The sequence below is a fragment of the Geotrypetes seraphini genome, chromosome 2, assembly GCF_902459505.1.
Source record: "Geotrypetes seraphini chromosome 2, aGeoSer1.1, whole genome shotgun sequence".
NCBI classification, from domain to species: Eukaryota; Metazoa; Chordata; class Amphibia; order Gymnophiona; family Dermophiidae; genus Geotrypetes; species Geotrypetes seraphini.
Genome location: NC_047085.1, coordinates 255537171 through 256113886, shown reverse-complemented (window position 1 = coordinate 256113886; position 576716 = coordinate 255537171). Strand labels below are relative to the sequence as shown.

The 576716-nt window shown below is 43.7% G+C and overlaps 3 protein-coding genes and 2 pseudogenes across 6 annotated transcripts; 3 read left to right on the top strand and 2 right to left on the bottom strand.

The window, feature by feature from the left end:
- Window positions 1-4136: 4136 nt before the first annotated feature.
- LOC117353472 (probable endonuclease 4) lies at window positions 4137-92455 on the top strand. Of its 4 annotated transcripts, none has more exons than XM_033929435.1 (9): window positions 4137-4262; window positions 18374-18528; window positions 26590-26739; window positions 37944-38153; window positions 39404-39586; window positions 47662-47793; window positions 63964-64068; window positions 82905-83034; window positions 92145-92455. In XM_033929435.1, the coding sequence occupies exons 2-9, from the start codon at window positions 18393-18395 to the stop codon at window positions 92215-92217; spliced, it is 1119 nt and encodes a 372-aa protein (XP_033785326.1). In that variant the 5' UTR covers window positions 4137-4262; window positions 18374-18392; the 3' UTR covers window positions 92218-92455. The 4 variants fall into 4 exon arrangements, with proteins under 4 accessions (XP_033785326.1, XP_033785323.1, XP_033785324.1 ...); XM_033929432.1 differs by having other exon boundaries at window positions 37941-38153; XM_033929433.1 differs by lacking the exon at window positions 4137-4262 and adding an exon at window positions 4315-4497 and having other exon boundaries at window positions 37941-38153.
- Window positions 92456-109158: 16703 nt separating this feature from the next.
- KDELR3 (KDEL endoplasmic reticulum protein retention receptor 3) lies at window positions 109159-200344 on the bottom strand. The gene is made up of 5 exons (XM_033929431.1): window positions 199784-200344; window positions 143384-143484; window positions 129351-129509; window positions 122329-122581; window positions 109159-110846 (listed from the first exon to the last, which is right to left on the bottom strand). The coding sequence occupies exons 1-5, from the start codon at window positions 199872-199874 to the stop codon at window positions 110806-110808; spliced, it is 645 nt and encodes a 214-aa protein (XP_033785322.1). The 5' UTR covers window positions 199875-200344; the 3' UTR covers window positions 109159-110805.
- LOC117353471 lies at window positions 163162-163785 on the bottom strand (annotated as a pseudogene).
- A 56521-nt stretch (window positions 200345-256865) lies between the features above and the next one.
- LOC117353559 lies at window positions 256866-257576 on the top strand (annotated as a pseudogene).
- Window positions 257577-297797: 40221 nt separating this feature from the next.
- On the top strand, window positions 297798-528263 carry KCNJ4 (potassium inwardly rectifying channel subfamily J member 4). Its single transcript, XM_033933606.1, has 4 exons — window positions 297798-297834; window positions 483991-484113; window positions 518259-518414; window positions 526711-528263. Exons 3-4 carry the CDS (start codon window positions 518377-518379, stop codon window positions 527972-527974), a joined length of 1302 nt encoding a protein of 433 aa, XP_033789497.1. The 5' UTR covers window positions 297798-297834; window positions 483991-484113; window positions 518259-518376; the 3' UTR covers window positions 527975-528263.
- The last annotated feature ends 48453 nt before the right edge of the window (window positions 528264-576716 follow it).

Genomic DNA, 576716 nt, shown 5'->3' with positions numbered 1-576716 from the left:
GGGTTTCCCCACCCCTGGGAGAGCTGGTAACCTGAGGTTGTGGGGACGGCAACCTTGCGTCGGGGCTCAGCGTGACATCATGCCCTAGAGCAGTAATGTCCAAAGTCCGGCCCGCGGGCCAGTTGCGGCCCGTACTTTACTTCCATACGGCCCCCAGAGACACAGCTGATCAATGTCTTTCTCTGTGTCTGAGCCATCGCACATCCCCGCCCCCGCTCTTTTCTATGTGCCTGGCGCCGCCTACGACGCGGGAATGCAGAAGGATTTGAAATCTGCATTCCTTCTCTCACCACGCAGCCACCTGTAGCCCCATGTAAAGTTGACCGAGGAGGTCTACTTCCTGTTTTAGTAAGTGCAATTTTATCCATAAAGCCCTGTTGCTTCATATAATTCCATATATATGTATATAATGTAATAAAAAAAGTCCAGAAAGCAGCGCCGAGAGGTAGAAGGGGAGGGGCGGCGCCGGGACCTCCGATAACAGTGCGTCCAACCTTATCCTGTTTCTAGGGACTTTTGGGCCTTACTGCTATATTCATTTGATGTGTGATAGACATGTTTTTTTGCGCTGCACTTTATTTTTTAATTTTTGTATCTTTTCTAGTAATGTTCCTAGCTTAGTGTTCAGCTTGCAATTCTTATTTATTTGATCACTTTGTATGCGCTGATTGTTTTTTTTTCCTTTATTACAGCCACCTGTATGGTGTTGAATCCACTGTGAGGAAGCAATTCTGTATGCACAGCGAGACATGACCTTGATTTCCCTTTTTATTTGTCTTTGTTGCAACATAGAAGCGTCACTTCTCCCTGTGCTGCGTCCTCATTGCGCACATCTATTAAGTGCTCGGGCAAACACACTTAGGGCTTGGGTGAACACACTTGAACCAAAACCTCTGGCACTGCGCTCATAATTTCTCCCCCTTCTGGCCAATTTCTAAAATGGCGACTGTAAATAAGAGAAGAAAAGTTGACAGTGAGGGCCGACGTTTCCAAGATAGATGGAAAGTAGAATATTTCTTCACTGAAATACGGAATTACTGCGTTTGTCTGATATGCCAAGAGACTGTGGCTGTTTATAAGGAATTTAATGTCAAGAGACACTACCAGTCGAGACATAGCACATATGACAAGCTAACAGGGCGTGACCGCGCTGAAAAGTGTAAGCAACTTGAAGCTGTTTTAATATCGCAACAGCGATTTTTTACAAGAGCCCGTGAGTCAAATGAAAATGCCACAAGGGTGAGCTATGAGGTTGCAATGTTAATTGCTAAAAAAGGCAAATCTTTTCTTGAGGGTGCATTTATCAAAGAATGCATTATGAAAATGATTGAGAATATCTGTCCTGAGAAGAAGCAAGAGTTTGCCAACATTTGCCTGGCTCGTAACACTGTAGCACGGAGAATTGAAGATATTTCATCAGATATTAAGAGACAGTTGACGTCCAAAGGAGTGGATTTTGACTTCTTTTCAATAGCCTGTGATGAAAGCACGGATCTATTTGACACAGCCCAGTTGCTGATTTTCATGAGAGGGGTTGACGATGAAATGAATGTGACTGAAGAGCTACTTGACCTTCAGAGCCTTACGGGCCAAACAAGAGGAACAGATTTATTTGTTTCTGTTAGTTCTGCCATAGATGACATGAAACTGCCTTGGAACAAAGTTACTGGGATTACTACTGATGGGGCACCTGCCATGGCTGGTGAACGAAGTGGATTATCAACCCTAATCTGTAACAAAGTGATGGAAGAAGGAGGCAAAGCTATTAAACTCCATTGTATCATTCATCAACAAGTTCTCTGTGCTAAACATCTCAAATATGATCATGTTATGAAACCGGTGCTAAAGACTATTAATTTTATTCGCTCTAAATCCCTGTGCCACCGCCAGTTTAAACAGTTTCTTCTGGACATCCAGGCTGAATATGAAGATGTTTTATATCACAACGATGTAAGATGGCTCAGTCGGGGGTCCGCACTTCAGTGTTTCTACTCTCTCAGGAAGGAAATTAAAGAATTCTTAGACACAAAGGGACAACCGATGCAAGAACTATCTGATCCTATTTGGCTGGCTGATTTGGGGTTTCTAGTTGACACAACAAAGCATCTGAATGTACTGAACACAAGTCTTCAGGGGAAAGATGCAGCGGTGAACCAGCTCTATTCACACCTCAAAGCCTTTGGAACAAAGCTGCAACTTTTCATAAGGCAGTTGTCACAAACACAGCCCATTACCATACATTTTTCAGCGTTGCAGGAAATAATGAACAGTTTTCCACAGGATAATATCAGTGCACAAATGAGCAGATATGCAGCAGACATCACATCTCTGGCTGGGGAGTTTAATAGGCGCTTTCAGGATTTTGAAGCTATTGAAAAGGAACTCAGCCTTTTCTCCTCTCCATTCTCTGTTGACCCCAATGATGCTCCAGATCAGCTGCAGCTCGAACTCATTGAGCTGCATTGCAACAGCGAGTTACGCAGTCGTCACCAACAGCTCTCTCTTGTGAACTTTTACCACCAACTAGATAAGAGCCGGTTTCCAGAGATTCGAACATTTGCTAAGAAAATGCTGAGCTTGTTTGGTTTAACATATTTGTGTGAGAAGACATTCTCTGCTATGAACTTTAACAAGAACCATGTGAGGACAAGACTAAGTGACTCTCACCTGCGTGACATTTTGCGTATCAAAACCACTGCCTTTGAAACAGACCTAGCCTATGTGCTGAAGTCCAGATCTCAGTTTCACCCTTCACATTAGTGGAGGCCATTTTTTTCAATAGAGATGAATACATGATAAAAAAAATCTCAGTTAATATTAGTTGTGTTCCTGGCATATATTTCAGCATCCAGTGTTGTTTTTTTCATCTGGCCTTTAAATATGAAAGGCAGAGTGATTTTACTACTGTTTAGAATTGTAATTCAAATCGTTTGCAATAAAGTTTACATAAAATAGTTCATTTGTACTTAATTTTAAATGTCAGGCAAAATGGTCGGCCCTCGCGCATGTTCACTTCATCAAGTCTGGCCCTCTTTGAAAAAAGTTTGGACACCACTGCCCTAGAGCAACGGGTTCGCTTCCCTGTGTCAACAGGCCTCCATCCGATGCCCGAGAGACCTCCTGTATTCGCCTCAGGAGTTGTTCTATGTTGCCAAGAGGAGGAACTTCGGGGCGCCGCAAGGCAGCAGCAGCAGCGTTCCAGCCTCTTCTCTTACGCATGTTGTAAGTATCCACAAAGCCCATTCAGGGCTCGATACAAAGAAAATTCTTAAGGACAAACCCGACGAGAACAGCTCAGCGCGTCTAGCTTAAAGCAGCCATCTTGGATCCATCTTGAGGGTAGACAGTGGATGAAAGGAAGATAGTGACAAAAAGATGAGGAAAGCAGGTAGAAAAAAATTCTACTTATTTATTTTTTGCTTTAGGTGAGATGATTCGCTGTTTCTGTGATGTTGCATTGTATGCAGAGTCCAGCTTCTTGCTGCTTCAGTTTAACCTTTGTCTACGTATTTTTATTCTATCTCCCCATTTACAAAACTGTAGAGCGTTTTTTAGGGTTGGTATCTGAGCTGTTGCCACCGTGGCTAAAAACCACACTACAGTTTTGTAAAAGGGGGAGGAGTTAGTTTGTGATTACATACTAGGCGAAGGTGTTTTCTGTGTTCTGTGTGCTTGAAAAGACATGCTTTTTTGTTAGGATTGATTGTGTAGGATTGATCTGTACTAGTCTGGCTTGTTTAGTTTTACAATGGGTGTATTGATGTTGTACTGCTCACTTCAGTATGTAAGATGCTGCCTTTTCCTAGATATTCATGTGTGACGTGTGGATTGTTACTAAAAATCATGTTTTTCATACAGATGGGGGGGGGGAGGGGTGTAAAAAAATGATGGGCCCGGGTGTCACATATGCTAGGTACGCCACTGCCGTGAGCCATCTGTAGAAGAAATCTGGCAACCCTAAGGATGACCAAAACCCTATTCCAAGTTTCTGTGAAAACTACTTAACTGAAAATATCGACTCGGTCACCTGGCTCTATCTAGAACAATCGCTGTACCAGAATAGTACAATGGCTGTGCGATTAAGGAAACTGAAAGCTCATCGGCTACCTCAACACGGGCCGTCTTTCCATCAGACCCCACCTCCCAGCTCGTGTCCCGCCCCTTTCTTCGAGGCTCTCGCTGTTATACATGAGGGGGCGTGGTTGAGCAGCTTTTCCTGGCTTGCGCGCAGCATCGTTCTCTTATGCGTGCTGCTGGCTGAGGTGAGTTGCGTTTTAAGCGGGGTTCGCGAAAATTGGTGGCGTTTTGTTTGTGGCAGGGGAGGTGGGGTTGTTTTCCTTTGCATTGGGTTGTACCGCTCAGCTTCTTCTGCTAGTTTTCCCTAATGCAAGGGTGTTCAGCTAGATCAATTTTTACGACTTCCAGCGTGCTGCGTTTTGTATTATTGTTGCTTTTCCTGCGTTCACGTGACTGCTGGCTCAGGATCCAATAAAGGAGGTAAAAGACAAAAAGAGGGGTTGAATTAGGGCAGGTTTGAAGTTTGTGTGTGAGCAGTAGTGTGGGTCATCAAGGCTTCAATCAGAGCCTAAATAAGGGTTCCCCAGAATCGTCCTGATGCTAGCTGGATCCCTATTTAAGAGCATTATGTGGGACTCGCAAACAAGATTACGGGTTCCAGTGGCATTGCTAGGCTGAACGGGGCATCAGGTGAAACAAAAAGATGGGTAGCATGATGTATTAGAGCAGTGTTTCTCAACTTCAAGCTAGCTCCACCCCAGACCCCCTCAGGCTCCGCCCCGACCACATCCCCATAATTGGAAAGGGGTAAATATACGTTTTAGCACTCGCGGTTTCGCTTATTCGTGATTTTTTGCATGCTGATTCTGCCCCCCCCCCCCCCAATTACATCATGAGTAAAGTTCCTTTTCTTTTACTGTACCGATAAAAAAGTTTAGCGCTTACCAACATTCACTCTGAAAATCGCTGCTTCCATGCTCTGCCATCTTTCTCGTGCTGAGAATTTTGTGTTTTTTTGTCTTTGTTATTTTTTGGGGAAGAGAGAGAGTGTGTGTGTGTGGGGGGGGGGGGGGGAAAGCGAGAAGGGTAGAGTGAAACAATTACCCCTCAATGACACCCCCCTCTGTATACTGCGAGATGATTGGCTGGATTTTGGCAGGCGCGGGCCACCCATTGCTGCGGTGTCTTGTCAGTCGCAGGGCTTTGGTGCTCCAGGTCACTGCCAGTGCCTCCCGTGTGCCTGTGTCCCCCACCTCTTCTTTCTCATGTGTGTAAAATCGGAGCGGACAGTGAATGAAACCGGCTGCGGATGAGTTTTAAATAGTGCAGAGCATGGATTGGGGGGCTCCCACCCCCAACCTGGAGGAGAGAATGGAGAGCAGAGCCCTCCCTTTCCAGTGCATTCATGTGCAGCTGCAAGGGGGAACGCCAAGGGGCTTCACGCTGAAAGGGGGCCTGCAGCACGGGAACCGTTAATCGTGTCCAAGGTAAGCAAGGGTCGTGAGGCGATCGTTGGTGCCGGCCGCCATGCATTCAACAGTGTGTACTTTCCCCCTGCTCAGGAGCTCTTTTAAATCCCTGTAGTAGTAGTAGTAGTAGTAAAGAACAGGAGCACGGGAATTAAGAGCCCCCTCACCCTCTACCTTCTTGCAAACACCTCATAACTTTTTTTACCTTGAGATTTACTGCACACTACTGAATTTGCAGTTTCAATAGTAAAAACGCTGACTTGTACAAAAAAACTCGAATAACTGTTGAAAAGTTATTCGCGGTTTTTCCATATTTGCGGCTATATTCTGCCTGCATCCACCATGGAGGTAGAAGTGTAGTACTAATTATGGTATAATTTCAATTTCTTCCATATATTTTTCATATATACAAAGCACATGGTACCCAGAGAAAATCTTAATTATCATTTATATTTGTGTTGGGGTTAACTTTAAAATATGCAATGTTACCTCAGTAACAACTCTAGAAAAATAGACAAATATAGTGCAAAATATAAACAGCAGATATAAATTCTTAAAACGGACACATTTTGATCACTAAATTAAAAATAAAATAATTTTTTCCTATCTTTGTTGTCTGGTGATTTCATGAGTCTCTGGTTGCACTTCCCTCTGACTATGCATCCAATATTTCTTTCGTTCGTTCTGCCTCCTGCATGCTTCCTCTCCTCCAGACCTCATTCCATTCTGCAACCAACATATCTCTCTGTCCCTCCAGGAGTCCAACTTTTCTTCCTCTCTCATCCCCCAGATCATGTGCAACATTTTTCACCACTGCCCACCAGCCTCATGCCCATGTCTCCTTCTATCACCCCTCTCCCTTTATCACTATGTCCAACATTCCTCCCCCTTGCATCCCCTTCAATCTATCCCCCTGTTCCCTCTCCACCACTATATCCAACATTTCTCCCTCTCATCCTTCTATTCCCTATGCATCTCTGCCTCACTCCGCTGCCCAATTTTCCTCTTCCTTTCCCTAAGTGCACCATCTCTTTCCCTCTCACTCACACACTCAGGCCCAACAATTGTCCCTTTCTGTTACCTCCCTCCCTTCTTCCTATGTCCCATGTTAGTGCCCCTCCCTCCCTCCCTTGTGTAAAATGGCCACATTTACTGTTTTTCCTATTAATTTCCCCTCCCTTCCTTCTGTGTCCTGAGTTTGTGCCCCTATTAATGCCCTTTCCCTTCCTTTTGTGTCCCGAGTTCATGCTCCCTCCATTTCACTGCTTTCCAGCATTTGTCCCACCCCCTCTCTCCCTCCCCCGAAGCTGAACCACGCCGAAGCCTGCCTGCCCCAAGCCGACCCACTGCCAATTCCTCCTCCCCCCAGTCCACCGCTGCTGTAACCCGCCACCCTCCAGCTCCATTCAATTATCCCCTGCCGCAACTCCGGGCAAGGAAGGGCCAGGTGCATGCAGTGATTGCATGCTGCTAGCCCACAGTCCTTCCCCCGATGTCAGTATTGATGTTGGAGAGAAGGTCCGGGCCAGCCAGTCGCTGCTGTGGTAACTTCCTGGGCAAATCCCAGGCAATTATGCCTGAAGAGATTTGTAGGATGGTGATTGTGGTCCTCCATACACACTTTTATGAAGTTTTACAGGGTGGATGTAGTGGCTTGCCAGGACACAGTTTTTGAGTCTTATGAGCTAGCAGCAGGTTCATCTGTCCTACTTTGCACTATAGGGACTGCTTATGTACTTCCCAGCTGTTGCACTGGAAAGAAAGATTAAGTTCGTACCTTGATCATCTTCTTTTCTGTAGACAGGTGTAAAGGTCCTGAAACCCATCCGTCAATTGTTATTCGCCTTTTTGGGGTTCAAAGAAATATACACTCTCCCTCTGTATCCGCTGTTTCTGTATCTGCGGATTCGGGATTTTTTGGCTGCTGATTCTGCCCCCCAAAAATTATGTTATGATTAAAGTTCCTACCCAGAAACAGTGCATCATCTTCTCCGCCAACCTAGCGACATGTCAAATGAGGTTTAACATGGGTAAGTGTAAGGCAGTGGTCTCAAACTCGCGGCCCGCCAGGCACTATTTTGCGGCCCGCGGTCTGTACTAGTGCTGTCTATACTAGTGCTGCCCGCTCTTTGCAGCATTCTCCGGCTTTCCCCCTGGTCTCCCGCTCTTACCTTCAGATAATTACCGCAGCCTGCAGAAAGGATTGCCGGTGCTGTAGCGTTCCTTGCAGGCTGCCTTCATTCTCAGCAGCACGTTCCCTCTGCTGCGATCCTGCCCCTGACGTCAGAGGAGGGGCAGGACCACAGCAGAGGGAATGTGCTGTGGAGGCTGATGGCTACAGCACCAGCGATCCTCTCTGCAGGCTGCGGTAATTAGCTGAAACTAAGACCGAGAGGCCAGGGGGTAAGTTGTAGGATGCTGCAAAGAAGGGGGGAACATGCAGGCCTTTGGGGGGGAGGGAGGAAGATTTATAAACTATAAAGAGTTTTACCTCGTGTAAAATTGTCATTTCTTTTTCTGCGGCCCTCCAAGCACCTACAAATCCAAAATGTGGCCGTGCAAAGGGTTTGAGTTTGAGACCACTGGTGTAAGGTGATGCATGTTGGTAACAAAAATCTTATACACGAATACAGGATGTCCGGTGCAGTACTTGGAGAAACCCCCCAGAAAGAGACTTGGGAGTACTGGTCAACAAGTCAATGAAGCTGTCTGTGCAATGTGTTGCGGTAGCGGCGAAAAGGGCGAGCAGAATGCTGGGAATGATTAAGAAGGGGATCACAAATAGATTGGAGAAGGTTATCATGCCGCTGAACCGGGCCATAGTACGCCCTCACCTGGAATACTGTGTCCAGCACTGGTCGCCGTACATGAAGGACACAGTACTACTCGAAAGGGTCCAGAGAAGAGCAATTAAAATGGTTAAGGGGCTGGAGGAGTTGCCATACAGTAAGAGATTAGCGAAACCGGGCCTCTTCTCCCTTGAAAAGAGGAGACTGAGAGGGGACATGATCAAAACGTTCAAGATACTGAAGGGAATAGACTTAGTAGATAAAGACAGGTTGTTCACCCTCTCCAAGGTAGAGAGAACGAGTTAAAAGGGGATAGATTCCGTACAAACGTAAGGAAGTTCTTCACCCAGAGAGTGATAAAAAATGGGAACGCTCTTCCAGAGACTGTTATAGGGGAAAACACCCTCCAGGGATTCAAGATAAAGTTAGACAAGTTCCTGCTGAACCAGAACGTACTCGGGTAAGACTAGTCTGAGGGCATTGATCTTTGACCTAAGGACCGCCACGGGCTGCTGGGCACGATGGACCACTGGTCTGACCCAGCAGCGGCAATTCTTATGTTCCTCTGCCAGTCGCTCTCGCCTCTCACAAGCACAGAACTGAAAAAGACAGCGCAGGAAACGCAAGTGCCGAGCGCTTTGAAAATGGACGCGTCCTTCATGCAGGCCCCCGTCCCGCCCCCCTCTCATTGTGACATGGAGCGGAAGCACAGCCTGCATGTAGCCCAGTCAGCCCAACCAGCGAGATCGCGCGAGAGAGAGAGAGCTGCTCACATACTCGGTATCCGACACACTCCCAGGTACTTTCAGCTCTAGTTATTCACGGTTTCAATTGCAAAAATGCTGTCTGTTACAAAAAACAGCAAATAACATATAAAAAGTGAATACAGAGGGAGAAGTGTACCGCAGTATTATAGACATACCTGACTGAGGCAGACAGTCTTAACTCATGTTTGCATCCCCCTTTTCAAGCAGGGTCATAAAGTGAAGAGGCTTCTTCAATTCAAGAGCCTAGCAAGGATTAGTAAGAACTCTTTAACTGTTAGTGCAGGTTGCACTCAGGTAGGTGTCTGTTTTATTCTGTCTTGGGGTTTTTTAAAATTTTATTTTGTTTAAATGTTTAATTCATGTTTTTACATGGTATTTCAGAGTAGAACAGAACAGTTGTTCACCAGGGGTTTCCCCTGAGCGCTCTCCTTCTGTGTATTTTGATTATATAGTGATATTCAATTGCTTTGATACAAACAGAGGAGCACAGCCCTCTGGGGAAGGAGGCAGAACCAAGAAAATGATTGATGCCTTCTGGAAGGAACTCGCGATTCAAGAGTGACTACCCAGCTGTTCAGGACTTCTACACCCATCTACAGACAAGATTATTATTGTGGTAAGAACCTAATCTTTCTTTGGCTTTTCTTATATCTGCTGTCTAGTTTCTTTCCCTCACTACACCTGTCTCTCATATACTGATAGTTCCCTTTTTTTTTTCTTTTCTACCTCTGTCCACTGAAATTTCACCACCATTCTCACCTTTGTTCTCCACAGGGCTGTGGAGTCGGTAGATAAATGTTCCGACTCTGACTCCTCAGTTTTTTGTACTTCTGACTCAGACTCTGACTCCAGATACCCGAAGGCTCCTCGACTCCGACTCCACAGCCCTGGTTTTTACTTTTCAACTTTCCATCTCCTTCTCTAATGCTCCTATATCCCATCTCGCTCCTATTCCTGCTACCTTTCATGTACTCTTTATGACCACATTTCTATCTTTGTTTTCACTATCCTCCTCAGTCTCATCTCCTGCTGTCCCTCCCTTTGACCTCTCCCACACGATTCCACTATTTTCAGTACCTCCCATCCCTCCACGCATTATCTCCCTCTCAACTGATATAAAAGTGAAAAATAAAAAAACAGGAGAACTAGATAGAAGTACTTATTGAATTGGTGTAAAACAATTTGATTCAGATTTGAGCCTAGCTAATTTTAATTAAAATTTATTTAATTAAATTGTAAAAGAATAACCAGTTGACATATCAGTTTGGTTTTAACCCCTCCCGAACCCACCAAATCCAGAATATTGTGATATAAACCAATGTTTACCCTTTGGGGAGCCACTTGTTGGGGGTACACGGCACTGGCCGCCAGCAAGAATATTGCCTGCCAAAGCCAATGTCGGGGATCCCTCCTTCCTGTTCTCCATCAAAGCCACTGGCAGGGATCCCTGCCCTCCACCCTTCGTCAAAGCCATTGCTAGAGATCCCTCCTTCCTTCCCACCCCCTGCAACTCGAGCAAGTAAGGGAGAGAGAGGACATGATCTGGGACAAAGGGAGAAAGGAGGTGGGGGGAAGGAGCACATTGAGACATGGGAGAAGCATGATTTGGGGTCAAAAGCAGGGAGGGAGGGTACAAACTCGGGACACAGAAGGAAGGGAGGGGGCATGAACATGGGACACGGGAGGGAGTAAGGGGTACTAACTTGGGACATAAGAGGATGGGAATAGAAAAGGACAATTGTTGGGCCTGAGTGTGTGAGTGAGAGGCAAAGAGATGGTGCACATGGGGAAAGGGAGAAAGAGGAAAATTGGGTATAGAGATATGAATGAGGTAGAGATGCATGGGGAATAGAAGGATGAGAGGGAGAAATGTTGGATAAAGTGGTGGAGAGGGATAGATTGAATGGGAGGAATGTTGGGCATAGTGATGGAGGGAGAGATGTGGCATGGTGTTGGAGAGGGGTGAGAGAAGGAGAAATGGGCATGGGGCTGGTGGGCAGTGGTGAAAAATGCTGCACATATATGGGGGATGGGAGAAATGTTGGATGTGGCAGTAGAGGGGTGGGAGGGATGCCTAGATCTCTCAAGACAGATGGACAGTGAGACAGCGAGGGAGACGTTGCCAATAGGGGTGGAGTAGAGAGGAAGAGAAGTTGGTCTCATGGAGGGACAGAGAGATGTTGGTTGGGGAAGGGAATGAGGTCCGGAGGAGAGGAAGCATGCAGGAGGCAGAAAGAAAGAAATATTGGATGCACAGTCAGAAGGAAGTGGAACCAGAGACTCATGAAATCAGACAACAAAGGTAGGAAAAATTATTTATTTTAATTTAGTGATTGAAATGTGTTAGTTTTGAGAATTTATATCCACTGTCTATATTTTGCACTAAATTTGTCTATTTTTCTATAGTTGTTACTGATGGGACATTGCATATTTTAAAGTCATCTGCTTTAACCTCTGAAAACCCCCAAATATAAATGATAATTAACATTTTCTGTGCGTACAGTGTGCTTTGTGTTGTTTGTTTTTTTTTATTTTGTGGTTGCCATTATGTATTAAGATTATATTGTATGTATATGAAAAATGGATAGAGGAAATGACATTGCAATTAGTACTAATATTATGGGGGTGGGGTCTTATGGCGGAGCTTGGACAGGGGTACTCAGTTGATATTTGTTAGACGGGGTACTTGGCTTGAAGAAGTTGAGAAACATTGATATAAACCACAGAGAGGACATGTGTTCTTACAGCCCCCTCTGATAAAACTAACATACCCACTCCCTTCTTCCCTCTCAAATCCCAAACTCTTATCCTAACCCTTAAACTCATACCTTCTACCTTCCCCACAACCCCCATTCTAGAACCCGTCTGTCTTATCATTTATCATATCAGTCTTCAAACAATAAATGCCTAGGTAATCCTCCCACAAAGACATCAAGATTTGACTTCGTGCCCTAGGGGGATAATATTTGTATCTAGGCTTCCAAAATCTTAAAAAACCCACCCCAAACTATTTAGACGCTTAGGGTGGCCATTCACCTCTTGAAGTGCCATCAAACACAGATTATGGAACATATTTCTCCATTTCCAGAAGGAAGGTGGAGTGGACTGTGCCCAAATCTTGAGAATGCAGTTTAGTGCAACCACTCTCTAGACCACACTCAAACCCTTTGTGGGTCCACATTTTGGATTTGTAGGTACTTGGAGGGCCGCAGAAAAAAATAGTTAATGTCTTATTAAAGAAATGACAATTTTGCATGAGGTTAAACTCTTTATAGTTTATAAAACTCCTTTAACAGTTTTACCTTATTCAAAATTGTCATTTCTTTAATAAGACATTAACTATTTTTTCTGCGGCCCTCCAAGTACCCTATTTTTTCTGCAGCACTCGCATTTAAAGTTTAATATCTTTTCTTTCTCAAAACTGGCACATTTCTATTACTAAATTGAAAATAAAATAATTTTTCTACCTTTGTTTGGTAATTTCATCAGTCTCTGGTTGCACTTTATTCTTCTGACTGTGCATCCAATATTTCTTCTCTTCTTTCAGCCTCCTGTATGCTTCCTCTCCTCCAGACTTCATTCCCTCTCCCAACTTTTTCTTTCTTTTTCTATGTCTGTCTTTCTCTGATTCCTTGTCCCATTTTTTGCTTTGTTTCTGGCTCCTTGTCCCCCCCCCTTCTTTCTTTTTTCCTTCCTGCCCTCCCCCATGCCATCCCCGCCGGGGAATAGGCTGCTGCTGCTGCCGCCATCGGGAACAGGAAGAGATCTCCATGGGGCCGACCAACTCTCGCCGCCCGACGTCAATTCTAACGTCGGAAAGGTCGTTCCGGGCAGCCAGGCAGCGATTGGCTAGCCAGAACGTCCTCTCGACGTCAGAATTGAGGTCGGGCGGCGAGAGAAGCAGGGAGATGAAAGAGCATGGTGCCGGCGGTGAGAAGGGAAGGGAAGCAGTTGGGCACCCCTGCTCTAGAGGAGCCGCGAGCCGCATTAGGAAGAACAGTGGAGGGTGACCAGTGGCGGACCGCCCCCCCCTTGGTACGCCACTGGAGCAGCAGCGTGTCTGGCCGGCTCATTCCATTCAAAGCCGCGGGTGGTGGCTCCTTGCGAGATCCGCGCCTGCGTCTGAAGCCTCTCTGATGTTGTGATGTCAGAGAGGCTTCCGATGCAGAAGCGAATAGCGCAAGGAGCCGCCAACCCGCGGCTTTGAACGGAACGAACCGGCCAGACCCGCTGCTGCTCCAACAGGAAGGAATTATCCAGTCCAGACCGCGGGCCGCAAAAAAAACTTGGAGAGCCACATGTGGCCCGCGGGCCGCGTGTTTGAGACCGCTGCTCTAGACCTTTGAATCAAAATCTAGAGCTCTTACCTATCACTCCCAAATTTTGTTCCTCAACCCAGTATTAAACCACAAGGCTGACTTTTGGTACTTTTTTCTAGTATCCATTAAGGAATCGAATGATAGCACCCCCAAAAATTTGAATTTGAGGACATTTCTAAAATACATGTCCCAAGTCTCCTTTAGAGGATGTGCATTTCTGGCACTGAGGAGATGTTACATAACCCATCCTACACAATCTGGTTGGGGATATGCATTCTTTGTGTGGAACCAAATGCAGTCAAACCTTGGATTGCGAGTAACATTACGAGTATATTGCAAGATGAGCAAAACATTTTCTTAAATTTTAACTCGATAAACGAGCATTGTCTTGTAGTACGAGCACATTTCCTTGTCATCAGCAGCAGATGAATCCAAAGACTAGTGGGATAACAGCCATCAACCAGCAGGTGGAGATAGAGCGCACTGAGTTGTTCTCAGGGTATATCTTGGATGCACAGCTTCCTGGCCAACCAGTATACTCTATCTACAGCAGGCTGACGGATGTGTTTCTCACAGCTCCTGGATTCTATGGGTCCTGGGGCTACAGAGCGTTCGAGCCAGGTCGGGCTTGTGGAATGGAAGGGTGTTCTAGCACATTGTGCCCACTTTGGAGGTACACCTGGGTCCCCCTAGCATCCCTACCTCACCCTCTACAGGGTAACACCTGGGTCCCCCCCAGCGTCCCTTACCTGAACCGACAGAATGCCTTCGATGAATTTCTTCTTACCCACGAGGGATGCCTGAAGAGGAAGAGGTAAGGTAATAGAGTACTGGTCACCGGCTGGAATTTTTTGTCAGGGGCTCCTGGTGTGTCGCAGTTCAGGGTTGCAAGGGCTCGATTCATGGCCTTTCCCGGGGACATGAGAGCCTAATTCAGGGTGCCTGGCAGTGTTCTTCCCTCTTGGGGGGTGGGGGACCAGCAGCAAGGATTTCTGATGCCTTCCCGCAGATGGGCTGAAACCGTTTTTTCCTTCACTGCCTCACAGCACTTTGTTTTTTCCTTTTCCAGTAGCAGCCAGGGATACACTGCTTGCGGCAGTGGCAGGCGAGTGGTAGTGAGTTTGCATTTGGATGAACGGGTCACTACTTTGGCGCGGTCTGGTGAGACAGGCTTGGGTCCACAAGGCTGTGGGATGCGTTAGGGCCCGTATGTCATGGGGTCCCAGGCGCCTTTCAGTGCGGTGCGAGTGAGTGTTTTTTACTTGCTTCTGGTTGCGCTCAGAGTCAGTCTCCGGTGGCCTACACTCCTTCTGCTGGTCAGTCACTAGCAGCTTGTGGGCGGTAGTTCCATTTGCTTATCGGGTCCTCCGAGGGAGGGCGGCTGGTCCACTGGGAATGGCTTTGGTCAGGTGCAATTGGTGGCTGCTGACAGGACCGTGGTTGTATTTTCTTTCTGGCCGGAGATGCCTTCCGAAAGGGAGAGGTAGGCAATTCTTTGTTGGTATGGGACTGCCCATGAGGTAGGCTTGGCGGTAGCTACTGGCATCATTTTTCCGAAACAGTGGGGAGACTTGGGCCTCAAAGCAGAAGTATTCCTGTGGCTTTTGCCTCAGATGAAGGGTGTTCCTGGGGCTTGGGCCTCAGGCGAGGTGTGTTCCTGGGGCTTGGGCCTAGGCCTAGAAGGAGAAATGTTCCTGGAGGCTTAGGCTTCAATTGTCACTGTTCCTGGGGCTCAGGCCTCAGTTGAGTGTTCTTTCTTGTGGCTCGGGCCTCTGTGGAGTGTGCTTTTCCTGTGGCTCGGGCCTCTGTGGAGTGTGCTTTTCCTGTGGCTCGGGCCTCTGTGGAGTGTGCTTTTCCTGTAGCTCGGGCCTCAGATATTTCCCTGTGGCTCGGGCCTCAGTTGTGAACTCATTCCTGCCACTCCTTCTTGGATTCCTTCCTATGGAGAAGTGGACGGGGTGTTTGGATCAACTATATACACGGACGGGGAGAGGGACCTTGGGGTGATAGTATCTGAAGATCTAAAGGCGAAAAAACAGTGTGACAAGGCAGTGGCTGCTGCCAGAAGGATGCTGGGCTGTATAAAGAGAGGCGTGGTCAGTAGAAGGAAGAAGGTGTTGATGCCCCTGTACAGGTCATTGGTGAGGCCCCACTTGGAGTATTGTGTTCAGTTTTGGAGACCGTATCTGGCGAAAGACATAAGAAGACTTGAGGCGGTCCAGAAGAGGGCGATGAAAATGATAGGAGGCTTGCGCCAGAAGACGTATGAGGAGAGACTGGAAGCCCTGAATATGTATACCCTAGAGGAAAGGAGAGACAGGGGAGATATGATTCAGACGTTCAAATACTTGAAGGGTATTAACATAGAACAAAATCTTTTCCAGAGAAAGGAAAATGGTAAAACCAGAGGACATAATTTGAGGTTGAGGGGTGGTAGATTCAGGGGCAATGTTAGGAAATTCTACTTTACGGAGAGGGTGGTGGATGCCTGGAATGCGCTCCCGAGAGAGGTGGTGGAGAGTAAAACTGTGACTGAGTTCAAAGAAGCGTGGGATGAACATAGAAGATTTAGAATCAGAAAATAATATTAAATATTGAACTAGGCCAGTTACTGGGCAGACTTGCACGGTCTGTGTCTGTGTATGGCCGTTTGGTGGAGGATGGGCAGGGGAGGGCTTCAATGGCTGGGAGGGTGGGAGATTTTGGCAGTTGGAACCCAAGCACAGTACTGGGTAAAGCTTTGGATTCCTGCCCAGAAATAGCTAAGAAGAAAAATTAAAAAAAAAAAAAAAAATTTAAATTGAATCAGGTTGGGCAGACTGGATGGACCATTCGGGTCTTTATCTGCCGTCATCTACTATGTTACTATGTTACCTCAGCTTCTGCGGTTGTCAGTGTATCTCCTGGGGATTTGGGGGAGACCCTTGTCTTCTCCTGGCATTCTTCCCAACTTTGGTCAGCAGTTTGCCTCCTATGGAAGCCCTGTGGACTTTGGGCTTGGGAAGGCTTCAATTGGATGGGGAGTCTTCACTTGTTGTATTCCTGGATTGCTGCCCTAACACCTTGCGGGGGTTTGGCTGTCAGCTAAAGACCATTACCAAGCACGGTGGTTTCATTCCACAGGGGGTTGTCTGAGGCAGTGTGGTCACGGTAGGAGTCTGCCTTGCCCTCTTATGTTCCATGGAAGGGCATGGGAACGGTGATGTCCGCAGCGTGGTGCTCTCTGGTGATGATTGCAGCTGCTCACAGGGGCTATGGGGGGGTTAGCCTCTGAATGAGAGTGATACATACTCTCTGGAGTTTCGTATCTCCTTGGCCGTGTGCTGCAGGGCAGGATTGGGGGGACATGGAATTGCGCGTTCCCTGGGTTCTTTCCCTCCCTATGTTTAGATTGCTTTGGTACATCCCACTAGTCTCTGGATTCAACTGCTGCTGATGACAAGGAAGGGAAAATGTCCTACCTGTTAATTTTCTTTCCTTTAGTCACAGCAGATGAATCCAGAGCCCCACCCTGTTGCAGAGTTTGGCACTCGCAGGCGCAGTTTGGGACATGCCTTGTGGACTGGAATTGCATTCTCATTTTGAGAGCATCAGTGATTCGGGTAGCGCATGTGCGGACAGAAGTTACATATGTTCCTTATGTCTCATAGGTTTCATTCCTTTTCTGTGTGTTGTTTCAGCTGCTTTGAGAAAACTTATACTGGTTGGCCAGGAGGCTGTGCATCCAAGATATACCCTGAGAACAACTCAGTGCGCTCTATCTCAACCTGCTGGTTGATTGCTGTTATCCCACTAGTCTCTGGATTCATCTGCTGTGACTAAAGGAAAGAAAATTAACAGGTAGGACATAATTTTCCCATACTTGCATTATGTCAAATATGCACAATATATACGCGTCGCATCACTGATCGCGGCTGAACGTAATACTTGCACCCGCAGTTCAAGCGCACACAACATACGCACATCTCACGCTGAGCGCGGCTGAACGTAATAAAAGCATCATGCCCAATTCACCCATAGTGTAGTGACTGTTCGAAAAGAGTGAGATTTTGCAATACAAGTACGTACAGTACTGTATTTTCTATTAAAGTTTTTGGGATGTGGAACAAATCATCCGAGTTTCCATTATTTCCTATTGGAAAATTTGTTTGATATACGAGTGCTTTGGATTACAAGCATGCTTCTGGAACAAATTATGCTCGCAAACCAAGGTACCACTGTACCAACTTTCTTGATTATTTTGCACTATGCAAAGCTTGAGAGATTTATTTTAACTGGTTTAAAAAAAAATCTAATTCTCTTCTTTTGGAAACTAATTCCCCTTCCCATCTACTTTTGAAACTCAGATGAGCTGGATTGTCTAAAGTCTAACAGGGTTTTTATGGAGCAAGGACATTGAGGGTGTGTTCAGGCTTTGAGGATTAAATAGCTTCTGTAAACGTGATTAAATCCAACTTGAACCTAGTTAATTTTAGGGGGAAAAAAGATCTACACCATCTGCATAGCTTCCAGCTTGCCCAGTTCTATTAAGGACATTTGGGGTTATCTGTGGACTTCTTATAATCCTATCCTGATGCATTATGGGATCAGCAGCGCTGATTTGAATGCCAGAAATACTCCTACTGTGGATTAAAATCTCCTTCCTGGAAGTTAAATTGACATCTGTGCTGAATTGTTACCAAAGATGTTGAGACATCCACTGGAAGAGGTAGTGGGTCTGCAGAAGTAGTTGATTTTAAAAGGGTTTCCATGGATCTCCTGAGAATCTATCTAGTGGCTATCTCAGTTGCTCAGAAATAGGTAACAGATCAAGTTTATGAACCCAAAGGTTTTATAAATGATTTTGCAAAGAAGTCCTTATGTTTTTAGCTATAAGGGTGTATCGGTGCATTCTTGATGGTGCTGAGCTCTTTACGCTGGGATTTTGCATTCCTGTTTTGAGATCAGTAATGCTCCATGATCAAGACAGAAGTCTCCTCCTCCACTGATTAGATACATTGACCTGTTTACAGATCAGGGTGCTTGTGAAGAATGAAGGGAGCTGGAGAGAGAACCCGTAGCCTGAAGAGTAGGAAGAAATCAAACCAACAGCCTGCCTCTCAGATACAGGAATCAACCTTGAAAAGCAAAAGTAGACAAAGAAAACATCAAGGCCAGTCACTAACAGGTTAGTGTGGCATATTTGGGGTTCAGGAGCAACTTGAGATTTAGGGAGAATATTTTCTATGGATGTGATACCACCTTGGTTTTGGATCCTGTAGAAACTCAGAACTAAGCTGAGTCAGACCAGGATTCTTGGATGGGTCCTTTCAAGGAAGACTTGGTTGGTTGTAGGTAAATAAAAAGCACTCTTTGGGTCACATGGCATTGCAATATGGTGTTCAGTAAACACACATCCATCTGAAACAGGTTTCCTAACCATGCACTCAGCTGATATAAGCAAGGGGTGGTAGTGATAGTTTGAAGTGAGAGAGATTAAGAGAGAAACCAGGATTCAAAACTCATTTTTGTTCATTTTTAGTTAAACTGAAGAGACAGGGATTTTTTCCCCCTACGTATAACAATGGACATAGCTATTCCTTCCCTATACCTTAGACTTGTCTTCATGCTTGCAGCAGATGGGGAAAGAGACTGATGCATGCCAGGAAAGCAAGGGACCTTGGGGTGATGGTGTTGAAATAGTGTGAGAAACTGTCAGCTAGAGCCAGAGGGCTGCTGGGGTACATAGAAAGAACCATAACAAGTACAAAAATAAAAGGAGATAGTCCTTGAGGGCCACAACCCAGCTGAGTTTTCATGATTTCCACAATGAATATGCATGAAAACCATTTGCATACATTGGAAGCAATACATGCAGATCAATCTCCTACATGTTCAAGTTCGATCACGTTTCCCCACTCCTCTCCAAGCTTCACTGGCTCCCAGTATACTCCAGAGTCCTCCATAAATGCGCCTGCTTAGCCTTCAAGATTCTACATGGCGTCCTTCCTCCCGTTATCCCACTCTTCTGGAATTCCTCAAACCCGCTCTCTTCTAGACCCTCCCAAAAACTGAAACTATCCTTCCCATCTATAAAAGGTATATCCCGCGCAGGAAAACTTGGAACATCCCTCCCCTTTAGAACCACGGAACTCTGGAACAGCCTCTCATCCCCGCTCAGAAATTCTAGCTCCTTCCAATCCTTCCGTAAACGCTTGAAAACTTGGCTCTTCTCAAAAATCTAATCTCCTCCCGTTCTCTGGTTCCCTGCCCCTCTATCTTCTCAGTCCCTCTCCTATATCCCTTCTTTGTAATTTCCTTTCCTCCTAACCTCTGTAAACCGCGCCGAGCTCTGCGCATGCGGAGATGGTGCGGTATACAAACCTAATGTTTAGTTTAGTTTAGTTTATTGTGGAAATCATGAAAAACCAACAAGATTATGGCCTTTGAGGACCATTGTTGCCTGCCTCTGCCCTAGAGCATTTTGTTAATTTAGAGACCATTCAGAGGTAGACCACCAAAGTGGTGCAGGCCTTTCACTAAAAGCCCTGCGAGATGATACCTCGGGACCTAAGTATGTACACTCGAGAGGAGAGGAGATAACGGGGGCTACAGGATAGATATTCAGATACCTCAAAGGTAAAACGGTGCTGCAGAAGCTAACCTTTTCCAGTGGCGAGGATGTTGTAAACCTGGAGGTCAAATAATGAGATTCTAAAGGAGTGGATGCAATAAATGTCTGAGGTGATTGGGCAAAATAATAACTGTCTATTCTTTAGCACTCTCCAGACCAGTAGAGGTTAATCTTTACGAATGGGTATATATCCAATCATGACCAGCAGGTGGAGACTGAAAACAAAACTGTGGGACAGTATATAATATACTCCCTTCTCTATTTACATCAGTCTTCTTTCAATCTCCAGCAGGTGTTGAGTGATCTGTACCCATCTCCCTTGGTAGGGCTGTTGGAATTTGTTTAGGGGGTTTCTAGTCCCTGTTTTTGGCCGGACAGAGCTTGGGTGGGCCCTGTTTGGGGGTCCGTCCGACCTCGGGGGTGTCAAACCCGGCGGGTCTCGAGCGGGGTCCCTCCCCCCACTTCCTCCACCTCCCCACATTTTTTTAGAGGAGCCTCAGCAGTAAGCCTTGCCCCCTAAATCAAGCAAGGCATATTGCTTCAAGAGCCTGTGGAGTCTGTTCTGTAAAAAAAAAAAAAAAAAATCCTGAGGTAGTGCCGGTCTGCAGGGTTGCTTCCCTGTCAGTTTACTGTTTTTTACAGTATTTTTTCATCTAACTGGCACTTTGTTTCTAGCTAGGTCGCGTATGGAGCAATTGTGCCCTTCTCCGGGGGAGTGGGACACAATTAGGTCCAGCCGCGAGGCACTCGCAGCCGGACTGAATTCGGTAGTTTGGGCCGGTGAAGTGGTGGAGCTCCGTCGGCAGCAGCTGCAGGCGCCCAGAGCTCCCCGCCGATGGTGCCTCGCGAGTTGGCTGGGAGCAGTGGGGAAGCCCGGTCTTCCCCAACTGCCCACGGAGGGATTCCCCGAAGGATTCCCTCAGCTGATTTTTTGACAGCTGATGGCCGACTTGCCTGTTTTAGCGGCTGGGACTGTTCAGCCTTCTCAGCCGCTACAGGCCATGGAGGGAGCATTTTTGGCGGGAACTTCGCCATTTTCTCTGTCTGGCCCCTCCATTTTGTCTGCAACCTCAGGTGACCTTCCCCCTGTATTGCAAACACAGGGGCAGGTTTCAGCAAGGACCCCTGCTGGGGCAGGGAGTCCCTTGGGACCCCCAGGGGTTTTTTGTCCCCAATTTAATTTCTTTCTTTGTGCAGATAATTGGGGGTCCCATGTGCACCTGGGGGGTTTCGGGGGTGGTTTCCCTCCGTGCCCCCTATGGCTTTGCCTCCCTCTTTTCGTTTGGCGTCCCCTCTTCCTCCTCCCTCATCTAAGCGCCCGCGGGGGGGGGCTTGGATTGCAAATTGGTGGTCGGAGGAGCGTGTTGGCATGATTGAGGACCTGGCCACTTTGGCGGGCTTCCAGGATCCTCTGGAGGGGACGCCCGCTGGCAGCGGGGCGGCGGGTTTCCCGTCTTCCAGAGCAGATGCGTCCGTGGTGCGCTTTTTATTCAGAGGGATGAGTTTTTAGACCTGATGTAGCAGGTCTCCTTGGTGCTGCATTTTTGAAGTTGCGCCACCGGAGATCCCGCGTATGGGGGCCCCTCTGCTTCAGGGGGTCTGTCCTGTTTCCCGCTCTTTTCCTGTGCGTCAGGATTTTCGGGATTTTGTGCTGGCGCAGTGGCCTACGGGCGCCGTTTTGTTTGGTGTGCGCCTTGGCTCATGGGTATCCCATCCCGGAGGGGGATAGGGCTACCTTAATTTCGCCAATGGGGGACGCAGTGGTCTCGGCACTTACTAAGCGGCATATCGTGCCTGTTATGGACGGTTCTGCTCTTAGGGTCTCTGAGGAGCATACGTTAGAGACACTTCTAAGTATAATTTTGATGTCTCTGCCTTGGGGGTATTTGTGTGGGGCTGGTGGCTCGCACCGTGTTTCGGTGGTCTGAGCGTGTCCTGGATCGTGAGTCTGATGACTGGTCCTTAGTGGATCAGGAGGTGGTGAAGATTGAGATGACTGCCTCGTTCCTCTCGGTTGTTCTTTGTGACTTGGTGCAGCTAAGTCTGGGACTTTTGGTGGCCGCACGCTGTACCTTGTGGCTTCGCGCTTGGTCGGCGGTTGCCGCGTCCAGAACTGAACTTCCCAAAATTTCCCTTTCGGGGGTTGTTTTTGTTTGGAGAGGACTTAGATCCGGTGGTTCAGACTCTGACAGACTCTGAGGTGCCCCGTCTGCCTGAGGACCGTGCCCGCCCGGCGTCTCGGGTTGGCATTGCCCAGGGACGTCTGCGGGAATTTTGCAAGTTTCGCCTGGGGCATGGGACTGCTTCTTTCCAGGCTTCCGGTTTTTCCCCGGGGTCGGTTGGCTTAGCGCATGCAGTCCTTTCAGGGGGCCCGTCGGGGGGCTGGGAGTTCCCCCCAGGTTCCCCTGCTGCCCGTCCTGCGCGATGGCTCTTTGCCGGCGCCCCCTTTGGTTCCCGTGGGTGCCCGGCTTCGCAACTTGTTTCCCAAGTGGGCCGAGATCACATACGATCAGTGGGTCCTGGTGGTGGTGCGGGACGGTTATGTACTTGAATTTTGCCCGCTCTCTGCTGGATCATATCTAGCCTCTCCATGTCAGGTGGCATGAGAGACGCTAGCCTTTCGCCAGACCCTTCAGCGCTTGCTAGATCTCAAAGCAGTTGTCCAGTGTCCCCTCAGGAGTGCGGTATCAGCTGGTACGCCTTTTCCTTTGTGGGGCCCTAAAGGGAGGGGACCTTTCGGCCCATCCTTGGTTTAAACCGAGGTCAACAGGACTCTCAGAATTCCCTTTTATTCGCATGGACACACAGCAGTCTGTCCTTCTGGCAGTTCAGCCGGGGGAGTTCCTGACTTCTCTCGCTCTGGTGGAGGCCTACTTGCCTTTTTTTCCATTCGGACCTCTCCTCAGCTCTTTCTTTGCTTTGCGATGTTGGGTCTGCACTATCAGTTCTGTGTGCTTCCCTTGGGCCTGGCCATGACTCCCCGGACGTTCACCAAGTTAATGGTGGTCGTCACGGCGGCATTGCAGTCGGAGGGCATTCTGGTGCACCCCTACTGGGATGACTGGTTGATTCGGGCGAAGTCGTTGCAGGAGAGCGCCCGAGTTACGGCTTGGTGGTTGAGTTTCTCCGGTCACTGGGCTGGGTGGTCAACCTTTCCAAGCATCTGGAGTACCTTGGGGTTCTGTTTGACACCTCCTTGGGGAAGGTCTTCCTTCCAGAGGCCTGGGTAAGCAAATTGCAATCTCAGATTCGCCTTCTTTTGGCGTCCCGGTGTCCTCGGGCGCAGGATTTCCTCCAAGTCTTGGGGTCGATGGCAGCGTTCCTGGATGTTGTGAGGTGGGCGCGGGCCCACATGTGTCTCTTCAGTATGCTCTGCTCCGTAGATGGTCACCCCAGAGCACAGTTTGGAAGTCCCTGTCCCTCTGTGAGGCTTGGCGCGCTGCAGTCTTCTTTGGTGGCTCCAGACCTCTCATCTGGTCCAGAGGATGAGTCTGGATCTATCGCAGTGGATGGAGCTTCTCAAAGATGCCTGTCTCCTCGGTTGGGGGGGGGGGCTCAGTGTCTAGGTCACTCAGTTCAGGGCACCTGGTCCATGGAGGAGGCGTCCTGGTCGATCAACGTTTTGGAGACCAGAGCCGTCCCTCTGGCGCTGTTAGCCTTCCGCTCCCTCTTGATGGGCAAGTCGGTCAGAGTCCTGTCTGACAATGCCACAGCGGTGGTTTATGTCAATCGTTGGGGCACCAAGAGCGCTCAGGTGGCGGGGGAGGTGGCTCGGCTCATGCTTTGGGGCGGAGTCACGCCTTCTGGACCTCTCGGCCTCTCACATGGCCGGGGTGGAGAATGTTCAGGCGAACTTCCTCAGTCACATCTTAGATCCCAGGGAGTGGTGTCTCAGCCCCGTGGCTTTTCAGTTGATAATGCAGGCTTGGGGTCAGTCCCTGATGGACCTGATGGCCACGAGTGGCAATGCCGAGGTGTTCCGCTTCTTCAGTCGTCGCAGGGACCCTCAGACTGGCTGAGGGTCTGGATGCTCTGGTTCAACCATGGCCAGCAGAGGGGCTATTGTGCATGTTCCCTCCGTGGCCATTAGTGGGCAGAGTTCTTCTCCGCATTGTTCGCCATCCGGGTCTGGTGGTTCTGGTGGCTCCAGATTGGCCTCGACATCCGTGATACGCAGATCTGGTGACACTCTGGTGGCGGATCCTCTTCCTCTGCCTTCCTTGGACGACCTTCTGACGCAGGGTCCCAGTCCCATGTTCGACCCGTCTCCCTTGAAAGGGGTCGTCTTGGTAAGAAGGGGTATTCAGATAGGGTGATTTCTACACTCTTGGGGTCCTGGAGGCTTTCTACCTCTCAGGCTTCTGTGTGGATTTGGCACTTCTTTGAGGGGTGGTGCCAGGTGCGGGGAGTGGTCTCTCTTCGCGTTTCTGTGCCTAACATCCTAGAGTTCTTGCATGTTGGTCTGGATAGAGGCCTGGCTTCGGCTTCTCTCCGGGTTCAGCTTGTGGCCTTGTCAGCCTTTCGGGGGTTTGTGACAGGTCAGCGTTTGACAGCCTTTCCTGATGTGATTCGCTTTTTGCGGGCGGCCAAGGTGCTCAGGCCTCCCGTGTGGTCCTCTGTTCCCTCTTGGAATCTCAGTCTGGTTCTCTCTATTCTGATGCACCCGCCCTTTGAACCGTTGGGCGGCTGCTCTTTGCAGTACCTTACTCTGAAGACGGTCTTTTTGGTGGACACTTCTTCCGCTAGGCGTGTATCTGAGCTACAGGTTTTCTCTTGTAGGGCTCCCTTCTTGGAGTTTTCTAGGGAACAGGTTGTCTTGAGGCCTGTTCCTTCCTTTTCTGACGAAAGTAGTTTTTCCTTTTCATGTCAATCAATCTGTGGTCCTCCCAGTCTTGGGTAGTTGGGAGGGCTCTTCTGAGCAAAGACAGCTGAGCAAGTTGGATGTTGGTCGGGTCCTTCGCTCTTATGTGCAGCGGACCCAGGAGATCAGGAAATAAAATCATCTCTTTGTCCTTCTGACTGGTCCTCTTAGGGGGGCTGGCGCTTCTAGGGCTACTATTGCATGCTAGATCAAGGAGACTATTGCTTCCGCTTCTCTTCTGGGGCAGCAGCCCGTACCGGAGTTTCTCAAAGCTCATTCTACTCGGGGTCAGGCGGCTTCTTGGGCTGAGTTGTCGCTCGTGCCTCCAGTGGACATTTGTAAGGCTGCGGTTTGGTCTTCCTTGTATTACTTTGTCAGCCTCTTTCGGGTAGATGTTCTGGCGCGTCAGGACGCGGTGTTCGGTGTGTGTGTTCTGGTGTCAGCCCTTCGGGGGTCCCGCCCGTGTGAGGGACTGCTTTGGTACGTCCCATTCGTAAAGATTAACCTCTACTGGTCTGGAGAGTGCTAAAGAAGGAGAAATTAGGTTCTTACCTGCTAATTTACTTTCTTTTAGCTTCTCCAGACCAGTAGAGGTCCCCACCCTGTCTGTTGTTGTTGTTGTTGGGGCTGTTTCGCGGGCAGTTTTTGTTTTTTGCTGCGGGTTCTAGTATTTTTCTAGGGCCGGGGAGAATTAAAGAACAGCGGCTGTGGCTCGGCTGGCTTAGCTGGTGAGCTGTGGGGACATTTTCCTTCTGGTATTTCTCCTCTGCATTTTCCAACAGCATTTGGGTATGTTATTTGTTACTCCTGTTTGGAGTATTGTTTTCTTTCTGTTTTCCAGTTCTTAGTTCTGCTTGGCTATTCGGCAGACTGATGTAAATAGAGAAGGGAGTATATTATATACTGTCCCACAGTTTTGTTTTCAGTCTCCACCTGCTGGTCATGATTGGATATATACCCATTCGTAAAGATTAACCTCTACTGGTCTGGAGAAGCTAAAAGAAAGTAAATTAGCAGGTAAGAACCTAATTTCTCCTTCCATGTCTTGAATTGCATCTTGAGTTGTGTAGAAGTGAAGGGGGAAGCTGTTAGTGAACTGGGATCTATGGCATTATAACCAGCAGTAAATTGGCCAGATTAGATGGGCCTCGGTCTTTATCTCTGTTTCTGTGATCACTGGCTGCTTAGCAGATGCAGCACTGACTTTCTCATTCCCTTTTTTTTTTATTTTAATAAATCACCTCTTGCATGTTTTACTTTCCTTTATCTTCCATTATACTAATGTTCTGACCCTTGATCCTGTCCTCTTCCTTCAGGATATTCCAGCAGGCTTTACAGTAATCTTCCATAATGCACAGTAGAAGCAAGAACCATCAAGGCAGTGCATGAGAGAAGGGGAGTCTGTACCAAAAGGGGTGCTTATCTCATGCAGCAGATAGTCTGATGCACATGAGAGAGATTCTCTCTCAATTGTGTGCTTGTAGTGGAGAGGTTCCCTACTGTCATTATAGTCCAACGAGATGGTATGTTTCCTTCTCTGGAATATAGTAGAGCATATCATCGGCTTCCCTCAGCAATGTTGACATAATGTATTGTTCTCTGCACCCAAAATGAGCTTAATTGGAGCAGTTAGAGGGAAGGTGAATGTGGGTGGTATTACGGTGACTACTATAGTGGAATATGGCTAGTTCCTGTGCTGTTTTGATCAACCTTTCTCCCTGATGAAGGTGTTTTTCTATTTCTGGTGTGTGCAGCTTGTTCTGTGAAGTGCAGCATGGTCGAGGGCGGGACAGAGACTGAAACTGAGCCAAGCCAGGCACTGAATGAGAGAGAAGCAGTATCCTCTGTGAGAAAGTCTGGCACAAAGTCTGAGAAGTATGTAGGAGCACATCTCTCCATACAAGGTACACGTGATTCTCGTGCGGCACTTAGCACATAGTGGAAAACCCATATCTGAGGTGGAGATTTTATAGCACATACCTTTTTTTTTTTTGTTATAAAATCTTTATTCATTTCAAATCTTAAAACAAGTACAATAACTGCATTTATCAATTTAACTTTCAAATATACTTGAAATCATATAATTGCTCCTCATATTATAAAACAATATCCCCTCCCTTATTCAATTATGAAAATGATTTGTTAATAATCAAAACAAAATTCCCTCCCCCCCATCCCCCCTTAATGTCTTAAAATTTTTATTCAGGGAAGAATAATTTTTAATCTTTACAATATTCTTATTAATGGCCTCCACACATCTTGAAATTTGTTATAATTTCCTTTTTGGACAGCTAGTTTCCTTTCCATTTTATAAATATGGCATACAGAGTTCCACCAAAAACAATAATTCAATCTATTCCAATTCTTCCAATTATAAGTGATCTGTTGAATGGCAACCCCTGTTAAAATTAGCAATAACTTATTATTATTAGATGAGATTTGTTTCTTTGCCCTCATTTCTATACCAAATAAAACTGTGTCATATGATAATGCCACATGATTTTATAATGGGGAATTAATTTGATTCCAGATTGATTTCCAAAATTCAAATATATATGGACAATAGAATAACAAATGATCTAAAGTCCCTGCTTCAAGATGACAATGCCAGCATTTATCAGATTTAGAACTATCTAATTTTTTTAAACGAACAGGGGTCCAGAAAGCTCTAAGAAGCAAGAAAAACCACGTTTGTCTCATTAGATGCAGACATTGTACATCTCATCCTCCAAGTCCAAATACGTGGCCATTGAGATGGCGTAATTTCGTGCTTAATCCAATTGCTCCAAATGTCTCTAAGACCATTCCTTGGGTTTTTTTTTTTCAATAATCCAGATATTAATTTGTACCACTGTGCGGCCTGGCGACCCAGAAAGTCTGCCTGAAAGCTTAGGAATTCTAAACTATAATGATTAGTAAGATTTTTCCATTCAGTGAACCCCACCTGAATGACCTGCTTCAGTTGCAGTCATTTATAACATTGTGATTTATTCAAGCCAAATTTTTGTTGCAACTCTGAAAAATCAAGCAATTTACCATTAGACATTATGTCATCAAGAGTACGTATTCCTCCTATTATCCATTGCTTCCAGATAAGCTTAAATCCGCCAATTTGAATCTTGGAGTTAAGCCATATTGTTTGATTTGTCGATTTATGAATTGGATTAGAAGTTAAATTATCTATCAATTTTAAAGTTTTCCAGGTGACAATTAATATTTTATTATCGTTGTACAACCTAGGCATTTTAGTACTAATAATATGACATAGCCTTATAGGAGACATGAGTTGCCATTCCAATATTAACCAATCTGGTAATTTTTCCATGAATTCTGGAAGGACCCAATACATACCTTGGCGCATAATATAGCATTGATGATACCTATAGAAATTTGGAAAATTTACCTCTCCCTCTACAATTGATTTTTGTAAAGTCACTAAGGCAACTCTAGCTATTTTACCTTGCCAAATAAATTTTGTAAGAATACTATTTATGTTTTTGCAAAAAGACCTCTGAAAAAACACTGGTATCATTCCCAATTGGTAACAAACCACAGGTGAAATCATCATTTTAACTGTTTGAACTCTTCCCCACAAGGAAATATGTAAAGGATTCCATTGCTCACATAATTCTGTAACCTTCTGTAATGTATGTTTTTCATTCATTTTTATTGTCTCTTCTAATGTGTTTTTAATCCAAATACCTAAATATTTTATTCCTTCATCTTTCCAGACAAATGAAAATGTATCGAATAATCCTTTTGTACAATAAACATTGAGTGGAAGGACTTCTGATTTACTCCAATTTATTTTATAACCTGAAAATTTCCCAAATTTGTTAATCAAGTTAATTAAATTTGGAATCGTCGTTTCAGGATTCCTCAAATAAAGCAAAATATCATCCACATAAGCAGAGACCTTATATTCCTGATCTCTACGAGGAATACCCTGAATCTCCTTTGATTGCTGAATTGCTAATAACAAGGGTTCTAATACAATATCAAAAAGCAAAGGAGATAGTGGACAACCTTGTCTAACCCCCTTCTGCAAATTGAAACTTTCTGAAAAATTATTATTAATATATAATCTTGCAATAGGGGAGCTATACAATATTTGAATCATTTGTATGAATCCTGATCCAATTCCAAACCATTCCATTGCTTGATACATAAAGTACCATTCCACTCGATCAAAAGCTTTTTCTGCATCTAACGAAACACAGAAGGCTGGATCATTAATATCTTTGGATAAATTTAACATATGTAAGGCCAATCTAGTGTTATTAGAAGAATGTCTATGAGCAACAAATCCAGTCTGATGCATTCCAATGAAGTGAGGGAGAGCCTTAGCCAAACGTAAAGCTAATGTTTTAGCCAGAATTTTCCCATCTACATTTATTAAAGAAATAGGTCTGTAGTTTGAAACCAATGTGGGATCTTTATTTGGATTTGGTAAAACTATAGTAACTGATTCTGCCATAGTTCCTTTTATACTGCCATTCTTTAATTGTGTTTGGTATAAATTTAATAGATAAGGTAATATAGTATTTTGAAAAGATTTGTAGAATTCTACTGGGAAACCATCACCTGGAGCGGATCCAACTCTAAGGGACCCCAATGCTGTCTATAATTCTTTTAGTGAAATTGGCTCTTCCAAGCTTTCTTTTATATGCTCAGGAATTTTTGGTCCTTTAATTAAATTTTAAAATTATAATCCTTCTTTTTCCTTGTCTGAATAAGGCTCAGAAGAATATAGGGATTTATAAAATATCAAAAATTGTTTTATAATTAAATCAGTTTGAGAAAGCACAGTTACTTACCGTAACAGGTGTTATCCAGGGACAGCAGGCAGATATTCTTAACGCATGGGTGACGTCACCGACGGAGCCCCGGTACGGACACTTTTAACTAGAAAGTTCTAGATGGCCGCACCGCGCATGCGCGAGTGCCTTCCCGCCCGACGGAGGAGAGCGTGGTCCCCAGTTAAGATAAGCCAGCTAAGAAGCCAACCCGGGGAGGTGGGTGGGTCGTAAGAATATCTGCCTGCTGTCCCTGGATAACACCTGTTACGGTAAGTAACTATGCTTTATCCCAGGACAAGCAGGCAGCATATTCTTAACGCATGGGTGACCTCCAAGCTAACAGAGAGGGAGGAGGGATGGTTGGCCATTAGGAAAATAAATTTTGTAACACAGATTGGCCGAAGTGTCCATCCCGTCTGGAGAAGGCATCCAGACAATAGTGAGTAGTGAACGGGTGAACTGAGGACCAAGTGGCAGCCTTGCAGATTTCCTCGATGGGCGTGGAACGGAGGAAAGCCACAGAAGCAGCCATAGCTCTGACCCTGTGGGCCGTGACAGCACCTTCCAGTGAGAGACCGGCCCGAGCATAACAGAACGCAATGCAGGCAGCAAGCCAGTTAGAAAGCGTCCGTTTAGAAACAGGGTGCCCCAGACGGTTGGGGTCAAAGGACAAAAAGAGTTGAGGTGAAGAGCGGTGAGCCCTGGTACGGTCCAGGTAGTATGCAAGGGCCCGCTTACAGTCTAGCGTGTGTAACGCCTGTTCCCCAGGATGAGCATGGGGTTTAGGGAAAAAGACAGGCAATACAATGGACTGGTTGAGGTGGAAGTCCGAGACCACCTTGGGAAGGAATTTAGGGTGGGTACGCAGAACCACCTTGTCATGGTGAAAAATAGTAAAAGGTGGGTCGGCAACCAGTGCATGCAGCTCACTAACCCTCCTGGCAGAGGTGATGGCAATGAGGAAAAGCACCTTCCACGTCAGAAATTTGAGTGAAGTAGTGGCTCAAACGGAGGTTTCATGAGGGCTGATAAAACCACATTCAGGTCCCAGACGACAGGAGGAGGCTTCAGAGGTGGTTTGACATTAAAGAGGCCTCTCATGAACCGGGAAACCAGTGGATGAGCCGTGAGAGGTTTTCCGAGGATAGGCTCATGAAACGCAGTGATGGCACTGAGGTGGACTCTGATTGAGGTAGACTTGAGGCCAGCGTCGGACAGAGAGAGCAAATAGTCCAGTACAGTTTCCACCGCCAACGAGGTGGGGTCGTGGTGATGCAGGAGACACCAAGAGGAGAACCTGGTCCACTTCTGATGGTAACATTGGAGGGTGGCCGGTTTCCTGGAGGCATCCAAAATGCGACGGACAGGCTGAGACAGATTCTCTGGAGAGGTCAGCCCGAGAGAAACCAAGCTGTCAGGTGGAGCGATGACAGATTGGGATGTAGTAGAGACTGATGCTGCTGCGTAAGTAGAGTAGGAAACACAGGAAGAGGAATGGGCTCCCTGGAGCTGAGCTGAAGCAGGAGGGAGAACCAGTGTTGGCGAGGCCACCGAGGAGCGATGAGAATCATGGTGGCTCTGTCCCTGCGGAGTTTGAATAGCGCCCGCAACATTAGAGGCAGTGGAGGAAAGGCATAGAGGAACCGATCCGTCCAGTCGAGCAGGAATGCATCCGGGGTCAGACGATGAGGAGAGTAGAGTCTGGAGCAGAACTGGGGCAGCTGATGGTTGTGAGGAGCTGCAAAGAGGTCCACCTGAGGAGTGCCCCAGCGAGCAAAGATGGAGTGGAGTGTGGGAGGATCCAAGGTCCACTCGTGAGGTTGAAGGATGCGGCTGAGGTCGGCCAGGGTGTTCTGTTCGCCCTGGATATAGACGGCCTTGAGGAAGAGACTGCGGGCCGTGGCCCAGGTCCAGATGCGGATGGCCTCCTGACAGAGGAGGGGAGATCCGGTGCCGCCTTGCTTGTTTATGTAGTACATGGCGACTTGGTTGTCTGTGCACAGGAGAAGAACCTGAGGATAGAGAAGGTGCTGGAAGGCCTTGAGAGCATAGAACATGGCCCTGAGTTCCAGGAAATTGATGTGATGTTGACGCTCCTGAGGGGTCCAGAGTCCCTGAGTGCGAAGATCTCCCATGTGAGCTCCCCATGCATAGGGGGAAGCATCTGTGGTTATGATCATGGTTATGAAGAGATTGCTGAAGAGACAATGTCACAGAGATGGGATGAGAAAGAGGATCCGTGGTCTGTGACCATTGGTTGGCTAGAGTCCATTGAGGTGTCCTGAGGTGGAGTCGTGCCAGAGGAAGCACATGGACTGTCGAGGCCATGTGGCCCAGGAGGACCATCATTTGCCGAGCCGGAATAGAGCGACAAAGGAGCACCTGACGGCAGAGATGGAGCAGGGTTCGTTGGCGGTCTGAGGGGAGAAACGCCCTCATCAGAGTGGTGTCGAGAACGGCACCAATGAACTGAAGTCGCTGTGTGGGGAGGAGATGTGACTTGGGGTAGTTGATCTCGAACCCCAGGAGATGGAGGAAAGAGATGGTGTGTTGAGTGGCTTGTAGCACAAGCGGAGACGTAGGAGCTTTCACCAACCAATCGTCCAAGTATGGGAACACCTGGAGGTTGTGAGACCTGAGGAAGGCCGCCACCACAATAAGGCACTTGGTGAACACCCTGGGCGATGATGCGAGGCCAAAGGGTAGCACTTTGTACTGATAGTGGTGGTGCTGTACCTGAAATCGGAGGTAGTGACGTGAAGTCAGATGGATTGGAATGTGAGTGTAGGCCTCTTTGAGGTCTAGGGAACATAGCCAGTCGTGATGAGAGAGAAGAGGGTAAAGCGTGGCAAGGGAGAGCATCCTGAATTTTTCCTTGACCAGACACTTGTTGAGGTTCCGAAGATTGAGGATGGGACGAAGGTCTCCTGTCTTCTTGGGTACCAGGAAGTAGCGGGAGTAGAATCCCTGACCCCTTTGTTCTGGGGGTACCTCTTCGATGGCATTGAGAAGAAGAAGGGATTGGACCTCCCTCAGGAGGAGGGGGATTGTGAGGAGTGAGAAACAGACTCTATGGGAGGATTGTCTGGTGGAAGAGTCTGGAAGTTGAGAGAGTAGCCGTGGCGAATGATGTTGAGGACCCACAGGTCTGATGTAATGACCTCCCAACGGTTGAGGAAGAGTTGAAGGCGGCCTCCTATCGGCTGAGGAAGAGGCAATGATGGCGGGAGACTGGCTATGCCCTGGAGAAAAGAGTCAAAAGGGCTGAGATGGTTTTGACTGTGGGAGAAGCTTGGCAGGTTGGTGAGACTGTAAACGTGCCTGAGTTTGGTGCTGCTGACGAGGCCGGCGAGGCTGTTGTTGCTGAGGCGGGTTGAGAGGTCTGGCCGAGAACCTGCGTTGGTAGGAAGACTGCTGTTTGTAGGGGCGAGCAGGTGGAGTCTTCTTTTTAGGTTTGATTAGGGTATCCCACCTGGTCTCGTGTGCTGATAGTTTCTGGGTAGTTGAGTCCAGGGACTCCCCGAATAGTTCATCACCAAGACAAGGTGCATTAGCCAGGCGGTCTTGGTGATTAATGTCGAGGTCAGAAACTCTCAGCCAGGCCAAGCGCCTCATGGCAACAGCCATGGCAGATGCTCGAGAGGTCAGCTCAAAAGAGTCATAAATGGATCGCACCATAAATTTCCGGAGTTGGAGCAAACTGGAGATTTGTTGTTGGAAAACCGGGATCTTACGCTCAGGGATTTACTTTTGTAAGGAGGAGAGTTGTTGCACCAAATGCTTCATATAGAAGGAGAAGTGGAAGGTGTAATTATTAGCCCTGTTGGCAAGCATGGAATTCTGATAAAGGCACTTGCCAAATTTATCCATTATTCTGCCTTCTCTGCCAGGAGGGGTGGAGGCATAAACACTGGAGCCCTGGGTTTTCTTCAAGGTGGACTCCACTAGAAGGGATTCATGGGGTAGTTGAGGTTTGTCGAACCCCGGGATAGGAATGACCCTGTATAAACTATCCAGTTTTCGAGGGGCACCCGGTACCGTGAGAGGATTTTCCCAGTTTTTGTAAAAAATTTCCCATAAGATGTCATGGACGGGTAACTTTAAAAATTCTTTGGGAGGTTGTTCGAAGTCTAGGGCTTCCAGGAAAGCCTGGGACTTCTTAAAGTCAGATTCCAAAGGGATCGACAGAGCCGCCGACATGTCCCTGAGAAATTTTGTGAATGAGGACTGTTCAGGTTTGGAACTGATATCGACCATCGATAGTTCCTCGTCCGTTGAGGAAGCCTCATCATCGGTACCGGGTGGGGATTCTTCCCATAAGTCCGGGTCCCTGACGTCGGTGTGCGCAGGACGGGACGGTGGTGCGGACGGCTCAGTGTAGCGAGTCTTAGAGAGAGATTTGCCAGAGCGCATCGAGACGGTACCGGAGGAGGAAGATCGATGCCGGTCCTGGTCTCGGGGGGACTGGTGTCGGTCTCGATGTCGGGGAGGGTCGGCATCAGAGCGTGTTTGTACTGGAGGATTAAGTGGTTCAGCCGCGAGTACCGGCATGGAGGTGTTCAACGGTACCGATGGTGTCGACACCGGCGGTATGGTGCGAGGCTCGGGCCGGTCTGGTACCGGAAGGAGTGGGGCCAAAATTGCGGGCAACAAGTGCTGGAGTTGCTGTTGCAGTTGCTCTTGCAATTGGCTTTGGAGTATAGCCGCAATGCGGTCGTCCAGAGGGGGCACCGGTACCGCTTTTTTCTTTGTCAGTACCATAGGTGCCGCTCCATGCCCCGGCGATGAGGATGCTGATGACGAGGCACTCACCGAAATCGGGGCGGAGCATTTGCGGGGTCGGCGTGATGCCGAGAGGACCGGCGTCGCCGGTGTGGCAGGAGGGCGCTCAAGGGAAGTGGAAGGCTTCTTAGCCAGCTTACCTGGTGCCAGCGACCCCGAGGAAGGATCAGGCGTCGTCGAAGTAGTCGGTGCCGACTTTTGCGGCGCCGTTGATGGCGCGGCCGATTCCATGGCAGATCCGGTACCGAAAAGGATATTCTGTTGGATCTGTCTATTTTTCAAAGTACGTTTTTTAAGAGTAGCACAGCGGGTGCAGGTGTCAGCCCGATGCTCTGGACCCAGGCACTGTAGGCACCAATTGTGCGGGTCAGTGAGAGATATCGGGCGTGCACACCGCTGGCACTTCTTAAAGCCCGGCTGAGGGGGCATGAAGGGGAACACGGCCTCCGCAAAATCAAAACCGGAGGCCTGTATGGTGGCAACAGGCCCCGCTGGGGCCGGCCCGAAAAATAAAGAAAAAACAAAGTTTTTTTTTGTTTGTTTTTTTTTTTTTGCAAGTTAGAACGAAAAAGGAAATCCAAAGGAAAAAGAACAAAAAAAAGGAGAAAAAAGCGCGAGCGGGAAGGCAAAAACAGAGATTTCAACAGCCGTTCAAAGCACATGCGTCGTCTTCGCTCCGCGGAAACGAAGAAACTGGGGACCAAGCTCTCCTCCGTCGGGTGGGAAGGCACTCGCGCATGCGCTGTGCGGCCATCTAGAACTTTCTAGTTAAAAGTGTCCGTACCGGGGCTCCGTCGGTGACGTCACCCATGCGTTAAGAATATGCTGCCTGCTTGTCCTGGGATAAGATGCATTCCCTTTTTCATCTTTCACCATCAATATTTTTGTTTTCCGTTTTTTTGCTTTTAAATAATTTGCCAATAATCTTCCCGCCTTATTCGAATTTCCATAATACATTGTTTGTTGAGAGAATAAATCTTTTCTTACCATTTTAGAAGAAAATTATATTTCCATTTAATTGTTAATAATTCCTATAAAGTAGAATTGTCCCAATTATTAATTAAGTTTAATTCTGATCTCTTTATCTCTTGTTCCAAATTGGAAAATTGTTTTTTAATTTGTTTTTTAGCAAATGTTGAAAAGGAAATAATTTGTCCTCTTATGGTAGCTTTGAATGCATCCCAAATTGTTTCTATAGAGATATCTTCAGTATTATTAAATTGAAAGTATTCATTAATTTTTGACTGAATTCTCTCAACAAAATTTGGATCTGCAAGCAATGTATTATCAAATCTCCATATTGATTTATTATTCATTTGATCAATTAAATTAATTTTGATCCATACCCCTCCATGATCAGATAGAATGATTGGATCAATAGATGCTTGTGTTACTTGTTGAACTAAGGGATCTGAAACAATGTGTACATGTAATTGAGATTTATATTAGAGAATGACACGGTGACAAAATTCATCACCGTTCCCGTCCCCGCGGATAACCGCGGGAAATAATCCAATGTCATTTTCTAGTGTCTATTTCAACCTCAGTCCTTCTACACCAGCATTCTTCAAAGCAAAGCTTGAGGTTCAGTGGTTGTGGCCATTCATACTCTGATTCTTCCCTCTCTTCTTAAAGAATGACATGAAGATGGTTTCCCACGGTTATCTGCAGGGACGGGAACGGTGAGGAATTTTGTCACCGTGTCATTCTCTAATTTATATTTTAAGGCACTGGTGCAGAGTCAACTGCAGGTGCTGACCTCATGAATGCTTTTAACAGTCAATATTTTGGCCTTTCCCATAGAATGGTTAACCTTAGGCAATATAAATCATTGTGCAGTTAAAGTTTGCCACTTTAAAATTTGAGAGGGATTTAGGGTGGTCTGGGGTGAGCTGAAGCGTTATATGGATATCGGTGATATTCAGCTGTTATACCTGTTTATGCAGGGGCATTTAATTATACAGCTAACTCTTAACAGAGAAGATATTGGTATTGAGTGATGCTTGTGCATTCAGCATGGGGCACTCTCTGAATATATGGACAAGTTTATACATATATCTGATCAATTAGAAATTATACAGCTTCTATTCTGATAAATGTTGTGCTCCATGTGTACATTTATATATAATCATGGATCTTTGTGCATATGTATCTGTCTTTGGTGGAATTTGACCTTGAGTGAAAGCAGAGAAAAGAGAAAAACTGGAGTTTATTTCCAAATTTCCAAGTTTATTTACAATTTGATATACCGACCATCAAACAAATATCTGGATTGTTTACAATTCCTAAAATTAGAGTTTAAAAAAATGCAATAATTAAAAATAATAATAATCTAAAAAAATAAAGAAACATAAAAACCAGACAAAGATAAGGATAAAGTAGGTACAAAAGGCACTGAGGGAGGGGAAGATTTAAAATACATCGAAGTCAAGATAAAAGTAACAGGGAGGTAGGAAGGGAGAGAACAAAAAGGAGAGGGGAGGGAGGCTGCTTCATAAAAACGGTTGTTTTGAGCAATTAAAAGTTGAAAGAAAAAAGAATATTGTTGCTTACTTCCCATTTTTATGGACACTTCAGAAAACAACTGAAGACCTTTCTTTTTTCTAAATATTTGACTGCTTAATGAATTATCTTATTCTATGTAACATGTTTACTTTTATAACTTTTTGTAAACCACATTGAACTTCTGGTTACGCGGTTAATAAGCACAATATTATGTTATGTTACCTGTTAGCCAGTCTGCAGAAGCATTTTTGGAGCTCGGGTCCGTCCCCGGTTAGTGTTGTTCACTTACTGCTTGGCAAGAGTTTGATCACAGGCTGTTGAGGTCAGGCTCAGCGGTGTCTTGGAGGATGCCAGCTGTATTTTCATCCCCCCTTCTAGCTTTGTACATACTGTTGGTCTGCAGAGGTTGGGGGTTCAGTCAGACATTGAGTCTAACTGGCAGCCCGAAGATTCAACGTTGGAGATTCATTATGGATGAGGCAGTGATTTCTTCTCCTTTTCCAGCTACCTTAGCTGCCATACTGTGTCCCCTTTACTATCTGGTCCTCTACATAGCTGTTATCTGCCACCTTTTACTCCCCCCATCAAATCCAGGCATTGGCCTCTTCTCCAAACTGCTGAAACCCATGTCTTCTCTCATCTCCCCCCTCCCCTATCCAGCAGTTGGCTATCTCACCAACCTCCTCCCCCCTCCCCTATCAGACACGATATACTTTTTCATCCACCACATAATCGTGGTGCTGCTGTCTGCTTTACACCTCTGTTGAGATTGGTGGCACTGGTGCTGCTACTCAAAAGCTCTGGCACTGTAAGGCTCACAGAATTAAAGGTAGAAAGAGCTTCCAAGAAGTGAAAAAAAAAGTTATGTGGGAAGGATGGGAAAGGCCTTTTTGTTGCAATTTCTAAGTAGGAAATCTGTGCAGCAATCATAAGGAAGAGGAGATCATAGTAGTGATTAATTGGTATGTTAAAATATGAGAATTCTTTGATAAGGTCATCATTTTTGTTTTATTTGTAAGCAGGTGGTATCTGGAAAGCAGTTTCACATTCGGTGGAGATCGGGGGCAGGGCCTTGGGCCTCTTTCTAAGGTCCCCGCGCAGTTGGCGAGCCAGGCCTCTGGAGGAGAAGGCGGCTGAGAGGTTCCGACTGTGCTGCAAGGAATATGACTTCCCAGCGAGGTTTATCCTTCCACATAGCCCTTATGTCATGAACCTTGGGTCACCTAAACCAGGTACAGGGAGGGTGGGGAGGCTTCTACTGGTGATCATGCCAGTGACATGGCTGTAGAACACTGTGCAGCTCAGTGTAATACAGCAGCAGCAGCAAACTTAGAAGAAGAAACAGCGGCAACAACAATTTGGATTCACCCAATACCTTTTCATTGAGGTTAAAAAGGATGAAGTCGGTCTAGAGGAAGGCTACTAAAATGGTATGTGGTCTTTATCATAAGGTGTATGGGGACAGACTTAAAGATCTCAATCTGTGTACTTTGAAGGAAAGGTGGGAGAAGGGAGATATAAACCTACGTAATGTAAATACGCATTTGAAAGGAAGCTCTGCAATGAAAGGGCATAGGATGAAGTTAAGAAGTGATAGGCTCCAAAGTAATCTGAGGAAATACTTTTTTACAGAAAGGGTGGTAGATGCGCATTTACGCCACTTAGGTATTTAAACATCTCTATCATATCTCCCGCCTTTGAGATCTTTAAGTCTGTCCTCATATGCCTTATGACGAAGACCACGCACCATTTTAGTAGCCTTCCTCTGGACCGACTCCATCCTTTTTATATCTTTTTGAAGGTGTGGCCTCCAGAATTGTACACAACATCATCTTCTCAGTAAAGAAGTATATTGGGTTTAAGTGGTCATTTTTGTGTCCATTTTAATGTATTTATTTATTGGGATTTAATCATCTGTTTGAAGAAATGTACAGCAGGTATAGCTGTACTGACAATTTTGTTAGCAGCCTAATGATGGTAAAATGACCAAATATAAGTATGAATACAATCAGTGAGGCAAGCTTGGAGACAGGCACAGTGAATTGTAATTTGCTAGGATCAAAAAGCTTTAATGATCCTGTTGTAGACACTAGTAGAACAGTGTCATGATATAATTTAGGAAATAACTTCATGGAAGATTACAAGAGTGCTGCCTTTTATGATTGTGTTTACTCTTTCTATCAAAAAAGGTGCACATACGAAATATCACTGTAAAATGAGCTTAAAACTCGTATGTCTTTAAAATCTTGAATGGATGTTTATATTAGTATCAGCCATCTTGGCTTGTTACAGCACCTTAGGTCCAATTTGTTCATTTTTCTATAGGAGAAATGCAGTGCTTGTTTTCAGGTGTAAAATATTCTCTGTTCTGCTATACTGAAATGTAAATTTGTTTGGGATAATGGGCTACTCTTCCTGTAAAGCAGAGACTCACATTATACTCTTGTGGGCTCGACCCCTCCCAATCTTCATACCCATTTAGATGTTTATGAAAAAAGCCGAACCATGCTGGTCGAAGAGCTCCAGTGCTGCCGTCAGCTGGGTCTCACCCTCTACAACATGCACCCAGGTGCTGGGATAGATGCGACATCTGTGGACGAGTGCCTGAATCGCATTGCTGATGGTATCAACTATGCCCATGGACTTGTGGAAGGAGTCACTGTTGGTAATGATCCCCTCCAATGCCGAGTCAATATCAAAATCCAGAGAGCAACGCTGTGCATTCAGCTTGTCCTTATTTAAATGGATGTCTAGCAGCAGGCCTCGGTACTTAGGAATAGTTCTCTGAGCAGTTTCATATTCCCTCTCTTTAAAATTTCTTTATTAGGCTTTCTTATTGTGTGTCATCCAATAAATAACATACATTAAACTGCAGTGATATGACTTTTAATGCTAAATAAATCAAGCTGAAAGCATCCCAAAATGATGAGCTATATCACAGATAAGTAGTGTGTGCAGAGTAGTTCATTGCTATGTAACTGGGTTACAGTGCTGCTCATGTTAACCCTTTCACTGTGCACTGGTATTGAAAAGTTACACTTTTACTGTTGTAGTTAACTTTTTTTCCTGAGATCCAGTGCTCTTGGGGACCTTCCTAAAGGAGTTAGCATGACCAAAAATCTCCCTTCCCAGTGGTGCTCCCAGTAGCTACTAATATGTCAGTCCCAGGTAGGCCAAGGTCCCCTTTCACCCAGTGTCATTGGCCTAGGCTGCAACACTGCTAGACCCTAGAGCAGGGCAAAAGGTAAGGAAATGGCCTCCACTGGCAAACCCTATACCCATGTGCTAAATGAACTCCCTCCCCCTCCACTCATATACACACCCATAAATTTACCCCAGTACTAATTAAAGGGGGGGGAAAGGGGCAGGAGTGGTCCCTCCTTGTTGCTACTTCAGGTGCTGCTGTATTTCAACCTACCGCTAGGGTTCTGCCATCTGAAGGTACCATTCATTATTAGGTGCCTTCATAAGAACATAAGAACTGCCATCTCCGGATCAGACCTTCGGTCCATCAAGTCCAGTGATCCGCACATGCGGAGGCCCAGCCAGGTGTACACCTGGTGTAATTTTAGTCACCCATATCCCTCTATGCCTCTCGTAGATGTGCATCTAGTTTGCTTTTAAATCCTAGAACGGTGGATTCCACAATAACCTCTGGGAGAGCATTCCAGATGTCCACCACTTGTTGCGTGAAGCAGAACTTCCTGATATTTGTCCTGGACTTGTCCCCCCTTAGCTTCAGTCCATGTCCTCTTGTCCGTGTCACATTTGACATTGTAAATAATTTTTTTTCCTACTCTATTTGTCGATTCCTTTCAGTATTTTGAAAGTCTCGATCATATCCCCTTGCAGTCTCCTTTTCTCAAGGGAGAACAATCCCAGTCTCTTAAATTGTTCCTCATATTCCAAGTTCTCCATACATTTTATTAGCTTCGTTGTTCATCTCTGCATCCTCTCCAGCAGTTTTATATCCTTCTATAGGTTGGGAGACCAATGTTGGACACAGTATTCCAAGTGTGGTCTGACCATTGCCCTATAAAGCATCATTATAACTTTCTCCGATCTACTCGTGATTCCTTTCTTTATCATGCCTAACATTCTATTTGCTTTCTTTGCCGCTGCCGCACATTGTGCAGACGGTTTCAGGGTCCTATCTATCAGTACACCCATGTCCTTTTCTTGTTCGCTCTTACCCAGAGTTGCACCTGACATTCTATACTCACGTTCCTTGTTCTTTCTGCCTAAATGCATTACTTTGCACTTTTCCACATTAAACTTCATCTGCCATTTCTCTGCCCATTTCTCTAACTGACACAAGTCACTCTGGAGTTCCTCGCTATCCTTTTGTGATCTGATTGCCCGGCATAGCTTTGTTCATTGTAAACTTGATGATCTCACTGGATGTTCCTTCTTCTAGGTCATTGATGAAAATATTAAATAAGATGGGCCCAAGTACCGAGTTTATTAATTATTTAAATACCGCCTATCAAGATTATCTAAGAAGTTTTTACAATCAAATACTCAAGCATTTTCCCTATTTGTCCCGGTGGGCTCACAATCTATCTAACGCACCAGGGGCTATGGAGGATTTAGTGACTTACCCAGGGTCACAGGGAGCAGTGCGGGGTTTGCTGAGGCTGTAGCTCTAACCACTGTGCCACACACTCCTCCATAGGGTAGGAACAACCAGACACACATATTAAAAGATATATAAAATTGACAAATTGGTAAGAGTGGGTCATTCAAGAAGGCAGCAGATGTGTATGAGTACAATTTAAAGCCTAAGTCAGTAAAGCCTAAGACAGCTTAAAAAAAAAAAAGTTTTTAGAGAGGCCTTAAATTTGGAGAAAGACCGCTGAACATAAAGTAAGGTGAAGTCAGTTCGTTCCAAGCTGTGGAGCTAGGAAGAAAAATGCTGAGTATCTGTACCTGGTGAACTCCAGGTAGAGGTTGGCCAAAACTGTCTGAAACCGAAAACTAAAGTTTGGTTGTGTGAATGTGAACCAAAGAGGCCCACTGGGGATTGTCAGAGCTTGAAGTCGGCAGCCCTTTGCTAAACCAACAGAAGATTATTACCCTTCAGTCCCAGGCACAGTAAATATTGGCTGACAACTGGGAGAGCCATTTTAACAAGGATTTCTCAACAAGTCTGGCATACTTAGGTTCCCAAGTCAATGCAGATGTAGTTAAATAGCCTCTGAGTCAGGAACTTTGTGAGAATGTGTTAAAAAAATAAAAAATCAGCATTACCAGTTTATTATGCTTACCCAAACTATGCACAAAGTAGCATTGAGATGTTTTCTGATTTTGTATTTAGATATAAAACTGATTAAGGACAAGCATGATATAGATTCTTACTAAGATAGGGTAAAGGAGTCCAGACACTGGTCTACATTGTGGACATTATACAAACCTGATGCTGAATCCAGAATAAAAATAGCTCATTGAGGACAATATGCTCTGAGAAATGACAGTTAAGAGCAGTACAATATTTCTCAAAATATTTTCTAATATATAAACTTTCACTTCATTATAATTTCATTTCCCTACTAATACTATAAGCTGACCGAAACAATTGTTGCAGGTTCCTTTCTCGTAGAATCTAGCTTCTGTACACCACATGCTTGATTAAAACACTGCATATCCAACAGAACCTGAAAATTCTTTAGAATCACCCAATTGTATCCAAGCCAGAATATATATTGAAAGACCATATTTTACCTCCAAGCAAAATATCCACACACATGAACCTCAGCTAATGAAAACTAACACTAAAAGCCACAGTGCTTTTACAGTGGCTAACTTTGCACCACATTTGGAGTGACATCTGATGCTGTATCTCCACAGAGAGGCTAATTCCTAAGGAGCTTATCATCCCAAATTTACAGACTTAAATTCCTCCTAAACTTTTGTATCAAAAGCATTTATTTGGAGCACTTAGTTTTCTAGACCGAGTCATCAACCAAGAGGAGCTCAACTCGGTTTACAATAATGTAAAACATAATACATAAATTTGACAAGGAAAAGTAGACTGAAATAATTAATTTCCAAAATGTTTAGCAAACAAAAGTTTTCAGAACTTTCCAGAACAAAGCAAAAGAACCTAAACTTCTTAATGTAAGCGGTAAAGCATTCCCGAATTCGGTTAATTTAAATACAAAAGAAATAACTAAATCTCTTAAAGGTTCTGTTTTAACCACTGAGAGAGGGAAATGTAAGTTTTAATTTTTGAGAACTTCTGGCAAGATGAGATCTATGAACATTCCAGTCTAAAGGAATCAAAGTGGTAAAAATGCCAAATAGGATCTTAAATGCAATACAAATGCACTTAAATTGAATTCTGAGATACACTTGCAAGATCTTAACTACGAGGGTAAATCAAAAGTAAAGGCAAAATACATTTAACAGCTTTAATAGAAGTAAGTAACTTTGAACAATTGAACATATCACTTTTCCATATAGTCTCCATGCAAGATGATGTATCATTCAATTAGTTTCTGCATTCACGCAGAGAAGTTGTTTTTCAGCTGCTCCCGAAACCAAGTGAGCTCCGCTTCTTTTACTTCATCATGCTTTGTCTTTTGCTCTCTGGTTTGCAGTGATACACCCATGTCTTGTCGCTGGTGACAATTCTCTCCAAAATACAGTACTCTGATCTCCTTCATACCATCCCAGGAACTGGGTTGCTGCCTCCACATGCTGTTGCTTGTGCAGATCATTGAGCTGTTTGGGAACCTATCGTGCGCATACTTTCTTGTATCCCAAGTCATCATGCATTACGGCAAATGCAGATCCATAGCCGATATTCAAATCTGCAGCCAATTGAGATGCCATTATCCGTTAGTCTTCTTGTGTGTTCAATGTTGATGGATGACCAGAACAACCTTCATTAGTTACACCTGTTCTTCCTGCTGTAACCTTTTTAAGCACTCATAAACCTTTTGTTGATTCATGGTGTTATGTCCATACGGAGTCAATATCTGATGGCGAATTTCCCAGGTTTCACTCCCTCTGCCCAAAGAAAGTACATTACTGTACATTGTTCTTCGATGGTGCAATCTTGCAGTGGAGCGTCCATGTTTCTGGCCTTGTGGCTACCACATGACTAAAGGCTGAATGCTGCATTGTACATGGATGAATTATCCAACAGGCAATGTATAAGTATATATGTTGCATTTCACTAGCTATGTTCTGGTTATTGCATCATTTTAACTATTGCCCTTATGGTCTAGTGGTATAGTCAGGGTAGGTGCAATATTCACTGTTGCCCATGTCAGCTTTACTCTCAAAATGCCTGCTGAGATCTCTTGTAGCAGTCTTGTGACATTGACACCAGAGGTCTATTTTGAGAATAGAACCAGCATGGCCAGGAACTACTAGGGATCACTCCTGCCTTGACGGTACTCTTAGACTGCCAGAGATTGTAAGATAGTCCTTAGAGGGGAACCCACAGATGGGCAGAGTGGAAAAGCAACTCCTGTTCAGAGGGTGAGGGAGACAAACGGGACAAAACACAAATTTTCAACTTATGGTAAAAATACATGGCCAGTTTCAGCTGAAACCGAAACCATGGCTAATAGCCTTCCAGCAAAAACGGAAACCAGGCAGAAAAAGGACTTTGTGCTAGTTTTGGCACTGTATCTGAAACTGAAATTTGGTTATCCTCTAACTCAAAGTGGGCACAGTGGGACCAAAGTGACCCTATGGAAGTATAAGGAATAGTTCAAGAGGAAAGATAAGATGGGGTTCATGAATAGTAAGCCTAGTTGTCAGGGGAAAAATTTGGAATGGAGACCTAATATATACCAGAAGCAATGCAGATGAAAAAATAGGGGAGAAACATTGTGAAAACTTCTCACACCACATAATGGACGTGTTGCACTATTTTGCAGTCTGTAGGCGTTTAAATTGGAACTGGGTGTTATCCCACCCTAGATAGTGTTGCAATAATCAAGTTGTGACATGACAAAAGTGGATCAAAGCTGAAGAGCAGACATGTTCAGAATATCACAAAGGGAACGGATAAAGCGGAAAAAAAAATTTTCAGGTTTTATAATTATTTTTCTTTTGAAACAAAAGTTCAAAATCAATATGGTAATTTTGTCTATTTCTATTTGTTAAAACCAAGCAATTCTGAAATTTTCTGACCTTTTAGCATAGGCAGAGAGTAGGCATGGAATCGTTGGCCATCTAGTGTGTTACACTTACTATATGCTAATTAGCTAATACAATTGCCACTTTAATGCAGGATGAGCATTAGAAAATGCTGGTTTCAATTTTGCTGGATGCTGCATAAAATTTGCAGCTACCTTGAAATGTATATCTATGTTGTGCCAAGGTAACTACAAATTTTACCATTGTTTAGTACAGTGTTTTTCAACCTTTTTTGGGCAAAGGCACACTTGTTTCATGAAAAAAATCACGAGGCACACCACCATTAGAAAATGTTAAAAAATTTAACTCTTTGCCTATATTGACTATATATAAAGTAATTCTCTTGAATAGGAATCAAATAAACACAAAGAAAGTATTTTATAATTACTTTATTATGAAATATTAAGTAAACAGAATAGTGAAAAATTATAAAATACTTTATTCAGTGCGAAACCTGGGCCAGTTTGGCTGAACACAAAGCTGATATTCTGGCTGGAATCGAAGAAAGACACACACGTAGCTCTTCGTCAACAGCCGTTCCCTTCACCGCCCCATCACCGTCACCGCCATCCCTTTCACCGCCCCGTCACCGCCACTGCCATCCCATTCACCGCCCCGTCACCGTCCCCGCTGCATCCATATAAGCCTTATTACTGTAATATTTAGCTTATTCCTTTCTTATAAATCAAAGTTCCTGCTGCTGAACTAGAGAAAGAGATGTTCAGCTGGCAGGGCTTTGTTTATAAATTTTTATCAACACAACTAATATACTATTTTATCCTAAAGCAAAAAATAAATAAATAAATATAATTTTTTTTTCTACCTTTGTTGTCTGGTTTCTGCTTTCCACATCTTCTCATTCAATTCCTTCCATCCACAGTGTGTCTTCTCTCTACGTCTTCCATTTGCTGTTACTGTGCCTCTCCCTTCACCCCCCCCCCCCAATTGGTCTAGCACCCATCTTCTTCCCTCCGCTCCCCCATAGTCTGGCATCTGTCTTCTTCCCACTCTGTCTTCTACATTTCCCTTCGGGGTCTGTTCCTCTCCATCCTCCTTCAATGTCTGTCCTATTCCTTTCCACCACCACCCTTCCTCCCTCCTTTACCATCTGTTCCTTTCTACTACCCTTCATCTCCTCTCACGTGGCTTATCTATCTACCTTCCTCCCTCTTATTTTCATGGCACGTTACAATGTAATTTGTGCAAGCCACTGGAGCCTGCGAGCTCGGTCCCTGTCCCATCCCCACAAACCATCTCGCTTCTGTGCTCCTATTTTCTCCATTTCTAATATCTCCCCTATGTATCTGTCATTGCCCCCCCCCCCTGTGTCCATATACCATCCCCATGGCATGTCCCCTTTATGTCTCTGTCCCTATGCCCCATGCACATAATTTCCCCTCTTTCTGTTACCTTCCTGTGTCCAGATTTCCCCTATCTTCCTCTTCCATACCAGTGTGTCTCTTCTTTTCAACCCCATCTAGCTTTTTTCCCTCTTTCTTCCCCCCCCCCCTGCTTCTAGCATCTGGCTCACCTGCCTGTCCTTCCCTTTCTTTCCTGCTGTGGGTTTTTTTTTTCCGTCTTCATCCCCTTGGCCCAGAATCCTTTTCCCTTTCACTCCCTCCTTCCAATTTGAGCCGGGAACACGAGCGATCGCACGGTCCCCGCAGCCACCACTCGCCTGCCCAATCGATCCTACTGTTTAGCCAGCTCTCTCCCTTCGCCTCACCTTAGTTTGTAGGTTTTGTTTTTCGGCGACATGCACGCTTTCCCAAAGAGCCGCGCATGCGCGGCTTCTCAGTGTTCAATCTTTTGCTCTGCTGCAACTTCCTGTTTCCGGTTGCGTCAGAGCAGAAGATCGAAACTGAACAGCAGCGGGGACCGGAGGAGCCTCATGGGAGCGCGTGCGGGACCCGGCCTGAGGCCTAATCAGTGTCTGCACCGTACGGCACACCAGGCAACATCTCGCGGCACACTAGTGTGCCGCGGAACAGCGGTTGAAAAACACTGGTTTAGTAAATGGGCTCCTTTATGCTTTTTGGCCTGCTATTGTGCATTAATGCAGCATACATGGCTGCATTAACATATGCAAAAGCCCTGTAGGTTTTACCAATCTATGATTTTCAGGAGCCACAGTTTAGTAGATCCCTCAGGAATTTGCTATAATCTTTGTTGTTTTTAAAATGAACATTTAGTAAATAGACCTATTTAGGATACTGCTCACTAGATGATATTGCAGATCTGGTATCATAAAGGGAAATACAATTTTACTCCAATGGGAACACTGCAAGTTACCCAGGTTCCTAAGACCTGTTTCAGAAGGGATGAATCTGGATGTTCAGTCTCTTCCTGTGTTGCACTTGGTCTATGCAGACACTGCCACCTACAGTTACGACTTTCACCTCAAGCAGCTCTGTGTACTGTAGGTCATTCTTCTGAAGCGTGCTGAAGACTTTAGATCCTGTTCAATGAGAACTAAAATACAGATAAAAATGAAGCACTGTTACTTGTTTTTTTTGCCTTGTTTTCTTACTCCCTTGTTTATCTCTGTCTTTTTTGGTCTCCTCTTCACTCCTTACCTCATGAAAGTCCTGGAGAACATGAGCTGTCAGGGAACCACCATTGGGGGCAAGTTTGAAGAGCTGCGAGGGATCATTGACAGAGTGCAAGATAAGTCACGGATTGGCGTGTGCCTTGATACCTGCCATGCCTTTGCTGCAGGTGAGCCATTCCCTGGTCATTCCAATTGACAGCCACCAGTTTGTTTTCTACCTCTTCCCACTACTATCCACACTAGAAATACTAAGTGGGGAAATTCATCAAGCAGCATTAGGGCTTAATGCGCCTTTAACATACATTAAAGGAATTGGCACACACTAAATTTTAATACCCATTTTATACCTGTGGGCTTTTAGCATTTAACGTATGCTAATTCCCTTAACACGCGTTAAGATGTGTTAATCCCTAATACTGCTTGATGAAGTCCCTCCTAAGTGACCTAAGATGGGACACAGAAGTGCGAAAGTATTTCTGGCAGAGTCAAACTCTCAAAGAGTTTTGCTTTTCATATTTCCTCTTCTATAGTAACATAGTGAATGACAGTAAAATGGTCTGTCTGGTTTGCCTAGTTGAGATTCCTTTAGTTTAGGTAGATGCAGTTAAAATTCCCTTATGCAACCTGAACAATAACTCCCCTCAACATCCATTCCTCTTACGTGCCTTCTCAACCTTTTAAAATCTTTTTCTATCACTGGCTGCCCCTCCTGTCCCAAGCATAACTCAAGTCTACCAAAGTGAAAGCCCCTGTTTTCTCCCCTAGGCTACCATGTCAGACCTCATCTTGTTTCCTACAAAATCAATACTTAAAACAACATTCAGGCCCCCTTCCCTGTTGCCTTTTTTAGAGTTCCCCCCCCCAGTAAACTTCATAGGTGTTGGTGATATGGTAAAAAGGATTGTGCACATTAAAGCTTGGGATTTTAATGCATTCCTACATTCCAGGCCACTAAATCCTTTTGGAATTCTGATGCTGTTGGGCCACTGTAGTTCAGGGTCTTAACTAGTGCTGCCCAATTCAGGGAAAATTATTTGATTTGGCCTATTGAATTGATTTTTCGATTTGATTCACTTTTCCTGCCCAATAGAGCATTTTTTTTTTTTTTCTCAAATCTCCTGGCTTTGATTTATTTTGTAGCCTTCCACCCATTTATTTTGTAGCCTTTTTCCTCTCCAACACCATGCCGGCACTGTAGTGTAAACAAAATAAACAAAAATGACTTTTCCTCTCTGTTAGGTCCTAGCTCACACTTTCCGTCTAACACCAGCTCGGGTAGGATACACATTTCAAATCTGACATATTGTAATCACAAAATAGAAAATAAAATTATTTTTTCTACCTTTTGTCGTCTGGTCATTTTATTATTCAAATCATGTTGGTCCCAGGCTCTGGTTTCTGTTTGTCTTCTGTTAACTTGCTCACCAGGGTGTCCTGCCCATTTAACATTTTCTTCTTTGTGCTCACCATCCATCTTCCATCTCTGTACCTTCCCTTTCACTGCCATTTCCAACATTTCTTTCCCACTGTCTACCATCTTTCTCTCTCTCTCTCTCTCTCTCCCTGCCCTGGGTCAAACCTCTCTATTTCTCTCCCTTCCTTCCCTCCATTATCATGTGCACCATTTCTTTCTTCCCATCCGCCATCTCTCCCTGTCCAGCATTTCTCTCTCTCTTCCCCATGCATGTCTCCTTCCCCTCCACCATTTTCAGGATATCTCCCTCTCACCCCTTTCTACCTCTGTTGCATCTCTCCCTTCCTCTCCTCTATCCCATCTCTACCAATTCTTCCTCTCTCCTTTCCTCTCTTTCCCCATGTGCAGCAGCTTTCCATCCCTCCCATCCCACTGTACAGTAGCTTCCCATCCCACCTACTCCACTGTGTGGCACCTCCCAACTGACCCCCTGCTCCCATTTGTGCCTCTTAAAGTAGCAGCAGCAGTAGCAGTGACTGGGCTTGGCAGAGGCAGCGAGGTGTGAACAGGCTTCTCGCGGCCTGCGCACCAGGGCTTCCCTCTGCTGCGTCAGTGACGCATCAGGGGGCAGGCCAGGAGAAACCTGTTCACTGCACTGCCTTTGCTAAACCCATTCACTGCCACCGCTGCTCTACTTTAGAATGCCCGGATTTATGTCAAGAGTAAGGACTCACTGAATCAGTGAGTCCAAATTTTTTTTAGAAAGTGAATCGATTTGAATTGATTCACCGAGGTGAATCGATTCAAAACGGTGAATTGGGCAGCACTAGTCTTAACTGCTGCTCCATACAAAACTTATTCTAGTGCTGTTTTTGGAGCCCCAGGAAAATCATAATGTTGCTGTTTAGGATAACTTGAACTCCATGCTGGTGATCTCAGTAACTTCTTGGAAGCATGAAACAGTTATAATGTTTCTGTTATGGGCTGAACTGCTACTCCATAAGGGTCACCCAGTATTTCATTATCATTTTATTTCTGTTGATAACAGCATTCACAATCAAGTGACATAAAATACTAGACACACAACTAATTTTTAACATACAGTACATTTAAGATTTGCCAACCATGTACCAGTTAATGTATCCTTGTCATATAAATTCCATCTTCTTTAGCACTCTCCAGACCGTTGGAGGTTAAATCTTACAAGTGGGTATATATCTCATAATGACCAGCAGGTGGAGACAGAAACAAAACTGTGGAATAGTACATAAGAGATATCTTCCTCCTATTCCTATCAGTCTTCTTTCAGTCTCCAGCAGATGTTGAGTGAACTGTACCCATCTCCCTTGGTAGGGCTGTTGGAATTTGTTTAGGGGTTTCTAGTCCCTGTTTTTGGCCGGATTGAGCTTGGGTGTTTGGGGATCCGTCCGACCTCAGGGGTGTCAAACCCGGCGGGTCTCATGCTGGGTCCCTCCCCCATTTCCTCCACCTCCCCACATTTTTTTAGAGGAGCCTCAGCAGTAAGCCTTGCCCCCTAAATCAAGCAAGGCATATTGCTTTGAAAGCCTGTGGAGTCTGTTCTGAAAAAAAAAAATCCTGAGGAAGTGCCGGTCTGAAGGTTTGCTTTCCCTTTTAACTATGCTGTAAATTACTGTATTTTTTGACTAACCTAGCTAGGTTCTAGCTAGGTCGCGTATGGAGCAATTGAGCACTTCTCAGGGGGAGAGGTGCACAATTTGGTCCAGACGCGAGGCACTCGCGGCCGGCCTGAAATCAGCTGTTTGAGCCAGTACGGTTGTGGAGCTCCGTTGGCAGTGGCTGCAGGTATCCAGAGCTCCCCAGCCTTAGTGCCTCGCGAGTCGGCAGGGAGCAGTGGGGAAGCCTGGTCTTCCCCCACCGCCCCAGGAGGGATTCTCTCTCAGTTGATGCTGGCTTGCCTACTTTAGTGGCTGGGTTAGTTCAGGCTTCCCAGCCGCTAAAGGCCCTGGAGGGGTTATTTTTGATGGGAACTTCACAATTTTAACAGGGCACCTGGTCCACAGAAGAGGCATTCTGGTCGATCAATGTGTTGGAGACCTGAGCCGTCCGTCTGGCATTGTTAACCTTCCGTTCCTTCGTCAGTTCTGTCGGACAATGCCTAGGCGGTAGCTTACGTCAGTCGTCAGGGAAGCATCAAGAGCACTCGGGTAACGCAGGAGGCGGCTCTGCTCATAGTCTGGGCAGAGTCCTACCTTTAGGACATCTCGGCCTCTCACATAGCCGGAGTGGAGAATGTTCAGGTGGACTTCCTCAGTTGTCACGTGCTAGATCCCGGAGAGTGGTGTCTAAGCCCGGTGGCCTTTCTGTTGATAATGCAGTTTTGGAGTCAGCCCCTGATGGAGCTGATGGCCCCAAGTGTCAACGCCAAACTGCCCCACTTCTTCAGTCATCGGAGGGACTGGCTGGCCGTGGGCCTGGATGCACTGGTTCCACCATGGCCAACGGAAGGGGGCTGTATGTGTTCCCTCCATGGTCATTAGTGGGCAGAGTTCTTCTCCGCATCATTCGCCATCCGGGTGTCGTGGTTCTGGTGGCTCCGGATTGGTCTCGACGTCCTTGGTACACGGATCTGGTGAGGCATCTGGTGGCAGATCCTCTTCCTCTGCCTCCCTTGGACGACCTGATGCAGGGTCCCATTCCCATGTTCGTTCCGGGTCCCTTCTGTTGTATGACTTGGTTCTTGAAAGGGGTCGTCTAGGTAAGAAGGGATATTCTGATAAAGTGATCTCAACTCTTTTGGGGTCCCGGAGATTTTCTACCTCTCAGGCTTATGTGAGGGTTTGGTGTCTATTTGAGGAGTGGTGTACTGCATGTGGAGTGGTCTTTTTTCATGCTTCCTTGCCTGCCATCTTAGAGTTCTTGCAGGATGGCCTTCTCTCCGGGTTCAGCTTGCAGCCTTGTCAGCCTCTTGTGGTTGTTGAAAGGTCAGTGTTTGACTGCCATTCCTGATGTGATTCGCTTCTTGCGGGCGGCCAAATTGCTCATGCCTCTCGTGTGGCCCTCTGTTCCATCTTGGGATCTGAATCTGGTTCTGTCTGTTCTAGTGTGCCCACCTTTTGAACTGTTGGGTGCCTGCTCTTTGAAGGACTTTACTCTTAAAGAAGTCTTCTTTGTGGCCATTACTTCAGCTAAATGTGTTTCTGAGCTGCAGGCTTTCTCTTGTAGAGCTCCCTTCTTGGAGTTTTCTAGGGAGTGGGTTGTCTTGAGGCCTGTCCCTCTTTTCTGCCAAAGGTAGTTTCTCCTTTTCATGTCAATCAGTCTGTGGCTCTCCTGGCGTTGTGTAGCCGGGAGGGCTCTTCCAAGCAGAGACAGTTGCACAAGTTAGATGTCAGTTGGGTCCTTCGCTTTTATGTGCAGAAGACCCAGGAGATTGGGAAATCAGATCTATTTGTCTTTCTAGCGGGTCCTCATAAGGAGGATGTTGCTTCTAAGGCTACTATTGCGCGCTTGATCAAGGAGACTATTGCATCCGCGTATCTACTTCAGAAAAAGCCTGTTCCAGAATTTCTCAAGGCTCATTCCACTCAGGGTCAGGCAGCTTCTTGGGCTGAGTCTTCGCTCGTGCCTCCAGTGGACATTGTCAGGCTGCAGTTTGGTCTTCCTTGCATTAATTTGTCAGACGCTACAGGGTAGACGTTCAGGTGCATCGGGATGCGGTGTTTGGTGAGCGTGTTCTGGTGTTGGCCTTTCGGGTGTCTAATCCATGATGGGGACTGCTTTGGTACGTCCCACTTGTAAGATTTAATCTCTACCAGTCTGGAGATTACCTGCTAATTTACTTTCTTTTAGCTTCTCCAGACCGGTAGAGGTCCCCACCCTGTCTATTATTGTGTTGTGGTTGTGCGGGCAGTTTTTGTTTTTTTGCTGTGGATTCTAGTATTTTTATAGGGCCGCGGAGAATTGAAGAACAGTGGCTGTGGCTTAGCTGGCAAACTGTGGGGACCTTTTCTTTCTGGTATCTCTCCTCTGCATTTTCCAACAACATTTGGGTATGTTGGTTATTACTCCTGTTCGGAGTATTGTTTATTTCTGTTTCCTGTTCACAGTTCTGCTTGGCCATTCGGCAGACTGATATAGGAATAGGGGAAGGTATCTTTTATGTACTATTCCACCATTTTGTTTCAGTCTCCACCTGCTGGTCATGATGAGATATATACCCACTTGTAAGATTTAACCTCTACCGGTCTGTAGAAGCTAAAAGAAAAAGACTAAATATTGAATGCAATATTGATAATTCACTACTTAATCCTTTTTCATAATTAATAAATTTAAATACATAAATAGTATATATATGAATGTAAATATATGAATCTGAACATATAACAAATCAAGAAAAGCACTTTGAACTTACAAATATTCAAAAGTAATCTTTTCCCCCCACTCCCTTTATTTAATCAAAAAATTATTTCTCAAAAAATGTAAGTCTCCCTCCAACTTAGGAATCAAGGAAACTCTTATATCTTGGCATCCCAAGTCCTCTAAATTTTCTTCACACTTCTACCTCTAACCCTCTGTTGTAGTTCCTTCCTATTTCTCCTACTGTAAACCGCGTCGAGCTCTACGAACGTGGAGATGATGCGGTATACAAACCTAAGGATTAGATTAGATTAGATTAGATTTCAAATAAGCTAATGTATTAAGGTACACTTTATCAGTAGTATTATTTATACAAGTGTAACCAGAGACAAGAGCTGATTTCAAATCTGTCCTCGTTAGAGTTTCATATTCTGGCCCCTAGTTCTTTAACTTCCTTTTCATCCAAAAGCATCACATCCTTATTAATACTGCTGAGGTAATAGAGTGTCTCTATCATATTCTCCTTGCCTCTCCAGTTCCAGAATATATGAGGGCTGATTAAAAAGTAATGAGAACGCCTCTTGTTTTTCTTTCCAAGAAGTATGTGTGGCAATGCTATGTTGGTTCTTGGGAAGCTCATACATTGACATTTCTGAACCTGCAGTTGGACTGCTGAAGTCTTCATTGTTGAGCCACAGCGAAGAACTTCATACATTTTGTCATGGCAGATGAGGAGGACGTGTGTGTGAGAGTACTCAAGAAGTGTGTGATTTCAATTTTGTGTTAAACTTGGAAAGACTGGTAATGAAACTTTTGAAATGTTACACCAAGCAAATTGTGGTAAAACAATTAGCTATGCTGCCTTATTTTGGTGGTGAAAAACACTGCCACAGCGCTAAAAGTGATGTTGCAACACATTCTACTGCACATTTTTGGATTGTTTTTGAAACACTGTAAAAAATGTATTAAATGTGAAGGGTACTACTTTGAAAAAGAAAAATGTTCAGAAACTATGGAGTCATCTGATTCTGAATAATACAAAAAAAAAAAAAGTCTTTGTTACTTTTAATTCAGCCCTTGAACATATTCTGGTCCTTCGGTCTCGTATCTTACAGCTTTTGGTGGAGATCCTGAACCCTTTTTGTTGCTTTTCTCTGGACTGCCTCTTGCCCATCTGAAGCAATTTTCAAAGACATTTCTGCTCATAAAACATGGATTTAAGCATAGACATAGCTTGGAAAAGAGACTACTGAGGGGAGATATGATCGAAATCTACAAAATCCTGAGTGGTGTAGAACAGTGGATCAATTTTTTACTGCATCAATATTTTCAAAGACTAGGGGACACCTGATGAAGTTGTAGAGTAATATTTTTAAAACTAATAGGAGGAAATATTTTTTCACTCGGAGAATAGTTAAGCTCTGGAACATGTTGCCATAAGTTGTGGTAAGAGTGGTTAATGTAGCTGGTTTAAATAAAGGTTTGAACAAGTTCCTGGAGGAAAAGTCTATAAACTGCTGTTGAGACAGACATGGGAGAAGCCACTGCTTGCCCTGGATTGGTATGTATCAAAGGAACTGGATTAGAATGTAATAGGGTATGGATTTTACCCCGTTCGTATAGCTTCAAAAGGACACCTCAGCCCCACCACTCCCGCTAGATATCTCAAGAATGCGGGAAGAATTACATGGTGCTTCATCATTGGCTGTCCATCTTGAATGCAATATTGATAATTCACTACTTAATCCTTTTTCATAATTTATAAATTTAAATACATAAATAGTATATATATGAATGTAAATATTAAAGTGCTTTAGTACTTAACTTGATCATAGCCAAACCTGGGAGTCTGACCCGACATGTTTCGCACAACTAGTGCTGTCTCAAGGGTCTCCCTGTGTAAATAACAAAGGAAAGGAAGCTGTAGTCATACCTCCTTCAACTGCTGCCTCCCCCAACAACCTCAAACCTAATGTTCCCTTCCTCATTCAACCCACTCTCACCAAGGTCGCTGCCGTCATTCGACTCACAAGTAAGGTGTATGTGAAAGATGGCGGCGGCGTCCTCCCCTAGCATTTAAATGTGAACCTTGTGATTAATAGTACCTCCCCCCTGCATAGCCCATTGGTTCGATCAACCACCAATCAAAGTAGCCCATTCGATCTCCCCATTCAGTCCCCGAAGTTCCACCGTATCTAATAAAAATATGAGCCTCTTCTCCCTCTCATTCAATCTTCTTAGATCGGTGACATGGAATGCTGCTATTATTTGGGTTTTTGCCAGGTACTTGTGACTTGGATTGGCCTCCGTGAAGACGAGATACTGAGCTAAATGGACCATTGGTCTGATCCAGTAAGACTATCTTATATTTTTAGAAAGCACATAAGTATGTAAGCGTAGAAAGAGGCGGTGCTCTGTAAAAGGAATTGACATGATTGACACTTAGGGGGCGATTTTTATAACTTGTTGCTTCTAGTTAGGTGTCCCATTTCATGCACTTAGCACCAGTTCTAGAATAGTATCTGTGCTCCAAGGGAGATAGAAACCAGAGAATACGAATTTCACGGAGAGGATAGTTGATACCTGGAATGCCATCCAAGGGAGGTAGTGGAGACGAAAACGGTGATAGAATTCAAAAAGGCATGGGATGAACGCAGAGGATCTCTATTTAGAAAATGAATGGTATAAAAAAACTTAAATGGTTGCATGTGTGTTTGTGTTGAGTGGTGCTTAGATAGTGCCTCCGGTTGTGAAGAACTAAGGCCGGTACTGGACAGACTTGCATGCTCTGTGTCCCATATATTGTAATTTGGTTTAGAATGGACTGGAGAAGGGTTTTGAGACAAACTCCAGTAATTTGGAACATGGAGATTAGTACCAGGTAGACTTTTGTGGTCTGTGTCCCACAAATGACAGGATGGTTGGGATAGAGTTGGCTTTGAAGGCAACTCCATTAGTTAGAACCGAAGGCAACTCCATTAGTTAGAACCTAAGGCCAGTGCCAGGCAGAGTTCTACAGTCTATGTCCTAGAAATGCCAATGAAAAACAATTTAATCATGAATATTCATGAGTGTGATTGTCATTTGCTATATTAGTACAAATCCATATTGGTGTAGCTGAGTGCACCATGCAAAGCTTGTAACTTATAATATTTTATAAGTGATGCCCATAGCCGGTCCATGCTTCGCCTATGTATATGCCCCCTTGCAATTAGGCTCCATTGTACTTATGCTCAACCTTTTAGAGTTATACTGCCAATTTTGGTGCCTCTGTTGCACATAAGTGTGGACTCCAGAACAGAGGGAATCAATAACATAGTAAGCAAAGCACATCAAAAGCAGCACAGTTGGCCACAGGAAGGGGTGTTGGAAGGAAACTTTATTGGTGACCCTATTGTAACTCCTTATAACATAGTAACGTGGTAAATGACGGCACAAAGACCCAAGTAGTCCACCCAGTCTGCCCAACCATACTTGCCCCATAAATTAATTTAGTTTAAATGGTCCTTTTTCTTAGATATTTCTGGGCCAGAGCCCTGCCTGGAGTCTCCATCAAAGTTCACTCTAGCCCATCCCAGCCATCAAAACTCTCCCCAACCTGTCCTCGGCTGAATGTCCATATACGAGACACAGGTCGTGCAAGTACTGGCCTTTTGTTCCTTCAGTGTATTTTCTGATTAGAGATCCTCTGTATTCATCCCACGCTTGTTTGAACTCTGTCACTATTTTCCACCACCTCCCTTGGGAGTGCATTTCACGCATCAACCACTCTCTCCGTAAAGAAGAATTTCCTATACTATATCACGGAGAAGGAATTTAAGAGATTATAACTTCTTCAGAATACAGCAGCTAGATTGATTTTCCAAGTAAGTCAGTTTGAGAGGGCTAGTCCACTATTGAATGCATTGCATTGGCTGCCAATAAAAAAAGGATTCAGTTTAAGATTGCTTGTATAGTATATAAGGCTATATATGCAGAAAACTCTAATGGACTGGTATTCGATATCAAGGTTACGAGCTCCTTCAAGAACAACACAACACTTCAAACTAACCTTTTCTTCGCCCCAGCATGTACTGTACATCGGAAAAAAGTTATTCGAGCCTACCTTTGAATTTCAAGGTCCCAAAGTTTGAAACACCCTACCATTACATGTACATATAGCTCTTCCCTTTGTAATTCTCATGACTTTCAATCAATTAGTATTTTAACAAATCTTATTGTATATTTAATGCAAAGAAGTTGGACCATGTCACTCCCCTCCTTTATAAAGCTCATTGGTTGCCAGTAGAATACAGAATCACATACAAAATTATTTTACTAACCTTTAAAACTAGACGAAATAGTCAACCTGAATTAATTAATAATCTTCTTATTCCCTATAGTTCTTCTAAGACTTTAAGACCATCTTCTAAAAATCTTTTATCTATCCCATCTTTGAAGTGTATCAACACAACGAGGTCTACCATTTTCTCTGTCAACGCTCCATCTCTTTGGAATAATATTCCGGCCCACTTACGGGAAGAATAAATTCTTCACCATTTTAAGGCGAAATTAAAAACATTTATTTTTCTTGATGCTTTCGAGACCTAAATGTCCTTTTCAGGGCTACATAGTTTTATTTTACCTTTAACACCCCTTCTTTTATCTTTTCCCTATATGTTCTTTCTTTTTATTTGATCATTGTAGTTCTACCCTATTTCCTTTTTTGTTTTTGTTTGTTTTTAAATTGTTTTTAATAACTATTATTGTTTTAAATGATGTATTGTTATTTCATATATGTTTTTATGACAGTGTACACCGCCTAGAAGGCTGATTGGGTGGTATATTAAATTTTAAATAAACTTGAAACTTGTAATGATGTTAGCGATCTTATTGTAAACCGCAATGAATCCTTGCTGAAAATTGTGGGTAATAAGAAATTGTACGGTATGGTAACACAGCTTTATGCTTGTATCAAGGCATCTGTATAAAACAATGAACAAAGGAAAAAACTGCAGGGAGATGTACAAGATGCCAAATCTTTAATCAACAAACATGGAATCGAGGGTGAAATACTCACGTGGATTAAAAACTGGCTGGAGCATAGGAAACGGAGAGTGGAGGTAAATGGACAATACTCAGACTGGAAGAGCGTCACCAGTGGGGTGCCACAGGGCTCGGTGCTTGGACCTGTGCTCTTTAACATATTTATAAACGATCTGGACATAGGTATGACGAGCGAGGTGATTAAATTTGCGGACGATATGAAGTTATTCAGAGTAGTAAAGACGCAGGGGGATTGCGAAGATCTGCAAGGTGACATAATCAGGCTCGAGGAATGGGCATCAACATGGCAGATGAGGTTCAACGTGGATAAGTGTAAAGTGATGCATGTCGGTAACAAAAATCTCATGCACGAATACAGGATGTCCGGGGCGGTACTTGGAGAGACCTCCCAGGAAAGGGACTTGGGAGTTCTGATCAACAAGTCGATGAAGCCGTCCACACAATGTGCGGCGGTGGCAAAAAGGGCAAACAGAATACTAGGAATGATAAAGAAGGTGATCACGAACAGATCAGAGAAGGTTATCATGCTGCTGTACCGGGCCATGGTACACCCTCACCTGGATTACTGCGTCCAGCACTGGTCGCCGTACATGAAGAAGGACACGGTACTACTCAGAAGGGTCCAGAGAAGAGCGACTAAGATGGTTAAGGGGCTGGAAGAGCTGTGGTCGCCGTACATGAAGAAGGACACGGTACTACTCAGAAGGGTCCAGAGAAGAGCGACTAAGATGGTTAAGGGGCTGGAGGAGCTGCCGTACAGCGAAAGATTAGAGAAAATGAGCCTCTTCTCCCTCAAACAGAGGAGATTGAGATGGGACATGATCGAAACATTCAAGGTACTGAAGGGGATAGACTTAGTAGATAAGGACAGGTTGTTCACCCTCTCCAAGGTAGGGAGAACGAGAGGGCACTCTCTAAAGTTGAAAGGGGATAGATTCCGTTCAAACGTAAGGAAGTTCTTCTTCACCCAGAGAGTGGTAGAAAGCTGGAACGCTCTTTCAGAGGCTGTTATAGGGGAAAAAACCCTCCAAGGATTCAAAACAAAGTTAGACAAGTTCCTGCTGAACAAGAATGTGCGCTGGTAGGGCTAGTCTCAGTTAGGGTGCTGGCCTCCTCTGCCTGTTGAATAGCTAATAACAAGGGTTCCAAAACAATATTAAACAGCAAAGGAGATAATGGACATCCTTGTCTAACCCCCTTCTCCAAACGTAGACACTCTGAAAAAGTATTATTAACATGTAATCGGGCATACGGGGAGCTATACAAGGTGTGAATCATTTGTATAAATCCGGAACCAATACCAAACCAATCCATTGCTTGATACATGAAGGTCCATTCCACACGATCCAGCCTAGTATTATTTGAAGAATGTCTGTGAGAAATGAATCCCGTTTGGTGCATACCTATAATGTAAGGGAGAGCCTTGGCTAAGTGCAAAGCCAATAACTTAGCCAATAATTTACCATCTACATTAATCAAAGAAATAGGACTGTAATTTGAAACCAACATAGGATCTTTATTTGGCTTCGGCAAAACAATAGTTAAAGATTCCGCCATAGTACCTGATATGCAACATTTATTTAGTTGAGCCTGATATAATTTTAAAAGATGATCTACAGTGAAACCATCACCACCTGGAGTGGATCCAACTCTAAGGGACTTCAATGTTGTTTGTAATTCTTTCATTGATATAGGCGCATCAAGAGTTCCTTTTATATGCTCAGGAATTTTAGGCCTCTTAACTCCAAAAACTTTAAACCCTCAAGTTCTTTATTTGAATAAAGCTCGGAAGAATACAAAGCTTTATAATATTTCAAAAATTGTTTTAAGATATTTCCCATTTGAGAATGAGTTTCCCCATTTTCATCTGTGATAGCCACAATTTTTACTTTCCTTGTTTTAGCTTTAAGATAATTAGCTAATACTCTTCCCGCTTTATTCGAGTTTCTATAATACAGAGCCTATTGAGAAAACAACTCTTTCCTAGCCATTTGAGAGGAGATCTCATTATATCTGTATTTAGCTTTTAAGAGGGCCTGCAAAGTATTTTGTTCCCATTTCAAGACCAATTGTGACTCTAAAGTATCCCATAGTGTTTCTAAAGAGATTTCCTCTGAGGCATTGATTTGAAAATATTAGAGTAAGATTTTGTTGATGCTGTCTCCAGTAACCCCTTTTTAACTTAGGTTTGCATTGGCATACCTTAAACCTCAGTGTCTTTATTGTCACCTCATTAAGATCTTCACGTTCCCCTGGCGTTCCTCTGTTGTTTCTCCATATGCTTTTCAGTCACTTGTAATATGTTCTCTAATTTATAATTGTTTACATTATAATCATTATATAAATGCTTTTTATTTTATTTCATTCCATTTTTTTAGATTCATACAATCCTTTTAGCCTTTTAGCCAGTTGTAATCCATATGGTACCCCAGCATGTGATTTTAATACTTTTTAGGACCCCTGAGGAAGGAGTGTTTCTTCGAAACATGGACTGTCAGGTCCCAGTTCATCAACCTTCTTGGACCATAGTTTGGGATACAAACTGTTTTATGTTCATATCTATGTTTGTTGATTAAAGACTTGGCATCTTGTACATCATCCCTGCAGTTTTTTCCTTTGTTCATTGTTCAATACATTACTGTGGTTCCGTTGGATTTTTTGCTTGTTTGCCATCTGTATACAACATACATACAGACATAAACATATAATTAAAGATGAAAACTTATTATATGAGATTATTGATAATAATCAAATAGATGTTAACAAGTCAACTTAGGAACTACGTCAGATCACCAATAAAGTTTGCATCCTATACCCTTTCTTGTGGCCAGCTGTGCTGCTTTAATTTAATTTAATGTGCCATCTTATATACTGCTAAATCTCCCAAATGATTCAAATTGGTTTACAAAACAATTAAATTGACTAAAGTACTGGCCAAAAATCGAATCAGGTACTTTGAATTTCCCTCTGTGTCCCAAAAGGTGCATGTAGGTACCCAATTATAGAATTGCCGTTTTATTCGCTTATTTTTGGAATTTGAAGAGTATGCACTTAAATTTAGATGCAAAACATATCTGTACAAATTAGCTGTTGTAAATTTGGGTGCATACTTTTCTCAAGTTAATTGATATAAAGTTTGAGTTAAAATTACCCATAGAGTTTACACTTGGGCAACTTTCAAAAAATATATTCACTTTATCCTTTCTGAGACATGGCTTCCAGATTGGGTAAAGTCTTGCCTGTGACATGGGCATTTTCTCCTTTTTTTCTACTGGATGGTGGTCTGATTATTAAGAATGTATGCATTTTTGCCTTCCTGCTCTAAAGGTGAAGGATAAGGTTTTTGATAGTGTTGGGAGGGGCCTGTTATGGTACATGTAGGTACCACTGACATAGGAAAAAGTGGGAGAGAGATGTGCTCCACTCTGCTATAGGATTTTAGGTAAAATTTTGTGAAATCCAGAATCTCACTGGATGTCATCTTTGGAAACGTTCTCCATCCCATATGCAAGATCCCAGAGGCAGGCATAGCTACAGAATCTCAATTGTAAGAGTGCAAATATTGGTGCAGGGAAGAGGACTTTCAGTTTGTTAGGAATTGGGCAACATTGTGGGACTGGGGTTGAAAATAATTTCTTGCAAGTGTTCTGTTGATACAGCCTTATAGGCAGTGATGGCGTCATTTCAAAGCTCTGTTCTGTCTTCACCATCTGCTGACAGGAGGGCCTGTGTCCATTTGGACTGGTATAACAGGATTCAATGAAAGGAAATTAACAGGTAAGGCTAAAGGTCACCTTTTTAGGTGTTTAAATTGCTATTAAGACAGTTCTACAAAATGGGCGTTTGTGGCCTGCTGACCTGGAAACCTTCCAGGTTTGCAGGAGCCAGCTGGCTAAGTCATAGTGGCCAAAGGTAGACCTGCTTTTTAAGCAGATCTATCTGGCTGCTAGATTTAGTTGATCAGCCAATGAATATTGGTGCTGACTAGCTAATCACTGACCAAGTTAATCAGCGGGAGACAATTGGCCGTCTCCCACTGAATATCGGCAGTTAGCCAACTTAGTGCTGTTTAGCTGGCCATGAGCTGTTCCTGGCTGGCTAAATAGCACTGAATATCGAGTAGATTGTGACCAAGAATCTTTACCAACCAATGCTGCCTTTTGACTGAACGACACTGGGAAAGAGAAAGCCATGCTTGTTTGAGTGACGACGCTGTGATGTCAGCAGAGGCCAGTTGGATAAGCGAGACGCTACTGTTCTCACATAATTTGGCAGTGGCATGCCAAAAATGTAGGCTCCCGCAGTTACACCAATCATGGACTGGTCATAAATACAGGTGCCTAAATGCTGCAAGGGTACTCATAACTTAACACCAAACTTATTATAAGGGTACACCATCAATAGCACACAGGACAATTCCGCTCTATCAAATGCGTGCACCAACAAGTGTGTGCATGAAGCAAGCGAGCGAGATTTTCGGGATGCAATTGTAAGTGTAGTTGGGGGGGGGGGTTGCGGCAATCATGCAATTGACAGCGTGTCGGCATTGAACACCCCCCTCAGCGCCAGAGCGCCACCCCCTCAGAGTTCATTACCCCCCTCATAGCGTGTCAGAAAAGCATTGCACCCCCCCCGAATGAGAGCTTGAGTGTAGTGAGGGTTCACCCCCCACACATCCCCTCAGAGCACAAATGGGAAGGCATAGGGTGGCAGAGCGAGTTGTAAGGTCTCAGAACGCAAGGAGAACGCGAGTTGTAAGTATAGTATCCCCCCACACCCCCTCAACGAGAGCGCGAGTGTAGTGGGGGGTTCACCCCCTAAACCCCCCTTGGAGCGCAAACGGGAAGGCATAGGGCAGCGTGCAATTGTCTGAGCAGAATTGTCGGCACGCCAATGTCCTGGACGCATTTGATGGGTCACCATAATAAATGGTATTCCTGCTCATGCTCCTCCCCCTCTCTATGCTCCATCCATGTGACAGCCTCCTAGCATGTACATGTTATATGTTTATGCATGCTCCTTATAGAATAGCACTTAGTGGCATGTCAGTGTCTTTGCTTTCAAAATGTGAATAAATTCAGGTTCCAAGTTCTAGAATTGCTCTCCACATGCATACAAGCTGTGTATATTTTGAGGAGGGGAAACTGGAGGCCCAACCTTTATGGGTAGAATGGTGAAATTCCTTTGTTCTGCATAGTAAAGTGTGTGAGACCCTGAAGTAGCAGACCTAATTTGTACATGCCAGTGAATGCTGGTCCTATGTGTACCATAGATTGAGCAGTGCCATTTAAATTGATCATGCCACTGAATTTAAAGGTTTCATTTTTTCCCAGGTAACTCACTATTTATTCAGAGAAAGAACTTGAAAATTACCTTAATAATTTGTTCAAGAGGGTATAACAAGTGCCTCTAAATAAATGAATAAATATGAGACTTGAACTCACATTAGAATATTAATTTTAGTAGCTAATTTTCTTCTCCAGTACTCCCCAAAATGTTTTGAAATCACCTCTGTATAATTCTGGGTATTGTTCTTTTATAGGCTATGACCTCTCAAAGAAAGAAGGGCTGCAGAAGATGCTGAATGAGTTTAGCTCCGTGGTGGGGCTTCATTACCTGAAGGCTGTCCACGTGAATGATTCCAAAGGTGAGCTCCAGTTGTCAAGAGGGCTGAAAAAGCAGAACAGGGCTCTGCTTCCCTGTGCTTACATCCTTGGCTTCTCCTCTTATGATCTTTGTGCAAGAAATCTTGGGGGTAAAGAGAGTACTTTTATTCAGTTCAGTTTATTCATGTCTAGTTCACCATTTTTAGGGAACGTTCATAGCACCTTACACCCAAATACAGAATTATACAGTCACACATGATAAAGTGGTACAGTAGTAAACCATTAAAAGATATTGCAGAGTAGATAGTACTTAAGATAATATAAACCTATGAGTTCTAATGCACTATTAAATAAGTAGTTCCACTTAAAAACCGATTGAGAAGACAAGAAGGCATCTATTTCTTACCTCTTTAGAAAGATACATAGGTGCCTATATGCCTTTTAAAACCAGCAGAAGTTGCAACTGTATTGGTGTGGCAGATATTTTTGCTGCTTGGGGTGTGTAAAATGCTTGTGAGCATTGTATAAGCTACGCATATGAATTGTGACTGCGCACATTTTGCCCAGACTCCACTGCAGAACACACTTGCACACAAGTTGTGTAAAAGTACTTCTAGTTCAATAGGAACGTCAGTCTTGAACCACTGAGTTTATGCACTATGACCCGCGGTGTGTGTGTAGAGAGCCTCATTTGCATTTTTCTGCTCCTCCTCCCTTCTCCCTGGACTGTCCTGTACTCCTCAGTTATTCTGTTTACACGCAAAGTGGTAGGAGCTTGTCTGTTCTGCTTGTGTTTTATTTCTTTGTTTTTTTGAGGATTTTTTTTTCATCATCTGGTCGAGAGGCTTTTCAGTGTTGCAGAGGCTCCCGATCTTGGGACATCTCTAGCTACAGGAGAACACAAACTTTCAGGTCAGAAGTCTGTAGTCAAGGGGCTTCCTGCATTGCAGGGCACCTGCTTGGCCAGCCTGCACTGATAGTTTGGAAGCTCAGGGACCAATCCCTTGGGAGCATGGCTCGTCCCAGGTCCTATCTGCAATGGATTTGAGCGCAGGCTGATCAGCTCCATGACAGTTTTCCAGGATTGGGGCTGACTGCGTTCCTCCTCCTGGTGCACACACGTGTTTTGATAGGGGGTTGAGGTCTTGGTCCCACCAGAGAGACTGAGAGGCAATCGGAAGAAGCAAGCAGTCTGGTTTTCCAGCTTGCCCGAGGCAGAGGTTCTCCCCTTCAGCTGATGCAGTGTCAGCCTATACATCTCTCAGCACAAAGCATGGCACAGTAAGTACAGGGTTGACAGTCCATAAAAGAAAATCAGGGGGAGAGGATCTCTAAAAGTGAATTTCTGTAGCGCCTGGTAGACTGGTATAGTCCTTGCGAATGGGTTATATACCTCACTGCTACCAGCAGGTGGATACTGTGAACAAACTTGTATATCAGGATAGCTTAACGTGACCATTTATTTTTTTTCATCAAAACGGGACATCTATTAATATTCAGTCCCGCTCCCAATCCCGCCCTAACCCCACCTCCAATCCTGTCCTAGCCCCACCTCCAATCCTGCCCTAGCCCCACCCCCAATTTCTTCCATTCATTTTTCATGTACACACAATATCTTATTTCATAATGGTAACCATAAAATTTAAAAAACACAAAGCACCCTATACGCAGAGAAAATGTTAATTATCATTTATATTTGGGGGGTTTTCAAAGATGTCACCTCAGTAACTCTAGAAAAATAGACAAATATAGTGCAAAATATAGACAGCAGATCTAAATTCTCAAAACTGACACATTTTGATCACTAAATTGAAAATAAAATCATTTTTTACTACTTTTGCTGTCTGGTGATTTCATGAGTCTGGTTGCGTTTCCTTCTGACTGCATCCTTTCATTTCTTTCTGCACTTAGGCCCAACAATTGTCCCTTTCTATTCCCTCCCTCCTTCCTTCCTATGTCCTTAGTGCACCCAGTGCCTCCTTCCTATGTCCTTAGTGCACCCAGTGCCTCCTTCCTATGTCCTTAGTGCACCCAGTGCCTCCTTCCTATGTCCTTAGTGTCCCCAGCGCCTCCTTCCTATGTCCTTAGTGTCCCCAGCGCCTCCTTCCTATGTTCTTAGTGTCCCCAGCGCCTCCTTCCTATGTCCTTAGTGTCCCCAGCGCCTCCTTCCTATGTCCTTAGTGTCCCCAGCGCCTCCTTCCTATGTCCTTAGTGTCCCCAGCGCCTCCTTCCTATGTCCTTAGTGCCCCCAGCGCCTCCTTCCTATGTCCTTAGTGCCCCCAGCGCCTCCTTCCTATGTCCTTAGTGCCCCCAGCGCCTCCTTCCTATGTCCTTAGTGTCCCCAGCGTCTCTTTCCTATGTCCTTAGTGCCCCAGTGCCTCCTTCCTATGTCCTTAGTGCCCCCAGATCCAGTGTCAGTTCTCCTTTGTTCCAGATCTCCCTCTCTCTCCCTCCTCTGTTATGATCGTGCCTCTTTCTGCTCTTCCTCAGGGGCTTTCCCCCTCTGTACCTCCCAAAGTCCTGCTTCTGCCTCCTGTCTTTCTCCTTTGGTCCAGGCCTTTATCTCTCTAGTCTTTCTTCTACTTACAATCCCCCTACCTTCTCTGCCTCTTTCTCTCCTTCCTTCATCCCTCCTTCCTATGTCCCCCTCACTGCCTTCCAGCCTTTGTCCTACCCCCTCCAAAAAAGCCTGCCGGCCTACCTCCCCCAGAGCCAGCCTGCCTGCCTACCTCCTCCAGAGCCTGCCTGCCTGCCTACCTCCCCCAGAGCCTGCCTGCCTGCCTACCTCCCCCAGAGCCTGCCTTCCTGCCTACCTCCCCCAGAGCCTGCCTGCCTGCCTACCTCCCCCAGAGCCTGCCTGCCTGCCTACCTCCCCCAGAGCCTGCCTGCCTGCCTACCTCCCCCAGAGCCTGCCTGCCTGCCTACCTCCCCCAGAGCCTGCCTGCCTGCCTACCTCCCCCAGAGCCTGCCTGCCTGCCTACCTCCCCCAGAGCCAGCCTGCCTGCCTGCCTCCCCCAGAGCCAGCCTGCCTGCCTGCCTCCCTCCCCCAGAGCCAGCCTGCCTGCCTGCCTGCCTACCTCCCCCAGAGCCAGCCTGCCTGCCTACCTCCCCCAGAGCCAGCCTGCCTGCCTACCTCCACCAGAGCCAGCCTGCCTGCCTGCCTACCTCCCCCAAAGCCTGCCTGCCTACCTCCCCCAAAGCCTGCCTGCCTGCCTGCCTCCCCCAAAGCCTGCCTGCCTCCCCCAAAGCCTGCCTGCCTCCCCCAAAGCCTGCCTGCCTGCCTGCCTCCCCCAAAGCCTGCCTGCCAGCTTGCCTCCCCCAAAGCCTGCCTGCCTGCCTGCCTCCCCCAAAGCCTGCCTGCCTGCCTGCCTCCCCCAAAGCCTGCCTGCCTGCCTGCCCCAAAGCCTGCTTGCCTGCTTCCCCCAAAGCCTGCCTGCCTGCCTGCCTACCTATCTTCCCCAAAGCCAGCCAGCCTGCCTACCTATCTTCCCCAAAGCCAGCCAGCCTGCCTACCTACCTACCTCTCTGCCGTGCAAAAGCCAGCTTGCCGGCCTACCTCCTTCCCCCCTACTGCGGGGGAAAAAAAAAAGCCTCCCTCCAGGCCCATTTAAACTTCCCTCCGGTCCACCGCCGCTGCTCCTCTGCTTACCTTCCTGCCGCTAATCGCGCCCAGAAGCCTTCTTCACGACGTCAATTCTAACGTCGGAGAGGACGTTCCGGGCCAGCCAGACAGCGATTGGCTGGCCTGGAACGTCCTCTCCGACGTCAGAATTGACGTCGGGAAGAAGGCTTCTGGGTGCGATTAGCTGCAGGAAGGTAAGCAGAGGAGCAGCAGCGGTGGACCGGGGGGGGGGGGGGTTAAATTGGGCCTGAAGGGACGCTTTTTTTTTTTTTTGGTGCGGCAGGGGGGGACAGGAAGCAATCGTCGGTCCCGTTGTCCCCACGCACAGCTTTGGGATGCTGTTCCTGAAAACGGGACATTTTGGCGTCCCGAAGCTGTGTGTGGGGATAACGGGACAGGGGATCCGAAAAGCGGGACTGTCCCGTTCAAAACGGGATGTATGGTCACCTTGGGATAGCTTCCCCTCTTGCAATCCAGTCTTCCTCAGTCTCCATTAAACAGGTGGTAAGACTAATTCAGCTCCCCTGTTAGTACTGTTGAAATTTTGTTTTGGATTCCTGGGCTCCCCTTTTATGACGAATAGAGCTTGGACAGATCCGTCCAACCTTGGGGGTATTAAACTAGGCGGGTCTCATGCTGGGTCCCTTCCGCCACCTCTCCACATTTTTGTAGAGGTGCGTCAGCCGGCAAACTGATCCCCTGGTTGGTCAGCCCTCCAGCTTTGAGAGCAGTGGAGTCTGTTCTGACTAAGTGGAAAAAAAAAAATCCTGAGGTGTACCGGTCTAAAGAGCTCAATTACCTTTGAAACTGCCATTTGTATTGTTTTTTTCTCATCTAACCGGCACTTTTATTACAGCTAGCGTGTTTTTCAGCACAATGAGCACTTTTAAGGGGAAAAAATGCTCATTGTGCTCCAGGTGCGAGGTACTCGCGGCTGGCCTATGCAAGTGTTGTGCAGGCACAACGGTGGGGGAGTGTCATTGCCGGCAGTCAGTGCATCCTGCCACATGTACCTTGTGAAGGATTCCCTTGCCGGAGCGGCTGGGGATTCTCTTTTAGTGTCGGTTGGTTTCTCGGCCTCAGCGTCAGGAAAGTCCCAGGCTTTTGAGACATGACAGGCCGCAGTAGCTCCGATTTTTGGCGGTAACCTTCATTTCTGTTAACCTTCATTTCTGTTACCTCAAGTGACTTTTCCCCTGTTGTGGAAATACAGGGCCAAGGAATTTCAGGCTCCCCTGCTGGGGCCCCCGGGGGGTTTCCCCCCCTGAATTTATGTTGGCACTATGTAAAGCTTATGTGCTGGCGACTGGAGGTTCCGTGTCCACTCTGGGGGTCTCGAGGGGGGGGGGTATTTGCCCTTGACATCTTCCTCAGTGTGGCACCATATAGTGTGGTTTTCCCCCTCTCATCCAAGCGCCCTAGGGTCTCTTGGTATGAGGATCTTTGCCCAGAGGAGCAAGATGGTATTGATGTGGACCTGGTCTTTTGGAGAGATTTCCAGGATCCTCTTTGGGGGCTGGATTCCACCAGCAAGGGGTTCGAGTACCCGCCTACTGGCGAGGATATGTCTGTGGTGCACAGTTTTCAGTGGGAAGAGCTTCTTGAGTTAATTCTTCAGGTCTCCTCGGTTTTGCACTTTGAAGACACTATGGTGAACCCCTTGCTTAAGGGGATCCACTCTGCTTCCCCCTCTTTTCCTATGCATCAGGATATTCGGGACATTTTACTCGCACAGTGGCAGGTGCCGGAAACTCCTTTTCGTTTTGCACGCTCTATGGTCCACCTGTATCCCATTCCTGAAGGGGATAGGGACACTCTGAAGTCACCTGTGGTGGACGCAGTGGTCTCGGCCATCTCTAAGGGGCATACTGTGCCTGTTGAGGGTGGTGCAGCCTTGAAGGACTCTGAGGAGCATAAGTTGGAGTCCCTCCTTAAATAGAATTTTGATGTGACAGCTCTTGCGGTCCAGGTGGTGATGTGTGGCAGGCTGGTGGTTCGGGCGTGTTTTTGTTGGGCTGAGCATATGCTTGACATTAAATCTGAGGATTGGGAAATGCTAAAGCGTGAAGTGGCAAAGATTGAATTGGGTGCTTCTTATCTTTCAGATGCTATGTATGACCTCTTGCGAGCTTCTGCCAAGTCGTTGATTTTTGAAGTAGCACTTTAGAATCAGTTAGGGTCTGAACCAACTTGCCCAAGTCCTCACCAAACAAAAAGGACCCTTTAAAGGGAAACTTTGTCAACTTAGTTTTAAACGCCGTATCCGCTGACCAAGCACGAAGCCACGAGGTTCGATATCTCGGCCTTGTGGATCTGGTGGCTCCGGATTGACCCAGGCGACTGTGGTACGCGGATCTGGTGCGGCATCTGGTGGTGGATTCTCTGCCTCTATTGGATGACCTTCTGACTCAGGGTCCCATTCCAATGTTCAATCCAGGTACCTTCTGTCTTATGGCTTGGCTCTTGAAAGGGATCGCCTAGGTAAGAAGGGGGATTCAGATAAAGTGATCTCAGCTCTCTCGGTGAATCAGTTCAAATTGGTGAACCAGGCAGTACTACTCCAGACCCTAGGCTGGGTTACAAATTTCCAGAAGAGCTACTTGGAGCCGTCATAGTCCCTGGAGTACCTGGGCATATGTTTCAATACAAGGTTTTGTCCTGTAGGCCCACAGACTGAAGCTCATGCAGCAGATCAGGGAGCTATGGGACAAGCCTGCGTCGACAACTTGGCAGTACTTGCAGGTACTGGGCTCAGTGATGGCGACAATAGATGTGGTCTCTTGGGCCAGGGCATTTGTGTCTTTTACAGGAGGCACTTTTATCCCACTGGTCACCACAAATGGATGCGTTGCAGGTGCTGCTTCCTTGGAGAGCCCTGATGCATCACAGTCTGAACTGGTGGCTACAGCCATAGTCTTTGACCTGAGGAATGCTATTTTGAATTTCCTTCTGGGTGAGGCTTACAGCAGATGCCAGCCTCTTTGGCTGGGGAGCGCATTGTGAGAGATGACCAGTGCAGGGGTGTTGGTCCCCCACAGAGAGGAAGGGGTTAATCAACAGGTTGGAAATAAGAGCTATCTGCCTGGTGCTGCAAGTACTAGGGAGCTTCCTACAGGTCAAAGCAGTATGAGTATGTCAGTCAGCAGGGAGGCACCAAGAGTGCTCCTCTGCACTTGGAGGCCCAAATGCTGCTTCATTGGGCGGAGACCCATCTGTTGGTGATCTCAGTGGCACATATAGCGGGAGTGAACAATATCCATGTGTATTTCCTCAGCCACCAGACTAGATCCTGGAGAATGGGCTTTATCTCAGGAGACATTCAACGCCATTGTAAGTCACTAGGGGCATCTGATAATCGACCTCATGGCATTGGCGTCCAATAGGAAAGCAGCTCGGTTCTTCAGCTGAAGATATGAGCTCGGAAGCGATGGCTTAGAAGCTCTGGTTTAGCTGTGGACCCAGGAGGGACTGCTATATATCTTCCCTCCATGGCCCATGATAGGCAGAGTCTTGCGAAGCATAGTGGAGCATTAGGGACTGATAGTCCTGGTGACGCCGGATGGGCCAAGATGGCTGTGATATGTGGATCTAGTCCGTATAAGTGGGACCAGGTTCTCAGACTACCTTGTCACAAGGCTTGCTAACGCAGGGCCCTATTGCCCTGGAAAATCCGGACCACTTTGGCATGGCTCATGAGCGTGCAGCATTAGCACCCCAAGGCTATTCAGAAGTGGTCATTGCCACTCTCCTGAAGTCCAAGAAGTAAACAATGCTGTCGGCCTATGCAAAAGCCTATATGGGTTTCCTGAGCTGGTGTGCGCAAAAGAACGAGGACCCAATTACAGCCCTGATTGCAGTGGTGCTGCATTTCTTCATGAAAGACTTGAAAAAGGTCTAGCAATGGGCTCCCTTAAAGTAGACATCATGGGTCCCTCGTGCTTCAGACTTTGGATCAACAAAGGAATATTAGCTTCTCATCCAGATGAATCAAGTTTCAAGTTTATTCAAAATTTGTTAGTCCACTTAACAGATTTTCTAAGTGGAGTACAGAAATTTAAAATCTGGGTTATACATTTTAGATGACAAAGCCAGATATTTGACACATAAAGGGATAGAGGGGAGAACTACATCAATAGATAGGACAGAAAGACATATAGGGTTAGTATACTGGGGGGGGGGGTCCCCCGTCTGTGAGAAGATCTGAATTAAGAGGATTATAAGTCAAAAGCGTCTTTGAATAGGAAAGTTTTTAAATTTGATTTAAAGCCATCCAATGATGATTCTTCTTGTGAGTAAATTGGCATAGAGTTCCATAGTTGAGCAGTTACTGAAAAAAATCAATGAGCAAGTGGTGTCGTATGTTATGTATTGCAGTGAAGGAATTGATAGCAGATTTTTGAAAGGAGCAGTACATCTGAATCCACCAATATGGCACCATTTCCCGGAGTGGAATCTGAATCTCGTCTTGCAAGTTCTAACTAGAGCTCCATATGAGCTGTTGGAGAAGGTGTTGATAATGGATGTTGATGTGAAAGCAGTATTGGAACTGCAAGCTCTTTCCTGCAGGGAACCCTTCCTCAGAATATCAGAGACGAGAATAGGTACTACGTACAAGTTCCGTCTTTCTTGTCAAAGGTAGTGTCCAGCCGTCGTGTGAACTAGGATGTCCGGTTGCCAATGTGTATTGTGGGACTGGGATCCTGGCGAGGCCTAGTAGCTCCACAGAATCCTAGTCTTGGCGCGAGCATAAAGGTGGTGGAACACAGCTTGCCTGGTGTCTCCCATAAATTGCACACCGAAATGGCCTGGTTTGTATAAATATCACACTTTTATTGAACATCAATGAAAGTTCCAAACAAAAAGGTCAAAATTTGGCATCAATAAAAACCAAACATTCCAGTTTTCTCTGCTGCTTCTTTTCTCATACACGCAAGTTCTAATCCCAGCACCGGCTATGCTTTCAGAGATAAGTTCAAAACAATAATAACACAAACCCCAATTCATCCTATATGCCACCTTCAAGGTAAGCCAGAACAGTTCATGCCTCTGGTAATGGTTTAGGATATAAGGCTTTTAACAGTATTGGCACTAATTATGCTTGTGGTAACCTTGAACAGCAGCTCCCCCTAATAGCAGGAGCAGAGAGGCCGGTTCTCCTACAGGTGTTGCCACTCTTTCCAATCATCTAAGCTCAAGGTAAATTCTGCAGCTTCCAGCCCAGGTTCAAAACAGTGTATAAAAATACTTTCAAAACACAAAACTCCAAAAAGGAAAAACCCTTCACAAAGGAAAAGAAAATTCAGGCTTCCCAAACCTACTCCCATTCCATGGGGTGCTCTTCCCCCTGAGGCATAACATTGTTCTCCAGCCAGTCCATATCGCAAACCTCAGACTGTACTTCAGGATTTTCCATTTCCCAATCCTTGTGAGAACCTTCCTGTGCTGGCCATAAGTTAGCTGCTCCAGCTGACTTCCTTCTCAGCTTTTCCTAAGCTTCCAGTCCCAGCTGCCTCTCCTCCCCTTCTGACAAGGGAAGCTCAGAAAAAGGGAGACTCGGCCAGCAACCACGCCCCCTAACAGCAGAGTCAGCTAAACTCTTAAAGAGCCCTGTCCTTCTAGTTCCTGCCTGAGCTCTGTGAACTTTTAAAGGGGCAGGCTCACTCTTGACATTGTGCACAGGATTTCCACTATACCCAGGATGTTTCTTCCACTTAGTCACTGGAACTTTAGTGATACTTACAGGAGCTTTTCCCTTGGCTTTATTAGGCCTAGCCGGATCCCTGTCACAGTATGCCTTTGGGATCCAAGAAGACTGACAGAATCATGAAGTCGCTAGATGTGCACAGAGTGTTGCTGCACTACCTAGATGTGACTAATGAGTTTTGACTGACAGATCATCTCTTTGTGTTAGCAGTCACTAACTGTCAGTCAGCCAGTTTCAAAAGGGACCATTTCCAGATGGATTTGAAAGGCCATTTTGTCGGCTTATATCAGAAGTGGTAAGATACCTCCAACTTCTGTGAAGACCCACTCTACTAGGCGTGTCGCTTCCGAAAGGGCAGAGTCCAAGGCATTATCCATGAAAGAGATTTGTAGAGTGGCCACATGGTCCTCTCTTCATACTGTTACAAAATTTTACAGGGTGGGTAATGGCAAGATTGGATGCAGCTTTCAGAGTTTCAGTGCTGTCAGCAGGCTCATATGTCCCACCGTGGATTCCAGGGACTGCCTTATTACATCCCAGTGGTTCAAGACTAATATTCCTATTGAACTAGAAGGGAAAATTATGTACCTACATAGTAACATAGTAGATGACGGCAGATAAAGACCCGAATGGTCCATCCAGTCTGCCCAACCTGATTCAATTTAAATTTTTTTATTTTTTCTTCTTAGCTTTACCCAGTACTGTGCTTGGGTTCCAACTGCCGAAATCTCTGTTAAGACTTACTCCAGCCCATCTACACCCTCCCAGCCATTGAAGCCCTCCCCAGCCCATCCTCCACCAAACGGCCATATACAGACACAGACCGTGCAAGTCTGCCCAGTACTGGCCTTAGTTCAATATTTAATCTTATTTTCTGATTCTAGATCCTTTATGTTCATCCCATGCTTCTTTGAACTCAGTCACAGTTTTACTCTCCACCACCTTTCTCGGAACGCATTCCAGGCATCCACCACCCTCTCCATAAAGTAGAATTTCCTAACATTGCCTTTGAATCTACCACCCCTCAACCTCAAATTATGTCCTCTGGTTTTACCATTTTCCTTTCTCTGAAAAATATTTTGTTCTACGTTAATACCCTTCAAGTATTTGAACGTCTGAATCATATCTCCCCTGTCTCTCCTTTCCTCTAGGGTATTCATATTTAGGGCTTCCAGTCTCTCCTCATACGTCTTCTGGCGCAAGCCTCCTATCATTTTCGTCGCCCTCCTCTGGACCGCCTCAAGTTTCTTACGTCCTTCGTCAGATACGGTCTCCAAAATTGAACACAATACTCCAAGTGGGGCCTTACCAATGACCTGTACAGGGGCATCAACACCTTCTTCCTTCTGCTGACTACGCCTCTCTCTATACAGCCCAGCATCCTTCTGGCAGCAGCCACTGCCTTGTCACACTGTTTTTTCACCTTTAGATCTTCGGACACTATCACCCCAAGGTCCCTCTCCCCGTCCGTGCATATCAGCTTCTCTCCTCCCAGCATATACGGTTCCTTCCTATTATTAATCCCCAAATACATTACTCTGCATTTCTTTGTATTGAATTTTAGTTGCCAGGCATTAGACCATTCCTCTAACTTTTGCAGATCCTTTTTCATATTTTCCACTCCCTCTTCGGTGTCTACTCTGTTACAAATCTTGGTATCATCAGCAAAAAGGCACACTTTTCCTTCTAACCCTTCAGCGATGTCACTCACAAACATATTGAACAGGATTGGCCCCAGCACTGATCCCTGACGGACTCCACTACTCACTTTTCCTTCCTTCGAGCGACTTCCATTAACCACCTCCCTCTGGCGTCTGTCCGACAGCCAGTTTCTGACCCAGTTCACCACTTTGGGTCCTAACTTCAGCCCTTCAAGTTTGTTCAACAGCCTCCTATGAGGAACTGTATCAAATGCTTTGCTGAAATCCAAGTAAATTACATCTAGCATATGTCCTCGATCTAGCTCTCTGGTCACCCAATCAAAAAATTCAATCAGGTTCGTTTGGCACGATTTACCTTTTGTAAAGCCATGTTGCCCTGGATCCTGTAAACCATTAGATTCAAGGAAGTACACTATCCTTTCTTTCAGCAAAACTTCCATTATTTTTCCAACAACTGAAGTGAGGCTCACCGGCCTGTAGTTTCCTGCTTCATCCCTGTGACCACTTTTATGAATAGGGACCACATCCACTCTCCTCTAATCCCCAGGAATCACTCCCGTCTCCAGAGATTTGTTGAACAAGTCTTTAATAGGACTTGCCAGAACCTCTCTGAGCTCCCTTAGTATCCTGGGATGGATCCCATCTGGTCCCATCGCTTTGTCCACCTTCAGTTTTTCAAGTTGCTCATAAACACCCTCCTCCGTGAACGGCGCAGAATCTACTCCATTTTCTCATGTAACTTTGCTAGACAATCTCGGTCCTTCTCCAGGATTTTCTTCTGTGAACACAGAACAGAAGTATTTGTTTAGCACATTCGCTTTCTCCTCATCACTTTCCACATATTGGTTCCCAGCATCTTTTAGCCTAGCAATTCCATTTTTCATCTTCCTCCTTTCACTAATATATCTGAAAAAAATTTTGTCTCCCTTTTTTACATTTTTAGCCATTTGTTCTTCCGCCTGTGCTTTCGCCAGACGTATCTCTCTCTTGGCTTCTTTCAGTTTCACCCTGTAGTCCTTTCTGCTCTCCTCTTCTTGGTTTTTTTTATATTTCACGAACGCCAACTCTTTCGCCTTTATTTTCTCAGCCACTAGGTTGGAGAACCATATCGGCTTCCTTTTTCTCTTGTTTTATTTATTTTCTTCACATAAAGGTCCGTAGCCATTTTTATCGCTCCTTTCAGCTTAGACCACTGTCTTTCCACTTAAGAACATAAGAACATAAGCAGTGCCTCTGCCGGGTCAGAGCATAGGTCCATCCTGCCCGGCAGTCCGCTCCCGCGGCGGCCCAAACAGGTCACGACCTGTCTGAATCACCAGAAGGGGCTCCCTTGCCACCTTGGTTTCTCATTGAAGTCCTATCTTCCCATCGAAGTCCTAACCCTCCGGTCTTGCACATGCACGACCTGGTTGGGTTTCTATACTTATTACCTGGTTAGCTTTCTATACTTGTGTTACATCCCAGCTCCTCCCTCAGTATCCCACGATCCTTTTATCCCTCAGGAATCCGTCCAATCCCTGTTTGAATCCCTGTACCGTACTCTGCCTGATCACTTCCTCCGGTAGCGCATTCCAAGTGTCCACGACCCTTTGGGTGAAAAAAAACTTCCTTGCATTTGTTTTGAACCTATCTCCCTTCAGTTTCTCCGAATGCCCCCTCGTACTTGTTGTCCCCTTCAGTCTGAAGAATCTGTCCCTATCCACCCTCTCTATGCCCCTCATGATCTTGAAGGTCTCTATCATATCTCCCCTGAGCCTCCTTTTTTCCAGAGAGAAGAGCCCCAGCCTATCCAACCTCTCGGCGTATGGGCAGTGTTCCAGCCCTTTTACCAGTTTCGTTGCTCTCCTTTGGACTCTCTCAAGTACCGCCATGTCCTCTTGAGGTGCGGCGACCAATACTGAACGCAGTATTCCAGATGTGGACGCACCATCACTCGATACAATGGCTGATGACTTCCCGCGTCCTGGTTGTTATACCCCTCTTTATGATGCCCAGCATCCTGTTGGCTTTTTTTGAGGCTGCTGCGCACTGTGCAGATGGCTTCAGTGATGCATCCACCAGCACACCCAAGTCTCTCTCAAGTCTGCTGTCTCCCAACAATGCCCCCCCCCCCAATTTGTAGTTGAACAACGAGTTCTTTTTCCCTATATGCATGACCTTGCATTTTTCCACGTTAAAGCGCATTTGCCATTTGTTTGCCCAGTCTTCCAGCTTGTCCAGGTCCCTTTGCAGATCCTCACACTCCTCCCTGGACCTAACTCTGCCGCACAGTTTGGTATCGTCTACAAATTTTATAACCTCGCACTTTGCCTCCTTTTCCAGGTCATTGATAAATATGTTGAAGAGTAACGGCCCCAGCACCGATCCCTGTGGCACACCGCTTGTGACTCCCCGCCAGTCAGAATATTGGCCCTTCACTCCGACCCTCTGCAGTCTACCCGACAACCAGTGCTTGATCCATCTGTGCACATCCCATCCCACCCCGTGGTTCCACAGCTTTCTAAGCAGCCTTTCATGTGGCACCTTGTCAAAAGCCTTTTGAAAATCGAGGTAAATGATGTCTATGGGTATGGGTTCCCCATTGTCCCTGACTACTTATTCCCTCAAAGAAGTACAGAAGGTTCGTTAGGCACGACCTTCCCTTACAAAATCCGTGCTGGCTTGTTCTCAGTAGGCCATTCCTCTCGATGTGCTTGCAAATGCCGTCCTTGATCATAGCTTCCAACATCTTCCCTATAATTGAAGTCAGGCTCACCGGCCTGTAGTTCCCGGGGTCACTCCTCGATCCCTTCTTGAAGATAGGTGTGACATTTGCCAATTTCCAGTCCTCTGGTACCTCAGCAGTTTTCAAGGATAGGTTGCAAACATGCTGGATTGTGCCCGCTATTTCTTGTCTTAGTTCCTTCAGAACCCTTGGGTGGATCCCGTCCGGGCCCAGTGATTTACCGCATTTTAACCTGTCTATCTGTTTGAGGACATCCTCCTTACTTACCTCTATGTGCTCCAATTTTTCGGCCTGTTCCCCACTCATGAGCTCCTCTGAGTCCGGTATATTAGATGTGTCTTCGCTCGTGAAAACCGACGAGAAGAACGTGTTCAACCTCTCAGCTACCTCTTTATCCTCCTTAATCACTCCCTTCCTATCCACTTCTCTTATGTCCTCCCATCCTAACAGCTCTTTCTTCAGGTACTCTCGCATAGCATTAAAGTCCGTACATTTGAAATCTAGGACTTTAAGTATCGTGCGGCCGCTCTCCACTTTAGCCAATATATCAAACCAAACCGTTTGATGATCGCTACTTCCCAGGTGAGCACCCACTCGAACATTAGAGATACTCTCTCCATTTGTGAGGACCAGATCCAATATCGCTTTTTCCCTTGTGTGTTCCGTCACCATTTGTCTGAGCAGAGCCTCTTGAAAGGCATCTACAATCTCCCTACTTCTTTCCGATTCTGCAGACGGAACATTCCAGTCCGCATCCAGCAGGTTGAAATCTCCCAACAGCAGAACCTCCTCTTTCCTTCCAAACTTTTGGATATCCACAATCAGATCCTTATCAATTTGCTGCGATTGAGTCGGAGGTCTGTAGACTACACCCACATAGATAGAAGTTCCATCTTCTCTTTTCAGAGCAATCCATATCGCTTCTTCCTCTCCCCAGGTCCCTTGCATTTCGGTCGCTTGGATATTGATCTTTACATAGAGAGCTACTCCTCCACCTTTTTGACCATCTCTGTCCTTCCTAAAAAGATTATATCCCGGTATGTTTGCATCCCATCCATGTGATTCACTGAACCATGTCTCTGTGAAAGCGACAATATCTAGATCTGCCTCTAACATCAGGGCTTGCCGATCATGAACTTTGTTGCTTAGACTGCGAGCATTTGTGGTCATCGCTTTCCAGCTATTTTTCAGCGATAATCTCCTTTTTCGTATGGATTTTTGTTTCGTTTCACTTTCCGTTGCAATACTAAGAAATGAGTTGCTGATATTGCTTATGTTGCAGTCTTTACTACTATCACATCTTTTCTTTTGCCGGGGGTGGTCTCTATAATTGTCCTTCGTACATACACCACCCAGTTTAAATGCCTAGAAAAATATTGTCTAAATTTCTCTGCAAGGTTTCTTTTTCCTGCTGTAGTAATATGTAGCCCATCAGTGCAATATAGCTTCTTGTCCTTCCATGTATTTTCCCATCCTCCTATGAACCTGAAGTCTTCTTGATGACACCAGGCTTTGAGCCATCTATTAAAGTCCTCTGTGTTTTTCACTCTTTCCTCTCCCTTTCCATATGCAGGCAGTATTTCAGAAAAAGCTAAAGTGTTTACAAAAGGTTTCACGTCCTCTACAAGCTCCTGAAAATCTTGTTAATCTCCTTTCTAGGAGATAGGAACGTCGGTCTTGAAGCCCGCCCTAACAGATGATTTCTAGCCTGCCATTCTGTCTCGGACTTGTGTAGCACCGGACAGTTTGCTTCTTTCCGTGGCCTCTAGCAGGAGCTCAGATAAGAGAGGCTCACCTATCTCAAGAATACAGGGGGCTATCCACAAGAATCCCACGACTATTAGTGCAGACTGCACTCAGGTAGGTGAACTGTGTTCTGTTTTGTTATGGTTATAAAGTGTTCATCATTGTTAATGTTATTGCTCTTTGTAGTGTTATGAGCAAAACAGACTTGTTTCTCGGGGAGATTCCTCATTCCCCTCTCTTTTATATGTTTATTTTCGAGGGCTGACCACCTGCTTTGATACAAACTGAGTACAGGACGGTCCAGGGAGAAGGGAGGTGGAATGGAAAAATGCAATGTAGCTGTCTACACATACCCTGCGGGTGAAGGTACATAAACCCAGTAGTTCAAGACTGACATTCGTGTTTCCCAGAAAGAAGATTAACAAAGTAGGTACTTAATCTTCCCACATCCTCTTGGCGTACTTTTACACATGTAAATTTTGGGATTATTATAGAAGAGCTTTTCAAAAAGTAACAGCAAATTGGCAGTATTTCATGAAATGAACACTCGTAGCATTTCAAACTCCCGCTCAGGAAAGATACATCCTTAGAGGAAGTGATGACACTGTCCAATAGATAACATGGCGTGCTTAATTAGTAGAGCACTATTTGCAAAATGGCACACTTAGCTGTTTGCACAGTAGAGGAGCAGCAAGTAGTCATCAGATTTTTGTGGTTGGAGCATGTGAAACCTCATGAAATTAATAGAATGGCGCAACAGTATGGAGATACCTGCGTTGGTGAGAGAAGAATGTACGAGTGGGTAGATGCGTTTAAAAATGAGTGAGCATCAATCCCTGATGAGGAACACTCCAGTCATCCCCGCATAGCCATTACTGATGAAAAAGTGGGTCATGCTGAAACCATTATTCGTGAAAATAGGTGCATTTCTTTAGAAGTTCTGGCCAGGGAATTGGATGTCCGTATTGGATCTGTACATACACTGTCACAGATCTCAAGCATTGCAAGCAAGTTGTATGCACGGTGGGTGCTTAGGATGCTGACTGATGAGCACAAGATGATTTGTGTGCAGACTTCACAGCCTTTTTGGTGTGGTATAACAATGAAGGAGAAGGCTTCTTGGCACATACTATTACAGGGAATGAAACCTGGGTGCATCACTAGAGCCTGAAAGAAAGAGAGGCAGTCTTCACAATGGCATCACACATCATCTTCAGTCAAGAAGAAGTTCAACAGAACAAAGTGCAGATCAGACAAACATAAAATGTGAAGAAATTTAATCAAATCAAACCATATGCCCGATGTGGCCTTGTTTTGCTCAAAGGCTGTATCAGAGGCAAAGATTGTAAGGCAGAACAAAATCCAAATACATAAATATATAAACATCACTTTAATAATCTATAATAATAAACCCTAGAGCGTGCATGCGCTCTTGAAAATTCGTGATTCCTGGTGCCCTGAGGTGTGCTTCTGTGGCAGTATTCTATTTGACACCTCACGGCGCTTGCAGGAGCTGGAGGCGCGCGACTGTGCTCTCTCCAAACCTCCCGGCTCCAGCGGCGTAGGCAGCACCAGTGGCAGCAACTGAGTGGTGGACAGCAGCCCCGCTCCAGCCTTTGACCCTCCACAAACCTCCTGGCTCCAGCTGCATAGGCAGCACTATAAACACGCTGCTTCGCACCCTTCTACTGCTGATTTCCTCTGCTGCGTCTCTGATGACATCATCGGAGACGGACGCGGCAGAGGAAATCGGCAGTAGAAGGTTGCGAAGCAGTGTGTTTAAAGTGCTGCCTACGCGGCTGGAGCCCGAGGTTTGTCGGCGGTGGGAGGATCAGGAGCAGGACAACGGCAGTAAAAGAAGGGGGAGGGGCCGAACGGAGCAGGGAAGGATAAGAGAAGGGAAACAGGGGTGGGAAAAATGCTGCTACTGCTACACAGGGACTTGGAGAGGAAGGGAAATACTGCTACTGCTTCTGCACAGGAAAGGGGGGGATAGGAGGGAAATGCTGTTGCTGCTGCATAGGGAAGTGGGATGGAAATGCTGCTGCACAGGGAAATGGGGAAAAATGACAGACAGACAGTGGGAGGGAGGGAGATAGAAAGAAAGAAAGACACAGGGGCAGGGAGAGGGACAGAAAGACAGGCAGAGAAAGAGGGCCAGGGAGAGAGAGAGAGTCAGCGGGAGAGGGAAAGGGGGCTGCTTTGGGGGGGAGGTGTGCTGGGGACAGACAGCTTTGCTCTGGGGGGGGAAGACAGAAGGGGCCATGGAGAGACAGGGAGAGGGAAAGGGGGCTGCTTTGGGGGGAGGGGTGTGCTTGGGGCAAACAGCTTTGCTCTGGGGGGGGAAGACAGAAGGGGCCATGGAGAGACAGGGAGAGGTAAAGGGGGCTGCTTTGGGGGAGGTGTGCTGGGGACAGACAGCTTTGCTCTGGGGGAAGACAGAAGAGGGCCATGGAGAGACATTTGGGGAGGAGGTGTGTGCTGGGGGCAGACAGCTTTGCTCGGGGGGGGGGGATGGGGAGACAGAAGGATACAGACAGCGGCCAAGGAGAGAGAGAGAAAGAAACACAGACAGACAGACACATCTATTCTAGCACTCGTTAATGTAACGGGCTTAAAGACTAGTCTTTAAATAATATACAATCATATTAAAAACATATGAAATCTTAGTTAATTTCATATTCAAAAACATGCATATATAACTCTATAGAAAGACCATGCACATAATAAAAGATAAGAAACAACAGGCAAAGATAACAAGCAAAATAATACAGTAGTTGTATCTACTTATATTCAAAAAGTAAATGGTGAGCAGAATGTGAACAAAAGCATAATGAATGTGTTTAGGTGTCTTCAAACAATCATCTTATATAAATACTTATATAGAGAGGTGAAACCTTAAGCTATGATACCTCTCTCTAAATTTACAAAGCAGTGGCAGTCAAAAAGTGTCAGTAGTTCCTTTTAAAGACTGATAATAAAAGCCATTACTCACCGAATGGGGAGTGTGTGGCATAGTGGTTAGAGCTACAGCCTCAGCACCCTGAGGTTGTGGGTTCAAATCCCATATGACCCTGGGCAAGTTACTTAATCTGCCCCCCATTGCCCCAGGAACATTAGATAGATGGATCATCTGCCTCTTATGTCCCACAGTTAGTAGTAATATTTAGCAGTATTGACTCTTTAAGTGCGCTGAATATTGGGTACCAGTTTGCTTAGTGGAGTTTAGCTGAGCAGGAGCCTCTCTTGCCTACCTTTTTGAAAACCAACCCCCATGTTTTCAACTTTCTTAAAGGTCCCCTAACAGCTCAACTGTCAAAATTCTAAAGGTGTTCATCAGATTTTTCCCCTGTGTTACTGCCATTTCATTCTCTGCAGTGTTTCTGTGCAATTTAATGTTTGTCATTCATCAAATGAAGGAGCCTTGGGATGCCACCTGGATCGACATGAAAACATTGGCCGAGGACACATTGGCTTGGAGGGGTTCCGACACATCATGAATGAGCCACGTTTTAATGATCTTCCCATGATTCTTGAGACCCCATACAGGTGAGTTGTTTCAAAACAATCCTTGATTGAGGTTTACAAAATCCCAAGTGTAGAACAGGTAAGAGTGACTCAATTTTTCATCCTCTGAAAAAGTACAAAAACCAGGAGACACTTAATGAAATTATATGGAAATACTTTCTGTGTCCTATACAGGTATGACTGCCTGCTTTTGTACCAACTGGAAGGTGAACAGTCTCTAAGCAACAAGAAAGTAAAATAGAAAAATAAACCAATTCTTAGTATGATAGCATTTTAAGAACACCTCATACCCCCCCCCCCCCAGACAGAATGTATTTCCTTATGAACAGGCAGCCTCCAGATTGACAACAGTAATCATTTATAGCAAAATATATTTCTGAAGGCCTTCCCATCCTATCGTTTGGTTTCTCCACATTATGTAATGGTCCCAGATCTTGTGACATGAGGACACTACTTCATTGTATTGAAGTAAAGGCTGCTTTGTTTACCTCATTGGAATAACTACGAGACGGCATTGTATCTTCCAAAACAGACAATATTTGTTTATTGTTAATATAATGGCTTACAAAATTATAACAGCAAACATAACAGAAATAAATAAATATATTGTCAGTTCAGAATATGCAATGGAGAGAAGAACTTCACCCATATGCTTAGCAGGGGGCTAGCAGTTCCCCGTAGCATAAGTAAGCGAATCTCTCTGGCCCTATCTGTGATGCACATGTTTTTTATACAGAGAAATTCTTCCTTTGTTCCAAAAAGTACATCCCCGAATTCTGGTCATGACCCCCTATTGATACAAAAAATGTATATCTAACTATTCCTCCTCTCAGTCCACGCCTCTCTCACTCCCTCCTACGAGAGGGGCCCGGGCAGTCCAGAAACAGAGGGCACTTCATGAACTTCTTCCTTATCACCTTGCTGAGGCTGATTTGTGGTTCAGGATGCTGAAAGTAGAAACAAAGATGCAAGGGTGACCTTCCAGCAGCCCAGCTGCACCTGGTTCCCATAGGCAAATGTCCAGCATGTTCTTTTAAAAGTTCTGTCTTAGTATCAGTCGCCTACGTCTTCTGCAGAGGATGTTGCTCATTATAAATGGTTTATGGCTTTCCAGGGTGCCTTGCATCTGTGAAGTCATTCAGCACTGATAACAGCTCAGCAGAGCCTTAGAGAAGTATCCTCCCAGCAGGGAATGGAGACAAAAACTTTGTAGCAGAGGTCAGCTGGGTTAGCATTTCAAAGGATACATATGTTCACAGATAGCAGAGTACAGGCTGTTCCATCTGATTAATTTGTAAAGAAAGGCTGTTTTAGACTGTGAGAAAATATGTGTTAAAATGTCTGTAGTGTCCAGGTTACACAAGGTAGTCGTCCACAAGGTACCGTATTTTCACGCATATAACGCGTGCGTTATACGCGTTTTTACCTACTGCGCATACCCCTCGCGTGTTATACGCGTGAGCGCGGTATACAAAAGTTTTTCTACATAGTTCCCACCCCGCCCGACGCCTGATTCACCCCCCCCAGCAGGACCGCTCGCACCCCCACCCCGAACGACCGCTCGCACGCGCTCCCACCCGCACCCGCATCCACGATCGGAGCAACCCTCTTGCCCGGCCGACTCCCCAACACCCCGACAATATCGGGCCAGGAGGGAGCCCAAACCCTCCTGGCCACGGCAACCCCCTACCCCCACCCCGCACTACATTACGGGCAGGAGGGATCCCAGGCCCTCCTGCCCTCGACGCAAACCCCCCTCCCTCCAACGACCGCCCCCCCCAAGAACCTCCGACCGCCCCCCCAGCCGACCCGCGACCCCCCTGGCCGACCCCCACGACACCCCCACCCCCCTTCCCCGTACCTTTGGTAGTTGGCCGGACAGACAGGAGCCAAACCCGCCTGTCCGGCAGGCAGCCAACAACGGAATGAGGCCGGATTGCCCCATCCGTCCCAAAGCTCCGCCTACTGGTGGGGCCTAAGGCGCCTGGGCCAATCAGAATAGGCCCGGGAGCCTTAGGTCCCTCCTGGGGGCGGGGCCTGAGGCACATGGGCCCAACCCGACCATGTGCCTCAGGCCCTGCCCCCAGGAGGGACCTAAGGCTCCCGGGCCTATTCTGATAGGCCCAGGCGCCTTAGGCCCCACCAGTAGGCGGAGCTTTGGGACGGATGGGCCAATCCGGCCTCATTCCGTCGTTGGCTGCCTGCCGGACAGGCGGGTTTGGCTCCTGTCTGTCCGGCCAACTACAGAAAGGTACGGGGAAGGGGGGTGGGGGTGTCGTGGGGGTCGGCCAGGGGGGTCGGGTCGGCTGGGGGGGCGGTCGGAGGTTCTTGGGGGGGGCGGTCGTTGGGGGGAGGGGGGTTTGCGTCGAGGGCAGGAGGGCCTGGGATCCCTCCTGCCCGTAATGTAGTGCGGGGTGGGGTTAGGGGGTCACCGTGGCCAGGAGGATTTGGGCTCCCTCCTGGCCCGAACAACTAGTGGGGGGGGGGTCGCCAGGGCCAGGAGGACTTGGGCTCCCTCCTGGCCCGATATTGTCGGGGAGTTGGGGAGTCGGCGGGGCAAGAGGGCTTGAGCTCCCTCTTGCCCCGATCGTGTCGGGGGTGCCAAGGTTGGCTGGGGCAAGAGGGCTTGAGCTCCCTCTTGCCCCGATCGTGTCGGGGAGTCGGCGGGGCAAGAGGGGAAGCAGCAGGACACCAGTAGGAGCTTCTACATGATGGGGGGGTCGGGAGGCTGTAGGGGTGCGAGCGGTCCTTCAGGGTGGGGGTGCGTGCGAGCGGTCCTTCGGGGTGGGGGTACGAGTGGTCCTGCGGGGGGGGGATGAATCGGACGTCGGGGGGGGGGGGGGCATCAGGCTTTCAGGGTGGGGACAGGACTTCAAGGGGGAGAGGAGAGTCGGGGCGGGCGAAAGAAGTCGGGGTGGCCAGAGGAGAGTCGGGGCGGGCGACTGGAGAGTCGGGCAGCATGCGCGGTATACGGGTGTGTGCGGTATACAAAAATTTCTGTACATAAATTTGTGTTTTCCGCGCGCTATTCCCGTGTGCGCGTTTTACACGGGTGCGCGTTATCTACGTGAAAATACGGTAAATGGCTGTAGTGTCCAGGTTATCCATCTCAGTATGATAGGTTGGACATCAAATAAATGTCAACTTTTGTTATGACCTTATTCATCGGGGGGGAGGGGGAGGGGGTTCTTTGTTTCCATGCTGTAAAAGAGTTAGTAGTTATATTTTGAATTTCAGGCCTCACCCTGAAGCTTAGTGTTTCCTTTCAACCACTTTCTTCTGGTTCCTTCATACCTTCTTGAGCAGCTATGTGTATAACAAGTGTCATACAATACCTCACAAAGAATGAATGGGATTCAGTTGGTTTATGCAATGTACAGTATATGTTAGGTGTCATTATATTATAGCCAGTAGGGACTTATAATAATAGCCTTGCTTGACCCATGTAAGCACAGAATTAAAGGAGGTCAGCATACATTTAAAGTGAAGAAGGTCAGCATGTGTGTGAGCCAAAGGTACTTGGTACAGCGGGTACAGGAAAATAAGTAACGGATGCTGGGAGTGAGCCAAGGTTGAGGTTTGGTACGCCTGACAGAACGGAGAACAGGGGAGCAAGAATTTCCAGAGCAGAGGAGAGAATAAGAGTTGTACGATGAGACAGCCTTGTGGACAGACTTGGATAACATAGTGGAGGCAAGGAAGGGTGAAACAATGGTTGAGAGCGTGGAAGGGTCAAGGGCTTGAAGATTTTAAAACCTGTTGGAGGTGACTGGGTGTGGCTGAGGGGGAGTAATTGTGAAGGTTATTAGATGATGATCAGAGATGGGAAGCGATGAGGTAGAGAAGTTAAGAGAGGGAGCAGTTGGAGAAAAAGACAAGATCAAGGCAGTGGCTATCTCGGCAGGTGGGGGTAGTGGAGCACAGCTGGAGGTCAAATGAGGAGGTTAAGGCAAGAAACTTAGAAGCATACGTGTCGGTAGGATTATCAGGATGAAAGTTAAAATCCCAAGAATGAGGGCGGGAGAAAGCCAGAAGTCAAATTCAGTGAGAAAGGAGGAAGGGGATGATAAATGACTGCTATCTGAAGAGATAGAGAAGTGAATAGATGGATGGAGTGGACTTCAGATTAGGAAAGGCTGTAGGATTGAGGAGGGAGAAGAGGTTGGAATCTGCAAGAAAGAGAGAGAATAAGCTCAGCACATCTGCCTTGACCAGTAGGTTGAGGTGTATGGGAGGAGTGGTAGCAACCATGGGAGAGGGCAGCAACTGCAGTGGAATCCTCAGGGCAAATCCATGTTTCAGTTGTTAGAGCGAGCAGATGGAGGGACTGGGAGATAGAGGTCATGAATGTAGAGCAGTTTGTTGGAGGCAGATTGCAAATTCTACAGGGCACACGAGAAAGGGAGAGGAGGACTGAAGGAGAGGAATAGGTATAAGGTTAGGGCAGTTACACATGTGAGGAAGCGGATGGCAGAGAGGCCAGGATTGGGATTGACATCCCTGACAGTGAGCAGGAGGAGTAAGAGATTATGCCAAAGCAAAGTGGGATAATGACAGCAATGACGAAGATGGGAGGGGCTCAAAGAGAAAGGAGATGGATGAATGGAAGCGAATGCTTCAGTGCAGTGGATAAGGTAGATGACAAGATAGCAGATGAGGGGATAGGAAAAGGAAAAGGGTAGTGAGGACTTGTGGTATGGGGAGGAGAAGGAAAGAAAGCAATATTGGGGAGAGTGAGTATGAGAAGCAGAAAGTGAATTGAAGCCATAAGGGGAGGAACAGAGAGAGAAAATAGAAATATACAAGAAGTGAGGTAGTGAGAAAAGAGAGGTGCCCTCAGGAGGCGCACTGAGGAACACATGCTTCTTGTTTGCACTCCTTTGTCTCGTGATGCATGCCCACCTGAGAGAAATGGTGGATGGAGAGATGAATCTGCTATCCTTCCTGAAAGAAAGCAGAGGAAAGAATTTATTTTAGAGGGCAGGCTGGGCCAAAGGGAAAACAGGGCTAAGAGACAGAATAGGCGGGATTGAAGAGCTTAGAATGTATGATTAACCGGTTGCTGGAGGAAAGATGAGGCCATTCAAGGCAGAGGCCCAGTTAGAAAGGGTGCTGCCCCGAGAGGGTTCAGATTAAATAGATAACAAGGCTAGTGAGGTCACCTGAGTGCTTGCTTGGGCGGGGCTACAGTCAGTCAGTCAGTCAGCCAGAAGCAGCGGGGGAGGGCCTAGAGGTAGATTGCAAGAGAGATGAGGGATGGAGAGATGAATCTGCTGTACTTCCTGAAAGAAAGCAGCACGAGTAGCTTCTCTGGCCCGCTGCTCGTGCCAGCATTGGCTTTCCCTCTGACGTCACTTGGTGACCCTTCAACCAGCAAGTGATTTCAGATGGGAGCCAGACTGACGCAAGCAGCAGGTCAAAGAAGCTCCTCGTGCTAGTGAAGATTTAAAGAGGTATGGGAGAGGAAGGGAGGGGGGTGGGGTGGAGAGGTGCCGGTGCCCCCACCAAGATGGCACCAGGGGCAGCCTGTCCCCACTGGCCGGTGCTATCCCTGAAGGCAGTAAAATGGCTGGTTTTCCATTATTCCCATTAATGGTCATGTCCTAATTTTCCCATTAGCAAGTTTCCAAGATTATTAAGTACAGTCAAACCTCAGCTTATGAGTAACACGGTTTGCAAGTGTTTTGCAAGACGATTTGCATTCTCGCAAATCGTGCCTCGGAAACCGAGCATTGATTCGATTTGCGAACCTCCCGTGATTTGCACCCCCCCTGCTCGTGAACACCACCACCCCCCGGCAATCCGGCAACTCCTGCCCGCGCACCCAAACACAATCCCTTACACCGATCTGGCACCAGCACCGACCCACAGGACGTGCCGGTGCCCGAAGATCCTACCTTTTGCCTGGGCTGGGCCTTGAGCACTTACCAGCACCTATTTTCTAGGGGATAAGAGCTCATGCGCTACTTGGTTAGTGCACTGCGATGTAGCTATGCTAATCAATTAACCCAGTACATGCCTCCGTACTCAGACACACCCCAGCACCAAAAAATAAAATTATTTTTTAGCGTGTGGGAAACACGCGCTGATTCCAAAACTACCGCAGTATTGATTTCTTTTTTTTTTTAAACCTGCAGTATGCACGCATTAGCAAAAGGGCCCCTTAATTCTAAATTTGTGGAACCAGCCCCTTCAGTATAGCATTTCTTGTAAAAATTAATCTGCATTCCTTGTTGGCTAGAATTTTAAGCAAAATCCTCATTTCCTGATCATGCAGGTCTTACCGCGTTATGTACCTCTATAAATTTGCATTGATATTCTGGCCCCAAATGGCTGTATGAATCGGTATTAACAATACTTGTTTTTTTTCACCTACACAGACAATAGGAGAGCTGTCATTTGCAGATGCACATGCATATATTCTCACTCAAACAGCTTCCTCGTGCGCACTGGCACATTTTGAAAATCTTTCTCTTGGTGGGAACTGCTTTTGGAAGTTTTGTATGTTCTTTGGAGTATATCTTTCCAGTTCCATTTATTCTCTTCTGAATTTGGTTCTTGAGAGAGGTGCAGGATTAGAATCTAGTGTTCTCTGTCCTTAGCAGAGTAAATGTCCCTGCATGACCCTGACAGTTGTGCCTCCCCTCTCTAGATGGACCCTTGCACGGTGTAAGAGGGCCTGTGCAGCCTTTGGTCTGCTGAGACTACCACAAAAGGTACCGACTGGAGCCAAATGTGGGCTGGTTTTCATTTTGTGGGCAACTGAATTGAAACTACAACCCTTATCATGTAGTAATCTGCTGTTGGATAGTAGTAACTTTAATTGTTTTTCTCTTGCTCTTTTGCATTTCAAGTTAGGTCAGAAGTGACTTCTGTTGGGCTATGGTTTTTTAAAAAAACAAACAAACCACCTTTTCATTTGCAACTGCCCCTGATTTTCTAGTATCCTACCACTTATGTCTTTGCTTTCATGTTTCTGAGTTAGCCATGACCCCCTTAGGATGCATGCCACAGTTTTTTTCAATGTCCCAGATATTCTTTATACTTATTTTATAGATCCTATTTAGGGCCTTAGATTTGCCATTAGGTGCCACCCATTTCTGGGGTCACCAATCAACTTTTGGCTATGGCTTCCTCACTAGCCCCATTATACTTTTTTTTTAAATGTTTTTATATATAAAATGCTCAGTGCTATATTAATAACTTAATCCGTTTTTTCTTAGCATAAAAACTTGTAAGAACTTTATAACTTATCTCAAATCTTTTCTGTTAGTAACATCGGGAAAGGACCTGTCATTTGACATGTTTCGCCCTCAGGCTGTTTCAAGAAAAGTCCCCCCTTTTGAAATTTACTTGTACCAACCCGATCTGGATAGCATTTCTGAAGAAAAGATCCCCTTAGGATGCAGGCATACTGGGCTTACAAGTCTAGCCAGTAGGTGTCATTATTGAGCAATGGCTCAAATAGCCTTTGCAGCATCCCTGCAAGCAGAAGCATAGAGGTTGATAGAGGCTGTGGCATGGCAAATACTACCACAAAAAATTGATTCCCCCCCCCCCCCCCCGGCCACCCCAGGCAGAACAAGACATTACGTACATGTAAGCTGGTCTGGCTGGAGGTGTGGCTCTGATGCCAGCAGCAGAAGTGGGTCACAAGGCAGCTCTTTTAATGCTCCTCACAGGGGCTGGGCCATGCGATTCCAGCCTCCTCAATTTGAACCACAGGGCTTTGTGTCGGTGGAGCTTTGCCCTTTCAGATATACGCCTTTTTATTCTTTACAGGTAAAACATTTGTTGCAGTTTGGTTTCTAGATTTCTTTGACTTTCCTTTGCTGCATACAGCATGTCATGCATACCTAATCTCACGGCTGGATTACTGTAATTCTGTTTATGCCGGTTTACCTGGCTCTCAGATTAAACATCTTCAAATGATTCAAAACACAGCAGTAGGGCTAAAAAATCAGATCATGTTACCTTCCCTTCTTTCTCATCTTCACTGGCTGCTGGTAAAGTATCAAATTATGTTCAAAATACTTAGTTCACACAAAGCCTATTATATCAGTTTTCATATTTGTCATCTTTCGCTATCCCATATACACCATCACTTTGCATTGTTTGGACTCAAATTGAGTAGTGTGATCTGGTCCTGAGAGAGCCCATGTAGTCTACTCGTCAATCAGCACTTTTTTCCCTTTCATCCCCCCCCCCCACACACACACATACACATATACAAACTGAAAAACATTTCCTAAATTTAAAACACATCTTAAGACACATTTCTTTACCTCAGTTTATGCAAATAATTTTAAGGGAGGAATGAATTAATGTGTGCTACAGTCGAGGCGGGTTATTTTACCATAAGTTGGGATATTTTAATGCAGGGTCCCAATTTATCCAACGAGACCTTGTGCTGAATAACCCATCTTAACAGTAGCACACATTCCCCCCTTACTAGCTTATATGGTAATTTTGTTTTTGTTACAGAAGTCCAACATGGGAGTGAGCAGAATTTGTTCTCATCCCAGAGAAGTTGCTTTAAAAAAAAAAAAAAGTCTGTATATTATGAGACTGTAGTTCTCTTTTCTGTTATTTATTTTAAAAATTTATATTCCGCTCTATCAACATTCTAGGCAGATTCCAATATTGGAGTTCCTTTTCTTTATATGTATTTTTACTATGTATACTGCTTAGACCTAGCTTAGCAGTATAGTATATGTAGTATAACAAGTTTTATTAATAATATAATAACTAAAGATACAAGTATTGCTATCCCGAAAGTTTGGGTGCCATAACATAAATTGTAAAGGGGATCCTGTATACACAGACAGAAAAAGTAAATTCATATTCAACATTTGTGAAGAACCCCCCCCCCCCCACTAAACTAAAGAACAAAATCTTCAGAAAATGTTTGTTTTGTTGCTTTATCTGTTCAAATTTTTATGAGTAGAATGGGTGAGATCGTGATAGGTATAAGAGTTTCACATGCTCAAAATGATGGAAGCAGTTATTCTCTGATACAGAAGCAGATTGTCGCAAATTTGTAACAAGCTTTGCTGATTTGAATTTGTGAAGCATGATTGCTTGGTTCAGAGTACTGTCAAGAGCTAAAGCTGCTGTTTGAATTTATCCAGCCCAGTTCACGGTGATCCTAGGGAAGAAATAGAGTTACTTTACTCTTTCTATAAAGGCAAAGGTAACACATAAGAAATGACAACATAAATGGAAGTGACCTCTTCATCTTAGAAATCCGCTTCTTCATCTGTTCTCACGTCAAGAGGAGAAGAATCTTCAGTACCTCCATGGAAACTTTGCATCTGGCTGGAATTGCAGCATTTGCTTATTTTATTTCTATTACTTGATAACTTTTTCTCATCAACCATTTTGCTCACAGCTGTATGTGCTAATTTTTGTCTTTTTAATAAAGATTGTTAAAAAAAAACAACCCCAGAGCAGTACTTCTTGAAAATGTAAAACTGATTGCAGACATACAGATAGCCTGAGTGGGTCAGGCCTTAAATAAAGTTTAATCAAGGCAGTAGTATACAGTGATTGGGCACATGGCCGGGTGGTGAGTCAACAGATGAGAGCAAGGATTGATTTACAACTTTGAAGACAGAAACTGTTCAATCCATGACTAAGAAGAACCTGGCAATAACACCTGTGGTGATGATAATACCCTCTAGCTGCCAGATTTGTATCTAAAAGTAACCTAGACAAGGTATGCAACTGCTAAAGAGGGAGGTAATATCCATTTTTAGACCTCTCATAGGAGAGTGCTAATTGCAAATTGATTTATAAATGATGCCATAGTTTGCAGCAGAATCTGTTGTGGATTAGCAGAAAAATTTAAATACAAGCTCCACAAGTTTAATGAGGCCAAGCTTTAAGAACTTTTTTTGTTTTTTGTTTTTTTGAGGGATGGGGTGGAGGGAGTAAAAGTTGTCATCAAAACTTTTAGCTGTCCTGAGTTGCAATCTTAAATATTTGGCATGTTCGCCTTTCTGTAAATATATACTATATGTTGTATAGGGAAAGTTTACTGTCACTGTTTGACTAAAAGTAGAAACATGATAAGTAAGCAGACAGTTTACGTGGGGTGCCAGGAATGGAAGTGCATGGTTAGCACATTTAGCTAATTGGGTTGTCAAAGTATCCATAATAAATATATGAATAACAAATAGCTAGTGCATTTTATGTGATAGACCATTAACTCCTGTTACTGATCTTAAACTTTCTACTAGGGATAAGTGGTAAAGTGCACACTTGGCTAGAAGGATTTCTAACAAATCAGTATAAGCATGCAAATGAATGGAGAAAGATTGGAAGAATGGTCTGCATCAGAGTATCTCAAGGTTCACCATTATCCCCAATAGTTTTCAATATACTAATGTCAACACTAGGACACTTCTTAGACAAGAACGATCTCCCTTACTTCTCCTTTTTACAAGAAAGAAAATAAGCTTAACTAATTAGAGGAAGTCACTTGTTTAGTTGCTGACTGGGTTGACATGAAATTGAAACTAAATAAAGAAAACAACAAATTTTTACTAATAAGCCCACCCAAAATCACCAATGACACTCAAATAACACGGCATAACACCCCACTGAAACGAATCAGAACTGGAACTCCAAGCCATTTGCCTAGCACTGAGTGCATTAGAACAGTACCTGGAAGGAAAGACTGGCAGAGTGTTCTTAGATAATGCCACCACAGTAGCTTATGTGAACAGATAGTGGGGCACCAGAAGTGCTTCATTACATCTGGAGGCTCAGATGTTGTTCCAATGAAAGGAAGCCCATCTTCAGGCACTCTCAGCAGCCCTTGTAGCGGGAGTGGACAACAGGCAGGCTCTAGACCCAGGGGAGTGATCCATCTCCCAAAGAGCATTCGGCCTCATTAGACTGAGAACACCAAAGACAAAATGTTTTTACAGCCGAAGAGATGAACCAGGAAGTTCAGGCTTAGACACATGGTTCAACCCTGGCCGGAAGAGAGGCTTCTATATGTGTTTTCCCTGAGGGCCGAGCCATCTGCAGAATCATGTCTTACCCGAGACTTGTGATCTTGGTAACTCCAGACTGGCCTCGGCAGCCTTGGTATATAGATCTGGTGCATCTCCAATGAAGACAAATGCTTCAAGTTATTGGTTCATGTGGGGCTTCTCAATCAGGGTCCAGTCCTCATGGAGAACTCGGATCATTTTGGTCTTACGGCATGGCTATTAAGCGCACAACCTTGACCTGCAAGGGTTATTTGGAAGTAGTCATTGCTACTCTTCCTTGAGCTAAGAAACCATCAACGTTTGTGGCCTATGCTAAGGCTTGGAAGGCTTTCCAACTCTGGTACATCAACAATCAGGTTGAGTCTCTCAGGGCGCCATTCCTGTGATCCTGGCATTCCTTCAAGCCAGATTAGAAAAGGGCCTAGTGGTGGCATCTCTCAAGGTCCAGGTGGCAGGCTTCTCATGCTTCCAAGCTTGAAGAAGAAACGATCTCTGACATCTCACCTTGATGCGACTCGGTTCTTAAAGGGAGTGCTCAGGATGCGGCCTCCCATATGCCGGCATTTTCCATCCTGGAATCTTAAAATCATTCTGAAGAACCTGTCTAAGCCTCTGTATTGGCCTCTGAGGAATCTCTTCTGGACCTCACAACGAAGACGGTATTCCTGGTAGCAGTAGTCTCTGCGAGACGGTCTCGGAACTGCAGACTCTTTTCTGCAGAGAGCCCTTCCTAAGGATCTCGGAGGCTGGGATTTCTGTGCATGCTACCTTCTTTCCTACCGAAGATTGTGTCTGTCTTTCATGTTAATCTAGAGGTTTGTTTACCCAATTTTTATCCTACAGGTTCAACCAAGCAAGATGTGATATTGCAGAAGCTGGATATGTGAACATAAGAACATAAGCAATGCCTCTACTGGGTCAGACCTGAGGTCCATCGTGCCCAGCAGTCTGCTCACTGGCGGCCCAACAGGTCCAGGACCTGTGCAGTAATCCTCTATCTATACTCCTGTATCCCTTTTTCCAGCAGGAAATTGTCCAATCCTTTCTTGAACCCCAGTACCGTACTCTACACAACGTGGAATGCGCTTCCAGAGGGCATAATAGGGCAAAGAAGAACTTCCTAGCATTCGTTTTGAATCTGTCCCCTTTCAACTTTTCCGAATGCCCTCTTGTTCTCTTATTTTTCAAAAGTTTGAAGAATCTGTCCCTCTCTACGCCCTTCATGATCTTGTAAGTCTCTATCATATCCCCTCTTAGTCTCCTCTTCTCCAGGGGAGTGAAGAATTTTTCTCCACTACTTGGAAAGGACAAATGAGTTTCACCTATCCGACCATCTTTTTGTTCTAACCAGTCAGTCTAGACAAGGCAGACCAGCTTCTAAGGCTTCTATTACCAGATGGATTCACATTTTGTTGGCATACTTTGGCAGTGGCAAACAGCTGCCCCTTTCCATCAAAGCTCATTTGACCAGAAGTGTGGCATCTTCATGGGTGGAGTCCTGGGCAGTTGTGGCCGAAGAGATCTGTAGAGCAGCTACTTAGTCCATTCTCCATACCTTATCACGGTTCAACAGAGTAGATGTGGCAGATTGAGAGGATGCTGGTTTTGGGTCCTCAGTCTTGCGGGCAGGCTTATCTGTGTTCTCTAGACATCTGACACTGCTTTGGTAGTCATCTAAAGTACGGACTCGTGTATATATAAGAGAATGAAAGATTAGGTTCTTACCTGGATAATCTTTTTTCTGTTAATATACACAGAAGTCCATACAGCCTGCTCTGTTTATTCTGCAATTTACCTGCTTTCAGCCTCAGACAACTCTATGGTCCAGAACTGGAGTTCTCCTGTCAGTAGCAATAAAGTACTGAGTTATTGAGCTTTGGCATTCCTTATGTGTTAGTGCTAATTGCACACAGCAGGTTCGTTCATTGATACACCTATGTTGCAAATTCATGTTAATAATTGTTCTTTTTCATGAGTTGCAGAACAGAAATGTTATTTCTGGAGAAGTTCCCATGCCTTTCCTTCTCTTTTTCATGTTACAATGGAAATTGATTACTTTGGTATGAACTGAAGAGGGAGCTATACTCTGGTGAAGGAGTTGTTGCTGAAAGATGTGATTGACACCCTTCTGCAAGTTGTTTGTGAGCATAGATTGATCACCTAAAGTTTTTGTTAATATGCACTTCTATGTATATTAACAGAAACAAAATGATCCAGATAAGAACCTAATCTTTCATGTATTTCTAAGAAAAAAGGGTCAACTGTGCAGGCTTGAAAAATGCATATTATACCAGATTGTCTCTTAGGCCTGAATATGAATGTCTCCTCTGTAGCTCTACAGTGAAAAGTTATTTTTGCCAACTGTTTCACCTCTAAGCCTTATGAAGAGCTAAATGACTGTATATGTCGATTTGCCAAGCCAGCCCAAAGCTGATTCCTGAGTGTTGGTAAATGAAATGAACTTTTTCTTTTGGTTTTTGTATTATGTTCATGCTACCAAGGAAACCTGGAGTGGCACAGTGAATCTACGGCCGGTGGCCAAATAAAAGCTTATGTTTTTGCACCAAGGCCATTCTGACAAATGTGTTTTCTTCAAAGCCCTTGGAAGTAAGCTTAGTTAGGCATTTGCCTAGTGGCGGCCAATTTGAAAGGACACCCTAATTCTAAAGGGACCACGCCAGTAGCAAATATCATGTCACTACCAGACGGCTCAGGGTGTCCACAGAGAGCACGGGTGTGACACCAGGCAAAAAGGGCGACCTGCAATCAGATGGGGATGACACTGGAGGACCTTACCAGACTAGCACAAAACCAATTTCTATTTAGATCTGTAATTCATCAAGTCGCTAGGACTCAAGCATGAGTCGATGTCACCTAAGAAGATAACATGGCATCTAGTCTCTGGGAACGTACCTGCCCCTTCCATGGCTATGTTCCTTTTGAGTTGCGTGTTATGAAATTAAGGTGCCCATGTTATAGAATGGGGGATAGGGTAGATGAACTGAAGTCATTTCAATTCCTATGGACCTTGGTGCATTTGCTGCAGGAGAATCACTACCGTGGCTTTGTAAAAGGACCCCTAAGTTACCAGAAGAATCTTTGCTACCTTGGATACTTCAATTGAACTGGATGCTTCTAAGCATAATTTAAATTTTGTTAGAGATCAACTTAATCATTAGATTAACCCCCTTAGTTAAAATTTGTTTGGGAAAAGACATGAATAATGTTTTGAGATTATACTTTATAAATAATGGAGAAACCTTTTAGAGATCACATTTATGGGTGTTTTTATTACTTAGGCTTGGGGCATTCCAAATAGATGCCCATTGTTCTTGAAACTGCATTTTCTGTGCTTTTCCTATAGTGCACTCACTCTCTCCAGCTGGGCTAGACTTTCCATACAGAAACGGAGCAGGCTTTACGCTGAGAGGATTAATCTCCTTTTCCTAAGAGGCATGCAGGCTAAGTTAATTACCTAGTTGCTATGACAATCAATTCACAGCTGTGCTCTTGCACGCAGTTCTGACACCAGGGAACCTCAGGGTTTAACCTGGCTAGAATTACAGCCTAGCATTTGGTTCAACTATGTACATTTCCTGAAGAGATTTCTGTGCCTTTCACAAAGTCCAGCAGACTAGCATGTGAAAACTGCAGTACAGGATTACGTTCCTTGATAACTCCCAAAGTCATTAGCTCAATGAGAAAACAAAAAAACACAGCCAGAAAAAAAACCTTTTCACAGACCTTTTCCCAATGTGTTCAGCTCTCCATTTCCTCTGGCCAGCTCTCCTCCACAGCACTACTGTCATCCACCACCATTGGCTCTGGGGGAAGGAATTCTGTAGCCAAATTACCAGTCTGCTCCTCAGTCATCTCCCAGTCCGTGCTGATGAACTGCTCTGCAGGGTCTGAGCCAAGCTCAGCCCCGTCCTGCACTTCCTGCCTCTGTTCTCATCCTGCTGTTTCTGCCAAGCCTCGTTCTCCTCCCCCTTGCTCTCTGACGAGCCTGGCTTTAAGCTGAGGGAAAGAACCACTCCCCCTTGGTTTTGGATGAGGGAATGGAATTCCTTCCTCAGCCTATGCCATTACTCTGAGGGGAAACTGCTTGTGAGCTTTCTGCCTTAACAGGCACTGGATAATAGCAAGGCAGCTTCTTCCTGCCTGGCTTTGTGTCTGCTTCAAGTCTAAGCTTTCCTGTTCTATTTCCATTTCTTCATCCTTACTCAACCGACTCCGACAACAAATTCAGTGTTCCCTCTAAGCTGAGCAGGTGTCCTCCAGCTGCATTGCTACCACTAGGGGGTGGAATATTTTCAGTCGCTAAGGACAGGTATGTTCCCTGGAGTCCTGCAGAACTTGCCTGTCCCTCACAATTGAAAAATGTGACAGTAAAACAGCACCCTCTATTGGTGAGACTGTGGGTGGAGGACTTCTGCTCAGCTTAGAGGGAACAACAGGTAGTCAGCCATTCTGCACCGGAGTTTGTATACTTTCCTACATTTCCCTGTGGCAAACCTTGGGAATGCAGTAGGTTTGTCACACTAGTTCTTTCTATCTTTCCAAACATGATGTCCTTCTCCAATGATCTTTCTCTTCTGACAGTATGACCAAAATAAGACAGTTGTAACTTCATCATCTGGGCTTCTAGTGACAGTGACGGTTTGATCTCTTCCAGAATGGATTTGTTAGTTCTTCTGGTGGTCTATGGCACACACAAAATCTTTCTCTAACACCAAAGCTCAAATGAGTCAATCTTCATGTTAAAGAATACTTGAATTTCCATGCCCAACTGCCATCAGTTGGGTGCATGGATTTACATCAGGTTTTAGCAGACATAAGTCCTCACACCCAAAGTTGGGTGCACTATTCTATAATGGTTGTTTAGTGCTAATTGACCTTTATGAAATTGGCACTTAGCATGAATCTTAATAGCTTTTAACTTTGGATGCCATTTACTAAATTGGGCCAATGTGTGAAAATGTTACTTTGGTTTGTCCCATGTAGTTCTTACCTTGCTTTCATTTTACCCTCATCCCCAAATACCTCTCCTCTAGAGACACCATTTCCTGAAAGCTGCATGGCTCTCACAAGGCAGCCACTGGCCTAGCAGCAAGAAAAATCATAGGTACTGCCATTCAGCAATTGGATATGTGCAGTTGTAAGTGATAGCTTACTCCTAGAGTAAACCTGTTTCTGATAGTACTGAGGGATGGATTAAGAGAATGTATGGGGGACACAGCCTCATATGGAAATTGGCAGGATGGAGAGTTTATGTATGTTGTATTTGCATGCTTGTGTGAAGCAGAAGTCTCTGTATTCCAGCTGGAGTCCTAGTTAAAACAGTCCCAGCACCAGTAGTAACTGTGAGCACTGGCTATTGTAGCCTATGGGAGACAATGGGGGTGGTTTTAAATTGCATTTTTGAAGGTTGCTGGGGCCTCCTTTAAGGTCCTCCATCTCTTAAACCTATTAAAAAATTTTTTAGAAGTTTGGTTTTTCTCTCCCTGGCCGTTTTCTGGCATCAAAACAACCCCAGACTACAAAACTTTCAGAAAAGAAATAAAAACCCTGCTATTCAAGAAATACTTGAGAACAAACTAATCACCAAAGGAATCATCTCAATACCCAGAAGCAACCTGTTCTATTCTACACTTCCTCTGGAAATGTCCAGATAACTTCCTATGTAATCCACCTTGAACCGCAAGGTAATGGCGGTATAGAAATCACTAATGTAATGTAATGGCATTTTAATTATCACACACATTTCTATAGTAGTAGAAAGACAATGTGAACTGATTATTCTTACTTATAAAGGGATCATGAGCCACTGAGCAGCTGTCATGGATGTGGGAAAAACAGTAAACCAAACTGCCTAGGATCAGAAAGAGAATTATTTGTGGTGGGAAATAGAGGCAGAACCAGCATGACTTTTTGGGAAAACCCAGAAAAATAATTTATCTTCCTATCTCTACATCATCTGAAGCCAAAATCAGATTCTTAAGTTTTAAAAATTATTTCAACATATGTTCCCAGTAAGTCATTATTTACATTATTTACTATGTTACAGAGTATTTTCTAAACTACTTGCAGGATGGCATATACACTGGAAGCAGCCATTTTAGAAATATATAAATGGGTAAAAAGAATGGCACAAATTTTGTATGAATGTGTCTTTTCAAATATCCCAGACTCCAATATATACAGCATATAAACCATATATATCCAAACCTCATTTGTATCTGTTTTAAAGAACAAATTCGACTTGATCCTCAGCAAGGCCACCTCCCCCACTCAGTGTTCACTCATTGTGGGCGGCTTTATGCCTCCATTCGTCACTGGATCGTTTGCTCTTTATTTTACTTATTTCAATTATATACTTTTACTTTCCGTTTTCATTTTATCCTTAACTTCAATAATTTAACTTGTCATAATTTTACTTAGCTTAAATTCTGGTCTCAGTTCACAAAAAGAGGGGAGAAAACCGACATGTTTCACCCATGTATTACCAGCGGTTTTTTTCAAAGCTATCACTCCCTGCAATAATAAAACAGAATATATTACTCCTACTTAGTCCATTTAGAACCAGCCAATGACTTATTTAAGTTTTATTTAAAACTTTCTTATTTCCTTACCTTACAACTCACACTCCATTCTGTACAGACCAGTTCGCTCACCAGAAATGGAGGAAGCATTTACAACTTCCTGTTTTTAAAGACCAACCCCATCCTAAGCGTCAACGTGATCCAAACCTGGGTCACGTGAACGTCTGACATCAGGTGGTTGCCCAATACTTTACATACGGCTTCATTCATTTTTATGTAAATACTATTTAATCAATCTTTTATGGATTACATAATACGGATGCGTCCCTGAAGCACCCAACCTAGACAAGAGTGGCCCATTCTAACTCGTTGTTTAAACCATGGGGCGCCACTGTGTTCAAATGGTAGGTCCACTTTTGTGTAGAAAAGAAAACTAAATTTTTTTATTTTCTCGTCGGCTTCAGCCTTTGGGGTTCTTCCTTGGGCCAAAAATGAGTTTAATTTTTCTGAAGCCATTTTTCTATCCATGTCAAAACTGTTAATGGGCTTTAAAAAGTGCTGTAGGTGTCAACAGCTTATTTCTGTTACCTACCCTCATAGTTTGTGTTTGTAGTGTTAGGCCCTGAGCACTGGGTGGAGACTTGTGGCCAGTGTTTCACCTTACAGAAGCGCTCTATCAAAGCCCATCTAAAGCAGGAGAAGTTGTTCGGCATGGCCATGGACATCGACAAGACCTCACAGCCATCAACATTGAAGACTCCTGCATCAACATTGGTATTGGGAGATCTTGCACCATTGGGGAAGCCAGGTAAGAAGCCATCTGCTTCCCAACCAGCATCACAGGTCACAACAGCATTGCATTCCTTGATGCAGACCAAACAACAGCACCAACATTTAAGACTATTGGGCTTGTCTCTCCTTTGAGGTGTGCATCCTCATCAAGGCCACCCTCTCTGAGGCAAGCTGCTGCACCGATGGTACCGGCAGATAAGTCCAACAGTACTGGTGCTTTCATTTAGGGAGAAGCTCGATGAGTTCTTCCAGAGGGAGCTCGGTGATCTTTTCAACTTTCACTGAGTACCAATGCTTACATTGACTCCCTTGGTACCTGCCCAGTCTGAGCATAGTGCCACAAGGCCCCATGGTACCACAGTCAGCTCTCCCTAGAGATGTGGACACGGATCTTCACTGAAACATTGTCGATCCTCGGCTTGAGGTTCTACTCCCCGACATCGATCATCACATCGAAGGTTCAGCTCGCCATTGATCTACTCAATGCTTGAGGTCAAGGAATCATTGATCTTTATCACGTACTTCAAAGTGCAAAACAGCTGTTCACCAATCCTCATCTTCCTTGGATTGGTACTGAAGATGTCTTAAGCATCAATCTCCTTGACACACAGCTCTATATGATTCTGATTTACATTCTTAATCAGGTGACCTCACTGGTTCTGCAACTGAGGCTTATGACACCCCTTCAGAACCATCTCTGCAGAAAACTCTGAAAACAAGATCTACAGAAAAACTGTCTTTTACTAAATATATTAGTTAGGCAAAGACTTGCCTGTCAATCTGGAAGCTGACTGGCTTCAGTGCTGAATACTTGGAAGCTTTGGACTATGATGTGCATCCCAAAGAGCTCCTCAAATTGCCGTTGCATGACATTCTCAAGGAGACTTTTCTCAAGAATTGGGAAACGCCTCTGACTTTTACAGTAGCTCCAAGAAAACTTGATTCCATTTACAGAATCATTTCTTGTGGGCTTGATAAACCACAGCTTCAGCATCAGTCATTACTTGTGGAATCAACCTTGAAAAAGTCTTGTTTCAAGGGACTATGCCTCAGCGCCACCAGGGCGAGAAGGCCGGACTATGGACAAATTTGGACGTCACCTTTACCAAAATTCTATGTTGGCGAACAAGGTCCTTAATTATAATTTCTATATGTCCTGTTATCTTAAGCATCTGGTACGTAAATTACCACCTACAAATATATTTATGCACAACATCTTTAAGAATTTCATAACATCTTTCGCACTCTTTCCCAAACTAGAAAGTACTAAGTGAGGTCAGCTTATGATGCCTTTGAGTTGGTATCTGCTATGTCTGTGGCTATGAGACGCCTAGCATGGTTGAGAGTCAGACATGGACATCAACCTCCATGACAGATTAGCAAACATTCTATGTTTAGGAGAAGAACTTTTTGGTGATTCTATTGAGGTAGCCTCGCAAAAGTTGACTCAACATGAAAAGAACTGAAATTCTTTGTTTAGAACGAAGGCTAAGCCTCCCTCGGCTTCACAGTCATCTACACCTGCCTCCTCATATCAGAGGCGATATTCTGCTAAACCTTCTGCCCCTTGTCCACCTCGGCAGAAGAAGCAAAATCAACAGTGGCCTCAAAAATCTCAGGCAATAGCTCCTCAAAAACCTACTCAGTCTTTCTGATGTGCTCATGGAGAGCATATCCACTGTCTTTCTCTCTCAGCCAATCGGAAGTCGGCTCCCATTATATCATCAACATTGGATGCTGATAACTGATTTGTGGATTCTCAAAGTCATTCAAGAGGGTTACTCTCTTTATTTCATCACTACACCTCCAAATCATCCTCCAAGAGAGTCCTCTTTTTAATCCTCAGCGGATGTCCTTTCTTCTTTGGGAAATAGAATCTCTACTCCATTTGAATGCCATAGAGATAGTACTCCCTGCTCAAAAGAATCAGAGCTCCCGGTATTTTCTCATTCCAAAGAAGACAGGAGGTCTCTGTTCAATTCTAGACCTCAGAGACTTGAAAAATATTCATAGTAATGGCTGGGAGGGTGTAGATGGGCTGGAGTAAGTCTTAACAGAGATTTCGGCAGTTGGAACCCAAGCACAGTACCGGGTAAAGCTTTGGATTCTCGCCCAGAAATAGCTAAAAAGAAAAAAAAAAAAATTTAAATTGAATCAGGTTGGGCAGACTGGATGGACCATTCGGGTCTTTATCTGCCGTCATCTACTATGTTACTATGTTAAAAGTTTTGCATGTTGTCCTTAGCGAGACTATATCGCCTCTTAGATCAAAATGATTGGCTATGCTCTCTGGATCTAAAATAAGCTTATACCCACGTACCAATGCATCCTGCCCACTGAAAATTTCTAAGGTTTCAGGTAGCCCATCAACACTTTCAGTACAAAGTTCTGCCCTTCAGCTTGGCATCCTCGCCCAGAGTATTCACCAAGTGCCTAGTAGTAGTGGCAGCAGCTTTAAGGGCTCAAGGATTCCAAGTTTTTCCTTAATTCGATGATTGGCTCATAAAAGATGCCTCTCCTCAAGGGTATTCTCAGCAACACTGTCAATGATTCTGTTTCTTCCTCAGTTTGGGTTCGAAATCAACTTTTCCAAATCTCAACTTCAACTCTCTCAGACGTTTCAATTCATAGGAGCCTTGCTAGACATGATTCAACTCAGGGCATTTCTACCTCAGCAAAGACAAGACAATTTGATTCAACTTTCCAATCAAGTTTATCATCTGTCCATCTCAGCCAGACAAATGATGATCCTATTAGGTCACATGGCGTCCATGTTACCCCCTTTGCGAGGCTCCATCTTGGGACACCTCAGTGGTCCTTGGCATCTCAATGGTCTCAAGCTCTCAACCCACTCTCACAAGAGATTAAAGTCACATCATCACTTTGTCAATCTCTGCAGTGGTGGATGAATTCATCCAATCTTTCCAAAGGACTCTTGTTTCAAATCCCACATTAAAAGGTTCTGACCACAGACTTGTCCAAATATGCTTGGGGAGGTCATATGGACGGTCTTCGTGCACAGGGTCACTGGTCCACCCAAGAGCAGCAATACCACATCAATCTCTTGGAACTCAGGGCCATTTACAGTGCTCTCAAGACTTTTCAACTCAGTATATATCCAATCAAGGCCTACTAATATGCACAGACAATCAAGTCGCAATGTATTACATCAACAAACAAGGAGGAACAGGTTCTCCCATTCTTTGTCAAGAGCCAAAAATATTTGGAACTGGGCTATTGCTCACAACATATTCTTCAAAGCGGCCTATCTCCAAGGAGAGAATAATATTCTGGCCGACAAATTCAGCAGGTTTCTTCAACCACACAAGTGGTTGCTTTTCTCCTCAATACTGCATCAAAAATTCTCTCTTTGGGGGACTCCTCAGACCTGTTTGCGTCCCCTCTCAATCACAAGCTGCCTCAATTCTGATCCAGACAATACTCCCCTCATCGCTTAGAGGCAGATGCCTTTTTTCTAGATTTGACGCACAAATTCCTGTATGCATTTCCACTAATTCCTCTTATACTCAAGACATTAGTCAAGCTCAAGCAGCAATCAGCTTCCATGATCCTCATAGCTCCTCGTGGCCCAGACAACTGTAGTTTTTCCTTCTGCTTCAGCTCAATGTCAAAGATCCATTTCCTCTGCAAATTTTTCCATCTCTGGAGTACTGTGTGCAATTCTGGAGGCCACATTACCGTAAAGATGTACTTCGAGCTGAGTCGGTCCAGCGAATGGCCACTAGGATGGTCTCCGGACTCAAGGGTCTCTCATACGAGGAAAGACTGGGCAAGTTACAGCTCTACTCTCTAGAGGAGCGCAGGGAGAGGGGTGACATGATTGAGACATTTAAGTACGTCACAGGTCGTGTCGAGGTGTAAAACGACATATTCTTTCCTAAGGGACCTTCAGTCACAAGGGGGCACCCGCTCAAACTCAGAGGAGAGAGATTTGGTGGTGACACCAGGAAGTATTTCTTTACAAAAAGGGTGGTGGATCACTGGAACAAACTACCGATGCAGGTGATCAAGGCCACTAGCGTGCTCGACTTTAAGAATAAATGGGACATCCACGTGGGATCTCTACGTGGGTCGAGCAGCACTCTGACTTAATGGGGTGGGACAGTAGAGTGGGCAGACTTGATGGGCTATAGCTCTTTTCTGCCGTCATCTTTCTATGTTTCTAATCAAGGGTCTCTCTTATATTCCCAACCTTCGCACCTGACAGCTTGGTACCTCTCGGGTGACTTCAGCTGACACTGATCTTTATGATCCTGTCAAACTCATCTTACATGCATCTAGAAAACCGTCTAGACAGCAGTGTTCCCTAAAAAGTGGACATGGTTTTTAATGTGGTGTAATTTTCATCATCCTCTTCTATATCTTCAGTATTTGGATTACCTTCTCCAGTTATCCAACTCGGGTCTTAAAACCACTTCAGTCAGAGTTCATCTTAGTACTATCAGTGCTTTTCATGGGCCAGTCAATGATAAATCTCTGACTGTTCGTCCCTTTGTTTCCAGATTAATGAAAGGACTATTCAGTATCAAGCCACCTCCATTAGTTTGGGATTTCCATGTTGTTCTCACTAGACTAATGAAGCCTCCCTTTGAACCAATGGTATTTCTAATCTCCATCACTTCTGCTCGTCGATTGAGCGAACTTCAAGCGTTGGTAGCGGACCCACCTTTTACAGCTTTTTCAACCATGATAAAGTAGTTCTCTGTACCCATCCTAAATTCCTACAGAAAGTAGAGAACTTAATTTGAATTAATCAGTTGTGCTTCTAGTGTTCTTTTGCAAGCCTCATTCTCGCCCTGGAGAAACAGCTGGACTTTGAGTGAGCTTTGGCTTATTACTTACAGCAGACTAAGCTACATAGAACATCTCAACTGTTCATCTCCTTTGATCCTAACAGTTTGGCTGGCCTGTAACCAAGAGAACTAGTTCCACATGGGTGGTGGCCTGAATGCCTTCTGCTATGCTCAGGCTAGGCTTCAACTCGGAGGTCGTGTAACAGCCATAAGATCCAAGCTATGGCAGCTTCAGTTTCTTTCTTACATTCCACTCCCATTAATGAGAGCTGTAAAGCTGCTATTTGGTCCTCAGTTCACACATTCACATCTCACTACTGTCTGGAATCTTATTCCAGATGGGATAGTGATTTCAGCCAAGCAGTATTACAAAATTTATTCTCTTAATGGCCAACACTCCCTCCATCCCTTTCTAGTAAGCTAGGGAGTCCCACATGTGAGAATATGGTGCCTGCTTGTCCTGGGATAAAGCACAATTACTTACTATAACAGGTGTTATCCAGGGACAGTAGGCAGATATTCTCTCTACCCACTCACCTTTGGTTGGCTTCTTAGCTTGCTTATGGAACTGAGGAACTGCGAGCCTATGGGCAGGAAGGCACTTGCGCAGTCGCAAAGTTTCTAAAACCTTAGTGGCAATATACTTTTAATACTGTTTGTACTAGGGCTCCATGGACGTCACCCATATGTGAGAATATCTGCCTGCTGTCCCTGGCTAACATCTGTTACTGTAAGTAACTTTGCTATCTATGCTCATCACACACAATAAAATGAGTCTTATCAGTCGCAGAGGTCTCCAGCCACTAGAGGGAGCTCATAACTCCCTTTTTTTCTAGCATTTCCACCATACAATATTATATGAGCTTCAATGGACTTCCATAATAGGCTGTAGAATTGAAGATGGGGTAGAGAGGTCATATCCATCAAAACAGGAAATAATTGTTGTGTTTAAGAATTTCTTTTTATCTATATGTGTCCCCACACAGAAAATATCTTATAATTTCAAAAGGGAGCTTTCTTTTGGTATGATGCAAATATTATGCTGTTAGTAATTCTGAGAGACTGAAATCATATTCTACATACTGCTCGTTGGTGGGCTTTAGGACTCTCTCTCAAATTTCTGCCCTGAGCCCACAGTTGTATACCATTTATCACTCTCCACCCCTAGTGTTCACCTCCACTTCTCTCTTTTCCCTACCTCAGCTCCTCCTCAGTAGAAATTATGAAAACTGAGAGCCAGATTATGAAAATTTGATGGTAAAATCTGGCGAGTCGATGTAGTGGCCATAGTTGAAGCGATATTTATTTTATGGGCAAATCTCAGCATAATAGCATGCAAATTACTATATATGCACGCTATTTGTGTGGAGAATTGCCAGTAAAGAGCGGGAGAAACTGGATGACGCTTGCGCAGAAGAGCAATCACTGAGCACAGCTCCCTTCTGTCAAAGCTGCTCTCCTTATCCCAATCAACTGAACCACAGGTCTCCAAGTCTTGCCAGCTCAGCTGATTAACCGGCAGGAGAGCAGCGAAAAAAAGTCCTCACTCCTGCTGACGCCCCCCCCCTCACCTGCTGCTGCCCAGATCCCCCCCACAACACCCTATACAAGATTGGCAGGAGTGATGCCCATTCCCTCCTGCCACTGCTGGGGTCTCCCCTCCCCCCCAACAATCTGCTGCTCCACATATACATTTAAATTGAAAGATGGCAGGAAGGATGCCCACTCCTTCCTACTGCCCGGTCCCCCTTACCACCTGCCCCCCCCATACCTTTAAACTGAAAGACGACAAGAGGGATGCCCTCATGCTGCTGGTATCTTCTGTCCCCCACAACCAACCATTTTCCCCTGTACCTTTAAATTGAAAGATGGCAGGAGGGATGCCAACTCTTCCTGCCACCGGTGTCCTCAGACTCCTGGACCTTGAAATTGAAGGACAGCTGGATGGATGCCCACTCCCTCCGGCTGGCAGACCTGCCTGAGCTGTCAAGCCTTACTTTCCTATCAGTGCCTGAGCGCTTATTGGCTCAGGCACTGACTGGACAGTAAGGCTATGACAGCTCAGAAACTGGTGGAAAATTCAACGAGATTTGAAAATCACCCGACGATAATGGAGAATTGTCCAGAGTGGTTGTTTAAATATTAATGAGTCAATTTTACTACCATTTTAATAGTAATAACCTTGTTTTACTACATTTGCATGGCAGAGGCAGAGTTTGCTAGGAAGCTCGGAAAAGACCTTGGTGAGCTGTTCTGATCAATGGCATAACAAGGGCAGGGGGTGACGACTGCCCCAGGTCCCAGCCCTGGGGGGGTACACAGCCGGCCAGATCCGGAACCTCCTGCACTGCTCTAAATGGCACCTGCACCTCAGTGCGGCTGCCGTACTTATTCCAAAGCAGAGTCAGCAGCTGTGCTGAAGTGCAGGAATGACTGCCGTCTGTTGCCTCTACTTCAGAAAACATAAGTGATGTCGGAGGGGGCTGATGCAGGGAGTTGCGGCAAGATCCCGCGATGACTGCTAATATCAGAAACAATGCTCCATTCCAAACGTCCTCTTTCTCCCATTAAAAAACACAGAAACAACACAGATATACACATACACACCCAAGACTCGTACATACATGAGTTGGAAAGAAATCCATAAGCTATGTTCTGAATACTTTCCTCACTACTTTGAATTGCTTACAGAAATCTCTCAAATGTGTAGGAGTTCAAGGAGGGATTTATGTAGGCTCACCAGTTGATGTACAAGATAAGGCTATTTTTTTTTGTTTGTCCAAAACAACAGAAGAAAAGTGTGTTGCAATCAATAAAAGAATCCAGTTTCTCTGTGGACAATACAGCTGTATGAATCTTGTCTCTATTTTGTGTAAATGGTGTTTCTGTATGTCAATTCCTACAGGACAATCTTCTGTGCTGTTGCAGGTTCTTGCATTAGAGCCTTTTTTGGAACACACACCTGTTTTCCAGCATGTCCTTGGGGAAGTGAAGTGTATTTAGGTTCCAAGTTTATTTAATCTTTGATATACTGTTTATAAAAAACATACAAAAAACAGTTTACAATTATCAGAATATTGTTAAAATAAAATAAAAACTTCAAAGTAAAAAAGTGTATGGAGGGGAACTCTTAAAATTATAGCACTACTACTATTATTCATCATTTCGATAGCGCTGAAAGGCATACACAATGCTGTAAAATGTATGGATGTTCCCATACCGGGAGTCGAACCCGGGCCACCTGGGTGAAAACTAGGAATCCTAACTGAGTGGGCTTTGACAGCAACTCCAGTAGTTAGAATATAAGGCCAGTGCCAGGCAGAGTTCTACAGTCTATGTCCTAGAAATGCCAATGAAAAACAATTTAATCTTGAATATTCATAATGAATGTGACTGTTAGGCAGACTAGATGGACCGTTCAAGTCTTTATCTGCTGTCATATACTATGCTATGTTACTAACTGCTAGACAAAATGTTCACAGTGCAGCAAAGCATGTGGCATGAGGGGCTGTTACACACAGAGAGGGATGCAAGAGGAAGTGTTTTGTGGCCTGTTGCTATCACTAGTGGGGATCCCCAAGCCTCTCCAGCAGAAGAGGTCCTCTTCTGCCAGCCAGAAATGTCACAACACTCATGGTCAGCTTTACTTTCCATTGGCTACTATTCTGGTTTTTGCACAGGTGCAAAAACTGATCTTGGTTGAGGGGGGGGGGGGGAGGAGGAGTGTGCAGTTGACAACCCATGGAACGTGCTGCCGACTACCAGCATTGGGGAGTTTCTGGCTACCAGGAGGATTTATTTAGATAGATGGCGGGGCTTCAGGATAGTCTCTCTGGTTTAGGTATTTAGAGTAAGAATTGGGTTAACATGGGACAAGGAGATCAGGGTAGAAAAATGAGTGGGAGAGTAGAATGCAAGGAGCAGGGTTAAATTTTATGCCCACCCATGCATTTTGGGCTCAACCTCTCTCCCATACAAAAAAAAGAAAGGTCTGGCTATACCATGGGTTCTGTCTATAAGTTAATTGTGAGTGATTTAGTGCCACTCAGGAGAGCCTCTGTGAATACCAGGTAAAGAAAAGTAAAGATAATAAATGTTATTTTAAAGAGCATCAGCCCCTGAGGAAACTTGCCAGTGAAACGGCTGGATAGCCGTCGGGCCACAAGCTAAGTGCTCTCCTTAATATTAATTATAGCACCACATGGGTGAATTTGGGTTTTGCTTGCACTAAATAAATACATTTTGAAACAAGATCAATGATGAATCCCAGTAAGGACACAAAATATGTTCTAGTAGTGTCTTGGGTGTTTGAGGTCTTGGATACTACAATAATCTGCAGTGGTTTGTTTACAGCCAGTTATCTGTTTATGTACAAGTTGAACAAACTGTTTTTCCATTGATAATCTCCACTTTTATTTCTACTCCATCCCCTTTGCTCAGCATGATTGGATATGTTTTATTGTTAACTGTAGGTATATTTTACTGTTAACTGCTGAGACCGTGTCCCATTCAGTGTGATATCAAATTTAAACAAATTTGAACGCAGTCACATCAGGAGAAACAAGTCCAAGTAGGTCTGAGCTGAAAACGGTACAGTGTCTCGTTATCTTGCAGCCCCAGTTGTGAGCAGTAGCACGATTTTTAGATGGGCATCGGCAGGCTGAGTTTCTTCCCTTTGAGAACTGCAGGGGAAACAATAAAGAAAACAGTGTACAATGAGATTTAAAGATGCTGCACATGCTTGAAGTTCTCTTATGCACGAGATGGACTGCATAGAGCAGTGGTTCCCAACCCTGGCCTGGAGGATCACTAGCCTGTCAGGTTTTCAGGATAGCCCTAATGAATATGCATGGAGCAGATTTGCATGCCTGTCACCTCCATTATGATCAAACAATTTTTTTTTTTATTGATACAAAAAAATAAATATAATCACCAATGACAAATTTAGGAATATAGCTAATACAAAGAACATCTAAAGTCCTGCATCAATTTCAAATTGAAATATCAGAATAATGCAGAAATATTGACACTGCAAGAATGAAAATACAATTGTAAAAAGTACATAATATAACAACAATCCAATCTCCCCCCACAACCTCAAGAGATGTGAACAATAAAGAGATTAGGCCATGACTATACAAAAAGAATAAATAACTCTTGGACAAGCCCAACAGAGGAATAACCCAACAAAACATTATAACACACCAGGACCCTGGGTTATTATGAACCCCTTCTTAGACCATTAATTCTCGGCCCTCCCAAACCCTCGCCCACCTACCCAAACCCCCCTCCCCCCCAGTGATGCAATGAAAAAGAAAGAAGCATGAAAGTGTGTGCGTGCACCAGTCAGAACCACCATATCAAATCCCCCCAATAGGAGGAACGGCCGTATCCCCCAAATGATTGAGAGAGCTGCACACACGATGAGGCAATGATTGTATATAGGGGTCCTATACAGAATAAAAAAGTTTTGATTTCCTAAAAGTCAAATGAAGATCCCAGAATCCCCATAACAATAACTCATGAAGATGATTGCGCCAATGCCAGAAGGAAGGCGATGTCTCCTATGTCCAATGCTGTAAGATGCACTTTTCCCCTACAATACAAGATTTGAGAACCCATAGATGAGGACCCTTACCCCAGACCCCTAACAGGGAAACCTGCCCCAGAAGAACACCTAAGGGATGTAGCCGAAGTGGTTGCTGGAGGATATCCACAAGATACCGAAAAAGAGCCCGCCAATATTGAACAAGCTGGGGACAGGTCCAAAAAGAATATATGAAAGTATTTGAGGCTTGATGACACCGACAACAAAGATCTGAGGAAATACCTCCCACCAAAAAGAGACCATGTTGGGAAATAAGCACAACATAAGACACGATATTGGCACTCATAGAAACATAGAAAATGATGGCAGAAAAGGGCTATAGCCCACCAAGTCTGCCCATTCCAAGTATCCGCCCCCCTGAATTCACTCCCTTAAAGATCCCATGTGAGCATCCCATTTGCTCTTAAAATCCGTCATGCTGTTGGCCTCAATCACCTGCAGTGGGAGCCTGTTCCACTGATCCACCACTCTTTCGGTGAAGAAGTACTTTCTGGAGTCTCCATGAAACTTCCCTCCCCTGATTTTCAGCGGATGTCCTCTGGTGGTCGAGGGTCCCCTGAGACAGAAGATATCATTTTCTGACTCGATGCGACCCGTGATGTACTTAAACGTTTCAATCATGTCTCCCCTCTCTCTTCGTTCCTCAAGTGAGTACAGCCGCAACTTCTTTAGTCTTTCTTCATATGTGAGATCCTTTAGCCCCCAAGACCATCCTGGTGGCCATTCGCTGAACCGACTCGATCCTCAGCACGTTCTTACGGTAGTGTGGTCTCCAGAATTAAACACAGTACTCCATGTGAGGCCTCACCATGGATCTGTACAGCGGCATTATGACTTCAGGTCTCCTGCTGACAAAACCTCTACGGATACAACCCATCATTTGTCTTATCTTGCCGCAATTCCGCAGAACCAACCAAGGAGGGAATAAGCTGCAAGAGTCCATTATATGCAAATCTCTCTCATGCATATTCATTAGGGTTATCCCAAAAACCCAACTTGCTGGTGGTCCTCCAGGACAGGGTTGGGAACCACTGGCATAGAAGCTTTCAGGTGGGGTGTGTTGTCCATGCTGTCTCAGTATTAAGACATTGGCTGAACTAGAATTGAGGGGCTGGTTTAATAAAGGGTGTTAAAGCCCTTAGGCTTGAGTTCTCTAAAGGGCATCGATATCAGCGGCTGCTTAAAAAGTGACCACTGATTGAATGTCAATTGCGTGATGGTACCCTATAGAGAATTGCACCTCAGCGAAAGGTAGGCACCAGAAATTTAGGTCAGGGTTTTCCAGGCCTACATTTCTGACATCTTTATTGGTCGTGAATTACACCTACATAGGTGCTTTAGGCCACGTAATACTATTTCTGGTATTAGACATGCCCATAATGGCATTAGGTGGCCTAAAGAATCTACGTAAGTGTGATTCCAGCTAGAGAATGACACGGGGACTAGTGCTGCCCGATTCAGGAAACAAAGTTTTGATTTGATTCAGCCTATTGAATTGATTTTTTGATTCGATTTTCCTGCCAAATTGGGTGCTTTTTTCAAACATCTTGGTGGGTTTCTTTTATAGACTCTTCACCCACTCCACCCCCTTTGCCCTCTCCTACCCACACTGGTGCTGTGTAAACAAAAAAGACTTTTCCTCTCTCTTAAATCCTAGCTCATGTTTGTGGTCTAATACCAGCTCTGGCAGAATACATATTTCAAATCTGACACATTGTAATCACAAAACAGAAAATAAAATTATTTTTTCTATCTTTTGTTGTCTGGTCATTATTCAAATTATTTTGGTCCCAGGCTTTGCGACAAACGTCTTCTGATAACTCGCTTCACAGGGTCTCTTGCCCATTTGTCATTTTCTTCTTTCTCCTTGCTAACCATCCATCTTCCATTTCTGTCCTCCCCTTCCGTTTCCCTTCCCTCCCCTGGAGGTCTGGCATCTTTCCTTTTTTTCATCTCTATTCCCATAGCTGCAGCGATGGACCCCACCATCCCCAGATCTACCATCTCTCCTTTTCTCAACTACCCTTTCATCCAGCATCTCTCCCTCCTTCCCCACCAGCTCTTCCTTTCTCTTTCTAACTACCCTCCTATCCAGTATCTCTATCCCCCCTCTACACCATCCCTTGTGTCCAACTTCTGTCCCTTTCTGTTCCTTCCCTCCCTAAATCCCATTGTCCACCATCTCTCTCCTCCTGTTTTTAGATCCATTATTCTATCCTCATTCTCCCCTCTCCATGATCTCCCCCAAGTCCATTTCCCCCCTCCACCATCCATCTTCCCCTCTCCACCAAGTTCATCTCTCCCATCCATCTTCTCCTCATCTCTCCTTCTCCAGTCCACCAACTCCCCCAAGTCCATCTCCCCTCTCCCCCATCTACCTTTATTCTGACGTTACAACATATTGCCGGTGGCGGTTGTGATTTAGCGATCCACTCCTGCTGCCACTCCTTGCGTCTTCTCTCCTCTGTGGCCCGCCCTCAGTGAAAACTTCCTGTTTCCGCTTGGGCGGCCAAGAAAAGAAACCTGGAGTAGCGGCAGGGTAGTGAATTGCATTTGCTACCGCCGCTTTTGCCTGGCCGGGGAGGAGAGGAGAAATACTTCCAGCTGGGGAGGAGAGAGCCTTGCTGCCGCTGATCTGCATGCAGAGACCCGTTTGGTCTACCACCGTTCGGTCTACCACCGGTTCTACCACCAGAGTCCTTGCTTCTGATGTAACTTCTGGTTTTGCAAAACCGGAAGTTACATTAGATGGAAGGATGCCGGTGGCAGAGGGAAAGCCCGAACGGGTTCCTAGCAAGGGGGCCGATGAATTGGTAAACATAGAAACATAGAAATAGACGGCAGATAAGGGCCACGGCCCATCTAGTCTGCCCACCCCAATGACCCTCCCCTACCTTTCTCTGTGAATAGATCCCACGTGTCTATTCCATTTGGCCTTAAAATCAGGCATGCAGCTGGCCTCAATAACCTGAAGTGGAAGACTATTCCAGCGATCAACCACCCTTTCAGTGAAAAAGAATTTCCTGGTGTCCCCGTGCAGTTTTCCGCCCCTGATTTTCCATGGATGCCCCCTTGTTGCCGCGGGACCCTTGAAAAAGAAGATATCTTCTTCCACCTCGATGAGGCCCGTGAGATACTTGAATGTCTCGATCATGTCACCCCTCTCTCTGCGTTCCTCGAGTGAGTTCAGCTGCAACTTATCCAGCCGTTCCTCGTACGGGAGATCCTTGAGTCCCGAGACCATCCTGGTGGCCATTCTCTGGACCGACTCCAGTCTCAGCACATCCTTACGGTAATGCGGCCTCCAGAATTGCACACAGTATTCCAGGTGGGGCCTCACCATGGATCTATACAATGGCATAATGACTTCAGGCTTACGGCTAACGAAACTCCTGCGTATGCAACCTATGATTTGCCTTGCCTTGGATGAAGCTTGCTCCACTTGATTGCAGTCTTCATGTTCTCACTGACGATCACCCCTAAGTCTCGTTCTGCTTCAGTTCTTGTTAGGATCTCGCCATTAAGGGTGTAAGTCTTGCATGGATTTTGTCTGCCCAGGTGCATGACTGCATTTTTTGGCATTGAAGCTGAGTTGCCAGGACCTAGACCAGTGCTCCAGTAGGAGTAAGTCGTGCATCATGTTGTCGGACATTGAATTTATATCTGTTGTGCTTTTGCCCATTACATTGCTTAGTTTGGCGTCATCGGCGAATAATGTTATTTTACCTCGCAGCACTTCTGCCAAGTCTCTTATAAAGATGTTGAATAGGATCGGGCCCAGGACCGAGCCCTGCGGTACTCCACTGATTACCTCCGTCATTTCGGAGGGGGTGCCGTTCACCACTACCCTCTGAAGCCTACCTCTAAGCCAGTTCCCAACCCATTTCGTCAATGTGTCACCCAATCCTATAGAACTCATCTTGATCAGCAACCTGCGGTGTGGTACGCTATCGAATGCTTTACTGAAGTTCAGGTATACGATGTCCAGGGACTCCCCAACATCCAGCTTCCTTGTCACCCAGTCAAAGAAGCTGATCAGGTTGGATTGGCAGGATCTCCCCTTAGTAAATCCATGTTGACGGGGATCCTGTAGATTCTCCTCGTTCAGGATCGTATCCAATTGGCGTTTGATTAGAGTTTCCATTAGTTTGCACACTATTGATGTGAGACTCACCGGTCTGTAGTTTGCTGTCTCCATCTTGGAGCCTTTCTTGTGGAGTGGAATGACGTTAGCCGTCTTCCAGTCCAACGGGACATTACCCGTACTAAGGGAGAGATTGAAGAGCGCGGATAGCGGTTCCGCCAAGACATCACACAACTCCCTGAGCACCCTGGGGTGTAGGTTGTCAGGCCCCATTGCCTTGTTAACCTTAAGCTTTGACAGCTCGCATAGACACCACTGGGTGTAAACTCGAAATTACTAAATGGATCATCTGCGTCAACCCTTGTCTGTAGCTGAGGGCCGAGTCCTGGCGCCTCGTGGGTGAAGACTGAGCAGAAATATTCATTTAACAGTTGGGCTTTTTCCGAGTCCGCTTCTACATAGTCTCCGTCTGGTTTCCTAAGACGTACTATCCCGCCTGAGTTCTTATTTCTGTCACTGATATACCTGAAGAAGGATTTATCTCCTTTCTGGATGTTCTTCGCTAGAGACTCCTCCATGCGGAATTTGGCCTCCCTAACTGCTGTTTTGACGGCTTTTGACTTGGCCAGATAGACTTCCCTAGAGTCCTGTTTCCCTGATTGTTTGTAAGAGATGAATGCTTTTTTCTTCTCCTTTATGAGTTCCGAAATCTCTGCAGTGAACCACTGTGGTTTATTGTTTCTACGGCGTTTACTTACCAGCTTAACATAACGGTTCGTTGCTTCCTTTAAGGTGGCTTTCAAAGTCGACCACATTTCTTCCACACTATCGGTTTCTGCTTAGCTTTGAAGCATCTGGTGAACAAAGTCACCCATCTCTTGGAAGTTTGTGTCCTTGAATTTGAGGACCTTGGTTAGTGTTGCAGATTTATTGAAGCCTTTCCCAAGATTGAACCATATCATGTTGTGGTCGCTGGAGGCCAATGTGTCTCCCACCGAGACTTCTGTGACACTTTCACCATTGGTAAGTAACAGGTCCAGTATTGCCTGATCCCTTGTTGGTTCCAACACCAATTGCCTGAGATGTGCTCCCTTCAAGGAGTTTAATAACCTCCTGCTGCTGCCGGAAGCAGCGGTAAGTGTGCCCCAATCAACATCAGGCATGTTGAAGTCACCTAACAATACTGTGTCCCCACGCAAGGTGATATTCTCTATATCTCCAATCAATTCCATATCCAGGTCATCCTGTTGTTTTGGGGGTCTGTAAATAATGCCAAGATACAGGCATTTGTCCTTCCCTCTGTCCAAATTTACCCAAAGGGATTCCCCAGTGTAGTGGACATCTGTGATTCTGGTGACCGTAATGTCATCTTTAGTATATAATGCTACACCTCCTCCCATTTTGCCCTCCCTGTCCCGGCGAAGCAAGTTGTAACCCGGTATGACCATGTCCCACCCATGGGAGTCCATGAGCCAGGTCTCAGATATCGCCACCACATCCAGGTCGGCATTCCTCATTTCTGTTTCTAATTCCAGGATCTTGTTTCCCAGACTGTGGGCGTTTACGTAAATAGCCCTCCATGTTGTATGTTTGTTAGGTCTCAGTGGGGATGTTCCCGCTTGAGCTACTTGGACACCTTTAGCATTATTCACATGTTTTGTACTTTCCCTAGACCCAGAGTTACAACGTGCACCTATCCCGTACTCCCCAGACCCAGAACTACAGTGTGTTCCTATCCCAGACTCAGAAATGTGTGTACCCTGTGGGGGTATTCCCGCTTGGGCTACTTGAACTCCTTTAGTACAATGTGCAATATGTGTTCTCTTGCTGGATCCAGAATAACAATGTGTACTCCCCTTAGACCCAGAAGTACAATGTGACCCAGAATTATAATGTGAGCCAAAACAAATCGATTCGAATCAATTCACCCAAAAGTGAATCGTGAATCAATTCGCATTGCGAATCGGGCAGCACTAACGGGGACAAATTTTGCTAGTCCCCGCAGGAATTCAAATGCCCTGTCCCTGTGAGTTTTGTCATTAGTGTTCCTGTCCCATTCCTGTAAGCTCTGCCTTAACCACACAAGCCTCAAACACTTATGATTTTAAAGTGTTTGAGGCTTGTGCAGATGAGGACAGTGCTTGCAGGAATGAGGCAGGGACAGGAATAGAACTCGGCGGGACAGGAAAATGAGTTCCTGCGGGGACGGGGAAAAATTTGTCCCCATGTCATTCTCTAATTTCAACATGTATTTAGGCATCGGTAGGTGCTTTAATGGTGGTGTGTGTGTGTGGGGGGGGGGTTTGCCACTTTAAACAGCATTTGTTAATTAACGAACACCAGTAGGACATCTACTGGTGTTTAAATTTAAGTGCTGTTTCTAGAATTTACCCCTTAGGGCCTCATTATTTTTATATATATATATATATATATATATATATATATATATATATATATATATATATATAGTGCCCAATTAGGAACACTTACGCTCTGCCCATGCTCCTCATGGCCATCCCCTTTTCAGATTCATGCACTAGAACTGTAATGCACCCACATTATAGAATACACCTACCAAGTTGTGCACATAGCTTCTAATTAGTATCAATTAGCATCAGTTATGATGTGTTAATTGCCAATTATTGTTCCCAATTGGTCTTGTTAAACAAGTTATGTGCTTAAATTGGCTGTGCGTATCAATTTATGTGCACAACTTATGGGGGTCATATACAGAATTTGGGGGTTAATGTGCAATTAGCATCTGCAAATAGACTATTACAGAATGCATTATGAGTTCTGCAGTATTTTGCCTGTTTTTAGAAATATTGCCCCTGATATTCAAGCCGGACTTAGCCGGCAGCGAATGGCTCCTGGCCTGCTAACTGCCAATATTCATCAGGAGATAGTCAGCTAGAAAGGAGACTGGCTATCTGTGGCCGTTAGCTTTAGCCGGCCAGCTGATGAAAATCGGCTGGCTAAGTGCGAGACACTGAACCTTGACCCGGATATTCAGTGCCAGTGGCCAGATACAGCCCTGACCAGTGGTGTAGTAAGGGAGGGGGAGGGGCAGACTGCCTCAATCACCATCTTCGCGGGGGATGCTGCCTCTCAACCCCTATGTTCCTTTGTAAACGTTCGCAGGCTCGAGCAGCATCTTCTATTTGCTGCTCATGCTGGTGTCGGCTTCCTTCTGACATCACTTCCTGGACCTGGAACCAGGATATGACATCATAAGGGAGCCCTTGCCAGAGCAAGCAGCGGGTGAAAGATGCTTCTCGTGCTGACGAACCTTTCAAGAGGTATGTAGGAGTGCCTGAGCAGCAGGAAAGAGTGATGGAGTGCACAGTGTGGCAATGCCGGGTGTCAAACTCCCTTGCTATGGCCTTGGCATTGATTATCCGGGTTTGCTGCTGACCACGGGAGGTAGCTGGGCTGCCTCCCGCAATTTCAATATCAGGCCTGTTGTTTTGGAAAGGGTGTGTCAGGGCAGGATTAACATGGGAGCATTTTAGTGCCTTCTAACTGTGCCTGTATTAATTCTTTATGTGTACAACGTACTATAGGTAACTTTAGTGTACCACCTGCAGTTAATACGGCAGAAAAAAGCCCTACAAAATGCCTTGTTCAGTCAGTTTAAAAATGTAGGAAAGGCCCACATTATGCCTAGATTTTTCCGCAACTTAGTAAAATGGCCCCTGAATTTACTCTTGTTGAGGCAAAAGTGCTAATGCTTCTAGGTTCAAACGCGACCCCTATGTTTACTGCGGTCATATACGCTCACTGTAACAGTGGTTGTAATAGTGCGCGACTGCTCCTGAATGGAAAGGTTTTTAATACCTGGGTGCCAGGGGCCCTCAGATCCAGTCCTTGAGGTCCACAACCCAGTCTGGTTTTTAGAATTTCCACAATGAATAGGCATGAGATCTTTTTTATGGAAGCAGCGAATGCAAATAGATCTTCTACATAGTCATTGTGGACATTCTGAAAACCAGGGCTGTGGACTTCAAGGACTGAATTTGAGGATCTCTGATAGAGGGGTAATTCTATAGGTGGCAAAAATACATGTAAATGCCAGTGTTCCGGTCATTTACACAAGCATGTGAACACCTTGGGTGAATCTCTTCATAAAGGCAGTTAACTGTGTTCAGCTCTATAATGGTTTGTACTTTGCAGGCAGTGAGAGGAAGAGGGAAAATACGGTAAGCTCTGGAATGAAGGAAAATACATTCACAAAGTCCTGGTATGATACAGGTGAACAGTAAGTCCTTTGGATAACACTAAAGGTGAAGAAACCAGATCTCAAATGAGGAAAAAATCCCCTTTCTCCTCTCCTGCTCTAACAACTCAAAATATATTAATAAACTAAAAAGACATTTCTGACTCCACTTGCCAGCTATCACGTACTAATTGGGAAATAACCTACTGGCCTAAGTGAAACTTATGAAGAGGAAACAAACCAGCAATACTTGACTCTTTTTGCATGGCAACAGAGCCTCACACCTGTTATGATGAACACATCTCATGGTCAAGAAGAGAATTCTCGAGAATTGCATTTTGTAAAATGTGTCTTGTGATAACAGGGCGGAGGGATCAGGCTCAGAAGTTGCTGATATGGTAGATTAAAGGGACACTTGCGGGAAAAGGATAGGCCTTACGGTAAACTGAACAGACGTACAGCGTGACACAAATGTATAAACCAATAAATGAATTACAGATTTAATGACGTATAGGAAAAGAACCAATAAAGATGTATCATGTGATTTAGACCAACGTGGTGCTAGCCACCAAGAAATGTATAAAAATAGGCCTTTAAGCAGAAGTAAGTAGAACAGACATCAGAGGATCCTCAGGCCTGAAGATCACATTCTGTTACTCTATATGCTGAATGATTTATTCTTGTAAGCTGTTACTGATTTGTTAATAAATATACCTATTGCTTAATACCAGTATATAGAGTGTGAGGTCTCTATCTCGGTGTAGGCTCCGACAGCAGCCTACTTCAGCAGGCATTCATATGGGTGGACTCTGGGCAGGCCAAACATTTACCTGTGTAAACTACTATAGAATAACTTATACACATATGTCCCCAATGTAGGCATGTGCATTTGCACCATAAGTGCTCACACTTGAAATAAAAGACCTGGTTACCCTAATATTCTCTATTGAAATTAGGTGCCTCCTTTCTTTATAGAATAGGCTGTTGGCAAGCATGCTGTAAATCAGGGCTACTCAATTCCAGTCCTTGAGGTCCCCAGGCAGGACAGGTTTTCAGGATATCCACAATGACTTCATGAGAGAGATTTCCATCACTGCTTTCTTGATATACAAATCTCTCATGCTTATGTACTGTGGATATCCTGAAAACCTGGCCTGCCTGTGGACCTCAAGGACTGGAATTGAGTAGCTCTGCTTTAGGTGCTTGAAAATAGGTGCCCTTTATACCAGTGGTTCTTAAAGCTGTCCTGGGAGGTCCCCCGGCCAGTCGGCTTTTCAAGATATCTCTGTGTATTAGGGATATCTTACTCACAGATTGGCTTAAATATGGTAAATGTCTCTCTTTCATATCGGGCAAATTGCCTCTGTTCCAGACATTCAAAGGTTACCGTATGCAGCCCTTCCTTGGCTATACAACTTATCTGCTCCAAAGTTACTTCATCAATGCCTCCAAATTGGCTGATACAAAAGCGAGACATTTATCGTATTTAAGCCAATCTGTGTGCAATATATTAGACTTTTAATCTACTTTTGAGATAGTGGACACATGCAATTTGATTATAATATTTGTATTTGGTTTTATAATACAGTATTTGTTTATAGTATTTAATATGTTATTTTTGTTCCCCCGCTTAGATTTGTGGATAGGCAGGTTATAAACAATTTAAAATAAATAAGTAATATGAGGGATCTTCAAAATGTTTCTGCACTTTTATTTTTTAAACACTATTTATTAAATATCTCAACAGCAAATTACCCTTACTTACTAGTCACATGACACACCCTCTTACTACTTCTCCTGCCTCAACCATTTCCCATGAAAATATGAAAGTATGGAAACTTTTTGAAGAACCCTTGTATATTTAAATGAAAAAAAGTTATCTATCAGTAAAGCAATTTGACATAAATGTAAGGCTATTCATATATGTAGGTTTAAAAATTTTTTTTTTTTAAAGTGGGTGGTTAATGAATATGCATGAGGTAGATTTGCATGCCTGTCACCTCTATTATATGCTATGTCTCATGCATATTCATTAGGGATATCTTGAAAACCTGACTAGTTGTAGGTCCCCCAGGACAGGTTTAAGAACCATTGCTTTATAGAATTACACCCATGGTGCCGTCACTGTTAGTGACTAATTACTTTCTGCAATCCAAGCCTTGGAGAGGTCAACAGTTTCCAGCTCATGCAGGATTATAATGTAAAACCTCTGACCCTTGGTTGTATATTGTCACCACTCCATAACTTAACTCTCACCTTTTGTAATGTAGAGATAGAAGAAATCACAGTAGAAGATTGTCTGCACTACTCCAGATATGATGGCAATCTGATCGTAGAATTTCTCTGTGTGGTAGCGCCAGATCCAGTTAGCCAGGTAGAGGGCTCGATACAAGCCCAGGAAGAACAGGTAGTGGGTAGTGATGGTTTCAGCTTCCCCCGTATTGCTGATCATGAATAGCTGAGGCAAAATGGCCACTGCTTCCAAGTAAATTGAGAACGTCCACAGGAGCTGGGGCAGAGGGAGTAAGAGAGTTCAGAACTTGGTTCTGAGCTTATAACTGTTATCTTATCATTGTTATGTACTCCAGCTTATCTGTTAATGCATGGAAATGCCAGTGCACTGATTTGTGCAGCAAAGCTCTCTCTCCACCCCCACACATGCCCTCTTGGCCCAAAAAACCCCCAGTTTTTAGCACCTATCTTGCACACTTTTGAAACTTACCATGGAATACCTCGGTGTGCCCCATGTTAAGTACTGTTCCCTCTAAGGCTGAGTGGGAGTCCTCCACCAACAGGGGTTTCTTCACTACCACATTTTTAATAGTGAGGAACAGGCAACCTCTCCAGAGAGCCTGCCTAACCTTAGTGATTGAAAACATAATAATAAAGCACTAACCCCTGGTGGCAGTACAGTTGAGAGGACTCCTATCCAGTTTAGATAGAACAATGACTGTAAGCCCTTTTAAGCTACAGTAAATTAATGTATTGGTATATACCAGGGGTAGGCAATTCCGATCCTCGAGAGCCAGGCCAGGTTTTCAGGATATCCAGAATAAATATGCATGAGATAGATTTGCATCTCAAGGAGGCAGTGCATGCAAATCCATCTCATACATATTCATTGTGGATATCCTGAAAACCTGACTTAGCTCCGGCTCTCAAGGACCGGAATTGCCTACCCCTGGTATATACTATTCCCAGCATGCAACAATATAAAGTCTACCAGGCAAATTATCTTATCCATCCAATATTGCACCAACTACCACTTACACTATGATCTTATGACCACTATCTCAGGTTCAGAAACTTTTAAAAGCATTTCTGTGCCAAGACGGAGTCAGCCTTGAAGTAACTGAAATGGTAATTGTAAAGCTCATTTCTAAACTGTCTAATGCAACTCTTGGGACAAAATGATGGCCAACAATGACCTGTTTTAACTTGTAACTACCATGTTTCCCCAAAAATACAGTGTTTTATATTAATTTTGGGACCAAAAAACACATTAGGGCTTATTTTGGGGGGATGTCTTATTTTTTTTCATGTACAACAATCATCTCTCCCTTCCTCTCCTCTACCCCAATTCTTCCTCTTTCCTTTCTCCCTACCCCCCAATGTGCAGCATCTTTCAATCCCTCCCTCCCATCTTCTTGTGCAGCAGAACCCCATTGACCCTCCCACCGTGAGACTGACATACCTCTGCTCCAAGGCTTCCAAAAATAGCATTGACAGCAGCTGTTTTTGGAGAACTCAGAGTGGAGGTATGTCAGGTCTCACCGGAGTGGGGATCGCTGAATTAATGAATCTGAATTTTTTGGCGAATCAGGCAGCACTAGTGTCAGGGATGGAGTCGGGGAGTATCGGGGACATTCGGAGGAGGGCTTCAGGGGTCGATATTAACTAGGGCTTATTTTGGGGGTAGGGCTTATATTAGGAGTATCTTTAAAAATCATGCTAGGGTTTATTTTCGGGGAAACAGGGTTTGTACAGTAAACTCAGTTATCCAGCACACATGGTGATTGATGGATGCTGGATAACTGTAGTTTCTTGTACAATAAACTGGAAGCTTCACCATAGGGTCTTGTAATCTTTCCAGCCTTGGCTGCAGGGCTCAATTAATTCTTTATCTCCTCCCTCTAAGGGCACCTTCCCTGGACAATTCCCATGATGTTCAGTTTGTTCCTGCAGCCTTGCTGCATGGGTTACGGTGTCTTCTGCTTGTGATTTATTTTTAAATTTCTAGTCTTTTATTTGTTCTGTATTGCGGATTTTGCCCAAGTGCTGCAGATTCACTCTGTGAGAGTGATCCTTCGGTGGGAGTTTGCAGACTTTTATTTAAATATTGTCTGCTTCTGGGGTGTGCCCTGTTAGCAGAACCTGGAGTAAGCCCCCCGGCCTGCCTGCAGATTGGATCGGATCTCCAGATATGAAGCCATCTTGCCTCAGGTTTATCCATTAAGGGGTAGAGCGCAGGCAGCTGCGGTTCCGTGGAGGTATGCCAGGATCGGAACCGGATTGCGTATCTTTCCTAATTTCCCCGAGAGGTCCTGGTGGTCATTATTTGTGGTGCCAGGAAAGGTGAGGTGGTCAGAAGACCTGAAAACCCAGTTTATCAGTTCCTGAGTTACTGATCTCCCTTTGCTTGCACGATGTATTGCTGGCTGCCATGTCTGTATTGCTTTGCTTGCCACGGTATATTGCTGGCTGCTATGCATTGCAGCACATGTCTTTGAGGAGTCTGTGTGCCTCTGAGTTTGGCAATTTTGGGGGTGCTGAAATCGGGGTTTTGGGTGGTCTCCTTGCATACCCTGGTCCCCCACCTGTAAAATCATAAAATCGCCATTTTTCCAGGTTCCCTGTGTTTTTCCCAGGCCGTTTTAGGGCAAAATCGGCACCCGCAGCGGCTATTTTGGATTTTCATTAAACTTTTTTAAAGTGTATTTTTTGGACTTAGAAGCTTCGTTTTTGTTCCAAACTTCACATATGGCCTCCTCAGGACAGGATGGCATGGATTCATGTTGCAAATGCGGCAGATGGCTGATGGATTTGCAATTGTGTTTCATGTGCGCTGCAGCCCACGAGGGGTGTGAGCCGTGCGTGGATCCTGCATTAACCTCCTCCGGAGAGGCCCTACCTTCCTCCAATTCTGCCAGAGATGCAATTGCAGCATCCGGGACTCCTAAATTGGGCATGGAGAGTGCTTAAACAAAACGCAAGCGCAGTTCCAGGGAAAAATCTCATGAATCTTCTCAGCATTCCAAATCTGAGTCCCACAGAGCAGCTGTTGCCGCTGGTGACTATTTTCTGCCAGAATTTGTGGATATGTTGTATCACGCTTCTCTGAAAAAAAAAAAAAAAGACTATGCCTGTCTCTCCCACTCAGACCGGTGCAGCAGTCTGTTCCACCTTTGGAGTCCAGAATGTCGATTTGTTCCTTTGGTGGGGCACCAGAAAGCAGGTATCTGGTACTCGCCATTGCTTCTGCTTTTGCTTCAGTTTCTGTGCCTTTGCTGTTGCATGTTTTCTCGGCAGACTCCGCAGAAGTGGCAAACTTAGCGTATCACTGGGATACCCAGAACAGTGGGTTCCATGACCTAGGGGATGACCAGGTAGTGCGCAGGCTCTTTAGCTGCCTGCCCGACCGTATTTCGGAGTTGCTGCGGACACTGAAACTTGAGTCAGACCAAGCGGGTCAGGCAGAATGTTCAGTCATGAGCTCTATGTCCCCGCTATCCACTGCATTTCCAGACAATGTGGATTTGGCAAAAATGCTCTTGCAGATCTGGGAGTCCCCGGAGGGTCCTCTGAAGTGTGCTAGGGCCATGGCACAGTTGTATCCCATGGCATCGGAGTTCACCAAGCCCTTAGTTCTGTCAAAGGTGGATTTGGCTGTGGCTCAGGTCACTAAGTGTATCTCTTACCCTCGGATGGAGGGGTTGTCCTGAAGGATGTTCAGGACAGACGAGTGGATTTTGTTTTCATGCATCTTTTTTATTCTGCTGCGGCGGGAGTGTGAGCTGCAGCACCCACTTCCTTTGTGGCCCCGGCCTCAGCTCTGCAAGGATCCCGAGGAGGTTGTCCTTTGTGACCTCAACTTCCTGGTATCTGGGATGAATTATTTGTCAGACGCACTCTATGACATCTTAAAAGTTTTTGCTAAGCTGGGAGCTTATTCTCTATCCGTCCGGTGAATGCTGTGGATTCACCAGTGGTCGGGTGATTCCTCATCTAAGGCAATGCTGAGCAGATTACCCTTTAAAGGTTTGCTCTTGTTTGGCCAGTGTCTAGTTGACCTTATAGCCAGTGTTCAGCACCGTAATCCTAAGGTGCTCCCTGACTGAGCTTTGCCCGGCCAGGGGTATAGGATGGCCGAGTTTTCATCCCTGCCGGCACACTTCTCAGTTTGCCAGGCCCCCGGTGACAGGACAGTGTTATGGAGCTCTCTCCAGACCTCGCTATGGAGGTGTGGCATGCCAACTGTCTTCCAACTCCCACCCTTCTGCCCTTCCCAAGAGATAATTATGATGCCAGGTCTCTTGCGGTTCCCCCCGGATCAGGGGGCGGCTTTCTGCCTTCCTTCTAGAGTGGCAGCAGATAACTTCAGCCCAGTGGGACCTTGAGGTGCTCATGGAGGGCCTTCGACTGTAGTTTTTCAGTCCTCCGTTGGACTTCTTTCTATCTTCTCCTGTGGGAATCCCGGACAGAGTCAGCTAGGTGCTAGCAATGGTATGTAAGTTGCTGTCGATCATAGAGCCCGTTCCAAGCAGAGACTTGGGCTCTAGGAGATCCTTGATATACTTCATCTTGCCAAAGAAAGACTCCAAAGTTTGTATGCCTATTCTGGATATAAAGGCGGAGAACGCCTTCCTGTGAGTTCCATGTTTCTGGATGGAAATGGGGCATTTCGTTGTGGCAGCAGTGGCAGTGGGGGAGTTTTTGGTTTCCTTGGTGCTCACGGAAGCATGCCTCCACATCTTGATTTTTCCGGATCATCGGAGGTTCCTAAGATTTCACGTACTCGGGAGACACTTCCAGTTTGTGGTGCTACCCTTTGGGCTGGCGTCGGCGCCCAGATTATTCACCCAAGTCATGGTGGTGATGACTGCCCATCTGCGATCGCTGGGTGTGCTCGTACATTCGTTCCTCGATGACTGGCTGATCAGAGCTCCCTCGCTGGAGGAAGGCCGCCTGGCGGTTCACCAGGTGGTGCATCTACTGGAAAGTCTTGGCCATCTCAAGAAAACCCATCTTGAGCCAACGCAGGACTTGGAGTATCTGGGAGTCCAGTTCCACACAGGCAGGAACCAGGTGTTCTGCCGGAACCCAGGAAGCTCAAGCTTCAGAGTGCCATTCGGAACATTTTAGCAGTTGCAGCCCCGATGGCCTGGTAGTATCTGTAGGTCTTGGGTCTCATGGTGGTGTCCATCGATGTGATTCCGTGGGCAAGAACTCATCTCCGTCCTCTCCTTTGTCCCTTCTGACTCGGTGGAATCCTAAGCTGGATGCACTGGGTTGGCGACGGCACGCAGCAGTATGCTGTGGTGGTTGAACCCGGTTACTCTGAACAGAGGACTCCCTCTGTGAGTTTTGGACTGGGTGACCCTGTCATCGGACGTGAGTCTCTCTGGTTGGGGAGCAGTTTGCAGGTCTGTGCCGGTCCAGAGCTTGTGGTCTGCATTGGAGAGCAGATGGTCGATCAATCGGCAGGAATTGTGAGCGATCCGTCTGGCTCTGCTGAGATTTTGAGAATGTGTCCACTGAAAGACCATCCGTGTGTTTTCGGACAATGTGACGACTGTGGCCTATGTCAACCGGCAGGGAGGCACAAGAAGTCCCCTGCTGAGCCTGGCGGCTCAGATGCTCTTTGCATGAGCAGAGAGGCATCTGACAGCCTTGTCCACAGCTCATGTGGATGGAGTAGACAACGTGCAGGCAGACTTCCTAAGTCATCAGATTCTGGACCCAGGAGACTGGTCCCTGTCCAGGCTGGTGTTCGCAGCCATAGTGAGCCAGTGGGGCTATCCCACCTTCGATCTGATGGCATCCTCAGGGAAACCGGAAGGCGGACAGGGTCTTCAGCCGCCAACGGGAGGTCGGCAGTTAAGGGCTCGACGCTCTAGTTCAACCGTGGCCTGAAGAGGAACTTCTGTAGGTCTTTCCCCTGTGGCCTATGATATGACGTGTTCTGTGCCAGGTGGCCTCTTCCGAGGTCCGGTGATCCTTGTGGCCCCGGACTGGCCCAGACCATGGTGTGCAGACCTGGTGTGGTTGAGCTTGGCGAGGGGTCTGCGTCTTCCTTGTATCAGCGGCTGCTCGCGCAGGGCCCAATTGCTCTTCAAGATCTGGACCGCTTTGGTCTTACGGCCTGGCGCTTGAACGTGCGTCCTTGAAGGCTAGGGGCTACTCTTCTGAAGTCATCACTATGCTCCTTCAAAGCAAGAGGAAATCCTCTGTGTCAGCATGAGCAAAAGCTTGGTGTGTGGGAGTTCAAGTGGAACCTTTGGCCCCGTCAGTGATACATTTTGGGCCCTAGGCACGTGCCTACTTGGCCTATTGGTTAATCCTGCCCTGGACCTTCCTGAGGCCAGCCTGCAGGAAGTCCAGAACATGTATCACTGTTGACCGCATTCTACGTCAACCAGGAAGTTTGGCTGCTCACCTTTGTTCAGTCAGGCTCCAAGTCTAAGGACCGTGTTTTGTGTAAGATTTTGGTACTTCTGTGGATGTCTAAGGGAGGGGTATGTGTGAGAGAGCAGAGAATATGCATATTATGTAGTTTCCTGTGGAGGGGTGTGTGTATGTGAAGAGAGGATATGTCCTATTGTTTTGGGTGAGTCTAGTATTTATATTTTTTTCTCTCTTTTCCAGTATTTTCTGTATCAATATCAGAGACAGATATAAGGAAGGAAGAAGAAGGCAAGACAGAGATGGAAAGGAAAATGAGTCAGGAAAACCCCAACAAAAATGAATAAAATTATTGAACACTTAAATAGACATGATTTAATGTGATGCAACCAACATGGATTTAGCCAAAAAATGTCTTGCCTTACCCATTTAACTAGGATGCCTAAACTTGTGCACAGAACTGCAAGAACTTCCTACGCATATGAAGCTAAATTTTAAGCTACAGTAACTGGAATATTTGGATTGCACTACTGAAGGATGATAGGTTGGTGTCAATGAATATGGAACCCTCACAAATGGTAATTCTGTTAACACTGATAAATGTGGACCCAACACAATCACCCAACAGGCGCTTTTAGCTCCATGCCAATTCTTACCTCTGTAGGGATAAAATCATAATTCTCTAAGAATGAAAGCCCTATAACAGGGATCAGCAGAAACTCTAAGCGGAAGGTATCATTTTCTCTGTCATATGTCTTTCGTAGCTTTCCATAGATCATGTAGATGGTGATATAACTGCACAGCAAATAAATGACCTGCAGGGGGAAAAGTGAGAAAGAATTTTATGGATACACATTTCACTAAATTGCTCTGAGCACTCATTTCAGTAGTAATCTTAGGAAGCAGAACAGAAGAACACCTCGCCTTCAAGAACGGGCAGTTAAACCAAAAAGGCAAGGGTGGTATTTTTTCAACCAGTGGTAAAGTCTTTATTTCAAGTTTCAAGTTTATTAAAAGATTTTTTATACCGCTTCTAAGCGGTGTACAATAGTAATAAAAAAGAAATATCTTAAAAGGAACAAAACAGTTGGAGTTAAAATATTAAACAAAACCATGTTAGGTTAGTAGACACATACAAAAACATATATACTAATTGCACACAATTAGGAAAGAAGGATGGAACTACAATATTTGAAAAAGGCACACTTAAGGATAAAACAGTAGGTAAGGGTAAAAGCTATGGTTGTTTTAATCCTGAAATGGACAGTTTTATCCAAAAGCATCTTCAAATAAGAATGTTTTTAGTTTTGCTTTAAATTGCTTTATCGTGGATTCGATTCGTAAGTGATTAGGCAGTGAATTCCAAAGAGAGGGTGCAGTGACAGTGAAGTTATTAGATCTCAATGTGTTACAAGTAATAGTCCCAATCTTAGCCATCAGGAACCCCAAGTCAATAGGAGGCTTCCTGTAGGCCAGACAAGTCAAACTCTGGCCCGTGGGGTACTGAAATTTGGCCCGCCAGCCAATTTCAAATTTTCCCCAAAGCTGGCCTGCTGGTACAAGCGCCACATCATTTGTAGGTTCACATGGCCTGCAGAGGATCGCTGGTCGGCAGTAGCGATCCTCTGCAGGCCGCCGTAGCCTATGTTGCACGTTCCCTCTAGTGCAGTCCCGCCCCTCCTCTGATGTACGGGACCGCGCCAGAGGGAACATGCAGCTGAGGCTACGGCGGCCTGCTAGGATCGCTACTGCTGACCAGCGATCCTCTGCAGGCCGCCTGAACCTACAGATGATGCCGCGTGAACCTGCAGAGTCGGGTCCCAAGCAGACCTGCAGATGACAAAAGGTATTTTGGGGGTTTCCTAAAGGGAAGGAGAGAGATCAAGGTGGCCCACAAAGAGAGGCACACGTTCCATTTTCTATTCATTTATTACAATGGGGGTGTCCAGGAGGCCTCATGCATTCCAGGGAACAGTTTTTTATTATTTCAACACCCACCTGCCTGCAGGCCCCTGCAGTTATATTATTAAATAATAATGCACAACACCCTCTCATTCACCCCCACCTCAACCAGAGCACACACATACACACAAAATCAGAACAGACTGCCAAATCCAAAATTTGACCCCCATGCCTGTGTAAGACCTAAAAGAGAGAGGAAAAGTCTTTTTTATTTATTTTGTTTACATCACAGAGCCTGCGTGGGGTTGGAGAGGTTGTAACCCTATACTTCTGCTATGACTAAGGGGTCTTTTTATTAAGGTGCGCATTTAGTGCGTGCTAAATCAAAGGACCCCTAAGTATCTAAAAAAAAAAAAAATTTTGGCCTGCAACTATGCCTTTTTTTTTCAGATTTCGGCCCCTTATGTGATTGAGTTTGACACCCCTGCTGTAGGCTAATCAAGACTAGTGGAACTACTACCATGAGTAAGGGCAGGGCTAGTAGTGGTCAGGGCTAGTTCAAATGTACTTGATACCTTAGGCAACACTTAAGCCTAAGGTATGGTTTGCAGTCATCCCTCCCCACTTGAGATTTTGATTGTTAAACTCAACAATTATAATCATTCCTATACTACCCCTCCAGAACAATATTATTCAAAGTATGTGTATGTGTGTGAAGATTTTATATACCGTATATACAGGTCGCAATCTAAGAAAAAGGACCAAGTCTTAGTGCACTCTTACTTGAAGAACAAGGCAACAATGTCAGTTGAGTTCTATTTATCAGATACAATAATTTGTTAATTGAAATGGTATATCTCTGGCAAATGAAATGATAGAAAGATGTCGTTTGTTGTATTTGAATCAGCATCGTCTTGATTAAATAGCCAGCTGAATAACTCAGTTTCTAAGACTTGGTCCCTTTTCTGACGTCAGAGGAGGGGCCGGACCGCAGCAGAGGAAACAGCTCCGAAGCAGTGCAAACATTGCTGGCATTGCAATCTTGCTGCAGGCTGCTTCTATAAGTTAAACGGTGCGGGGAGGCCGGGGGGGGGGGGAAGTGAGATGCCAAGAGGGGGAAGCTGGACGCCAGGCGGGAGAACTGGATGCCTGGGGGGGGGAACTGAATGCCAGGGTAGGAACCGGACAGCAGCACTAACCAGCTGATGCTCCCCCCCTCGCCCTCTAAAGCAGGTGCGGCAGCGGCTGGTCAGCAAGAGAAGCGCTGGCGCTCCTGCTTTAGGGAGCAAGGGGGGAGGGTCAGCCGAATCGGACATACATACTGAGAGGAAGAGGGAAAATATGGTAAGCTCTGGTATAAAGGAAAATACATTCCTAAAGTCCTGGTATGATACAGGTGAAGCACAGTAAGTTCTTTGGATAACACTAAAGGTGAAGAAACCAGATCTCAAATGGGAAAAAATCCCCTTTCTCCTCTCCTGCTCTAACAACTCAATATATATTTTTTTTGTTTTTATTTTTTAAATAACAGCTTTTATTGAAATACACCTCAAGCATTACATTAACCAATAACATACAGCAACAAGAAAATAAAGTGCAATCAACTACACTCCAAATAACACCCGAAGTGTAATCAAGAACAATACAAATAACAGCTCCCCAATCCAAGAATAACCAACCACAAAACCCGCCAAATCACTGTCAAATCCTCCCTCCCACCCACCCCCCAGGGACAAGACACAGTTCCCACAACACCCAATAAGGTCGAGAAGCAGCCAATACCAGAAAAATGAAAACAGAAAAACAAAAAAATTGGAACAGGGATATAAATAAAGGTGTCCCCCAATCTCCACCACCCTAGTCCAGGCTCATAGTCAACTCAATGTCCCAGTCCCCCCCTGCCACTAATCCCCACAGAGGCCCGAAATCTACGCCAGATATGAGCATAGCCATGGAGTTTGCCATGGCATAAGGCTGTGAGATGATAAAGAAGTTGCCAAGTAAGCAAACGACGCTCCACCATGGCCCACGTGGGAGGGAGCACTTGGTTCCATAGGAAGGCAATAGCTAATCTGGCAGCAGTGAAGGCCAACTTACAGAACATAGAATCCCCCCAAGCTAGATCTAATTGATGCCAAAACAACAAGGCATGTCGCCAATCCACTGGAATTTGGACATCCAGGATCCGAGACACCCGAGAGAAAATCCCAGTCCAGAACCCAGACACCCGCCCACACTGCCACCACATATGGAAATAGGTACCCACCTCCCCACAACCCCTCCAACAAAGAGCACTAGCACCTCCCTGCCAACGAGCCACCGCATGAGGGGTATAATACCAGCGAAAAAGAACCTTATATCCATTCTCGATCAACAAGGCAGCTATGCCCGCCGAAGAGATCTCTGACCAGACCTCCCCCCAGGTGTCCCAGGAAATATCAGAACCCCAATCACCCTCCCAGGCCCTCATATAAGAATGTGGGGTCCCCCGACAATTGAGGCACCTGTATATCGCAGAGAGAGCTCCCTTCCTGAGCACCGGTCCTAACAACAGCTCAAATGGAGTCTTACCCCCCCTCAGATCCCTCAGAATACCCGAGGTCCCGATATAGTGAACCACTTGCCGGTAAGGAAACAGATCTCTGACCCCAAAGCCAAACCTGTCCCGGAGCTCTGGAAAGGGTCGAATACGACCCAAAACCGGGTCCCACAACTGACCCACACACACTAAGCCCCTAGTCTCCCAATCAGCAAATACTCCCCCACCCCTTCCCGGTAGAAAATCTGGATTATGTCTGAACGGTGTATACCAAGAGTGCCGCCTACCCAGCAGTAAACTACCCCGGGTCTGATTCCAAACCCTCAAAGAAGTACCCACCGAGGACAAGCCACCCTCCGGCCGCACCCTGCCAGGTAACCAAGGCCGAAGTAACAAACTACCCGATACAAAACCCGACTGATCCGGATGGATCAGCCGAGGGATCCAACTCATTAATCTGTCAGCCAAGATCCGCGTAAAAATCTTGGTGTCAACCCCCAACAACGAGATCGGCCTATAAGAAGCACATTGCAGGGGGTCCTTCCCTTCCTTGGCCAACACCGTCACACCCGCTAATCTCATAAAGTAGGGAAGGGCACTATTCTCTTGCAAGGAGTTAAGAAAGCGCAAGAGAGGAGGCAGCAGAAGATCCTGAAAGCGTTTATAATAACGAACAGTAAAACCATCCAGCCCTGGCGACTTACCAAGGGGCATGGAACGCAACGCTCCACGAGCCTCAACCAATGTGAGAGGACGGTCCAACCGTGCCACATCATCAGGCGCAATCCGGGGCAACTCCGCCGCAGCCAAATAAGCGTCCAGGTCCGGTAAGGACCCAGGAGTGTCCGGTGCGTATAGGTGGGAATAATACTCCACAAAACGGGTCCTAATAGCATCCTCTTTCTGCAACAACTCACCAGAGGCCGCCCGCAGCGAGAGGATCTGATTGCGTGTCTGCCTCACTTTCAGACGATGGGCAACCAGACGACTAGCCTTATTAGAAAATTCAAAATAACGCTGTTTGAGAAGCTGCAAATTATGGTGCAAATGCTCCATGTCTAAAGCCTGAAGATCTCGGCGTGCTTGAAACAAGCGTTCACGTAATGCAACATCCCAAGGGCTACGCTTGTGCAATCCCTCCAACTGACCAATCAAAGCCAACAAAGCCGCCGCCTCTGCCCGTCGTTTACGTTGCTGGGCCGAGGCCAGGGCTATCACTCTGCCCCTAAGGGTAGCCTTTAATCCCTCCCAAACCGCTTCCAATGAAGCATCACACTCTACATTCACATCCAAATAATCCTGTATCCACCCTTCAATCTGCACCCCCACCTCCGGATCATCCAGGAGGCTATCATTAAAACGCCAGAATTTGCGTACCGAGCCACCACCCTCTCCCCGAAGCCGCAACCACACCGGGGCATGATCCGACCAGGTTAGGGACTCAATCCCCGCTGATTCTACCCTCTGAAGCAGTCCCCGCTCCACAAAAACATAATCGATTCTAGAATAAGATGAATGGATACCCAAAAAATAAGTATAATCTCTAGCCGATGGATAGAGCCACCGCCAACAATCCACCACATTCAGATTAGCCAAGGCCTCCCTCAACAATTTACGGTCTCGCCTCCCATATTGATCTGCCCTCCCCGAATTATCCAAATGAGGAGTCACTGTAAGATTAAAATCCCCCCCCAAGACCAGGGCACCCCCCCTTAAACTGGAGAATTCTAGGCACCAGCTCTCGAAGGAAGACCCCCTGACCCTCATTGGGAGCATAAACATTGACCAGGGAGTACAAGACCCCCTCAATCAAAGCCTCCAACATAATATACCTACCCTGAGGATCCCTCATCACCCTCTGCATCTCACAGCGAATCCCCTTACGGACAAGAATGCCCACCCCACCCCTCTTAGAAGTGCCCACCCTGGAAGCCCAGAAGGCCTGAGGAAATCGAGAATCCCTAACCAGTGATTCATGGGACTGGAGGAGATGTGTCTCCTGGACAAAACAAACATCAGCCCGCAAGCGCTGCAGTTCCCTATAAAAAGCTCGTCTCTTATTGGGGGAATTGAGACCCCTGATATTATAAGAGACTAACCGGAATCCCTCCATAATCCAATAGGAAGAATGGCAATGCAAACCCAACCCCCACCAACTTGTCCCCACATTCTCCCACTACCCTCCCCTAACCCTCCCCCAAAGTGAGAGTCCACAGATCTCCCACCAACATTCAAGGAAGTGATCCATCTCCTTGGCCCCTTACACAAACCCCACAACAACACACTAACTGTCAAATACAAGTCCCACAACAATCCCCAGGATTCAATCCGCCCACCCCCAAACCCTCCCGCACCACACTGCTCACTCCCCCCTCCCCACACAGTTCAACATACTATCACAGAATACCAATACATCACTCCATCTTCCCCCTTCCCACCCCCCCCTAGAGCCAGTCCACGGACTACCCCTGCTCACAACCAGTCCACTACTCATGTCCAGACACCCAGCTCCAAGGAGGGGTTCACACACACAAACACCATCTGGTATCCCTCATGGGGGGCACTGGATGTAGAGGCAGAAACTGAAAGGGGGGGCGGTGGGGGTCCACCTTCTCGGCCGCCCCTCCCGCCCCGAGATCCCCTCTCCACTTGTTGCCATCGGGAGGGGGTGGGAGGCGCCGCCCTGGGAGATACCGCTCCCCCAGCAGGAGCAACCTCCTCCGGAAGTTCAATACCTGCTTGTTGCAGCAGACCACGAGCCTCCCGTACTGTAGTAACTTTTGTATGGACTCCATTTAGGGTGATCACCACCCCAAAAGGGTAAGTCCAGCGGTAGCGCAAATTACTACGTTGCAATGCTTTAGTCACTTCTCTGAACGCCCTACGTTTCTGGAGCGTGCCCGCTGCCAAGTCCTGATAAAACTCCAACCTATGGCCTTCCCAGGTAACTGTGCCCATCTCCCGGGCTCTGCGGAAGATCTGCTCTTTAAGGGTGAAGCTCAGGAGGCAAAGGACGATATCCTTAGGTTGATCAGAGGTCCTAGGACCCAGGGCTCAATGTGCCCACTCCAGTCCCAGCTCCAGGGTATCATCTTGTAAAAGCCACCTGAGCAGCTTAATGGTGGTAGCATGCACGTCTTTAAATTCTGGCAAGTCCGGTAGGCCCCGCACCCTCAAATTATTACGCCGGGTGCGGTTCTCCAGATCCTCAACTTTGTCCAGGAGGATTTGATAGTCAGCAGAGGCAGTTTCCAAGGATCTTTGCACCCCAGTCACTTTCTCCTCGCAGCCGTCCAGCCGCACCTCCACCACCTCGACCCTGGTGCCCACCTCTACCAAATCAGTGCGCAGCTCTTGCACCGTTTCCCAGACCTGCACCGCCACAGCCGAAATTTCAGATTTTACCTCCGTTATCCAGCGCTGCATATCCGCTTTAGTAAGCGGTTCCGGCGGGACCTCCACCTGCACGGGCTCAACCAGCATGTCGGCGACCGCCGCGATAGCACCACTCAAGCGCGCCGCTTCCCCACTGCTAGTTTCCGGGCCCGCTCCGCCACGTGCCACCCGACCCAGCGCCTGTTCCAGCGTGCGCTGGCCGGGTTTGTCGCCGGGAATTTTCTTGCGCGTTGCCATGGGGTTCCCTGAGTCTTCCCCCACCTCACCACCACCCGGGATGCCAGAAAATGTGCTGTTTGCACTGCTTTTAAAAGTTAGATCGCCGGGCCCGAACGGAGCTTACTGATTAAGCTTCCATCCGCGGCGATGACGTCACTTCCTCCCCAACTCTATATATATTAATAAACTAAAAAGACACTTCTGACTGCACTTGCCAGCTGTCACGTACTGGTTGGGAAATACCCTGCTGGCCTAAGCGAAACTTATGAAGAGGAACAAACCAGCAATACTTGACTCTTTTTGCATGGCAATAGAGCCTCACACCTGTTATGATGAACACATCTCATGGTCAAGAATAGAATTCTCGAGAATTACATTTAGTAAGATGTGTCTTGTGATAACAGGGCAGAGGGATCAGGTTCAGAAATTGCTGATATGATAGATTAAAGGGGCACTTGCGGGAAAAGGATAGGCCTTACGGTAAACTGAACAGACGTACAGCGTGACACAAATGTATAAACCAATAAATGAATTACAGATGTAATGACGTATAGGAAAAGAACCAATAAAGATGTATCATGTGATTTAGACCAACGTGGTGCTAGCCACCAAGAAATGTATAAAAATAGGCCTTTAAGCAGAAGTAAGCAGAACAGACATCAGAGGATCCTCAGGCCTGAAGATCACATTCTGTTACTCTATATGCTGAATGATTTATTCTTGTAAGCTGTTACTGATTTGTTAATAAATATACCTATTGCTTAATACCAGTATATAGAGTGTGAGGTCTCTATCTCGGTGTAGGCTCCGACAGTGGCCTACTTCAATACATACATGTGTGTGTATATATATATGCAATTCTATATTTGGGTGTCTAATAGGAGCCTATTTTCCTTTATAAAATACTAGTGTAATAGATATAATGAGATCCATGCAGTTAGGCACGAGCAGTTAACACCAGCCATAGAACTAGTTAAGGAGCTAGAGAGATACATTGAGGAAGCTCACCAACAGCATGTGGAAGACTGTACCTGAACAACCCAGAAGAAGGCCTGGATGAGAGAAGAGAAGACACCCCTGCAAATTCTGGAGAGACGGAAGCAGAGATAAGGGGTGATCGCACACCAGGAGTAAAAGAGAGACTGCATGGGGACGTCCCCCCACCCGAAGAGCAGAAAACAACCTCAGGAGTACTGCAGGAGGGAGAAGATTGGTCCTATACCATGGATGTCGACCTACAACCCCAAAGGAACCCCTGAATAAAGAAGATGGGGTCATCGTGGGAGACTCCATCGTAAGACATGTGGACAGCCACACCGCAGGAGGGAGAGAGGATAGAATCGTCACCTGCCTGCCTGGAGCAAGAGTGAAGGATGTGGCCAACAGGATCTCCAGAATCATAGACAGCGCTGGGGGAGAGGACACTGCTGTGATTATCTACGTGGGAACCAACGATGTGAGTGGAAGGAAGTATGACAGGGAAGAGATGAAGGGACAGCTCCGCTCACTCGGAAGAAAATTGAAGATCAGGGAGGTGAAGGTGGCCTTCTCCGAGATCCTCCCGGTACCAAGAGGGGATGCAAAGAGACAAGGGGAACTGCAAGCAATCAATGCCTGGATGAGACGATGGTGCAAAGAGGAAGGCTTTGACTTCGTGCGCAACTGGACGGCGTTCTGGGGAAAAGCAAGTACTACAGAAAGGACGGACTGCACCTCAACAAGGAATGAGCAAGAGTACTGGCAGGCAACATGAAGAGGGCCATCGAGAAGGCTTTAAACTAAAGGACAGGGGAAAGCCGACAGTCGACCACCAGTCCGGGCGACAGGATGCCCCGAAGAAGGAACTACGAACAACTACTCAGACACAGGAGGGGTTAAACACAAAGCAAATGAGGGAGACAACACAGCAGCAGAAAAGGATATTGTGGAAGAAACAGTAGATACTGCTAAGCTTAGAAAGTCCAAGAAGGTAACACAAAGGGAACTCAAAGGTATGTATACAAATGCTAGAAGTTTGGGAAACAAAATGGGAGAGTTAGAAGCAATAGCAAAAAACGATGAACTGGAAATCATTGTCATAACACAAACAAGGTGGAATGATGAAAACAAATGGGACACAGTACTATAGGGATACAAACTGTAAAGAAGAGATAGAGTGGGGCAGAAAGGTGGTGGTATTGCCCTATATGTTCGGGAAGAAAAAGAATCCGTGAGAGAGACTATGGCGGAAGAGAAAGAGAAGCTGGAATCCCTCTGGATCAGGATTCCCAGACACAATGATGCTGACATGATACCGACCGCCAGGACAGAGGGAGGAGACAGACTCGGAAATGATAGAGGAAATTAAACAAGAATTTAAGACATGTAATGTCATAATCTTGGGGGATTTCAATTTCTCGGGGATAGACTGGGATCTGGGAACCTCTAACTGTGGCAAGGAGGCAAACTTCCTGGAAGTGCTAGGGGACTGCTTCCTGGAACAGATGGTAGGAGAGCCAATGAGAGGAAACGTCACCTTGGACTTGGTTCTAAATGGCATTAAGGGACCGGCAAAGGAAGTAGAAGTCACGGTCCTCCTGGGGACGAGCGATCACAACATGATCAACTTCAAACTTGATGTCGGGAAAGGGAAAGGTACCAAAACCTCAACCATGACTTTAAACTTTAAAAAGGGAAGATACAACAGCATGAGAGCCATGGTGAAAAAACAGATTAAGAAAAAGATGGGTAAAGTCATAACGGTGGAACAGGCATGGTCCCTACTGAAAAATATTATCACGGAAGCACAAAGCCTCTACATTCCGCGAATGTCCTAAGTAAAGAAAACCAAAGGCAAAAGAGAGCCGGCATGGCTTACCAAAAAGGTGAAGGAAGCCATAAATGAAAAGAAGGACTCCTTTAAACGTGGAAACGCACGAAAACATCCGAAGCTTGGAACAAGCATAGAGATGCTCAGAAAAAATGTCACAAGGCAGTGAGGATTGCCAAAAGGTCTACAAGGAGAAAATAGCCCAAGAGGCCAAAAATTTCAAGCCCTTCTTTAGATACGTTTAGGGGAAAAAACCCGCAAGGGAGACGGTGGGACCACTGGACGACCTGGGAGGAAAAAGGTGCATCAAGGATGACAAACAAATTGCAGACAAACTGAATTCCTTCTTTGAGTCTGTCTTTACAAAGGAAGACACTGCAACAATACCTGACACAGTGAAAGTGTTCAAGGGAGTCGTACAGGACAGCCTCACCACAGTGGAAGTGGACTTGGACCAGATTTAACACCAGATCGACAAACTTAAAAGTGATAAATCACCTGGTCCGGACGGAATTCATCCAAGAGTCCTAAAAGAACTGAAATTTGAAATCGGAGAACTATTGCAAAAACTTGCCAACCTGTCAATCAAAACAGGACAGATACCGGACAACTGGAAGATAGCGAACGTCACGCCGATATTTAAAAAAGGATCGAGAGGAGTGCCAGGCAACTACAGACCTGTCCCTGGAAAGATGGTTGAGGCGCTGATCAAAGATAGCATAGTCCGGCACCTAGGCACACACGACCTTATGAGAGCCAGTCAACATGGGTTCAGGAAAGGGAAATCATGTTTGACGAACCTACTTCAATTTTTTGAGACGTGAACAGACAAATTGATAGTGGAGAAGGTGGAAATTGTATACTTGGACTTTCAGAAAGTGTTTGACAAGGTTCCATATGTAAGACTTCTCAGGAAACTACAAGGCCATGGAATAGAGTGAGATATACTACGATGGATAGGCAAATGGCTAGAGAACAGAAAACAGAGAGTGGGCATAAATGCGAAGTTCTCAGAATGGGAAAAAGTGACTAGCGGTGTACCCCAGGGCTCGGTACTTGGACCCATCTTATTTAATATTTTCATAAATGACCTAGAAGAAGGAATATCCAGTGAAATCATCAAGTTTGCAGACGACACAAAGCGATGTTGGGCAATCAGATCGCAGAGGTCAGCGAGGAACTCCAGAGCGACTTGAATCAATTGGAGAAGTGGGCAGATAAATGGCAGATGAAGTTTAATGTGGAAAAATGCAAAGTGATGCATTTAGACAGAAAAAACAAAGAACACAAGTATAGTATGTCAGGTGTAACTCTGGGAAAGACCGAACAGGAAAAGGACCTGGGTGTACTGATAGATAAGACCCTGAAACCGTCGGTGCAATATGCGGCGGCGGAGAAGAAAGCAAATAGAATGCTAGGCATGATAAAGAAGGGAATTACGAGTAGATCAGAGAAAGTTATAATACCGCTCTACAGAGCCATGGTCAGACCGCACCTGGAATACTGTGTCCAGCATTGGTCTCCATACCTAAAGAAGGATACAAAACTGCTAGAGAGGGTGCAAAGACGAGCAACGAAGCTAGTGAGAACCTGGACTACGAGGAACGACTTAGGAGACTGGGGTTGTTCTCCCTTGAGAAGAGGATACTGCGAGGAGATCTGATCGAGACTTTCAAAATACTGAAAGGATTTGACAAAATAGAGCAGGAGAAGCAGTTATTTACAATGCCCGATGTGACACGGACAAGAGGACATAAACTGAAGCTGAGGGGGGACAGGTCCAGGACGAATATCAGGAAGTTCTGTTTCACGCAGCGAGTGGTGGACACCTGGAATGCTCTCCCAGAGGAAGTAATTGCAGAATCCACCGTTCTATGATTTAAGGGTAAACTAGATGCACATCTCCTTAAAAGAGTGGCATAGAGTGATACGGGTAAGGGTAAATTAGATGCACATCTCCCTTGAGAAGCATACGGTGATATGGGGACTAAAACTAGGCCAGGGTACAACTGGTGGGGCCTCCGCGTGTGCGGATCACCGGACTTGATGGACCCAGGGTCTGATCTGGAGATGGCAATTCTTATGTTCTTATGTGTGTACCTAATCTAATCTAATCTAATCCTTAGGTTTGTATACCGCATCATCTCCACGTTCGTAGAGCTCGGCGCGGTTTACAGTAGATGAAATAGGAAGGAACTACAACAAAGGGAAGAATATTTAGAGGACTTGGGATGCCAGATATGAAGAGTTTTTGAGGACTTGGGATACCAAAGTTGGAGAGAGGCTTACATTTTTGAGAAAAGCCAGGTTTTCAGATGTTTGCGGAAAACTTGGAGAGAGCTCAAGTTCCGAAGAGGGGAGGTAAGGTTGTTCCAGAGCTCAGTGATTTTGAAGGGGAGGGAGGTCCCTAGCATTCCTGTATGGAAAATGCCTTTTAGCGAGGGGAAGGATAGTTTTAATTTGTGGGAGGGTCTGGTGGTATTAGGGTTTGAGGAATTCCAAGAAAGAGGGATAAAGGGAGGGAGGATAACGTGTAGAATTTTGAAAGCTAAACAGGCGCATTTAAAGTGGACCCTGGCGATTATCGGAAGCCAGTGAAGCGTGGACAGGAACGGGGAGACATGGTCAAATTTACTTTTAGCGAAGATGAGCTTGGCCGCGGCATTCTGAATCCGCTGAAGTCTGTGGAAGCTTTTCTTAGTTAGGCTTAAGTAGATAGAGTTGCAATAGTCCAATCTGGAAAGGATGATGGATTGGACAAGGAGGGTAAAATGTTTTTGATGGAAGCAGGATCTAACTTTTCTCAGCATGTGAAGGCTGAAAAAGCATTTTTTTACCAAGAATTGGAGGTGGTCATTGAAGGACAATGTGGAATCAATGATGACGCCCAAGACATTGCTCGAGAACTCAAGCTGCAGAGTGGAGCCAGAGGGTAGTGGGATGGAGGTGGGTAGTTGGTCTAGTTTTGGGTCGAGCCAAAGAAGTCTTGTTTTGGACTCGTTCAGTTTCATTTGCACAGTGTGGGCCCAGGATTGTAGGTTCATTATACAAGAGGATATGTTCTTAGACAGGTTGGTGAGGTTCAAATAGGTCTCGAGGATTTCAAACATAGGTAATAAGAACAGTTATTGCAATTGTAAAAGGGATCTACATAGGTTAGATTTATAGACATTCTCTGAGCTATTGGAAAAAAAATAATTTATTTACAACTAGTCTTTAAGCCTGTTACATTAACGGGTGCTAGAATAGATGTGTGTGTCTGTCTTCTTTCTTTGTCTCTCTCTCTCCTTGGCCACTTTCTGTCTGTCTGTCTGTTTACATACTTGATGTAATAAAAAAATGTTATAAATAAAGAGTTATAAATATCTAAGTGGTGTAAATGCGTATGAGGTGAGTCTTTCATTTGAAAGGAAGCTCTGGAATGAGAGGGCACAGGATGAAGTTAAGGGGTGATAGGCTCAGAAGTAATCTAAGGAAATACTTTTTTACAGAAAGGGTGGTAGATGCATGGAATAGTCACATAATTTATAGTGTACTATAAGCTGCATTTGTAAGTCCTGCCCATGTGCACATCCATGCACTATGTAAGATATGCATGAATTTACAGAATAGCATTAAAGCAGATGTTTGACATTTACATTTTATATAATCTTATGCACATGTATATGCTGATATTTGAATTTTTTAATATTGGTAATTAATTAGAATACCTGCTCTTTACTAACCTGTGCCAAAATTCCCAATGAAAGTCATCATCATATGCTTTCTATTCTTTGAAAACCCTTCACTCTCTCCTGCCACTTTTTATCCTGCATAACTCTTACCTTCATGACCAAGTTGTAGAGTGATATAAAGACAAAGAACAAATCAAGGTATCGGGTGCTGAACACGAGTGCAAAGAGGACTTGACTCTTCCCTGATATCCCTGTGTGAAAGAAAGAGAAAAGACAAGGCCTGATGAAGGAAGACCAATGACAGGAAATGAACTCTTCAACTTGATGTGATAAGAAATAGGAATTTAGGTGTAATGAACAAAAACTCATATATAGGAAGAGCTGATAAATCAAGATGGGACATGCAAAAAGGCAGGTTATGGAGAACATTAAGTGTTGCTATAGTGCAGGGGTAGGGAACTCCAGTCCTCGAGAGCCGTATTCCAGTCGGGTTTTTAGGATTTCCCCAATGAATATGCATTGAAAGCAGTGCAAGTAAATAGATCTCATGCATATTCATTGAGGAAATCCTGAAAACCCGACTGGAATACGGCTCTCGAGCACCGGAGTTCCCTACCCCTACTATAGTGGGACAGACCAAAGGTCCATTAATCCCAGTATCCTGTTTCCAACAACGACCAAACCAGGTAAGATCTTAAAAGCGTACAACAGATTTTCTGCTGCTTATCCTAAAAATAAGCAATGGATTTTCCCAAGCCCATCTTAATAATGGCTTATGGACTTTTCTTTTAGGAAATTATGCAAACTTTTTTCCTAAAAGAAAAGTCCATAAGTCATTTTAAAAGACTTGCATGGCATTTTCATATATAAATAGTGGGTTTATACATATAAATATTTCCTTGTGTGTAAAGTAGTATTTTAGAAAAGCTGTTAGTTATCATACATAACAATGTCTACCAAAGGGATGGGTAACGAGGGCCGCAATCCAGTCGGGTTTTCATGATTTCCCCAATGAATATGCATGAGATCTATTTGCATGCACTGCCTCCCATTGTATGCAAATGGATCTCATGCATATTCATTGGGGAACTCCTAAAAACCTGACTGGATTGCGGCCCGCGTTGCCCACCCCTATACCATACCATCTTTAAAGGAATGTGGTTTAAATAGGCCTATGAAATATGCATTTATTTCTTACCTAAACATTTTAAAAAAATGCGTATTTACCTGCTCTGAGGTGTATGTAAGTGCCAGTTAGATACTCATTTAGACTTGGGGTTTAGAGAAGAGGTGGAGGGACAATTGTGCTGACCTCTCTCTGACTTTAGAAACTAACTAAAAAATGCATTTCTTTTTGTGTGTTTTGTATCATTGCTCCTTAACTGTCTCTCTTTGGTCATCCAGTTTTGTAAAATCTGGCATTTACTTGTGTGTTGAAGAATACTCCAAACTGAAAAAGGAAAATCAGTTTGTTCAACTAATGTATGTCGTACTGTCTATGAACAACCTGGTATACAATTCAAATTTGACCCAAGACCTCAAATACCCGTAATACTACTAATGTAATTTTCCGTGCCCTTGCTGGGGTGAGATGTTCATCATCGGTTTTATCTTGAATATATTATTCAAGACAGGCAAAATTTCTTTTTTTAAATTATTATTTCTTTATTAAATTTCATAATATTCACAAGCATAAATCTTGTTCCATATAATACAGAGAATGAAACAGTTCCAAATAAAATATTTCCACACAAATGGTATAAATTTTTTCCTCTTCCTTAGACCACAATATAGAAGAGTGGTAATCAGAATCTAGTGGAGATAAACCAAGGTATAACACATTCGAAGAAAAAGGCTTAATGTGTATCGGTTGCAATTCTAACTTAAAATCCATTCCTTAATTAATCCTTAACGATCTTCTTAACTTTTAGAAACTCCCTCAAATGGTCTGGAGAATAAAAAGTATATTTTATTCCCAAATACCTAACCAGGCATTTACAGGGATATGCTAAAAGAAGCGTAGCCCCAAGTTTAAGAGTCTCTTGTAAAAAAAAGGAAATTCTTTCTTCTCTCTTGCGTAACTTTTGAGACATCCGGATATATCCAAAGTCTTTGATCTCCAAATAATTTTTGAGAATTTTTAAAGTATAATTTTAAGATCATATTTAAATCTTGCTCAAAAACGAAAGATACTAAAAGAGTAGCTCTTTCAGTATCTATAGACAAAGTTTGTTCCAAAAGAGCTGAAATATTCCCAAAGTCAATCTGTTTATCTTCTCCGTCCTCTTTTCCCCCTTCTCTTTGAGGAATCTTTTTATTTGATAGGTAATAAATTTTATTCAATGGAGGAATATTGTTAGGGGAAATTTTTTAATTCTCAGTTAAATATCTTTTAAAAAGAGCTATAGGCGGAGTTCCAGATAGTAGTGGAAAATTCAGGATACAGAGATTCAATCTTCGATTATAATTTTCAAATTGTTCTAATTTACGATGTATTGAGGAATTGTCTTTTAATCATAGCCACTTTAAACTGTTGCAACTACTGTATATCATCCTGTGTTTGTCTAGCTTGGTCTGTAAGATCTTTTTTCATTTAGTCAACAGTTAAAGTTAGATTATCAAGTTTAGCAGTAATAGTTGTTACCTGCTCAGTAGTTTGAGTCAGTTTAGTCTCCAGACGTTGAAGGAGTGTCCAAATGTCTCCTAAGGAGGCTTCCATGGGAGCGGGAGAAAATCCTTTCTCTTGAGTTGATCCTTCAGCTGCGCTACCTGTGCTGGCTCTGTGCCCTTGCCGGGAGACCCCCATAGTTCCACTTCCGGGGTTGGGAGTCTCCTGCAACAAAGCCCCGGTCGTACCTGGACACGAAGGGTTAGAAGGAGCCGGAGGGGACAACGATGTCTCCAATCCCGAAAGGTAGAGAGGCTCTCCAATATCTCTCTCCAGTGCCGGGTCACTTGCAAAATTTCTTTTTAATCAATCTTATGTGTGAACTACTTAATTTAAAAAGAGCACTTATCTTTCAACCCATGATTTTCGGGGTAGGTCTTAATATAAGCCCTACCCCAAAAATAAGCCCTAGTCGCCGGCAGCAGCGCTTCTCCCCCACCCCCACTGCCACCCCCACCCCTGCCCTCGCCACGCAGCTGAACCCCCACTGATACTTCCCTCTCTCCCTCCCATTAGAACGGCCCTGACTGCGAGACTGATATACCTTACAAACGGCAGCATCGGCAGCAATCTAATCAGGCTGCTTCATGGCCTTCTCTCTCTGGGGTGTTCCATGTGCCGTGTTGCTAATGACATCATCAGTGATGTGGCAGAGGAACACCTGGGTGGGAGAAGGCCACAAAGCAGCCTGATATATTGCTGCTGACGCTGCCGTTTGCAAAGTATATCGGTCTACCGATCGGAGGGTTTAGATGGGAGGGTCAGCGGGGGTTTGGCTGTGCAAGGGGGGAATAGAAAGATGCTGCATGGGGGGGGAAGGGAGGAATTGAAGCTGTGCAAGGGTTCTGCTACACAAAGGATGGAAGAGAGGGAGGATAGAAAGACGCTGCATGGGGAGATGGGAGGAAGGGAGGGATTGAAGCTGTGCATGGGTTCTGCTGCACAAGGGATGGTTGGGAGGGAGGGAGGGAAGGATAGAAAGATGCTGCAGAGGGAAGGCACAAGGGGATGGGTAAGAGTGGAGGAAAGATGCTGCACATGTGGGGGAGAGAAAGGAAAGAGGAAGAATTGGGGTGGAGGAGAGAGAGGGAGAGATGGTAATTGTACATGAAAAAAATAAGACCTACCCTGAAAATAAGACCTAGTGCGTTTTTTGGGCCCAAAATTAATGACAGTGTCTTATTTTCAGGGAAACATGGTAGTGAAAGCCCCATAGCTGCTCCATATAAGAGGCTAAGCCTTCCCAGCCCCAAGGCCATTCCCCTCAGATTAAAAATTGGCAGCACACAGGCCAGTCCAGGTGCCGGCATTTCTCCTGTTGCCCTTCAAACCCCCTTCCTGTGGTCCGTTCTAACATACCTCGATCGCTGCAGTATTGCTATTGGCAGCGATCGAGGCATGTTAGAAGAAGTCTGTGGGAGGTGGGGGGGATGAAGAGGATAGACAGTCACTGGATCCGGGGGTGGGGGACTGAGATGTGATGCTTGACCTGGGTGTTCCACGCTTTAAAAGTGCTACATTAAAAATTGCCTTATTCAACAGAAAAAGGTATGAAGGTATTTGGGTGGGCTTTGGGGACTTTGGGTTTTGAGGGGGGGTGCAGGCAGGAGGGAGGGGACATCCCTCCTGCCGGGGATTGTTTCAGGGTTTTGTTGCAGGAGGGATTGGGCATCCCTCCTGCCATGGACAGTGTGGGGGTTTGGGGGTGGCGGCAGGATGAGTGGGCATTCCTCCTGCTGGTCGACTTGCAGTGGTGTTCAGGGATTCGCTGCCGCTCAGCTGATTATGGCAGGGAGATTTCCTTTCCACAATCAACTCAGTGGCAACGTGTTTCTCTAAACGGTGCCTGTGACATGGGCATCGGTTAAATAGGGGTGGTTAGGCGGAGTTAAGCATCAGACACGATTCTGCATAGGACACCCATGTGCGATTCTTAATAGTTGCTTAGGCGGCTGCTGAGACCGGGCATACTAAACCGAATCAGGCCCTAAGAGGCAAATTCTATAAATGGCATCCCAGTTGTAGGCAGTGCTAAATGTCCTACCATTGCCTAACCAGCCAATCGGGACACAGGCTGCCTACATTGTAGGTGTCTTCGCGAACCTAGTGAGGCTCGTAGGGCCTTTTCGCCCAAGGCTAGGCATTGGGCATGGTTTCGTCCAGAAGTGGCCTTAGGCGGCCCTAGGTGTCTCCCTAGGGCTGCAGTAGGCACCTGAAATCTAGCATTTTGCTGGACCAACATTTCAAATAGACATGGCTGCTGAACTGATTGTGGCAAGGGAATCTCCCTGCTGTGATCAGTTTAGCAGCCGCAGCAGGGAATCCATCCCCCCCCCATGAAGACCAGCAGGAGGGTTGCCCACTCCCTCCTGCTAGCACCCCCGAACCCCTCCCATACCCGAATGTCTGCGGCAGGAAGAGTGCCAAATTCATCCTGCTGCCACCACCACGAAACATCCCCCAGCAGGAGGGATGCCCAGTCCCTCCTGCCAGAACCTTCCTCCCCCGAGATATCCCCCGGTACCCTGCTCCCCCCCAGCCCACCCGGATACCACCAATATCTTTTTTAGTTGGCCGGTCAGAGGGATGCTTACTCCCTCCAGCTTGCAGGCTCGCCTCCACTGAATGGTGGGCCTTCCCCTTCCTGGTGCATTATGGGATGCACCGGAGAGGAGCCTAAGACCCTGATTGGTCCAGGTAATTAAGGCCCCTCAGCCAACCAGAATCTTAGATATCTCTCCCAGTGCATTCTGGGATGCACTGGGAGTGGCCTAAGATTCCGATTGGTCAGATCCCTTAGGCTAACCCCTCATGGGGGACCGGCTGCTGCTGCTGGTTCAGGGGTCTGCATAAACTTTAAAAAAAAATTTTTTTTTAAAGCTCCCAAGTCTCCTACTGCCCTCAACAAAGCCCCCTCTGTCTCTTCCCTCCCCTCCCCCAGCCAGTGGCAAAACCCCCCTCATAACATCACCCATCTGCTCCTCGCAATGTCTTGGTAGGCTACCCAGGCCTACCTGTATACCTAGTAGTCCAGTGGGTGTGGGGAGGGGGGAAGGGGTTGGTGGGGGTAAGGAGATCAGCCCCTTGCTTCTACCCCTTGCTAGTGCCTCTCTAAAATGGCTGCTACAATGTCTCATGGCAGTTTGCGGTGTAGTACTGTGAGCTGCTCCAAGCGGCCATGAAAGTCATTTTAGAGAGGCACCAGCAAGGGGCAGAAATGGAGCTGTGCTCCTGCCCCCTACAGTATTTGGCAAGTAATATATTACTAAGTGACATTTTATGATTTATTTATTATAATTTAGTAGAAACATAGAAACATAGAAAATGATGGCAGAAAAGGGCCACGGCCCATCTAGTTTGCCCACACTAATGGCCCACCCCCTAACTACCTCCATGAAGAGATCCCACATGCCAATCCCATCTTTTCTTAAAATCTGGCACGCTGCTGGCCTCAATTACCTGTTGTGGAAGATTATTCCAGCGGTCAACTGGGAATGCATAACTTTTATGTGGCCCTGGCTGAATATTAACTGGGCCTGCGTCTGGGTGGCCAGGCTGCCCAACCAGAATTATGCCCCAGTATTCAGTACCAGTGGCAGACATGGCCCAGCACTGAATATCGGGAGATAATTTAGCTTGCAATGATCAGCATTTACAAAAACACTGACTGCCACAGGCTGAATATCCAAGGGGGGAGGGGGTGGTATTCAGAGACTGCATGTGAAACTTGTTCATGGTGTCATTTGAGTTGTCCAACTCAAAGATTAACATTGATATTATTAATTTTATTTCAGATTAACATTATACTATTAGATCATTCTTATAATTTTTGTAGATTACTTCTCATATTGTCTACTTATTCCATCTACTCTATTTTGTTGCAAATCTGTATGTCATCTGCAAAAAGGCAATATTTTCCTTCTAATCATTTGGAAATGTTGCTTACAAAGATATTGAATAGAACTTTTCCCAAGATAGTCACTGAGACACTTCACTGCTCACCTTCCCTTATTCCATTAACCACCACCCTCTCTCTTCTGTGAGTCAACTGGTTTCCAATCTAGCTCACCACCTTAGGTCTACACCCAAGTGTGCTTAATTTATTCATGAGCCTTCTTTGAGAAATTTCATCAAACACTTTGCAGAAATCCAAGCAGACCACATCCAATGTGTGTCCTTCATCCAAGTTCAGTTTATAGGGTTATTCGCTTAATATGCCGCTATTATACTATACATTACAGTCAAATTCAGCACTTTACAACAATAAAAAAGACAGTTACAAGAAAAGAACTCCAAAAGCCCCACCAGTAAACTATCCCAAAGGGTACCCATATAAAAACCCAATTGTCTGGTCACTCAGAGGGGGAAAAAAAATCAATCATTTGACACGATCATCCCTTGGTAAACCATGTTGCTTTGGATCTTGCAACCTGCTGGATTCTAGAAAGTTCACTATTCACTTTGTCAGCACTGAAGTAAGGTTTATCTGCCTGCAATTTCCCATTTTTTTCTCTGTCACCATTTCTCTGAAGTGGGATCACATTAATTTTCTCCAATCCCAAGGAACCGCTCCCATCTCTAAGGGTAAGAACATAAGCAATGCCTCTGCTGAGTCAGACCTGAGGTCCATCGTGCCCAGCAGTCCGCTCACGCGGCGGCCCAACAGGTCCAGGACCTGTGCAGTAATCCTCTATCTATACCCCTCTAACCCTTTTTCCAGAAGGAAATTGTCCAATCCTTTCTTGAACCCCAGTACCGTACTCTGCCCTATTACGCTCTCTAGAAGTGCATTCCAGGTGTCCACCACACGTTGGGTAAAGAAGAACTTCCTAGCATTCGTTTTGAATATGTCCCCTTTCAACTTTTCTGAATGCCCTCTTGTTCTTTTATTATTCAAATGTTTGAAGAATCTGTCCCTCTCTACTCTCTCTATGCCCTTCATGATCTTATAAGTCTCTATCATATCCCCTCTAAGTCTCTATCATATCCCCTCTAAGTCTCCTCTTCTCCAGGGAAAAGAGACTCAGTTTCTCCAATCTCTCAGCGTATGAAAGGTTTTCCATCCCCTTTATCAGACGTGTCTATTAAACAAATCTTTAGGAGGATTGCTAGAGCCTCTCTCAGGTCTTTGAATATTCTTGGATATAACTCATTCAGCCCCAAGGCTTTGTCCACTTTCAGCTTTCCAAGTTGCTCATAAATATTTTCTTTAATGACATCTAAGAACATAAAAATAGCCTTACTGGGTCAGACCAATGGTCCATCAAGCCCAGTAGCCCGTTCTCACGGTGGCCAATCCAGGTCACTAGTACCTGGACAAAACCCAAGGAGTAGCAATATTCTATGCTACCGATCCAGGGCAAGCAGTGGCTTTCTCAATAACAGACTATGGACTTTTCCTTCAGGAACTTATCCAAACCTTTCTTAAAACCAGCTATGCTATCTGCTCTTACTACATCCTTTGGCAACGCGTTCCAGAGCTTTGCCTATACACTAATGCTAGGAGCCTAAGGGCTAAAATGGGAGAGCTGGAAATCCTAGCCAGCAAAAAGGGCCTAGACATAATTGGAGTCACAGAAACGTGGTGGACTGATGACAATGAATGGGATGTGCCTTTACCAGGATTCAAACTCTACAGGAGAGATAGGTCACACAAAAAGGGTGGAGGAATAGCGCTATATATAAAGGATTCCATATCTTCAACCAGGATGGAAACAACAGTAAGGGCAGACGACTTGGAATCACTATGGGTTAAGCTACCAGGAGGAACTGGAGCAGACATAAAATTGGATCTGTACTATCGCCCACCTGGACAAACGGAAGAAATCGACCAGGATCTGGAGGCTGAACTGAGGCAGGTATGCAAAAGCGGAAGTGTGGTGGTGATGGGAGACTTCAACTACCAGGGAATAAACTGGAGTATTGGGCACTCAAACTGCATGAGGGAGACCAAATTCCTGGAGGTCACGAGGGATTGTTTCATGGAACAGCTGGTCACGGAACCAACACGGGGTGATGCCACTCTTGACCTAATCCTCAACAGACTAGGGGGACCCGCTAAGGAGGTGGCGGTACTAGCCCCACTAGGAAACAGTGATCACAACACGATCCAGTACAGGCTAGAAATTGGATCATCAAAGGTGAAAAGAACTACAACGACTGCACTTAACTTCAAAAAAGGGAATTATGATGCCATGAGGAAAATGGTGGGAAAGAAACTCAACGACAGCGCAAGGAAGATGGAGTCCGTAGAAAATGCCTGGACCATACTCAAGGGCACAGTGCACGAAGCACAGAACCTGTGCATCCCCAAGTACAGGAAAAGGTGCAAAAAAAATAGAACAAAAAACCCAGTGTGGATAACAAATGCAGTGAAAAAGGCGATAAGTGACAAGAAAGCATCATTCAAAAAATGGAAAAAGGACAAAACAGAGGAGAACCAAAAGGAACACAAAAAACACCAAAAGGAGTGTCACCGAGTGGTTAGGAAAGCAAAAAGAGAATATGAAGAGAGATTGGCGGGGTACGTCAAGGGGAAGCAACCAGCAAGGGAGGAAGTGGGATCCTTGGATGATGGAGACAGAAAGGGAGTGGTAAAAGAGGAAAAGGAGATAGCTGACAGGTTAAACGAGTTCTTCACTTCAGTTTTCACGAGGGAGGACACAACCAACATTCCGGAACCGGAAGAGATCGTAAAAGGAGATCAGGATGAAAATCTGGTCCAACTAGAGGTGAGCAAGGTGGATGTCCTCAGGCAGATAGACAGGCTAAAGAGTGACAAATCGCCGGGTCCGGACGGCATTCACCCAAGGGTACTCAAGGAACTAAGGAACGAAATAGCTGAGCCACTTCGACAAATATGCAACCTATCCTTAAAAACTGGAGAGATTCCGGAAGACTGGAAAATAGCAAATGTCACGCCCATCTTCAAAAAAGGCTCAAGGGGAGACCCAGGAAACTACAGGCCGGTGAGCTTGACCTCGATCCCGGGAAAGATGATGGAAGCACTGATTAAAGATAGCATCTGGGAACACATCGACAACTATGGGCAGCTAAAGTCGAGCCAGCATGGCTTCTGCAAGGGCAGGTCATGCCTCACAAACTTATTATGCTTCTTTGAGGGGGTAACCAACCAGGTGGATAAAGGGGAATCCATAGATATCATTTACCTTGACTTCCAAAAAGCCTTCGACAAGGTGCCACACGAAAGACTACTAAGGAAGCTATGGAACCATGGGGTGCAAGGGGAGGTCCACCGATGGATCAAAAACTGGCTGGCGGTCAGGAAACAGAGGGTTGGAGTGAAGGGACATTACTCAGACTGGCAATGGGTCACGAGCGGAGTTCCACAGGGGTCGGTGCTGGGACCGCTCCTATTCAATATATTCATTAACGACCTGGAGGCAGGAACAAAATGTGAGGTTATTAAATTTGCGGATGACACCAAACTATATCGCAAGGTCAATAACATGGAGGACTGCGAAGATCTCCAAAAAGATCTGATAACACTGGAAAATTGGGCCAAAAAGTGGCAAATGAGTTTCAACATAGGGAAATGCAAGGAAAAAAACCCGATGTTCACTTACAAAATGGGGGGATCAGCGCTAGGGGTGAGCGACCTTGAAAGAGACCTGGGAGTGATGGTAGACACAACATTGAAGGCGTCGGCGCAGTGTGCCACGACCTCAAGGAAAGCAAACAGAATGTTGGGTAACATTAAGAAGGGTATCACGACCAGGACAAAGGAAGTCATCCTGCCACTGTATCGTGCTATGGTGCGCCCGCATCTGGAGTACTGTGTTCAGTTCTGGTCGCCGTACCTCAAGAAGGACATGGAGGTCAGGGCTGCCATCAGAAATTTCTGGGCCCCTTACTGAGCAATCCTATTGGGCCCCCCACGCACCCCTTTCCCCCCCCGACCCCCCCTTCTTCCATGGGCCGAATACACACATACTTTTCTCTGTCGCCGCACTCTTTGACCAAAAGATTTGTAAGCCTGCAACCACGTCAAGGTAGACTCTTTCAGCAGGGCCCTAACCTAACCTAAACTAAACTAATCTATACCTATTTATTCTAAACTAACATATGTCTAATACTTAACTAATAACAAACTAACAAACATCTGCATAATAAATAACTAATGAATAATAGTGCTAGTAGCTATAATTCACTTTTGAATGTAAAATCTCAGTTAAGGATTTCTTTTGACCTTTGTAGGCCAGAAGTAGATCACAATTGCACAATATTTTTCGTAACAAGTATTAAATGTGTTTTTATAAATACTGTAAGCTTAATAAATATATCAGAAAAAACTACACATCTGAGCGCATATCTGAACATACCCATCTGTATGATCCCATCCTCCTCTGCTTGCCTATAGCTGCATCATGCATGTTAAAAATGTACGATATGTTGATATGTGCACCTTCCTTCCTTCCCATCCATCCTCCTCAGCCTGTCCTTACACATCCACAGCTGCATGTTAATGATGATGTATATGTTATGATGATAAATAAGTGCATATGAGCACATCATTAACATGCAGCTATGGATGAATATAAAAAAGAAACAATATTCTGTACAATTGTCAATTTATAAATCAGCGTCTTCTCCCCATTCTCTCTTCCCCATTTCCCTTCAGCGTCCTCAGCCCACTCTCTCTCCACTTTCCTTCAGCACACGCACATAAAAACAAGCAAGTAATTTATATCATTTTCATTCTATTCATTCATAGAAATTAAAGTCTAAATAATGCCAGTCACATAACAAAACATGATTTTACAAAAATAATTCCCTGCACAGTCAAGCCTTCAAGGATTACTAGATGTCTTTCAGCAGTTCCCCTCCCTCCCTCCCCCTTACCTTTGTGGCCAAGTCAAAATGATCTACCAACAATAAAATTTTAAAAACACAAAGCACGCTGTACGCAGAGAAAATGTTAATTATCATTTATATTCCGCGGGTTTTCAAAGAGGTCAAGGCAGATGACTTTATGCAATGTCACCTCAGTAACAACTATACAAAAATAGACAAATATTCCCCCTCCCTTTTTACTGAAACGTGATAGCGGTTTTTAGTGTAGGGAGCTGCGCTGAATGCCCCACGCTGCTCTCAACGCTCATAGGCTCCCTGCGCTAAAAAAACGCTATTGCGGTTTAGTAAAAGGGGGCCATAGTGCAAAATATATACAGCATATATAAATTCTCAAAGCAGACACATTTTGATCACTAAATTGAAAATAAAACAATTTTTCCTACCTTTGGTAATTTCATCAGTCTCTGGTTGCACTTTATTCTTCTGACTGTGCATCCAATATTTCTTATATTTCTTCCCTTCTTTCAGCCTCCTGTATGCTTCCTCTCCTCCAGACCTCATTCCCTCCCCAAACTTTTTCTTTGTTTCACCCTGCCCATTCTTTCTTTTTCTCTCTCCATATCCCCTTTCTTTCTGTATGTCTGTTTTTCTCTCTCTCACCCTGCCCCCTTCTTTCTCTCTCCACACCCCCTTTCATTCTGTATGTCTGTCTTTCTCTCTCTCTCTTTCCGTGCCCCATTTTTCTTTGTTTCACCCTGCCCCCTTTCTTTCTTTCTGGCTTCCTGTCCCCCCTTTCTTTCTTTCTCCCTGCCCTCCCCTATGCCACCACCATTGGGAAAATGCTGCCACCGCCACTGGGGAATAGGCTGCCACTGCCATCGGGAACAGGCTGGCGCCGAGTTCGCCCTGCTTCTCTTCCCAGCGGGGCTGACCAACTCTCGCCACCCGACGTCAATTCTAACGTCGGAGAGGACGTTCTAGGCCAGCCAGGCAGCGATTGGCTGGCCCAGAACGTCCTCTCCAATATCAGAATTGACGCGAGTGGCGAGAGTTGGCCGGCCCCACAGGGAAAAGCAGGGAGAACTTGGCGCCAGCCTGTTCTCGATGGCGGCAGTGGCACTCAAGTGGCTAAAGAGCCGCAGTTTGCCGGCTTAGGGAGAACACTGGAGGGTGGCCAGCTGTGCACCCCCTTGGGACGTAAACCCAGGGCGGGGCGGACCTCCCCCCCCACCCTGGTATGCCCTATCTGTACCTCACTCCCTCCCTATGACCAAAAATTCTCCTTTCTTCTATTCCCCGTGTACACAACCATCTCTTTCCCTCCCTTCCTCTCTTCCAAGTCCATGCCTTCTGTGTCCAAAAACTCATTCCCTCCCCCGCCTCAGCATCTCTTTCCCTCCCTTCCTCTCTCCCAAGTCCATGCCTTCTGTGTCCAAAAACCCATTCCCTCCCCCACCTCAGCATCTCTTTCCCTCCCTTCCTCTCTCCCAAGTCCATGCCTTCGGTGTCCAAAAACCCATTCTCTCCCCCACCTCAGCATCTCTTTCCCTCCCTTCCTCTCTCCCAAGTTCATGCCTTGTGTCCAAAAGGCACTCCCTCCCCCCCTTTTGTGTTCCACGTTTGCCTCCCAGCCCATCTTTGCAACTTTCTCAGCAAAACGAAGCTCAAGCCGCGAGGCTTGTCTTCTGTTTCCTGCCTGCCCTGCTGCGCACAAATAGCCGACCGGAAGTATTCTCCGACTTCAGCGCTGACGTCGGAGGGCAGGCTTTGCTTAAGCCCTCCCTCCGACATCAGCGCTGACATCGGGGAACACTTGCGATCGGCTATATGTGAGCGGCAGGGCAGACAGGAACAGAAGACGAGCCTCGCGGCTCGAGATGTATTGAACTCCGCGGGTTCCCCGTCCAGCTCTCTCCTGTCCACGTGGGGCGAACCACCCCTCCCCCTAGGCTGTGGCCTAGGACCCTGGGGGAGCCCGGGCCCCCTGTCAACTCCAGGCCCCTGAATGCAGGACTGGTGGTACTGCCCTGATGGCGGCCCTGATGGAGATACTTGAGAGGGTCCAGAGAAGAGCAACTAAGCTAATAAAGGGCATGGAGGACCTCTCATATACTGACAGACTGAAAAAGCTAGGGCTTTTCTCCCTGGAAAAGCGGAGACAGAGGAGACATGATACAAACCTTCAAGATCATGAAGGACATAGAAAAAATAGACAGGGACAGATTTTTCAAATTAAGGGGATCAATAAGTACAAGGGGGCACTCAGAGAAATTGAAAGGGGAGAGGTTTAGAACAAACGCCAGGAAGTTCTTTTTCACACAGAGGGTGGTGGATACATGGAACGCGCTACCAGAGGATGTGATAAACAGGAGCACGCTACAGGGGTTCAAAGAAGCTTTGGATAGGTACTTGGAAGACAAAGGGATTGAGGGGTACAGATAAGAGTAGAGGTAGATTATAGGGATGGGATTAGAGGTAAGTTACAAAATTAATCAGGGACCACTGTTCAGGCACTAGGCCTGATGGGCCGCTGCGGGAGCGGACCGCTGAGCAAGATGGACCTCTGGTCTGACTCAGCGGGGGCAACTTCTTATGTTCTTATGTTCATAACTATTCTCTGAGTCTTTGTAATTTTTGATGGAGTGAAAAATCGATCCACTTGTACCGGTTCTACTCCACTCAGGATTTTGTAGACTTCAATCATATAAGAACATAAGAACATAAGAAGTTGCCTCCACTGGGTCAGACCAGAGGTCCATCCTGCCCAGCGGTCCGCTCCCGCGGCGGCCCATCAGATCTATGACCTGTGAAGTGGTTCCTGACATTTCTATAACCTACCTCTGCTTCTATCTGTACCCCTCAATCCCTTTATCCTTTAGGAACCTATCCAAACTTTCCTTGAACCCCTGTACTGTGCTCTGGCCTATCACAACCTCTGGAAGTGCGTTCCATGTGTCTACCACCCTCTGGGTAAAAAAGAACTTCCTAGCATTTGTTCTAAACCTGTCCCCTTCCAATTTCTCCAAGTGACCCTTAGTGCTTGTGGTTCCCCACAGTTTGAAGAATCTGTCCTTATCCACTTTCTCTATGCCCTTCAGCCGTCTCTTTTCTAAGCTGAAGAGCCCTAACTGTTTTAGTCTTTCCTCATATGAGAGGAGTTCCATTCCCTTTATCATCTTGGTCACTCTTCTTTGAACCTTTTCTAGCACCACTATATCTTTCTTGAGATAAGGAGACCAGAATTGAACGCAATACTCCAGATGAGGTCGCACCATGGAGCGATACAGGGGCATTATAACATTCTTAGTCTTGTTAATCATCCCTTTTTTAATAATTCCTAGTATCCTATTTGCTTTTTTGGCCGCTGCCGCACAGTGGGCAGAAGGTTTCATTGTATACTCCATTCCTGTACATTGCTTTGTCAGCCAACTTTAATCCTTCTCCAGATTTTCTTCCATGAATACAGAACGAAAAGTATTTTAGCATGTTTGCTTCTTCCTTGTCACTCTCCATATAGCAGTTCTCATTCTTATAAATCATAAACTTATCAGATTTCTGGAGTTTTCCTTCTCTGGTTTGAGTAAAGCCAGAAACAGACCCTATATGTCATGTCTGTCTGTCCAAGTTAGACTGTAAGCTCTTCTGAGAAGGGACTGTCTATGAATGTCAAATTGTACAGCGCTGCGTATGCCTTTCAGCGCTATATAAATAGCAGTAGACAGAGTCATTGCTTGTTTTGGGACTGAAGCACAACCTATAGGCAGCTAAGGACAATAGCTGCAGTGAATCCCTTTGAACACCAGATCAATGAAAACCACAGGAAATGGCTGCATTCACTAAATCCCTCCCAGCAGTGACAGAGTTAACTTCTACTGTATACAGTATGTAGGCTATTTTTGAACTCTTGGGATTTCTGAGGCCAATTGGAGAAAAATGATTCATTTAGGACCGTAGAAGAAATCATTGAGAAAAGCACACTTGGGCTACATAAACCTGTAGGATCGTAATGCCTGAGCTCTAGGGGTTCCAGCAATCAGAACTGAACTGCTACAGAGCTTCAACCCTAAAAGAAAGGCTTGTGCCTGTTTTGTACCAAGAAAGCTCCTCTAGCACATAGTCAAGCCCCTCTCTTGGCCTGTAATCAGAGCAATCGCTGAAGAAACTCCTCACTAATAACAAAAAGTGATACAAATCTCACCAAGAACTGGGAGAAGGAAGGATTGCATTTAGTGTCAGTCTGCCCCGAAGGGATTGTTGTCCAATGCAGTGCTCTCACAACTTGTGTCCAGGTAGTCACTATCTTCGTTAATCTTTACTTTTTTTTATTTTTCTTTCTTTTGCATCTTGCCCTCTTGTTTCTATTTCCCTTGTTTTTACCTTAAGATATTGTAAACCTTTCCTGTCCTTTTCGTCCTCTTGTGTTTGGTTTGGTTAATTTGTCTGTGTACAATTCTCTTGTTATGTTTTTATTTTAAATATGGCCCTCTGTTTTTATTTATTATACACCGCTTTGATTTGATTTTTTTGTTAAAAATAGCGGTATCTATATATATAAAATCGGATGGATGTATGTATGTGCCGCGATCACGCAAAAACGGCTTGACCGATTTGAACGAAACTTAGTATGCAGATCCCTCATTACCCGGAATGATATGTTCTGGGGGTCTCACGGCCCACCTGCACATGTGGGCGGAGCTACAAACAGAACTTCAGATTTCACCCATTCATGTCAATGGAAAAAATGTAAAACAGCTGCCAACGCAAAAACGGCTTGCCCGATTTGAACGAAACTTGGTATGCAGATCCCTCACTACCTGGGGTGATATGTTCTGGGGGTATCGCGGCCAACCTGCACACCTGGGCGGAGCTACAAACAGAAAATCAGATTTCACCCATTCATGTCAATGGAAAAAATGTAAAAACTGCCTCCGCATAACCGGCTTGCCCGATTTGAACGAAACTTGGTATGCGGATCCCTCACTACCTGGGGTGATATGTTCCGGGGGTCTCACGGCCCACCTGCACATGTGGGCAGAGCTACAAACATAAAATCAGATTTCACCCATTCATGTCAATGGAAAAAATGTAAAACAGCTGCCAACGCAAAAACGGCTTGCCCGATTTGAACGAAACTTGGTATGCAGATCCCTCACTACCTGGGGTGATATGTTCTGGGGGTATCGTGGCCAACCTGCACACGTGGGTGGAGCTACAAACAGAAAATCAGATTTCACCCATTCATGTCAATGGAAAAAATGTAAAAAGCTGCCATTCTCACAGTAATTCAAAAACAGCTTGACCGATTTGAACGAAACTTGGTATGCAGATCCCTCACTACCTGGGGTGATATGTTCTGGGGGTATCGTGGCCAACCTGCACACGTGGGTGGAGCTACAAACAGAAAATCAGATTTCACCCATTCATGTCAATGGAAAAAATGTAAAAACTGCCTCCGCAAAACCGGCTTGCCCGATTTGAACGAAACTTGGTATGCGGATCCCTCACTACCCAGGATGATATGTTCTGGGGGTCTCGCGGCCCAACTGCACACGTGGGCGGAGCTACAAACAGAACTTCAGATTTCACCCATTCAAGTCAATGGGAAAAATGTAAAAAGCTGTGGGACCGATTTGAACTAAACTTGGTATGCTGATCCCTCACTACCTGGGGTGATATGTTCTGGGGGTCTCGCGGCCCACCTGCACACATGGGCGGAGCTACAAACAGAAAATCAGATTTCACCCATTCATGTCAATGGAAAAAATGTAAAAAACTGCCATTCTCACAGTAATTCCAACTACCTGGGGTGATATGTTCTGGGGGTCTCGCGGCCCACCTGCACACGTGGGCGGAGCTACAAACAGAACATCAGATTTCACCCATTCATGTCAATGGAAAAAATGTAAAAAGCTGCCATTCTCACAGTAATTCAAAAACGGCTTGACCGATTTGAACGAAACTTGATATGCTGATCCCTCACTACCTGGGGTGATATGTTCTGGGGGTCTCGCGGCCCACCTGCACACGTGGGCGGAGCTACAAACAGAAAATCGGATTTCACCTATTCATGTTAATGGAAAAAATGTAAAAAGCTGCCATTCTCACAGTAATTCACAAACGGCTTGACCGATTTGAACGAAACTTGGTATACAGATCCCTCACTACCTGGGGTGATATGTTCTGGGGGTCTCGTGGCCCTCCTGCACACGTGGGCGGAGCTACAAACAGAAAATAACATTTCACCCATTCATGTCAATGGAAAAAATGTAAAAAGCTGCCATTCTCACAGTAAATCAAAAACGTCTTGACCAATTTGAACGAAACTTGGTATGCAGATCCCTCACTACCTGGGGTGATATGTTCTTGGGGTCTCGCGACCCCCCTGCACACGTGGGCGGAGCTACAAACAGAAAATCAGATTTCACCCATTCATGTCAATGGAAAAAATGTAAAAAGCTACCATTCTCACAGTAATTCACAAACGGCTTGACCGATTTGAACGAAACTTGGTATGCAGATCCCTCACTACCTGGGGTGATATGTTCTGGGGGTCTCGCGGCCCACAACTCTATGTTGCTTGCTCAAGGGTGGGTTCACCCAAGAATTTATTTGTTCTTGCTCCTGGAGGTGAAACTAAAATTGTTGTTTATAATCAAGTTTTGCGTTAGTTGTATTGTATTCATTTTGTCAAATATTTCACATTATAATTTGAATATATGTGTGTGTGTGTATGTATGTATGTTCCAGCATAACTCTTCAATGCATGGACAGATTTCAACCAAACTTGACATACACATTACTTACTATCTGAGGACAAACACTGTGGGGGTGGGAAGGGGGGGATATGTAAAAATGATTGAAAATGACAGATTTTAGTATCTACCCCATAGTGTTTTCGGGCTCACACATGAATACTCAGCATAACTCTGAAACGCATGGAGAGATTTCAACCAAACTTGGTACACATATGACTTACTATCTGGGGAAAAATATTGTGCAGGTGGGACGGGGTAAAATACTGTGGGGGTGGGAAGGGGGTGATATGTTAAAATTATCAAAAGCGACAGATATTAATGTCCAACCCATAGTTTTCGGGCTCGCAGAGATGAATACCGACACTCCCGATGCCGTTTAAGTCTAAGTTCAGCCCCATAGAGAGGGACATTCCTTTGGGACATGTGGAGGGTAGGGGGTTGGGACATGGGGTGGGGCATATGGGACATGTGGGGGGGGGGGGTAACGTGGGGGGTGGGACATGTGGGACATAGGGGGGTGGGACATGTAGGGGGTTGGACATTTTGGGATAAATAAATATCCGGGCAACGCCGGGTTATCAGCTAGTAGCAAATAAAATAACTGTATAACGATACATGTTAAGCAGTAAGTACATGATTGAGAAGCTCTCACCTCAAATATATTATTACTAGTTTTTTAACCCGATACATTAACGGGTGCTAGAATAGATGTGTAGACTTAGGCATTTCTTTCTTTCTTCCTTTCTGTGTCTATATTTCTCTCTCCTTGCCCCCTTTCTTTCTGTCTCTCTGTCTTTCTTTCTCTATCCCTGCCCCCTTTCTTTTTGTCTGTCTGTCTTTCTTTCTGTCTCTCTCCCTGCCCCCTGTCTGTCTTTCTTTCTGTCTCTCTCCCTGGCCCCCTGTCTGGTTTTCTTTCTGTCTCTCTCCCTGCTCACTGTCTGTCTGTCTTTCTTTCTGTCTCCCCCCTGTCCAGTCGCACCCCTTCCCTGCTCCCAGCAGTAGCCCTTCTCCCTTCCTTTTACCTCCCCCCTGTCCAGCAGTAGCTCTTCTTCCTTCCATTTACCTCCCCCCTGTCCAGGAGTACCCCTTCTCCTTTCCCTGCTCCCTGTCCAGCATCCGCTAGGCTGGGCAGCCTCGGGGCTTTTGCTAGGCCAGCCCGCCTCGCATTATCGAAGTGGGCCGGCCTAGCAAATGTCCCGCGGCTGCTTGATGACACCGCAGCTGCTGCCCCTGCTGGTCCAGGGGTGAGAAGAAGAGGTGTCCCGGCAGCGGCAGCGTAGTCAGAAGGCATGAAGTCAGCTGATGTCGGAGATCGAGGCAGGAAATCAGCTGAGGCAGGCACTGCACATGCGCATCACAGATCACAGCGCATGGAGATTGAAGTGCGCATGCGCGCTAAGGGTTTTATTATAGTGGATTTTATATTAGAACTCTCAATGAACTGCCTAGAAAAAAACCTAACATCACCACCATATCACATGTGTGCATACTTAAAAGTGTTATACCTATTTTTTAATGGGGGGGGGGAGGCGGGGGGGTCAGCCTATTTTTGGTTGCCAGCTCTTGCATATGGGTAGTTGGTCTTCACCTTTACTATAAGTCCTATGTACCTTTATACTGAAATTAATCTTTTTTTTTTTAAAATTCAACCTTTTATTCTCTCCAGTCATTTCTGAATCCACTCAGGAGGCTCAGGCTGAATGCAGGGCAAGCCATTTGTTAAGAGGACCCCGATTGGGGATATACTACACACCACAGCCATCAGGGAGCAGGCGCTTCTCAGAGATCATGTTTTCAAAGTCATTGGCATTGAACTTTGTGAAGCCCCATTTCTTGGAACTGTGGATCTTCTGACGCCCAGGAAACTTAAACTTTGCACAGCGCAATGCCTCAATCACGTGCTCTTTGTTCTGTGTTTTGGTGCAGATAGACATGATCACTTGTCCGATGTGCACTGGGCTACTATGCCCTGGGGCTTACCAAAGACACCACGCATTCCGATCTGAAGCCTGTCAGCACCGGCACAGGACAACATCTTGTTGATGTGGATAACATGAAAGGGGTGCAGACGCACCCGGATGTGAAACCCATCCTTGCCACAGCTCTTCACCATGGCACAGATATTAGCAGCTTCCAGAGCTTCAGATGACAGCTGCTCATATGTGTCCGCATAGTGGGAACTCATCCACCTTAGCCTTTTTCCTATCCAGGTCAAAAATCCTAATCTTGGAATCAGGGACACCTCTACAGAAATGGGACTTTGGGTAAAGTTTGCTCTTACAGTATCTGTAACAGCGGGCGGGGTGGCAGCCCATTGCTGCGGGGGATGGCACCTCACAGCGAGAAAAATGGAAAGAAGGCATACTGAGATTAATCTTAATGCTTTATTTTAATGTCTGTTTAATTACCCAACTTGGGGTTACCAGATGTCTAGGAAACCCTGACATGTTCTCTTTTTAGAGGACTGTCTGAGTGCCTGGCCGGATTTCCAAAACCTGACAATTATTGGGTTGCCTGGACTCAGGGAAGAAGAGATGAGGATTGTGTGGGAGCATGACTGGGGGCAGAATGGGGCTGGGCTGGGAGAGGAACAGGGCAGGCCTATGTGTGCTCTTTTTTTTAAGGAAGAAATCTGGTAACTCTAATCTAGTGTTTCTCAACACGTAGTACGTGTACCTTAGGGGTATGCGGGCCGCTTGTTAGGGGTACACAGTCTGGCTGCTAATTGCTGCCCATCAGGAATCTCATGTTCCTGCCCCCCGCTTCCAACATCTGTGCCCCCCCCCCCCCCCCGCTGAAGCTGCTTCCGACGAGCTCCACCTCGCCCCCGCCCCCAAAGCCGACACAGAAACCTTCTTCGAGCCGCACTCGCTTCTTCTGTCTTCAGCGGCATTCCTTGCATGGATGATGCATGCTGACCCAGAACCTTCTCTCCGACGTCAGAGTTGATGTCGGGGGAAAGGCTTGTGAATTGGCCATGTGCAGTGTGCGAGTCACTGCCTGCGCCATCCATGCAGGGAGTGCTGCTAAGGGTGAAGATGGAAGGAGCAAGTGCAACTCGAAGAAGGTTTCTGTGTCGGCTTCGAGGGGCGGAGATAATTGGAAGCGGCTTCAGCGCGGGGGGGGGGGGGCATGATCTTTTTTGACAAAGCTGTAAGGCAGGGAGGGGGAGAAGGATGAGAGGGAGAAATGTTGGATATGGTGGTGGAGAGGGAACAGAGGGACAGATTGAAGAGGATGCAAGGTGGGAGAATATTGGACATAGTGATGGAGGGAGAGATGTGGCATGGTGCTAGAGAGGGTTGATAGGAATGGGTATGGGATTGGTGGGCAGTGGTGAAAAATACTGCACATGATCCGGGGGATGAGAGACGGAGAAATGTTGGATGTGGCAGTAGAGGGGGTGGGAGAGATGCCTGGATCTCTCAATACAGATGGACAGTGAGAGAAAGAGAGGGAGACATGTTGCCAATAGGGGTGGAGGAGAGAAGAAGAAAAGTTGGACTCGTGGAGGGACAGAGAGAGAGATATTGGTTGGGGAATGGAATGAGGTCTGGAGGAGAGGAAGCATGCAGGAGGCAGAAAGAAAGAAATATTGAATGCACAGTCAGAAGGAAGTGCAACCAGAGACTCATGAAATCACCAGACAACAAAGGTAGGAAAAATGATTTTATTTTCAATTTAGTGATCAAAATGTGTCAGTTTTGTGAATTTATATCTGCCGTCTATATTTTGCTCTATATATGTCTATTTTTCTATAGTTGTTATTGAGGTGACATTGCATATTTTAAAGTTATTTGCCTTGACCTCTTTGAAAAACCCCCAAATATAAATGATAATTAACATTTTCTCTGTGTACAGTGTGCTTTGTGTTTTTTTAATTTTGTGGTTACCATTATGTATTAATAAGATTATATTGTGTATATTACATTACAAATTTTTATTCCGCCTGGATGGAAGAAACTGCGTTACAATTAGTACTATTATTATAGGGGTGGGGTCAGGGCGGAGCTTGGGTGGGGGTGGGGGTACTCGGTTGGTATTTGTTAGGTTTAGAGGGTACTTGGCTTGAAGAAGTTGAGAAACACTACCCTAATCCAACTGATTGCTTATGTTCTTGTAGATCCTTTTCTATACTGCTGAGTACAATGAAGTTACTAAGTATATGCCAGTAACGTTGGTTGTTGTTAAATTCTGTCTGTTCTTAAAAAGTTACTATACAATCTCTTTTGATATCACCAGCCACACTTTAGCAGGTAAGTCCCAGAGCTGAGATTCCAGGTACTGGAAAGCTTAGCCTTACGAAATTAGATTCTAGAAATCTGTAGCAATATTGGGGCCTGCATCCTGCAAGGCATACACAGCTGCTGGGTGAAAGGGGGCACCTGAGGGTTACACACTGATGAGTTCATCAACTTCCATCCTGCACAACAAAGTGCTTTGAAGGCAGTGGTTTTCCATGCCAAGAGTTTGTGAGCATTTAAGAGACATTTGCCAACAGACAGTATTTTAAGAACAAAGGGCCTCATTCAGACCGTTGCTGAATATCTTGATGTTCTGCATATTTTCTACACTGGAAAAGAAGAAAATTGTCCTATGACCACTTTGAACTTTTGCAATGTGTTTTCCCCAGAAACTACACTCTGAGCTTTATTCTTTATACCAAACCTTAGACATTTCCTAATGGTGAGAGTTAGCAACACCTCTTCTCTGACCTGGTTGTGAAATGCCTCTATGGAGGCATCAATATCAATAAGACACGTGGAGGGGCATAATTAAAAGGGATGTCTAAGTCCGTTTACGTCCATCTCGCAAGTTGTCCAACATAAAAAACAGCTTAAGACACATTTTCAAAAGATACGTCCAACTTTTTTTTAGTTTCGAAAATTGTCTAATTATACGTCCTGCCGATCTGATCGTCCAAGCCACTAAATCGTCCATCCTTATACCACATTTTTGTCCAACTGTCCGTCCAAGTCCAAAACACCTAGAACAAGCCCTGTTGGACGTGGGAGGGGTCTGCAAAATGATGGACTGCACACCCAGACATGCCATCTAAATAGTGGGGTATGGGGTATCTTACAGGGCACCGCTATGAACTTCACAAAAAGGGTGCCATGGCTTCTCTTCACTACAGCTCCCTTATAGGTGACGGTGAGCTCCCCAAACCACCTCCAGAATCCCCTAGACCCACTTATCTACCACCCCAATAGCCCGTATGGCTGCAGGAGCCACTTATATGCCAGTAAAAAAGTGATTTGGGGGTGTATAGGGCAGTGCACATGTTTCAGTATCAATGCAGTGATTATAGGGGCTTATGGGCATGGGTCCTCCTCTCTATGGGTCCCTAACCCACCCCCAAGATGATTTAAGCTGCCTCTGTGCTGGACGACTAGGCTTTCCTATGCCAGGCGGCCAGGTGATGATGGTCTGGAGGCTGACTTTTAAAGTTGTGAATAAAATTTTTATGGGGGTAGGGGGAGGGGGGTCGGTGATCACTGGGGTAGTGTGTGGCAATCTGTTTTATGTGTTTTCAGTGTTTATCTAGTGACTTTAGGTGGATTTTTGTGACTTAGACCATGTTTTACACTTAAAGTAAGTACGTTATTTGCAAACTAGTATATGGCATGTGTATATATATTTCTAATACTAATATCTGTTTTTTATGCTTTTTCCCAGCCCGTATATTGATTTAAACCCTGATGAAGCCGTATGTTACGGCGAAACGGGCTCCCGTTGGATACTAACTTTGGGAATTAAGCTCTCTATCTTGTAATACTACTACACAAGATAAGTGCCATTTGGCTATTTTTGATATATCTTTGCTTTAATTTGCGTGTTTGCACCATTTTGCTGCTATTTTCTGTGCTCTCTATACTTGCACAATCTCATTGTTGCTTATTTGCACAATAGATTTCTTGCTGGTTTACAGATTTCAAGTTATTGTAAATCAGCTGTTATTTAATTTTTTGCAAGTTTGCACAGTTATACAAATTGCCTATTTGCACAAACAGAATTTATGCTTGTTTGCACTTTCCTTAACATTTTTGCAAAATTTGCACAAAGAAAAAGAAATTTCATAAAAAATATAAAATACTATTTAAAATATAAAATTATTGTATAAGATAGATATTTATATAATAAGAGTAGTGGTTAGACACTTACAATTCTGACAAAACTAGTCATATGTTCACCATGAAGGTTTTATAGATCAATGAAAGACAACCACGCCACTATTCCATATGTGGGCTATAACAATATAATCCGCAGGAGTGGCATATCTGAGATCATTTTCCTTCATGTAGATTAAACTATATTGGTCAATTAATATTATGACCCTTTAGTTTTTGGCTTTTTGATTAACCTTTTTCGTGGATCTATTTAGTTTTGGTTAATCTAGTTCTCTATCTTTTCACTTGGACGGTGCGAGGACCCATCTGGCCAACTTGCTGGTAAGCCCAAGAGGGGTTTTGGGGTGGGGGGTTTCGTGGGGGGGGTCCGGGGAAGGGGGGCTGGGCATTTTGTTGGGGGTAATTGGGGTTTTTGTTGGTGGGGGGCGTTAGGGGGTTAGGGAGGGGAGACTGGCGGCCGTAGCCACGACCGCTATACTAATCGCAGCAGGGAGATCCCTTGCAACATGGACGTCGGTTACAGAATCAGGTTTAGTTTGGGTGGTTGTAGGCCCGGTTCTGTATAGGGTGCCCATCCCGGGCGTCCTATATAGAATCTGGGCCTAAATGTTTTAAAGCAGGGGTGCCCAAAAGGTCAATTGTGATCGACTAATAGATCACAAGGGCAACGCGAGTTGATCACGGAGCCCATCCCGGGCTCCGTGATAGACTCACATTGCCTTTGCGTTTTCCCTGCTTCCCAGACGCTGTAAAAGCCAGGTGAGTGCATCCACTGCACAAGCGCCAGGCCCATAAGCCTTCCCCACCCCGACATCAATTCTGACATCGGAGAGGAAGTTCCAGGCCAGCCAATCGTCTGGAACTTTCTCTCCGACATCAGAATTGACATTGGGGGAGGGGTAGGCTTGTGGGCCCGGCGCACGGTTGAGAGTGAAGCGCAGGTTGGGAGTGAAGTCATGGGAAGAAATAGAGGGGACTATGAAGGGATGAAGTGAATTGAAAGGGTTAATAGCTGGAACAGAGAATGTTGCTATGAAGAACCAGAAATGTCTGAAAGTTCTAAAGGGAAGAGTGACAGACTGATGGAGACAGAAACTTGGAGTGGAGCTGTGGTAGTGGAGAAAAATAGGCTGTGAGGGTGACAGGAACTCTGAGAGGGAGCATGCGCTGTAATGGGGGAAGGGAACTGAGAGAAAAATACATAATATGGGAAATAAGAGTAAGAGCAGACAGGAGGAAATATTTGCTGGGGGCATTTGGCAATAGTAGAAGTGGCTTGGGGGAGGCAGTGAGAAAGAAAGAAAGCAAGGGGGGGGGGCAGGAAGAGAGACAGACTGTGAATATAAACAGAAGTAAAATCTATGTTTGTTTACAATTTAAAAAATAGGGGTGGGAACAAAATCTTTAACAATGAGGACAAAACAGGAGTCAAAACTAGACCTAGAGGTACAAAAGGGAGATGGTGCAGGAAAAGAGTTACAAAATATGTCAGGGCTGGGAAAGGATAACAACAAGTGGAATAGGGAAGAGTAATTTACAAATCCAACTAAAAAGAAAAAAATCTAACTGAAGATCTACAACTTCAAGTTACAGCAGATAACAAATTGAACACCAGTGCTAAGCAGTAAGCTCTTAGTTGAACCTTAAAGGTTTTAGAGATTGTTCTGACCTGAGATAAAAATGAAGAGAATGACAGAAAAGGTTTGAATTTCTGTGAATGTCTATAAACACTTGTCTGAATGAGGGAACACTCAAAAGATTCCACTGAGAGAATGAAATGTCCTCTGTGAGGCGCAAGGAAATAATAGAGTAGCCAGAAAAGAAGAAAGTCCTGAACTTTGAATCTGGAAAGAAAGGATGTTAAGTTTGAAAGGAATCTTATAAGTAATTGGGAGAATGTGTCCTGACTTTAGGAGAGAGGTGATGTGATCAAACTAAACAGTTATAAAAAAGATGAATTGCTCTGTTTTGGGCAAGCTGAAGCCTGTGAAACTGATAGTGTGGAAGACCTATGAGGACAAAATTGCAGTAATCAAATTTTAAGAAAATGAGAAAGTGCAAAAGAATATGAAGACAATTATGATTAAGATAAAGAGTTGATGGAACAAAGCTGATGAAGAATAAAGAAAAAAAAAGAGGAAACTATCCTTGAGATATGAAATTAGAATGATAATGTATTGTCATAGTAACCCCATTATAGTAACCCTATAATGGTAGAAACTATTATAAAGAACAAAATGACAGAACATATACAGTATGTAAGCATGGATTAATTAGATAATTTTTATTGATGTGCAGTACGAAAGAGCACTTCCTTTCATGGTAAAACATGAAGGATTAGAAGGATGAACCCTTGAAGAAAAAAAATCATCACTGCTGTTTTCTGAGAATTTATATTTAACTTGTTTATTGATAACCAGTTAGCCATTTGATTGAGTTTTTCTGAAATTGAAGAATAACTTGGGAATTGGAAGGGAGAAGTTGAATATTATTGGCATAGACGAAAAAGGTAAAACCAAGTGACTGAAGTAAAAGAGTGATGGGAGCAAGAAAGATATTGAAAAAGATCGGACCCAATACCAACCTCTGAGGAACACCTGAAAGGAGCAGTTTTGGAGATGAGAATGAACCAGAACTGAATATGGAGTAAGGTTGGCATGTCAAGTATGAATGAAACCATTGAAGAGCTTGCTTAGTAATATATATGCCCTTTTTAGATGGTCAAGGAGAATGCTGTGATCTACCAAGTCAAAAGCTGCGGCCATGTCAAGATAAAAGAGAATGACATTGATCTAAAAACTGATCTTATTTAATTTATGGGTACTAAAAGAGTGTGCTTTGTTGCATAGTGAGGACAAAAGTCAGTTTTGCGAGTGTGGAGCGCATTAGTATTTTGAAGGAAATCAGAAAGCTTAATTGCCACCACCTTATCAGTGATCTTAGAGAGAAAAGGGAGATTAGAGATAGCTGTATAGTTAAGTCACTTAAGGTTGGGTCAAATTTGGAATCTTTAAGAAGAGAAGTTTCTATTGTGTGTTTCTATGTAGGAGAAAAAATAGCAGAAGTGAGGCTAGTGGAAACTATCGTCATCAAAGGAAGGATATGAGAATCCAGAAAACACATCAGAATATGCAATTTTCCTCAGAGAGGTTGGGGTAGGAAGATTACTAGATGAGAGGATGGTCACAGGGACCAAAGTGAAGGTGTAAGATGAATCAGTGAGTGGGAGGATAAGATCAGACACAGGAGACGAAGTAGATAAGGGTCCAGGTTGTCTCTGGCCATCTTGCTAGATGAGCAATTTGTTAAAGGTTCACCAAAAAGTAGCCTGGATCCTCTCTAGAATTTAGCATAGGCATAACTGGAGCCGGAGGGACTGGCTGGGCTATAGTTGTTTCATTGTGGCACCTCTCTGTATGTTGCAGTTCCAGTTGCCTCTGGAAAACTTGCTGCTGCTCCCATTGATTTTGCACTACTCTGTAGCTATGCTTTAGTGAGGCTTAGAGTACTTTAAGACAGTTGTGGATCCATAATTTACAGGCAGGAAGACCTAATTCCAGTGCTAACATCACATATAGTATAATAGAGTGGGTAAGTGATCAGGGAGTGGACCTTTATACAATAAGGCCCTGATTCTATAAAAGGAGCCTATAGATTTGTAGGCACCTCGATCTAGGCGCCTAACTTCATTTATTTTAATTGGCTTAATTGGTGCTGATAATTGAAAGTGCCATTAAAACCAATTAAAAAACAATTAAGAAATTAATTAGCTGTTAGGTGCCTACACTTTTGATGTAGGTGTTTACACAGAGGCACCTACCAGCAAGTTGGCATAGTTAGGGGCAGATTTGTGGCAGAGTTTGGGTATGGATTGAGGTAGGCGCCTACCTTAGGTGCTGGTATATTAGACCAAGAAAACTCTGGTTAACTCTTTATTTGGCATTGTTGCTCTTCAAATGTCTGTTACTTGGCACTGTTGCTCTTGTTCAACATCAAGTTACATAAAGCAGCTGTCAATTAAAGGGTTACCCAGCACCTAAGTTGTTCATGCATACCAGTGCCTAGGCACAGTTCTATAAATGGTGCCTTTATAAATGGTGCCTAACTTTGATTTGACATGTGGTAGGTGCTGTTTTCATAGGCGCCTACCAATTTAGGCTCCTGAATTTGACTGAAAATAGGTTACAAATGTGGGAGCCGAGCACAGAAGTCTAAATTTAGGAGCTCAGCTTTTTTTTTTTTTTTTAAATTTCAAGCCCTTAATTAATTTATTTTCTTGCCTGTCTAACATTTCCAAGTTATGGGGTGTTTCATAAGGAGGGGCTTCTCTGCATTTGCGGCTGTATGTGTATGTAGGACGACTTCCCTATGAGAAAATGTTAAAGTGGCTAGGGATCTTCAGCCTGGAGGAAAGACAGCTCAGGGAAGATATGATAGAGGTCTATAAAATACCATATGGAGTGGAAAGGGTAGATGCTAATTGCTTGTTTGCTCATTCCAAAAATACTAGGACTAGGAGGCATGTAGTAGATTTAAAGCAAGCAGGAGAAAATATTTCTTTACAACATGTAATTCAATTCTGGCATTCATTGCCAGGGAATGTGGTGAAAGCAGTTAGCCTAGCAGGTTTAAAAAAGGTTTGGATGACTTCCTAAAAGAGAAGTTCTAAGCCATTATTAAGATGAATGTGAACAGATTCACTGCTTATTCTTAGGATAAGCAGCATAAAATGTGTTTTACTCTTTGGGATCTTGCCAGGTACTCGTGACCTGTGCTGGCCACTGTTGGAAACAGGATACTGGGCTTGATGGACCTGCGGTCTGTTCCAGTATGGTAGCTCTTAAGTTTTCTTTCATTGATAGTGTTGGGATGGTTTATTGTTAACACTGACACAACAGCAGCTTGGGGGTTGCTGCTCGTGCCGCGAATGTTACAGAGGTATGGGGAAGGGAAGCGGTACAGTGCGCATGCAGCATGATGAGACGGGGAAGGAGCAGGTGGAGGCGGAGAAGAGAGTGGGGGAGGGGCACCACTGCCCCAGGTGCCTCTCACTCTCGCTACGCCACTGCTGCAACCAGCTTATCTCTAGATGGAAGGGGAGTTAAGGTAGAGAAACCAGAAGAGCAGTGTAGGGATTGAGGATATCATGGTGTATACAAGGCCAAGATATCTGTTGAGAGCCAGTGCATTCTGTCCCTTCATGGACGTGACAACTGCCAGGGAAAGTTGAACAGGCAGGAATGCATGGATTTTCACAAGTGTATTTGGACATTTTTGACACGTGTGGTTTGCATGCCAGCAGCTCCTTATGCATTGCAGTTTGATAAGCTATTTGCGGAGGAGGTAGCGGGGTGAGGACGGAGGGCATTCTCAATGGAATAAGCAATTTGCTGTGCGTGTGCTGGGATTCATCCCATTGATTCCTGTGTAGAGAGTTGGAAGGAACACACAAACAAGGCAGACTTGGGATTAAAGGGTAGTGCAGCTGGTTTTGGCTTCATGTTTTTCCATGGCTTGTGCATGCTCATTGCAGTCTCTCTGTCTTTTTCTGCTGGAAAAAAGTATAATAAGGATCATGTATGTTGTACAGAGTCTGATGTATTCCATGTCTCTGACCCCACCCATTCCCAGACTCCAAAACTGCCACTGTTTGCCTTGATGCCTGCCCTCTGCCTACGCTTTTGAATTTCATTGTTTTTTATTTGCCTTCCCAAACAGTTAGGTGCCAAACCTCTCTTCTGCCCTCAGAACAGGTCACTTAACCCATACAAGAATGAAAATAGAACTACAAAGCCGAACAAAGGAAATGAACTTCTAGAATTCTCCACTGATTTGTGCTAATAATGGAAAAATACACAGAGAAGTGTTGGACACATGGTAGCAGAAATTAAAAGCAGATCTCTGGAACCTGTGAGCAGTAGCTGTATTCATTAAGATTTGAAACCTGACTAATACCCACTTGTAGATCTTTTATAAGACTTGAAGTGGTCCAGAGGAAGGCGACGAAAATGGTAAGAGGTTTGAACAAAAAGAAGTATGAGAAGAGACTGGAAGACCTAAATATGTATACTCTGGAGAAGAGGGACAGGGGAGATATGATACAGACGTTGAAATACTTGAAAGCATTAATATAGAACCAAATCTTTTCCAGAGAAGAAAAAATGGTAAAACTAGAGGGCATAATTTGAGGTTACAGGAAGGAAGACTTAGGAGCAATGTTAGGAAATTCTTCTTCACGGAGAGGGTGATAGATGCCTGGAATGCCCTCCCGAGGGCAGTGGTGGAGAGGAAAATGATGATGGAATTCAAAAATGCGTCGGATAAAAATAGAGGATCTCTAATTAGAAAACAAAAGATGTAAATTAAAGAACTAAGGTCAGAATTGGACAGATTTGCATGGTCTGTGCCCCATATGTGGTGATTTGGTGTAGGATGGGCTGGGGTGGGTATCAATGGGAACTCCACTAATTTGGAACATGAAGATGCTAATTGGCCATACTTTATGGTAGATATCCTGCAAACACTAGGATGGTTGGATAGGCTGGAGTGAGCTTGGATGGCAACTTCAGCATTTGGAACATAGGACAATACCAGACTTTACAGTCTACGGCCCAGAAATATCAAAGAGAAGACAAGTTAATCTAATCAGGTACTTTTTAATGGGTATAACTTATGGGCCGACTGTTCAGGTCTTTATCTGCCGTCATTTACTATGTTACTACTAATTACATCATCAGTAAAAATTATAAGAGATTGACAGTAGCTGGAGTGTCCCCATCCCTGCGGTATCTATCTCCATCCCTGTCCTGTCCCCATGAGTTCTGTCCCTGTCCAAACCCTGGAAGCTCTGTCCTCATCTGCACAAGCATCGAACACTTTAAAATCATAAGTGGTCAAAGCAGTTTTTCAAACCTGGTCCTGGAAGCACGCAAAATATCTGCCCCATAAAAAAAAATGAAGACAGGCAGGCTTATCAAAAAACGGCCGAGGGCCCCCCCAACAAACGTGATCCTCCCCTGTGAATGTGATTTCCCCCCCCCCCCTGCGACCCCCTGGCACGGCACGGCCCATATTTAAAAGTTGGGAGCAGGAGGGTTGCTCAGTCCCTCCTGCTCTGTAGGCCTCCTCCCACCCGACTGGACCGGACGGCCCACCCCCGTGCGGGCCTGGCAACCCCTGGCTGGGAACCCCCCCAGCCCAGCATCCCCCATACCTCCAAGTTGGGAGCAGGAGGGGTGCTCAGTCCCTCCTGCTCCTCCGGATTCCAGTGACGAGTCTGCCTGGGCCTTAGGCCCCACCCCGGTGCATAATGTGATGCACAGGGAGGAGCCTAAGGCCCTGATTGGCTCAGGCGCCTCGGGCTCCTCCCCCCTCCAATTCAATTTTTTCTCTTGCCTCACCACAGTGCATTATAGTAACTACCCATGTACCGGCTATATGTGGTGACAGGGCTCTACTGGGGCTCTACTGAAGTGAAAGAATTGCTTCATAAAGGGCTGGTTGAGTTACCAGAATTCATTCAGTTGGTCACTGGTCTTCACTCTCAAGGCTCTTACTAAACACGCTGAGGACCAGTATCGTAAGATGACAGATGTCCTTCAGTATAAGCTGTCACTTGTGACTGAAGTCTGCATAACAGTTGACATATGGACCTCCCAAAACAGAAGCTTTTTTGGATTTACTGTACACTGGATCGAGATCAGCACATTTGAATGGAAGTCTGCATCATTGGCATTTTCACATTTGCAAGGTGACATACTTTCGACCTGAGTGCATCCACACTCATGAAGATCCACTCCAAATTTTATATCACTGACAAAGTTCTCTGCACAATTACTGACAACGGATCAAATTTTGCGCTGCACTGGATCCAGTCAGATGCTGGCAGAGCTAGTACCAAATACTTGCTAATGCAAGCAATGCAGGTTTAGGCTGATGCTGCAAACACAACTCCTAATGCAGCTCCAACTTCCAGTGAAGACACCAGCTTCTTCTGCTTCTATGAATCAAACAAAGGGGACAACGCTGTACAGTCAGAACTAGACCTCTTCTTGAATGATGCTGCACGTGATATATCCAGCCTCCAGCACTATCCAACTGTGAAAGAAGTGTTCTGAAGAATATGGTCCTTCCATGGTCCTTCCATCAAGCGCACCAGTGGAGAGACTCTTCAGTATCAATGGACAGATTCTTACACCACGCAGGAACAGTTTAATCGATGAGCATTTTGAAATGCTTTTAATGCTCAGAGCCAATAAGAAACTCATTTGAAAATAAAGTACTCGTATGGCCCCGATATTCAGCCCATGTGAGGTAACCCAGCTACCTCCCATGGGCCACAGCCATTCTGGTTATTCAATGCCAGGGTTATACTTGGCCTTCAGCATTGAATATAGGTAAAGACTCGCCACCTCGGACTTATCCAGCCAAGCTGATATTCAGCGGCTGGCCAGATAAAGTAAAGTGGTAGAAGACAGACCTGCTTACTAGGTGGGTCTATCTAGCCACTAGTCTTAGCCAGTCAGCCACTGAATTTTGGCTAATCCAATGAACTGAATATTCAGTGGAAGATAGCTGCTTGGGCACCTGAATAAATTAATGTAAACTGTTCTGAGCTCCCCTGGGAGAACGGTACAGAAAATTGAATGAATAAATAAAATATCTCTAGATAGCTGGCTAAGTACTATTGAATATCAGAGGGATATGTCTCTATCACAATAGATTGCTGGTTGCTGGTTATTGGGGTGACTATCCACTGGATTGAAGGTCTTTAGAGAGGAAGTCTGCTTTTCTGGCCTTAAGACTGAAAGGTATCCCACACATTTGAGGTTCTTGCCTCAGTTCTCAAAGATATCCAAATAGAGTTTGCCATCAGATGAAAATTGATCGAAGGACAACAGACAGTGATTCCAACTTTGTGAAAGCCTTTTCTGTAATTGGATGGCATGATGATGATAAAGATTAGATGAAGATGCAAGTGATGAATTAGATAACACTGCTACTAATATACATGGTAATGACAGCGATGATCAAATATTCTTTGAGTTCAATCATCTTTATTAACATTTTCTTTTTTATAACATACAGTGAGTCTTTGACCACAGGAGGGGCCTAAGGCTCCCAGGCCTATTCTGATTGGCCCAGGCACCTCAGGCCCCACCTGTGGGCGGGGTTTCTTCTGCCTGGGCCAATCCGGCCCCATTCTGGACCTGGCTGGCCTGCCGGACGGGCGGGCTTGGCACCCGTCTGTCTGGCCAACGTACAGGTACGGGGAAGGGGTGGGGGTGGGGGATTGTGGAGTCGGCCGGGGGGGTCACGGGTTGGCGGGGGGGGTCCGATCGGGGGTTCTGGGAGGGTGGTCATTGGGGGGAGGGGGGTTGTGTCGAGGGTGAAGTAGGCCGATGTCGGAGCCTACACCGAGATAGAGACCTCACACTGTACATACTGGTATCAAGCAATAAGTATATTTATTAATAAATCATTAACAGCTTACAAGAATAAATCATTCAGCCTATAGAGTAACAGAATGTGATCTTCAGGCCTGAGGATCCTCTGATGTCTGTTCTGCTTACTTCCGCTTAAAGGCCTGGTTTTATACATTTCTTGGTGGTCAACACCACGTTGGTCTAAGTTACATGATAAATCTTTATTGGTTCTTTCCCTACACGTCATTACATCTGTAAATTCATTTATTGGTTTATACATTTGTGTCACGCTATACGTCTGTTCAGTTTGCCGTAAGGCCTATCCTTTTCCCGCAAGTGTCCTTTTAATCTACCATATCAGCAACTTCTGAACCTCATCCCTCCTCCCTGTTATCACAAGACACATCTTACTAAATGTAATTCTCGAGAATTCTATTCTTGACCATGAGATGTGTTCATCATAACTGGTGTGAGGCTCTGTTGCCATGCAAAAAGAGTCAAATATTGCTGGTTTTGTTCCTCTTCATAAGTTTCGCTTAGGCTAGCAGGGTATTTCCCAACCAGTACGTGACAGCTGGCAAGTGTAGTCAGAAATGTCTTTTTAGTTTATTAATATATTGAGTTGTTAGAGCAGGAGAGGAGAAAAGGGGATTTTTCCTCATTTGAGGTCTGGTTTCTTCACCTTTTTTCCAAAGGACTTACTACGCTTCACCTGTATCATACAAGGACTTAATGAGTGTATTTTTCCCTTCATACCAGAGCTCACCGTAGTTTCTCTCTTCCTCTCAAGGGCAGGAGGGCCTGGGATCCCTCATGCCCGTATTGTAGTGGGGGGTGGGGGGTAGGGGGGTCGCCGGGGCCAGGGGGGCTTGGGCTCTCTCCTGCCCGTTGAATCGGAGGGGGGTTGCCGGGGCCAGGAGAGCTTGGGTTCTCTCCTGGCCCATTGAATCGGAGGGGGGGGTTGCCAGGGCCAGAAGGGCTTGGGCTCTCTCCTGGCCAGATCGAGTCGGGGGGGGGGGGCACGATCGCCGGGCCAAGAGGGCTTGGGCTCCCTCTTGCGCCAATATCGTCGGGGGTGTCGTGGCTGCCGCGGGGCAAGAGGGCTTGGGCTCCCTCTTGCCCCGATGTTGTATGTGTGTGGGGGGGGTGATGCATCGTTGTAGGAAAGATGCCTCATCTCCCCTACCACGATGCCATCACTCCTCTACCCGAGCTGCCGCGACCCGTGGCAGGAGAGATAGGGCATCTCTCCTGCTGCGGGTCGCGGCAGTTCGGGTAGAGGAGTGATGGCATCGCGGTAGGGGAGATGAGGCATCTCTCATGTTGCGATGCTTGCGGTGGGTAGGTTGCCGGGCCGCTGAACTGATGGTGCCAGCGGCCATCAGCTCAGCGGCCCCTTTTTTGGCACTTAGACCTAGTTTGACTTCGTCTAAGTCAAAAAGGTCTAAGTGCCGACTAGGCAACCTGTAAATGTTTTGGTTATACCTGTTGTATGCCTAGGTGTAGGTCGGCCCACCTCCCGCCTACTGCCCGCCCTTTCCCCTCCTCTAAACATACCTCTTTTCTCTCTGTGTGTCTAGAGGCAGGGGAAAGGCCTAAGCTGTTTTTAGATATGTCTAAAAACCAGCTTTGGTTATGGGTACTTGGACGATCAGGCTTTTTGATTGTCCAAGTAGCCATTTAGGACACTTTTTAGATGTTTTTTTTTTTTATTATGAATCCCATAGCATATAGAAAAGGCATATAGCAATTATTTCATAGACTCTATCAGTAAACTCTGGAAGTGCACTACTACTCACAGGGACTGCCAATCATATATTACTGATTTCGATTACTGCCTTTCTAGAGCATATAAAACAATTACGGTATATTGTATTACAGGTCTATATGTCTGAAGCATTAGAAACATAGAAACATAGAGTATGACGGCAGAAAAGGGCCGTCGGCCCAACAAGTCTGCCCACTCGAAAAACCCACCCCCCTAAGCACTTCCTTGAAGTGAACTCACATGTTTATCCTATTTATTTTTAAAATCGAGCACGTTGTTGGCCTCTACTACCTGAAGTGGAAGATCATTCCAACGATCAATCACCCTTTCGGTGAAGAAATACTTCCTAATGTCACCATGAAATCGCCCACCCCTGATTTTTAGCGGATGCCCTCTTGTCGCCGTAGGTTCTGTAAGAAAAAAGATGTCTTCTTCCACTTCCATATGGCCAGTAACATATTTGAACGTCTCTATCATGTCTCCCCTCTCTCTGCGTTCCTCGAGAGAGTATAGGTGCAACTTACCTAGACGTTCTTCATATGGGAGATCCTTGAGTCCTGAGACCATCCTAGTGGCCAATCTCTGAACTGACTCTATTCTCAGCACATCCTTTTGATAATGTGGCCTTGTATATCTCAATCACTAACGATTCTCCTAAGTCCAACACTGCTCACATATAGAACAGAGATTAAATGATGTAGCCTACCATTAACAGGATGCATAAACTTAAGACATCATCCTGCCATTCTCTACATCCTCCCATATAAAGAAATAACATACAATGTAAAAAGAACAGAATGATTTAACTCTTGAAACGATACCATACAGTTTGAAAAAGAAATGATGCAAGACACTGCAGATAGATTGAATAAACTTAAACATCAATCTAACATACTCTGCCTCTATAACTTTCCTAGACAAAAAAAAGAAAGAATTAAACACCCCTCAAAAGGGGGCATGGCTTAAAGCGCGACAAAGATGGACGGGTGATTAGGTGGCTCTCAAACCCAGGCATACATATTCGCTCATACTGATTTCCCGAAGGTGGTCTTTTACATTTTCGTTGGTGATCTTACAATTAGGAGATGGCGTCAACAAAACAAACTAAAATTGACGCTGCTTTTACAGCGGGAGCGAAATCAAAATGCCAGAAGACGGATCCTATATCACTCTCTAATGTTCCTTTACCGGCTGAGGCTGGAGAGTCCGTGGATATTGTAACAGAACTTCGGGCCATCAAAAAACTGCTAAAAGAGACTGCGGACAATATAGTGTGATCGTAAAAGAGGAAGTTACACAACTGAAAGTACAAATGGAGATAGCTAACCAATGAATGGAGCAGCTAGAGTGTCGAGTCACAAAAAATGAGTCGGAGCAGGCGCAGTGCAGAAAAGACAGTTGGCCTTAAAAGAAATGGAGAGACAAATGGAAATGTATGAAAACTACTCGCGTCAAAATAATTTGAGGGTCATGGGCCTAGCGGAAGGGATTGAAGGAAAAGATGGTGTTTCTGTTTTGGAGAATTGGATTCCTAAATTACTTCCCTTGTCTGGTGGGCACACATTAGAAATAGAATGAGCCCACAGGATCTCTGTGGTTAATGTTAACGGCCAAACGAGGCCTAGACCGTTAATTTTCTGAGTGTTGAGATTTCAACAAGCGCTAGAGATTCTGTGGCTGGCCAAAGCAAATAGACAATTAAAATACCAGAGCTCAAATATAACTTTTGTTCCGGACTTCGCAAAAAAAACTGCCAACACGCGAAAGGAATTCTTATCTCTATGGCCTTAACTACAGCGATTGGGAGCTAAGTATGGCCTTTTGTAGCCGGCAGTCATGAGGGTAACTCAGAAAACCATACAGTGCAATATAATGCCCCAGTCAAATTAAAGATCTATATTTCCCAACATAGTGAACCAATATCTTAAAATATAATATTGGTATGCTTTATGAAAACAATTTAAATTTGGGTAAATTTAAAGGCCCTAGGATCCTGTAGGTTGGGCAGGGGAGGGGCAGGGGAGGGGCGGGCCCGCCTCATTTGGAAGGAGGCGGGCCTGATGGCCAGACATGTGAGGAGCCATCCGGTCCAACTTGAGAAAGTAAGTCTAAGGGGGGGGGTTTCTAGTGTGTGTGGGGATTCATTGGGGGGGTCCGGCAGGAGGAGTTGGGCACCCTCCTGCCGGCGATCTTAGGGGGAGCCATTGGGGGGCTGGTAGGAGGGGCTGGTCACCCTCCTGCCACGATTGTCGGGAGGGCTGTTAGGGGGGTCGGCAGGAGGGGTTGGGTACCCTCTTGCCTTGATCATAGGGGGGCGGGTTTTGTCGGCAGGAAGGGCTGAGCACCTTCCTACTGGTGATCGTCGAGGGCATTGGGGGGTTCGGCAGGAGGAGTTGTGCACCCTCCTGCTGGTGATCTTCAGGGGGCCGTGGTAGGGTGGCGAGGGGGGTTGGGTATGTTAAACCCGATTCTGTAACCGGCGTCTCCAACATGGACGTCGGTTACAGAATCAGGTTAACTTTGGGTGGGTGTAGGCCTGATTCTGTATAGGACTCCCGGACCGGCAACCTATACAGAATCCAGGCCAAGATGTCTTGGAATTAATATACCGTAATAAAGATTGATTTAAATGAGGAAGGTTATAATAAATTTTGAATTAATAAGACAGCTCAAAGAATCTAAAGATGTTAGTTGATTAATCTCATAATTATATAAGAGAATGATTAACACTTAGAAATTAGGAAATAATAGTTATAGTATCTTGATTACTGAATTACATGTGAAGGATTGATGGTTTCATAATAGATATATAATTTATTTTTATAAGTTATTTAGGACAATCAATTCAAGTAGATAAATAAAATAGTTTTTTGATGTTGATTGGTTATTGTTTAATATAATTGATTAGATTGAATGATGAACTTAAATAGAAAGAAATATTTTACAAATTAAGGTATTAGAGACATAATTGAAGTGGGTACTATAATAATCTTTGAGTTTAAACCTTTCATATGTTATTATTGTTCGTATAGATTATATAATAAATTAAACATTTTGGGTTAAAGTTACAATGAAATTAGATTATATTAAGAGTAAGACATAAATTATAGAATTATGCTAGTCTGTTTGTGTTCTTGTATTGATTCTAATTGAATATAGAATTAATATGATGATGTTATACAAAAATAACATATATATTTGATACAATTAATTTGAATTAATTAATCGATATAAGTTATTGTAATCTTACTATAATATGGAATTTTCATTGGTTCAAAATGAAGGTATTTAATGTTTAAATATTAATGTATCAAGTGATTTTCTAGGCGTAATAGTAGATGCTTATATGATACAAGGTCTATTTTTTGGGTATTATATAAAATTAATTAAATTGAGGGGTTACATTAAATAGAAATAAATTTTTATTGAAGTAAGCTTTTTGAAATGTATTTGAAGTGTGCATTATAATCTTTTTAGTTTAAATGTTTTGTATATTATTTTGTCCTTATAAGATTACATAATATAATTAAACATTTTGGGTTACGATCATAATGAAATTAGATGGTAGTAAGAGTAAGATATAATTTATGAAATTATACTTTTTTTTAAATTCTTTATTCATTTTTTAATCTTACAACAAGTGTACAAATAATAAAACATTTCAAATTAAATACATCACTTGAATTTCTTTCTAGTATAACATCAAATAAATAAATTTATTCCCTGCCCACCCACCCTATTACCCTATTTATTAAATTTATATCAGTATCAACTAACTAAAGGTTGCATCACAGGTACTATGGCAGAATCATTAACAATCATTTTACCAAAGCTAAATAAAGATTCAACTTTGGTTTCAAACTACAGGCCTATTTCACTAATTAATGTAGATGGAAAACTTTTAGCTAAAACATTGGCTTTACGGTTGGCTAAGGCTGTCCCTTTTTTATTATTTATGAACTTATACTAATCTGGTTGTGCTATTATATTTGATTCTAATTGAACACAGAATTATATTATGATATTATATATTACTATATATATATATATATATATAGATAGATAGATAGATATAGATAGATACAATCTATTTGAATTATTAATTAATATAAGTTATAATATTATTATAATATAGAATCTTTTATTTATTTAATTTAAAGAATGTATTTAATGTTCATATATAAATATATTAATTGATTTATTAGGTGTAATAATAGAATATAGATCAATGTAGATATGATTACTATTATTAAGGGGAATCGGATCAAGATTAATATAATAAATAACGTTACAGAGAAATACTTTTAAAACCAATAGGAGGAAATATTTTTTCACTCAGAGAATAGTTAAGCTCTGGAACGCAGATAGCGTAGATAGTTTTAAGAAAGGCTTGGACAAATTCCTGGAGGAAAAGTCCATAGTCTGTTATTGAAAAAGACATGGGGGAAGCCTCTGCTTGCCCTGGATCGGTAGCTTGGAATGTTGATACTTTTTGGGCTTTGGCCAGGTATTAGTGACCTGGATTGACCACCATGAGAACGGGCTACTGGGCTTGATGGACAATTGGTCTGACCCAGTAAAGCTATTCTTATGTTCTTATGTTATGTTCTTATGAGCAAATGATTCAGTCTGTCCATGGAGGTGCAATTTATAATGGGTTTAGCACCCCAGTTATTCTGAAAAGTTGGATCAATGACTCATAAGTATACTTGAAGGAGTCATTTTCAAAATTTAGTTTTACTAAAAGCAACCCCCCAAATTCTATGCATTAATCTGAGTTTTCTGCGGTAATTTCTTGCCCAATTTGTAACACGGCTGACCTGAGAGAGAAGTCCCAACTGAGTAAGGGAGCTTGCTCCACCCTGTTTTCTCAGCAATTTAAACAGGTCACCTAACAGCGCGCTGCCATTCGGCGTGCCATCTATGGTGCAAGTCAAAGGCGCGTGCCTTAGCGAGTGTGTAGCGTTTTTGTGCAGCATCCTTGGTCAGCAACTGGCACTGGCATTAGTAATTCCACTTGTAGTTAACTTATTTTTAAGATCAGAAGGTACATAATGGATCTTTGTAAACTAGGTGTTTTTTTTTTTCTGAGTGGGTTCATTTTATTAGTGGGAGTGAGAATCTCATTGGCAGAACTGATCTCAGTGCATTACTATCTTACTAGATTAACTCAGGGTATGAGGTTTCCACCTCAACATCGGATACTTATTGATTGTTTAAATGTAGGCCTCCAAGCCACTCCTGTTGTGTTGGGGAGGAGGCTATCTTTTCGAAATGTATGTAAAGGGAAGGAGTGGATTATTAGAACAGATCCGAGGTTGCATTGACATTTGCATGGACAGGATGATGTTGTACCTATCCCGTGTGCTGGAATGCGGTTTTAAAAGTATACTTAAGGATGAACTAAGGAATCATGACGAGCATACCCTAAGTTACATTTTTTTCCTCTACAACTAGAGATTGGTCTCTGTGCTTGAAGTCATTTTTTCAACATAAGCGGTAATGTGTTGGGAATTTTAAGAAATAATATAGACATATGGGTCATAGGAAAGGTAGTTTTAAAGTAATGAAAAGAGTTCAGCAATAATAGAAAAAAGAATACAAAAAGAAAAGAAAAAAATACACAACAAAGGGTTTTTGCCTATGACTACATCTTGAGCTGAGTCATTTATCACATTTGTGACCTGAATGGGTTAATTGGCTCTGACTCTGAGGCTTTTCCCTATTGAATAAGAATAAAAATGAAAATAATAACTTGAATAATCCCTGTTGAATGATGACAGTTTTTTAGTGGGTTTATTTATGTGGTTATTGTACCTAAAAAAAGCCTAAGCCCCAAACGTCCAAAACAAGGGCTTTTAGGCGAAGGAGTAGCCCCCGAACCCCCAATGAAGATCTGGGCAAGAGGGCTTAACCCCCCCCCCCCCCGCCGAGTCCGATGGGGCCAGGAGGGAGCCCAAGCCCTCCTGGCCCGGCGACACCCTCTAACCCCCACCCCCCACTAAAATACAGGCAGGAGGGATCCCATGCCCTCCTGCCCTCGACGCAACCCCCCCACGACTGGCCCCCCCAAAACCCCGATTGTCCCCCCGCCGACCCGCGACCCCTCCTGTGGGCAGGGCCTTAAGCACATGGGCCGGGTTGGGTCCATGTGCCTAAGGTCCCACCCACAGGAGGGGCCTAAGGCTCCTGGGCCTATTCTGGTTGGCCCAGGCGCCTCAGGCCCCACCTGTGGGCGGGGTTTGAGCCGCCTGGGCCAATCCGGCCCCATTCCTGAGCTGGCTAGCCTGCCGGACGGGCGGGCTTGGCACCCGTCCATCTGGCCAATGATTTCAAGGTATGGGGGGGTGGGATTGGGGGTCGGGGGGGGGGTGTCGTGTGGTCGGTGGGGGGTTGTGGGTCGGCGGGGGAGCGATCGGGGGTTCGGGGGGGCCAGTCATGGGGGGGTTGCATCTAGGGCAGTAGGGCCTGGGATCCCTCCTGCCTGTATTATAGTGGGGGGTGGGGGTTAGGGGGTGTCGCCAGGCCAGGAGGGCTTGGGCTCCTTCCTGGCTGGATCGTGGGGGGGGGAGGGGGGTTGGAAATTGCAGGGCCAGGAGGGCTTGGGCTCCCTCCTGCCCTGATTGTTGTCAGGGGGAAGGGTGGATTGCGGCAGGGGAGATGAGCCATCTCTCCTGCTGCGATCATTGCTGTAGGGGGTAGGCAGGTTGTTGGGGCCGCTGAGCTGATCGCAGAAGCCACGATTAGCTCAGCGGCCCTTTTTTGGCACTTATACCTCTTTTGACTTGGTCTAAGTCTAACCTATAAGTGCCGACTAGGCAACCTGCCTAAAGTTTTGGTTATACCTGCTGCATGCCTAGGTCTAGGTCGGCCCACCTCCCACCCACCGCCCACCCTTTCCCCTCCTCTAAAAACGCCTCTTTTCTCTCTGTGCGTTTAGAGGCAGGGGAAAGCCCTAAGCTGGTTTTAGATACGTCTAAAACCAGCTTTGATTATGGGTACTTGGACGATCAGGCTTTTTGATCATCCAAGTAGCCATTTAGGCCACTTTTTAGATGTGTTTTAAAAAAGCTTATTATTCCGCACTGGTGGAAACTTTGGCAGTTGATACCAAAAAGTTGTTCATCATGGTACATAATTTAATGAATGTTGTAGTTTAAAGCAATCTTCTTCTGCTTGTCATTCTACATCGAGTGAGTTAGCTCATTATTTCCATTCTTTTTTTTTTTTTTTTAAATCGTCTTTTTATTGACAGGGAAAATACACCGCCCAACAGGGCATAACAACAAACATCTGGAAATCACAAGTGGTCCAATACAGGTACAATGCAGTAACAGAAACAAAGCCTCCCCAGAGTGTCCCCCCCCACACGTACAGTATACATATAAGCAAAAGAGACATTGATGGTAGCGGGGGCAGAAGCGATTATGGACAACAAAGAGGAGTGTGCCGCCCGTCAGGGACAGTGATCTCCCACCATTTTATATATGCCCTATGAATAACCCTCAAAACCACGCGAGTCTCAAAATACCATTCGCACACAACAACATCCACACCATACAGACCTACCACTCATATCCCCAGGCAGCTCCCTTCCCCCCCCCACCCCACCCCCATACTCCCCCAGGGCACCGAAGATAGCAAAGATAGTGTATTTGTGGAGCACATCAAGGGCCTGGCCTATGTAGCGTAGAAGAGAACCAAGCTAGGCTAAGCGATCTCCAGGTCCCCGTCCTGTTCTTGTGATGGCAACAGGTCCCGCAGCCGTTCCCAGAGGCCAACGTAGTGCTGCCCAGGCACGCTCATAGATCTAGCATAAGATCGAATTTCAAACCGAGCCATTTCTCGAAGTCTACTCCTCCAATGAGGTATCGGGGGGGCTCCTCGGCTGTCCAATAAGTTAAGATCAGCTTCTTCACTACGAGAATAACATTATAAAAAAATCTGCATTGAGGTGTGGTGAAACCTTGATCCTGGAGAGAGGTCTGCAGACCCAGGAGAAGAAACCCATAGTCCCACTCAACAGTGCGCTGTACAGCTCTATCCAGTAGGGAGAGAGCTTCCCTCCAAACACCCAGGCGGGGGCACTCCAGAAAGGAATGGAGATATGTGCCTGCTCGATTCTTGCACTTAACACAGAAACCACTAGCCCACAATCCCATGCGCGCCCCCCTCTGGGCCGTGAAATAGGCATGATGGAGGATCTTGTACTGTAGTTCTTGAAAATCTGCGGATTTAGTGTATGAGTATAAAGTAGTAAAGCAGGCCATAAATTGGGGTTCAGAAATATCCTGTCCCAAATCCCTAGCCCAGGAAGCTCGCACAGGAGAAAGTACCGACAAAGAAAGAGACGATTTAAGGATTCGATACCAGTGCGCAAGGGAGTTGGTCACGGGCGGCGTGGCCGAAAAAAGGATGTCCAAAGGGCCCTTGTCCCAAACCCCAGCACCTCCGCTACGTTCAGCGTCCCAGTAGTGGCGGACTTGAAAATAAGAAAACAGATAACGTGAGGGGAGGCCCCACGCGTCCCGTATTTGCTGAAAGGAGGGGAACCCGGCAGGGGACAGTTCAAGTATATCCTCCATCATCAGACAGCCCCGATCTGCCCACTGCTGAAATACAGATCTACCCCAGCCCGGCTGGAACCTGGAGTTGCCCCCCAAATGGATAAAGGGAGACGTGTCCGGGGGCAGTTGCTGTCTACGCCGCCACCAGCGCCACGCCATCCGAAACGGGCGTAAAAAACAAAAACAAACTAAATATCGTCTCCCGGGATCGTCCTGTCGGTGTAATGTATTCATAAAGTGGAAAGGAGAACTCCAGCTCGCCAGCCACCCCCGGGGGGAATAGCGAAAGCACCCCGTGTACCCCTCATGGATCCAGCGGAGAAGGGACGCTACATTATAAAGCCGGATGTCCGGGACATTTAGTCCCCCCAAAGATTTATCCAGTGTAAGTTTGGCCATCGCGATCCGAGGAGCCCGGGACCTCCAAATGAAACGGGAGATAGTGGATTTAAAAACAAGTTCGTCCCGCCTGGTAAGCCATAGCGGCATAGTCTGTAGGGGATACAAGAGTTTCGGTACCAAAACCATTTTCACTAGAGCCACCCGTCCCAAGAGTCCCAACGGCAGGTCCTGCCATGTCTGACACAGCTTTCCAATTGCCTCGAGCGGGCGACGAATATTTGCATTGTAAAGTGTAGGCAGGTCAGTGCTGAGGAATATTCCAAGATATCGCATTGGCTTGGTCGTAGGTGCTATAGGCAACACCGCATGCCACGGCTCCGCCTGGCCACCTGTCAGCAACAAGAGTTCCGACTTGCTACAATTAACCTGTAAACCCGATAACTCACCAAAGGCTCGGATCACCGCCAACGCTCTGGGCAGATGCAAGGGGACCTGATCCATATAAAGTAAGATGTCGTCAGCAAACAAACTGATTTTACATTCCTGTCCCCGCACCACAATGCCCTTAATAGTCTCATCCTGCCGGATTTTAGCTGCGAGTGGCTCAATGGCCAGAAGAAAGAGGAGTGGGGAAAGAGGGCAGCCCTGCCTCGTACCTCTCTGCAAACCAAAATCCGCAGTTAGACCCCCATTTATCAGTAAGCGCGCCCTGGGGTTGTGGTATAAAGCCGTCGCCCAGGCCAAAAACTCACCCTGAAAACCTCCCCTACGCAGGACCCAGAAGAGATAATCCCAGGAGATGCTATCGAATGCTTTCTCCATGTCCAGTCCTGCCACCGCCTCCTGGCCACCACGTCCTACCCTGTCGTGAATTGCCCCTAGTACCTTCATCAGGTTCATGGAGGCGTATCGGCCTGGTACGAACCCCACCTGGTCGGGGTGAATAAGGTCGGGGAGAAAACTGTTCAGGCGCCTCGCCAAAGTCGCGGCTAGGAGTTTAATATCCTGATCTAGAAGGGAAATTGGACGGAACGACCCCACCAAATCCGGGTCTTTACCCGGTTTAGGAAGCAGAACTATGTGGGCCATATTATCCGGAAAGGAACCTCCCGTCCGCGCCACCTCATTATACATGGCGCTCAGGGGCTGCGCCACTAGATCCTCAAGAATGCGATAGTATTCAGGACCAAACCCATCCGGCCCGGGTGCCTTCGCCAGTTTAAGAGACCGAATGGTGGCACGGAGTTCTGCCTCAGAAATAGGCTGGCTCAAAGAAGCAGCCTGGTCCTCCTCCAGGCGCGGCAACGAGAGGCCCCTGAAGAAATCCCCGAGGGCATTCTCGTCCAGTGGGCGTTTACCATATAGGGTTTCATAGTACCTGACAAACTGTTCCGCTATTTGGCTCTCCCCGTCATGCCGAGTTTCCCTAGTGTCGCGGATGGAAGTGATGATTTGGCGTTTCTTGTACGGTCTCACTAGGTTTGCCAGGAGTTTCCCCGTCTTACCCCCCCACCTATACATGTTATACCGTTGGAACGCAAGGGTCTGCTCCACTCGTTGATGAAGTAAAATCTCAATGCGTTCTCGGATTGTCTTGTATTCCTGCCTCTCAGAGTCCGAGAAAGAGGAAATATGGGCCCTGCGGAATTAATGCAAGCGCCGCGTGAGCGACAAGAGCTCTGCTCCCCTGGCCCTACGTTTAACAGCGGTATAAGCTATCACATGTCCCCTCAGAACTGCCTTGGAGGCATACCAGTAAGATACCGGTCCAATGTCGGGAGTGTCGTTAGTGGCCTGGTAGTCTGCCCATCGTGCCCTCAAAAATGTCCTGAATTCCTGGTCATGGTACAGATGCAACGCCATTTTCCAAGAGGAAGCCTTGCTGCCTGCTGCGAGAGTCAGGGTAAGGTCCACGGTGGCGTGGTCCGAGACCGTAGATTCTACAATGTCTGACCTAGTGGCCCGGGAGAACAGTCGTTGGTCAAGCAGAATGTAATCCAGTCGGGCGTACGCTCTGTGGTCATGGGAATAAAAAGTAAAATCCGAGTCAAACGGGTGTAGTGCCCGCCAGGCGTCCACCAGGCCTAAGTGCTGTGTCAGGAAGCCCATCCCCTTGTTATCATGATCCCTCAGGCTACTCCTAGGGGGTTTGCAATCCACCCCTGGGTCTGCAGTGATGTTCATATCCCCCCCCAGGATCACCTGGTAATCCGGGTAGGCTGATACCTGAGAGAGGAGTGTGGAGAAAAATTTATGACAGTAAGTATTTGGGGCATATAAGTTACAGAGCAACAGTTTTAGTCCCCATAGCTCCCCCAGTGCAATAACATATCTCCCCTCCCGATCAGTCATTAATTTATGGAGGACAAATGGCAACCGCTTGTGGATCAAAATTGCCACCCCCCGCCTACGGCCCCCTGAAGTAGAGGAGTAGACATCCCCGACCCAGTTTTTCCGCAATTTAGAGTGTTCAATCTGTGTGAGATGGGTTTCCTGCAGGAATGCCACATCCGCTTTCAAAGTTCGCAAGCTGGTAAGTATACGAGATCGCTTTACTGGGGACCTGATGCCATCGACATTAAAGGTAATAACCCTTAGATCAGCCATATCAATATGAGTATAGCATTACGCTGCGCAGAAACCCAGAGGAAGACATCCCCCCAAGAATATGAGAGTTCAGCCATTCTCCACCAGCCAAACACGGGTTGAGCCTGCGCAGAAGGAACAAATAGGCACAGACGAAGCCTCCCAGCAGAGCCTCGCCGTCCTCGATATCCAGGTGCCCCAAACCCCAGCACACCAGACCCCCATACATCCCCCCCTCTCATGCAACCCTGACTCAGACATGCATCCCCACTCACACCCCCCCCCACATCCCCCCACCCCCCCTCCACACCCCACCCTATCCCCCCATGCTGATCCCTCCCCACCAGCATACGAACCCATGTGTATCCCCCAGCCTGTCCGGAGACCTCCCCCCCACCCACAGAAAACTCCCCTTCTGCATTCCAAATAATCATACAGTCCAGGAATGGAATATAAACATAAGCATAAGACAAACATGTTGGTACCAACAAGTCCAGAGTAGACTCTCCATAATGTCTGCGTTCTATCAAAAAGAGCTCCGAGCTGTCCAGGGGAACCAACGTAGAGGATTACCAGTAAGGCCCCACAGGATGGAATGTAGCCGAAACACAAGCAGGAATCCGTGTAATCCCCTCCATTCCAAGGCCCAGCGCAGCTATACTTAGGTCACCCGTGCCACGTCGCCGAAGCTGTCTCTGAGGCCATCTCGAAACTGGAATGTAGAGCCCCACCTCCATGGTAGCAGGGATCTCGCATCCACACGTGGCACTCGAGTGTTGTGCCAGGCAAACGACAGCTCGAGAAGTCAAACTCAGCGGGATCCCATCACAGTACGGTGTAAAGCAGGAATAAGATGATGTAAGGGTCTCAGTCAGGAACATCGTGGGCGTAGTGATCGTCAGGCGGGTAGAGTCGCCAGGAATGCCTTAGCTTCATCGCCACTGTTGAAAGTAAGGGTCTTACCTTCATGCCAGACCCTGAGCTTCGCTGGATACACCAGGGCGAACTTGATACCTCTATTGTGAAGGTCCGTGCAGGATGGCGCCATGATCTTGCGTTGGGCCGCCACCCGCACAGAGTAGTCGTTAAACAGAAGTACTCTCGAGCCTTTGTAGTCCAAGGCCCCCACCTTTCGATAGGCCCGGAGAAGGAGTTCCTTTTCCCTCCAGTTGGTATAACGGGCTATAGCTGTCCTCGCCCTTCCCCCCTCCATGGGCCTGGTGCCGATACGATGCGCTCGTTCGCAGGCAAAGGCCTCCGCGCCACCGGTTAGGTGCAAAGTTTCAGGGAGCCACGTGTTAAAGACAGTGTACAGGTCTTGCTCACCCACTGTCTCCGGGAGTCCAACCAGCCGCAAGTTGTTTCGGCGGCTCCTATTCTCCTGCTCCTCCAGGGCGGCCAGTAACTCCCGGGACGTTTTCTTAAGTTCTTCCACCTGGGTAGTCAGGCTCGTGCACGTGTCCTCCTGATCGGACACCCTCTGCTCGACATCCGTCAAGCGTCGGCTGTGGGAATCAAACTTCTCGTTCATCTCATCCACAGCCAACTGAATCTTATTAAGTCTGTCCGCCAGCGCCGTCGTAACCGATCGTGTAATATCGGTAATCCAGTCACCAGCGGGGATGGTGAAAGTGGCCGGCTCCGTCGCCATTTTGGAGGGGGTAAGAGAGGGTTTGTCCCGAGTGCTTTTTGCAGATTTTACGGGCATACCCTGTGCCGTTGTAAACGCTCTGCGGTGCTATTTATCAAGCGGATGATAAGTCCTCGTCCTGCGTGCTCGCAGCTCCAGAAAGGGTGCAGAAAAGCCGATTTTATCGCTGGTTTAACGTCCGTGGGGCAGGAGCTCTCCGTCTGCGCGTCTGCTTAGACAGGCTGCATCACGTGACCATCCATTATTTCCATTCTAAAGTAGAGGGTTTAAGGGCTCTCTTAGTGGGAGCATATCCCAGGTTACTGAAAATTTAATCCAACCATTAAATAACTCTTGTTATATGGATTTAAACTGGAATACATTTAAAAATTGTGACTGGTTTCTGTTTAAGAAGTTGTAAACAAAATGTCCCGTCCTATTGTTATTTGTATAATTGTTCACCTATGTTATTTAAAACTAATTCTTTCCAGTTTCATTGTGAAGTTTTTTAATGGATGCAATTTGTTATTAGTTGGTGCCTATCCAGTTGAACAGGTCTACATTATTATAACACCAATTTTAAAAGATCGTAAACATAGAAACATAGAAATATGATGGCAGATTAAGATCAAATGACCCATCCAGTCTGCCCATCCACAACATCCACTATCTCCTCCTTTACCCAAGAGATTTCACATGCTTGTTTCACGTATTCTTGAATTATCTCCACCACCTCTACTGGGAGCCTATTCCATGCATCTACCACTCTTTCTATAGAAACATAAATATATAATGTCAGATAAAGGGCTTATTGATACGGTCATTAATTAACAACCAATAGCATAATTAAAATAAAAAAATAAAAAAATTAATGACCAACATCATCCATCCCTCTTTTTGTTAAATTAATGAAGGGTATAGTTCAAACTCAACTATTGGAATATTTAGAGCAATTCGATCTTTTACATTACTCTCAATCTGGATTCAGGCCTTTGGATAGTACAGAAACCAAAGGCCCCTGAGCCAATCAAGACCTTAGGCTCCAGGCAATGCATCCAAGGCAGTGTTCCCTCTAAGCGGGCGGGTGTTGTGAGCAAACTTTTTTCACTGTGAGCTAAAAATATCGGGCGCCAGCAAGTTATGAGCCAAATAAATATGTTGTCAAAGTTGCTGATACATGAGGACGAGGTATTCAAAGGAATTTTAGGCCTACACGCTAAATTAAATAACGTTAAATAATATTTTTAAGAACACAGAAATTGTAGGGATGAAATGATATCTTAATAAATGTTTTACAACAAATGTAGTTATGTCTGTTACATCCATATGTGTAAACTGTAAATTAAAAACAGTCCAGAAGACAATACGTTTGATGCTTTCAATTTCTAGACCAGTGTTTTTCAACCTTTTTTGGGCAAAGGCACACTTGTTTCATGAAAAAAATCACGAGGCACACCACCATTAGAAAATGTTAAAAAATTTAACTCTCTGCCTATATTGACTATATATAAAGTAATTCTCTTGAATAGGAATCAAATAAACACAAAGAAAGTATTTTATAATTACTTTATTATGAAATAAAAATTATAAAAATTATAAAATACTTTATTCAGTGCGAAACCTGGGCCTGTTTGGCTGAACACAAAGCTGATATTCTGGCTGGAATGGAAGAAAGACACACACGTAGCTCTTCGTCAACAGCTCTCAGTCTCTCTCTGTATTTGGTTTTTATAGCATACAAAAATAGACAAATATACCCTCCATCCTTTTTATTAAACCACAATAGCAGTTTTTAGCGCAGGGAGCTGCGCTGAAGGCCAAGCACTGCTCTTGACGCTCATAGGCTCCCTGCGCTAAAAACCACTATTGCGGTTTAGTAAAAGGGGACCATATTGTAAAATATAGACAGCAGATATAAATTCAGAACTGTGCATAGTAAGTGAAGGGAAGTTTTCATCTCTGGGAATTTACCCAGTTAACTATTAAGTTATTTGGGCAAATTCCTTTGAAAACTGTGGTAATACTGCCTCCACTTTGCTAAATTTAAAATAAAATCATTTTTCCTACCTTGTCTGGTGATTTCTGGTTGCACTTTCTTCTTCTGACTGTGCATCCAATCTTTCTTCCCTTCTATCAGCCTGTATGCTTTCTCTCCTCCACACCTCATTCCCTCCCCCAACTTTTTCTTCCTCTCTCCCTGACCTTTCTTTCTTTTTTTCTGTTTCTCTTCTTTCCTTCTGTTTCCCTGCCTGCCCCCTTTCTTTCTTTCTCCCAGCCTCCTGTCCAGCAGTAACTCTCTTCCCTTCCTCCCCTCCCAGCAGCATCTCTCCGTCTCCCTCTCCAGTAGCAGCTGTCCCTTTTTTTTCCTAGCCCAGCAGCTTCCCAGATTCCTTTCCCTCCTCCCCTCCCAGAAGCATCTCTCCTTCTTCTCCTTATCCAGTAGCAGCTGTCCCTTTTTTTCCTGGCCCAGCAGCTTCCCAGATTCCTTTCCCTCCTCCCCTCCCAGAAGCATCTCTCCTTCTTCTCCCTCTCCAGTAGCAGCTGTCCTTTTTTTTCCTGGCCCAGCAGCTTCCCAGATTCCTTTCCCTCCTCCCCTCCCAGATGCATCTCTCCTTCTCCTTCTCCCTCTCCAGTAGCAGCTGTCCCTTTTTTTTCCTGGCCCAGCAGCTTCCCAGATTCCTTTCCCTCCTCCCCTCCCAGAAGCATCTCTCCTTCTCCCTTTCCAGTAGCAGCTGTCCCTTTTTTCCCCTGCCCAGCAGCTTCCCAGACTGATAGTGGTTTTCTCCCCTCCCAGCAGCTCTTCTTACTTCCCAGCGCAGCGATTCACGAAGGCAGCCTCGGGTCCTTTGTTGTGTCGCGCCGCCTCTGAGGAAAGAGGAAGTTGCATCATCAGAGGCAGCCGCGACTCAGCAAAAGCCCCGAGGCTGCCTTCGTGAATCGCTGCGCTGGGAAGTAAAGGAGAGCTGCAGAGAGGGGAGAAAGCCACTGTCGGAGGCTCCCCAAGATCTCTCCGGCCCAGCGCACGCTTCCGATGCTGATCTTGCAGAAGTTCAAATGAGTCAATCTTGCCGGTCCTGCGCTGTGACGAGAAACTTGTGCGCTGCGACCTAATATTTTGTGCGCCAGCGCACGCCAGCGCAGCTGTACCAGGAAAGGGAAGGCCTGCCATTTGGAAAAGGCAGGCCTGCCAGCAGGAGGGAGTGGGTATCCCTCTTGCTGTTTTTCTACTGAAAGGTATGGAGGGGGGTGTAGGGGGGTCCCAAGGGGAGTGCCCTAAGCTAGGAAGCTGTTGCCCCAGCCCACCAGAGTTTCTTTTGGGTGGGTAGGGGGTGTTGGGTTCATGGAGGATAATCAAGGTCCAGGGGGAGGGCCTTTTTGTGTGGGGAGCCATGGATTGGGGGGGTGGGGTATTGGTGGGAGAGAGTTTTTGTTTGTTTTATTTTATTTATAACCCATCATTTCCCAAAGAGGCTCACAAGTATAAACATACATAATAAAAAAGTACATAAAATATAAAACAATCACAGAAATAAGCGACCAGCGCTTACATCTATACAGCTATCTTAATGCCCATACTTCATATTACAAAATAAAAGCCTCTTCAATAACTTCTTAAACCCAATGAGACTATATTGCTTTCTAATGTAGAATGTAGATTCCATTCCTGGAGTCCCCTACAATAGTCACACCTGAGGAGTTCAATCTCAAGTCCCTTATAGAAGGCACAGACAAATCGCCATGATGAACAGAAGGCATGAATAGTACCTACCAAACTTGCAGGAACCAAACCATTTAAGCATAAAAATACCATCACAAGCAAACTGGAAATATCTACGATCTTCTAATTTTAGCCAGTAAAGCTTCACATAATATTCAGTGACATGCTCAGTCAGAGTAAGAGGGAGGGGGGGATGGATGGAGGGGGGTGTGTCTCCTTTTTTCAATGGAGCATCAGGGTCTTTAATGGCAGGGTCTGTTGTCATAGCCCCACTTTTCTGTCAGTGCCTGCCAATCAGCATTCAGGCATTGACAAGAAAGTAAGACTATGACATCTCAGACCCTGCCAGCATAGTTTGCATGGGAAACAATGCATTTCCCTCCAGTGCATTACACGGAGTACTCATTAGAATACTAATAAGCTTTTCGTAATGCATTAGGATTCTCACACGCTGCTACCAACGATCAGTAGCAACCATGGAGAATCTTTTTGTGCATTGGCGGGAGAGTTTCCTTGCATGTAAGATTGGTTAAAACCAGTCTTACTTGCAAGGAAATCTTTTTTGTACATCAGGGCGTGAGTGGGAAGAACTTGATCAAGGCGACAGAGGGTAGTGATTAATGGAGATCGCTCTGAGGAATGGGATGTTACCAGTGGTGTGCCTCAAGGTTCTGTTCTTGGGCCTGTTTTTTTAACATTTTTATAAATGATATTGCTGAAGGGTTGTCGGGTAAGATTTAACTCTTTGCGGATGATACCAAAATCTGCAATAGAGTAGACACACTGGATGGTGTGAATAACATGAAGAAAGACCTGGCGAAGCTTGAAGAATGGCCTGAAATTTGGCAGCTAAAATTGAATGCTAAGAAATGTAAGGTCATGCATTTGGGCTGCAAAAACCTGAGGGAACGGTACAGTTTAGGGGGTGAAGAACTTATGTGCACGACGGAAGAGTGGGACTTGGGTGTGATTGTATGTGATGATCTTAAGGTGGCCAAACAGGTTGAAAAGGTGACGGTGAAAGCTAGAAGGATGCTAGATTGCATATTGAGAGGTATGGCCAGTAGGAAAAAGAAGGTATTGATGCCTCTGTATAAGACTCTGCTGAGACCTCATTTAGAACATTGTGTACGATTCTGGAGGCCGCACCTTCAAAAAGATATAAAAAGGATGGAGTCAGTTCAAAGGAAGGCTACTAAAATGGTATGTGGTCTTTAACATAAGGCGTATGGGGACAGACTTAAAAATTTCAATCTGTATACTTTGGAGGAAAGGCAGTAGAGAGAGATATGAGTCGTAATATAAATGTCCCTGAGTCGAGTCTCTTTCATTTGAAAGGAAACTCTGCAATGAGAGGGCATAGGATGAAGTTAAGAGGTGATAGGCTCCGGAGTAATCTGAGGAAATACTTTTTTACAGAAAGGGTGGTAGATGCGTGGAACAGTCTTCTGGAAGAGGTGGTAGAAACAGAGACTGTGTCTGAATTTAAGAGGGCCTGGGATAGGCATGTGGGATCTCTCAAAGAGAGAAAGAGATAATGGTTACTGCGGATGGGTAGACTAGATAGGCCATTTGGCCTTTATCTGCTGTCATGTGTCTATGTTTCTATGTATGATTGATGCTTCAATAAGACAGTGGTATGCACATCTTTAGCTGGTGTGTCTGCTCGGGGAGAACATTTTGAACAAACTCTGACTGACATTAACCTTATCATTAACTTTGCAGGAGTAGTTCTGTGTTTGTTACTAACCTGAATAGGTCACATAAAACTTTGCTCCGTATATGCTGAATAGCTGTTTTGTTGCAGTTTTCGAATTTTATATTTTAGAAGATATGTGAGAACAGCAAAATAGTGTGGTAACTTGTATTGTTGCTGCCTTGTTTTCAATACATTTCTGCATGCTTACTGAAAATTTGACTTAAACGGGTGAACAGTAATTCATTTATGTTAGGAAGTAAAATACACAGGTTTCCTTTCTCTTTTCTGTCGTCTGTGTGTAGTCAGAGACATACAGACACACATAATTAGAGCAATTTCCAAAAGCCATATCCCTCAGTGAAAGGACTATTTCGAAATTGCTCCCTCTTCTTGTAGATAAAGAAGTATATGCTGACATCGTTTAATTCTGTGACTGTCAGAATCTATTGACTTAATTTGAATTAGCTGCTGCCCTTGAAACTTCCACCCCAGGCCTAGTTTGTCTAAACCTCATGCCAGTCCTGATCTCTGTACTTATTTTCCCTTTAAACTCGGTGTTGTCCTACTTAAACCTCTTCAGTTCTGACTTTTCTTGACTGTGGTAAGTTTCTCCCTGTGCCACGTCACGTTACTCCTCCTGACCCTCCCCAAGATGATACTGGAAAGCAGCAGCGAGACTGACTGAGGAAAAAGGGAAAGCAGAGGAATTAGGTAACATGAAGGAAGACCAGAGGAATTTGGGATAGGAAGGTAAAATAAAACACTAAGAAAAATAAATAGTTAGATGAGAAAGACAGAGGGGACAGAATGGAACAGGAGAAAGAAATGATATGAGAAACAACACAAGTCAAAGATTGGGTAAGTGAGAGCAAGAAAGAGTGATGAGAAGACACGGTACTACTCGAAAGGGTCCAGAGAAGAGTGACTGAAATGGTTAAGGGGCTGGAGGAGTTGCCGTACAGCAAGAGATTAGAGAAACTGGGCCTCTTCTCCCTTGAAAAGAGGAGACTGAGAGGGAACATGATCGAAACGTTCAAGATACTTAGTAGATAAAGACAGGTTGTTCACCCTCTCCAAGGTAGAGAAAATGAGAGGGCACTCTCTAAAGTTAAAAGGCGATAGATTCCGTACAAACGTAAGGAAGTTCTTCACCCAGAGAGTGGTGGAAAACTGGAATGCTCTTCCGGAGGCTGTAATAGGGAAAAACACCCTCCAGGGATTCAAGACAAAGTTAGACAAGTTCCTGCTGAACTGGAATGTACGCAGGGAGGGCTGGTCTCAGTTAGGGCATTGGTCTTTGACCTAGGGGCCGCCGCGGGAGTGGACTGCTGGGCACGATGGACCACTGGTCTGACCCAGCAGCGGCAATTATTATCTTCATATGTTCTTAAGAAAGATAAAAGATGTAAAGGAGATTGAGACTGTGTGAGAGAGAATGGAAAGGACAGTCTGCAGTGTTTCTCAACTTGGTCCTGGAGCTCCCCCTTGCCAGTCAGGCATAAACTTGATTTGCATACTCTGCCTCCACTATATGCATATCTCTTTCTTGCATATTCATTGTGGATATCCTGAAAACCTGACTGGCAAGTGAGTCCTCCAGGGCCGGAGTTGAGAAACACTGGTCTAGATCCCAGAGATGCCAAGTTACCCAGCTCCAAGCTAGAGATTTAGGGACAGTCCTGGATTTCTGACCATCCCATCCTGGTGCAGCACTGATTACAATGGGCAGGATAAGGCACTAGAAATCTCACACGACTTTGGGAGTTCAAATCCAGGACTGGCTAAAAAGTCTCCAGTCTGGAACTGGATAACTTGGTGTCTCCGAGATGTGTTTTTCAAGCTCGTGTTGGAATACCCTCTCTACACTCTGGTTTTCAGGATATCCACAATGATTACATGACAGGCTTCTCTATTCCCGATCTTCCCCAACCTCCCCTCCTCCTCTATCAAGTTCGGTTAAAATTTGTTATATATCTGATAATTTGTTGTAAATCTGCTTGTCAACGCGGGTCCTAATCTAACTGATGTAAACCGCCTAGAACTCGCTGGGTATGGCGGTATATAAGAATAAAATTATTATTATTATTATTACATGACAGCTGCTTAAAGTGGAGGCAGTGCTAATCTATCTCTTGCATATTCAGTGCAGATATCCTGAAAGCATTTCAGGAGCAGCTTAAGAAACGCTGGTCTAGACTGGACAAAAGAGAACAGTTTAGAGAAGAGTCAGAGAAAAGGTTCATATCTCCATCTTTTCTGCTTACTACATTTCACTTCCCTCCTCTCCCATCTCATTTCTGATGTTCCATATGCTTTAGAAAGAATGGCATGACACACTCTGCTTGGGATCCGCCACATCAGAGGATCCTACGGCTTGCACAATCTACCTGTCGCCCCCCTTCTACTGTGCCACAAATATTTTAGTGCTTCAGGAAGAAGTAACTCACCAGCACAAGACTTGGACCTCCACATTTTGGCTAGTAAGATGAGTATGGCTAGCAAGTGGGACAGGTCGCCCAGAATCCGGAACACATTCATTGTGGCCTCCTGGGGGGGTTCTGTGTTACACGTATCCAAAGGTTTCCTCTGAGGCAGGAGACAAAGCTCTCCACTTTTTCTTCCTCTTCTGAACTCAGTTATTCAACTTGCTCTCTTATGATTTTTCAGATGGAAATTTCTTCTTTTGTGATTTAATTTATCCTGCAGCCCTCTGTTTATTCCCCTGTTCCAGTACATAAACTCCAGGTTCTGGGCTAATAGCTCTTCCAATTTTTTTTTTTCTTTTATCTCCTGGAAGTCTGTCCCAGTGTGAGATGCCTTTCCTAGTTTCTGAATACACTTTCTGTTCTGTGGGAATCACCCACCCTGCTGTAGCTCAATGTAAAACTTCCTTCGAAATGAATTTCTGCTTTATCTCAGCTTAAAAAGTTTGCACCAGTTTTCTTCGCTGCTGTTTCTCAGTTTGTGTCCCAGTTCAGGATTCAGGCTGTATCGCATGGTGACGTGGCTTCTGGAGGCATGAAGTAAAGAAAAAGAAAAAAAAAAGTGGGTGGAGGAAAGGTTTCCTGACTCGCCCCTTGCACTACAGTGTAGGCTAAATCTCTGAGACATAAATCATTCACTCTCTGCCTGCCAGCACTAGTCATGAAATGTCCCTGACCCAGCTCTGTTTTACAGACCCAGATAAGACAGAAATTAACTGCAGCTTTACCTGCATTGTGGAAATAGTCCCCAAAGTTGTGAATTTAAGATATTTCAGCAGGATCAGATTAAGGCATAGCTGTGCTAAGAGCCCAGAATGTCAGTGGTGCTCTGTCAATTGTGCTAATTCAGTGGTTTCCAACCAGCAACCTAGGGTGTGCTGACAGATGTTAGCTCAACCGATCAGCTGCTAACTGGCAGAGAGAAAAGGCTAGCCAGGCTAGATAGGGTTACCAGGTTTCCTCTTTTAAAAAAAGAGGACACGTTGTCTTGTCCCCTTCTGCCCCTAGCTCCGCCCCCACATGAGCCTCGTGTCTCCTTCCCCAAGCTAGAGGGCCTCTGTGCATGCGTGGACATTGAAATTATGACATCATGTGTGCATGTGTGTGATGTCTTCACATTGACGTCCACACATGTCATTTTTGTCAGTAGAGGAGCCTAAACAGTGAAGTACCACAGGGATCTGTTCTGGGACCGATGCCATTTAACGAGTGAGGTGATTAAATTTGCAGATGACACTAAACTGTTCAAAGCTGTTAAAACGCATGCGGATTGTGAAAAATTACAGGCAGACCTTAGGAAATTGGAAGACTGGGCATCCAAGTGGCAGATGAAATTTAATGTGGACAAATGCAAAGTGATGCACATTGGGAAGAATAACCCAAATCACAGTTACTGGATGCTAGGGTCCACCTTGGTGGCTAGCGCCCAAGAAAAGGATCTGGGTGTCATTGTAGACAATACGATGAAACCTTCTGCCCAATGTGTGGTGGCTGCCAATAAAGCAAACAAGATGCTAGGAATTATTAAAAAAGGGATGGTTAACAAGACTTTGTTATAATGCCTCTGTATTGCTCCATAGTGCGACCTCACCTGGAGTACACTTCTCCCTCCGTATTCGCGGTTTCTGCACTCACGGTTTCACATAATCGCGATTTTTCGTCAGGTGACTCCGCCCGCCCAAAATTACATCATGATTAATGTTCCTTTCCTTTTGCTGTAATGTAAAAAAAGTTAAACTTTTAACAATATTCACTCAGCTTCCATGATTTCTCCTACAAAATCGAAGTTCAAAAACTTTAACTCTGACTGCACAACAATTTTTTGGTTAAGTCTTGATTCCTGAAAAGTTTTTGGTGATTATATGACAGGTACCAACTTGGTATGCTCAAATATGGTTTTGGTTTTACTGCATCACGTAAGAACTATGAGAAATAGACATTTTTATGTTTACTGACAATAAAATATATAGTCAAGTTTACGTTTCGCACAAGCGACTAAATGAAACAGAATTAAAAGTGTTTTGCTCCCGAGTTTCTTTTATATTCAGTGTCTGGTGCATCACGTTGTAGCATCCAACAATAGTCGGCAAGCATTGACGGATTCCAATTGCCCTGGTATCGTTTCTCCATCGTAGCTATGTCTTGATGAAACCTTTCACCGTGCTCGTCACTCACAGCACCGAGATTTGCGGGGAAGAAGTCCAAGTGTGAATGGAGGAAATGAATCTTGAGTGACATATTGCACTTCATTCTCTTGTATGCTTTGAGAAGTTTGTCTACCAGCTGAATGTAGTTTGGGGCTCTGTAATTGCCCAGAAAATTGTCAACAACGTCTTTCAAGGCTTTCCAGCCAATTTTTTCCGGCCCAACTAACAGATCTTCAAATCGCTTGTCACTCATAACATGTCTGATCTGGGGGCCAACAAAAATACCCTCTTTGATCTTGGCATCAGTTATTCTTGGGAACATCTGTCTTAAATAACGAAAACCTTCCCCTTCCTTGTTCATTGCTTTCACAAAATTCTTCATGAGTCCCAGTTTAATGTGAAGAGGAGGCAAAAATATCTTTGTCGGGTCAACAAGCGATTCATGTGCTACATTTTTCTGTCCTGGAACTAACTTTTTACGGAGTGGCCAGTTCTTTCTAGAATAGTGCGACTCTCTGTCTCGGCTGTCCCATTCGCAGATGAAACAGCAGTACTTTGTATAGCCAAGCTGCAGTCCTAGTAACAGAGCAACGACTTTGAGGTCTCCACAGATATTCCAGTTATACCTGGTATACTGGACATACTTTAGTAACATTTCCATATTCTCATATGTTTCTTTCATATGTGCTGCATAGCCAACAGGTACTGAAGGATAAACGTTGCCATTGTGCAACAGAACAGCTTTCAGGCTTAACATTGACGAATCAATGAAAAGACGCCACTCTTCCGGGTTGTGATCACAACCAAAGACCGAGAACAATCCTTCAATGTCACAACAGAAACAGAGACTGTCGACTTGTGCAAAAAATTTGGTTATATCATGATGCCGGTCTCGAAACACAGAAATTTTCGTACCTGGTGATAGCAAACACCATTCCTGCAGTCTCGAACCTAGCAGCTCAGCTTTTGCTTTTGACAGACCCAAATCTCTGACCAAATCGTTCAATTCGGACTGTGTTATCAGATGTGGATCGCCTGATGAGGATGGTTCAAAATCCGGGTCAATGTCACTGTTAGAACCCTGCACTGCAGTTTCTTCATCTGGTTCGTCTAAGGTCCAATCCTCTGGTGGTTTCGGAACTGGAAGACTGTCATCATGTGGCATGGGTCTCATTGCTGAAGGCAGATTAGGATATTCAATTGACTTCTTGTTTTTGGCAGAGAAACCAGACACATTAGTCAAACAGAAATAACAGTCCGTCACATGGTCTTTCTGTTCTCGCCATATCATCGGAACAGCAAATGGCATCGTCGAGTACCTCTGAGCCAGGCTCTCAGACTAACAGCACATGTCGCACAGCAAATGTGAGGCGCCCATTGCTTGTCTTGATCACCTATTTTGCAGCCAAAATACAGATGATAGGCTTTCTTTACAAGGGCAGTCATCGAACGTCTCTGAGGCGTAAGTGTATATTCCCCACAGATATAGCAGAATGTGTCGCGGCTGTTACGACACCGACGAGACATATTGCCCGACACCAAAACGTCTATAGCATCAAGCTTACTTACTGTTATATTGCTACAGCTACTATACTACTATACTTTACTATACTGATACTATATACACACACGGACTATCTATATTAACCAAATGAGCAGGATCGGTGTATGGAAGCCACCATTATAGCATGGTGAGACAGCGCAAGCTCGTTCAGACCTGCCCAGACATGCCCAGGATGTCATCTTCCATAAAACACCTTCCAACCTGGCTAGATTTTATGCATGGACATACCCAGGCGGCACAAACCGTTGTTGATAAGACACTTATGGGAGAAAAAATTGTTTGCATCCAAATATAAGAAAAAATCACGACAAAATTGAAGATTTCTCTGAAATGGTACGTGATGGGTAATTTTTGATGTAATATTCATGATCAGCACCCAAAATTCTATAAGAAACACCCAGCAGTGTTCAGGAAGCAAAAACTTTGTTGTGCAGTGAAATCGCTGGTTCACATCGTGCACAGGGAAAAACGCTGCTTCCCAGCATCCATAGAGTGAAATGCTGCTTCCCAGCATGCATAGAGAAAATCGCTTGCCTGCTTAAAGCTTTCTGTATTGCTGCTTGCCTGCCAAAGGAATTCTGAATTCTGAATCGCTGCTTTCCTGCCAAAAGAATTCTCAATCGCTGCTGGCCTGCCCAAAGCTTTCTGAATCGCTGCTTGCCTGCCAAAAATATATCTGTGATATTGCCTCTCCTTCAGGAACAGGTCAGGTCTTCCACCATGGCTACAAAGTGCAAAAGTTCAAGTGCTACTGAAAGTGCTCCCAAAAGGGAGAAAAAGGTGAAAACCTTACAAGAAAAGGTAGAATTATTGGATATGCTTCAGAGAGTAAAATCCTCCTCCGCTGTTGCTCGACACTATGGCATTAATGAGTCAACCGTTAGGTACATAAAAAAGAATGAAAAACATTTCCGTGAAGCTGTTGCGGCAGCCGCACCAGCAGGTGCGAAGAGATTACATGTTGTGCGAGATGCCAAACTCTCTCGCACGGAAGCTGGAATATTTCTGTGGGTGCAGGATTGCCACAAAAAGAGAATACCGATAGACTCTGTGATGATAAGAGGAAAGGCAAAGTCTTTGTATGAAAACTTGAAGAGCAGGGAAGGAGGAACGTCACAATCCACCGACTTTCTGGCCAGTAAAGGGTGGTTTGATAAATTCCGTCACAGGTATGGCCTGCGTAATGTTAGAGTGACAGGAGAAGCAGCATCTGCCAACCAAGAGGCAGCTAGAGAGTTCCCTGCTACCTTTAAACAACTTATTGAAGATAAGAGATATGAACCTGAGCAGACATTGTCACAAACACTCCTCAGAGCGGAGCTCACCAATGACAAAAACTTATACTCTGGCGTGTCCCCTATAACCAGGGGTCTCTTCCAGGTCTTTCGGTCAGCCCTAGGGAATTGCCTAGGCCTGGGAGAGAAAGGTTAAGTACTGGCTTTAAAAGCACCAATGGTTTTCCAGCTACTCACAAGCTCTTATTCAGTGTCCATGAGCTACGTCTGGTTCTCTATCATAGGGCTAGTATCTTGTACCTCCATTACTTCCACACCGTCAGGACCCTGGAAGTTTGAGGTGGGGGAGGGGGAGGGGGGCTTTCTTCCACCTCCTGCATAGGCCAATCTGGAACTTCTGTGGCTGTTCCTTGGCTCCACAGCTCTTGCCCTGCCTTGGGCTGCAGAAGTGACTTCTCCTGGTCACTCACTCCTCCCCCCGCTGCTTGCTTCAGCCTACTCGTAAACAGCTCAAAACCAATCCCCTTCAGCCTGTAGAGGGGGATGAGCTTTGGTTCCAAAGCAGCCTTTCCCTGCCTGAGTTTTCTAGGTGCAGCTAGTTTCTCCGTGGCTTTTCTAGCTACCTTATAGACTGGAGGCTGCTGTTGCCAGTCTGCCTGCCTCTGCTCTGGATCACTATTGCTCTGATCATAGGGGCAAGGGAGGTCAGCCTCAAGTTGGGCCCCCGAATCAATCTGGTCAGCTCTTCTGCACCGGATCCTATTAGGGGCAAAACTAGTGCCCCTAATAGGTTTGTCACAACATTCAATGCAGATGAAACTGCTGTCTTTTGGAAGAAAATGCCACAGAGGACTTTCATTAGCAAAGAGGATAAGCGAGCACCAGGTTTCAAGGCTGCAAGGGATAGATTGACCATGCTGCTTTGCGCAAATGCAGAAGGCCATATGATAAAGCCAACCCTGATTTATAAAGCTGCAAACCTCCGAGCCTTGAAAGGAAAAGATAAGTTCCAGCTGCTGGACGAGCAACAAGAAGGCTTGGACAACAAGAAGGCTTGGACAACAAGAGTTCCTAGAGTGGTTTCATCAGTGTTTTGTGCCAGAAGTAAGAAAATACCTGGCCAATAAAGGAATGGAATTCAAGGTTCTGTTGGCATTGGACAATGCCCCTGGACACCCAGACTCACATGAGTTCCACATAGAGGGTGTTGAGATCGTCTACTTGCCCCCCAACACAACATCTATCATCCAGCCTCTTGACCAGGAGGTAATAAGGACCTTCAAAGCACACTACACACGGTATTCATTAGAGAGGATTGTCCACACTATGGATGAAGGCCACAATGTAGAAAACATCATGAAAAATTGGAAGGAATTCACTATTGCGGATGCAATAAAAATTATTGAAAGAGCGGTGAAAGCTGTCAAGCCAGAGGCAGTGAACTTGTGCTGGAAAAATCTTTGGCCTGAATGTGTAAAAAGGGATATCAATGTAAATATCACAGAGCCAGGCCAAGAAATTATGGAAGGCATCATTGACTTGGCAAAGCAGGTGGGTGGGGAAGGCTTTGAAGATATGCATATGGAGGATATTCAAGACTTAATAGACACCAGATCAATTGAACTAACGGAAGATGATCTCATTGGCCTGACTGCTCCTGAAGGAGAGGCAATACCAGATGAAGAGGAGGAAGGAGGAGCAGAAGAAGAGGTGCCTGAAGACAAGTTTACACTAGATAGGTGCGATTGACTTTTTCTTTGACATCGACCCATCCATGGTACGTGCGTTAAAGGTGAGGGAGTTAGTAGAAGCAGCGATTTCTACATACAAAAATATATACAAAGAGATGATGAAGTTGAAGACCCAGACAGAAAGCACAATGTATTTCCCAAGAGTACCTAGAGTCAATGCCTCTCCATCCACTGCCTCACAAGCCACCTCTTCCACCCATGAGGAGGCATCACCTTCGTCTCTTCGTCTTCCTCGTACTGAAGACCCACTTCCACTGCCTGAGGAGGCCCCTGGTGCTCGCTTATCCTCTTTATCTCCTCCTCCTGCAGTGCTTGTACTGGATGATGAGGATGAAGACATTGCCTAATTACTGTACAGTACCTTACAGGTATTCGAGTATTGCACTTTAAGTTTTGAATATTTCTTTTTTTCCTTGTTGGGAAAGCAGAACTGTACTGTATTGAACTTTTTCTGCTTACCCTGAGATTTACAGTACTTGTATTCAATAAATATTGTTACAGTATTCAATAAATACAGTTAATATATATAATACTATACTGTATCGTTATTCCACTAACATAGTATTTAGTTGTACTGCAGTCCCTTCCATAAACCGCGAATATGAATTTTATATGTTACTCACGGTTTTATTAACAAAACCGCTATTTTTTTACAAAAAACTGCGATTAACAAATACAATTCATATTCGCAGTTTTTCCATATTCGCGGCTATAGCTGGAACGTATCCCCCGCGAATACGGAGGGAGAAGTGTATTGCGTTCAGTTCTGGTCTCCTTATCTCAAGAAAGATATTGCGGCACTAGAAAAGGTTCAAAGAAGAGCGACCAAGATGATAAAGGGGATAGAACTCCTCTCGTATGAGGAAAGGCTAAAAAGGTTTGGGCTCTTCAGCTTGGAAAAGAGACGGCTGAGGGGAGATATGATTAAGTCTACAAAATCCTGAGTGGAGTAGTACAAGTGGATCGATTTTTCACTCCATCAAAAATTACAAAGACTAGGGGACACTCGATGAAGTTACAGGGAAATTTTTAAAACCAATAGGAGGAAATATTTTTTCACTCAGAGAATAGTTAAGCTCTGGAACGCATTGCCAGAGGTTGTGATAAAAGCAGATAGCATAGCTGCTTTTAAGAAAGGCTTGGACAAATTCCTGGAGGAAAAGTCCATAGTCTGTTATTGAGAAAGACATGGGGGAAGCCTCTGCTTGCCCTGGATCGGTAGCATGGAATGTTACCACTCTTTGGGTTTTGGCCAGTATAAGTGACCTGGATTGACCACCATGAGAATGGGCTACTGGGCTTGATGGACAATTGGTCTGACTCAGTAAGGCTATTCTTATGTTCTGTTCTTATGAGCAAATGATTCAGTCTTTCCAAGGAGGTGTAATTTATAATGGGTTTAGCCAGTGGCATACCTAGCATATGTGACACCCGGGGCCCATCATTTTTTGACACTCCCCCATCTGTATGAAAAACATGATTTTTAGTAACAATCCACACGTCACCCTTCCATACCACCCTGACCCCTTTTCTCTCCCTCCACCACCCTTCTATGCTCCTCTCTCCCTCCAAACCAGCAAGGTCCCGCGATAACTGCTTCTGCTGCCTCTGCTCTGGAAGACGTAAGTGACATCAGAGGGGGTGCGCTGGCAGACGCAGGGAGTTCCAGCAAGGTCCCGTGATGACTGCGGCTGCTGGTCCACCCCCTCCGACGTCACTTACGTCTTTCCGGAGCAGAGGCAACAGAAGCAGTCATCGCGGGACCTTCCTGCACTTCAGGGCGGCTGCCAGCTCTGCTTCAGAATATGAACGGCAGCCGTGCTGAGGTGAAGGTGCCATTTAGAGCAGCGTGGGAGGTTCCAGACCCGGCCGGCTGTGCACCCCCCTTGGATTGGCACCCGGGGCGGTCTTCACCCCCCCACCCCGCCCTTGGTATGCCACTGGGTTTAGCATCCCCAGTCATTCTGAAAAGTTGATTCCTATATCAGAAAACATCAGTAATATATCAGGCTGACCTGATTTGAAGAACCTTTTTTTAACTGTGCTGGATTAATGACTCGTAAGTATACTTGCAGGAGTCATTATCAAAATTTAGTTTTACTAAAAGCAACCCCCTCAATTCTATGCATTAATCTGTGTTTTCTGCAGTGACTTCTTGCCCAATTTGTAACACGGCTGACCTGAGAGAGAAGTGTCAAGTGAGTATGGGAGCTTGCTCCATCCTGTTTTATCAGGGACTAGCTGATGCCCCGGCGTTGCACGGGTATTTAATTATAGCAATAACACTGTAAATGGATTCAAATAAAGATACTTTATAGTGGTGAATGAAATTATTTTTTTACAGCTTAATAAAAAGTACAATATTCAAATTATAATGTGAAATATTTGATAAAATGAATACAATACAACTAACGCAAAACGTGATTATAAACAACATTTTTAGTTTCACCTCCTGGAGCAAGAACTTATAAATTCTTGGGTGAACCCACCCTTGAGCAAGCAACATAGAGTTGTGGGCCGCGAGACCCCCAGAACATATCACCCCAGGTAGTGAGGGATCTGCATACCAAGTTTCGTTCAAATCGGTTAAGCCGTTTTTGAATTACTGTGAGAATGGCAGCTTTTTACATTTTTTTCATTGACATGAATGGGTGAAATCTGATTTTCTGTTTGTAGCTCCGCCCACGTGTGCAGGTGGGCCGCGAGACCCCCAGAACATATCACCCCAGGTAGTGAGGGATCTGCATTAGAGAATGACACGGTGGCGGTTTACCCGCGGCCACCGCATTTTAGCCGCGGGTCACCCGCCGAAAACGGGGAAGAAAACTAGCAGTTGCTGCGGCGACGGGGACAAAGCCATTCACCGCCCGTGGGGCGGTGAATGGTCTTGTCTCCGCAGTGAGGTATCAAGGATCGTGCGGTCCCCGCAGCCACCGCCCGCCCGTAGCATTTAGCCAGCTCCCTCCCTCCACCTCACCTTAAATTTCGAGTTTTCCGGCTTCCTTTTTTCCGAGCCGCACGTGTTCAAAAATCCGTGCATGCGCGGCTGCGCGAGTCAATCAATCTTCTCCTCTGACGCAACCGGAAACAGGAAGTTGCAGGAGAGGAGAAGTTTGATTGACTCGCGCAGCCGCACGTGCACGGATTTTTGAACACGTGCGGCTCGGAAAAAAGGAAGCCGGAAAACTCGAAATTTAAGGTGAGGTGGAGGGAGGGAGCTGGCTAAATGCACGGCTTTTTGAACGCGTGCGGCTAGGGAAAAAGGAAGCCGGCAAACTCGGAACGAATATAAGGTGAGGTGGAGGGAGGGTGGGGGCTGCTGGACCATTCTTCATTACTTTGCCATACTAATTCCATTCTATGTTAGGTGCCACGGACTCCGATTCGAGTCCTAGCGATGATGAGTTAAAGATCCCAAAAGAAGCCAACTTCTAAATCCAGTGGTTAGAGCTACACTACACTCCTTGTGACCCTGGGCAAGTCACTTAATCCCTATTGCTTCTGACACAATGGGCAGTTCCAAAGACCAAGACTGGCCAGTGTCAAAGACAGGATGCTGAGCTTGATAGACCCTTAGTCTCCACTGTTTTTAGTGATCAACAAAGTTCTATGTTTCTATAATCACCCTAATTCTGTTATCATTGGACTAGATATTCAAAATGATTTAAATGGCCAGGACAGGCTCCTGGCTGTTCAAATCATCTGTCCAGGGCTAACCAGGCATTTTCAATCTTCATGTTCAGCCCAAATGGTGTCACACAATTCAGCAAAAATACCCAATGTTGTTCCTCATAATTTAAATATTGCTCATAGAAGGAACAACATTGGGTATTTTTGCAAATGGAAGTTGGAGGGTTAATTCCCTTGAAACAGCCAATTGAGTGAAACATGAATTCATGCTGGGACACAAGATAGGTTGAATTTGTTTTGAATTTAAAAAGAAAAATGATCAATGAAGAATACTATAATGGCAAGAAAATATAATGATAAAACAGCAACTAATTTTGCCTATTTTTATATATTAAAAAAGTACTACATAAGGTGAATGTCCATATTGCTGTCTGTTGTTCTGCTGAGCACTGGCATTGAAACAGCAAAATGCATTTATTGCATACTTGTCCTCTGTCGGAAACATTATGGTGGTATATTAGTTGTGTTAATAAAAATTTATAAACAAAGCCCTGCCAGCTGAACATCTCTTTCTCTAGTTCAGCAGCAGGAACTTTGATTTATAAGAATGGAATACGCTAAATATTAGAGTACTAAGGCTTATATGGATGCTGCGGGGACGGTGACGGGGCGGTGAATGGGATGGCAGTGGCGGTGACGGGGCGGTGAAAGGGATGGCAGTGACGGTGACGGGGCGGTGAATGGAATGGCGGTGACGAGGCGGTGCAGAGGATGGTGGGCCGGGGACGGGGCGGTGACGGGGACAGATTTTTCCCCCGTGTCATTCTCTAATCTGCATACCAAGTTTCGTTCAAATCGGTCAAGCCATTTTTGCGTGATCGCGGCACATACACACATACATACCTCCGATTTTATATATATAGATTTAAACAGGTCTCTGGTTACACTTCCTTCTTTCTGTGCTCATAACTGCCTTCATATCCATATGCTATTTTACTCTCCTTCACTTTCTGCCCTACATCCATCTTTTGTCACCACACCAAAGACTATCCCCAAAGATATAACAAGCTTACATCAAATATTCAGTCTCTTAAGGTGAACCTTCACGTGCTCATAGAATAATCATTCACAAAGTAACCATGCTGTAAATAAATCTCTACCAGTAGTGCATGTAATTCTAATTAGAGAATGACACAGTTTGTTCCCGTCCCTGCAGGAACTCAAATTCCCAGTCCCGTCCCCACGAGTTTTGTCGCTGTCCTTGGCCCTGCCCCATTCTTGTAAACTCTGCCTTAACTGCAAAAGCTTTGAACATTTATGGTTTTAAAGTGTTTGAGGCTTGTGCAGATGAAGACAGAGTTTGCAGGAATGAAGCAGGGGTAGGAAAAAAACTCACAAGGACGGGACGGGAAAATGAGTTTTTGCAGGGATTAAGGCAATTTTGAAAAACATGTTTTATGCTCGCCTTCCTGAAGTAGCATCTGCGTAACACGGCTCGTGTTGAGGCCGGGGATTACTTACAGCAAGATAAGTGCTTTAAAATCTACGCTAATATAAGTTTGGGTTCGCATTTATAAAAAAAAATTTCAGTATGTGAAGCCTATGTGCTATGATTAGAATTACATACACCACTGGTAGAGATTTATTTACCACATGGTTGCTTTGTGAATGATTATTCTATGAGCATATTAAAATTCACCTTAAGAAATTTCATAATTTGTGTAAGCTTGTTATATCTTAGGGGATTGTCTTTCGTGTGGTGACAATTATTGGTTTCCCATTTACTTTATTCAACTACGGTAAATACCCTTTTTGTTTTAGAATATACCTACATCCATTTTTGGCATTAACATTCTTCCATTTGTGCATGCTCAAGGCCTTCCGGCTCCCGCCCTTTCCAACAATCTCATGGAATTCTACTATAGTAGGTCCATGTTCAGTCCCATTGTTGGGAGTGAGGGGATCAGTTTAGAGAAGGGGGAAAGAGCCTGAGAAAAACGGGCTGAGATAGGAGAAGAAAGAGCATTTGGAGGGAGGAAAAGTTTGAGAAGGAGAAAGTGTCTGAAAGGGGGCAGAATATCTGTGAGGAGGGGGTGATAATGGGAAGAGTGCTTGGAATGAGGGATGGAGAGATGATGAAAGGCCTAGGAAGGAGTAAAGGGACAGGAGACTGTGGAAGGGGTAAGAGAAAGAAGAAAGAGACAGGTGTGTGACAGGGATGAGAGTTTAGAAAGAAGATTGGAGAAGACGTGAAAAAGGAAGAGGCTAGATGCCAAGATGGGTTGAATGACAGGGAAGTAGTTGGGGCTGAGATTTGATATACTGCCTTTCTATGGTTACAATCAAAGTGGTTTACATATTATATTTATTTAATTTTCTATACTGTTCTCCCAGGAAAGCTCAGAATGGTTTACATGAGTTTATTCAGGTACTTAAGCAGTTTTCCCTGTCTGTCCCGGTGGGCTCACAATCTTTCTAATATACTTGGGGCAATGGGGGAATTAAGTGACTTGCCCAGGGTTTGAACCCACAACCTCAGGGTGCTGAGGCTGTAGCTTTAACCACACAGGTATTTATTTTGTACCCATGGCAATAGAGTGTTAAACGACTTGCCCAGATTCACAAGGAGCAGTGGCGTACCCAGCATATGTGATACAAATGGCTGATCATTTTTAACACCTCACTCCTCTATAAACAAAACATGATTTTTAGTAATAATACACAAGTCATACAACAAGAGTGTACCTAGTAAAAGGCAGCATCTCACACACTGTAGTGAACACTAGATCACTAAAACTAAAAAAGCCATATTAGTACAGATCAATCCTGCGCAGTCAATGTTAATAGAAAACCATGTCTTTCATACACACAACACAGAAACACCCTCATCCAGTATGGAATAAGTAACAACAAACTAAAAATAGAAATATGTAGACAAAAGTTAAACTGAACCACAAAGAAGCCAGACTCTGCATACAATGCAACACCACAGAAACTTAAGAACATAAGAATAGCCTTACTGGATCAAGCCCAGTAGCCCGTTCTCCCGATGGCCAATCCAGGTCACTAGTACCTGGCCAAAACCCAAAGAGTAGCAATATTCCATGCTACCGATCCGGGACAAGTAGTGGCTTCTCCCATGTCTATCTCAACAGCAGTTTATGGACTTTTCCTCCAGAAACTTGTCCAAACCTTTTTTAAAACCAGCTATATTAACTGCTCTTACCACATCCTATGGCAATGCATTCCAGAGCTTAAATATTCTCTGAGTGAAAAAATATTTCTTCCTATTGGTTTTAAAAGTAAAGCATATCTCCTAATATTATGCAAAAAATAAAGATAGCAGATATAAGTTTGGAAAAACTGTGGAATAACATTCATCAATTTACAAATTAACAAATAAAACTAAAACGGAAAATAAGATAAAGCCATTTTATTGGACTAATACATTTTTTTCAATTAGCTTTCAGAGGCCAAAACCTTCTTCCTCAGGTCAGTAAAGAATACTTCTGTTACAATATCCTGTCCTGACCTGAGGAAGGGGGTTTTGGTCTCTGAAAATGAGTAAAAAATGTATTAAAATTAGTCCAATAAAAGGATCACCTTATTTCCATTTTCTACTTACAAATGCTTCTCAACACGGCTACAAAAATACTATTTTATCCCAAAGCAAAATAATAAAGAAATAAAAGAAATATAATTTTTTTCTACCTTTGTCATCTCTGGTTTCTTTCCTCCTCATCACTCTCTTTCTTCCATCCACTATCTACCCTCTATCTGCTGTCTTTCTATGTCCCTTCCAGAAACTTTCTGCCCTGGATAAGGAGATGATGTTGGAGGGGGTGGGCCAGCAGTTGTGGGGAGGTGCCTGAAGGTCCCGTGATGGCTGCATTTAAGTTTACTGCCACTGCTATTGGTTCAGAAAGCAACAGTGGCAGAGAAGGGTGAGAGGTTGCACACCCCCTTGGCGCTTGCACCTTATTGGACCTCCCACTGCCCTCCCCCCCGTCCCCCATCTGCCACTGACCAGGAGCTGCAATGAGAATTGAACCCAGTTCCCCAGGTTCCCAGGCCTCTGCACTAACCATTAGGCTACTCCACTCTTGAAGGAATGAGAGTCATAAGATGGTAGATGAGGACCAAGAAGTAGATGGATACATGCAAAGGAACGGGCAAAGCCATGGATGGGCCTAGATGAGTTTAGGCCCCTTCATTTTTGATTCTTGAATGCTCCTGGGCTTCGTTGACATACACTGAGAGCAGTCCCTAGGACCTGCCAGCTAAAAACATCTGGAGCGCTTCTAGCAGAAAAAGTACTGAGAGTCTGTTCTCTGCTCCCACCATTCTGTTCTCTTCTAAAGTGCCAGCCGCCACGCATATCTTGAAACCTTGGAGCAGGATCTCATTAATGATCTTGTGAGATCATGAATATGAGAGTACAATCCATGAGATTTCAATGAGCACATGCTTGCTTGCACCACCGAAGGGAACAGAGCAGGATAGGTTCCCACTGCTTAGTTTATATGACGGAGTGTAGCAGATGCCAGTGGTGAGTTGGAGAAAAGGAAAGGAGAGGAAATGGAAGGGACAGAGGTAGGGAGCATAAGCTGTGGAGGGAGAGGAGAGTGAGATCTGGAAAGGAAGAGGCATGTAGACAGATGTTGAGGTACCTTAGGGGAGAGATAAAAGTATGAATGCTATGAAGGGTGGTAGAAAGGCAGAAGAAAGTGCAAGGAAAAGAGGGAGGATGGATGTTCAAGAAGGGGAGAAGAAGACAGGAGGGTAGGTGCAGTGGAAAAAGGAGGGTTAGTGCAGGGACAAGAGACAGGAAGGAAAGTGCTGGAAATTTGGAGGTTAGAAGAGCAAGAATTCAGAATTAAATGGAGATTGAGTGGGAAAAGAACAAATGCTCATAAGAACATAAGAATAGCCTTACTGGGTCAGACCAATGGTCCATCAATCCCAGTAGCCCATTCCCACGGTGGCCAATCCAGGTCACCAGCACCTGGCCAAAATCCAAGGAGTAGCAATATTCTATGCTACTGATACAGGGCAAGCAGTGGCTTCCCCCCCCCCCTGTTTTTCTCAATAACAGACTATGGACTTTTCCTCCAGGAACTTGTCTAAACCTTTCTTAAATCCAGCTATGCTATCTGCTCTTATCACAACCTCTGGCAATGCGTTCTAGAGCTTAACTATTCTCTGAGTGAAAAAAATTTCCTCCTATTGGTTTTAAAACTATTTCCCTGTAACTTCATTGAGTGTCCCCTAGTCTTTGTACTTTTTCACAGAGTGAAAAATCAATCCACTTGTACCCATTCTACTCCACTCAGGATTTTGTAGACTTCAATCATATCTCCCCTCAACCATCTCTTTTCCAAGCTGAAGAGCCCTAACCTTTTTAATCTTTCCTCATACGAGATGAGTTCCATCCCCTTTACCATCTTGGTTGCTCTTCTTTGAACCATTTCTAGCATCACTATATTTTTCTTGAGATAAGGAGACCAGAATTGAACGCAATACTCCAGATGAGGTCACACCATGGAGTGATACAGGGGCATTATAACATTCTTAGTCTTGTTAACCATCCCTTTTTTAATAATTCCTAGCATCCTGTTTATTTTCATCGTATTGTCTATGATGATACCCAGATCATTTTCTTGAGCGCTAATCCCCATGGTGGGCCCTAGCATCCGGTAACTGTGATTCAGGTTATTCTTCCCAATATGCATCACTTTGCATTTGTCCACATAAAATTTCATCTGCCATTTGGACGCCCAGTCTTCCAATTTTCTAAGGTCCGCCTGCAAATTTTCACAATCCACATGCATTTTTAATAACTTTGAACAGTTTAGTGTCATCTGTAAATTTAATCACCTCACTCATCATTCCAAGTTTCAGATCATTTATAAATAAGTTAAATAGCACCGGTCCCAGTAAAGACCCCTGCGGCACTCCACTGTTTACTCTCCTTCATTGAGAAAAATGACAATTTAACCCTACCCTCTGTTTTCTATCCGTTAACCAATTCCTATTTCACAACGGAACTTTATAGGTTATAGAGAATGAGCACTTGGGTTGGGAAAGAGTGGAGACTATTTAAGCAAGGAATCAGGGATTGGGAGGACAGTGAGGGCTAGGCAAATGGGTATGGAGGGCTAGAAAAGAAGTAGATATATGGGCTGTGAGATGTGACAGAAGGTAATGAATGGTGAGTAAGATTTGTGAGTTAGCAGGAAGGGATAGGGGACTATGGAGGGTGAGACAGAAGGAAAGATCTTTAAAAGGGGGCGAGGAAGCCAGAAGGATAGAAAGGGAGGAGATGGAAGGAGGAATGGAAAGCTGGGCAGGGATAAGAGACAGAAGAAAGGGCCTGGAACCTGGAGTAGTGATGAGGGGCAGAGGAAGATGGATGAGGGCTTGGGAGAGGTAAGTACAAAAAATGAAATGAGGGACTAGTGGTGAAAGGGCGAAATAATAAAGGAATGAAAGAGGGAGGATAGAACTAGGTAAATAAGAGTGGGAAAAGGAAAATGGACAGGTAGAGGAAAAGTAAAAAGAGGGAGATTTAAGACTTGAGGGTGAGAGAAGAAAAGGAGCAATAGAGAGGCAGAAATGGAGAAAAAAGTTAGAAGAGGATATCATTATAGAAAGGGAAAATCATTACATAGAAACATAGACACATGACAGTAGATAAAGGCCAAATGGCCTATCTAGTCTACCCATCCGCAGTAACCATTATCTCTTTCTCTCTTGAGAGATCCCACCACGTGCCTATCCCAGGCCCTCTTAAATTCAGACGCAGTCTCTGTTTCTGCCACCTCTTCCAGAAGACTGTTCCACGCATCTACCACCCTTTCTGTAAAAAAGTATTTCCTCAGATTACTCCAGAGCCTATCACCTCTTAACTTAATCCTATGCCCTCTCATTGCAGAGTTTCCTTTCAAATGAAAGAGACTCAACTCATGGGCATTTATATCCATTTGGTAGCAAACCACAGGCAAAATCGTAATTTTAACCGTTTGGACTCTCCCCCACCAAGACGAATGTAATGGGTTCCATTGCTCACACATTTCTGAGACCTTTAGCAATAAGGATTTTTCATTTACTTTCATTGTATTTTCCAGTATTTTTTGGATCCATATATCTAAAAATTTTATACCCTCTTCTTTCCAAAGATAAGGGAACAAGTCAAATAATCCTTTTGGACAATGTACATTTAGCGGAAGAACCTCCGATTTGCTTTGTATCCAGAGAATTTACCAAATCGGTCTATCAATTCCAGTAAATGCAGAATGATGGATTCCAGATTCCTCAAATGAAGCAAAATATCATCTGCATAAGCAGAGACCTTATATTCCCGACCTGCATAAAGGAATACCCTGTGTCTCCTTTGCCTGTTGAATAGCCAATAACAAGGGTTCCAGAACAATGTCAAAAAGCAAAGGGGATAATGGACACCCTTGTCTAACTCCCCTCTCCAGACGAAAACTTCAAATGATTTTATTTTCAATTTAGTGATCAAAATGTGTCAGTTTTGAGAATTTATATCTGCTGTCTATATTTGTCTATTTTTCTATAGTTACTGAGGTGACATTGCATATTTTAAAGTCATCTGCCTTGACATCTTTGAAAAAAATCCGAAACTCATAAATTAACATTTTCTCTGTGTACAGTGTGCTTTGTGTTTTTTTTTTTTTAATTTTATGTTTACCATTAAGAATTAATAAGATATTGTGTGTACATGAAAAATGAATGGAAGAAAATTGGGGCAGGGCTGGGGCGGGATTGGGGGCGGGACTGAATATTAATAGATGTCCCGTTTTGATGAAAAAAATAAATGGTCACATTATGTTAGAAAGACAAGGATAATTGATGTAAGTTAGAATTTGAAGATATATTAAGTGGTCATAGCCTGAAACTGTGTGGCAGCAGGTTCAGGACAAATGTCCTGAAGTTCTGTTTCACACAGCGAGTGGTGAGTGCTTGGAATGCTCTCCTAGAGGAGCTTGTGGCAGAGACTAGTTTTCAGGGTTTCAAGCACAAGTTGGATGTACACCTTCTTGCAAATCATATCGGGGGATACGGGAAATCCGGTACCTAACTGGGCCTCCGCGTGTGCGGATCGCCGGACTAGATGGACCTAGGTCTGATCCGGTGAAGGCGTTTCTTATGTTCTTATGTATTTTATGCTACACTTATTGTGAGTTTAAAAATGAATAAAGATTAAAAAAAACAAAACAGGCCGACTAGCAAGGTCCAGATTCACTAAAGATAGCGATTCAATCGCTGTTGGCCGATTCTCTGGCCAATTTTGAAACAGCGATTGATTTACTATCTTTTTTGCATGCAAATGATTTGCATGGAGGTGCAAATCATTTGCATGCAAACTCCCCGACTCAATCTCACAGTGAGTGATTGAGTGGGGCAGAGCCCTGACAGTATTGACAGGAGAAGCAGCCTCCTATCACTGCTGTCAGGGCTTCTGCCGGGGTTTTTTTTTCATTTTTTTAATGGCACAGATATTTTGCATGTATTACACATGTAAAATATCTGCCCAATTAAAAAAGAAAGAAAGAAAAAAAAGCCCTCTCCCTGACAAAGTGCCCTCTCCCTCCCCCCAAACCAAAAAAAATGGCAGGAGGGTTGCCCACTTCCTCCTGCCATCGCCGCCGCAATGATATGGCTGGAGGGATGCTCCCTCCCTCCTGACATTGGTCCCATTCCTTCCTTACCCCCCAAACCAAAGGCAGGAGGAATGCCCACTCCCTCCTGCCACTTGATCCAGATGTGGACTCTCCCTCCCCCTCCCTTTAAAAGTTGGGAGCAGGAAGGGTGCTCAGTCCCTCCTGCTCCTCCGGCTCCCTCTGATGAACTGCGGGTCTTGTGATGCAGGGGGAGGGGCCTAAGGCCCTCATTAGCTCAGGCACTTTGGGTTACTCTCTTGGGAGGGGCCTGAGCCAATCAGGGCCTTAGGCCACTCCCCATGCATCACATGATGGGGCCTTAATGCCCACAGTTTGTCGGATGAGGCCGGAGGAGCAGGAGGGTCTGAGCACCCCTCCTGCTTCGAACTTTTAAAAGTACGGGAAGGGGGCATCCACGTCTTGTGGCAGGAGGGAGTGGGCATCCCTCCTGCCATTTTTAGGGGGTTTGGGAAGGGAGGGGGCACTTTGTCGTTGGGGTGCTTTAAAAAAAAATTTTTAAGCGGGCAGATATTTTACGTGTGTAATACATGCAAAATATCAGTGCCATTAAAAAAAAAAAGAAAATAAACCAGGCAGACCTATCGGTAACACTTTCTGACAGGTCTACAGCAGTTGGGTTTTACAATCGTAAAACCAGATGCAAAATAGCCAAGCAATTGTTAGTGAATCAATCACTTAGCTATTTTACATGGGTGGATCAGATCGTATAATAGGTGGTAGGCCGTCTGAAAATATCCTCTTCAGATTTCCCTGACAGTAATGTATGATTTAAAGCCTGTTTATATCTCTGAATTGTTGGAATTTGACTTGCTTTGCATGCAAATGTGAATTGGTTTTGTCGTCTACTTTGGAAATGATCATTTGATCTTACGTCTTTTTGTTTTCTTAATTGGTGAAATTTGTATTGACTCGACATACTGAGAGGAAGAGGAAAATCACGGAAAACTCTGGTATGAAGGAAAATACACTTACAAAGTCCTGGCATGATGCAGGTGAAGCATAATAAATCCTTTGGATAATACTAAAGGTGAAGAAACCAGACCTCAAAGAAGAAAAAAACCCTTTTCCCCCTCCTGCTCTAATAAATCAGTATATTAACAATTTATAAGACATTTCTTACTACATTTGCCAGCTGGCACATACTGATTGGGAAATACCCTGTTGAGTTAACTGCTGGGCTAAGCGAAACTTATGAGAAGGAACTTAACTCTTTTGCATGGCAGCAGAGCCTCATACCTGGCAGGATATTATGAAAAGATGAACACAGCTCATGGTCAGAAATAGAATTCTCAAGAATATCATTTAGTAAGACATGTCTTGTGATAACGAAGCAGGGGTGGGGTGAGGCTCGGAATTGCTTATATGGTAAATCAAAGGGGCATTTGCGGGAAAAGGATAGGCCTTACGGTAAACTGAACAGACGTATAGCGTGACACAAAGGTATAAACCAATAAATGAATATACTTATGTAATGACGTGTAAGAAAAGAACCAATAAAGATATATCATGTGATTTAGACCAACGTGGTGTTAACCACCAAGAAGGGTATAAAACCAGGCCTGTAAGCGGAAGTAAACAGAACAGACATCAGAGGATCCTCAGGCCTGAAGATCACATTCTGTTACTCTAAATGCTGAATGATTTATTCTTGTAAGCTGTTACTGATTTGATAATAAATATACTTATTGATTGAAACCAGTATATAGCGTGTGAGGTCTCTATCTCGAGGTAGGCCTAGACAACGGCCTATTTCAATACTGAAATTTTATATTGGGGGGATGCCTATGATGTTGTTCACAAACAGTACTTCATAATATATTCATTTATAATTTTTACTTATTCATTGGTCTTCAGAAGTGCCAGTATTAGCCAATTGGTTTGAGTGGCCAAATACTATGTGGCACTAGCCTCCTCATCAGACCGTTATGTTTTATATAAAGTGCTTTAGTGCATTAGTGCTTCTCTACTTCAGTGCTTGAATAACTAAATAAATAATCTTTCAACTTATCTTTTTTTCTGCATTTTCTGAGTTTTCCCTTTGTCAATAGTTATCGGGAAGGGACCTGTCATTCCGACATGTTTCGCCCGAAGGCTGTATCAAGAAAAAGTCCCCTGCAATAAAATGCATTCATTAACTCAGTATAAGATATCAATTTAATTAAAAGACCTTTCTGCTTTTGCAAACATCTCTAAAAACATCAAAAGGGGTAACTATTCAACTACTAAAGGATTTGCTGGTTGGGAAGAATCCCTTTCTTTAAAGATGTTTTTAGAGATGTTTGCAATAGCAGAAAGGTCTTTTAATTAAATTGATATCTTATACTGAGTTAATGAGGGTGGAAGTATGTCTGTGTTTAAACCTTCCCCAGTGAACTAAAGATTTATCCCAAGGGTCAAGGCACTAGGAGTCCTGAGGGCTGCCTTTCCAGTTACAAGAAATAAAGTTTTTGGAGGAAAAGTTGTCAGGTTCACTTGGAAAGATGTAAGAACACAGCGGGCAGGAACGGTGGTCTGAACCCACCAGCAGGCCAAGGGGCCATGGGGGGCTAGAAGCTTCAATGAAAAGGCACAGTTACATGCTGAAGTTTTGGTTTGCCCTGTTTTTAGAACTGTGATATACTGATGGTGATGTGACTATGAACTGTTTGAATAGGAAGGCATCTTGAACTATGCTATAGGATATAAAATGATGCTTTAAAAAATGATTACTAAATGGAAAAGATGAACAGCACTTAATTTTGGAATTGATTTAATAAATCCAGTGACTCTTTTGGAACATATTCCAGTTTCCTGGTTTTCCTTCCAACCAAAATACACAAATGAGAGCAAAAGACACTCGTACAAACTAGTAATAAAAACAATAGATATCAGAGTGTCCAGCTTAATTCAGGGAGCTTCTAACATAGCCAAATTTTAAATGGTTATTTAGAAATAAAGTACCTCAAAATCCAACAGGATAGGGCTCCCTGAAGCACGAAGGCTTAAGAAAAGGGAGCCTAACAGACTATCACTGGTCCGGCTCAGATAAAGTAAAGAAATGCCGCTGCTGGGTCAGACCAGTGGTCCATCATGCCCAGCAGTCCGCTCAAGCGGAGAGAAAACCCTTGAAAGGGAAAAAAACTCTCCAGCTAGGAAACCAGGCTTAAAATGTTTAAAAGGCTTAGAACGATAAGAAGCCCTGCATTAAAGCATGAAATTATCAGGAGGTAAGTTGTAAATTGTCTAAAAGACATCAAGGGTGGGCAAAATTTCCACACAGTGTCTTAACACCCAACTGCTTAATGAGTACTGAAATGTTCAAACTTACCTTTACTGCCGGTTTATTCAATGTCTATCAAAGGCAGTCTGCAGTATGCCGTATCTTAGCCTCAATCCAGCTGGAGCTTTTAAAGGACATTGTTAACTGCCAAAACCCTGGTTTATTTTAGTTCTTCAACAAGAGAATCCTTGTTTCACCATCAGGTTGCTGCATCAGGAAGAGCTAACCTCTCTGGTAAGTACTGCTGCATTAAGCTGGACACTGATATCTATTTTTTTGTATTTCCTTCCAACCAGCCATAAAAAACAAAAGGTGCAAAAATCTTGCCTGCAGTTTGGGCAAGGCTTTCTCCAGCTGGTGGTGCCACGTCCGGCCACAGTATGAAGTGCGAGTAGGCATGCCTGCGGGCTGATTCTGTTTGAGGGCGCGTCCAGGGGGTAGGGACTAGTGCTGCCCAATTTCCAATTTGAATTGATTCACCGATTCACTTTGGGTGAGTCGATTTGACTCGATTAAAAAAAAAAATAAATAAAAAAATCGGGCTCACTGATTCGTTGACCAACCCTCCTCCCCATGCCTTCAGGTCTCCTAAAACAGGAGCAGCAGTGCTGCCTCTTGCTGACCATCCACTGCTGCTGCCGCTCCTGCTTTAGGGGACAAAGGGGGAGGGTCAGTCGGGAAGTGCTGCATAGGCCTTTGTAGCATCTTCAGGCTAACCACCTGGCCTCCCGGTCTTACCTTCAGCTAATTAGGGCAGCCTGAAGACGATCGCCGGTGCTGTAGCAATCCTAACAGGCTGCCGTTGGCCTCAGCAGCACGTTCCCTCTGCCGCGGTCCTGCCCCTGATGTCAGAGGAGGGGTGGGACCGTGGCAGAGGAAACGTGCTGCAGAGGCCAACTGCAGCCTGTTAGGATCGCTACAGCACCGTGAATAGTAGCGCTGGCTGGCTGGTAGGGGAGCGCTATGATATGCTGGATTGGAATGGATAATGTGTAAGAAAAAATGTGAATGTTGTAGAGTTTTTCTACATATGAGATGCCTCCTTTTCATGTGATTCTGGGTAAATCTAGTTAGATGCATATGTGATAGTTAAGGCCACACTCAATAGAAACTTATGAAAAATTGGTGCATAAATACAACAATAAAAAACTGAATATGGATTGCGGCAAAGGCCAGAAAAATGACATTAGAGAATAATAGGAAAACACGGGATTACCAGAAGGGAAAAAGTATATGTATCTGGAAACCAGGTAGATATACATAACACACTTATAGAGGTATTAATAACTTCATTTTGTATTAATCTGCCTCCATTTTGTTTCTATTCTTCTTTGTGCCTGTTCCTTGGTCTAAAGGGTTTGCGCCACCGTACAGAGTCCTGCTCCGTTATTAAAAAATGCACACTGGCTTTGCAATCCACATCGTATCACTTTCAAAATCACACTTCTCACTTTTAAAGTGCTCAAATCCAGACTACCAGCTTTTATCGATAAGCTATTGATTCCCCACACTAGAATTCTAAGATCTTCTTCTCAAAATCTACTTTTTGTTCTCTCTCTTAAAACTTTTCAAATACGACATACCACTTCATTTCTTTTCTAAAATATTGTTTTTCACCATCTACCCTCTTGTTTTCTGTTTGTCTGTGGGTCTTGTCTGTGTTTTGGTTCATGTTAATTATTTTAATTTTGATCCCCTCGATTTAATTGTATTGTATATCGCCTAGAATATTAATAGGTGAGTAATCAAATTTTTAATAAAACCTTGAAACACCACTTGTATCCTAAGTGGTTTATATTCAGGTACTTTATCATATTTCCCTATCTGTCCCGATTTGCTCAAACTCTATCTGGGGCAATGAGGGGATTAAGTGACTTGCCCAGGATCGAAAGGAGCAGTGAGGGATTTGAACCCACAGCTTCAGGGTGCTGAAGATCTAGCTCTAACCCCTGCACCACACACTTCGATTAAGCACTGTAGTTTGTCATAACACTCAAAAAGGAACTTTATTAAACAAACTAAGTTAGCAAATTACTCCTAAATGTCTTAGAGTGAATTCCTGGGACTCTGCATAACTATACAAAATTTACACAACTGCAAATTTATTTCATCATCCACACGCTTTTCTCACTTCTGCTCTCTACTGCCATCTGCTGGGTCTGCAAGGTACTGCTGCACCTGGAAAAAAGCAGACACTCAGCAGCATTTAACATTTACATATTTCTCTCCTAGTTCTAAAAATTTCTAGGTTGTCTTAAGGGTGTATGAGTGATGATCTATATATATATATTTTATAATAAGCTCTCTGGGGATAGAGTTTCACTCTTAATCCTGGGCCAGCACTTGAACAGAGTGTTTTCTAACTGACCTGCCCATTTTCCAGTTTTTGAATTGGTGTTCAATTGTTACTTTTCTCACTGGATTGTCAGGACTAAATGCATATGTGGGGTTTGGATGCATGCAGTGATATATTTCTTCTCTCATGCAGACATCACATTTTAGCTCTACCATATTCATGATGGCAAGATTTACATAGGGATAATAGAACCTCTACATGTCCCAGAGAAGCTCCAGTGTTGCAATTTCTCCTCAGTATTCACTGTGTCAATTCAGGGGTCCTTCCAGTAAATCAGTCTTGCCTTTAAAGTTATTAGAGCTCAATAACATAAGTCAACCCTGAGACACCGAGCTAGCCCTGGCTTACCTTTATTGCATCTCTGGACTTGTCCTGCCTTTCCTAGAGACGTTGGAACTGCAAGTCTATAGAGGCAACACTAAGGTTACCAGATGTCCAGGAAAACCTGGATATGTTCTCTTTTTAGAGGACTGTCCGGGCTCCTGGACAGACTTTCCAAAACCCGACATTTGGAAAGCCCCTATAAGCTCTAGCCACATCTAGAGGGTCTCTGAGCATTGTGAATGATGTCACACGCATCTGCGCATGCTCCAGGCCCTCCAGATGTGGCCAGAGCTCCTCACAAAGAGAGGCAGCTTTCTGTGGACGGGGCTGGAGGGCAAAATGGGGCGGGGTTATGTTTATTTTTTTTATATGGTAATCCTAAACAGGGCAAAAATGGAACAAGATCAGTCTTTCAGAGTTGACCTAGGCCAGTTAGCCACTCTGTCAGTAAGAAAGCAGCAATCATTCAAATGAGGGTCTCACCTATAGTACGCAGGCAGTTAGAAATTCTGAAAAGATTTGCTGTCATTAATGAGGCTTTGTATCAGAGCTTCCTAACCCTGGTCTAGGGAGAGGCTCCAACTTTTCAAAACAATTGGTGTACCCAAGTCAGCACAAATTCCCACCATAAAGAATTTGCTCTGTATTGGGGGTGCTCAAACCAGAATGGGACAATTCATCGCGGCCAGTTCATCATGGAATGTTTTCATCGCAGCTGCCCTGACATGGCCACACTGAATTGTCCTAGACACTAACAGGGTATACTGATACCACCAAGGTGCTCAGAAAGGCTTTTAAAAAAAATGTATTTCATGATTTGTTTTCCATTAGATGAATGATTCGTACACATTGTCTGCCCCCCCCTTTCCCTGTGCATAATACATGCATAGGGAGAGGATAGATTTAATTTCTCACAAAGGTCTTCTGAAGCACTTCACTGCTCTGTTCGGCAAAGAGTAATACCAAACAAATGTCTTCTTTATCCTGTCGCTGGAGGGACTGTGAGCTTGTACTTTGGGGAGGGGGAGGGGAAGCATCACCCCTCCCCCCCAAGCTGGCCTGGAGCATGGGTGTAGTTTGTGATGGGAAAACAAACTCCTGTTCAGCACCTCACCTCCTTCCCCTGGCATGGAATGGGATTATTTAGCACTGAAATGGCCGTGATGAATTGTCTTGGATAAGAACATAAGAAACGCCTTCACCGGATCAGACCTAGGTCCATCTAGTCCGGTGATCCGCACACGCGGAGGCCCAGTTAGGTGCTCCCTGTTGGAGACCCGGATTTCCCGTATCCCCTGATATGATTTGCAAGAAGGTGTGCATCCAACTTGCGCTTGAAACCCTGAACACTAGTCTCTGCCACAAGCTCCTCTGGGAGAGCATTCCAAGCACTCACCACTCGCTGTGTGAAACAGAACTTCCTGACATTTGTCCTGAACCTGCTGCCACACAGTTTCAGGCTATGACCTCTTGTCCGTGTCACATCTGAAAATGTCAGTAATGCTTCTTCCTGGTCTATTATGTCAAATCCTTTTAATATTTTAAAAGTCTCTATCAAATCCCCTCTCAATCTTCTCTTTTCGAGGGTGAACAGTCCCAATTTTCTGAGGCGTTCTTGGTAGCTCAAATTCTCCATACCTTTGACTAGTTTCGTGGATCGCCTCTGCACCCTCTCCAGCAGAGTTATATCCTTCTTGAGGTATGGAGACCAGTGCTGGACACAGTATTCTAAGTGTGGTCTGACCATTGCTCTGTAAAGTGGCATTATGACGTCCTCCGACCTACTCGTGATCCCCTTTTTAATCATGCCCAACATCCTGTTTGCTTTCTTTGCTGCCGCTGCGCATTGAGCCGATGGTTTTAGGGTTCTGTCTATCAGGACCCCCAAGTCCCTTTCTTGTTCGCATTTGGCTAATGTCACACCCAATATTCTATATTCATGTTCTTTGTTTTTCTTTCCCAGATGCATCACCTTGCATTTGTCTAAATTGAAATTCATTTGCCACTTTATCGCCCATTTTTCCAGCTGGTTCAGATCCTTCTGAAGATCCTCGCAGTCCCTTGGAGAGCCAACCCCCTGACATAGTTTTGTATCATCTGCAAACTTGATTATATTGCATGTCGTTTCCTCTTCAAGGTCATTTATAAAAATATTGAACAAGATGGGCCCAAGAACCGAGCCCTGGGGCACGCCGCTAGTCACCTTCTCCCAATCTGAGAATTTCCCATTTATGATCACCCTCTGTTTTCTGTTCTCTAGCCATTTGCCGATCCATCTGTGCACTTCTCCTCCTATTCCATGACTTAGTAATTTACTCATAAGCCTTGCGTGCGGGACCTTGTCAAACGCTTTCTGGAAGTCCAAGTAAATTATGTCCACTGGATCTCCACTATCGATTTGTTTGTTCACCTTGTCAAAAAATTGAAGTAAATTTGTCAAACATGACTTCCCTTTCGTGAAGCCGTGTTGACTAGCACTTATTAGGTTGTGCTCTTCCAGGTGTTGTACAATGGTATCTTTAATTAGTGCTTCAATTATTTTCCCAGGAACCGATGTGAGACTCACAGGTCTGTAGTTTCCCGGTTCACCTCTTGATCCTTTCTTGAAAATCGGGATGACATTTGCTATCCTCCAGTCATCCGGTATTTGCCTGGTTCTGATTGACATGTTAGCTAAGGATTGTAATAGTTCACCAATTTCTATCTAAAGTTCCTTTAATACTCTTGGGTGAATTCCATCCGGTCCAGGGGCCTTGTCACTTTTAAGTCTATCAATCTGAAAGTATATCATGTCCAACCCCACATGTACTGTTGCGAGGCTCTCCTCTATGCTTCCGGCGAATATCCTCCTTGTTTCTGACATTGTTGTAGTATCCTCATTTGTAAAGACAGAGGCAAAGAATGAATTTAACCTATTGGCAACCTGTTTGTCTTCTTTTATTGACTCTTTCTTTCCTTGGTCGTTTAGAGGACCCACTACCTCTCTTGCTGGTTTCTTTCCTTTTATATATCTAAAAAAGGGCTTGAAGTTTTTGGTTTCTTGCGCTATCTTCTCTTCATAGACTCTTTTGGCATCTCTTACCGCTTTATGACACTTTTTCTGGTCGATTTTGTGGCAGTTCCAAGCCTCCGTCGTTTTTTCACGTTTCCATTTTTTAAACGAGTTCCTCTTATCCCTCACTGCATCCTTCACCTCTTTGGATAACCAAGCTGGTTCTCCTTTGATCTTTTTTCGCCTTCCTTTGGATATCTTCGGTATGTAAAGATTCTGTGCTTCTGTAATGGTGGTTTTCAGTAGATACCATGCTTGATCAACTGTTTGGATTTCTGCTTTCCCCTTCTTGAGCCGTTTTTTAACCATGGTTCTCATGCTGTCATAATTCCCTTTTATGAAGTTAAAGTTTGTGGCTTTAGTCTTGATTGGTTTCCCTTTTCCAATGCCAATGGTAAAATTGATCGTATTGTGATCACTTGTCCCCAGCGGGGCCGTAACCTCTACATCTGCTGTCCTTCCAGTAATGCCATTTATGACCAAGTCCAGGATTGCGTTTCCTCTTGTTGGTTCTCCCACCATTTGTTCAAGGAAGCAATCTCCTATCATTTCCAGGAATCTTGTCTCCCTGGTGCAGATTGACGTCCCCATTTTCCAGTTTATCGCCGGAAAGTTGAAGTCCCCCATGATCGTTACATTCCCTGATTTACATCCACGGTTAATTTCCTCCATCATTTCTTTGTCTGTTTCTTCAATCTGTCCCGGGGGTCGATAATAGAGACCAATTTTGATGTATGCTTCTTTTTGTCCAGGAATCTTTATCCAGAGGGACTCCAGTTTACCATTTGCTTCCGTCTCCCCTACTCTAATAGATTCTATCTCTTCTTGGACATACAGGGCAATACCCCCCCTTTTTGCCCAATCCTATCTCTTCTGTATAGTTTATATCCATTTAATGCCGTTGTTATGCCTAGGACCCGGGGGTAAATGAACTCAGCATACGTGACATATCTCCTCAAGTCTGCTTATCTAACCTCCTTGACCTTAGTGTTACCTTGACATCAAAGGACAGTAAACTGCAACACCTCCTTGTTTCTCCTTCCTCCTTGTTGAATCCTGACTTCCTTTTGCCTGCGTGTCTCTCAAATAACATCAGTAAAGCCAGATGGGCCAGTCTTTGCAACACCTCCTGGACCTAGGTGTTGTCAAAACAAGGAACAAAAGACCAGGAACAGCTGCTTTACTAAGAACCCAGCAGCTTTTCCAGCTTTTCACCCAATATAAAAGACGGGACTTGCCTCTAACCTTAGAATCCATTTTCGTTGCAACCAAGGGACAGCCCGTGTTGACCCTCCTATCAATTGCAAGGATTCCCGATTGTGAAGGATGGTGTTGCCCAGAATCACGGTGATGCTATTTTATTCTTATATATAGATATGTATAATAAAGTGTGATTGTTTATGCTTTATATTGTCTGTGTGCTTTTCTGAGTGTCACTGATCATCCCATTTGAAAGGAATAAGTGGCGGAACAGCCGTGTCCCATTCATTTTCTTCATTCCACCATGTTTCTGTTATTCCTATGATATCCAGTTGTTTTCTTTTTGCTAGTTCTTCCAGTTCGCCCATTTTGTTTCCTAAGCTTCTGGCATTCATGTACATACATTTGAGATCTGTTTGTGCTAATTTCCTGGATTTAGTGGTCCTCGCTTCCCTTTTTGTATCTATCTGATCTTTCTCATTGCCTTTTGTAGTTTCTTCTTGTACTTCCCCTATAATTTTGCAGTTGCTTGAAGTTTCCTCCTCAGGATATCCTGGTGTCCGGGCCATCGACTGGTTGTCGACTGTCGGCTCTCCCCTGATCTTTAGTTTAAAGCCTTCTCAATGGACTTCTTCATGTTCTCAGCCAGGACTCTAGCTCCCTGTTTGGTGAGGTGTAGGCCGTCCTTCCTATAGTACCTGCTTCTTCCCCAGAATGTTGTCCAGTTTCGCACAAAATCGAAACCCTCTTCTCCGCACCATCGCCTCATCCATGCGTTTACTTCTTTCAGTTCATCCTGTTGTATTGCGTCCACTCTCGGTACCGGGAGGATTTCCGAGAAAGCCACCTTCACCTCCCTGACCTTCAATTTCCTTCCGAGTGAGCGGAGTTGGTCCTTCATTTCCTCCCTGTTGTATTTCCGTCCACTAACATCGTTGGTTCCCACATGTATAATCACGGCGGTATCCATTCCTCCTGCTTCGTCTATGATCCTGGTGATCCTGCTGGCCACATCCTTCACTCTTGCACCAGGCAGGCAGGTGACCAGTCTATCCTCTCTTCCTCCTGCAGTGTGGCTATCCACATTTCTTATGATGGAATCTCCAACTATGATCCCAATCTTCCTTTGTTGGAGGTTCCTCGGGGGTCTTAAGTCTGTATCCATGGTGTAAGTCCTGTCTTCCTCCTTCTGTGGTGCAACCCCAGATTGACAATCATCTCTGCTGAGTATGTGGACATTTACAGCCTCCATTGCTACCTTCCCGTCAATTAGATTGATGCCTCCTTCCGTTTCAATTTTTCCATCCTCCTGGGTTGTTCGGTTGCTGATCTCAAGCCCTGGAATCTCCACAATCTGCTGGTGGGCATCCTCGATGTATCTCTCCAGTTCCTCAATCACTTCACTGGTGCTGGACTCCACAAGCAACCCCTCCTGTGTGCGCTTTTCCTCTTTATTTATGAGAAGTTCTTCTAGTTCCTTCACAGTTCCTTCCAGCAACCAGACTTGCTGTTTCAGGCTTTCCAGCTCCCTGCACCGACTGCAAATGTATGCCGTAGTCCCTGAGGGGAGGTAGTCATACATACTGCAGCCTGTGCAGAAGACTGGAAAGCTCATCTTCTGACTACCGTGGGTACTCATAATCTGCTCCTCCTTCGAGCTGCCTGTGTCTTATGCGTGAATCCTTTATATCAGCAAGTTGTGTGTGTAGTTCTCCTTTCGTACCAACCGTCTGGGCTTGTATAACAGATTACAACTTACGATTTGGGATTATTAGTATGCTTCCTGGCTCTTTCTTAAGGCGTCTTCGCAAAGGCGCTCTCGCTAAGGCGAGTGCCTTTGCTGCTCGCCTTCGCCGCGCACCGAACGGCTGCGCGCCGTTGACCCCCCCTTTTAATGGGGGAGCCGAGTCGCGCTGTTTATGATGCGCTGGGGGTGGGCGGAGCTACCTCTCGCCTATCCCACGCTGCCTGCGACCTCCGATGAGCTTTCCCTGCTTTTAAATAGTTAAAAAATCTCCTCTATCGGCCACTGCTCGCAGCTCCGGTGACCACTGATGCCTCGTTCACCGGCTCCTGCTCAAACTCCCACTGTATTCACATTATTGGCACCTATGTTTGGGACCTTCAACCAAATAAATCAGTTGGAGGAAAAGTCCATAGTCTGTTATTGAGAAAGACACGGGGGAAGCCACTGCTTGCCCTGGATTGATAGCATGGAATGTTGCTACTCTTTGGGTTTTTACCAGGTATTAGTGACCTGGATTACTGGGCTGGATGGACTATTGGTCTGACCCAGTAAAGTTAATCTTATGTTCTTACAATGAACATACAACAAATAAATGTGAATGCATTTGTTAACACTGTTATGCAAATAGTTTTCATACATATTCATTGTGTGTATTCTGACAATCCAACTGGCTATATTTTATATATCATATATATATATATCATTATGGATATCGTAGTTTGTGTACTTCACCTAAGGTCTATCTTGATTTAGATGGTAAGCTCATTTGATCAGGGACTGTCTCCTTTGTGACTGTACAGTGCTGCTTATGTCTGGTAGCGCTCTAGAAATAAATAGTCGTAATAGTAGTAGTTTCATAAGGGAAAGAAAGAGCCAGTCCTGATCTACCCCACTGTATGGTCTCTTAATTCTAGCATGAGAAAAGCAGCACTACATGTTTCCAGACACAGAACAGCAATGGATTTCCTTCTGGAGGCACAGATCTAACCTGTCTAGAATATCCAAAATGAATATGCATGAGGTAGATTTGCATACTTTGTAGACCAAGTGTTCGCCGGTCTACTTCGTGCACGCTCACTGCAGCCATCCCAGAAAAAAGCAGACAAGCTAGGGGGTAGCTCAAGAATTGCACTGATTTCCCTTTTACGTCCTTTTCTTTTAAGATTGTAGTTCTACCCCCTTCTTCTTTTTGTTTCCGTAAGTCCATAATGTTTTGCTTTGTCGCACAATAAGTCCCCTGTGCCGTCCGTATCTGTTAATTTTAATGTACACCATCTAGAAGCCTGATTAGGTGATATAACAAATTTTAAATAAACTTGGAAACTTGGATTTCCATAGCAGCAGAGCAAACTTCCCTGTTCTGACTGACCCGGAGCCACTTGCAACAGGCAGCTAACTTGCTCTCTGCGATGTGGCCCTGCTCAACTGTAGACCATTCCATACTGCACATGTTAAAGTATCTATGCGGCTTCTCCTGGCAGCTTGATGCGGAGAGGTCATCTTAGTGTCAGTGTACCCAAATCTTTCCTTGGTTACTCTGCAACTTCCTTGCCCTGCTCCTTATTCACCAGCACTTGCATTGCCGCATCAACAGCACCTGCTCCTGCGCCGTTGCCAGCTCATCTCCAGGGTGACGAGGAAACTGAATTTGGCAAGAAACACTCAGAGATTTTTTTGAAGAGTTCTTTTTTTTTTTTTTTTTGTTATTTCTAAATTTAACTTTTAGCTAATTTATTTAATGAAAGAAAATGAAAGAAAGCAATTAAACTTGTTTCTTCATGCTTACAGGCACAGTCAGGACTTCAGGCTTTCCCAGTTTTACTCTTCCTGTGCCAGACTAAGCCTTTCTATGGCGGCATAGTGTGTAAAACACAGAGATGTCAAGTTATCAAGTTCCAGGCTGGAGATTTTGGGGCAGTCCTGGATTTCTGACCACTCAATCCTGCATCATAATGCATAATGCATCATAGGACTGCAGTGCTGATTTCAGTGGGCAGAATCAGGCACTGCAAATCCCACACTGCTTTGAAATGTAAGTTCAAAACCAGGACTGGCCAAAAGGTTTCTAGCCTAGAACTGGATAGCTTGGCATCTCTGGAAAACTAAACCTGTGCTACAGCCCACTTGGCCATTGGATATCAGGTCTGAGTTGGTGATTTGTTGAAGATAGCCCACAATCATGCACTGCAGTGAAACAGAAATGCTTATTGGAAAGCTTGAAGTCATTGGGTTAGGCTGAGTCAGCTATAGATTTACCCTGCCTACTCTGTATATCTGAGACTTGTATGAGGGGCCAATGAAAAGTTCTCAGCCCAACCAACAAAGTTGGGGCAGTCTCCATCGAGGGCTATACACTTAGAGGTTCATAATTGAAATGGAAATACGTCTAAAAACCCGCCTAAATCAGCACTTGGATGATAAAAAAGACAGGTTGTCCAAGTACCGATAATCGAAACGGGTTTTAGATGTATCTAAAAGCAGCTTAAGCCTTTTCACTGCCGCTGTGCGCCCAGAGTGAAAAGAGGTGTTTTTGAAGGAGTAGTTAGGGCAGGAGTAGGCAGGATGTGGGTCGACCTAGACTTAGTCGTCCTGTCCCTGTTCAGCTTAGAGGACACAGTGTTTCAAGTTTATTTAAAAATTTGATTTGATCGCAAAATCATAATCCAATACGATTTACAAATAACAATAAAATCAAGGTAGGAGAAAACCCCCACATTGATTGAACCAGACAGTTGATACAACTTTGACAAAACAAGTCACAATAGGAACAAGGATTAAATACAATTCACAAACAAATAAAAAGGGCATAGGTAATGAAACAATAGGATAGGAAAAGGTTACCTGTTTAATTTTCACATTAACAATATTATTAGTCCGCTGTAAAGTATCCTGATTGTATAGAGTACAGACAACTCAGTTAAAAGCACTGGAGACCCATGCCCTACCTGTTGCCAAGTCTAAACGCTACTGTGCCGAGGAGCTCCAGAGTCAGCACAGGTCATGATGGTGCTGCTTTCCAGCCCTTTGGTGGAGGAAGCTTCCTTGGAGCCCAGGAGGCAGCATGTTCCTCAGCATTCCCACCCAGTCTGGGTTTGACTCCAGTGGTCCGAAGCATGCACAGACTCAGATGTCCCAAGAGGAGTTCCATTCTGAGTCTGATTCAGACCACTAATGGGAATATGAGCCAGAGAACTTCTCGGATGAGAGGTCCTTTGGTCTCCAGATCCTACTCTACCACGTGAAAGGAGAAAGTCTCTGAGGAACACTCCTTCACTGTTTTTTTTGAGTAAAAATATGTAAGAGCATAAGAAAGCCACTGGTTTTCAAAAGTAGTGGCTGAAAGGGTCATGAAAAAGAGATTAGCCCTCACAAACTACAAGAGATTGCAGAAAGAGAAAGATACACAACAATATCTGGAAAAGCTAGAAGAAGGTGGTAAAGTAGACAGGAAAGCAAAGATGCAAACGGAAGAAAAATAGTCAAAATGGTAAAAAGGGGAGAATATATATTTTAAATATTTTAGAAGTACAAAAAATAGTCTTGTGAGATTCAAGAGTAATAGGGAGGAATATGTAGAAGCTGGAAGGGATAAGGCAGCATTACTTAACAAATACTTCTGTTCTGTGCTCATAAATGAAGGGCCTGGAGTAGGACTACAGATGACAAATACAAATAGGATTGGAAGGAGGCTCGGAGTGCTGAGAGCATTGGTGTTTAGAGGAGCCTTGAATCCCGGTGTATCCGACAGTTCTGATGAAGGATTCACCTGAATTGTTCGGGTCCTTGCTCCAGACTATAACATTGCAGCAGCACTGCATTATGTAGCCACAGGCAAGTGACCGCAAGATATAAACAAAGGGAAGTGACCTAAGAGGTTCACCAGGTTCCTAGGGGCCCTTGTAGTGCACCTTCAATTTTTTCTTGGAGTTGTTGCTGGGGTGGAACTGTAAGGCATTAATTGTGTCTATTACTTCTATCTTTACATGGGCAAATGAAGTGGCCTAGGAAGGGGGGGGGGTCTGCCCCGGGTGCCATCTTAGTGAGGGCGCAGGCACCTAACCTCCTCTCTGTCCCCCATTCCCTTCCCCCGTACCTCTATATCGTTCCTGGCACGAGCAGCAACCCCCAACTACTGTCACACCAGCATTGGCTCTTCCTCTGATGTCACTTCCTGGACCCGCACCTAGGAAGTGACGTCAGAGGAAGAGCCGACGCTGGCGTGACAGCAGCTTGGGGGAAGGGAAGTGGTGCATGTGCGGCAGGAGGAGGCAGGGAAGGAGCTTGTGGAGGCGAGGCGGAAAAAGGGTGGGTTGGGTTGCCACCGCCCTGGGCACCTCTCACCCTTGCTACACCACTGGGCAAGCATAGGTTCAAGACCCATGGGGCAGCGATAGTGCCTCCAGGTATTATGGACCCTATGGATAAACATGGTTTGCTGGTGCCAGGATATGTTATGTTTAATTCTTCCATTCTGGCTCTGGAAGCAGCATCTCTTAGTTCTGCAGAATGCACTCCTCCTCCTCTGGTGGCTAAATCTTTTGGGATTTCTTCTATTTTAATTGCTTCTTGTATTTCTATCCCAATGGAGAAAGATCTGCATATGGCATATACAGCACAGCTTATGGCAGTAACTATTTTTGCTCTTGAGAAGACCCTGGAGGGTTAGTTTCCACTGAGAATAAACAAGTTTCATTGATGGACATTTGGGCTGCAATAGTGAAATTAGAATTCACTCTTTTATGTGTCGGCTTCCCAAACTTGTACTTTTTCTCTGTTTCCTTATCTGGGATTGGTAGCTTGGAATGTTGCTACTATTTGGGATTCTGTCAGGTACTTGTGACCTGGATTGGCCACTATAAGAAGCAGGATACTGGGCTAGATGGGCCACCAGTCTGACTCAGTGTGGCTATTCTTACGTTCTGATCCTGCACAGTTTTAGAGAGCTATTGTTAGACTTAAAGTCAAACATTTATTCTCCTTAATTCAGGGAATTGTTGCTAATGTTAAGGTCCCCTTTTACAAAGCTGTGGTAACGATTCTCCCACGGCAAATGCACCGAAGCCCATAGTACCAGGACTTGACGTCAAAAGGGAGCCGAGGCTGGCGTGAGCAGCAGGTGGAAGATGCTGCTCATGTCGGTACACATTTCAAGAGATGGGGAGGGGGGCCCCAATGGCGATGTAGAGTGGGGGATACATGGCGTGGTGATGCCAGATGCCACTGCTCTGGGCACCAATCTCCCTTACTACGCCACTGTGCAGGGTCATACAGCGTAGCTGGTTTTAAGAAAGATTTGGACAAGTTCCTGGAGGAAAAGTCCATAGTCTGTTATTGAGAAAGACATGGGGGAAGCCACTGCTTGCCCTGGATTGGTAGCATGGAATGTTGCTACTCTTTGGGGTTCCAGAATCTTGCTATTCTTTAGGATTCTGAATGGAATGTTGCTACTCCTTGGGTTTTGGCCAGGTACCAGTGACCTGGATTGGCCAGGGCCGCCATCAGAAATTTCTGGGCCCCTTACTGAGCAATCCTATTGGGCCCCCCACGCACCCCTTCCCCCCCGACCCCCCCTTCTTCCATGGGCCGAATACACACATACTTTTCTCTGTCGCCACACTCTTTGACCAAAAGATTTGTAAGCCTGCAACCACGTCAAAGTAGACTCTTTCAGCAGGGCCCTAACCTAACCTAAACTAAACTAATCTATACCTATCTATTCTAAACTAACATATGTCTAATACTGAACTAATAACAAACTAACAAACATCTGCATAATAAATAACTAATAAATAATAGTGCTAGTAGCTATAATTCACTTTTGAATGTAAAATCTTAGTTAAGGATTTCTTTTGACCTTTGTAGGCCAGAAGTAGATCACAATTGCACAATATTTTTTGTAACAAGTATTAAATGTGTTTTTATAAATACTGTAAGCTTAATAAATATATCAGAAAAAACTACACATCTGAGTGCATATCTAAACATACACATCTGCGCGCATATCTGAACATACACATCTGACTGTATATGTGAGCGCATATCTAAACATACACATCTGAGCGTATATCTGAACATACACATCTGTATGATCCCATCCTCCTCAGCTTGCCTATAGCTGCATCATGCATGTTAAAAATGTACGATATGTTGATATGTGCACCTTCCTTCCTTCCCATCCATCCTCCTCAGCCTGTCCTTACACATCCACAGCTGCATGTTAATGATGATGTATATGTTATGATGATAAATAAGTGCATATGAGCACATCATTAACATGCAGCTATGGATGAATATATAATGATGTTATGAGTGTGCACCTCTTCCTTCCCATCCTCCTCAGCATATCACATACAGCATGTTACATTACACAGACTTTGTGTAATGTAACATGCTGTATGTGACATGCTAAGGAGGATGGGAAGGAAGAGGTGCACACTCATAACATCATTATATATTCATGAATCAATATGATAATCATCACCACCAGGCTGTGTGTGTTATGGGATGGAGGAAGAAAGGTGCATGGGATGGAGGAAGAAAGGTGCATGTTTAAATTGCGCGGAGACAGAAATCCCACCCGTCCCCACCCGTCCCCATGAGGACTCCCACCCGTCCCCACCCGTTCCCGTGAGGAATCCCTCCGTCCCCGCCTGTCCCCGCGAGGAATCCCCTCCTTTCCCACCCGTCCCCGCAAGGAATCCCCTCCGTTCCTGCCCATCTCCGCGAGGAATCCCCTCCATCCCCGCCCGTCCCTATAAACTACAGAAATAGTTATTTCATTTAATTATGCTACTGAATTAAAGGCTCTGATAGAAACCCATTTAAAAATAAGCAAAAAGACTTTATTAATTTGGAAATATTAATTGGGAAGAATACATACTTTGTAAACGGGTTTCTACCAGAGCCTCTAATGTTTATAAATTTTTATCAACACAACTAATATACTACTTTATCCTGAAGCAAAAAAAAAAAAAAAACAACAAATTTTTTTCCTACCTTTGTTGCCTGGTTTCTGCTTTCTTCATGTTCTCATTTAATTCCTTCCATCCACTATCTCTCTTCTTTCTGCGTCTTCCATTTGCTCTGTTACTGTGCCTCTCCCTTTCTCCCCCCTCCCAAATTGGTCTGGCACCCATCTTCTTCCCTCCGCTCCCCCCATAGTCTGGCATCTCTGTCTTCTTCCCTGCCAGTGTCTTCTCCCCACTCTCTCTTCCCCATTTCCTTTCAGCGTCCTTCTCCCCCCATCTTCCCCATGTCCTGTCAGCATCCTTCTCCCCCCTCTGTCTTCCCCATTTGCTTTCAGTGTCCTTCTCCCCCGTCTTCCCCATGTCCTTTCAGCGTCCTTCTCCCCCCCTGTCTTCCCCATGCCCTTTCAGCGTCCTTCTCCCCCCATCTTCCCATGTCCTTTCAGCGTCCTTCTCCACCCCTTTGTCTTCCCCATGTCCTTTCAGGGTCCTTCTCCCCCCTCTGTCTTCCCCATGTGCTTTCAGCGTCCTTCTCCCCCCCTTCCCGTCTTCCCTATGTCCTTTCAGCATCCTTCTCCACCCCTTTGTCTTCCCCAGTGCTTTCAGCGGCCTTCTCCCCCCTCAATTTTACCCATTTCCCTTAAGCGTCTTTTCTTCCCCACTCCACCTTTCCTCCCTTTCTCCCTCCCTGCCCCTTACCTTTGTGGCGCTTCCCCACCCGACCGACAACAGAACAGGCCCGGTCAGACAAATCTCCCTGTCCTGTAGCCGCGAATCTAAATTACCTTCTTATAGCAGCTGGAGTATTGAAGCTGCTGTAAGAAGGTAATTTAGATTCGCTGCTACAGGGCAGGGAGGTTTGTCGGCCGGGCCTGTTGTCAGTCGGTCGGGGGAAGCGCCACAAGGCTAAGGGGACCTGACTGGCTGTGCACAGCCCCCCCATGGCTACACCCTGGGCGGACCGCCCCCCCTCCCTTCAGAACACGACTGCCTTTTGCCTACCTGCCCTGCCGCAAGCAGCCAACCGGAAGTCTTCCCGATGTCAGCGCTGACGTTGGAGGAAGGGAGGGCTTTGCTTAAGCCCTCCCTCTGACATCAGCGCTGACATCGGGAAGACTTCTGTTCGGCTGTGTGCTGCGGCAGGGCAGGTAAGGAGGAGAGGAGACTATGCTTGCGACCCTGGGGAAGCCCGGGCCCCCTGTCAGCTCCGGGCCCCTGAATGCAGGACTGGTAGTACTGCCCTGATGGCGGCCCTGGGATTGGCCATCGTGAAAACGGGCTACTGGGCTTGATGGGCCATTGGTCTGACTCAGTAAGGCTATTCTTATGTTCTTATGCATTTGGACTAAAAAAAACCATGAAGGGGCAGTACAGTTTAGGAGGTGAAGAACATGAAAGAGGAGTGGGGCTTGGGTGTGATCATATGTGATGATCTTAAGGTGGACAAACAGGTAGAAAAAGTGATGGTGAAAGCTAGAACAATGTTTGGGTGCTTAGGGAGAGGTATAGCCAAGAGGAAAAAGGGGATAATGATGCACCTGTATAAGGGAAGGGAATGGGAACTTGCATACTGCCTTTTTGTGGCTTTGGTATTTCAAAGCAGTGGACACTAGAAGATTAAGTGACTTGTCCAGGGTCACAAGGAGCAGCACTGGGATTTGTTCTCACAACCTCTGGGTGCAGAGGCAGCAGCTCTACCAGTAAGCCACACCTTCCCACTTAAGATTAACGTGAGATCCCATTTAGAATCTTGTGTTCAATTCTGGAGTCCGCACCTTCAAACAGATATGAACAGAATGAGGTTGGGCCAGAGGAAGGCTACTAAGATGGTCAGTAGTCTTCATCATAAAGCGTATGGGGACTAGGGTGATCAAGTTACCCATTCCAGAAGGGAGACTTTTTGGCCAGTCCTGGTTTTAAAATTACATCCCAAAGCAATGTAGTATTTGCAGTCCATGATTCTATCCATTGAAATCAATGCTGTAAGCCCCATAGTGCACCAGGATGAGACTGGCAGAAATCCAGTACTGACCAAAAAAGTCTCCCTTCTGGAATGGGTAACCTGGTTACCCTAATGGGGACAGACTTAAAGATCTAAGTATGTATACTATGGCATAAAGGCAGGAGAGTGTGGCGCAGTGGTTAAAGCTACAGCCTCAGCACCCTGCTGCTCAAAACCACGCTGCTCCTTATAACTCTGGACAAGTCACTTAATACCCCCATTGCCCCAGGTACGTAAGATAGATTTTGAGCCCATCAGGACAGAGAAGGAAAAATGCTTAAGTACCTGAATAAATTCATGTAAACAGTTCTGAGCTCCCCTGGGAGAATGGTATAGAAAATTGAATAACTAAATAAATAAATATGACAGAGACATTTAAATACATCCGGTGGATAAATCCATAAGAGGCAAGTCTATGAGGAGGTGATGAAATGTTCGGAGCCCAACCAAGAGAATGATGTGGATATGGTTCAATCAGTGATCTGAAATAATATCAAAACATAGAATTTCATTTCTGCAAACTGGCACTTACCAAAATAATATAACTTTCTTTTCAGCTACAGCAGAAAAGGGGAGAGGAGAACGGGGTGCCGGCGCCCCTAGCAAGACGGCATCTGGGGCGGACCACCTCCCTTTACTACGCCACTGCTCAAAGTAATACCTTTGCATAAGCAATGCTAAGCCCTAAAAAAAAAAGGCTTGCCATTCCTTTACCCTCTGAGTTCCAGATATCAAATAGGGGCAAGGGAAACAAAATATTTGCCTGATCTGATGCCATGACACGCTAGCCTATTCCACCCTCTGCTCTTTATTGTTCAGTGCTTTCTCATTGCTCCTGAGGCCAGTAGCAAGAGACACAATAGCTCTGATGTCATCTCCTGCTGCTGCGGGGCCAGTCTCATGCCATCTGCGGCAAGAACATGTAGTCCCCTACTGTGAAACATCAGATCTACTGCATCTCCTGCTGCAAGCTTGGGAAGCATCAAGAATGTGCTGCGGAAGAAGGCCGTGACAAGGTTTGAGCTGTCGTACTTGGCCCCCATCAGAAGTAGCAAGAGGAATGAGAAAAAGGGGGGCAAACAGCATTGGGAGAGAGGGGTAAATAAGCATAAGGGTGAATGGGTAGAGAATATCTGCTGGAGAGAGATGGGAATAGAAGGGGAGAGTATCCTGCACAGCAGGTTCCTGGCTGGTTAAATACTCGTAGCGTCGAATATTCAAGGTTTATTAAAAATTTGATTAATCTCCTATTAACATTCTAAGCGATATACAATACAATTGAATTGAGGGGAACAAAATTAAAATAAATAACGAGCATCAAAACACAAAACAAGACCTACTGACAAACAGAAAACAAGAGGATAGAGGGTGAAATACAATAATTTTAGAAGAAATCTAAGGATAACACAAAAGGGTAGGGGAAAGTTAGTTGAGAGCTGCCTTTTCATAGATTATTGGGCAGACTGGCCTTGATAGCTACTTTGAAGGTGGGAGAGGCTGTGATATGGTGGTAGGCATGATCCCCTGGATTCTATGTATGTTGCCAAAATGTGGGTGTGCAGGGCAGATGCACGTAGAAATTAATTAGACAAGCTGTTAATAATCAATTATTACCCAATAATAGGATAAAACAAATCGAGATGGGAAAACAATGTAATAAATCCTTCAGACAAGATTCCCGCAGGCAGGGAAAAAAGGCAGGCAAAGGATCAGCAGCGGCGGTGAGCTACTGGAGAGATGGAGTCAAGTGGGGCTGGCGATCTACCTCTGACCCCTCCGCAATCTACAGGTAGATCGCGATCTACCTGTTGGACATGCCTGCTCTAAAGGATTAAGGTGCCTATAATGTAGGTGTGATTGACAAGCGATAGGCGTTTACATTATTATCTTTCTAAGCACAATTTATTACATTGTTTTCCCATCTCGATTTGTTTTATCCTATTACTGGACATTAAACATTGTCATCAAGGTCACCTGTTCCACAGTTTTTTTGTGTACGTTTGGTATTCTCCTTTTTTACTGCGGAATTATTGGGTTTCTGTTGTGAACAATCAATTATCAGCATTAATTGAGACTAATTCGGACTTACGCATGCATCTACTTACGCACTTTTCTATAACGCTGTACGCCCAAAGTGCCTTATGTGCAAACCAAAACGAGGGTGACTTTAGGAGATGCATGGGAAGGTCAGGCGCATTCCAAAAATGTAGGCGCCTAGTTACAGAATACCAGGAATGCATGCCCAGCTTATGCACCAGGATTTACTTCAGGTTTCAGTAGGTGTTATGTTTTTGTGCCCAGAGATGGAAGCGGGAATTCCCACTATGAGGGAAATTGTGCCTAGAAAGATAATAATGTCGCTATCGCTTGTCAATCACACCTACATTATAGGCACCTTAATCCTTTAGAACAGGCATGTCCAACAGGTAGATTGCGATCTACCTGTAGATTGCGGAGGAGTCAGAGGTAGATCGCCAGTCCCACTTGACTCCATCTCTCCAGTAGCTCACCGCCACTGCTGATCCTTTGCCTGTCTTTTTTCCCTGCCTGCGAGAATCTTGTCTGCGGGTGTATTGGGAACACTTGTTGTTTTCATGCTAATAGTTTGTGGGTACCCCAGGGGGCTGCCTCCCATGCCCCGTGATGATATGCCACAGGCCTGGCATCATACCTGGTCTCCTGCCTCTCAGAATCACCCATTACTGCCTCCGTCCCAACACCCCTTAAAAGTGTGTTATATACTGGGCAATATCCATTCGCCCGGTGATTTTGGTGGGCTTTTCCAATTTTATTCTAACTTGCTTATGCCTTGCCTTTGAATTGGTTCAAACCACTGTGACTTTTGCTTGCCTCTGCAATTTTATTTTGCCTAGCCTTTGCATTGATTCTACACTGTAATTTTATTTTGCCTTGCCTTTGCGTTGATTCTACACTGTGTGCAGGATTTATTAAATCGTGTGTGGTGGTACTTAAACTTGTTTGTCGGTATTTGATTTTGTCTGGTTTGCTGGATAGGTGTTTGAGTATTTTTTGATGATTGTTTGGTGGTATTTGATTATTTGTGCCAAAATGATGAATTCTTATTTATATTTATTTTTTTATTTCAATTTCTATCCTGTTCTCCCAGAAGCTCAGAATGGGTTACAAGTAGACATTCACAATCGTTTGAAAACAGACTAGTCATGACAACAAATAGGTTACAGTAGACAATAACAGAGCTTATTCTAGAGACCAGACTGGTCATAGCGAAGAGTACTAGGAGAAGTATATTGAGGAGGCAGTTTTTAATGGCCCGATTGGCAGAAGAGGAAGGTCTTTACTGCTCTGCGGAAGGTCATTAGTGAGTCTAGCGACCTGATCTGTGTGGGTAGTCGGTTCCATAGCTGAGGTAGGAAATGGCTCTACGATCTTTTGTACACCGTACTCATTCGGAGGGATCTTCCTACGGGAATGCTGAGTCTTTGTTCTGTTTTGGAGCGGAGGGGGCGGTTAGGGGTGTATAGGCGTAGCTTGGACGCTATGTAGGCTGGGTTTTTTTGGTAGAATCTCTTATTTGTCATGACCAGGGCTTTGAAGATGCATCGCTTTTTGACTGCATAGTGAGCTGCATAGAGCGCTGGAGTAATGGGATCATTTTTACTTTTAGAACTGCATGTGTGGTTTTGGCATCTCCAGTCCTTGCATTGCACATCATCCAAAGGTCTTCAGTTCCTGTTGATCTTTAACACTTTGGGACAGTGATAGTTTTGGACCAGATTCAGCTAGTGTTTATACTAACTTAGCAGATTTGGCCTTCTTTCATCCAGTATAACGAAGATGAGTTTTCCAAAGAACAGCAAAACCTACTACGTTCATGATGAATGGGAAATGGACTACTTCTTCATCATGGTGAAAGACAAGTGTTGTTGTCTAATTTGTAACGCCCCAGTAGCATTGCCCAAAAAGGATAATCTGCATAGCAATAAATTTGATGCTGATTTTCCACCCAAAAATGAAATTCATAAACTGAAGCTCAAAGAACTTAAATCAAAATTGACTACTCAACAACAGTTGATGGCGAAGCCATGGTCACATTCGGTCAATGCAGCCATAGCATCCTTCAAGGTCAGCAACCTGATCGCAAAGAAATGCAAACCTTTCACTGAATGGGAATTTGTAAAAGATTGTTTTCTTGAAGCAGCTGACAATCTTTTTGAAGGATTTAAAAATAAGAAAGAGATCATAGCTGCTATTCAAGATGTACAATTGTCAAGAAACACCATTGTGCAGCAAATAGAAAAGATGTGTGGAGACACAACTGAACAATTGTTGGAGGATGTTTCAAATTGTGTTGCTTTTTCACTCCAATTGGATGAATCTACAGACAGTTACTAATCTTTATCTGGATGGTTTATGAAGACTTCAGTGTTAAAGAAGAACTACTTGAAATGATTTCTTTAAAAGGGAGAACTACCGGTCAGGAAATATTCAGTTCTTTCCATTCTTTTGTGACAAAGTGTAATCTTCCATTGCATAGACTTGTTTCCAACACTACTGATGGAGCAAGAGCAAAGACAGGTGAGGTTAAGGGTTTCACAGCCCTCTGTAAACAGCATGACAACTTCCCAGATTTTCTTTCTTACCACTGCATTATTCACCAGCAAGTTTTGGCAAGCAAGAGACTCAGTACAAAGACTGTCATGGACATCACTTTCAAAATTGTAAATTCAGTTTGTGAAAGATCACTTCAAAGACAGCTTTTCAATCATATTCTTGATGAAGGGGCAGCGGAAATCATTTTGCACACAGATGTAAGGTAGCTAAGAAGGCAGAAATTTCTACAAAGATTTCGTGATTTGCTGAATGAAATAAGAAGTTTTTTGAAGGCGAAGGGAGATGACCAAGCAGAGTTGAAAGATGAGGAGTGGTTATGTGATCTGGCATTTCTTGCTGACTTTACAGGTGAACTAAGGGATATGAACCTTGAACTACAAGGTAAAAACAAATGCATTGGCGAGATGATGAGTACAGTTTCATCCTACAAGAGCAAATTTGAGCTAATGATGACTGACCTTGCAATCAACACTTTTGATCATTTTCCTAATATGCAGGATCATCTGGGACAATATCCAAATTTCATTTTTCAGAACGAGAAGTATGTGACAGAAATCTGTTCTGTTATCCAGGAATTTGAAAATAGATTCTGTGACTTCCAAAAAATTGGAACAGTTGTGGAGTACTTGTCATACCAATTCAAAGTAGATGTGGACATTAAAGAAACTGCAGCTGCTATCAATAAAACTTACTCATTGAACAAGCCATCTCTTGAAAATGAAATATTAACCCTTAAAAATGACATTTTTCTCAAGATCCGTGCTGAGCAAGAATCGTTTTGGAAGCTAGTGCCTAGAGTCAAATTTCCCAACTTGAGAAGATGCAGTGAAGCTGTACACTCCTGTTTTGGTTCAACTTATTTGTGTGAATCTGCGTTTTCCCATCTGAAAATGACAGAGTACACAACGTTCCAACATGACAGATGAACATCTTCAGGATTCCCTGAGACTGGCCCTCACACAATATTCACCTAACTTCATAAAGCTGGTGGATGAAATGGAGGCTCAGACATCTCGCTAATGAACAAGAGCGAAATATTAAAGATTGTGCCTGGATCAATTAAATATTAAAGATCAGCCTGGAACAATACTCAACCTAAATTTAACACAAATTACTCAATAAAAGTTAAAGAAAGTTATTAAGATAGTTAAAGAAAGTTATTACTCGATAAAACTTTAAGAAACAATGTACTTTCTGTTTCCCCTCGCAGTTCTTACTGGATCTTCATCTCTCTGTTTTGTTTTTTGCTTAATTTGCTTAACAGCTGATCACATCCAAGTAAATGACAGAAGGTTCATTAAAAATGGGGGGGAGGGGGGGAATCCTCCAACTTTATTGGGTTAAAATTGAATTTGAAACTTAATTTTCATGGTGGTAGATCACCGGCACTTTTGGCCAGAAAAAGTAGATCATGACCTGTTCGAAGTTGGACATGCCTGCTTTAGAGAATCATGCCTAGTGGCGTATAAGTCCTTCTTCACCACTAAACATGTCTACTTTGACGTTAGGCGCCGCTAGGCGCCATGCGATAGACACCTATCTTTTATAGAACTGCACTAGATGCATATAGTCAATTAATTTTTATTCTAGTTACGAGCTTGTTAAAGCTCATAATTGAAGCCAATTTACTAATTAAATTAAGCACCTGATTTTAGGCACTTCTTATAGAATTTGCCTCTCAGTGCTACGCTATAAAATACGGTCAGTCTAGAGAGCTCTTTATAGAATAGCGCTTGGCATAGATTTTCCCCGGCATCTAATTTTGAGAGCCATTTACTGATTCTGGCCCATTGTGTAGAATGTTATTTTAGCTTGTTCTCTTTCAAGCCTAGCTAGCACTCCCATTCCCTCCCCAAATATTTTTGCCTAGAGACAACACTGCTCCTTTGACTGGATTTTGAATTTTACAACTTAGATACTTTGGGGGGTGCCTAAATCTGTGAATAAGTAGCATAATGACCCACATCTTTTGGTTGTGGGGTAATTGTTCAAAGAAGGCCTTGATTCTGATCTCCCCCCAATGGCCAGAAATTAATAATGCAGCTGAGACGAGCTGTGCTTTCAAGGCTTGGACAGCAGTGAACTTTTGCCTTTCAATTGTTTGCTGACGCTGTGGTCACTACACCATGAGCCTGGGACGTGCTTCTTCACAATGCATTTAATGAGAAATATAATTAAAAGAAAAAAAATCTCCACAGCTCTCTCACTTTAAAAGTATAGAATGAAAGAAATTGAAACTCAAAGAGAAGTAGTTTTGAAGGAAACCCTCCCTTTTTTCCCAAGTGCTCCTTGGAACGGTGGAAGAACAGAGCCATTAGTTGTAACGTTGACAAATTGAGAAATAGCAACACTATTCTTACCTGCAGTGAGCATGTGATGTGCTTAAACCAGCACATGGAAGACAGTCTCCGCTCCCTAGGAAAGGCTTCTGGATTGCTATTTTAGGAAAGTCTCCTAGCAACAGCTGACATCGCTCCCCGCAGCGCTTTTCATAGGTGCTAAAATATTCCTCCCTTATCATTAAGGGTTGAAAGAGAGAGAGAAAGAAAATCCTTAGTACAGCTTTGAGTTGAAATCTTACAAAAACACTATAGTTTCAATGTCTGTAATGTAAAGCCATCGGTCAAGTAGATTACTTGGTCCAGCAGAAATCTAGACTCTAGGAAATTAATAGTAACCATGAAAATAGATCTACCTTTCAGTTTTCACTAGTGGCTGAGCACGTGGCCAGCAAGCTGCATAAATACCGTGCCAGAGAGACAGAAGACACTAGGGAAATGTATTTGAGCTTTCTTGTGTGCGTTATCAAATTCCCAGAGATCTCTATTACTATTCAATTTCAGATGATTTAATTAATATTTTTAAAATCCATAAGACGACGGCGTATAAAATGGAAGGCGTCCATAGTTAGCCTACAGAGCTACAACAAAGAAAGCACAAAATATTAAAAGTCACAGTTAATTCACTTTTCTCCTCATTCTTAGGATGTGAAACTCCTCCCTGGTCTGGGCCATTCCCAAAGGAAAGGGAATTCCTATATCCTTGACAACCAAATCACCGGTCCATGCATCCTTGCTTTACACCTGCAAAGACTTAAGTGGAGAGGTAGAAGAGATTTGTTTTGCAGGTGCATCCCTCACCTCCCAGTCAAGGAGCTTATCTTAAATGTTTTGCCATATATTTTACTTACTTGCACTCTTGGGGAGGAGGGGCAAGTAGATTTGTCATTTATTTCTCCATCTAGAGTTTGCACCTCACGACTGAGGGAAGTTTGCTGTTCTTTTGTCCAGAGCACTGTTAGACAATATGAGTAATCTTTTAATCTAGATGCCTGCATCTGTGTGCCAATTGTATATGTAAATGTCTAGACAATTAGCACTTATGCACGTAAGTTTACACTTACCCATGAAAGTGCCAGCATGGCACCTAAGTGCTATTCCGCAAATACCCATTTCATTTATATAGTGCGTATTTGCAAGGGGGTCTTGCATGTAGATGGAGCATGGAGGAACTTACCAAATTCTTTAAGTTATGTTATACTGGCTGCATTTAGGCAAGTGCACTTAATGCCAGCTCTGGTATAGCCGTGGGCACCTAAATATTAGGTGTACTGGGTTACCCTGCTATTCTATAACAGAACCCAGGCACTCAGGTTTCGTTATAGAACAGGCCTCGGAAAACCTAAATGCCTAATCTAGGCACCTCTGGTACCTAAAAAGAAGCTGCAGTCTCTTGCAAGAAGAGCAACTGCAGTGGAGAATGTGATTAAGGGACTGACCTAGGGACCAACTGAAAGGGGAATCGAGAGGAAGAATATTACCAATTACTTGAGGTCCAAGTACTCTGAGCTACAATTATACTACATGTACTGTTGCCTGCTTTTGAATGACTCTACATATTTTATGCCTGATATTCAGCCCACAAGCGGTCAGCAGTTTTAAAGCAGGCTCAGTCTAATCCAGAAATTCAATTCAAGAGCCATGTCTGGGCAGCAGTACTGAATATCTGGAACAGCTGAGATTACGCAGCAGGTACAAGATTCTTTATCCGAAATGCTTGGAATCAGACATTTTGGATTTTAGAATTTTTCGTTTTTTGGAGTGATGTGTCACCAGTGGCCGTAGCAATTCATCTTCGTTGCTTGCTGTAGCCCTGTAGGCTTCTCTCTGTCGCCTCCTGCCTTGATGCCATCACTTCCTCTTTCCTTCATGGCTGGACGTGACAGAGAGAAGTGTGCAGGACCGCAGCAGACAACAAATATGAAAGAGGACATGTCCGGGTTTTTCCAGATATCTGGTAACTAGTGGCATACCAAGGGGGGGGCGGTCTGCCCCGGGTGCACGCCCCAAGGGGCTGCACAGCTGGCCACCCACCGGGGAATAGGCTGCTGCCAGGGAAAGGCTGCCACTGCCGCCATCGGGAACAGGCCGACGCCGTGTTCGCCCTGCTTATCTTCCCCATGGGCCGACCAACTTTCGCCGCCCGATGTCAATTCTGATGTCGGATACGACATTCTGGGCCAGCCAATTGCTGCCTGGCTGGCCCGGAACATCCTCTCTGACATTAGAATTGACGTTGGGTGGCGAGAGTTGGGTGGCCCTGCGGGGAAGAGAAACTGGGCGAACTCAGCGCCGGCCTGTTCCAATGGCCAGTGACAGCCTTTCCCCGGCGGTGGTGGCAGCAGCAGCACGTTTCCCAATGGCGGTGGCATGGGGGAGGGCAGGGAGAAAGAAAGAAAGAAAAGGGGGGGAGATGACAGAGAGCCAGAAAGAAAGAAAGGGGACAGGGTGAAACAAAGAAAGAAAGAAAAAAATGGGGCACGGAGAGAGAGAGAAAGACAAACATAGAGAAAAAAGGGGGCATGGGGAGAGAGAAAGAAATAAGGGGGCAGGGTGAAAGAAAGAAAGAAATGGGGCATGGAGAGACAGAGACAGACATAGAGAAAGAAAGGGGGCATGGAGAGAGAAAGAAAGAAGGGGGCAGGGTGAAAGAAAGAAATGGGGCACGGAGAAAGAGAGGAAGACAGACATACAGAAAGAAAGGGGGCATGGAGAGAGAAAGAAAGAAGGGGGCAGGATGAAACAAAGAAAAAGTTGGGGGAGGGAATGAGGTCTGGAGGAGAAGAAGCATATAGGAGGCTGAAAAAAGGGAAGAAATATTGGATGCACAGTCAGAAGAATAAAGTGCAACCAGAGACTGATGAAATTGTCAAAGGTAGGAAAAATGATTTTATTTCCAATTTAGTGATCAAAATGTGTCCGTTTATATATGCTGTCTATGTTTTGCACTATGGCCCCCTTTTACTAAACCGCAATAGCAGTTTTTAGCGCAGGGAGCCTATGAGCGTCAAGAGCAGCGTGGGGCATTCAGTGCAGCTCCCTGCGCTAAAAAACGCTATCGCGGTTTAGTAAAAAGGGAGGGGGTATATTTGTCTATTTTTGTATAGTTGTTACTGAGGTGACATTGCATAAAGTCATCTGCCTTGACCTCTTTGAAAACCCACGGAATATAAATGATGATTAACATTTTCTCTGCGTACAGTGTACTTTGTGTCTTTAAAATTTTTATTGTTGGTAAATCATTTTGACTTGGCCACGAAGGTAAGGGGGAGGGAGGGAGGGGAGCTGCTGAAAGACATCTAGTAATCCTTGCAGGCTTGACTGTGCAGGGAATTATTTTTGTAAAATCATGTTTTGTTATGTGACTGGCATTATTTAGGCTTTAATTTCTATGAATGAATAGAATGAAAATGATATAAAATTACTTGCTTGTTTTTATGTGCGTGCGCTGAAGGAAAGTGGAGAGAGAATGGGCTGAGGACGCTGAAGGGAAATGGGGAAGAGAGAGTGGGGAGAAGACGCTGATTTATAAATTGACAATTGTACAGAATATTGTTTCTTTTTATACTTTAATATAATAAGTTCAATATAAAACAATTCAAGGCTTGTGTGGATGGAATCAGGTGGTTTGTGGGGATGGGGATTAGCTTACAGGGATGGGGATTAGCTTACAGGGATTAGTCCAGTAAAATTGTATTTTCTTATTTCTCATTATTTGTTTTATTTTTATTTGTTAATTTGTAAAGTGGTGATTGTTATGTATCAGTTTTTTCAAATTTACATCTACTGTCTTTATATTTTGCACAGTATTAGAGGACATGTATTACTGTTTTTGTGGTGTTGTGGTGTTGCATTGTATGCAGAGTCTGGTTTCTTGGCAGTTCAGTTTAACTTTTGTCTACATATTTCTAATTTTAGTTTGTGATTATTCCATATTGGGCGAGGGTGTATCTGTCTGTGTGTATAAAAGGACATGGCTTTCTGATAACATCGACTGTACAGGATCAATTGACTGTGCAGGATCTGGCTTGTTTAGTTTTACAATGTATGTGTTGGTGTTCTAGTACTCACTGTAGTGTTTAAGATACTGCCTTTTCCTAGGTACACTCTTGTTGTGCGATATGTGGATTGTTACTAAAAATCATATTTTTCATATGGATGGGTGGGATGTCAAAAAATGATAGGCCCCGGGTGTCACATATGCTAGGTATGCCACTGCTGGTAACCCTAACCAAATAAAGGTGTTTTATTTAAATTTACCTTTTCGAGTCCTTGTGCCTTTTCCCTTTTTGTTTCCTTTTCAGTACAGGCCTTGAATTGTGTAACATTGGAAGAAGTTCTGCATAATAAATGCATGAATTCATCCCTGCTGTTCGTAATTGGTTTTCAGTGCTTGTGTGCATATGGCCTATGCAGCTCTTGTCTGTCATAGATGCTCAGCCAATAAGAGCAGGCTGCCTGGATTTTGTGCTTGCATCTTGTTCCCATTTTTTAAGCAACCCTAGAGCTACTGTACTAGGTTGCTCTTTTGTGAACTTTTATGTGTTGTTTATAGTTTTATCAAAACTTGCTATACCAGATATGATTCAGCGGTTTACATTCTAAAAACAATTCATATTGAAAGAAACTACAATGTGTCCTCTATTTTTTTTTAAAGAGGACATCTGGTAACCTTACTGGTGGCAGAAGGTCACCCCAAAGTAATTTAAGCTCCTGTCTTGCCCACCCAAATTGTCTTTAGTACTCTCCTGCCTCTAACTTTCCATCTCACAGGGAAAGCCCCTATATCTATTTGCCAGCCAAGCCTGACATTGTTTTTGCTGTTTTGAAGAATCAGCCTGCCTATACCTCCACGGGAGGGCACACAAAGGCATTTGTTTTGGGACCAGAACCAGAACTGTTATATTTGTTGCCTGGCATTGTGTTGTGGTATAGGGAACCACTGCACCCCAGAGAAACCCAAGGAAATGAGAAGGAGATTTATTTAAGCAGCGCATTTGCATCCAGGCTACAACCTTTTTCCAGCCAAGGGTCTAGTTACATCTAAGGCAGAGAGGAAATTTGTTTATTGTTCCCAATGTGCATCACTTTGCATTTGTCCACATTAAATTTCATCTGCCTTTTAGATGCCCAGTCTTCCAGTTTCCTAAGGTCTACCTGCAATTTTTCACAATCTGCATGTGTTTTAACAACTTTGAACAGTTTAGTATCATCTGCAAATTTAATCATCTCACTCATTCCAATTTCCAAATCATTTATAAATATGTTAAACTGCATGAGCTGCATATAATGCCAGAGGTAATATCTGATCCAGTTTAACACCTTAGCATCTAGGCAGCATTTCATCATGCTCTTTAGAGTTTTGTTGAAGTACTCAACCAGGTCACTGGACTGTGGGTGGTAAGCTGCGTTCCTAACAAGCTGAATGCCTAAGGCATTCCAAAACTGTTGTAGGGTAGTAGACATAAAATAGTCCCTTGGTCCATAAGGACAACCTTCGGGAATCCCATTTGACAAAAAAGTTCCAAGGCAATCACCCAGCATTAGACAGCAGAGCAATGGCCAAGGGAAAATGGGTGGCATAATCTAGGATGGTCAGTGTGTATTTATGTACCCTTGGGGTTTTATCCAAGGGATCAATTATGTCCATGCCATAGACTTTTCACTGCAGGCAAGGGCACCAAAGGAACCCTGGGGGGGAATGCCTGAGACCTTTTGACATTGAGGATAGGTCTTATAATGTCCCAGCATATCTGCATACACCCCAGGCCAATAGAATAGGGATAAAATCTGGTCTCTAACATATTCCCCTCCGCACGATGGCAGGCCAGAGGGTGTTCCTGGGATTTTGTAAAATAATGGCCCTATTGCTCCAAGGGACTATTAACTATGTTCTAAACTCCTCTCCATTCTCCTTCTCTACTATCCTATACAGTAATACTTCTTCCTTCACAAATGGGCACCCTTCTCCAGTTCTGAGGTGTTAGCCTTAGCAAAGGCATATTTTAAGGATGGATCTGCTGCCTGTTCTTCCTTAAAGAAGGGGAAATCCCTACACATTTCCTTAGGGTCTATGGGCATCTTCCTTAAGACTCACCTCCTCCAAATTTTTAGCCCTATGCCTACGCTGACTACAACTCTGTCTTGCCTGCTTTTTGGACTGGGCAGATTCCTCCACTAGACCCCCATCCTCAAAGGGAAATATCTCACCTAGGCTTACAGGATCTGTTCCCACCTTAAGGTTGGGCATCTACTGAGGGAAATCCCCTATGCAGGCTTCCCTAGCCTGAATGTGAGGCAGGAAGCCCATCCAATCATGCCCTAGAATAAGATCATAAATTAACCAGGGAAGGACTGCCATACTGGGACACAAAGTTTTCCCATCACAGCAAAGCTTATCCTTTCTCAGGGGGTAAGGAGTGAAAGCCCTATGAATACACCTAATCCATACCTGTCCTAACTCAGGCCATGCTTATCATTCTTTGGCTTTACAAACTCTTTCCCAAAGTCACCCTGAGCTCACGGACTGATTGTCCCGATTGTCTAAAAGGGCATTAACAGGGAGACCCTCCACTTTCATAGCTATAACATAAGTGGGACTGGAATTTGGGCTAAACCCTTCCTTGCCTATCATGGCCTGCTTCTTCAGGCAACTATTTTTATAGTGTCCAAGGCCACCACGTCTAAAGCATCTCACGGCAGTGATACTCTATCTCTTCTCAGTTCACCTATCCAGGGCCCTAATGACTCTGGAAGGTGTTTCCCTTAAGTTTTTTCTGGGGAGGAACCATATCCACTCAAGCCCAACTGCCCTGCCTGTGGCATACTCCCAAAAGGGTCCCCGGATACAGTTTGGGCCTTCAAGAAGTTCTCAGCAGGCTGTATGGGCTGGTCTAGAGTGGAGATCCCCCAAGTTTAAGAAGAAAGTCCCTTACAAAAAGGAACTACTCCCTAAACTACTTCACCAACCAGTTCAGCTACGGTCTTTCCTTGCAGGGAAAGCTACTTCTGGGCTAAATCCTGCAGGCGCTGAGCTAAAGTACGAGGAGTCTCCTTAGAATCCCACCTAATATCCCTGAAAGTCCTATGATAATGTTCCGGGGTAAGCCCCAAACAGGTCTTAATGGAAGTTATCAAGGTGTCATAGTCTGTAGCCTGCTGGGCATCTATGGCTCTATATGCAGCCAATGCTTCTTCTGCTTGGACCAGGTGGCTGCCTGGGCTAAATGCTCAAAAGTGAGCAAGAAGTCATCAGGATCATCTTTCTCAGTTAGTTTAGTCAGTTGAACTGTACTCAAAGACTGTTACCACAGGCGTACCATCTGGCATAATTCCCATGGGTACCTTAGCTTGATGAGAGTCCAGTACTCACTTCAAGACCTGAGCTTGCTCCTGTAATGAGCCCATCAATGGAGTCTGTTGCTCCTGGAGCAAGTCTAGAAGATATTGCAGGGCCATGCAGTGTTTGGTCTACTCTGGACACGTTTTATCTCACTGATGAACCACATGAAGAACTGCTGCTGATCAGCAATATTGGACCCTGCAAAACAAAACAAAAAACAACAACACCCAAATGTGGTCTTTTCCAGATAGAGTTGATCCCCACTAAAGGTTCGCCTTCTTCACCTCCCTGTTCCGCCTTCATCTACTCGTTGTTTTTATACCAGCAGAATTCCTTTAGGTCAGTGTCCTGCAAACACTCTGGAGCTGCGGCACACTAAAGGTAGTGGCCGCAGCTCAAGGCACCCGGAAGTGTGTGGGCATCACTGTGATGACATCATGTGTATGTGTGATGTCATCACGTCGATGTTCACACATGCACAAAGGCCCTTCAGACGGGTTCTGAGACGCCAGTAAGGGGTGCCAGCAGCATGGAAGAGGGCTGGAGAGAAGGAAAGATGCTGGTGCCGGCTAATTGCCTACAGGACATGCCTCTCTCACATCCTAAAGACAGTCAGCCAGCGCCTGCACCTCTCTTCCTCCCCAGTGTGCCACGGCATACCTGAAATCTCAGGAGGCACACCAGTGTCGCGGCACACAGTTTGCGATACACTGCTTTAGGTACTCATACCTCTGGAGGCCGCTGGACATTACCTTTAACAGATGCCTCAGGACAGCTGCGGTCATCAGGAACAAGCAGATTCTGGATCAGCTTCTGGTGGACTGGTGTTTTGTTCACTAAATCCCACCACTAACTCGTTGCAGGCAAGGCATGCCACTGAATGATACAGATGGGGGAATTAGGCCGCAGCAGCTGGATCAGGTCAGCAAGTTCAGTCAGCCACAGTACATTCCTTATCCCCAGTACAATTATGGCTCCAGGTCACTGTCTTTAATAAGCTTGATCTACACCTCAAGAAGCAAAAAACCTCCCAACAAACCCCCACCCCCCATCCCAACCAAAGCATCCAGGAATGGACTAGGATTGGAACCCAAACAAAGAGCAATCGTTAGTGACACAAAAGGTTCCATGCTGTCTTAATCTCCCTAAACTCTGGAACCATTTCTATCCCTTTCCCATATGCGTTCTGGGCCTAGAATAAAGCAGTATCCCAAAGTATTCAGGGCTCAGCACAGTCCTCAGCCTCTAATTCAATTCAAATATGTTTAGAGGTAGCAAAAAGGAAAGTCCTCCAAATCAAATAAAAAAATCATCACACTGTTAGCACTGCAGTTTTAGCAGCTTACCCCAATTTGTAGTCCTCATAATACAGCTGGATCTGTTGTTATTATTTATGTTATGTGCTGTGAGTGATTTTTATGTATGTGATTTGTAACTTGCCTGTGATTTGTTACTAAATGAGTATGATACCAATTTATTTTCAGCCATCTTTTTATAAAAAATTAAAGAGGGGCATGGCTTGACAGCAGAGCAAGATGGATGCATGATCTCACTGCTCTTCCCTCAATAGCACTATTCAGATAATTTGCCAGCAAAAGAGATCACATTTTCTCTTTAAAATTGAATAATTTACTTAGCAAAATTTTCTACAGCAAGTATGGCTTCTGGGAGACAGAACAGATTAGATACAGCATTTGCTGTGGGGGGCACAACTAAGCGGGCCAAACCAGACCCACCAACTCCATCAAAAGTGCCTCTCCCTAAGGACACATCTGAAATGTTTGAACAAGTGATATTGGAGCTGAAATCTATAAAAGAAATGCTGCAAGATAATACAATCAAGCTAAATACTTTACAAGAGGAAGTTCATACTCTCTCTCAGCAGTTGAAGATATGTGATGCCAGGACTGAACAGTTAGAACATCGGGTTTCAGAAACATAAGGCAGTTTGAATCAATTTAAAAATGACCATAAAACACTGGCTCGTTTAACCAAAGAACTGGAAGATGCCAATAACCAAAGCTGGAGAAATAACATCAGGTTATTGGGTCTTCCAGAAGGGGTAGAGGGAACAAATCCAATACATTTCTTAGAGGAGTTATTACCAAAGTTGCTCCCCCTCAACTGCAATATCCGTTGGAGATAGAGAGAGCTTCACGTGCAGATCACAGACAAAAAGGCCCCAGGCTCTTGATTTTCAGAGTACTTCATTTCCAGCAAGCTATGGATATCTTAAATACTGCCAAACAATTAAATCTTTGAAATGGCAGGACACTAAAATTCTCTTTTTGCCTGACTTTGCTAAAGCAACTGCTAATCTGAGGAAACAGCTTCTGCTTCTCAGACCTCAGCTGCAGCAGTTGGGCGCTAACTACGGGCTTTTGTATCCAGCTGTCATGAGGATCACTCACAACAATAAAACTAGTCATTACGAGGAACCAAAAAACTACAAGAGTATATTAGTCTGCATTTGGATCCAATGATTTCATGAACTCATGTTGAAATCCTGGATTTATTTTTAATACTCTTTAATTAATTCTATTAATGCTATTTTTTTAGTGTAAAATTTTGGACATGGCATTAGTTCCGAATTGATAGAACTGTTTTAGTTTTCAGCGAAAGTGTCTGTGGTGGAGATATTATTAGGTTTCAGGAGAGCCTATGGAACAATGCGATTGTGCAGTAGAGGACGGAACTTCAGGATTGCTGACGAATGCAGGCTAGAGATGGCCATAATGACATCAGTGAGCTGAAGCAAGGGAGTTTTGTAGGAAACCGTCAGTAAAGAAATCCTGGCAATGCTCAGAAATATTGCTTGAACCTGTGCAGGTAATGAAGAGTTACTTGAGTGTAATGCCAGAGTGCAAGTTTAGCATGAATGACAGAATTGTTATAGAAAAACAAGGCAAAGGCACTGCTGATTAGTCTGGTAACACTGGCAAGCAGTTGATAGCCATTAATGACTTTACATTCTACTAGTGCGTGAAGTTCAGCAAATTTGATTCAGAAAAGAAACATCAGTTTCATTCCACCTGATAGAGTATTTAAACTGATTAAATATCAGACCACTAAGGACATCATTCTATCATTACGTGTGATCCCATTGGTGCGGGAGGTGGGACGCACCAAATTGGAAGTAAAGTAGTGATAAAATCAACTTTAAACTTTAAACCCTCATTGCAGGCTCAGAAAATGGAGGTTTGATTTCCATCCCCACTTAACAACACTAGTGTACAAATCATCTGCATGAAGGGGAAAGCCAAGTACAAAGCCAGTGAAAATGTAATAGTCTGGAAGATAAAACGATTGGCTGGAATGAAGGAGTAGCAGATCAGCACAGAGATTGACTTTCTCCTTACTAATTAAAAGAAGAAGTGGGCTTGGCCACTTATTTCCATGAACTTTAAGATTTCATTTGTACCATCTGGGCTAAACCTGCAATACCTGAAAGTCTTTGAGCCAAAGTTGAACTACAGTGACCATGATGTGATTAAATGGGTTTGTTACACTGGCCGAAGTGGAATCTATTAGACTAGGTGCTAGCCATACAAGCAAATGAGCCTTCTTCCCAGCCAGCCCTTTCATAGCAAACGTAGAAACCCTTTGCATACTAGTTAGAGTGGAAACAAGCCTGTCTTATTAGTGGGCTTTTGAATTATTTTCCAACCTGAAGTCATGCAGTTTGTTTTTTGTAACCAAATCTGTAAGAAAACACCCAATTAAAGTGTCACAGTTAGTGACTAATTGTGGGTTGTGGTAGTCATTCAGAGAACCTGTCAGAGCACCTACCTATTTGATTTATCACAGTAACACGCCTCATTTCTTTGGAAGGGGGGAAGAGATGTTGATATTTTGGGCACAAGGTCTCTGGCTTCCCAACCTGAAGGCAGTAGTGATGAAAGGGAATGATATTGGTGTTTTAATTATATTCTATATTAGATGGTTGTTCAATTATTCAGTGCCATGTTCTCTTTTAGGCTCTTCTACTATAAGGTTTTTCTGTAATAATATTTTATTAAAATTATCCTTACAGTTATTTAGATTTGTGGTTTGTAGTTATCTTAACAGATATATGTCTTAAGCTTATTATATCTGTTTGGAAAACTATGACTTAGAATTCAGGTTTTTTGGTTGTTTGTTTTTTTACTGTTAATGTTTTATTTGATCTGTTTGGGGTAACTTTTATTATTATGGTGGTGACAAGTCAAATGCACGCAAGACAAGAGCGCGCCGACAAAAACACGAAGACAACTCAGCGCAAAGACAATAGCGCACGAGACAATTGAGCGCAATTATGACTCAGCGCAAGACAATTGAGCGTAAGCATAATTCAGCACAAGACAATTGAGCGCAATGATAATGTAATGTAATTTATTTCTTATATACCGCTACATCCGTTAGGTTCTAAGCGGTTTGAAGAAAGTATACATTAAGATTATAAATGAGAAGTAAGAAGGTACTTAAAAAATTCCCTTACTGTCCCGAAGGCTCACAATCTAACAGCGCAATGACAATTCAGTGTGCCTCAAGATGGCGCCTGGCGAACGAAGGGCATGCACACATTATGGTTGCAGCTGGATCATTTTTCTGACACATTGAATCAATTATTATGATTTAAATGAAGTTAGTACTCAGTACTTGATATATTGTCATTGAAATTTAATTAATTTAGGATATCGTTATATTAATCTAGCTTGATTATTCTGTTAGATTAATCTTTATGTGATTTATATTAATTAATTCTTCAATACTTAATATATTAAATTGGGAAGTTAATTAATTTAGGAACATTGTCATATTAATTGCTATTGATTATTCTTATTCTTATTGATTATTCATTTAGTTTACCTTTATTCAATTGTTGTATTTAAAGTTTGGGTCTAAAACTCTAGCTATTTATGTCATTTTGTATATTATTGTTATCACAATATGGGTAGTTTAAAAAAAAAAATATGAGTTGGGATATTATAAGTTATTTGATTTGCGTTAATTTACTTTAGAGAGGAATTTTTAGTGCTTGAGGGAAGATATAGATTGCAGGTCTTCATGCATTCACTCATTTTCATGTTATTTTTAAGGGGTGGGTAGGGGAGGGTTGCAGGAGTTTAATTATTTGGGGACCTGGATGTGTGTGGAATTATTATTAAATCTGAAGGGTATTAACTGGAATATTGAAAGTTTAATTATTTTTTTTCTAATAAAATGGCTTTGAAATTTTATTCATTGAATGTTAATGGACTCAATCATCCCATCAAGAAGAAAAAGATACTTACCTTTTTGAAAAAAACAATAAGTGGACATATATTTTATACAAGAAACCCATTTGTCAGCAATTGAATCAGCTAAGCTAGGAGCCTGGATAAAACATTGTTTTCTTGCTCCAGCAATTGGGAAAAAAAGTAGGTGTGGCAATCCTGATTAATAAGACAATATCTGCTAAGTTTGATAACTTTTGGGCTGATCCAATGGGTAGATGGCTCTATGTTAATATGACTTCAGAAAATGATACCCTGGCGCTTTTCAATATTTAGGCACCAAATACAAATCAGGCAGAATTCTTTAAGAAACTCCAAGTAATTCTTTCACTCACCACACCTAATTTAATCGTAGATGGAGACTTCAATGCTGTAATAGATCCAATTATGGATAAACAACCAAGTAGACAATTGAAATCTTTAGGTCTTGATAATGTCATGAACAATTGCGGTTAAAAAGATATTTGGCGGATTTTCAATTTTAATGCTCAGGAATTTACATTTTGTTCCCTAGTTCATAACTCATTTTCAAGAATTGATTATTTTTTTGTTTCAGATCATTTAATTCAACAAGTCACAAAAGCTAACATAGATCCTATCATTTTGACAGATCATGCAGGAATTTGGATTGAATATCAGTTCACTAAAGAGGATTCCCAGAGACCTGTTTGGAAGTTCAATAAAAAGTGATTTCTAGAGGAAATTCAAATAAAAGTGAAAGAGTTTTTTTCAACTCAATGCCTCAGAGGAGATCCCTTTGGAAACTATATGGGATGCTTTTAAGGCAACCTTAAGAGGGCAGATTATATCCTATTTGGCGCATGTTATGAAGTTACTTAGAATGGAGTTTTCTATTTTGGAAAAAATGATTTTGGATTTAGAATCAAAATTGGCTTTAAAATGGAGTCCAGAAATTTTAACTGCCCTAATAAAGGCTAAATATAAATATAATGAGATTTGCTCACAAATGGCTAGGAAAGATTTGCTTTGTCAGCAGGCGGTGTATTATGGAAACTCGAATAAAGTGGGAAGAGTGTTGGCTAATTATCTTTAAGCTAAAAAGGGAAGAGAAAAGATTGCGACCATTAAAGATGAAGGCAAGATTTACACCCATATAATTGATATTTTAAACCAATTTTTGAATTATTATAAAGCTTTATACTCTTCTGAGCTATATTCAAATAAAATGAATGAAGGTAGAGATTTTTAAAATTCAATTCAGGGGCCCAAAATTCCAGAGCATGTAAAAGAAAATCTTGAGGCGCCTATATCCTTTTCAAAACTCCAATTAGCATTGAAGTCTCTTAGAGCAGAATCCGCTCCAGGTAGTGGTGGATTTACAGTGGAGTTTTTCAAATCTTTTCAAAGTATACTGTTACCTCATCTTTTTCAATTGTTTCAATCACAACTGACGAAACTCTTACTATTGTTTTGCCAAAGCCAAACAGAGATCCCATGTTGGTTTCAAACTATAGGCCTATTTCTTTAATTAATATGGATGGGAAAATGTTGATTAAACTATTGGCTCTGAGGTTAGCTAAGGCTCTCCCTTATATTATTGGAATGCACCAAACGGGTTTTGTTGCTCAAACACATTCTGCAAATAATACTATATTGGCACTTCATATGCTTAATTTAGCAAAAACAATAGAGGATCCGACCCTTTTCTGTATCCTTGGATGCAGAGAAGGCCTTTGATCGAGTAGAATGGACTTTTATATACCAAGCAATGGATTGGTTTGGGATAGGTTCCGGATTTATTCCAATGATTCAAACCTTGTATAATTCCCCCCAGCCAGATTATATATTAATAATACGTTCTCGGAATGTTTTTGTTTAAAGAGGGGCATTAGACAAGGATGTCCCTTATCTCCTTTGCTTTTTGATATTGTTTTGGAAGCCTTGTTGTTGGCTATTCAGCAGGCAGAGGAGATACAGGGAATTCCATAAGCAGGTCGAGATTATAAAGTTTCGGTTTATGGAAATGATATATTGCTTCATTTGAAAAATCCTGAATCAACCATCCCTCATTTACTGGATTTAATTGATCGTTTTGGTAAATTTTCTGGATATAAGATAAATTGGAGCAAATCAGAGGTTCTTTCATTGAATGTACACTGTGTAAAAGGAATATTTGATCCATTTCCATTCCTTTGGAAGGAAGAGGGAATAAAATATTTAGGTATAATGATTCAAAAAACATTGGAAGATATAATTACAGTAAATGAAAGATCCTTATTATTGAAGGTCAAAGAAATGTGTGAGCATTGGAATCCATTACATCTTGGTGGGGGAGAGTCCAAACTATCAAAATGATGATCTCGCCTGTAGTTTGTTACCAAATGAGTATGTTACCAATTTATTTTCAATCATCTTTTTACAAAAAACTAAAATCCTCTGGAAACATTAGTTGCAGGCATTTGTACTCTAAATGATGTAATTTTGAATGAATAAATGGTATCTTTACTACAGTTACAACAATCATTTGACATTTCAAAATCTCAAGGTTATAAATGGTTGCAGTTGAAACAGGCCATTCAGAAAGGGTTCCCTGACTGGCGCAATTTAAAAAGTCAGTATAGTTTGCCTGGTCTATGTTTCCAGACAGATTTTCAAGGGCATCAGGCTGCTAAGTGGTATAAATTAATATCTGAATATTTGGAAAAGAACCCCCTCTTAAACAAGCGTAAGAGACATTTGGAGTAAAGAAACAAAGCAGCATATTTCTGCTATGAAATTGCCACGGATTTGGACTTGGAGAATAAGATGTACAGCATCAGCATCTATGAGACAAACTTGGTTTTTTTTGTTATATAGAATATTTTGGACCCCTGTTTGTTTACAAAAATTGGATAACTCAAAATCTAATAGATGCTGGCACTGTCAACTTGCAGTAGGGACACTGGATCATCTTTTATTTTATTGCCTGTTGATACTCAGTTTCTGGAAGTCAATTTGGTGCAAAATCAACCTTGAATTCCACTGTCATATGACGTGGTTATATTTGGGTCATTGTTAAAGCTTAATAGTCCAATTGACAAAAATAAAAATAAGACTTATTATTATTATGACTGGGGTGGCCATGCAATTAATAACTAGAAATTGGAAAAACTGGGATAGGTTGAACTTTTCTTTTTGGTGAGAAACACTTTGTTTATATTATAGATATGAAAGGATGCTAGCGGAACAATCTGGGAATAGTAAGATTTTTAAAGTTATTTGGAGTCCATTTTTAAAGTTATTTGGAGTCATATGTTAAACAACGGAATGATTAAAACTTTAGTTAACAGATACACACATCCAGGTAGGGGAGGTTGGGGGAGGGTAATTTGTTTCAGTTAATTGCAAGTATGTAAGTGCTGTTCTTTGATATTTTTGATTGTATAATTGTTGCACTTTTGATATGCCTTTTTTTTTAAATTCTTTATTCATTTTCAAATTTACAATAAGTGTAACAATATATCCAAACAAATTAACAATAAATATAACACTTAATAATCATCAATGGTACAAATAATATGCTCTTATCTCCCACCCTTCCCACCCTTTCTTATCATATAATCAATACCTTATACAATATGTAACAATACATTTACCCTCCCCTCCCCCCTCACAATCAAACTTATAAATTTAAGGAAAAAATAAAAATAAAATGTCTTCTAATCGGTACAATACTCCCACACATCCTGAAATTTCCTGAAAAAAACACGCTGTATTGCAATAAATCTTTCCATTTTATAAACATGACATAAGGAATTCCACCAGAAATTATAATTTAATCTACTCCAATTTTTCCAATTATACGTAATTTGTTGAATGGTAACCCCAGTCATTATAAGTAATAATTTGTTATTATTTGTAGAAATCTGACTTTTTGCTCTTTGTTCTTTGATATTTTTTATTGTATAATTGTTGCACTTTTGATATGCTTTGAAAATCAATAAAGATTTAAATAATAAAAAAATTAAACAGAATTTATTTGGCTTGGTAAGACTTTCAGAATAGCTTTATTATCTCTGCAAAATTCTCAATATATGGGAGGAATACATTTTCCAATTTTTTTATAGATACCATCAGGCTTACATTCTGCGTCAGGGTATGCATTGGATCCTTCTTGAACTCATGGAGAATCTACCAGATTGGCTCATTCTCAAAAATCATCTTCTGGCCCTGCTTCATCTTAAGCATCTATTGAGTATCAGGCTTCCAAAGATCTATAAAAACAATATGATCTTTCAATCCACTTGGAAAACTTTAAAATTTTAAGATCTTTTAACGCCAATTCCTATTTTTTAAAAACCCAAAATGTCAATCCCTATGGCTGAATGACAGAATAATGGTGGGAAAGTCAAAAATCTTATGGAAACTAGTTACAGGCAGGTATTCTAACTATAGAGGATGTAACTTCCGAGGATAAAATGGCTTCCATACTTCAACTGCAGCAATTGTTTGAGTAATCAAAAACTCAAAGTTACAAATGGTTACAGTTAAAACAAGCTATACAAAAAGGATTTCCTGAATGGCGTACTTTAGTAAATAATTATAGTCTGCCCCAAGTTGATTTTCAAGGTTATCAGGCTTCCAAATGGTACAAATTAATACATGATTATCTTTCCAGAAAGCCCAAAAGAAGTTTACAGGATATTTGGGGTATGAAAATAAAACAAAATACAGCAAAGCCTTGGAATCCAAACTTAATCTGTTCCAGAACCCCGTTCGAGTTCCAAAACATTTAAGTTCCAAGACAATTTTTCCCATTTAAAATAATGGAAACTGGATTAATCCGTTCCTGGGTCCCACAAACTCAAATTTTAATAATAAATACACTGGATTTTAGGGGCAGAAACACACACATACAGGCCCAGATTCTGTATAGGACGCCTGTCCCTGGTTGGGTACCCTCCTGCCGGTGATTTTAGGGGGGGCCGTTGGGGGGTCCAGCAGGAGGAGTTAGGTACCCTCCTGCCGGCGATCTTTGGGGTGGTGGGTTCTGTGGGAAGGAAGGGTTGAGCCCCTTCATGCTGGTGATTGTGGGTTTTGTCGGTAGGAGGGGTTGGGTACCCTCCTACCGCAATCATTGGGGGAGTTGGGGAGGGGAGACTGGCGGCCGTAGCTGTGTCCGCCATCCCTGGGGAGCATTTTTTTTAAAGAAAAAGTGCCTCCCGATTGGCTGATTAGACAGCTGTAGGACGCCTATAGCTGCCTACAATCGGGAGCACTTTGCAGAATCAAGGCCACAACGTGCAGGGTGTTCGGATTCCAAAGCAGAGTTCGGATTCTGGGGCAAAATTTACTACAAAAAAAAGTTTGGATTCCAAAACATTTGCATTCTGGGGCGTTCGGATTCTGAGGTACCACTGTATCTCTGCTACTCAATGGCCTCGAATCAGCATCTATGAGACAAACTTTGTACTTTCTATTATATAGAATATTTTGGACACCGGTAAGTGTCCCGACCAGTATGCGAGCCTTCTCCGACCCGTACCCGATTCACTAAACTTCTGCCCTATCTGATCCGCACCCAATCCGATCTGCACATGCAAATTAGGGGAAATGGCATGCAAAGTAGGAAGGCAGTGATTCACTAAACAAACAAAGGAACACCGATTGGGCTGGCTGATCCAAAAAGAAACGATTGCTGAGGACCAGTCGCTCACATCTTTGCCAACTGTCCTGCTCTCTGCCACCTTGCAATCCCAGCCCTGCAGCCCTGAAATCCCAGTATCAAAACAAAAATAAAACCTACAAAATAAAACATTTTAAATGTTCTGATGACTCTCCTGCTCTCTGCCGCCCTATCCCTGCCAACTCTCTTGCTCTCTGCTGCCCTTCCCTGCAGTTCGAGCCCGTGGTTTTAACCTGCGGGTTAAAAGTGTGTTCTGTTCCTTGCTGCAGCATGTTCTGTTCATATAGCTCTGGCTAAAGTATGTTCAGTTCCATTAAAGCCCCCCCCTTGTGTGGAGAGCAAGCGCATGCGCGGACCGCATCTACAGGCAAAGAAGATGGTCTGCACATGCATCTGGATTGCTCTGGGGTGCAGCAATCTGTGGAGGTTGCTGTGTGGTGTGCCTCCGATCACATTAATTTGCATGAGGACTCATAGTGAATCGGTTGCCTGGGAAGACTCGGCCATGGATCGCCCAACAAAGGTTAGTTTAGTAAGTCTAGGCCTTAGTGTCTATCAAGAACCATTGTTTCAGACAGAAGCCCATTATCACAGAGAGATGCTGGAAAATAACAGAAACTCAAGTCTATGAGGGACTGATCTCGCCCCTAGTTTTGCTCTCTTCAGCCTTTTCACAGCTCATATACCCCCATCCATGAAGACACAGAAGCAGCATTCAGATAAAACCTCTTGCCTACTTTTTCCAGATCCCTTCCTTCTTCTTCCTATCTTCAATTTCTTTAAGCACAAACAAATCCCTGCCTCTCTCTATCTTCCCTCTCTTTCATGCTCTGAATTTTGGCTTATTTCCCTCTCTCAGCATCTCACCTATTCAGAGACACACATTTATGCAGGTAAACTGTCATTTCTCTCTCATTTACACATACAGAAGCAGCTTCTAAATCTAACTGTAAGCCTATTTCTATCTCTATAATAGAATATCCTTCTGTATATTAGTAACCAAGCATATGTTTGATGTATCTTTCTTATAAACATTGCATCTCTGTTATATTAAGCCTATTTCTACACAACATATTTTATGCAATCACTCATGGCTGTCATTGTTATTAATTTCACTTCCTTCTGAACCTCCTCTGAGGGTATTGGACCCAGGATCAAAACCTACTATACTTCCATATAGGTGACACCTGCAGTCATAAGGGTTGTTGGGGTGGTAGACAGGTGGGTATAGTAGTCTTTGGGGAAGTTTTGGAGTATACATTATAAGGGGGATATGGTGAAAAGTATAACTGGCATCCTTTAAGTGACGTTCATAGCAGTGCCCCTCCAAGGTGCCTCACTGCTCTGTTGGCATTTCTTTGTGGCCATAAAAATGCTGGCTGCTCCCACATCCAAATGGGCTTTGTTTTGGATGTTTTGATTTTTGAAATTGGCCAAAAAAGGTAGACATCTTAAGGGTGTCACAATCCATCCCCTGTGGCTCCGCTCATCCCAGAGCTGCCGGCGGCTAAACCCTATCCAGCCATACAGCGAGCTAACCACGGGGATAGGATTGTGACTAGTCCCAGGGAAAAATGTGTATTTCCCTTTAACTTAAAGCAGGCTGAACTGCAGGGAGGAGAGGAAGGGGAGCAGAACAGCTCAGAAGAGCTCCAGAGGAACCTCCCTCCTCCTGTTCACTCTCAGCTGAGACTCATAATGAAAAACCCAAGACAAGCTAAGCAAACAGTGCAGGTAACTCCTCCCCCTCAGAGAGCAGGGTGTGTTCGGTTGAACAATATAGAGGCTGCTCTGAGGAGAGGAAAGTTAGTTGGCCCTGAGCCAGCTCAGGGAAGGGTCTCTCCTGATTATGTTCCTGACTGTGAGGATGTGATAATGCAGGAAGCTGACACTGACCCTATTGCCAACCAGACAGCTCTGCCTGAACCCATGGATTGGGGTTCAGAAAACCTTGGACTGCCTGAAGACATGCTCCTGGAGTGAGGATAAGTGGCAGGTCTGGAGGTTTGTGCAGGCAGGAGCTTTCTCTGTTTGATAGAGTATCGTTGTGCAGTAGTGCTGTGTGTGGGAAACTGCATAGACTTGTGCTAAGAAAAAAAAACAACATTTTTTTTTTTAGTTAATTCAATTGGCCTGAATTGGGGACTCATGTATGTGAATGTGAGGGAAGTAAATGTTGTGATTTTGGGGAGAATTCACTTAAGATCCAGGTTGGGATAGTGGGGCCATTATTGGCATTCTGAGGTATCAGAAAAGTGATAAGTGAATTCCTTTACTCCCCTCCCCCACCAACAGCTTCTCTGTTGGTTACAGCCAAGCTTTAAGACTTGCTGAGCTTGGAGGCCCAGAACTTGTGTGAGGGAAAAAAGGTTCCTTTGCCTTCTTAAGGTAAAGACAACCCCTCTAGAGTTCTGTTAGTGATTGCAATACAGAACTGTTACTTACCTGAATTGCCTGATTGAAGGTAGCAGTGGTAAACCCATTCCGGTGGGTCCACTCCATACTTTATTTTGATATTTGGATAAAGCATTCTACTTGAACTTTGATTTTTTTTCTTTGAATGCTTAAGGGAGACGGTGCTCCCATCATCGTTTCACTGAATAAAGTGACTTTGAACAAGTAAAGCTGATTTGTTTTATTTTTGATATTTGATTCCTGACCAGTAAAGATATACCAACAGGACTTCCTTCCTTCATCGGAAGCACGCCGGAGTTGCGCTCGGGTGAGCAGGGTTCTGAAGAATACAGGTACCGGCCCTGTCACAAGGGCCAGAACGTCTAGATGAGCCATTCTCAAAAACAGCCAATAGACATCTTGCGGTTTCGAAAATGGTTGTTTTCCTGACCTGAGTTTTGGACTTCCTTGAGGAAAAGTCCAAAGTTGGATGTAGACATCCTATCGAAAATGCCCCTCTATGCCACAAAACAGATTCCAGAAAATTTTATGATATGTGCAGTGTGAAGACAGATGCATTTGCATTAATTTCAGAAGTCTGAAATCATGTCATTGAAAATTGCATTGCTTGTTAAAAGCTAGGAGAAAATATGATTGTCGACAAACAGCTTTTTCCTACTAAAGCAAGGTGTCCATTTATCTAGTACATGGTGAGAAAACCTGATAAATTTAGAATCAAATTATGGCTTGCAGCAGATGTAGAAAAAAAAGTACTTTTGGAACGGCTTCCCATAAATAGATAAAGACAATCATGGACTTGCTGACCATCTCTTTCAGAACATATTATCCTCAAGATGTTAGACATTTTCTTGATCAAGGGAAGAAATGTTAGTACTGACCATTTAAAAAAAAGTTTCAGTGTAATTAGCTGAGAAGTTGAAGACTAAGGGATTTATTATCCAGATCACTGGAGTTAGCTGGGCTGACTCCTGCCATCGGCGACCAACATGGAAATTCAATGCTTGGCTGTATCCAGCAATCAACATTGAAATTCTGGTTTAGTTATGGCTGCTAGAAATATAGCCAGTTAAGTTGCTATTCATCAGCTGACTGGCTAACTTAGGGCTCCTTTTACAAAGCTGCACTAGGGCTTTAACGCGCAGAATAGCGCGCACTAAATTGCATGCGCTAGCCGCTACCGCCTCCTTTTGAGCAGGCGGTAGATTTCCGGGTGGCGCACTATAGCGCGCGCTAATCCGGTGCGTGTGATAAAACTGCTAGCACAGCTTTGTAAAAGGAGTCCTTAAAGCAGCCAAAGATAGACCTGCCATTTACATGAGTCTATCTGGCATCTGAACTTAGCCACTGAATATTTACAGTCAAGTTTTAAGTTTATTTAAGCTTGATATACCGCTTTACTTACCAAAGCGGTGTACATTGTACAAAATTTACAATAAAATAAAAAAAATTAAAAATATTGTATAAGTAAAATGAGGAAAAGACAACATAAATTACAACAAATAACTGATGATATGTGCTACAAAAGGGAAATGGATGGGATACATTTTATAAAAATAAAAATAAAAGGGGGATGGAAAGAATGAATACAAGGGTTAGCCAGCTTAGCCCTGTTTAACTGGCCAGGAGCTGTTTCTGGCCAGTTAGTAGGGCTGAATATTGGGTGGTATGAGCACAAGCATCATGGGAACATGGGCCATGAAGAAAAGTCCTACCATCTGGAAAAATTCTAGAGTGAATCTCTACGACACTATGGTGAAGAAGCATGAAGATTGCACTCTCACTGTTTAGCAAGGAAAAATAAAAATGTTGTATTACTGGCAAAAAAAAAAATGTTGACAAAAGTTTATCCTTCAGTTAGCTTTGGAGCTTTGACAGCTTCCCATCTCCTTTAGAAAGCTTGTTGGAGGTGCCTGTTGACCAAGAAGAGCCCGGGGGTTCTGCAAATGATGCAAATACCAGATAACTATCCAGATGAAGTTAGGATAGTATAAGGCAGGGGTGCCCACACTTTTTGGGCTTGCGAGCTACTTTTAAAATGACCAAGTCAAAATGATCTACCAACAATAAAATTTTAAAAAAACACAAAGCACACTGTACGCAGAGAAAATGTTAATTATCATTCATATTCCGGAGTTTTTTCAAAGAGGTCAAGGCAGATGACTCTATGCACTGTCACCTCAGTAACAACCATACAAAAATAGACAAATATAACCCCTCTCTTTTTACTAAACTGCGACAGCAGTTTTTACTGCAGGGAGCTGCGCTGAATGCCCCGCGCTGTTCTCAACGCTCATAGGCTCCCTGCACTAAAAACCACTATTGCAGTTTAATAAAAGGGAGCCATAGTGCAAAATATAGACAGCAAATATAAATTCTCAAAACGGACACATTTTGATCACTAAATTGAAAATAAAATCATTTTTCCTACCTTTGTTGTCTGGTGATTTCATGAGCCTCTGGTTGCACTTTCTTCTTCTGACTGTGCATCCAATATTTCTTCCCTTCTTTCAGCCTAAGTTTCCAAGTTCCAAGTTTATTAAGTATTTGATTAATCGCTTATTCCAAATTCTAAGCAATGTACAAAATATTAAAATATTAAATTACAGTAATCAAAGGGAAACAAACTGTATAAATATGACTGACACAACAAAACGTGATACAAAAAGAATGGGATGGGAAAGAAATACAGATTAAAAAATAGTAAAGAAGACATGTAAGGGAAAAAAACAATAGAGAAGGGGAGAGCAGTAAACATCAGAGAGTTGAAAAGCCAGGGCACAATTGAAGCACCTGATCTAATCCAATTTTCAGGTTTATAACCCAAATTTAATTTTATTAGTTGCCGGATGCATCTTTAAAGAGAAAGCATTTTAGCTTGCTCTTGAATCTATCCAAATTAAGTTCTTGCACATGAATTGGGAGTAAGTTCCACATTTGGGGGCAGTAACGGAAAAAATAGATTGCCGCCGTGTGTTTATAGTTTTAAGAGAAGGAACAGTCAAGACTTGTTGGTCAGTAGAACTGAGGAATCTAGAGGAAGTATAGGGAATCAATAATCTATGAATGAAAGCAGGTGTTTTATAAAGAAGGGATTTGAAAGTCAATAGACTTAATTTGTACGATATACGGTGTACAACCGGAAGCCAATGCGCTTCCTTGAGTAGAGGAATCACATGATCAAATTTTTTAGCATTCCTTATGAGTTTGAAGCATTTTGAACAATCTGCAGACGACGAATTTCTTTTAGGGCAATTCCTTTAAACAACACGTTGCAATAATCAATTTTTGAAATCACCAGCGAATGAATTAATATGTTTAGTGATTTGGGGTATAAAAATTTAGACACTGACCGAATTTGCCATAATCTGAAAAAGGTAGATCTAACAATATTACTAATATGTTCATGAAAGGTAAGTTTGCTATCGAAAATAACCCCGAGGATCTTAATGCTGCTGGTCGACTGCAGGATAGAACCTTTAATAGTAATGGGAAGCTGGAGTTTGAGACCTTCTTTCCAAGGGAAGAGCATAACATTTGATTTGTTGACATTCAGGGCTAATCTATTTGCCTCAAGCCATTGGTGAATCAGTTCGAGTTTGTTATTAATAGCTGTTGTTTCAGAGGAATTATTGGAGTAGCAGCTGAATGTCATCTACATAGGCAAAAACGTTAAAGCCAATAGATTGGCAAAGAGTCATCAACGGAGCGAGAAAAATATTAAACAACAGAGGTGAAAGGATAGACCCTTGGGGAATGCCGTATGTAGCTGAAAATCGCTCTGATGTACTATTGTTAAAGGCAACAGTCGAGGAACGGTTGGTAAAATAGGATCTAAACCAAGAAAGAACCTGATCAGTATTTCCAATGGAATGTAATCTTTCTAAAAGAAGGTTGTGATTGATTGTGTCGAAAGCTGATGAAAGGTCTATGGAAATGAGAAGAACAGACTTATGATGATCTAAGTAGTAGAGTATAGAAGTAGACATGCCTATTAGGGAATGTTCGGTAGAATGATGCTGCCTAAAGCCTGTTTGATTTGGGTGCAAAATGTTAGTTTTTTCGATGAACTCAGATATTTGATTGAAAGCTACCTTCTCAGTCAGCTTCGCTAGGAATGGGATGTTTGCAAATGTTCTATAGTTTGATTTGACCTCAGAGCTGATGTTATGATCTTTGATAATGGGATGAATGATAGATTCCTTCCAGGCTAAAGGCATGATACTTTGTTGAAGGCTTTTATTAATTAATACAAGAATGAATGGACCAAAAATGGAGAAATATTGTTTAAGGATGAAAGGTGAGATTGTTTCTGCTTGAGAGCCCTTGATGTTGATGGTCTTAATAAGGGATTCAATCTCCTTAAGACTAGGGAGGTTGAATTGAAAGCATTTTGAAGACAATGAAATTGTTTTGGTTTGTTCAGGAGCAGGATTTGAGTTCTGTTGTAAAGTAAGGTTATTCCTGATGGAGTTAATTTTATCTATGAAATGTTTTGCGAGGTCCTGAGCCATTGGCAGGTTACTATTTGTCTGGCTCTGCCTTTTGGTATTTGGATTTATTGATTTTAAGATGGAATAAAGAGCAGAAGGATTTCGAGCTTTGTCAATTAATCTAGACAAGTATTCCATTTTTGCCTGATTAATTTTTGCTTTATATAATTTTGAATGTTCTTTGAATTTTTCTAGGTTAGTGGTAGATTTTTTGTGTCTCCACCTACGTTCCAAAGAGCGAAGTTGTTTTTTAAGGATATTAAGCTCTGTTAAAAACCAGGGGTTTGTAATTTTTCTAGCAAAGATAAGTCTGTGCTGAGTAGGCGCTATTTCATCTAGTAAAATTTTTGTAGCTGTATTCCATTGAATAAGGGAATCTTCTAAGGAACCAGTCTTAACATCAGAGAATTCGAGATTAAAAACAGAGGAGATCAGTTCCGAAGAAAGTTTTCTCAGATCTCTTGTTATAATAGTCTTATGTACTGAATGAACCTCAAAATGAGGGCTTGTGTAAGCTATTGAAATAAAATAGTGATCAGACCATGGAACAGGGAAACTGTGAACATTCGAATAATTAGTAGCTACGGAATTAGGAATTAGAACTATGTCTATAGTGTGACCTGCTTGGTGGGTAGGAAATGTAAGAAAGGGACATAAGTCCAAGTGGTTAATGTGAGATAGCATTTCTATAGTGTTATTATTATTTATTTCATCAAAATGGATGTTAAAATCTCCGAGAATCAGAGGATTTGTGGTGGAAGAACCAAAATCGAACAGCAGAGATTGTAATTGAGTGAGGTTTTCTCAGTTTATTGGAGGAGGCAAATAGAGAAGAAGAACATCTATTTTTGGTCTGACATTTAAGGTAAATTGTAAAAATTCGATAGGAGAGTTAGCTGGGGAGTATTCAGTGACTAAGGACAAAGATTCTCGAAAAATAATTGCTAACCCACCTCCACGTTTTTGATGTCGATGATTATAGCTAAAAGAATATCCAGATGGGCGGGCAAAGGAAAGATAAGCTTCTTCCCCTCTGACGAGCCAAGTTTCGGTTAGACATAGCAAATCGATGGAATTCTGAGTTATTAAGTCTTTGAGAAGGTGGTATTTGGTTTTAAGAGAGCGAGTATTAAGTAAGCCAATTTTAGTTTGATTACTCCTCGGGACTACTGCAGTAGAGTTTCTGTTTGAAAAAGAACTAGGTAAAGGTACTATAGGAATGATTGTACGGTTTGTGGAACATAAAGAAGGAGAGATTCTCACATTATTTTTAGGCTGGTGGCCATAAATAACTGGAATAAAAGAAGGATTCTCCATTGATAAACGGATATTTATGTTGAAAATTTGAGATGAGGGTAAATATGGAACAAAACCCAAATAATTTAATAAAGATAAAAAGGAACAGACATTAATGCACAAAAGATGAGTTTTAAAACATTTAAATATAGGGATAGTAAAGTTGTTTTTGGCGCACAGCAGTAGCGCACAAAAGAGCGCATTAAGGAGCAAGAACTGCTCCTTAAGCGCGCTCTTTTGGTGTGCGTCACAAAAAGCCTAAGTTTAAGTATCATATACCGGGTCAGGGAGCGGAGTCCACAATTCTGACGTCAGAGAGGAAGTTCTGGGACAGCCAGGCAGTGACTGGCTGGCCCAGAACTTCCTCTCCAACGTCAGAATTGATGTTGGGAAGAGGAATGCTGGTCAGTCCGACGCTTCTACAGGGAGAGCTTGGGGCGGTGGTGGGAGACGTCAGGGAGAGGAAGGCTGGTGGGCCCAGTAGATCGGGACGGCAACACAAGTCTATCATGGATGGGCTCCGTGATCGACTCGTATTGCCTTCCCGATCTACCAGCCGATCATGATCGACGTATTGGGCTCCCCTGGTATAAGGGCTGTCTTAACTTTATCCTGTTAGCTATCTGGATAGCAAGCTGAATATCACCATTGTTCAGATAGCACTGGCTACCCTATCTGGATACCAGTGCTGAATATCTAGATTTATTTCAGCTGCAGCAGCTATCATTTAAATAAAGGTGGATTGGCCTAGATGAATTCACCTGATTATTACTTGCATTTTATGAGTTTCAGTGCCCTCAGGAGCCACAGGAAAGCCTATCTCGCTTCTTTCTCAATGATGAGAAGCTGCAGGAAACCCTGTCTCCTAACTCCCCCTTCCTAGTTCCCAGAAGCCATGGGAATGCCTGCCTCCCTCTCCATCTGGGTTCAAGGAGCTGCAAGAAGTAATTCATCCTTAATGAGAGCCAGCTTAGTGGGTGTCAGTTGGTGCTGAGCATCCCAATAGTAAGAAAGTTCCTCCATTGTGTCCATAAAGGGGTAATTTGTATTGCGTTTGGCCACTCTTGATCTTTTTGAAATATTGGTACTTAAGGTCTCCCTCATCTGTTCCTTCAAGTTTTATTTAAATTTTGATTAAATCGCTTATCAAACTTCTAAGTGATGTACAAAATTAAAATAGTATCAAAAAAATTGAGACATACAAACATATTCTTTCAACATCACAAACAAAGTACAGGCAGGCAAACAGAACCGTAAGGTATGCAGGGGATCAATACAATTATAATAGGATAGAAAACGAAACAAAAAAAGGGGAAAAAAACCAGTAACATGGGGTTCAGAAATAAAGTAAAAGAAAGATTGGCCCACTTTTTTGAAACTGCTTTCAATTCTTAACTCCTACTCACTGCTGACAGATACCTAGACCCCTTCTATGCAGGGACTGTCTATTCTATATTAAAATATACAGAGCTGTGTACGCCTTTCAGCGCTATAGAAATAATAAATAGTTGTAGTAGTTACAAGGAATTATAAATCAAAAGCATCTTTAAATAGAAAGCATTTTAAGTTGCCCTTGAATTGATCGAGAGAACTTTCTTTCCTTAAGTGAGCTGGTAGAGAATTCCATATTTGCGGTACAGTAACAGAAAAAAATGTTTTGACGACTTGTATTAATCATTTGATCTGAGTAACCGTGAGGGGGCATAAGGTGTAAGAAATTTATCAATGAAGGAGGGAGCCTTGGAAATGTGTGTCTTGACACACTTCAGCTAGGAGCTCAGCCAGCCAGTCCTTGGAAGCCACATAAGAGTTGCATCAAAAATGACTCAAAGAATGTTTGTAAGGTAAGAGGTTCAGTCATTCTGATAAGTTTAGAGTAGATGCAAGTTATAAGGAAACAGAAATTGATTTTATTTAAGTAGGGAAAAAACTATTCCCCCCCCTGGCTCGGACGCTCGGAGAATTCCTATGAGCATCAGAGCACTTATTTCGCTGGCCTGAGCTAAAAACCTCTAGTGAAGTTTGATAAAAAAGGGGGGTGGGGGAGGTTAATGATCAAACATTCCTGTATGAATAATAAGAGTCTGGTCTCCAACATCATTTCTATGTTGGGAAGAATATTATTTATTTATTGAGATTTATTAACTGCCTTCATGAAGAGATTCACCCAAGATGGTGTACCGCAGGTATAATTCAACATAAAAATGACAATTTTTTAAACAGGATAACAGTATTAAAAAGACCAAATATAAACATAAATACAATTAATGAGGTAGAGTTAAAATCTGAGAAATCCGGCAAAGAGGAAAGTCAAATAAGAAAATTGCTGCCTGACAGTTTCACTGATGCAGCGGGAGTGAAAGAACCTCCGCGAAATGCTGGCTGCGTCGGTTGGTTATAACGCAGCCGCGGTGAATTCATAGAAAACGGAAATAAAACGTAGCTTCAAGAGCAAACTGGAGAAAGATTTAAGATAAGTTCAGTTTTTGATACAATGTTTTAAGAAAAAAAGTACAAGTGGTTGGACTTCAAACGGTTGAAGAACTGCTGGTTTTGAAATCATTGATAGTTTTTGAGGCCAAGTTAACCTGTATTTAAAGGATAAGCTTTTGCTACAGTAATATAGTGCTGTGATAGAATGAATGTCATAAAGGATTAGGAAGGCATTGAATTTTAAAGGGTAGAAAATAGTGAAATAAGAAAAAAATAACTTAAGGGTTTTTTTTTTTTTTGCCTGTGACGCGTGCAGAAGCAAGTGAATTATTCACGGCTGAAACCCAAATTGGGTAAACCCCCCCCCCAAAAAACAACCCCTCCATATTCTGAAGCTTTTTTATACCCCCATAAGTGCTATAGTACATAGTTATAGGGGTACTTTTACAAAGGCGCGGTAGCGGTTTAACGCGCAGAATACCGCGTGTTAAACTGCCTGCCGTGCTAGTACCTAACGCCTCCATTGACGAGGCGTTAGGATTTTAGGCTGCCGCGGGGGTTAGCACGTGATGAAATGTCCGACACGCCAACCCCCGTAGTACGCCTTGATAAAAGGAACCCATAGACTCTATGCTGGTTATCCTATTGATTTAAAAAAAAGTAAAGAAATCTGTAAAGAATTGGAAGGTCGCAAAACATGATGATTCCATAGTGGGGTTTCTATTGTTTTGAAGATACTTTTGGACCACGTGGTCAGATTATATATTGGTTTGTGAAGAGTTAAAATCAGACCATTGAAACTTAATAACAGGACTACCATGAAAACAGTTTAAAAAATATACTTATTAACAGCACTGAAATTCAAATAAGAAAGATATAATACATACTAAAAGGGAAACATAATACTTATGAAACATCCAATAAGCACAGATCAGAACATTCAAATAACATACAAGATATGATGCTAATGCTTTTCTAAAATACAGCTTATCCTACAGTCGAGGGGTTCAAATATAGATATTTGATAGGAACAAGATGTGAGGCTAAACTCAAGGCAAGTTGTTTATACAGTTAACAAGGCATAAGGAACTGATTTAGTTAGTGTGTGTGTCAAACTAGTTAATCACCCTATGTATTAAAGTCTTGAGTGAAGTAGAGGTAATCTGGAGTTAGATGTAGCCCCTCTGGGAGTAAATCCCAGAGTGTGGGGGTTACTCCTGAGATGGCTCAGGACCACTGACCTCCTCACCGATCCAGCGGGCAGGCAGGAATCGAGGCAGGAGCCCGATCCTGCAGGGGCGTTGAGCCGTTTCCGCCCCCCCCCCCCCCCGAGTCCAGCGGGGGCCTACTCCTTAAAAGCAAGCAGCGTGGAAGCTGCTTATTTAAAGATCACTAACCTTCTCACCGATCCAGCGGGCAGGCAGGAATCGAGGCAGGAGCCCGATCCTGCAGGGGCTTTGAGCCATTTCCGCCCCCCCCCCCAAGTCCAGCGGGGGCCTACTCCTTAAAAGCAAGCAGCGTGGAAGCTGCTTATTTAAAAATCACTGACCTCCTCACCGATCCAGCGGGCAGGCAGGAATCGAGGCAGGAGCCCGATCCTGCAGGGGCGTTGAGCCGTTTCCGCCCCCCCCGAGTCCAGCGGGGGCCTACTCCTTAAAAGCAAGCAGCGCCAATGGCGCTTCACAAAGGCGCGTGCACCTTAGTGCGCGCCTTTGTGAAGCGACACTTGTGGAAGCGACAAAACGTTGAATCTCCAAAATAACCTGTATAGCCTGATAAGTTGTTAGTACTGTTTATCTCCAAAATAACCTGTATAGCCTGATAAATTGAAATTTCTGTTTATCTCCAAAATAACCTATACGTCTTCATATAGCCTGATAAGTTGATAATACTGTCTATCTCCAAAATAACCTGTATAGCCTGATAAGTTAATAGCCTGATAAGTTAATAGTACTGTCTATCTCCTAAACAACCTGATAAGCAAAGAAAAACTGCTATAGCTGACACTCCTATATTCCTTTGTTAGTTCTCCTTACTCCTACATAACTTGATAGCACTCCCCCTAACCAGCAGGGACCCTCACAATTCAAAGAAGAGCTCCACATTAGAGAATGACACGGTGAAAAAATTGGTCCCCGTCACCGCCCCGTCCCCGTCTCACCATCCCCGTCACCGCCCCGTCCCCGTCTCACCATCCTCTTCACCGCCCCGTCACCGCCACTGCCACCCCATTCACCGCCCCGTCACCGCCACTGCAATCCCATTCACTTTTCTTTATTTACGTATAAAGGAAACATTCTTTAAAACTTTAAAACTTAGTTAAATATTAGTTAATAACTATACAAAAACAAAACACGCAGAGAAAAAATTAATTAATATAAATTCCCTGACTTCCCTGCACTGTCCCCCCTTGAAGGTCTGTCCCCATCCTGAAAGCCTGATGCCCCCCCCCCCCCGACGTCCGATACATCCCTCCCCCCGAAGGACCGCCGACTCCCCAACAATATCGGGCCAGGAGGGAGCCCAAATCCTCCTGGCCACGGCGACCCCCTAACCCCACCCCGCACTACATTACGGGCAGGAGGGATCCCAGGCCCTCCTGCCCTCGACGCAAACCCCCCTCCCCCCAACGACCGCCCCCCCCAGCTTCAAAATGATGCCTGAAGTTACCTTGGGGGTTCTGAGCACTATTAATTTTAATTTATTACAGCACTCCAGAAATATTTTTCTAATTGTTTTAACTTGGAAAAGCGAACCAGGATTGTCTTAATGAAAAGCTTATGTTCTGCACTGCAGCCCTCCTGCCCTCGACGCAAACCCCCCTCCCCCCAACGACCGCCCCCCCCAGCCGACCCGCGACCCCCCTGGCGACCCCCACGACCCCCCCACCCCCCTTCCCCGTACCTTTGGTAGTTGGCCGGACAGACGGGAGCCAAAACCGCCTGTCCGGCAGGCAGCCAACGAAGGAATGAGGCCGGATTGGCCCATCCATCCTAAAGCTCCGCCTACTGGTGGGGCCTAAGGCACGTGGGCCAATCAGAATAGGCCCTGGAGCCTTAGGTCCCACCTGGGGGCGCGGCCTAAGGCACATGGTCGGGTTGGGCCCATGTGCCTCAGGCCGCGCCCCCAGGTGGGACCTAAGGCTCCAGGGCCTATTCTGATTGGCCCACGCGCCTTAGGCCCCACCAGTAGGCGGAGCTTTAGGATGGATGGGCCAATCCGGCCTCATTCCTTCGTTGGCTGCCTGCCGGACAGGCGGGTTTGGCTCCCGTCTGTCCGGCCAACTACCAAAGGTACGGGGAAGGGGGGTGGGGGGGTCGTGGGGGTCGCCAGGGGGGTCGCGGGTCGGCTGGGGGGGCGGTCGGAGGTTCTTGGGGGGGGCGGTCGTTGGGGGGAGGGGGGTTTGCGTCGAGGGCAGGAGGGCCTGGGATCCCTCCTGCCCGTAATGTAGTGCGGGGTGGGGTTAGGGGGTCGCCGTGGCCAGGAGGGTTTGGGCTCCCTTCTGGCCCGATATTGTCGGGAAGTTGGCGGTCCTTCGGGGTGGGGGTGCGAGTGGTCCTGCCGGGGGGGGGATGTATCGGACGTCGGGGAGTCGGCCGGGCAAGAGGGCTTGGGCTCCCTCTTGCTCCGATCGCGGGTGCGGGTGGGAGCGCGTGCGAGCGGTCGTTCGGGGTGGGGGTGCGAGCGGTCCTGCAGGGGGGGGTGAATCGGGCGTCGGGCGGTAAATAGCGGTTCCTAGAAGGGGGTACATTGGCCCGCGGGGACAAACCTGTTCACCGTTTCCGCGGTCGGTGAATGGCCTTGTCCCCGTCACCGCAGCGACTGCTAGTTTTCTTCCCCGTTTTCGGCGGTGACCCGCGGCTTAAATGCGGTGGCCGCGGGTAAACCGTCACCGTGTCATTCTCTACTCCACATCTCACAACAGTGGAAAGAAAAAAACTTACCCATCTCTGTACTCACTACTGAGGGTCACAGACGCTACAGAACCTTGCACCTCACACCAGTTACCAAACAGCAGATTCTCCAGGACCCTACACAAAAATCACTATGCCTCCCAATTTTTCTACAAGCGTACTCCTACATCTATTGTTCTTCCTACTCCTAACCAACAGAAAAACAGAAGGATATCATACATCCCCTATCCCAACCTTAACAGAATCCCATAGGTTCCCTCTACCTACCAGAAAACTTTACTCACCCAGAAACTTGATAGATTGCTCCTCACTCAACCACATCAGCATACCAACCAGCTGGGGAAAAAGACCACCCCCAAAACCAAAATCAGAAAACCACAATCATCTTCCACAAACCAAAGAAAATCTCCTCCACCCAAACTGCTCACCCACTCCCCAAACTCTCAACATCTCATTATTCTGCACATATATGAACATCAGATCAATAAGCACAAAAGCAGACCTGGATAGTTAAAAAACAACTAAGCTGCTTATTCCTATCCGAAACCTGGCTATCCTCGGAATCCGATCCCATCATCACAGAACTATGCCCAACGGGTTACAAAATAGAACTGATCTGCAGAGAAAAAAAACGTGGTGGAGGTCTAGCCATCATACTCAAAAACAACATCAATATAAAGACCTTAGACAAACACTCCACCCCACACCTAGATCTCCTAGCCTGTCAACTATCCGATGATTCTCTCACTGGAACACTAACATGCATCCTCTGTTACTCAACACCAGGAAAATGGAATGATAACAAACAAGATATCGAAGAATTTATTTACCAGAACTCCCTAACATCACCTCATAATCTAATCCTAGGAGACATAAACCTCCATCTAGAAGATCACACCTCTAAACAAGTAATAAATTTACTCTCATACCTCAAAGCACTGAACTACCAGATCCTTAACCCCCAACCCACACACGAAAAAGGCCACCAACTAGATGTCGCTGCTTACATGACCCAACACCCTCACAAACCCGAAATCCATATCTCAAATGGGGCCTGGCGCCCCTCACTTTGGTCAGATCACTATAAATACACCTTTAACATCAACTGGCCTCAAAGCACTAACAAACAACATCCTAAAAAAACCTCCTTCAAAACACGCCAAAAAATCGAACCCCCCAAATTCTGGGATAAAGCTGACCATGCCATCACCAACATAGCCCCCAACGAATTCATATCCCAATGGCGAACCATAAGCGAAACCATCCTGAATGAACTAGCCCCAGAAAAACTAAAATTTAAAATATGTAGACCTTCTGATAAATGGTTCGACTCCGAACTCCAATCAAAAAAGCTCTGCAGACAACTAGAGAGAGTCTGGAAAAAAAATAAGAGCTTAGGACACACTAAAACAGCATGGAGAAATCAAATTAACCAATACAAAACCAAACTCAAGGAAAAACGGAAAGCCTACTACTCCAAAATGATAGGCACAAAAATCCCAGACACAAAAAAGCTATTCGACCTAGTAAAGAACCTCACTGATACTAAACCTTACCTTGCCACTCAAAGAATCCACCCACCGACAGCCATCCACCTAGCAGACCATTTCAAAAACAAGATCACCAATATCAGAACCGCATTCATCAACACACCCTCCCACCTCGAAAAGATAACAACAAACCCAACAACAGGTGAAGCCATCGTAGCAGACAGAAGCTGGTCCAACTTCCCAATCCTACTTTGGTTGGATATGAACCGACTCTACAATAAATACAGCCATGCTTCCAGCGAACTAAATAATTGCCCCACCTACCTGTTATCAAACGCCTCCACCACATTCAAAACCAACTTCATGCTATGGATTCAAACCACATTAACAGAAGGCCAATTCCCACAGGACCTAGGAGAGATCTTAATCACCCCAATCATGAAAGATCACAAAGGCCCAATAGATAGCCCCTCCAACTACAGACCTATCGCTTCAATTCCAATATAGGTCAAAATAATAGAAGGCCTAGTTACACAATACCTCACAAACTACCTGGAAAAACATAACCTACTCCACCCCTCACAATCAGGATTTTCGAACTAACCATAGTACAGAAACACTACTAGTCTCACTTCTAGATATAGCCCGGCAACACATCAGTAAAGAAAAATACAACTTGACCTCTCTGCAGCATTTGACCTAGTTGACCACACCTTATTACTACAGACACTCGACGCCATAGGGATCTCAGGCAAGGTCTACAATTGGTTTCAATGGTTCCTCAAATCAAGAACCTATAGGGTAAAATACAATGATATCAAATCAGAGCCATGGGCAAATCCCTGCGGAGTTCCACAAGGATCACCTCTCTCACCTACGCTCTTCAACCTCTTTATCTCCTCCCTAGGAGCCACCTTAGATAACCTAAATGTCACATCCTTTAGCTACGCAGACGACATCACCATACTCCTCCCCTTCGACCCATCAGAGCCCACCACCACAGCAAAGCTGGAAACAACCCTAGATACAGTAGAAAAATGGATGATAGATCACAAACTAAAACTAAACTCAGAAAAAACAAAATTCCTTTTGCTCGAAAAGGCCAAAACTCCAACCATCACAGAACTGATAATCAAAAATACCAAATACCCAATACAACCCGAACTAAAACTCCTAGGAGTTACTATAGACAGATGTTGCACAATGCAGTCCCAAATCAACAAGACGACCCAGAAAGCTTTTCTAACCATGAGAAACCTATGTAAAATCAGAAAATTCTTCAACCAAACACAATTCAGACTAATTGTACAATCCCTAGTCTTAGGTCTGCTGGACTATTGCAAATCCCTATATCTTCCTTGTCCAGCCATTATAATAAAGCAACTCCAGACCATACAAAACACCGCCCTCAGACTGATCTACTCACTTAGAAAATATGATCACATAACAACTGCCTTCTTAGACTCCCTCTGGCTACCCATACAAGCTCGAATTCAATTCAAATTCCACTGCCTATTATTCAAAGCTGTACACGGCTCTTCCCCCTCCTACCTAAACAACCGCCTAAACCAGACCTCCACCTCAAGACACAGAAGAACCCCGAACTCTTTTGCCTTCCCCCCACTCAAAGGCACACAACGCAAGAAAATGTTTGACAACCTTCTGGCAACACAAGCAGCAAAACTCAACCATTCCATCTCCAAGCTGCTGACAACATCGGACGACTTCAAAACATTCCGTAAAGAAATCAAAACCCTGCTTTTCAAAAAATTCATCCAAATATCTTAAACCCTCTTCACCTACCTCCAGATAATTCACCTACCTCCATAGAATTCACCTACTGCCAGATAATTTCTCCCCCAAATATCCCACCTAAACACCTTTCCAAGTAAACAGACCCCTAAAATAGATTGTAATCTTGCCTACTCTAACTGTATTCCATTTGCTAATACCACACAGTTCGGCACTGTCAGTTTACTATCCAACCCGTAAGATCCCCTAGAATTCTATCCAACTACCCCCCCCTAAAAAAAAAAAAAAAATAAAATATTGTATCTTCGCTGGAAAATGTCCAGTCAAATCTTCTGTAATGTGTTCATCACTGGAAATGTCCAGTCAAATCTTTTGTAATCCGCCTTGAACTGCAAGGTATAGGCGGAATAGAAATCCGTAATGTAATGTAATGTAATGGGTATCACATCATACAATTTCTTTTGATGATGGTACATAGTGATGTTCCTTGAGAGGACCTCAGATGTCTCAACGGTGTATAAAGGACTAGCTTGTTCTTTAAGTATTCTATTTTGACTGAGGGCCTTGAAAATCAAACAAAGAGATTTAAATTTAGCTCTCTAAGGTACTGGTAGCCAGTGTGATTTGTGCAGGAAGGATGTGGTATGGTCACGCCTCTTGCAGCCTTCTATCGGCAATGCTGCAGCATTCTGAATTAGCTGCAGCTGATGCAAACTCTTTTTGGTTAGACCAGTGTCTAGACGTGATGTTATCAAGACGTGGACCACTGTGGTCAGACTTGTCTTTTCAATATATAGAGAGAGATTTCACAGCAGCTGAAGATGATAGAGACAATTTTTTTTTTTTTAAGTTATATTCAAATGATTTTTATTATTTCAAGTATAACAGGCAAGTACAAGAAATAGCATCAGTCATAATGAACAGTACAAACATAACCCCCCCTCCCCCCCATCCCTCCCCACCCCGGGGGTCCAGAGCCATGCCAAAAGCTGAGAGTCTGAGTTAAACTTAAAGGTTCAAAAGTCTGATAGAGACAATTTTTAAAGGTTGTTTGAATTTGTGGGATCAGAGTGAGTGATGAGTTTAGCGGTATCCTGAGATTCCTGACCTGTTATTTTAAGGGAGTTCATACTTCCCAAAATATATTTTGAAGCCAGGTACAGTGATGCCTTGGAATCCAAACTTAATCCGTTCCAGAACCCCATTCGAGTTCCAAAATGTTCGAGTTCCAAGACAATTTTTCCCATTGAAAATAATAGAAACCAGATTAATCCATTCCTGGGTCCCACAAACTCAAATTTTAACAGTAAATACACTAGATTTTAGGGGCAGAAACACATACATACAATGTGCAGGGTGTTCGGATCACAAAGCAGAGTTCGGAAATTTTCTACAAAAAAAGTTTGGCTTCCAAAACGTTCGAGTTCTGGGGCGTTTGGATTCCGAGGTACCACTGTATTTGCTAACTTGTGTTAGGAACCCAAAGAAACTCTATTTCCTTGGGTTCAGGCAGAGTTTGTTTTTTTTTTGCCCATTCCTGAGTTGTGGTTAGACAGACAGTCAGTTTACTCAAAGCTGTGGGTAGATCTGGTTCAATGGGTATGAGTAGGTGCACATGATTGGCAGAGATATAGAATTTTGTGTGCATTGACTGAAGCAGCTCAACCAGAGGCTTAAGATAGATATTAAATAAGATGGGAGACAGTATGGACCCCTGTGGCACCTTACAGTTCAGTGCCCAAGGTAGTGATGTGCTATTGCTGAACAGAACTGATTGTCTGACAGATAGGATTTGAAGACCATGCAAACACTGTGCCACAGATACCTGTTTCTGCCAGTCTTGTAAGCATGATATAATCCACAGTGGCAAAAGCTGTTGAGAAATCCAGCAACACTAGTATTGAGGCAGATCCCCTGTCAAGATTTCTGGGCAGTGATAGGGTGGATCAAATGGTGGAGGCAGAGTGTAATGTGTTAAGGAGGGCCTGGAATCAAATGGACTGAAAATTCTACAGGCGCTGAAACATACCTCAGAATCTCTAGAAATCCCATGTGTAAAGGGGAAAGGGATAGTGATAACAGTGTACTACCGTTCACCTGAGCAGGATGAACGGACAAATGCTGAAATGTTATCGGAAATTAGGGAGGCTAACAAACTGGGTAACACAACAATAACGGGTGATTTCAGCTACCCCAATATTGACTTTGTGTAAATGTAAGATCAGGGCATGCTAGGTAGTTAAAATTATTTGATGAAATCAAAGACTGCTTTATGGAGCAGCTGTTTCAGGAACCAACAAGAGGCAAAGCAATTCTAGACCTAGTTCTTAGTGGAATGCATGAATTGGTGTGGGAAGTAATGGTGCTGGGGCTGCTTGATAAGTGATTATAACATGATCAGATTTGATATAATCCCTGGAATAAGTCCACACAAAAAATCCAATACAAAAAGGAGTCTATGATAAAATGAGGAGAATACTAAAAAAAGAAACAGAATACAGTAGCAGCTGCAAAGGTCACAAATTTACATCAGGTGTGGATGTAATTAAAAAATACCATCCTGGAAGCCCAGACTAGATATATTCCATGTATTAAAAAAGGAGGAAGGAAGACCAAACGACAGCTGGTGTGGTTAATGAGTGAGATGAAGGAAGCTATTAGAGCTATAAGAGAATCCTTCAGAAAGTGGAAGAAGGATCTGACTGAAAATAATTGTAAACAGCACAAGGAATGGCAAGTCAAATACAAGGTGCTAATAAGGAAGGCAAAGAGAGACTTTGAAAGGAAGATTGCACAAGAAGAAAAAACACACAGCAAAAACTTTTTTAGGTACAGTATATTAAAAGCAAGAAGCCAGGAAAAGAATCAATGGGACTGCTAGATGACTGAGGGATAAAAGGTGCTCTCAGGGATGACAAGGCCAGAGTGGAGAGATTAAATAAATTCTTTGTTTCGGTCTTCACCAAGGAAGATGTGTGGGAGATGGTGCCAGAAATGGTATTCAATACTGATGAGCCAGAGAAACTGAAACAAATCTCTTACCCATATTACCCTGCTCACTTTGTATCATCCTGTATCGTATCGTAAACATCCTGTAACTGTTCTCTTGTTAGCATCTTGTACCTTATTGTAAACACCCCAGTACCTACTCACTTTGTATTATCCTGTATCCTACTGTTAACACTGTACTCTCTCCAGACACGACTTTCACTGTAAAACGCTTCGAACTTAGGGTATAGCGGTATATAAGAAATAAAATTATTATTATTATTATTATCAAATTCTTTCTTACTCTGCTAGTGGTACTTATTCAAGAACTTGCTATTATATCTTTCCATATCTACACAGACGATATTCTTCTTTTATACCACAGCCTGAAGAGTTCCTGACATCGCTGGACTTGAAGGAGGCTTATTTGCATATTCCCATATGGGTGCCTCATCAGCAGTTTCTGTGCTTCGTGGTTCTGGGGCAACACTTTAAGTTTTAAGCCATGCCCTTTGGTTTAGTGATGGCTCCTTGGACTTTCTCCAAGGTGATAGTAGTTGTGACAGTTTTCCTCCAAAAGGAGAGGATAAGGATCCAGTCATATCTACTCAGTCCTTGGGTTGGGTGGTCAATGTTCCCAAGAGCCATCTGGAGCCTTCGCAGACCCTGGAATATCTGGGGGCCCTGTTCAACAAAGATAAGTGGAAAGTTTTCTTGCCAGAGCCCCACAGAATCAAGCTTCTCTCTCAAGTCCTCAAATTGAGGAAGGATCCAAAGTTCCACATCTGGGACTATATTCAGGTTCTGGGGTCCATGGCTGCAATGTTGGGGGTAGTTCCCTTGGCCCAGGCTCACAGGTGACACCTGCAGAGCTCCGTGTTAAGTCAATGATCCCCGGTTTCTCACGATTTATTTCCTGCGCCTTTATTGGACCACTTCGGCCAGGGAGAGCATGACTTGGTGGCTGCCCCAGATAACCTCTGTCAGGGGTTGTTTCTGGTGTCTCTGCAATAGGTTGTGGTGGTTATGGAAGCCAGCCTGTTGGGTTGGGCCTCTCACTGTTTGCACCACAATGCCCAGGGAGTCTGGACCAGGTTGGAGTCTCGGCCCATCAGCCACCTGGAACTGAGGGCAGTGCACAACACTCTGGTGGCTCTCTGGCACTGGTTGAGGGGCAACCAGTCCGGATTCTTTCAGACAATGTGACAGCAGTAGCCTTTATCAACTAGCAGGGGGTATGTGCAGTATCCAGATGGCAGAGAAGGCCCACCTATTGTTTCAGGGGGCAGAAAAGCACCTGATGCTTCTATCAGCTGCTCACATTTTGGGGACCTTGAATGTTTGGGTAGATTTCCTCAAGTGGATTGCCTTGGACTCGGTGGAGTGGGTACTGTTCCAGGCGGCGTTTTACTGTGCCACACGGAAACGAGGAGTTCCAGCTATGGATCTGATGGTATCGCGCTGCAACACAAAGGTTCCTCGATTTTTCAGCTGAGGCAAGGAACCTTTTGAAAGGTTGCAGTTGAGGAGGAAAAGCTATTCAGACACGGTCAAGGCTACTCTTTTGCAGACCCAGAAGTGCTCTATGGCGTACGCTAGAAACTGGAGGACTTTTGAATTCTGCCAGCATACACTTTCTCCTTTAAGCTCCTCACTTCTGCATATTTTGGCCTGTTGCCAGAAAAGTTATTCCAAGGGTTTGGTACTCAGCACGCAGATGGTGACCCTGACTTGTTTTCGGGGTCTCTTACAGAATTGTACTCTAGCTGCGCACCCAGATGTATGTTTTCTCAGGGATGTCAGTCAATTATGATCTCCAGTGCCTGTACTGTGCCCAGAATGGATCCTTAACTTTGTGTTCTTCAGAAGTCTCCATTTGAGCCTTTTCACAGGGCTACCTCGAAAGATCTTACTTTGAAGGTGGTGTTCTTATAGCAAGTGCGTCTGTAAGGTATGTTTCTGAGCTGCGGGCTCTCTTGTAGGGACTCCGTCCTCCATTTTTCAGAGCTGGGGTCACAATTCACATTGTGCCTTCCTTTTTGCCTAAGGTAGTGAAGGGACACGTATAAAGTCCTTAGGCCATGTTTTCAAGCTGTAAGAAAACCAGGCCCTGTTTGTCTTTCCTTCTTTGAAGAGACTACAAGGACATGTATGTTTAAACAGAGATGTTGTGAAGTGAATTCAATTGTTTTGTTAAGCCGTATTTACAGACAGATTTAGATTAGAAGCTCTGCTGGTTAAGGCTTTTTCTGACCCTCTGTGGACTTCAGTCTCCAGATAGAAAAAATGCTGATGTCTTTAAAGTTTCATGTGACCTGTGTCCATATATGGTTTGTGTTTACGTCACATGCTGACACATGCTGACAAACCTGATTCATATAAAAGAATGTGAAGCTGATATTAAAGCGGACATGTTTTGGAAGATGACTTCTGGTCTTTAAGATATGTCCCCAGGTACCTGACTTCCAAATGACAGAGACAGAGAAAGTATGGGGCAGGAATTGGGACCTAAATCCTTTTCAGGTAGTGTCTGCCTGTCGTATGAATCAGCCTTTGTTTCTTCTGTCATTTTGCAAAGAAGATTATCCAGAAGACTTTGGTCAGGTTTGGCTTTTGGAAGTTCACAGGGCTTTGCGAAGGTACTTGCCTGTCACAAACAAGTTTTGTCATTCAGATCACCTTTTCATGCTTTTCGGGGTACCTTCTTGAGGTGCACTGGCCTTGAAGGCCTCTATTGCTCGCTGGATTAGGGAGGCTATTTCATCTGCATATGTGTTGGTGGGCAAATGAACTCCAGTTGCGTTGCAGACTCATTCCACCAGGGTCTTAGTGACTTCCTGAGCTGAGTCTCACGCATTTTCTTTGGATAAAATTTGTCAAACAGCTACCTGTTCTTCCTTGCACACATTTACCATGCATTATAAAGTGGATGTGGCAGCGTGGGGAGACATAGTAACATAGTAGATGACAGCAGATAAAGACCCGAATGTTCAAGTTTCAAGTTTTCAAGTTTTATTAGTGCTTGATAAATCGCTTATTAAATACCTAAGCGATGTACAATTCGAATAAAGTTGGGAGACAAATACAATGACTTTAAATTAAAACTTACTGGGTAAACATACATGAGTCGTGGGGATTGGAGGGAAAAGTTACAATATCTTTGTAGAAGAAGAAATACATTGAAGGAAAGTTAACACGAGGAGGGGTAAAAAGAATTATAAGATGTTAAGCCAGGTAACAAAGGATTCTAAATCTGAGGGTCATAGGTTAAACGCATCCTTAAAAAGATAGGTTTTTAAGGTTTTTTTTTTAAAGAAGTGAGATCCTTTTCATCTCTTATGTACTGAGTTCCACAGAAGGGGGGCAATAATTGAAAACATGTCTTGTCTTCTGGTTCCAATTATTTTCAAGGATGGAACTGTTAGTAGATTGTTTGAAGCTGACCGGAGAGTCCGTGAAGCGTCGTATGGAGTAAGCATTCTAGTAATGAATTGTGGTTCATTATAGGTTATAGATTTGAAAACTAGAAGTAATATTTTGAATGAGATTCGATGGCTTATAGGAAGCCAATGAGAATCTATCATTAGAGGGGTGACGTGGTCAAATTTTTGGCGTTATAGATTAGTTTGATTGCAGTATTTTGGATAACTTGTAGCCTCCTTTTTTCTTTTTGCAGTATGTTAAAAAAAAGGGAATTACAGTAGTCGATTTTGGAAATGATCAACGAGTGAATCAATATATTAATAGACTTAGGTGTAAGGAACTTGGATATAGAACGTATCATACGTAATTTAAAAAAGCAGGATTTAATTGTATTCCCTATGTTTTCATGAAATGAAAGCTTGTCGTCCATGGTAATCCCTAAGATTTTTAGTGAGGAAACGATGTCTAAGGGAATATTGTCTAGGATAAAGGTGGTGTTCAATGTAATGTCCTTCTTCCAAGACAATAGCATTGTTTTTGTTTTTTTGATGTTTAAGGCTAGGTTGTTGGTGTTAAGCCATTTTTTAATTGAGTCTAGTTTAATATTGATTATCTGGATTTCGTCTGAGTTTCCCGGGTCAATAGGGTGCAATAATTGGATGTCATCAGCGTATGCAAAGGCAGTGAAACCAGTAGATTGACACAGGTTTAAAAGTCTGCCCAACCTGATTCAATTTAAATTTTTTTTTTTTTTTAATTCTTTATTTAATTTTAAAATTTGGCATAATAAAAAGTCAATTAAAGAAATATTCCAATACCAGTCTCCACAATACTTAACAAGATAATAAAAAAAAAGGTAAATTTAGATGAAAAAAGAAGGCAGAACAAAAATACAATAGGAAAATTACAATTCTAAGTATACTGGATTAAATAATTAGACCTCGATAAGAGGGGAGAAAGCTACATACGCTGAGTTCTCAATCAACCATTTCTAAGAAAATAAAGATAGCGTTAAGTGGGGATAAGAACCTAATTAAACTAAGCAGGTTGGAACAACAATTCTCTCAAGAATATTAAGCTTTAGTTCAATATTTAATATTATTTTCTGATTCTAGATCCTCTGTGTTCATCCCACTCTTCTTTGAACTCAGTCACTGTTTCCTCTCCACAACCTCTCTCTCAGGAGCACATTCCAGGCATCCACCACCCTCTCCGTAAAGTAGAATTTCCTAATATTGCTCTTGAATCTACCACCCCTCAACCTCAAATTGGTGTGCCAGTTCCCTCGGTAACAGTGTTGTCATCTCACCTAAGTTGAGGATTGCTTTTCCACATCCCATTCATCTGGATTTGTCTACTTTTGGTGACAGGGATGGTAAAATTAGGTCTTACCTGATAATTTTCTTTCCCTTAGTCACAGCAGATGAATCCAGGGTCCCACCCTGGGTACTGCGGTGCTGCAATTCCTTTTCTCCTGTTTATTGTTTGCATTTTTGTCGCAATAACAGGAATCACATAGGATTGTTCCAGTGATGTGTTCTGGCATGATCATTTTCTTGTCGCTTTCACTTTGAGGTGATGGCTCTCATAGAGGAGGGAGTACGGTTTGTTTCATTTGATAAAGAGATAACAAGTGGGGAGTGGAATAGAACACATCAACCTTGAGACAAACAATCTTTTATTTCTATAAATTCAAAAATAAATTCAGAAACACATGAATAAAAACACATGTATAAAAAGTCCTATGAACGTGTTGGGTCATCAGCTGGATCCATTCAATATATGGACATCACGTTCATAGGACTTTTTATACATGTGTTTTTATTCAGGTGTTTCTGAATTTATTTTTGAATTTATAGAAATAAAAGATTGTTTGTCTCAAGGTTGACGTGTTCTATCCCACTCCCCACTTGTTCTCTCTTTGTTGGATTTTACATGGGGTTTCTGTTCCCTTTACTTTGTTCAATAATTCTTTCATTTGATGCCAGAATATCTTTTTTTCCCTCCTGCTTTGTTATGAGTAATACTGAAGAGCCAGGGAGCACACCATCCTATATCTCACATGCAATTTAGTGCCTTCTATCTATGCCTGCTGGTAGATGGACATAACCCATTCGTCTGCTATGACTAAGGGAAAGAAGATTATCAGGTAAGACCTAATTATACCATTTTGAGCCAGATTCAGTAAATGGGGCTCAAATTTAGGTGCCAGTGCTGCAGTGAGGAAGGTTGGTGCCTGGCATCTCCTACTCTTTCTTGCCCCCCGCATACCTTTTGAAATGTTTGTTGGCACAAGCAACATCTTCCACCTGCTGCTCACGCTGGCCTCAGCTGCCTTCTGAAGTCACATCCTGGTCCCGTGACCAGGAAGTGACAGAAGAGAGCCAAGGTCAATGCGAGTAGCAATTGGAAGACGTTGCTCACGGCTACCACCCAACTAACTGATTACTTTGCTTGCTCATCTGGACTCCACATCCAAATTTGGGTGCCAAATTTGGGCAACCTGTGTAGAATCCAGGGGCCTGTGGGGTTACATGTGTTAACTCTGTGGTTAGGTGCACTACTGGAAGATTCCCCTGTATCATGCTGAAGCTTCCTCCTGCTCAACTGAAATGGAACTCTACTAGCCTATAGCACAGTGGTTCCCAACCCTGTCCTGGAGGACCCCCAGGCCAGTCAGGTTTTCAGGATAGCCCTAATGAATATGCATGGAGCAGGTTTGCATGCCTGGCACCTCCATTATATGCAGATCTCTCTCATGCATATTCATTAGGGCTATCCTGAAAACCTGACTCGCCTGGGGGTCCTCCAGGACAAGGTTGGGAACCACTACTACAGCATGATGAGCCTTTATTTACAACTATTCAGGGATTTGTTTCTACTATTTTATTGTCTCCTCCCACCTCTGCTCAGCCATCCCAGTGGCGTTTCTTGCCCAGGGTCCACACACTGTAGCTCACCCCAGAACCAGATATCATGGGTCCTCAATCTGACCACCGTATGTCACTGTTCTATGATAATCAAGACTCCTTCCCTGCCAAGGAGCTGGAGATGCTTCCTCTGCAAGATTCCAAGCATATGCTGGCCAATTTTGTCTGTAGTCTACACTATTGTACTTCATCACAACTCACTGGGAAATAAAGTCCAGTCCCCTTGAAAGTGTCATCATGGATGTAAGCATTATGGATAGTGTAAATAACATTCAGCTATGCCTTGCTAAGAGGAAGGAAAGAAACATGGCAATGAGAGATTTCATCTACTCTTTGGGGCTCTGCTAGGTGCTTGTAGCCCATATTGGCCCCTGTCAGAAACAGGATGCCGGGTTCGATGGACCTTAGCCTAACTCAGCATGACTCATCTTACCTCAGGGAAGAAACTATATTAGACAGATTTAAATGTTCCCTAAAGGGCTTTCTCTTCCGGGACGCCTTTGATATCTAATGGATTAATTACTGACTAGCTCTAGATGCATTCTCTTACCTCTTCTTGGTAACCTTTTAGCTTTATTTTTCCCATTCCTTTCCTTATCCCTTCCTTTTTATTCTAATCATAATTGTTTGCTGTCCCATACATTAGAGAATGACACGGGGACCGTTTACCGCGGTAAACTGTGGTCACTGCAGTAAATCTGCAGGAATGGAGACATTTGCAACTGGTTTACTGCAGGAATGGGGACAAGACCTTTCACCACCCTGCGGGAACGGGGACAAGACCTTACATAGAAACATAGAAATAGACGGCAGATAAGGGCCACGGCCCATCCAGTCTGCCCACCCTAATGACCCTCCCCTACCTTTACCTTGTGAATAGATCCCACGTGTCGATCCCATTTGGCCTTAAAATCAGGCACGCAGCTGGCCTCAATCACCTGAAGTGGAAGACTATTCCAGCGATCAACTACCCTTTCAGTAAAAAAGAACTTCCTGGTGTCACCTCGCAGTTTCCCGCCCCTGATTTTCCACTCCCCGTGGGAGTGGTGAAAAGTCTTGCTCCTGTGTTAAAAAAAATTGTGCCCGTGTCAGACTCGGCATCTCCTCCCTAGCTCCTCTTATGCCTATTTGAAGAATAAACTTACCAGACAACAAAAAGTAGAAAAAAATTAATTTATTTTATGTTTTGTGATTAGAATATTTCAGATTTGAAATATGTATCCTGCTAGAGCTGGTATTAGACATAACTGGGGACCACAAAGCCCAGGCTGTGCTTCTTTAGCTTCCAGCTGGCTTAGGGCTCTCTCTCTCTCTCTCTCTGACCAGGGAGCAGTTGCTCTCCCCTAACACTATTCTTGCCATGTGTGACTGAAGTATTCTGTTAGCTTGATTTTTTTGTGTAGCATTCTATAGTAATTTGGTTTGTTCAGTTTTCACAATAGTGGAGGGTATGTTTGTGAAAGGGAGGGGAGACAAGAGTTTTGTTGATCCTTGCTCTGTTTTATTTGTGTTTATAAAATGACAATTATACAAAATATTGTCTCTTTTTATACTTTAATAAAATAAGTTCAGTATAAGATCATAACTATTTGAGGCTTGTGCGGATGGGATCTGATAGTTTGCAGGGCGGGGACGGGGACTAAGCTCACAGGGATGGGGCGGGAACGGTGGATAAATTTTTTCCCTGTGTCATTCTCTACCATACATTTTGTAGTTCTTCCCCCAGTTTACCTCATGTTTACGAGTTTGTCAAATCTGTCATGTCTACGTGTGACTTTGATTTGAATGTGTCTATGTTGTATCGGGCGATGGTGCGCCCGCATCTGGAGTACTGCGTCCAATATTGGTCGCCATACCTTAAGATACTCGAGAGGGTCCAGAAAAGAGCGACACAATTGATAAAAGGTATGGAAAACCTTTCTTATGCTGAAAGATTAGAGAAACTGGGGCTCTTTTCCATTTGAAAAGAGGAGACTTAGAGGAGACATGATAGAGACTTACAAGATCATGAAGGGCATAGAGAAAGTGGAGAGGGACAGATTCTTCAAACTTTCAAAAACTACAAGAACGAGAGGGCATTCGGAAAAATTAAAAGGGGACAGATTCAGAACCAATGCTAGGAAGTTTTTCACCCAAAGGGTGGTGGATACCTGGAATGCGCTTCCAGAGGGTGTGATAGGACAGAGTACGGTTTTGGGGTTCAAGAAGGGATTAGATAATTTCCTGAAGGAAAAGGGGATAGAAGGGTATAGATAGAGGATTACTATACAGGTGCTGGACCTGATGGGCCGCCGCGTGAGCGGACTGCTGGGCACGATGGACCTCTGGTCTGACCCAGCAGAGGCATGTTCTTATGTTTTTATGTCCCCTTCTTTTAATATTGTACACCGCAAGAAAATTTTTAAATAAGCGTTTGTATCACAATTTAAATAAAACTTAAACTTATGAGATAAGAGACCAGATGAGAAGTCAATCAAATATTTATTAATGTTTCTACAACACTAGCATCAATTAAAAACCAATGCCCAACATGACTATGTTTCACCAATCAGGTTGCATCACAGGCAATGGTACAACAGGTGGAAAAGAAACTACAAACTTATCACACCCACTTTAAGTGATCAAAAATTTTTAATCAACTGGATCAATGTGGTTCCTTTGCTACACAGATTATTGGTTTGAAATGTAAAAACAGTATACAGTCAGACTTCATATCTGCCAAAATTTCCCCTAGTAAATATGGGAGAAAACTGAAGGTCTTCCAAAAGAATCAGATGGGCATCTGTAAACTTCCCTCGGGGTAACCTGAAAACTCCCCAAAGCAGGTTCCATAAAGGGCAATACAAATCTTCCCTCAGAATGGATGGATGGACATGTTGAGAAAACATCAGGATTTTTCCAGTTATCAAATTGTTTGATGGATCTGTTCCAAAGAAGTTTGCACTTCTCTAGTTTAAAGCGCAGGCAGACGAAAGAGAGAGAGAAAAAAAGAGAAGATCCCACCTCCCAAAAGGCGTTACACTTCTCTGAAAACTCTTTGCTGCTTTCGGAGAAAACAGACTAGGGAAAATTAACACACAGTGGCAAGAAGAAGAAAAAAAATCAAGTTAAAAGAAGTGTATTCAGTGTCAAAAAGCTGACTGACAAGTCTAGTCCAAAGACACTGACTGAGTCATGCATAAAAAGCATCATTCTCTAGAAACCGAAAATAATTTTGCTCACCAGACTCTGCTCTATGTGCTCTTAATTTATGATGTAGCCCTGGTTCACTCTTTAACATGAGACAGGCGCAGGGGATTCTATCCATTGCCAAATAAAATAGTCTTCCATTGAGAGGAATAGTCACCCATCTTATTTCATTAAAAAATGCAACACACAGAATTAATGGTCCCAAAGACTTATCCCTTTTACTGGAGGATAGTAGATGAATATTCAGAGTAGATTGTTCTTCTTCTGTTTCTTTATTTAACAGGCATTACTTAAGAAAAAAAAAATTCCCCCCTTTTCCCCCCCCCACATAATTTCCATTGACTCCCATCATATTCGGTACAGACCTGCTCTCTACATGCCACTAGAATTCCCTTGGTTCATTGCTCTCTTGATAAGTGAGTATTACTGGGTTCCTGGGGATTCACCTTCCCATATATAATGGGTTCTTAGAGGACCTGAAATGAATGGATGACTTTGTGGAACTCAGTCCAAAGGAACACCAAGAATCCATTAGACACTCTGGTACAGGAATAAACTTTCTCTCCACTCTTCTGGGCAGACTTTCTCTGCTTCTATTAAGGGAGACATAACTATCCAGACTCAAGGATCTCTGAATTAGAGAATGACATGGGGACAAATTTGTCCCCGTATGAACTCAATTTTCCCGTCCCTTCCTCGTGAGTTATGTCGCTGTCCCTGTCCAATTCCTGTAAGCTCTGCCTTAACTGCACAAGCCTCGGACACTTTTGATTTTAAAGTGTTGGAGGCTTGTGCAGATGAGGATAGATCTTGCAAGAATGGGGCAGGGACAGGGAAAAACAAACTTGCGGGGATGGGACAGGAAAATGAATTCCTACGAGGACAAATTTGTCCCCGTGTCATTCTCTGCTCTGAATCCTTTCTCCTGGCAGAAGCCACATTCTGCACATCCAACGGGATGAACAGGAATATATCACAATGTGTTAAAAAAAGTGTTTCCCCTTTAGTAAAATATATAAAAGGGCTCTTACATAAAAAAGCAAAACATTTTTTTTTGGGGGGGAGGGGGAAATTCCTACTTGTAAACAACCTGCAGCTTAGAGGTATTGCTACACTGTGCCTTAAGAGAAGCGGCAACCAGTTAAGAGTACAGGCAACTATTTCTATTTTTCCATACTGAATTTCTGGGTCTGGTAGGCACAATTGTTTGGGGGTACAGTATTATTGGCAAAGGTTTGATGCTTGGAAGGAGGAGCCTAACCTCCAGTAAATCCAATTTCTGTTTTCATTGGCTAGATTCTGGTTTTACAGATGAGGTTACCTGCCAGATGTACAGGGGACTTCTTTTATGCCTAGCTATATACTATAAATGTAAACCATATAACACAATCCCAATGTTATTGTATTTCTCTGGTATCATTCAGCAGAAAAAGCATCTTGCTGCATCTTACAGTCAGTTGTAGGAGACACACAGTGCTGTTCACCATCGCACATGTATGTAGGTGTAAAGCCAGAGGTGCCTGCATGCATTTTTTTTTTTTTTTTTAAATATCCTCATGTATGTATGTAAATCTAGATTATTACTATTATTATCGTTCTTCAACAGATCAGTCTAAAATTAGTTCTCCCAGGCAAAGGAAGAGGAGATGGGATGCGATCTGAAGAGAAGGATAAAGCTGAAGAGATTGGCAGGGTTTGTGTAGCTGTCGTGTTGTATGTCTTGAGTATAAGTGTCCCTATTGTGCCCTCTCCCTGGTGACAGCTGCACTTTGTGTGTGTGTGTGTGGTTGTGAGATCACATGTGAAGACGAGTTAGATCAGCTGGATTCCAGCACAGAGCCAGCGACTTCTTAGTTACATGCTGCACACCGATTGCAGGGAGAAACAGAAAAGAAAGAAGCAAAAAGAGAGACGGGGGACTGAAGAAAGAGGGGGGAAAACAGGAAGAAAAATGTAGAATGAAAGCAGCAAGAAATCAAGTGTGAGAAGGGGGAGATAAAGAAAGGGAAAGTATAGAACAAAAGAGAAGAAAGCAGAAAGGGGAAATATAGAGTGGAGAGAGATAGGAGAAAGACGAGAGAGAGAGAAAGGACAGAGAGAAAAAAAAAGGAAAATAGAGAAAAGGAAAGGTGATGGAGGAATAGATAGTGAAAGAAACATGGAGAACAGCATTGTTCAAGAGGCTGCCGCACTGAAGTGAGAGTAAATATAACCCAAAACCACAAGAAAAGAATTTGAAAATGCTGAGAAGATTGAAATCTAGAGAAAAGCTCAGGAGGTGACAAGAGAAGGGAATGAAAGTTAGCAGAAGACAGAATTACACATTTTTATTCTGAAACTAAATACATGTTTGGGAAAAAAGCAAAAATAAAAGAAGAAATGAGAGACAACAGAAACTAAGAGAGAGAGAGAGAGAGAGAGGAACCCCAGGGAAAGAGGAAACAAGCACCAGAGGTGAGAGAAGACAAACTGTTCTCCTCGCCTTAACTGACCACATCCTCACAGGAATTTGCAAACGTCCCTTCTTACTTCCAAAGCGGATTCTCCAAGTTCCAGAAATAACCGAAGAGGACAAGGACATTATTGCCCATCGAATCCAGGTAAGTCCTTATTTTCTTTTCGTTTGCTGTCAATAAAAGGCAAATCACTTCTGTATAGACACTCTTTATGAGATGATCCTCAACCTAGCATGGATCAGTTAGTTTATCTCATATATTATTTGGGGGGGAGTATAAACGAAGCACAAACAGGCAAAATCTAGAATCTTGCTCACCCTCTATAGAATAAAGAGTTCATTTGGTGGGAGACAGAAGGAGGTGGAAAAGTCCTTATGTTCAGTTAAATACAATGTTGTTGAAAGGGGGTCAGGATGACTCCTCCCCCCCGAAGACTTTGGGCTCCTTTTACAAAAGGCGCGCTAGCGGGGATAACGCGCGTGACTTTTCATCACACGCTAACCCCCGCGCTGGCCAAAAACTACCGCCTGCTTAAAAGGAGGCGGTGGCGGCTAGCGTGTCCGACGGTTTAGCACACGCTATTACGCAAAGTTAAACCGCTAGCGTGCCTTTGTAAAAGGAGTCCTTTTTTTCTCTTCATTCAGAGAGCTAGTACAGCTTGTACAAGAATGGGCAAACTTCCTCTACATGTTGCCTCAAAATCAGTGTACCCCCAACTGTGCACTACAGGGAGCATGAGAAAGGAATCGTGCCTCCGTGTCCATTTGTCATCCTTTCTGTTGAAGCTGGGTGCCAGGGGGTGTCAATTGTGATAGTGTGAGTGTGTGTTTTCTTAAATGTCAACACCTGTCTAACAACTGGACTTATGCCACCAAACTTATTTCACACAGGCCACCATATGACTTAAGTGAAAATGATTTTCAGTCACTTGCGACCTGTGTAGGATCCAAGTATAGTGAGAAAGGTAGCCTAGTCCTCTTTCACTCCATGATAGTAACCCGTTCCTCGTCTTCTCTTCAGACTGTGATCTGGGTTTAAAGATTTAATTATTCACCTGTCCAAATTTGAGCTCAAGTTGAGTAATTACAGCTTGGATGTTGTAAGTAATTTTATGCCTATGAAAGATGAAATCAGTGTGTCTCATGTTAGAGCTTTTCTCTGTAATTCTGCAGTACATCAGTGCCACATTTCTTTACGCTGCTGGACAAACAACACTTTAGAAAATTCCAGATTGAATCCGTATCCGACCTTTCACCTACTTAGGTTATTGGGACAGGGATTGGTGCAGGGTTGTTGGTCTTTTCCTCTCTAGGCCACCCCTCTGCAAAAACTGTGAAGACAAAAAGGTATCACTTTTTGAAGTGAATTCAATTGCGAACAAAAAACTATCCCCCCCTTCTCTTTTACAAAACTGCATGAGGTTTTTCTATCGCCGGCCGTGGCGGTATTAGCTCCGACTTTCATAGAATTCCTATGAGCATCGGAGCTAATACCGCTGCAGCCGGTGATAAAAAAAAAGCCTAACACAGCTTCATAAAAGAGGGGGGAGGGGTAAAATAACTTTTAATGCATATTTTCAGAAAATAGTTATCTATATATATAAAATCGGAGGTATGTATGTGTGTGTGTATGTGTGTGTGTGTATGTGCCGCGATCACGCAAAAACGGCTTGACCGATTTGAACGAAACTTGGTATGCAGATCCCTCACTACCTGGGGTGATATGTTCTGGGGGTCTCGCGGCCCACCTGCACACGTGGGCAGAGCTACAAACAGAAAATCAGATTTCACCCATTCATGTCAATGGAAAGGATGTAAAAAGCTGCCATTCTCACAGTAATTCCAACTATAAAACACTTTCTATGACACTATAACCACTAGGGACATCGTTTCTATTCTACCACGGACACCATACATATAGAGTTTGTATGTTCTAACTGTGTTTGTAACTGTTTCCTTCATGCACCCCAGTTCATAATGTTATTACATTACATGAGTACTCACATATGCTGAACTAGGAACACAGGTTCCATTCTGAACACATTATAATTTGAATATAGTACTTTTTATAAAGCTGTTAAAAATTAATTTCATTCACCACTATAAAGTATCTTTATTTGAATCCATTTACAGTGCTATTGCTATAATTAAATACCCGTGCAACGCCGGGGCATCAGCTAGTTATGAATATTTCTGGAAGGTTTGGCCAGAAGCACTGTTCAGAGGCAGGGATGAGGACCTAGTCTTGGATGGCTGAATTTTTTCATTGAGATCTTTAGTAAATCATAAGCATCATATGTAGCATTGAAAAGGAAGGTGTGAATTGGAGCTTTCAGTCATTATTAGACAGAAAAGTTCAGAGGGATTGTTGCTAAAACTGCATTACAATTTTAGCAAGAAGAACCCATCTAAGAAGTAGGCTTTTAAACAGCAGATGGTAGAGGAGCTGGCTTTGGGTATGTTTTGATAGGCATATGTCTGTGGAAAGGCTTTCGGATGTAACTAGCTTATGAATTTAACGATTATCCCAAAAAATGGCTGCTTGTCTCTCCTCAGGTGGTTTTCTGAAATTGTACCCATACCTCCAAGCTGTCATATTCCAACCTTGCCCATCATGTTCTGTTTAGGAACTGGCTCATTCACAGTCAACCCCGTGAGAGACTTTACTTGAGGACAGATTCATTTGCAGATTCACGAGGGCCAGATTTCGGCTGTATTTCATATCCCCCCCAAATCAAATTATTAATTCCTTTTACTAAGCTGCACTAAAAAGTGGCTTTAGTGCACTCTTAGGTGGGTCTTTCCAGTACGTTAAGGCAATTTTTAGTGCAGCCAGAAAATGGCCGATTTTCCGAATTAATGGCCATAGACCAATATTCAATCACAAAAATTTAGGGTCCCAACAGGTTGACAATATAACTTGATGAAATACTGTTGACAAAGGAGAGTGAACATATAACAACCAATGCTGCGGCTACAGCAGTATGAAGAAAAAAGTCTCAGAATAAAGTGGATGTCATAATCACAATAAATGCAGTGCTGCCACAAAGTCAGCCATAAAATCGTCACTGGCTCAATGTAAATTTTGTAATTTTTATTTTTATTTTTTTACTATTTCTTGCATTATACCTCTTCTATTGCTTATTCAACTTTTAAAGTATTCAGTGCTTCATTCTCTATTTTCAATGTTTTTCTTAAGCTTATTTTAAATAAATAAATAATTTCTAACTGAATAAATAATGTCCACTTTCACCTATTTCAACAATCAACTTATCTTAGTGGAATTCTTCAAGAGTAACTTCTTTTTAAACTCGGTTCGGGAGGGTTGGACCCAACATGTTTCGCATATCGCTTTTTCAAGGGTCCTCCTGCAACTGCCGGTGTCAGTTGTAGGAGGACCCTTGAAAAAGCGATAAAGTCAGTTATAGGCATAAAAAAAATCTCTAACCTTTTTCATCATAAACCTTGCAGAATAGCAGACACACTCATTACCAGGTTAAGGATGCATACACTGGAGTAATAAGGGTGTGTGTGGTGGGGGGAGGGGGTCTGTCCTGGGCATGGTCTTTGTAAAGGGCACATGCCTCATTCCACCCCCTCCTTCCTAACACCCTCTGCTGCGCGTGTGAGCCCCTTCCCTTCCCTCGTACCTCTTTCATTTTTCCCTCATGAGCAGCATTATGAACTTGCTGCCCACTTCGGTGTCACGCTATCTCTGATGTCATTTCTGGGATAACTGGCACACTGCGGGCAGCAAATTTGTGCTGTTGCTCTCATCTGGAAAATTAAAAGGTATAGGGGAAGGAAAGGGGGGCACGCACGAGCTTCAGGGGGGGTCAGGAAGGAGCGGGGGAGGGACTGGAGAAGAGGGTGGGAGAGGGGTGCCACTTACTGTCGCTGCGCCACTGGGTGCACATGAGGAGACTTATCTGATAAAGTCCTGTAAATACGGGCTCTCGGTACACCGACAAATGCGCACACAACTGCGCCCCGACAAATGCGCCCTGACAATTGTGTGCATGGACAAGTGCGTGTATGACAATTGCGCCCTGTGAAATGCGCACACCAATCTGAATCTTCCATAAGTGGATATCTGGAAGGCCCTGATTTGCTCAGACTCCGCAGGCCTCATCCCTTGGGAGGGGCTTAAGGCGCCAAAGGACGGAGCCTGAGGAGTCTGAGCAAATCAGGGTCTTCCAGATATCCACTTATGTAAAGGGTTCCCATAATCATAATGTAAACATTACCCTAACACTAGATACCACATGAAGATTTTAAGTGTAGTGTGTGTGTGTGTGTGTGGGGGGGGAGGGTTCCCCCCACCTCCCTCAAAAAAGAGGGTTACTCAAAAAGACAAAATAGTATTCGCTGTGGATTGTGATTGGGGAGCACAATTCTTGACATTTGACGAGTCACGTCCCATTCAGTGCGTGCATTAGCTATAAATTACAATATTATTATTAAGACTTAGCCAAAAGCAAAGTTTTATAAACTATAAAGAGTTTTACCTCATTCAAAATTGTCATTTCTTTAATAAGACATTAACTATTTTTTCTGAGGCCCTCCAAGTACTGACAAATCCAAAATGTGGCCCTGTAAAAGGTTTGAGTTTGAGACCACTGGTGTAGAAGGACTGAGGTTGAAGTAGACACTAAAGAAAGACACGGGACGGTTTCCTGGCCCGTGTCAGGTATTTTGGACTCAATAAAGTTTACAATTTGTTCATCTGGGATCTGCTCCTCGGCTTCTATTTGTCTACCGTTTTGCATATTATTTATACCTCTATTTTGGAACCGTGTCATTCTCTACATGGAGCCCTGTTACCATTCTAAGATTCTGCAGTAAGATAATAGCAGTAGTGCAGAGAAAAGCCCATTCTCATGGATGCCTTTCCCTTGCCTAAACTCTCCATCGGCTTTCTGTGGCCAGAGAGCTCCATGGAACAAGAAGGGGCAGGTAGAAAGGGCCAAGGTATTCTAGAGGTAACTAGGAATCAAAATAGGGGGGGGGGGGAGGCGAGAGGTGGTGGTGGGTACTGTGATCATCTGGGGCACCAAAGAGCAGTTGCCAAAGCAAAGCATTAGGTTCTGACAGCCACACAAACTCAATGAAGCCACAGTGTCTGCTTCTACTTGCAGAGAGGCTGGGCAGTTTTCAAATAGCTAATTTATCCCCCTTTTTACAATGCCACTTTAGGCTTTTTTATCGTTGGCCATGGTGGCATTAGTTCTGATGCTCATAGAATTCCTATGAGTGTCGGAGCTATTACTACTGCGGTCGGCAATAAAAAAGCTTAACCCAGCTTCATAAAAGGAGGGGGAGGGGGTGTTACTTAGGTAAATAGCTATTTATTCAGGGTAGTATCTAATTATCCCCCCTCCTTTCCAATACAGAAAAAGAAAACAATACTTATACATATATGTTTAACTCTATGTCAGCAATAAGTTTCAAGTTTAATAGTTTCTTCGATTTGTTCGCATAATCCAATTTCAATGCGATTTACATCAGTTAGAAATCAAATCAAATAATAACATCCACATACATGACATACACTGCTAATTGACAATAGAACATTAGGAGGGGAGGTAACTTAATTACAATAATAAAAAAATAAAACCAGAAATAAAATCGGGTATAGGATTAGGACACCTGGGTTGGAAAACAAATACCCACATATTTCTATGACCTCCTCATCCTAACCTAAAGTATAATAAGACTGATCTATGAGCAAATACAGCATAGCTAATATGAAGCATCAACAAGGCAAAGTCAATTTTCTAAGCTCAACATAGCTAAACAATAAACATAGCTTCAAGTAGGGGTAAGATGTGTTATAGTATTACCATATTTATGATTCAAGAGAAACAGAATTAAATGCCTACATAAACAGTAATATATCAGTTGTCCAAAATAGGGTAATGTGAAAGTAATAATCAGCTTTGTATCATATAAATGTCATGAGAGAGTACACAGGAAACTAATAGTTACAATTATTTCTTACAGGTTCCCATAGCTTAGTAAAATTCTTAGTGGACCATTAATTTTTCCGCAAATACCTTTTCGTATTTAAAAGACATGCACACTGAATTCCACCACATGTTTGAATCAACCTCTTTCCATGATGATAATCGCTAGGTATAAAAGGATACGTAGTAGTTTAGCTTTATGGTCATCCATTGATAGTGACGACTCAGATTCACATAACCCCGTTATTTAAATATTCAAAGTCACTTTATCATTAATGTCTAGTATAGAGTATATCGTTTTCCATACCGAGGTCCAGTATGTTTGCAGTAGTTCACAATCATAGAGCCTATGTGGCAGTGAGCCTGGAGCTTTATTGAAGGACCAGCATTTATCAGATTGATCTACATTTAGTTTGGCTAACTTATGTGGGGTCCAGTGAGCGCGGTGCAAAACAAAGTAGATGGATTGTAGGAGCGAGGCAGATTTTAAGGTTTTAAATGCTTGTATCCAAACCATTTTCCAACTGTCAGAATCAATAGTCGTGCCGAAATTTGCAGTCTAAGCATCAAATATATGGAAAAGGCAATATTGGAGTATTTAGAAATAATGTTTAATATTTAAAAACATGATGCTCAAGTGTGCATTTGCAGGATCATTCTGAGGTGTGCGTGTGGGGGGGGGGAATGTTAGGGTGATCCCAAGGTGCGAAAGATAATTGATGGGGGGACAGCTAAAGGTTTACCTGCAGCACCTAATTCCCTTGCACTGGCTCTGGATGTTCTCCCACCCTTGAAGCCCTCCGTTTACCTCCTCCCTTTTTATCATACTACTAATGTCCTCTCCTATTTATTCTTTCTTTTATTTCCATCACTCATTCAAGTCTGTTATTTCCCTCTTTCTTCATATAAATGTTTACAAGTTCCTGTTCTTCCCCATGTTTCCAGTTTCAGGTTCCTCCTCTGTCCCCCTTACCAACCCCTTCAGGTTATATTCCCTTTCAATTCCATCCCTTTCTCTCTCTCTCATGTCCTTCTTAAGTTTCTGTCCTCTTCTCTTTTTTTCCAGGTTCTGATCCTCTCTCTGTTTCCTTTTCCTCTCCCCAAGTTCCTTCTCTTCTCCCTTTTGTTTTCGATTTTGCACTACGAAGGAGCTAACTCGACTCGTTTACTAGTCTACTAAATCGCCTTTTTATCCAGTTGTAATCCATATGGTACCCTAGAATGTGATCCTAACACCTTTTAGGACCCCTGAGGAAGGAGTGTTTTTTCAAAACACGGACTGTGTCAGGTCTCGTTTCATCACCTAATTGGACCATATTTTGGATACAAACTCTTATTGTTCAAAGTAATGTTTTTTGATTAAAGACTTGGCATCTTGTACATCATCTCTGCAGTCTTTTCCTTTGTTCCTTCTCTTCTCCTTCCAGCTCTCAGGTTCTTAATCTTCTCCCTTCTTTAATCTCCTCCCCTTTCAAGTTCTTTACTTTCCTCATTTACCCTTTGGGATTTTTCCTTCCTTCTCCATTTCAGGGTTCTCTTATTCTCTCCCTCCCTCTGGTTTCTCTCCTTTCCCTATCCCCCTTTGTTCTTTCTTTCCCCCTATTTTTCATGTATGTCTTTTCCCTAGGCTGCTGCAAGACAGCTGTGCAGGTACACAGTGAGCATGGGTACCTGGATCCCTGTCTGCTCCTACCCTTTCACAAGTTTCCTTGCCAAATGGGAAGCGGGGGTAAAATTGGGCAAAGTCAATGTTCTCATCAGTACTGCCTTTGCTATTACTGCTGTGGTGGAAAAGCAGTCAGTAGGTGGGATAATACAAAAGTAATTGTTCGGCTCAGGCATGAGCAAATCTTGGTCCTTAAGGGAGACAACACATTCAGGTATTCAGGATTTCCCCAGTGAATATGCATGAGATCTATTTGACCACCCCTGGTTTAGCTGAACCTCCTAAAAGTAGAATTACAGTATTTTTACCTGCATTAGCTAAATAAAAGCAGAGAAAGTGATGGGATAGGTTCTGCTTGGCTGCAACTAAACTTTCTTGTCCTACTGTTGGCAGAGCTGAGGTGAGAAAATTGTGAGGATGAAGTACTGACCTGTACCATCTTTGCTGAAGCCCTGAGGGTGACAAAAGGGAAGTAATAACAATATGGGGAAAAGGAAGTGAGGAGACGAGATGGGGCAGAGGCAGTGACACTAGAGAAATTTTTAGGTAACGGAGGATGATATAAAGGCTTAATGAAAGGTTATAAATCCTTTCCTTTTCACTAGGGATGCAATACTGGGCCCAGGATTTGGGCAAAGATAATTCAAAGGAGGATCTTCAGGTTGAGGTGGAAAGGGGAAAGGACCTTGTATAGATCGTCAGTGGCGGGAAAAATGTTTTAAAATGTTGCACCAAATGCGTATGTTTCCAAAATGGGTATACAGGGCCAAGGTTACAGACTCAGAGACCCTGAAGGGGGTGTGTGGGATTGTCCACAAAGAAGGACCTTTTGATTGCCCTTATAGAGAACAGAATTGAAAAGAAACCTAAGGTGCGTCTCTTGAATATGGATATGGGGGAGGAGCTTTCCCTGTGTTTGAATAACCTTATTGTGTTACAAAAGCGTGTTAAATTGCTAAAAAAAAAAAAAAAGTGGATCGATGATACATTGGATAGAAGATTCCCAAATACATACTCTAGTATTATTGTGTAACCAAATGCATGAGTTCCTCAGAATGGATAGCATGACGTTGTGACATGCACGGCAGTGGGCAGAGAGGCAGTTTTCTTAAGGTATGGGAACCTTTCCTGATGTCTTTGATACTACATCTGGCACAATTTGGTAGTGTGAGCAGCAATATTTCTCTGGGATGGGGAGGGTGGGAAGGGAGGAGGGTAGGTGGGATGACATCCATAAAGCATGGCACGTTGTAATTATGGCTGTGTTATATAACTGGTGTTGCAAAGTAGTTGTATAAAAGCTTGTGGCATGCTTTAGTTTGGAACAACGGGGCTCAATAAAAAAAAAACCCAAACATAACAGAGGATGCTGAAAGCTACTGATAGCACCAATTCAGGAAGTGCAACTCCCTAAAGCAGAGGGTAGTTAAAGCTAGACCCTCAGCACCCTGAGGGTGTGGTTTCAAATCCCACACTGCTCAATGTGACCCTGGGCAAGTCACTTAATCCCCCCATTGCCCCAGGTACATTCGATAGATTGAGAGCCCAGTGGGACAGACAGGAAAAATTCATGTAAACTATTCTGAGCTTCCCTGGGAGAACGGTATAGAAAATTGAATGGAGATGGAAATGCAGGAAGAGAGGTGAAAACCTAAGAAGAATAAATGAGAGGGATGAAAAAGTAACAAAACAAAGGAGAGAAATACGGACACAGGAAAATAAATTGTGACTAAAGGACCTAGAGAATGATTCAGAATAAAATAAACCAGAGGCGTGGGTGAAAGAGAGGGGGGAGAGGAGATAGGAGAACAAGGGGAAAATAAGCAGTCAGAATGAAGAGACACAACAAAGGGGAAGGAGGGAAGGACTCACAGGTGGAGACAGAACAGAGAAAGCGCATGGCAAAAGAAGAACACAAAAATAGGAGAACAGGGGAAATGCAGAAAACAAAGAAATCAACGTGGAAATTCATGAGGGTAAAAAGAGACTAACCAAATGTTAGGCAAAGTATTTGACTTTTGGCTTCAGCACTTTGGTATGAAAGAACATTTTAATTTAGCTCTGGGTCAAATCTACATATTATTACTACTACTATTTATTATTTCTATAGCCCTACCAGATAAACGCAGCGCTGTACATTAAACACACAATAGACGGTCCCTGCTCAAAAGAGCTTACATTCTAATTATGACAGACACACAGGACAAAAGGGGGAGTTGGGACACAGGATGGATCCGTATACAGTATACTTTTCATGAAGGGGGATACAATGGAATGAAGATATAGAAAGAGTAGGGGCTGCAGAAGGAATGAGAAACAGATATGGTGCATTACAAGTTGGAAGCGTAAGGACCTAAATGCACCTTTGAAAAAGTGGGCTTTGAGCCTGGACTTGAATATCGTCAGAGATGGGGCTTGGTATACTGATTCAAGCAGGTTATATAACATACTCTATATTAGTGGTCTCAAACTCAAACCTTTTGCAGGACCACATTTTGGATTTGTAGGTACTTGGAGGGCCTCAGAAAAAATAGTTAATGTCTTATTAAAGAAATTACAATTTTGCATGAGGTACACCTCTTTATAGTTTATAAATCTTTCCTTTTGGCTAAGTCTTAATAATAATATTGTAATTTATAGTTAAAGAGACATATGATCAAGAAACTGTTTTATTTTACTTTTGTGATTATGATAAACATACCGAGGACCTCAAAATAGTACCTGGCAGGCTGCGAGTTTGAGACCACTGCTCTATATGTATACCGCTTTAGTTGTACTTCAGAAAGGTGGTGTATCAAATTCATTATTTTTTACCCTTTTTCAATGGTAGATCATGGTGAGTTCCATTCGGGTAAAACTGGGTATTTTCTAGGGTACTATATAACTCCAGGAAAGGAGGATGGATAGAGACATCTAGGTTTATTTCCATTGAAAGCAACGGAAGCAGACAGGGAAAAATGCTTGATTACCTTAATAAATTCATGTAAACCTTTCTGAGCTCCCTTGGGAAAAAGGTATGGGAAATTGAATAAATAAATGAATAAAAACCTGGATGTCTCAATCTATCCTCCTTTTTCTGGAGCCATACGATAACCCTGATGGTTCCCTGTCCCCAAGGAGCTCACAGTCTGTTTGTACCTAAGGCAGTGGAAGATTTGGAAATTTGCTCAGGATCATAGGGGGGACCCCTGAGAGCCTTAAGATTTTTGAGATAAGTGTGCATAGCATCATTCTTCCATTGAGAGATATTTTTGCATAAGGGATTTTGAATATTTCATGTTGAGCTTGTAAAAACAATTCAACATTTTACCAGTGGTCAGAAAGTGATTTTTCACGTACCAATGCAATGACTGGACGGTAAACTCTTCCCTTAAGAGGAGGTTTTCACCCCCTCTTCAGAGTTTCACTTTTCTGAGCATTTTTTTCAGAGTGTTAGCTGCTTTCTCCTCACTGGTATTTATCACCATTACAGTCAGTCTCCTGTTATTGATACATCCATCTTTAGCATTAACTTTTAACATTCAGCTTTCTTCCATTTTTCTGCTTTCTTCTCCAAATCTATCTACTTTTCCATTCTATCCATGTGTACCATCTCCTCCCTCTTTCATCTCCCATATTTCCATCTATCCATATGAAGCATTTCTTCTTATCTCTTCCCTGCCACACCCATTGCTGTGCACCATCTCCTCCCTCTGTCTCCCCTTCCCCTCTATCCCTGTGTACCATCTCATCCCTCTCTTTCTCTCTCCTGTGGTTAGACATCTCTGTCTTCCCCCTTCCCCCCTCCCGGTCTTGCATCTTTCTCCTCTTCTTCCATAGCCTGGAATCTCTTTCCTCTCCTTCCCATAGCCTGGAATCTCTCTCCTCTCCCATGATGTGGCATCTCTCTCTCCTTCTCTCCCTCTTCCCATGGTCTAACATCTTGCTCCTTTCTCCTCTCCTTCCTGCAGTCTGGCATCTCTCTCCTATCCATTCCATGGTCTGGCATCTCTCTCTCCTTCCCATTTCAGTGGTCTGACATCTCTCTCTTTCCTCCTTCCATCACCCTTCTCTGGAATCTCTCCCTTCTTTGAGTCATCTCTCCTCCGTCCCAGTGTAACATTTCTCCCTCCTTCCCTCCTCTCCACCACTATCATGTCCAACAATTCTCCCTCTTTCTTCCTTTCCCCATGTATACCATCTCTCTTTCCCTCCTACATCTATGTCCAACAATTCTCTTTTTCTCTTCCCTCACCCACCAGCAGCATCTCTCTTTCCCTCCCTTCCCACCACCCCACTCATGCAACTCTTTTTCCCTTCCTTCCTAACCCCCAGCCTGTACAGCATCTGTCCTTCCCTGCCTTCCCAAACCCCTCCCAATCCATGCAATATCTGTCCTTCTTGCTTTTCCCCTCCTGCAGCCTGTGCAGCATCTGTCCTTCCATTATCCCTAACCCCTCCGTCAGCTGGATCCTGTGGTACGACCTCTCCCCAATTCCCAACTCCCTTATCTACCACCTCCCTGCCACTGCAATTTAAATCTTTGAGCAGGCGGCAGCACAACAAAACCAGCCTCCCGCCGTTGGCCTGCCCACAAAGTGTTCTTTCTGCAGCACTTCCTCTTCCCGCATAGGCAGGATGCTGTAGAAAGAATACTTCTGGGGCAGGCAGATGGCGGGAATCTGGCTTTGTTGCGCTGTTGACTCTTGAAGATTTTAAATTACAGCAGTGGGGAGGTGGTAGGTAGGGGAGTCAGGAGAGCCATACTTCCAATTGCCAATTTCGGGGGAGGCCATGACCCCTGTGACCCCCCCCTGTTTTGACACCTATGAGCAGCAGAATTTGAACCTGGCTTCACTGGTTGCCAGCCTGATGCTCTGACCATTGGGCTATTCTTCCCCTCCTACCACTTGTACATTTGTAAAACCTGTGCATTTCACTTAGCCTGGACTGCTATTTTAGTCACCTGCACATAGCACTTTTTTTGTTCTTGGCTCAGAAGTTTCCACTTGAAGCTGGAAAGTAGATTTGGAATTAGAAACCCAGCTAACAATGCCAGGGGGGTCATAGGCAGTCCTATGCATATTGTTAAAATATTTCTGTGGGTTTTTAAATGTGATATTCCTATCCAGATGGCTATTCTATAAATAAATGACCACATGTACTGATGTGCTAGTTAGACTGCACGGAGCAGTTGTCTTTATATTTTCCCTATCCCTTCTCGGCACCTAGATCTGCACTGTGATTTTCCCCCCTCCCCCTCCCTGCCTGATTCAACACTACCAATGTGAGGAGATGGTGGGCATGGGAAGCAATTTTCATGCCTCTCCATATTTGCACCCTGAGCAGCTGCACGGTTTGCATAGTTTCAAGTTTATTAAATTTTGATTTTACGCAATATCCAATATTTCAATGCGTATTACATAATTGTAAAAGCCAGGGATGACAAATACAAATAAGACTATTATACAGACTAATCATTATGTTCTATTAATACAAACTGAAACAAGTAGGTAAAAGGCAGAAATACAATTTATAAAATTAATTAAAAAAAGAATAAATAAAAAAAAGAAAAAGAAAAACATTTAAGGTTTGTACATAAGGATAGGGAGATGCAGAGCTGTCCCCTTCCCTCTGCTGCCTCTCTCCCCATCCAAACCTCTAGCCTTTTCCCTCAATATCTGTTTCTCAGCTGCTCTTATTAGTATGTCCCCCCCCCCCCCAGTCTCCAATTCCTGGCCTCTCCACCTCCCTTGGCTAGTTTCAGCGATGAGAATTCATCCGCGAATTCATCTGCTGTCAGCTCGCTGCAGTCCCTCTCGGCTGGAATTTTCTAACTTGTGGTCTGGACACTCACTTCTCAGATCACAGACTGGCGACTTTTTCTGTTTGGATGATGTGTGAATTCAGTCCAGTTATCATTATTTTGCTGCTTATTGCTCACTCTAGCCACCTCCCAGCAGCTTTTGCACTCTGATTCCTGCTCTCCAACCCCTTTCTCACTCTCTGCCAGTGTCAAAGTGCCTGCTGGTCGTCTAGATCTCCAGAGACTGGTGATGGTGCGGGAGCAGTAGCACAGACTCCCGTTGCTGTTTGCACTTTGGTGCCGACTCCTCTGATTTACAATATGTATAGCTTGTGACCATTAAGATTCCTGTCAAATTTATCACCGTTCCCGTCGGATAACTGGGGGAAACCATCTCCATGTCATTCTTTACGGAAAGAGGGAAAAATCAGAGTATGAATGCCCATCGGGTAACATATAAACTATGTCTGCTTACATTTAAAGCCCTTCTTTTTAAAACTCCAGCTTTCATCTACAAGTTACTAATTCCTTACACTTCCAATCGAACATTAAGATCCGCTGAACAGCATTTGCTGACGATTCCTTCCCTTAGAATTATTAATACTAGATGACAGTCGATCTTTTCAGTCACGGCCCCCCAAACTTGGAATTCTCTCCCTAGCCACTTAAGGGAAGAACCCAATATAGAAAAATTCAAAGGTAAACTAAAGAGCTTTCTCTATAAAGATGCCTTTGTAAATTAGTCATTTAGTCTTCAAACTAATTTTATTCTTTTCTCTACAATTTTATTGAAGTAATTTTTATCTTCCCTCTCCTTATGCATCTCCCTTATTTGTTTCTTTAACTTTTAAACAAATTGTAACTCTCATCCATCCCCTCCCTTATGTTCCTAGTTTTGTTAAATTTGTCAATAGTCTCGTTCGTCTTAGTCTTGTTATTTATTGTATTATTCCCCTTATTTTGTAATTTTATTATTATGTACATCGCTTAGAATTTAGATTAAGCGATTAATCAAATTATTATTAAACTTGAAACTTGCACAGCCACTACTGCTACTATTAATTATTTCTATAGTACTACTAGACGTACGCAGGACTTTACAGAGTCACAAAGAAGAAAACAGTCCCTGACCCTCAAGCATTGCATTGAAGAATGCTGGAGTAGAAGGACTGAGTTGAGAAAGGGATAGACACTAAAGAATGGCACAGGATGGTTTCCCATGTGCCATAGAAACATGATGGAAGATAAAGGTCAAATGGCTCATCCAGTTTGCCCATCCGCAGTAACCATTATCTCTTCCTCGCTCTAAGAGATCCCACGTATCTATCCCAGGCTTTCTTGAAATCAGGCATAGTATCTGTCTCCACCACCTCTACTGGGAGACTGTTCCACGCATCTAACACCTTTTCTGTAAAATAGTATTTCCTTAGATTACTCCTAAGCCTATCATCTCTTAACTTCTAATCTAATCTTTGATTTTTTTAATACCGATTCATCCCAACAGGAGAGCTCAACTCGGTTAACAAAACATTAATAAAATTATACAGGAGATTAGAACAGAAACTATATCTTTTAGGCCAGAATTTTATCTTTTATAATTGATGATTTGAAAAAGAAGGATCATTAGTACATTTCTGAAATAAATATGTCTTCAGTACTATACGAAAAGTGGGTAGATGAGAGAGAACTCTAATTATAGAAGGAAGGTCATTCCAAACTTTTACGAATAAAAAAGAAAATGATTGACAAAAATTGGCCATAGTTTTTATTCCTTTAACAGTGGGAAAGCCAAGTTTATATTTCTGAGAGCTCCTAGAATTAGAGATTTCTTGTGAATGAAATGAGACTGGAACCAAAGGAGAAAAAATACCATATAGGATTTTGAAAATTACAGTTGCACATTTAAATTGGATTCTCCAGTAACAAGAAGCCAGTGAAGGGATCTCAGCAAAGGTGTGACATGATCATATTTATATGTACCGTATATCAGTTTAGCTGCCGTATTCTGGATAAGTTGTAGCCTCCTCAAATTACATCCTATGCCCTCTCATTCCAGAGCTTCCTTTTAAATGAAAGAGAATCGACTCATGCGCATTTACATCATGTAGGTATTTAAATGTCTCTATCATATCTCCCCTCTCCCGGCTTTCCTCCAAAGTATACAGATTGAGATCTTTAAGTCTGTCCCAATACACCTTATCACGAAGACCACACCCCATTTTAGTAGCCTTCCTCTGGACCAGCTCCATACATTATATATCTTTCTGAAGATGCTGCCTCCAGAATTGTACACAATATTCTAAATGAGGTTTCACAAGAGTCTTATACAGGGGCATCAATACCTCCTTTTTCCTACTGGCCATACATCTTCCTATGCAACCTAGCATCCTTCTAGCTTTCGCCATCACCTTTTCAACCTGTTTGGCCACCTTAAGATCATCACATACAATCACACCCCTCTCTTCTGTCGTGTACATAAGTTCTTCACCCCCTAAACTGTACCGTTCTCTCAGGCTTTTGCAAGCCAAATGCATGACCTTGCATTTCTTAGCATTAAATTTTAGCTGCCAAATTTCAGATCATTCTTCAAGCTTTGCCAGGTCTTTCTTCATGTTATTTACACCAACCGGTGTGTCTACTCTGCTGCAGATTTTGGTATCATCTGCAGAAGCAAATCTTACCTGACAGCCCTTCAGCAATATCGTTTATAAAAATGTTAAAAAGAATAGGCCCAAGAACAGAACCTTGAGGCACACCACCAGTAACATCCCTTTCCTCAGAGTGATCTCCATTGATCACTACCAGGGCCGCCATCAGGGCAGTACTACCAGTCCTGCATTCAGGGGCCCGGAGGTGACAGGGGGCCCGAGCTCCCCCAGGGTCCTAGGCAGTGTTCCCTCTAAGGCAGCAGTCTCAAACACGCGGCCCGTGTGTGGCTCTCCAGGTTTTATTTGTGGCCCGCGGTCTGGAGGCGATCATTCTTCCTTTTGGAGCAGCAGCCGGCTCGTTCGTTCAAAGCCGCGGGTTGGCGGGTTGGCTATCCATTCCTGCATCGGAAGCCTCTCTGATGTCACAACATCAGAGAGGCTTCAGACGCAGGCGCGGATCTCGCAAGGAGCCGCCACCCGCGGCTTTGAACGAATGAACCGGCCAGACACGCTGCTGCTCCAGTGGCGTACCAAGAGGGGGCGGTCAACTGTTCTCCTTAGCGTGCGGCTCGTCTAGAGCAGTGGTGCCCAACCTGCTTCCCTTCTCACTGCTGCCATCGGGGATCAGGCCGGCACCGTGTCTGGCCGACCAACTCTCGCGGCGGCCCGACGTCAATTCTGAAGTCGAGAGGACGTTCTGGCTAGCCAATCGCTGCCTGGCTGCCCGGAACGTCCTTTCCGACGTTAGAATTGATGTCGGGCGGCGAGAGTTGATCGGCCCCGTGCAGAAGAGAAGCAGGGAGATTTCGGCCTGTTCCCGATTGCGACAGCGGCAGCGGCAGCGGCAGCAGCCTATTCCGCGGCGGTGGTGACATGGGGGAGGCAGGAAGGAAGAAAGAAAGGTGTGGGGGGGACAGGGAGCCAGAAAAAAAGCAAAAAATGGGGCACGGAGGAAGGAAGGAAGAAAGAAAGAAGGGGGGGGGGGACAGGGAACCAGAAACAAAGCAAAAAAATGGGGCACAGAATCAGAGAAAGACAGACATAGAGAAAGAAAGAAAAAGTTGGGGGAGGAAATGAGGTCTGGAGGAGAGGAAGCATACAGGAGGCTGAAAGAAGGGAAGAAATATTGGATGCACAGTCAGAAGAATAAAGTGCAACCAGATGAAATTACTAAACAAAGGTAGGAAAATGATTTTATTTTCAATTTAGTGATCAAAATGTGTCTGAATTTATATATGCTGTCTATATTTTGCACTATGGCCCCCTTTTACTAAATTGCAATAGTGTTTTTTAGTGCAGGGAGCCTATGAGCGTCGAGAGCAGCGCTGGGCATTTAGCGCAGTTCCCTGCGCTAAAAACTGCTATTGTGGTTTAATAAAAAGGATGGGGGGTATATTTGTCTATTTTTGTATGGTTGTTACTAAGGTGACAATGCATAGAATCATCTGCCTTGACCTCTTTGAAAAAACCCAGAATAGGAATGATAATTAACATTTTCTCAGCGTATAGTGTGCTTTGTGTTTTTTAATTTTATTTTTGGTAGATCATTTTGACTTGGTCATTTTAAAGTAGCTTGCAAGCCCAAAAAGTTTGGGCATCTCTGAGCTAGAGCGTTGAAACTGTGTATTTCTATTCTATCCCCCCTTTTACAAAACTGTGGAACGTTTTTTAGTGCCAGCCGTGGTGGTAGCAGCTCTGATGCTCAGAATTCTATGAGCGTCAGGACTGTTACCACCGTGGCTAAAATCCACACTACAGTTTTGTAAAAGGGGGAGGGGTTCGTTTGTGATGACATATTCCATACTAGGCGAAGGTGTTTTCTGTGTTCTGTGTGTTTGAAAGACATGGTTTTCTGTTAGGATTGACGATGTAGGATTGATCTGTGCTGGTCTGGCTTGTTTAGTTTTACAATGGGTGTATTGATGTACTGCTCACTGCAATATGTAAGATGCTGCCTTTTCCTAGGTACTCATGTGTGGACCCCGGGTGTTACATATGCTAGGTACGCCACTGTATGTAAAGATACCAGAAAGCTGGCATAGCAAAAACTTTAAGTAAATTGTTATTCTTCTAAGTTTTGAGTATTTAACCCTCCCACAATCTCACGGGCACTCGTTTCAAGTTTATTGAGATTTTGATTTAAACGCAATATCAAATATTTTCAATGCGTATAACAAAAATAAATTTGGAGAAATAAATAAAACCATTTGAACAATAAACATACAAACATATCCATAGATGATTAAAAATACATAAGGAGTACAAGGATAAACTACATTTGTTTAAAAATGCATCCTCCGTGCCTGCTCATAAATTTGTGGAGTATGTAACTTGTCACTCATGCATATTTTTTTTTGCACACACCTCATCAATCCGTAGAGGAAACATTGGTCCTAGGCCACCATAGCACAAATTCCTGTATTATGCTTCTGCTGTGCACAACAATAAACAATATTCAATATCAAAGGACTAATGTCTCTACTGTCTCATCAACCTTTATGCAACTAGTTAGGGCTTCAGACATGCCATTTTTTGTTCGCCCGTTTTTTTCGGCGATACAAAATAATCTTGGTGGCTATGGCTGTGGCTTCTTCATTCGCCCATACGAAAAATTTTTTTGTCTTTTAAAACGTTTTTATTTTTTCTATTTTAATTTCTTTTCTTATATAAAGTGCATAGTGCTCTCATAAATATTTGCAATAAAAATTTGCAATAAAAATTTGACTTATCTTAAGCATATGTTGTTTCCTTAATAGGATTGGGTAGGGGCTTGTCACATCGACATGTTTCGCCGTGAGGCTTTATCAAGATATTATCCCCTGTAGGAATGAAAGAAGACGTTATATTCCCATCCCCCTATTTCTTATGAACATATCTTTACTTAACTTTAAGGGAACCACATAGTAAATAACTATAAACCATATGCTCACCCTTTATCAGTTCAAACAGACCATCCCGATTTTACTGATCTAACAAAGATGGTCTTTTTTCTCCAATATAAGTACCTCCCGTACTTTATGACATCACTCCTTCAAATAGCGAATCAGGAGCATACATTACAGTAAAGTGTTCCATTCCACTTCCTGGTTTAAACCTCCCGGCACCACCGTGTTTAACCTATAGATCCATTTCTGTTCTAACCAGTTTAACCTATGTTTGTAATTTCCACCCTCCCACCCTTCCTTAATATGTGCTATGATACGCCATCTTATGTCAGTACTATCATGCCCGTGAGTTTCCCAAACTCACGTTTCGTTCAAATCGGTCCCACAGCTTTTTACATTTTTTCCATTGACTTGAATGGGTGAAATCTGATTTTCTGTTTGTAGCTCCGCCCACGTGTGCAAGTGGGCCGCGAGACCCCCAGAACATATCACCCCCGGTAGTGAGGGATCTGCATACCAATTTTCGTTCAAATCGGTCCCACAGCTTTTTACATTTTTTCCATTGACTTGAATGGGTGAAATCTGATTTTCTGTTTGTAGCTCTGCCCACGTGTGCATGTGGGCCGTGAGACCCCCAGAACATATCACCCCCGGTAGTGAGGGATCTGCATACCAATTTTCGTTCAAATCGGTCCCACAGCGTTTTACATTTTTTCCATTGACATGAATGGGTGAAATCCGATTTTCTATTTGTAGCTCCGCCCACGTGTGCAGGTGGGCTGCGAGACCCCCAGAACATATCACCCCAGGTAGTGAGGGATCTGCATACCAAGTTTCGTTCAAATCGGTCAAGCCGTTTTTGAATTAATGTGAGAATGGCATCTTTTTACATTTTTTCCATTGACATGAATGGGTGAAATGTGATTTTCTGTTTGTAGCTCCGCCCACGTGTGCAGGTGGGCCGCGAGACCCCCAGAACATATCACCCCAGGTAATGAGGGATCTGCATACCAAGTTTCGTTCAAATCGGTCAAGCCGTTTTTGAATTACTGTGAGAATGGCAGCTTTTTACATTTTTTCCATTGACATGAATGGGTGAAATCTGATTTTCTGTTTGTAGCTCCGCCCACGTGTGCAGGTGGGCCGCGAGACCCCCAGAACATATCATCCCAGGTAGTGAGGGATCTGCATACCAAGTTTCGTTCAAATCGGTCAAGCCGTTTTTGCGTGATCACGGCACATACACACATACCCTGTTTCCCCGATGGTAAGACACTGTCTTATTTTTTTTGGAAGGCCAAAATATGCTCTAGGGCTTATTTTCGGGGGGATGCCTTATTTACTCATGAAGAAGACTACAGTACACAGTTATTGTTGAAAAAAAACAGAATTTTATTACGTTCGCGATAGGTACGTTCGCAATGCGTTCGTTGGAGGAAGAAAACGGTCGGCTGAAGAATCGGTCGGCCGAAAAATCGTACCGTGTATGGCCAGCTTTATCCATCATACCATATATTGTACCATTTAATGTCCCCAATGTTCTCCATCAGGGAAACACAGTAAAGAGATTATTCTGTAGTGCAGCATCAGAGGGGACTTGACAATGTGAAACCATTGTTTATATACCGTATGCATTTTAAACAGGCTTTATATACAGTAAGTGGTATTGCTCACAGCAAAAGAAACCTGTCTGCGTGTCTCACTTTTGGATGTTCTGGCCGTGAACAAACTCCTGCAGTCTCCGTTAGGGAGGGATGAGGGAAGCTGCCTGTGTTTCCTTGTGCGGAGTCACGTGCGCGCGCTGCAGTCCTGTCACTTCCTCCTCTTCACTTCATGACGAGGCGCGGCACGCAGCCATGGAGGCAAATACGGTAGACAGAGGGACCACCCGGAGTCACCCACCGTACCACCCGATTCGGGTAAGCGCAGGTATCGGTGGGTGGCTTATTTGCGGGGGGGGGGAGGTGCCTTATTTTATATTTTTTTCTAAAAAGGGGGGGCTGTCTTATTTGATGGCCCTGCCTTATCATCGGGGAAACACGGTACATACACACATACCTCCGATTTTATATATATAGATGTCTGTGTGGAATAATGTCAAAGGCTTTGCTAAAATCTAAATACACCACATCTAGTGCACATCCTCTATTCAATTTTCTGGTCACCCAGTCAAAAAAATTGCTCAGATTTGTCTGAGAAGACCTACCTCAAGTGAATCCATGTGCCATTCTCTAAAGAAGTGTCTAGCTGAAAGAGTCCATAACAGCAGGATCCATTTGACACAATATTAGCTAGCCAGCCTCCTCTGTCATCAGGGTAGGCCTTCCTAACTTAGGGCAGGATTCATTAAACCTCCAAACCGTGCACGATCCGTTTCCTATTGCATGCCGGCCGACTAATTCAGTAAAGGCCTGCATGCAAATGAAGACAATCGTTAGCATGCCCCCTACCCATGGCCAGAGCGATCCCTGCTCATGCGCACACTCTGACAGTAGTGACAGGAGAAGCAGCCTCCTGTCAGGGCTCAGCCCAGCCCAGATCTTTCTTGCTTGCTCCTGGACTCTCCTGCTTTCTGCTGCTGTTCCCTGCAGTGCAAGCCCATGGTTTTAAAGCGGGCCTGCACTGCAGGAAATGGCGGCAGAGAGCAGGAGAGTCCGACGAGCAGGAAAAAGAGATCAGGCACTGGCCCGACACACTCTGTCCCTGCCCCCCACCCCTCCCCCACCACCTTCCCCACAAACGATTCCTCCCCCGTGACCCACAAATAGCAGGAGGGATGTCCACTCTCTCCTGCCACCACCCGACGCTGCTCTCCCTGCCCATGCGAATATGGCAGGAGGGATACCAACTCCCTCCTGCCACCAACTGAGTAACCCCCTGACCGGTACATGACTCACCCATACCTCCGGCCTGGCCCACCCCCACCTGGCCCACCACAGCACCCCCAACTGGCACACCTCACCACCCCTGGTCGGGCCTAGCCTGTCCTAATCTGACACCCCCCTGTACATCTTCTGGGCAAGAGGAACCGCAAAGTCCTCCTGCTCCTTCACCTCCTCCTGCTTCCATGATGACGCACTGCAAATGTGGGCCTTAGGCCCCACCCCAGTGCATCATGTGATGCACAGGGAGGAGCCTAAGACCCTGATGGGTTGAGGCACCACAGGCCCCTCCCAACAGGAGTTAATGAATCAGGTCAAAGGGAAATCTAGTTGCTAAGGGGTCTCAAACCGATCAGTACCCGATCCATTTGCTTAGTGAATCTAGCCCTTAGTCCTGAAAGAACCCAAGGTCCAGCTTAAAGCATTTGCTCCCATTCTGGGAGCTTTCCTTCACTTTCAAGGTGAAAAGAGAAGGTTAGCACAAATCCAGACGCATAACCCACTCTAACTAGTATACTTGTGGTAGAATATGTGAGCCCTCCAAAACTAACCAAAAACCTACTTTACCTACATATAGGTGACACCTGCAAGCATAAGGACTATTGGTGTGGTGTACAGTTAGGTAGAGCAGGTTTTGGAGGTCTCACACACAATATAAAGGGGTTATGGTGACATCATCAGAGACACGGCAGTGCAATTCAGGGCAGTAGAAGGCCCCGAAGCAGCGTGTGTAGAGTGCTGCAAACGCTGCTGGAGTCGGGACCACGGGAAGGGAAGGGGGGGGGCGCGGCAAAGGACTAATGAGCAGGTCAGACGTCGGGAAGGGATGGGAGGGTCAGACTGCGAAGAAATTACTTACGGAGTGAGTGGGGAGCCAGCAAAGCGGCTGGAGTCTTTTTTGTCGGCGAGCCGCCACCGCGAAAAACTTTATTAAGGGAGCCAGCGAGACCATGAATGCGGGGCCGTTGTAAGCTCGCATACGCACTCTTGCCGGCCACAAACATACGGATCAGGAAACACGCCGGTATGAGTGCGCATGCGCGGCTAGGGTTTTATTATATGAGATAGGCAAATGGAAAATTATAAATGTAAAATGTTATATATAAGAAAGCTGACAACAGACAATAAAATATGTTTTGCGCTGAACATTTAAAAGCACCAAATAAAATTTTATTGTGTTTTAAAACAGGTAGAAATGTTTGCAAAAATGCTAATTGGTTACCAATTAAACCTTATGGAGATATAGAGGGGCATAATCAAAAGAAACGTCTAAGTCCGTTTTGGGCCTAAGTCGCAAGTTGCCCAAAGTCGGACATGGGAAAAGGTCCATTTTCAAAAAATACGTCCAACATATTTTTTTCCCCGACAATCGTTTAACTGTATATCCAGCCATCTGATCGTCCATACCGCTAAGTCATCCATCATTATACCCTATTTTCATCCAAAAATTCGTCCAAGTCAAAAATGCTTAGAAAAAGACCTTTTGGACATCGTCGGGGTCAGCAAAGTGTTGGACTGGACACTTAAACATTGCACCAGAGTAGTGGGGTACCTTACAGGGCATTGCTGTGAACTTCACAAAAAGGGTGCCACATACACATCTCACCACAACAACCTTATAGGTCATGGTGAGCCCCCCCAAAACACCCCCCAGAACTGACTAGACCCACCTGTCTACCACCCCAATAGCCCTTATGGCTGCAGGTGCCACTTATATGGCAGTACAAAAGGGTTTTGGGGATTTTTTTGGGGGGTGCACATGTTTCACCATGAATGTAGTGAATAGAGTGGCTTATGGGCCTGGGTCCGCCTCTCCATGATTCACTAACCTACCCCCAAGACCACTTAAGCCACCTCTGTGCAGCTCTACTAGGCTTTCCTATGCCAGGCTGCCAGGAGCTGATGTTCTGGAGGCAGATATGTAAAACTGTAATTATAATTTTTATGGGGGTGGGGGGGCAGTGATCACCGGGGCAGTGTGTGTGGATCTGTACTTTGTGTCTGCAGGGCTTATCTGGTCACTTTGGATACCTTCTGTGGACTTAGACCTGGTTTTAGATGGCCTAAGTCACAACGTCCACGTTCCGTCTAGGCAGTTGTAAAACTTTCGGCTATACATGCAGTATGACTACATTTAGATCAGCCCACATCCCGCACTCAACACTCCTCCTGAAACACCCCTTATAGCTCTGGGCGTACTGCAGCACTGTGAAGGCCTAAGTCGTTTTTAGATATGTCTAAAACCCGGTTCGATTATCGGCACTTGGATGACTTGTGTAACTGATCGTCCAAGTGCCGATTTAGGAGGATTTTTAGACGTATTTCTATCATGATGTATTGATTTGTTTATTTTATAAGGACTGTGCTTCCATAAGCTATTGCACATAAATAATTTTTTTTTTAGTTCAATTATCTTTATTGACAGTTTAAGATATATATCTCAAATGGGCAAGAATGACCCGCAATTGAAACAATAGTATTAACTTAAATACATTCTGTCATTTGTGCTCAGCATAGGAATATCGTAAAAAACCTATATAAACAAGAACAAAGAACAAAACCAGTAGAACTGGTGAGACGTGGATAATAATTATAATATGGGTACAAGTAGAATTCATATCAATACAATGCATTACAAACTTAGCATAATAGACAGTTAGGAATATCAGGAGCATAACAGCAGAAATAAACAATAGTAGCATTATCTCATAAGTGTCAGTAGCAGCGTCGCAGGGGCCACATCAGAGGATGTCAAGATAGGGAGACTCCGTAAATGTAAGTAAAGGTGCCCACATTTTTTTCAAACCTATACAGGCATCCTCTGCGTTCAGCAGCTATTCTTTCATATTTAGCATACAGGCAGACTGTATTCCACCATTCAATGTGGGATATTTTTGTGAAATCTTTCCAGTTAGTGAATATAATACGCAACGCTACTAATAGGAGAAATTGGATTAATGGGACTTTATCTTGAGGAAGCGATATATGAGAGTTGGTCGGGCTAAGAATTAGAAATGGATAAGAGATCTTTTCATTTAAATCTAAGAAGGAACAGATTTGTGTCCACACCTTGTGCCAGTAATTTTGCAGTAGGGAACAATCAAATATCAATTTTAAAAAATGTCCATGAACGCCTTATGGTTTGCACCCGCACAGCAAAATGCTTATGGAAGCACAGCCCCTGATGAAAAATATGAAACGGTTGGGCAGCCGTTGGGCGAATATGATTAGTGCTTTCTTTTCTTGGGCACTTCATGCACTTTAAGCACTTTATTACATCTTTTGCACAGCATAAGTCACTTTACCAGATGACCATTGATTGATTGTTTATCCCAACAAGAGCAAAGAATGTTTGAATAAATTGATGCTTTGGGAAACATAAGGTCTGGTAGTTTAATGTTTATTTGATTCTATTTTTGTTCTCTGTCATATGGGATCAAGTTTCAAGTTTCAAGTTTATTAGATGGCTTGATTGACCGCCTTAAACAAAGTTTCTAAGCGGTGTACATTTAAAAAGTTACATAGGTTTGGGTAACAAAACAGTCCATACAATTAATAAATAAACTTATTGTGCTAAAAATTAACATTTATATAACTTTATATGCCATTTAGTGCATTACTGCTGCGATGTGCCCAGCGGAGTTCTGAAGTATCGTTTGGACTTAACCCAATGCCAAACTATTATAAATTAAATAATCTTTTAAAACTGCCTTGCTGGCTCGAGACATGGTGGAAAGTGGAACCAAAGTGAAATTTCCATGAAAAACTCTGTGTTGTGCGCGGTGACTTTATTAAGTGAATACATGTGATGTAACAGGGATGCATATGCATGAGAAGGTGTCCGACATTGTCAAAATTGAACCAGAGAGCTTGAATAGTGGACCAAACCTGGTTGAGACAAAACCAAAACCAAAGGATGATTTGTGGTGAATGATACAGAGCTGAAATCTGTTGTGGATTAAATTATCTTTTGCTTCAATGGAATAAAGTGGGAGATCTATGTGGATCTTATCGCTAATGCCCATACTGAATAGAGACACGGTGAAAAATGAAAACATATCAGAAATACATATGCATGGGAATGTGAAGTTCACAACCAGGAAATGTGAATATTGAATAGTGTTACAAATTATTGATCCAGTGGCATATATACACGTACTGGTTTCTTTCGGCTGAAGCGGCATTAACATAACCCATGCTGTCATCAGAGTTCTACTGAGCTAAGCTGTTCTGGATTTTTTTTAAAATAAATCTTTATTAATTTTTCATTCCAAAACAATGCATTAAAATATACGTATACATATAATTAACTTCAAAATTGCATTTACATCAATCATAGAAATACTTCAAAAACATTTCCCCCTCCCTGCCACCCCAATACAAGAACAAAGACAAAATGCATTATTTCAGACATATAGTGAAAATCATATTGAACTTATTGATCAACGATAACATTAGAATATAATACCCCAACGCCCACCCACCCACCTTCCCTGGATATGTAAATCAAATAAGAAATTAGGAGAATAATCCAGCTAATCATGATTAACAAAATTTGTCAATAGACTCCATGTTAATTAAAATAACTTAGGAGAAAATGAATTCAGAAATGTTGTGTAATAATATTTGTAGCACCAACTTAAAGAGTCCCACCAAAAGGAGAAATTAAGTTGATCCCAATTTTTCCAGTATGTGGTAACCATTTGCATGGCTATCCTAGTCATGATGGAAAATAATCTACCGGTACTTTTATATTTGTCCAAAGGAGGTTTAGGTGACAACAATGTACCACAAATAACCACCTCATAAGACAGCGGAATTGAAGATTCCAAAATCAAATTGATTTGACCCCATATTGATTTCCAAAAGTTGAGTATCAAAGGCCAAAAAAACAACAAATGATCCAGTGTCCCTATTTCAAGATGACATTGCCAGCATCTATTAGATTTGGAACTATCTAACTTCTGCAAACGAACTGGAGTCCAAAAAACTGAGCTAAGCTGTTCTACACCAGACATTTCTTTAGATTTATGACATTTTCAGTAACCAATTTTTTGTACTACACATTTTTATTTCCTTGTATTTTGCAACAAATCTTTTTTTTTCATCTTAATACGATTTTGTTCACTATTCACGTTCCCTGGGTCTGATTCGACTTAGAACAGTGGTCTCAAACTCGAACCCTTTGCAGGGGGCTACATTTTGGATTTGTAGGTACTTGGAGGGCCTCAGAAAAAATAGTTAATGTCTTATTTTAAAAATGACAATTTTGCATGAGGTAAAACTCTTTATAGTTTATAAATCTTTCCTTTTGGCTAAGTCTTAATAATATTGTCATTTATAGCTAAAGAGACATATGATCAAGAAACTGTTTTATTTTACGTTTGTGATTATGATAAAAATACTGAGGGCTTCAAAATAGTACCTGGCGGGCCGCAAGTTTGAGACCACTGACTTAGAACGTCACATTCCCATGTATAGGCATTGCTGATACGTCACTATGTGAATTTACATAATACAGTCACCACTTACAAGTTACCGTATATGTTTTTGGGCAATTTGTAGCGGTGTACAACAAATCACAGTAATAAGGTCATGTGAGACTTCAGTCCTCCTATGTACTGTAGTTTCTTTTGGGTCATGTTTTTCTTATGACTTTACAGCAGCAGTATTAACTCATACACCATAACAGTGAGATCTTGTTTTCGAAATCTCTCAGGCTATTTCTTTTTGTTTTCATTTTTCACTATGTCTCTATCCAGTATGGGCATTAGCAATAAGATCCCAACAGATTTCTCACTTTATTCCATTGAAGCAAAAGATAATTTAATCCACAACAAATTTCATCTCTGTGTCGGTCACCATGAACCATCCTTTGTTTTTAGTTTTATCTCAACCAGGTTTGGTCCACTATTCAAGCTCTCTGGTTGCAATTTTGACTTTGTCTGACACCTTCCTGTGCATATACATCCCCGTTACGTCACTACGCGTACTTAATAAAGTCACCGCGCACAAGTTTCACCTTTTCCCGCGGTTTACACCGGAGCACAGCAATAAAAGTATGTGAACCCTCAGTTCCCATAAGAAGCTTCACTTGGGTCACCCTTTGTTTATGTCTTTAAAACAGCAACGAATATCACAAATAACCGTGGCATCACAGCAGAAATTAGGGGTTAAAAAAGGTGAAGCATCCCCCGGGTAGCTGTGAATGAAGGCACATGGCACCATAACCCATAACAGGCTGGTTCCAATTGAGCCTAGAAGGCCCCAAGGAATGGAAGCAGACATTCAGAATTCATGGCCTGCACAAAATCCCATGCAGGCTATGCCCATAAAATGATTGATCCAGCCATGCTGCATTAGGAATCGCCACTAGGTGATATTGTGGACAACAGTAGGTCAAAGTTACGGCAAAAACAGTAAGACCCAAATTTCCACAGGAGAAGAAGAACAGTTCCAAACAAACGAAACTGTGGAAACTCAATGTCCTCGAACCTTCAGGTGTAATTTTATTCAATATATCCTTGATAATAACAATTAAAAACACTGTCCACATTAATCATTAAAAGACCTAACACGGACCGTGTTTCGGCTGAACACGCCTTCCTCAGGGATCCTAGAATGTGAATTTTTAAAAAGTGTATATATTAGTCTAAGTGCATGTTAATGTGAAGATACTGTAGATCAAGGCTGCCCAAGTCCAGTCCTCGAGATCTACTGGCAGGCCAGGTTTTCAGGATATCCATAATGAATATGCATGAGAGAGATTTGCCTGCATTGCCTTCTTGGTATGCCAATCTCTCTCATGCATATTCATTGTGGATATCCTGAAAACCTGGCCTGCCAGTAGATCTCGAGGACTGGACTTGGGTAGCCCAGCTGTAGATAAATGGTGTCAAGGTGAAATGTGAACTGCACAGGAATTAGTGAACTGTGGATTGCATAAAAGTTTAATTTTACAAAACCTTGTGCTTGTGAAATTTGTGAAAAATACATTTTCACATAAGGTGAAAGTGCTACTAGAGACCCACAGTGTCCTTGAAAATGATAAAAATAATAATCGGAGCAATATGTGCAGGATCACAATAAGAAATTGTGCATATAAAAGAGTGAATGGGAAGTCATAAAAGGATGAGTGGAAGGGGTACTACATACTGTGGCCATCGGTATTACCCAGAGCAGGGCTCTGTAGAAACTTGATGGCTACAAACAATAATGCAATCGCGTGTGACCCGGCCTGGAGTCACCCTGCAGGACTGGAGTTTAAAGCAGCAATGAAAAATTCAATCAAACACAAATAAAGCTTCAACAATTGTGTCTTGTCAGTATAAAGTTCTTTTTACTTAATTCTTTAAGGCAGGTAAGTACTTTCTCAGACTTTATAACCTCAGTCAGGATTCCACACAGCCTTAATAATCAAAAACAAAATAAACAAACTGCCAAAAGAGAAAAAGGCAGGAAAATAAAGCGGTTCACAATACAGTGCAACTTTCTTTCTGTGTTCCTTAAGTCCCACTTATCCCTGAGACCTCAGCTCAATACCGAGCTTACTCTGTCTGCTGAAAAGCAGGTATTTCACTTCATCAAAAAAAATACAGTTCAGCATTCAAGTTTTCCTTAATTTATAGTCCTTGCAGCAAATGAAGGAAAGCCTCTGGCAATCAGAATATGGTTGCCAGGAAAAGGAGAGAGTCATAGGTTTTGCCAAAAACAAAGGCCTTCAGAAAAGGCTTTCAAATTCCCTCCCAGAATGGAAGCAAAACCTCTCCCCACTCTCTCTAAGCTTTCTCCCAAAACCAGCATTCAAAACAAAATACACAGCACACAAACAGGTCCAAAACACACTCACTGTTTGTGGCTCAAAGTCAGGTTCAGCTGCATAGGTTCAGGCAAATTACTCTCACAGCCAGCACAAGACTCTTGGAAGTCCATAGGTTCTTCAAACAGGTAAGACAAATCCTCTGGCTGTTCAACCTCCATTGGTTCCATAGGTTGGGGCTTGTTGTCCCTGTTTGGCTCGGCAGGGCTCCTAGGGAGGCAAGGCCCAAACTTCCTCCCTAACCGGCTTGCTGGTCTGAATGCTACTGCTGGCTTATCTACCTTAGGGGCGTGCCCTGCTCTAGGTGAGTCAGCAGTAGCCCAGGGTCCTCTAGAGCTCCCCTGGTGGTGAGTTGTACATAATTCACCTATCTCATCCCCAGATAAGTCAGGCTCCACCTGGTGGTCACTGACCCTATTTCTCCCAATAAATTCCTGAGAGATCCTGGAACTTTTCTTCCGGGGTTTTATTGGTACTTTATCTTTTACCTTAGCCGGGACCTTGACAGGCCTTGTGTCTGTTTGGTCACAATACGCGCCAAGATGTTAATTTGTCTTTGACAAATGTGGAAAAAGATGAAAGTCTTGTTAACCCTTAAAAGATAACATAAAAAACATATGATCTAAAAATAAAGAAAAATGTGATAATAAAAGATGAATGAATGGTCTAAGTTGTGCCAGTAACGGCTTAATATGTCCCAATAAGAACATAAGAATTGCCGCTGCTGGGTCAGACCAGTGGTCCATTGTGCCCAGCAGTTCACTCACGCGGCGGCCCTCTGGTCAAAGACCAACGCCCTAACTGAGACTAGCCCTACTTGCGTACGTTCTGGTTCAGCAGGAACTTGTCTAACTTTATAAGATCATAAGAATGGGGGGTCTTTTCTGTACGCTAAGCCCATTTCTAGTGTGGCCATAAAAACAGACATTTTTCTACTGTATTTGCTATGACTACTGCTACTACTACATGCAGCACTGTACAGGGTCACAAAGTAGACGGCCCCTGAGCTTATAATCTAATCAATCAAGACAGGGGAAAAAATTGGATGCCAGGGTAGGGGCTGCAGGTAGAGAGGATGGTTAAATTGCTGTCAAAGGTGGTGAGCAGAGGGCAGTGGGCAGTAGGGTTTAGAGTAGAAGGCTGTCTCCGAAAAGGTGGGTTTTCAGTCTCCTTTTGAACAAGGGAAAGGAAGGGGCGTGACACACAGACTCGGGTAGTTTGTTCCAGGCACTAGAGAATGACACGGTGACATAATTCATTACCGTTCCCGTCCCCACGGATTACGTGTCTATCTCAACCTCAGTCCTTCTACACCAACATTCTTCAATGCAAGGCTTAAGGGTCTGTGGTTGAGCCCATTCATACTCTTGATTCTTCCCTCTCTCCTTGAATAATGACATCGAGATGATTTCCCGCGTTTATCCATGGGGACGGGAACGGTGATGAATTTTGTCACTGTGTCATTCTCTACCAGGCACTCAGGGGCAGCGAGATGAAAGGAACAAAGTCTGGAATTGGCAGTGGAGGAGAAGGGTACAGATAAAAGCAGCTTATCTGTGGAATGGAGTTGTCGGAGGGGGGGGAATGTAAGGAGAGATGAGAGATACTGAGGGACTGCAGAACTTATTGAAGTTGGCTATGCTCTAGCGTTGGCATTAGCACACAGTCATTTAAAATAAATTTTTTTTAAAATTATTGAAATTTCAAGTCATATAAGTGAACTAGCATAACATTATACACTTCTCCCTCCGTATTCGCGGTGGATGCAGGCGGAACCTAGCCGCGAATATGGAAAAACCGCAAATAACTTTTCAACAGTTATTTGCAGTTTTTTGTAAAAGTCAGCGATTTTCTATTGAAACCACAAATGCAGCGGTGCAGAGTAATAATCTCAGGATAAAAAAAAAGTTGTGAGGTGTCTGCAAGAAGGTACAGGGTGAGGGGGCTCTTAAAAACCCGTGGCCCTGTTCTTTACTGCTACGGGGATTTAATGTACCTGGAATAGGGTGACTAGACGTCTGGATTTCCCTGGACATGTCTGGGGGTCTGAACGACTTTTCAAAACCCGGCACTTTGTTCAGGTTTTGAAAAGCTTCCCGACATAATCGCGTTGGGAAGGGGCATCCGTGCATGCAACGCAGTGACATCATAAATAAGTGTGCTGCATGAGATGTCATTGCATCGTGTCACATCCGCATATGCGTGGAAGCCAGTTGGGGGGCAGAACAGGGTGGGAAAGTGGCGGAACTGGGTGGTCCTGTGGGCGTGGCCATGGGTCTGGATTTTCCCAAAAGAAAATCTGGTAACCCTAATCTGGAGCAATGGGGGAGATTAAGTGACTTGCCCAAGGTCAGAAGGAGCAGCGTGGGTTTGAACCTGCAACCTCGGGGTGCTGAGGCTGTAATTTTAACCACTCTAGAAATCAAAATGTAGTAAAAGTGAGCCAAGTATGGGACAATCAAGCCATTGTGACATCACTGATGAGGTTGTTCTTATTGGTGGAATGAGGCTTTATGATGTCACTATATCAGCTATGGTCATCAGAGGCTGAAATTCTTCACACTATTTATTTATTCAATTTTCTATATTGTTCTCCCAGGGGAGCTCAGAATAGTTTACATGAATTTATTCAGGTTCTCAAGCATTTTTCTCTGTCTGTCCCGGTGGGCTCACAGTCTGTCTAATGTACCTGGGGCAATGGGGAGATTAAGTGACACAGCCCAGAGGTTGGAGAAGAAAGACGAGGCTTTGTGGGGGCAGGGCTAGAGGTGGAACAGGACGGGGTTTGGGGCAGAATTGGGCAGGGCCATGTGTCCAGGTTTCTATGTTGGAAAATCTGGTAACCCTAGATTTGGAACCTGCTGAACTGGGAGAAGGGAGAGGAGGCAGGAAGATGCTAGACCAGAGAGGGTCCTCTGCTCAGGGTCAAGCTGGGATCTGGGCTGTCTAATGTACCTGGGGCAATGGGGAGATTAAGTGACACAGCCCAGAGGTTGGAGAAGAAAGACGAGGCTTTGTGGGGGCAGGGCTAGAGGTGGAACAGGACGGGGTTTGGGGCAGAATTGGGCAGGGCCATGTGTCCAGGTTTCTATGTTGGAAAATCTGGTAACCCTAGATTTGGAACCTGCTGAACTGGGAGAAGGGAGAGGAGGCAGGAAGATGCTAGACCAGAGAGGGTCCTCTGCTCAGGGTCAAGCTGGGATCTGGGCTGTCTAATGTACCTGGGGCAATGGGGAGATTAAGTGACACAGCCCAGAGGTTGGAGAAGAAAGACGAGGCTTTGTGGGGGCAGGGCTAGAGGTGGAACAGGACGGGGTTTGGGGCAGAATTGGGCAGGGCCATGTGTCCAGGTTTCTATGTTGGAAAATCTGGTAACCCTAGATTTGGAACCTGCTGAACTGGGAGAAGGGAGAGGAGGCAGGAAGATGCTAGACCAGAGAGGGTCCTCTGCTCAGGGTCAAGCTGGGATCTGGGCTGTCTAATGTACCTGGGGCAATGGGGAGATTAAGTGACACAGCCCAGAGGTTGGAGAAGAAAGACGAGGCTTTGTGGGGGCAGGGCTAGAGGTGGAACAGGACGGGGTTTGGGGCAGAATTGGGCAGGGCCATGTGTCCAGGTTTCTATGTTGGAAAATCTGGTAACCCTAGATTTGGAACCTGCTGAACTGGGAGAAGGGAGAGGAGGCAGGAAGATGCTAGACCAGAGAGGGTCCTCTGCTCAGGGTCAAGCTGGGATCTGGGCTGTCTAATGTACCTGGGGCAATGGGGAGATTAAGTGACACAGCCCAGAGGTTGGAGAAGAAAGACGAGGCTTTGTGGGGGCAGGGCTAGAGGTGGAACAGGACGGGGTTTGGGGCAGAATTGGGCAGGGCCATGTGTCCAGGTTTCTATGTTGGAAAATCTGGTAACCCTAGATTTGGAACCTGCTGAACTGGGAGAAGGGAGAGGAGGCAGGAAGATGCTAGACCAGAGAGGGTCCTCTGCTCAGGGTCAAGCTGGGATCTGGGCAGCTGTCCCTCTTGCCCATAGCAAAATCAGCCCTGGTCTGTGTTACAGTCCAAATATATCTAATTTATTCTTAGCTATTTCTAGATAAGTTCCTGTTCTAGAATCTTGTAACTCGGACTGATTTTTTTCTCTGATTCTAAATAAAAGAAACTTTCCCAGTCTCTCAGGGTATCCAAACAGGCAGAACTTTTTTTTTTTTTTTTTTTTAATTTCCAAAGCTTAAATGGATAAAATATTTCCACAGCAAAAGAGAAAAATTCAAAAGCAGGTTCTCTCGTTTCCTTGCAAATTATTTGCAAAATCAATGACTTTTTTTTACACTTCACTGTAAGTCGTGGGGGGAGGGGGGAGAGGGGGCACACCCAGCCAGTCAGGATCTCAGGACACCCACAATGAATATACATTAAATAAATTTGCATGTGCTTATTGCAAGTGGTCATATGTGATAATATGTAAAAAATGAGTATAAAAAATCAGACAAAAAACTCTACGTGTTAACCTGATCTACACTATTTATTACACCAAATCTTACAAGTGGAAATAGATGATATCCTTTTGGATCATGCTGGTATTTGGTTAATCAGAAAGATCTTATGGACCAGTTTTCACAATTTTATCAAAATTATATTCCTCAGAATATGACTCTTCACAAGAGAAAGGATTTTTGGATAAGTTAGAAAGGCCAAAGTTATCTGAACAAGTACAATTTTTGGAAGCTCTCATAACGCTAACAGAACTTAGGGCAGCATTGGGGTCTTTGTAAAATAGAAAATCACCAGGAAATGATGGATAGAGAATGACACGGGGAAAAAATTTGTCCCTGGCTCCATCCCCGCAACCACTGTACCCGCCCCATCCCCGCGACTACTATCCCCGCAGCATCCATACAAGCCTCAGTACTGCGATATTTAGCTTATTCCTTCCTTATAAATCAAAGTTCTGGCTGCTGAACTAGAGAAAGAGATGTTCAGTTGGCAGGGCTTTGTTTATAAATTTTTATCAACACAACTAATATACTACTTTATCCTAGAGCAAAAAAACTAAAATAAAATAATAGAATTTTTTTTTCTACCTTTGTTGTCTGGTTTCTGCTTTCCTCATCTTCTCATTCAATTCCTTCCATCCACTGTCTGTCTTCTCTCTGCGTCTTCCATTTGCTCTGTTACTGTGCCTCTCCCTTCACCCCCCTCCCTCCAATTGGTCTGGCACCCATCTTCTTCCCTCCGCTCCCTCCATAGTCTGGCATCTCTGTCTTCTTCCCTTCCAGCGTCTTCTCCCCTCTCTCTGTTCCCCATTTCCCTTCAGCATCTTATCCCCACTCTCTGTTTCCCATTTCCCTTCAGTGTCTTTTCCCCACTCTGTCCCTCTCCACTTTCTCTATGCCCTTCATGATCTTGTAAGTCTCTATCATGTCCCCTCTAAGCCTCTGCTTTTCCAGGGAAAAGAGCCCCAGTTTCTCTAATCTTTCAGCATTAGGTTTTCCATACCTTTTATCAATCTCGTTGCTCTTTTCTGAACCCTCTAGTAACGCCATATCCTTCTTAAGGTACGGTGACCAATATTGGACGCAGTACTCCAGATGCAGGCACAACATCGCCCGATACAACGGCAGGATAACGTCTTTCGTTCTGGTTGTAATACCTTTCTTGATAATACCTAGCATTCTATTCGCCTTCTTAGAGGCCGCTGCGCACTGTGCCGACGGCTTCATTGTCTTGTCCACTATTACTCCCAAGTCCTTTTCTAGGGTACTTTCACCCATTACCAGCTCTTCCAACGTATAACTGTACTTCAGGTTCCTGTTTCCTACATGCAAGACTTTACATTTCTCTACATTCAACTTCATTTGCCATCTCGTCGCCCACTCTTCTAGTTTGTTCAGATCCCCTTGTAAGTCCTCACAATCCTCTCTTGTCCCAACTCCACTAAATAGTTTGGTGTCGTCTGTGAATTTTATTACTTCGCACTTCATCCCTGCTTCTAGATAGTTTATAAATACATTGAACAGCAGCGGTCTGAGTACTGACCCCTATGGAACACCACTCGTGACCCTCCTCCAGTCCGAGTAGTGGCCCTTCACTCCTACCCTTTGCTTTCTACCCACTAGTTCTATCTATATATATATAAACAATGAAATTTTTAAGTCTACATGGCAAGCTTTGTTGTTTTGGGATAATTTGCTTATTACTCCATTTATAAACTCTACACAAATATCCCTTTGGCTGAATCCTGTGATTACCATCAATGGTTCTATGATTCTTTGGAAAATGATGCAAGCAGGAGTTATAACCTTGCAAGATGTGATGAGAAGAAAATATAGTGTCTTTTCAGACATTACAACAGAACTTCGCCTTGCCATTCTCACAATGTTTAAAATGGCTACAGCTTCAGCATGCTATTAAGGCTGGTTTTCCATCACTTCACACTTTGAAAAAACAACCAAGTTTTGCTTAATATTTGCTATATTGTGGGGATTCAAGGTCATGAGGCTTAAAGCTGGTATAAACTCCAGTGCTCACATCTATTTAAGAAACCTCTTTCTGGACTTCAGTCTATTTGATCTAGAGAACTGCAAGGTTCTATCCCACCTGAAAATTGGAAGAGGATATGGCTTCAAAGGACACGATGCACAGCTTCTGCTTCATTACGACAAACTCTTTACTTTGTACTCCATAGAACGTTGTGGACACCGGTCAAGTCACAAAAGTTGGATGCTAATAAATCTAATGCATGTTGGAGCTGTAAAAAGAAAGTGGGTACATTTGACCATCTTTTGTTTTATTGCCCACTGGTTCAAACATTCTGGAAAGAAGTGTGGAATAAAATACAGAATATATTGGAAATTCGTATACCTTTTTCATATAGCATAGCAATAGGTGGAACACGTGCTACTTCAGAGACCTTACTGACAGCTAACAAAAATAAACTGTTCTTGATATTGTCTGGAGTGGCAATACAATCAACACTTAAGAACTGGAAAGGCTTCACACTTTTGAATGTTCATTTTCGGTGGGAGACAGTTTGTCCCTTTTATAGGTATGAAGCTAACTTAGCTGAAAGGTCTGGGAATATGGCCTCATTTAAGGATGTTTGGAGCCCCTTAGAAGGTTTTGTTAACAAGTATGTGTGATTGCAGGATAGACCTGCCAGACAAATGGGAAGGTAGTAGGGTGGAGGGTAGGGTGGGGTTTGGGTTAGGGAGGGAAGGAGGGATGGATAGATAGATAATGAGATGACTTTGTTAAAATTTCTTGCTACACGTCTACATATGTTTATAATATATTTGTGTTGCATTTCGTTGTAAGATGTTAAAACTCAATAATAAAGATTGAACTAAAAAAAATAAATAAATAAAATCCGGGTGGCAATTATAACCTTCCAAACTATTTACAGAAAGGTATTCAAATCAATTCTTCAGTCAATGTTTCCAACAGAGAATGACACGGTGACAGATAACTTCCTATGTAATCCGCCTTGAACCGCAAGCTAATGGCGGAATAGAAATCACTAATGTAATGTAATTTATCACTGACCCTGTCCCCACGGATAACTGTGGGAAACCATCCCTTTAGCGTCTATCTCAGGGCTGCCCAAGTCCAGTCCTCGAGATCTACTGGCAGGCCAGGTTTTCAGGATATCCACAATGAATATGCATGAGAAAGATTTGCCTGCACTGCCTTCTTGGTATGCAAATCTCTCTCATGCATATTCATTAAGGATATCCTGAAAATCTGGCCTGCCAGTAGATCTCGAGGACCGGACTTGGGCAGCCCTGGTCTATCTCAACCTCAGTCCTTCAACAGCAGTATTCAGTTTCTAATACAAATCCTTTAAATCAGTCCCTCACCATGTTCCCAATCTTTTCACATCAAAATCCTAGTTACATCTGTGCTGAACTGCTCTGGGTCCCACCCTTGTTCCATAGCCTGATGCCATTTCTCTGCTAAAATGAATCCCTCAATCTGGGCTCTGCCATAAATGCACTCTTTTACCAACTGAGATTAGCATCCACATGGTCTTTTCTTTGTCCCCTCTTTAGTGCAAGGTCCCCTTGGTTCTTTCCTTAGTGAGCCATTCTGGGTCCCATCCTCAGCCCAGGGCCACTTCACCTCTACCAAGATGTATTTACAATCCACAATTTTGCTCTCTGGCAATCCCACTTGGATCCTCACCCCACAGACTGATAACACTTCCAGGTAGAGTTGACAATTTTTTAACAAAGAAAAACCCAACACCTGCCCTGTCTCTTGTACCTCCTTTGCTCTGTCTCATGCAGCACCCCGAGACTCTTACTATACCTACTGTTTCAACCCCCATCCCCAAATTCCTCTTCAACTAACTGTCTACACTAGTTACCATCTTAGAAGAAAAACTGCTCTCTCCTGCAAAATTAAATATTTATTTGCAAATAGCATTTTTTTTTTTAAAGTACACTACTTCCCCAGCCTCTCCTACTTTTGAGACCCTTTGAAGGAACGAGAGGTGAAATTCTATCAGAATACAGACCCTTTCTTGCTTATCAATACTTTTGTTGAGCACTAACATTTATGGTTTCCTGATGCAGAGAACAAAATGTGTCACGTGGAAACCACTAAATAGATAAGTGCTTTTTTATTATTTTTTCAACTATTTAAGAGATTAAGAATTCAACAGTACTTTGTGTTTAAAATTGGCACAAGCTAAAAAAAAGTGGAGGATCATGCAATGATTGGGTGGTGAGGTGGGTGGGGTTTTTACCTCCTTGAGCCCCTCCAGGTCTCTGATCACAATCCTACCACATGTAGAGTTCTTTTTTGATATTAAATGTTGACTTTTTACTTCCCACACTGATACCTGTTTGGTATTTATTTCTCCGTTTTTGATCTTTGACTAAGTCAGTCAGCATTGAATATCTGCAGTCAGCACCAACCTCAGGAGTTAACCAGCCTGCTTCCTGCAGTCTGAATATTGGCCTGACGGTGGCTAAATTCACAGCTTCAGAAACCCGCTTTGAATCTGTGGGGAAAATCCAAAACAGATTTTATTACAGTTGGAGGATGTTGTTTCCATAGTTACATAGGAAATTAGGAAGAAATTTCTTTTATTCAGACCTAGGGTGCTGGTACTTCAAATGGATTTATAAAAATACTTTAGGAAATGTCCAGGTAAGTTTCATGATTAGCAAAGAGTAAGGGCCCAATTTTCAAAGTATTTATGCTCCTAACTTTCAGTTATGCTGATAAGTTGGCTTTTATGAAAATTTACTCAAAATCTCCTAAGTTTAGAAGCATACAAATGGGTGAATTTAGAATGAGGTAAAAAGCCTAATAGAGCAATTTTACTGTATGTTAGTGCCTAAAGGTACGCTCCAATTAGATGCATCAAAGGCACTGTTGATTGATAGGCACCTATACGCACTAGAAACCCTTCTACAAGGCAGTAACTAAGTGCCATAGCACCTAATTGCAAGGGGGGCATACATGTAGGCAAAGCACGGGTGGGCCTTGAGCATAAGAACATAAGAATTGCCGCTGCTGGGTCAGACCATTGGTCCATCGTGCCCAGCAGTCTGCTCACACGGCAGCCCTTAGGTCAAAGACCAGTGCCCTAACTGAAATTAGCCTTACCTGCGTATGTTCCGGTTCAGCAGGAACTTGTCTAACTTTGTCTTGAATCCCTGGAGGGTGTTTTCCCCTATAACAGCCTCCAAAAGAGCGTTCTAGTTTTCTACCACTCTCTGGGTGAAAAAGATCTTCCTTATGTTTGTATGGAATCTATCCCCTTTTAGCTTCAGAGAGTGCCCTCTCGTTCTCTCTACCTTGGAGAGGGTGAAAATCCTGTTTTTATCTACTAAGTCTATTCCCTTCATTATCTTGAATGTTTCGATTATGTCCCCTCTGTCTCCTCTTTTCAAGGGCGAAGAGGCCTAGTTTCTCTAATCTCTCATTGTACGGCAACTCCTCCAGCCCCTAAACTATTTTAGTTACTCTTCTCTGGACCCTTTTGAGTAATACTGTGTCCTTCTTCATGTACGGCGACCAGTGCTGGACACAGTATTCCATTTGAGGGTGTACAGCGGCATGATAACCTTCTCTGATCTGTTCATGATCCCCTTCTTAATCATTCCTAGCATTCTGTTTGCCCTTTTTGCCGCTGCCGTGCATTGCGCGGACGGCTTCATTGACTTGTCGACCAGTACTCCCAAATCTCTTTCATGGGGGGTCTCTCCAAGTACTGCACTGGACATCCTATATTCGTGTATAAGATTTTTGTTACTGACATGCATCACCTTACACTTATTCATGTTGAACCTCATTTGCCATGTCACGGCCCATTTTTTGAGCGTATTTATGTCAATAAGAACATAGGGCCAAATTCTATTAAAGGTGCCTAACCATTTTAGGTACCACTTGGCATGGTTGTCAATCAAATGCTAGGCCAGGGGCATAGCCATGGATGGACCTAGACAGGCCTTGCCCACTCAGTTTAGGTACAAGCCTGTCCACCCAGCAGCTATAGGTCACTGGCAGCGGTTTCTAAACTTACTTATTAAGATGGGTCTCATAAATTTAGGGCCTAAATTTATAAGCATAACTTCTAAGCTCTGAAATGAAGACAAATTTTCAGTTGAAACATTAGGCTCATAAGTGTGGCTGAAAATAGGGCACAAATTTAGGAGCTCTAACTTATTTTTAAATACCAGGCCCTAATGTTTGTCTCCTTGGGTTAATAAGGGCTTCTTTATATTATACATTTATGCATTTCCCTCTGTGACTATCAGTGATTATCTTTTATTCTCTCTTCATTTTTTTGGTTTAATGGAAGCAGAACATTATTTCTTGTTATTTATAGTAGTATACATGTGGGGGAGGGGCATTTTTGATAGGATGTCTGAGTATGGATGTTTTGGGAAAGATGCTTAGAAATCCAGTAGAGAATATGTCCATTTTTGAAACCACAAGTTAGTCATTTTTTTTGTAATGACCTAACTAGATGTTTTGGCCCTTAGTTTATCTTTTTGGGCCATTTTCGAATACAAATACAAGCTAGTGCGACATCCAAGCAACCAGCATTCTTAACAAACTGGTCACACTGACAGCTCAGTAGAGCACAGGGTCACTCTAGGGGGTACTGCAATGAACATCACATTAAAGACTCCCAGGTGCAGATGTCACTATAAGCTGCTTATATTGTTTGGTAAGCCCTCAAAACCTACCCAAAACTTAATGTAGTCACCTGTACACCACAACAGCCCTTATGCCTGCAGGTGTCATCCTTATGTAGGTATGGTAGGTTTTGGGTGGGTTTTTGAGGGCTCACCATACAATATAAGCATGTTACCAGGCCAATGGCAGACAGAAGATGACACCTAAGTGCACCTTGCAATGTGTGCATCTGATACTATTCTATAAGGTGCGTGCATTGCTAGGCGGAACACCTTTGACATGCCCAAGTTCCACCTATTTGTTATGCATCATGTGACTGGTATGCCATAAACTGCTGTTGAGACAGACATGGGAGATGCCATTGCTTGCCCTGGATCGGTGGCATGGAATGCTGCTACTATTTGGGTTGTTGCCAGGTACTTGTGACTTGGATTGGCCTCCGTAAAGACAGGATACTGGGCTAGATGAACCATTGGTCTGACCCAGTAAGGCTATTCTTATGTTCTTACAGAATAGCTCCTGGAACAAAAAAGGTGGACGAACCCCTTATATCAGTGGTCTCAAACTCAAACCCTTAGTGGGGTCACATTTTAGATTTGTAGGTACTTGGAGGGTAGCAGAAAAAATAGTTAATGTCTTATTAAAGAAATGACAACTTTGCATGAGGTAAAACTCTTTATCTATATATATAAAATCGGAGGTATGTATGTGTGTATGTATGTGTGTGTGTATGTGCCGCGATCACGCAAAAACGGCTTGACCGATTTGAACGAAACTTGGTATGCAGATCTCTCACTACCTGGGGTGATATGTTCTGGGGGTCTCTCGGCCCACAACTCTATGTTGCTTGCTCAAGGGTGGGTTCACCCAAGAATTTATATGTTCTTGCTCCTGGAAGTGAAACTAAAAATGTTGTTTATAGTCACGTTTTGCGTTAGTTGTATTGTATTCATTTTGTTAAATATTTCACATTATAATTTGAATATTGTACTTTTTATTAAGCTGTAAAAAAATAATTTCATTCACCACTATAAAGTATCTTTATTTGAATCCATTTACAGTGTTATTGCTATAATTAAATACCCGTGCAACGCCGGGGCATCAGCTAGTCTATATATATAAAATCGGAGGTATGTGTGTGAGTATGTATGTGTGTGTGTATGTGCCGCGATCACGCAAAAACGGCTTGACCGATTTGAACGAAACTTGGTATGCAGATCCCTCACTACCTGGGATGATATGTTCTGGGGGTCTCGCGGCCCACCTACACACGTGGGCGGAGCTACAAACATAAAATCAGATTTCACCCATTCATGTCAATGGAAAAAATGTAAAAAGCTGCCATTCTCACAGTAATTCAAAAACGGCTTGACCGATTTGAACGAAACTTGGTATGCAGATCCCTCACTACCTGGGATGATATGTTCTGGGGGTCTCGCGGCCCACCTACACACGTGGGCGGAGCTACAAACATAAAATCAGATTTCACCCATTCATGTCAATGGAAAAAATGTAAAAAGCTGCCATTCTCACAGTAATTCAAAAACGGCTTGACATAAGAACATACGAAAAAAAGAATGAACAATGTGAACAATGGGCGCTTTTTCTGTCCTATCAGATATTGGTGTTCTTTTCCTAAAAATGATGTTTGTTTTATAAATTTTAATTGTGAGCTGCCTTGTGTGCAGCAATGGTGGGTTGTCAAAGTCTTAATAAACATAAACATACCCTTACCCAGCTTGACCGCCTAAGCACTATTCTGTAACTGTGGGGTCGTTTTACTAAGCATCAGTAAAATCTGAGCTTAATGCAGGACTTTCCTGCGCACTAAGCCTGCATTGAATGTGGCATTTTCTCAGGGTTTGGTCTTTTGGTTTAATTGCACTTACCACTTCCTATTTAACCCTCTGTTATCCGGTTTGCACTTGCTGCTCATAAATCATTAGCCACATACTGCAGGAACACGCACTTTCTACTCCAAAAATATTTCTAAAAAATCAGTAAGGGTAGAGATTGGAGACTTGTATACCGCCTTTTTGTGGCTTTGGTATTTCAAAGCTGATGGCACTGGAGGATTAAGTGACTTGCCCAGGGTCACAAGAAGCAGCACTGGGATTTAGAAACATAGAAACATAGAAATAGACGGCAGATAAGGGCCACGGCCCATCAAGTCTGCCCACTCCAGTGACCCTCCCTATCTATCTTTGCAGATAGATCCCACATGTCTATCCCATCTGGCCTTAAAATCTGGCACACTGCTGGCCTCAATAACCTGAAGTGGAAGACTATTCCAGCGATCAACCACCCTTTCAGTGAAGAAGAACTTCATAGTGTCACTGTGCAGTTTCCCGCCCCTGATTTTCCACGAATGCCCCCTTGTTGCCGCGGGACCCTTGAAGAAGAAGATGTCTTCTTCCACCTCGATGTGGCCCGTGATCTCACAACCTTTGGGTGCAGAGGCAGCAGCTCTACCAGTGAGCACTAACATGTGGGTTAGTACATGCATTATGTTAATATACATTCAGGAGCTAGGAACACTCTTACTGTCATGTAATCAAATGAAAAAATAGAGCAGCTCCTTTTACGAAGGTATGCTAGCGGTTTTAGCGCACACACTGGATTAGCGCACGCTATAGCATGCGCTAGCCGAAAATCTACCGCCTGCTCAAAAGGAGGTGGTATTGGCTAGCACGTGCTATTCCGCACGCTAGGGCCCTAACGCGCCTTCGTAAAAGGAGCCCATAGTATCCCGAGTACCAGAGCTTCAAAAGATAATCAGTGTTAATTAAATGGACCTCAAAATCCACAGGATATTGCTCCCTGAAGTAACAAGACTTGGAAAAGGGAGACTGACGGATTATCACTGGCCCACAATCTTAGTACTTTTCTCAGCACTGCAGTTTCGCGCTCTGGATTTTCAAGCCTTTCGTCTTTTCTCCACATTTGTCAAAGACTGTGTCATTGCATCTTGGATTCCTGAGGAAGGCGCGTTTAGCCGAATCACGGCCCGTGTTGGGTCCTTTTATGATAAATGTGGACAGTGTTTTCATTGTTTTTATCAAGAATATTCGTATATTGAATACACTACAACTGAAGGTCCGAGGACATTGAGTTTCCACAGTCTCATTTGATGGGATCTGTTCTTCTTATCCTGTGGAAATTTGGGTCTTCTTGTTGTTGCCACTACCTTGTATACCACATACAGTCAAACCTCGGTTTGTGAGTGTTTTGCAAGATGAGCAAAACACTCGAGCAAACTGTAACTCGCAAACCAAGCATTGACTCGATTTGCGAGCCCCCACCCAGCAATATTGCTCCCCCCCGAGGCTGCCAGTGCTGCTCCCTCCCTTCGCGATTGCCTCCTTCCTCCTCCCCCCCCCACTGACCGGCCTTGTCCTTATCCGTGCGCCACCGGCAGTGCATGGGTAAGGACAGGGCCAGTCAGTGGGGGGGAGGGGGAGAGGATGTGATCCAAAAAGAGGGAGCAGCGCCGGTGCCCTCGGGGGGAACAATACTGCTAGTTCCAGGGGTTGGCTCGGGTGTCAGCTGGGGGTTGGTTCAGGTGTCGACATGGGGGTCGGGTCAGGTGTCGGCTCGGGGTCGTCTCAGGGGTCAGGTGGAACGAATCATCCAAGTTGCCATTATGGCCTCTGGGGAAAGTTGTTTTGCTATACGAGTACTTTGGATTGCGAGCATGCTTCTGGAACAAATTATACTCGCAAACCAAGGAACCACTGTATTTTCAAAGGGGGAGCGCATTCACATTGTATACTGTTTAGATATACTGAAAGCTCATAGACCTGGATTCTGTAACCAGCGCCATTGTTGGCGCCGGCCAATCGCGTGTCAATCATGCGATGGCGCCAGGTACAGAATCGTGTCTATGGCAAAGGGAGGTGCCGGAAATGTAGGCCAAGATTTTCCTGGCCCACATTTCCAGCGCCTATCTAAGATGTGAATAGTGTCCCCATAGGTGCTTTAGGTTGCCTAACTCCACTCCGGCATTAACCACGCCCACAGTGATGTTAGGCAGCCTAAAGCACCTATGGAGATGTGATCCCAATACTGATTTGTTATGTGTTTTGAAACTTAGGGCCCCTTCTATCAAACTGCGCTAGAAGTTTTTAGTGCAGAGAGCCATACTGAATGGCCCGCGCTGCTCCCGATGCTCATAGAGTTCCTCTGAGCATCAGGAGCTGCGCGAGCCATTCAGTGCATCTCTCTGCGCTAAAAACTGCTAACGCAGTTTAATAGAAGAGGGGGTTAGTTAAAAACGTTGTTTCAATAGTGTTTTTATACTGAGTTTGGGCGCCTATAAAACCGGCACCACAGGCTGTTTAAAATATTTTGCTTAGCTTTTTTTCTATTTAGAATTGGAGACAAAAATTTGTGGAGGGTTGAAGAGGTGTATGAGTGCAATTAAACAATGGATGAACACAAATAAGCTTTTATGGAATGTTGCTAAAAAAATACATGATGATTATAGGAAAAATGATGAAGCGAATTGGCTGATGTGCAGTTGGGGATTACGTAATTCCCATTAAAATTGAACTGCGCTTTCTGGGAGTGGTATTAGATTGTCATCTTTCAATGGGGGCACAAGTGTCACAAGTAGTACAGTCTGCTTTTTAAAGTTGAATTTGTTGGAGATTGAAGACTTTCTTGTCACAGTGTGATTTCCGGAATGTTTTGCAAGTCTATTACTCTGCAGAACTGATTATTGTAACGCATTATATTTAAGAATTGTAAGAAGTAAGTTACTTGTGCAACAAATAATTCAGAATGCTATAGCAAGGGTTAACCGATATACTTCTATGATCCCAGTTTTAAAACAACTACATTGGCTGCCAGTTATGTGAAGGGTTCAATATAAAGTGTTGATGATGATACATCGAAGATTATATGATCAGATACCATGGTATTTGCAACAGGTTTTGTCTATATATAAGCCAAAGAGTCACTTAAGATCTGATACATCTATGCGATTGGTTGTGGATACTGAACATTATGCTGTAATGAGTCACTCTACATTTTCAGTGGTGGCAGTAGGTTTATGAAACAAGTTGCCAGGTAACATACGGCAAAAATATGTAAAAAGAAGTCACTCTATATTCTATAGCAGAGAATTAAAAGTGAATGTCCATCAACTGCTGTTAGAACTAATGCTCAGAGACATGAAGGCAGATAAAACCGCCTCACCACCCAATCATCGCATTGTCAGAACAATGACAGTGGTAGATGTTAAACTTGCAATTGCCTAATTGGTTATAAACTCTATATCTTAAATAAATAACTTAAGACGGTCAAACTTAACTTCAGATTATCTGGTTCCGACGTGCCACGTTTCGATATTGCTTCAGGGAACCGACATAGCACTGCTAAATCACCTCAAACAGGGTGGGGGGGATGGTGGGATTAATTTCAAATTATCTGAAACTATAAGGTTATATTGGAGAGAGGGAGGGAGGAATTATATTATGGTTCAATGTATGTATGTATGATTAATAAGTGATATTAAAGTGTATATGATTGTATTATAAATCACTTGTGGTTTTTTTTAAAATAAATCTTTATTGATTTTTCAAAACTTAGAGAATGCAATACAATTATCTGAACATAAATATTTCATAGAACACATTATTAAACATACAATTTATACTTATAACAATCATTTTCTCCCCCCCTCTTCCCAAATTTAATACAAGAAGTCAAATTATGTAATTATAATATTATAATCAAGTAATTTTAATAATAAAAATATCTTTTCCACCCCTCACCCTCCCCTGGATGTGTAAGGAAGTCCACCAACCACAAAAAATAAATAGATAAATACATTACAATTATTATGATGTTACAAATATAGTCAATGGGCTCTACACTATATTACATGTACTGCTAAACCCCAAACACTCTGCATTCATTTTCTCATATTATAAATCACTTGTTGAAAGTTTAAAAACGAATAAAGAATTTTTTAAAAAAAATTATAAAATTATCCCCACTAAGGGCTAGATTTACCTCAAATGGTGCTGCTACATTACCGCAGGTGCCATGTTATTCATTGAAGCCTATTAACCAACAATGTGCAATAACAGCATTAGAGCAGTAGCACACTAACAAATCTTATTCTTAAGCAGCCTACTGAAAATATATACAGAATACATGGGTCACTTTTCAAATGGGACATCCAGTGATGTCTGCTAATTCTATGAAAGCACATGTGCATTGTTCCCTCTAGGCCAGGGGTATCAAACTCAATCACATAAGGGGCCAAAATCTAAAACATAGGCTAAGTTGCAGGCTGAATTTTTTTATTAAGATACTTAGGGGTCCTTTTATTAAAGCATGATAACCGATTTAGTGCGCGCTATATGTGCACCTTAATAAAGACTTTTCCTCTCTCTTTTAGGTCCTAGTTCACGCTTGCTGTCTAACACCAGCTCTGGCAGGTTACACATTTCAAATCTGACATATTGTAATCACAATACAGAAAATAAAATTATTTTTCTACCTTTTGTTGTCTGGTCATTATTCAAATCATGTTGGTCCCAGACTCTGATTGTCTTCTGATAACTCGCATGCCAGGGTCTCCTGCCCATTTGTCGTTTCCTTCTTTCTCCCTGCTAACCATCCATCTTCCATCTCTGTCCTCCCCTTCCATTTACCTTCCCTCCCCCAGAGGTCTGGCATCTTTCCTTTTTTCATCTCCATCTCCGCAGCTGTAGTGATGGACTCCACCATCCCCAGATCCATCATCTCTCCTTTTCTCAACTATCCTTTTATCCAGCATCTCTCCTACCTTCCCCACTACCCCAAGGTCCACCATCTCTCCCTTTCTTTTCCAACTACCCTCCTATCCTGTATCTCTATCTACCCCCTCCATCCCTTGTGTCCAACTTCTTTCCATTTCTGTTCCTTCCCTCCCTCCATCCCATTGTCCACCATCTCTCTCCCTCTCCTGTGTTTTAGTCCCATTATTTTTTCACCTCTCCCCACTCTCAGTCCAGCATATGCACGTCTGTTTGGACCCCTCCTTCCCTCCCTCCGTGTACTTCTACACAAGAGCCCCACCCTTCTTCTTCCCGGTCTCACCTTCAAGATTTGGCCTGCCGTTCCTTCCCTCCCCCCCATACCGGCTTCCCAGTCTCATCTTCTAAGCAGACTGCTGAGGATCGCCAGTCAGCTGTAGTGATCCTAGCAGGCTGTCTCAGTCTCCGCAGCACATTCCCTCTGCTGTGGTCCTGCCCCTTCTCTGATGTACATGACCGCGGCAGAGGAACGTGTTGCTGAGGCTAAAGCAGTCTGTTAGTATTGCCAGTGGTGTACCAATGGGGGGGCGGGGGTGGGATGGTCCACCTCAGGTGCAGGCTTAGGGGGGGTGCACAGCCGTCCAGGTCCGGAAAATTCAGTGGTGAATTTGAAACAGCTCCCTTTCTCCCTCCCTGCCCCTTGCCTTCATGGCCGCGAGTCTAAATTACTTTCTTACAGCAGCTGGAGTTGCGTGTGGCTGCCGTAAAGGTCATCTCTGATGCAACTGGAAGTTGCATCAGAGACAACCTTTACGGCAGCCATATGCAACTACAATGCTCCAGCTGCTATAAGAAGGCAGTTTAGACGTCGCCGGCCACAGGACAGGGAGGTTTGTCGGACCGGGCCTGTTGTCTGGGGGGAGTGGGTGGGGGAAGAAAGCGCCATGAAGGTAAGGGGCAGGGAGGGAGAAAGGGAGGAAAGGTGGGGTGGAGAGGAAAAGACGCTGAAGGGAAATGGGTAAAACAGAGGGGGAGAAGGACGCTGAAAGCACATGGGGAAGACAGAGGGGGGGAGAAGAATGCTGAAAGCACATGGGGAAGACAGAGGGGGAGAAGGACGCTGAAAGCACATGGGGAAGAAGGATGCTGAGAGCACATGGGGAAGACAGAGTGGGGAGAAGGACGCTGAAAGGACATATGGGAGATAGAGGTGGGAGAAGGACACTGAAAGCACATGGGGAAGACAGAGTGGGGAGGCTGCTGAAAGGACATGGGGAAGAGAGAGTGGGGAGAAGACAGAGATGCCAAACTATGGGGGGAGCAGAGGGAAGAAGATGGGTGCTAGACCAATTTGGAAGAGGGGAGAAAGGGAGAGGCACAGTAACAGAGCAAATGGAAGACACAGAGAGAAGAGATACAGTGGATGGAAGGAATTGAATGAGAAGATGAGGAAAGCAGAAACCAGAGAAGACATCTGAGCTGTTACCACCATGGCTGAAAACCTGACCTGGCTCCGGCTCTTGAGGACCGGAATTGCCTACCCCTGGTGTAGGAGGGCATCCACGCATGCGTGGATGTCCTGCCCGACGAGAGAAGGCAGGTCCTGCCCGACGAGAGAAGGCAGCGGGGGGGGGGGGGGGGAACGGATTGGAGGCAGGGTGGGCTTGGGGGGGTGATGGGGCGGAGATGGTGGGACTCGGCGGGCCTGGGGGTGGGTCTAGGTGTCTGGATTTTCCAGATGGAAAATCTGATAACCCTAACTCTATGTCTTCACCCAGACTATTCCCTGAACATGCCTTTTGAAAAATACATACGGTACCTTCTTGTCATCGTGCAGACTTTTACACGTATAACCCATGGGGTGATTTTATCAGAGATTTTTTGTGTGCATAAAGCAGGGCTTATGTGCAAAAAATTATTTTTTTGTTTGTTTTTGATATTTAAATTTTTATTATAAATTTTGCAAGAAAAAGTATACAATCATACCATCACCAAAAATGTACATCAAATGCACGATATACAGCAAGCACACTGCAGTAAGATGTACCAATAATATATAATACAACCACAGTTTCCCCCTGCCCCCATCCCCTACTCCACAGAGACAGTTCCCAGAAGTACATGTCAACCTATACCTCCTCCCCTCCCCCCTCCCCCCACCCCCCAACAGATCAACAGAGTGAAAAGACTAGAGAAACCTCTTAAAGAGCATGTAATATGTCCCCCAATTTGTGCCAAGTAGAACTATGGGATACATAGGTAAAGCGGCGTTTAGCCACCGCTAATTCCATCTTCCCCAAGGACAACAAACGGTTAATCCATTCATCCTGAGTTGGTGCTACAGTACTTTTCCAATGATTTGCTATTAAACATTTAGCCGCCGCCAAGCCTAGATGAAGGAGCTTAGTTTGCCATTGATGTTCCCTGTTATTGGACAATCCTAATAAACAGCTCTGAGGTGTTGGCCCCACCGGACCTCCAATGATTTCAGTCAGGGTATAAACCACTCCCTTCCAAAAGGGACGTAGTACTAAACAGTCCCACCAAATATGTAAAAAAGACCCCCAGCTATACCCAGGGCAGGATTAAAGGGTAGGCCCAGTAGGCACGTGCCTAGGGCCCGAAAATGTCAGGAGGGCCCGCCAGTGCGGTGCTTTAAGGCTTTCTGGGTCCTCGCGGTCAGGGCATTTCTCCCCCTAACTGGCCCATCTCCCTCACCTTCGCAGTCACCATCGCTGGATTCGCCAGCAGCAGCAACAGCAGCGCTTCTCCCTCCCTCCCGCCATGCAGCTAAACCCCCGCTGACCCTCCCATCTCTCCCTCCCATCCGAAACCCGCCAGCCCTCCCACCTTGAGACAACAAACCTCTTTGCTGTTTGTTTCGAATTCTAAAAGAAATACAAGTGGAAATAACGAAGTAAATAAGAAAACAGGTAAATAAATGGGGGTGGGGCAAGGCTAGGAGGCCCAGTGTACTTGTGTGCCTAGGGGCCCTTGGAGAATTAATCCTGCTCTGGCTATACCACATCTCCAGCATTGATCAGACACCCCAGGAAACATTCTGTGCAAGCGCTCTGGTGTATAGTACCACCAGGTCAGAACCTTATAAGCATTCTCCTGAACCAATGCACAAGAGGAATCCTTATATACCTCCCCACATATAACTCCCCATTCTTTAATAGTAAACTTCTGTCCCAAATCCCCCTCCCAATGTATCTGAAACGAGAAGTGAGTGCTAAAATGTCCCCCCCCCCCCAGTACTGACACAACCTGGAGTGCAAAAAAATTCTTAATAAAATTACCCCATGAATGAGCCAGTGCTGCTTTGTCCGCCAAAGATTGATATTTATCTTGAAAAACTTGCATATCTCTGTCCTCATCTCTACATTAGCTTATGTAACATGCCTGCTGTCTTCTTTATTCTAGCCTGAGCCAGTTTTCGTTGAATTTATTTCACAGTTTCTTTCTCTTTATGTTCAACAAAATTGAGTGGAAGAGTAGCCTAGTGATTAGAGCAAGGGACTGAGAACTAGGGAAGAGGGTTCAAATCTTATGGATGCTCCTTGTGACCAGACCGTATTTTTCTAAGAGTGGACCATTCTCATCCAAAATTTAAACAAGAATTCAAGACTTTTTCATTTTGTAATGCCTTCAATTTCTAATATGTATATATTAACTTATACCCAACCCTGCCTTCACCCATCTGAAGAGCGAGGTACAAATCTCGCTGAATGTACCGACTACTAGTTATGAATATTTTACCTCTCCCTCTCTGCCTATCTCTTTCCCATCACATATATGTAGTTCCTTTTCATTTTAAATATTAATATCTTACATCAGGGAATATCTGGAGGGTGGGAACCCGGGACAGAGCACCCCTTCCTCCAGGCAGCTAAGGGTTGTTGGAGCGGTCATGGGTCTGTAGTCCTCCTGCGCGCAGCCATTGGCTCTGTATGTCCTCCGCCCCAGGGTGGGGCTGGCGGAGGTGACAACCATGCACGGGTGAACCACAGACCCACAACCGCTCCAGCACACCTGGGGCAGACTGCCCCGCCCTTGGTATGCCATTGATCTTACATTTGTGAACTGCTCAGATAGTTTGCTCTTGAGTGGTATATCAAGATGTAAATGAACTTGAAACTTACAAGCAGTGTTGTATAGTAACATAGCAGATGACGGCAGATAAAGACCTGAATGGTCCATCTATTCTGCCCAACCTGATTTAATCTAAAAATTTGTTGGTTTTTCTTCTTCTTAGCTATTTCTGGGCAAGAATCCAAAGCTCTGCCTGATACTATTCTTAGGTTCCAACTACTGAAGTCTCCGTCAAAGTAAATGTAACTAATTACTGTACTTAAGTACACTTCTCCCTCCGAATCCGTGGTTTCAGTATCCACGGATTTGGTTATTCGTGATTTTTAACAAAAAAAACTATTTTCATTTTTTGGCTATTTTTAAGCCATCCAAGCCTCCCCGAAACCTTACCTGGTGGTCTAGCGGTGGCGGGGGTGGGTCAGAGCAGGCTGAGAAGTTATTCGCGATTTTTCACACTTTGCAATCCGGCTCTGCAACTAACATAAGAACATAAGAATTGCCGCTGCTGGGTCAGACAAGTGGTCCATCGCGCTCAGTAGTCCGCTCATGCGGCAGCCCCCAGGTCGAAGACCTGTGCCCTAACCGAGACCAGCCCTACCTTGTCTTGAATCCTTGGAGCATGTTTTCCCTTATAACAGACTCCGGGAGAGCATTCCAGTTCTCTACCACTCTCTGGGTGAAGAAGAACTTCCTTACGTTTGTACGGAATCTATCCCCTGTTAGCTTTAGAGAGTGCCCTCTCGTTCTCTCTACCTTGGAGAGGGTGAACAACCTGTCTTTATCTACTAAATCTATTCCCTTCATTATCTTGAATGTTTCGATCATGTCTCCTCTCAGTCTCCTCTTTTCAAAGGAGAACAGGCCCAGCTTCTATAATCTCTCACTGTACGGCAACTCCCCCAACCCCTTAACCATTTTAGTCGCTCTTTTCTGGACCCTTTCGAGTAGTACCTTGTCCTTCTTCATGTATGGCGACCAGTGCTGGATGCAGTATTCCAGGTGAGGGTGTACCATAGCCCGGTACAGCGGCATGATAACCCTCTCCGATCTGTTCGTGATCCCCTTCTTAATCATTCCTAGCATTCTGTTCGCCCTTTTCGCTGCCACTGCGCATTGTGCAGACGGCTTCATTGACTTGTCGACCAGTACTCCCAGGTCTCTTTCCTGGGGGTCTCTCCTAGTACTGCCCCGGACATCTTGTATTCGTGTGTGCGAATACCGAGGGAGAAGTGTAAACGTTTTGTTATCTTACTTGTAAAGAAGTACAGGATAACATATGTTACTTTTAATTTTACTAAAGTAATAATTTCACCGAAGTTCATTACTTTTATCCAGTTACATCTGATGCTTGCACTTAAAAAGTAAAAAGTAAAAGTGGAAGCAAGATATAAATGATGATTCCTCAGTAAACCAAATGAAACAGCAAAACCCAAAAGAGGATTTTGCTATTGCAAAGTGGATTGAATTGTAGAGCAATAAAGTTGATCTCTTCTTTAAAAGTAATAGGTACTAGGAGATCTACTATTTTTTGGGTTATAGACCCCCAGCTCTGGAATAACCTACCAAATTATTTACATGGTGAACCCTTATTAGAAAACAATTTAAAAGGTTTCTAAAACGTTTCCTGTTTAAAGACGCATTTGAGACATAGATAGGATAACTCATTTACAATTTAAAACATTTTATATTTTAATACTCAGGGCTCCTTTTACTAAGTTGCGATAACGTTTTTAGCGCACACAGGATTTTAGCATGCGCTAAACCCACGCTACACGGCTAGAACTAATGCTGGCGTTAAGGTCTAGCGCAGGGGACAAACGCTATCGAATCTTAGTAAAAGAAGCCCTAAGTCTCAATTAGACCCCATGTATAGGTCCCAAACTTTTCTTTCTGTCCCCTCTATTTTACTCCATTTTCTTATCTTTACTCTTTGCCATCTTCCTGATGTGTTTTCCTTAAATGTGTCTTCATTTTCTTTAATGATTGTAGTTCATCCCCCCCTCTCCTTTTGTACCAGTAATTAAATTTGTACGTATATATTTTATTTATTTTGTGCAACAAATTGTCTTGTAGTTTGTCCCCGACTTTTAATATTGTCATACGCATTGAAATACTTGATATTGGGTGTACAACAAATTTTTAATAAACTTGAAACTTGGGTTAAAAACGTTAAGTTGTGTCCATTGTAGTTATAATATTTTAACTTTTTACTCAAAAAGTATTATTAGGCAATCACATTTTTACTTTCACTTAAGTAAATTTTTTAATGTGTTCTTCACTGTACTTTTATTTAAGTACTAAAAAAATACATTTATTTTGACTTTTACTTAAGTACTAAATCCCAGTATGTATCACATTAGGATAAAAACTTGTATTGAAAAAACTTGCACTGTTAAGGATAACTTCGGTAAATTGTAACCTGTAAACTCTATGGTATTAAACCCCTAGAGGGGCATAATCGAAAGGAACGTTAAGTACGTTTTCGTCTAAGTTGCAAGTCGTCCAAAGTAAAAAAACAGCCTAGGACACATTTTCAACAAAAACGTCCAAAATTTTTTTTGTTTTGAAAATTGTCTAAGTATACGTCCTGCCGATCTGATCGTCCAAGTCACTAAATCGTCCATCTTTATACCACATTTTTGTCCAACTTTTCGTCCAAGCCCTGTTGGACGTGGGAGGGGTCTGCAAAGTGATGGACTGAACACCCAGACATGGCACCTAAATAGTGGGGTACCTTACAGGGCACTGCTGTGAATTTCACAAAAAGGGTGCCCACTTATCTACCACCCTAATAGCCCTTATGGTTGCAGGAGCCACTTATATGCCAGTAAAAAAGGGTTTTGGGGGTGTATAGGGGAGTGCACATGTTTAAATATCAATGCAGTGATTATAGGGGCTTATGGCCATGAGTCCTCCTCTCCATGAGTCCCTAACCCACCCTCAAGACGGCTTAAGCTGCCTCTGTGCTGGACGACTAGGCTTTCCTATGCCAGGCTGCCAGGTGATGATGGTCTGGAGGCTGAATTTTAAAGGTGTGATTAATATTTTTATGGGGTGGGGGGGTCAGTGATCACTGGGGTAGTGTGTGGGGGTCTGTTTTATGTGTTTGCAGTGCTTATCTGGTGACTTTAGGTGTTTTTTTGTGACTTAGACCATGTTTTACATGGTCTAATTCACAACATCCAAGTTCCGTCGATCCTGGGCTGTATAACTTTCAGTTATACATGTTGTACGAGTAAGTCTAAGCCGGCCCACATCCCGCCCAACTCCCGCCCTCGACACTCCTCCTGAAACGCCCCGTTTAGCTTTGGTTGTTCAGCGGCACTATGAAGGCCTAGGTCGTTTAGAAATACATCCAAAACCCGTTTTTATTATCAGCACTTGGACTTATTTGGACAATGTTTGTCCAAGTGCCGACTTAGGCCAGTTTTTGGACATTTTTCTCTTTGATTAGGAGCCCCCTAGTATGTATCAAATTAGGACACAACCTTGTATCATAAACTTGTACTGTAATTATGTCATATTGTAACCTGTTGACTGTATTTTATGTGTGTTTAACCTGTAACCTGTTCTGAGCTCTTTGGGGAAAGCGGAATAGAAAACAAATTAAATAAATAAATAAATAAATAAATACTTTGACCAAATACTTTAAAGCAGTGTTTCTCAACTTGGTCCTGGAGTACCCCTTTGCCAGTCAGGTTTTCAGGATAGCCACAATGAATATGCATGAAATAAAATTTGCATAGAATGGGGGCAAATCAAGTTTATACATATTCATTGTGGATATCCTGAAAACCTGACTGGCAAGGAAATATTCCAGGACCGAGTTGAGAAACACTGCTTTAAACAATACTGCTTACAAGTCCTTTTCCCTTCATTACCTCAAGTACAGATTTAGATTATGAGCACTGACTCCTCTAAGCTGAATTGGAGTCCTCCAATTGCATTGCTGCGAGTGAGAAGTGGTGCTTCAATAGTGTCTTCCATCATTGGGACAGATAGGTTCTCCAAAGTCCTATGGAGCTTGCCTGTTTGACTATTGACAGGACTATAGGTGGAGGACTCCCGCTCAGCTTAGAGCAGTGGTTCTCAATCTCTTCTCCATAGTGACACACCTTCTACTACTATTAATTATTTCTGTAGTGCTAGCAGAAGCCGTAGCGCTGTACAGAGTCACAAAGAGAAAGAAAACAGAGCGTCAGGAACAGTGCGGGCCATTCAGTGTGGCTTCCCGTGCTAGAAAACTGCTAGTGCAGTTTAATAGAAGAGGCCTTAAATCTTGTATTCATACACTTGCTACATACTTTCTACATTTTTGCAAACTCTCTTGAGGATAATTTTATTATTGGTCTAGCAGCAAATGGTGTCTACTCCAGCCTATTTGATAAAGAATAGAAAGCACTTACCTTTTTTATAAAATACTTGTGAAATGTGCCTACCTTTAAGGCAGAGGTGTCAAAGTCCCTCCTCGAGGGCCGCAATCCAGTCAGGTTTTCAGGATTTCCCCAATGAATATGCATGAGATCTATTAGCATATAATGAAAGCAATGCATGCAAATAGATCTCATGCATATTCATTGGGGAAATCCTGAAAACCCGACTGGATTGCGGCCCTCGAGGATGGCGATCAAAACCTACTAAGGAAAACTTAGATATTTATAATAAAAAATCTCAATATTATCGGCAATCAATCATCAATACTAAGAAACAATATTATATGAAAAAAATTTCTAGTACCAAAAATTCATCAGCTCTGTTCAAAATTCTTAAACAACTAACTTCCTTTAAAAATAAAAAATTAGTCTTAACTGAGGACACTCCAACAGCTCAAGCTTTAGCAAACTATTTCCAAGAAAAAATTAACTTAATCAGAACAAAAATTTCCAATAATAAATCTACTGTCACTAATTTACCAAGCCTGACCAATAATGATAACATTTTAACTAATACACAATCATTTCATACTACTCTATCTAATTTTCGCCTTCCAACTCTGAAAGCTTTGGAAAACTTACTACACAGCATTAATATTAAAGGTTCCAAATTCGAACCTATCCCTCCATTTTTCCTTAAACGTCATTTTAATGTTTTTGGACCATATTTACTTCAAATTATTCACACTAGTCTGTCCACAGCTAAAATCCCTCCCGATTGGAAACATTCTACTATATTTCCAATTATCAAAGATCCAAAGAATAATCTGGACAACTGTTCTAATTACAGACCAATAGCAAACCTCCCTTTTTTATGCAAATTAACGGAAAAAATTGTATTTCAACAATTATCAGATTACGTTGATAAAACACGTGTTCTTCACCCAAATCAAACCGGTTTTCGCATAAACCATTCCACAGAGTATTCATTACTCGGCCTCATTACATCCATAAATTATTATCTTGACCATCATAAATCTGTTCTTCTAATTTCATTAGATCTCGCTGCAGCATTTGACACTATCGACCATCACCTTTTATTGAATCGTCTTTTTTCTATAGGTGTGGATGATCACGTCCTTGAATGGTTCCAATCATACTTTTCTGAGCGAGCCGCGACAGTTCAATTTAATAATTCAAAATCAAAATCTATTCATTCAAACTTTGGTATTCCTCAAGGCTCCATTTTATCGCCTCTATTGTTTAATATCTACCTGTCCCCTCTCCTGACTCTCTGCCAATCAATAGGGTTCACAGTATATGCTTACGCGGACGATTTCCAACTATTGCACCCCATAGAATCAACTGACCAATCTAAGATTCAGTCAATTAACCATAAACTCAGTATAGTTTATGACTGGTTAAATTCTAATAAGCTCTCTTTAAGCATTTCAAAATCTAATACTCTTTTATTCCCTGAAAAAGAGGGGGCGCAACTAATCTCCCCAGTTACTATCGATAACACCCCACTTGCACCGACTACAACTATAAAAATTTTAGGGGTCCTCATAGACAGCAGGCTTACTTTCCGTCCGCAAATAAGCGCCTTAGTCAAAAACTGCTTTTACAAACTAAGAATGATTCGAACACTGGCTCCTCTTCTCGACACCAGCTCCCTTAACGTACTGATTCATTCACTTGTAATCTCAAAAATAGACTATTGCAATTCACTTTTAAAAGGAATATATCATAAGGATTTGAAACGTTTACAGTTAATTCAAAATACGGCCATTAAGTTAATTTCAAAAGCATCAAAGTACGATCATGTTACCCCTCTGCTAAAAGACGCCCACTGGTTGCCAATTTCACATAGGATAACTTATAAAATAGCTCTTTTAACATTTAAAACCATGCAAACTAATTCTCCAGCTTTTATTGATAGATTATTGATCCCTTATGACCCACCAAGATCTTTGAGATCCATAACCCAATCTAACCTTAATATCCCTTCATTGAAGATGATTGGCACACGTCGTACTACCATTTTTTCGGTAACAGCCCCAACGATTTGGAATTCTCTTCCGTTGTATTTAAAAATGGAAAATAATCTAACATCATTCAAAAGCAAATTAAAATGCTTCCTATTTAAAGATGCTTTTAACTGAAGTTTTACTTTATCTTAAATTTAATTTTAACTGACGTCTTAATTTTAATCTCTTTTTTACTTTTTTAAATTAATCTCCCTGCCCTTTTGTTCTTTCCATTAATGTCTCTTCCATTTACTATAACTATTGTATTTCTCCCCTCTTTACCTTGTGTGTCTTTTGTTCGTTCGTCCACAACAACTTTGTATGTATTATAGTTCGTCTGTAGTTTTCTTTTTTTTTTTTAAAAAAAAAAGTATGTATTAATTGTAATATTGTTTGTCTAAAGGAAAAATTTTTTTTACTCTGTACAACGCTTTGTAGAATCGATAAGGCGTTTAATCAAATAATTAAAATAAACAATAAACAATAAAAACTTTGACACCCCTGCTTTAAGGTGTAATTATTTACAAAACGCCTTTAGGCTGGTATATATGACCGTACCTACATTTGGCAAAATTGTGCATAAATTAAATATGCCTAGATTTGGGAGATACATAGATAACTTATAGCATTCTATAAGTCAGGGGTAGGGAACTCTGGCTCTCGAGAGCCATATTCCAGTTGGGTTTTCAGGATTTCCCCAATGAATATGCATGAGATCTATTTGCATGCACTGCTTTCAATGCATATTCATTGGGGAAATCCTGAAAACCCGACTGGAATATGGCCCGGGGACTCATTTTCAAGAGAAATGTTAAAAAATGGTATAAAGTGGCATTCGGACTTTCTTTTTGCTAAAACGTCCAACTTGCCATTTTCAAAATACATTTTTAAATGGTTTTCTATGCTGTTTGTCCGCAGTGTGTCTAAAACTCAAGGGGGCGTGATAAGTGATTTGGGCATTTTTCTGCAATAATGGAACATTATAGAAAATGTCCAGTGCACAATTTGGACGTTTGAGGCTAGACCTTATTTCAAAAATTCAAAAAGCTAGCCAAACTGACCAGATGACTACTGGAGGCATGAAGGCATGACCCCTCCCTTCCCCCCCGTACAGTAGCGTAATGAGGGTGCCCCTTTCCCTCCCTCTTCCCCGCCTCCCCCTGCCAGAAGTGATGTCAGAGAGAGCTACTAAGCCAGTGCGAGCAGCAAATTCTTTGTTGGTGCGCCGAAGTTAAAAAAGTATGTGGTAGGAGCGCACGTGTGCAGGGGGGGAGGAAGGGGAGACAGAGACAAGGAGGGGTGCTGGTGCTCCAAGGAAGACCGCGCCCGGGGTGGACCTCCCCTTCCCACCCCCCTTATTATGCCACTGTCCCCCATACTCCCCCATTGGTTACTGATCCTCTCCCGCTCCCCAAAGATATGAATGACACAGTATATACCAGCTTGTGTGACAGCTTAAGAGGTTATGACTGGTCCTAATAGAGCAATAAGCGGGTCTCTGGCGTAGCCTAATGGTTGGTACAGTGGACTACAGAGAAGGGGACCCAGACCCATAACCCACTCTTAACTAGTACAATTGTGGTAGAAAGTGTGAGCTCTCCAAAACCGTCAAAAACATACTGTACTTACTTTACATATAGGTAACACCTGCTGACATAAGGGCTATTGGGGTGGTACACTAGCCTTTGGGTAGGTTTTTGAGAGCTTCCCATTTAATTTATGGGAAGATTTTTACCTGGGACCTTGTATGTAAAGTTCACTGCAGCGCTCCCTAGTGCCTCACTGCTTTGCTGGAATGTCTGTGTGGCCAGTTTTCTAAGAATGCGGGCCCCTCCTACGTCCCAAAGGCTGCTGTTTGTGCATTTTTCATTTGGACATCTGGTTTTCGAAAATGGTTCAAAACGATAAATGCACTGAGGCCAGACACATCTAGAAAATGGCCATTTTCAAAACTAAAAGATGGACATTTTCTGGTTTTGAAAATGGTCATTTTTTCCTACTGGACTTTTGGATGTCTAAACTTGGACTTAGATGTCATATCGAAAATATATAGAATTACCCTCTTTATACATTTACACCCATCATTTATTCAAACAGCACAGATCCATGTAGCAATCTTAAAGGATATATAGGCCTGGAATACACTGCTGGCATACGTATCAAATGAAAATAAACGGGGGAAATTTGGAAACTTGGCAAAATGGCTGACTTATAAATTTGAAGTGGTGTACAAAATAACACTTTTATATTTATAAGGAAATTAAAAAACTGTTAGCCAATGGATAGGGGCGTACCTGTTTGTTTTAAATAATAGAGAAACAAAGCAAAATAGGATCTGAAGTTTACTATATACCCAGGGCAGGATTAATTCATCGAGGGCCCCTAGGCACCCAAATACACTGGGCCCCCTACCCCGCCCCACCTCACCATGCGCCCAGGCAGAAACAGGAAGCTGCGTCAGAGGGAAGCTTTGGACAAGCAGCACCACTTGCACAAATACAGTTCCAGTTGCCTTTCTTACCCGCTTTGCTTGCTTGTCTTACTTTCCGTCGATGGGGGAGGTGGGGGGGAGGCTGCGTTGCCGATCAGGATGGGGCCCGCATTACCGATCGGGGGGGACCCGTGTTGCTGATTGATGCTGGAGGGGCCCATTGCCTTTTAGAAAAAACAATGTTGATGCCCTCCTTTATCGGGACCCCCTGACCATTTTGGGCCCTAGGCACATGCCTACTTGGCCTATTGGTTAATCCTGCCCTGTATATACCCTTTGGCAGGAATAAGCAGTGGAAATCCTATAGTGTAGTTCACACATGGGAACTGATATTTTAGGAGACCACGTGAACACTTGGTAAATGTGCCAGTGAACTGATAGGCAACTTTTCTGAAGGCCGGATTCTCAAAACTAAAATCTACTGCTAAACCGGTTCCAGTCAGTTAAGCATGCATATATTTTAGTGGCTGATTATTAAAACGGCTTACCGTAGCCTTTTCCGAGTTTTCTGGCAGTCTCCGATACTGCCTTACAAATGTAGTACAATGAGTTCATTACTATTAAAATGAGCATTCCAAGTGATTTTCTAACCTCGTTGTGCCACATTTGCAGCCAAAATGTGCCAACAGGTCTGAGCAGTCATTGCCTTATTTTCTGATCAGTGTCTGAGCGCTGACAGGAAGGCTTGGTAGCTCAGACCCCTCCCCTCGCAAATTAAAAAAAAAAAAAAACAAATCCACATTGAAGATCGGCAGGAGAGATGCCCACTCTCTCCGGCTGCATCGCACAATCACCCGATACCCGCTCCCTCCTGCCACCATGCAATATACCCCTGACACCCCCTGTGCTTCCAATGACCACCTGCCCCTCCCCTTATTTATGATGGCTGGCTGGAGGGATGCCTACTCCCTCTGGCCAGCAGACCTGCCTCTTCAAAATAGCAGGTCTTTCCCTCCCCAGTGTATCCTGGGATACACCGGGAAGGGGCCTGAGGCTCTGATTGGCTCAGGTTGTTTAAGGCCAGTCAGAGCACCAGGGAAGGGCCTAAAACTCTGATTGGCCCAGACACTAAGGCCTCTCCCATAGGAGGAGCCTTAAATAACCTCAGCCAATCAGAGCCTTAGGCCCCTCCCTGGTGCATCCCAGGATGCACTGAAGAGGGGAAAGCCCACCATTTTGAAAAGGTGGGCCTACTAATCAGAGGGAGTAGGCATCCCTCCACCAGCCATCATAAATAATGTAAGGGGGAGGGGGTGGGGGAGGGAAATTGTAGGCACATGCATGTCAGAGGGGGCGTTGCTTGGCAGTGGGAGGGAGTGGGCATCCCTCCTGCCAATCTTCAATTTGGTTTTTTGTTTGTTTCATTTTTTAAAATTTTGCACTTATTCTGCACATGTGCCCATCGCTATCACCAGCGATGGGCACATGCAAATTTAGCGAATATTTTCTACTCTTTGTCAACCTCATTTGCATGCGAGGTTTTTGAGAATGACTTGTCTTTTTGAAATTGCTACCATAACGGCTGCAATAGCAGCCTATCGGATTTTACCGCAAAGTTTTAAGAATCTAGCCCTGAGTTAGCAGTACATGAGAGGACACTCATTATTACATTACATTAGTGATTTTTATTCCGCCATTACCTTGAGGTTCAAGGCAGATTACAGAAGAGGATTTCTGGACATGTCCAGAGGTGTTACAGAGTAGAGCGAGTTGCTTCAGATGATTGAAATGTTTAATTCTGTGTTAGTTAGTCTTCATGGATTTTTGAATAGCAAGGTTTTTATTTCTTTTCTGAAAGTTTTGTAGTCTGGGGGGTCACAATTAGTAGATTAGAGAGTTGGTGGTCTAGTTTTGCTGCCTATGTGGCTAGAAGGCCATCGTACATTTTTTTCCGTTTGATGTCTCTGATTGGAGGGTATGTGAATGGTTTCTGGGTTCTCCTGTGTCTGGTTGTGGTAGTTTGGATTAGGCGGTTGTTCAAGTAGGCTGGGCTGTCACCATTTATGGATTTAAATAGTAGACAGTAGAATTTTAATAGCATTCTTGCTTGAATTGGGAGCCAGTGTGAGTCAAGGTATGCCTCGATGATGTGGTCGTGTTTTCTTAATGAATAGATTAGTCTCAGGGCTGTGTTTTGTACTGTTTGTAGTTGTTTTATCATTGTTGCAGGGCAGAGGAGATAGAGGATGTTGCAGTAGTCAAGGAGACCTAGAACTAGGGACTGGACCATGAGCTGGAATTGTTTTCTGTCAAAGAATTTTCAAACTTGCCTTAGGTTTCTCATGACCGCGAATGATTTCTATATTGTTTTGTTGATTTGTGATTGCATGGTGGAGCATCTGTCTATTGTCATTCCCAGAAGTTTTAGAGTGGGTTGAATGGGGTATGTGATTGAGTTTATTACTAGGTTTGTTATGGTTGGGGTTTTATTTTTTTTTGAGAAGTATGAATTTTGTTTTGTCTAGGTTCAGTTTTAGTTTGTGGTCTTTCATCCATGTTGCCACTGTTTCTAGAGTTCTGTGTAGTGTGTCTGTCATGGTGGGCGTTGATTGATTAAAAGGAAGGAGAATGGTGATGTCGTCTGCATAGCTATAGGAGGTTAAGCCTATTTTGTTTAGGCAGGTGCCGAGGGATGCAATGTAGAGATTGAAGAGTTTTTGGGGATAATGGCGATCCTTGGGGTACGCCACAGGGGTTGGACCATGGTTCTGATTTTTCATTGTTTGTCTTTACTCTGTAGGTCCTGGTTTGTAGGAATCCTTGAAACCATGTGTGTACTTTGCCTGTGATTCCTATTGTATCTAGCATTTGTAGCAGGATGTCGTGGTTTACCAGGTCAAATACTGCGGTGAGATCTAGTTGTATAATCAGCATTTTTTTGCCTGTGCTGAGGTGTTGTCTAGCTGTGTCAAGAAGGGAGCCCAGTAGTGTCTCAGTGCTGAAGTTGGTTCTGAATCCAGACTGTGTAGGGTGGAGCAAGTTGTAATTTTCTAGGTATTTGGTGAGGAGTTTATCTACGAGGCCTTCCATTAGCTTGACATATAGTGGAATTGAGGCTATGGGTCTGTAGTTGGATGGTTGATCTGTTGCTCCTTTTGGGTCTTTTAAGATCGGGGTGACGATGATTTTGGAGAGGTCTTGTGGGAAAAGGCTATCTGTGAGCATGGTTTGTATCCATTGCATGAGGAGATTGCAGAATTTTAGGCTGGAGATTTTTAATAAGTATGGAGGGCATTGGTTGAGGTTGCAAGCTACGTGGCTGTATTTTTTATAGAGCTTGTTAAGGTCGGACCATTGTATTGTGAAGAAGTGGGACCAGGTTCTATCTGCTGCAGCTGAATCTTTTTCTGTGGGGGGCATTGTGATCTCTTCTAGATGGGTTGGGGTTCCTGCGAAGTTTGTCCTGGCAGTTGTAATTTTGTTTTTAAAGTATTCGGCTAAAAGGGTGGCTGAAGGGGAGGGTTGTCATTTTTGGCTAGGTAGGGTTTGGTGTCTGTGAGATCTTTTAGTAGTTGGAATAGCTTTTTTGTGTCTTGGGCTTCTATGCCTATTTGGTTTGTGTAGTATATCTTTCTTTTTTCTTGTAGTTTTAGTTTGTATTGTTGGTTTAGTTTTTTCTTGTGTGTTCTTGGTTACTTTTTCTCCATTTTCTTTCTAGTCGTCTGCATTGTCTTTTGAGTAGGAGTAATTCGTTGTCGAACCATCTGGCCGATCGTCTGCTGATTCTGGTTTTTGTTTGTATTGGGGCTATCTCGTCTAGGGTAGTTGTACTTATATTGCACCATTGTGAGATGAAGTCTTTGGGGTCACATTCTTGGATTGTAGCGTCTGTTTTGTTACAGAATTTGGAGGGGGTCAATATATGTACATGATTGTAGGTTAAGCTTTGGGGTTTTGGTTTGGTTTTGCCTTTGGCCCAATTGATTTTGAAGGTGTATGTGTAGTGGTCTGAACAGATGGATCTGGACCATTTTCCATTTGAGGTTTGAATCTCTGGTAGAATGGGCTGTTGGGTCATGAAGGCTGCATTGTCAAGCTGGTGACCTTTCTCGTGTGTGGTTTGTGGGTCTAAGATCTTGTAGGTTAAGGCTTCGAGGTAAGATAGTAGGTTTTCTACTTGCTTAGAGGTTTGGTCTTCGAGATGGAGGTTTAGATCTCCTAGGATTAGGTTGTAAGTTGCCGTTAGTGAGTTTCAGTATATAAAGTCTTTGAATTCTGGTCTTGCTGTGTTCCAATTCCCTGGTGTTATGTAGCAGAGCATACAGGTTATGGATCCATGTATGGGGTGGATAAATTTCTGCTAAAATGTTCCAACATTTCCTTCCTCGTTGCTTGTAACTCCGACAAAATGTTGTAAATCCGTGTTTAGATCGGATCTTAATTAATTGATGTGAACCGCCTAGAACTCATTGGGTATGGCGGTATACAAGAACATAATAATAATAATAATAATAATAATAGTATGTTTCTTCCCTGCAGACCACTGTTATCTTGTATCCCTTCGGCCAAACTTCCGTTATCCTGGGGTCTGAGTCTGAGGTTAGTCAGGTTTCAGTAAGGAAGAGGCAGTCTAGATTTTCAGTTTCTATCCAGTCTTTTATGTGTTCTGTCTTTGGGCCTAGAGCTCTGATGTTTATGTAGGCACATGTTATTAGTGTGGTGTATTCTGTTTGAGCACTATTTGTTGCTTTTGAGTAGACAAGTGCTCTTGGTTGAGGGTGTGGTTTAGTCCTGGAAGAGTTTGTTGGTCTTCTCCTCCATGTTGGTGTGATGATGTGGTGTATGCAGGTCTGGGAGTTTGTGTTTCTGTCTGTAATGGTTCTCCTGGCTGGGTGGTGAACTCTATTTGTAGTTGAAATAATTGGTATTGGGGAGATGTTGTTTGCTGCAGCCTTCCAGTTGGTTAGGAGCAAGATGATCAGTAGGATAGTTTGTGTTTGTGGTATAGCTTTCATTGTGAAAGTTAGGAGGTAGAGGGTTGGTGGAAGTGAGGTTGTAGGTGATTTCTTGGGGGTTAGATAGTTGATCTTTCTCTGGGTGTTTGTTGGTGGCAAGTGTTTGGGATTTCATTGTGATTGTGTGTGTAGCTGGGGCTGAAAAAGGGTCTGGTGATCTGGAGTAGGCAAGGTTAAGGCTAATCTGCGTTTCTGTGGGGCAAAGTTGGGCCCAGGGCGGAGGGGAAAAATGGAAGAATTCTTCCTCTTTTTTTCTTGTTGAGGTGCTGGAATTGTGTTCGTCGGTCTCCACTGGGGCTGATGAGTAGTCGGATGATCAGGGGTGTTGCTGCAGGGCTATGTCAGATGGGTAGAGACCGTGTCTTTGTACAGGTTGTACAGTGAATAGATGTGTGCCAAACGGCTGCGTGCTGTTAGGCACTGAGCTTTTTAACCGGCTCAGCGGTTAGAGCGTCGATGAGGGGAGGAGTGCTCTTCCACACCCGAGGGGATCCTCTGTTACTCTGAGAAGAACAAAATGGCAGAGCCAAAGGAAAGGGGAACTTTTAAACAAGCAAGGTTTCCCGCTGAGCCCTCCAACTGGCTCAGCGGCTGGAACATCGGTGAGGGGCGGAGTGCTCTCCCACGCCCGAGGGGCATAGTTTTGAGTGAGGCATGTTTGCACTTTAGGCTTTTTTGCACAGTTCTATATAACTAAAAAATACAAAAATAATTTATTTCTATTTTAAATATAAATTTGCTATCTTTGGAGTGGTAGCATTCAATAAAGTTTTGTGATTAGTGATGAATTAAGTCAAACACATATATATAAATAATAATGAAGGTTTTTTGATCAATGAAACATGCCACAATTCCCTTTTGGATAATATCATTATTATTCTGGGAGTGGCAATTCTGAGATCTTTTCCTCAATTTGAATTATTATCATTGAATTAGATGGTTGTTTGTTTCAGTAGATTAACCTTCTGCTGATCAACTTTTAAACAAGCAAGGTTTCCCGCTGAGCCCTCCAACTGGCTCAGCGGCTGGAGCATCGGTGAGGGGCGGAGTGCTCTCCCACGCCTGAGGAAATCCTCAGTTGCTCCGGGAAGAACAAGTGGCAGAGCCAAAGGAAAGGGGAACTTTTAAACAAGTAGAAACCTTTTCTTTTAAAGAAGCGCCGCAAGGGGTGTCAGGGGCGGAGCTGAGCCAACTCCTTCCCTTGCCGGCAGTCGGGCTCAGTTGGGGCAGCTCCAGATCAAAGTGCCTACAAATGCACAACATGAAATGCACATCAGTTTGTAAATTCATTTGCCCTCTCTTTTACAAAGACCAATAGCGATTTAAAGGGCTTTGGGGCTTTTGCCATGGGGCAGCCTTGTAAAAGGGGTAGGTGGTAGGCAGGTGATTTCATACTTGCCTCACAACACTATTTATTCTCATTCACACTAATCTCCACTTTTACTATGCCAAGGAAGAGGTTTCTGCTGCGACCTGGAATGCTTAATGGAGCATAGAATTCCTATGAGCATCAGAGCATTTAACGTTCCAGTCCGCGGTAGAAACCTCTACCATGGCTTAGTAAAAGAGGGGGTGGGGGGGGGAAACCAGGCAAATTTCTTTCTGTACTTGCACTTTAGGAGCATCACTATATTCTATAAACCTCATGAAAGGACACAGGAAACTTGATCATCACATGCATCACCTTATATCCATGTGTGGCAGGAAGGAATGGTCTGAAATATATTTGAATGTAAGCTCATATGATTGAGAAATCACTATATATAATGATGCTAGATTTCTAAATTTAATTTATCCTTGTTTTTTATGTACAAGGGTGGTTTGAAAAGTTTGGTAAAAAATCAAGTTAAACAAATATTTTTTTTAGAAAAATAGTTATATTTCTCAATAAAGTCTCCATCGAGGGCTACTACTACTACTACTATTTATTATTTTTATAGCACTGAAAGGCTATGAAATGTACGCAGCGCTGTACATTTTAACATACAATAAGTCCCTATTCAGAAGAGCTTACAATCTACACTTCTCCCTCTGAATCCTCGGTTTCAGTATCCGCGGATTTGGTTATTTGCAAATTTTTTTTTTTTTTTACAGCTGCATTCTGAATCTCCCCCGCTTCCCTCCCGCCTTCCCCCCGGCATCCCAGACCTTACCTGGTGGTCTAGCGGGCTATCGGGGCATGAGCGATCACTCATAGGCAATGGCTGCCGTGAGCTCTCATCATAGTCTCGACGTATGATCATAAACGGCTGCATTGCCAACATTTATGTACATATTTGCTGCCAAAATCTAGACAGCTCCTTCCAGAATTACCCCTCAAATGACTTTCAGACTCTAATTGCTTCCAGGCACTTATAGACCAAATTGGATTTCTCTTGGAGTTCTACAAGTGACAGATGCCGTGTCCCTGGGCCTATCAAGTTTCTAAAGTTGGTGTGGTTTGCTTTGGATTTTCTGAGCCAAATCTGAATAATCTTGATTGGATTGTCAAAACTCATGTCAACCACTGATGATTTTTCTATCAGGTCACTAACCTGAAACCTTTTTGAATGTTCCCATTTGCTCATTGCTGAAGTGGAAGGTGCAGGTGGACAGTGGCTCAAACTGGTACCTTTTCATTATCGAAGAAACTACTGATGCCAAGCTAGGCTTCGCACCAATCTTTGTTCTTTAATCTGGTTCACTAAACAATGATAAGGATGGTTTCATCTGAACCTATTTTGACTGTAGCTACTAAAAAATAACCCAATAATGGAGCCTTCCTCTCAAAAGGAAAATTTCTTTTTTCGCTTCTTCTCCCACCCATCCCAAGTACAAATCTTTCTCTCGCCATTCCTTGGGAACATAATTATCTTCTCCCTTAACCCATACCAGCAGCCACTTTCTCTGCCAGCTTCATTAATGTTTGGACCCTGTTGAGCAAGAAGAACCATGAGTATTGTTCAGCAGTGGTCTCCTCCTGCTGCTGGAAGGGCATTGTTTTAAAGATGGGAAAAAGATAATGAATAAGGGCAGGACTGCACCCAGAAGGCGACGAAGATTTAGAGATTGCTTAGAAGGCAGGGTGCCCCTCTCACATCTATTTTTTGTATTTCTGGTCCAAGGTTGTGGAATACTTTGCTTCCTAAACTATAGAAAGTACAAAGAGTAGAACGGGTACAAGTGGATCGATTTTTCACTACATCAAAAATTACAAAGATTAGGGGACACTCGATGAAACTACAGGGAAATACTTTTAAAACCAATAGGGGAAATATTTTTTCACTCAGAGAATAGTTAAGCTCTGGAATGCGTTGTCAGAGGTTGTGGTAAAAGTGGATACTTAGCTTGTTTTAAGAAAGGTTTGGATAAATTCCAGGAGGAAAAGTCTATAATCTGTTATTAAGACATGGGGGAAGCCTCTGCTTGCCCTGGATCAGTATCATGGAATGTTACTACTCTTTGGGTTCTGGCCAGGTACTAGTGACCTGGATTGGCCACCGTGACAATGGGCTACTGGGCTTAATGCCCATTGATCTGACCCAATAAGGCTATTCTTATGCTCTTATGACTTATTATTCAACAATTTTTTGGGACCAGCTGTAGATATTCAGTTGTGATGCTTATGGAGTTCCATATTGATATTTGTAATTTGTTACTGACTTTATGATGTTTGTCTTGGATCATGTCCATGACAATGTGTGTTTTAATTGATGTCCAATTACAGATGTGCTTTTGTTCTCCGCTTAGAACGTCAAGATAATGTGAAATAGAAATATCATAATAAATAAAAGCCAGTCTTGTATCTCTCAATCACTAGAGCAGGGGTGCCCAAAAGGTTGATCGTGATCGACCAGTAGAACGCAAAGGCAACGCGAGTCAATCGCGGAGCCCGGAACGCCCTATCTGACATCAGAATTGACATCGGGGGGAAGGCTGCTGGCCTGTTGGGGAACAGGGAGAACTCGGCGGCAACGGCGGCTTGGGGGCCTGTTCCCAGACTGCAGCGGTGGCTTAGGGACCTGTTCCCAGATGACGGCCCGGCGGTGGCTTGGGGAGAAAGAAAGGACAGACAGAGAGAAAGAAAGAAAGGGGGGCAGGGAGAGAGAAAGAAAGAAAGAAAGAAAGGGGAGGGGGCAGGGACAGGGAAGGATTAATTTGTCGAGGGCCCCTAGGCACACAAGTACACTGGGCCCCCTGCCCCACCCCAGCCCACCCCATCATGCGCCTAGGCGGAAACAGGAAACTGCATCAGAGGGAAGCTTTGGGCAAGCAGCACCGCTTGCAAAATTACAGTTCCCATTGCTTGTCTTACTTTCTGTCGAGGGGGGGCCCGTGTTGCCAGTCGGGGGGGGGGGGCCTGCGTTACCGATCGATGCTGGAGGGGCCCATCGCTGTTTGGAAAAACAATGTGGATGCCCTCCTTCATCGGGCCCCCCTGATCATTTTGGGCCCTAGGCACGTGCCTACTGGGCCTATTGGTTAATCCTGCCCTGGGCAGGTAGAGAGAAAGAAAAAGTTGGGGGAGGGAATGGAGTATGACGGGTGGCAGGGGGCAGGCAGAGAGAGAGAAAGAAAAAGTTGGATTCATGGAAGGACAGAGATGTTGGTTGGCGAATGGAATGAGGTCTGGATGAGAGGAAGCATGCAGGAGGCAGAAAGAAGGGAAGAAATATTGGATGCACAGTCAGAAGAAAGTGCAACCAGAGACTCATGAAATCAGCAGACAACAAAGGTAGGAAAAATGATTTTATTTTCAATTTAGTGATCAAAATGGGTCCTTTTTTAGAATTTATATCTGCTGTCTATATTTTGCACTATGGTCCCCTTTTACTAAATGCAGTAGCAAATTTTAACGCAGGAAGCATATGAGCATCGAAAGCAGCATGGAGCTTTCTGCGCCAAAAACTGCTATCGCGGTCTAGTAAAAAGGGAGGGGATACATTTGTCTATGTTTGTATAGTTGTTACTGAGGTGATATTGCATATTTTAAAGTCATCTGCCTTGGCTTCTTTGAAAAAAAACCCAAATATAAATGATAATTAACATATTTTCTCTGCATACAATTTGCTTTGAGTTTTTAAAAATGTTATTGTTAGTAGATCATTTTGATTTGGTCATTTTAAAAGCTCACAAGCCAAAAAAGTGTGGGCAGCCCTGCACTAGAGGTTAGGTGGTAGTTTATCTCCCAACTGATGAATAGGGAAATCTGTTGATAACCAATTCTTTGTCAAGATAAGCCAGGCAAATTTTATTTATTTATTTATTTAAAACATTTATAATCCGCTTTTTTACCAAAGCAGCTCACAATTCACACACACAGCTTAAATAACATACAGTCTTACGAGACCAAGTACATAACAGATAAAAAGCAGAGGTCAAAGATAAAAACACTATCACATGAGGGTTTTAATGATGGTAACATAATCATCATTGAGAAGTAGAGAGCTAACCGACAAACGCCTGTGCAAAAAGATAAGTTATGAGCAATTTTCTGAATTGCTGATTTTAATAGTAAAAACATTCAGGGCCTGATATTTAAACAATTTAAATGGTCAGGAGAGGTTCTTGGCCATTTAAATTGGCTGTCCAGGGCTAATCAGCTATTTTGAGGGGCCTTTCAAGGACGGAGTCAGCACGTAGCAGGTTAAGTACACAAATTCATAAGAACATAAGCATTGCCATACTGGGACACACCAAAGGTCCATCAAGCCAAGTGTTCTGTTTCCAACAGTGGCCTATCCAGGTTCAAGTACCTGGCAAGATCTTAAACAGTAAAACAGATTTTATGCTGCTTATCCTAAAAATAAACACTGGATTTTCCCAAGTCCATCATAATAATGGTTTATGGACTTTTCTTTTAGGAAATTATCCAAACCTTTTTTTAAACCCTACTAAACTAACTGCTTTTACCATATTCTCTGGCAATGAAATCCTTACACGTTGGGTGAAGAAATATTTTCTCTGACTTGCTTTAAATTTACTACTTAGTAGCTTCATTGCATGTCCCCTAGTCCTAGTACTTTTGGAAAGAGTAAACAAGTGATTCACCTCTACCTTTTCCATTCCACTCAATATTTTATAGACCTCTATCATATCTCCCCTCAGTCTTCCAAGCTGAAGATCCATTCCCTAACTATTTTAGCTTTTCCTCATAGGGAAGCCACCCCATTCTCTATCATTTTTGTTGCCCTTCTCTTAACCAGTTAAGATAAAAATAGGACCATACAGTCCTATATTTATGTGGCTTATCATAACTGATTAAGTAATGAATATTGCACTTCTCATACTTAGCTAAGTTTTGTCTGACTGCCTATATCCGGATAGTCAATGCTGGACTCCAAACATGGCCTGGCATTGAATATGTCAGGATAAAGCTGGTTGTGATTGGCACCAGCTAACTATCAGAACTTTGAATTAGTCATTCCAGTGGCATAACAAGAGTAGGAGGTGCTCGGGGCAGGGGGTACCCCCTTCCGGCACCCTCCAGTCAGACCCTCCTTCCACGCCAACCCCCTGCACCCTTTTCTCTGCCCCTGTTCCTTTTACACCACACTAGCGCCAGTGGAACCAGACCACCATGTCCATCCTTCCCTCACCCACATCTCTTAACATCTTCACCAGCACAAGCAGCTTCTCCAGCTTGCTGCTCTTGCTGGCTTTACCTCTGACATCACTTCCTGACCCCGTGACCCGGAAGTGATTTCAGAGGGAGCCGGACCAGCAAGCTAGAGTAGTTGCTCACAATGGTGAAGCAAGATGGCACCTGAGGCAATCTGCCCCCCTCCCCCTTACTATGCCACTGAGTCATTCCATGCTCCTTCTGCTCTGCTGGCTACTTCCACATCGCAGCTGTAGGTGCATTCGTTGGGTGTTTCTATGGAAACCTAGGTTCTTTTCCACTGAAGTTGGAATTACCAGACATGAAAAGTGGCTCCAGCACTCAGCCACTTGCACAATTCTTTTGCCGGGGTTGAGAGGTCTGGCACGATTGATTATTGACATTTCAGGAGTAGAAATGTCGCTTCTCTTGGTAGTCTGTGAAGTGTTGAGAAGGCCATGGCAGTTATGGCAGAAATCTCCAAATCTACTTTTAGCGCAGATACTTATCAGTATAGGAAAATATCCAGATGGACAGAAGTGTGTGTGCCAATTTCTTTTTTCCATTTGGTATAATCATTCAAACGAGCCATGTTAAATAGATGCAGGTGCACTGCATGTGTGAAGAGGAAATTTTGTAGTGCCAGAAAAATGAGTCAGACCTCCAAGGCTCCAACCATTTGTTTGCTTCTAAGTTATAGTATTTTGCCTTTACAAATTGCAAAAATATATTGCATGATCTCTTCATATATTTCAATTTTATTAGATTTTTTTAAAAGTGTACTGTATACTGTAAATTAATGCCTTGCTATTGTGTAATAATGCATATTCATATTTCAATGTAAACTGTCCTGGGATCGTAAGGCAGTCTAAAAGAATTATAAATATAGAAAGACAGACTGCTATGCCACCCTATTCGTCCCTGTAAAACAGTCACAAACATAAAGCATTCTCACTCCAGGCATGCTTTAAATTGGAACTTTTTATTGACAACTATGGCAATAGGAAAAAATTCAATGTCTTTGAACAATAAAGTTTCCTTGACTGTTGACGTTGATTTAAGGTAGCTGGCTATATGATGACTGGGCTTGAAATTCTATAAAAAAAAACTACATCAGTTCAATTATGAGGGGCTGCTGAAATGTTCTCAGCCCAACCAAGAAGAGAATGATGTGGAGCCATGAAACTTACAAGTTATTCCACATTTTTCTTGACACTTTTCATTTCATTTCATATCATTGAAAAGAAAAGTGTCAAGAAAAGTGTGGAATGATTTGTACGTTTCATGGCTTCAGATCATTCTCTTCTTGGTCGGGCTGAGAACTTTTTGGTGGCCTTTCATAGTCCATCTCTCTTCCTGCCCATCTCATTTGGCAGCTCATCTGAAAGCTGTAATCCGCCCAGATTTTCTCCAAGCAAAATGAATTAGGGTCCGGCTAGGCTCTTTCCCAGCTGCCAGACTTGCACTGAGGACCGGACCACCATGTCCATTCTCACGCCCAAAAGGCACAAATTCCCCTCACCCACCTCCTGAACACAATAGGCAATCTTTCTCTGCTCTGCTCACGGAGTCTTCACCTGCTCACCTCCCAAGCTCACTTTTTCTCTCGCCTCTGCAACTCCAGCAGAAGTGAACTCTACTTTCTTATTATAGCAGCCTTTGTTGGAGATGCTCCCAGGACCTTCTCTCCTTGGGTCTTGGCAGGAAGTGTGGCCAACCAAAGACCATGTGCTCTGCAATACAGCTATTTTTATTACCCATCTTTCCTCCCCTAGTGACATCCTAAGGTCACTCATTTACTGCAGAAAAACAGCACAAATTATGGAACAGGATTAGATGTAGCAGTTGTAGTTTAATAAGCATCCAAAAAAGACATAAAAAGCAATTCACAAGTGATCCACAGTAATGACCAAATAATATATAAAAGTACAAATGACCCGACATGGGCTGTGTTTCGGCAAAACTGAAAATGTCTTCCTCAGAGGTTTTAATGGGTCCTAGAAGATGGAAAGAGATTCTTCCATTCTTCTGGTTCTTCCCTTGCCTCTCACTGGAAGGATTGAGGAGAAGACCACCTGCTTCCATCCGCTTCAGTTTCTCACCTAGGGTACCACAGTCTTTAGATATCTTCTCCGGGGTGTTCCTGGCAGTGTCGTTCGTCCCGACATGGATGAGAAGCACTGATCAAGCCCAAAGACCACTACCCAATGCTTCTCATCCACGTCGGGACGAACAACACCGCCAGGAACACCCCAGAGAAGATATCTAAAGACTGTGGTGCCCTAGGTGAGAAACTGAAGCGGATGGAAGCGCAGGATCTTCTCCATCCCCACCCATCCCTGCAAGGAATTACCTCCATCCCCACCAGTCCCCATAAAAAGCAGCAATTACTTCTGACAGGATCATCAATTCCACAGTTTCTTTTGTGTTTGTGCTGCTGTTTTCATTGTGGAATCTCTTTGGTGGAACCCTTTTTTTGTTTTCTGTTCAGGTAATTAAGGCTGATGTATCCATTACATTATATGGACGAACCCTGCTTCCAAAGCCTTCCATCCCCATGGGAGTCCCATTGGCTAGAGGGGGGTCCCTGTGGGAGTCCCATGGGCCAGAGGGGGGTCCCTGTGGGAGTCCCGTGGGTTAGGGGGGACTCCCGCGGGACCCCTTTGGGACCCGTGGGATTCCCGCGATCCCCGTTTCCATGCAGACCTCTACTTGACACTTTTCACTTGACACTTGGTTGGGCTGAGAACTTTTCAGCAGTTTCTCGTAATGGGAGTAGGAGGTTTCCTTTTAGCTGAAGGGAGGGGGGAATACTATAAAAGGGAAGAGAAGATTTAAGGCTTTTGGTAACCCTGATCTCCCACCAGAGCCTTTGTACTGAGGGAGACTCCTGGAATGCTGATTGCTTGTGGGGAGAGAGAGTCTAAAGGACTTTGCAGAAGATCAGATAGTAGAGAGGAGGAAGAGGGAACCCAATGAAATTTACCACAAAAGAAAAAACAAAAAGACTTTACTCATCCAAGGGATCACTAGGAGAAGACAGAGACAATGTGTGAGTGAAAGAGTAGAGGAAAGAGAATGGGAAATAGTAAAGAGATAGTTTGAAGTGACTTTAATTTGAAATGCTTGAAACCAGTTTATAACAATGACAACACCAACAAATTCCACAGAACACCAAAAGAAAACCCCAAGAGGAAAAATATTACTGTGGAAACGAAGTTCTTGATGTAAAAGTTTATTGGCATAGTTCCTGACAGGTTAAAAACTGATCCAAGTGATGCAGATGATATAAAATCAATATGTAATAATACACAGCAAAAATTGTGATACGACCCTTCCTCGGGGATCCTATAAGAATGTGTATAAGTAAATATACATATGACATTAATTTAAACAAAATACTGGTGAATGATGAATATGACTGATACCTTGCTGATAAACGGAAAAGTGAAAAACATGCAATGAATTGAGACTGAACTGAGTGTAAATAGTCCCTGCATTTGATTCTTCAATAAAGTTAAATTAAAAGTTCCAGTTATCAATTGCACCTGAGTCTCAACTTGATTACTCACTCTGCACCCACCTCAGAGAAAGATCAAAGAAACTGATCTCCCAAATATATTTCTTTTTGTGAGCCCCGGTTGCAAGTGTCCCGACCCTGGACTGAGCCGGATGGAGCCTGCAAACTGCAGGTGGGCGGGACCAGGGTTGCACGGTGTCAGGTCAAATGCGCACAAGACAACAGCGCGCGGACAAAAACACGAAGACAAATCAGCGCAAAGATAACACCACGCAAAGACAATAGCGAGCGAGACAATTGATCGCAAGGATAACTCAGCGCGAGACAATTGAGCGCAAGGATAACTCATTGAGCGCAAGGATAACTCAGCGTGAGACAATTGAGCGCAAGGATAACTCATTGAGCGCAAGGATAGCTCAGCGCAACGACAATTCAGTGTGCCTCAAAATGGCGCGTGGTGAACAAAGGGCACGCGCATGTTCAGCACGTTAACACGTCACCACATTATCAGTATGGTTCCCGTGCCTCTTTTGCGTTTTGGAATATTAGTCACGTGAATGCATTTTTGTTACTATGGTTACGTTTCCTCTTTATATATGTGCTCCGAACAGCCCGCCCTCCTTTCGCTGTCTGACTGTGTCCGTTATAGGTAAAGCTCTGGTTTTGCTAGAACTTGATCTATAACGAATATTTGTCTTGCGCGGATTTTACTCGCCTCTGGTGAAAGCAAACGTACTTCCACATTTCAGATTTCTTCTTTTACAGGTATGTTTATATTTTCGGTTCACGCGCACGCGGACCGTATATTTTTATGTCGCTACTTTTGAAAGCTATATAAGATGTGCGCTACACAATCGCAAGAAAACCGAGGGTATAATAATAAACCTTTGTGAACTGGGTTGCACTAGGCAATCTACCTTAAACTAGAAGGTGGGGGTGGTGTATGTACGAAGGACAATTATAGAGACCACCCCCGGCAAAAGAAAAGATGTGATAGTAGTAAAGGCTGCAACATAAGCAATATCAGCAACTCATTTCTTAGTATTGCAACGGAAAGTGAAACGACACAAAAATCCATACGAAAAAGAAGATTATCGCCGAAAAATAGCTGGAAAGCGATGACCACAAATGCTCGCAGTCTAAGCAACAAAGTTCATGATCTGCAAGCCCTGATGTTAGAGGCAGATCTAGATATTGTTGCAATCACAGAGACATGGTTCAGTGAATCACATGGATGGGATGCAAACATACCGGGATATAATCTTTTTAGGAAGGACAGAGATGGTCATAAAGGTGGAGGAGTAGCTCTCTATGTAAAGATCAATATCCAAGCAACCGAAATGCAAGGGACCTGGGGAGAGGAAGAAGCGATATGGATTGCTCTGAAAAGAGAAGATGGAACTTCTATCTACCTGGGTGTAGTCTACAGACCTCCGACTCAATCGCAGCAAATTGATAAGGATCTGATTGTGGATATCCAAAAGTTTGGAAGGAAAGAGGAGGTTCTGCTGTTGGGAGATTTCAACCTGCCGGATGCGGACTGGAATGTTCCGTCTGCGGAATCGGAAAGAAGTAGGGAGATTGTGGATGCCTTTCAAGAGGCTCTGCTCAGACAAATGGTGACGGAACCCACAAGGGAAAAAGCGATATTGGATCTGGTCCTCACAAATGGAAAGAGTATCTCTAATGTTCAAGTGGGTGCTCACCTGGGTAGTAGCGATCATCAAACGGTTTGGTTTGATATAACGGCTAAAGTGGAGAGCGGCCGCACGATACTTAAAGTCCTAGATTTCAAACATACGGACTTTAATGCAATGGGAAAGTACCTGAAGAAAGAGCTGTTAGGATGGGAGGACATAAGAGAAGTGGAAAGACAGTGGTCTAAGCTGAAAGGAGCGATAAAAATGGCTACGGACCTTTATGTGAAGAAAATCAATAAAAACAAGAGAAAAAGGAAGCCAATATGGTTCTCCAACCTAGTGGCTGAGAAAATAAAGGCGAAAGAGTTGGCGTTCATGAAATATAAAAAAACCCAAGAAGAGGAGAGCAGAAAGGACTACAGGGTGAAACTGAAAGAAGCCAAGAGAGAGATACGTTTGGCAAAGGCACAGGCGGAAGAACAAATGGCTAAAAATCTAAAAAAGGGAGATAAAAATTTTTTCAGATATATTAGTGAAAGGAGGAAGATAAAAAATGGAATTGCAAGGCTAAAAGATGCTGGGAACAAATATGTGGAGAGTGATGAGGAGAAAGCAAATGTGTTAAACAAATACTTCTGTTCTGTGTTCACAGAAGAAAATCCTGGAGAAGGATGAACACAGAAGATTTAGAATCAGAAAATAATATTAAATATTGAACTAGGCCAGTTACTGGGCAGATTTGCACGGTCTGTGTCTGTGTATGGCCTTTTGGGGAGGATGGGCAGGGGAGGGCTTCAATGGATGGGAGGGTGTAGATGGGCTGGAGTAAGTCATAACAGATTTTGGCAGTTGGAACCCAAGCACAGTACCGGGAAAAGCTTTGGATTCTTGCCCAGAAATAGCTAAGAAGAAAAATTTAAAAAATTAAATTAAATTAAATTAAAAAAAATTTAAATGGAATCAGGTTGGGCAGACTGGATGGACCATTCGGGTCTTTATCTGCCGTCATCTACTATGTTACTATGTTACCTTTTAAGAGAGTAGGGTAGTCTTTCATAACTGTTCATTTGGACTACTGTGCTGTATGGTGAGTTCCCATCCAAGAGTACATACAATACAATTGATTCAGAATGTAGTGGAAAGGGTAGTTAACAATATCTCAAGGTATTCAAGAGCCATACCATAGCTCCATCAACTACATTAGCTTCCTATTGTGGCAAGAGCCAAGCTTTAAATGTTGTTAAGTTAGATCCTTATTTGAAACTGTTTTCAAATCTTAACTCCCACTCACCGTTGTCAGATACATATACCCACTGTATCATTTCCTCTACCATAATCTTCCCAACCTTGAAATGTCCTGTCTAAATTAGATTGTAAGCTCTTCTGAGCAGGGACTGTCTATTATATGTTAAAATGTACAGCGCTGCGTACGCCTTTCAGCGCTATAGAAATAATAAATAGTAGTAGTTGTCCATAAGGTTTTAAGGAGAGGATACTCAAAGTATCTGGCAAAACATTTGGTTTGTGCCAGTGTAAGATTTGAGATTGTGGCATTCCTATGATTTACATTGACTGGTGCACAGAGGCCTTTTTTAGCCTCTTTACTGGAAATTTGATTGGAATTGAATGATGTAGCTTTTAGGAGGAAAGTGAAAACCTGGTTATTTTTTTGACAACTGATAATTGGTGATTGGGTATGGGTGAGTTACAGATCAACCTTGGTTTCTAGATGATTGATTTTTATACCCTTTATATATATTTTTTAATTTTTTGTTGAATTCATAAACTATATTCATAAACTATATTCATAAACTGGTGATTCAGACAGGTCGTGACCTGTTTGGGCCGCCGCGGGATCGGACTGCCGGGCAGGATGGACCTATGGTCTGACCCGGCGGAGGCACTGCTTATGTTCTTATGTTCTTATATTAAGAAAGGCCTTACTCGATAAGACCAATGGTCTACCTAGCCCAGTAGCCCGTCTTCACGGTCGCTAATCTAGATCACTAGTACCTGGCAAAAACCCAAATAGTAAAAATATTCCATGCTACTGATCTGGGGCAAGCAGTGGCTTCCCCCATGTCTTACGTACAAAATTCTATTATTAGTGTTCAAAATCCACTCCACAGACACACCATTATTTCTCAGTGGATTTCTGGTACTTTACACTCCATCTCGAACTCTAAGATCCCTAAATCACCATCGCTTAGTAGTTCCTACTTTTAGAGAAATATTTCTTGATTCAATATGTAACTCAATATTTTCCGTTCAGGGTCCAGAATTATGGAATGCTCTTCCTAGTAACCTCAGACTTCAGAGTTCTCTACAAAGTTTTAAGAAAGATCTCAAAACTTCTCTATTTTTTGATGCTTTTTTTTAAAGCATCAGTTCTTATAAGCTGTAATATGTATCAATCTCACAAGATGAAGCATATAGGCCATCCCTATACCTCATGTGTTATCCTTCCCCTATACTTTTCTATTATAAATTGTATTTTTTTCCTTTATCCTCCTGTGTTATATATTGCTTTATAACTATTTTGTTGTTTTAATGGTTTTATTTTTTAATTATTTATACTTATATTTTATGTAAGCCGCTTAGCTGTTACACGATTTGCGGGATATCAAAAATTAATAAACTCGAAACTTGTCTCAATAACAGATCATGGACTTTTCTTCCGGGAAATTGTCCAAACCTTTCTTAAAACCAGCTACACTATCCGCTCTTACCACAACCTCTGGCAATGTGGTCCAGAGCATAACTATTCTCTGAGTGAAAAAATATTTCTTCCTATAAAGTATTTTCCTGTAACTTCATCTGTCGTACACCACATTGGATAGACTGCATCCATTGCAATAGTACAAAATAAATAGCCGGGATACAATTGTTTAATATCAGCCAGTCAGGTTTTCACGATATTCACAATGAATATTCATATTCTAAAAGAGCTCCATTCGAGCGTCCTTCCTCATGAGGAAATGAGGAAGGATGCTCGAATGGAGCTCCTTTAGAACCCTTGAAAAAGCCTTTATGTGGCAAAACGGGTCCCGTCGGGGCAGGCTAGTGATTCTGCATATTAAAAGATAAGTGAAAACACTTTGGGCTCCTTTTACGAAGGTGCGCTAGGTTTTTTAGCGCAAGTACAAAATTACAGTGCACTATAGCGAACGGTAGCTGAAAATTTACCGCCTCCTTAAAAGGAGGCGGTAGTGGCTAGCGAACTCAGGAATTTAACGTGCGCTATTGCGCGCGTTAAGGCCCTAGAGCACCTTTGTAAAAGGAGCCCTTTCTATTGCAATATTTTATTTATATAATAAATAAATAATTTAATGTATAGTGTTCAGACCCTTCAAGCAAAGTAATATAGTGATGTCAGTGTTCCCTCTAAGCGGGCGGGTGTTGTGAGCAAACTTTTTTCACTGTGAGCTAAAAATATCGGGCGCCAGCAAGTTATGAGCCAAATAAATATGTTGCTTTCTACCACAGAACTTCCTTACGTTTGTATGGAATCTATCCCCTTTCAACTTTAGAGAGTGCCCTCTCGTTCTCCCTGCCTTAGCTACTAAGTCTATTCCCTTCAGTACCTTGAATGTTTCTATCATGTCCCCTCTCAATCTCCTCTGCTCAAGGGAGAAGAGGCCCAGTTTCTCTAATCTTTCGCTGTACGGCAACTCCTCCAGCCCCTTAACCATTTTAGTTGCTCTTCTCTGGATCCTTTCGAGTAGTACCGTGTCCTTCTTAAAGTACCAGTGCTGGACGCAGTACTCCAGGTGAGGGCGTACCATGGCCCGGTACAGCAGCATGATAACCTTCTTTGTCTCTTCAGTCCAGCATCTGCCCCTTCCATTCACTGTCTGTCTTTCCCTGCCATCTCTCCTCCTGCCCCCCCCCACCCCCCAATTTGGTCTAGCATCCATCATCTTCCTTCTGTTCCCCTCATGGTCTGGCATCTCTATCCTTCCCTCCCCCCTGTGGTTTTTAGCATATCTCTCTTCTCATTTCCTCCACTCAGATCTGATCATTCTCTGCTCTCTCTTCCCTTTTCTTCTCTGGTCTTCCTTCTCTATTTTCTGCCTCCATCTAAATTAAATTCTTTCTTACTATTTAGTCCCATTTCCCTCTTTTCACTGTGTCTACACACAGCTTGTCACCCCTTTCCCTCACCCCTCCATTATCTTACTATTTTCTTCCCCCTTTATTTATCTCCTCCTTCCATCCAGTATGTGTTCTTTCCCCACTTCCATTCAGCATCTGCTCTCCCTTCTCAACTGACATCCATCTGCCTTCTGCTCTCTCTCCCTTCTTCTCACTTCCATCATCTGTCCCCTTCTCTCTCTCTCTCATCTCCTCCATTCCATCATCTGCCCCTTCTCTCTCTCTCTCTCTCTCCCCCCCCCCCCAACTTCCATCATCTGCCCCCCTTCCCCTCACCTTTGTGGGTCACTTTCTTTCCCCTGAGGGTGGCTCATGTCACAGGGGAAGCTTTGGCCGAGCAGAACCGCTTGATTGACAGTGGAACTTACTTGATTGATGTCGATGCTGGGGCCCGTTGCCGTTTGAAGGAAAAAAAAAAAGGTGGAAAAAAGGAACCTGTAAAGGCGAGAGGAAGGGAAACCTCCAGGACAGCTGCTTTTTGCCCTCCTTCAGCGGCCCAAGAGTTCAGACCAGCAGCGGCAGCTCTGTATGCTTTTAACTTCGGCACAGAGCTGCCCCTAATCAATAGTTTAGCGCGGTTTCATGAGGCAGCCTCGGGGCCTTTGATAGCCGGCCCGCTTCGATGATGCGATGTGGGCCGGCCTAGCAAAGGCCCCGAGGCTGCCTTATGAAACCGCGCTAAACTATTGATTAGGGGCAGCTCTGTGCCGAAGTTAAAAGCATACACAGCTGCCGCTGCTGGTCTGGAGGTGCGGAGACAAGGCAGGAGGCAAACGCGGTGGAAGGCAGGAGTCCCGGCGAAGGCAGGAGTCCCGGCACAGCGACTGCAACAGGAAGTTGCAAGTCAGCTGACGCCGGCCTTTCGTTGTGGCGGGGACCGAATCCTTTGCGGACCGGCAAGATTTTGTTTGCGGACCGGCGGTTGAAGAACTGTGCTCTACACTGTGTGCGCTGTGACGAGAAACTTGTGCGCTGCGAGGTAATATTTTGTGCGTCAGCGCACCCCAGCGCAGCTTAGCGGGAACACTGATTTATGGCTGCCATTGGGACCATCATCGCCTTTACTGTCCCATTACCTTCCCTTATCCAAATTCATTGTTATAACACAAAGAAAAAAGATAAGAATGAACAAACCTATCTTTGATCCTGTTGAAAACACTGTCAGCAGCCTTGGACTGAAAACGTGAAAGCGCCAGTGCTCGTGAATCAATGCAGCAAAAGCCATCAGAGAAATGGCTAAAGAGTTTAGGGCTATTCAGCTTGGAAAAAGGATGACCACGGAGGGATATGATTGAGGTCTACAAATTCCTGACTGGTATAGAATGAGTTTTATCCCCTTTATCATTTTGTTTGCACTTATGCGAATCTTTTCTAATTCTGCTATATCTTTTTTTGAGATACGGCAACCAGAACTGAACACAGTACTCAAGGTGAGGTCATACCATGGAGCGATATAGAGGCATTATAATATTCTTGGTCTTATTTACCATCCTGTTCCTAATAATTCCTAATAATTTTTTGCCTACCACTGCTCACTGGGCAGAAGATTTCAGCGTATTTTCTATAATGACACCTAGATCTTTTTCATGGGTGCTGACTCCTAAGGTGAACCCTAGGATCAAGTAACTATGATTTTGGATTATTCTCCCCAATGTGCATCACTTTCCATTTGTCCTCAATAAATTTCATCTGCCATTTGGATGCACAGTCTTTCAATTTGCTAAGGTCTTGCTGAATGTGCAAACAGTTATTTTAATAAAGCCACTAAATACACGTGTATCTCCCCAGGTCACACAGTTTTCTAGGGGATATAGCTTGGATAGTCCCTACAAATAGATATATTTCCTTATTTTGCAGTTGGAAAACACATCTATTTGAAAATATTTACACATGGGCTTGTTGTGTACCTGCCCAAGGTACTTGCAAAGGCAAAACAGCATCATCCTCGCCCCAACATCACCCTTTTCCTTGATCCCAACCCCAACAGCTACCCCTTGTGGTGGGGTAAGATGGATCTCCAGATCTCATTCCCTGTGGGTGCGAGAGCTCAAAATGGCTGCAGATGACTTCTAGTGGTAGTTTCGTGGTACTACTGCTAGGGGGTTAAGCTGCTAAATAATGAGTGCATGCTCTTTATTTGGCAAATTGATCTCTAGTGCCCAAGAGGCAGGAGAATATATAGATCACTAGTAGGTGCTTGGGGGAAGATGGGCAATTTAAATACTGTCAGAGATGGGCAGTACACGATGCTGTGGGGAGGGGGGGATTGGGGAGTAGGATGTGGGAGTTATCAATGATTATCAATGCTCTTGGGATTAGTGATTGTAAAAAGTTGTAGCATATTCAGGAGAGCAGATTTTTACCTACTTTGTAAAATTGTTGTTCCTATTGGACATGTACTTCCGTACATCTTTATCTGTATTTTCTAAGATTCTGTATTTGGCAGAGCCTTTTGCAAAATACAGAGGGAATTGATCATGTCCTGCCCTGGATTTTTCCAATTCCACCCTCCAGATTCTATCTAAAATGGGTCTCTATGTTTTTGTCCTTTTTATTGTCATAAGAATATAAGAATTGCCATTCTGGGACAGACCAAAGGTCCATTAAGCCCAGTATCCTGTTTCCAACAGTGGCCAAACCAGGTCTCAAGTACCTAGCTAGATCCCAAGTAGTAAAACAGATTTTATGCTGCTTATCCTAGGAATAAGCAGTGGATTTCCCCATGCCATCTCAATAATGCTCTATGGTCGTCTCTCTTAGGAAATGATCCAAACCTTTTTTAAACCCTGCTAAGCTAACTGATTTCACCACATTCTCCAGCAACAAATTCCAGAGCTTAATTACATATTGTGTGAAGAAATATTTTCTCTGGTTTGTTTTAAATCTACTACTTAGTAGCTTCATCGCATTTTTGGAAAAGGTGAATAAGCAATTCACATCTACTCTTTCCACTTCACTCATTATTTTATAGATCTCTATCTGAGAAATCCAAACCATAGACTATATTGGTGTCTATCGGCAATAGCTGGACTGTAATCTCTTTCATTGATCCAAAAAAATATTCAACACGGTTTTTCAAATTTTTAAAAAAATGTTATATTATGAAAATATCCATTTATCATAATTTCATGCGTATATATTTTTGGGTTTTCTATCCTTTGACTTTCAATAATTTATAAATCAAAAGGAATTTTTTTATCCTGACAGCACTTGATGAAATGAAAATCACTTTGTTGGATATGGTGTATGGATATCACTTATGTTGAGGACGCTGTTTATCTCACTGCACTCCCAATATAGCAGACATTCAATTAATAAACCGATGGGAACCCATTTCACCAATTTGGCTTCTTCAAGGTGCGTGCTGATTCAATTGTGTTGAGACTTCTCTTTCTGTTGAAGCAAGATAAGTGATTTATTCATTTTTTTTCAATATTGAATTTTGCCATGCACATGCAAATATATGTTGTGTTTATAGAAACAATGTGAGTAGAATTCAAAATGCTTCCAATGATCTTGAAGAGACAGAATTTCTCTATATGATTGCTATTTTTGTACCATATCCAACACAGTGATTTTCATTTCATCAAGTGCCGTCAGGATAAAAATTCCTTTTGATTTATAATATATATGCATGAAATAATAATAAATGGATATTTTCATAATACTGTATAACATTTTTTTAAAATTCTGAAAAAAATGTTGAAGGTTTTTTTAGGATCAATGAAAGAGATTACAATCCAGCTATTACCGATAGACACCAAAATAGTCTATGGTTTGGATTTCTCAGCTCCTTTCCTTCTTGAAAAATATCTTCAATTAAGTTTGATATTATAGTGGCATGAATTTTTATTGAGTAAATTATTTTTGAGGTATGCCTTAATCCTCCTAGTGGTCAGTTGTTTAATCGGAGCACCTTTTTGTGTAGTTCTTAGAAATACAGAAACACGATAATAATAATTCAGCAAAGGAAAAATAATATACTATCATCCACATATCGAAGGAAATTAAGACCAAGAGAAGAAAAAAGTAAAAGGAAATTTTAAAGATTTTCTTTATAACAGAGCAGAAAGCCTAATCATGGAAAATGTCTCAGTCATACAATCATTTTCAATTCTTCTTAGAAACCACAAAATCCAATAGATGTTTAGGTTCACTAAAGGCAAGAAATTTACCCTCAAAAATATTATAACACAAACAAGGAAATCATAAAAAAAACATTCACAGAAACTGCACCGTAAGGTGAAATACCAGAAACTCCTGGCGTCATTTCTGGGTACACCTAGAAATATCAGGAAATATAACTTTGGAACCCCAAAACATCAAATTCATATAGCAAAGAAACAATCTGAGAACATCATTCCTGTTCAGTTCTAAAGCAAAGGTCACAAATAAAGTAGTTCTTTGTGTCACTAGGTCCAAAGATGATTCCAAAACCTCCATTAAATTTAATCCCATTTCAGATGATACATTTGGGCCAGCTCCGTCCGATGGCTTCGACAGAGATAAATATTATCTCACAGGAGATGGTGTCCAAAGCAACTACCTTGATCTCTTGCTGGTTATATGCTTGAACATGAACATTCAGAGCTCCCTTTACATTAGAAATCTCAGAAGACATATTAGTAGCCACTTTCATCAAAGAAGAATTCAGTGTTTGCATGGCATCCCATAGTGCATCCAAAGTCATTATATTCAGCCTCACAAGCACAGACACTGCTTCCAAAGTCATTCCTTTCCCCGGGGGAGCTGGGGTACTCACTGTTGGTAAAATTAGTGCCCCTGAATCTTCCCCCCTCCAACGATGTTCCCAGAGGAGAAATCCGAAGCCAGAGGGCCTTTCAAGTGAGACCAGTAAAGATTCCTTCCCATACAAATCACTACCTCCACTGGCACTGGGAGAATTCTTGTTATTCGATTATTGTTGTTGGATATCCTAAGTTTGGGTTCTCATCCTGCCCAAAACATGCCCAAATTCTGCCATTTCATAATCACAATTTAGACATTTGGGACAGATGGACATTTGGGGAGGCATTTTGAGACATCCATTTTTTTTCTTTGAAAATGTGCACCTAGGTCTCCTACGTAGGATTATCAGCTCCCTGCATGTCATGATTTTATCTCAAATGCATCTTGAAATCTTTCATTTTCTGCAAGATGCAGGACTGAAAGCCCATAATTAAAGTGAGGTGAACTAGGAGGGGATCATCCTATCCAAATGACCTGTTTTGTTTTGTTTTCCTGACATGCATCTTAGATCACATAACCTTCCCCAGCAACACAGGAGAGAGGTAACATGACAGCCCAAAAAAGTGGTCACTTCTTCAAAAAATTCCTAATCAGGGACACCCAAAGAAGGTCCTGCCTCATCTCAGATGAGAGAAGGAGGCCAGGACTTTTAATAATGGCGTTAAGTTCACCTATCTGGAATTCAATAGAATGAATCCCTGCTAGAAGGTAACGAACTGCAGTTGGCTCTGACATTGTCAGGCAGTATATGTGCAACAAAGCGCCATATTTGTCCTTTGCCTGTTGTGGGTTGAGCACCGCTGAAACTTCAATTAAAATGCTAATTGATATAATAATATGCTCGTCCCTCTAGCTGACGCTACAGCTGGTTGGAGAGGGCTATGAATAACTCTGAGTCACAGAATTCTGGCTGGGATATTAAACAGGGCTTTTTTTCTTTCTCCATTTCTAGCTCTGTTGTGCAACAGACATTATGAGCAGCCCGTATCCCCATCGCTCAAAAATATATTCTATTTAAGTGCACCCACTGACATAGATACCTACACATAGATTTACATCAGTGCTGGGCGAAATTTCTAACACAGAGGCCACACTGGAAATCATGGGTACGGTGGGAGATGGTGGGGATTGGAGGTATGAGGAATGGAGGGTCTCTCTTACAGACTCACCATGCTGTCCTGTGTCTCTCACTCTTAATGTCTCTACCTTCCTTTCCTCTTTTTCCATCACATATGATTTGTATTCCTTTACATACCTTATTTGATTAGTGACCTCCTGTGTATATTCTATTTAAATTACACATGTATTTTTAATAATGTATATTTTAAATATCTATTATTTTTCTCTGTTTTGTTCGCATTGTTTTAAATTAAGCACATCAATGGGTTTTTTTTTGTTTTTAACAGGTTTTTTTGTATATATTTTGTTTTATAACTCATTTATGTATGCCTTGGAGTTTGATTGACTCCTGACGCAGGGTTTAGAGCTGAAACACAGTCGTATCGAGTCACCCTATCGATATCCTTGAATAAAGACTAATTTATCATTATATTGTCTAGCGACCTCTATGTTTCTAATGGATACCCCACTTTGTTGTGATTGATTGTTTATGGACGTGGTGGACTTCTGTCTCCTGTCTTCTCTCTTCCTGTGACAGAAAGAACATAGAGGCATACCTATGTAGTCCTTTGGGGCATTGTTGAGGGAGGTAATTGGCATTTGTGCAAGTTATTGCTAGATGTTATTTTATAAAGCATCCCTACTGAGTGGCAAGTGCCACCCCCTGGCCCCCCAAAAATTAGCTTGCCACCTCTTTGCCACTCTGATTTGAACAAATGTGTAGTTTGTGAAGAAAGTAGCAAGGCAGGGTGTCTCACTTCATGGCCAGCATCTTCCTTAGCCTGTGATCTGCATCTTCCATTCAGGCCCCACTTCCTAAGGTCCAGTAACTGTTTTTATTCTCTTTCTCCTCCTCCCTGGTGCTCGTCCAACCTTCTCATTCATCACTGGCAGTGTCAGTGAGCATAGCAGGCCGATCCCAAATTCCCAATGGTTTTCTTTCTTTAATTCCCCACCTCCTCTGACACAACTTCTGTCCCCATGTAAGCAGGACATTGCAGAAAGAAAATTGACACTGCCATTGATGAATGAGATGGTTGGGAAAGCACCAGGGGGAAGAGGAAATGAATAAAAAGAGTTACTGAACCTTGGGAGAGGAGGCATGGGCGGAAGATACCAGAGAAAGAGATTAGATAAGGTAGTAAGGAAGAGAGAGGGAAAGAGGCTGGAGTCATGGAGGGAGGAGGAGTGACAGACAGACAGACAGACAGATGCTAGACAGGAGGAGGCAAATTTGCAAAGGGAAGAGAAAGACAGATGAGGTGAGAAGGAAGAGTGGGAAAGATGATGAACCCAAAGAAGAAGAAAAAAAGTACCCATCATACTTTAAGGTGCCTAGTAAGGTACTGATGCTGTGGTAATCCTCTTTGAGGTGCACTTAGTGAGATGGGTACTTGTTCCTGTTATGGAGCAGCACGGTTTTGAGGCTCATGGATGATCTATCAATGACAAGATGCCATTCTTTTGGGTTACAGGCAATTCCAATTGCCTCAGACAAACTAGTCACATTGTGGCAGAAGCAGAGCCCATCTTGATGGGTGAAGGTGGAAAAAGCTTGGAATCAATCTGTAAAACAGGTAGATCTCAAAATATCAATGTCTTGGTCACAAAAGCAAGGTTTGAGGGGAACGGTAGCCATTTTCTATACTTTTCTGGCATAGGCAATTAAGAAAGAACACATTACTGAGAAGTAAAAACAAAATTTTGTTATATAATGTTTTCAGGCCTTGAGAGGGGGACCTTTCATGGATTTCTGATAGATTTCTGCCTTGCTCTGTTCTTTTACATTTAAAGGTGGTAAAGAAAGTTTTAGGTAAATAAATAAATAATTGGATGAGTCACATTTCTGGTTGTTGCTATTCTAGTCTATTGTATTACCGTGTTTCCCCGAAAATAAGCCCTACCCTGAAAATAAGCCCTAACATCATTTTCGGGGTAGGTCTTAATATAATCCCTACGCCAAAAATAAGCCCTAGTCCCGGGATTCGACGACAGCTGTTCAACCCACCCACCCACCCCCGACGCAACCCCCTCCCACCCTGTGCAGCCAAACCCCTGCTTATCCTCTATCCTTCCCTCCCCACTGACCGCGAGCGAGCCCTACCTTTATCCAAAGCAGTGTCGGGCCGGCAGCACTCTAGACAGGCTACTTGGCCTTGTCCGTCGGTGATTTCACTGTGCCATGTTACTGTTACAGGCAACATCACGCTTCTCATAAGATATATTCATTGAACAGCAAAATTTAAGAGAAGATAATCCACTGTTTGCATGATGAGGTTTATGATAGCAAAATCCTGTTCCAGGTTTTGCTATTTCATTTGGTTTACTGAAGAATCATAATTTACATCTCACTTCTGCTTTTACTTTTAACTTCAAGCATCAGATGCAACTGGATAAAAGTAATAAAATTTGATGACACTATTACTTCAGTAAAAGTAACAAATGTTTTCTTGTACTTCTGTACAAGTAAATGTGACAAAAGTTTTACTTAAGTACAGTAAATAATTACATTTACTTAGGGGGTCTTTTACAAAGCTGCGGTAGCAATGCAGTCATGGTAAATGAGCCAAAGCCCATTCAATTCCTATGACCTTCGGTGCATTTACTGTGACAGCATCACTACTGCGGCTTTCTTAGTTACTATACAATACTGGTAGGAACTTGCAGATGAGATGATGCTCAGGGCAAGGGACTTGTGTATCAGGTGGATGCCTTCCTTCTTCTGTGATCCTGGATTCGGGTGAGACTCTGAAAATTGAGTTCTCTTCAGTAATATTAGGCATCATTATTGACTCCTCACTCTCATTTAAGTATCAAATTAATTCTCTTGTAAAAAAAAATGTTTTTCAGCCTCCATATGTTAAGGACAGTAAGAGCGTGTTTCCACCAACAACATTTCTCTGTTATGGTTCAATCGGTCATTCTGGCTCGCTTGGATTATTGCAATGCATTGTACTTGAGTTTACCTAAGGTCAGCTTGCAAAGATGTCAGCTAAACCAAAATATGGCCGCCAGACTCATCTTTGGCAAGAGCAAATTTGATCATGTGTCTCTATTGCTCAAAGCATTACACTGGCTCTCGTTCATTTCAGAATTCAATTCAAGTGCATTTGCATCACATTTAAGACTTTATTTAATAATAATTTTTATTCTTGTATACCGCCCAACCATGAGTTCCAGGCGGTTCACAATCAAGAAGGACTGTACAATCAGTGAAACATACATGTAAACAGGGTTAGAGAAATAATCATGATACAAACTTATCAAACAAGTAAGTTTTCAACAACTTTCTAAAGGCATTTTCATCTCTCTTGTTTGCTTAGATTGGAACAATTACAGATCTCATCTCACTAGAAGTTTTCACAAGTTGAAACTTTCTTTTCCTTCTCTTAAGGGTAATGACAAACCTATTAGAAAATTTAGCCGCTCATTCCTTTTTAAATTGACAGAGCTGTGGAATAATTTGCCCCCTACACTCAGAAGTTTAAGTCCTTTTCCTTCATTTCGGAAAGTTCTGAAGACAGTTCTGTTTGCAAAACATTATGGACATTAGCTTTTCAATCCTTTTCTTAGTTTGTTTTTTCCATGCATTATATTTTCTTATTGTAAACCGAGTCGAGCTCTAATCGGTGTTGACCTGGTTCATAAATCTAAGTTTTAGTTTAGTTTACATTATAACATTGTGCCTAAATTCTGGGAATGCCCCTGACCACCCATGCTCCTCCCATCGCTACATCCCCTTTTGAGTTATGTGCCTTGGAATTTAAGCATGCATATTGTAAAATAAGATGTAGGGCATCTGAAACTCCTAAATACTGCCAATTAAGGGCTTTATAACGCTAAAAATTGATCATTAGAACTTAATTGACTAATTAGTTTACGCACGGATCTGGATTTGGGGTCCGGGTCCAAATTTGGGTGACCTATACAGAAATTGGGGGGGCATTCAGAGTTATCACAGCCTGTGGTGATAAAGGGAGTAGCAGGGTATAGGAAGCTGTTGGAGTTCCATATTAATATGGCAGAGAATGAACTGCCTGTCAGAGAACAAATGTCATGGTTAGTGACAAGCTTTCCCTTAGGAGTCCAGAGAGCAACAAACCCATTCCAATTAATCTGCTCAATTAAAGAAATTAGAAAGGACTTAGATTTGTGGATTTGTGGATTAGGCTGCAACATCTTTGGATAGGAAGGGTTATGTCACATTGATGACCCTTCCAAAGATTCTGTATTCGGGCCAAACGTTGTCTGTGATGAAACCTACAAAGGATCTGCAGGTGCTGAAGTGCAAACTGCTTGCCTTCATCTGGAGGCACAGACCCCTGAGGATGGCATTCAAGGAACTATATCAGCATAACTTGGAAGGGGGAATGGGGGGGGTCCCAAATTTCAAGGTGTATTTTGTGACTTCTCAATTGAGGGTAGTGTTGGAATGGAGAAGACGTCTTCCTAAATAGTGGGTGCACATTGAGAAGGCTTTGGGATGAGAATGGTCTTTGGATGAGTTAATGTGGTTGGGTTGGAGAGAATGACATCGGGAGGGCGGAGCTAGTCCTTATGCTGAGTTAACCTATCAAATTTAGCAGGGAATACACAGCAGCAAAACTGGCAAGCAGCAAAACTGGACCAACAACTCTCCAACTGGACCATCAACTCTCCAATTTACTGAAAACGACCCCAGAATACAAATCGTTCAGAAAAGAAATAAAAACCATGCTATTCAAGAAATCCTTGAAGACAAACTAACACCGCAAGACTCTTCCCAATTCTCTGAAACAACTCGCTCTTTTCTTAAATTCCTCTGGAAATGGCCAGATAACTTCTTTTGTAATCCGCCTTGAACCACAAAGTATTGGCGGAATAGAAATCACTAATGTAATGTAATGTAATATAATGTATGGTGCTGAGGGATAGGATGTTATCAAGAAGCATGCTTATAGTGGGGTTGAGGAAGAGGGGGGTCACAATAAATTATGAGGAGCATTTTTGATAGGACATTTAAGTCCTATAAGATGTCCACAGTTGGGAGTTGAAAAATGGCCTTTTTCAAAACTGACAAAATGGATAGACATCCAAATTTCTGATTTTGAAAATAGTCTGTTTGGACATCTTGGCCATCAGAATATCCAACCACTGGTATATCAAGGGTGGAAGGTCAGAGGGTGGTGCCCCCCCTTGCCCTCTTCTCCACCCCCCACTCCTTCTCCTCTCCCCATGCTGTGCGTGTGCTCCTTCCCTTCCCCCAGACTTGTTTAGCTTCCCTGGCATGAGCAGCATCTCCAACTTGCTGCCCGTGCCGACGTCAGCTCTCCCTCTGATGTCAAGTCCTAGGTATGAAATTCTTGCTTAACAGAGTCACCGACTTCTTTGTCTTTCATTAAACTGTTTATCTTCCCAAAACTTCTACTCTGGTTGCTTTTAAAGCTTTTTCAATTCTAGCCATGTGGAAGCTTGATTAGATCATGCTATGTTTTCACGGAGGTGGTGAAGACATAAACAGCGATGGAATGAAAAAGTGTGGGATAGACACAAGGATCCCTGAATAGAAAGAGGATAGAATCAAAACAAAACTTAACACATCAACAGCTATAAATTCATATGAGGAGCAGGGCTGGTTCTTAGATGGCAAATCCAGCAATAGGGAAGTGAGACCAGCGCCAGACAGATTTCTACTGTCTGTGTCCCATATATGACAAGACTGGTCAGGGTGTGCTAGAATGAGGCTTTGATGACAACTCCAGTAGTTGGGAAGTAGGGCCAGGGCCAGGCAGATTTTTATCGTCTGAACACTGAAAATGGGAAGAATGCCTCAGGCACAACTATTTATTTATTTATTTGTTCAATTTTTTATATTGTTCTCCCAGGGGAGCTCAGAACGGTTTTACATGAATTTATTCAGGTACTCAAGCATTTTTCCCTATCTGTCCCAGCGGGCTCACAATCTATCTAATGTACCTGGGGCAATGGGGGGATTAAGTGACTTGCCCAGGGTCACAAGGAGCAGTGTGGGTTTGAACCCACAACCTCAGGGTGGTGAGGTTGTAGCTTTAACCACTGCACCATTCTAGAAATCATAATGTAGTAAAAGTGAGACAACTACAGGACAATCATGCCATTGTGACATCACTGATGAGGTTGGCTCTTAAGCATTGGTAGAATGAGGCATTATGATGTCACAGTACCAGCTCTGGTTATCAGAGTCTGAAGCTTTTCACACTGTTTATTTATTCAATTTTCTATGCCGTTCTCCCAGGGAAGCTCAGAATAGTTTACATGAATTTATTCAGGTACTCAAGCATTTTTCCCCTGTCTGTCCCGGTGGGCTCACAATCTATCTAATGTACCTGGGGCAATGGGGGGATTAAATGACTTGCCCAGGGGCACAAGGAGCAGTGTGGGTTTGAACCCACAACCTCAGGGTGCTGAGGCTTTAGCTTTAACCACTACATCACACTCTCCCCGTGTATTTTATATCACATTCATATCATATGAATGCAGCTCTTGTATATCTCAGTGGAGAAGGGAAAGACATTGTAAAGTGGAACTTAGCAAGTAAAATGCTAATACTATTGGATTGTTGTTTCAATCATGAATTGATAACACAGGCCAACAAAAAAAATTATTCATGGTACCTTGGGTTTTTTGACCTGTTCCTGGGGTTATTTGGGGCGCTAATTCAGAAAATTGCATTGGATAGACCACATCAGTTCTAGTTTCTTAAATATGGTTGAATTTATTAACAAATATGGTTCTATTCCAATCGGTCACTCCACCAGGATGAAAGAAGAGCACAAGGCCATCTCTTTAATCTTGGAAAAGATAAATTACCAATGGGTGATTTTTGTAGACTTGAAGATGGTTCATTTTCTTCTTGATCAACAAAGTGACTACACAAACCCTCTCTTTTACAAAGCTGTGCTAGCGGCTGCCGCACGGCAACATCCCCAAAGCCCTTTAAATCTCTATGGGCTTTGGGGCCATTACCGCAGTGGCCCACACTAAACAGCTTCGTAAGACTTCCGGCGGAAGCATGGGGCTGTGAGGTGGTGTGCTTCGCGGCTCCGATACGCCCGCTATAGATCGCGCTTTTACTCGGCACTTTTGCCCCACAAACCTCTCTCCCTGTTGCGGGAATACTGCTCTCTGTCCTCCGGCGCGCTTGGTGCATGCAGCAGAGGGATGGCGGCTAAGACTCCGGCGAAAAGTCGGTAGCGGGGGAAGCAGTCAGAAGCCAAGATGGCTCCTGCCTCACTGGAATCCCCTAGCTCGCTCTGGGTCGCCGAGGTGACGGCGGAGGTGCAGGCAGTGCTGGAAGGAACTCTTGGTGCTAAGCTTCAGAGGATCCTTGATAAGTTGGATTCTCTGGATCAGCGCTTTGCCACTCTGACCTCCGAAGTCCTGGACATGCAGCAGCGGATCAGCAATGCCGAAGACTCAGTTCAGCGGATTACGCAGGAGCAGGGCGTGCAGGCTGCCTCCCTGGCGGCTCTTCAGGCTAAGGAGGAGGACCTTAAAAATAGGTCCCGCCGGAACAACTTGCGGTTTATTGGCCTGCCTGAGTCTATTGCAGAGAGTGAGCTAGGGGCTATGACTGAGGCCCTGAATTTCCCGCAAAAATTAGGCCCTTTGCATATCGAACGAGCCCATCACTTGGGGCAGCGGAGGAACAGTGCAGAACGTCCATGGGTGGTGATATGCTGGCTTTTGAACATCTTGAGAATTTCGATCGGGTGGTCACGTCGTGAGAAGCCAGTATTAAAAAGGGATAGTAGCCCTGAGGAAACCCCCTCTACGGGTGAAACATGTTGGCCTTTATATCCCTTGTCAACCACCATCCCGGTTAAGCTAAGTATTGACTTAAAATTTCTTAGCAATATTTATGATATTAACCTTAAGTTATTAAAACAATAAGAGAACAAAAATAATTCACTTTAAGACTCAACTAGTTTTATACTTAAACCGACCCAGTGACGATTGGGTGCATAAAGCCAGGAGTTATGATCTTTTATTGAACCCTTGGTGGCATCTCTGAGGGCCGTGAAGATAAATGAAAACTAAATTGTTGATACAAGGTATTTAAGGGAGGTTTAGAACACCGCCCCTATTTATAATCTGTATCCCAACCTTGTACTAACCATCAGTTAAGCCTACTACCCAAAGGCTTTTAAGAACATAATAAGAACATAAGAACATAAGCAGTGCCTCCGCCGGGTCAGACCATAGGTCCATCCCGCCCAGCAGTCCGCTCCCGCGGCGGCCCGAACAGGTCACGGCCTGTCTGAGTCACCAGAAGGGGCCCCCTTGCCACCTTGGTTTCCCATTGAGTCCTATCTTCCCATCGAAGTCCTAACCCTCCGGTCTTGCACATGCACGACCTGGTTGGATTTCTATACTTATTACCTGGTTAGCTTTCTATACCTGTGTTACATCCCAGCACCTCTCTCAGTATCCCACGATCCCATCCCTCAGGAATCCGTCCAATCCCTATTTGAATCCTTGTATCGTACTCTGCCTGATCACTTCCTCCGGTAGCGCATTCCAAGTGTCCACGACCCTTTGTGTGAAAAAAAACTTCCTTGCATTTGTTCTGAACCTATCTCCCTTCAGTTTTTCCGAATGCCCCCTCGTGCCTGTTGACCCCTTCAGCCTGAAGAATCTGTCCCTATCCACCCTCTCTATGCCCCTCATGATCTTGAAGGTCTCTATCATATCTCCCCTGAGCCTCCTTTTTTCCAGAGAGAAGAGCCCCAGCCTATCCAACCTCTCGGCGTATGGGCAGTGTTCCAGCCCTCTTACCAGTTTCGTTGCTCTCCTTTGGACTCTCTCAAGTACCGCCATGTCCTTCTTGAGGTACGGCAACCAATATTGAACGCAGTATTCCAGATGTGGACGCACCATCGCTCGATACAATGGCATGATGACTTCCCGCGTCCTGGTTGTTATGCCCCTCTTTATGATGCCCAGCATCCTGTTGGCTTTTTTCGAGGCTGCTGCGCACTGTGCAGATGGCTTCAGTGATGCATCCACCAGCACACCCAAGTCTCTCTCAAGACTGCTGTCTCCCAACAATGCCCCTCCCAATTTGTAGTTGAACAACGGGTTCTTTTTCCCTATATGCATGACCTTGCATTTTTCCACGTTAAAGCGCATTTGCCATTTGTTTGCCCAGTCTTCCAGCTTGTCCAGGTCCCTTTGCAGGTCCTCACACTCCTCCCTGGACCTAACTCTGCCGCACAGTTTGGTATCGTCTGCAAATTTTATAACCTCGCACTTTGCCTCCTTTTCCAGGTCATTGATAAATATGTTGAAAAGTAACGGCCCCAGCACTGATCCCTGTGGCACACCGCTCGTGACTCCCCGCCAGTCAGAGTATTGTCCCTTTACTCCGACCCTCTGCAGTCTACCCGACAACCAGTGCTCGATCCATCTGTGCACATCCCCTCCCACCCCGTGGTTCCACAGCTTCCTAAGCAGCCTTTCATGTGGCACCTTGTCGAAAGCCTTTTGAAAATCAAGGTAAATGATGTCTATAGGTTCCCCATTGTCCACCCGACTGCTTATTCCCTCAAAGAAGTACAGAAGGTTCGTTAAGCATGACCTTCCCTTACAGAATCCATGCTGGCTTGTTCTCAGTAGGCCATATCTCTCAATGTGCTCGCAAATACCGTCCTTGATCATAGCTTCCACCATCTTCCCTATAATTGAAGTCAGGCTCACCGGCCTGTAGTTCCCGGAGTCACCCCTCGATCCCTTCTTGAAGATAGGTGTGACATTCGCCAATTTCCAGTCCTCTGGTACCTCTCCAGTTTTCAAGGATAGATTGCAAACATGCTGGATTGTGCCCGCTATTTCTTGTCTTAGTTCTTTCAGAACCCTTGGGTGGATCCCGTCCGGGCCCGGCGATTTGCCGCATTTTAACCTGTCTATCTGCTTGAGGACATCCTCCTTACTTACCTCTATGTGTTCTAATTTTTCAGCCTGTTCCCCACTCATGAGCCCCACTCATGAGTCCGGTATATTAGATGTGTCTTCTCTCGTGAAAACCGACGAGAAGAACGTGTTCAACCTCTCAGCTACCTCTTTATCCTCCTTAATCACTCCCTTCCTATCCCCATCGTCCAACGGCCCCACCTCCTCTCTCGCTGGTCGCTTCCCCTTTACGTAACTGAAGAATGCCTTGAAGTTTTTCGCCTCCCTGGCCAGCCCCTCTTCGTATTTCCCTTTTGCTTTTCTAACTTCTCGGTGGCATTCCTTTTGGCATTTCCTGTGCGCCTGGTGATTTTCCTCCGTTGGGTCCTTTTTCCATCTCCGGAAGGACACTTTCTTGTCGTTTATTGCCCTCTTTACTTCTGTTGAGATCCAAACCGGGTCCTTTGACCGCTTGTTCTTGCCGCCTTTCCTGAAACTTGGGACGTACATTCTTTGTGCTTCCTGCAGGGTGTCCCTGAATAGGGTCCAGGCGCTTCCTACAGTCTCCATCCTAAGGATGTTTTTGAGCTTCCTCCCCACCATTTCCCTCATAGCAACATAGTTCCCTTTCCTGAAGTTGAGCGCAGTTGTTGCGGTCCTCCTTACTGTGGGTGTCCCCCTTTCTAATGTGAATCGGATCGCGTTGTGGTCCCTGTTGCCTAGTGGTCCTCCCACTTCTACCCCTTTTGCAGGCCCCTCTAATCCATTTAGGATGAGGTCAAGAGTAGCACTCCCTCGCGTCGGTTCCCTGACTAGTTGCTCCATGAAGCAGTCCCTCACAGCTTCTACAAATCCTGTTTCCCTAGTGCAGTTGGAGTGACCCGTACTCCAGTCAATCCCCGGGTAGTTGAAGTCCCCCATCACTGTTACACTTCCAGTCCTGTATTCTTGTCTCAGTTCAGCTTCCAAGTCGTGTCCGATTTCCTCCGGCGTACCAGGTGGGCGATAGTACAGCCCCAGTTTTATGCCTGCACCCTTGTTTCCCGGCAATTTGACCCATAGCGATTCCAGCCCCTCTGCCTTCTTAGCCATATCCATCCCGACCGAGTAGATAGAGTCCTTTATATATAGTGCTATGCCTCCCCCCTTCTTGTGGGTCCTGTTCCTCCTGTAGAGCTTGTACCCCGGCAGCGCCACATCCCATTGATTCTCCTCTGTCCACCATGTTTCTGTAATTCCAATTATATCCAGGTCCTCCCCCTTGGCTACGACCTCTAGTTCACCCATCTTGGCCATGAGGCTTCTTGCATTTGCGTATAAGCACCGCAGGTTCCGTCGTTTTTCCTCCACCTCCGTATTTACCTGGGCCGCCTCCCCTTGAATTTCGGGCAGTTCTCCTGTTCCCTGTGCTTCTGCTTTGCCCTCAGCCTTTACCCTCATAGCTTTCGGTTTCCCCACATTTCCGCCACCCCACTCCCCCGCTTTTCCTCTGGGTTTTCTAGCCCTACCGGCCCCCTCCTGGGCTATCATCCCTTGAGCCTCTGTTTGATCCCCCTCGCCTTGTGACACCCCTATATTGCCCTCAGCTTTCGCCCTCGTGCCACCCAGTCCCCCTGTGTCTCCATGCCCCTTAGTCTCCTCCCAGCAAGCTCCCTTTACCTGATGTTTCCCTCGCTTTCTGATCATAAGATTCACTGGTCTCTCTACTTCCTCCTTGCAGTCAGCCCGTTCAGCATCTGTTCTGGATACTGTTGTCCGAAGCGTCAACATCAGATCAGCTGTCGGCTTTCCCCCTCTCCTCAGTTTAAAGCCCTCTCGATCTCCTTCCTCACATTGACTGCCAGTAGTCTAGTTCCCGCTGTGCTCAGGTGCAGGCCGTCTCGCCGGTAGAGCTTGCTCTTTCCCCAGAAGGACGTCCAGTTCCTCACAAAGTGGAAGCCCTCCTCCTGGCACCATCTCCTCAACCATGCATTCACAGCCTGGAGGTCTGCCTGCCTCTTTGCACCTGCTCTCGGTACAGGCAGGATCTCTGAGAATGCTATCCTCCGGGTACTCCGCTTCAGCTTTCGTCCCAGGGCCCTGAACTGGTCAGTCAGTGTGGCCATGCTGAAGTTCCTCCGGCTCACATCATTTGTTCCGACGTGGATTATCACCGCAGTCTCCTCTGTCTCTGCTCCATCCAGGATCCTCTCGATCCTATCAGTGACATCCCGTGTCTTGGCCCCTGGGAGACAAGTCACTAGCCGGTCCTCCCTTCCTCCAGCTACGTGACTATCTACCTCTCTCAAGATCGAGTCTCCCATCACAATAGCGGACTTCCCTTTCCTCAGCAACCTCCTCTGTCTCAGGTCCGTGTCCTCAGTGTAATGTGGTGTCTCTCCCTCGGGGTCCCGGTGAGTCACGGTCTCCTCCTCTTGCGTGATTCCTCCGCTAGGTCCTTCCCCGGTGTCGCCTTGTGGATCCTGGGTCTCGTCTGCCGACATCTGTCTGTGCAGCTGATGGTCCTGTTCCTCCATCTTCCTCCTATAGGCCTCCTCGATGAATCTCTCGAGGTCCCTCACCTGGTCCACAATGGGGTCTGCTCCGTCTGTGTCCTTGGTTGACCAGTTCGTCTCCTCTGTGTTGCGCAGTCCCTCCAGTCCCTCCAGTTCCTGGACCCTGACCCTCAATCTGCCGACCTCCATCCTCAGGCTTTCCAGTTCCTGACACCGACTGCATATGTACTCCCGCCTTCCCAAGGGGAGGTAGTCATACATATTACACTCTGTGCAGTATACCGGAAAGTACCTCTGGGATCCTGGGTCCTCCATTGCTCTCGTGAAGTGCTGGTGTGCTCCTGCTGTGGGTAAGAGAGAGAGAAAAGAGAAAAGAAAGTGAATTACTTGGCGTTTCTGGCTCCCTCGCAAGGCTCCTTCGCAAAGGCGCTCTTGCTAAGGCGAGCGCCTTTCCCGCTCGCCTTCGCCGCACGCCGAACGGCTGGGCGCCGTTGGCTCCCTTCTTCTTAAAGGAGGAGCCCGGGCCCGATGCAACCTATGACGCGGGTGGGGGGGGGCGGAGCTAACTCTCGCCGCGACCCCGGTCTTGCAGCCTGCTCTCGCTGCTCTTCCTGCCTTCCCCTCTGCCTCTCCTGCTCCTGCAAAGGAAAAAAAAAAGAAAGAAGAACGCTGCCGAGGCTTGCCTCGTGCCCTGGCTCCCTTCTTCTACTTCTTCTACTTCTTGAATTACCGGCATAAGATTGAGGTGCTCCGAGCTCTGCGGCAGGGGAAGAAGCTCCATTATAATAACACCTCCGTCCTCTGTTTTCAGGACTATTCTGCGGAGGTCTCCCAGGCTTAACGCAACTTTTCCCCGCTCTGCTCTGCCCTGGTTCACTGCAATATTCCCTTTTCTTTGCAGTATCCGGCACGTTTGCAGGTGATGCTCTCGGGTAAAGCACATCATTTTGATTCTCCTGAGGCCGCAAAATGTTTTGTGGATGAGAGGATCCCTGCTGCCTCCTCCTGAGCCCTGTTGGATTTTTCTGCAGCATTTTCTGTTTATACCTCTGCTGAAAAACTGTTTCTGAGGAAATGTTATATTCCGGGGAAAAAGTGTATTTTGAACCACTGGTTGGCTGATGTCCCTCCCTCCTTTTGGTATTGGAGGAATAAATTACACGAACTTATGGGCTGGGAAGCCCGGCTGGCTTACTCCTCTTGAGGCCGGAGCAGAGACTTTGTTCGTACTTGGTCTCCTTATTTGGACAGTTTGTCCCCAAGAAGTCGCAGTCAAATTTTGAACAGACTACAGTTGTATCCTACCCCACCTGTCTGACCTTGGTTTCCTTTGTTCTGGGGTCTTTGGGAGGGGAGGGGGTTGGGGGGGTTGCGGGGGTAGGAGTCTGTTTGGGAGGAGGTTGGGTCTCCTTGTAACCGGGAGGACATCAGAGTCCAGTCCTTCTGGGGGGGGGTGACTCCGTGTTTGTATACAGTTCGAAATGTACCAATTCTCCTGTCCCATGTGGCTTTTGGTTGTTATTCCTTTTGCCAATAAAAACAGATTTCAACCAACAGCTTCGTAAAAGAGGCCCAAAGTATTCTTGCTTTTTATGCCTTTGGGATAGTAGAGCCAAACATGAACACTGGGAAAAAAAAAAAAAAAAAGATTGGCCTCTGACGGAATATATAGTGGTTGGAGGACAAAAAGTAATCAATGAACCTTTGGTAGCATGAGATAGTGCCATTACTATATATAAAGATAGGCCTGATGAAAGAATTTGTAAAGGCTTTGAATAAAGTTGGTTCGTATATTGAATACGTGAAGGGGCATATCTAAGTCCGTTTTGGGCCTAAGTCGCTAGTCGCCCAAAGTCGGCAGTGTCTAAAGTCTAATCTCGAAAAATACGTCCAAAATATTTTGTTTTTTCCGAGAGTCGCCTAACTGTACGTTCAGCTGTTTGATCGCCTAGACCACTAAGTCATCTATCTTTATACCCCATTCTCATCCAAAAATTCATTGAGTATCAAACTTGTGCTTTTGGTATGAAATAAGTAGATCTTCATGTTGTACTCTTTTCTTTCCATTTTTAATGTGTTTCCTTCATGCTTAAAAGATATTTAAACACTACATTAAAATATCCTGATTTTTTTAATGGGCGAGCAGAGTGAAGAGTAGTATATGGCACATGTTCTGTATCTCAAAAACTAGAGCTGATAGGGGAAAACTGGTGCCGTTTTTGGAATCAGCAGGTCAAATATACCTAGAAACAGGTCTAACATTTGAGGCACCAAAATGAGTGTTGACCAGTGTAATGAATGAGACTGTTGGCAGACTGGATGGATCATGTCTGAAGTGTTCTCAATCTCAAAGGAGCATATTTTGGGTGGGATTAAGGTAGATTTATAATTTGGACATTTTTCTGCATTAATGGAACATTGCAGAAAAAGTCCTGGGCAAAATTAGGACATTTGAGGCTCGACCTGTTTCAATAGCAAATCCTCCAAAGATGTGAATGAAACAGTACATACCAGACCGTATGACAGCTTCAAGTGTTATGATCTGTCCAATTGGAGCAGCAGCCAGGTCTCTGGAGAAGCCTGGTGGTCAGTGCAATAGACTGCAGAAAAGGGGACCCAGGCCCATATCCCACTCTAATTAGTACACTTGTGGTGGAAACTGTGAGCCCACCAAAAACCCACTGTACTGACATATGGACAATACCTGCAGACATAAGGGCTGTTGGGGAGATATACAGTTGGGTACAGTGGGTGAGTTTTGGAGGGCTCACCATACAATGTAAGGATGTTATGGTGAGATGTGTACTTCGGACCTTTTATGTGAAGTTCACTGCAGTGCCCCCTGGGGTGCCTCAATTGCTCTGCTGCAATGTCTGTGTGGCCAGACTGAATGTTGGCCCCTCCTACATCCCAATGGATGTTTTTTGTGTGTTTTACATTTGGAGATTTTTTTTTTTCCAAAAATGGTTCAAAAAGATAGACGCACTGAGGACAAACACATCTAGGAAATGGCCATTTTCAAAACAAAAAAGATACTTGCTTTTCTTTTTTGAAAATGGTCATTTTCTCTACTGGATTTTTGGATGTTTCCCCTCCCCTTCCCCCTCCAAGTTCAAAATCAGATTTAGACGTCATATTGAAAATGTCCCTCCATGAAATTTTGTAAGTCTAAGTGCTTTGAAAATATGCCTCTATATCAGTGTTTTTCAACCGCTGTTCCGCGGCACACTAGTGTGGCGCGAGATGTTACCTGGTGTGCCGTACGGTCAGGGCCGCACCACCAGTCCTGCATTCAGGGGCCCGGAGCTGACAGGGGGCCCGGGCTCCCCCAGGGTCCTAGGCCACAGTCTAGGGAGAGGGGCGATCCGCCCCATGTGGACAGGAGAGAGCTGGACGGGGGACCCGCGGAGTTCAATACATCTCGAGCCGCGAGGCTCGTCTTCTGTTCCTGCCTGCCCTGCCGCTCATATATAGCCAATCGCGAGTGTTCCCCGATGTCAGCGCTGACGTCGGAGGGAGGGCTTAAGCAAAGCCTGCCCCCCGACGTCAGCGCTGACGTCGGAGAATACTTCCGTTCGGCTATTTGTGCGCGGTAGGGCAGGCAGGAAGCAGAAGACAAGCCTCGCGGCTTGAGCTTCGTTTTGCTGAGAAAGTTGCAAAGATGGGCTGGTAGGCAAACACGGAACACAAAAGGGGGGAGGGAGTGCGTTTTGGACACAAGGCATGAACTTGGGAGAGAGGAAGGGAGGGAAAGATATGCTGAGGTGGGGGAGGGAATGGGTTTTTGGACACAGAAGAAATGGACTTGGGAGAGAGGAAAGGAGGGAAAGAGATGCTGAGGTGGGGGAGGGAATGCGTTTTTGGACACAGAAGAAATGGACTTGGGAGAGAGGAAAGGAGGGAAAGAGATGCTGAGGTGGGGGAGGGAATGCGTTTTTGGACACAGAAGAAATGGACTTGGGAGAGAGGAAGGGAGGGAAAGAGATGCTGAGGTGGGGGAGGGAATGAGTGTTTGGACACAGAAGGCATGGACTTTGGAGAGAGGAAGGGAGGGAAAGAGATGGTTGTGTACACGGGGAATAGAAGAAAGGAGAATTTTTGGTCATAGGGAGGGAGTGAGGTACAGATAGTGGCATACCAGGGTGGGGGGGGGCGGTCTGCCCCACCCCGGATTTACGTCCCAAGGGGGTGCACAGCTGGCCACCCTCCAGTGTTGTCCCTAGGCCGGCAAACTGCGGCTCTTTAGCCACTTGAGTGCCACCGCCGCCATCGGGAACAGGCCGGCGCCAAGTTCTCCCTGCTTTTCCCTGTGGGGCCGGCCAACTCTCGCCACTCGCGTCAATTCTGACATCGGAGAGGACGTTCTGGGCCGGCCAGTCGCTGCCTGGCTGGCCTAGAACGTCCTCTCCGACGTTAGAATTGACGACGGGTGGCGAGAGTTGGTCGGCCCCGCTGGGAAGAGAAGCAGGGAGAACTTGGCGACGGCCTGTTCCCGATGGCGGCAGTGGCACTCAAGTGAATTACTTTATATATAGTCAATATAGGCACAGAGTTAAATTTTTTAACATTTTCTAATGGTGGTGTGCCTCGTGATTTTTTTCATGAAACAAGTGTGCCTTTGCCCAAAAAAGGTTGAAAAACACTGCTCTATATTACTATTTCTGAATTGATAATCTCACTCAAACCGTTAGTGTCCACTAGCAATTCATCAGTTCTTGAGTATAACTTGTATGAGTTTGCATAAAATGTTTTAAGTTCTTTCCCCTAGAATGTTGCTGTAATCAGACATCTACTAACTATGCCCCTCCCCCCCAAAAAAAATATTTAGCCAGAATCGGGCTGCATGGTGACTCCCTAATGTTGGCGGTCAGATCAGATATTCAATGCTAGGCTGGGTCCAGTGACCGGCATTGAATATTCGGTTTTATTTTTGACTGTGGCAACTTAACTGGTTAAGCCAATATTCATCACTAACCAGTTAAGTGTTTAGCAGTAAAGCCAGACCTGCTATTTATGCAGCCTGTTTTAACAGCTAAGCTTAACTGGTTTGGCACTGAATATTGATTGATTGATTAGGATTTATTTGCCACCTTTTTGAAGGTACAGCAAGGCTAAGTCAAAAGGAAGGGGGATGAGACTTGTATACCTGGAGCAATGGAGGATTAAGGCCCATATTTTATAAATGGTGCCTTAACTTAGGTGCTGGTAGGCACCCTACTGGCGCCTAAGTTAAGTGCAAAACACCGTTTATAAGAGCTTTTAAAAGAAATTTCAAAGGGCCTAATACAAAATGGTTGCCCGGATCGCACCTACAGAGGCGCTTTACGACATCTAATGCCCACTGTAGGCATGGCTAACGCTTGAAGTTTCAAGTTTCAAGTTTAATGAATTCTTTGATTTGTTCGCATAATCCAATTTCAATGCGATTTACATCAGGTGTGATTCAAGTCAAAGGTATGTGCCGAAAATGTAGGCCTTGAAAATCCTTGCCTAGGTTTCCAGCACCTATCTTTCCCGAAGGTATGATTCTCTAAACCAGTGGTTCCCAACCCTCTCCTGGAGGACCACCAGGCCAGTCAGGTTTTCAGGATAGCCCTAATGAATATGCATGAGAGAGATCAGCATATAATGGAGGTGCTAGGCATGCAAATCTGCTCCATGCATATTCATTAGGGCTATCCTGAAAACCCGACTGGCCTGGTGGTCCTCCAGGACAGAGTTGGGAACCACTGCTCTAAACTGCACCATTGTATGGCACGTGATCGGTGGCCGCTTTTAAGGTGGCCACTGACAACGGCGCTGTTTATAGAATCCAGGCCTAAGTGGCTTATCCAGGATCACAAGGAGCTGGTCCTGGGATTGATCCCACAACCTCAGGGTGCTGAGGCAGCTTGTTCTACCATTAAGCCACTCCTCACTTCTATAAGCAATAGACCAGTGGTTCCCAAACCTGTCCTGGGGGACCCCCAGCCAGTCAGGTTTTCAAGATATCCCTAATGAATATGCATGAGAGAGATTTGCATACCTGTCACTTCCATTATATGCAAATCTCTCTCATGCATATTCATTAGGGGTATCTTGAAAACCTGACTGGCTGGGGGTCCCCCAGGACAGGTTTGGGAACCACTGCAATAGACAATTAAAGCATTAAAAATAAATTACAATACAAAGTATGGCATGGTATATTTCTGGCAAATACAGCTAATGATATGATTCTGTGCTCTAGTATAGCATAGTTTGTTGAGTTTATGAGGCTGCTTTGAGTAATTTTTCATATATAAGTGGCCCTTGCAGCAGAGACAGGTACTGATATTGTGACATTAATGTTTTCATGCTAAATCTGTTAATCGATATGGTATATTACTTACAATGTCAACACAATAAAACATTTTAATAGACATCACAGGGTGTAAGCAAATATCCATGTCACTTAATATAGCTGGTTAGCTTCTAGCTCAAACATGGGCAAATCCGGTCCTCGAGGGCCGGAATCCAATCGGTTTTCAGGATTTCCCCAATGAATATGCATGAGATCTATTTGCATGCACTGCTTTCAATGCATATTCATTAAGGAAATCCTGAAGACCTGACTGGATTCCGGTCCTCGAGGATCGAAGTTGCCCATGTCTGTTCTAGCTGCTAATTGTGGATATTCAGCAGGAAGTGACCAATTATCTCCCACTAAATATCAACAGTTAGATGCTAAAATGCTATGTAATCAGCAAGGAGCTGTTGCTAGCCAGTTAGTTTTGAATATCAACCAGAAGGTTTTCTCTTAATTTTCCTAGGCACACTCTATATCTTCTTTTCCTTGTTGCTTGGCCTGCTGAGTAGTCTACTCAGAGATCCAGTGCTAAATTAAAGTCATCTTCTAAGATTAAACCATCCCCTGTGAAAGCCAACAGCTCATGTGACACTTGATCATAAAATGCCCCTGATCACTATCAGAAGTATAAATATGTGTTTTGCCATATATAATCCGTTAAGCAAATAAAAACTTTCTTATCTTATCTTTTTGAACTCTAAAACAGCATTCTTCAATACAAGATTCAGGGGCCAATGGAAGCACCCCCCCCCCCCCCTGAGATCTCTTTGGTGGCCATCATTGTCTTTCTAGGGATGGGGGTTCTGCTACTCTGCCTCTACCCAGGCTCAGAACTGAAATGGTAAAATAGACGGGAGGCAGAGTGCGTACTTGAAGGACAAGGCATTTCTGAATAGACAAAAGAGCCTGCGTTTGGAAATGCTCACAACCATTGCAGGTACCCCCAACGAAATCTGAAGGTGGGCTAATGGTAATGAATGCCATTGACACTGGTTAGCAGTATCGTGACCCTACATGGGAAGACATTTGACGGCTCTCCTTCAGCTTATTAGTATTCAAAGTGACCCCAGCTTGAAAATTAATGAAGACCATTGCTCTATAGCAGGGGTATCAAAGTCCCTCCTCGAGGGCTGCAATCCAGTCGGGTTTTCAGGATTTCCTCAATGAATATGCATGAAATCTATTAGCATACCATGAAAGCAGTGCATGCAAATAAATCTCATGCATATTCATTGGGGCAGTGGCATACCTAGCATATGTAACACCTGGGGCCCATCATTTTTTGACACCCCATCCATATATATGAAAAATAAGATTTTTAGTAACAATCCACATATCGTACAACAAGAGTGTACCTAAGAAAATGCAGCATCTTAAACACTGCAGTGAGTACTATAACACCAACACATACATTGTAAAACTAAACAAGCCAGATCCCGCACAGTCAATTGATCCTGCAGTCAATGCCAACTGAAAACTATGTTCTTTTCATACACACAGAACAGAAATACACCCTTGCCCAATGTGAAATAATCACAAACTAAAAATAGAAATATGTAGACAAAAGTTAAACTGAACCGCCAAGAAACCAGACTCTGTATACAATGCAACACCACAACACCACAAAAACAGTAACACATGTCCTCTAATACTGTGCAAAATATAAAGACAGTAGATGTAAATTTGAAAAAACTGATACATAACAATCACCACTTTACAAATTAACAAATAAGAAAATACCATTTTATTGGACTAATCCATTTTTCAATTAGTTTCAGAGGCCAAATCTTTCTTCAGAACAGTACTGTTATGGTATCCTATCCTGACCTGAGGAAAAGGGTTTAGTTCAAAAAATTGCCTTATTTCCATTTCCTATTTATAAAATTTTATCGATACAGTTACAATACTACTTGATTCTAAGTAAATCAACAAAAAAATCTTTCTGCCTTTTGTCATTTATGCTTTAATCATCTTCTCTTTACTCTCTTCTTTCTATACAGTATTTATCCTCTCTCCCTTCCATGCAACATCTGCCCTCTCTTTGCTCCTTCCACCCAGCTTGTGCCCTCTCTCTCTACCCCTTCCATCTACTGTCCACCCTTTCTCTGCCCCTTGCATCCACTGTCCACCCTCTCTCTGTTCCATATGGCATCTTCCCTCTTTCTATGTCCCTTAAATAAACTGTATATCCTGTACCCTTTCTCTCCTTCGTACATGATTCATTTTGGCTTCACCCCCTCCCCTATGTTCTGGCATCTCTCTCTTCTCCTTTCCTTCCTTCCTTCCCACTCCACCCCATGGTCTGGCATCTTTATTTCCTTCCCTTCTCCCCCTCCCATGCCCTGGCATCTCCCTCCTATCTCTCCCTCTGGCACCTCCTCTCCTTTCTTTCCCTCTGGTCTGGCATTTTGTCTCCTTTAGTTTCCCTTCCTTCCCCCCATGCCCTGGCATCTCTCTCCTTCCGTCTCCCCCTCCCACTCCATTATCTAGCATCTCTTCTTCTGTTCTCTCCTTACTTCCACCTGGTCTGGCATCTGCCTCCTCACCCTCCCCCCTGACATCTCTTCCCCCCCATGGTCTGGTAGCTCCTTTCCTTTCCTTCCATGGTCTTGGCATCTCTTTCCTCTCCCTTCCCTGGTGTTCCTTATCCCCTCTCTCTCCCCAATTAGGTGCAGCAGCAGCACTTCTCTTCCCCTCCCCAATTGGGTGCTGCAGCATTTCTCTTCCCCCTCCCCCCCGATTTGTGACAGAGCCTAGAGAATCACAGGGGGAAAAAATTTGTCTCCGTCCCCTCCCCGTCAGCTCGGTTCCCATCCACACAAGCCTTGAATTGTTTTATATTGAACTTATTATATTAAAGTATAAAAAGAAACAATATTCTGTACAATTGTCATTTTTAAATCAGCGTCTTCTCCCCATTCTCTCTTCCCCATTTCCCTTCAGCGTCCTCAGCCCATTCTCTCTCCACTTTCCTTCAGCGCACGCACATAAAAACAAGCAAGCAATTTTATATCATTTTTATTCTATTCATTCATAGAAATTAAAATCTAAATAATGCCAGTCACATAATAAAATATGATTTTACAAAAATAATTCCCTGCACAATCAAGCCTGCAAGGATTACTAGATATCTTTCAGCAGCTCCCCTCACTCCCCCTTACCTTCATGGCCAAGTCAAAATGATCTACCAACAATAAAATTTTAAAAACACAAAGCACACTGTACGCAGAGAAAATGTTAATCATCATTTATATTCCGTGAGTTTTCAAAGAGGTCAAGGCAGATAACTTTATGCAATGTGACCTCAGTAACAACTATACAAAAATAGACAAATATACCCCCTCCCTTTTTACTAAACCACGATAGCGTTTTTTAGCGCAGGGAGCTGCGCTGAATGCCCCACACTGCTCTCGATGCTCATAGGCTCCCTGCGCTAAAAACCGCTATTGCGGTTTAGTAAAAGGGGGCCTAGTGCAAAATATAGACAGCATATATAAATTCTCAAAACGAACACATTTTGATCACTAAATTGAAAATAAAATCATTTTTACTACCTTTGTTTGGGAATTTCATCAGTCTCTGGTTGCACTTTATTCTTCTGACTGTGCATCCAATATTTCTTCCCTTCTTTCAGCCTCCTGTATGCTTCCTCTCCTCCAGCCCTCATTCCCTCCCCCAACTTTTTCTTTGTTTCACCCTGCCCCTTCTTTCTTTCTCTCTCCATGACCCCTTTCTTTCTGTATGTCTGTCTTTCTCTCTCTCTCTCTCCGTGCCCCATTTCTTTCTTTCTCTCTCTGTGCCCCCTTTCTTTCTGTATGCCTGTCTTTCTCTCTCTGTGCCCCATTTCTTTCTTTCTTTCTTTCTCTCTCCATGTACCCTTTCTTTCTCTATGTCTGTCTTTCTCTCTCTCCGTGCCCCATTTTTTTCTTTCTTTGTTTGTTTCACCCTGCCCCCTTTCTTTCTTTCTGGCTCCCTGTCCCCCCACCTTCCTTTCTTTCTGGCTCCCTGCCCTCCCCCATGCCACTGCCATTGGGAAACATGCTGCCACTGCCGCCATTGGGAACAGGCCGGTGCCGAGTTCTCCCTGCTTTTCTTCCACGCGGGGCCAACCAACTCTCACCACCCGACATCAATTCTAATGTCGGAGAGGACATTCTGGGCCACCCAGGCAGCGATTGGCTGGTCCAGAACATCCTCTCTGACGTCAGAATTGACATCGGGTGGCGAGAGTTGGTCGGCCCCGCGGGGAAGAGAAGCAGGGTAATCTCAGAACACGGCGCCGGCCTGTTCCCCGATGGCGGCAGTGGCTTGCGGGAGGGCAGTGAGAAGGGAAGGGAAGCAGGTTGGGCACCCCTGCTGTAGACGAGCCACGAGCCACATTTTGCCGACCACTGCCCTAGGGAGAACACTGGAGGGTGGCCAGCTGTGCACCCCCTTGGGGCGTGCACCCATGGAGGATCGCCCCCCCCCCACCGCCCCCTTCCTTGGAACACCACTGCATTGGGGAAATCCTGAAAACCCGACTGGGTTGCAGCCCTCGAGGAGGGACTTTGACACCCCTGCTCTATAGTCTCACAAGAATGTTGTGAGCACAACAATCCTTGTTTTAGAACTTTATGGTTGAAGTATATATTATATGCAGGAGGGGTCCTATAATGAGGCCAACTGAGGTGGTGGCCTTAAACAGCAGGTTTCATAGAGAGGTATGACAGACGGTCCGCCAGTACCCTGCACAGCAAAATGCCTTCTGTTGATGTTGCTACCCATCTCCTGTGCAAATTTATACTGTGCTCCCCTCCAATGAGAGCTCTCCTTCCTTTCCAATCCCGGCTTCCCCAGTCCAGCAGTTCTCCTTCCCCCACCTTCCTTCGATCTAGTAGTTCTTTTTTTCCAGTCCCTCCTCCCTTTCCTGTATGGTTGCTCTTCTTCCCTCCTGCCTGGTTTACCTTCACTAATTACATGCTATCTAGAGGTCACCGGTGATAGCCTGACTGCCGGCTCCTGTGTCTTCTCTGTATGGTGTCCCACTCTCTCTCTCTGATGTCATTTCCTGTTGTCTCAGGAGTGGAATGGGGCGGAGCTTAGAGCAGAACAAGACGGGGTCAGGTGTCCTCTTGTGTTTTTTAAAGAGGAAATCTGGCAACTCTAATAACTGAATCTTTGCCGCTCATTAATTATTTTGCACATAGATCTGGGATCTATGTCCAAATCTGAGGGTCCAAATTTGGGTGACCTTCATAGAATCCAGGAAACAATATGGGCTTGATTCTCTGTATACACCTAAAAAATTGGTGACAACTAGAAGGCGCACCCATTCAGGCCAGCTGAAACCAGGCCTAAATGCCTGTGCCTAAATTGTGCGTGGATCAGGCATATTCTATAACAATGCACATAACTTTTAGGAATGCCCACCATGCCTCCTTTTCCAATTCACGCACTGAAACTGGCGCATACTTTTTATAGAATCACACTTTCCAATTTTTATGTAACTTTTATTTAGTGCCAGTGTCAATTGCAAGGAATTGGCAATTGAAGGGGCACATATATTCTTTGTAAGTTTTTCTATTCCTGCTTGTGTAGCATATATAAAAAAAGGGAACTGCTGAAACAGTTTTCATTTTGCCAAGAAACCACAAGGTCTTTTCTTTTTGTGTTCTGAGCTCTGTGTCCCCATTTTGTTCTGTAGTTGACTTGTTTTGATAAGAAACATTTGTTAAAAAAGAAACATTGCTAGACCTTAGACAAGACAGTATTATATGCTATAATGGAAACTTCCCACTATTCCCCCCTTATGTTTGCTACCTCTTTCTAGTTGCTTTTATGTTTCCTGTTACCAAATATGGTCTTTCCTACAGTCATGTGCTGAAAAAACTGACCCATGTGAAATGCTGTAAATATGTATGCAGTACTCTGAATAAACGGGACATTTCTTTGGCCATGCAACTGCATGTGTGTTGTTTTCTTTCTAATGAGATGCCCCCCCGATGCATCGGTACCAGAGACGGCAGAGTATGTGTGTGAGGCAGTATTGGGATCTGAACCTTTTCAGCAATTATCAACACAGATTAGGTCAATTAATCAATTAAACTGAGTGCACAAATTGGCTGTGCACACAGATTTCTGCACACAACTTAAGGTGCCATATAGAGAATTTGGGGCTATGTGCCTAAAAAAAATGAATAGGTCAAACATGACAAACTGCCTTAAAAGAATGAAAACAATTTCATTTGGCCATGCACACTGATACTCTTTTTAGATACACGAAAGTGCATTTTTTCTCTGTCAACTGTTCTTTTTCCTGGTTCTATCAGTGCTTGTTCTTTCCCTCCTATTTGATAAGTGATTAATATATTCTTTATGTCCTAAATAACCGATGTTTTCAAAAGGTACTCTTTAAGAGTTTGCTGCACAGCAATCCCACATGCCACTTTACATCACAGGAAACTTATCTATAATGATGCATTTTCATTAGTTCCAGGACGGTGATCTCTTTTATTGAAAACACTGTTCTACGGAAGCTGCATAAATTCATGATTTAAAACTGTACAAGACAACATTTTTTTTGAGTATCTGGTGAACCATTGTTTAACAGCAACTGCTTTTAATTCTTATTCATGCATAAGACAGAATGTATTAAAATCCTAAATAAAAGCTTCTTTATGCCTGAGCTAGTCACTGATAGTCCCCAGGGCCAGGTTATTCCAAAGGAATGGATATGAGCGGTTTGCATGCAGCCAGCTGTCTTTGCATGTAAATTGAGTGTGCATGGAAATCACTCATGCCTATTCAATAGGGGCATCCTGAATACCTGACCTGTTCTGTGGGAATTAATACCACTTCTCTAAGCAAATGCAGAAAACACGTGGAGGGGCATTTTTGATAGATCGTCTAAGTCCAATTTTGGATGACTCCTGCAAGACATCCAAATATCAGGCGGTGAAAATGACCACTTTGGAATCCACAAGTCATCTTTGAAAATGATCTATTTAGAGCAGGGATCTCAAAGTCCCTCCTTGAGGGCCGCAATCCAGTCGGGTTTTCAGGATTTCCCCAATGAATATGCATTGAAAGCAGTGCATGCACATAGATCTCATGCATATTCATTGGGGAAATCTTAAAAACCCGACTGGATTGTGGCCCTCAAGAAGGGACTTTGAGACCCCTGATTTAGACGTTTTGGTCCATTTTACGTCTATCTACGTTTGGCCATTTTTGAAAAACTTATGTCCAAATTAAAAATATCCAAAACCAAGCCATTTGGACATGGGCAAAGCCACTATTTATACTACACTGGCCACACAGACATGCCAGCAGAGCAGTGGGGCACCTTAGAGGTCACTACTGTGAACTACACAAAGGGTGCCAAGTATACATCTCACAATAACTCCTTTGTAATGTATGGTCTACCACCCCAATGGCCCTTATGGCTGCAGATATCATCCATATGTAAATACAGTGAGTTTTGGTGGGCTCACACTTTCCACCACAAGTGTGCTAATTAGGGTGGATTATGGACCTGGGTCCTCTTTTCTGGGGTCCACTGCATTGCCTATCAGGCTGTTCTAGATACATGCTGGCCACAGTATCTGCAGCTGTCATTAAGATAGGTTTGTACTGTTCTATGCAGATCTTTACAGGGTGGGAGGGAGTCAGTGACCACTGGGTGATTATGGGAGGACCATATTTTCATCCCTCCAGTGGTCATCTAGTCAGTTTGGGCACCTTTTTGGCACTTGGGCATTTAAAAAAACAAGTCTAGCCCAAAGCATCCAAATTGTGCCCTGGACGTCTTGTCAAAGTTCGATTATCGCTGCAAAATATCGAAGTCCTAAACCTCCCTAATCCCACCCAAAACACAACCCCTTGAAATTTAGACGCCTTGCGGCTAAAAAGCCCAACAAGACATCTAGAAAGCTGGTTTTGCCATTTTTTTGGATGTCTATATTTAAAAAAAAATGAGCCCCATACTCCAAACACAGGCTACTTACATTATAGAACTGCATTACAGAGACAGCCTAATTACACTTAGCACGTAAATCAATTGACTTTGTGATACCACACCAATACTTCTCTGTAATTTGGCACAAAACTGTCAGAAGTGCAGAAAGATCCTGTTATACCAGGGTTGTCCAATGTGGATCCTCGAGGGCTGCAATCCAATCGGGTTTTCAGGATTTCCCCAGTGAATTTGCATGAGATCTATTTGCATGCACTGCCTATCTCTAAAGAGCCTGGGATAGGCATGTGGGATCTCTCAGACACAGAAAGAGATAATGGTTAGTGTGGATGGGCAGACTAGATGGGCCATTTGGCTTTTAACTGCTGTCATGTTTCTATGTTTTCATTGTATGCAAATATATCTCATACATATTCATTTCAATATCATTCACACTATAAGTACACTAGAAAATCACTGCTTGTGTGTTGAAACTTTCCACCAAAAAACCCAAGTCCACTCCTCATTCAAAATAATATCTTGAAAAAATAATAATAATTAAAAAATATAGGGAAGTCTGTGATCGTGGTAGGAGACTCGATCCTGAGAGAGGTGGACAGTCACATAGCAGGAGGCAGAGAGGACCGGCTGGTGACATGTCTCCCAGGGACGAGGACAAAGGACATCTCCGACAGAATCGAGAGAATCCTGGAAGGAGCTGAGACGGAGGAGACAGCAGTGATAATCCACGTTGGAACCAACGACGTCAGCAGAAGGAACTACAACAGGACTACACTGACCGAGCAGCTTAAGATCCTGGGGAGGAAACTGAAGCTGAGGACAAGGAAGATAGCCTTCTCAGAGATCCTGCCAGTACCAAGGGCGGATGCAAGGAGGCAGATCGAGCTGCAAGCAATAAACAGGTGGCTGAGGAGATGGTGCGAAGAGGAGGGTTTCCACTTTGTACGGAACTGGACAACCTTCCTGAGGAAAAACAAGCTCTACAGGAGGGACAGACTGCACCTGAGCATGGCGGGGACAAGGATGCTGGCACAAAACATCCAGACCAGCATAGACATGGCTTTAAACTGAGGACAAGGGGAAAGCCGAGTCGATCTGACATCGACACATCGGACCAGAGTATCAAACAAGGATACTGACCAGGGAATAGGCGATAGAGGGCTCGAGACTGAGTGGACATTTAAAAAAAAAAAAACCCCAAGGACGCAATGCAGGGGCCTAAGGAATTAATGAAGCTAAAGAATGGAAAAAGGAGGAAACAGCCAGAGCCAGAGGGACATCCAAAAATGGGGAAGCAGACTGAGGAAGAGATAGACACTCCACAGGAGGGAAATCAGGATGAAACAGACACACCACAGGAGGAGGATGAGCGGAACGATATTCAGGGACTTTTTTACACTGTTCCCTCTAAGCTGAGCAGGAGTCCTCCACCCACAGTCTCACCAATAGAGGGTGCTGTTTTACTGTCACATTTTTCAATTGTGAGGGACATGCAAGTTCTGCAGGACTCCAGGGAACATACCTGTCCTTAGCGACTGAAAATATTCCACCCCCTAGTGGTAGCAATGCAGCTGGAGGACACCTGCTCAGCTTAGAGGGAACACAAAAATTCCTGGCAGCCCATGAGGAGATCAGCAGGAGCACCAAACCACGAGGAAAACCAACAGAGAAGGTAAACAACCGGGACTTAAACTGCCTATACACTAATGCTAGGAGCCTAAGAACTAAAATGGGAGAACTAGAGGTTATAGCCAGTAAGGAGGACCTAGACATAATTGGAATCACAGAAACATGGTGGTCTGAAGACAACAAATGGGATATGATCCTACCTGGGTACAAACTCTATAGGAGGGACAGGACACACAAGAAAAGTGGAGGAATAGCGCTATATATAAAGGACTCCAGTCAACCAGGATGGAAACAACAGTAAGGGCGGACGGCTTGGAATCACTATGGGTTAAGCTGACACGAGAAAATGGAGCAGACATAAAATTGGGACTGTACTATCGCCCACCAGGGCAACCGGAAGCAAACGACCAGGACCTGGAGGCTGAATTGAGGCAGGTATGCAAAGGCGGAAGTGTGGTGGTAATGGGGGATTTCAACTACCCTGGAATAGACTGGAGCATTGGACACTCAAGTTGCACGAGAGAAACAAAATTCCTGGAGGCGGTGAGGGACTGTTTCATGGAACAACTAGCCATGGAACTGAGAGGAGATGCAACTCTTGACCTAATCCTCAACGGGCTAGGAGGACCCGCAAAGGATGTGGTAGTACTAGCGCCACTAGGAAACAGCGATCACAACATGATCCAGTACAAGCTAAAAATAGGAACATCAAAGGTGAAAAGAACGAAAACGACAGCACTCAATTTCAGAAATGGAAATTACGAGGAAATGAGGAAAATGGTGGGAAAGAAGCTCAGCAACAGCTCAGGGAAAATGGAGACCGCAGAGGAAGCCTGGGCCCTACTCAAGGGCACGGTGCACGAAGCACAAAACCTATATGTCTCCAGGTTTAGGAAAGGGTGCAAAAAAAATCGCACAAAAACCCGGCGTGGATAACAAATGCAGTGAAAAAGGCGATAAATAACAAGAAAACATCTTTCAGAAAATGGAAAAAGGACTAAACAAAAGAAAACCAGAAGGAGCACAAAAGGCACCAAAAAGACTGTCACCGAATGGTCAGGAAAGCGAAAAGGGAATATGAGGAGAGACTGGCGGAGGACGCAAGAAACTTCAAACCATTCTTCAGGTATGTGAAGGGGAAACAACCAGCCAGGGAGGAAGTGGGACCGTTGGACGATGGAGACAGGAAGGGAGTGGTAAAGGAGGGAAAAGAGATAGCTGACAGGTTAAATAAGTTCTTCTCGTCAGTCTTCACGAGAGAAGATACATCCAATATCCCAGAACCCGAGGAGATCATAAACGGAGTCCATGATGAAAAGCTGGTCCAACTAGAGGTAAGCAAAGAGGATGTCCTCCGACAGATAGACAGACTGAAGAGCGACAAATCACCAGGTCCAGACGGCATCCACCCAAGGGTACTAAAAGAGCTGAGAAACGAAATAGCGGAAACACTTCGCCAAATATGTAACCTATCCTTAAAAACTGGGAAGATCCCAGAGGACTGGAAAATAGCAAATGTCACGCCTATCTTTAAGAAGGGATCAAGGGGGGACCCGGGAAATTACAGGCCGGTGAGCTTGACCTCGGTCCCAGGAAAAATGATGGAAGCACTGGTCAAGGACACAATCTGCGAACACATAGAAAGCAAGGGACAACTGAAGACGAGCCAACATGGCTTCTGCAAGGGAAGGTCGTGCCTCACAAACTTACTGTATTTCTTTAAAAGAATAAACAGCCAGATGGATAAGGGGGAATCCATAGACATCATTTACCTTGACTTCCAAAAAGCCTTCGACAAGGTACCTCACGAACGGCTACTTAAGAAGCTGTGGAGCCACGTGGTGCAAGGGGATGTCCACCGATGGATCAAACACTGGCTGGCAGGCAGGAAACAGAGGGTTGGAGTAAAGGACCATTACTCAGACTGGCAATGGGTCACGAGCGGAATTCCACAGGGGTCGGTGCTGGGACCGCTCCAGTTCAATATATTTATCAACGACCTGGAGACGGGGACGAAATGTGAGGTTATTAAATTTGCTGATGACACCAAACTCTGCAGCAGGGTTAGAAACACGGAAGACTGTGAAGACCTGCAAAGGGACCTAACGAGACTGGAAGAATGGGCAAAAAAGTGGCAAATGAGTTTTAACATAAAGAAATGCAAGGTCATGCATGTAGGGAAAAAGAACCCGATGTTCAGCTACAAAATGGGGGGATCATTGCTAGGGGTGAGCAACCTTGAAAGAGATCTGGGGGTGATGGTGGACTCAACATTGAAAGCATCGGCACAGTGTGCGACAGCATCAAAAAAAGCGAACAGAATGTTGGGTATCATTAAAAAGGGTATCACAACCAGGATGAAGGAAGTCATCATGCCACTGTATCGTGCAATGGTGCGCCCACATCTGGAATACTGTGTCCAGTACTGGTCGCCGCATCTCAAGAAGGACATGGCAATACTTGAGGGGGTCCAGAGAAGAGCGACTAAACTGATAAAAGGTATGGAAAACTTTTCATACGCTGACAGATTGAAAATGCTGGGGCTGTTCTCCCTGGAAAAGCGGAGACTTAGAGGAGACATGATAGAAACCTTCAAGATCCTGAAGGGCATAGAGAAGGTAGACAGGGACAGATTCTTCAGACTGTGGGGAACCACAGGTACTAGGGGTCACTCAGAGAAACTGAAAGGGGACAAGTTTAAAACAAATGCTAGGAAGTTCTTTTTTACCCAGAGGGTGGTGGACACATGGAACGCACTTCCGGAGGTTGTGATAGGCCAGAACACAGTACAGGGGTTCAAGGAAGGTTTAGATAGGTTCTTAAAGGTTAAGGGGATTGAGGGGTACAGATAGAAGTAGAGGTAGGTTATAAAAATGGTCAGGAACTACTTCACAGGTCATAGACCTGATGGGCCGCCGTGGGAGCGGACCGCTGGGCACGATGGACCTCTGGTCTGACCCAGTGGAGGCAACTTCTTATGTTCTTATGTTCTTATGATGTTCTCAGACTCATAACCAAAATGCAACAGGATAGGCAAGGGTTACTATGGGACCATCATAACCATATCAAATCTCCCAACAGCCTATACCTTGTCACACATTTATAATCTTTTTATCACTATATATATATATATATATCCTCTCCCTGGACAATCTGCCTGCTTTTAAATATCAGCAGCAGTGGGAGATCAATTGCTTTTACACCTAAGCAGCAACGGGACCAACCCACCAAAAACCCACAGTCCCGGTCCTGCAAAAATATGAGCTCCACCCTCCCTGCAGTTCGCTAGGAAAATCAACTGCTTTTACACCTAAGCAGCAGCAGGACCAGCTACCACTACCAAGAGCCCTTTGCCCCGATCCAGCCAGGCATGTGAGCTCCTCCCTCTGCAGTCCATTGGAGAGATCAATCTACCTGCTTTTAAATATCAGCAACAGTGGGAAATCAACTGCTTTTACACCTCAGCAGCAGCGGAACTATCCACAACTACCAAGAGCACACAGACCCGATCCAGCCAAGAGTGTGAGCTCCACCTCCCCCTGCAGTCCACTAGGAAGATCAACTGTTTTTTAACACCTAAGCAGCAACAGGACCAGCCACCACTACCGAGAGCCCTTTGCCCTGATCCAGCCAAACAAGTAAGCTCTTCTCCCAGCATTCCGTTGGAAAAATCAATATGCTTGCTTTTAAATATTATCAGAAGTAGGAGATCAACTGCTTTTACACCTAAGCAGCCTATAATAGGAGCCCTTGCCCCGATCCAACCAGGCATGTGAGCTCCTCCCCCTATATCCCGTTTAAGAGATCAATCTACCTGCTTTAAATATCAGCAGCAGTAGAAAAACAACTGCTTTTACATACAAGCAGCAGCGAGACCTACCGCAACCACCAAGAGCCCACAGACCCGATCCTGCCAGGAGTGTGAACTCCTCCCCCTGCAGTCCATTGGAGAGATCAATCTGCCTGCTTTTAAATATCAGCAGCAGTGGAGATCAACTGCTTTTACACCTAAGCAGCAACGAGACCAGCCACAACCACCGAGAGCACACAGACCCGATCCTACCAAGAGTGTGAACTCTTCCCCCCATGCAATCCGCTAAGAAGATCGACTGTCGGCTCCGGGCGGCTTTCCCGCAGAGGAGAGAATCCTGCATTCACCGTGGGCCTCATCTGGGGCAGCCTCCTTGGAGCGGCTGGGGCACGGGCAGTGTGTCTGGGAGGGAATGCATGGATGGGAGAACATCGCAGGGGAGGAGACATAGGCATCCCTGAAGAAGCCCTTTCTGGAAACGTCAATCGCTCCTCCTAAACTTACTTGCTCCACTTCATCACTGACGCTGAAACCGTGGATTGAAGACAAAGTTTTATTTTATTTTTCTTTCCAGCTTATGATTTATCTTTAATCTTATCTATTGTTTTGCCTTTTGTCTTTGTTTTGTTCTATTTCTATCATTTAAATTTTTCCAGAATTCTACTGTTCAACGGCTCCCCCTTCTGCTTCTATTCCTTTCTCTCCTCTCTTCTACCTTCCAAAGTATTTAGATCAATGCTGTCTTGTTAAAATGTTTATTTTATTTTTATTTTTCCTCTAACTCTACTTTTCACTTCTCTATTACCCTCCAGGTACTTTAGTTAGATTGTGAGCCTTCGGGACAGTAAGGGAATTTTTCAAGTACCTTTCTTATTTCTAATCTTAATGTATATTTTCTGTAAACCGCTTAGAACCTAACGGATGTAGCGGTATATAAGAAATAAATTACATTACATTACATTACATTACATTACATATATATATATAGTTTAAATATCACTTGTATCTTCAAAGTATCTTGGTTTTTCTGGTGTAACTATCCCAGCTGCCTCAGGGTATAGTTCTCCGAACACTCTGTAACAAGAGCCCCAACAATGCCTGTTGAAAACCTGGATGCTATGCCAGTTTTAGTTGAGAGAACCAACCTCATCACACCTTTCTTGAGAGAAGAACATGTGACTACTAGCATTACTTTCAACCGGCTTATTCTGGTTCATAAAGCCTTTTTAATCTGGTGTTCCTCTATACCTCTCCAGTCTCCTTACACAGTATTCCCCTATTAGGATGCTTTACCACTCCCTCCCTCCGTATCATCTGTCATAACTTTTCCTGCTCCTGCATTTTTAGTGTGGTAGATCCAACTTTGTGGAATTCACTCCTTTCTGCTTTATGGCTTGAGGAGTCCTTTACAACGGTGGTCCCCAACCTTTTTGACACCAAGGACCGTTTTTATAGAAGCATATTTTTTTCAAGGACTGGTAAGGGGGAGGGGAGGATTCAGGGTGGGTTCGTAGGGCAGTTTTATACACAATATACTATTATTAAGTTATAATATCATAATAGAAATTATACAACTTACCATAATGCATAATCAGTGGGAGCCCTGAGCTTGCAGACCCCCGATGACCCTGCCAACCCATCCCCCTGCGCAGCATCTTTCCATCTCTCCCTCCCATCCCCCACGTGCAGTAGAACCCAATGACCCCGCCAACCCATTCCCCTGTGCAGCACATTTCCATCTCTCCCATCCCCCATGTCATCAGTGACGCAGCAACCGAGGGAAGGCCCCAGCGGGGAAGACAGTGAAGCAGCGTGTTCAATGCTGCCACTGCTGCTGTTTCGAACGAAGGCATGTCGGCCTCGCGGTGGGAGGGTCGGCGGGGTTCTGCTGTGCGGGATGGGAAGGAGGGATGGAAAGATGTTGTGCAAGGGGATCTCTAGCGGCCCGGCTGTCAGAACATAAAGTTCTAGGACAGTAGCTGCAAGAATCATGAATTCAGCAAGAAAATGAGCAGCAGTAGAAAAGATTAGCACAGTAGCTGCAAAAACAGGGGAATCCATCACCGTCGGGCACATAGGCAGGAGACTATGAAGAATATACATTTTGAAATACAAAAGTTATGAGTGAAAATACAGGCAGTGATTGTAAAGGTGAGCGAGAAGGCACCGCAAAGAAACATTTGATCTAAAAAGAAAGAAAAGATCTGTGTATTAAACCCCATATAGGGCATAAAAATGATGTACATACCCAAGTGGAGGAGCGGATGGTTAACACAAAGTCCTTAAACATAAACATATCATGAAATATGTGTTAAAATGGGCTAATAAAGTCATAAAAAATATATAAAAAAGACATGAAATATCAGTAATATACATACAAATAATATGCATAAAACGCCAAATCCATAAAAAACAACGCATGAGGTCACTGCATAAAGAAGTCACTACATAAAAAACAAAACCACATGCTCAGTTTTGTTTTGTTTTTTAAACCACCAGTGCTAGCCAATAGAAAAGAAATAAGGAGAGAAAAACATTAATGAGAACACCAAATAGGTAAAGCGCTAGGTGACCTACCAGAAAGAACTGAGAATACAATCATAAAAGAATACTTAATTATAGGATCCTTTTACTAAGGTGTGCTAGCCGTTTTAGCATGCACTAAGGCCCTGATTCTCTAAAGTGCATCCCGATTTTAGGCGTCCTACAGCTGTCTAATCAGCCAATCGGGATGCACGTTTTTTAAAAAAAAAATGCTTCCCAGGCAAGCCTGAAGGCACCTCCGGGAGCCTAGGGAGACCCGCAAGATGCCTAAGCTCGTCTAAGGGCCTTAGGCGGGCCTTAGGCTGAACCTAGGCGGCCCTACGCGTCTCCCTAGTAGAGGAGAAGCTTAAAATGTAGGCCAGCAAAATGCTGGCCTACATTGTAAGTAGACGCGGCCGCTATACTTATCGCGGCAAGGGATCTCTCTGCCGCTATAAGTATAGCGGGCCGTGGCCCCCTGACCAGGAGGGTGCCCAAACCCTCTGCCCGAAGACGCACCTCCCCCCCCCGACACTACCGACCGCCCCCCCCCCCCCGACACTACCGACCCCCCCCCCCCGACATTACCGATTCCCCCCCCCCCCCGACAATATCGATAGCTGGCAGGAGGGTGCCCAATCCCTCCTGCCCGAAGATGCACCCCCCCGGCGCTAACCCCCCCAAACCTCCACTCCACCAAACCTGTTCTTAGAAGGGTCTTGCACGTCTTGAGCCGGCAGGCACGCCTCGTCGAAATGAAGTGGGCCCGCCCCTTCCCGGCCCATCCCGCCGAAGCCTAAGGCCTGATTGGCCCAGGCTCTAGAAGCCTGGACCAATCAGGCCTTAGGCATAGCGGGTCCGCCCATCCCCACTTAATCTAAGGCCTGATTGGCCAATGTTAAACGAAGAAAACTATATGACAACCTAATGGCCACCAGAGCAGAAAAACTAGACAGACAACTCATCAATCTGCTGTCTTCGACCACAGATTACAAAACCTTCAAAAAAGAAACAAAAACCCTACTCTTCAAAAAATACATAAAACCTATTTAACACCACCAGATTCTTCCCAAGCTCCACCTACAATACTATCTACTCCTTATCAAATCTAAAATGTTCAAATTACCTATCATGTATTATCTAATCTCACGACAATTCTTATGTAATCCGCCTATATATTTCGTAACTTCAAGACAACTCTTATGTAATCCGCCTTGAACCGCAAGGTAATGGCAGAATAGAAATCACTAATGTAATGTAATGTAATGTGAAAGATAAAAAATGAAACCTTACTGGTCAAGAAAGCAATAAATAGAAACCGCTCTGAATACAAAGAACGGATCGCTAGTGAAGTTTACTGCAGTGCCTCCTAGGCTATCACACTGCTCTGCTGGGATGTCTGTATGGCCAACCTACTAAAAATGCCTACACCTCCTACATCCCAATAGTGATGTAATTATGGGCGAACAGTAAGGGTCAACAGGAAGTGATGTAATTATGGACAAAGAGTAAGGAAGGAGTTTTACTCACTTATAGCCAGCGTGAGAGGGCTCTCTGAGGAAGCCACTGGCGAAACGCATCAGGACCCACTGGAGTGAGACAACGTCCTAACTACCTTACCTTCATTTCAAGCTAAGTTTTTTCAAAACAACTTGCACTTAAATTGATTGGAGTTTGAGTTTTTTTTAAATAAAGAAATGAACACTTTTCAATATTTATTTGGACACAGTTAAAACCTTTCTACCGATTGAAGATGGTGCAATGATAGACTATTGAAAACACTTACAGGGCATGTTCCCGATTTGTGATTTTCTTACAATCTTATGGTTCTGAGCACCTTCTCGGTTCTAAGGATTTATACCTCTTATAGTCCCTCTTTTTTGGTTTGTTGGTTTGTTCAGAACTTTGGGGACATTTGTTGCTAAACCTTTACCCAGTAGTGTGTCTGGGAATCGTGTTTTTCTTTTGAACATGTTTATTTTGAAAATTGTTCAAAAACATAGATGCACATCTGAAAAATGGCTATTTTTGAAAATCAAGATAGACATTTTGCAGTTTTGAAAATGGGCATGCTTGGTACCAGATTTTTTGCGCTTGTTCTGCAATATGTCTAAATCTAAACTCAGATTTAGACGTCATATCGAAAATGGTCTTCAACGTGATTTTTGGATATTTCTTGTCATCTCACAGAGAGTAAAGTGTGATTGATATTTAAAATCCCTCATATTCATTTATTTATTTATTTATTTAAAGCATTTATATTCTGCCTTTGGCCAAAGCGGCTCACAATTAACATATACAGTCTTTAAGTACACATAAAATCTTAGAAATTCATATCTCAGACAAGAGCAAAAGGAGCCAAAGATCTAAATGTAAACATTATATCATCCATACTCTAAAAATGATTAGATATTCAATTTTTAATTGGATTACCTAATGCTTTTTTTCAGTTGTAGACAAGTTAAATTTAGGTACGGTAGTATTTACCTGTCCCCAAAGGGTTTACAATCTATTTATTTATTTATAATATTTATTAACTGTTCTTGGCGGTATACAAATCACATACAAATTTAAAACATTTATGACATACAACTAAATCAACATAGTTTATAAGTACATCCTAGACTGATTCATAAAATCTTGCCTCTAGCTGTCATCCTGATTCTTTAAACCAGTGTTTTTCAACCTTTTTACACCCGTGGACCAGCAGAAATAAAAAAATTATTTTGTGGACTGGCAAACTACTAAGACTGAAATTTAAAAAAAAACATTTCCGCCCCATCTTCGTGAGCTCGGTCCCCGCAAACCATCTGATCCCATCTGCACAAGCCGCAGTTATGATTTTATATAGAATGTATTTTATTAAAGTATAAAAAGAAACAATATTCTATACAACTGTGATTTTATAAATTCAATTATACAGAGCAAGGACCAACACAACCCCTGTCTCCCCTCCCCTTCACATATATCCCCTCTACTATCAAGAAAACTGAACAAGCCAAGTTATTACAGAATGTTACACAGAAATATCATGCTAACAGAATTCTGCAGTCACACATGACAGGAATAGTGTTAGGGGAATGACCCCTGGTCCGAGAGAGACCTAAGCCAGCTGGAAGCTAAAGAAGCACTGCCTGGGCTTTGCAGTCCCCAGTTATGTCTCTAGCAGGATATATATTTCAAATCTGATATATTCTAATGACAAAATAGAAATAAAATTATTTTTTTCTACCTTTTGTTGTCTCTGGTTTCTGCTTTCATCTTCTTTTCACTCTTTTCCTTCCAGTGTCTGCCCTGTCTCTTCAATCCAGCATCTGCTCGTTCCATCCACTGTCTGCCCTCTCTCCCTTCCATATGTATCTGACTTATTTCTATGCCCCTCTCCCTTTTCCATCCAGCCTGTGCCTCCTCTCTCCTTTTTACATGATTCATTCCAACTTCACTGCTTTCTTCATTTTTATCTCTCCTACACCAGATCTAGCATCTTTATCCCTCTCTCATTTCTCTGCTGACCCCCTTTCCAGCATCAATCTCTCTCTACTTTCTCATTCCTCTCTCTCCACTTTCCCTCATCTGATCTCTCCATTCCATCCTGACCCCTTCCCCCCTCTAATCTCCCTGCCAGCTGTTTCCTTCCATTTTTCCTTCTCCCTTCCCTCCTCCCCCTATCCAACAGTAACTCTCTTCCCATCCCTTTCCCTCCTCCCCTCCCAGCAGCATCTCTCCTTCTACCTCCCTCCAGCTCCAGTAGCACCTCTCCCTTTATCCAGCAGCTTCCCAGCCTTCAACAATGGCTTTCTCCCCTTCCAACAGCTCTCAGTACTTGCCTGCAGCAGCAATTTACATAGGCAGCCTTGGGTCCATTGCCGCCTCTGAAGAAAGTTGCCAATGAATCACTGCCCTGGCAAGTACGAGAGCTGCTGAGAGGGGAGTCAGCCACTGTGGAAGGCTCCCCAGGATCTTGCTCCTGTACACGCTGACCATCTCCCTTCCACCTGCACCTGTAGCTCTCCCTTCCACCTGCACCTTCCCCGTGGCCCTCTTCAGCAACTTGGCAGGGGTGGCGATCAAGACAGGCTGCCGACGTCGGGACCTTCACTCTCTGAATCCCGCCTATTTTGTTTCAACTTCCTGTTTCCGAACAGGCGAGACTCACAGAGGGAAGGCCCCGATGTCGGCAGCCTGTCTTGATCGCCCGAGGCTGGGAGGAACAGCAGCCTTCCAAACTACTGCAGTCAGCAGGAAATTTAACTGCCGACTAAATCTCGCCAGCCCTGCATGGACCAGCAGAAATTTTCTGCGGACCGGCACCGGTCCACAGACCAGCGGTTGAAGAACATTGCTTTAAAAGAAACTTATCAAACACTGATTCTAATTTCCATATGTTTGTTAAAATTATGGAGTTGGAGGGAAGGCTTGTGGGTCAACCATGTGCAGTGTGTGAATCGCTGCTTGCGCCATCCCACTGAAGACAGAAGGTATGAGTGCGGCTTGAACAAGAACAGGGTCAGCTTCGGTGGGCAGGGAGGTAGGGATCCCTGGCAGTGGTAGAGGGTGGGCTGGAAGGCGGGATCCCCGGAGGCAGCAGCGGCTTCTATGAATGGGCAGCTACTTAAGTGCAAGGAGGGGGAAGGGGCAGAAACTTGACACAGATGGAAGGGAAAGGGCATGAACATGGGACACAGAAGAGAGGGGAAAGGGGCACTAACTTGGGACATAGGAGGGAGGGAATAGAAATGGAGAATTGTTGGGTATGAGTGTATGAGTGAGAGGGAAAGATGGTGGCACAGAGGGAAAGGAAGAAAGGAAAATTGGTCAGAGAGAGAGGAGAGGGAGATGCATGGGGAGAGAAAGATGAGAGGGAGAAATGTTGGACATGGTGGTGGAGAGGGAACATAGGGGCATATTAAAGGGGATGCAAGGGGGAGGAATGTTGGACATAGTGTTGGAGGGAGAGATATGGCATTGTGCTGGAGAGGGGTGATAGAAGAAGAAATGAGCATGGGGCTGGTGGGCAGTGGTGAAAAATGCTGCACATGATACGGGGGATGAGAGAGGGAGAAATGTTGGATGTGACAGTAGAGGGGATAGGAGAGATGTATGGATCTCTCAAGACAGATGGACAGTGTGAGAGAGAGAGAGAGAGAGGGAGACTTGTTGCCAATAAGGGTGAAGGAGAAAGAAAGAAAAGTTGGACTCATGGAGGGTCAGAGAGAGATGTTGCTTGGGAGGGGAATGAGGTTCGGAGAAGAGGATGCGTGCAGGAGGCAGAAAGTGTTGGACTCATGGAGAGAGAGAGAGAGAGAGATGGATGGGGAGGGAAGGAGAAATGTCACACTCAGGGTAAGGGGGAGAGGGCAGAGAGTAAAAAGTTGAAATGGAGGGAGAGAGAGAAAGATGTTGGTTGGGGAGGGAATGCGGACTGGAGGAGAGAAAGCATGCAGGATGCAGAGAGAGATGTTGGACTGGTGGAAAGGAGGGAGAAATGTTGGATGTGGCAGTAGAGTACGCTAGATCTGTCTCTCTCTCTTTCCCCACTCCCTTTGCAGCAGGGGAGGGAATGAGAGAGAGAGGCCAATAGGGGCGGAGGAGAGAGGAAGAAAAGTTGGACTCATGGAGGGACAGAGAGAGATGCTGGTTGGGGAATGGAATGGGATCTGAAGCAGAGGATGTGTGCACGAGGCAGAAAGAAAGAAATATTGGATGCACAGTCAGAAGGAAGTGCAACCAGAGACTCATGAAATCACCAGACAACAAAGGTAGGAAAAATGATTTTATTTTCAATTTAGTGATCAAAATGTGTCAGTTTTGAGAATTTATATCTGCTGTCTATATTTTGCACTATATTTGTCTATTTTTCTATAGTTGTTACTGAGGTGATATTGCATATTTTAAAGTCATCTGCCTTGACCTCTTTGAAACCCCCCCAAATATAAATGATTAGGGGGTACTTGGCTTGAAGAAGTTGAGAAACATTGCTCTAGTATTTTCTTCATTTACCATACCATGCTGGTGTGGACCTTAGAAACTCTAGATGTAGAAATGCTGCATTTGGGAGGCATAATTGCTGACAGTGACAAGTAGTTTCTTATTTTCCAGAAAATATTTTCATATGGGTTATTTTTGTATATTCCATAATAGTTACAGGAATGAACCTCATTCTTAAGTCAGGTTATGCTGTCCAGACATTATCTCAGACTCTCAGATGTACTGTTAATGCTCATCTCAACCTATTCAATGTGTCACAAAATACACATGTCTATAGGGTGTAACACTGACAAGCAACATATACTGCCCTGAAATGCCAGAACAGAGTACTGTATATACTCAAATATAAACCTGGATTTTTGGGCCAAAAGATTGGTCCCAAAATGGGGGTCCCGGTTTATATTCAGAACAGTGTCCAGTGCACACATGCCCCCCCTCCCAGACTTATTGCAGGCCTCTACTGGACTGCCAGGTTCTGCACCCTGTCCCTACTCCCTGCCCTGTCCATCATACCTCTTCTGCCGCTGGAATGGTGATCCAGAGGTGTAACGGACACTGTTAACCCAGTCGGTCGCTCCCACGAGTTCCGGCTCCAGCCTGAGCGGTACTGAGGGGAGTGCGCTTTGGTGCTGCTGCTTGGCGCTGAGCGGCTTCCTGAATGGTTCCCATGAATTCTCACAAGAATTTGCGGGAGCCATTCAGGAAGCCACTAAGCGCAGACCAGCAGCGCCAAAGCACACTCCCACTCGATACCGCTCAGCGGCTGAAGCCAGAATCGTGGCAGTAACCGACCAGGTTAGTAGTACCTGCTACACCTCTGGACCACCAGGGATTCCAGTGGCAGAGGAGGTAAGATGGACAGGGCAGGGAGGGGGGATAGGGTGCAGAGCCTGGGAGGGAGGGAAGGAAGGGGGCTGTGTGCAGTGCTTGGCAGGGAGGGGGCTGGGTGCAGAGCCTGACAGGGGATGGAGGGAAGTGGGCTGTGTGCAGTGCATGATAGGAAGGGGACTGGGTGCAGAGTCTGACAGGGGAGGGAGGGGCGCTGGGTGCAGATCCTGGCAGGGCAGAGCACTGTCGATGAAATTATGTGACACCTGCAATCATGCCGGGGAACTTCCCGGTGGAGACGCCAGCAGTGAGTGACGCTGTGGCGGACGTCCCAGGGCTCGATGCCACCCTTAGCCCTGACACTAGAGTTCCGCCTCCTCAACCCCAGAGGACAAGCTCTCCTCGGGAGCTCAACATGTCCAAAGAGGCAGAGATTGAGCTGTGAGAAGCCAGTGAGAGATTGCACCCTGAGCTCAGAAGAGGGTTTTCTAAACCTGGGGAGCCAGCCTGAGGAAGGAACATCGGAAGGGACGGCCCAAGGCAGAAAAGAGGTACGTCTGGAATCTGAGAAGCTTCTTGTGTCCCCTATAACTTTTTCAACTATTGCAAAACCTCTTGAGGTTACATTGGGCGCCTTGTGGGATCTTGTAGTCAACCTAGGAAAAACTTTGGCGCCTCAAGTAAATGAATGGGGGGGGGGGGGGGGATTAAAAGACCAAACTAAGGAAATTTCTATCTTGAAACAAGAGCTATCTACAGTTGAAACTGACTCACAAATAATTTCAACAGAGATTATATCAAAAAGAAAATACAGGAAGCATTGATTATGGATAATGGTTTCTTGAGGAAGAAATTAGAAATAATGGAAAATCAAAGTTAGAGCTAATAATATACGACTGTTGAATTTTCCAAAAATTCCTATGATAGCTCCTTTGGAAATGTTAAGAAGGTATTTCATTGAGATTTTAAATGTACCGGAACAGTCTATTCACCCATTCATTCGAGCTTATTATCTTCCTAAGAAGAATGAAGACCAACAACAAGCAATGAGTGAAAATCAACAAGAAAGACCACTAGATGTCTCAAATTTATGAGAAACCTCCGATTCTTCTCTTTCTTCCCCAGCTTTCTTCCCTGTTGACAGTAGCCTTTCTACCTGACAAAGAATGGATTATGAGAATGTTTTTTCAGAACAGGTCCAAAGAATTTTTGGGGAATAAAATCCAGATGTTTCCTGATGTCTCCAAGGAGATACAAAAAAGGAGGTGACAGTTTTTGATCTTGAGGCCAGCAATAACGGAAATTGGAGGTATATTCCACTTAAGATTTCCCTGCAAGTGTGTTATAAGATATCAATCCTTAAAATATGTTTTCCTAGAACCTTCTCACTTATCTAGTTTCATATCTCTTAAACAAGGCAAGAAGAACTGACACAACAACAATACTGTAGAAAAAAGAATAGGTCTCCCATTCAACAGCAATCTGCAGATTTCTTAGTTATACTTATCTTTTTTGTTTAAATTCACTCAGATTTAATCTTGGATTTCCTTGTTTTCTATAAGGACTTGAGATAGATTAAGAAAGAATTAATTTCTTGATTTGGTCTTATCTGATTTTGATATAAGTTATACTGTTTTAATCTAACTTTCTGTACAAGTGTTGTATACCTTGAGATTATTTTGAAAAAGAAAGAAAAACTAAGGAAAAAAATCCCTAAGCTAACTCACCAAAACATAGCATGAATCAAACTTCTCATTTTTCTACAAATTCACTTAAAGTGACAAATTAATTCTGCACAGAATAAACATCACCTCTACATAGCAGTAAAAGATAAAATTAGTTCTGGTCAAAAATTTATCATATTTACATTCTCAACACTTACTGTGTTTTGGCTTTTCTCTTTGGTTTGTTGCTTGTCAGCATTACACCTTACAAATTTCTGAAGGAAGCTGTTTCTGACACAATGGAAGAGCTGAGATGAGCATTAACAGTACACCAGTTTATCATAATCAGTAGTTGGGAAAACACTTCCGCAGAACATCAACATACCTAGTGGAAAAACAGAACAGGCTAGATTGTTCAAAAAAGTCCCTAGGTGGAAACTATATCCTAGTTGAACACAACAACACAAAATAGGCTTGGCTACTCCACCATTCAGTGGCATAGTGAGGGTGAGAGGCGCCTGGGGTGATGGCGCCCCTCCCCACCCTCGTCTCCAACTCCCACTCCTTCCCTACCCCCCTACCCTTCCCTCAACTCCGACTCCCGCTCCTTCCCTGCCCCCTCCCCCACCCTCATCTCCGACTCCCTCTCCTTCCTTGCCCCCCTCCCCCGCCCTCATCTCCAATTCCCACTCCTTCCCTGCCCCTTCCCCCGCCCTTGTCTCCTACTCCCGCTCCTTCCCTGCCCCCCTCCTCCGCCCTCGTCTCTGACTCCCGCTCCTTCTCTGTCCCCCTACCCCGCCCTCGTCTCCGACTCCCACTCCTTCCCTGCCCCCCCCCGACCACATGCGCATGCCCCTTCTCTACCCCCATACCTCTTTAACTTTCTCGACAGGAGCAGCATCACCAACTTGTTTTCCTTTTGGCGCCAGCTCTCCCTCTGATGTTGCTTCCTAGGTGCGGGACCTGGAAGTGACGTCAGAAGGAGAGCCAATGCTGGCGCAAGCAGCAAGATAGAGTTGCTGCTCACGCTGACGAAGAGCTAGAGGTACGGTGGGGGGGGATGAAGGCGCATGCGTGGCGGGGGGAGAAGTGAGAAGGAGTGGTGGCGGAGAGAAGGAGGGGTGCTGGTGCCCCCACCAAGACTTACAGTCTAAACAGGCAAGACGGACCAACCGGATGTCACGGATACAGTTAAGGGGAACGGTTAATCGGATGGATGGGTTGGAGGGCAGAGGGAGTACAGGACAATTAAGCCATTGTGACATCACTGATGAGATTGGCTATTATTGGTGGAATAAGACATTATGACATCACAAGCTCAGCTCTGCTTCCCAAAGACTGAAACTCTTCATACTACTACTACTACTATTAATTATTTCTATAGTGCTACCAGACGTACGCAGGATTGTACAAAGTCTCAAAGAGTAAGAAAATAGTCCCTGCTCAAAAGGGCTTACAATCTAAACAGGCAAGACAGACAAACAGGATGTCATGGATACAGTTAAGGGGAACGGTTGATCAGCTGGCTGGGATGGAGGGCAGAGGAATAGGGTTAAGGATTGAAAGCTAGATCAAAAAGATATACAGCACTGCCACCACGACCTTCCCCACTCACACACATAAACACACATAATAGGCTCCTACCAGGTGCCTAAATATAGGTGTGCTGTTATAGAATTGCCCATAAGATATTCCTTCCACATGCTCTTTTCTCTCTGAAGATTTTACACAACAGCTTCCTCATTTTCTTGCTCCTCACGAAACCTCCATTATTGGCCTCCAATCCGACACAGGCAGTCGGTGACTCAAAGGTTTGGGGAGTTTCAGATGGGTGGGACTAAAGTGGGGTGGGATGGGGTATAATGGAGCAAGTTAACATCCTTATGGTGGAAAGGGGGTAGGCCACACTTATGTCAACAGTAAAGATACAGTATGAGCATTTTTGAACATGGCAGGGAAGGACTTCTATAAATTGTCTCTGCTGCAGAGCCACCAGTTGCCACCCCTTATTATCTCTCTTACCGATGGTAATATTCACACTAAACACTACCCCAGGAAATGATGTACCAACAGATCTAAAATAATGCAACATATTAAAAAGAACAGTATTTGCAGTATTCTGGTAATATATTCTGGTACTTTAACACTTGGCTAGCAGTCAGCCTTAGTTCCCTAGTCCAGCATCTTCCTATTGCCCATGTGACCAATAGTGTTCAATAGCACTGTACAGAAATCCTGAGTAGAGTAGAACGGGTACAAGTGGATCGATTTTTCACTCCGTCAAAAATTACAAAGACTAGGGGACACTCGATGAAGTAACAGGGAAATACTTTTAAAACCAATTGGAGGACATTTTTTTCACTCAAGAGAATAGTTAAGCTCTGGAACGCATTGCCAGGGGTTGTGGTAAGAGCGGTTAGCTTAGCTGGTTTTAAGAAAGGGTTGGGCAAGTTCCTGGAGGAAAAGTCCATGGTCTGTTATTGAGAAAGACAAAGGGGAAGCCACTGCTTGCCCTGAATCGGTAGCATGGAGTGTTGCTACTCTTTGGGTTTTGGCCAGGTACTAGTGACCTGGATTGGCCACCGTGAGAATGGGCTACTAGGCTTGATGGACCATTGGTCTGACCCAGTAAGGCTATTCTTATGTTCTTATGAAATCCTGAGGTTACCAGCACCATAAAGCGATTTGCCTAGTAGGTTACCAAATGGCCACCAGGCTTCAGATCTTCTGGCCTTTAGTTTATTGTTGGGTTACCAAACATTTTGGGAATAAGCATCCCCTGTATTAGCTGTACTTAATGGTAAGAGAAGCAGGCTAAACAGCAGGAGAGAGGGAATCAAAAGTGCAGTAAACAGAGCATGGCAAAAAAGAAGCACAGTGGCCTCATGAATTGTTGTGGAGAAACTGATTTTATTTTTAAAAAACTTAACATGCCCATGTTTTGGCAATGTGCCTTTCTCAGGGGCCAGCTGTATACGTAGTCCCACACATTTATCAATATGTTGCACACAATAAGGCATCATAATCCAGTTTGTGCAAAAACGTTGGGCTAGGTCAGGACTCGAACAAGTATGCATGCAGAGAATATGCCAAGATCTTGGTTCTTGGTACAGAAATTGTGCTTCGCTCAATCGCAGATGGGTCTTTGAAAAAAATCAGTTTCTCCACATCAATTCTTGAGATCTCTGTGCTTCTTTTTTGCTAGCAACCTAGGAAAACAGAGTTCCAATACTTAGACTTGCAAGCCTTCCTGGAACAGGAAATACTATGTTATTAAGTGCCCCATCGACTCGTGCTCGAAAAAGAGTTTTGTTTTGTGCTAATCTGATAAGGTCCTCCAGCGTCATTCCCATGATTGTTTTCAACATGTCCAGCCATCTGATTGCAGGTCACCCTCTTCACCTGGTTCCTTCGATCTTCCCAAACATAATGTCCTTCTCCAATGATCGTTGTCTTCAGACGGTGTAACCAATATAAGACAGTCATAACGTCATCCTTTGGGCTTTGAGTGACATAGCGGGTTTGATCTCTTTCAGAACTGATTTGTTAATTCTTCTGGCAGTCCAAGGCATGCATAGAATCCTTCTCCAGCACCAAAGCTCAAATCATCCAATCTTCTTTCTATCTTGTTTCCATAGTGTCCAGCTTTTGCATCTATAATTGATTACTGAGAAAACGAGTGCATGGACAAGTTTGAATGTAACTTGACTTGAGCTATTACTGAGAAATGTGTAATCTAATTTCAAACCCAAAAACCATTACAGTGTGTTCTCATTATGTACATGTTCCATATTTACAAATTTACTTATTCACACAAAATAAAGTGTAGCCCATTTTCGCTATTCACGGGCATTTTCACTTATTCATGGTCATGCAGAGTGTGTTCCCATGAGGATGAAAATATTCATAGAGCTATATGGGAGTTTTGTTTCACCCAAAAATATTTTTGTAAAATAAAGTGTGTATAAAATACATTTATAAATGCAGAATATAAGAAGCAAGCTGTTATTTATAAGAAGGATACACAAAATGATAATTTTATGGTGTTAGGTTCTTGTGCAAACATGCTTATTGTACATTTTTGCTACCTAAGTCCTTTTTTTTCATAGGATCAATGGTTCCATATTTGCATTTTCTGTATTCATGGGGTTTTCTAGGAACCTAACCTCAGCTTGATAGCATGAACGCCCTGTATCAGGCATATCTTACAGTAATACATAACTTAAGCAATACATAACCTACAAATGTCATTCAGGAACTATAGAGCAATTCTACCATGTCATAATAGCACTAATTTCCAGGAGTCACCCAACAAGGCCTAGCTATGAAAAGGCTGCACTGTAAACATTATGATGGACGCTAGATCATCAAAACACTTATTGGAAAACTAAACAAGTTAGATTAGTACAGATTGATCCTGCATGGCCATTTAGTGCTAACAGAATGCACATGCTATTATTTTCTCTGGTGGTATTGTTGTGTATAAAGTTTGGCTTCTTAGGTATTTCATTTAAGTTTTGCATTTCTATTTTTAGTTTGTAGTTACTTATTCTATATTTGGTGAGATTCTATCTGCGTTATCCTAATTGTTGGCTTTGTATTTCATCTTTTATAAAATCAATAAAACTCTTTGAACTAAATTAAAATATATATATATTTTCTATCCATGTAGATTGGTCATTTAATTTTTCTAATTGTGCTGATTCGAGTATCTGGTATCTTCCTCTTTCTTCTCTTAACTTTCTTGCCAACTCTCCATTTGTCATTTTTCTCTCTCCTCCCAACTTCTTCACTTCCCCCATTTACATCCATGTCTGGCATTGATCTTTTCCTTTCAGTTTCTTCCATTGATTTTTCAGCCTCTCTGTTATTTCTTAGCCTTCAATTTCCCTCTTTTTACTGCATCTACCTACAAATTTCAATCTTTCTCCCTCACCATGGTGCTATTCCCCTTCCTCATATTCTGCAGACTCTAACTCTATCCTCTCCTCCTTTTATCTTCTCTCTCCTCCCTTTCTATCTCTTCCCCTTACATCCAGAGTCTCTTCCCTCTCTTCATCTAGCAGCTCCCATCTCTTTCCCTCTCCCCCCTTCCATTTAGTGTCTCCCCCTCCTTCACCCTAGCCCTCCCATTCCCTCTCCTCATATTCTGCAGGCTTTAACTCTATCCTCTCCTCCTTTCATCCTCTCTCCCGTTTCAATCCAGCATCTCCTCCTTTTCTCTTTCTTCCCTTTCCATCCAGCATCTCCTCCTTCTCTCTCTCTCTCTTCCCCTTCCATTCAGCATTTGCACTCTTTCTATCCTCACCTTCCATCTAGCATCTGCTCTCTCTTTCTCCTTTTCATGCAGCATCTCCACTCTCTCCCTCCCTCTTTCATCCAGCATATCCCATCTTTCCCTCTCTCCTTCCATTCAGTGTCTTCCCCTCTCTCTTTCCACTTCCATCCACTGAGTCTCCCCCTCTCTTTTCCATTGTCTCTCTTTTTTCCCTATCCATCTACTGTTCCCCCATCCATCCAGAATCTTTTTTTAGCTCTCTCTCCCACCCTTTCCCACTTCAGCAATCCAAGATCTCCTCCCCACTCCACCTTAATTTGCCCTGTCCCAGCCATCCAGGATCTCCTCTCTTTCTTGTGCTCTCATCATCCATCATCCCTCTGACTCTCTCATCATCCTGCATTCAGCATCACCCTGTCTCTTTCTTCTCCTCTCTACATTCAGCTTCTCCAGTCTCTCTCCTTTTCCTTATCATGCAGCATCATCCCATCTTTTTTCCCCTCACCCCACTATTGTCCCATCTCCTTCTTTTTTCCCCCCTTCAACTCCTGATCACTCACTGAAACCTCCTGCTGCTTCGTTCTTGAGTCCACAGTGGGCGAGAGGAACCACAAACAAAATCATGCGCAGGGCCATTACCCTGTGTGAATCATTGACATCTTCCTTTTTCCTCCTCCTTTCCTTCATGATGTAACTTCCTGTTTTGGGACAGAAGGAGGAAGAAGAAGCCAGCAGTGTGCCGGTTTTGTTTGCAGCCATGGGGCAAAGGGGAAGGGGGGAAGCAAGGGAGTGAGAGACAGGGATGGGAATCTCACGGTTCCCCTTGGCCTCCCTGAACTCAAAAAAATGAAGCGGTTGGGAGGAGATGTTAGTGGTTGGGGGCCAGCCAGGGAGGTTTATATAGGGTGGCTCATGGGGGGGGGCAAAGTCCCTCTTGCCCCTATCAAACTACACCTATAGATTGAGCCAAAAGTTGGTCATTCCATCTGAGCCAGGGCTTCTCAAGTTTAGGGCTCTTTTTAGCCTGTTTTCCAACTCTTTTGTTGTTACTTCAGGCCATTCCATAGCTTTAATGTTTGCCTGTTCTGAATTCTCCTGTATGCAGGGTAGCCATTTTGGTTCTCGGTTGTGCTCTATAGGGTCCTCGTATATGTTTCTCCAAAACATTTCTGTTCCATCTTTAATAACATTTTCACCATACTGATGTTCTTGCCCAGTTCACCGTAGAACTAATTGTATTTGGGTTTGTATAATTTCCTTTGATATCTTTCTTTTTTTGTTTTCTTCTCTCTCTGTGGTGATTTAATGCATTTATCTCAGACATATTATTGCTGTTACTAGGATTTAATTTGCCTATTACCAAATTTACTTTACTGTTTTAACTGTATTGTATGCTGACACTTGATCCTTTTACTATAGTTATGCTGTTAATCAAATGTAAGCTGTTTTACGTGAAGTTATAAGCAGAAGAAGCAGAAGCTAACCATACTGCACCAAACAAATTTGTTCTAGGTCCCAAGTGACTTTCTTTTTTAATAGAGTTTCTATTATCTTGTACTGAGAGAGGGTTTATGATCCTGTTACTGATATTATCCTACAATCAGAAATGTCTTTATGTGGTGAGTTCTATAGCAAATGTCCTAGCTCTGCTCTATACTTATTGTTAGGGAAGGGCTGAGGATTCTGTGGTTGCAGAATTTGTTTTGACTTTAATACCTATACTGTATGGGGAATCATATGTACATCTATTGGGGGCTAAAGACATGCAACCGCTTTATTCTCGCTCCAGTTCCCAGCCCTCAGTGTAGCCTGCAGATGTTGAAGCCTGCACTGCTGCCCTTACTGCAGTGGTTTGTGGGAGGCAGAGCATGAGTGGCGTGTAGGGTGAGGCAGAGATGGAGCACAGCATGGTAAGTGGTGGGCTTTCTCTTTTAAATAGTTGGCAACTGACTGATCCTAATATTCTGCATGAGTTTCCAGTTTAACAAGAAGCCTACACAGGAGGAAGGGGCTGGACCGGTGAATGTTCCCAGAGACCAACTTGTTATTATTTGGACTGTTTTATGCTTTATTAAAGGTGCTTTGGACTTCGTAGTGTTCCACTTTGTTTGTTCATTCCCTGACTCATGGGCCCATGACTAGCGACCTGCCACTTTCAGCTAGATACTCCCGCTTTTGCGGGTCTTCTTCTGCACTCCAGCTGGGCAACCATGATCTCCCGCTGAGTGGTCACCCTGTTCTGCGGCAGCATAAAACACCTTCATGAAATCTCATCTCCTACTACTGCGGAATTAGCAACAGCAAGAGATGACATTTTACAGATGCGTTTCTTGGTGCTGCAGGATGGAGAGGCCACTTCATTTTCCTTTGGATGTCAGGAGCAGGGCAATGGGTGGAGTAGGGTGGTCTGAGTGGGTCAACCTCCTTGGCAGCTCTGGACTAGACACAGTTCATAGTGGAGGTTCATAGGGAGTAACCCTGTGTCTGTGACCACCATCCACTGATGTGACCCCATTTGGGGGTTCTGCCTCATAGTTTGGGAACCACTGGTCTACACTGTCCAAAAAAAGACTAGAAAAGTTTTAACGATAGTTATAAAATTATGTATGTGAGTAGATATTTTTCACAAAAGACTCGCTTAGGCCCTGATTTACTAAACCTTTTTCTTATATCACTCAGATAGGGAGAAAAGCCTTAGTTGATCATTTCCTCTTAGGGGTGAATTTTATAACAGTGTGCCTTGGTTAAATGACACAAAGGCACTGTATGTGACTTTATAAAATCCTAGCACAAATCCAGCAGTAGCAGTGCCTAGACTGAATGTGCATGGAAATCGCAAATGTCCAAACTCCACTCCTGAGCCTGCCGAGTCCGATTGTAAAAGTATGCACATAGAGAATGACACAGGGACAAATCTTGCCCTGTCTCCGCAGGAACTCATTTTCCCGTCCCGTCCTGGTGAGTTCTATCCCTGTCCGTGCCCCATTCCTGTAAACTTTGTCCTCATCTGCACAAGCCTCAAACATTTAAAACCCATAAGTGTTCGAAGCTTGTGCGGTTAAGACAGATTACAGGAATGGAACAGGGACAGTGACAGTGACAAAACTCACAGGGACGAAGAAATTGAGTACCTGCAAGGACAGAGAAACATTTCTGCCAGTGTCATTCACTACTTAGCATGTACTTTTAGGCATAAGCCCATTGTGTTATTCCCATTTCTGGGATTCAATTTACCATCTCCAAGTTTATTTCACTGATTGCATTTATTCTTATGTTTGATCATTTCAATATTGTTATGCGTTTCACCAAATTATAAGCTTTATGCAAAGCTGTATCTGCTGTACACTGCCTTAGGTGCATCTCTTTGTAAAGGTGCTTAATAAATCCAAATAAATAAATAAACATTTGTGTGTCTAAAACGATTTTTGATACAAAAATGATTTATAAGATTTCCATATTAGAGGACGGAAGAACTGAACTTTGCACGATGCTCTAGAAGAAAAGGAGAAGCAGCTATTTTAATCCATAAAAATGATCCATTCTTAATAAACGAAGTGATAAAAGATGCCATTGAACGGTTTATTATTATGCCAGATTAATTTTATACAATGAACAGCATGTGCTAAGGAATATTTATGAACAGGAAGGATAATTTTGAAAAGCATTGCTATGAAGAATTCACTGCTTTACACATGGAAGAACAATGCTGGAATGTCAGGCCCAATATGCATCATCCAAGAATGAAGGGTAGCATCAAAACACTATCCCCCTGTTCTACTATTCCGCGCTAGTGGTTTTAGCGCTGGGAGCCGCTCTATGAGCGTCAGGAGCAGCGCAGGCCATTCAGCGCAGTTTAGTAGAACAGGGGGTATATCTCACCAAAATGGACATAAGAATTGCCGCTGCTGGGTCAGACCAGTGGTCCATCATGCCCAGCAGTCTGCTCACACGGCGGCCCTCTGGTCAAAGACCTGCGTCCTAACTGAGACTAGCCCTACCAGCGTACGTTCTTGTTCAGCAGGAATGTGCCTAACTTTGTCTTGAATTCCTGGAGGGTGTTTTCCCCTATGACAGACTCCGGAAGAGCGTTTCAGTTTTCCACCACTCTCTGGGTGAAGAAGAACTTCCCTACGTTCGTACAGAATCTATCCCCTTTCAATTTTAGAAAGTGCCCTCTCGTTCTCCATAATCCTACTGCAAAAACATGTTTCACCACTTAAAGCTGCATAACAGTTTTAGTTCACAAATGTTTTTTTTAAAAATTCTCTCATAAAATGATGGGAAGACAGGTACTCGGGGTTATCCAGGGTGGGAACTCGCAGTTACAGACACTTTATCGGTTAAAGCCAATGGCTGTTGCCATACAACTTTTGTTCGGTGGAATAGGCATTGGTTTTGACACGCCTAGATTACTGTAATATTATTTATTTGGGAATGACTAAAATTAGATATAAAGCGTTACAGCAATTGATGAATTCTACTTCGAGGTTGATCTCAAATGATTTGCATTGTTTGTACTATCCTTAACTGTTGTGAACTGCCTAGAATTCACGGGTATGGTGGTATATAAAAATTAATTATTATTATTATTATCTCAGGACTCTCACGCACAGAGCATATTACCCCTGTGCTAAAACTGTTGCATTGGCTTCCAGTGCCGTAAAGAGTTTGTTATAAAAGATGTCAGTGATACATCAGAGTTTGTATGGATCTTTTCCTTTGAACTTTCAATCTTTGTGGGAGGTATATCAGCCGAGGAGGAACTTAGGGCTCCTTTTACTAAGGTGTGCTAGGGTTTTAACATGCAGAATAGCACACGCTATATTGCCGCATGCGTTAGACCTTAACGCCAGCATTGAGCATTGAGCTGGTGTTAGTTCTAGAAGTGTAGCACATGGTGTAGCATGCGGTAATTTCCTACGTGCACTAAAAACACTAGCGCACCTTAGTAAAAGGAGCCCTTAAGGTCTGAGGGTACTATGAGATTAACCTCTGAAACAGAGAAACCTGTCTGGTATGTTAAATCTAGAGTGGCAATGTTGTCCATAGCAGGGGTCAAATTTTGAAATTCCCTCCCTGGTATGCTGAGGATCTGTTCTGACCGCTTACAATTTAGAAAGATGTTGAAGACACAACTGTTTATGGAGGCTTTTTGTAAAAACTACTTTGTAGATTTATCTTAAGAATTCTAAGCTGTGGTTATTGCATTTTATATACAGTGATGGCTAATGTGTAAATTTTTTGAGCTCTTAAAATTATTTTTAGGGGATGAGATTGCTATGTAATTGTAATGCTATTTGAACACATTTTGTGAATGTATTGTGTATGAATTATTGTGAATGGTTTTCAATTGTTAACTGCTTAGTTTTAGGTGGTCTAGAAATAAATGTAAGACCTTAGGTAGAAAGTTGAAATCCAAAACCTCCAGGGAAGCATTTTTCAGGAATGTATCCCATTCCAAGCACAGGATACAGGCGATGTTCCAGATTAGATTTGTTAGGAAATGGGCAATATTCTGAGGAATGGGGAGCCTATTCTGCAAAGAGGGACTCTACCTTAACCAGAGTGGAACTAGGTTACTGGCACTAGCATTTAAAAAAGGATGTAGACCAGCTTTTAAACTAGAACCTAGGGAAAGCCGAATAGTTACTCAGGAGAGCTTGGCTCAGACTGAGGTACCTTTGATGGATACTATTAAAACAGAAAGGTTAGGGCATCCTGATAGAGAGATTGTAACAAAGGTACAAGCAGGCTGACAAAGTTGAAAGATTGCAAATTATCCCTGTCTGCTGCTAAGCAGGTTACAAATATAGTTTCCAAATTTCCAAGTTTATTACAAATTTGTTATACCACCTTATCAAAATTTTCAAGGTGGTTATACAATAAAATCAAGAAGGGGACGAATTATAACAAACAAAAAAACATAATCAGCTAAAACAATGGATGAATAAGACCAAAGGACATACTGAAACGAGTGGAAAAGGGAGAACTACAATATAGATAAAGAAAAGAAAGAAACACAGGCAAATACAAAAGGGTAGGGTAGCACGTAGCAGTCCAACTTAAGTGGACTGAAATTAAGTTTATAAAATCCTTAGTAGGACAATCAAACTTGGAATGCATCATTAAAAAGGAATGTTTTAAGGAAGGATTTGAATTTCTCCATAGATGTTGTCTCTCTTAAGAAGTTAGGCATTGAATTTCAAAGGGAGGGAGCAACAACCAAAAAAATCGAATTTCTCCTTGTATTGATGTGTCTAAGTGATGGGACTACTAATAGATTTTGATCTGAGGATCGGAGGGTGTGTGGTGAAGAGTATGGGATCAGAAGTTTGTTGATAAATTCCGGCTGTCCTGTTTTTCTTGTTTTAAATGACAGTAGTAATGTTTTATAAGTGATACGGTGATCAATAGGAAGCCAATGGGCTTTAATTAAGAGGGGAGTGACATGGTTGAATTTTTTGGCCTTAAATATGATCTTAACAGCAGTATTCTGAACTATCTGTGGATGTCTAATCTCTTTTTTTGTAATTCCATGGTATAAAGCGTTACCATAGTCCAGGCAAAAGATAACCAAAGAATGAATAAGAATATTTAAAGCAGAATTGTCAAGAAAATTAGAGAGAAAATGGATCATCCAGAGGTGGTAAAAACATTTTCAAACTACTGTGCTTATGTGATCATGAAAATTGAGGTTCTCATCTAGAGTAATTCCTAAGAGCTTGATTGAGTTGACTAACTGAACTGGAGTAGACTTGAATTTGATTGAGGAAAGCAGAGAAGGCCCTTTTTTGGTTGGAAAAACTATTGCTTTGGTTTTATTAATGTTAAGTGATAACATATTAGAGTTAAGCCATTCACCTATTTTTTCCAGCTTTTAATTGATTTTGAAGATATCTTCGAGGTTATCCAAGTTGATGGGATGAATGAGTTGGATATCATCGGCATAGGCATAGATGGTAAAGCCAATTGACTGTCCAAGGGTAATCAGAGGAGCCAGGAAGATATTGATGAGGAGGGGAGAAAAATTGATCCCTGAGGCATACCAAAGTTGTTTGAGTAAGATTCAGATAAGGAAAAGCACACGAAATGCTAGAAGCATAAAAAATTAAGATGGGAGTGTTAGAATATATAGCACTGAATGAAGAGGTAGATATAATAGGAATCTCTGAGACCTGATAGAAGGAAGATAACCAGCGTGATATAGTGATAGGGCAGAAATTATATTTCAGTGACTGGTGGAGGTATAGCGTTATATGTTAAAGAGCATTGAGTCAAACAGAATACAAATTCTGCAGGAACAGATTGCTATATGGAACCGTTATAGCTACAAATTCTGTGTGTAAAGGGAAATAGAATACTAATGGGGGTGGTGACGGGTCAAAAGCACGCAAGGACAAAGGTGCGCCGACAACCGAGCGCAGACAATTGAACGCAGGGCTTAATCTCGTCGAAGAAAACCTGTATTTTACAGGGCTCTGATGGGGTGTGGGGGGGGGAACCCCCCCCACTCTACTTAATAGGGATCGCGCTGCCTCACGCTGCCATGTTAGGGGGTGTGGGGGGTGTAACCCCCCCACATTGTACTGAAAACTTAACTTTATCCCTAAAAAACAGGGAAAAAGTTAAGTTTTCAGTATAATGAAGGGAGTTAAAACCTCCCAAATCCCCCACAATGCCAGCACGATCTCTATTAAGTAAAGGGGGGGGGGTTCCCCACCAACACCCCCCGTCGGAGCCCTTTAAAATACGGTTTTTCATCGGCACGATGAAGTCCTGTGCTCAGTTGTCCACACGCCTTTGTCCTAGCGCGCTTTAGACTATGAACCAGTGGGGGTATACTACAGTCTGCCTGGCCAGAATGAACAGACAAGTTCCTGAAGAAAAAGCCAACAGACAGTTATTAAGGTAGATCCAGGGAAAGCCACTGCTTATCGTGGAATCAATAGCATGGAATCTTGCCATTTTGGGGAATTCTGACAGGTACTTGTGACCTGGCTTAGCCACTGCTGGAAGTAGGATACATTACTCATGGACCATTGGTCTGACCCGGTAGGGCAACTCTTATATTTAACTTTACCTGGATAGAGCAGAAGCATCCTTGGAATGGGCTTGGAAAGAGGTTTGCTTTTACTTACATATGTGATGCCCCTTTGTGGGTGTCCCTGGCACAAGTCTTCGTCAGGCAGGCTCTATTGGTCCCTCAGGCAGGCTCTATTGGTCCCTATTTCCTCCACCTGCAGAAGAAGGGTATTAGTGGGTGGGATTTTGCTCCCTTCCTTTCAGGAAAATCCAAAGAAGTGTGAATGTGAATACGAGTGACTAGCACTATTTAAAAGTTTATACATTTATTTCAGGTACCAGTAGTGCACTTAAACAATTGTAATATTAAACTCTGAAGGATAATTCTGCAAAAAAAATAAAACCCCAGCAACTGGACCAGTGGCTTCAGCAGATTCTGTGGAGATCTGTGGTGCCTGACTTAGTATGTCTCCCCACTTTTCAGCCCTAGTGCTGCTACTTTGCGGGGTAGACTTCACTCTCACCTGTAGGATTCGCCAATCTGGGTGTCTTGCAGCTCCACCCAAACTACTTGAGGCTGTTAACTCTCTGCTTCTCAGCTACTGCAGCTCGTCCTCCTGGACTGTTTGCTCCAAGCGTCTTTCAGCTGCAGTTTAAAATCTGGCAGTGCTTCCCTCCGTGAGAGGGGTGTCTGTTGTCATGGGCTCCATCCCTGCTAAGTTTAAGGCTCAGAAGATGTTTGTAAATCAAACTGTTTGCCATTCCAGCTGTCACAGCCCGTTGTTTGCAGCTCTGCTTAATCACCCAGGAAAAACCCTATCTTCCTTTACAAAAGACCAAAAACTAAGCAGAGGCAAAGAAACCAAAAATCTACCAATTTTTCTGAACTCTACTTTCCTCCAAAACCCTTGTAGTGGTGTGAAAATCTACCCCTTTCTGGTTGGGAATGAGAGCCTGCCTTCACTGTGAATACATTCTTCCCCTCTCTTTACGATATATATTCTTACCCTTCAGCTTTGAATGATATTATTTTTTCTGTGTAAATAATTGTGGTACGTGGCTTCCATCCATCTGAAAAAGCCAGTCATTTGCATGTTCCACCTCCGCAATTCCCCCTAATCTGGTTACCCACTGACCTCTCCTATTATAGTTTGTAACTTTTCCTCTCCTGTGCTGACACTTTGTTCCAGCTTTTTTAAAAACAGACTTCTTCAACAAAAGGTGAATAGAGGTCTCACATACAGCAAAAAAACAAAAGACAATTACCCCTCCCCCCTCCCTTTTACTAAGCCGCGGTAGAGGTTTCTATCTCGGCCTGGAGGGCTAAATGCTCCAATGCTGCTCTGAAGCTCATAGCAATAGAAACCTCTACTGCGACTTTGTTAATTCAATATAGTTGTCTTTGTTTAAAATTTAGTTAATTTTTATACATATCCAGGACGGGGTGAATGGGTGGGGGTGGGGGGATATTTTTCTGGTTTATTTTTTGATTAAATTGTTGGATGGGGAGAGGGATATTTATTTTCTGCATTGTTATTAATGGAATTTAAGTGCTTATTTTGTTATTAGCGTATATATAATTCATGGCACTTTGTATTAGCTTTGAAAATTAATAAAGATTTATTTAAAAAAGTGGGGGTTAATGTTTAATGTACATCAGCTGCTAGAACCACAAACTGAGATAAGAGCTGGAATCAAAAAATAGAAAACAATAAGGAAAATGAAACACTTCAAACATAATCATTTAACTGTAAAATACTTTACTATCAACCCATCATTTATCACAGCAGGTAAATAAGATGAAGAAGCTCCTTCTACTGACATTTTCCTTGTTATTCCCAACTCTTAACAAAATCTTCCGAGTGAATAGGTTCCGTCAAGATGAACTCTTTCCCCTTATATTTCAGGCGCGCACACACACACACACACACATATATAAATATTCACCCAGCATTCTGCCAGCAGTGGATAACATTTTGTTTTTGGGGAGGGGGTTTGTCCAACACCGGTGCTAAAACCGGAAAGTCAATGCTAGGCCCTGTGTGGACTTCAACATTGACTTTCCAATTTTTTAAAAGTATGTCCAGTTAACCAGTCATGGGTTACCTCATAAAGGGTCCCTTTTACCAAGGGCCAATGAAGTAAATGCTCTGATGCTCATAGGATTTGAATGAGCATCTGAGCATTTATCTCGCCGTCCCATGGTAAAAGGCTCTACCGCTGCTTGATAAAAGAAGCCCAAAGATAGGACAGCTATTGATGTGGTCCTGTGTATGGGCTAAACCTGACCAGTTAAGTCTGAATATCAGGACCTAATTGGACTCTGTCTCTGGAAGGCACCCAGAATGCCCCTAGAAAAGGGTGATAATCAAGTTCTGTAAGGCAAGACAGGTCTCCTTCTATAGAAGCTATATGAACTAAAGTATCAGTAGACTTGGTTTTACATATATGTATAGAGCAGTGGTTCTCAACCCTGTCCTGGAGACCCCCCAGCCAGTCGGGTTTTCACGATATCCCTAATGAATATGCATGAGAGAAATGTGCATATAATGGAAGTGACAGGTATGCAAATCTCTCTCATGCATATTCATTAGGAATATCTTGAAACCCCGACTGGCTGGGGGGTCCCCAGGACAGGGTTGAGAACTACTGGTATAAAGGAAAGAAAAAAAACAACCCTTTGTGTAAATCAAAAAAGGCCACCTGATTTTTTTAAAAAAATAGGTCTGATGATAGTAACCTCAATCGGTAATGATTTTCTCCTGTTAGAATTAATTGAAAGAGAGTTGTAGAGAATTAGGTATATACGGTAGGTAGTATAAGCCCAAGGTTGGGTGAGGGGCAGGGGTGGATGGGCCTAAAAAAACAGAGATCTGTGGATTGTGTTAACTGTAAAACCAATCCTCAGGGCTATTTTGTATTAAAACACCTTACTGTAACTCTGCGTGCAACAGAGCCTGTCTATTAGACCAGGTAAACTTCTTTAGCAATGGGTAGACAAAAGGTGGGGGAGGGGCAGAAGGCTGGTACAAATACTTTAAAGAAATAAAGTTATTAGAAGGGCCACTGATAAATATCTAATTTCGCCAAGGCTGGTAGCAAACAGAGATTTAACATTGTTTAAAGGCTAGTCTAAGTAGAGTGCACAGGTTCAACTACAACTAGGGGGTCATGGATGCCATTTTGAGGCCAGCGCTAAAAAGGACAGGAGTGACTAGATGGCTCCTGTAGAACCTATGCAACAAACTCTTTAATGTCAGTCAGCACACTTAACGTGCGAGATGCAAAATATTTAAACAGTTGCTCTATTATTTAGTGACTTCAAACTTCCAGTGGAGCTCAGAATGGTTTACATGAATTAATTCAGGTATTCAAGCATTTTTCCCTGTCTGTTGTGGTGGGCTCACAATCTAGCTGATATATTAATTTGTCACCTTCACCGTGGATAACCGTGGGAAACCATCCCTGTGTCATTCTTTAAGGAAAGAGGGAAGAATCAGAGTATGAATGGACACAGCCTGTGACCCTCCAGCCTTGCTTTGAAGAATGCTGGTGTAGAAGGTTGAGATACGTAGACACTAAGGAATGACATGGGATGGTTAGAACATAAGACCATAAGCGTTGCCATACTGGGACAGACCAAAGGTCCATTAAGCTCAGTATCCTGTTTCCAACAGTGGCCAACCGAGGTCCCAAGTACCTGGCAGAAATTCAAAGAGCAGCAACATTTCAGAGCTGAGATTGTGATGTCATAATGCCTCATTCCACCAATGCCTCAGAGCCAAACTCATCAGTGATGTCACGATAGCTTCATTATCCTATATTTGGCTCAAAAGCCTTATATTAAAGAATTCTGCTGTAGAAGGACTGAGGTTGAGATAGACACTAAAGAATGACATGGGATGGTTTCCAACGGTTATCCACGGGGGCAGGAACGGTGACAAATTTTGTCACTGTGTCATTCTCTCAGTATCAGCTGTACCTACATAGATTCCAGGTGCCACCAAAGACCCAAATGGATATTGGGTGCCAGTGCCCAAATCCAGACCTGAACACCTGTGTCTAATTTAGCTAGCAAAGGTCAGCATTTTTAAAAATGCCAGCTGAATACTGACCCCCCTAATTCATTAATTAACCAGGACCTGACATTATTAACAAAAACTTTAGCAGCTAGAGCGAAGGAAACAGTGACACATCTAGTAGAACAGAAAAGGATTTGTGCTAAACAGGCATGCAGTTACTAATATTAGAATAGTGTTGGCAGCCTTACAATAAGCAGATAAATCAGAAAAGAGATCTCTTTGTATTAGCCTGGATGCTGAAAAAGCATTTGATAAGGTCTCCTGGAATTACTTGTTTTGGATTTTGTATCAGTTTTGCATGACAGAAAAGTCAATGAACTGGACCACGTTACTGTACCGTTATCCCAGGACAACGGGTCCGATTAACGTAGAAGCTGCTGAATCCTTTGAGGTTGAAAATAAGTCTACAGCAGGGATGCCCCTATCACTTTGGTTTTTCACATACCAAAGCCACCCGTTATTTAAATAAAAGCGGTTGAACAATTTTTAGTGAGTCAAACAGAGATCATCATAATTGAAAGTAAGTATGTTTGCAGATGGTCTGTCATTTATTTGTAAGTAATCCTCAGGAGTTTGTGCAGGAGATGCAATGAGATATTCAGTATGTTTAGCTATTTAAAATTTTTTGTCTCCTCTTCCAGGTGCTCAAGGGAATTAGGACATTTTATCTTTCTTCCTGAATTGACTGATATGTGTCAGGACTGCCCATCAAGCTTGATGAAAGTTACCTTGTCCTGACTGATTTTAGATTAGAGTTGGGCAAACATTTTGGCCTGGGGGGGGTGGAGATGGAGATACAGAACTAAGCTTTGATTATGACATTTCATGTAAATTGAGAAGTTGATAGTTGGAGCTTCCAAGTATCCTGATGTCAAGTAGTTAAGATTTATATTGAAGCAGGACCATGTGCTTATTTCTCTCTTAGAAATAAGATATTTCAAATGTTGCTCTTTCATGGGGGACAGGGAGTGGGGAGAATGATAGGCCAGAGGTCAACTGAATCGAAATAATTGCACACAAAATTAGATGTTAACCCATGCCATTAAAATCTGTTTACTATTTTCATTCACTCTCAAAAAAAAAAAAAAAGAGCTGGCTTTCAACCTTTTAATTGTATTTTCCAGGGTTTATTATCATAAGAACATAAGAATAACCATACTGGGTCAGACCAATGGTCCATCTAGCCCAGTATCCTGTTTCCATGCTACTGATCCCAGGGCAAGCAGTGGCTTCCCCCATGCCTATCTCTACTGAATTCCTTTGAAGGGGTGAATAAACATGTGGATAAAGGTCAGCTGGTCGATATGGTGTATCTAGATTTTCAAAAGGTATTTGACAAAAGTACCCCATGAAGGACTTCTATAGAAAGTCATGGGATAGGAGGTAATGCCCTACTATGGATTTAGAACTGGTTGAAAGATAGAAAACAGAGAGCAGAGTTAAATGCTCAATATTCTCATTGGAGAAGAGGAAATATTGGGGCTCTATCCAATACACATGATATATATATATACCAACTCTGTTCTTTGAATTCTTATATAATTAGAAATTTTAAGTCAAGTACTTTGGGTTATGTACTTTTAACAAGGAAGGAAAAGCCTCAGATCCCTGTCTTCAGTCAAATTAAATCTTGCTGAAAGACTAGATAGGGTAGATACCTCATTGGCTTGTAAAAAAAACCTCCTTGTGAACGTTATTTATGCTTTTAAATCTTTGTGTTAAAGTTGTTAGACACAGGCTTGATTTTATGCACAGCTCAGCTCAGCATTATATAATCCAGTCATAAAAAAATGACTTGAGATAGGGTTACAGCTACTTATCTTTGACAAGCGGAAACGTGAAATTTCAAACTGCTTCTGCAGAGCTGTGTGAAGCGTCCAAAGTGCCTTCCACTTCCAATGGTGGTAACCAACGTTTCGGTATTGGCTGCGTCAGGGGGGGGGGGGGGGGAGGATAGAACATTGTCTTTGCAAATCGGCACTGAAACAGAAAGCAGAGCTAGAACATTTGCTATAGAACTCACCATATAAAGACATTTCTGATTGTACGATAATATCAGTAACAGTATCATAAACCCTTCAGTACAAACTCTATTAAAAAAGAAAGTCACGGGACCTAGAACAAATTTGTTTGGTGCAGTATAGTTAGCTTCTGTTTCTTCTGCTTATAACTTCACGTAAAACAACTTACATTATATTAACAGCATAACTATAGTAAAAGGATCAAGTGTCAGCATACAATACAGTTAAAATAGTAAGGCAAATTTGGTAATAGGCAAATTAAATCCTAGTAACAGCAATAATATGTCAGAGATAAGCACATTAAATCATCACAGTACAACATTCATGAGAGAGAGAAGAAAACAAAAAAAGGAAATTAGAGAAAACCAAACACAATTAGTTCTACGGTGAACTGAGCAAGTACATCAGTACAGTGAAAATGTTACTAAAGATGAAACAGAAATGTTCTGGAGAAACATATACGAGGACCCTATAGAGCACAACCGAGAACCAAAATGGCTACCCTGCATACAGGAGAATTCAGAACAGGCAAACATTAAAGCTATGGAATGGCTTGAAGTAACAACAAAAGAGTTAGAAAACAGGCTAAAAAGCAGTGCAGGCTTCAATATCTGAGGGCTGGGAACTGGAGCAAGAATAAAGAGGTTGTACTCTTCGGCCCCCAACAGACGTACATATGATTCCCCATACGGTATTAAAGTCAAACAAATTCTGCAACCACAGAATCCTCAGCCCTTCCCTAACAGCAGAGCAGCAGTCCCACTGACCCTCCAGCAAAGTTATGCTCCCACTGATACTGTTCGTAGAAACACACATCCATCACACTATACACCCCCCTGCACAAATACACCAAGCATACCCATACACACCAGAACAATCCCGTCCCCATTTCCTCCCCCCCACCCCAGGGAACAACCAACCAGGAACAAAACAAGGAAAGAAATAGCAGTCCCAGGTCCCGCCATAATTAGCAATAAATGGTGCAGAATACTATCATCAATAACCCACCAGCAACTAAACACACAACAGAGCAAATGGTGTACCCTAATACACAAATACAACTGTTGATAAGGTTTCTCAATACAGTGCTAAACATAGAAGTGGAATAAAGGCTTGTGCCAGTTCCAGGACAAAGGGAAACAGCAAGTCAGCTGTCCCGCCTGGAGGTGCCAGCAAAAATAATAAACAAGTTACATGAAATAATACAGTCAACTCCAGCTAAGTGCACATCGGCTAAGGGCACGCTTCAGCTATCCGTAACCTACCACCAGGGTCCCGTGTTTTTTACATTAAAGTCAATGGATGTAAACTCCGCTATTGCAATTCTGATAAGCACACAATCCGCTTATGCGCACTGATGTTATAGGTCCAACCTCTATTCGTTCATGTTACGTTCGCTCCGGTTAAAGAGCAATCACGTTCTCATGTGGATGAGCCACGTGTTTCGGAACAGCAGTCTAGGCCTGGCCTTATGTGTTCAAACTTTTGGAACTGCACCATGGTGTCGCGTGGACATAAATCATTGTCTTTGGCTGAATGTGTCGATGTCTTAAAGAGACTTGACCAACGGGAGAGTCAGGTCTCTATTGCAAAACATTACAGAGTTTATCCTAGCCAAAAAAAAAAACAAGCCATATTAAAAGACTGGCAAAACAACAGCAATCCTACCAGAAAACGGAAAAGAATTGGGAAGGCTAGAGACGTTGAACAGGTGTTGCTGCGATGGTTTGCTGAAGCTAGAAGTCGACAACTGCCAATCAGTGGGCCTCTGCTGATGGAGAAAGCAGCACAGCTATTCGAAGAACCGGGCTAGAGGTGGCTAGCGGATGGCTAGAGTTGGAAAGTTTGTAACGGCATAAAATTTAAGAAGCAGCATGGCAAAAAACACATGCTGCGTTGTTATCTGGAGATAAATGGATGTCACAACCAGTGTTCCCGCTAAGGTGTGCTGGCCTGCGCGCGCGCACAAAATATTACATCGCAGCGCAAAGTTTCTCTTCACAGCGCACACACGCGTCGCAAAGGTAAGGGGAGGTAAGGTAAGGGGACGCATTGGGGGGATTGCACTTCCCCACAATTGCCATGCTTCGGTTCCTCTTCTTCCTTCCTTCCTCCCCCCCCCCCCCCGCGGGACCCTGCGGCACCATCAACTCTTACTCCCTCTAATGTCGGCCCTGCAGCTCCAGACTTCCTCGCACCTTCTCCCCTCCCCCTTTGGATCGCTATTATTTTAAATGTTATAGCCGCGGAGCTGTATCCATCAGTGGAGATGTCTAACCTCGGCCTGCCCCGGAACTCTTACTGCAACAGTGACTTCCTGTTCCTGCCTAGACGGGCGTCTGCTGCAGTAAGAGTTCCGGGGCAGGCCGAGGTTAGACATCTCCACTGATGGATACAGCTCCGCGGCTATAACATTTAAAATAATAGCGATCCAAAGGGGGAGGGGAGAAGGTGCGAGGAAGTCTGGAGCTGCAGGGCCGACATTAGAGGGAGTAAGAGTTGATGGTGCCGCAGGGTCCCGCGGGGGGGGGGGGGGGGGAAGGAAGGAAGAAGAGGAACCGAAGCATGGCAATTGTGGGGAAGTGCAGAGCTGCAGGGAAGAGTGTTGCGGTACCCAGCTGGAGGGAGAAGGAAGATGAGGGAGGGAATTAAAGGAGATGCCAGGGCTTGGAGCATAGGAGGAAGGTATGCCAGTCTAAGGGAAAAGGAAGGGGGAGATGTGAGAGCATGGAGGGGGAACGAAAGATGGAAGAAAAGGAAAGGAGAGAGATGCCAGAGAATCAGGGAAGGGGAGATACCAGACTATGAGGAGAGGTGTGGGAGAGGGAAGGCGAGGAGAGAGATGCCAGACCAATGGGGTGAAAGGAGAGATGGAAGGGGGAGGCATACAGTTTCTGGAAGGGGCATAGAAGGAGAGAAGATGCCATATAGGGGAAGAGAGACGGCAGACAGTGAATGGAAGGAAGAGAGTTACAAGAAGATGAGGAAAGGAGAAACCACAGAAGACAAAGGTAGAAAAAAATTTCTATTTATTTATTGCTTTAGGAGACATGTGTCACTGTTTCTGTGAAGCATTGTATGCAGAGTCCAGCTTCTTGCTGGTTCAATTTAACCTTTGTCTATGTATTTTTATTTTATCCCCCCTTTTACAAAACTGTGAAGCGTTTTTAGCACCAGCCTTGGTGGTAGCAGCTCTGATGCTCAGAATTTTATGAGCATCAGAGCTGTTACCTCCGTAGCTAAAATCCACACTACAGTTTTGTAAAAGAGGGAGGGGTTAGTTTGTGATTACATATTCCTTACTAGGCGAAGGTGTTTTCTGTGTTCTGTGTGTTCGAAAGACATGGTTTTCTGTTAGGATTGACGGTGTAGGATTGATCTGTGCTGGTCTGGCTTGTTTAGTTTTACAATGGGTGTATTGATGTACTGCTCACTGCAATATGTAAGATGCTGCCTTTTCCTAGGTACTCATGTGTTACGTGTGGTTTGTTACTAAAAATCATGTTTTTCTTACAGATGGGGGGGGGTGCCAAAAAATGATGGGCCCCGGATGTTACATATGCTAGGTACGCCACTGTATGTAAAGATACCAGAAAGCTGGCGTAGCAAAAACTTCTAAGTTTTGAGTATTTAACCCTCCCACAATCTCACGGGCACTCGTTTCAAGTTTATTGAGATTTTGATTTAAACGCAATATCAAATATTTTCAATGCGTATAACAAAAATAAATTTGGGGAAATAAATAAAACCATTTGAACCAGTGTTCCCGCTAAGCTGCGCTGGCGTGCGCTGGCGCACAAAATATTACATCGCAGCGCACACGTTTCTCGTCACAGCGCACGATCGGAAGAGGCGTACGGCAGATGGCAGGGCGGCGAGAGGAGAATCGGGCGAGTTGGCTCATAACTTGCTGGCGCCCGATATTTTTGGCTCACGGTGAAAAAAGTTTGCTCACAACACCCGCCCGCTTAGAGGGAACACTGGTCACAACTAAGGACAGTTTTACGTCATCAGTAGTCAGATACACAGCCTGAATCGTGCAATCTGCGTGCAGAAAACAATGACTGATTATTTCAGTAGAATGTTGGTTTAAAAAAAGGTTTACAGTATGTTGCATTAGACGGAACAGTGCTGTTTCTATAACTGAACTGTGTTAAATTGTATTCGGTATGTTTTTTGCTGAATAAAAGTTTTATTGCATTTGACTACAGCGTACTGTGATTTTTCATGACTAAAAAGTGGTACTCTGTTTAAGCGCACGTTGCAAGTACGGTCCGGAGGCCTTGCACTTAAGCAGAGTCGACTGTATAAGACCTCAAATTGGAGGCAGTATAGTCAAATACTATAAGTCATCAGGCAAAGAAACAAAAAGAAATCCATTAAATGAAAACAGCAGCTGTGAACAGGGTAGCACACACAAGGCCCAAAGGCACAAAATCCCCACCAAAAAGCAGGATGCAAGCCTCCAACTCCCAAACACTTAGAAACAATGAACTCTGAGTTCAAAAGAGCTCACTGGAGGGAGAATTCACTTCAACTGGATCCCATCCGGCAAGGAAATCTGAAATTACGCACAATATCTCCGTTTGGAAAGTTCTCAAGTAGCAGTCGTAGATGCATCCACAGGTGGAGGGAGCCTGCCGGCAAAAGCCTCCAATTCCTTCGGGGTGTCCATATAAAAGATCTTATTATTGTAAGCCACTCTTGCCCGTGCCGGATATAGCAGGGAAATGCGAATGTGGTGCTTAAACAGCTCATTGCAATGGGGAGCCATGGCACGCTGTCGAGAAGAGACTTGGGGTGAGAAATCTTGAAAGAGGAGAATGATATGATCCTCAAAGCACAAGTCCTTATATTGTCGGTAATGGGGAAAGAACCTTCTCCTTAACCGCATAATTCAAAAATTGGGCGAGGTCGGCTCCTGACCCACAGGAAGCTTGAGGGCCGACGAGAGCCATGATTCCAGGCAGGAGTAAAGGTCCACATCATGGACCGAGTTAGGAATGCCGATAAAACGGAGGTTATTACGCCTTCCTCTGTTTTGTTGGTCCTCAAGCCGCTCTGCCAGTGTTTTATTCGCAGATTCCAAAGTCCTTAGTCTTTCCTCAAAGTTGTCAGTTTTCTCCTCTTGCTGAGATATACGATCTTCCACCCTTTGTAGACGATTGGCTTGAGAGTCCAAACTTTTCTTTTCTTTTTTCCATAAATGTATGTATTTTGACAGTTCTTATACTGCGGCTTCTTGCAGAGTAAACACAGGCGCCTCGTGGACCTCCACCATTGTAGTGTCGTGGTTCTTCTGTTTGTCCTGCAGGCCCCTCAGTGATTTAACAGACATAATGCAGCTGTCTCAGGTCAGGAAGTCCTCCAAAGAGATCCAGAGCTAGGAATAGCACAATGCTGCCCTTGAAATGCAGAAAAACAACGAAGGGAATAAGTTACTGGGTGTTGAAAGCTGGCGGGACCCGGAGCTGCAGGGAGATACAACCGCTCAGCTTTCTAGCATCACGTGACTCCCACCGTACGTTTTAATGTAATGTGTGCCCATATTTTCTACACGAATTACCCTCTCTCAACTATGCGGGTAAGCTTTCTGCATTGGACCCTCTAAAAAGAAAGTATTTGGGACCTTTCCTATCTCTATATCTTTCCATCTAAGGAAAACGCTTCCATTAGTCCTTTTGATGATTAACCTAGTACTTAGTTTGTCCCAGTGACCCAGGTGAAAAAGAAAAACAGTGGGACGGGTCAATGGACTTTCCACCGAAGAAACAGCCAAACGAATACTTTAAAAAGTTTATTAAAAATGAATAAAACCCAACACAGCACTGCATCAAGGGTACAACAGCTGCTGAATCTCCAGAGCGTGCTGGAAAACCACAGAAACAATTTGGCTTTGTTTCATTGGTGGAAAGTCCATTTTTCCGTCCCACTGTTTTTCTTTTTCACTTATTTTGCCTGCTTGGGATTGCATCCTGTTGAACTTTTTTGTGGTTTTCCAGTGACCTACAGGGCCAGCCGAAGGGATTGTGGACCCTAAGACAACTTTTGCTTTGGCACCTCCCCCCCCCCACTCACACACATACACGACCTACTACTACTGGAGCGCTGGTCTAGGTCCTGGCAACTCAGCTTCAATGCCAAAAAATGCAAAGTCATGCACCTAGGCAGCCATAATCCATGCAAGACTTACACCCTAAATAGCGAGATCCTAACAAGAACTGAAGCAGAGCGTGACCTAGGGGTGATCGTCAGTGAGGACATGAAGGCTGCCAATCAAGTGGAGCAAGCTTCCTCCAAAGCAAGGCAAATCATAGGTTGCATACGCAGGAGTTTCGTCAGCCGTAAGCCTGAAGTCATTATGCCATTGTATAGATCCATGGTGAGACCACACCTGGAGTACTGTGTGCAATTTTGGAGGCCGCATTACCGAAAAGATGAGCTGAGACTGGAGTCGGTGCAGAGAATGGCAACCCGGATGATCGCGGGTCTCAAGGATCTCCCTTACGAGGAAAGGCTGGATAAGTTACAGCTCTACTCACTCGAGGAACGCAGAGAGAGGGGAGACATGATCGAGACGTTCAAGTATCTCACGGGTCGCATCGAGGTGGAAGAAGATATCTTCCTTCTCAAGGGTCCCACGGCAACCAGGGGGCACCCGTGGAAAATCAGGGGAGGGAAACTGCACAGTGACACCAGGAAATTCTTTTTCACTGAGAGAGTGGTTGACCGCTGGAATAATCTTCCACTTCAGGTCACTGAGGCCAGCAGCGTGCCTGATTTTAAGGCCAAATGGGATAGATACGCGGGATCTATTCACTGAGTTAGGTGGGGAAGGGTCATTGCGGTGGGCAGACTGGATGGGCCGTGGCCCTTATCTGCCGTCTATTTCTATGTTTCTATGTTTCTATACATATCAGTGCACACCTGTCTCCTGGTGGCACTCCCCCTCATCAGCTCATGGCACTCTCCAAATCACTCCAGTGGTCCTAGGGACAGATTTGATCTCCATTCTTTCCTGCACTGTTGGCTGACTTCTTCAAAATGGAGCTAGGGGATTCAAGCTGCCATACAAAAGAAAAAGAAAAGGCTTTATATGGAAGGCTTTTAACTCCCCTAGTGGTAGTGTCCTTTTGGGAAGGACTGATCTAACTAATTCAACTCTGTACAGACTCGCCTGTTCTGCTGTTCTGGTAAATTGAAGATGCAATAATGGAAGTTCGCAAGGCCCACAGGTAGTGCTCTAAGACTGCCACTAGGAATAAGCAGCAACATTTCAAAGAAGGCTGTAGAAAGGGGGTGATAACCCTTTATAGAACTTAAGAATAGCCATACTGGGTCAAACCAGTGGTCCATCTAACCCACTATCCTGTTTCAAGAGTAGCCAATCCAGGCTACCGATCTCAAGGCAAGCATTGACTTTCCCCATGTTTTTCTCAATAGCAGACTTTGGACTTTTCCTCCATGAACTTGTCCAAACCTTTTTTAAACCCAGCTACGTTAACCACTGTTAACACATCCTCTGGCAACATGTTCCAGAACTATTCTCTGAGTGAAAAAAATATTCTCTCCTATTGGTTTTAAATGTATTTCCCTGTAACTTCATTGAGTATTGTCTAGTGACTGTCTTTGTAATTTTTGATGGGAATAAATAATTGATCCACTTGTACCCGTTCTAGTCCATTCAGGATTTTGTAGACTTCAATCATATCTCCCCTCAGCCTTCTCTTCTCCAAACTGAAGAGCCCTAAGCCCCTAATCTCTTTAGTTTTTCCTCATACAAGAGGAGTTCCATCTCCTTTATAGTAACATAGTAACATAGTAGATGACGGCAGATAAAGACCCGAATGGTCCATCCAGTCTGCCCAACCTGATTCAATTTAAATTTTTTTTTTTTTTTTTTTTTTTTTTTTCTTCTTAGCTATTTCTGGGCAAGAATCCAAAGCTTTACCCAGTACTGTGCTTGGGTTCCAACTGCCGAAATCTCTGTTAAGACTTACTCCAGCCCATCTACACCCTCCCAGCCATTGAAGCCCTCCCCTGCCCATCCTCTACCAAACGGCCATACACAGACACAGACCGTACAATCATCTTGATTGCTCATTTTTGAACTTTTTCTAATTCCGCTATATCTTTTATGAGGTATGGCGACCAGAACTGAATTCAATTCTCAAGGTGAAGTCACACCATGGAGCAATATAGAGGCATTATAATATTCTCAGGCTTATTTACCATCCCTTTTCTAATAATTCCTAGCATCATGTTTGCTTTTTTGGCTGCTGATGCACATTGGGCAAAGGTTTCAGTATATTATCTACGATGACACCTAGATCTTTTTCTTGGGCGCTGACCGCTAAGGTGGACCCAATCTGGTAACTATGATTTGGATTATTCTTCCCAATGTGCATAACTTTGCATTTGTCCACATTATATTTCAACTGCCACTTGGACGCCCAGTCTTCCAATTTCCTAATGTCTTCCTGCAGTTTTTCATAGTCCGCATGCGTTTTAACAACTTTGAACAGTTTAGTGTCAACTGCAAATTTAATTACATAATTTGTCATTCCAATTTCAAGATCATTTATAAATATGTAAAATTGCATTAGTCCCAGTACAGATCCCTGCGACACACCACTATTTACCCCTACTCTCTGTTTTCTGTCCAATAACCAATTCCTAATCTACAACAAAGCATTGCCTCCTATCCCATGACTCTTTAATTTTCTCAGGAGCCTCTCATGAGGAACTTTGTTGAACACTTTCTGAAAATCTAGATACACCAGGTTAACCGGCTCACCTTTATCCACATATTTATTCACATTTAAAAAAAAAATATATATATATATATGCAACCTGGATTTCAGTACTATCCCTAGCAGGCTGGAAATGCACAGAGCTCCACAGACTTTCTATAATAAATAAATAAGTAAAAATGTATCTAAAAACCAAGGAGACAAAGTGCTAGAATGGATATCCTGAAAATCTTTTGTGAAATACAGCATTTAAAATTGCCAGAACTCTGGAAGCAATGGCTGCAGGCAGGTATACGTACTTTAAATGATGTCTTATCAAATGGGAAAATGCTGGATTTTTCACAACTGGGGGTTCAGTTTAATTTTTGTGTATATATGAGGGCCGTTGTATACAAGTATTTCTAGTTGTGTAATCACTTTTTGAGGGTCTGTTAGCATAGGGATTCTATGTAAGGATATTTAGCAATCCAACTTGTTGAGTTTTCCCAGTAGGTGTTCTAAAACATCAATACACCTACTGGGAAAACTCAACAAGTTGGATTGCTAAATATCCTTACATAGAATCCCTATGCTAACAGAATACCTGGTTCAGCTGCACTTGTAAAAACGTAGACAGACCCTCAAAAAGTGATTACACAACTAGAAATACTTGTATACAACGGCCCTCATATATACACAAAAATTAAACTGAACCCCCAAGAAGCATCTGCCTCAGGGCTGTGGATTCAGTACCTCAAACCTTTGACTGATTACTCTATCTTTCTACCACCTGATTCCAACCCTAGCTCCAGCTCCAACTCCTACTGATATTAAACTTTAAAATTTTTTGTTCTGGATCTAAACATCTGGCAAATACGAGAACTTATATATACCAGTACTTTAGATCTAGGACAGGGATCTCAAAGTCCCTCCTTGAGGGACGCAATCCAATCGGGTTTTCAGGATTTCCCCATGAATATGCATGAGATCTATGTGCATGGACTGCTTTCAATGCATATTCATTGGGGAAATCCTGAAAACCCAACTGGATTGCGGCCCTCAAGGAGAGACTTTGAGATCCCTGATCTAGGACAACGATATATATATTATAATGTTTAAGCTTTTGATTTGAAGTTGGAGTCAGTATATTTTTACCGACTCCAACTCCACAGCCCTGCTCTGAATACAATACAGCAGTGTTTCTCAACTCGGTCCTGGAGCTCCCCCTTGCCAAGTCAGGTTTGCAGGATATCCACAATGAATATGCATGAAAGAAGTTTGCATATAATGGAAGCAGTGTATGCAAATCAAGTTTAGGCATATTCATTGTGGATAGTCTGAAAACCTGACAGGCAAGGAGGAGCTCCAGGCCCGAGTTGAGAAACACTGCAATACAACACCAGAGAAATAGGAGATGCAACTACTCCTGCACTGTGCAAAACATAAACCCCCTCCCTGCCACTGCCGGCACTTAAACCCACGCTACGCATTAATAAAGGAAGGGGGAAAGTTATCAGATGTAAATTCCAAAAATCACATTTAAATCACTAAACTGAAAATATTTTTCCCACCTTTGTTGTTTGTACATTTCATTTTTGTAATCATGTTTATAGTTTATTATTTATATTCTGCCTTTAAACAAGGTGGATTACAACCATACACACATAATTAAAACTGATAAAAACAGAAACCAAAACTAAAACGACATCAAAATCATCAAGAAATACCAGCACTTCCCAAAAAGCATCAACCATCATATTTCATTTTACAAAATAGATGACGTTTTAATTATTTTTTAAAAACTGCATAGATCTTTTTGTTGCCTGATGTATACTGCAAGCTGATTCCATGTTGGTCTTTCTCTCTGCTTTCTGCTTTCTTCTGTCTTCTCTTAACTCTCCTTCCAGGGTCTCCAGTTCATCTGACACTTCTTCTCTCCCCTCGCATCTTCCTCGCTTTCTCTCCTATAGCCATCTTGGACACTGAACTCTACCTCTCAACTTGTTTTCATTTAGTTTTTTTTCTCCCTATCAACTAAGATTTCACTCCTCCTCCTTATCATCCACTTCTCAAATCTCCCTTTTTTTACTGCATCTATCTACAGTTTTTAACTTTTTTCCTCTCATTCTAGCCACCATTCCCCATCTTTCTCTGTTTTCAGTAACCTCCCCCTCCCCCAAAGTCCAACATCTCTCCCCATTTCTTCTCTTCTGTCCAGAATTACCCCTCACTCTCCTCCATCTAGTGTCTTCCCTCTCTTGCTTTCTCTCCCTCTGACTAGTGATTTTCCTCTCACCCTATCCTTCCAAGTCCAATATCCCTGTCTCTCTCTCTCCCACTCCCTTTCTCTATCCATTCACTGTTTCCATCATCTCCCTCTATCTCCTCCCTGTGTCTAACATCTTTCTCTTTACATCCTCATTTCATTTTATATCTGCTTCTCTTTTTCTTCCTATTCCCTCCAGGTTTGGTGTCTCCCCCTCTTTCTCTCTATCTTCTCCCTTTGTCAAGCATCTCCCTTTCTCTCTCCTCCACTGTCCAGCATCTGCCCTCCATCTCTCTATGCACCCCTTCCTTGGTCCAGCATCTCCACTGTCTCTCAGGGCTAGATGTTCTAAAACCGCCATTAAAATCCCATGGGTCACTCTGGTGCCGGTAAATTATCTGATTTGAAAACAGCGATCGATGCTGAAACAATTTCACATGAATGACTTTTCAGGAGGTCCGCTGTAATCCCATATGATCAGTCATTGGAGAAAGCGACTGACACAAGTGCAGAGCAAGCAGGGGAAACCCAAACAGCTGAGCTGCAGGAGAAACCATAAAACAGTCTCCGGCCGCTCAGCTGTTTGGAACAGAAAGAATAGGTTTTTTTAATGGGTGTAGATGTGCATGTGTTACACATGCAAATTATCTGTACCCATTAAAACAAAAAATACTGGCAGGAGGCATGCCCACTCTCTCCTGCCTTGGACATCTGGACCCCCCCCCATGAAGATCATCAGAAGGGATGCCCACTCCCTCCTGCCTCGGCTACTCAGACCCCCGCACATACCTCTGACCTCCCCTGTACCATATTCAGATGTTGAGCAGGAGGGATGCCCACTCCCTCCTGCTGACAGGCCCACCTGTTCAGAATTATGGGTCTTCTTCTTTCTGGTAGGTACTGGGAGAGGCCTAAGATTCTGATTGGTTCAGTTGGGAGTTGATGGGAAGGGAGGAAAACAGAGAGGCTGTTGTATGGAGATAGATAGGAAGGGATGGAAACAGATGGTGCTGTACAAGGGGTATGGATGGGAAGGAAGGGAAAAAGAGTCTGCTGTACAGTGGGTGTGGGAGGGAAACAAGCTGCTGTACAGGCTGGGGGGTTGAGAAAGGAAAGAGAGAAAGAGAGAGGCTGTTGCACAGATTGGGGGTGGGAAGGGAGGGAAAGGTAAAGGCTGCATGGGCTTGAAGGGAGAGTAAGGCTTTCCCCAAACTAGCTGGCTACACCACTGCCCCACAAATAATTTTAAAGGTAGGTCTGGGGAGGACCAGGAAAAAGAGGTGAGAGGTGCCAGACCAGGGGAGGGAGAGGAAATGAAAGGAAAGAGATGCTAGACCAGGCAAGGGGAGAGATGCCAAATCAGGGAAGGGCAGGAGAGAGATGCCAGGGCAGGGAAGGAATGGGAAAGATGCTAGACCAGAGAAGGGCAGGAGAGAGATACCAGACCAGAGAAGGGAACAGAAGGGCAGAGATGCCAGACCAGGGAAGGAGAGAGATGCCAGACAAGGGAAGGGGGCGAGATACTAGCCTGGGGGAGGGGAAGGGAAGGAGGGGAGAGAGATGTCATACTGTGGTAGAAGAGAAGAAAGATGACAGGCCATAGGAGGGGCAAAAGAGAAGATAGAGATGTCAGAACACAGGAGAGAGAAGGAAGATATGGTACACAGGGATAAGTGGGAAAAGGAAAAGATATGGAAGAAATGCTCTTTATGGATAGATGGGAATGGGGAAGAGGGAGGAAATGGTACACATAGATGGGGAAGGTGCATGAAAGGGCAGAGGGAGGGAGGAGATGGTACACATGGATAGAAGGGAAGGGAAGACATGGGAAAAGTAGATGGATTTGAGAACAAAGCAGAAAAATGGAATAAAATTGAATGTTAAAAGTTAAAGCATAGATGGATGTAAGGCAGAAAGCGAAGAAGGAGAGAAAAACAGCAAATGGATAAGAAGGCCCTAGAAACGAAGTTAAGAGCACAGACAGAAGGAAGTGCATTCAGAGACTGGGGAAAGATGATTAGAAAAATAAAATCACCAGACAACAAAGGTTGGAAAAATTAATTTATTTTCAATTTAGAGACTGAAATGTGTCAATTTTGAGAATTTATATCTATTATCTACATTTTGCATTGCTCAGGAAGAAATTAATTTCTTTCTATTTCTCTGGTGTTGTACTTTATGCCGACTCTGGCATCTTGGTACTTCTAATTTTTAGTCCTGTATTTGCATAGGTTTTATCTGTGTTCTGCATGTGTGACCAGCCAGGTGTTCTGGTAGGAATGAAGGTTGAGAAACGTTATTGGTATCTTAGCCCCAAGTAGGAAGATATTTGTTGGCTCTCCTTCAGTTCTTTTGGACCCAGAACAGCCCTCACTTAAAAATTAGCAAAGAACACTGCCCTAGGTTTACCATATGGCTCCAGAAAAAGGAGGACGGATTGAGACATCTAGGTTTTACTTTCATTGCTTTCCAATGGAAGTAATACCCGGATGTCTCAATCCAACCTCCTTTTTCTACATACATTAACCAAACAGGTTAATGTTAAAGATTGTCTGTATAGGTTTCAAGGTTCATGGAAATGACTGAGAGAAAAACAGTAAGGTCCTCTTTTACAAAGTCGATTGCTGCCGTGGCCTTTGGTAATCGCACCGAAGCCCATTGGGAATTAATGGGCTTCGGTGCCGTTGCCACATGGCTTTGTAAAAGAAGGTATAAGTTTCTTGCATGTGATATTCTGAGAGCTGTACTTGATTGAATTCTTTTTTTTCTTTTTTGCTGGCTTTGTTTTGTTGTTTGGGAATGGACATTCTGCTATTTGGTTTGCCTTCACACTGAGAAAAGAACTCACGCCTTATACTATTGGTTTGCTTTTACACCAGAAAAAAAGCACTAGAGGCTCCTTTTACAAAGGCGTGCTAGCGGGGTTAACGCGCGTGACTTTTCATCACACGCTAACCCCCGTGCTGGCCAAAAACTACCACCTGCTCAAGAGGAGGCAGTAGCGGCTAGCGCGTCCAGCGGTGTAGCATGTGCTATTACGCGCGTTAAACCGCTAGCACGCCCTTGTAAAAGGAGCCCTAAGTGATGTGTGCGTGATATTGTGAGGTCTGTTAATATGTTTTGCACCTGAATAACTAGAACTAAAATTGTCTGGACTAAAATATCACTGGTACTGAGCTGAAGTTTCTCTTTCTGTGCGCAATGCATAACCCCAGCATGCCTCACAAGTTGTACTTTTATTGATGTTCTTTCAATAAAAATAAAAGTTAGAAAAAAACACTACGGGCTTGAAATGTTTATTTGCAACGCCGTAGGCCCTTAAAAACGCATAAAATCATCTTTCTGCTGTGAGCGTGAAGATGCGGGGAAGAAAATTAAGACTGCAAGGACAGTGACGGGATGGGGATGAAAAATGTGCGGGAACTGGGAAGGCAAGGTGATTAAAATGCGGGAGCAAACAAAACAAAACTGCAGATCTGTACAAGACGTAGGCAAATTTATTGTGACAAAAAATAATTATATGCAAACCCTTTTACCAATCAAGGGACCCGACACGGTCCGTGTTTCGGACAAACCTTTGTCAGGGGTCCATGGTAAAAAAAGGGGGGGGAAAAAACCAAAAAGTCACAAAAAACTGTGAAGTAGCAGCAAAGTATGAGCGACGTCGAAATTCGTCACTGCAATAAACCATCGGGAAAAATGCGGGGACAGTGAGGGGATGGGGGATGAATCTTTGTCCCTGCATCACTCTCTAGAGGGGACAGTGATCTTGGCACCTCTGGGTTAGGCATGCTGATGCACACTTATTCCAGTTCTATAATGGAATCTCTATGCCAAGATGCCATTATAGAATACTATATAGCTTATTGATCTTATTTAGCTTATAGACCTCAGTGGTGCCATCTGTATGCCACTAAACTTATAGATCATACAGTATTCAGGCACCCATAGTCGTCATCGGCCATTTTATAAGCGGCCATCGATACCAGCACCGTATGTAGAATCCAGCCCTAAGCGCTATTCTATAAACAGTACTGAGAGATGGGAACTATTTGTAGAATATTGCATAGCTCCGGGATCTGCACCTAACTTTAAGTGCGAGGATTTGCACCAACTGAAATCTGGTGTAATTCATTCCGCCTAAACTAGAAAAGGATCTGCCTTATCCTAGGACCACCCCTTACCCACCCATAACCCTCTCATGGCTATGCCCCCTTTTCAAATCTGTGAACAAAAATTTACACATGCATCTCTACTGAATATCGACTATAAAGAGTGAGTTCTCGTGGTCTTACGAAACTACAACAGGAACTCCCTGTTGTAATTTCGTGAGACCACAGGAACTCTCTGTTGTAGTCTCGTGAAATCACAGGAACTCTCTGTTGTAGTCTCATGAGACCACAGCAACTCTCTGTTGTAATCTCGTGAGACCACAGGAACTCTCTGTTGTAATCTCGTGAGATCACAGGAACTCTCTGTTGTAGTCTCGTGAGACCACAGCAACTCTCTTTTGTAATCTCGTGAGACCACAGGAACTCCCTGTTGTAATCTCGTGAGACCACAGGAACTCTCTGTTGTAATCTCGTGAGACCACAGGAACTCCCTGTTGTAATCTCGTGAGACCACAGGAACTCTCTGTTGTAGTCTCGTGAGATCACAGGAACTCTCTGTTGTAATCTCGTGAGACCACAGGAACTCCCTGTTGTAATCTCGTGAGACCACAGGGACTCTCTGTTGTAATCTCGTGAGATCACAGGAACTCACAGCACAGCTATGCACAGAGCAGAAGTGTAGGAAGATCGCTCCTGCCCTGCGTCACCACTAGAACACCAGGTAAGGTCCATGCTCTTGGGGCAGCTGCTCGCTTCCTCCGCCTCCGATCGCCCACCTCTGCCTTGGATCACCTCCTCCTCTGATCGCCTCCCTTCTTGCCCCGATCCAAGTCCCGGGGCCGTTTTTTTCCCAATGTGGGTTGCCAACGAGCAATTCTCAGGAGGGGGGGGGGGGGGGGGGGACATGGGGAAAAAAATCGTGAATAATCAAAACCGCAAACGTCGAAACTGCGAATAGGAAGGTGGAAGTGTACAGAATTAGGGTTAATGTGTTTTGGAAGTAGATTAATGAAGGATAGAGTTTCTATCTTATAGATTAACATGTAATGTACATATGCCTATAAGTGACATTTTTCTGTGTACTTATATGTCTAAGGCTCATGTAACTGCTGCAGGCACCCAGAGAATTACCTTTTTAATGGAGAGCCAGAGCTGTTTCCAATTTGTCTGTTGTAGAAGCACTATGGTTAGCTGATCGAAACTTTCAAAATACTTAAGGGAATAGACTTAGTAGATAAAGACAGACTGTTCACACTCTCCAAGGTAGGGAGAACGAGAGAGCACTCTCTAAAGTTGAAAGGGGATAGATTCTGTACAAACGTAAGGAAGTTCTTCTTCACCCAGCGAGTGGTGGAGAGCCGGAATGCTCTTCCGGAGTCTGTTGTAGGGGAAAACACCCTCCAGGGTTTCAAGACTAAGCTGGGCAAGTCCCTGCTAAACTGGGACGTATCCAGGGGAGGCTGGACTCATTTAGAACACTGGTCTCTGACCTGGAGGTCGCCGCATGAGCGGACTACTGGGAAGGATGGACCACTGGTCTGACCCAGCAGCGGCAATTCTTATGTTCTCATGCTCAAAAAATGTCCCAAGACTCTCCTGAGTTGACAAGAAAGTCAATGGTATGGTTTAGTTCAAGTGACTTTAATGTGTTAGAGCTGCTGGCCATGATTATCATTTCAAATAACAGTTAAACCATCACCCCAGTAATATTCATTAATCAAATCAATTATTTGATAGATCCTTAGCAGGCTCAACGTTCACTGTTCACTGTTCATGCATACATCGTACGAGCCGCTCTCATCATTGGCTCCACTTTTTTGGTTGCAAATATGAAAACACCCACTCTATGCTTTAATATATACAGCTGAGCGTAACGTGGTTGAAAGTGCTCAGAGCCAGTCAGAGGGTGAAAGACACTGCTTTCGGGGGTTTCACCCCGTTGTGATCTTATGTTCAAATCTATTTTATTAAGCAACAGTAAATACAACAGCAATAACAACCATGGGATACATTTTCATCAAACACCCGCGGAGGACTGGACTCTTATGTCCTCCCCGGACCCACCATACCCCCACCCCCCGACAAAGAAGCCCCTACCCCCCCACCCACCCCTCCCCATCCCCCCACAGTTACAGAAAAACTCGTAAGCAGGGAACAGCAGAGACACCAAGTAACACTGTTTCAGAGGTGGAGTCTATTCAAGACCCGACTACAACTCTCAGGAGTCAAAATGTTCAAATATGGAGTCCAAGTGTGAACAAAGTCTCTGCTCCGGCGTCGAGAAGGACGAGCCAAACGGGCCTCCCAACCCATAAGTTCATGAAGGCGATTCCTCCAGTACCAGAATGAAGGTGGTTCAGAAGACAGTCAGCAACACAAGATACATTTCTTCCCCAAAATAAAACATTTACTGTGATCTTCTTTCACCATCTGACTGGTTCTGAGCACTTTCAACCACGTTAAGCTTAGCTGTATATATTAAAGCATAGAGCGGCTGGTGCGATGTTTGCATGAACAGTGAACGTTGAGCCTGCTAAGGATCTATCAAATAATTAATTTAATTAATGAATATTACTGGGGTGATGGTTTAACTGCTATTTGATGTGAAAAATTACCCAGTTGAAATATAGCCAGTTGTTAGTAACTTTATTGAGCATGATTACGTTTGGGCATACCGTTTGTGCTTCGGGAGACCCTTGATTTGGTGGCTTCACTATGGGAACACAGGATTATTTGAACTCAGTGCCTTGGGTTGGGATGATGTAGCTCATGCAAAGCGAGAGCCGAGACGGAAAAGTACAGATGATTAAAATCCATTTTGGGCTGCTGATAGGCTTCTAGTAACCTTTTATCAAAACATATTGAATGAACAGAGAGAAATAAGATTTTTCTGCAGACTCTTTACAGTAGCGAATAATCCTTGAGGTCAGTTTGTTACAGAGAAACATTTGTTAACTAGAACTGTGACTGACACCATTCAAGCTAAGCTTTATTGCTGAGAAGTAGCTGATTATTCCTCCTCCAGGGTGAGGAAGAGACATTCAGATACCTGATTGTAACTCGACAGCTGGATTTGATTCTGAGGTAACTCTTCTTGCAAAGTGGGATAATTTTAGACCTGTTACTAAAGCAGGGTTTATGAGAATCACCTCTTGTATGAGTGGTTCAACATACTCTTTCAATCATTTTCCGACTTGTCCAGAGAGCCCTTTCAGCAACATCGTTTATTCCAATATCATGAATGCCAGAGGCTGCCTGTGGGTGATGCAGAATTCAGGGCTAGATTCACTGTGAGGCCTCATTTGCATGCAGTGCATCATAGGGGCTGGAAAGTATGAAAAACACATGTGCACAGAGTTAAGGCAGGCCTTAACACCACAAGTACCTAGCTAGATCCCAAGTAGTAAAACAGATGTTATGCTGCTTATCCTAGGAATAAGCAGTGGATTTCCCCAAGCCATCTCAATAATGGCCTATGGACGTCTCTTTTACGAAATCATCCAAACCTTTTTTAAACCCCGCTAAGCTAACTGATTTCATTACATTCTCCAGGAACGAATTCCAGAATTTAATTACACATTGTGTGAAGAAATATTTTCTCAAATTTTCTACTACTTCGTAGCTTCACCAACAGGCTTGCTAGTCCTAGTATTTTTGGAAAGAGTGAACAAGCGATTCACATCTACTCTTTCCACTCCACTTATTATTTTATAGACCTCTATCATATCACCCCTGAGCCGTCTCTTTTCCAAGCTGATGAGACAACCCTCTGATTTTTCTATTGCCCTATTTCTAATGTCCTCTTCTTTACAAAGATGTTAGAACAGGTTTTTTGATACATGATTTTCTTGATTTATCTCACTGGCCCGCACTAAAAACCTCTAGAGCCATTTAGAAAAAGGATCCCATAATTCTTTAGCTTTTCCTTATTTTTGACCATACTTTGGGTTCCTTTTACAAAGGTACATTAGGGCCTTAATGCACGGAATAGCGCGCGCGTTAGCCTCTACCGCCTCCTTTAAAGCAGGCGGTAATTTTTCAGCTAGCGAGCGCTATAGCGCGCACTAATCTTGTGCGTGCACTATAAACGCTAGCGCACCTTAGTAAAAGGAGCCCTATGTTTTGGTGCTTTATCCAAAGACAACCCCTGGTGTCCACTAGATTTTTTTTTTTGGGGGGGGGCAGGTTTTTCAGTGTGTTATTTATTTGAGCACCACCCTCTAGCTTAGGCCTTGAGGTTATGCCTCTCCTCGTCTTTGATTTTTTACTTTTCATGCACTGATCAATTTTGCTGTGGGGGGATGGTTTTCCCTATTTTCTAAGTGCCAGTGAATTCTCTTTCTTTGATGTAGCTCCTCTGGGGTCATGTTCACCCCCTTAGCAAGGGGTGTAGAAAAATTCTGTTGTAGATGGCCAGTGATAGGTTAATATTATGTCAGCAAAACCGAGGATTTAGTAGTTAGCTGATGAGACATTAGTTCCCTATGAATGCCTACGGGCAAACAAGTGTATAACTTGGGCAGGATATATCATTCAAAATCGTCAGCACTAAGTGATAGGTTTACTAGACGTCTGAGGAAACATGTCCTCTTTTTAGAGGACTATCCGGGTGCCTGGAGGGACTTTCAAAACTCAGCAGTTTGTCTGGGTTATGGAAGTCCCCAACCTCAGGGCCGCTTCATGAGGGCGTCTGCACATGCACGGACGTCAACGTAATGACATCATATGCATGCACACAGGGGTCTCAAAGTCCCTCCTTGAGGGCCGCAATCCAGTTGGGTTTTCAGGATTTCCTCAATGAATATGCATGAGATCTATGTGCATGCACTGTTTTCAATGCATATTCATTGGGGAAATCCTGAAAACCCGACTGGATTGCGGCCCTCAAGGAGGGACTTTGAGATCCCTGCATGCACACATACACATGTGACATCCTCGCGTCGACGACCATTCATGTGCAGACGCGGTCCAGAGCTCTGGGGAGGTTTGTGTGGAGGTGGAACCGGGCGAAGCTGGAGGTAGAATGGGTTGGGGCTGGAGGCAGAATGGGCGGGACCTGGTGTCCTCATTTTTCATAGACACCAGTAATAGTAGTAGTCAATGAAAGCTCACATAATACCAGTTTCAAAGTTGGGATGTTAGATCATTTACTATACTATTGGCCTTTGATACTAAAATTCTGGAGATCGATTTGGGATCAGGTTAATAATTTATTAGAAAATCCAGTGGCACTATCGTATCATATAATTTTATTTTGAACATCTATGAGGGCGAAAAGTCAAATTTCGGCAAAAAATAACAAACTTTGGTTTACAATGATGGGAGTTGCCATGCAGCTTACTTTAAAGAATTGGAAAAATTGGAATAGATTAAATTATTCATTCTGGTGGGAATCCCTATGTTATATCTTTAAAATTGAAAAGTTTATGGCCATTCAGAAGGGTTATTACAAAAAATTTATGGAAGTTTGGGAATCATTAACTAAAGATTGTAAAGATTGATTTATTTGTATAATTTGGGGAAAACATGCACATCCAGAGAGGGGGGAGGGGGTATATTTGGCATTTATTAAGAAGTATAGAAGGGTTGATTACAAGTATTTTATGAGATGTTTGTAAATTGAAAATGGGTGGGAGAAAATAAGTTTTGTCTTTATTCTTTTAAGTATATTGTGCTGTAATGATATTAATTTATGTAAATGCATCATCTTTTGTGCACAATTGAAGTTTTAAAAATGAATAAAGAATATTTAAAAAAAAAGAAAGCTTTCTTTAAATTTAGGTGTCTATGTTGTCGTCTGGTAAAACCCGGTCATGTCCTCTTTTTAGAGAACTGGATGCCCCAAGCTCAGAGCCGCGTCTGGAGGGCCTCTGAGCATTTGTGGGTGCAATGATGTCACCCACACGCGGCCTGGACTCAGGGAAGGAAAAGAGATAAGGTTTGTGTGGGGCGGGGCAGGGGGCAGAACAGGGCAGGGTCGCGTGTCCTCTTGTTTTTCTTGAACAAATCTGGTAACTCTACTCCTGAAGATTTTAGAACTGCAATGTCCGTTGCTGAGTTTTGTTATCTTCTTTAGCTTTCTGCTTCAGCAGTGAGAGCTCTCCAACTTATCCGTAATGCAGCAGCACGGCTATTAGTAGGTGGTTTAGACTAGAGCAGGGGTAGGGAACTCCGGTCCTCGAGAGCTGTATTCCAGTCGGGTTTTCAGGATTTCCCTAATGAATATGCATTGAAAGCAGTGCATGCAAATATATCTCATGCATATTCATTGGGGAAATCCTGAAAACCTGACTGGAATACGGCTACCCCTGGACTAGAGCATACTGTATTACACAGAAATTATGCTCCTAGTATATTGGAGAATTAAATTAACATAGTAATCTTTTTTTATTTTAAGGAGGTTATTTCCTTTATATTTTAAGTCTTCCATCAGGAGTAAGTTTATTAAAAAAACTTTAATAGACAGATAATTTTAACTTTGCCCTACCTGAGCAGGATATGAAGTTCTGATGATTATTTGTAAGTCATATTTTATGCTATGGGGGGGAGGGGTAGCCTGCGGTGGGCAGTATTTTTTTAAATGTTGGCTGCCATGGGTTTTTCAGTGCTGGGCCAGATACTAGCAGTGAATATCCAGGTATTTAGTGGCCACTAATATTCAGTGCTGGTACTTGGAATAGTTACTTGGGCAAGATAAGACAGCTTGTTCTCCGGCTGAACTGGCCCAGATAATTATCCAGATAACTTTCAGCTCCACCTTAGTTCTGCTTCTGGCCCGCCTTGACATCACACGTTTAGTGCCAAAGCTGTTGACATTTTATTCAGTGGCTTGAATAATATTGAATATATCACTGCTTGGACCCCATGATCACCAGTGATCCAAGTATGAGGTGCTGCTACACAAATAACTAGGAAGATGATTAATGAGAAATGTAAATAAATCAAATAAATAGGCCTTTGCCATGTATAAGCCGTATTTTAGACAAAAACTGGGTCTTATAAAACTGTGCATGGTCATAACTGTGGGAGATTATTTATTTATTTAAATTTATATAAACCACATAATCACCTTTGTGGATCTCTTGTGGTTTATCAAGCACTGGAAATCAAATTAAATAAGTAAATAAAACTTGCATGATCTGTGCAGAGGTATTTCCTGGGATATTGTTTCAGTGGCGTTGCAATATATACATGTACGTATTTTATAAAATCTGTATGCACACATTTACATCATCTTTGAGCAGGTGCAAATTTGTGCGAGAGCAGTTGTGCACCACTGGCAGTCATTGTACAAGCCTATTTTTCACGCACGTACCTTGTTATAATACAGCCCCCTTAAAGCACAAGCATCTTTGCACACACTTTGAACTGCCGACAAGATGTTGTTAGCAATTCTGTCTGTTAAGCAGGTGGTTTTTACTGAGATTCGGGCTTGTGTGTTATATTTTGCTGCTCCACTCATTCACAATTCCCTCCCACTTGATGTTCATTTGGAAGAGGATGTCCTTTGCTTTCGAAAATATGTTCATGTATTTGCCTGGACTGACATTTGCCTCAGCAATTTAGTTTGGGAATTGTTATGCCCCCTGTTTTAGTTCAGTGTTTTTGTCTTAGTGCTTAATACATACTGTAATATATCTTATGTTTAATTTGCGATCTGCTTAGCATGATCAGGACTGGTGGAATATTAGGGATCTCCTGTCTACTTAAGCTGAGCAGGGCTGTTGATACTGAGCAGCAAGGTTCAAGTTTATTAAATATCTTGATATACCACAAATTGTGATAGCATCAGTTCGGTTTACATAGTAATAACATTAAAAAAACAACATATGAGGATAGAGACAGCTAAGAGAGCAGAAGGGGGAGAAGAAAAGGATTCTGAATTATATATGCTGACAGGACAGAGATACCGTGTTTCCCCGAAAATAAGACAGTGTCATACTAATTTTGGGTCAAAAAAACACACTAGGGCTCACAATCTATCTAATGTACCTGAGGCACATATTTGGCACATACATATGTAATAATAATAATAATAACTTTATTTTTCTATACCGCCATAGTCAGGCGACTTCTAGGCGGTTTACATTGTAAGAAGGCTGGACATTCAGCTAATAACAAAAGGTCTTAATACAATACAATAAGTCTAAATACAATACAATACAATGAGTCTAAATACAATACAATACAATAAGTCTAAATACAATACCATACAATGAGTCTAAATACAATACAATAGTCTAAATGGAAATTTACGTACTAATTGGAGTTCTATGGGTAGAGAATTCCTGAATACATGAAAGGAGCTTCTGAGAGAAAGAAAAGGCGTTTACAGAGGGGGAAGTCCTAGTGAGGGAGGGGACAGTTTTAGTCAATGAATTTGGCGAATAGGGCGGTTTTGATTGATTTTCGGATTGCACTGTAAGTCAGATTGGGTTCATTTATGTAGTTTTTCAGCCAAACTTGCTGTCTGTTCGCTTGGAACTTAAAGGTTCTATCCAGGAATGATTTGTATCTACAGCCTGTAATCTTTGAGTATGTAAAGATGTTTTTGTTTCTGGTTACTCGTGTGGGGTTGTGTAGGATGAAGTGAGTTTGCAGGTATGAAGGTGCTAGTCCCCAGGCTTGCCTGAAACAGGTGCAAGCAAATTTGAATAGTATTCGCGCTTCTATTGGTAGCCAATGCAGTTTTTTATAGTAGGGGCTGATGTGGTCGTTTTTTCTTAGTCCGAAAATTAGGCGAACGGCGGTGTTTTGTATTAATCTCAGTTTTTTTATTGTTTTTTGTGGGATACCCAGGTAGATGATGTTGCAGTAGTCAAGAATGGATAGAGTCAGCGCCTGTACCAGCAACCTGAATGATGTTGGGTCAAAGTAGTTTTTTATGGTCCTTAGTTTCCATAGCGTATAAAAACATTTTTTCACTAGTGAGTTTGTGTGGTCAGTCATGGTTAGGTGTGTCTAGAGTGATACCGAGTATTTTTATGTTTTTGGATATTGGGTATTCGTGATTGTTTATTTTTATCGCTGTTCTCGTAATTTTGTCATTAGGACTAGCCAGAAAGACTTTTGCTTTCTCTGCGTTTAGTTTCAGTTTGAAATTGGTGGTCCATTTATCGATTTCCAGTACTGTAATGGTTTGCTCACACATTTGGCACTGGGTTCAGTGAATGGCGCCAGGTAAAATTTGCACTCAGCGCTATTCTATAAAGGACTCTGCAGGCTGAACTTTTTATAGAATAGGGTTCAGTACATATTCCATCACCCAACTTTGGGCACATGGATTTACACCAGCTGAAAGTGGGGGCAAATCTCGGCGTTCAACTTGGACGCACAGCCCTCAAATTCTATAACCTTCCACATAATTCTTTGGAACAATCCAATGCCCCTCCCACAGCTGCACCTGCTTTTAGGCTCTGCACAAGAAGATTTGGGTGTAGATCTTCATAGAATCACATGCAGCCAGAGCCATGCACAAATCCAAAGTGGAACCAATTATCAATAATTGATTGTTAATGACTCATCAACTACTTTGTTTGCAATCTCTGGATCATGTGCAATTTGACTCCAGAAAAAGGACAGATGGATTGAGACATCCGGGTTTTACTTCCATCGCTTTCAATGGGAGCAAAACCCAGATGTCACAATCTGTCCTCCTTTTTCTGGAGCCATATGGTAGCCCTACAAAAATAGAACCTTAAGAAGCAAGAAGCAAAAATAGAACCTTAAGAAGAAAGAAGCAAACATTGAATACAGGAAAAAGTCTGCAGCGGTCAAAACAGCAGTCAGGGAGGCCAAAAATCGTATGGAAGAAACTCTAGCGAAGAACATTAAGAAAGGGGACAAATCCTTCTTCAGATACATTAGCGACAGGAAAAAGAACGCAAACTAAGAAGAAGGGGAAAGCCGACAGTTGACCTAGGGTCGACGATTCGGAAGACGGTATCCTGTGAAGATACTGAGGGGAAAAATGGCTGGGAAGAAACAATGGATAAATTGCAGGAGTCGACTAACCCAGAAGAGGTTACAATGTTTACAGCAAAAGAAAAGAAATTAAGGACCGAAGCACAGGGAAAGGAAAGGAGGACAACAAAATACCAAGATCTAAATTGCATATATGCTAATGCAAGGAGCCTAAGAAACAAAATGGGGGAACTAGAAGCCGTGGTCGATGCAGAAAACATAAAAATCATTGGAATCTCTGAAACATGGTGGAATGAGGAAAGCAAATGGGATACAGCACTGCCGGGATACAAGCTCTACGGCCAGGACAGGTCAGGACAAAAAGGAGGTGGAATAGCCCTGTACATAAAAGAAAGCATACAATCCACAAGAATGGACACAGCAGAGACGACAAACAAGCTGGAATCTCTATGGGTTAAAATACCGGGAAGGAAAGGGCCTGAAATAAAGATGGGCCTATATTATCGCCCACCCGGGCAAACCGGAGATATTGATGAGGAAATGGAAGCCGAGATGAAGCGAGAATGCAAAAGTGGCAACACGGTTATTATGGGAGACTTCAACTACCCCGGGATAGACTGGAGGCTTGGAAGCTCGAAATGCGCTAGGGAGACAAAATTCCTGGAAGCCACACAAGATTGCTTCATGGAGCAGCTTGTTAGAGAACCGACGAGAGGAAATGCCACTCTGGATCTAATCCTAAATGGGTTAAGAGGACCTGCAAAGGACGTTGAAGTAGTGGGGACGTTGGGAAACAGCGATCATAATATGATCAAGTTCAAGGTTGAGGTAGGAGTATCAAAAGGCAAGAGATCCATAGCGACAACCTTTAACTTCAAGAAAGGAAACTACGAAGCAATGAGGGAATTGATAAGGAAGAAACTTAGGAACACTTCCAAAACATGGCTAACGGTAAATCATGCCTGGTCCTTCTTCAGGGACATGGTGAACGAGGTGCAAAATCTGTATTTCCCCAGATTCAGGAAGGGGTGTAAAAAGAATCGAACAAAAGACCCGGTGTGGATAACCAAAATAATGAAGGAAGCGATAGGCAATAAGAAAAATTCATTCAAGAAATGGAAAAAGGACAAATCTGAGGGGAACTGGAAAGAGCACAAGAAGTATCAAAAAGAATGTCACCGTGAGGTTCGGAAAGCTAAAAGAGAGTATGAAGAAAGGCTAGCCAGGGAAGCTAGAAATTTCAAACCGTTCTTCAGATATGTTAAAGGGAAGCAGCCAGCTAGGGAGGAAGTGGGACCGCTAGACGACGGAGACAGGAAGGGAGTGGTGAAGGAGGAGAAGGTAGTGGCAGAAAGGCTTAACATGTTCTTCTCGTCTGTATTTACTAACGAAAACACGTCCAACATGCCGGAACCTGAGCAATTCTTCAACGGAAGTCAAGCAGAAAAATTAACATTCATAGAAGTGAGCATTGAGGACATTCGCAGGCAGATAGAAAAACTAAAAACTGACAAATTCCCAGGTCCGGATGGCATACATCCAAGGGTTCAGAAGGAATTAAAGGAGGAGATAGCGGAACTACTGCAGCAAATTTGCAACTTATCCCTGAAAACAGGCGAGATCCCAGAGGATTGGAAGATAGCCAACGTTACCCCATCTTTAAAAAGGGATCAAGAGGTGATCCGGGAAACTACAGGCCAGTGAGCCTGACTTCAGTTCCTGGGAAAATGGCAGAAGCACTGATAAAAGAAAGCATTGATCAACATTTTGAAAAGCACGAACTTCTGATAGCCAGCCAGCATGGTTTCTGCAAGGGACGATCGTGCCAAACAAATTTATTGCACTTCTTCGAAGGGATTAACAAACAGATGGACAAAGGAGACCCCATTGACATCATATATCTAGATTTCCAAAAAGCCTTTGACAAGGTGCCCCATGAACGTCTACTCCGGAAACTGAAGAACCATGGGGTGGAAGGAGATGTACATAGATGGATCAGAAACTGGTTGGAGGGTAGAAAACAAAGGGTAGGAGTGAAGGGCCACTACTCCGACTGGAGGAGGGTCACGAGTGGTGTCCCGCAGGGCTCGGTGCTCGGGCCGCTACTATTTAATCTATATATATAAAATCGGAGGTATGTATGTGTGTATGTATGTGTGTGTGTGTATGTGCCGCGATCACGCAAAAACGGCTTGACCGATTTGAACGAAACTTGGTATGCAGATCTCTCACTACCTGGGGTGATATGTTCTGGGGGTCTCGCGGCCCACCTGCACACGTGGGCGGCGCTACAAACATAAAATCAGATTTCACCCATTCATGTCAATGGAAAAAATGTAAAAAGCTGCCATTCTCACAGTAATTCAAAAACGGCTTGACCGATTTGAACGAAACTTGGTATGCAGATCCCTCACTACCTGGGGTGATATGTTCTGGGGGGTCTCGCGGCCCAAATGCACACGTGGGCGGAGCTACAAACAGAAAATCAGATTTCACCCATTCATGTCAATGGAAAAAATGTAAAAAGCTGCCATTCTCACAGTAATTCAAAACCGGCTTGACCGATTTGAACGAAACTTGGTATGCAGATCTCTCACTACCTGGGGTGATATGTTCTGGGGGTCTCGCGGCCCACCTGCACATGTGGGCGGCGCTACAAACATAAAATCAGATTTCACCCATTCATGTCAATGGAAAAAATGTAAAAAGCTGCCATTCTCACAGTAATTCAAAACGGCTTGACCGATTTGAACGAAACTTGGTATGCAGATCCCTCACTACCTGGGGTGATGTGTTCTGGGAGTCTCGCGGCCCACCTGCACACGTGGGCGGAGCTACAAACATAAAATCAGATTTCACCCATTCATGTCAATGGAAAAAATGTAAAAAGCTGCCATTCTCACAGTAATTCATAACGGCTTGACCGATTTGAACGAAACTTGGTATGCAGATCTCTCACTACCTGGGGTGATATGTTCTGGGGGTCTCGCGGCCCACCTGCACACGTGGGCAGAGCTACAAACAGAATATCAGATTTCAGCCATTCATGTCAATGGAAAAAATGTAAAAAGCTGCCATTCTCACAGTAATTCAAAAACGGCTTGACCAATTTGAATGAAACTTGGTATGCAGATCCCTCACTACCTGGGGTGATATGTTCTGGGGGTCTCGTGGCCCACAACTCTATGTTGCTTGCTCAAGGGTGGGTTCACCCAAGAATTTATATGTTCTTGCTCCTGGAGGTGAAACTAAAAATGTTGTTTATAATCACTTTTTGCGTTAGTTGTATTGTATTCATTTTGTCAAATATTTCACATTATAATTTGAATATATGTGTATGTCTGTATGTATGTATGTTCCAGCATAACTCTTCAATGCATGGACAGATTTCAACCAAACTTGACATACACATTACTTACTATCTGAGGACAAACACTGTGGGGGTGGGAAGGGGGGGATATGTAAAAATGATTGAAAATGACAGATTTTAGTATCTACCCCATGGTGTTTTCGGGCTCACAGATGAATACTCAGCATAACTCTGAAACGCATGGAGAGATTTCAACCAAACTTGGTACAAATATGACTTACTATCTGGGGAAAAATATTGTGCAGGTGGGACGGGGTAAAATACTGTGGGGGTGGGAAGGGGGTGATATGTTAAAATTATCAAAAGCGACTGATATTAATGTCCAACCCATAGTTTTCGGGCTCGCAGAGATGAATACCCACACTCCCGATGCCGTTTAAGTCTAAGTTCAGCCCCATAGAGAGGGACATTCCTTTGGGACATGTGGAGGGTAGGGGGTTGGGACATGGGGTGGGGCATATGGGACATGTGGGGGGGGGGTAACGTGGGGGGTGGGACATGTGGGACATAGGGGGGTGGGACATGAAGGGGGTTGGACATTTTGGGATAAATAAATATCCGGGCAACGCCGGGTAATCAGCTAGTATCTTCATAAATGATCTAGAAACAGGGACGAAGTGCGAGATAATAAAATTTGCGGACGACACTAAACTATTTAATGGAGCTCGGACTACAGAGGAATGTGAAGAATTGCAAAGGGACTTGAACAAACTACAAGATTGGGCGACGAGATGGCAGATGACGTTCAACGTTGAGAAATGTAAGGTATTACATGTGGGGAGCAGTAACTCGAGGTACAACTATACAATGGGAGGGATATTATTGAATAAGAGTACCCAGGAAAGGGACTTGGGGGTATTGGTGGACATGACAATGAAGCCGATGGCACAGTGTGCAGCGGCCGCTAAGAGAGCAAATAGAATGCTTGGTATAATCAAAAAGGGTATTACAGCCAGAATGAAAGAGGTTATCCTGCCGTTGTATCGGGCAATGGTGCGCCCGCATTTGGAGTACTGCGTCCAATTTTGGTCGCAGTACCTTAAGAAGGATATGGCGTTAGTCGAGAGGGTTCAGAGGAGAGCGACGCGTCTGATAAAAGGTATGGGAAACCTGTCATATGCTGAGAGATTGGAGAATCTGGGTCTCTTTTCCCTGGAGAAGAGGAGACTTAGAGGGGATATGATAGAGACTTATAAGATCATGAAGGGCATAGAAAGAGTAGAGAGGGACAGATTCTTCAAACATTCGAATAATAAAAGAACAAGAGGGCACTCGGAAAAGTTGATAGGAGACAGATTCAAAACAAATACTAGGAAGTTCTTTTTTACCCGTGTGGTGGACACCTGGAATGCGCTTCCAGAGGACGTGATTGGGCAGAGTACGGTACTGGGGTTCAAGAAAGGATTAGACAAATTCCTACTGGAAAAGAGGATAGAGGGGTATAGATAGAAGATTACTGCACAGGTCCTGGACCTGCTGGGCCACCGCGTGAGCGGACTGCTGGGCACGATGGACCTCGGGTCTGACCCAGCAGAGGCATTTCTTATGTTCTTATGTTCTTATGGGATAGTACGCCTTAGAACAGCAGACGGGAATTATGTAGAAACAGACTCCGATAAAGCCAGACTACTGAATGATTACTTCTGTTCAGTCTTTACCTGCGAGGCACCGGGGCACGGGCCTCGGCTAGAAGCAAAGCAAAGCATGGAAGACCCATTTCAGGAGTTTGAGTTCACACCAGCTGATGTTTACAGAGAACTGTCAAGACTCAAGGTGAACAAAGCCATTGGACCGGACAATTTGCACCCAAGAGTGCTAAGAGAGTTAGCAGGTTTTGGCGGAACCGTTAGCAGTACTCTTCAATCTCTCCCTAAGTACGGGGAGAGTCCCCCTGGACTGGAAAACTGCCAACATCGTTCCTCTGCACAAAAAGGGTTGCAGAGCGGAGGCAGCGAATTACAGACCGGTAAGTCTCACATCGATAGTGTGTAAACTCATGGAAACTCTACTTAAAGGGAAATTAGACACGATATTGGATGAGGGGAATCTGAGGGATCCCTGTCAACATGTATTCACTAGGGGCAGGTCATGCCAGTCCAATCTCATCAGCTTCTTTGATTGGGTGACAGGAAAGCTGGACTCAGGAGAGTCTCTGGACATAGTATACTTGGATTTCAGTAAAGCTTTTGACAGTGTCCCACACCGTAGACTATTAAACAAGATGAAATCGATGGGGTTAGGTAAGAAACTAACGGCGTGGGTCAACGATTGGCTGAGTGGAAGACTTCAGAAAGTGGTGGTCAATGGCACCCTCTCTGAGACATCGGAGGTGACTAGCGGAGTGCCGCAGGGCTCAGTCCTGGGACCATCCCTTTTTAACATATTCATAAGGGACTTGACCCGAGGGCTTCAGGGTAAAGTAGCGCTGTTCGCAGACGACGCCAAACTGTGTAATATAGTGGGAGGACGCAATCTCATGGATGGTATGACGCAGGATCTGATCAAGTTGAAAAACTGGTCCTCAACATGGCAGCTTGGCTTCAACGCTAAGAAGTATAAGGTCATGCATCTCGGCAGCAGAAATCCGTGCAGAACATACACTCTGAATGGAGAAACACTAGCTGGGACAACAGAAGAACGGGACTTGGGAGTGATCATCAGTGCAGACATGAAGGCTGCCAAACAAGTGGAGAAGGCCTCATCCAAGGCAAGGCAAATGATGGGACGTATCAATAGAAGCTTCGTCAGCCGCAAACCTGAAGTCATAATGCCACTGTATAGAGCCATGGTGAGATCTCATCTGGAGTACTGTGTGCAATTCTGGAGACCACATTACCGTAAAGACGTGCTTCGAGCTGAGTCGGTTCAGAGAATGGCCACTAGGAAGGTCTCTGGACTCAAGGGTCTCTCATACGAGGAAAGACTGGGCAAATTGCAGCTCTACTCTCTAGAGGAGCGCAGGGAAAGGGGTGACATGATTGAGACTTTTAAGTACGTCACAGGTCGTGTCGAGGTGGAAAACGATATATTCCTTCCCAAGGGACCCTCAGTCACAAGGGGGCACCTGCTCAAACTCAGAGGAGGGAAATTTAGTGGGGACACCAGGAAGTATTTCTTCACAGAAAGAGTGGTAGATCACTGGAACAAACTTCTGGTGCAGGTAATCAAGGCCACAAGTGTGCTCGACTTTAAGAATAAATGGGACATCCACGTGGGATCCCTACGTGGGTCGAGCAGCACTCAGACTTAATGGGGTGGGTCAGTAGAGTGGGCAGACTTGATGGGCTGTAGCCCTTTTCTGCCGTCACCTTTCTATGTTTCTATGTTAATTCCAAAATGCAGGAAATCCCAGGTGGGGCAAGAAGAAAGCTCAGAAGTCACGTTATCTACTGTAACTGTATTATGGATGCCACAAAGAGGAAATGGACCAAATGATTTATGTTGAAGTTTTGCAGCAAAGAGTCCAATTCAAAATTCTTTCCATAATACATTTCAAGGGCTTTTTGAAATCTATCAGCCTAAAAGAAGTTTGAGATCAGAAAATAGTATGAGATATTAAGACTGGTGTGGCCATGTTGTCGGTAGCGGGTGTAAAGCTTTGGCATGCACTGCCAGGAATCTTGCGTTTCTGTACTGCTAGGATGAATTTTAAGAAAATGTTAAAAACCCAACTGTTAATGATTTCTTGTGTTGAGATGATATATTTAGAATGATCTGAAAATATCTTCTGTCCTGCTGACTGCTTTTTAACGTATGGTGATTTGAAATATGTATGTTTTGTTTAACATTTTACGCCTGTTATTATGTACACTGTATAGGTAATATACGGTATATACATTTTTAAATAAATAAATTTGTGGAACATTATGGGCTTCTTATACTAAGCCGCGTTAGGGCATTAACTAAATTGCCCCGCACGCTAGACGCTAACGCCAGCATTGAGCTGGCGTTAGTTCTAGCCGCGTAGCGCAGGTTTAGCGCACACTAAAATGCTGCGTGCTTTAAAAACGCTAACGCAGCTTAGTAAAAGGAGCCCTATAACTGCATAGTCGTTTCTGGGAATCAGGCTAGTGCCTCGGGTCCTGAATGAAATATCCTTCCTTGTGTCAGAGGACCCAGCAATTGCTGAGAAGTGTGAGTCAGGACTCAGCCTTTGTGTCCAGTAAATCCTCTTTGCCCCAGGCAGTACCTGAGAGGTGGTGGTTATATCTTGTTTTGGGGTTGTTGTTGTTGTTTTTTTACTTATATATTTAATTTGATTTTCTTTTTTTTGTAATCATTGTGTCACTAACGTATTTATAGAAAAAAAAAAAAAAAGTCTAGTGAGATAGAGCCAGGATCATTCAGCTTGTCCCTTATAACATGGAATAATCTGTTGCCGGCCAGCAGCATGGGAGCTGCATGCATGGATTTCTGTAAGATTCTGTGTGTTGTAACTGACCTCCTTACCTCGTCCCCGTTACTTTCCACCTGTTGCCTAAACTCCGATCTTGAAAAACAGTTTTTCCCATTCCAGTCTTTCTGGTGTCCTCTTTCACCCCCCACAATTTACTGTTTCCTGAATCCTTTATCAACATTCCTCTCTGTTCGGCCTACAGTGTTCCCACAGCCACTCAGAATCTACTCAGAGTTCACCCTCATCCTCCACATCTCTGCAGTGATGTTTTCAATGTTACATTACAAACAAGAGCATCCGTCGGTGAGGTAAATGTTCCTACGCTCATAGAAATTGAATGAGGGTTGGTGCATTTACCTCACCGGCCCACAGTTAAAGGCTCTACCGCTGCTTAATAAAAGGAGCCCATAGGGGTTTTTTTTGGCAAAGAGAACATCTTCAGCAGTTTTTGGTAATGAAATGGCTCCTTTATGCTCAGCTTTTGTATGTGTTGTGTGTGTGTGTGGGGGGGGGGGGGTGTAGGAGGGTCTTTAGAATTTTTCTTCCTTCACTGTTCTGTGTCTTAGCCTCTCCAATTGTGGACTTTAAAGGCTTTCTTCAGGAATAATTTTCTTAAAAACTTGGTATTATTTGGCTCCTTATCCTGTAGAAGTCATTTCTTGATTACAGCTGTAATTGTAATTATGTAGAAACACAATTTTAACAAAATCAGAGCATTACATTACATTAGTGATTTCTATTCCGCCATTACCTTGCGGTTCAAGGCAGATTACATCCAAACTAAAACAAGAATTACATTCAAAATTTGAGCAGCTAGCTGCAAAAGTTGTGACCGACTACTGGTTCTTATGGCAATTTCACAGGACCAATAAACACAGTATGGTGCAAACAAACAATAATCACAACATAACACTTTCACTAAATAAACCAACCCAATTTAGCCTGCTTGAGTTAATTTAAATGCAAAAAAGGAGGAAATAGCCTCAGAAAATGTAGCACAAGCCAGCTGCCACCGCGGCTTAAGGCCTGCCCCAACAAAACCTCATGGGCAGTATTGTAGCCAATGAGGTTAAAAACCTTCTTTTGGCCAAATTCAAAATGACTCTATGCAATGCAATCAATAAAAACCGGATAATGGTGCAAAAACTACTTATCTTGTGCAGAGGATCGGTGCGCCAACGATGGCCAGCGTTTTACAATTCTATGCTGCCTCAAGGTATAGCCGCCAGTCAATCCTCTTTGGGGTGAGACGTTTGTTTAAGCTCCCCAAAGAGGTTAAGATAAGTAGTTTTTACACCATTACCCGGTTATTATTGATTACATTGCTTAGAGTCATTTTGAATTTGGCAAAAAGGAGGTTTTTGTATGCCCATGAGGTTTTGTTGGGGCAGGCCTTAAGCCGCTGTGGCAGCTGGCTTGTGCTACATTTTCTGAGGCTTTTTCCTCCTTTTTTTGCATTTAAATTAACTCGTGCAGGCTAAATTGGGTTGGTTTGTGTTTGCTGATTTTTGATGAAATTTGACAGGACCAGCCATTAAGTTGGACTGGTGGCACTGCATGCATGCCTTCATGTTTATGTACTGGTGTGATTTCCTAATTCCATGGTAAGACCAAATAAGTGGTGATACCCGGGGGAATTCTGCACAAATTAAAATTCTGTGAGATCAGAAGCAGTGCTCACAGGGAGAGAGTTAGGGTGATTGGTGGAACTCATTGTGACAGTTTTTGTACAATTTATCTAGGTACAGTAGACTCTCTGTTAACTGGAACTCAAGCAACTAAGAAAAAAAAAATCAAGGAAATACTGTAATACTTTAAATAAAAAATGAAAATAAAATCAATTTCTGGCCACACCTGAGTTCGCCCAAGCTTTGTTTACCACATGTCCGGTAGTTTGTCTGGAATAGTTTATGATATGGCATAGTATGAGGTATAGTATTAGTTAGGCCTATTTTTAATAGTAACTCTCAAGAAACCAGAAACTACATTTATCCAGCATCTATTAATCCCCTTGGGTGCCGGTTAACTGAGAGTCTACTGTATTATGTACACTTCTCCTCGTTATTCGCGGGGGATATGGGCAGAGCCGGACCGTGATTGGCGAAAAACTGCGATTATCTGGCTCTGACCCACCCCCACCTCCCTGCTGCCTTCCCGGCCTTACCTGGTGGTCTAGAGGGTTTTCGGGGCAGGAGCAATCTTCCTACGCTCCTGCCCCGTGCAGATCGCCATGAGGAAATGGCTGCTGTGAGTTCACATAGTCTCTCGAGACTGCGATGGGAACTCCCTACAGCCATTTCCTCATGGCGATCTGCACGGGGCAGGAGCGTAGGAAGATCGCTCCTGCCCCGAAAGCCCGCTAGACCACCAGGTAAGTCCGGGAAGACGGCAGGGAGGTAAAAAATATGGATTTTTTTAATTTTCCCCCTCCCCCAAAAAATAGCGATTATGTGAAATCGCGAGTGCAGAAACCGCGAATGGGGAGGGGGAAGTGTATCTAAAAATACGTATATGTGATGATAGAAAATGTACACTTTTATGCAGACGACATCTAGGCATGTTGAAGGGTGGAGTCTGATGGAACATGAGCAGAGTTAGGATTTTCATACAGTGTTTATAAAATATGTGTGTGCACATGGGGTTAAATTCTGTATAAGTTGTTCAAAAAATCGGTGCCAAAGAAACACTAGTTCTATAAGTGTCTAAATTTAGACACAGTCATTTGCCCCAACAAAAATATGGTACAAATGCCTGCATCTAAATTATTCTATAATTATGTGTGTAACTTTAAGTAATCCCTTTTCTTGACTCCAGCGTAAAAATTTAGTTATGGATCCCAGACCTAAATTTATGTGCGTAACTTGCAATCGATTTTAATTAGCGCCAATAATTTCTTGTTAAAACGCCCATTATCAGCACTAATTAGCTTGTTATTAAATTATATTGCACTTGCAATTTGGGTACGTGACCAAAATCGCAAGGGCAGTGTTTAGCGCTTTTTATAGATTTGGCGGACAATGTTTGCTGCTGCAGTCTAAGTGTGACTTCTGCTGCCACGCCTCTAATGTTTCATAAATGCACATAGCTGCCTATGTGTCTTTATAAAAAAAGCTGGAGATAGGCATCTGTGTGACCTTTATACATAGGTGATCTGCTACAAAATTACCTTCCGCATAAGCTATGGAACATCTGGTCCAGGCACACAACTTCAAAAACTGAAGAACAAAGTTGCAGATAAAGCCACAGAGAATGACGGGGGACAAATTTTAACCCCCGTCTCCTCGGGAACTAATTTTCCCATCCCGTCCCCGTGATTTCTTTTTCTGTCTCTACCAAATACCTGCAAACTCTGTCCTCATCTGCACAAATCTCAAACACTTTAAAATCATAAGTGTTTGAGGCTTATGGGGTTAAGGCAGAGCTTACAGGAATGGGACAGGGACAGGAACAGCAACAAAACTCATTGGAACAGGATGGGAAAATTGAGTTCCTGCAGGAATGGGGGCAAATTTGACCCCATGTCATTCTCTAGTACTATCTTCTCTGCAGTCTCCTGCCCTAACCTCAACTATATAAAATAGAGATACTGCATAGGTTTGCATTGTGCAGCTGGCATATAAAATTGATCAGTATCAGAAATCAAACACATGTTTCACTGCAACTATGCTTGAGAGATCTATCAAATATTGTTGGTTTGTTTTCCTGGATAGATGGGAAGAACTCAAGGATGACCAAAAAGAATGAGATGTACTTCAGTCAGTACCATCCAAGCAGAGCCAAAGAGGGACACCTGCCCGTCTTGTTGTCAACTCTGATACGCCAGGATACAAGAGGTATGCTGCTAACAAAAGAGATGCCTTACTTTCAAAGAGAAATTCTCATGCTCAAAATTCAAGATGGACAATTGCATTCCATCTTGAATGTGGAATTATTCACTTTAGACTAGCAGTTCTCAACTCAGTCTTCGTTTCACACTTAGCAAGTACAGTTTTCAGGATATCTCCATTGAAAATGCATGGGATATACTGAACTGTACTATCAACTTTCAGTATTTAAATTTTTCAGATATACTGTATATATAAAAGTATTTTTTTGATCCTCAGTGGACTCCAAAAAGTGCCTCTAGGTAATGCAAAAAATGCATGAACCTCAATGTCACTGGATCGATCTTATATCCTATATAATAAAAGGCTAACTCGCGCATGCGCACTCCTATTTGTGTGCTTCCATGATCAGTAGTTCTGTGGCCGCATGAGTGCGCATGCGCGAATCCCCAGCACTTCCCTACACTCGCCGGAAGGACTGGACTGTATAAGTCCCCAGCACAAGCGTGTGGCTGACCCAGGATCGTGAGAGGATGCGCCGTGCAAAGTGCTGCACACTACTGGAGGGGGAGGGACATACCGGCACAAACCTCCCGCCAGAGAGGAAGGGCTGAAGCCAGCAACAGCAGCGAATTGTAAACGCTGCTGTTGCCTGAAGCACCCAAGGCAGACGCTTCTCTCCCAGCGAGATGACTTTAATATCAAACCTCCCTCCAGCGTTGGCAGCCGCAGCACGCTAAATAGGCTGCTTCGGGCTTTCTCCTGCACTTGAGTCCCTCTGCCGCGTCACTGATGACATCATCAATGACGCGACAGAGGGACTCAACGGCAGAAGAAAGCCCGAAGCAGCCTGTTTAGCGTGCTGCGGCTGCCAACGCTGGAGGGAGGTTTGATATTAAAGTCATCTCGCTGGGAGAGAAGCGTCTGCCTCGGGTGCTTCAGGCAACAGCAGCGTTTACAATTCGCTGCTGTTGCTGGCTTCAGCCCTTCCTCTCTGGCCGGTCCTGCCTACTTCCTGTTTTCATGAAGACAGGACCGGCCAGAGAGAAAGACCTGAAGCCAGCAACAGCAATGAATTGTGAATGCTGCTGCTGACCAATGAAGTAGTTAAATGAGGAAAGGGAGCAGAGGGGGGGAGAATGGCTTGGAGAGAAGGAGGAAGGTATGCCAGACCAAGGGAAAAGGAAGGAGGAGATGGAGAGAGGCCATATGGAACAGAGAGAGAGAGAGGGCGGACACTGGATGGAAAGAGAAGAAAGGGGCAAGACAGAGGGTGAACAGTAGATGGAAGGGGTAGAGAGAGGGAGACACACCGAATGGAAGTGTGGAGAACAGGGGGAGCAGACGTTGGAAGGAAGTGGGGAGGAGAAAGAAAAAAGGCCACATGCAGGATTGAGGGAAGAGGATAGAGTTAGAAATAAAGATAGACAGACAGGGGGCCAGGGAAAGACACAGACAGAAAGAATGACAGCGTCCAAGGAGAGACAAATTAAAAAAAACAAAACAGACAGACAGACATCTACTCTAACACCCGTTAATGTAACGGGCTAAAACACTAGTATATATATATTTTAATATTTTTTAAGTCTTTTTTAAATTCATATATTTTTCAATTAGAATATTCTCTATAATTCTGACTTTTCAACATCAAAATACTACTTAGCTTTATCAAAATAATCATTAGGGGAGCGCCTCTGCCGATATGTCCATGTTTCAATGTCTTTTCTTCAGGGTTGAGGCTCCTGATAGTAAAATCTAAAGCAAAAAGACGATATGAGCTAAAGTCCACTCAGAAACAGAAAGGAAATATCATTGACATCATTGACAGTTGCCACAAATGTCATGTCTTCCCTTCTGATGTTGATAATAGGGAGTATTAAGAATCTCTCCAATATTACGATGTCATTGAAAAGCAAGTAATGGTTGTTCTTGCATATCATCTAAGAACTGCATCACATGCCTTATGTAACCGGAACTGATGACAGATGCTGACTAAGAATGAACAACTGTGGAGCGGAGCTACTATCTCAGAGAAACGCTTAATAGTAAGCTAGAATTTTTTACAATATCTTTTGGATAGTACATCTTATAGCACATATAATTAATATTATGAAAATGTGAGTTATATCTCCTTTGTGTTTCTAAGTGGACTTTAGCTCATATTGTCTTTTTGCTTTAGATTTTATTATCAGGAGCCTCAACCCTGAAGAAAAAACTTTGAAACATGGGCATGTCGGTAGAGGTGCTCCCCTAATGATTATTTTGATAAAGCTAAGTACTACTTTGATGTTGACAAGTCAGAATTATAGAGAATATTCTAATTGAAAAATATATGAATTTTAAAAAGACTTTAAAAATATTTAAAGGTATATATATAAAATCGATCCAGTAATGATTGGAGTTTACGCATTTTTTTGCATAACCTAGAGGCACTTTTTGCAGTCCACTTAGGATCAAAAAAATACTTATATACCTGTATATATGAACAATTTAAATACTGGAAGTTGATGGTACAGTTCAATATATAGATATTCCAGTAAGATATTAGCCAGTTATATTGTTTGGATATATTGAAGACATTGCACGCATATTACAGATTGTTAAGACTATCAAGTCATGTTTTGGTCAACTTCATATGCTTCATCGCCTAAAACCATTGATCTTAACCTATAATTTTAGAACTGTTATACAAGGGATGGTTTTGTCGAGGTTGGACCAGGGCAGGATTAATTCGTCGAGGGCCCCTAGGTACACAAGTACACTGGGCCCCCGCCCTGCCCCACCCCACCATGTGCCCAGGCAGAAACAGGAAGCTGTCAGAGGGAAGCTTTGGGCAAGCAGCACCGCTTGCACAGTTACAGTTCCCGTTGCCTTTCTTACCCATGTTGCGATCGGGGGGGCCCGCGTTGTCGATCGATGCTGGAGGGGCCTATCGCCATTTGGAAAAAACAATGTTGATGCCCTCCTTCATCGGGCCCCCCTGACAATTTCGGGCCCTAGGCACGTGCCTACTTGGCCTATTGGTTAATCCTGCCCTGGGTTGGACTATTGTAATGCACACTATCTTGGAATTTCCAAGACATGAGGAAGAGCATTACAATTGATTCAAAATGCTGCGGCCAGGCTAATTTTGGGTGGAGATAGGATGATACATATGACACCAATTTTGAAGAAATTACACTGGTTACCGGTTTTATTTCGAGTACAATACAAGGTTATTTCTGTGATCAATCAAACTGTTTTTCCATCAAACACCATGGTATTTTCAACAAGTCATTGCGAACTATAAACCAGGCAGATCTTTACGATCTGAAAATAAAAATTTATTAACCTCAATGAAGCAAGGTTACTCTGCAGACACCAGAGCAATGACATTCTGCATAGCTGGTGTTAAGATGTGGAATGCTTTGGTGGATCAGTTACGACAATGTATTGATTGGTTTCAATTCAAGAAACAGCTAAAAACCCAATTGTTTGTCAACGCATTCTTATGATTTAACAGTTCTTTGGAAAAGAAAAGATAGTTTTCCCCTGTTGATTTTAAGATTTTAGTTTGTCATAATTATTATGTTTGTTTAACTCATATAAACTGTTTAGTCTTTAAGCGGTATAGAAACATTATAAATAAATAAATCAAAATCAGGCACGTTCATTGGGAAGGGGCTATCCTAAAAACCTGATTGGATTGGTGTGTTACAAGGACTGGGTTGAGAACCCCTGTGTGGACCTAAACCAATTTTTAATTGCATCCCCTCCCTCCTTCTAATATGCCAGTGGACAGAGGGGACCTTGGAAAGCTGTTGGGTACAAGTTGTGGGGCTCCCTAGGCTTGCTGTAGACTAGGGAACACTTCCATGAATGCTCATTTTCATAAGAGTAAAACATCTCAAAGCAGCAGATGGACATTTTTCTTGCAAAACCATCACTCGTAAGTTGCAGCTCATAAGTTGAAGCTCAGAATTGGAATATGTTACTCTATAGTTTATCTAAATCACACGGGGGCGTGTTGGAGACATGTTTTGGGCAGGACTTGGGTGGGCTTAAAAATCTGGCTGTTTTTCAGCAATAGTGGAACAGAAAAAAAGATCCAGGGCAAAAAAGAAGTATGTTTTCAATCTAGAACTGTTTCAGTCACGATTAAGTCAGAGAAAGGTGCACTAACTAACCAGCTGACCACTGAAGGGATTAAGGCATGACCCTCTCTTAATCCTCTAGAGGTCACTGACCCCCTCCCATCCTCCATAGATGTGACAGTGACAGTAGATATCAGGCTCTATGACACTTCCAGATAATATGTCCATTCCTAAGAAAGCATAAAGCAAGTGGATGGAGTAGCCTAGTGGTCAGTGCAGTGAACAACAAGACCCAGGTTCAAATCCCACTTTAACTCTTTTATTTCAGTACAAATATGTGAGCCCTCCTGGAACATAAAAATACCTTGTATACCTAAATAGATAAATGACATGCAAGTCTGAGAACTGTTGTAGTGATGGACCCTTAGGTACAGTCTCTGTTCCTGGAGACCTCACAATACAATATGATGGGGTTGGTACTTGGGTCCCTTTATGTGATGTTCACTGCACTGATGCCAGTTTGCTAGGAATGCTTTCAGACAGACATCCCTATGACTTATTTTTCTTCATTTTTCTCTAGGATGTTTTTGGTTTTTTTTCTAAAATACTATACTATACAGGTCTTATATCCTGCAATTTTTCAACAAGGATTCAATGCCGTTAACAAAAGACTTTGTACAGCATTTAACATTAGGAATTGTGAATGAGGCTAGAGAGATCAGTAGAGACAGATATACTGGCTAGAATCATCTTATCTTATGAGGAGAAGAGGCATGTCTTAAGTGTCTTCCGGAAGCGTATGTAGAAGGAGACCTGTCGAAGAGATGTTGGGAGCTTATTCCACATGTGCGGAGCTTGGAATTCAAATTTGGACTCGAACATCTTTTTCTGGCAGATTTGCTGAGGAGATGGGAAGGGGATCTCGAACCGTTGCATTGGTCATGAGCTGAGGAAGGAGGGTATAACCTTGATGCTTGTAGTACTTACAGATGGACATGTTGAGCATGAAAACATCTAGCTCAAAGCCATAATGGAACCAGAAATTTAGATGTTTTTCTGGTTTGATTATGGCTGTGAGCTAGATGATTTTTTGAGATGTTTTCAGCAAAAAAATCTGTTAGAACTTAGGCATCATGTCAAAAGTGCACCTCTTTGCTCCTGTGGTACAGACATTAGCAGAGTTTACTAAATGACTTGCTGAATAGTGACAAGTTGACAACAAAAAATTTTCCCAAAACATTTAACCAATCACTTAATACAATTCAAAGTCATGCAGGGATCTCCCTTGATTCTAAGGACCCTCTCAGACTGTTCAAGGGAGCTAGTTTGTAGATTTCCCTTAGTACTGAATTCTCGTTGACCCCATACCTTTTCACTTAAAATGTTGCAAAATGTTCTCCTCCTCCTTTCTTTGATTCGTACACCCATAGAAGAAAACCCTGCTGCTATTTTTTTGAAGGTAGTGGATAAACATGTGGATAAAGGTGAGCCAGTTGATTCAGTATATCTAGATTTTCAGAAAGCTTTTGACAAAGTCCCTCATGAAAGACTCTTGAGAAAATTATAAAATCCTGGGACAGGAGGCAATGTCCTGTTGTGGACTAGGGACTGATTTAAACAATAGAAAAATAGAGTAGAGTTAAACGAGCAATTCTCCAAATGGAGGAAGGCAAATAGTGGAGTGTCAGAGGGTTCTGCTTTTTAACATATCTAGAAATGATCTAGAAATAGGAACAAGAAGTGAGGAGATCAAATGTGCAAATGATTCAAAGGGCTCAATATTCAGCCTGCAGTGATCAGCATTTTACTGAGCAATGCCAGCAGTATAACCAGAAATTCAATCTAAGGCCATGTCTGAGCTCCAGCATTGAATTTACAGGTATACGGAGCTGGCAAAAAACATAGCCAGTTAAGTGCACTATTTGGCTCTTAACCAGTTATGAAGCATCACAAAGGTAGGACTAGATCAGCGGTCTCAAACATGCGGCCCCCCAGGGACTATTTTGCAGCCCCTGATCTGTCCTCTCCACTTCACAAGTTTTCCGATTGTGGAGAGGTCTGCAGGGGTCAGGGAAGCGAGGTGGTTTAGAATGGGCCAGGAAAGGATGTGGTAAAGATTGCTCTTGTCCTAGCTCGCTGCTGGACCACCAGGGCTTCAGGCAGGCCTGTAGTGGGCATTGGGGACTGGTAGGAAGAAAAGGAAGGAAGGCACTTGAATATAAACCCCCCCGGTTTATATTCGAGTCAACCGTTTTTTCCCCCTTTTGGGGGAAAAAGTTTACCTTGATTTATATTGGTTGGTTTATATTCAAGCATATACGCTAATCACAGACAAGTATTCTGCAAGCTATTTAAAGGCTACAATTGCATTTGTACCATCATGCTGGGAAGCCCTCACAATAAGTATCTCCAAAGAGAAATAAAGTCCTCTTTGGTGCAACCTCACCTTTGATCCAAAACTGAGGAAAGGTGGTAGGGATTGAAATGTCTTCCCTGTCAAGAAAGGCTAAACAAGGGAGCTTCAGCTAGGGGAGATATAGGTCTATGAACTCATTAGTGGGATGGATAAGGTAATTAGAGAATGCTAGTTTATCCAAAGAGCTATTAGGGAGCCCATTTAAATTAGAAAACATATTTTGTACTCAACATAATTAGCTTTGAAAACTATTGTCAAGGATCTGGTAAAGGGAGTTAGCATAGCTGGGTTTAAAAAGGATTTAGAGAAGTTCCTAGAGGAAAGTATATAAAGAATGGATCTACTCTTTGGGATACTGATGAGTACTTGTGACCTGAATTAGCCACTGATGGAGACAGGATTCTAGGTTTAATGAGCCTTTGGTTTGAGCCAGTATAGCGCATCTTGTGTTCTCCAGAACAGATTAGCAGACTGCAAAACTTACATTTGCTCCCTGGCAAGACTTGTACATCAAGTGCTTTAATTTGTACATCAAGTGCTTTAATTTGACTTGCCTCGGAGGAAATGTCGGCAAACGGCCTCTTGGTGGCGCTGTGCTTCTCCCGTCTCAGCCTCCCTCCGCCCGCTTTGGCTTGCGTTGGTGACAGGTCAAAAGCGCGCGCCGACAAAGGCCGAGACAACTGAGCGCAAGGCGGAAGCCCGCGCCAAAGAAAAACAGTGTTTTTTAAGGGGCTCTGACGGGGGGTGTTGGTGGGGAACCCCCCACTTTACTGAATACAGATCGCGCCGGCATTGTGGGGGGCATGGGGGGGTTGTAAAGGAACTGTTAAAGGAAAGATTTATAAACTATAAAGAGTTTTACCTCATGCAAAATTGTCATTTCTTTATTAAGACATTAACTATTTTTTCCGCGGCCCTCCAAGTACCTACAAATCCAAAATGTGGCCCCACTAAGGGTTTGAGTTTGAGACCACTGGACTAGATTATGAGGCTACCGGTGGTCTTTGGAGTGGGGAGGTATCCCAGTGAATCCTGTGGAGGTCGGTTGGAGGTAGATTTATCAGCAAATGTTAATGTGCATTAAGATGTATTAACATACTAATGCAAGTTAGTAAATCTAGCCATTATGGTCAGTAGGTCAGTTTTGGTTATGAGAGAGGGGCCAGAAAAAAAAAAATGTGTCAGCAGTTTGGCATACATAGACTGTAGGGTGGTCAGCCCTGTTCCAAGGTATAAACATATAGAACACAGGCTTTTCTCAATGAAAAGGAAGTTGTGGAACAAGAAGTGATAGGATGAGAACATAAGAATAGCCTCACTGGGTCAGACCAAAGGTCCATCAAGCCCAGTAGCCTGTTCCCACGGTGGCCAATCCAGGTCACCAGTACCTGGCCAAAACCCAAGGTGTAGCAATATTCCATGCTACCGATCCAGGGCAAGCAGTGGCTTCCCCCATGTCTTTCTCAATAACAGACTATGGACTTTTCCTCCAGGAAATGGTCCAAACCTTTCTTAAAACCAGCTATGCTATCCACTCTTACCACAACCTCTGGAAACGCGTTCCAGAGCTTAACTATTCTCTGAGTGAAAAAAAATTTCCTCCTATTGGTTTTAAAAAGTATTTCCCTGTAACTTCATCGAGTGTCCCCTAGTCTTTGTAATTTTTGACGGAGGGTCAAAGGGAGTAGACTCTGGAGTAATCTAAGGCAGTGGTTCCCAACCCTGTCCTGGAGGACCACCATCCAGTCGGGTTTTTGGGGACAGCCCTAATGAATATGCATGAGAGAGATTTGCATATAATGGAGGAGATGGGCATGCAAATCTGTTCCATGTATATTCATTAGAGCTGTCCTGCAAACCTGACTGGCTGATGGTCCTCCAGGAAAGGGTTGGGAACCACTGATCTAAGGAAATGTTGCTCTACAGTGGTGGTGAATTCAAGAAAACATGGCACAAGCAGAGAAGAGCCCTGATGGAAAGGAAGGGATTGCAGAGGTGAATATCCGCATTGCAAATCTTCACAACATCGGACGTTATGCCGTTCTGGTGCAGTAGAATGCTTTAGGGAGCCAGTATGTGACAATAAGCAAGTGCTGAGTTTTGTCACAGTTACTGTCAAGATTTTAATTGCTTTGCCATTTTGCACAGATATTAGGTTTATGATAAAACACTGAAAGGATTTTTCTATTACTGCTTAATATGCCTGTGACCACTGACTCCACCGTGTAGATTGTACAATACATTTTAAGTGCTACTATTTATAAATATGACTCCCAAGAGTTTTAATTATTACTAAAAGATTTATTTTACACTGTGTCTCTCTTTGATACTTAGATGAATCATTTCATATCATTTGATGTGCTTAGAACATGCAGCAGAGAAATTATAATAAGACCAAGTCATTACTGACATCTGTAATCCCTTAGATGTCACTTTCTATTTATTTGTTCTGTTTTGATTCCTCTACGTCAGCGGTCTCAAACTCAAACCCTTTGCAGGGCCACATTTTGGATTTGTAGATACTTGGAGGGCCGCAGAAAAAAAATAGTTAATGTCTTATTAAAGAAATGACAACTTTGCATGAGGTAAGTACCTACAAATCTAAAATGTGGATTATCTGAAATTATCAGAAGCAATTAAGGAAATATTTATAAACTCAATCAAGGGCTGTGTTCATTTCAATAGACTGGTTCTTGTTCTCAAAAGGTGAAATTTGTTCAAATAGACCAACAGATAAGTTAAATATCACCAGTCATTTACTTTGTCTTGAAGATACACAAATCCTTGACAAATCCTCTAAGCAGACCGATCATGTCAGGGATAGGATCCCTTTTAGAACCATTATCAGCATTTTTGGATTTGAATCTCAAAACTCACGTTCCTTTAGCTCCCTCCTATGTGAAAGATTCCACAAGTGTCATAAATTTTTTGACAGATATCAGTGGTATTCCACCACAAGCTATCATGATCACTATGGACATTACGGCACTCTATGCCAATGTCCCACAAAGAGATGCCATTCACATTATTCAAGAGAAGTCGTGTCAATTGGACCTTTCTATGGCTAGAGTTGATTTTTTGGTGAAGTTGTCCTCTGTCGTATTATAAATGAATTATTTTCAATTTGATCAGTGGTTCTACAAACAAGTTAAAGGCACTGCGATGGGTGCAAAAATGGCCCCATCCATTGCTTGTTTATATGTATCAAAATCTGAACGACAATATTTGTACCCATCTCAGTTCTGGCAACACTTCCTCTTTTGGGAAATGGTACATTGATGACATCTTGGCAGTCTGGACTGGTACACATGAAAATCTTGATCTTTTTCTTACATAGCTTAACCAATGTGATACCAACCTAAAATTTACCATGACAACGAGTAATCATCAAATTGCGTTTTTGGATATCTCTATCTCTTTGGTCCACAGGAAATTCAATACCAGCATTTACAGAAAGGAAACGGATAGGAACAATCTGTTACAATATGGCAGTTTCCACCCTAGGCATTTATGGAACAACATTCCAATGGGTCAATTTTTAAGACTCAGAAGATTATGTACCATCACTCAAGCAGAAGAAATGAAACAGAGGTTTCGTGTCAGAGGCTATCCACCTAACGGTCATTACAAAGCATATAAAAGGGCATTATATGCCAACCGGACTCTACTACTAAATCCGTAGTCTAAGAAAGAAACAAAATTCTCTTGTATGCGTTCTCCCATATTCCACACAGGCATTTCACATCAAAATATCATTTAAAGCAAGATGGAACATCTTGCAATTCCATCCGGCTTTTCGGATTCCTTTGAGATTTGCTTTTGTGAAGGGTCCTAATTTGAAACAAAAATTGGTCAGATCCCCAGTTCATTACACAATCTGCCATCCAGGGCACGTCAGGTGTTCATAAGCCATGCAGCAAATGCAGAGTGTGTAGGTTCAACAGCAGCTTACAAGACTTGCAACTCCCTGGATGGGCTCAGAAGAAATACATAAGTACATAAGTAGTCGCCTCCGCCGGGGCAGACCAGAGGTCCATCCAGCCCAGCGGTCCGCTCACGCGGCGGCCCATCAGGCATATTGCCTGATCAGCGGTCCCTGTCTAATTTTATGCCTACCTCTACACTTATCTCTAAACCTTCCACTGCTCTTATCTGTACCCCTCAATCCCTTTGTCTTCCAGGAACCTATCCAGGTCATCCTTGAAACCCTGTACTGTGCTATTTCTTTTCACGGCCTCCGGAAGGGTGTTCCATGTGTCCACCACCCTCTGTGTGAAAAAGAACTTCCTTGCGTTTGTTTTAAACCTGTCCCCCTTCAATTTCATCGAGTGACCCCTTGTTCTTGTGGTTTCTTTCAAATTGAAAAATCTGTCTTTGTCAACCTTTTCGATGCCTCTCAGGATCTTGAAGGTCTCTATCATATCTCCTCTGAGTCTCCGCTTTTCCAGGGAGAACAGCCCCAGCTTCTTCAGTCTGTCAGTGTATGTAAGGTTTTCCATACCCTTAATCAGTTTAGTTGCTCTTCTCTGGACTCCCTCAAGCATTGCCATGTCCTTTTTGAGGTACGGTGACCAGTACTGTACACAGTATTCCAGATGCGGGCGCCCCATAGCCCGGTACAGTGGCAGGATGACTTCCTTCGTTCTGGTCGAGATACCCTTCTTAATGATACCTAACATTTGGTTTGCTTTCCTCGAGGCTGTGGCGCATTGTGCCGACGCCTTCAATGTCGTGTCTACCATCACTCCCAAGTCTCTATGACTACGGATTGCAATACCAATCAGGTAGTTTACATTGTCAGATGCCCATGCTCTTTATTCTATATAGGGTGCACTATTAGAACCATCAAAACACGGATTGGCGAGCACATCAGCAGAATTCGATCAGAAACACAAGAAGCCCCATTGGTACCCCATTGGCTGAACATGTCTCACACTGTGGAAGATCTAAGATTCACTGTTCTGGATACAGTGCAAACATCTAGTGGTGGGGACATAGTTCATTTGTTATGGCAGAAAGAGCAGAGGTGGATTCTGCATCCTAAGGGATTAAACAATGAGATCAAACGGTTAACCTTTCTATAATTGCTCGATTGCAGACTATTTTTGTAAACTTGTTTTCAGTCTGCGAGAGGGTGGGTGGTTAAAGGCAGGCGCAGGTTTTTATACTCTTTCAAGCTATTATTTATTCCAGCAACACAGAGATCTATTTTGGGACATTTAGGGCTCCTTTTATCAAGCCGCGCTAGCAGTTTAACGCGCGTAATAGCGCGTGTTAAACCGCCGGCCACGCTAGCCGCTACCACCTCCGCTTGAGCAGGCGGTCATTTTTAGGCCAGCGCGGGGGTTAGCGCGTGATGAAAAGTCGCGCGTGTTAACCCCACTAGCGCGGCTTGATAAAAGGAGCCCTTAGATCAATGACGCTAGTATGTCCCCCCGTTACCCACGTGGTTTCTATATATCAGCTGGTTCTCTGGCGGCGTTCCTTGTCAGTTCAAAATGGAGCCCCACAGTGAAAGTATTGATTGATTTTTCGCCCGGTATGTATGCATGCTTTGAGCTTCTTCTCTCGTTTTTGCCTGTAACACTGACACTGCAGATGAAGTTTTGAAGACAGTTTTAATACCTTTTGACTTCTCCCATTGCCTACAGAAGTGCTGACAATTTAAACACCTTGATCACAGTGAAGTCTCTCGCTGGTAGTTTGCCTCACCAGCGAAGTGCTCTAGAATCCCTCAATTGGGTCTCCTGAAGCAGACTACAAAACGGGGCCGCGTTGGGACCAGTGTTCCCTCTAAGCGGGCGGGTGTTGTGAGCAAACTTTTTTCACTGTGAGCTAAAAATATCGGGCGCCAGCAAGTTATGAGCCAAATAAATATGTTGCTTTCTACCACAGAACTTCCTTACGTTTGTATGGAATCTATCCCCTTTCAACTTTAGAGAGTGCCCTCTCGTTCTCCCTGCCTTAGCTACTAAGTCTATTCCCTTCAGTACCTTGAATGTTTCTATCATGTCCCCTCTCAAACCTCCTCTGCTCAAGGGAGAAGAGGCCCAGTTTCTCTAATCTTTCGCTGTACGGCAACTCCTCCAGCCCCTTAACCATTTTAGTTGCTCTTCTCTGGATCCTTTCGAGTAGTACCGTGTCCTTCTTAAAGTACCAGTGCTGGACGCAGTACTCCAGGTGAGGGCGTACCATGGCCCGGTACAGCAGCATGATAACCTTCTCTGTCTCTTCAGTCCAGCATCTGCCCCTTCCATTCACTCTCTGTCTTTCCCTGCCATCTCTCCTCCTGCCCCCCCCCCCCACCCCCCAATTTGGTCTAGCATCCATCATCTTCCTTCTGTTCCCCTCATGGTCTGGCATCTCTATCCTTCCCTCCCCCCTGTGATTTTTAGCATATCTCTCTTCTCATTTCCTCCACTCAGATCTGATCATTCTCTGCTCTCTCTTCCCTTTTTCTTCTCTGGTCTTCCTTCTCTATTTTTCTGCCTCCATCTAAATTAAATTCTTCTTACTATTTAGTCCCGTTTCCCTCTTTTCACTGTGTCTACACACAGCTTGTCACCCCTTTCCCTCACCCCTCCATTATCTTACTATTTTCTTCCCCCTTTATTTATCTCCTCCTTCCATCCAGTATGTGTTCTTTCCCCACTTCCATTCAGCATCTGCTCTCCCTTCTCAACTGACATCCATCTGCCTTCTGCTCTCTCTCCCTTCTTCTCACTTCCATCATCTGTCCCCTTCTCTCTCTCTCTCATCTCCTCCATTCCATCATCTGCCCCTTCTCTCTCTCTCTCTACTCTCCCCCCCCCCAACTTCCATCATCTGCCCCCCTTCCCCTCACCTTTGTGGGTCACTTTCTTTCCCCTGAGGGTGGCTCATGTCACAGGGGAAGCTTTGGCCGAGCAGAACCGCTTGATTGACAGTGGAACTTACTTGATTGATGTCGATGCTGGGGCCCGTTGCCGTTTGAAGGAAAAAAAAAAAGGTGGGAAAAAAGGAACATGTAAAGGCGAGAGTGAAGGGAAACCTCCAGGACAGCTGCTTTTTGCCCTCCTTCAGCGGCCCAAGAGTTCAGACCAGCAGCGGCAGCTCTGTATGCCTTTTAACTTCGGCACAGAGCTGCCCCTAATCAATAGTTTAGCGCGGTTTCATGAGGCAGCCTCGGGGCCTTTGATAGCCGGCCCGCTTCGATGATGCGATGTGGGCCGGCCTAGCAAAGGCCCCGAGGCTGCCTTATGAAACCGCGCTAAACTATTGATTAGGGGCAGCTCTGTGCCGAAGTTAAAAGCATACACAGCTGCCGCTGCTGGTCTGGAGGTGCGGAGACAAGGCAGGAGGCAAACGCGGTGGAAGGCAGGAGTCCCGGCACAGCGACTGCAACAGGAAGTTGCAAGTCAGCTGACGCCGGCCTTTCGTTGCGGCGGGGACCGAATCCTTTGCGGACCGGCAAGATTTTGTTTGCGGACCGGCGGTTGAAGAACTGTGCTCTACACTGTGTGCGCTGTGACGAGAAACTTGTGCGCTGCGAGGTAATATTTTGTGCGTCAGCGCACCCCAGCGCAGCTTAGCGGGAACGCTGGTTTGGGACCCCCACCACCTAAGATAAGTGATATTTATCTTATCTGTTGGTCAATTTGAACAAATTTCACCTTTTGAGAACAAGAACCACTCTATTGAAATGAACACAGCCCTTGATTGAGAAAGCTAAATATATGCTATGACTGGACATTAAACTTCACGAGGGGGGTAGTCAAGCCCCCCAATAGAGTTTTACACTTCTGAGCATATGGAAGCAATATTAATCCTTGACTGTTTTCATACTTGCGCTTTGATTATTAGGAGAAACATTTGTATAATTCATTGGTTTACTTATTTTTCCCTGATTTGACATTGTTTACTAAGTTTGAATCCATCTCAGGTATTAACTTAACATTCAATGTTTCCATTTTTCTGCTTTCTTCTCAAAATCTACTTTTCCATGTCTTACCTTCCCTTCCCTTCCTCTCTCTCTCTCTTCTTCCCTACCGTTCCATGGTGTGACATCTCCCTCCTTCCCTCCTTCCCCCCAGTAGTTCAACATCTCCCTCCTCCCAGTGGTCCGACATCTCTCTTCTTCCTTTCCCCCTTCCCAGTCTGGCATCTCTCTCCTCTCCTTCCCATATTCTGGCATCTCTCTCTACTACTACTACTACTACTATTATTATTTCTATTGCACTACCAGATGCCCCTCCTTCCCTTCTATTCTCTGGTCTGATATCTCTCCTTTCCTTTAGTCATCTTTCCTCCCCTCCCCCAGTATAACATTTGTCTCTCCCTTCCTCCTTTTTGCCCCCTGCAGTCCATCTCCCTTCTCTTCCTCCTTTCTGGCCCTGCTCACAGTCCAACATTTCTCCCTCCTTTCCACCAGTCCAACATTTCTTTCTCTCTTCCTCCTGCATGCTTCTTCTCCTCCGGTCCTCCTTCCCTCCCCTAACCAACATCTCTCTCTCTCTCTCCCTCCATGAATCCAACTTTTTACTCTCTGCCCTCTCCTTCTTCCCCGTCCCCCCAAGTGTGACATTTCTCCTTCCCTCCTTTCTGTCCTCCCCATCCATCTCACCCTCTCCATGAGTCCAATCCTTTCTGCCTCCTGCACACTTTTTCTCTCTCTGTGCCTCTTCTCTTGAGTGACATCCTTCCTTCCCACTCCCCAACCCATGTTCTTTCCCCATGCATCATTTTTCCTTCTCCTCCACCCCATATCCATGTCTCCCTCTCTCATCACTTTCACTCCTCCTGTAACAATTTTCCTTCCTTCCCTCCCCCAACCCCACTCACAGCTAATATCCTCTCTCCTCATCCACCATCTCACCCTCTCCTCCAGTGTGTAGCATCTTTCCTTTCTCTCCCCTTTTACCAAGTCCAGCAGCACCTCTTCCTCTCTCCATGTTCAGCAGTACCCCTTCTCCCTTCCATCCTCCCCCTTCTCCCATCTCTTTCCCTCCTCCCTTGTACAGCAGTACTTCTCCTGTCTCTAGGATTAATTTAGATGTGGTTTCATCCAGGAACCTTGGGGCCTTTGCTAGGCTGGCCTGTTTCGATGATGCCGGCCGGCCTAGCAAAGGCCCCAAGCCTCCCGGAAGAAACTGCTTCTAAATTAATCCTAGCGGCAACTGTGTGACCAAGTTAAAAAGCACATGGAGCTGCTGCTGCTGGTTGGGGGGAGGGCAAATAGAAACATGACGGCAGCAGGAAGATGCAGCCTGTAAATGGGGGGGGGAGTGCGCAGAGTCTGCCCAACCTGATTCAATTTAAATTGATTTATTTATTTATTTTCTTCTTAGCTATTTCTGGGCAAGATACCAAAAGCTTTGCCCGGCACTGTTCTTAGGTTCCAACTCCTGAAGTCTCCGTCAAACCTCACTCCAGCCCATCTACACCATCCCAGCCACTGAAGCCCTCCTCAACCCATCCTCAACCAAACAGCCATATACAGACACATACCGTGCAAGAATGCCCAGTCCTGGCCTTAGTTCTTCAATATTTACTATTATTTTCAGATTCTAGATCCTCTGTGTTCATCCCACGCTTTTTTGAACTCTGTCACCGGTTTCCTCTCCACCACCTCTCTCGGGAGCATATTCCAGGCATCCACCACCCTCTCTGTAAAGAAGAATTTCCTTACATTGCTCTTGAGTCTACCACCCCTCAGCCTCAAATTATGCCCTCTAGTTTTACCATTTTCCTTTCTCTGGAAAAGATTTTGTTCTACGTAATATGTCTATTGATAGGGACAACCGGCAGATTGTGTTGCTGAGAGTGAAAAGTATGTGATGGTAGATATGTAGGGTTATCAGACATCCAGATTTACCCAGGTATGTCCTCTTTTTAGAGGGGACTTTGTCCAGGTTTTGAAAAGCACTGAGATTGGAATCATGTCTGGTGGGCATCTGCACATCCGCGCATGCACAGATGCCCTCCAGACATGGCCCCGAAGAGACAAGGTTTGTGTGGGGCCGAGGTTGGGGGGCAGAATGGGGCAAGGCCCAGGGCAGAATTGGACGGGGCTAGACATCCTCTTTTTTTCTAGGCAAAATCTGATAACCTGTAGATATGGCACTAGGAGGCGGTTGAGATAGGGCACAGAATGAGATTGACGGGTCTTGAATACTAATAAGAAAATTTTATCCAGGAAGGGAGGGTGGGTGGGGAGAGGGAAATGTACTTTGAGGAGTTAAATTATTAAATTATAATATTGAAATCACATCATATGTTTTATTGTATTAATAATTAAGATGAGGATGGGAGTAAATGACTGTTTAATGTAATAATTGTATAGTTATTAGTTTCAAGTTTATTAAAAAAAATTTTATACCGCTTATTCAAATTTCTAAACGGTGTACAGCAATAATAAAAGAAAAATCATTAAAAGAAACAAAACCAATTAGTGTTAAAATATTATACAATACGGTAACAAGTTAGGAGACTTTAACATAAACACATATACTGACTGGACACAATTGGGAAAGTAGGACTGAACTACAATAATTTAAGATAAAGCACACTTAGGGAAAGGGACTAGTTAGTTTAGTCCTAAAAAGGACAGTTTTATCCAAAAGCATCCTCAAATAAAAATGTTTTGAGTTTAGCGTTCTATGCAGTATTTTATGATTTACTAATTGTATTGCACTATCAAAGTTTGAAAATCAATAAAGATTTAAACAAGAAAATTTTATAGATTAGTCTGTGTTTAATTGGTCTCTCTAAATAGCAGCAGCATGCCATCAAGTGTTACAATTGAACAGCACCTTTTGGTTTTTTTAATAGCCCCTGACACAGCCCTTGTAAGGGCAAAACAAAGCCATGTAGGGCTTTTAATTATTTAATGTATTTATGATTTAATACGTGGAAAATAAATATTGATATTTTATATGGGAAACAATTTGGACTGTCGTCTATCGATCCGCTGCTTTGCTATTGATCCTAAATGCTTAAATCCACGTGGATACCCCATACTTCAGTGTATTGCAAACCGTGTGCCATGGTGAGATTCTGGGTGCTGCGGGAGGCAAGTCGTGAAAGCAAGTCAGCCGGCACCTCTCCTCCTCACCAGTGTCTCTCCTCCTCAAAAGCACCTCTTCTGCTCTCTGCAGCTCCCCGCCGGCATATTAATTTCAGGGTTAACAAGCTCAGGGCCCCGTCTGGAGGTCCTCTGTGCGTGCATGGACGCCAACGTGATGACATCACTTTTGTGCTTGATGTCATTGTGTCAACATCGGTGTATGTGTGGAGACCCTCCAGCTGCGGCCCCAAGTTCAGTGTGCCCTGGCTTGGAAAAGTTTGCAAAATACTGCCACACTCATGATGTCACTTACATGACTGGCATACAAGAGAGCTCAGCATTGTGTTTAATAAATCTCACCCTAAGGAAGGGGGTTTCTGAATGCTGACATATAAGTTCAGCCAAATAATTAAGGATAAAATCAGCAGGTTAGTGGTCACAAGCAGCCATTTGGCTGCTTAAGAATAATATGATTGAGGGGCCTATATTCATCCTATTTTGTGCAGTTCAGCGCTAGGAGAAACCTAATATTAAAAAAAATAGATTATGCAACTTGAAAGACTATGGAACAGCAGTTATAAATAACAGCAAATCAGCCTTTTTAAAATTCATCCAGATGGTTTCGGGGGAGCTTTGGCTTGCTCTGTATGTTCTCACTCTTTTTTTTTTTTTTTTTAATGAAACATAAGTTCTACCTATTAATTTTTTTTATTTTTTTTACAGCAGATAAAGGCAAAGGCTACAATTTCAGGAGCATTGTTACTAGGTCATGTCTTAGGTTTCTGGCCTAGTGATATCTTTTTATTTTTAACTGATCAGGCCAGTGCTAGGAAGGCTCTGCACTCATGCCTACTAAGCTGAGCCTTCTCCTGCAGAACAGCTTACCCTCACTCAGTGGCGTGGCAAGAGTGAGAGATGCCTGGGGTGGTGGCGCCCCTCCTCTGCCCTCTTTTCCGCCCCCTCCACCTCCTCCACCCCTACACGTTCCTTTCCCACCTCCCCCAACTGCCAGGCATGCGTTGCTTCCCTTCCCCCATACCTCTGTAACATTCCTGGCACGAATAGCAACCCCCAATCTGCTGTCACGCCTGAGTGGGCTCTCCCTCTGACATCACTTCTGGGAAATTATAGACTGGTAAGCCTCACTTCAGTGCCAGGCAAAATGGTAGAAACAATTATAAAAAATAAAATTGAGGAACATGTAGACAAAAAACAAAAGGAATTGACCCCAAAATATCCACAAAGAAGAAAATCCAGAGAAAACAAAAAAACACAGAGTTTTTTTGGTTTTCTCTGGATTTTCTTCTTTGTGGATATTTTGGGAACATGTAGACAAACATGATTTAATGAGACGGAGTCAACATGGATTCAGCCAAGAGAGATCTTGCCTCACCAATTTGCTTAACTTCTTTGAAGGTGTGAATAAACATGTGGATAAAGGTGAGCCAGTTGATATAGTGTATCTAGATTTTCAGAAAGCTTTTGATAAAGTTCCTCACAAGAGGCTCCTGAGAAAATTAAAGTGTCATGGGATAGGTGGCAAAATTCAGTTGTGGATTAGGAATTGGTTATCGGATAGAAAATAGAGCGTAGGGTTAAATGATCATTTTTCTCAATGAAGGAGAGTAAACAGTAGAGTGACACAGGGGTCAGTACTGGGACAGGTGCTATTTAACTTATTTTTAAATGATCTGGAAAATGGAACAACGGGTGAGGTGATTAAATTTGCAGATGACACTAAACTGTTCAAAGTTGTTAAAACGCATGCGGATTGTGAAAAATTGCAGGCAGACCTTAGGAAATTGGAAGACTGGGCGTCCAAATGGCAGATTAAATTTAATGTGGACAAATGCAAAATGATGCACATTGGGAAGAATAACCTGAATCACAGTTACTGGATGCTAGGGTCCACCTTGGGGATTAACGCCCAAGAAAAGGATCTGGGTATCATCGTAGACAATACGATGAAACCTTCTACCCAATGTGTGGCGGCGGCCAAAAAGCAAACAGGGTGCTAGGAATTATTAAAAAAGTGATGGTTAACAAGACTAAGAATTTTATAATGCCCCTGTATCGCTCCATGGTGCGACATCATCTGGAGTATTGCGTTCAATTCTGGTCTCCTTATCTCAAGAAAGATATAGTGGCACTAGAAAAGGTTCAAAGAAGAGCGACCAAGATGGTAAAAGGGATGGAACTCCTTTCATATGAGGAAAAACTAAAATGGTTAGGGCTCTTCAGCTTGGAAAAGAGATAGCTGAAGGGAGATATGATTGAAGTCTACAAAATCCTGAGTGGAGTAGAACCGGTACAAGTGGATCAATTTTTCATTCCATCAAAAATTACAAAGACTAGTGGACACTCAATGAAGTTACAGGGAAATACTTTTAAAACAAATAGGAGGAAAATTTTTTTCACTCGGAGAACAGTTAAGCTCTGGAACACGTTGCCAGAGGATGTGGTAAGAGCGGATAGTGTAGCTGGTTTTAAGAAAGGTTTGGACAAGTTCCTGGAGGAAAAGTCCATAGTCTGTTATTCCCTGCTTGCCCTGTATTGGTAGCATGGAATATTCCTACACCTTGGGTTTTTGCCAGGTACTAGTGATCTGGGTTACTAGGCTTAATGGATCATTGGTCTGTCCCAGTAAGGCTATTCTTATGTTCATGGGTCCAAAAAGTGACGTCATAAGAAGAACCCATGCAGGTGCAATGGCAGGTTGGGGGCTGCTGCCCAGGAACATTACAGAGGCACAGGGGAAGGGAAGCAATGCACGCACAGCAATGGGGGGGGTAAGGATGGAGCGTAAGGCAGATAGGAGAATGGGTGCCACGCCCCTACCATGATAGTGCCTGGGACAGACTGTCCCCCTTTACTAAGCCATTGCCCTCACTAATGCAAAGCCCTCTTCAGTAATTCATACTCATTTTATCAATCACGGACCTTAGGAGCTGAACTTACAGTCCTCAGACACCAAAATAAGAGACACTGACAGCATATAAATATCTCCAGACCCACTTAGGAGCATAGTTAATCAACGAGGGCTACTGTTAAAAAGTATTATTTTATCATCTACTCATGCTAGGTTCCATTTTATGCAATGAAAGATTAGGTTCTTAGCTGTATCATCTTCTTTCTGTTAATATACACAGGAGTCTGTGCGTTAGGTGATCAATCTTTGTTTGAGAACTGTTTGCAGAAAGATGGCAAGCACATCTTTCAGCTCCTCTTCCTTCACCGAAATATAGTGCCCTCTTCAGTTTATACCAAAGCAATTGATCTCCACTAATAGAAGAAAGAAAAGGAGGGGCATGGGGAACTTCCCTGGAAATAATACATTTCTGTTCTGCTCTGTAACTCATGAAAAACAACAATACTTTGCATGAACTGGCAGCATAGGTGTATCAATGAACCAACCTACTATGTGCAACTAGCTCTAATACAGTGTATCGCAAACTGTTTGCCCTGAAACACTAGTGTGCCCCGGCAGATTCCAGGTGTGCCACGAGATGCCGGCAAGGAGGAGAGGCAGCGAGAGGCACGTTCTGTAGTCAGTCAGCCAGCACCTGCAACTTTTCCTCACCTCTTCTTCTGCAGCACACACATATACACCCCTACACCAGCAGTAATAGGAGGCTCAGGGTCGTGGCTGGAGGACGGCCACACATTTCTGGGTGAATTGCAGAACCTACAGGGCAGACAGTACAGACTCCTCTATGTATTAACAGAAAGAAGATTATCCAGGTAAGAATCTAATTTTTCATTCTGTTATATAAACACAGGAGTCTGTATGTTAGGTGATGTACCAAAGCAGTGTCAGATGTCTAGGGTGGGACAGATGAACCAAAAGTGGCATCCTCTCGAGTCACCACATCCACTCTGAAGAACCTTGTAAAGGTATGGATAGTAGACCAAATATCTGCTCTACAGATCTCCTCAGTAGAACTGCCCGGGACTGAACCCATAAAGAAGCCACATTTCCAGTTGAATGAGCTTTGTCAGATATAGATGGCAGTTTGCCACAGCCAATGTACGTCGACAAAATTGCCACATGAATCCATTTGGCGATAAAAACCTTGGATGCTGGTCTGCCTCATCTTGACTGGCTAGATCAAAAAGATGGTCAGAAAGTTGAGAATCATTGGTCCTTTCCAGATAGTGGAGTAAAACTGCGCACATCCAGGCTCTGCAATATATTATCTTGCCTAGTTGAAGCCATAGGATGAAATGCAGACAGATGAACCTCTTGGTTGACATGAAAGGCTGACACAACCTTCGGTAGAAAGGAAGGTACCATACACAATGAAACCCCAGACTCTATGATCCTGAGGAAGGGCTCTCTGCTGGAAAGAGCTTGCAATTCCGAGATCCATCTCACTGAGACTATTGCCACCAGAAATACTGTCTTAACCATGAGATTCAGAAGGGATGCCTCTTAGAGAGTATCATACGAAGGCTTAGAAAGGCCCTTCAAGATTATATTAAGATTCCAGGATGGAAAAGGCTGGCACAATAGAGGCCACAATAGAGGCCATATCACATCCGGATGAGATGCCAGCGATAGTTTTCCTCTTCGAGCTCAGAAGCACGAGAGGCCTGCCATCAGAACTTTGAGAGATACCACCGCTAGGCCTTTTTCTAGTCTGGCCTGCAGAAATGCCAGATCACAGGAATTGGTGCCTCAGAAGGCTCTACCTGATCTTTGGCACATTAGAGATGGAAAACCTTCCAAGCTTTAGCATAAGCTGCAAACATCAATGGCTTTTTTGCTCAAAGAAGAGTTGAAATGACTATCTTCGAATAATCCTTATGGGTTAAGGCTGTACACTCAAGAGCCATGCTTTAAGACCAAAGCACTCCAGGGTCTCTATGGGAATTGGTCCCTGACTGAGGAGTCCCATGTGAACCAGTAGTCTCATTAGAGATGCACTAGATCTGCATACCAAGGCCGGCGAGCCAATCTGGAGCCACCAGGATCGCAACTCCCAGGTGATTCTTTATTCTGCAGATGACCTGGCCCACCATGGGCCATGGTGGAAACACATAGAGAAGCCTCTGTTCTGGCCAGGGATGAACCAATGCATTCAACCTGCGCTTCGCAGGTCGTCTCTTTGGCTGTAGAAGCAATTCACCTTTGCATTCTTGACTCAAGCCATCAAGTCTATCACCGGTCTTCCCCAACACTGGAGAATGAGGTTGAACGCTCTTTGGGACAGTGACCACTCCCCTGGGTCTAGAATCTGCCAGCTGAGAAAGTTAACCTATATGTTTTCCACTCTCACTACATGGGCTGTGAAAAATGCCTGAAGATATGCTTCCACCCACTTGAACAACATCTGAACCTCCAAACATAAGGGAGCATTTCTGGAGCCTCTCTGTCTGCTCACATAAGCTATTGTGGTGACATTGTTGGAGAACACTCTGACTAACTTTCCTTCCAGGTATTTCTCCTATGCTCTCAATGCTAGATGAATGGCTTGTAGCTCTGAATGATTTATGGACCACTTGCTCTGTGGGAGGGTCCATTGGCCCTGCACCGTGCCTGTCAAGGTGGGCCTCCCAGACAAACAGGCTGGCATTGATCATTAGTGTCACCTATGAAGAGATTCAGAGGGGCATGCCCTTTGATAAGTAGTCCCCCTGAAGCCACCAGTGCAAACTGTTCCTCGCTTCCCCTGGCCAGGTAAGCTGCAGCTGTAGAGAATGTCACTGCAGGACCACCTGGAGAACAGGGAATCCTGGAGGGGGTGCATATCCACTTTCAGCCAGGGAACTACTTCCAAGGTAACTGCCATCAAGTCCAGGATCTGGAGGTAATGGGAGGCCATGGGATTCGGCATCACTAAGAGCTCTGAAATTTGCTTACTGAATTTCTGTTTTCATGGCTCAAGAAGAAAGACACGGCTTTTTGTCATGTTGAAGCAGACTCCTAAATACTCCAAGCATTGGGTTGGCTCTAGATGATTCTTCATGAAGTTGACTATCCAGCCTAAAGTCTGTTGGAGATCCACAACTTGTTACACTGCCTGCTTGCCCTCTGCCATTGATGGTGCTTTGATCAGCCAATCATCCAAGTATGGGTGTACTTGTATCCCCATCCTGTGGAGGTGAGCTGTGACCACCACCATCACTTTGGTGAAGGTGTGTCAGGCTGTTGCCAACCTGAAAGGCAGAGCCACAAACTGGAAATGCCTTTAAAGGACATGGAATCTCAAATATTTCCTGTGGTGCAGAAAAATGGAAATATGAAGTTATGCTTCTGTCAGATCTAGGGAAGCTAAGAATTCCCCCAGAGCCACCGCTGCAATGATTGACCAAACCATCTCCTTGCAGAAGTGTGGTATTCTTAGCGCCGCATTCACAGACTTTAGGTTCAGGATCAATCTCCAGTCTTCTGTGCCTTTTTGGGCACAATGAAGTATTTGGCATATCTGCCAGAGCCCAATTCTTCTTCAGGAACTGGTTCAATAGTTTGAATGTCCAATAGCCTTTGCACCGTCACTTGGATCCTGGCTTCCTTTTCCAGCCATCCAGCAGGCAAGCTGATGAACAGATCTGGAGGAGGATGATAGAACTCAATCTTAGGGTCACCACCAATGTTTGGGGGGTGGTGCTGACCTGGCATCATTGTGACTTCTTGGAGGTTGTGCTGACATGAGACCCCGGCAGTTGCTGGCGTCTGGAGTTGCCAAATTTCTATCTGGATCCTTGATAAGATCTCTGAGCAGAGGAACCCACATAGTACTGCTGGGAACATCATGAGGAATGAAAATTGCCTTTGCCTCCCTTGGCAGGTCGACAAGGTCTGTTTTCTACCAAATAGCAGTTTGCCCAAAGTGGCTTTGGAGGCTAAATTACCCGTCCATTACCTGATCTAGAGCATCCTGCGGGCCAAAACATGACTCTGATGATGTCACATAAAGTATCTGCCATATAATCCACACTTTCCAGCACCAGCTGAGGGCAGATGTCCTCCTCCTCAGCAGGACTCTGCTGTAACCTGGTGTGGTAGAAACGTGCACAAATATATTAGGCACATTTATCTCGCCTCACTGGGGAACTTATTGCAAAGCTTAAAAGTCAAATTCTATATCTATGCAGATGATAACACTATTGTCATCCCCCTTACATCCCTGTCATCTGAAACAAACAATCACCTGTCATTCATTTTAAAACAGATTGGATTATGGATGACAGAATTCAAACTAAAACTCAACTCAGACAAAACCAAATGTTTCTTAGCAAGCCCAAATGACAAAATTAAATACTCAACAATTTTTGTGAATGGTCAGGCCTTCCCTATTGAAGATTCCATAAAAATTCTGGGAGTGACTCTGGACCAACACCTTACCCTGTATAAACACATGGATTTATTGGTTAGGAAATGCTTCTCGATATTATGGAAACTCAGAACCATCAGAAAATATTTTGACGCAGTATCATTCCGCTTATTGGTTCAATCTTCCATTCTAAGCATACTTGACTACTGTAACATCATTTATTTGGGAACCTTCAAAAAAACCCTCCAAAGACTCCGAGTCATTCAAAATTCGGCAGTTCGACTGATTTTTGGGTTGAGAAAATGGGAACACATTAGTCCCTACTACCAAAAACTACACTGGCTGCCCCTGGAAGCACGAGTTTTGTTTAAATTTTTTTGCCTTTGTTATAAATCCATTTTTGGCCTGGCCCCTACGTACCTGGTTTCTCAATTTAATCTGGACATAATTATAATTGTGTTTTCAATGTAAAAAGGTGTGGGGGGGGGGGTATATAGTTATAATATAGGTTTAATCAATATTTTTTTGAGTATAGCATATGTATGTTAAATTTTGATTATAATATCTGTGAAAAGGGTGGGTGGGGGAGAGGGAAAATTTATGTATTTAGAGGATAATAGAAAGAATTTCAAGTGATGTGTATGACTCATTTGATGTAAAATTGTATACTTGATGAAAGATGGAAAAATGAATAAAGAACTGGAAAAAAAAATTTAATCTGGACAGTTCTATTAGGCCCACATGCAGAATTCATATGATCACCTTTCCATCTTTAAAGGACTGCCGCTACAAAAGATTCCTGGACAGAACTCTTGCCTCCCAGGCAGGTAAATGGAATGACTGGCTGGGTAAAATTATCATGCATTCCTCATCCTACTTCAATTTTAGAAAAGCAATAAAAAAAACCTAAGAATCTTATAATGTATAACTACTCCCAACCTGTACCTTATATACGATGACTTTGTATTGTACCACTTCACTGTATTATACCACTTCGCTGATTGTCCAGCACCTCTTGTTGTAAACCGCCTCGAACTATCATGGCTTTAGTGGTATATAAATATAAAATTATTATTATTTTTTCCAAGGTTTTCTTATCAAATACCAAAGAACCACCAGCAACCTTAGATATCTAGGTTATAACCCATTTAAAGTCCTCAGCGGTGCAAACTGTGTGTCAGTTTTCATACACAGATTCACTAGCACCAGAATCTTCATTGGTCTATTTTTAATTTTTCATTTTAATTATTTAATTTGATTCGATTTTCATTAGATCAATATAATATTCAAATACTCATCTCTTTATGAAGCATAGCAGGGGATCTTCATCCAACATAGGCTATGTTTCGCCCAGGGGGCTTTATCAAGGTATTTCCCCCAACAATAAAAAGAGATATCAATAAATATAATTCAGCCGTAGCTGGTCTTAAAAGTTTTTCGACTACCCAACAGAAAACATATCTTAAAATCTATTAGGTTAGTCTTATTCAATATACTTTAATATAATTTAATTTAACCCGTAGTTTTCTTTCAGTTACCTTAGTTATGCCGGTTCTATGAATGCTATTCAGTCAGTTTCTACAGCAAACATAGGAGAAATTTATACGTCATGATATCATTCATACATAGCCAATCAAGGCCCCAGAGATGACGCAGAGCTGTCCGTTTAAAAGTTTAAATTAATGTCATCCATTCCACTTCAGCATTAAGGCCCTGTGGTTTAATAGCATTAAGTAAAAAAATCCATTTCTGTTCTTTAAAGTTTAGGCATTCTACAGAGTTTGCACCGCTAAGGTCTTTAAACGGGTTATAACCTAGATATCTAAGGTTGCTGGTGGTTCTGTGGCAGACACGTGCCATAAATGAGGCTGCCACTGCAGCTCTGATCCCCAAAGCTAGCGCTTCAAATTGCCTCTTAAGAACCACATTCACCTTGTGATCTTGTGTATCCTTTAACATCTCCCTCACTAGAGAGGAAGGTACATTTAGTCACTTGAGCCATCTTGAAATTCATTTTCGGCTAACTAAACAGCTGCTGAAACTTCATAGGGTGAAGTTTGGACATAGTTTTTGCCACCTTCAGGGAGCCTTCCGGAGTCTCCCTTTGCTCAATGAACAGCGCAGAAAAAGGTGGTCTTGTTACAAGAAATCTCCACCAATAAAATATTTTAATAATAATAATTGTATTTTTATATACCGCCCTACCACATAGTTCTAGGCGATTCACATACAGTGCTAAAATTATACAATCAATGAATAAAATACAATAAAAATTCCACAAAAAAGTACTAGCTATAAGATCAATATGCAATTTACCAGTTGATATTCTGGAACATCAGTTTACAAATTTGTCGAATAAATCAGTTTTTTAGTAGTTTCCTAAAGGACATATATGAGTGGGCCTGAGAAATTATGGTATTTTACTCTTAAAGAGAAGGACAATATATTTTATATTAAAAATTAATGTTAATTTGCCTGCCTATAACTTAGCTCTGCGCAGTGGCGGCAAAGAAAGCAAACAGGATGTTGGGCATGATAAAGAAGGGCATCACGAGTAGATCGGCGGACGTCATAATGCCGCTCTATAGAGCAATGGTCAGACCACACTTGGAATACTGTGTCCAACACTGGTCTCCCTACCTAAAGAAGGATATAACCCTGCTGGAGAGGGTGCAGAGACGAGCCATGAAGCTAATAAAAGGTGTGGAGAATTTGAGCTACAAAGAACGCCTCGAAAAACTGGGATTATTCACCCTCAAGAAGAGAAGGCTGCGAGGGGATATGATAGAGACTTTTAAAATACTAAAAGGTTTTGACAAAATAGAGCAAGAAACTTCGCTATTCACATTGTCAAAAGTGACTCGAACAAGAGGTCATGGACTGAAACTGAGGGGCAACAGACTCAGGACTAATGTCAGGAAGTTCTGCTTCACACAGCGAGTGGTGGACGCTTAGAATGCTCCCGGAAGAGGTTGTGACGGGAGACCACCATTATGGGATTCAAGGGCAAGTTGGATGCACACGTTCTTGCAAATCACATTGAGGGATACGGGTGAACAAGGTGTCCATCGGGGAACACCTAGCTTAGCCTCCGCGTGTGCGGGTCGCCGGACAGGATAGACCTAAGGTCTGATCCGGTGAAGGCATTTCTTATGTTCTTATGTTCTCTGTGTGATATTAAAGAACAGAATTTAAAGACAAAACTAGGATTTCATTTTTACAGAGCACATTGTATTTATATAAGGTTAGCAGGCAATGCAATAAATTTTAGCTACAATTTAGGGATCTTACACAAGAGAAATGTGCCACACGATACAATATTATTCTAGAAGCAGAATCATTAATTTAAGCTGAATTAAAAGTAACTCACTATGATGGAGACCTTGCTGATAGAACAGTTCTTCATGAACACATGGCAGAGCACATGGGGTTCACAGTCATAAGCGCACCAAACGGACACCGACAAATTGGAGCAGACAACTGAACGCAAGACAGCAGCACGCTGCACAAAAAACCTTATTTTAAAGGGCTCCGATGGGGGAGGGGGTGTGGGGGAACCCCCCCAGTTTACTAAATACTGTTCGCGCTGCCATTGGGGATGATTTGGGGGGTTTGTAACCCCTTATTAACTCAAAACAAGCCCCACACGGACAAACGATACACACACTCAGCAACTCTACAAGGCCTTGCTTACAACCAACAACATTCATACTCCCCAAAGAGAAAGGGAAAAAGAAAAGAAGTGGAGAAAAAGGCCTCAGTTCAACTTCATCTGGCCAAAAAAACTCCACTCCTACAAAAGCTGTTTATGTCACCCGGATGGTCTCGGGACTCAAGGATCTACCATACGAAAAACGGCTTGACAAATTACAGCTATACTCGCTCGAGGAGCGCAGAGAGAGGGGGGACATGATCGAGACGTTCAAGTATCTTACGGGCCGCATCGAGGCGGAGGAAGATATCTTCTTTTTCAAGGGTCCCACGACAACAAGAGGGCATCCGTTGAAAATCAGGGGCGGGAAACTATGAGGTGACACCAGGAAATTCTTTTTCACTGAAAGAGCGGTTGATCGCTGCAATAGTCTTCCACTACAGGTGATTGAGGCCAGCAGCGTGCCTGATTTTAAGGCCAAATGGGATCAGCACATGGGATCTCTTCACAGGGCAAAGGTAGGGGAGGGACATTAAGGTGGGCAGACTAGATGGGCCGTGGGCCCTTATCTGCCGTCTGTTTCTATGTTTCTATGTTTCTATGTGTAAATGCTGAAAAATAGTCCAAGAAAACAGGGCAACTAAAGTAGCCTGCCAGGTGGTATCAAACAGCACACCTAATACAGATGAAAGTCAGTGGGTGAATGTAACAAAAAGGCAGTATAGTCCAGCTCATAACATCCACAGCAAAAGCAAGAAAAATAACTTAGCTGCTAATGGCCCCAAATCCAAATACAGGCCAGGCAGTCCTTACACCCAACGGGGAACCCTCCGTTTCACATCAAATCGCTGTGTCAGGGATGTTCATATCATTGCTTCACATCCAGATATTCCAGACCCACCATACTCCTCAAACATCCTCACCACTTCATCGATCAAAACTATTTTGTAGGGGAAAAGTTAAGTTTTCTGTATAATGTGCGGGTTACACCCCCCACACACCCCCAACATGGCAGCGCAAACAGTATTCAGTAAAGTGGGGGGATTCCCCCCCACACACCCCCGTCAGAGCCCTTTAAAATAAGGTTCTTGTGCGGCGCACTGCTGTCTGTTTGTCCGGCGCGCTTATGACTCGTCACCACACATGGTATGTTAAATGTCCAGTGACAATCCAAAGAGAAAGAACATAGGTGAATTTCCCTTTTTTATGGACTCTGGGGGATTAAAGTCTTGTAGCCAGGAACCCAGGAGCAATGTCCAATCCCAAATCATGATTTTAATTCAAACTTTTTCTGTTTCTGGATGCATGAGGTCATCTGGTTTGCCTTTGGCTGGGCAGAGCCTGATTGAATGTAATATCATTGTTATACCTCTTTGGTTTTTGACTGTGCTTGTTATTACAAATCTCCAATAAAACTTTTTTGAACTAAAAAAAATAGTGTCTTTGCTAAGTATTGAGTATTGATAAGGATAAAGACAGTCATTGTTTTGAAATTGCTGGTGAATGGTCATCCTTTCAGTCTTGAATGGCCTAACTTCTTGCTATGTATTGATAAGGTTAAAGAGAGTCCCAAACCTCTGATTACTAAGCATTGTCCATGCAGACTGGGGTAGTTAACACTGCTGTACTTTCTTTGATGGCGCAGAGAAAAGTTCTGAATAGATACTGGGCTACACCTAGCCATCCCTATGTGCTCACTGAATAGAGGCTTCACTTCTAGCAGATGGCTGGAGTTTCTCAGAGTTCATGTCAGAAAACACACTTTATAATTCTAAATCCAGCAAAAATCAATTATATCTTGATTTAGCCAATAATTTTATATTTTATAATTGTTAAATCCAGCTAAAATGAATCATTTCACGCTACAGATTGAACATTTGTGCTGCTCATGACCGTGCACTGAGAAGCGGATGACGGCTGGGGCTCCAACTATAACTCCCTGAGTGCATCCGTAATAATATATGGGATGGTAACCAACTTGAAAAGTTGCCTCATCAATAGATTGTCTCCTTGGTTAAGTACAACTATTGTCTCTTGACTCCTGATCCCTGGCAGGAACCAGAATCCTCCAGGAAAATAGCTGAGCCCTAGGACAGTAAAGACATGGAATCTGACCTTCAATTTTCCCAGTCCTGTTCTGCTGGATCACTTAAGCTAGAATCTGGCTTTCTCTGTGGCAGGGAGTCCTCCGAAGGAGGGATATCTCCCTGGTCCAATGCCAGTGCTCCCCAAGCAGCGCAGCATGCCCTGGACCCATCAAATAAGCTTTCCACAGGAGATTCACAAACTCTAGGGTAAATCCTTGAACAGGTGGCCCCATAGATCCCTGCAGGACCTCAGACTGGCTTCTCTTGAGCTCTGCAGTGTCCACTCACTTGCATTTCATACCTTTACTGTTTGTGGTCTCCAGAAGGGATTTTTTCCCTACCAGTCAGACTCCCTATGGTTTCCCATCTCTAAGAGGACTCAGAGGAAGCTGAGCCCAAGGCTCTCGCCCCTCCCTCGTGTGCACTATGGCACGCACTATATGGACACTCCTCAGTCGATCATCCAGTGCAAAATTGGCATGATATAGGTGCAGAACAGCCTGAGGAGTCCATCTCAGTTGATTTGGAGCCAAATTGAGGGGTTATGAGGCAGATGGATGTTTTAGAAAAAACAATAGTTTAAAATCCAAGATGGCCACTGCCAGCGAATTCGCACCACATTCAAAAAATTCAGGGAAAGGGGTTTTGGAGAAGGGGAACCCTAGCTCTGGCCCCAGAAACCCTTAAAAATAACTTTTCCTGACCTTCCATCACTGATTTTTCCCATAGGGAAAAACGGACTGTACTCACATTGCTTTACTGCAGTAGTTTCAAACTCGCGACCCGGGGCCACATGCGGCCCACCAGGTACTATTTTGAGGCCCTCGGTATGTTTATCATAATCACAAAAGTAAAATAAAACAGTTTCTTGATCATATGTCTCTTTAACTATAAATTACAATATTATTATTAAAACTTAGCCAAAAGGAAAGATTTATAAACTATAAAGAGTTTTACCTCATGCAAAATTGTAATTTCTTTAATAAGACATTAACTATTTTTTTTTCTGCGGCCCTCCAAGTACTGCCAAATCCAAAATGTGGCCCTGCAAAGGGTTTGAGTTTGAGACCACTGCTTTACTGGTACCTGCCTGTGTAAACTTTGCTTCAGCCTGACTGAATGGAAAAGACTTTCTGCCTCAAATCCTTGTTGGAATTAATCCCCAACTAGAGATCTTTAGGCTACCAGTTTTAATTTCCTCCTGTCCTCCTGTCGCACTGCAAGGATCTGTGGGGTGTGGGGGCTTCAGTCAGTGTCTGACTGAAGCCCCCACACCCCACAGATCCTTGCAGTGCGACAGGAGGACAGGAGGAAATTAAAACACAGCTGGCTCCCTGAATCACACAGGAGCCCCACAGCCTGAGCTCAAGCCTCTAATTAAATCAGAAGGCAAAGTGGGGTTGCCATATGGCTCTAGAAAAAAAGAGGACAAATTGAGATATCCGGGTTTTACTTCAACTGAAAGCAATGGAAGTAAAACTCAGATATCTCAATCCATCCTCCTTTTTCTGGATCCATATGGTAACCCTACTTCCAGGGGCATGAACATCGAGCCTTAAAGAAACCCAAAGCAGGCTGGCTTATCAGGTACATCTGGGGGTTGCCCTGTGAGCTGCAGTCCACCCTTGTGGAGTCTGTGTCCTCTCCCAGGCAGAGTAGCCCCAAAAATGGGGTCTTCTGGGCACTGAAACCTCACAAAACCAAAGAAAAATACTCAAAAACAAAAGAAACTGACCAGAGATCAGAACACACCTTCTCAGTTCACTTTTAGAAGAAAAAACTGAAGAGGGCACTATATTCCACTAGTGAAGGAGGAGGAGCTTAAAGATGTGATTGACATCCTTCTGCAAGCAGTTCACGAGCATGGATTGATCACCTGATGTACGGACTCCTGTGTTTATGTAACAGAATAAGGCTTAGGTGTTGATAACTGAGGCTGACAGTATAATACAGTGTTTGTATTGTAGGAAAAAAGGTACCAGTACTCATGCAGGGCAACCTTAGGGGTGGGGTCACTATCTATGGCTCTGCTGCTATAGTAGCCACACCCTCTCCCTCCCTCCCACCATCTATCTCACTCTGTGTCCTCTCCTAATCTGACATCTCCCCCTCTGCCTCTTCCATTACTCAATCCCCATCAATCTCTCTCTCTCTCTTCTTTCTTTTTAGCACTCCCCAGAAAATCCAACATCTTCCTTCTGCCTCCTGTACATACACTCACTCTCTCTCTCTCTCTCTCTCCCCCATCCCTGTTCACAGTCTTTCCGTCCTCAACCCCCTTCCCTGTATAACCTTCCTTTTGGCTTTCCAAAAGTTGGTGGTGGCAGTGATTCCGATGCTGCCCTGCTGCGAACCTGGCCTATTTTCTCTACCACAGTCTGCCTCTCAGGAAACAGGAAATATGTCAGAGAGGCAGGCCAAGGTAGAGAGAGGATCTCAGGCCAGTGGAAGGGCAGCATTTGGGAATCGCTGCTGCTGCCAACTTTAGAAAAGCCAAAAAGGTTTGTGGGAAAGCTTGTTGCGCTCAATCTCTGCTCCGGAGCCAGTGACCCCGTGACTGATAATTTTGGGTCATTAGTCCCGAGGCGAGGACCCCCTTGGGGGTTCTCGGGAGTCCTCTGCTTAACTGGGTGACCTTCTATTTCTATTTCTTCTTCCACTTTCCTTCTGTAGGCCTTTTTCTTCTTTTTCTTTATTTTTTGGCGGCTCTTCTATCTAGGACTGTGGGGGAGGGGGGATGCTTGCTTGCTTGCGTGGGGGGGGTAAGTGAGAATGGGGGTGTATCTGTTGTTGCTATGTGTGCGCTTGGTGTGCATGGATTTTTAGTTGGGCTTGGGGAATGTCTACTTGGTTATTTTCGGGGGTAAGTAAAAATAGGTGAAGTTAGCACTGCCTTAAGGCGGGGATTTTCCTTGTATTTCTTGTTTACGGATTCCTTCCGAATTCCTGCTGTTTCTGGTTTGTTTTGCATTTACCAGTTGTTTCTATATCTCTTGTGATATTTGCTTGTAAGTTCTAGCGATGTTGCCGCTTGACTGTATGTGCTGCTTCACTGTTAATAAACATATGTTTACAAAAAAAAAAAAAAAAGCCAAAAAGGAAGGCTAGACTTAGGGAAGGGGGTTGAGGACTGAAGGGGGGAGATGCCAGACAGCAGCCGCTGGGGGAACAAGTAAAAAAAAGGTTCCAGTATACCATATCAGTACGTAACAGTACAAAAAAAGCCCTGGTATAATAACTTTCCCCCTTAGATCTGACACATCTTTTTCCTGTTGCTATAATGCAGAGCTTATCCTCAGTCCCTCTATGTCCATCTTATGCCTTCTTGAATTCTGACATTCAGAACCAGATAAGAGTAAATTTACAGTGAGATAGTGACTGAAACAGTTGGAGATGCCAGTCAATGTTACTTTTTCCCTCGCTCCTTTATCATGACCTCTGGTCTCCTAGTGACAAAGAATCAGCGACATCAAACTCACTGAACTTCATCCCATTTGCAGTATCACGGTCGGGACCCAAATATTACTGCTGTTAGCTCTTTATTTAGTGCTACGCATATGTTCTGCTAATTGGAATTTTTTTATTTTTTTTTTCTCATCCAACAGAGAGGATCTTAGCCAATATCAATATGGCTGTGTTTAATGAACAAGTCTGAACCTTCTGGCTATTGGACTTGTCAACCTTGTTGCAGAACGAAGGCATCTGTCGGCTCCTGGGAGGCTGATGATCAAAACAGCAATGGGCACTGCCCGAGCTAACAGGTGAGTTCGCTTCCTCATTGCTCTGGCCTTCTGACTCTAGGTACAGGTGAGATCAATCATCTTTGCTGTTTTTTTTTTTCATCAATAACAGCTTAGTTTAAACTTTCTTAAAATAAGCATGAATCACTGAGCTTGTAACCCCACAGTACATTCCATTTCAAGCAGGAAATATGATGCAGACGTCAGAGTATTGACTAAACCATGAGAGGAACTCTTAGGACAATAGCTCAAATCTTCACTGCCACTGTCTCTCTGTAATTATAATGTCCGTCCGTCAATCCTCCGTTTACTCAAATGCATTTGGATAATGATAAGAGCTTTAATTTGGCTTTAGGCCTAACTTTATGGGTTTGAAAGTCAGCCAAGCAAGCCTTGCTACAGACCACTGAAATCTATTTCAGTCTGCTGACTTCTCTTGAGTCAACGTGCCCAGTGTGCCCATTTAATTTCTCTGCAGATATAGTGATCACAGAGTCTGGCGGTATAATAGTGAGGGGTTATCCTTGATAAAGCTCTATAGCGAAACATGTTGGTGTAATAATCCCTCGCCAGAGACCACATGACTAAGCTAAGTAATTTGCTTCCAATTTAATATTTAAGTCTTTAATAATTTATTAATATACAAATCTACAAAAGTTAAGAAAATTTCAAAAAAATCTTTTATGAATGGTGATCCGATGACGCATTGACACGTAAAGCTTGGAGCAATGAGATTGTATTGAGCTCCAAGTGGTGCCGCTGAGGATGCTGGAAGAACTTAATATAAGTACATAAGGGCATTTAAGGGGTAGCTAAGTTTTTCTCTACCGTTTGAGATAGTTTTATGGACTGAGTACCCTTGTGAAGTTTGTTGATTGTGCTACTGCATAATTCATTTAATTTCCAAAGCATAATGACGTCCAGTTTGAAAGAAAGACACCACTTACAAGATCACTATGCTTCTGCTATTCAAAGCAGTAAATGAATATGCAAGCTTTTCCTTTTTTTACATACTGCCTTAATCAGAAAGGAGAGCTTTGTTTTCTCTAAAATCCTGTGTTTTTCAACCTGAGCTATATTGGATATGTTAACTGGAATAAGACTCAGCCCAAGGGTGAGGCACATACTAGGGAGAGAGAGTAGGACTGGAAATTGTACCCATTCTGTTCTAGGTTTGATCTGAACAGAAAGTAGAAGTACTCTGATCCCCAAAGTTAAAGCATTCTCATTTTCTAGAAAAAGGAGAACTCTAGAAAGCAGGAACATTCACCTATAACTAGTGTGACCATATGGCTCCAGAAAAAAGGGGACGGATTGAGACATCCAGGTTGTACTTCCATTGAAAGCATCCAAGATGTCTCAATCTGTTCTCCTTACTTCCATTGCTTTCAATGGGAGTAAAACCCGGATGTCTCAATCCGTCCCCTTTTTTCTGGAGCCATATGGTCACACTACCTATAACCAAGGGCTCCTTTTATCAAAGTGCGCTACGGGGATTAGCGCGTCGGACATTTCATCACGCGCTAACCCCCGCGGCAAGCCAAAAAACTAATGCCTCATCAATGGAGTCGTTAGCGACTAGCGCAGCAGGTGGTTTAACGCGCGGTATTCCGCGCGTTAAACCTCTACCGCACCTTGATAAAAGGAGCCCCAAGAGTTCAGCTGCTATCCCATCCCCAGAATGTTGGGTTCGCATACACATATCTTTTTCTATGGTACGCACTTGTACCTCAACAATCATGGGCAGGAGAATGTGCAGTGTAGGTGGGGGTCAGATTTAAGAGGTTGGTGCCAATAGGCAAGACAGGAGAATGGAATGGGAGGGGGGAGGAGATATCTCACCCCTAGGAATCATATAGTACAGTCCAAGTCACGTAATCTCCCCAATGCCCCAAATATGTGCCCCAGGTACATTAGATAGATTGTGAGCCCACTGGGACAGACAGGAAAAAAGGCTTGAGTAACTGAATAAATTCATGTAAACTGTTCTGAGGTCCCTTGAGAAAATGGTATAGAAAATTGATTGAATAAATAAAAAAAATTCAAACTGAATCACATTTCTGTTTAGCCCAGGTATTTGATGTTTTGAAAACATAGCACACTAGGTAGCTCCCTAAGATAGGGTTACCATATTTAAAAAACAAAAACCCCGGACACATGATGTTGGGGGGGGGGCTGGTTAGGGGGTGGGCCTTTGGTGACAGGAGAAAGTGGGCATCCCTCCTGCCATTTTGCTGCTGGGGGGGGGCAGGAGGTCGGCATGTAGAAGAGAGTGGGCATCCTTCCTGCTATTTTTGTCTCATGCGGGGGGGGGGAACAAATGGCAGGAGGGAATGTACATCCCTTTCATGGGTGCAGCAGCAGCATCAGCCCCCTCCCCCCTCACTTGTAAGTCCAGCAGCCCCCCTCCCCCCTTGGACCCTTCCTGCCAATGGCAGATGGCAAAAAAAAAACACCTCCCTCCCCCTTTGTGGGTATAGCAGCAGCCCCCCCCCTCTCATGAGTCCAGCAGCTCCCTCCCTCCCTCTTGCCAGTCCAACAGCCCCCCAACCTTCGCACCCTCACTATCGATGGTGGATTAAAAAAAAAACCAAACAAACCTGCGAGTGCGACTCCTAGGTCAGCCTCTTCGCATGTCCCAGTGCAGGTATACCAGCCTGTTGGAACAGAAGCTTCCTGCATGCAGGGCTGCTTGGACCGGAACCTTCTTACCGCCAAGTCTCTCCTTCCGATGTTACTTCCAACTGGAAGTTACGTCAGAAAGAGGGACTCTGCAGCAATAAGGTTCCAGTCCGAACAGCCCTGCATTACGCGTGCAGGAAGCTTCCATTCCAACAGTCTTGTATGCCCACCCTGGGAGGTGAGAAGGAGCCGACCCTGGAATCACACTCACAGGTTTGGTTTGGTTTTTGCTTTTCCCATCCGCCATCAGGAGGGAGGGTGCGTGGGGGCTGTTGGGCCAGCGATAGGGAGGTAGGGGGCTGCTGGACTCATGAGGGGGGGCTGCTGATAGTTGCACAATTGCACCGAGAAGGGCATAGAGGCAACTTGCGGCAGATACTTCACTGCGGTTCAAGCCCATTCATCGTTCCATGGGCAATGAATGGCCTTGTCCCTGTACCCACCAGTCTCCCCCTACCCCCTGTTCCTGCAGGTTACCTGTGGCTAGCTGCAGGTAACAGTCACCGTGTCTTTCTCTAACTGTATCTTCCAGAACATCTGAGGTGGCAATTGCTAGGTGCCATTTATCTTGGTTCAGGGTCTGTTATCTGGAAACTTCAGTACAGGAACGCCTGTCAGATGTTCTTTGCAAGGATGATGATCTGTTTGGAGACAAGATTGAAAAAGTGGATGATAAAACTAAAAAAAAACACATACTATGTTTAGGATTGTTTATACCCATAAATTTTAATAAAATTTATTGAATTTAAAAAAAAAAAATCCACATTGAAGACATGACATCTTTGTCTAAGCCTCAAACATCTTAGGCTTCTTCTAAGATACTCTGCTCCATCTAAATGTTCAAACTACTACAACACAAAACATTATTACAAACAGCAATCTTCATCATCCTCTAGGCCTGCTGGTCAGCAACCCCATGCAAATCAACAAAAAACAGAGAAATCTCCCATTCTCACAGGATATATATCCATCCCTGCGAGTTCTGTCCCTGTCCCTGCCTCATATCTGTCCTCATCTGCACAAGCCTTGAATACTTATAAGTGCAGGGATGGGGAAAGGACAGGGACAAATTTGTCCCCATGCCATTCTCTAATTCAGACACCCACAAAGCTGGTGCCTATTCCTGTAGCAGATACTCTCCGAGGACTGCAGGAATATATCCTCACAATCTGCCCACCTTCCCTAGTTGGCTTCTTAGCTTTGTTACTGAACTGATGGTACCACAAGCCGACATCAGGTGGGAAGACTCTGGCACGCCAACAGTATGGGTATTGCCTAAAGATTTAAAGTGACAGTGCTTTTGGTACTGTACTGGGTTCCATGGATGGCATCACCCGCATGTAAGAATATATACCTGCTGTCCTCAGAGAGCACCTGCTACAGGTAGGTATCTTTGCTTTTTCAGCTCAAGTGTTTGGGCAGTGCTGGAAAGAATATTGATGGGGTGCTGTAGCAGTACCAATAAATATAGGAGAGAGTACGATAAATCATTCAACAATCACATACTCTATAGAAAATCTTCAGGAAACCCCTCTGATATTTATATACAGTATAGCTATTCTTACCCCTAACCAATAAATTCAAAGCACAGGAAGAATACAAAAAAAGAAATGTAAATGGTTGTGCTTCATTGGTTGAAAAAACTCCGCTTAAATGTAATCCAAAATATCACAGAACAGTTCAGTTATACTCCTGCAAACTAGTATAATGAAGGGCAGCACTGTTATTACAGGGAGGAAACATCCTCACAAATGTCAACACTGTTCAAAAAGCAGCAGCAAAAAAAGCTCACAACTGCCGAACTTCCATCAAAGTACCTAGCTGCTGACGACTGCCCACGATTTCTCAATATCCATACCCAGCATTTAAGAGCTATGTCCAAAAGCATGCAGACTTCATAGAGATGGTGCCTGGGGTCCTACAGAAAAGAAATTAAAGAGTGCCTGTAACTTTGAATTTCCAAATTTTTGTGTATTTACACTACAATCATAATTAGGGTTATCGGATGTCTGGATTTCCCCAGACACGTCCTCCTTTTGAGGACATGTCTGGGGGTCCGGATGGCTTTTCAAAACCCGGCACTTGTCCGGGTTTTGAAAAGCTTTCCTCCACATTGCGTCAGCAGGAGGACATCCACGCACGCGCAGATGGCGTCACATGCACGTGCATGCGTGGATGTCCTGCCCGACATGAGCAGGCAGCGGGAGGCGGGACTAGGCGTGATGGGACGGAGACGGGTGGAACTGGAGGAGAGTTTTGCATAACAAACATATGACTTCATGAGTTACAGAAATACAGCCCCTCTCTCATTATCAGTTAGAATAAACATACTCTGGTTGATATTCAGCCTGCGGTGGTCACCAGGTTTTAAGCCACTGACAGCCGTGGGCGGAATTAAGTCCAGATAGTCAATGCTGGGCCATGTCGGGGCACCAGGGATTAAATAACCCTGGTCAGACTACAACCCAGCAGCTAGGTAGGTACAGGCCGATATTCAGTATCGGCATCCACATAGCTAAGCCAGCAAAGATAGGACGCTTGTTCTGTGGTTCTTATCTGTCCACCTAGCTAAGCAAACACTGGCAGTGAATACGGAGGGGACCTCATAATAAAGAATGACACGGGGACAAAATTTTCCCCATCCCCGCAGGAACTCATTTTCCCATCCCGTCCCCTCGAGTTCTTTTCCTGTCCCTGCCCCATTCCTGCAAGTTCCATCCTCATCTGCACAGGCCTCAAACACTTTAAAATTATAAGTGTCCGAGAGGCTTGTGCGGTTAAGGCAAAGCTTACAGGAATGGGGCAAGGACAGGGGACAAAACTCACGGGGACGGGACGGGGAAATTGAATTCCTGAGGGGATGGGGGACAAATTTGTCCCAGTGTCATTCTCTACCTCATAAACTAAACTAAACTAAATCTAAACTAAACCTTAGGTTTGTATACCGCGCCATCTCCACAAGCGTAGAGCTCGGCACGGTTTACAGGGTTAGATTGAAAAGGAGCTACAATGAAGGGTTATAGGAAAGGAGCTAGGAAGATAAAGAGGGACAGGGTACCAAAGAGCGGGAGGTGTTAGATTTTTGAAAAGAGCCAAGTTTTCAGGTGTTTGCGGAAGGATTGAAGGGAGCTTGAAATTCTGAGCGGGGATGTGAGATTGTTCCAGAGTTCTGTGGTTCTAAAGGGGAGGGATGTTCCTAGTTTTCCTACGCGGGATATACCTTCTGCAGAGGGGAATGATAGTTTCAGTTTTTGGGAGGATCTAGTGGAATTAGGGTTAGAGGAGTTCCAGAAGAGAGGGATAACGGGAGGGAGGATGCCATGTAGGATCTTGAAAGCTAAACAGGCACATTTAAAGAGGACTCTGGAGTGAACTGGGAGCCAGTGAAGTTTGGACAAGAGTGGGGAGACGTGATCGAACTTGCCTTTAGCGAAAATAAGCTTGGCCGCGGCGTTCTGGATTAGCTGAAGTCTATGGAGTTTTTTTTAGTTAGGCTTAAATAGATGGAGTTGCAATAATCCAGTCTAGAGAGGATGGTGGATTGAACAAGGACGACGAAGTGAGAATGATGAAAGTACGATCTCACTTTCCTCAGCATATGAAGACTAAAGAAGCATTTTTTTACCAAGAAGTTGAGGTGGTCATAACTGCTGACTCCTCTCTGACTCTGCTCCCAGACCACCCTAGCACTTTCCAGGCTCTACTGCAATGGTCAGAGCTGAGATTCAGCAGCACTACCCAGTTAAGTGTTGCTGAATATGAGTGGACAACCCGCTCAGCGTGATTTAAATGGGCAGAAGCCTCTCCTGTCCTCTTAAACCAAGCTGACTATGGACCCCACTGTACCTAGTAGGTGACCATTTTAAACCCCATTTTACAGAGAATGGAGAAACCATAACTGAGATATCCAGGTCGGAATATGCTCAGTTCCAGGGGTATTGTAGAAATGAATCTGCTCCCTTAGAACCTTTTCTAAAATACTTGCAAGATTGCATATGTACATGAAGCAGGAGCAGCCATTTTGCAAATATACACATCAGCACTTACACATGTATGTCAGCCATTTTGCAAACCTATGTGTGTGAATGCTGCTAATTATGACTCCCTTTTCTCAAACTGTGTTAGGGGTTTTTTTATCACCAGTCACGGCGGTAAAAACTCCAATGCTCACAGGAATTCTATGAGCGTCGTCACTTTTACCGCCAGGTCTGGTGATAATCTATATTTATATTCAGTTTGGAGGGGAACAAACAATGCAGGATAAATAAGGATGTACCTCCTTAATCTCTCCTGCATGAAACTGACCAAAGCAAGCATTTTTTTTTAAATCTGTACTTGCTAGGGAGCAGCTCTAAATCCTCACCTTGAGATATTAGTTCAACATGTGCCTTCCCTTTATGAAATTGAGAATTCACAAGTAGATTTTGATACCCCCCTCCCCCCCCAGGTCACACCCCACTGCAATTTCTATGTATTATGGACATGTATGTGTAAGCTGAGCCATTTCTAAAACTGGCATTTATACGTGAATGTTATTTCCACATGTTAATGCTGGAATTTCCAAATGGAAATTGCGGCTAAGGCTTCTAAAATAACTCCCTAGGTATTTAGTATATGTACGAGTATATATGTATATATTATGTATCTACATCTATATTTATATATACTTACTCATCTGATAGTGACGCCAAGTTATGCCATCAGCAATCATCTATGACATCACAGAGAATCCGAAATGACGTCAACATAAAGGGATATAAAGAGACCTTCAGCTGAGTCGAGAGGGGGGACATGCATGCTTTCACCACCCAAAGGAGCGCTCTACGGGGAGACTGCCAGGCTCACTGCTTGTTGTTGATGTATAAATTACAGACTTGGGCTCTTTTTAGATGCCATGACTCCCGCACGTTGCTGTGGCAACCAACTTGTCCTAAACTGGGAGAATATAAATGCTGCCACAGATGGTAATTTGAAGCCCCTGACAAGTGAAACAAGAGGGAAAAAAATAGTTTCTTCTTGTTATATAATGCTGTACAAATGTTTCTATTGCTGGCTTCTGGGCATTGTACTTGATTCCTATCTCTGTTACTCGCTTTTGCTGTTTTTCTGAACACAGACTCAGACCTGTGGCATCTGGTAAGGAATTTCAAATTATAAAGCCCTGAATTCCAGTTTAAATTTAAGTTGAAGTCTTGACTGGATTTATGGCAGGCCTCTCCAGAAACTATTGTTTCTTCAGGGCTATTTTCTGAGGGAGGGGGGTATTTACTTTAATTTTATTCTTATTTCTTTTTTTATTAATTAAATTGTACCTTTCCCTCACCATGCTTGGAATTTTGTTATATCTTTACTATTTTAATAATTATTTACTCAGGTACTTTAGCTAGATTGTGAGTCTTCGGGACAGATAGGGAACTTTATTTTATTATAAACCACTTAGATCTGTAATATGCTTAAGCGAGATATCAAATGTTAATAAAATATAAACATAATACAGCATTTTCCTTCATTGATCTTTATAATATTTCCCTCATCCCCACTCCTGAGTATATAATGGCAGATTTTCTTGTGTTAAACAGGCATGTGAAAAGCTCTCTCTTAACCCATTCTGTGTTTATTATTTTTTGGTGGGCAGATACAGCATCGTCTCCACGGATGAGGAGGGGCTGCGGATCTCCACTCTAGGCGTGAACGGTCTCTGGAACGGGCAGACCCACAGCCGTCGCAAGCACCGGAACCGCTTTGTAAAGAAGAATGGCCAGTGCAATGTCTATTTTGCCAACCTCAGCAACAAATCGCAGCGGTACATGGCAGACATTTTTACCACCTGCGTGGATACCCGTTGGCGATACATGCTTCTGATCTTCTCTGCTGCCTTTCTGGTTTCTTGGCTCTTCTTTGGCTTTCTCTTCTGGTCTATTGCCTTTTTTCATGGTGACCTGAATCCTCTTGGCCCAGGGTCCAACAAGCCATGTATTATGCATGTGAATAGCTTTGTGGAGGCATTCCTTTTCTCAGTGGAGACCCAAACCACTATTGGCTATGGTTTCCGATGCGTCACTGAGGAATGTCCATTGGCCATAATAGCGGTAGTCATTCAGTCCATCTTGGGTTGTGTCATAGACTCCTTCATGATAGGAACAATCATGGCTAAGATGGCACGACCCAAAAAGAGAGCCCAGACTCTGCTGTTTAGCCACCACGCAGTCATTGCCATGCGAGATGGAAAGCTTTGCCTCATGTGGCGTGTGGGTAACTTACGCAAGAGCCACATTGTGGAGGCTCATGTGCGAGCACAGCTGATCCGTCCGTATATGACAGAGGAAGGCGAGTATCTTCCAGTGGATCAGAAAGACCTCAATGTGGGATATGATATTGGCTTGGACCGCATCTTCCTGGTATCACCCATCATCATTGTACATGAAATTGATGAAGAAAGCCCACTCTATGGCATTGGTAAAGAAGAACTAGAAATTCAGGATTTTGAGATTGTGGTCATTCTGGAGGGTATGGTAGAAGCCACTGCCATGACCACCCAGGCACGAAGTTCCTATCTAGCCAGTGAGATTCGCTGGGGCCATCGCTTTGAGCCGGTGGTCTTTGAAGAGAAGAACCACTACAAGGTAGACTACTCTCGCTTTCATAAAACATATGAGGTGCCAAGCACCCCACTTTGCAGTGCCCGGCAACTGCAGGAAAATAAGATAGTTGTTTTGCCGTCGCCAAGCGCCTTTTGTTATGAAAATGAACTTGCATTAATGAGCCAAGAGGAAGAGGAGGCAGCCCAGGAAGAGGAAGTCATGAGAGTCATGGATATCGGAAGCCACTTAGAGCTGGACCACCTGCAAGCAGGGATCCCCTTGGATGCCATTTCTTATCGACGAGAATCTGCTATCTAAGTCCCTCACTTAACTGTTTCTCTTCCCCTGTAGGATTTTATCATTGTGGCTAAGGCCTTGGACACCAGTTAAATTGGAACACTAGAACATGACTTAAGTCTGGCATAGAACTAAGCAAAAGCCAGCTATTAACCATAGCACCTTAGGAGGTACCTGAATCCACCAGCTCTACAGCTCCACTTGCAAGATACTATAAAGAATGTCTCATGCTATGTGACACTGTTTACCATTCTGGTTGGACCTCAAAGGCCTCCACCACATTTTAAGTTCTGACTCAGCAACTGAGCACCATGCCTCCTTTCCTAATGGGGTTATAAATGACCAAAAACAAACAGACAATGGAACAGAAATTTGATGTGGATTTCTTTCAGTTTATTGTTCTTTTTTCTGCATGTTGGTTGTATGATGCACAATGATATTTTTGTCTATGAAAGAAAGAAAAAAATAATAAAAGGAAAAAACCCCAAGAATCCATAGAATTCTGTGAAGGACACACGCTAGTATATTTAGGGCTCTTTTTACTAAACTGCAGTAAAAAGTGACCTGAGTGCATCTTTATGTGTAGGGTTACCAGACGTCTGGATTTCCCCAAACAGTCCTCCTGTCTGGGTTTTGAAAATAAATTGCATCGGGAGGGGACATTCGTGCATGAGCGGATGCAATGCGGTGACATCACATGCACGCGCCTATGTGTGTCACATCCGCGCATCCATGGATGCCTTCCTGCCTGATGACAGCAGAGGCGGGGCTGGGGATGGAGCTGAGGGCGAAACTGGGGTGTAATGGGGCGGGGATGTGTACAACTGGGCGGGCCTGGGGGCAGGTCTAGTAGTAACCCTATTTATGTGGCATTTTCTCATGTGCTAAGGCCATTTTTCCTGCAGCTGTGAACAGGGCAGTTTTCTATTTGTTTGTATTAATAGCATGTACTAATGTTGCCATTAGCCTGTAACCATAAAAAAAAAATTACCACATGACCATTTACTGGCAATCAATTTATAGGCAGTATGGGCTCCTGTGGTATTCCTGCACTAACCAGTGAGCATGTGGTAATGGAGATGGGGTGTTTAGCACAGGAATGTCCACTCCTTGACATGGCACCCCCAAAATATTTTTAGCACATGGTTGGCAATTAGGCCCTGATTCTACAAACAGCACCTGCTAGCTGCCGTCAAGCGTAATTGTCAGTCATCTGCCACGCACCGTTTATAGAATCGTTCCTATTGGCATCTAAATGGTCTTTTTTTTTTTTTTTACCATTATTTATTATATATATCAAATGGAATACAATAAATGAAATATATAGTCCACATCGACGGGAGGCGACAACAAGAAATTATTTTAACAATTATTTGCTAAAAACTAAGAAATATGGACCCTATCGACCTTCCTCTTCTTAGCTCAATACGTCCTCTAAACCTCCTATCTCACATCAGAAACTTCTTTTTCAATCAACAATCTCTCAAACTGAGAAGGATCAAAGTAAATACATCTATTAGATTGTAAAATAATTACACATTTGCAAGGAAACTGAAGGAAGAAGTTACCACTCAGCACCTAAACGGTCTTATGTGCCAGTAGGCATTGAATCCTTCAGCGCACTGCCATTTAGGCCAGAGTTTTCTTGGCCTAAATGAGTGTGTCTAAATCAATCCGATCAAAAAAGGAAAATAAAACTTCAGTTTGTTCAAAAATGCCACAGTGTCAAACTCACAGAAAACAAACTACAGTATCTCACTGGTTTCATCACAAGACCTCAAACACCCAAGGCACTACTTAAACATATTTCCGTGCCCTTACAGGGGTGATTTGTTCACCATTGGTCTTTTTGAGCATATACCACAACTGATATTGATTCTTAATGGCCGGCTCAACATTAAACAGGTAGTGTGTGTATATAGATTGAAATAGAAGAGCATTTAGCTTTTGCCTAATGGCTGCCCAACTGTTTCACTATACAGTTTCCTCAGAGGCTATGCTACTTCAATAATCCACACATCAGCCTTAACTTTTACTTGCTTGTCTCGTATTTGCAAACGATCCTTCCTGTGAGTGTGTCTAAGTCAAACCATGCCCATCAGCCACTCTGAATCCACCTCTAACTACACCCAGGGCAGGATTAACCAATAGGCCAAGTAGGCACATGCCTAGGGCCCGAAATGGTCAGGGGGGCCCGGTGAAGGAGGGAATCAACATTGTTTTTTCCAAACGGCGATGGGCCTCTCCAGCATCGATCGGCAATGTGCCCCCCCCCCCTGATTGGCAATGCGGCCCTCCCCATCAATGGAAAGTAAGACAAGCAAGCAACACGGGTAAGAAAGGCAACAGTAACTATAATTGTGCAAGCGGTACTGCTTGCCCAAAGCTTCCCTCTGACACAGTTTCCTGTTTCCGCCTAAGCGCTTGGTGGGGTGGGGCGGGGCAGGGGGGCCCAGAGTACTTGTGTGCCTAGGGGCCATCGACGAATTAATCCTGCCCTGACTACACCTCCTTTTTTTTAATTGAAATTTTAAGTCATAACAGTGAAATAGCATAACATTATACCATAGATATGATATAAATCCAAACATAACAAAAACTGTACGTAAAGAAATGGAAGTAGGACATGTTACAGACAAGCTACATTAAAATCTGTATAAATAATAGTTTTTGCCAAAAAAAACTCGATGTTGTGAAAACTATAATATTACAAAACACTTTCACACAAAAAAAGTGCACAATGTCTGATAGATTCAATAGCACAGCTCAGGCTTGATAACGACATGCAATTTCTAGAAAAAGCCTCAGACTGAGGCCCTCCCACCATCACAAAAGGTGGTTAAAGGTGGTTAGGCGTTAACCTCATTGGCAAAAAACCTCCATTTAACTGCAAAAGATAAAAGCTTAGTGCGGTGCTATTTATGCTTATGCTAAAAGATAGAAGAATAACTTTCAACTTATCTTCTGTAATAGTTTTAAACATTTTACAACTAGTCAAAACATGTCAAACTCATAGCACAAAACCAGCTTAAAATGTTAGCAAAAAATATATCGGAAGGTATAGTGGTAGAAAAATAAGGGGAGGGGGGTTCCCAGTAAGCACCACACAACAACAATTTTCTACTTTCTGGTAGGTGACGCGGTATAGATGTCTACCTCAATATGGTAGGCCCCTACCGAGTTAGGTTCCTACCAGCTAATTAATTTTTAATGGTTTTTTAATTGTTTATAATGGCACTTTCAATTAATGGCACAGTTTATAGAATCTGGGCCTTAATGCAGAACACCTGAACACATCTTGCAGTGCACTTTTTTAAGCTCCTAACACAGCTTAGTAAAAGGGCCCCATAGTTAACCCTTCTCTAGGATTTGGTTTCCTTTGCTCTCTTTTTCCCCCAATCCAGTCTCCCACGCACCTCACGAGACACTCACTTTTTACCATTTTAGATGGAATGTTCTAGGTGTGGAAAAAATTTTGAAATAATATTAAGTACAAGTTCAACTCTACTGTATTGTGATATACTATAAAGTCATATTTTTTCACTTTGGTTTCCTGTATCCCTCAAAGCTCTTCCTAACTGGAAGGTTTCAGGACATAAGGGACTGAATTCTATATATTGTGCCTAAAAAATTGATGCTGAAAAATAGTGCTTAGTCGGTTGTTGTTGTTTGTTTTTGTTTTTTTTTAATCTTTATTAATTTTCATTCAAAAACAATGCATTACAATATACAAATACATATAATTAATTTCAAAATTGCATTTTCATCAATCATAAAAATACTTCAAAAACATTTCCCCCCCAATATAAAAACAAAAACAAAATGCATTACTTCAATGAAATTCATTTTGAACTTATTGATCAATGATGACATCAAAATACAGTACCCTCCCCCCGCCCACCAACCCTCTCTGGATGTGTAACCCAAATAAAAAATCAGGAGAATAATCCAGTTAATCAAAGTTAACAAAATTTGTCAATAGACTCCAAGTTTTTTTTTTGTTTGAAATATTTTTATTGAACAGAAAAGACTGAACAGCCCAAAAGGTCAACAAAGTACACACATGTCAGAGAAGCAGCAAAACAGCAAAACAAGCAGGGGATCCCACACCCAAAAGGGGGAGATACAAACCCCGCGAGACCCGCAGGAGAACAAGTCCAGAAGCTTCTTCAACAGAATCCATATAAGAATAAACATGAAATGCAGTCAAGCTGGTCAGTACAGTTCAACATTTTCAATAATTAGAGAAGGCACAAACATCCCCCCCAAGCATCCAACCAAGACAGCCACCCCAACATCCACGCCACAAGCATACAAAACCTGCACACACACAGACAGACACCCCCCCCCCCCCAGCTCCATGGAAGTGAATGGGAGCGAGCCAGAAACCTTCAAAGAGCACCAACCTCCAATAAAGTGGCATCCCATAGAGATCGATATATACGGCGGGACGCCGACAGTGGCCCCCGACAAGTACGAAGCTCCCAACGGGCCACTTCAGCCAGGAAGCGCTTCCACCCCAACACCTCAGGCGCACTAGCATCCATCCACAGACGAAGCACTCCACGTTTGGCCACCAGCAGAGCTGTGTACAAAAAACACCAGTGCTCCAAACTCAAGCCCTGATCAAGCACCTCCCCCTCACACCCCAACACAATAAGGAGATAAGACCATTGCAAGGGCAGACCCACTACACGGGCCAGGAAGTCCAGCACCCCATTCCAATAAGGCCCCAAGAGCGGACACTCCAGGATCATATGCACAAGGGTCCCGCTCAGACGCTGACATTTAACACATACATCCGAATCCCAAAGACCCGCCCGCACCCCCCGGACCCTGGTAAAATAAGTACGGTGTAATAATTTGAACTGTATTTCCTGCAATTGAACATTCCGGGCCCCACTAGAAATACTAGAAAAACAGGCCACCAACATCTCAGCTCCAACAGATTCCCCCAATTCCTCAGTCCATTGAGAGGCCAGGTGCTGGAGACGAGAGTCCGGTCTTTCCGTCCGGGCCAACCCATACCAAATGGACAGAGAATTTGAAGAGGCAGGGAGAGAGAGAAATAAATGGTCCACTTTCAAAAAACGGTAACCAGAGGGAGTATGCCTCCGAGCCACCTCATAGAAGTGCCGCAGTTGCAAATAAGCAAAGAAAGGCATGTCAGGGAGAGACCAGTGACGACGGAGATCAGCATGGGAAGGGAAGGTCCTGTCCGCATAGGACGGGGAGCAAACATGCCCCAGACAAAAACAAGTACCAAAGCTGGCCGCCAAGCTGCGCAACCCACCAACACCTGGTGGAAACGTAGGGTTTCCCCGAACAAATTGGAAAGCCCATTGATCCCGCAGTCCCCCTCCTATCCGCCGCCTCCACCAGAGTAGCGCACGCCGCAGCGGGTCCAACCACAAAGAATTGCATCCCACTCTGGGTCTCCGCCACCGAGGGACATCAAGAAAGGCAAGCGCGCTATGAGGTGCCACCCAAGAATCAAACAAGCCCGGGGGGGAGAATCGGTAACTAAGCGTGAAGAGTTCATGCACCCATCGCATCAAAGCAGCCACATTGTACAACCGGATATCCGGAAGCGCCAGTCCACCCCGCTCTCTGCTCTGCGTGAGTCTCCAAAACCCAACACGGGCCCTCCGGTTCCGCCAGATAAAAGAACCGATAAAGGACCTGTAGGCCCTCTCCTCCGCCCCCCTGAGCCATAAAGGAATCATCTGCAAGGGATAAAGAATCTTAGGCAGCAGAACCATCTTAACCAAGGCGATGCAACCAAAAAGAGACAGAGGAAGGTCCCCCCAGCGATGACAAGTGTCGCGGAGCTGAGCAAGTCGAAGCACAATATTGCGCCGATAAACAGCAGACCACTCAGCGCTAAGAAAGATCCCAAGATACTTAAGCTCCCCCTCGGCCCACCGAAAAGGGAAGGTGGGCAGGGCGCGGGAGGTGCATGGCGAGGAAACAGGAAGCGCCTCAGATTTGCTGAAATTAATACACAGTCCCGAAAATGACCCAAAGGAGGCGATGAAAGAAGTTATACAAGGAAGGGAGACCCGAGCATTCCCAACAAATAACAACATGTCATCCGCAAACATGGTAATCTTACAGAGCTCCATGCCCACTTGAATGCCCTCCAGCCCCGGAGAGTCCCTGATCTTGGCCGCCAAAGGTTCGAGCGAGAGGATAAACAGCAGGGGCGATAAGGGACATCCCTGCCGGGTCCCCCTTCTCAAAGGGAAAGAAATCGTACGTTGGCGATTAATAAGCAACTGAGCGGTTGGAGCCGTGTACAAACGGACCACCCAATCATGAAACGAACCAGTAATACCAAAGCGTTGCAAGACCCAGAAGAGGTAAAGCCAAACAACCTTGTCAAAGGCCTTTTTGGCGTCTAAACTAGCCAACAAATCATCCCCAGGACGGCCACGACCTTCCCTCAAAGCCACCAGCGCCTTGAGAATGTTGGCCGAAGAAAATCGCCCAGGCACGAACCCCACCTGGTTAGGATGGACAAGCAAGGGGACAACCTGAGCCAATCGTTTAGCCAGGATAGCCGTGAGGAGCTTCATGTCCTGACTGAGCAAGGATATGGGTCTATAAGAACCCACCAGTTCAGGGTCTTTACCCGGCTTAGGAAGAACCACTACATGAGCATGATTCTGCTCCGGAAGAAGTCGATCAGAAGCTTGCATGTCACCAAACATAGCGCATAAGGCAGGGCCAACATGATGTTGCAAGAGTTTATAAAACTCAGGTCCCATACCATCCGGACCCGCTGCCTTAGCGAGTTTTAGATTGCCTATAGCCGTTGAAATCTCCTGACAAGAGATCGGGGCGTTGAGCAGAGCCCGATGCGCCTCAGAGACGTGCGGAAGAGTCAAATCCTGAAAGAAGAGATCCCGGGCCGCGGTATCACACACACCCGAACTATACAGGTCACTGTAAAAACGCACAAATTGGGAGTGAATATCCGCATCCGCTGTATGTAGCACATTGGAAGAGTCTCGAATACAAGAAACACGAGCAGCACGACGTACTGGCCGAACCAGGTTGGCTAAAAGCTTCCCCGCCCAATTACCCCATCTGTAAAGTTGAAATTTGTAAACATCAATATGCGTTAAAGCCCGCTCAGTGAGAATGGCATCAATCTGTTTACGCAAACGAAGATACGATTGGCGAGCTTCCTCCGAGCGGTGCCGTAAATGATAGAAGCGGTGTTCCCGCAGTTGTTTTGCCAACAACGCGAGCTCAGCATCCCGCGATTTGCGCTTGCGAATAGAGTAGGCTATGATGCAGCCACGCAAATAGGCCTTTGCCGCCTCCCAAAACAAGGTGTCCGAAACAGCAGTCCCTTCATTCGTCTGCTTATACTTAGTCCATTCCTCTATAAGATAAGTATGAAAATCCACGTCCAGATATAGGGAAGGATTAAAACGCCAGATGCGCTCAGCAATTGGCCCACCCCCCCACTTGAGAGTCATAGACACAGCAGCATGATCACTAAAAGGGACGTCCAGGATGTGAGTGTGCGCTGCCCGGCCAATGGAACGAGAGGGAAGCAAAAAATAGTCCAAACGCGAATGGCTATGGTGCACCCCAGAAAAAAAGGTAAAATCCACCTCCCCAGGGTGATAGACCCTCCACACATCTTGGAGGTCTAACTCCCCCATCAGGAAATTCACCCCCCTACGCTCATTGTCCGCCGCCACTGGTCTTGGGGGCTTGCAGTCTATGGAAGGGTCACTAGTGATATTAAAATCCCCTCCCACCAAGAGCTCATAATTTGGTAGCGCTATCAAGTGAGCCAAGAGAGTAGAGAAGAAAGAGTGAGAATAAACATTAGGCGCATAGACGTTGCAGAGCACTACAGGTTTGTTAGACAAAGTCCCCGCCCAAATAACATAACGACCCTGAGGATCCCGGATAATCCTGTGGGTGACTGCCAAGACAGCCTTATGAATGAGAATGGCCACCCCCCTCTACCTAGTAGAATAGGAGGACGCAGCCACTTCACCCACCCAGTCACGCTTCAACTTCAGGTGTTCACATGCCATGAGGTGAGTCTCCTGCAGAAAGGCAACCGAGACTTTCTCCCTCTTCAAGAAGGATAGGACCTTGGTGCATTTCACAGGAGAATTAAGGCCCGCCACATTTAACGTTACACACACAAGATCAGCCATAGCCATGGGAGGTGCCAGTCACCAATGCCCAATTCCGTAGAAACATCTCACAATTCCCGAGGGTCTCCCAGCCAAACCCCCAGGAATAGGCACTAGAACTCCAAACACTCCATAGAACCAGAGGTCCCCCACACACACAGCCAACCAACCCCCCCTCCCCGTCCACAGCACCCAAACAGCCACACCCAAACACACCACCCACCAACAGACACACACTCCCCATCCTCCCCATCCTCCCCCCAAACCCCCTCCAGCCTCAACAAACCCCCAACCCATCCCTCCCCCCCTTCAATAAAAACACAGTACTAGATGCCCCCCCAACCCCCTCACGCAAACACCCAAGAAGACACCCACCCACTCCCACTCCAAGAGAACAGGCCCCCCCAAACCCCCCAAGTCCAGAAAAAAGAAACGGTGAAGCATAAGAATCAAGTCCTGGGGACAGCAAAACCAGCAGGAGTCCAAGACGGCACCCAATGCTCAGGGATCATAATGCAGGGTAACCAGCTCCAGCCTGCGCCTCTCCGCTCAAGGACACCAGCGCATACCAGAGGGTCCAGGAGGAAGGAATCCCAGGCAAGAGGCCACTGTACGAGGACATGACATCTGGCATACCAGGGGAGGACCCTCAGGAAGGTCCTTCCGGAGAACAAAACAGGATCACCATCCCAGAAAGCAGGTAGTCCAGTCTACAGCCCACATCCAGTCTGCCCCAAATGAACCAGGCATGGCCGCAACGGGCAGGAGGTCCAATCGGCATCGAGAAGAGCAAATCCATCCCACGATCAAGGGACAGGGGCTCAAGATCAGCCAAGCCCCCCGCCGAAAAAATGAAGCAAAAAAAAATGAAGCAGCAAGGAAGACCAAAGGTCAAATAAAGCTCAGGGCGCCGGAGGCACAGGGCCTAAAGCTCTTATGTATGCCCAAAGTGCCTCTACATCTTCACATATCTTCGGCCCCCCCCGCCTCGAAGATCCGCACCCGGGCCGGGTATTGCACCACAAAGCGAAGCCCTCTATTGCGGAGCTCGGTGCAGTAGGGCGCCAGGGCACGCCGACGGGCAGCCACCTCGGCTGAATAATCGTTGAACAATAAAAGTTTAGTGCCAGCATGCTCCAGCGTGCCCTTTTTTCGATACAGGGCCATAACTTGCGCTTTGTCCGTGAAGTTCAGGTACCTTGCGATGACAGGTCGAGGCCGGCCCTCTCCCTCTCGACGAGGGCCCAGGCGATGCACCCGCTCCACCAGAGTGCGGGACCCCGCTGGAACAAAGCCCACCGCTCCGGGAAGCCACTGCTCCACGAGCTCCCGCAGCTCTGCCTCCCGGAGAGTCTCCGCCAGGCCCACCAGCCGGATATTATTTCGGCGGCCTCGATTTTCTTGATCTTCAAGGCGCTCGTGGAGGGTCGCACACTGCGCCTGCAGGGCCTGTATCTGCGTCTCCACCACCGCCGACCAATCCTCCTGGGCTGCAATTCTAGTCTCCGCAGTCTGCAGTCGCTGGCCATGATGCTCCAGGCAATCCCGGATGTCGTCTACAGTCGCCTGGAGTTTTGTGAGCCTTTCATCTATGGCCGCCGAAATGGTCTTGGTCAATTCCTTGACCGCATTGTCCTGGAGCAGAACTCTTGGCGGGGGTAGAGATACCGACGCCATATTGGGAGCCCCGGATGCACGCTGATTCCGAGCCGGCCGCGGGGTCTTTATGGGCATAATGCGCTCCAGGAGCACCCGAAGAAGTCGCCCAGCGAGTCACCTGCACCGCAGACCTCTCCGCTCCACCGGGGGACCAAGTAGACACCGGGATGAGGCAGGAAGGTGGCAAAAAAGCGTAAAATAAAGCGTGAGAGGGTCAGAGCTAGAGCAGGGAGCCGCCGCTTAGCTCAGCGTCATCACGTGACCCCCAGACTCCAAGTTAATGTAAATAATTTATTATTACCCAAAATTTCTGAATTCATTTTCTCATATTTGTAGCACAAACATAACGAATCCCACCAAAAGGAGTAATTGAGCCGATCCCAATTTTTCCAGTTTTTAGTAACCAGTCATGATGGCAAATAATCTACTTTTATATTTGTCCAAATGAGGTTTAGGCAACAACAAAATACCACAAATAACCACCTTATAAGACAGCGGAATTGAAGATTCCAAAATCAAGTTGGTTTGTCCCCATATTGATCTCCAAAAGTTGAGTATCAAGGGACAATAGAACAACAGATGATCCAGTGTCCCTATTTCAAGATGACAGTGCCAGCATCTATTAGATTTGGAATTATCTAACTTTTGCAAATAAACTGGAGTCCAAAAAGTTCTATGTAACAAAAAAAACCAAGTTTGTCTCATAGATGTTGATGCTGTATATCTCATCCTCCAAGTCCAAATCCGTGGCCATTGAGTAGCAGAAATATGCAGAAATATCTCAATGCTCCAAATGTCTGTTATATTAGTTTTAGGTTTCTTATTCAAATATTCAGATATTAATTTATACCACTTGGCAGCCTGATGCCCTAGGAAATCGGTCTGGAAGCATAGGCCCGGCAAGCTATACTGATTATTTAAATTTTGCCAATCAGGGAACCCCTTCTGAATGGCCTGCTTCAACTGCAACCACTTATATGCTTGAGACTTTGTAATACCGAATGATTGTTGCAGTTGTGAAAAATCAAGTACAGTATTTTCCCATTTGATAACACATCATCTAAAGTACGTATACCTGCCTGCAGCCAATGTTTGCAGAGGATCTTAGACTCGTCAATTTGAATCTTGGAGTTCAACCATAAGGATTGACACATGGATTGCTGTACTGGTATAGATGTTAAATTGTTAATGAATTTTAATGTTTTCCATTTGGCACAAAGAACACTTATAAATCCTTATAAATTCTGGGCAACTTGATACTCAAAATATGGCACAATCGTAAAGGGGACAAGAGTTGATATTCTAAAATCAGCCAATCCGGAAGATGCTCCAATACTTCAGTAAGGATCCAATACATACCCTGCCGCATAATGAAAGCTTCATGGTATCTATAGAAATTTGGAAAATCCCCCCCTCCCCCCCACACTGATTGTGGTTTATGCAAAGACACTAAGGGGCTCATAATCAAAAGAGAAAAACATCCAAAAACTGGCCTAAGTCGGCACTCGGATGAACATTTCCCAAATACGTCCAAGTGCCGATAATAATTTCTAAACGACCTAGCCTTCATAGTGCCGCTGAGCGACCAAAGCTAAACGGGGCGTTATGGGAGGAGTGTCGAGGGTGGGAGTTGGGCGGGACGTGGGACGGCTTAGACTTAGTCGTACAGCATGTATAACCGAAAGTTATACAGCACAGGATCGACGGAACTTGGACGTTGTGACTTAGACCATGTAAAACATGGTGTAAGTCATAAAAATCCACCTAAAGTCACCAGATAAGCACTGCAAACACATAAAACAGACCCCCACACACTACCCCAGTGATCACCGACCCCCCCACCCCCAAAAAATATTAATCACACCTTTAAAATTCAGCCTTCAGACCATCAACACCTGGCTGCCTGGCATAGGAAAGCCTAGTCGTCCAGCACAGAGGCGGCTTAAGCCATCTTGGGGGTGGGTTAGGGACCCATGGAGAGGAGGACCCAGGCCCATAAGCCCCTGTAATCACTGCATTGATACTTAAACATGTGCACTCCCCTATACACCCCCAAAACCCTTTTGTACTGGCATATAAGTAGCTCCTGCAGCCATGAGGGCTATTGGGGTGGTACATAAGTGTGTCTAGGGGATTCTGGAGGTGGTTTGGGGGCTCACCATGACCTATAAGGGAGCTTTAGTGAGGAGAAGACATAGCACTCTTTTTGTAAAGTTCACAGTAGTGCCCTGTAAGATACCCCACTATTTAGATGGCATGTCTGGGTGTGCAGTCCATCATAAGAACATAGAATGGCCGCTGTTGGGTCATACCAGTGGTCCATCATGCTCAGCAGTCCGCTCACGCGACGGCCCTTAGGTCAAAGACCAGCGCCCTAACTGAGGCTAGCCCTATCTGCGTACATTATGGTTCAGCAGGAACTTGTCTAACTTTGTCTTGAATCCCTGGAGGGTGTTTTCCCCTACGACAGACTCCGGAAGAGCGTTCCAGTTTTCTACCACTCTCTGAGTGAAGAAGAACTTTCTTACATTCGTACAGAATCTATCCCCTTTCAATTTTAGAGAGTGCCCTCTAGTTCTTCCTACCTTGGAAAGGGTGAACAACCTGTCCTTATCTACTAAGTCTATTCCCTTCAGTACCTTGAATGTTACGATCATGTCCCCTCTCAATCTCTTCTGTTCGAGGGAGAAAAGGCCCAGTTTCTCTAATCTTTCACTATACAGCAATTCCTCCAGCCCCTTAACCATCTTAGTCGCCCTTCTCTGAACCCTTTCAAGTAGCATTATGTCCTTCTTCATGTACGGCGACCAGTGCTGGATGCAGTACTCCAGGTGAGGGCGCACCATGGCCTGGTACAGCGGCATGATAACCTTCTCCGATCTGTTCGTGATCTCCTTCTTTATCATTCCTAGCATTCTGTTTGCCCTTTATGCTTACGCCACACATTGCGTGGACTTGTCGATCATAACTCCCAAGTCTCTTTCCTGGGAGGTCTCTCCAAGTACCGCCCTGGACATCCTGTATTCGTGCATGAGATTTTTGTTACCTACATGCATCACTTTACACTTATCCTCGTTAAACCTCATCTGCCATGTTGATGCCCATTCCTCAAGCCTGATTATGTCACGTTGCAGATCTTTGCAATCCCCCTGTGTCTTCACTACTCTGAATAACTTTGCAGACCCCTCCCATGTCCAACAGGGCTTGTTCTAGGCGTTTTTGACTTGGACGAAAAGTTGGACGGAAATATGGTATAAAGATGGATGATTTAGCGGCTTGGACGATCAGATCGGCAGAATGTATGATTAGACGATTTTTTGAAACAAAAAAAATTTTGGATGTATTTTTCGAAAATGTGTCCTAGGCTGTTTTTTACTTTGGACGACTTGCGAGTTGGACGCAAATGGACTTAGACGTCCCTTTCGATTATGCCCCAACATGGCTATTCTAGCAGTTTTACCCAGCCAAATAAATTTTATTATTAATTTGTTTGTTGCATTTCATAACAAAAACACAGGTATATCCAGTTCAAACATAGCATATAAATGCTCATCAAATAAAGTCAAAGGCAATAATTATCAATGATCAAGTTCACATTAAATGGCCGAGATTGCCAAAGCTTAAAAGAAAAAGTAAAGTAACAAAGTTTAACATCTTGGCAGACTAAGAGACGTGGCACATTCTTTAAATCATCAATTACACTCTGTAGCAAACAAAATAATAATTAAGAAACTATTTGCAAAGGTTTATTTCTAAGAAAATCTTCTAACTGGACTGGATCCAGAAACACATATTTGTCACTTAGCCAAATAAATTTGTAAGAATCCCATTCAATTTTGTATAAAAGGACCCTTGGAAATAAACTGGCAACATACTCATTTGGTAATAAACTACAGGCAAAATTATCATTTTAACTATTTGGACTCTCCCCCACCAAGAAAGATGTAAAGGGTTCCAATGCTCACACATTTCTTTGACTTTCAGCAATAAAGATTTTTCATTTACTGTCATTGTGTCTTCCAATCAGGGACTTTCTTAGGTACTCAATAAGGAAGTCCCTGATTGGCTGAGGCGCCTCAGACTTGGGGCAGGGCATAAGGCCTCAGTCTCATCACTGGAGGCATTGGAGCAGGAGGGATTGAGCACCCCTCCTGCTCCGTTAAAGGTATGGGGGGGAGGAGGGAGGGGACCGGGAATGGGGAGGGGGCGTCCAGGGGGGTGGCAGGAGGAAGTCAGCTTCCCTCCTGCCATTTGGTTTTTTAGGGGGGGTGAGAGAAGCCGGGAGTGGGACCGATGGTAGGAGGGAGTGGAAACCCTTCTGCCATAATTTTAAGCGGCAGGGCACTTTTTTTTTTGGGGGGGGGGGGGGTTCAAGAAGTAGAGATGGGACACTTGTCGGGAGAGGGAGAAGGGTTTAATTTTTTTTTAATCGGGCTGATATTTTGCATGTGTAAAACACACAAAATATCTGCCCGATTTAAAAAAAATTTAAACAGCCGGCAGAAGCCCTGATAGCAGTAACAGGAAGCTGCTTCTCCTGTCACTACTGTCAGGGCTCTCCCCCGACTCAATCCAATTCGTGCCTCCGATCACCTCCATTTGCATGAAAATGGTTGGTAAATCGGTTGGCCTGCCTCCAATCGCTCACAGATTGGACACAGATCGGGAGGTTAGTGGATCTAGGCCTTTGTCAGTCTAGCCCAGCATTACAACAATCCTCTGCCAGGGCCTCTAGAGGCTGGAACATGTGCTCCCTAAGTCTGAACTTTGAGTATGCTGTTGCACAATGGAAGTCCCTCTCTTCTCCCTCTGTAAAGTACAGCATCCCCCAACTCCAGCAATCCCAAGGAACCGATGACAAACTTGGGATCTGAACCCCGATTGCCAGTGCAGGCTAGCTCTGCATGTCATGTTTTTAAACTCATTGCTTTCTGTATCATGACACTTCTTTCCTGGAGGAAGAAAAGCGTCTTGGTATTGCACTCCTGATTTCTAATCACTTATCTGCACAATTCTTCATTTGACTTTATTTTCCCAAACCATATTTTATCTACAAAATTAGGTGTACCAAGCAATCTAGAGGGTGTATGGCCAACCCCCCTGAAACTGATTGTAAAATTCTGTTTAGATAAAAACATGTAACAGAAATCTAAATAATAATTACCGTTCATAGTGCTAATAACAAAGAGGGAAGTGTAACCTGCAGGGAGAGGCATGTTCAACCCTAGCTATCTTTCGGGGTACAGATGGCTGAGGGGAGATATGATTGAAGTCTACAAAATCCTGAGTGCAGTACAACGGGTACAAGTGGATCGATTTTTCAGTCCGTCAAAAATTACAAAGACAAGGGGACACTTGATGAAGTTACAGGGAAATACTTTTAAAACCAATAGGAGGAAATATTTTTTCACTCAAAGAATAGTTAAACTCTGGAACGTATTGCCAGAGGTTGTGGTAAGAGTGGATAGCGTAGCTGGTTTTAAGAAAGGTTTGGACAAGTTCCTGGAGGAAAAGTCTATAGTCTGTTATTGAGAAAGACATGGGGGAAGCCACTGCTTGCCCTGTATTGGTAGCATGGAATATTGCTACTCATTGGGTTTTGGCCAGGTACTAGTGATCTGGATTGGCCACCGTGAGAACGGGCTACTGGGCTTGATGGACCATTGGTCTGACCCAGTAAGGCTATTCTTACGTTCTTATGCAATGTTATCTGCCATTATTTCTTATGTTACTATGTAGATACAGTGATATATCACTTCCTTTTTTTAACTGTTTCCTCTCTGGTGTGCTGGACTTCATAATTAAAAAAGAAATTAATTCTGTTTTCTCCAAAAACCAAGTCATTAATTAAGAGGCCGAATTATGGTGACTATCACCAATATAGATAGCCAGGTTTTAGCTATTAGCTGCTATGGAAAGGAGAGTGTGGCTTACTGGTTAGAGCTACAGCCTCAGCACCCTGAGATTGTGGGTTCTAAACCCTGCACCGCTCCTTGTGACCCTGGGCCAGTCACTTAATCCTCCACTGTCCCAGGTATATTAGACAGACTGTGAACCCACAAGGACAGATAGGGAAAATGCTTGAAGTACCTAAGAACATAAGAAGTTGCCTTCGCTGGGTCAGACCAGAGGTCCATCGCGCCCAGCAGTCCGCTCCCGCGGTGGCCCATCAGGTCCATGACCTGTAAGGTGATCCTTTGTCTAAAACCCTTCAATCCCTTTTATCCTTCTATCTATACCCTTTCATAACCTATCTCTACCTCTATCTGTATCCCTCAATCCCTGTATCCTTCAGGAATTTATCCAATCCTTCTTTGAAACTCCGTAATGTACTCTGTCTTATCACAACCTCCGGAAGCGCATTCCAGGTGCCCACCACCCTCTGAGTGAAAAAGAATTTCCTAGCATTGGTTCTAAACCTGTCCCCTTTCAATTTCTCCGAGTGCCCCCTTGTTCTTGTGGTGTGGTTGTAAAACCACAAAAAGGCAGTATACAAGTCCCAATCCCTTTCTTAATACCAGAGAAAGCCAGCTATCTCCCACTGAATATTAGCAGTTAGCCCACAAAATGCTATTTAACTGGCCAGGTGCCATTTATGGGGTCGGTTAAGTAGTGACAAATATCGGGTGGTGAATGTCCAAGAACTGGAAAGCGGCACATGAGATATAAACTAATATGATGACTAGGGAAGACTAAGGGCTCCTTTTACTAAGCCGCGTTAGGACTTTAACGTGCGGAATAGCGCGTGCTACATGGAGCTGGCGTTAGCTCTAGAAGTGTAGCGCGCAGTAATTTCCTGCATGCGCTAAAAACGCTAGCGCACCTTAGTAAAAGGAGCCCTAAGTTAAATCGGAATTTGACGAAGAGAAAAGAGAAACAAAGCAGAACTGCAGACTATGTACAAGATGCAGGCAAATTTTAATATGACAAAAAAGCAATATATAAAACCCTTTTACCAATTAGGGGACCTGACACAGTCCGTGTTTTGGACACACCTTCGTCAGGGGTCCATGGTAAAAGAGGGTTAAAATATACCACAAAAAATGGAGAATAACAACGAAATGCCTGTATATCAAGTTCGCCAAAAATCGCCAACAGCTGACGAAGGTGTGTCCGAAACACGGACCGTGTCGGGTCCCCTAATTGGTAAAAGGGTTTTATATACAGTGGTGCCTCACACAACGAACTTAATTGGTTCCAGGAGCAAGTTTGTTATGCGAAAAGTTCGTTATGTGAAACGCGTTTTCCCATAACAATACATGTTAAAAAAAATAATTCGTTCTGTAGCATAAAATATGCTAAGATGACATAAAAAAAGATAAATTTTTTGTTATTATTTTTATTTAGATACATCTAAAAACATAATTGTTTTTTAAAACAACACACATTTTTTAAATTTAAAGACAGACTAAGTAGAGTCTAATTTTAGAGAGGGCAGAGTCTCAGCGGCAAAAACTGGGACTTAACTGTTCATTTTTTATTTTTTTTTCTAGCATCGGGGAAGCGGCGAGAGTAGCTCCGCCCCCCCCAACGCATCAGCAGTAGGCGCCGGGCCCCTGCGAGCCGACGGTCCGCCACTGCACAGGGAGCCAGGCGGAGAGAGGGCAGTTAAGCGCAGTGCCTGCGCGGAAGGATGCAGCTCGGGCGACTTCGTTGTGTGAAACGAAGTTCGTTGTAGGAAGCAAGACATGAAGTTCGTTGTGCGCAGCGTTCGCTGTGCGAGGCATTCGTTATGCGAGGCACCACTGTATTGCTTTTTTGTCATATTAAAATTTGCCTGCATCTTGTACATAGTCTGCAGTTCTGCTTTGTTTGTCCTTGGTTGGTTTATTCTGCAGATTAGTTTTGGACCCCTTTTTTTGCTTTTGAAGAGCAAAGAGAGTCATAGAATGGTCTTGATAGAAATGTAAGATGTAATGTCATCAGTAACAAGGGGGGAGAGAAGGAGAGAGGCAAACTGTGGAGAGCACAGTAGCAGCAGATGTTTTATATTATGGGCAAGAGGTTTCAAATATGTCACTGGTACATGAATGGATCAAAACGTGTAGAATGAAAAGAGGTAGGGGTGAAATGATTGTGCCTTGGATTGGTGCTTTTCGATAGCATCAGCCAGATGGTTAAGAGAAATCTGTGGCTGCAGAAATAGCCGGCATTAATAACTAGAGGTGGGAGGGGGGTTAGGAGGCAGAGCAAGCAGAGAGAATGACATGGGAACAAATTTTCCCCATCCCCGGCCGTGGGATCTTTTTATCCCTGTCCCATCCCTGCGAGCTCTGTTCTCAGCTGCGCAAGCTTTGAACATTTTAAAAATTATAAGTGATCGAGGCTTCTGCAGATGAGGACAGAGTTTGCAGGAATTGAATAGGGACAGAACTCGCGGGGACGGGATGGGGAAAGAGATCCCACGGAGACGGGGGCAAATTTGTCCCCCATGTCATTCTCTAAGAATGTATCAGGATGGGCAGGGGAGGGCTTCAATGGCTGGGAGGGTGTAGATGGGCTGGAGTAAGTCTTAACAGAGATTTCGGCAGGTGGAACCCAAGCATAGTACCGGGTAAAGCTTTGGATTCTTGCCCAGAAATAGCTAAGAAGAAAAAAAAAAAAAAAAAAAAAATTTTAAATTGAATCAGGTTGGGCAGACTGGATGGACCATTCGGGTCTTTATCTGCCGTCATCTACTATGTTACTATGTTACTATCAGCAAATTGTTGATGACCTTTAGCCTTAAGCACATATGATGACTCGTTCTATTTTGGTTGTGTGCATTCTTTAAATCCCCCAGTCTATTAGTTCAGATTAATCTACATAACAATTCCTTTGAGCAACATTGATAATTACACTGTGCTGACACTTAACAGGAAAAAAAAAAATCGCATAAGATGTCTTTTCCTATAATAATTATGATAGCAATACTTGAAACCCTGTAATATGCCTGATAATATTACAGTACTTAGTAGACTCTCCTCATTAAACTGCTTCGTGCTGCTCTGATTTCTTAAGATATTTATGCAAACTCTGTTATCAATATGGCAGCTGATCACATGATCTCAGTTAAACCTGTGTGCTTACCCTTAAAAATTTAGGGTACCCTAGAAATTATTTAACTAACCCAAAACCTATGGAATAAATGTTCCAAGATCAACTTCTACCTATTTTTGCTTCGACATGTCATGACATCCTAGAGTAGGGTGCATAACCTCTATCCTTGAGGGCCACCAACCAGTCAGGTTTTTAGGGTTTCCATAATGAATAGCCTTACTGGGACAGACCAATGGTCCATCAAGCCCAGTAGCCCATTCTCTTGGTGGCCAATCCATGTCAATAGTACCTGGCCAAAATCCAAGGAGTAGCAATATTCCATGCTACCAATACAGGGCAAGCAATGGCTGCCCCCATGTTTTCTCAATAACAGATTATGGACTTTTCCTTCTGGAAATTGTACAAACCCTTCTTAAAACCAGCTATGCTATCCACTCTTACCACAACCTCTGACAATGAGTTCCAGAGCTTAACTATTCTCTGAGTGAAAAAAAAATTTCCTCCTTCTCAATATTCTCAAAATCCAACTGGGTTGTGGCCCATGAGGACAAAAACAATTAAATAACAACAAATATATCATTAGAATCTATCATTCCAATACAGTTTACATGTAGAATGATAATGCATTCGTCAGTGCCAGCACTTGATGAATGTATTTGATGGCTTGGCTCCTTGAGTCCCTTGCACTCTCCCTGCTTCGTTCTTGGTTGTGCTGGTTCCAGTATGAGAATGGAGTGCATCCTCTTATGATGTTGTCAATCTAATCAGCTGCTCTACTGTTTTCTCTTACCCTCTGGTATTCTAGGCCAGGGGTGGGCAACTTTGGTCCTCGAGGAGGAAATCCAGTCAGATTTTCAGGATTTCCCCAATGAATATGCATGTGATATATTTGCGTACAGTGGAGGCAGTGCGTGTTAACAGATCTCATGCATATTCATTAGGAAAATCCTCAAAACTCAAGTGGGTACGACCCACAAAAACCAAGGCTGCCTACCCCTGTTCTAGGCTGTCATGTTTCTGGGGAATGTAGTAAATTTAAAACAAACTGAAGAAAATATTTCTTCATTCAATATATGTAATTAAACTGGAATTCATTTACAAAGAATGTGATAAAAGCAGTTAGCTTAGCAGGGTTTTAAAAAGGTGTGGATAAATTTTCTAAAAGGAAAGTCCATAAGCCATTATTAAGATGGACTTTGGAAACTCCACTGCTTATTTCTAGGATAAGCAGCATAAAGTCTGTTTTACTCTTTTGGAATCTTGGCAGGTACTTGTGACCTGGATTGGCTACTGTTGGAAACAGGATACTGGGCTTTATGGACCTTCGGTTTGTCCCAGTATGGTAACACTTATGTTCTTATGTACTTTTATTATAATCCTGAAAACAACAACATACTGGGCTAGTGAGAGTTTTGGAAAGGATCCTTACAGTGATAAATAGAATTAGGCTGAATGCTGATAATTGTAGAGACACTATTCTATCCTTTTGGCTTATATGTGGCATTTGGCAGACTGATATGCAGGTTTTGCAGAAGCTGGTTATTTTAGGCACAGTTTTTGAAGGTTCAAGATCAATCTCTCAGACTTCTTCTTTGCTGCTGAATGGAATTCAAAACCTTCCAGCTGGTGACCTATATTTTCCGTTATCCTCTAAGGATCTGTTCTGTTCCCTACTTTTTAAAGCAAAAAAACAGTGGGAAACACCAGGCAGATTTGTGGGATACTAATAACAGCAGAAGCTCTTTATTGTGAAATATCAATCAAGGACTCAACAAGGGCTGTGTTTCGGCACAAGCCTTCCTCAGGGTTCCAAACCGATTCTAAACAAGAGTATGTTTATGTTTATTAAAATTTGATATCCCGCTAAATCTTTCACAAGTTCTCAGCGGATTACATAAAATACAAATTACATCTTTAAATTACATATAAATGACAATAAAAAATAAAATAAAAGGAACTCCATTATGTATAGAAAGACCTAAACTTATTCACATTCAAGATACATTCATAATCTAAATTAACTCCATAATCCAATCTCATACTCATCATCCTATCTCACACACACACAAAAAATCAACATCGATATGGCAATACAAACAATAAACCATAAAAAACAGGGAGGAATGGAGGGAAATATAGTACAAAAATTCAAAAATATTACTCCAAAACAAAAGCACCACACAAGCCAAGAAAGCTAGCTTATTACTTAAACTAAACTAAACCTTAAGTTTGTATACCGCATCATTTCCATAAAGATAGAGTTCGGCACGGTTTACAGGCAAATTCAATAAATGAGGGAAGGACATAATAGGAAATTAGAGGTTATGAAGAGGATAGCTAGCTTTACATTTTAAATAGATAGCTTTACGTTTTGGAGAAAAGCCAGGTTTTCAGATGCTTTCGGAATAATTGGAATGAACCTAGGTTCAGCAGCGGGGCAGGGAGGTTATTCCAAAGCTCAGTGAATTTGAAGAAAAGGGATTTCCCTAATTTACCTGCATACATGACATACTTAAGCGAAAGAAAAGCATCAGACAAACGGAGAGGTGTACCCACACTCTTCCACCAAAGCATCATAGGCAAAAAAACTTTTGCACAAGTTTAAAGTTAGCAGGTGGGAGCAAAAAATAGCCGAGAATAATTAGTGGTAAAACCCACTGAACACAAACAGGCCAGGCCGACGATCGTTTTGTGGCCGGTAACCACTGCTTCAGGGCCTTAACGCCAAACAATAAAAACACAAATATTACCCAAAATAATAAAATAAAAGGACGGTGAGGGTACACCTAATGCTAGAACAGGTCATGAACATAATATTGATAAATAAGAAAAAATATCCAAAACGTGGTTACAATGAGAGTAACTTCTCTGTGTACAATACAATAAAAATATATCAGTTTCAGTCATTATGCATGCAGAAAACGTGAATACTAAAAAGGTAGAAAAAAGTAAAAAACAGTGAATGCAAATTCTTTATTTTTGTATAAGCCTAAAACAAAGTGCTATATATATGAAAAATGCATGTCTGTGTAAAAAAATGATATAATAGTCAAATACATTGGCACGAAGAGAGTGATGCAAAGTGAAACAAGTAATGGATAGTAGAAATATGTGCCAAAAGACCTTGAAAATGAATCTTACCAGCAGTACTCAGTAAATCACATAAATGCTGTGAGTTCCACAAATTAAAACAAATAACCCTTATGTAAAAGTTTATGCCTATAGAGTAACAAACAATATCAGTAACAGAATGCAAAGTGAAGTCTCAACATGAGCATGGCAAAAGCCAGAGGGACGAGGTGAGCACTATAAATTAAAAATATAAAAGTATAAAATGCTATTATACAATCAAAAGGAAAGTATAAGCAGATCCTTCTTATAGTGCAGGGCATCTTAATCAAAGTAATACATACAAACATAAGATTTGCCGCTGCTGGGTCAGACCAGTTGTCCATCGTGCCCAGCAGTGCCCTAATTGAGTCTAGCCTTACCTTCGTAAGTTCTGGTTCAGCAGGAACTTGTCTAACCTTGTCTTGAATCCCTGGAGGGTGCTTTCCTCTATAACAGCCTCCGGAAGAGCGTTCCAGATTTTTGCCACTCTCTGGGTGAAGAAGAACTTCCTTACGTTTGTACGGAATCTATCCCCTTTTAACTTTAGAGAGTTCCCTCCCGTTCTCTCCACCTTGGAGAGGGTGAACAATTTCTCTTTCTCTACTAAGTCAATTCCTTTCAATATCTTGAATGTTTCGATCATGTCCCCTCTCAGTCTCCTCTTTTCAAGGGAGAAGAGGCCCAGTTTCTCTAGCCTCTCATTGTACGGCAACTCCCCCAGTCCCTTAACCATTTTTGTCGCTCTTCTCTGGACCCTTTTGAGTAGTAATATGTCCTTTTTCATGTACGGCGACCAGTGTTGGACGCAGTATTCCAGGTGGGGGTGTACCATGGTCCAGTATAGTGGCATGATAACCTTCTCAGATCTGTTTGTGATCCCCTTCTTAATCATTCCTAGCATTGTTTGCCCTCTTCGCCGCCACCACACATTGCACGGACGGTTTCATTGACTTGTCTACAAGTACTCTCAAGTCTCTTTCCTGGGGGGGTCTCTCCAAGTATAGACCGGACATCCTGTATTCGTGCATATGATTTTTGTTACCGACATGCATCACCTTGCACTTACCACGTTGAGCCTCATTTGCCATACAGATTAAGGCCCCAATTTTATAAATGATGCCTTATAAACAAGAACCAAGGAATGCAGGCATAGCGCAAGTTAGAAGCTGTTTATAGAATAATCCTTTCAGTAAATGTTCTCTGAAAATCTGGAAAAGGGTTAGGAAAAAATTTTTATGTAGAGAAAAAGATTTTTTTTTTCTCCTCTATATTATATACACAAGATTTTACACCAGGTAGGGAGAGGGGAATCTTTAAGAAGTGGGAGGAAAAAGGTTTAGTATGGTTTAGCCAACTAGTTGAAGAAGGTGAGGTTAAAGCCTTTACAGATATTCAGGATCAATTTTATTTAGAAACAAGAGACCTTTTCCCTTATTTACAGGTAAAAAATTTTATATATTAACATATAAGATGAAGAGCAATGGAAATGTAAAGAAATCTGAACTTGAAAAAAGGTTAGGAGAACCAGTAGCAAAAGGGTATGTTTAGTGGTTATGTAAAATTATAAATGAAGCTAAAGTTACCAAAACATCATATATGAAAGCATGGGAAAAAGATTTGGTAAAAGAATGGTCCATTGATGAATGGGGGGTAATTGTATCACATCTTTTTCAGACAGCTAGGGCTGCCACTTTTAAACTTCTAGTACATTGGTACATTACCCCGGTTTTAATCAGTAAATACACCAAGAAAAGTGATGCTACTTGTTGGAAAGGATGTGGTGAAAGAGGTACATTCTATCATATGTGGTGGGAATGTCAAAAGTTCCAGAAGTTTTGGGAGCAAGTTTTTGAGTATATAAGCAGATTAATTCAGACTCCACTTAAGCGGAACCCTGATAGGGCATTGTTGGGAGTAAAAATAGAAGGTTTAACACTTTCTCAATCTAAACATTTGGACTTGGCATTTATAGCTGCTAGTTTGACATTAGTTCAGCATTGGCGTATGCTAAATGTACCTACTTTGAGAGGTGTGAGGGAACATTTAGGAATAGTGTGTGAAAAATATAGACTTTCGGCCCTTTTAACTAATCAATGGGCAAAATTTAATAATATATGGGAGACTTATATTGAACTGGAAAAAGAAGCTTAATGAAGAATTACCCTCCCCTTATGGTTTTGGAACCAGGTCTTCTGGGTGTGAGGGGGGGGGGCAAGCTAGGGAATGGGATTGTTTAACTGCAGTGTTGATAAGATGTGTTATTTTTGTTTTTAGCTTACTAAGATTATGAATTATATTCAATGCTAATTGTGTCTTGCATTGAGATTATTGTATTAAAATTACTAAATAAAGAATTTTTTTTTAAAAAAGAAGCTGTTTATAGAATTGTGCCTAGCGGCACCTAAACTGGACTTAGGCACCCTAACCTTGGACACTCCCTATTTATACCAGGATTTTTTTAGCCTAAGTCCTTTTTAGGTACCTACGTGCAAAATACGCCCGGGATCCACCACTAACCATGCCCTCTTTCTGGTAGGCGTCTACCTGAAAGTGCTAGGCACCTACCGTGTTAGACACCTAGCAACCAATTAATTTTAAGTTAGGCCAATTATGAGGTGTTTATTGCTTGTTATTGGCGCTGATTAAGCTTTTTAAATAAGTCAGGCACCTAGATCGAGACATTCAAGATAATGAAGGGAATAGACTTAGTAGATAAAGACAGGTTGTTCACCCTCTCCAAGGTAGAGAGAACGAGAGGGCACTCTCTAAAGTTAAAAGGGGACAGATTCCGTACAAACGTATGGAAGTTCTTCATCCAGGGAGTGATGGAAATCTGGAACGCTTTTCCGGAGGCTGTTATTGAGGAAAGCACCCTCCAGGGATTCAAGACAAGGTTAGACAAGTTCCTGCTGAACAAGAATGTACGCAGGTAAAGCTAGACTCAATTAGGGCACTGGTCAATGACCTAAGGGCCACCGCATGAGCGGACTGCTGGACACGATGATCCAGAAGCAGTGATTCTTATGTTCTTATGTTCTTAGATACCTAAGACTAAAAAATATGATAAGATAAAATGCTGGGCTCTGCACCATTGAAAAAGGCATCTTAAGCCATGAGAAAAGGGTAAGCAAAGGATCTTACAGTCACTAATGTGATAACAGTAAATAGATGTGAATCCTGCAAATACTTTCTAATTTTAAAGGCATATAAGAAAAATCTGCATCTACTGTTGAGACGCTGCAGCAACTTGTAGCAAAAAAATGCCACAGACACTACTGATTTCAGCTATATGTGAATTGTACTGTGTCCTGTGGCCGTAAGACATGCAACATCACGTGTTAAAAACATGTGTGCTTTAAAGAAATAGTGCTCAAATCTTCCTATGTATGAGCAGAGACAATGATCTAATATTGAAACTATTATACAAAAGTAGGCATGGTAACAGTATACATATGTTTGCACCCATGGCACAATCTATAAAAATATAATAATAATAATAATAACTTTATTCTTCTATACCGCCATAATCTTGCGACTTCTAGGCGGTTTAAAACTGAAGAGAGCTGGACAATCACCGATTTACAGTATGCAGATAGAGAAATTACAGTATACAGAATCTTAGAAATGCAGCAATTATAATATACAGTTTGTTTAGAAATTCAGAGAGGTCCTTTTTGACAAAGTGGTGAATTACATAATACTGTTTGTTTATAATTTTTTCATATAGAAACATGATGGCAGATAAAGGCCAAATGGCACATCCAGTCTACCCAGCCACAGCACCAACTATCTCCTCTTTTCCCTAACAGATTCCATGTGCCTAACCCATGCTTCTTTTTCAAGGGTCCCGCGGCAACAAGGGGGCATCCGTGGAAAATCAGGGGCGGGAAACTGCACGGGGACACCAGGAAATTCTTTTTCACTGAAAGGGTGGTTGATCGCTGGAATAGTCTTCCACTTCAGGTTATTGAGGCCAGCAGCGTGCCTGATTTTAAGGCCAAATGGGATAGACACGTGGGATCTATTCACAGAGAAAGGTAGGGGAGGGTCATTGAGGTGGGCAGACTAGATGGCCCATGGCCCTTATCTGCCGTCTATTTCTATGTTTCTATGTTTCTATAATCTTTGTCTCCACCATCTCTACCAGGAAGCTATTCCATGTATCTACCATCCTTTCTGTAAAAAAGTATTTCCTTAGATTACTCCTTAGCCTATCGCCTCTTAACTTCATCCTATGTGCCCTTATTTCGGAGCTTCTTTTCAAATGAAAGACTTAGCTCATATGCATTTATGTCACATAGGTATTTAAACATCTCTATCATATCTCACATTTCCTCCAAAGTATACATTACATATTGAGATCTATAAGTCTGTTCCCATATGCCTTATGACGTACAGTAGATCATCAATCGACTCCATCCTGTTTAAATCTTTTTGAAGGTGCAATCTCCAGAACTGTACACAATATTTTAAATAAGGTCTCACCACAGTCTTATACAGGGGCATCAATACTTCCTTTTTCCTACTGGCCATACCTCTATCTATGCACTCAAGCATCCATTCTAGCTTGCACTGTTTAATTTTCAACCTGTTTGGCCACCTTAAGATCATCACATACTACTATACTATCACACCCAAGTTCCGCTCCTCTTTCGTGCATAAAAGTTCTTCACCTCCTAAACTGTTCCCTCAGGTTTTTACAGCCCAAATGTATACAATCCAAAATTGAAAGTCTTACAGTGGAGCCACGTTAATATGTAAAAAATTAATATGAACCCCCCCAAGATAAATATTCATGAACAGTGAGATTTGAATGAACTAATGGACAAGATAGATAAATGATATGAAAATGCCTATACCAAAAAAAGTATAGAAAATGGTTATGATCCCCTCAAACTTTGCTTTTGTGACCAGAACACTGATGTTTTGAAATTTACCTTTTTAGCAGAATACTCCAGATTGATTCCAAGCTGAGTAAACTTAGGGGCTCTTTTACTAAGGTGCAGTAGGATTACAACAGCATCAAGATCTTACAAGGCACCTTGAAGTATGATGAGTACACCTGGGAGGTCATTGGAGACTTCAAAATGGTGGCATTCCTAATGGGGCTCTAAGGTGATTTTACCAAGTTTCCCTGCTATTTCTGCCTTTGGGACAGCAGGGTCTCAAAGGTGTACTATCAAAGGTGGGATTGGCCACAGCATAGTGAGTTCTCTCAGGGGGAGAAACAACGTCAAATGGGTACCCATGGAAAGTGTTGATGCCACCACAGCACATCACTAATAAACAATTTGTCTAATAAACAATTTTCAAGCTTTAAATACATCACCAACCTTCAAATACCTTCAAGATCAACCTTCAAGACATCTTCCCTAATCTATCTAAGGCAAAGGCAGGGCCGGATTAATCAATAGGCACACTAGGCACTTGCCGGCAATGGGCCCCCCTCCTGGAATCAGCCGCAATGGGCCCCCTTCCTGGCATCAACCGCAACGGGCCCCCCTCCTGGCAGCAACCGGATCTGTTACTGGAAGGTTCTGCGATGACTGCTTCTGCCGGTCCATCCCCCTCTGACATCACTTGCTCCGGAAGAAGTGACGTCGGAGGGGGATGGACCGGCAAAAGCAGTCATCGCGAGACCTTCCAGTAACAGGACCGGCTGTATTGTGGTTGCTGCCAGGAGGGGGGCCCATTTTCGTTGCTGCGGGGGGGGGGCATTGCTGCGCGGGGGGACCATTGCCATCGCTGCAGGGGGGGAAGCGTTGCCATCAGCTGTTATAATGCTGCTTTTGGGCAAAGGAGCTCAGAGGGCAGAGCCAGCAGCAATGTTTGGAGGGGGAGAAAGGAGCATGGAAGGGTGGTGGAGGAAGAGAAAGGGGGCAGAGTGGTATGGAAGGGTTGTGAGAAGGATGGTATGGAAGGGTGGTGGGAAGGAAGAGAAAGGGGGCAGGGTGGTATGGAAGGGTTGTGAGAAGGATGGTATGGAAAGGTGGTGGAGGAAGAGAAAGGAGGCAGGGTTGTATGGAAGGGTGGTGGGAAGGATGGTGGGGCAGCGTGGTATGGAAGGGTGGTGGAGGGAGAGAAAGGTGGCAGATGCTGATGGAATTTTGTGCAGGGAAAGGGAAGGATACTGTATGGAATTGGGTTGGAGGGAAAGAAAGGGGGCTGATGCTGATGGAAGTGGGGGAAGGGAGAGAAGAGAGTAAAATGCTAGACCATGGGGGTGTGGGCGTGGGAAGGGAAGAAGAGAGGAGAGAGATGCCAGACCATAGGAGGAGGGAATGGAAGAAGATGGATGCCAGACCAATGAGGGTGAAGGGAAAGATGGAAAGGGGAGGCATACAGTTTCTGGAAGTGGCACAGGACAAAAGATGAAAGGAAGATATTGACAAGATGAGGACAGCAGACGCCAAAAAGACAAAGGTAGAAAAATAAATTTCTATTTATTTATTTTTTGTGCTTTAGGGGTCAAGCATCGCTGTTTCTGTGGTGTTGCATTGTATGCAGTCCAGCTTCTTGGTGGTTTTATTTAACCTTTGTCTATTTTATCCCCCCTTTTACAAAACTGTAGAGCATTTTTTTAGCACGGGCCCTGGCTAAAAACCATACTACAGTTTTGTAAAAGGGGGGAGAGGTTAGTTTGTGATTACATATTCCATACTAGGTGAAGGTGTTTTCTGTGACCTGTTTGTATGAAAGACATGGTTTTTTGTTAGCTTTGACTAGCCTTGTTTGGCGAAATGTATCAGGCATGGTTCTTGGGAGCATTTTGAATTAACCTGATTTGAATCTCCATATTTTCTGCCAATCTTCTTTTGTTTCATGTTGGATTCTTTGGTGGACTGCTTGCCTTGTTGTTTCGTTGCAAGTTAACATACATGGAGTGGAACGTACTAGAGGAGTTACAGATTTGGTTGTTTATATTGTGACAGGGAAGCTCCTGTCACGTTGGAAACTACTACTAGAACTCCCCAGCATGCAGCACAAGGCTGGATAAAACCAGGCATGGAGTCAAGACAGCTGGCTCAGGCCAAAGAAGGCAAGCCCAGGCAGGTTCCAGCACAGCTGAAGAGCCAATTAAGAAAGGCTCTGCAGACCACTGATTTCCCCTATCACTCCTTTCCTGAAGTCAGGGAGAAACCTGAGGCTAATTTAGAAGGGGGTGGAGTCAGACCCCGGGGTTGGCCTTATAGGAAAGATCAATTTACTACAGAAGGGAGGAAACTAGAGAAGGAACGCGAGTGAAGAGAGAGGAGAACCAGAAGGAGTGGTTGAGAAGCCAAACTACTCACGTGGGTTCCAGGTCACAGAGGGTGCCTCAAGTCCAGCAGGAACGGAGGGCAAGAAGCCCACACCTAGGGAAAGGTGTTACTGCCCTGGAGAGGTATTGTGACTGGCAACTCAAGCCCAAAGAGCAGGGCTGGGAAAGCCTCCCCAGAGAAAAGCTGCAGATAGTTTTGCAGACGTACAGAGAGGGGGAGGGGAAGCACAAACAGAAAGAAGTGAAGAAACTTCAAGCCAGAGTTCCCGGGAGTGTGAATGGGAAATGGACAGCATACTAAGTAATGAGATAAGTGAAGAGGGCATGGACCTTGGAGAATATGATGTTTGCATGTCCTAGGTTAAACTCCTGAAGAACGGTCTCCTATTGTTTGTATACCCGACAGCATGAGCAGTGCGGGCAGAGTTAACAAGGTGCTAATCAAGTGTTAAACAAATGCAGAGAGCTGAGGAGGAAAGGCTGGACGCAAGCCGTGCTCAGCTAGCTAGGCTCATAAAAGGTGAAGTCCAGAGTGAGAGCAATCAAGCCCGGCTGGGGCTACGAGCCAAGGAAAGCATTAACTGACTTATACGTTTGCTGGGATTTTACTGGTGATAAGGAAGTACCATCTTGCTCCTTAATAGAACCTGGACTGTAAGAGTATAAGGGGGGAGAGGCCCTCTAAGCACTGTAACCAACTGAGGTGAATGTTTTATGTTTTTCCTTCTGCTGTTTTATTTTCTTTGAACTTTGGGTTAGTAATAAACCTGATACTTTATTCTCAAGAATCCGGTATCCGGGTCTTCCTTCCACTGCCCTATAAAAGGCGTATCAAAAATCTTACTTGTGGTCCGGGCCGCAGTTTCCTACTTACTCAGGGACGGGCCCGGTCACAAGATATACATATGGGTTACAGTTGGTTGATGTAGAGTGAGGCAGTTGAGAGACGTTGTAAACTTGGTTATTAATATAGACTTATATTTCAGATAGTATTACTGCTTTACAAATATTTTAACATATATGCATGGAAAGGGTTCAGAGTTAAGGTCCTGGGTAAGTAGGTGGGAAGGGAAGGAAGGGGGATTTGTTCAGAGATGTTTGGGGGTTGCATAGAAGAAAAACTGTGCACTGGTATGCTAATCTTTGTTTGTTTTGAATTTAAAAAAAAAAGAAAAAAAGAAATACAAGTGGAAATAAAGAAGTAAATAAGAAAACAGATAAATTGGGCGGGACATGGTCGGGGCATGAGCGGGTTAGGGGCGGGGCAGGGCCAGGGGGGCCCAGTGTACTTGTGTGCCTAGAGGCCCTCGAAGAATTAATCCTGCCCTGGGCAAAGGTCAAAACTGGTGTCTTCTTCAGTCCACAGATAAAGAAGATCCTGTAGTGCAAGGAATTTCCCAAGAAGCTAACTAGGAAGAAAAAAGTGGCTTGGAACAGCTTTGTCACAGTGGTTTGGGCAATCACAAGTCCGAAAACTATGTGGAGTTGATTGAGAATCTGGTGAAGAATTACAGTACAATGGGCTGTAGAATGTCTTTCAAAGTCCATGTCCTTGATGCTCATTGTGAGATATTCACGGAGAAGATGGGAGCATACCCAGAGGAGAAAGGTGAGTGCTTCCACCAGGATATGCTGGACTTTGGATGCTGTTACCAAGAACAATATAATGAGAACATGAAGGGAGACTACATCTGGGCGCTGATTCATGAAAATGACTTACAACATAAACGCAAATCTCGAAGAACTACTCACTTCTAAATCTTCTGTAGTCATTTTTGTAGAACTTCAATATACACAGTTGAATCACGTTGTTATGACCTCTGATGTCTTTGTGGATATATAAGTTGGGATGTCAGCAAGTTGTCATTTATCACACATTGAGAAAAGCATGATCAGTTACCAGGCCAAGAGTGGAAGCATTTCGGAAATGGCAGAGTTTGTGAACTGTTCACGAGTTGCTGTGGTTAAAGTGTACTGTGAGTGGATGAAGGAAACCTTTTTGACAACCCGATGTGGTAATTGTGGGGCAGCAAGAGCCATCGATGCGAGAAGTGAACGTTGGTTATGCAGGTTGGTGTGGACCGATCTGCATGCTACCATGAAGCAAGTCACCATCCAAACAAATCAGGGGGCTTCCAGATGTGTGTCCAAAATGACTGCGCAGTGAACTCTATTGTGAATGGGGCTCCGGAGCAGACAGCTGGTGACTGCACCCATGCTCATGAGGGTTCAATGCAGCTGTGACATTGGACTTGCACCGACTGACATAGGGTTGCCTTCTCCGATGAGTCACATTTTGAGCTCCATCGAATGGATGGACGTTGGCATTTCAGACATGAAACCACCAAGAACAAACACCCAGCAACCACTGTTGGACATACACAAATTGGTGGTGACAGCATTATGGTCTGGGAAATGTTTTCTTGGTATGGTCTGGGTCCCTTGATACCTCTGAAGGCACTCTCAACCGATATGGCTGTCTCTCCATCCTTGCCGATCAAGTACACCCGTACATGTTGACGGTCTTCATTATGGCTGATTGGATCTCTCAACAGTCTGCCTGGCTCCAGATACCTCTAGCAACCACCCAGCATCTTACTGAGTCATTCCCATGGCGTCTGGCTGACGTCTGTGCTGCCAGAGGTGGTTATTCTGGATATTGGCAGGTGGTCATAATAATGTGACATGACCATGTTAATACATTTTAATTGTGATTCATGTGCTGTTTTTTATGACTTTATAAGAATGAAAAGATGAAATGGCGTTTTCATGTTTTAAATAGATAAATTTCATGAGATTCTAGAGGGCAGAGTTAATGTTAATCATAAAGTAATATGAAAGTATAAATAGATATGAATGCAAAGAAGTGGCATTGATAATATAAAATATGAAAAAAAATAAAAATATATGTAACAATATGTAATATATGTTTTTTTATTGTTTGTATTGCCATATGGACATTGTTTTCCATTATAGAGAATGACATGGGGACAAATTTTTTCCCATCCCTGCAGGAACTCATTTTCCTGTCCCGTCCCCATTAGTTTTTTCCTGTCCCTGCGTCATTCCCGCAAGCTCCATTCTCATCTGCACAAGCCTCAAACAATTTTAAAATCATAAGTGTTTGAGGCTTGTGCAGTTAAGGCAGAGCTTACAGGAATAGGGCAGGGAAGGGACAGTGACAAACTTACAGGGACATGACGGGGAAATTGGGTTCCCGCGGGGATGGGAACAAATTTGTCCCCGTGTCATTCTCTATTCCATTACTCTTGTTTAGAATCTCTTTGGACTCCTGATGAAGGCTTGTGCCAAAACACAGCCTGTGTTGAGTCCTTGATTGATATTCACAATAAAAAGCTTCTGCTTTTAATAACCCACTCATCTGCCTGATGTTTCCCAATGTTTTTTGCTTAGGTAAACCCCCTAGTGGTGACATGATGGAATTATATTACATGCAGTGTTCCCTCTAAGCGGGCGGGTGTTGTGAGCAAACTTTTTTCACCGTGAGCCAAAAATATCGGGCGCCAGCAAGTTATGAGCCAACTCGCCCGATTCTCCTCTCGCCGCCCTGCCATCTGCCGTACGCCTCTTCCGATCGTGCGCTGTGACGAGAAACGTGTGCGCTGCGATGTAATATTTTGTGCGCCAGCGCACGCCAGCGCAGCTTAGCGGGAACACTGGTTCAAATGGTTTTATTTATTTCCCCAAATTTATTTTTGTTATACGCATTGAAAATATTTGATATTGCGTTTAAATCAAAATCTCAATAAACTTGAAACGAGTGCCCGTGAGATTGTGGGAGGGTTAAATACTCAAAACTTAGAAGTTTTTGCTACGCCAGCTTTCTGGTATCTTTACATACAGTGGCGTACCTAGCATATGTAACATCCGGGGCCCATCATTTTTTGGCACCCCCCCCCCATCTGTAAGAAAAACATGATTTTTAGTAACAAACCACACGTCACACATGAGTACCTAGGAAAAGGCAGCATCTTACATATTGCAGTGAGCAGTACATCAATACACCCATTGTAAAACTAAACAAGCCAGACCAGCACAGATCAATCCTACACCGTCAATCCTAACAGAAAACCATGTCTTTCGAACACACAGAACACAGAAAACACCTTCGCCTAGTAAGGAATATGTAATCACAAACTAACCCCTCCCTCTTTTACAAAACTGTAGTGTGGATTTTAGCTACGGAGGTAACAGCTCTGATGCTCATAAAATTCTGAGCATCAGAGCTGCTACCACCAAGGCTGGTGCTAAAAACGCTTCACAGTTTTGTAAAAGGGGGGATAAAATAAAAATACATAGACAAAGGTTAAATTGAACCAGCAAGAAGCTGGACTCTGCATACAATGCTTCACAGAAACAGTGACACATGTCTCCTAAAGCAATAAATAAATAGAAATTTTTTTCTACCTTTGTCTTCTGTGGTTTCTCCTTTCCTCATCTTCTTGTAACTCTCTTCCTTCCATTCACTGTCTGCCGTCTCTCTTCCCCTATATGGCATCTTCTCTCCTTCTATGCCCCTTCCAGAAACTGTATGCCTCCCCCTTCCATCTCTCCTTTCACCCCATTGGTCTGGCATCTCTCTCCTCGCCTTCCCTCTCCCACACCTCTCCTCATAGTCTGGTATCTCCCCTTCCCTGATTCTCTGGCATCTCTCTCCTTTCCTTTTCTTCCATCTTTCGCTCCCCCTCCATGCTCTCACATCTCCCCCTTCCTTTTCCCTTAGACTGGCATACCTTCCTCCTATGCTCCAAGCCCTGGCATCTCCTTTAATTCCCTCCCTCATCTTCCTTCTCCCTCCAGCTGGGTACCGCAACACTCTTCCCTGCAGCTCTGCACTTCCCCACAATTGCCATGCTTCGGTTCCTCTTCTTCCTTCCTTCCTCCCCCCCCCCCCCCCGCGGGACCCTGCGGCACCATCAACTCTTACTCCCTCTAATGTCGGCCCTGCAGCTCCAGACTTCCTCGCACCTTCTCCCCGCCCCCTTTGGATCGCTATTATTTTAAATGTTATAGCCGCGGAGCTGTATCCATCAGTGGAGATGTCTAACCTCGGCCTGCCCCGGAACTCTTACTGCAGCAGCCGCCCGTCTAGGCAGGAACAGGAAGTCACTGTTGCAGTAAGAGTTCCGGGGCAGGCCGAGGTTAGACATCTCCACTGATGGATACAGCTCCGCGGCTATAACATTTAAAATAATAGCGATCCAAAGGGGGAGGGGAGAAGGTGCGAGGAAGTCTGGAGCTGCAGGGCCGACATTAGAGGGAGTAAGAGTTGATGGTGCCGCAGGGTCCCGCGGGGGGGGGGGGGAGGAAGGAAGGAAGAAGAGGAACCGAAGCATGGCAATTGTGGGGAAGTGCAAACCCCCAATGCGTCCCCTTACCTTACCTCCCCTTACCTTTGCGACGCGTGTGTGCGCTGTGAAGAGAAACTTTGCGCTGCGATGTAATATTTTGTGCGCGCGCGCAGGCCAGCACACCTTAGCGGGAACACTGATTACATGTCCCCCTCAAAAACCGTAGCATGGTTTTTAGCACTGGCTATGGCGGTAACAGCTCCGACGCTCGTAGAATTCCTATGAGCATCGGAGCTGTTACCGCTACAACTTGCACTAAAATCTGCACTACCATTTTCTAAAAAGGGGGGAGGGAGTGTATGAGATGTTATAATCACGGTCAGATGTTTCTTTTTAAGTTCCAATAATTTTATTGGTTTTATAAACAATAGCAATACAGAAAAAAAATACGAGAAGCTTCCGAGAACTTCGGAAGTAATCAAAAAAGAAAGACACCATCAAGTATACCACATTGCATGAGAGTAGGGGTCGGGCAGAAGAAAACAATCAAAAGTACGATACAGCAGTTATATGTAAATACATCAGCTATCAGTAAAGAACGATGATATAAGAGGGAGGAGAAATATTATGTGACAGATCAGTACAATTTCAGTATCATTGCGAGCAATAAACATTACAGACAGTAATTATGCCAAATCAAACAGAGAGCTAGCATATCGGAAAATAGAACAACAGAATGAATGTCCAAAGTAATCATATTGAGTAGTAATAGGAATAAGAAAAAGAGAGATCAAGTAAGCATACAGTCAAAGGTCTATACCACAAAATTCCATCATTGTCGACCATGTTTTAGTATAGGAAAGCGATGAATTATGGCGTTCCGCTATATGGCGTTCATATTTATTATGGAGGCAGACAGAGTTCCACCATTGGTTGAAGTCAAGTTTTGTGCAGTCTTTCCAGTTTTGTAGTATTATTTGAAGAGCAAGAAATAGCAAAAGGGTCAGGAGGCGATCATGATACATAGAAAGAGGCGTGGAAAGTGCTAGGGATCCCTGAATTATAATATCAAAAGATAAGGGGTCACTAAGCGCAAAAAGTTTTGCAATCATCTGCCAAACAGAAGCCCAAAAAATCTGCAAATGAGGACAATCATATAGCATATGACGTAAGGATCCTACGGAGGATTTGCAGGTCCAACATAGATTATCCGAGGATCTCACAACTTTAGCTGTTTTAGTGGGAGTCCAAAAGGCTCGATGGTAAAGGAAAATCGCTGTTTGTCTATGAGAGGCAGAATGAAGGGATTTAAAAATTTTGGTCCAGATAGTAGTCCAGACACTATCAGTGATAGGAGACTTCAACATCTGATTCCATTTGGTTTTGGAATCCGGAAGTGCAGGAAAACATTAAGATTGAATAAATTTATACCAATTGGAAGACTGACCCCTGTAGGCTGAAAAGGAGAAAATCTTAGAGTGCAAGTGTGGGTCAGTATGAAGAGAAGAAAGTGAAGAGAACCTCGCAGCAAGACAATGGTGTAGTTATACCCATCGAAAGTATTGAGAGGCGGGAATATGATATTTCGCCATAATATCAGAGAAGGTAATCCATTTATCATCTATAATAAGATGAGATAAATTCCAAATGCCCTGATGATACCAAGCTTTCCAAACCATAATTGCATTATCAATCTTAAGATTGGGATTGTGCCAAATTGGTGCTAGTATCGAGTCGCCCAATTTTTTCTCTGAAATAGAATCTATGAAATGATGTTTCAATAGGTTTCCCCTTCAATTCACACCAACACAGAGGTTAAACATTTAAATATTTGTATTTATTTGTTGCAACTTAAGCAAACAATAACAATTAAGGGTGAAAAAGAACTAAATAGGTATGTCCAACAATTGTTGTATCAGATGTGGTTTAAACAAGGTAAATTAGATTTAAATATAAATGAATAGCAAAGCTAATTTACCATTCGTGTGTGATCAAATTTACATGACACCATTTTAGTTAGTCATAATGTTCAAACAAACATGTCATGCCTTTCAGCTTAATATCAACTTTGTTCCAAGATATCCAGAACCACAGGTAAGTACTTCACTAGGTGACTCTTAAAACCAGAGTGTTTCTCAGTCCCAAAGTTCAATAAAATAAAAAAATGTATATATATGTGCACACAAAAATAAAGTATTTTTTTAAAAACCTGTTATCACTGGTATTGCTGTCTTCTTGCATTGGGTTCCGCTGAGTTGTTGTCCTGCCACCTGTCTGGAACCATCAGCTCCTCTGAAGATCCAGATGGTTGCTACTATCCTATCTGTAAACAAATGAAAGGAAGCATAACCCTAACCTCCCTTGATGAATGCAGGCTAAAGCCAGTTTCTTCTTAGACTAAGACCATGTATTTCTAACTAAATGTGCAAAAGAACAAATAATTCTTTTATCCCTAAGCTGACCTTCTCAGGAAAACAAAACAAAAAAAAGGTTTCTGATATGAAATCAGCTTACAGAGTTTCAACACACACATTCATGCAATATCTGAGCAACCTCAGCTTTATCTATTTATCCAAGTATCTTTGATTCAGAAACAATGAAATTCCTCAGTAATTATCTCATAGTACCGGAGAGCCTGTTAGTATAACAGGAATACCAACTGGAAACAGCTCTGCACCACAGAACTTCTTAGAATTCTAAGACAAGCGGTTACTTTTAAGGTGTTAGACCTTCAGTTCTCAAAATAACATTTAGGTTTGCAAAAGTAGTTTCAGATTCTCCAAGCTTCACACAACTTGTATATTGGTTAAGGTCTCAGTAGATTAGTGATCAGAAAAGACTGCAGGATGGCACTCCAGCTCTGCAGCAAGAAAAAAGTGTATGCTGAGGGCAGAGCCACCGGTCATCTCTACACCATGTTCTCCTCTCCATTCTCTCCCTGGCATCACTGTGCCATGTACCTTCTAGCCATATCACTTCAAATCTTTACCAGCCACAAGCAGTATCTCTTACCCGCTGCTTACGTTGGCCTCATCCTTCCCTCTGACATCACTTTCTGGTCCCCACAAACAGGAAGTGAAGTCAGAGGGAGAGATGAGGCCAGTGCAAGCAGCAGGTAAGAAATGCTGCTCATGATCAGTGAAGATTTGAAGAGGTACGGTGAGGGGTTAAGAGAAAAGGTGATAATGCCCCAGCCAAGGCTGGACCCAAAGCTGTCCAATCCCCTCCCCCCTCACACACACACACACTCGTTATGCCAGTGCTCTAACATGTTGGTAATTATGCAGTTCAGAGGTATGGAATACAAAAACAATCATTAAAAAGCTTTGGTAAATAAGTAAGCTTTAAGATAAGAATTGTCATACTGGGGCAGATTGAAGGACCATCAAGCCCAGTATCCCATTTCCAACAGTGACCAATCCAGGTCTTAGGTACCTGGCAAAATCCTAGATTTTATGCTGCTTATCCTAGGAATAAGCAATGGATTTTCCCAAGCCATCTAAATAATGGCTTATGGACTTCTCTTTTAGGAAATTATCCAAGCCTTTTATAAACCCTGCTAAGCTAACTGCTTTCACCACATTCTCCGGCAATGAATGCTAGAGTTTAATTACACAATGAGTAAAGAAATATTTTCTCCAGTTTGTTTTAAATCTATTACTTAGTAGCTTCATTGCATGCCCCCTAGTCCTAGAATTTTTAGAAAAGTAAGCAAGCAGTTCACATCTACCCGTTTCACTTTTCACAGTATTTTATAGACCTCTATCATAGCTCCCCTGAGTTCTCTCTTTTCTAGGCTGAAGAGAGCCACTTTAGTCTTTCCTCTGAGGGGAAGTTGTCCCATCCCTTTTATCATTTTTGTCACCCATCTCTGTACCTTTTCAAATTCTGCTATATCTTTTTTGAGATGTGGAAACCAGAATTGCACACAGTATTCAAGGTGCAGCCATATCATAGAGTGATGCAAGGGCATTGTAACATTTTCATCTCTATTTTCCATTCCTTTCCTGCAGTGGTGTAGCGAGGATGAGAGGCGCCCAAGGTGGTTGTGCCCCTCCCCCATCCTCTTCTCCACACACACACACACATCTGTCCCTTCCCTGCCCCTTCCTGGCACATGCTCATGTGCTCCCCTTCCCTTCCCCCATACCTCTTTAACATTCCGGGCACGAACAGCAACCCCCAACCTGCTGCTCATACCAGTGTCGGCCCTTCCTCTGATGTCACTTCCTAGGTGCAGATCCAGGAAGTAACATCAGAGGAAAAGTTGACACTGGCACGAGCAGCGGGTTGGGGTTGCTGCCCAAGCCCAGAACATTAAAGAAGTACAGGGGAAGGGAAGGGGTGCGCACACCCGGTAGTAGGGGGGCAGGGAGGAGGATGGTGCCCAGGGTAGACCACACCCCCTGTCCCCCCTTACTAGGCCACTTGCTTCCTGATCATTCCTAACATTCTATTTGCTTTATTAGCCACCGCCGCACACTGAGCCATGAGTTTCATTGTATCCTGGGCAGTGACTCCTAACTTGGAACCCTGCATCATATAGCTGGGGTATCTCTTTTTGAAAGATTGTAAAACTGGTCATACACTGTAGTTCAATAAGAAAAGCATTCCAGAGACTTGGACCAGCCACATAAAATATCAAAGTACAATATCCAGCCACTCTGGTAAAAAGATGAAACATCAAGCAACAATTTATTTGATGACCTCAAAGATCAAGCCATGTGATAAATCCAGAAGAAGACAGTGATTGATAAGGGAGCCTCATGATTAATGGCTTTGTAAATGAGTGTAAGTATTTAAACTAGATTAGTAATGAAATTGGGAGCCAGTTTAACTATGTTTACGAATGTAAGTGCTGTTCTTTGATATTTTTGATTGTATAATTGTTGCACTTTTGATATGCCTTGAAAATTAATAAAAATAATTTAAAAAAAATTCTGGTTGACTATTTATTAGAACATAAGAACATAAGAAGTTGCCTCCACTGGGTCAGACCGAGGTTCATCTCGCCCAGCGGTCCGCTCCCGCGGCGGTCCATCAGGTCTGCGACCTGTGAAGTGGTTTCTGACTACTTCTATAACCTACCTCAAGTTATATCTGTACCCCTCTATCCCCTTATCCTCCAGGAACCTATCCAAACCCTCCTTGAACCCCTGTACAGAGTTCTGGCCTATCACATTCTCCGGAAGCACGTTCCATGTGTCCACCACCCTCTGGGTAAAAAAGAACTTCCTAGCATTTGTTCTAAACCTGTCCCCTTTCAATTTCTCCGAGTGACCCCTAGTGCTTGTGGCTCCCCACGGTTTGAAGAATTTCTATACCGTTTAAAACTAAACTACATAATTTACATACATAATTTTAAAACAAAAACATACAATGAAAGCAGTGCATGCAAATAGATCTCATGCATATTCTTTGGGGAAATCCTGAAAACCCGACTGGATTGCAGCCCTCGAGGAGGGACTTTGACACCCTTGACCTAAAGCCTTCTTACTAACACCAGGCTTACACCTTGTGTTAAAGCTAGTTACTACTACTACTACTTATCATATAGCGCTGAAAGGCATTTGCAGCGCTGTACATTTTGACATTTATAGACGGTCCCTGTTCAGAAGAGCTTACAATCTAACTTATACAAACAAGACATGACACAGAGCAGTGGTTCCCAACCCTGTACTGGAGGACCAACAGGCCAATCAGGTTTTCAGGCTAGCCCTAATGAATATGTATGAGAAAGATTTGCATATAATGGAAGTGATAGGCATGCAAATTTGTTCCATGCATATTCATTAGGGCTAGCCTGAAAACCCGATTGGCCTGGTGGTCCTCCAGGACAGGGTTGGGAACCACTGACATAGAGGGTAGGGGATGCAGAATTCAAGGCGAGAGGAGTGGAAAGCACTCTCAAAGAGGTGGTCTTTAAACTGGGCCTTGAACACTGCCAGAGACGGAGCCCGCAGTAGGGATTTGTGTGATGAATCCTCTCTTTCCCTTACCATGAACAGACAGAACTTCTGAACCCTATGGAATTGACTGTGGGTTTAAATCTCTCTCCCAAGATGTTGAAGGCTCTTTGTACTGCAGATATACTAATTCTAGCCAGGTTATTAGTTCCTATGAATAATAATGTCAGTTTTATACTCCTTATTTATTCTCTGATTTCATTTACAACTTGGTTTGTGTTCCTGATGGCTGAGAATTCCAGGGAGCATTTATCTTTTTTTTTTTTCTGTCCCTTGAACTGCAACTTCAAGTTGATTCCTCAAATAATAGAGTTTCCCAGTAGAAGCAGCTTTCCATTTTGGGCTCTTTTCACATTGCCTGAGGGATTTCTGCTACATTGGGTGCTGTTCTTCTTTAATGAGATCACTTCAGATTCAATTCTTGGCGCATCAATATTTTTCAAGTCAGAGAAGGAATTTTTCAGGGGTTTCCTTTAGGGAAGTGGGTATTTCTATGCAACTGCTAGAGCCCAGAGTAATGTATTAATTTGGAGCATTTCATAACTCACACAATCCTACAGAACATCATAGAGGTACATAACTGCATTAAAATAAAAGACATATAACATTTGAGGGCAGAAACAATGTAATTGTAGCCAGAGTTCAAAAAGCACAAAAGTGTGGGGCAACCAAGCATGACAGTAATGGGGGAGGAAAAAAACATAAATCAAAACAAAATGAGGAGATAGGGAAGGTTCATTTCACCGAGTTGCTGAGAAAAGACAGAGAAGTGAAACAGAATCCATTTTTTTCTCAGCTGTCTGATTCTTTGTGGGGATGGGGATGGCTTGGTTTCTTTAATCCTGGGGGAAGCTCATTCTTCCATCAATTGAATCAACTTTTTTTTTAATAAGAATTAGACAGATGGGCAAGTCATAAAGCTCCAAATGAATTTCTTCAGGGTTGAGGCATCACAGCTATTGCATTGAATAATAGTCATCTTAATTATTGGGTTTGATACAGAGCAGTTATACTACAAAAATGGTCAAAGACACAAAAGCATTACTTTATATTAATAGAGTTTACTGACTTGAAGGAATATAACAAACAAGATGCAATTCTCTATCTTCTTCAACAAGTGCATTTTCAGGTGTCTTTGTTTTCGGGCAGACTAAATGGACCATTCGGGTCTTTATTTAAGCACCTTAGATTACTGCAATATCATATACTTGGGTTCCTTTAAGAAAACCATCAAACGACTGAGAATCATTCAGAATCATTCAGAAACACATTGAAGTCCCCCCCTCCCCCCCCCCCCCCCCCGCTACCACCATCTCCTGGAGAAACATCAATAAGTCATCCTTCAAGCCTTGATAGAACCCCCCCTGATCCACATTAGGCCCATAGATATTTAGAATAGTAACCCTTTGCCCCTGTAATGAACCTTTCAAAGCTAAACATCTCCCCTGTACATTCCGGTAGACCTGGTCAATGACCAGACCCAGCCCCTTTCTCACCAATATTGCAATCCCTCCCTTTTTCTTGTGGGGGTGCGGGCCCTGATGTGTCCAAATATGTGCGTAGGCTGGATGTTGCAATAACCGAGTATCCCTGGGCCTCAAATGTGTCTCCTGTAACATGCAAATGTCCCAACCCATTCTCTTCAATTCTCTATAAACAATATTCCTCTTCCCTGGACTGTTCAACCCGTTAACATTCCATTTGTTAACATTCATTTGTGGTCTCAAAAAAATCCGATCATGTAAGCCCGTTTTACAGAAAACTACACTGGCTGCCGATGGAGGCAAGGGTCATCTTCAAGTTTGCCTGCCTCTGCTTCAAAACCATAACTGGTTCATCCCCGATCTACCTGTCGCACCATTTTGAATTTCCAGGCACCACTTGCACACGTAATGCCTATCTGTTCGCCTTCCCCTCCCTGAAGGGCTGTCTCTACAAGAGATTCCTTGATAGATCACTGTCATTTCAAGCAGGCAAATGGAATAAATGTCTAACCACCCTCATTTCCAATTCACCCTCCCACCAATCCTTCAGGAAATCAATTAAAACCTATCTCTTTGATAAATTTCTCTGACTCCTTCCTGCCTTGTATTATTTTTGAAACGCTTCCGGATATACCTAACTACTCTCGGCTTACCAATATAATGTGAAAGTTTTTTTCTGTAACATCGCTGTCTGTATACAATCTCTTCCTATATAAACCGCTCTGAACTGCTTGTGGTATTGCGGTATACAAAAATAATAATTATTATTATTATCTGTCGTCATCTACTATGTTACTATGCGTGACCTAGCCTTTAATTTCACTATTTATTCATCTATTTATTTATAACACAATATAGAGCCATAGTGGTCCCCAAGGGAGGTTTATATGCCACTGTTGTGGCGGTGGGAGGGCTTTATCTGAGGCTTTTCCTTCCCGTGGGGGTTCTTTTAGCTCATATTGTAGTGTGTTTTTGCTTTCCACTATATCGTTGTGAAAGTGTTTGTTGTTGACACATTTCAGATTTTTCATATATTCTGAGTTTGGACATTATGGTTAAATGCCACCATGGTATAATTTGTATTGCTCTTTCTTCTACTGTAAAGCAATAATGTGAGCGTATTGAAATGTAAGTCTGTAAGAGGGAAAACCATTGTATATACAGTAGTTAAAAAGATGTAAAATTCCAGAAAATGTTACAAATTTGAATAAAAATAAAGTTAAAAAAGAAAAGAAAAAGCCAGAGAGTCACCTAATTGAAGATAATTGGCAATGTGTTAGGAAGGCTAGATAAGAAAATCCAGCTCTGGGACAGGTAAATTTTAAACGGTTCAGGATCTGTAGACCTTGTCTGGACTGAAATCTCCTCTCTTCTGTATAAATGCCAACAGGAAAAATACATCAGATGTTAACGGTTCACTAACCAAGAATATAGGAGTTCACCAATAGACCGCAATGCAGGAAGGGAAGAGATACAATACTGTAGTTTTTAAAACCTGTTCTCTCTTAAAGAAAGCAGAGCAGCGAGACAGAAATACATTGTTTCTATTTTTTTCTTAAGCAGATGTGCAGCAAACTCAAAATAACTAAGCCGTTCAGGTAACTATAGAGATCAGAAATGGGAAAGCAATCCCACAGAAAAAAAACAGAAGCCAGAAATCACTTAGCTATATCAGTGCTCTGTTGCCTCTGGTGGAGGACAATATGAGATACAGTTTCAATACAGGCTTCATTTCTATATACAGAGACCACTGGGGAGAGATACTTAGCTAACATTATTTTAAAAAGCCCATGAGCTAGTCTTACCGGGCGACTATAACGATGGGATGGATGGCCCAAGTTGGGTGCCCAGGCTGCGACAGCTTGCAGACGCATGGGGGGAGTTAGTTAGGTTAAGAGAGGGAGGGGGTGTCTAAAGTACATAAGGAGGGATTCTGCTCCCACCAAGTGGCTGGGAACGGATTGGCTACGAGAGGGGAAGCAGGGCATGATGGGTGGGGGTTTTATAGGTTTCATGCCTCTGAGGAACAGTGCGCTTCCCTGTCCCTCAGAGGCAACTTTCCCTCCCACCCTCCCCTTGGATATAGGGTTCGTTCGGGTGATATGGGGATTTATGGTTGTTGCAGCGGTGGTAACCCGAGCTCCAAGGTTTTAGATCACAGGAAGATGAGCGGGTATTTAGACTGTTGGCTCAGTTGAGTGGTGATGCTGCGGGTCAGGTGATCCTGAAAGGGGGGCATGGAGGTCCATGCCTAACACCTCCCCCCCTTCAGGCTCATAAGGGGATGAGCAATTAAGGGAAAGCGAGCTCAAGTGAGCGAATATGCCTTGAGGCACGTGGCATGCAATAGGGCAGTGATTCCCAACCCTGTCCTGGAGGAACACCAGGCCAATCGGGTTTTCAGGCTAGCCCTAATGAATATGCATGAGAGAGATTTGCATATGATGGAAGTGATAGGCATGCAAATTTGCTTCATGCATATTCATTAGGGCTAGCCTGAAAACCCAATTGGCCTGGTGTTCCTCCAGGACAGGGTTGGGAACCACTGCAATAGGGGATGGAGGTCCATTGCACCCCCTAGGCTCTTGCTGATATGGCAGGGTCAGGGGAATACAATTTCAAGTTTTGTCAAATTGCAATGTTTTGTAGCTTGGCTGGTGAAGCAATTGTTATTGCTTATTGGTTGTCCCAATAAACAAAGCTGCGGCCTGATTATTACCATCAATAAAGTGTCTGTGGTTTATTTTTCGTTGCCATTATTGCTGAGCATATGTGAGCTTGATAAGCAAGTGCAGCGAGAGGCTTTGTAATGATGGGGATTGGGAAACGGTTAGACAGGGTCAAAGGGGACAACAACTTGGCCATTCCAGATCCATAGGTTAGGAAAGCACCACTGTTAAAATTATACTGAAGGAGGCTAGCAGAATGAAGCACCAACCCCTCATCCCCATAAAATCCAATTTTGCCCCTTGAACCCATCAGTTTTAAATGCCAACTCTTGCTATAAATTAACAACCCCTCTCCCTTTAACAAAGCCATGTTAGGCTTTTTTTTTTTTATCGCCAGCTGTGCGGTATTAGCTCCAACACTTGGAATTCTATGAGTGTCAGAGCTAATATCCCCATGGTCGGTGATAACAAAGCCTAACACGACTTTGTAAAAGGGTGGAAGGGGTGACAAACCAGGTTTAAAATCATGGACTTTACATGTCCAGTGCCTATAGATATTGTCTGGACAGAAATTTCCTATCTATAAATGCCAATGGGAAAAATACGAAACAACCAAAAAGTCCACCAATGAGATTCCACAAAAAGGCAGCAGAGCAGAAACAAAAAGCTGTTGAACTGATGATCTTTATTTGCTTTGATCGGCTACACTTAATTTACACAGTATCTTGTTTTGCTCATTTTGCAATTTTTTATTTGTGGTTTATAGTAGTACCAGACCCTGGAAGAAGGTCTTTTACGACCACAACAAGGCCCGTGTTGGGTCTATACCACAACCTTTTAATGTGTTTTTATTGTGTTTTATTTTGGTTTTATCTGCACCTTGTTCAATGGGAAAAATACATCAGATTTTCTTCTTTTTTTAATTTTAATTCTTTATTCGATTTTCAAACTTCAAAAGTGCATTACACAAATATATTACATTTAATTGATCAACAAAGCACATGTATATAACCACCCATTTTCTCCCATCCCCCACCCCCAATGATTAATCAATAAAACACAGAAAATATGTAAATATTGGGATATTTACATATTTTCTGTGTTTTATTGATTAATCATCCCCCAATATTCCCAATTGATTAATCATCCCAATATTCATACCCTATTAAAATTAATAATATCCTCCCAACCACCCTCCCCAAGTGTAACTATTCAAAGGACAAAATAAAACAAAAAAAATAACCCCCCCACAAAAATAACAAAAACTGACTCATAATCAAAAATCTACTATAATGAAGTCAACGGGCCCCAAACCAATTTAAATACATTACTATGTCCCAAACTATCGGCATTCATTCTTTCATATCTAAAGCTAGAGCACAAATTTGTCCACCAGAAAGGAAAATTTAAACAGTCAAAGTTCTTCCAGTTATGGGTAATCATCTGGATGGCTATCCCGTTCATGATAAAGAAAAGACGAATAATCAGATTTTCAACAGTTAGCCAAGAATTTAACAGTTCACCAACAAATTGCAGTGCAGGAAGGCAGGAGACAGTTTAAAAGGCCTGTTTGCGATTAAAGAAAGCAAGGCAGAGATAGAAATATTTTTTTTTTTCTTTAGTAGATGTACAGCAGACTCAAAATAACTAGGCTTCACAGGTAACTATAGAGATCAGAAATCTGAAAGCAAACCCACAGCCAAACAGTTGAAATATAGAAAAAAAAGAAGGCAGAGAAGAACAGACAGTCTTGAAATAGCAGATGGTATGAGGGGTGATCTAAGACTGAAGTGTGGTTGACTGCTTGGCAGGTGATATTCAGACATTTAACCAATGAAGCTGGCACCAGTGAATATATAGCTGGTTACAGTTAACCACAAACATTTAACTCAGATTGATCGTTTCTAACAGTGGCCAATCTAGGTCACAAGTACCTGGCAAAACCCCAAATAGTAGCAACGTTCCATGCTACTCATCCAAAGGCGAGGCAGTGTTTTCCCCCATATCTGTCTCAATAGCAGATTATGGACTTTTCCTCCAGAAACTTGTCCAAGCCTTTTTTTATACCCAGATATACCAACCACTGCTATCACATCCTTTGGCAACAATTTCCACAGCTTAACTATTCATTAGGTGAAAAAATATTTCCTCCTATTTGTTTTAAAAGTATTTCCATGTAACTCCATTGCGTGTCTTTGTAATTTTTGAGAGTAAAAAATTTGATTCACTTTTACCCTTTTAACACCTCTCGATTATATCTCCCCTCAGCCAGCTCTTCTTGAAGCTGAAGAGCCTTTCTTCATATGAAAGGAAATGCCAAGTTATTCTACTTCAAGAGGGAGACAAGCCTTTTTGGTCAATCTTGGTTTTATCTCTAAATCTCTGTCATTAATTTTTCAATAAAAATATTTTTCAAACATTCAAATGAGTTAAAGCAGTTTTTTTGTTGTGTACAAACTTACAAAACTCTCTCCCCCATCCTCCCCACACACATTACATTCCCAATTGCCTCCAAGCAGAACAAACTAATGCAAATATGAAACCTAGTTTATTGGAGAGCAAAAATATCTAACCAGTAGATCATTCATAGGCACAAATGAAGATGGGAGACCTAGACTCTTATGATCTTCTCATTCTCTCAAAGACAACACGATGAAATTTCTGCACAATGTGCCAAAACAGCAAACAGGATGCTAGGAAAAAATAGGATGGTTAACAAAACTAAGAATGTTATAATGCCACTGTATCGCTCCATGGTGTGACCTCATATGAAGTATTGAATTCAACTGTGGTCTCCTTATCTCAAGAAAGATAAAGTGGCGCTAGAAAAGATTCAAAGAAGAGTGACCAAGATGATAAAGGGGATGGAACTCCTCTCGTATGAGGAAAGACTAAAATGGTTAGGGCTCTTCAGCTTGGAAAAAAGATGGAAGATATGATTGAAATCTACAAAATCCTGAGTGGAGTAGAACGGTACAAGAGGATCGATTTTTCACTCTGTCAAAAATTACAAAGACTAGGGGACACTCGATGAAGTTACAGAGAAATACTTTTAAAACCAATAGGAGGAATTTTTTTCACTCAGAGAATAGTTAAGCTCTGGAACGCATTGCCAGAGATTGTGGTAAGAGCAGAAAGGGTAGCTAGTTTTAAGAAAGGTTTGGAAAAGTTCATGGAGGAAAAGTTCATAGTCTGCTATTGAGAAAGACATGGGGGAAGCCACTGCTTGCCCTGGATCAGTTTTAAATACAACAACAAACTGGCTTCAATGAAAGCTAGTCTATAAAGTGTGATCCAAATGAATATATAAAAAAGCTCAGAGACATGAAACTCTGAAGGGAAGGTTGCTAAACCTCCCTAAAAAAGAGTTCACCTTCCAGTCATTACAACTTCATAAGTCCATGATCACACTTTAAGACTCTGAGAATAATTTTTTAAAAGAGAGGGTTAAAGTTCTTAGAATGCTTCAACATATGGAAAATTATATCTTCTCTTTCTTAGCAAAAAAAATGCCACCATTATGTTCACTTAGCTTGCTACTCCTTGGGTTTTGACCAAGTACTAGTGACCTGGATTGGCCACCGTGAGAATGGGCTACTGGGCTTGATGGACCATTGGTCTGACCCAGTAAGACTATTCTTATGTTCTTAACCGTGAAACATACATATTACTCTATAACCCTACCTCCCCCCCAACCCTCCTTCCCTTTAATTTCTTATAAAGATGGTCTGGATGGAAAAAAAATCCAACTGACCACTGGGAGTTGTTCAAAGCACATTTAAAACTTGACTACATGATTTGTGGGAGAGTGATTATAAGTAAGGCTCCCCTAATAGCATGATGTTTTTCATTCATTAATAGGTGACCCTAGCATTCTGGGCTTCCCAACCCATCAATTCATGAACACTTGTCCTCCACATTCAATATGAGGGAGGCTGTGTGGTTCGTCCAAACCTTCAGTATAGTTTACTGTTCCAGTAAACTCAGCTTTCGCACCCAGATTTTTGATCCCTTTCCTGCAATCCCATAAGATCCTGATAGACCTAGTAGCAGAGTCTCAGGAGAAAAAGGCAATGATTGTTCCAGTATCCTTC

What these genes read in the sequence shown, in the direction of transcription:
- LOC117353472 (XM_033929432.1), top strand. Translation starts at nt 18,393, where the DNA reads ATGAAGGGAGCTGGAGAGAGAACCCGTAGCCTGAAGAGTAGGAAGAAA. An exon ending in TCAAGGCCAGTCACTAACAG is followed by an intron (nt 18,529 to 26,589) that starts GTTAGTGTGGCA and finishes TGGTGTGTGCAG; the next exon opens with CTTGTTCTGTGAAGTGCAGC. An exon ending in AGCACATCTCTCCATACAAG is followed by an intron (nt 26,740 to 37,940) that starts GTACACGTGATT and finishes TTTATTTGTAAG; the next exon opens with CAGGTGGTATCTGGAAAGCA.
- KDELR3 (XM_033929431.1), bottom strand. Translation starts at nt 199,874, where the DNA reads ATGAATGTGTTCCGGATTCTGGGCGACCTGTCCCACTTGCTAGCCATA. An exon ending in ATGATTTTATCCCTACAGAG is followed by an intron (nt 122,582 to 129,350) that starts GTAAGAATTGGC and finishes CCTCTGCCCCAG; the next exon opens with CTCCTGTGGACGTTCTCAAT. An exon ending in CTATCTCTACATTACAAAAG is followed by an intron (nt 110,847 to 122,328) that starts GTGAGAGTTAAG and finishes TTTCCCCTGCAG; the next exon opens with TTCTCAAAGGGAAGAAACTC.
- KCNJ4 (XM_033933606.1), top strand. Translation starts at nt 518,377, where the DNA reads ATGATCAAAACAGCAATGGGCACTGCCCGAGCTAACAG. An exon ending in GGCACTGCCCGAGCTAACAG is followed by an intron (nt 518,415 to 526,710) that starts GTGAGTTCGCTT and finishes TTTGGTGGGCAG; the next exon opens with ATACAGCATCGTCTCCACGG.